Source organism: Schistocerca cancellata, chromosome 7 (genome assembly GCF_023864275.1).
Source record: "Schistocerca cancellata isolate TAMUIC-IGC-003103 chromosome 7, iqSchCanc2.1, whole genome shotgun sequence".
NCBI lineage: Eukaryota > Metazoa > Arthropoda > Insecta > Orthoptera > Acrididae > Schistocerca > Schistocerca cancellata.
This window is the reverse complement of record NC_064632.1, coordinates 161,457,935-162,009,364: the sequence shown is the minus strand read 5'-3', so window position 1 is coordinate 162,009,364 and position 551,430 is coordinate 161,457,935. Positions and strand designations below refer to the sequence as shown.

At 41.0% G+C, this 551,430-nt stretch overlaps 2 protein-coding genes across 8 annotated transcripts; one reads left to right on the top strand and one right to left on the bottom strand.

Annotated features, from left to right (window-relative positions):
- Positions 1–93,248: 93,248 nt before the first annotated feature.
- Positions 93,249–340,203, bottom strand: LOC126092497 (UNC93-like protein MFSD11). The gene is made up of 8 exons (XM_049908119.1): positions 340,014–340,203; positions 159,085–159,254; positions 144,184–144,360; positions 139,982–140,247; positions 125,723–125,848; positions 121,590–121,758; positions 98,428–98,563; positions 93,249–94,629 (listed from the first exon to the last, which is right to left on the bottom strand). Exons 1-8 carry the CDS (start codon positions 340,116–340,118, stop codon positions 94,432–94,434), a joined length of 1,347 nt encoding a protein of 448 aa, XP_049764076.1. The 5' UTR covers positions 340,119–340,203; the 3' UTR covers positions 93,249–94,431.
- Positions 187,535–500,988, top strand: LOC126092496 (rho GTPase-activating protein 17-like). Of its 7 annotated transcripts, XR_007521344.1 has the most exons (18): positions 340,667–340,799; positions 342,497–342,667; positions 372,123–372,264; positions 377,013–377,083; positions 383,706–383,894; positions 383,976–384,072; positions 392,164–392,314; positions 393,565–393,714; positions 400,115–400,292; positions 409,763–409,972; positions 413,704–413,783; positions 434,375–434,621; positions 443,338–444,142; positions 468,530–468,665; positions 482,455–482,595; positions 493,188–493,314; positions 498,128–499,441; positions 499,497–500,988. XR_007521344.1 is itself a non-coding variant. In XM_049908117.1 (17 exons), the coding sequence occupies exons 2-16, from the start codon at positions 342,615–342,617 to the stop codon at positions 493,307–493,309; spliced, it is 2,772 nt and encodes a 923-aa protein (XP_049764074.1). In that variant the 5' UTR covers positions 187,535–187,596; positions 342,497–342,614; the 3' UTR covers positions 493,310–493,314; positions 498,128–500,988. The 7 variants fall into 7 exon arrangements, 5 of the variants coding, with proteins under 5 accessions (XP_049764074.1, XP_049764073.1, XP_049764072.1 ...); XM_049908117.1 differs by lacking the exon at positions 340,667–340,799 and adding an exon at positions 187,535–187,596 and having other exon boundaries at positions 498,128–500,988; XM_049908116.1 differs by lacking the exon at positions 340,667–340,799 and adding an exon at positions 223,743–223,787 and having other exon boundaries at positions 498,128–500,988.
- The last annotated feature ends 50,442 nt before the right edge of the window (positions 500,989–551,430 follow it).

The following is a 551,430-nucleotide window of genomic DNA, read 5'->3' as shown; positions in this document are numbered from 1 at the left end:
TTGTACCGGTACTTCACTGACGACCCTGTTCTCGGGTTCTGACCTGATTGTGGTCACGACGTGACATTGGTGGAAACGCTGGGAACTTCAAAACATCCAAATCACCACATCTCTAATTAAGACCAATTCATACAGTCAGTCACACCACATCATCTACATCTACATCTGTATTATGTGAATCCCTTTGAAGTGCATAGCAGAGGATAAGTCCCAATGAACCAGTTATTAGTGTTTCTTGCTGTTCCATTCACATATTTAGCACACGAAGAATGACTGTTTCAATGCCTCTGTGTGTGCTGTAATTAATCTAATCTTGCCATCATGATCACTATTGAGTGATATGTAGGAGGTTGTATTATATTCATAGAATTATTATTTAAAGCTGTTTCCAGAAGTTTTATCGGTAGTCATTCTTGTGATTGATTACATTTATCTTCAAGAATCTGCTAGTTCAGATCCTTTAGTATCTCTGTGACACTGTCCAGTGGGTCAAAAGAATCTGTGACAGTACATGCTGCCTTTCTCTATATACCTTAAATATGTCCTGTTAGTCCTGTTTGATAAGCGTCACACACACTTGATCAATATCCCAGAATGGGTCACACAAGTGATTTGTAAGCAATTTCGTTTGTATACTGATAATATTTTCCTGGTAGTTTACCAGTAAACCAAAGTCTACCACCTGCTTTACCCATGACAGAGCCTATGTGATGATTTCATTGCATATCCCTATAAAGAGTTATACCCAGGTATTAGTAGGAGCTGGCCAAATCTAACTGTGGCTCACTGGCACTGTATTGCCAGAATACTATATTTTTTTTCATTTTGGGAAGCGCACAGTTTTACATTTCTGAAAATTTAAAGCAAGTTGCCAGTCTTTGCACCATTTTCACCCCTTATTAAGATCTGATTGAATATTTATGCTGCTTCTTTCAGGCAGCACTTCACTCTAGGTAACTGCATCATCTGTTAAACGTCTGGGGGTACTATTCATATTGTCCACAAGGTCATTATATACAGCATGATCAGCAAGGGACCTAACACACTTCCCTGGTCCATATCTGCAGTTACTTCTACATCTGATGACGACCCTTCATATGAGATAACATACTGCTTCCTCCCTAGTAAAAAGGCCTCAATCCAGTCACAAAGTTAATTCTATACCCCATATGATCGTACTTTGGACAAGAAGTGTAGGCCTGATACTGAGTGAAATGATATTCAGAAGTGAAGAAATAATGGTTTTATCCAGCAGCCTTAATCCAAAGCTTTATTATGTCATGTGAGAAAAGCGTGTTCTGGGTTTCACATGATCGATGTTTTCGAAATCCTTGCTGGTTGTCGTGGAGGAGTCTAGTGCCCCCAGAATTTTACGAAAGTCTGGAGACACTTGTGTTCCAGCCATTTCGAACATGCGTTATTTTAAAGTAGGGTGTAAGGATGAGTATGGGATACTGCACCCATTTAATGTTTGTGCAGGTGAAACTGGAAGGGAGATAATTCGTCGGCGCTGGTAAATGTTCAGCGCGACCTGCCAAGAATAATCAAATACGGCCCGGAAGCTCCATGGCCGGCTGCAAAGAGTAATGTAGCTTTGTATTGTTGAAAAACAAATGGAGTGACTCAAGATAGTGACTGTTTAGTAGACGTTGAACTACTGTTGAGAGTACGTGGACTGGACATGGATAGCCAGCCACGATAAAAGCTTATGTATTAATTGTGTTCAAAAATGTGTAATTAACTGATTCTGGGTGTCCGGTAATGTGTGGGCTTACGTCATAAAGTTTATTTGTTGTTTTGTACAAAGAGGAAATAAATATTTTCTGGTACATTGAATGATATTCCAAGAGTAGCGTATTTTTTAGAGAAGGTTTTCAGAGAAGGTTTTTAGTAATGTTTCACATGATGTCTGTCACATCCACCGCTAACAAAACTGTAATTGTGTCATTTAACTGTTGGATGATTAAAGTCTTCACCGAACTTACATACAAGTACACTGAGGTTTCCTCTAAAGTTTTCGGTTATATCGGGATGTGAGTCCAGTGGGCGATAGGAGGATCCAGTTACCATTTTATAGGCACCACTGATACTGAGTTTTACCCCACATGCAGATTCAATTTCTATCTCATTGGATTTGAGTTTCATGCCTACTGTGACAAATACACCATCTCCATTTCCCATTAGTCTACCCTTTCGAAAAACACTTAAATTTTTCCCACAAATCTCACTGCTATCAATTTCGGGTTTCAACCAGCTTTCTGTACATTCACTGTACCTGCAATACTTTTCAGGAGCACTTCCTACTCTGATACTTTGTAGCCAGTCCACCAGGAGCTATTTACTTGGATTTTAATACTCTCACCTCTAGAGCGCATTCTTGCAGTCCTTACTCTTATAATTCTGGGTCTCCTTCAGCTGTCGTTATCTGGACTGCACGAAGATTCACCTAATCTAAAAAATCTTTGTGTGCATCCCACACTCAGCCAGTTACCTGGGTATTAGCATCTGATGTGCACTGCACACCTGACCCATTTAGGGAGACCCTAAAGTTCTCGGCCGTATGGGTCAAATGCAGGAAGTCGCAGCCTAGGTTGCCACAGAACACTCGATGTCTCTGGTTCAGATGTTTCCACTTGATGCAGGAGGTCATGATCATTTCTGGAGATAATGCTGAAAATTGTGAGCTTCATTGAAATTCCTTGCACAGAGCTGGTATTCACAACCTAATCTGTCAATCACTAGAATAATCCAAGTGTGACAAAGCTTGGTACAGTACCGAACTGTAAAGTTGAGGTTATTAGGCACAAAAAGTTGGAGTATAGTGTCGGAATTGAGGAACTAAAAATGATAACGTTTATTATTGGGCAAAGCAAGTTTCATAACGTATGTTCTTGATCAATATAAGGTGATGAAGTATTGAGGTGTAAAACAACATTTCAAAACTCTGACATTTATTTGCTAGTGAAAATATGTAGACACAAATATTTATATGGGTATAAATTGACCTTCTATTCTTATCCATTATTCTATTTTTTATCTAGTTAATAATGTCACCAATACCTGTACTTTTTTACATTACAGCCTACTTTCTTGCTTAAAATGTTATTTAATGAAAATTGCTTCGTCAACTTATGTTCTTATTTATACACAGTATGGGAGTCAGCACTGTTCTGTTATTGTGAAACCTAGATAATTATCCAATTTTAGACACCTGACCTCGCTTGCTGAAGAGCACCCAATGGAAAAAATATTCAAGTCGTGGAGGAATGTTTGCAATTTGTAACGAAAACAAAGCACAAAATTAAAATAACATTAAGAAGAAACAAAAGCATGAATTTCACTACTATTCCATAAGTGAGCGCGGTAATAACAGATTAACTTCCGATGTTAACAGACAGCGACACCATCAAAACTTTCTTCCCGAGAAACCTTGACGTGACTTGAGTGTTCGTTGACAGTGTATGTGAATATCACATTTGAAATGCATTGTGGAATGTGTGGATGTTATGTGAAATGACTGATCTGAAGCCTAGTGTGGATTGGCCTTTAGGCGACGTAAAAGCCGTCGCCTGTACAGAAAGAAACTGGCATACAAACAGTAAATCATTCCAAAAGCCCATCTATTCAAGAGTCAAATAGATTTCAAAGCAGCAATAAGTCAGCTGCACATGAGCCATCCACCAGTGTTTTCCATAGACGCTGTTCGGAACAAGGATTCGACCGAAACATCATACAGGACAGGTGAGATAACGTGATGTGAGCTTCATTTGGACAACACACCTCAGCAACAGTTTGAGAACAATGAAAGGGAGCTATAACAAATTCCAGGCCAAATTGAAGAAAACATTTGATGATAAACATCAGCAAGTCTACTTGGTGGGAAGAGCCATTGAATGATGGGGCCTAATGTCACAGTAAAATGACACAGTTTTACATACAGACAATTTTCCCCCTATACCATGTTGTGAACAGGGCTGGTTTGAGAACTCTTTTTTGTAAAAGTGACTTTTATTTCTGTGCCCCCCCCCTCCTCTTTTCCCTCACATATTTTCAACCATGTCAGTTTTCTCTACTGATTGTGACATACACTATCATCTCTCTCAGCTTGGCACTCCAAGTGGTGGCTTTTGCTGCTTGGCACCCCAAGCGGTGCCTTTTGTTGTTTGGAACTTCAACTGGCTGTGATCATGAATTCGAATATGATGGAAGCCAATAAAGTCTGACACTTGATGAAAGGTGTCAGAGAAGATATATACCACGCACTTCTCGTAAAGGAAGTCACAACATTAATAGTGCCAGCACATTGAGGAAATTGGGCAGAAAAAGAGGCAGACAAGAGAAGTAAGACCAACTCCTGAATGTGATCCCTTTGACAGTTGTGGAAGACGGCCATGGTATCTCCCCTCTCACACGCCAGGTAGTAAGAAAAGATATACAGCAATTTAGAGCAGCCAGAAATTTCGGAAGAAGGGCGATTGAGTTTAACATCCCATCGACATCGAGGTCATTAGGGACAGAGCACAAGGTCGGGTTGTGTGAAGGATGGAGAAGGAAATAAGCCATGCCCTTTCAAAGGAATCATTCCAGCATTTGTCTGGAGCGATTTAGGTAAATCACAGGAAACCTATATCTGCATGCCTGGACGCAGGTTTGAACCACTGTCCTCCTGAATGCAAGTCCAGTGTACTAATCAATGCGCCACCTCGCTCAGTAGAAATTTCGGACTGAGTGCACAAGATATAGTAGGCAAGAAAGGCGACCCCATATTTTATGAGGTAATACAGAATGTTGAAGGAAAGGTGTATCAATCTTTAGCAGCAATCTTTGCCAACAGTCGAATGCATCATGAAGCATGGACTCAGCCAATTTGGACTTAAGTCGCAACCATCAAGAAACAAACCGCAGGAATGACTAACACCTCCACCAAGTATAATGCTTTTCAGAAGACGAGACATTTGCTGGACTGAAGCCAACATGCTGGTTTGTTTTTGCTGTCGACGCCTTGGACAAGCTCTACCCTACTGCAGAATTAGAAGACGAGTGTTCAATGACTATTACAGTGCGAGACCTCAACCTTAAAAAAGTCGTGTTAACGCCAGTCAACTGCAGCCAGTGTAGTCGATTTCTGGGTCAAATCCCATCGTTGTATCCTGGACAGGCACCAATACACTGTACAGAGGTACCAGATGCTCGTCTAGCAGCTGAATTCAAGAAAACTAAGTGAGGCGACGTCTATGGCGGTGAAGCCGTCACAGATGAAAGTCCTCCATGGACAATATTTACCAAGCTATCAGAAAATCTCATTGACATCATCATTGATGGCCAACATGTCCAGGCACTAGTCGACTCAGAGGCTGAGAAATAGATCCAGTCATCAAGAACGTGTTTACTGCATGAAACCTATCAATGACAGACCATGGTCTTCGATATTAGCGTTTTAACAGAATATAGTGACAATGTTATTCTCAGATGGACATTGTAGACATCACAAGCAGACGCTGACTGTGGAAGATCAAAGCTCCAGAGTGACAAGGCTATTCCAACAAGCACACATAATGAAGATTGCTCGTGATGATTGTTTGCTGCTGAAGAGGTTGCTATCCTGCCATCATCAATGAGACGAGTTCCGGTCTTCAGTCTAAATGCTCAGTTAATTTGTGAAGCTATTACGGATCACTAACAGTCACGAGCAGCCACAACTCATTCCCAAAGTTATGTGCATAGGAACAGCCAAACCAGTCCAGGATGGATAGCTCAGTGTTGTCAATGATTAATTGTGCTCCACTACCACTATAGACAACGCAGTGGAGGAAACTACATTCGAATGCCGATAGAATCTGGCCTGGACAAGGAAGATTAGCGAGTGTTAGCGTTCTGTGAAGATTTTCCGATACTTCTAAATCCATAGTGGAAAGAAGAGAGATCAAGCGACCAATAAAAGAATAACATATCAACACAGAAATCATCCACCAATTTGTCAGTGCTCACATGGGGTATCACCAGTTGAAAGACGAATAATTCAAGAGGCAGTGAAGGAGATGCAGTAAGATGACATCGTTGAACCTTCAGAGAGTCCTTAGTCCTATCCTGGGGTCTTTGTGAAGAAGAAGGACGGCACTTGAGGTTTCTGCATCGACTACTGAGAACCGAATAGATTCACAAAAACAGATTTTTACCCATTTCTACACATGCATTGGAACAGCCTGCCCTAGACTGCTCGAAAGGATCCAAGTGTTTCTCAGTTGCGGATATGCACTCAGACATAGCATTCTTCTAAATCTTGACTATTCGAAATTCGAGATGAGTCACAGTGACCACTGCAAGAATCAAGTTTGAAAATCAGAAGTAAACCAAGTAATCATGACACACTGCAGTTTCTACAGCAGATGATCTGCGACCATTACTATTAATCTTGTTACCTGGCATGCTGATAATCAGGTACCAAATCGTTATTGGCAAGCACGTAAGTTTGGCATCTGTGGAGCGTGTTTGTATCAACCACATTGCAACAAATAATTCTACATTATGTGGAATAACAGAGGTCAGACTTCTTGTAGTAAATTTATATTGCAGAGGTTCGACTCTTCTGATGTGTGCAAATTTGAATGCAATGGCACAAATCGACACATCAAACTGACCTCCTTCCAACTTTAGTTACATTGAAAAATAGAAATCTTGTTATCATTAGCGAAAAGGGTTAGGAACAATGCTCTTTGTATGAAAAGTAGACAGAAGTGTAGATTACAAATATTGCTATCCAATTTCTTAAGTATAAATGCAGAGATGCTTACATGCTAATGTGTTGCAAATGGGAAGGCTAATGGAGAAGGAATGTTCACAAAAGATAAAAGGTGAATTGTACTTCTCTTATTTACAAAATAAAAGAAGTAATTCACACCATCTGAGTTTGACATCGAAATATTTACTTCCACTACCTCCTCAAATGGCAGTGACACTACTGACAGCAACATGGAAGCAGCCATTCAACAATAATGTCTTGGGGGTTTACTTTCTCACACCATGGTATATAAGATCTGTAATAGTTGTTACATTGTGACATTTCTTTCAGTGTCAATTTATACTATCTTTTATGTTTCTAGTATTAATGTGAAAAGTCTAAGGCAACTGGTGCAGAAAATACAATATTTTTGCTTAAATGATTGCTTTCAGCACAGTCGTTACTATGTACAGTTTAGTATTTCCACCAGTAACAAATCATGTGCCTAATATTTGTTTTAACGAGTAGAATTGAATATATACTTGATAGTTTAAACAAGCAGTAGTTAGAGGATTATAGTTCTTGAAACAAAGTGTGATTTCAGTAAATTTTATTGATTTTAACTATTTCCACACTTGTTATATCATCACATCAGTGGCTACAAAGGTTACATAGTATGAATATTATTCTTGCATTACAAAAATGAGGTTGAAATGTTCAGGTTGGCTGTGCTATGATTGTTGGTGGAAGGTTGCAGGCCAGCCGGAGTGGCCAAGCGATTCTAGGCCCTTCAGTCTGGAACCGCACGACCGCTACGGTCACAGGTTCGAATCCTGCTACGAGCATGGATGTGTGTGATGTCCTTAGGTTAGTTAGGTTTAAGTAGTTCTCAGTTCTGGTGGACTGATGACCTCTGATGTTAAGTCCCATAGTGCTCAGAGCCATTTGAACAATTTTTGAAGGTTGCAGTAAGATGATCAGATGTGACAAGCTGAGTATTAAGTTGAGGTTGTGTTGTAAGATAAGATCAGACCCAGGTGAATGATCAGATTCTGGGCAGGAGAATTCACCATTGAACAGTAGCTGTGATCATTCTTCCAGAGTTTCTTGTCTCTCATGTATGCATCATACACCATCACATTGTGAGATCAGTGAAACAGTCCCTCAATTATGTTACTATTATTTAAAGGAAAAAATCCTCAGGTCATATTAAATGCAAGTTCTATTAGACTATTTGTAACAGGTTCTTCTTTACATGATACGCAATAATAATAATATTAGTTCTTGACACATGAAATGGATTCAGGTTTTATTTAGAGAGAAGAAGTTTTTTTATACTTTGCATTTTCTAAAATATCATTTGTTATTAAAATACATGATGAACTAGTCCATGAAGTAAAGTCATTATGCTATTTAATGCTTATAACATTCACATCTTTAGTGCCTATGTAGGCAGTCCTCTTAGTTTTCAACACTTGCTTGCTATGTAACCATGGCAGTGTGCCAAGTAACATAGGCACAATCCTGGCCATAATTGAGCGCAACGGCACTTAGGTATGGCCCAGGTTGACAGTTCCTGCATGTCATAACATTGCGTCCTTCATTGTGAAGACATTTACCATGCACTTCTGGTAAAGGACATCAGAACATAAATAGTGTCAGCACACTGAGGAAATGGAACAAGAAAGAGGAAGACAAAAGAGGTATGACCAGCTCTATGCCTTGCGAGCAGATGTCGCACATCACACCAGACTACATCATCATAAAGCTTGTGCCACACCGGTAGCATACGAACCATTGCTGTGTACATCACTGATGAGTACTGCATCCCATTTGCAAGAGTATGCGGCCGGTTTTTAATTTTTTTTTTTTTTTTTTTTGCAATTCATGACAAATTGCTGCAACTCATTACTAGCTCAGATAGTGCCGCCACTACCTTTGTAGTGTTCATCACCCATTATAACATGTAACTTATTCACAGTCATTAAGAGTCTTGTTTCTTAGAAGCTGAGCTCACAGCATCACAGTCAACTGGTTTAACATTTTGTAGCCTACACCATTTTCTTCCACATGGAATACAATTATCTTTATCATAACATTAATTAATATATTTACAAGTTAATTAGACCATAACATGGAGTAAAGATTACTGGCATACATTGAAACAGAATGAGTTAACAATCATTTTCTCGTGTCGGTTGCGATCCAGACCTGACGAGCATGTACTCTTATTTTATGTTAGGACCACTTACAGACAGGTTAGGCAATATTGTCAATTTGTAGAGTGCACCTGTAAGCTCCTTCTCCTTTCTCTATTTATGGAGTGACAAGTCTAGATAATTCGTGAGGCACAGACAGGGATATTAAATACGAAAGAGCATAACTCAAACATTGCACTATTTTTTGAGGAAAGATAAACGTTATTTTGTGAAATTTGATTTATATTTGGCGTATGATATGGTACATTCTTTTAGAAACATTGATTTCTTGTCAAGCAGTAATCCGATTTAAAATGATACTGAATGAGAAAATTATATATAAGTTTTACATTACATTACATTCATTAGTGCAATATCATTCATTCAAGGGTCGTTCAATAACAAAACAGACAAATATACAGGGTGTTTCACTAAATGTGTTTGCCTCTGTAAGTTACGAAGTAATAGGCGACGGAAATATTTATTACACTGTCTGCAGAGCTATGAACATAGTTTATTGTGTTATTATCCAAAGAGTTACAGCAAAAAGATATAATTTTTTAAATGGAACGATAGTTGTTTCTATCATGCACTGGAATCAGTAACATCAACTGTGTATACATCAATTTAAATTACATTCCTATCACTTTTAGTTTGGGAGATACAACCCTTCAAAGTTTCAGGGGCACATACCACACATGCAGCACATAACGCAATGCACCTTCTAAATGTGGTGCAGCCGAGTTGTAACGTCGCCGGTGTCACAGAGCGAGAAGCTTCCTCGATGAGCTGTTAGACTGCGGACTGTCGGCCGTATACCCGACAGTTCGAGCCACACAAACAAACAGGGCTCAATATACCACAGTTACCGACATCAGATGAAGATGGTATACACTAACAACGATTATGTTGACATGTTGATGATGCTCAGTGAGTGCCGACAAAATGCCACTGAAGCAGCCATGGCATACGCTGTGAGATATCTTAGTCGAAGAGCTCCAGTGGCCATTATGTTCTTACATGCCGAACAACGATTTCAGGAAACAGTTCAAATAGTTCAAATGGCTCTGAGCACTATGGGACTTAACTACTGAGGTCATCAGTCCCCTAGAACTTAGAACTACTTAATCCTAACTAACCTAAGGACATCACACACATCCATGCCCGAGGCAGGATTCGAACCTGCGACTGTAGCGGTCACGCGGTTCCAAACTGTAGCGCCTAGGAACACTCGGCCACATTGCCCAGCCGGGAAAAAGTCAGCTTGGTAATGCACTGCAGTAACAGACTAAGAACTGCAAGAAGTGAGGAGATGGAGGTGTTTGCTTTAGCTGCAGTACACCACGATCCTCATGTCAGCTTACCAGCCATTGCTGCAATCGCTGGTGTCAGTCTCACATCTGTGTGGTGTATAGTACACGGCCACAGGTTTCACCTGTACCGCCTGTCACTGACTCAGGAACTGCATTGGAACGATTTCCGAGCGAGAGTTACATTTTGTGAATGGGCCATGCATAATTTCATGCTGGAGTCTTTACAAGGTGTTATGTTCTCTGTTGAGTCCATGTTCACAAATTATGGCGCAGTGAATCTCCATAACGTGCACTACTGGGCCTCAGACAATCCTCGGTTGGTACGATTTGTCGACTGTCAACATAGGTGGTCTATTAACGTATGGTGTGGAACCCTTGGGGATGAAATCATCGGTCCACACTACTTCCCAGGAACAGTGACAGGTGAGTTATATCACCCGTTTATAGTCGACAGTTTGGGTGGTGTCCTTGAACATGTGTGTCTACACACGAGATTCCATATGTGAATGCAGCACGACGGTCACCCAACCCATTCTGCACCTGCTGTTGTGATAGAGCTAAACAACAGCTTTGCACAAAGGTGGATGGGGCGCTGTGGTCCTCATTCATGGCTCGCAAGGTCGCCCGATTTAACACCATTAGATTTCTTTTTGTGGGGATATCTGAAGGATCGTGTTTATGTCACTGAGCCCAGATCCCCAGATGATCTAAAACGGCTCATCGAGGATGCATATTGCTCCGTGACACTGGCGACATTACATCTCGTCTGCAGATCCTTTAGAAGGCACATTGCATTGTGCATTCAGGAACATGGACACACATTTGAGTATCTCATTTAAATCAACTTCCCACCGCAAGAACATCCATCACCCAGCACACAGTCATGTATTACGTACAGCATGTGGTATGTGCGTCTGAAACTTTGAAGGGTTGTAGCTCCCAAACTAAAAGTGATAGGAATGTAATTTAAATTGATGTATACACAGCTGGTGTTACTGATTGCAGTGCATGATAGAAACAACTATTGTTCCATTTAAAAAATTGTATCTTTTTGCTGTAACTCTTTGGATAATAACACAATGAACTATGGTCATAGCTCTGCAGACAGTGTAACGTTTCTTATGGTGACCTACCGCAATAAATATTTCCATCGTCTATTACTTCATAGTTTACAGAGGCAAACGCATTTAGTGAAACACCCTGTATATACTGAGGGCAATTCCTAATGCAGGCAACTGAAATTTTTATAACTGTTAGCTGATGATCTTGCAAAGAGTGTTAGTCATTGGTTCCATTAATATTTACATGAACAGAATGTCTAAGGTCTTAGTTTATCATGATGTGTCTGTATGTGAAAGTACTTTTGAAGCTCAAAATTTTGTGATTCAATTTTTACAATTAGAAAATGTGAAACCATCAGAAATATTTCTATTAGATGAACAAGCAAATGGCAGTAATTTCATGAACCACGCAAATTTTACACATGACTGGAAACATTTAAAAGTGGCTTCAAATAAGCACCACCCTATGTGTCCAGTAGAAGTATCGACCTCGACATTGCAAGCTCATCTTGATTCAGATGTCCTAGAAGACTGATGACCTACAGCTTAACAAAATGATAAAAAATGTCAAGTAAGTGTTCGAATAACTAATTATGATTCAAAATTAACTGAACTGAAGATTTGTGGGAGGTGGGTTCTCAGAGAGGTTAATGTCCATCACAAAGAACAGAAAATTTACATTGAACAAAAAACTCACTTCAGTGCGAAGGTGATGCATTTTTGGTCAGGATTTTAACTTGCAATGAAACATGCATACACCTTTTTGATCCAGAGTGTAATTTCATGTTAACAGTTTCTTGGGTTGCCAATGTAATTTTTTGAAGAAGCAACACACTATCAACAACTTTATTACTCAGGCATGGTCAAGAACAAAGTCAAGCCTGCACTGAAGAGGAAATACCCAGAATGGCAGAGAAAAGGCGCTCGACCTTATCCAGAACAACTTCTAACAGAACTGTGTTACATTTAGTTTTTCATAATGTGCTATCAGTTACGTTGACAACTTATTAATGATTATTTCAGTGTGTTTGATGCAGAGAGACAGAGAGAGAGAGATGTCAAAAGATGATTGTGTAAGTATTTTGTAATTACCACCTGATTAATTTTTACATTGTTATGCATATCCATATTTTTAACACACTTAGAGGTGAATATCTGTTCTCTTCCTCAGGAAGGAATGTTGGCAGCTGACATTTTCTTTTCCATTTTTTAGTTGCCCTTTCTTTAGGACAAGTGTATGACAGACAGACTACTGAGAAGAGAGTAGTAAGTTAGGAGGTCTTGTGTAAGGTAGCTGTAGTAACTTGTAGCAGCACACTCTACAAGTTTTAATATTTTGTGTGATTTGTAGAGGAAGGCGATAATCGTCACTTCTATTGTAACAAGTAGTCTCATGTAAATTTAAGTCATGGATTGAAGATACATTCAGGTTAAATTCGATGCTGCCAGAACTACAGCATTATTACACCAAAACTGGTTCCAAACGATAACAATATAGCATGCTTAGTCTGTCTGAATAATGTGAGATGTTAAGATACTGTGAAAGCACGTTTGTACCATATTTCCAACCGATTTCATCTTGGTAAATGTGAAATGCCAACTATCTATAGTGCATCAAAGTATTCAAAGGCTTAGAAGTAAAATTAATGAACTACTTATATGCATTGATGAATTAGAGTCATCGAACCCAGTTGATATAATCTTCCTCTCTGAACATCATGTGACCACTGGTATAGATACGTTAAACCTTACAGAATTTAAGTTAACCTCTTACTTCTGTAGACAAAATGTGGAGAAAGAAGGAGTTGCCACTTTGTTAAAAACAGTTTTAAATTTAAGAATATTGACATGAATAAATTTTGCTTAGAGCAGCACTTAGAAGCATGTGCAACAGAGATAGAATTTCATAATATGTCCTTTATAATAGTAGCCATATACAGAGCACCTTCAGGAAATTCCAACATATTTATAAACGGTCTTGAAGATTTATTATCTCATCTAAAATTAAAAAACAAAGAACTAGTAGTGATTTTGATATAGATGTCCTGAAAAACACTGTCACTGAACAGTTACTGAAATCAGTTACATTGTCATTCAATTTAATTTCTACTGTAAATTTCCCAACTAGGGTATACAAATGTTCTAAGACTGTCATTGATAATATCTTTATAGATAATTCTAGACAACTAAACCACATTACAAAAGCAGTAGTAAATGGGTTAGCTGATCATGACATGCAACATCTAACATTAAATTTTGAAAACTGTCAGCGTAAAACATCTATCACAACTGAGTACAGTAGGCCGATAAAACAGTCAAAAACTGAGAAATTTAGGAGATTGTTCAAAGAAATTAAATGGATAGATGTTTACAGCATCCAAGACACAAATGAAAAATATAAAACATTCATTAATAAAGTTAGCACCTTATTTGAAAATTGTTTTCCCCTGAAGGTAACTCAAATTAAGCAGAAGTCCAATAAGAAACCATGGATCACGCAAGGGATAAAGATATCATGGGAGACAAAAAGGAAACCCTGTCTGATATGTAGGGACACCTATGATACTAGCATTATAGCTCTGTACAAAAATTACTGCAAATATTGAAGAAGGTTATTCAGAAATCTAAACACCTGCATTATGAGAAGAAGATAAATACATCCAGCAATAAAATAAAAACAATATGGGACATAGTTAAGTCCAAGACAGGTAGGAACAGAAATGAGGAGGAACAAATAGCTTTAAATATAAATGAAACCCTGGTAACATTGTGTTTCAAACAATTTAAACAAGTATTTTGTCTCTGTTACTGATAGCATGTGGTTGTCAGGTTCAGTAAATAATGCAATGGAATATCTGAGACCAGTGCACACAAGCAATCTCAGTAAAATGGAATTGACATTTACATCACCCAAAGAAATAGAATTCATAATAAAGTCCTTGAAATCAAAGCATTCTAGTGGTTGTGATAACATACCAACGAAATTAATAAAAGAGTGTTCATGTGAGCTTAGTCATATCTTAAGTTATATGTTTAATCAATCACTTATCACACAAACATTCCCGTGCTGACTTAAATATGCTGAAGTTATACCTCTCCAGAAGATAGGGGACAAAGAAATGCCATCAAACTACCAACTGATCTCACTTTTGCCAGATTTTTCAAATGTCTTTGAAAATGTTATGTTCAAGCAGCTACTTAAGCAACTTAGTGAAGATAACATACTGTCAAAGCCACAGTTTGGGTTTCTTAATGGTTCTGATATTGAGGAGGCTATTTACACTTACAGTGAAAATGCCCTTAATTCATTAGACAACAAATTAGAAGCAACTGGCATATTCTGTGACCTGTCAAAGGTTTTTGACTCTGTGAATCACAGCATTCTTTTAAGTAAATTAAAATATTATGTCATCACTGGTAGTGCTGCAAAGTGGTTTCAGTCATATCTTACTAGTAGAAAACAAAGGGTGTCATTATGTAACACTTCAGCAGTAGGAAATCAGACATCATCTGACTGGGAAGAAATTACATGTGGTGTTCCCAAAAGTTCCATACTAGGTCCTCTACTTTTTCTTGTGTATATTAATGACCTGTCATGTGTTACATTACCAGATGCTTGTTTGTCTTATTTGCAGTTCATTCAAACATTGCAATAAATAGAAAACCACATATAAATTTAGAAAGGACAGCTAATCAAATTTTTACTGACATTAATAAGTGGTTTGTAACCAATCCACTGTCATTAAACTTTGAAAAGACGCTCTGTATGCAGTTCAGAACTTCCAAGAGATTTCCTTCTAGCGTGTGTATAAAATATGATGACATGGAAATAGGAGAAGTCGAGAGTGTAAAATTCTTAGGATTACAAATTGATAACAAATTCGGTTGGGAGCGACATACTAACGAACTGCTGAAGTGCCTAAACAAGTCTGTGTTTACAATGCAAATTTTGTCAGACACAGGAGGTACAAATATTAAAAAACTGACATATTTTGCTTATTTTCACTCCATTATGTCGTATGGAATCATATTTTAGGGTAACTCAAGAAACTGAGAAAAAAGTTTTATAGTACAGAAGTGTATAATAAGAGTAATGTGTAGTGTAAATCCGAGAACATGATGTCGAGACCTATTCAAAGAATTGGGCACAGCTTCTCAGTATATTTATTCCTTAATGAAGTTTGTTGTAAATAATACATCTCTTTTTCCAACTAACTGCTGAGTGCACAGTATCAATACCAGGAATAAGAAAAATATACATGAAGATCTAAAATCACTTACTCTTGCCCAGAAAGGAGTCCAGTATTCAGCAATGCATATTTTCAATAAGTTACCAGCAACAATTAAGAGTTTAGTTTCAGACAAGGCACAATTTAAACTTGATTTAAAAGAGTTTTTGGTGGCCAATGCAGATGATAAATGGATATTCATTGGACAAATATATTATACTAGAACTGGCATGTGATTACATTTTCACGCAATTTGCGTGCATAGATCCTAAGAAATCAGTACCCAGAACAACCACCTCTGGCCGTAATAATGGCCTTGATACACCTGGACATTGAGTCAAATAGAGCTTGGATGGCATGTACAGGTACAGCTGTCCATGCAGCTTCAACACGATACCACAGTTGATCAAGAGTAGTGACTGGCGTATTGTGACAAGCCAGTTGCTTGGTCACCATTGATCAGACGTTTTCAATTGGTGAGAGATCTGGAGAATGTGCTGGCCAGGGCAGCAGTCGAACATTTTCTGTATCCAGAAAGGCCCATACAGGACCTGCAACATGCGGTCGTGCATTATCCTGCTGAAATGTAGGGTTTCACAGGCATCGAATGAAGGGTAGAGCCACAGGTCGTAACATATCTGAAATGTAACGTTCACTGTTCAATGTGCCGTCAATGCGAACAAGAGGTGACCGAGACGTGTAACCAATGGCACCCCATACCATCACTCTGGCTGATACGCCACTATGGTGATGATGAATACACGCTTCTAATGTTCATTCACCGCGATGTCTCCAAACATGGATGCGACCATGATGATGCTGTAAACAGAACCTGGATTCATCCGAAAAAATGACGTTTTGCCATTCTTGCACCCAGGTTCGTGGTCGAGTACAACATCGCAGGCAGTGTCAAGAGTAACCGCAGCCATGGTCTCCAAGCTGATAGTCCATGCTGCTGCAAAAGTCGTCGAACTGTTGGTGCAGATGGTTGTTGTCTTGCAAACGTCAACATCTGTTGACTCAGGGATCGAGACGTGGCTGCACGATCCATTACAGCCATGCGGATAAGATGCCTGTCATCTCGACTGCAAGTGATACGAGGCCATTGGGATCCAGCACGGCGTTCCGTATTACCCTCCTCAACCCACCGATTCCATATTCTGCTAACAGTCATTGGATCTCGACCAACGCGGGCAGCAATGTCGCGATACGATAAACAGCAATCGCGATAGGCTACAATCCGACCTTTATCAAAGTCGGAAACGTGATGGTACGCATTTCTCCTCCTTACACAAGGCATCACAACAACGTTTCACAAGGCAACGCCGGTCAACTGCTGTTTGTGTATGAGACATCGGTTGGAAACGTTCCTCATGTCAGCATGTTGCAGGTGTCGCCACCGGCGCCAACCTTGTGTGAATGCTCTGAAAAGTTAATAGTTTCCATATCATGGCATCTTCTTCCTGTCGGTTAAACTTCGCGTCTGTAGCACGTCACCTTCGTGGTGTAGCAATTTTAACGGCCAGTAGTGTATATCAGAGACAGAACAAGATGACTAGCATATGGGTAATTGTCCGTTTTCGTGCTCGAACCATATTCATGTTCATTCTGCGAACCAAATAAAGCCGGCAGCTGCAGCTGAAGAGCGGTGAGAGCGCAAAATCTCGTTAACCAGATCGTCCTGTGTGCCAACAGCACTGTGTCTCGTGAAGCCGGATACCCTGTCTGTGTTCACATCAATGTTAGCTGTCTTGTCCCACATGCCGGCAGGTTAAGATCTGCTTATGATATAAATGTCAGAATTTATACATAAAAGCCGTCTAGGCAACAAGTGGCGCAACTTCATCTATGAGTAACGCTAGCATCTGTTATGTGGCATTGCAAGCATTGTTTACTGTAGTATACGAATTTTCAATGTCACAGTGTTGATAGTATACATTACTGTTATCTGAAAAATATCCAGTCTCAAGTATGAAAATAGCCTGGATGTTAATAGTAGTTTAAGCATTTCTAATACTTGTACTTCTTAAGTGAAAATGTAATTCTATTATTGTATATGTTCTGATGCACTGTTGCAAACCCAGGTGTTTAAAGAGAGGGAGATAATTCAAAGTATTGTTTCTATAAATGGATTAAGAGCAAATAGACTGCAAAGATTGGCAACACTTTTAAAGGAGTAAAGACGTTGGAGTTTTTAACGGGACGCCCACAGTTGACCTGCATGCTTATGGCGAGAAGATGAATTATGTACCCAGTCAATCTTTATGGCTAGGGGTTGGGAAAATTATTACTTAGAACAGATATTCTGGTTCTGGTAATGAAGTCGCCTGTTTGCCTGGGAATGATTACGGTTGCCTACGTAGATTAAACTGTCAATGTTAAATGTTAATCACAGAAGGAGAATGCCAACTGTAATTAAGAGAGTGAGAGTGAAATATGGAGTCAGTTCAGCTACGAAGCTGCTGAATATAGAACAAACATTTATCGTTTATTGTTCTAGCTGCAAACTATCGCTGGTACTTATAATGCTACAGTCATGGGATGAACTTAGACCACCTAGAAGTGATTACACTAAATGAATCATTAAACTGTTTCAGTAGTTATTCAATCTGCTTTGCTTTCTCGCTAAAGTGTTACATGGCTGTTACGCCAAATGACCTATAAAATTTAGAAAGACTAAATCGAGTAGTGGTAAATGTTGCATACTATCAATTGTTTTTACCAAGAAAAGCGTTTAATTATAATTTTGATTTGGGAACTGGCTTGTGGCTACACGGTATTGTTGAATGCCTAAGTTAGGTATATATTTTTTGTTGTTGTTAAAATTAAGTAAGAAAATATAGTACTCTCACCATCTGCAGTAGTGAAACTTTATTTCATAAGGTTTGCAAAGGTCACAGTTATTTGTGATACATACAATATTCTTAGTCTGTAAATGTCTGTGGTTTTAAACTGCATACATTTCGATTTGAATAAGCTAGAAATAGAAATAGAATCAATCCAATCTGAATAATTTTAATATACAATTAGTGATATTTTTTGATTTTTATCCTATTATAAAGACTAGATGAGGCATTACAAGGGAACAGAACCCACAGTCAATGTTGCTCACCACTAAATGTTCCAGTGTTCACACTAGATGGATGTCAACATGTGGCTTCACTTAGCCCAGTATCCAACTCTGAATGTTGTCATCAATTATACGAAAATTGCGAACTGAGTATCAGGTTTTAAGCCATAATAAAGTTTTTTTCTGGACACAGCTAAATTCGTAATGGGTGCTCTTGATAAAGTTATTGTGCTATACTGTTGAGATTAGATTGGATTAGATTAGATTTACTTTCATTCCAATTGATCTGTAGTGAGAGGTCCTCCAGGACGTAGAACATGTCAGTAAACAACAATACATGACAAATATTTGCAAAGCAATCAAATAAGCTAATGTACCATTCCACAGGTCCCAAGTGGCATGGTCGTCATTTTTTAATGAACGCTATGTGAAAGAACCATTTTACAAATACTAATGCACTGATTTTAAAATAAGAAATGTTTTTTATTTATTTATAAGGTAATAAATGTGTAATACAACTACTAAATACTTATTTACATTGAACACATTACTGCAGTGAAATTGTGCACAGTTGGTTCTACTGAGAAATTCATCAATGGATTAGAAGGAGTTGGCCACCAATAAATTCTTTAGACTTCTCTTAAACATAATTTCATTGGTTGTTAGGTTTTTTATGGCTGCTTCTTGTTCTTGAGTTCTTGTTCTTGAGTTCACAACTCTTATTCCACGTTTTTGTGCCTGGAAAACGTTAGCTTGGCTTGATGAATTGCCCCAAAAAATAATCCCATATGACATTATGGAATGAAAGTAAGCATAGTATGCCAGCTTTTTCGTTTTTATATCCCCTATGTCTGACACAATTCGCATTGCAAATAGAGATTTGTTAAGACACTTCAGCAAGTCTGTGGTGTGCTCCTCATAGTTGAATTTATTAACAACCTGTAATCCCAAGAGTTTAACACTGTCAACTTCTCCTGTCTGCTTGTCTTCGTATGTTAGGCATATACTCGTGGGACACCCCTTACAAGTTCTAAACGGCATGTAGTGTCTTTTTTCAAAGTTTAGTGACAAAGAATTGGCTAGGAACCAGTGATTAATGTCCACAAATATTTTATTAGCTGACCTTTCTAAGACTACACTTGATTTTCTATTTATTGCAATGTTTGTATCATCGGCAAACAAAACGAACTTGGCTTCTGGTAATGTTACTGATGAAAGGTCATTGGTATACACAAGAAAAAGTAAGGGTCCTAAAATGGAACCTTGTGGGACCCCACAAGTAATTATTTCTCAGTTGGATGATGCCTGATAGCTTGAAACATGTCTCGTTACTAATAACACCCTTGTTTCCTGCCAGAGATATAAGATTTGAACCATTTTGCAGCATTTCCTGTTACATTATAATATTCTAATTTACACAGTCAAATGCCTTTGATAGATCACAAAATATACCAGTTGCCTGCAATTTTTTGTCTAATGAATTAAGCACATTTTCACTGTAAGTGTAGATAGCCTTCTCAATATCAGAACCCTTTAGAAATCCGAAAGGTGACTTTGACAGTATGTTATTTGAGATAAGAGTGTTATAAAGCCGATTGTACATTACTTTTTCTAAAATTTTCGCGAATGCTGGCAAAAGTGAAATTGGACAGAAATTTGATGCTATTTCTTTATCTCCCTTCTTAAACAGTGGCTTAACGTCAGCATATTTCAACCATTCAAGAAAAATTCCACTGAAAAATGACTGGTTACACAGATAGCTTAATATGTTGCTTAACTCAGAATCACATTCTTTAATCCACTTTGTTGATATTTCATCATACCCACTACATGTTCTTGATTTTATGATGGATATTGTTTCTGCTGGGCTAGTGAGGGTCAAATTCATATTAAGGAAGTTACTTGAAATGTTTGGTCTGTGGTATTCCATACGAGCATCTACAGAACCTGACAACCCCATCTTGTCAGTAACAGTTATAAAATGTTTGTTAAAAAGTTGTGCAAAACTATACATGTCTGTCACCAATGTATCATTTACTCCTAATGCTATTTGTCTCTCTTCATGTGTGGTTCTACTGGTCTCCTCCTTCACTATAAGTAGGATGAAATTGTATGTTCTGGGCCACTAGGAGAATTTTGTAAAAAATAAAAAGATCTCTTGTGACTGCATCACTCACGATTTTCTTATTTTTCACAAAATTGTCTTACTCTCCCAGAACATACAATTTCATCCTACTATCTCTTTTACCTAATAATATAATATAAAATAATATAATAATACAATAACAGCTATAATAGAAAATCATTTATTTTACATACATTTCCCATAGCTGAATGTAATAAATATATAATAAAAATAAATATATAAAATAATTTGCTTTCTGCTTTAGCAGCCATAAGATTATTATGAGTCGCTGTTTCTAAATGTTTTTTGATGGAAGATTTATTTACAGTTCTGCCACATTTACAAGCAACTTTAATTTTATAATGTTCCTTACAGCATTCGTTACATATATGTTTATGTCCACCTGTTCGATATTTATCTTTATAAAATTCCTCAGTAACTTTTTAAATCATACATTGACTACACTGTCTTAATTGTGGCTTGGCACAGGCTAAAGACTGCTATAGCTGTCACTTAGTGTTGTTCATTTAAATAAAACAAAATTAATGAGAAAAATAATTTCTCATTGTGAACATAACTAAATAAATTAAAATAAATTAGTTAACAAAAGGTAAATTATATTAAAATTTTTATTTTTATTTTTTCTATCCTTCTTAACAAGTTTCAGAAACTTGTATAAATATGAAGTTAAAACTTTAATAATTTTTTTAGTTTTTCATTCATTTATACAGAAGCAAATGTTAATAATTAATAATTTTCAGTAAGTATTCTATGTTGTGCATCATATGTAAGATCATTTTTGCCAATCATTATTACATAAGCACAAGTATCATTCGTAATTCTATCATTAAAAGTTGCACAAAGTTTCATAGTTGTTTTCTGTGTAGTTACAACATTCTTTCTACATGTCATATTAATTACATAAAATGGATAATTATTTACAAAACTCAATGGACTAATATTAATATCTGATTTTAGTGAAGTAATTCTTTAAAATCTAAAAATGCATGATATGCTTTTAGAAGATTATTTGGCGAATTAATATTCCACATTCCTGAGGAAAACTTCATTTCTGCCATTTTTTAAATATATATTCTGTAGTTAAACATGATCAAATAATGACGAATCAACTAATTGATTATTTTTACGATTTGTATAAAATACAACAAAAACAAAATATGGCATATCAAATTCTATAAAGTTATAGTAATTTCTAATATCTAGTTCAAAATTATTTTTACCATATAATCCAGCAACTTCTTCTGTTTGAAGTTCATGAAAAGAGATAGGAATTTTAGGATTTTTCAGAATATTTTCTTGTTGTTCAAGGTCGTAATTTGGTTCATATTCAACAACAGGTACCTGAATTTCCATAGATTCTATAATAATTTTACCTTCTTTAGGAAGTGTATCTTTTATTTCAATTCCAGCATCATTTTTATCATGCCAACATAGAAGTACATCACCAGAAGATGAACTACGTGTAAAAATTACAGTTAAATCTCCTTCCTACATAATTTCATTATAACTTTTAAAAATGCACCAACTAATGATAATGGATAAAGTACTTCATTTCTTTTACTATTTATTTTTCCTGTATTAATTGTATGTCCATCTAAACTTATTTTGTCAGTAACAGATGCAGTTACAAAGTCAAACAATTTACTTACATAATTATCAATTATTTTTTTTATTTGATTTTCCATCATAAGTTGGATAATCTGTTCCATCATTTCCAATAATACTAAAATTCATATGCAATTGTGCATGATTTGGATTCAGGCATCGATCACCAATATTTATTTCAATTTCTGTATCTTTGTTAGGATCATTTACAATATTTTTAGTTTTCTCATTCATAGGGAATTAGTAAAACTGATAGCTTTCAATTTTATTCTTGATTTATCTAGCAATTATTTATTAAAAAATAAATTTAAAATATTTCTAAAACACCTGTTTCAGTATCACCATTAAAGTCAATTAAATAATAAAATAATCATTTTCATCAGTTATAGTAACTTCTAAATCTTGAATTGTATCCAAAATGGAACATTTACATGATATTTTGCCCCATAAAGTATTGGTCCACCATATTCTGCATTATGTTTAAAGGAAAGCAATTATATTAGTTTCTTTATGAAAATGATCATTGTGTTTTACATACATTCCATCAGCAAGATTAAAATTTATATTTATTAATTCAAAAGGAATTATTTCACGGCCACTTTAGCTATAGCTTTTTCATTATGAAACAAATTGATTATTAAAACCAAGTAAACTTCCAATACTATCTTCTATATCCATGTGCAATTTTACATCACTTTCAATAGTTACTCTGTTTAAAATTTTATCTGCTTTAATATGTATATTGCGTTTTTTAGAATGAATAAATTTCTTAAATTTTTAAAACTATATTGAGCTGTAGGAATTTTTATTGTTTCACCATCACAATAAAGTTTATTATTTCTTGATGTTAAAAAAGTTGAATAAAAACCTACTAGTGAATCATTAGTATATAACTATCACGTATTGGAACAGTTAATCTTTTTTCAAGTATTGCAGATTTATCACTAAGTGGAAAATGAAGACTCATTTATTACTGAAAAAAGTTATTAATGAATAATAAAACAGATTGGGAACCTAAAGTAAGAATTGCAGAAAAGAATTAAAAAACAAACATGGTAATCTTTTACCAAAGTCTATAAGTTGTGCAATAATTACACCAGATGGCTGTGGAAAAACAACATTAATGACTGATAATTATATTTTAGCTCCAGGTTGGTTAAATTGGAATAAAATTAAACATTTATATATTTATTCAAAAAGTTTAGATAAAACCTAATATCAAGAATTTATAAAACAATGTAAAAAATTGAAGATAAAATTAATGAAAATATTGTTAGTTTTATTGAAAAAATTGAAGAAATTATTCCATTAGATGAATGCGAAAATAATTCAGTTGTGGTATTCGATGATTTCACTTTAGAAAATCAAGAAATTGTAAGAGAATATTTTACTAGAGGAAGACACAAAGTTATAGATTGCTTTCATTTACCTCAAACATATTCAAAAATACCTAAACAGTTAGTTAGAGACAATTTAAATTTTTTGAATTTATTTAGACAAGATGATACAAATTTCAGTCATATTTATCATGAATTTGTTGGTGGAGATACAAAGTTTGATAAGTTTAAAGAAATGTGTAGTAAATGTTGGAAAGTTGGATTTTTCACAATAGACATGACTAGAAAACGAAATGAAGGTAAGTTTAGAAATAAAATACTACATTTCTTAACATTGTAGTCATTAAATAAAAACATAAACATTAATGTTAAACGTTAAACACAAATATTAAACATAAATGTTAAAAACAAACATTAAACATAAATGTTAAACATAATTTATGTTTTTTCTTCCTTAATAAATGTTTTCAATGTATGATGAAAAAGTTGTTAAACAACCTAAACAAAAAAGGAAGATAGCTGAAGAATTGAAAGAACAATTTAACCTTTGGAAAAAGCAACCAAGTACAGAATATGAGAAATATAAAAAGGAAGATCAACCTGCTATTGACGTAACTGAACAAGTCAAAGGAGGAATTGTAGGAATAGGTGAAAATGTTTTTAAAGCAATTGAAGAAAAGAGAGAAGTTGAAAAACAAATGATTCCATATCGTCATCATATAGAAGATTTTGGAGACTTATCACCAATTAAACCTTTAAAAGATTGGTCTGATGATGTTCCTGGAAAATATGATTATACACTAAGTGAATCAGAAATTCAAGATATATTAAATTAATACCAAGAAGAAAATGAAGATAAAAAGATAAATGAAAGTAAAAAGATAAATGAAACTAAGAAGATAAATGTTAGTGAAAGAATATTACAGTATATTAACCATAGTGAAGATAAAGTATTTGGTTGAAAACCACTTGGTATGTTCTTTTCTTTTTGCTCCTTTCTCCGATACCTCCAGCTTGTCTTTCACCTTTAGCCCACAGACGCTTGAGTCAGTCACGACCTTGGACACACCTGTAAATATGTCTTGCCCCGCGAAATCCAGCTTTTGTCCCTCTTCCGGCCAGCAGGTAGACGGAGCGCGCTCGGTCCTACAGGCGGCCACAATGGGACGGACCGGTTCCGGCGACGGGCTCTTTGTGGCCCACGCGAATGCTCAGTCGCTAACGGCTCACTTCGACGAGTTCTGTGACCTGTTCTGCCAATCGCTGTTCCATGTTATCCTCGTCTCTGAAACTTGGTTGAAACCAAACATTTCTTCCGACACTATCTGAATCACCGGTTACTCTCTCCTAAGGGCAGATCGTGAAACACGACGCGGGGGTGGTGTGGGTGCCTATGTTCGCTCTGATCTCAGACCTACTGTACTATGCACATCGGATGCAAAGGGCGAAGGAGAAGCAGAGTTCTTGTTTTTCGAAATAAATACATCAAATCAGAAACTGCTAATTGGAGTAATCTATAAACCTCCAAACGTCGGTGCTAGTCCTCCTTTCAGTCTGCCCTGTCCTCGCTCGTGACACTGTTTGAACACATAATCATTATGGGCGACACAAACATCGACTTACAGTTAAAATCTCCCTCTGCAGAAAAACTAAGGAGACTGTTCCACTCCAATGATATGAGTTTAACACCGCTGGACCCAACTCATCACACACCACACAGCCATACACTCATAGATATAATAGCAACAAAGCGACCAGATAAAATAATTCGAGCCAATCAGACATCCGCTCCAGGACTCTCTGCTCACGACATGATGTTCTTAAATTACTCAGTGCATACTACCAAAGAAAAATCTCACCTGGTAACCTACAGAAACCTAAAAAATGTTAACCATGACGCTCTTCAAAAGGATTGCTCAGACATCCCTTGGCATGATATAAGCAATGAACCGACTTTAGACGGAAAAATTCGGGAATTATGTCGCAAAATTATTGCACTGTATGATAAACATGCTCCTCAACGCACTGTCAAGGTAAAGAGAGCTCCCGCTCCGTGGCTCACCACTGCATTACGCCAGTTAATGAATAAACGTGATTCTGCACATAGGGCCTTCAAACGTAACCCAACTCCCGAGGCATACGAAGCTTATACGAAACTCCGAAATAGAACCAAGCAAAGCGCGAGGAATGCCAAAATCAGACATGCCCGCTCTGTTGTATGCGGTATAACAAAACCTGCTGCACTGTGGAAAAAGCTGCACAGTTTCGGTATAGGGAAGCGAAGATCTGACGCTGTTTATCAAGTGTCTGCAGAAGAATTCAACGATTTCTTCTCAACATCTGTAAACTGCCACGCAGTGACAAATTACCAGCCCCAAGATATCAATCTCTCGAGAGACAAGTTTTTCCTAAAACATGTAACTACCGGCACAGTACACAAGGCAATTATGAGAATCTCTTCCGAGGCAGTAGTACATATCCTACTGAGTGGAAGCGAAGTTTAATTCAACCTATACCCAAGACTGACAACCCTAAATCGCCAGGTGACTACAGGCCGATCAGCATACTACCTGCAATATCTAAAGCCCTAGAATACATCGTCCATGAACAGCTGACGGATTACCTCAAAACTCATAACATCCACGACAAATATCAGTCAGGCTTTCGAAAGCACCATAGTACAGCAACTGCATTAATCAAAGTAACTGATGACATTAAACATGCTATGGACAGATGTGAAGCTACCATCCTAACACTACTTGACTTTAGCAAGGCTTTTGATACAGTTGACTTTGATATATTACTAATTAAAATGAAACAGCTGAATTTCTCAAACAGCGCAATACACTGGTTCGACAGCTACCTCAAAAACAGAAGTCAACAAGTCATTTGTGGATCGGAAAAGTCATCATGAAAAAACGTGCGCTCTGGAGTTCCCCAAGGCTCCGTCCTTGGTCCATTACTCTTCTCACTGTACATTAATGATATTTCTTCAGTGATTCACTCCTGCAACTACCATCTATATGCCGACGACATCCAACTGTACATAAGTGCAAGCCCCAAGAACATTGCTGACGCAGTAGCGAGTATGAACGCAGATCTTTGCTCTGTTTCTCAATGGGCACAGAACCTAGGTCTGAAACTAAACCCCAAGAAATCCCAGGTCATACTTATATCTCATCCAAAGTTAATCAGTCGGTACTTTCGCGAAACAGTCCCTCAAATACTCCGCAATGGTACCCAACTACCATACCAAAAAACAGTAAAAGACCTTGGAATAATCTTGGATGAACACCTAAACTGGGAAGAACAAACAGTCACAGCTTGCCGGAAATCGCTCTCCTCCCTACATGCAATTCCAAAATTTAGAAAAATATTTCCAAACCATGTTAAACAAAAATTAGTCCAAACACTAGTCTTGCCTAATCTTTACTACTGTGATGTAGTTCAACACGGCACAAATAGTGAAAATTCGAGATGCCTCAAGCTAGTGATGAAAGCTTGCGTTAGATATGTATGCAATATACGGTTGTATGATCATATCAGTCCTTCATACTCCCAGCTAGGTTGGATACGCGCACATAAGGCACACGATCTCCACACGATGTGCTTACTTCATCGATTTCTTAGCCACTGGTGCCCCCAATACTTATCTTCTCACATTAAACACCTATCATCATTCCACAACCGCAATACCAGATCGGATACGTCTAGCATCTTGGCTGTACCTTTACATAACACAAAATCTTTCTCTGTGTCATTCTCCATCTCAGCCATACGACTATGGAACGCGCTCCCCTGTGATCTGCGTATTATCCAGAACCACTTAACATTCAAAAGGGAACTCAAGACTTACATATTAGGGACGGTATAGCCACCATTGTCGTGCCCCTCTCATCTTTTTCTTTCTCCTCTCCATCATAGCTTCGAATTTTACCATTCTATTTCTCTTCCTCTAACCTATCTACCTCTTCTATATCTCTTTCACCCCATTCTATCGTCTTATGTCTCTGCTTGATGAGAATAACTCACAAGCTGCAAGAATATAACGAGAAAATTCCCAACTAGCAATAGGACTGACATTCATAAAAGAAAAAATATGTTTACTTTCCTATACATAGTCATTACTATTATTATTATTCTTGATTGTTATAATTATTTTTTGATTGTTATAATTATCATTGTACTACTTTTATAATCTCTAATTTTTTTCTGTAACATTAATATGTATAACATGTTATATGTCCTTAATGTTCTGTAGAAACTGAAATTTGTTGAATCTGAGTATGCCTGGTTAGGTGTAAGAGAGGGCCAGAAGGCCCTAATCTTGCCAGGTAAAATAAATGCATAAATAAATAAATACGTTGCTAAAGTACCTGCTGAATTTAATGATGATAAACTAAAAATTGGTTGATAAAACATATGAAGGTACAGATGGATTAATGAAACTTTTAACTGAAAAAGAAATTACTATGGAAGATTTAAATAAATAGTTTGATGCTGTAGATTTATCAAATTATGAAGATATATTATTTATTTCAGAAGCATTATATTCTGATAATAATCCAAATAAAATAAGATCAAGTAACGATAATAATTTTAATTACTTAACAAAAGAAATTGTTGATGTTTATTTTCCAAATTTAAGAAGACAAACGATAGATTTTTCTGAACCAAGTTCTCCTGAAAAACAACAAAAAATTGGAGAAGGTTTAATTAAAAAAAAAACAGAAAAACCAATTGAATATATTTGGTTAAATGATGTTAACCAATTAATTGATAGATTAGCAGTAATTCATGGTGAAAAATTCTCTGGAAAAAAGAATTATCATAATGGAAAAGTTAGTATTGCACAAATGTAAACAAATAAATTTAGTGATCTCATAATTGATAATCCAAAAGGAATTCCATATTTAATTAGATTTTTAAATAATCTTTCACATACATTTTGAAAATGTGATAAATATGGAAATGGATTAGTAAATACTTTAATTAACAAATTACCATTTGAAATGCATCTTCTTGGTTATAATTATTGTGGTCCACGCACAAAATTAGAAGAAAGATTAGCTAAAGGTGATAAAATCCATTACATGAAGCTTGTAAAAAACATGATATGGCTTATAGAGAAAATTAAGATTTAGGAAAAAGACATATAGCTGATAAAGTACTTAGAATAGCTGCAAAAGAAAGAATGTATGCATATGATGCTTCATTTGGTGAAAAAGTTGCAGCAACAGCATTTACAAGAATAATGTATGCAAAACGAAAATAACGTATGGGAATTAATGTTGATGAAAATGGTTGGGGATTAGAATTTAAAAATCTTTAAAAAACTATACAATTGATTATACTTTGCTACCTAGTGGTAAAACTAAACCAAAGTCATTTAAATTATAGTTAAATAATTGGTTGAAATTTACTTTTTACATTAGCTAATGATGTCGTTAAAAAAATTATTGAATATTTAACAAAAAAAGATGGTAACGGATTAACACAACATGAAGGACCATTTTTACCATTATTATTAACTGCATTACCTTATTTAGCAACAATTGGTTCTTTAGCTAGCGGATCTGCAGCAATTGCAAATGTACTAATAAACAAAAAGAAAGCTGTTACAGAATTAGAAGAACAAACATAACTTAGAAATGGAAAAGAAATCTGGAACTACAATAATGAAAAAAATTTCGAAAAAGTAATTGATAAATAACCTAATGCATTAAGTAATTTTGATATAGAAGAACTTAGTACACAATTAGAAATTAATCACTTTCGTGGAGTATACATGATTGATGAATTAGAAAAGGAGCCATTTAAAATTCAATGTGGTATACTAAATTTAGGTACATCTGATAATCCTGGAACACATTGGATTTGTTATTTTAAAAATAAAAATAAATTTTTTTTGATTCATTTACTGATAATATACCATACAAAAAGTTAATTATCTAGGAAAAGATGAATTGTATTACAATATAGATAGAATACAGAATTTTGATGAAATAATATGTAGTCATTTATGTCAGTTTGTTTTTAAATTGCTATGTGAGAACTACAATTTTAATGATATTTTAGATTTAATAAACGTACCTTTTTGGAAATAAGATTCATTTATTTAAACAAAATGAACAGTTAACTAATACATCTACATTAGATCTAGAAGAAATTAAAAATACGATTAAGCAATTTAATCCAAAGTAACTAAAGCAATTAATTAATTTCAAAAAGAATTTAATGCTATTTTTCAAGTAACAAAAAGCTATATTTGTTTTAAAGGTAGAAGACTTGCTAATGTAAATGATCAAATTGATTTAAAAGATGTAGTTAACTAACAATACTTAGAAAAAGAATATGCTACAAAACCAGAATACATGAGCTTACTAACACAATTTAATAACTATGTCACCATTACACAATTTAGTGAAAAAACTTTCAATAATTTCTTTACAAAAAAGGAAGTAGAAAAAGCTTTCTCAAATTGTTTCTCTAAAGCAGATTCAACACCATACTTAGAACAGTTAAGTAATTTTAAAGAAAAGGTATATGATAATCAAGTAATTTAATTTACTTTTAATGACAGGTGGTGAACCAAAAATGTATAATTTTGAATATGATTTCAAATTTAAAAGAATTATTGGTGTTGGCAAAAATATTAACAGAGATGTAAACTTCGATGATTTTGATATAACAGTCAATGTAGCTGATAAGCTATTCAAAGTAAATAATTATATTCAATCAATGATTGCAGATAAATCAAATTTTATAACTGTAATATTGAAAGATTCTGTTTAAACTGTTCATGTCGATGTAAATATAATTGTAAATGGTGAAATAATTTTAAATAAAAAATTTAATAAATTTTTTTATCTATATAAATAGTAAATCATACTTCACATGATTATCATATTTATTGTTTAAAATGTAAAAGTTAACTGATACACATAATCCACATAGAGTAACAACTAAAAATGATAGACAAAGATTTGAAGGTCTTTTTACATTATGTATAAGTAAAAAGAGTAAATTTGTTAAAAAAATTTTGTAACTGCTGTTTAAAGTTTAAATAATACTGTTCATGAAAATATAATTAATGAATTACATAAACCAATGAGAAAGAATTTTAAAAGAAGAAATGTTGTTTCCTTTAGTATAGATGATTTATGGCAAGCTGATTTAGTTCAAATAAATTCAGGAAATTTAAAACATATTTGTAAAATAAATAAAGGATATAAATATTTATTAACAGTAATTGACGTTTTTCCTATATATGCATTTGCTGTTCCTATTAAAGATAAAACAAGTAAGAATGTAGTTGATGCTTTTCAAAAAATTTTATAGATAGAAAGCCAAGAATTAATGAAAAATTATAACATTAATCATTTATCAACATTTTCAGAATTAAAAGCATCTGTTGATGAATGATTTAACAGAACACTAAAAGAAGGATATTATAAATGGATAACTGTAGTTAAATATCTAATTGATCAATAAAATAATACAAAACATTCTACAATAAGAATGAAACCAATAGAAGTTAATGAAAAAATTAAGAAATAAGTAATATTATATCTAGTTGCAGACTTATGTCTGCTTCAGCTGACGCTAATGAGCAATTTAAATTTAGAAAAGGTGATAAAGTTAGAATTAGTAAAATAAAAAGTCTTTTTGAAAAAGGATATACAGCTAATTGATCAACAGAAGTATCTGAAATTAAATATGTTATTTATTCTAATCCAATTACATACAAATTAAAAGATATTAAAGGAAATTTTTATGAACAAGAACTACAGAAAACGAAATATCCAGATGTATACTTAGCTGAAAAAGTTTTAAAAAAGGAAGGTAATAAAGTTTATATTAAATGGTTATGTTTTTTTAATTCAAAAAACCGTTGGGTTAATAAAGATAAAGTTATTTCATAGTAGTTCAGTTTCATTAAGACAAATTATATGATTAATCAAATGATCTTACGTATAGTTATTCAAAATATTGAAATAGTTCATATGACAGACAATTCTCAAATTTTCTTTCATTTTTTGATACAGATTTATTGAATTAGGATAATAATTCAAACTTAACAATTCCTCACAATTTGTGTGTCTATCTTCGATTTTGTAAGCTGTTTCTGTAAATTTTTTCGTTGTGTTCTATTGACATAATAGTTATATTCATATTCATCATCAAATAATTAAACTATCATCATTTGTTTTAGGAACTACTTGTGGTATAAACTATATATTTCTTCATTTCTTTTACCTATTATTTCTGACGCAATATTAACTCCTTCTCTCAAATTTTGAATATGATCATCTTTAATTTTAATTCTGTTGTTCTGGTCTTCAGTCCTGACACTGATCTGAAGCAGCTCTCCATGATAATCTATCCTGTGCAAGCTTCTTCATCTCCCAGTACCTACTGCAACCTACATTCTTCTGAATCTGTTTAGTGTATTAATCTCTTGGTCTCCCTCTACGATTTTTACCTTCCACGCTGCCCTCCAATACTAAATTGGTGATCCCTTGATGCCTCAGAACATGTCCTACCAACCGATCCCTTCTTCTGGTCAAGTTGTGCCACAAACTCCTCATCTCCCCAATTCTATTCAGTACCTCCTCATTAGTTACGTGATCTATCCATCTAATCTTCAGCATTCTTCTGTAGCACCACATTTCGAAAGCTTCTATTCGCTTCTTGTCCAAACTATTTATCATCCATGTTTCACTTCCATACAAGCCTACGCTACATACAAATACTTTCAGAAACGAATTCCTGACACTTGAATCTATACTCGATGTTAACAAATTTCTCTCCTTCAGAAACGCTTTCCTTGCCATTGCCAGTCTACATTTTATATCTTCTCTACTCATACCATCATCAGTTATTTTGCTCCCCAAATAGCAAAACTTCTTTATTACTTCATGTTTCTCATTTCCTAATCTAATTCCCTCAGCATCACCCGACTTAATTCGAGTACATTCCATTATCCTCGTTTTGCTTTTGTTGATGTTCATCTTATATTCTCCTTTCAAGACACTGTCCATTCCATTCAACTGTTCTTCTAAATCCTTTGCTGTCTCTGACAGAATTACAATGTCATCGCCGAACCTCAAAGTTTTTATTTCTTCTCCATGGATTTTAAGACCTACTGCGAACTTTTCTTTTGTTTCCTTTACTGCTTGCTCAATATACAGATTGAATAACGTCGGGGAGAGGCTACAAATCTGTCTCACTCCCTTCCCAACCACTGCTTCCCTTTCATGTCCCTCGACTCTTATAACCGCCATCTGCTTTCTGCACTATTTGGAAGTAGCCTTTCGCTCCCTGTATTTTACCCCTGCCACCGTCAGAATTTGAAAGAGAGTATTCCAGTCAACACTGTCAAAAGCTTTCTCTAAGTCTACAAATGCTAGAAACGTAGGTTTGCCTTTCCTTAATCTTTCTTCTAAGATAAGTCGTAGGGTCCGTATTGCCTCACGTGTTCCAACAATTCTACAGAATCCAAATTGATCATCCCCGACGTCGCCTTCTACTAGTTTTTCCATTCGTCTCTAAAGAATTCGCGTTAGCATTTTGCATGCGTGACTTATTAAACTGATTGTTCGGTAATTTTCACATCTGTCAACACTTGCATTCTTTGTTTTTGGAATTATTATATTCTTCTTGAAGTCTGAGGGTATTTCACCTGTCTCATACATCTTGCTCACCAGATGGTAGAGTTTTGTCAGGACTGGATCTTCCAAGGCCGTCAGTAGTTCTAATGGAATGTTGTCTACTCCCGAGGCCTTGATTCTACTGAGGTCTTTCAGTGCTCTGTCAAACTCTTCACGCAGTATCGTATCTCCCATTTCATCTTCATCTACATCCTCTTCCATTTCCATAATATTCTCCTCAAGTACATCGCCCTTGTATAGACCCTACAAGTGGTTCTCTTTTCTCCAAAGATCTCTTTAATTTTCCTGTAGGCAGTATCTATCTTACCCCTAGTGAGATAAACCTCTACGTCCTTACATTTAACTTCTAGCCATACGTGCTTAGCCATTTTGCACTCCCTGTCAATCTCATTTTTTAGGCGTTTGGTTTCCTTTAGGCCTGCTTCATTTACTGCATTTTTGTATTTTCTCCTTTCCTCAATTAAATTCAATATTTCTTCCGTTACCCAAGGATTTCTACTAGCCCTTGTCTTTTTACCTACTTGATCTACCCATTCTTGTTCTACTTTATTTCTTTCCCCCATTCCTGTCAATTGTTCTCTTATGCTCTCACTGAAACTCTGTACAACCTCTGGTTTAGTCAGTTTATCCAGGTCCCATCTCCTTAAATTCCCACCTTTTTGCAGTTTCTTCAGTTTTAATCTACAGTTCATAACCAATAGATTGTGGTCAGAGTCCACATCTGCCCCTGGAAATGTCTTACAATTTAAAACCTGGTTCCTAAGTCTCTGTCTTACCATTATATAATCTATCTGAAACCTGTCAGTATCTCCAGGCTTCTTTCATGTATACAACCATCTTTTATGATTCTTGAACCAAGCGTTAACTATGATTAAGTTGTGCTCTGTGCAAAATTCTAAGAGGTGGCTTCTTCTTTTATTTCTAAGCCCCAATCCATATTCACCTAATATGTTTCATTCTCTCTTTTCCTACTACCGAATTCCAGTCACCCATGACTATTAAATTTTCGTCTCCCTTCACTATCTGAATAATTTCTTTTCCTTCATCATACATTTCTTCAATTTCTTCATCATCTGCAGAGCTAGTTGACATATAAACTTGTACTACTGTAGTAGGTGTGGGCTTCGTATCTATCTTGGCCACAATAATGCGTTCACTATGCTGTTTGTAGTAGCTTACCTGCACTCCTATTTTTTTTATTCATTATTAAACCTACTCCTCCATTACCCATATTTGATTTTGTATTTATAACCCTGTATTCGCCTGACCAAACGTCTTGTTCCTCCTGCCAGCGAACATCACTAATTCCCACTATATCTAACTTTAACCTATCCATTTCCCTTTTTAAATTTTCTAACCTACCTGCCTGATTAAGGGATCTGACATTCCACACTCCGATCTGTAGAACGCCAGTTTTCTTTCTCCTGATAACGACATCCTCTTGAGTAGTCCCCGCCCGGAGATCCGAATGGGGGACTATTTTACCTCCGGAATATTTTACCCAAGAGGACGCCATCATCATTTAACCATACAGTAAAGCTGCATGCCCTCAGGAAAAATTATGGCTGTAGTTTCCCCTTGCTTTCAGCCGTTCGCAGTACCAGCACAGCAAGGCCGTTTTGGTTAGTGTTGCAAGGCCAGATCAGTCAATCATCCAGACTGTTGCCTCTGCAACTACTGAAAAGGCTGCTGCCCCTCTTCAGGAACCACACGTTTGTCTGGCCTCTCAACAGATACCCCACCATTGTGGTTGCACCTATGGTACGGCTATCTGTATCACTGAGGCACACAAGCCTATCCACCAACGGCAAGGTCCATGGTTATTGGGGGGGGATGCATTTTAATTCTATCTACTTTAATTCTATCATCTTTTAATTGAATTATTTCTGTGTTTAATTTATTCAATTCTTGTAGTTGTTGTATACATTTATCTTTATGTATTATTTCATATTTATAAGCATCAATCATCTCTTTTCTAATCTTATATTCACAATGTTTTCAAATTGATGCTAGTACCTCATGAGTAACCCATTTTTAAATTGTTTAGCTTCTTCTTTTGTAGATAATAAAATCAGTGAATATAATCCTGATTCATTTATGAATTAAACTTGTTGTTGAACATATCTATAATCGGTTCCATTTAAGAGATATATATTTCTTAGTTTTGCAAAAATAAATATTATGTGAAATTTATAGTTCGTATTTATGATTTAATTAGATTAGAGAATTTATCTTTTTTATAAAACTAATAAAATTACTTCTTATAAATGGAGAACTGAAACGAAATGCAAACTAAACTAAAGGACACTTATATACTAATTGAAGTACGTGAAAAGATATTGATTGTCATATTTGTGTATTTGATGAAAATAATAATCAGTATGTCAAAACAAGCTGGAAGCATATTATTCATAATTACTGTATTGATGAATGATCAAAGGAAAAAGAAAATTGTCCACATTGTAGAAGTATTATTTCAAAATAGTACCAGAAAGAAATGAAATATTGATATTAATGCTACATTTGATTTTCAAGATGAAGCAGCTTATTATGATGATGATTGTTGTTGATGATTATTTTTAAAGTAATTTAAATGAATAATTAATATGAATATTAATAATGAAGAAGTTATAACTGAAGAAGAAAAGAAATGTAAAAGTTGTCAAGAAATTAAAAACTTGAATTGTTTTTATATAAATCCATCACATAAAGATAAACGTAATACATTAAGAATAAGAGAGCTTTAACTATAAAAAGTAAATCATTATGAATAATTATACAACCATCTATTAAATAATTATCATTTTTATCTTATAAAAATATTTTTTACAAATTTCATTAATTTTTTGTAATAAATTCAAGAGCAAACTAATTGTTTGTTAAACTAATTGTTTAAATCTGAGTGTTAAACTAATTGTTTAGAAAGCAAATGATTGTCAAACTTAGTGTCTTTTTGATTAATTATTTATTATATATTAATCCTTGTCCATCAATCAAATAATTATAATTATGATAAAAAAATTATTTTTTACAAATCTAATAAATTTTTTTGTGATAAATGGAAGAGCATTGCTGTTCTACTACAACAAATTGCTTATCGAATACAACGATATACTTTTGTAAGACTTCGCAAATTTTGCAAAGAATATAATTCAAGATATTCAAATTTGCGTAATGCCGATTTAATTAGATTTATAATTAGTCATCATTCAATTATTATTAGTAATCATCCAGATATTGTTAGAAATAATTCACCTGTAGTAAGTGAAAGGAATACATCTGAAAATAATACCATTATTGTTAAAATAATAATACATTTGAAGTAAGTGTAAACCATAAAATTATTTAACTGAAGTTAGTAAAAAATATAAAAATATTATCAACATTTATATACTAGAAGAAGTAAGTGAAAATAAAAAAAATTGTTGAAAATAATAAAACTGAACCTAGTGAAAATCTTTGGATAAAGTTACCATTTTATGAAATTTATGATGTTTTTCTAACTAAAGGAGATAAACCATTAAAAGAAATATTTCCATTTTCTACAAATATTTTTCAGAAACCAAGAGATTCAAAAACAAACAGATTACGAACTATAAATTTAGAAAATAATTTGGATATATATGATCCTAATCATTTCTTAAATGCAGTAAAAACAAAAAAATTTGAGGTTGTTAAAAACTATTTGAAAGTACATCATGGTATAGAGATAAATTTTAATTTATACTGCGAATATAAACTACAAACAAATGAAGGAAATGAAGTAGTTCAAGAATTTGGACAACAAACACCAAACGATACTATTTTAATACAAAAAATTTTAATAAAAAATTCAAATATGGTAAAAGACATACTTTAGAAAAAATATCTAATTTTCAAGCACAAGGATCAGGATGGCCATTAAATAGATTAAAGGGTTTACAAATGGCAATTAATAAATATGTTCCAGTAAGGCGATCATCTTATATTTATTTTTCAGACATTATAAATTAAAAAAAGCATGTGTTAATGTGAAAAAATGATCAAAAGTGTTTTTTATTGTTTATAAAAGCAGCTTTGTTTCCTGTAAATAAACATCCAGAAACGATAACAAAATATAAATATGTTGATCTTGATCTTGATAAAAACTTGAAAATAATGAATTTCCTTTATTAGTTAATCATATTCCTAAAATAGAAACGATAAGTAATGTATCTATGAATGTTTATTCATTGGGATGAAGATGAAAATTGTTTAATGTATCCATTAAAAATAACAAAATCTAAAAAGGAAAAACATGTGAATCTACTTTATTTCAAGAAAGATAATAGTTCACATTATTGTTATATAAAATAGCCTTTTATCAAGTCAAATGACTTAACATACTGAAGTAAAATCTATTTGTGATCTATGTTTACTACATTTTAATAGTAAAGAAAAATTAGATGAGCTCACAAAATATTGTTTAACTAATAAACCATTAAAAGTTGAAATGCCAGATGATGGAGAATTCATATATTTTAAAAATTATCAATTTACACACAAAGTTCCACCTCTTATTTATGCTGATTTTGAAAGTTTACTTTTAAATATGGATAATAGTGATCCAAATTCCGAAAAACCATATGCAGTGAAGTATCACAAACATAAACCAAGTGGATTTTGTTTTTATATTTGATATATATATATATATATATATATATATATATATATATATATATATATATATATATATGTAAACTATAATGATCCTGTTATCTATAGAGGATCAAACTGTCATAAAGATTGGTAGAATGTATAAAACGAGAAGTTGAAGAAACTGGAAGAAAATATTCTCAAACTGAAGAAATGAAACCACTTGATCTTGATGAATATAAAACATGTCTTAAATCTACAGTTTGTACACAATGTAAATGTCCTTATACAATAAAGAATGAGAAAGTACGTCATCATGATCTTTTTGCTGGAAAATATATTGCTCCATTAAGTAATATGTGAAATTTTAAACTACAAAAACCTGATTTTGTACCTACTTACTAACATAATTTATTTGGTTATGATTCACATCTTTTTGTAAAAGAACTTGGTGATGATAATAAATAAATAGAATTAATACCAAGCAATGAAAATAAATATATTAGTTTTGGTGAACATACAAGAACTTTAAAAATGAGATTTGTCGATACATTTAGATTTACGGCTTCTTCACTTGTTAAACTTTTATCAAATCTACAGAAAAATCAATTAAAAAATATTAAAAAGTATTTTTCTCCAGAAATATTTAACTTAGTAATTAGAAAAGGTGTTTATCCATATGATTACATGGATTCTTGGAAAAAAATTAGCAACAAAAGATAAATTTTATTGTGAATTAGATGATTGTGACATAAGTGATGAAGATTACGAACATGTAAAATGAGTTTGGGAAAAATTCAATATTAATAATCTTGGTGAAGATTTATATCTTAAAACTGATGTATTATTGATAAGTTATGTATTTGAAAATTTTAGAAAAACATGTATAGTACAAATACTGATAATTTAGATCCTTCTGGGTATTTTACAGCACCAGGTTTATCTTGGGATACAATGTTAAAAATTACCAATCAAAAACTTGATTTATTATAGGATTATGATATGCTTTTACTGGTTGAAAAAGGAATAAGAGGTTGAATTTCACAACATTGTAAAAGACATGTAAAAGCAAATAATAAAAAAAGATTATAATAATAAAGAAATCTCTAATTATATAATGCATGTAGATGCAAATAATTTATATGGTTATGCTATGAACCACTATTTACCATATGGTGGATTTAAATGGGAAGAACCAAATAATTATAATTGTACAAAAATAAGCAATATGTCAAATAAAAGTAAAGATGGATATATATTTGAAGTATGTTAGAATATCCAAAAGAATTACATGATTTACATAAAGATTTTCCACTAGCTCCTGAATCAAATCTAAACTTGTTCCAGGTGCAAATGAAAGTAAATTAATAACTACTTTAGATAAAAAATATAATTATGTAGTACATTATAGAAATCTTAAACATTATTTATCTTTAGTAATGAAACTTTCAAAAATAAATATAGTTTTAAAATTTAAAGAATCTGATTGGTTAAAGAAGTATATAAATCTAAACACATAGTTAAGAACTAAAGCTACAAATGATTTTGAAAATGATTTCTATAAATTAATGAATAATTCTGTATTTGGTAAAACAATGGAGTATATAAGAAACCGACATGACAAAAAAGTTTCAAATAGTAAAGTATGCGATAAATTTGTAGCTAAACCAAACTTTAAACATAGAACTATATTTACTGCAAATCTTGCTGCTACCCATATGAATAAAACTAAAACAATATTTAATAAACCTATTAATGTTGGATAAAGTGTACTTGATAGATCTAAAGAATTAATGTATGATTTTCACTACAGAATTATTAAACCAAAATATAGAGAAAAAATTGAATTATGTTATCAAGATTCAGATAGTTACATTTACAATATTAAAACCGAAGATTTCTAAGAAGATATGAAATCGATGATTGATTATTTTGATAGAAGTGATTATCCAACAGATAATAGATATGGTATTCCACAAGTTAACAAGAAAGTTGTTAGTGAAATGAAAGATGAATGTAATGGAAAAATAATGGAGATATTTTGTGGTTTAAGAGCAAAGATGTATTCTTATAAAGTTGGTGAGAAAATAGAAAAGAAATCGAAAGGAATTAAAAAATGTGTTGTTAGAAACAAAATAAGTTTAGATGATTATAAAGATTGTTTGTTTAACAATATAGAACAATACATAAAATTTCATTCAATTAAAAGTGAAAAACATGAAATGTATACAATTCGAGTAAATAAAAAAGCACTAAGTCCTCATGATAATAAAGGATATATAATGGAAAATAAAATAGATACTTTACCATATGGTCATTACTCATTATTGAAAATCTAATAAAAAATTATTATATATAAGTCTAATAAAATTTTTTCTATATAAATGGAGACTACTTTAATCATTAAGCTAATTAATTTAAGTATTTGTAAAGAAATTAGAAAAGTAAATAAGCTAGAGATAAATGTATTATATATTATTACGAACTGTGAATATTTAAATACTAGATTTGGAGAACAACTTTGCCAAGAACTTAATAATGATTTTAATGTTATTTTACCAAATAAATTTTCTAAATAAATTGATATAAGTAAAAGAGGACAAATGAAACTGAAATACAAAGGAATGAAGAAACTTAAAAATAGAAATAATAAACTGCATGATACAGAGTTCACAATGCAAAAAATTTACTTCTGTTAACTAATACTTATGTTCACAATGTTTAATTATTTTTCTCATTAATTTTATTTTATTTAAATTGACTACCTAAGCGACAGCTAAAGCAGTCTTTAGGCTGTGCCAAGCCACAATTGAGACAGTGTAGTCAATGTATGGTTAAAAAAGGTATTGAGGAATTTTATAAAGATAAATATCGAACAGTAATCCCATACATTATCACGTATGGTTTGATTTTGAGCAATATTTCGATGTGTGGGGACTTCATTAGCTCACTAGATACTGTTACTCATGCTGAGTGGAATTTATTAGTATTTTACCTACCTGATTGGGAATGTCTTCTTATTAGCTTTCGTCTTTTCTAGGTATTACGGGAGTGTATCACGGGAGTGTTCTGTTACTTTATGCCTTTTTTTGGCCTGATGTCCACTAAAGAGCGAAAAATTGCTGACTATGAACGCTAGATCATCTCATTTCCTTTTATCGATCAGAACATGACTTGATTTTGTGATATGTTCGTCATGGGAGTGTGTTACGGGAGCATTTATTTATTTTATGCTGTTGCATATCTGACGTCTGGTACTTAGGAAAAAATTACTGACTGTGGGCGCTACATCATCTCAATTTCTTTTTTCTATCAGAATGTGACTTTTTATGTATGTTTGTCCCTTATATACTATTCATTTCAGATAAATTTTCTTGACTCACATGAGTTTTTGTCTATTAATTCATACAGATTGCACCTGATGTTTCAGTTAAAATGGTGCGAAACCGATCGCGCCTATAAATGAAGGACTCACAGCTAAAACGGTCTTATCTTTTCAAAATGATATACCCAGACCGTGACTGCCCTGACTATAAAAGGCTGCAGAATATACATAAGGCCATCCATAGTGTCTGGATGTCTCACGAATTATGCTTTTTAAGGTATAAAAAACGTCGAACACAGCTGTATATTTCTCCTTCAGTAGAGAGCGCCTTTTCACTGATAAAAAATATATTTAAAGAAACCTGCCTTGTTAGTTTATATTCTTATTTACATGGGATATGGGATTTTTCTCTGTCCTGATCTCTCAAAAAAATATGATTTTTTGCTTTCAGAAATCTGGCTTGTCTTCTGGAAGTGTCGTCAATGGAGTAATCTTCAAAGGCGTCGTGGTACATTTGCAATTTGTCACAAGAACAAAGTATAGTAATAAAATATAGGTTAGGAACTCACAAAAGCACAAAATAAACTACTCTACGAAATACTGATCGCGGCGAAAATAGACTAGCTTCCGATGTTAGCAGACAGTGACAAAGTTCCCCGCACCTTTCTGAGAAATCTTGATTGTCACGTCACGTGACGTGACGTGGTGTTCTGTACAGTTGACGGCTTGTGTCAATGTTGAATTGCATTGGGGAATAATTTGACACGATGTTCCATTCCTTCAAGATGAATTGACCTTAAGAAGACAATAAAAACTTCAATAATATAACGTGAGTGTGCATAAATCATTGACCTTGCCGTTGTTGGGGTGGTTTTCTGTCTCAGCGATACAGACAGCCATACTGTAGGTGCTACCACATCGGAGGGGTATCTGTTGAGGGGCCAGAAAACATATGGTTCCTGAAGACCGGCAGCATCCATTTCAGTAGTTGCAGGGGCAACAGTCTGAATGATTGACTGATCTGACCTTGTAATATAGACCAAAACGGCCTTGATGTGGTGACACTGCAAATGGCTGAAAGCAAAGGGAAACTACAGCCATAACTTTTCCCGAGGGGATGAAGCTCTAATGTGTCGTTAAATGATGATTGTGTCCTCTTGGGTTAAATATTCTGCAGATAAAATAGTCCCCCATTCGTATATTTGGGGACTACTCAGCAGAATGTCATCATCAGGAAAAACAAAACTGCCACTTTGGGTATTGGACTGTGGAATACTAGATTGCTTAATCGCCAGGAAGGTTAGGAAATTTAAAAAGGGAAATGGATATGTTGAAGCTAGATATGAAGGCAATTAGTGAATATTGGTGGCACAAGGAACAGTGCATCAGGTCAGCTGAATTCAGGGCTATAAATAGAAAATCAAATAGGGTAATGCAGGAATAGGTTTAATAATGGACAAGAAAATATAAATGCAGTTAAGCTTCTATGAACAGCTTAGTGAAAACGTATTCATAGACAAGGAGATATAAATTTAATTGTGATAGGGATCTGAAATTCAATAGTTGGAAAAGGAAGAAAATGAAAATTGTAGATGAAGATGGACTGCGGAAAAGGAATGAAAGAGCAAGCCACCTGGTATAATTATCCACAGAGCATAATTTAATCATAGGTAACGTGTGGTTTAAGAAATGTGAAAGAAGGTCGTAAATGTGGAAGTCACCTGGAGATACTGGTAGGTTTCAGATTGATTATATAACGGTAAGACATAGATTTCAGAAGCAGATTTTAAAATGTAAAAGAGCAAAATGGTTTTGTAGTAATGGACAAATGTAGGAATACAGAAGCATATATCACTAGGGAGAAGATAGATGCTGCCTGCAAGAAAATTCAAGAGGTCTTTGGAGGAAAAAGAAGCAGCTGTGTGAACATCAGCAGCTCAGATGGAAAACCTGATCCAAACAAAGAAAGGAAAGCTGAAAGGTGGAAGGAGTATATAGAAGATCTGTAGAAGGGAGATGATCTTAGGGGCAATATTGTAGAAATGGACGAAGACGTAGATGAAGAGGAAATTGGACACATGATGCTGTGAGAAAAATTTAACAGAGCATTGAAAAACTAAGTCGAAACAAGAGCTCTGAAGTAAATGACATTCCATTGTACATACTGATAGCCTTGGTATAAGCAGCCATAACAGACTTCTTCTATGTTTTCTGTAAGATATATGAGACAGGCGAAACACCCTCAGACTTCAATACAGTATCTACAATCCCAAGAAAGCAGGTGCTAACAGGTGTGTATATTATCAAACTATCATTTTAATAAGTCATGGTTGCAAAATACTAGCACAAATTCTTTACAGAAGAATGAAAAAGCCGGTAGAAGCCAACTTTGGAGAATATCAGTTTGTATTCTGGTGAAATGTGGGACATGCGAGGCAACACTGACCCTACAACGTATCTTAGAAGAAATACTGAGGCATTACTTACATTTATTAAGACATACTTACATTTATGGCATGTGCAGACTTAGACAAAGCTTTTCACACTGTAAGTGGGGATAAAATACAGAGAGCCAAAGGCTATTTACAATGTGTACAGAAACCAGACAGCTGTCATAAGTGTTGAGGGGCATGAAAGAGAAACAGTGATTGAGAGGGAAGTGAGACATGGTAGTCGCCTTTCCCAAGTGTTATTCAATTTGTACACTGAGCAAGCTGTAAAAGAAACCAAAGAAAAATTTGGAGTAGGAATTAAAGTTCAGGGAGAAGAAATAAAAAACGTAGAGGTTTACTGATGACATTATCATCCTGTTAGAGACAGAATGGGACACACAAGAGCAGATGAACAGAATACGCAGCGTCTTGAAAGGAGGATATAAGATGAACATCAACACAAGCAAAACAAGGGTAGTGGAATGTAGTCGAATTAAATCAGGTGTTGACGAGGGAATTAGATTAGTAAATGAGACACTTAAAGTAATAGATGAACTGCGAAATAACTGATGATGGGCAGACTAGATGGGATATAAAATATTGACTGGCAAAGGCAAGAAAAGCATTTCTGAATAAGAGAAATTCGTTAAAATCGAATATAAATTTAAGTGTTAGGAAGTCTTTTCTAAAAGTATTTGTCTGAAATCTACATCATTACTCTGCAATTCACATTTAAGTGCCCCATAGAGGGTTCATCGAACCATTTTCATACTATTTCTCTACCATTCCACTCCCGTATGGCGTGTGGGAGAAAGGAACACATTTATCTTTCCGTTCAAGCTCTGATTTCTCTTATTTTATTATGATGATCCTTCCATAGGTGGGTGTCAACATTCAGAATAGAAAGTTGATGATTGAAATTTCGTAAATAGATCTCGCCGCATAGAAAACCGCCATTGTTTCAGCGACTGCCACACCAACTTGCCTATCATATCAGTGACACTCTCACCCCTATTGCGCGATAACACGACACGATCTGCCCTTCTTTGCACTTTTTCGATGTCCTCCATCAATCCTACCTAGTAAGGATCCCATATCTTGCAGCAATATTCCAGCAGAGGACGGACAAGTGTAATGTAGGCTGTCTCTTTAGTGGGTTTGTTGCATCTTCTAAGTGTTCTACCAACAAAGTGCAGTCTTTGTTTCGCCTTCCCCACAATATTATCTGTGTGGTCTTTCCAATTTAAGTTGCTCATATTGTAATTCCTAGGTATTTAGTCGAATTGGCAGCCCTTAGATTTGTGCGATTTATCGTGTACCCAAAATTTATCGGATTTCTTTTAGTATCCGTGTGGATGACCTCACACTTTTCTTTGTTTAGTGCCAATTGCCACTTTTCGCACCATACAGAAATTCTCCCTAGATCATTTTGTAATTGGAATTGATCATCTGATGATTTTACTAGAAGGTAAATTACAGCGTCTTCTGCAAACGATCTAAAGGGGCTGCTCAGATTATCACCTAGATCATTTATGTAAATCAGGAACAGCAGAGGGCCTATGACAGTACCTTGCGGAACACCAGATATCACTTCTGTTCTACTCAGTGATTTACCGTCTATCCCTACGAATTGTGACCTCTGAGAGGAAATCACGAATCCAATCACACAAATGAGACGATACTCCGTATGCATGCAATTTGATTAATAGTCGCTTGTGAGGAATGTTATCAAATGCCTTCTGGAAATCTAGGAATATGGAATCGATCTGAGATCCCTTGTCGACAGCACTCGTTACTTTGTGGGAATAAAGAGCTGTTTGTGTTGCACAAGAATGATATTTACTGAATCCGTGTTGGTTATGTATCAATGAGTTATTTGCTTGAGGGTGATTCGAGTACAGTATATACTCCAAAATCCCACTGCAAATTGAGGTCAGTGATATGGGTCTGTAATTCAATGGGTTACTTCTATTTTCTTCCTTGAATATTTGTGTGGCCTGTGGTACTTTCCAGTCTTTCGGAACAGACCTTTTGTAAAGTGAGCAGTTGTATATGATTGCTAAGAAAGGCGCTATTGTGTCTGCCTGATTGGTATAACATCTGGACCTGAAGAACGGCTTTTCTTAAGTGATTTGAGTTGTTTTGCAACACCTAAAATATCTACTTTTATGTCACTCATGCTAACAGCTGTTCTGGTTTCGAATTTTAAAATATTTACTTCATCTTCTTTCTTGAAATAATTACGAAAAACTGTATTTAGTAACTCTGCTTTAGTGGCAGCATCATCGGTAACATTTCCATCGCTATCGCACAGTGACAGTATTGACTGTTTTTGGCCACTGGTGTACTTTACATACGACCAGAATCTCTTTGGTTTTCTACCATATTTGAGACAATGTTTCATTGTGGAAACTATTGAAAGCATCTCGCATTGATGTCCGCACTAAATTTCGAGCTTCTGCGAGACTTAGCCAATCTTGGGGATTTTGCATTCTTCTGAATTTAGCATGCTTTTTTCGTTGCTTCTGCAACAGTGTTCTGACGTATTTTGTGTACCATGGTAGATCAGTCTCGTCTCTTATTAACATGCAGTAGAATCTATCTATTGCTGTCGACACTGTATCTTTGAATTTGAGCCATCTCTGGTCCTCACTTACATAATTACATTGGAAGAAATGGAGACGCTCTCTTAGGAAGGCATCAAGGGAATTTTTATCTGCCGATTTAAACAGATATATTTTGCGTTTGTTTTTAGTGGTTTTGGTTGATATGGATTTGAGCTTCGCTACAATGATGCTCTCTATTAGATCAGGATTATTTGTGACTAAGAGGTCAAGTGTGTTTTCGCAACCATTTACAATTCGTGTGGGCTCATGAACTAATTGTTCAAAGTAATTCTCAGAGAAAGCATTTAGTACAATTTCCGAATGTGTTTTTTGTCTTCCACAGGCTTTGAACATGTAATTTCGCCAGCAAATCGAGGGTAGATTGAAGTCTTCACCAATTATAACGGTATGAGTGGCGTGCTTATTTGTAATGAGATTCAAGTTTTCTTTGAACCGTTCAGCTATTATATTATCTTAGTTGGTACAAGGAGTCAATTATTATTTTGGTACGGCTGTTGAGTATAACCTCTACCCATAGTAATTCGCAGGAACTATCTATTTCAACTTCACTACAAGATAAACTACTACCAATAGACACAAACACACCACCACCAACTTTACTTAATCTATCCTTTCTGAACACGGTTTGCATCTCTGTAAAAATTTCGGCAGAATTCATCTCCGACTTTAGCCATCTTTCTGTTCCTATAACGATTTCAGCCTCAGTGCTGTCTATCAGCGCTTGAAGCTCAGGTACTTTTCCAACACAGCTATGACAATTTACAACCACAATACCGACTGTTCCTTGGTCGATTCTCGTCATTTCTTTGCCTTGTACCCTTTGAGACTGGAGCCGTTTTTGATCTATCCTCAGACTGTCTAACCTAAAAATCCACCCAGTCCACGCCACACAGCCCCTGCTACCCGTTTAGCCGCCTGCTGTGTGTAGTGGACACCTGACCTATTTAGCGGATCCCGAAACCCCACCACCCTCTGGCACAAGTCGAGGAATCTGCAGTCTACATGGTCGCAGAACCGTCTGAGTCTCTGATTCAGACCCTTCACTCTGCTCTGTACCAAAGGTCCGCAATCGGTCCTGTCGACGAAGTTGCAGACGGTGAGCTCTGCCTTCATCTCTCTAACAAGACTAGCAGTCTTCACCAACTCAGATAGCCGCCAGAAAGCAGAGAGAATCTCCTCCGATCCATAGCGACACACGTCATTAGTGCCAACATGAGCCACTACCTGCAGCTGACTGCACCCTGTACCCTTCATGGCATCTGCAAGGACTCTTTCCGCATCTTGGATGACTCCCCCCAGTATGCAAACGGAGTGCACGTTGGCTTTCTTTCTATCCCTAAAGGGCTCCAGCACCCGCCTAACATTGGAGCTCTCAATGACAAACAATCCAACCGTCTGCGCTTGTCCAGACCTCCCAGGAAGACCGGCCACTGCTGCAACAGGCGAGGCCACCCTTGCTCGCTCAGAAGTACTTCCAGCAGTGGGCAATACTTCAAACCTGTTACGAGACACAAGGGCACAGCCTTGTGGCCAGCACCAACTTTCGCCTTCCACCCAGGGATTCATAACCCCGCCACGGTCCACCAATCACCGTCAGGCAAGTGTCAACCAGCAGGGACGTCCAAATCCGAGGGCGCAGTGGCTTCAGAGGTCCCAGGCGATGCTACAGGTTCCAGAGGCACCAAAGCGCTCGCCTCGGGTGTTCCAATATAACTGCAGCCCAGACAATCAACAGTTTAGAGAAGAAGAGAATAGAAGCTTTAGATATGTGGTGCTACAGAAGAATGCTGAAGTTCATGCGGGTATGTCACATAACTAATGAGGAGGTACTGAATGGAACTGGGGAGAAAAGAAATCTGTGACACAGTCTGGCTATATGAAGGGCTCAGTTGACAGGACACATTCTGAGACATTAAGGGATCTCCAGTTTAGTATTGGAGGGAATTGTGGGTGGTAAAAATCGTAGAGGGAGGCCAAGAGATGAATACAGCAAGCAGATTCAGAAGGATGTCGGTTGCAGTAGTTATTCACAAATGAAGAGGCTTGCATATGATAAAATGGAGAGTTGCATTAAACTAGTTTTCGGACTGAAGACGGACAATAATAACAATTACAGCGAAAATAGGACAGTTGATGCTGACAGCAGACGATAACACCGTTACCCCATCAACACTAATGTAAAAACTTTGTTAACAATAAACCTTGTCCTTGGTGTTTCATCCCATCCTGTTCCAGTTTGTTGGCAGTCTGTGTGCTTGGTGGCGTTTGAAATACATTGTCATATCTTTTGACGTTTCATTCCTCCCTTTTCATTTCCTTCTAACGCCTGTATGCATGTTGCCATTTGAAATTCATTCTAGAATCTACCATTCTGTTCAGTTACTTCAAGTGTGAATTGACCTTTATCTTCTGTACACATGCTTTAATACAATCCTTCACATTTGTTGGCATGGACATCAAACGAGATATAGTAGCTATTGAAATGCGAAACAATTTGTTAATGTAAATGTCCCTGACAGTTAATAAACGAAGTCTAAACATTAGCTTTCCTTTAGGTTACGTTGATCATCAGTAATTAATATTCTGGTTTTGTATTTTTCTTCTCATTTGTTATGAGAAGTCAGGAAAAAGTATCAACTAACGCATGTAGAAAGTTTTGGGATAGGCCTATTGCTAAGGAATGCTTTAATTGCAAGTCAGTATTATGTGCCGGCCGCGGTGGTCTAGCGGTTCTGGCGCTGCAGTCCGGAACCGCGGGACTGCTACGGTCGCAGGTTCGAATCCTGCCTCGGGCATGGGTGTGTGTGATGTCCTTAGGTTAGTTAGGTTTAAGTAGTTCTAAGTTCTAGGGGACTTATGACCTAAGATGTTGAGTCCCATAGTGCTCAGAGCCATTTGAACCTTTCAGTATTATGTGCACTACCTCCATTCATTTCATCCTTAAGCCCCATTAGCACTACACATCCATGGACCATCACATCATATCACACGACATCACTGTCATGTCAAGTTGTATTTGCACTGGACATCGAGTGAATAGTAGAAGTTAGATAACGAGAAATGATCCTTTTTACAAAAAGTCAGAGTGCAGTTTCAAAACTGAGTAATTAACATTGATAAAGTGGCCAAAACAAACAACATAAAATATGTTTTTGAACAGTTTTGTGTGGTGGAGTGCTGAGAAGTGAAACAACAATTCATATGTCGACATTTGTTTGCTAGCAAAAGTATATGAATCGAAATACATCAAACAATAGTTACAAGAGAATAAATACAGCCTGCTTCAGTGTCCTTGTATTATGTCATAGTTTTTGTGGTTGACATCAGCTATTATTCTAAGTCTTCATTAATTGTTATTTTTTATTAATTGTAATAAATTGTTTTGTTCACTTATTTCTTTTGTTAAAATTTATAATTTTGTAATGAATGATGAAAGATTAACTAAAGCTGTGAGGCAGCATTCCGAAATGTATGAAATAATCACTAGGAGCTACACAAACTCTGTTGGGAAAGAAGCATTGTGAAATAAAACAGAATTATTTTGGTGGAATGCAGGTAAAGTAAATAGGATATTATGATATTAAAAAACTATTGTTACAAATACATATAATATTAAGCCTAGGGATTCATACCAACCTTTATTCATAGATCTAAATATTTTAACCATCCATGTGTTTACATATATGAACTATTTATTTTTATACACAAAAATCCAGAATTACTTATAAAAAACTGTTTTCAACATACTTATGACTCACGAATTACGTTTTCTTATCTCCAATTGTGTCAGAGTTGATCAGACTGTTTTTCAGACTAGTAGAGCTCAGTCTCGTTTAGTTCAGCCCAAACACATACATGGTGACATGATGTGGCCTGAGTTAACACCTAGAGAAGCTCTTAGCAATACATGATGAGCTCTAAGTTTTTCTTTTGATATTTGCCAGCGACATTGTGAAAGTATGTCTGAAATGTTATGTAGGACGATGAATAAACCACATTTTGAAACACAAGAACTATTATCTCCACAATTTATCTGACCTCAATCATGGAAGAATACTCACTGGCAAAAATATACAAGCCATCTTGGAACATCAGCGGTATCATATAGATACTTAGACACAGATGCTCAAAATGTGGAACTATAACATCAATGAACGCAGCCAATGTACAGAACTTCCAATTTTACACCCATTCACAGGTGTTGTCATGTCACATCTGTTATGTCAAAACATTCTACAATGTATTTCAAATGGCAGCATCCACAGAGACATTCATGTCACATCATGTCAGGAACATTTTGATGGCTGATGTTATCCATCCACTATTGATCACATAACTTCTAAGCTTATTTCCTCCTGATATGTAGCCATGCTCTCATCCCACACACTTCATTTCATTGTGTTTGCATTAAGTCATGTTTTTTGTGGTTGGTATCAGTTATTATTTCAAGTCTTCATAATTTGGTTATTGTTATAACATGTATTGTTCAGTTGTTTCATTTGTTAAAATTTATAATTTTGTAATGAATGACATAAGATTATTTGAAGCTGGGAGGAAGTAGTTTGAATTGTACAACATGGGAAGTACAAGGTACTCAAACTCTGATGGAATAGAAGAATTGTGGAATAAAATAGAATAATATTTCAATCGACTGCAAATAGTATAACTAAGATATTATTACTTCAAAAAGATTTTGGTAGAAATATTTTTGATATGAAGCCTAGTAATTTATGGCAACATTTATTCATAGACTAAATAATTTAAAAATTTCATACACTTACATATGTGAACTGTTTATTTTTATATATAACAATGTTCCACACAAGAGCTTGTTGATGTTTCAGACAATGCTGCTGCCGTTGCACAATTTTGGGCTAATACCGTTTAGTTTGTTCTTTTATGATTTGACCTGATTTGTTATATTGTATATATTGTAAATATTGTTGTAATGTTTTTGACTCGAAATAATAATAATATATAACAATTCGGAATTATTTATAGAAAACCGTCTTTAACATATGTACAATATAAAAAGTGAAGATGATTGTATGGATTAAAACTCTACCCCCAGATTTGTCAGTACATTTAGAAAGTCTGGGTGCAATTCGATATAACAAATGAAAAATTGGTGGTTTGTCATTCTAAAATATCTATAAAATGCAGATTCTTCTTCCTCAAGCTTCTTGTAGAGCGTGTGATAGATGTAAAAAAAGAAAAATTCGTTCTCTGACATTCTGAACTATTTACAAAATGTAGACTGCTCTTCCTCAAGCTCCTTTTAGTATGTGTGATTGACATAATAAGTGAAAAAATTGGTGCTTTGCCCTTCTGAAACACCTACAAAATGCCGGTTCCTCTTTCTTGAACCCCTTGCACAGTTGTGAAATTCGTCTTCTGTACCCTGTAATGACATAATTTTTTGGACCTACACTCTTCTTTTGCGTTGATTCATACTTCATTCTTTCTTGTCTAATACACAAGTTATCACTGAAAGGTGCAAACTACTGAGACCAATAAATACCATTTTCGTCCAAACATGGAATCCACCACCAACGTATACAAAAGAATCATCTTGCAAAGTCCACAGTTAGCGCAAGAAAACGGCTGAGTACTGCGATGCGTGTTGAGACTGCGAGACTTGAACAGACTTGAGATAACGGACAGTGTGAATACACCCTGATGTGGTGGTGTCATGCCGTGTTAGTACCATGACGGCTAGTGTGAATCGGCCTTTTAGCAGGCGATGATACTATCGAAACTTTCTTCCCAAGAAATCTTGCTGGTGACATGATAGGATGGTCCATTGATGGCATGTATGAATGCCCTCATTTGTAATCCATTGTAGAATGTATTGCATCATGATTTTTCTGGTATTATTATAGCACTAAAATTCTGTGATGGTTTGTAGTGCCAGAAAAACAACACAGCATTCATAGCGTTAGCATATTACGCTTGTTTACTCATGTTCTTTTCCATTCCTTGTGACGTAAATATTTATTCACAAATACAAAAGAATGGTGGCAAGCCCTGGTGATTTAGCTTTGAACGCTCATTCACTAGCGTTCACTTCAGTTCATTGCGATTTTAATAAACCAAGATCTGACAGAACTTCTGCTTAGTTAATGAACTAAATGATACCACTTAAATTCTAGTCAGATTTGAACTGGTTTTCATGTGTAAATTATATATTGCATAACTGTGGATTTTCACAGAGTTAAGCGCAATTTTTCCGCAAATATAATTTGCCATTTGTGTATCGATATATTCTCATGCTTCAGTCTTACACTATGAAAATTAATTGGCAAATAATTAACACCAAATGCTATAGAAACATGACTACACTAATTTTGCTACTTTTACCATTCGGTTTTAAATACAGACAACTCCTATGTTTCTATCTATATTTTTATTTATTTTACTATTTATATGTAATAGACATTGCAACGTAACAGGAAGTTTCCAGTTCCAGTATTTACAAATTTTGTAACTTTTATTAACAGAATGGCAACACAACTAAATGTGTTGACACAGATGAAAGGTGGTGGGCATGAAAGAACCACTGGGATGCTTTTAAGTAATAAGTCTTCTAATGGGTCTCATAGTGAGATCTAGGGAGGTGAGAGTCAGAGGCGAACTGTAGTTAAGGAAAAGTGGTGTCTGGAAAGACAAAGTCCGTGGTGCCGCAGCATCAGGAAGGGCAGGAGATGTTGACTGCTATGGGGCGCGCGATCGAGAGTGGGTCTGGTGGCAGGCAGGTGGGTACATCCAGCATGGACACGCGGCTTCCTCAGCTGTGATTGGTCAGCAGCTGAGAAACCCACGGGGGCAGCATGGAAATTTCCAGAGCGTGGCCTGCTCAGCATTGCAGAGACAGCATTACCTTGACAGCACACGAGGGAGGCGCGTGATGAAGATACTTGCTGACTTGCTGTTGCCAGACCATGGGATGGAAAAATTACAGGCCGCCAATGCTACCGGCCGAGAATTGGCCGTAATGAGAAAAATAAAGTTACCTTTTGAAAGCGAATAAAAAATAAAATAAAATCCCCTACTGTCAGGCTACTATCTGGCTCATCCTTACACTCAACCCCCTTGCATGGGAACGGAGAACATACGTGATTTCACTCTGTCTGATGGTCAATTTAGGCTCCCACGGAAGACGTCTAAGGCCTTAACCTATGGGAGGGTGTAGAGACTTTAAGGCCCTCCTAGGGGTCTCAAAGGGACTTACAAACGTCAACAATATTATGTGTATACAAGAACAAGGAATAATCGTCATAAAACATGAAAACAAAATTACATTAACGAAACACATGAATGAAACATATTAGAAAATAATAGTTTGATTGAGGCAAACATGCCGAGTGTTCTTGTTTCTAGGATGAAGTTAAAGTGTCTATTTCGCTTAAATAAGTTGAAAGTGTGAACATATCACCACTGACATCACACACAAGGATGAGTGGCGCGAGGTGGCGTGTTGTGTTGTCCTTAGCGGGCAATGAGCAGGCTGCCGGTGGGAAGGAGGCATGGCTGTGGCCGAGCCCGTTCACTGGAACTCCTTACAGTGGGGTATGAGGGAAGGTTCACACGTTACAAACACATTTAAAAATGGAGTTAACACTAGGGAAGCACTTCACTAAACTACACAAGTTTTCACATTGGTAGATACACAGTTGCACTCTTAAAACTAAGGAAGGGCACATGCCTGATAGGTTCATTCTTCTAGTCATGGGAGATATTCGCCCTGAGGCTGGCATTCCTGAACCGTTGGAGGGGACGGTCTTGTTCTTGTTGTGGTTGTCCAGAGGCTGGTTTGATGCAGCTCTCCATGCTACTCTATCCTGTGCAAGCTTCTGCATCTTCCAGTACCTACTGCAACCTACATCCTTCTGAATCTGTTTAGTGTATTCGTCTCTTGGTCTCCCTCTACTATTTTTACCCTCCACGCTGCCCTCCAATACTAAATTGGTGATCCCTTGATGCCTCAGAACATGTCCTACCAACCGATCCCTTTTTCTGGTCAAGTTGTGCCACAAATTTATCTTCTCCCCAATCCTATTCAATACTTCCTCATTACCTATGTGATCTACCCATCTAATCTTCAGCATTCTTCTGTAGCACCACATTTCAAAAGCTTCTATTCTCTTCTTGTCCAAACTATTTACCATCCATGTTTCACTTCCATACATGGCTACACTCCATACAAATACTTTCAGAAATGACTTCCTGACACTTAAATCTATACTCGATGTTAACAAATTTCTCTTCTTCAGAAACGCATTCCTTGCCATTGTCAGTCTACATTTTATATCCTCTCTACTTCGACTATAATCAGTTATTTTGCTCCCCAAATAGCAAAACTCATTTACTACTTTAAGTGTCTCATTTCCTAATCTAATTCCCTCAGCATCAACCGATTTAATTCGACTACATTCCATTATCCTCGTTTTGTTTTAGTTGATGTTCATCTTATACCCTCCTTTCAAGACACTGTTCATTCTGTTCAACTGCTCTTCAGGGTCCTTTGCTGTCTCTGACAGAATTACAGTGTCATCGGCGAACCTCAAAGTTTTTATTTCTTCTCCATAGATTTTAAGTCCTACTCGGAATTTTTCTTTTGTTTCGTTTACTACTTGCTCAATATACAGATTGAATAACATCAGGGATAGGCCCTGTCTCACTCCCTTCCCAACCACTGCTTCCCTTTCATGCCCCTCTGCTCTTATAATTGTCATCTGGTTTCTGTACAAATTGTAAATAGCCTTTCAGTTCTTGTATTTTATCCCTGCCACCAGTCAGTAGACTGATGACAAAAAAAAAAACAGATGGCAGTTATAAGAGTCGAGGGACATGAAAGGGAAGCAGTGGTTGGGAAGGGAGTGAGACAGGGTTGTAGCCTATCCCTGACGTTATTCAATCTGTATATTGAGCAAGCAGTAAAGGAAACAAAAGAAAAGTTCGGAGTAGGTATTAAATTCCATGGAGAAGAAATAAACACTTCGAGGTTCGCCGATGACATTGTAGTTCTGTCAGAGACAGCAAAGGACTTGGAAGAGCAGTTGAATGGAATGGACAGTGTCTTGAAAGGATGGTATAAGATGAACATCAACAAAAGAAAAATGAGGACAATGGAATGTAGTCGAATTAAATCGGTTGACACTGAGGGAATTAGATTAGGAAATGAGACACTTAAAGTAGTAAAGGAGTTTTGTTATGATGATAACTTATGATGATCGAAGTAGAGAGGATATAAAATGTAGACTGGCAATGGCAAGGAAAGTGTTTCTGAAGAAGAGAAATTTGTTAACATCGAGTATTGATTTAAGTGTCAGGAAGTCGTTTCTGAAAGTATTTGTATGGAGTGTAGCCATGTATGGAAGTGAAACATGGACGATAAATACTTTAGACAAGAAGAGAATAGAAGCTTTTGAAATGTGGTGCTACAGAAGAATGCTGAAGATTAGATGGATAGATCACGTAACTAATGAGGAGGTACTGAATAGAATTGGGGAGAAGAGGAGTTTGTGGCACAACTTGACTAGAAGAAGGGATCGGTTGGTATGAGATGTTCCGAGGCATGAAGGGATCACAAATTTTGTACTGGAGGGCAGCGTGGAGGGTAAAAATCGTAGAAGGAGACCAAGAGATGAATACACTAAGCAGATTCAGAAGGATGTAGGCTGCAGTAGGTACTGGGAGATGAAGAAGCTTGCACAGGATAGAGTAGCATCGAGAGCTGCATCAAACCAGTCTCAGGACTGAAGACCACAACAACAAACAACTAGAACATTATTAATAAGCGCTTAAATAATGTGCAATACTCGGGAACTTACTCTGGCACACTTGGAATCGTACAATTTAATAATTATCCCCATCATTCAGTTACACATGGAAACACTAGGTTCATTGGCACAAATACTCAATTACTAGTGCTGGTAAAGTTCTAGCAAAATTCTTCAACAACTAATAGTAGAACATAGACAACTTGAACAATAATAAAAATGGTACATAGACATAAGTAACTGGACACAAGTAATTATACGTAAGTAATTTTCAACCCATCCTATTGACACATGCGGTGGCAAAACGGCGACAGAAGCAAAAGTACAAAATATTATTTCCTTTACACAAAAACTTCCTTGTCCTCCAGTGAAATTTCATAGCAAAATAAGTGTAAGTATTTTCCGTTATTCTCTTATGCTCTTGTTTATATTTCAATTCAGATTGACATAGCTTTGGTATGTCTACCTACAAGAACGCTGTCGTTAAGTTATGTCAAAGTTATGAGTAATACTGTGGAATAGTGCAGTGTCTCGCCAATACTTCCTTTAGCAGGATTTAATTTAGAGTAGTTTAACACCTCCTTCAGTTATCAGATCAATAATTGCCATTAACTTCTTTAATATTATTAAACATTTGGTATAATATTTCCTGTGTTATTTTGTACTCCTTGTCTCGTTCTAGGTAAAGTTGATTGTTGGCAGTCCTCTAGCCTTTTGTGCCGAGTGTTGTTTGTTTTTCCTTTTGTTACTTTCTTACCTACCTGCTTCCTTATACTGCCTCTCGCTGACGTCATTATAACTTACCGGTCGGCGCTTTTGTTTGTAATAAAATTAGAGTCCTAATCTCATGTGTAGAGTGTGTAGCTAGGAAAGTAATTTCCTTAGTATTGCAAATGTGCGTAAAGTTATTCCAAGTATTCGTCATATAGTGGTTGAGAATTCTGTGTTGAGACTCAGTGCTGCTTGGGGCCTTAAGACGTGACAGGTGTAGGATTGCAGGTTGCTGACAGTACAGCTGACAGCACGGCTGTGACCAGTTTGAACCAGGTGCAGCGGCAGTGCTGGCATTCACGCTGGGTCCATCCTGATTGATACATACATAAAACACTCTCAATGATGCTGTGGCAACAGATTAAAAATTAATTTAAGTAATAGTGGTGTTATCGAAGGTAAAAACGGTCTCACATAAGCCGGCCGAAGTGGCCGTGCGGTTAAAGGCGCTGCAGTCTGGAACCGCAGGACCTCTACGGTCGCAGGTTCGAATCCTGCCTCGGGCATGGATGTTTGTGATGTCCTTAGGTTAGTTAGGTTTAACTAGTTCTAAGTTCTAGGGGACTAATGACCTCAGCAGTTGAGTCCCATAGTGCTCAGAGCCATTTGAACCATTTTTTTGGTCTCACATAAAGTGTAGATGTTTCGGGTACTTTCTGCTTTTGTTAACGTCGTGTACCGCACTAGACGACACAGCTCAGATGCTGCCGCATTGCAGGGTGTGGTCTTTTTCAATGGTCGTTTCTTTTGCCTGGGGCTAGACACAAAGCAGATGGCGGGGTCTGGTCCCAATGGGAGGTGGTTAGGGTGGAGAGCATAATAGAGCTTTTGTATGTGTGGCGGCTGGGTGGTGGCTGGGTGATGTCAAGTTCCCTTGAGGGGTCACTAAGGCCTTAGCTTATGTCGTCCACGACAGTTATTCATGAAAGATCTACTCTTGAAGGGACTCAGATAACTCGATTGTTGAAGTTCGTGGAGCTATCAGGATTCTTTCACTCACTTAGATACTCTGTTGTTCTGAAATGTACGTAATTTTATGGATTTCTATACTTCTGCAGGGATTGTAATGATGACTTGACTCTCTCAGATGTCATTTACTTGGAACTAGTAGCTACTAACGTCTGAACTGGTCACTAATGTTAGGGTTGTTACTCTGAATTACCATTAACTTGGTTTTTACTGGTCTTTACTGTATAGTACGATGGCATCTCAAACTTGTTCCTTTTGCTGACATGTTTCTCAAACAGCAGTCGCTCACAGAATAAATATCACGGCAAGGCCCGGCTTCCTTGACGCCATATAGATCTGTTTATTAACTGCGAGAGTGGTAATACAACACAGCTGGAGACTGGTCTGAAATTCCAACGTCTCCTATGTTTGGGGGTATAGGCGGTGTTTACAAGGACAAACTTCTTTTCTCTCTTGGTTCTGTTCTTTAGTGAATATTCAAATCAACGACATGAATAGATTTCAATTATTGTGTAAGACTAGTAAAATCTGCAGAGCAATAGCAGGCTGGTGGATTTATTTTCTTAACTATCTTCTTGGATTTACAGGTTACCGTAAGGTCGCAGATGCGGAAGCGCAGCTGAGTGGCTCTCCTCAGTGCATCGGAGGCACGTGGCCTGCAGGGCGAAGGGCGGGCAGGGGAGAGGAGTGAGTGGGAACGTCTCTAGGCAGACAAAAAGACAAGATTTTGACTTAGGCAACTGGAAGCGGGATGACAAAGGGGCCACAGATGCGGGGCGCAGGGGTTCGCAAAGCAGCTGGGAGGGACGAAATCGTAATGGCCACTTGCTTAGCGGGGTGGCGGGAGGGAAGAGAAGGAGGTTCGGGGAGGGGCAGGGCTTGCTATCTGTAAACAGCCGTGGCTGGCAGGCTCTGCCTAGCGGTAACCACGCGACTTTTCTTTGGCATTTCATATACAGAAACACATAGCATCATAAAAACTTATGTTGTTGTCTCTTCAACTTTGCATTATGAAAGCAGTAAAATATCAATTAAGGAAGACTCCTATAACTTTTAAAGTAATGTATTTGTTGTTTAACTTGGACGTACATATTATTGTTATTATTGGGGCATAAACATTCAGCATAAACATACATACAATGGGGCATATTTCAAATGGCAGGTAGATGGCAGTGTGTTATTACTGGTCTACTGGCAGTTACGAATGCGTTTACTATCATGTTTTATGGTAAATCTTTAACAGCTGTGTCTGGTCACTGTTCACTAAATCAACAGGTGAAGTGTAAATCCCTTTGACATATACAAGATTAACTGATTCTTAACTCAGCGTGTTCTATTGGCAAGGGCAACTTTCCCCTTAATTCCATTACCAATAAGTATTCGTGTTTCCGCTTCTCGACTGCTACAAAGACATTACTGGAGATGTTAAATGGCGCAAGACAAAATGATTACAAAAACTTCGATCACTTCCATTAACATGTGACATCCTAAATTCTGTTACCAGTGGTTGCCAATTCTTATGTATACTTATAACTAACATGCACAACTTAAATAATATATAGCAACGACAGCAGTTTCCATCAATTAATTTCCATGCTTCACTCAAGACTTTTCCAGCTAATTACATGTCATGTTGGACCTAGCGGCGGTGGCCGCGCATTTGGTGAGAAAATAGTGACTTTGTGGGACAAACATTATTGGTATGGCATACAGTCTAGCAAATGGTGCGGAGATGCGAGTGACAGCACATTGCCATGTGGTTGGATCTCCCACAACGCTGACAAAATACTTTCTTTTCTAATACCGCCACTGAATCCGGCAGACGCGGTGCAGCAATGCAGAAGTGCAATATATCTTCGGAGAACAATTGTCAAATGAACAGCTTCAAACAAAGTGGTGGGGGAGGCTGCTTTAACTTCTCTTCCGATGCGGGGATCAATACTGTGAACAAATGCATCAATTCCACGCGCTTCTGCCTCTGAGTACAAAATCCTATTTTCACTGGCATTTTCGCCTATCTTGTAGGTACGAGAAGATACAGCTCCTAGGCGAAAACATCAAAATCCTTGTTAGGCTTCTGCCTAAGAGTTGATAATTGATCTCTGTAATATCTGGTACCTCTGGTATCGGAATAACGCGTAGTTAGTCCGCGGACCAAAACGTCGAAGACACGCGTATCATGCAATTCATCCACTGACTCTATAAACATTCAGCCTTCCCTTGTCAACTTTAATCTACCTACGCTGACCAATAGATCATCTGTCCAGGCACAAGTGCGACCCACATCGCGAATATTCTGTAAGAACATTGCCACATTTTCATGGGACTTTCCAGAAAAAGGTGGGAATAAAATCAGCCGCAAGAAAATTACTTACAGTTGCCGTTTTAGCCGAAATTGTGGCAGTTGCAGTAGTGACAGAATTAGTATTAGTTGTCACTGGTGGCACATTTGTTACTGGCGTGGAACTAGCCACTGATACTGAAGGTCGCATACTGGCTGCCAGCGTCTGTTTCAAGATGCGGTTTTGCTCAAGTAATTCTTGATTTTGTACAAAAAGTTGGTGCATTTGAGTATTAATAGCTTCGAGTGGGTCTTGCGAGGCTGGTGCCTCTGCGTTCCGTCGCTTTCGTTCCCATCGGCATGTTTACAAAATTAGGGTGGCATTAGTGACCCAAAAAATGTTTGTTACAAAAAAAGAGAGGTCACAAATAACCTAGTCCCGAGGCAGACGGCTCGATGTTAAAGTTGGAAGCATCGCAGCGACTTACATGAAGATAGAATCAGCGCGACGCGTTGGCGGCGGCGACGGCGTGGTGGAGTGATGGCAGCGGGTGATGTGCCGGCAGCGGACATAGGTGCGGGCGGCGGCTGCTGGACCCTCAGGCGGCGGCTGACGCGTTGGCGGCAGTCGACACTGGGTCGGCCGGTTTTTTTTAAGTAATAAGTCTTTATTGCCCACTTTTGCCTTCTAAAGGGTCACACAATCAGGTCTAAGGAGGTAAGAGTGAGCCACAGCGTACTCAGGGGCGAACCGTAGTTCGCATGTAGCTTACCTGATTATTATATCGACTGGGCCGTCCTCTACTGTCGCCCATGCCACGGGCGCGGCGGTGGGCGGCGTGACTGCGTGGTGGAGCGGCGGCGGCGGTGACTCTCGTGGCTGGCTACCTTGGACTGTATCACTCGATCCAGCGGTCTCCGACAGCCGCGTCACTGCAGCGCGTGCCCTGTGCGTTTCTATGACCTTGGCCTGTGCGGGACGAACGTGTCAGCCGGTTGGCGCATTCTATGCGCGGAATTCTCGGCTCTCCGCTGGAAGAATTTGGAATAGCGATGAAGTCGCTATGGGAATGCATCTGTACTTCTGACACCAGTTTTGTGCAGGTGGGCCAGATTGGAAGGCAGTGGGCGTGAAAGAACCATTGGGAAGATTTTAAGTAATAAGTCTTTATTGCCCACTTTTGCCTTCTAAAGGGTCACACAATCAGGTCTAGGGAGGTAAGAGTGAGCCACAGCGTACTCAGGGGCAAACCGTAGTTCGCATGTAGCTTACCTGATTATTATATCGACTGGGCCGTCCTCTACTGTCGCTACGGCAGGAACAAAACCTTACAAATTGTCAGTCTGTGCACTGGGGTTCAGCATGCCTTTCCTCTTTCGAAAAATTCATTCCAAATCTTCCAAGACGAGTCTTTAATTAAAATTACTCTTAACTGAAAAAAAAAAAACTCCATGTTGTGCTGATAGACTACCCAGCTCTAGCCATGAGCTGTCCTACATATAGACCAATTGACAGTGGCTGTCATTTCATGTCCCATCAAACATTCCACAATGCATTTCAAATGGCAGCATCCACGCTGGCCATAATGTCATATCACATCACCTCACAGCATCATCTAATGCTTATGTTGCTTAATACAGGGGTTTTACTTTTGTCAGCTGTTTTCTCAGCCTGTTTGTGCTAATCATTCGACTGGTAACAGATAAATTGGTGGATCTGTAGCCTGTGCATATCTGCATTCATTACAGAAATAAAATATGCAAATACCTAGTAGAAATGCGACACAACTGGTAGCCGAAATGCTTGTGAATATAATCTTTTGCTGACGATTTTCTTATAAATTTTGAACATGTTGTACTATCTGCTTCACTGAAATATTCCCCTTCTGTGATTTGATTGACTAATGGATACATAAGTTCAGGGCTGAGGATGGCATCAAGGTAAGTTAAATTCTGGGTAGATAGCACGCTTAGTGATCCTTATGTTTCAACAGAAAATAGTTTGCATCAATGTCATGACAGTCATACCACTGAGTGTAGCCCGTAGGTGGAAATCCTTCCTGACTAACTCACAAGCTTCTCATATTTTCCTTTTTCATATCAATTTGCCAACACAGTTTCTGGCATGAGGCTGAATACAGCCAATGCCTCCAACAAGACTGTGTGGGCAAGGTTTCTTTCCTCAACATGTCTCATTCGTTTTCCCTGAAAACATACTCGCTTCATATGTTCACATAGGCCAATTGGTAGTGGCCATCATATCACACCCCATCAACACATTCCACAATGCATTTCAAATGGCAGCATCCACACTGGCCATAACATCACATCACATCAAGACACCATCTGGGTTTCTTGGGAAGAAAGTTTTGACAACTGATATCATCGTCCACTGTTGATCATGTGAACCCCAAACTCATTTGCTCTCGATACACAGCCATGTATTCATCTCCATATTTTGTTTTATTGTGCTTTACATGGAGGATATCAGTTGCTATCCTAAGTCTTTGTTATTCATCATTTTTGTTATTTGATATAAATTGTTTCATTTCGTTAGGTCTCTTGTTAGAATTTATGTCTTTATAATGAAAGATGAAAGATTAAATAAAGCACTGAGGCAGCAGTTTCAATTGTACAATATGAGCATACTAGAATACTTGCCCTCTGCTATATATATAAAATAGATTTTTATACATTCCAATGCAGTATCTAATGTTTTACAATAAAATAGATTGGAATATAGCTACAACTTTAAGTGAAAAAAGTACTGTCAGTAGAATCAAACTGATTAGCATGTGAAATGTCTTTGTATATTGTCAGGCATTTGTAATGTTTGATAAAGAAGTGGACTGAAATCTTCAAACACTGCAACAGTGGCAAAAGTTTTTATTGTGAAATATACACCAAGTAATGTATTAGTGTTGTTTTTTTCAAATACGTGTTTGAGGTAGGCTTATTTATTGTTGAAGCATCAATGGTCAATATTTATGTGGTTTCACTAGCTAATGCCAGTACAAATAAGGCACCTGGCATATTAAAAGCTAAATACAAGATGTAAAGAAAACCCATAAATCTTGGAGAGATAGGTATTGAGGGAGATACAACTACTGTACAAAAATTTGCACCAGAGTGGCAAGTAAACTTCACCTCCAACAAACAAGTTTTTCACAGGGCATGTTGACAGCTTATAACACTGTGTTCATTTTAGTAATTCTGGGTGCAGATTGACATACATTGATTTTCTAAAATATTTATGAAATACAGGTTCCTCATCTTGAGCTTCATGATGGGGGTGTAAAATTCCTCTTCTGTGCCATCTAATGACTTTTTCAGGTTCTCATTCTTTTTTGCATAGTTTCATACTTCTGTCTTGTGGTCTAATATACGAGATATCCTGGTAAGCTGAAAACCATTTGAGTACGATAAATGCCATATTCATGTATAGTCAGCTCCAACATCCATGTATGTAAGACGCCACTTAGTGTATGTGCACTTTGTTCAAAAAAATAGTTGAGAATCACCTTGTGAGGACTGCAATTGCCGTAAAAAACAGCTGAGGAAAGCCTTGGAAGTTGAGATCATTTGACTTGAATTGACTAGACGTGATGTGATGTGACAGACAGCATGAATTTGCCTTATCAGTCTGTACCGATCTGTTTCGACAGACAACAATACCCTGTTGAGTGCTCTTCTCCAAATCTGCTAAAGACATAACCACATAAAGTTTTCTTGATGAATAAATCTGCTTGAGTTGTACTTGACAAATCTGTCATTTGGATGAAATCATACACATTACTTGGCTTTCAGAATGTAAATCCGATCATCACGCGCTCGACTGTGTACAAGAAAATCGTACAACTAATGTCAAAAATGTTCAATTTCTTACAGCGTCTCATGAAAAATATTTTCGTGATTTCCCTTTATGTATTTCCAAGCTCTATAACATAATTACTACAGAAGCCCTTTCCCACTTGAGAAGCTTCCAGAACATTCAATTTCAGCTAAATAACCTTCTTAGGACAACTAATTTTCAGTTGTCATACTTAAAGTCATACATTCCCATATGTATTCTGTGTCTGACACTGTATGATATGATGTAATAAATCAGGATCTCACAGAACTTTTGCTTTGTTAAAGACTATACAATAACACTTAAATATCAGTGGAAGAAATTTTGTTTGCATGGCTGCATGCCCTAAATTTAATGAACCACTTAAATTCTATCCAGATGTGAATTGGTTTTCAAACATGTATTATATATTCCATAACTGTCGGTAATCATAGAGTTTTCCAGTTGTTAGCCACAATGTTTCTGAAAATATAATTTGCTGTTAGTTATCGACATTTTCTCGTACTTCAATCTTACACCATGAAAGTTAGTTGTGAAATAATTAACAGCAAATGCTCTAAAAACACAACTATATTAATTTTCCAATTTTTACATTTCAGTTTTAAATAAATGCAAATATTACATTTCTGTATGGAGTTTCAATTATTTTACTATTGATATGTAATGGATATTACAACCTAACAGGAAGTTTCACGTTTTAAGATCTACAAATTTTGTAACCTTTGTTGTCAACTATTATTAATAAAAATCTTCACATAAATATGAATGTCCAGGAGACAGTCTACAAACTAAATCTCATATATAATCTAAAAAATGGAAGTTACCTTAATATTATTTTGACTTACAAAATGTTCAGGAGTGTTTGAGAAACAATTACAAGTCTTATATTACGTTTGTCTGCACCAATTGCATCAGACTGAGTCAGATTGTTTCTCAGGCCAGGAGCATTCAGTCTCGTTGAGTTCAAGTCAGACTCATATATATTGATTTTGATATGGTTTGAGTTAACACATAGAGAAATTTTGTAATATGTGATAAGCTCTAAGTTTTTTGTTTTTATATTTACCTGCGACATTGAGAAAATACACATGTGAAATGTTATGTGCAATGCTGAATAAACCACATTTTGAAACTGAAGATCTATTATCTCCACATCGTATCATTCCAAATCCTGGGGCAGTGTTTAAAAGCTAAGTGAACATTTTTACTGTTATCTGATGTTACCTTTCTTGCAGTTGAATATAAATTGCCTAATATAGAGTAAATGTATTGTGCAATGTCGACATGAACAAGAACCATAAAATTATTTTACAAAAGGTACGTTGTACAGTGTAAATGAGGCTCTATTTGTCCACAGTGTAGGATTTTTTTCGGATATTGTAGAACCTAATTAGTTTTTTGCTTCTAGATGTCTACCTGCTTTTGTCAAAGTATGCATATTGCAAAACAATCCAAATATTTGTGGATCGTTTACAATGTGTCATAAAAGAAAAGAAGAAAATACAATAAAAACTAACAATTCAGAAGCACAAAACCCACTGTACTGTAACACGCGAGAGTGCAGCAAGAATAGTTTAATATCAGATGTTATCAGACATGGAGATATACCTCCATGTTAGTAAATGATGAAGTCTTCAGGCCCCTGCCAATAAGTGAGTGATTTCATCAACTGCAGGCATACAGGCAGTGTCAGGGATCTTTTATACAATGGAATTCCTAGTGAAGTTAATTCGTTTCTGAAATAGAATGGTGTTCTGCTTTTTAGTGGGCTATTCAGGTATATTGACCCTACAACATGTAGCAGTTGAGAACTTATTTCTAAGATGGTGAGTAAATGTGTACTGTGTCGGTAATTACAACCAGAAGATGAGATCTATACTTTCAAATTTTCGAGCAGTGGAAGTACACTTAGGAAATAGTTATCAAAAAGGACAAATTCGTTCCTTCATTCATTCAGTGATCAGAACTTTTTATTTTGAAGCATTATAAACTGTCACAAATAGAGTGACAAGAATACAAGTAGATGGATTTGCACTACAGCTTTCAGCAATGTGCATAAAGCATATTTTTCGTCACATCATACCTCCAAAGATGATGCAGTGTGAGAAACACAAGCAGTAGACATGAAAACTGAAGTACAGTGACTGCACCTATAACCAGGCCACAACTCAGAAAAATTACTGTACCAAGTCTGTTTCTTAACTGTGTTCCAGATCTTTTTAAAAGTGATACCAGAGTCCAATATAATGAGTCATGAGTCTCCACCAATTTTTCTGCAACTTTACTACTGCAATGCGTATTGTTGATATTAGGTTGAGAAGCCCATTGCAAATGCACATGAGGCCCTACTTTGGAGTTTATGGTGCATTTAATTATAGCAGCTTCACTTGTATTTGGCATACATGATAGATTGTTATTGTTTATCAAGGACAGAAAAGTGGCACAGTGAAATTAATTTATGACATTAGCTGAAAATGTACACGAATTGCACTTTGTACTAAATGTAATGTAACATTTGCTAATTTAGATTAAAATATGCACATAAATAAGGTGAAAGCGCCACAGGTGGATTTATTTATTTATTTATTTATTGTTCCGTGGGACCAAATTAAGGAGAAGTCTCCATGGTCATGGAACGAGTCAATACATGAAATTATAACACGATATTAGAAACAGATAAAATGAAATATAAAAAAACATATTCAGGTGACAAGTCGTAAGTTTAAATGAAGAAAATCAACAATGTAACACTAGAATTTGCTTAATTTTTTAGCTCTTCCAGGAGATCCTCGAGAGAATAGAAGGAGTGAGCTATGAGGAAACTCTTCAGTTTAGACTTAAAAGAGTTTAGGCTACTGCTAAGATTTTTGAGTTCTTGTGGTAGCTTATTGAAAATGGATGCAGCAGAATACTGCACTCCTTTTTGCACAAGAGTCAAGGAAGTGCATTCTACATGCAGATTTGATTTCTGCCTAGTATTAACTGAGTGAAAGCTGCTAACTCTTGGGAATAGGCTAATATTGCTAACAACAAACGACATTAAAGAAAATATATACTGTGAGGGCAATGTCAGAATTCCCAGATTTTTGAATAGGGGTCGACAAGAGGTTCTCTAACTTACACCACATATAGCTCGAACAGCCTGTTTTTGAGCCAAAAATACCCTTTTTGAATCAGAAGAATTACCCCAAAAAATAATACCATACGACATAAGCGTATGAAAATATGCAAAGTAGACTACTTTTCGTGTTGAAGTGTCACTTATTTCAGATACTGTTCTAATGGTAAATAAAGCAGCATTTAGCTTCTGAACAAGATCCTGGACATGGGCTTTCCACAACAGCTTACTATCTATCCGAACGTCTAGGAACTTGAACTGTTCCGTCTCGCTTATAATATGCCTATTCTGTCTGATCAAAATATCGGTTCTTGTTGAATTGTGAGTTAGAAACTGTAAAAACTGAGTCTTACTGTGATTTAGCATCAAATTATTTTCCACAAACCATGAACTTATTTCAAGAACTACATTATTTATTACTGTTTCAATATTACACACAAGATCCTTCACTATCAAGCTGGTGTCATCAGCAAACAGAAATATTTTTGAATCACCTGTAATACTAGAAGGCATATTATTTATATAAATAAGAAACAGCAGTGGCCCCAGCACCGACCCTTGGGGAACGCCCCACTTAACAGTGCCCCATTGGGACTGAACATCACTACCACTCTCAATATTGCGGAGAATTACCCTCTGCTTTCTGTTCTTAAAGTAAGAGGCGAACCAATTGTAAGCTACTCCCCTTACTCCATAATGGTCCAACTTCTGCAGTAATATTTTGTGGTCAACACAGTCAAAAGCCTTCGTTAAATCAAAGAAAACACCTAGGGTTCGCAACCTTTTATTTAATACGTCCAAAACCTCACAGAGAAAAGAGAATATAGCATTTTCAGTTGTTAAACCCTTTCTAAAACCAAACTGATAATTTGACAGCAAATTATTGAATTTAAATGCTCCAGTAACCTTGTATATACAACCTTCTCGATAACTTTAGCAAACACCGATGGCATAGAAATAGGTCTAAAATTGTCAACATTATCAATGTCTCCCTTTTTATAAAGTGGCTTCACTAACGAGTACTTTAATTGGTCAGGAAACCGACCACTCCTAAAGGAAAAGTTACAGATATGACTGAGAACTGGGCTAACATACATAGAACAATACTTCAGTATTCTGCTAGATACCCCGTCATATCCATGAGAGTTCTTGGTCTTTAGTGATTTAATTATTAACTCAATCTCCCTCTTGTCAGTATCATGGAGGAGCATTTCAGGTAACAGTCTCGGAACACTTTTTTCTAAGAGCACTATATGATTCCCTGTTGGGACTAGGTTTCTATTTAGTTCACCTGCTATATTCAGAAAGTGATTATTAAATACTGTACATATATGCGACTTATCAGTAACACGGACATTCCCACTATGCACTGATTCTATATCCTCGACCTGTCTCTGCAGACCAGCAACTTCCTTTACGACTGACCATATGGTTTTAATTTTATCCTGAGACTTAGCTATTCTATCTGCATACCACATACTTTTTGCCTTCCTAATAACATTTTTAAGCACCTTACAATACTGTTTGTAATGGGCTGCTGCATTTAGATTTTGACTGTTTCTAACGTTTTGATATAATTGCCACTTTGTTCTACAAGATATTCTTATCCCTCTAGTCAGCCGCCCAGGCTGCCTGTTTGTGCTAGTACCCTGTTTTAAACGCTCTAACGGAAAGCAACTTTCAAAGAGCATGAGAAAAGTCTTGAGAAAAGCATTATATTTATCATCTACTGTATCTGCGCTATAAACATCTTGCCACTCTTGTTCCTTTATAAGGTTTACATAGGTCTCTACAGCAACTGGATCAGCTTTGCTGAACAGCTGATGACTATATTTAACACGTGTTGCAGCACAAAAATCTTTTAAAGTTAAAATTTTTGCATCATGATCTGAAAGGCCATTCACCTTTTTGCTAACACAATGCCCTTCTAGTAATGAGGAATGAACAAAAATGTTGTCTATGGTTGTTCTACTGTTCCCTTGCACTCTCGTTGGAAAGAATACGGTTTGCATAAGATTATATGAATTAAAGAAGTCTACCAGCATCCGCTTCCTTGCACAATCACTTATTGGTTGGTTTGGGGAAGGAGACCAGACAGCGTGGTCATCGGTCTCATCGGATTAGGGAAGGATTGGGAAGGAAGTCGGCCGTGCCCTTTCAGAGGAACCATCCCGGCATTTGCCTGGAGTGATTTTAGGGAAATCACGGAAAACCTAAATCAGGACGGCCGGACGCGGGATTGAACCGTTGTCCTCCCGAATACAATCACTTATACAATTAATATTGAAGTCACCACATATAACTAACTTTTTGTATTTCCTATAAAGTGAACCAAGAACCTCCTCTAGCTTTAGCAAAAATGTTGTGAAATCGGAGTCTGGGGATCTATAAATAACAACAGTTAGAAGTTTAGCTCCGTTAAATTTAACCACACCTGCACAACATTCAAACACCTTTTCAGTGCAGTACTTTGAAACATCAATTGACTCAAATGGGATGCCGTTTTTCACATACATGGCTACTCCCCCACACCGCAAAGAGCTCCTCGAAAAGCTGCCAGCCAACCTGTATCCTGGTAAAGGACGCCTCTGAATTATCTCCTTATTTAAGAAGTGTTCAGATATACCAATAATTTCAGAGTCAACATCTATAAGCAGTTCACTAACTTTATCTCTAATACCTTGTATATTTTGGTGAAATATACTAATTCCCTCATTACTCGGATACCTAAGCTTTGTCAAAAGTGATTCCCTTGTTAGAGAGACTTCCCTTAAGCAGGAATACCTATCAGCTGACTTCAATCTAAAAAAGGTGCAGCTCTAACACCCACTACTGCAGGAATTTTCCCATGAGTGATCCCACCAACCCTACCTATGCTGTCACCTATAAGCTTTGCCAACCTTCCCTTCCCATACCTGTTGAGGTACAGGCCATGTCTAGTGAAACCCGTCCTGCTGATAGACTCCACCGACACCACTGAAATGTGACCCATGCCTTCTGTCATCAGCGCACCCCCAAGTCTCATGTTATTACGTCTGACGGCTGTATTAAGATGAGGCCGATCGTGACACTGAAACAACTCCACAAAATGCACATTCATGTTGTCAGTCTGAGTGGCTATCTTTTCCAGGTCACCATCTATGTTATACTCCCCATCCCTGTCAATACTATTACAAGCCCCACCCACAATCACTACATGATCCTCTTTAGTAAAATCCCTACATAACCCCCCTATGTTAACAGTCACCTGAGCCAACCCTGCATTACGCTTCACAATGCTGGTGACCTGGTACTCACTCCCGAGCACTTCCTGCAACTGCTGGCCTACACCTCTGCCATGAGAACTACCTAACAGCAGAACCTTCTTCTTCCTCTTCGACTTTGCAACTGTTCTAGGCACAGTAACTACTGAGGTCTGCTGCATACGTCCTACATCTACAGCTACTAGAGATTCCTCTCCACTAGACTCTGACAGTTGGTCATATGTATTGTAAACACCAATGGTAAAACTATCTGAAAATCTTCTTCTCCTAGCAGATCTCTTGCCAACAGCCAGCTCCCATTCCCCAACCCCCTTCTCCCTCCTCATCCTATCTAGCTCCTCCTGTGTGTTTTTCAACTGCACCTGAAGGGCACAGATCTTACGCTCCTGCTCCTCTATCAACTTACTCTTGCTACATAACCAGCAGTTCCAGGAGAGGATCTCACCAGAATGCCCACTGGCTTCCCCACTGCATTCCCCCCCCAGTGAAAATACTTCGAACAAGTCTCACACCGCAATCCACTACTCACGAACCTACGGCAAAGCCCACACTTCTCACTCATGGTAGAATTTTACTTTTTCTAAGTTCCGCTACTACAGTAAGAAGATGTTAAAAACCTGACTACAATAATCACAAACTTACTCTACAAGGGAAGTAACTACTATTATTAACAGTATTAATAAACAACAATCAAACGTCTAATGACACAGTAACGAAGCTGAAAACAGTTCCCAAAAGGTTCTTCTGAAATTATTTCACCAGAAAACACCAAGAACACCGGTTGAAGACTACTAAAGTCCCTAAATAAACCACTATACACAAACAATTAATTAGTACTTAGCTTTCGATGCGCCACTACAGCTGCAACTGGTCAGCGCGGAATGTAAACACAGGCAAGAGGTCAAGTTGCTCGATACGAAACACTCACAAATATCAGGTCACAACACAAGAAAGGCAGAGGTGAATGAAGAAACCACTAATACGTCACTTATATAGTAAATATTATCACAAAAACCGTTAAAATATGTATCTGAAACCTAAAAATATCAAGATAAGGTGGAGGACTAAGTGTTACGCCCAGGAAAGAGAATCTTTTAGATGTATGTACATTTTGATACCTGGGAAGAGGAATAGGTAAACATGATAGGTAGATGTGAAACATAAAAGTAAGGACTAGGCTAAAAAGTCGTTGATAAGAAGTAACAGTTAATCTCGAAGAATGCAAAACTCATGCATAGTTTTTAATGTATTAAAAAATGGGACTTAACATCTGAGGTCATCAGTCCCCTAGAACTACTTAAACCTAACTAACCTAAGAACATCACACACATCCATGCCCTAGGCAGGATTCGAACCTGCAACCGTAGCAGTCGCGTGGTTCCAGACTGTAGCGCCTAGAACCGCTCGCCCACTACATCCGGCTTAATGTATTACAATGAGCTTGAAATACACGAAGAAACTCAATACACGATATATAATGGACACATAGTTTCAGAAAGTATGTGCCAAGTATATGGATGAACTTGTAATCAGTTTCTTTTGAACTTAAAACATGTCAAATTACAATTCATTTCTCATCTTACATGATTTTCGATTATATGATTATGACTCCCATGCTGTGAACTTCATTGCATTGAAATCTTTTTATTATATATTGACATTATCAAAAGATGGGATATTACTTTAATTACATTTTCCTGTTAGTACTGGACAAATTTCAGCCACGTTTAGTGACTGGGAAATATAGAAGTGACAGCATTAAAAAATAGCTGGTTCTCATTAGCATCATGCCACTCTTCTGTTACTACATGCTACCTTCTTGGAGGTCTCCAACTGCATGGAGTTGCATGTTTTTACCCTGGAGTTTCGCAACTGTTTGTTGTAGACTATGGTAATACCAGGAACCACAGAAAGAGAGAATACCGTTTTCGAAAAACAAGAGAAGAGAGAAGCTAGTACACTCAAAATATGCATAGAAACTAAAACCACTGGAGGAATGCAAAAAGAAGCTCTCTTTCATTCCATTTCATGAAGTAATCAAGAAATATTAAAAAGTGAAATACGCAGTATAAATGTTGCACAATAGTATTTATTCTATATTTTGTTCTGAAACAGCTCTCCAATTTCAAGACCATCACCAGATTGCTTTACACTGAACAGACAGTCCACACACCAAAAGTTTGAGAGCTAAAAGCTCTCACTGACATTGTACAGACTGTCTGTTCAGTCTTAAGTTGTCTAACAGTGTTGTAGAAAGTTGAAAGCCGGTTAACAACAATAATTAAAATTATTGTGAAATATCACTACTGCATATTTCAGTTTTTGATATGTCGGTGTTTCTCCAAGTACCAATGGAATATATCATAAAAATAATGAAGAAAATTAACTGTTACCTGTGGTGAAAACAGGCCACCAACAGCAAAAGATTAATTGATATATAGGGCTTTTTCTTACTTTTGATTTTCAAACTGTATGAAACATGTGATATATTGTGCATAATTATTGATTTAGAACTCAGAGTAAATGTTTTTGTTAATGGCTGTGAAATCACTTCCAAAAATGTTCCAAAACCTTGAGGTAATATCCATGATTCAGACAATATTATAAAATGTGCATAAAGTTTTGTGTTCATACAAGAAGAAGATCATCAAGATATTGTTCCACAACTGTACTTCCTTCAGTGGGAGGGCAGGAATAAAACTGCTTTTGAGTTCATAAATAGCCAGATCAGCTATGCTTGTTGCCTCTTGAATGACACAGGTTAGCTCTACATGTTTAGTAATTGATTTTCTACTGTTTTTCATACTTTCAGATTCTGTCTTGTCCTAATGCTATTACAAATGATTGTGCAGATGTTAATGTTAATCCAAGTAGTAAAAATTTGTGCCTTAAATTAGAGAGAAAGTGTCAAATGTGAATCAACTTGAGTAACCATAGATTACAAAGGTGTAACCTTAGTTGATATGGCATGTGACAGCAAAACAGGAAAGCTATTTGTAATTTTGCAAATCCTCGATAACTTAGTCTTGCTTACTCAGACTCCACAGATCATTCCAGGCACATCTTTCATGTTAGAGATACTAATCATATTTTAAATGCATAGAAATAAATGGCTTAACTGAAAGACGAATTTCTCTCATTTACATCTACAACTTTGAAAGCAAAACTGTAAGAACGCAAGCCTCATTTGATATTAAGGAAATCATTAAAATTCGGGTATGAACTCTCCAGCACTTTAACCAAATGTGAAAGCTTTTTTGTCATATTTTCAATGACAGGTGTAATTAACTGGAATTGCACTAAGCACAGTGATTTTTCCACCTCATAGCTTTGTTGCTACACTGATGGCAGTGCAGTAGGTCGACGCTAGCCGAATGTTCTGTGTTTGCATCCAATACCGTGTGTTCATGTGTGGTTTCAGTGTTACATTGACATGTTACTGTTAGTGAGCGAAATGCAGGAGCAAGGGCCTGTTTAGAGGACGAAAAGACATTAAAAAAACAATCTAAAATTGTCGTATTGTACGTTTTGAAGTTTTTTAGAGAAGAAGCCAGGAATAACAAATTTTGTACAAGTACATATTCAATTCAATTCAATTCAATTTTTATTATCACATAACATGCCTTTTACAATCAAAGATTGTGACATAGGTGACCTGTCAGTTTTTATACTATATATAACAATACTAAAAATAGACAATTAACTAATAATATACATGGTGTAACATCTTCAAAGAGGTATTTTAATTACAATTATAATGCATTGTTACCATTCATGAAATCTTCTACACTGTAGTAACATTTATCTTTCAGCTATTTTTCCAGGTCTCTTTTGGTGCCTTTTACATTTGGGTCATCCATATCTTTCCATATTTTATTTACAAATTTCATGCCCATATATTATGGGGTTTTTTCATATGATTTTAAACGGTGGGTAGGTAACATGTAGCTCGTTCTATGTCTTGTATCATATTGATGCAAGAAGAAGTTGCCCTCAGAAAGTTGTGGGTTTCTTTTCGTGAAAGTGAGAGTTTCATAGATGTATATGCTTGGAATGCTCATTAGATCCAGTTTTACAAATAAAGGTTTGCAGTGTTGCTTTGGTTTTGCTCCCACCATTGCTCGGATGATTCTTTTTTGCAGTCTAAAAGCTCTAAGTAAATTTGTTTTTTCAGACCCCCAGAAAATTATACTATACCTAATGACTGAAACAAAATATGCATTATATACAGTTTTTCTTACAGCTAAATCAGTAATACTATACAAGATATTCATAATATATACAAGGCTATTCAGTCGACCCAGTATGTTGTCCACATGGCGACTCCATAACAGGTTTTTATTGACTAACACGCCAAGGAATTTGACACAGTCTGCCGTCTCTAATTTTTTGTTCATATACCTTATTTCACTTATAGATTGTGCAGATTGTTTTGTGGTAAAATGAACAATTTCTGTTTTTGTAAAATTTAATGTCAAGTTATTGTTTTTGACCCATGCCTCCACTTCCCCAAGTGTTTGTTCAATATGACAAATTAGGTCTACCTCATTTTTACAACAGACTACAGCTGTTGAGTCATCTGCATAGAGGATAGTATCAGACTGGACCTGACATGGCATATCATTAATATAATATAGAAAAAGCAGTGGCCCTAATATTGAGCCTTGTGGAACACCTAATTGAGTGTTTTTCCAGCCAGAGAGAAATTTCTTGCCGTTGATGTTAATAAGTACTCTTTGTTTTCTGTTTGCCAAGTATGATGACATCCAGCTAAGAGATTTGCCTTGAAAACCATAGCGTGCCAATTTTTGGAGAAGCAGGTCATGATTTACTGTGTCGAAGGCTTTGGACAGGTCACAAAAGATGCCTGACACACACATTCTATCATCAAGACATCTGCTGACTTTTGTGACTAATTCATTTATTGCATGGATTGTGCTGCGGCCTTTTCTGAAACCATATTGATTGCCTAAGATAATGCTGTTAGATGAATTGTGATTTTCAATCTGATCACATGCAACTCTTTCAAATATTTTTGAGAAAATTGGTAACAGTGAGATTGGCCTATAGTTGCCCAATTCATCTTGTTTGCCTTTTTTGTGTATGGGCCGAACTTCTGCATATTTTAATTGATCTGGGAAACATCCCTCATCAAATGACTGGTTGATTATGAAAGAGAGTGGATATGCAATACTGTGACGGACTATTTTTATTATTTCAGTGGGGACCTCATCCCACCCCGCAGATTTTGAATTTTTTAGGGACATTATGATTTTGATGACATCTGAGATGGAAACATGAGAAAACTTAAAACATGTGCAATTGCTATCTGTCATATTGGGCTTTGTATTTGGTGGTGAACAGTCACCAAATTTGTTACAGTTTATGAAAAAGTCATTGAATGAGTCACAAATGGCACTGGGTTCTGTAACAGCTCTACCATTTATCACTATTTTAGAAGGGCATCTTCTCTCTGCCTCACTGCCAACTACACTTCTTATAACAGACCAAACAGCTTTTGATTTGTTTTTTGCATTTGAAATGAAGTCGTTATTTGCAGTACTTTTTGCTAGTTTAACTATTTTGGCAACAAAACCTTGTTGTATTTCGGAATCAACTGTATTCCATATTAATAGTGCTGTAGTGTCGGCAGAATCCCTAGATTTAAGCATGTGTTTTGAGTCTCAAAGAAATGGCTATAAATGAAAACGGAAATCTACAGAATTTGGCGATTTTAACAAAAAGTTAATGAGTAGACCTCTACTTGGATATCACGACTGATGAGAGTATCCAGTGGCTAGTAAAATACAGGGTGATCTTGGTTAAAAAATTAAGTTTTCTTGCTCGTCAACTTCCGTTCATTTTCTTCTCAACTCACTTGGTTTTCGATCTAGAAAGAGTAAGGGTGGACGAATATTTTTAGTGGAGTGCAAAGACATTGCAGCAGCAAAAATGAAGTTTTGTTTACATAATACTTACTGTGTGCTGTGGACAAAAGTAATGTAGTGTACTTACATAAAATTTTGGTTCCACAAAACTATAAGCATAAACATTTTGCTAGACTTGAATGGAAATATTGGCCTGGAAGTGTATATAGTGTATATCAGCGATTTTGTTGATGGAAGCAGTCATGAAGGGTCAGTAAAAGGTGGAAATAAAACGTTTTCTGGATATAGGAAATATTCTCAGTTGTATTAAGGCGAGCAGTCGGAATTACAATCTCGCCGACGGCACACAAGTAATCGCGCGCAGGCGCTCGTTAAGTCTCGTGAATAAAATGCTGTCAGAGGTGACACAATACAATACTGATGTCTCACACATTACCAAAATTAATTTTATAGCTTTCTTAACAACTTTTTCGCTGGAAATTTCTACTAGACACGGCAGAACGCAAAAACCATCAGTGATGACGTTGTTTGTTACACATGCGGAACAGTTTCACCCTATTATGGTATTTTATTTTTTGATCAGGAATACATCCATGTTTTCACGATAAAAACGTATTATGTGCATCTACAAACTTTCAGACTGTTCATATATTTTTGTCAGTCCAAATATGTAAGTGATTCTGTTTTACCAATTGGTTGAAGAAAAGAATTATTTTTCTTCAAAATTTCTTGTAAAGCTAGCTTCTATTTTTTTTCCCATATCAGCTGGCAAGAATTTTCGTTAAGAAACTTCTGCGTGATATTCTAGACTGAAAATACAGATGTGTCATATTTTTTGATATTTTTACTATCATTTGAAATTATCTCTGACTGGCAAGGCTGGAGGGGGCGAGATGACCTTAAGGTGCATATTATCATGGTGGCTAGTAAACAAACATATACTGCATTTATGGATAGAACATTTGCTTTACTAGAACTGAGAACCAATTGTGTGTCAAAACTTTCATTGTCAAACTTACTACCAGCAAAATTTCAGTTTGATGTAGTGGAAGATCGATTTGGGCAGTATAAATTCTAGTGTACAACTCCACCAGTCAGCTTTGACCAGCAACATACCGGACCAAATAACAGCAAACACAAGCTTTGAAAATGGCGACAAATACTCGTAAACATTTCCATGGCGCCAAAATGTAATCACAGATTATAAAATCGAGGAAATTCTTAGTAATAAATATATATAAAGAAATGGGATAATCGTGGGCTCTTGGTGAGGAAAAACATATACTGTATGTACCTCAGAATCACACTAATAGTAATATAGAGGAAAGATGAATAAATTGTAGCACTGGACTCCACTTGCTGACTTTGAGTGATGTGATACCTACGGCAAAGACACTACATACACGCAATCTGTGAAAGCAACAGATTATACTCGTAAACAAATGAATGTAGCATACAATAAAATTAAAATCACATTCATGCAGTTATTTACTTAGTCGTGAATTATATAGAAACGAGCTGAAGACAATGAAAACAATTAAGAACAAGAATTAAAGACAAATTTTCGTGTCTGATAAGAAGTATTCCCGTAATTTATGCGACTAGAGAAGCGCAGAGTACCTTTAAATTGCATTACAGTAAAGCACATGATGAAGTCATGCTGCTATAAAATGGCGTAATTTTATATTAATTATTGAATGTAATGGGAGGAGCGCAGGAAGTGCGTGTTTCAGGCGGGGAGAAACCAAAATATATCAGAAAAACGGGGAAAATTAAATGAAGACAACAAGTACGAAACGGTAGTATAAAATATGGAGAAACAGACACACTAAATTCTAAAAGGTAAGCCAGTACATGACAAACGAATATCAACAGAAAATAAAAAAAATGCTGCAATCGATAACTAGAATTAACCTAGTATATAGATAAATTCCAGTTACAGACTCCAGCCTCTCCATGTTTCTTATGTAAATTATTTTTGCAGTTGTATGCACAGATACGTAATACCATTTTTACATTTGTAATTACTCTCTAAATCTATTGCGGTGTATAGCAAAAATTGGAAACGGTAACTCGAACTGAGCTTCTATGTAGGTCAATCCTAGTTGCCGATTCGAATATTAGTAACATTTTTGCAGTAGTTCAGAGAGCAATTACAAATGCAGAAATCATAGTAGCCTACATTTTAGGCCACACACGTGCTGCAAATACGATCTAATTAATGAATATTGAGTGGCTGCAACCAGTAACCAGAACTGACCTATATAGGAGGTCAATTCTAGTTACCGATTCCAGGTTTTCAATGGTTCATAATTTTGGACTTTTTGCAGTAAATCTGTGGATTATGTTTTTGTAGGATTTCTAGATTTCTTATTGATCTCAGAACTACGGTACTACGAAAAACCATTAAATATTGTCGGTACAGTTTCCAAATTTTTCTCTTTTTCATAGTGATGAAGATAGTAATAACATATTTATAAATCCCGTAACCCTTTAAAACACGCACTTGTTGCTTAAGTGATCTAAATAAGGAATCGTGGAATGGTTGGAATCGATCACTAGAATTAACCTATATAGGTCAGTTCCAGTTACCGATTCCAGTATTTGTTAGACCCTACTTTTTGTCAGATTTTGTTACTTGTGTATTCGTCCCATTAGATTTAACAATTTGTATTAAAATTTCATTCTTTGTGCCTATAGTATTCTGATGCAATATGTTACCGTGTAAAGTTCCTTTCAATGCATATATGTGGATTATTCGTGGTAACGGCGTATTCTCGTAACAAATGTTGCAATCAGTGTAACTTTTTCCTGATCAAAAATTGTGTAGTAACTGTATTCTAACTATAGTAACCTGCACATTTGAATGTTCAAAATTACGTCATTGACCATAGTCAGTATTTTTTACAGTAAAATAAGTATGAATTGCAGTGACTGAATCCAGATTTGTGAGTGGTGTAATCTGTTTTTATAATGGATGTTTCAGAGTTTCTAAAGTGAAAGTCCGAAGAAGAGAGGACAGCGAGACATATCTTTTTGTCTGTTTCATGGTTTATAGGCCTACTGGGGAAACTCGCCAAGTAAAAAAAAAAAAAAAAAAATTAAAAAAATTAAAAAAAAAACGAGTAACCCATCAAGCTTGGTACCTCTATCTCCATGGCAATGTGGAAATCTGAGCATTGTTAATAAAGAAATTAATTCAGTGTGTGTGTGTGTGTGTGTGTGTTTTTTTTGATTCCTTTATCATGTTGCTTATAGTTGACCAGATTTAATTAAAATACCCAGGTGATAATTTCAACATAAATTGGACTATGTGCATAGCTGTTTCTAATGGCTTTGCTGCTTCTCACAGGCAAAGTATGAATATTCACCATCCTCTCGCTTGTGTGTTCAGCACACCATTGGGTGGCTTGCGGAGTATAAATGTAGATGTAGTCAGTTATGGCGAAAGAAATCACTGACTCAAAGCATAATTTGCTTGGTAGACATAATTGGAAATGGCCTTTTTAGTTATAATTTTACGTTTTTAGATTATTGTACTCCCTGAGAGATTATCTTCTGCATTTCTTGGCCCCGGCGTGATTAGTAATGGATGTTTCACCACCAGGTCAGGCATACAGCATTAAATGTGCTTCTCTGCTGTCAGCAGCATGGTAGTCAATGTGTTAAGCAGGCATTTAGGAACAATGAATGTGAAGTATATGCATCTGTACAGTCTTGGCTAAAAAGATACAGCTAGAATGCTAATTACTGTTTCAGGAATTATCCTTTACACAGTTAAATATGTATCTAAAACTGAATTCATGAATAACTTTGTAGTCATTTAATCGTTTGGTTTTGTAAGACATTTAAATAAAAATACTGCAGACCCAAAAATCGTCTGGAAATGGTAAGGAATATTAAATATAAGCAGGCCTAAATATTTTTCCTTAGTAAGATTGAAGTGTAAAATTGCTGATACCTGGTTGTTACTATCAAATCACTGCTGGCCCCAGCAGAGGAATCTGCTGTGACCATCGGCACCTTCATGCCAGCCAACGGGTTAACACACATAACAGGGCAGTGCAAGACTTGGTCCGTAATTCTCATTGGTTGAAGCAACTAAAATTAAATTTCTGAGGTATGCTGGAACTGTGTTATTGGTATATTCCCCAGCATGCTTTAAAATTTTTATCATTGAAATGGCACTGACAGTGTGTAATGTATTTTGCAACTGAGAATAGATACTTAAAAATTTATATGGGAACATATTTCAGAAAACCCTTTCAAACCAAACCTGACAATTACGTTGACACACAAGTAAACCCACCTGAATGGCACACTGGGTTACACAAGCATTAGCTGTAGGTGTAGAATAGGTAATTTACACACAAAACTTTTCATACAAATTTTACTGTAAAGCATGCTAAAGTTAAGGGAAAGATGCAATGCCTAGATGAGATAAACTTGGACACGCAAGAACTGGTTTTGCTCAGATATAAGAAAAATTAACTGCATTATTATATGACATACAACATATATATGACATATAACACATCTGAGGTGCAAATTTGTGGAGAGGAGAGATTGCATTGAACCTGTCATGTATGGTGCACATTTTGTTGCAGTGCTGGGATGGTGTCATCCAGTTCAAAATTAGGGGTCTAGTAATGAAACTCTCATTAGTTTTAATATTTAAAAATAAACATGCCTGAAAAAGGAAGCTGAATTAGGACTTTCAATTAAATTGCAATAATTTTCTTGTTTTGCACATTCACTGCGGCTGACACTTAAAAGCACAAGATTAGTAGCTCTTATTGTCCTTTGTGTCAGCCACAGTGAACATGTTGAAGATTTTAAAGTAACGAAGTAGTTGTTGACAGTCCGGTGTTAATGAATGACAGCAGTAAACAGCAATGAAATAATGTGAATTACTTAAACCAGGAATTAAACAAGTCTACATAGCTTTGAACATAGTCATTTCACACTTCTTAGTCACTGCATATTTGTGTGCTATAACTAATACAGCAACCTATTATTTTCTCATATTTGTTCTGGGACACGTGTCACATCTTACTTGTTTTCCTAGAGCAACTCTAGGTTTACAAGATCCACATTTCAGAATTCTGGTAATTGCTAGTGCTGAAAGTGTTGGTTGATAGCTGTCTCTTCAGATATAATCTCATCACCTGCCATTTCAGAAACTTGAAGCAAAAATGCGATTATTCAATTTTCCGTCACTGATGAATATATCAGTAATGTATATACCACACAAATATTCATGATGGTATAGAACAGTGCAGGGTCATCTTCTGAAACATCTGCTGGGTAGACTAAACTGTGAACTTCACATCCAGTGCATCAATTTCTTCATAGGTAGTATCGTAGTACACTACTATCTCAGACTTGATTGTTGCAATGCTCAATGAAACAGCGTTATGCCTTGAAGACACTAAACTAACAGCCTTCTTAAGTTTTTGAATGAAGGATATAAGTAAGTAATATATCCAAAAACAATTAAGCTGTCATTAACTCTTTTGGAATCTTTTCTTTTGTTATTATTTTGTATATGTGTGGCCTTTTTGTGTCCTCTTCCCAGTTTGACAAGTACATCTGATTTGCTTAATGAGGATATTTAGCCAGCCGCGGTGGCCGAGCGGTTCTAGGTGCTTCAGTCCGGAACTGCGCGACTTCTACAGTCGCAGGTTCGAATCCTGCCTTGGCATGGATGTGTGTGATGTCCTTAGGTTCGTTAGGTTTAAGTAGTTCTAAGTTCTAGGGGACTGATGACCTCAGATGTTAAGTCCCATAGTGCTCAGAGCCATTTGAACCATTTGATTTGAGGATATTTATGGTTACGAACCAAAAAAATGTGGTGACAGTACAACCTGCAAAACAAGATCATCCTCCAAAACTTTACGAGCCAAGGAAATAAACCCAATGTTTTGGACATAATAGCATGTTTTAATAAAACAGATGTTTCAGTTATTACTGAGCACTGGTATACCAAAAAAGAATCTTATTATGCATCCATTAACAAAGAATTTCTGCTCCTCTTTCAGTAGGGATATCAAACCCTATTGTGATGTTGCAAAAAGTGGCAATAATTGGTGCACTAAGACGTAATTCCTTACGTGTTGAAGGTGTTACTGAACTTTCTGCGATAAGGTATAGATGGGAAAGGAAACATAATTTTAGATATAGAATGATCTCCATCTGAAAGAACAGATTTTTTTTTTTTTTAGCTAATCTCTATCAATTGCTTGTAGAGAGAGATAGTAAATACTCTGGGAAAATGGCTGGGTAACTATGCTGATAATTGTTCACAGTTTGGTAAAACCTTATCCCACACAAATCAGTTTTCACTCTTAAGAATGGCGAGTGGTACACACAGATCTAACATTACATGTGTAAACAAAGAAATTCGGAAAACAAACATTAAAATAAGGAAACTGTGTTCTCAATACGCTAAGTGTGATGTACTGGATACAAGCAAGCTGCATCGAAATCTGCACACGAAGAATGGAATGCATTTGAACTATGAAGGGAAAAGATTTGTTTGTGATCGTGTTAGTGAAATAATTAAAGAAAGAGTTGTAAGAGATAGAACAATTTATCAGCTTCCTGAACATCCTTCCAACAGTGAGGAAAACAAAATAAACAAGAAAGAAGAACGAAAATACAACACTGCTGACATTCCTAATTTAAACTAGAGGTATGTGATGCTGTAAATATGACTCCCAATTACCAAATCATGAATACGCCCGAACTAAAAATTTATCACCATAATGTGCAATCCCTGCGTAATAAGATCGATGAAATTAACGTTCTATTAACAAATGAACTTAATGATATCTCAGTGTTATGCATTTCTGAGCACTGGCTTAACCCAGAATAAATCCAGAATACCAAAATAAACAAATTTGTCTTGGCTGCTTACTACTGCAGGAAAAACAGCAAGCAGGGTAGGGTAGCAATTTACACAAAGGATAATGTAGATTTTATTACACTACCTGACTTAACTAGGGCAAATGTCGAAAAGGATTATGAAATTGCAGCTATAAAAATTACTCAGTTCAACCTGGTTATTGCTACAGTTTACCGATCACCATCCGGGAATTTTGAACTTTTCTTAAACAAAATGGAGTCATTGCTAAATAAAGTAAATAAAATGGATTGTGAATTGATAGTCTGTGGTGACTTCAATATTGACTTCCTCACGAATAGTGGAAATAGGGAGACCATTTTGAACCTTGCAATGTCCTACAATTTAAAGGCTGAAGTAAAAGCAGCTACCCGAGTATCAGAAACTTGCCAAACAGCTCATGATCAGTTTCTAGTCAAGAAGAGTTTACACAACACCTCACTAAAAATATTCAATGCAAGTTTTAGTGATCATCTTGCTCAAATATTAATCATAAAAGTACAAGGCAGTATTATTAACAACATGTCTTTCAGAACAGCATATCGAAGTTATAATCAGCATAATGTGAACTACTTCAACAACTTATTAGAGAAAGAAAAATGGCTAGGACTGTACAAAATGAACAATATAAATGAAAAATTAAACACTTTCATTGATACATTAACCCATTCCTTTGAACTTGTATTCCCACTGAAAACATTAACCATACGGGGAAACTCTTGGACAAACAGCTGGATCACAAAGGGAATAAGGGTTTCATGTCAGAAGAAAAGACTACTTCATGAAATATGTAACTCAAAAAATTCCTCACCTGTAGTACGCACATACTATAAAAAATACTCCAAAATATTACGAAAAGTAATAAAAGCAGCAAAAATAATGCATAATGATGAAATCATTTATAATTCAGCTAATAAATCAAAGGCTATGTGGAGTGTTATAAAAAAAGAATGTGGAGAATACAGACAATCTTGCAAAAATATAACACTATCACATAAAAATAAAAAAGTAACAAACCCCTTAGAAGCAGCCAACACATTTAACAACTTTTTCACAGGTGTTGCTGAAAATATGTTACAGTCAAACTTTAAGAGCACCCAGGCAAATGAATATAAAATAAGTGCATGTAGAGGATCAATGTACATCAGTTCTGTTTCACAAGATGAAGTAGCTAAAGCAATAAAAGGACTAAAAAATTCCAAATCGGCAGGTATTGATGGTATACCTGCAACAATGTTAAAGAAGAGCGCATCAAACCTAACTGAAGTACTCATACACTTATGCGACTGCTCACTTCAGGCAGGCACTTTCCCTGATGTGCTGAAAACATCAAAAGTTATTCCTGTGTATAAAAAATGGGATAAAGACAATGTAAATAACTACAGACCCATCACAATTTCCTCCTGCATCTCTAAAGTACTGGAAAAAGTTATGTATGAGAAACTTATGAAATTTATAAATAAAAACAGCATCCTATGTAATGAACAACATGGATTCAGAAATAAGAGGTCAACGACAACTGCTGTCTATGAGTGCATCAATTCCATCCTAAACCTGATGGACAAAAAACAGGAAACAATAGGAGTCTTTATTGACTTGTCAAAAGCTTTTGACATGGTGGATCATAAAATACTGTTATCAAAGCTAGGAAGATATGGTATTCGAGGTCTGTCCAACAAGTGGATCAGTTCCTTCCTGACTAATCGTATGCAGGCAGTGTGCGTCAAGCACACAAATATTGAACTAAAAACTGTATCTAATCACTTATCTGACTATAAACAAATAAAATGTGGTGTACCCTAGGATCAGTATTGGGACCCCTTATGTTTCTTCTGTACATAAATGATCTAAGCTTAAATGGTGATGCACACAAAACAATCATATTTGCAGATGACACCACGATTCTACTAAAAGGAGACAACGATGAACAGTTACAACAGACAGTAAACACGGTCACGAAACAACTTAGCAGCTGGGCACAGAGTAATCAGCTTGTAATAAACAGTAAGAAAACCGTTGCTCTAAAATTCCACAATGTTCCTAACAAAGACATGTTTATCCCATCAGTCTCTATCAATGATGAACCAGCTGGTAACAGTACTGAAACCAAATTCTTAGGACTTTGGCTGCAGAGTAACATCAGATGGAATAAGCATATTGAATATCTCAATGCAGAACTGAGCAAAACATGTTACCTTCTTTGTTCATTAAAATCATGCTGTAGTGAGAAAACAGTATTGAATGCATATCATGCGTACCTTCATTCTCGTCTTAGATATGGGGTCACCTTCTGGCGAAACTCTAAAACAACCAATAGCACTTTTAAACTACAAAAAAGGGCCATTAGAATCTTGTTTGGGTGCAAGCCTAGAGACTTTTGTAAACCCCTGTTTAAGAAATCTGGTATTCCTCCATTACCATGTGTATACATTATGGAAACCCTTTTGTTCTTTAAATTAAATGTAATAGGCAAGGACCGGAGACTGCAAAAAGCTGTGATATACATGAGCACTTTACCAGACAAAACAGAAACTTACATATGACACAAATTAGCACAGCACTGTGCCAAAAAGGTACTTTTCAGATGGGCGTTAAGCTTTATAACAAACTTCCTGGAAACATAAAAGCTATCACTGAGTTCAATACTTTTGAAAATCTCTAGAGTCATATTTACAGCATCATTGCTTTTACTCCATTGAAGAATATTTAAATTTATGAAATGTGTTATATAAATACTTACATATAAAGTGTATTATTGTAAGCTTAAATATGTATGCCGTGAAATGACTTTCAGCCTGTATATTTACAACTTGACTTGTCCAATGTCTTATGCATAAGCTGCTATGTAGACAACAGTACCAATAAAATACAATCTACTGATACATAGTACAGGATACCCAGGACTTTGTACTGGATACTTTCTTTTGTTGATCTATGTAAATGACAAAATACTGCTCCCCAAATTCAAGGATAGTTCTGTATGCTGATGCTACATCCATTGCATGCAAGTGTAAAGGCCATGAGCAACTACAAAAGCTATGAAACTGTATTAATTGAAATAATTCAGTATTTCTATGAAAGTCATCTCATTGTCAGCACAATATAACAGCAGTAATGGATTTTAACCCCACAAGACAGATTTTGAAATTCAGTTGTGCAATGGAACTGATATTGTCATCAAAGAAGACTACTGCTTGGTTACAGTTAAACTTTCTATATTTAACATGGAAACTAATTACCGTACAAGAACATAACTTGGTAGCATTAATGTCAAGGACATGGGGAAGAGAAATAATGCAGAATCAATTCAACTCAAACACTTTTAATGTGCTGCTACAGTACACCATACCATTACATACCAGTACCGTTACTGGTGACAGTGATGGAGGCTGTTATGAATAGCTTGCGATTTTATTCAAATCTGATATGGCAAGTTAACAGAACTTTTATCCATAGGAGTAAAATTATTGTGTAAACTCGATAGCACAGCTTCTTACAGAAGTTTCTTCAGGGCCCTTCGGAGTCTTTCACTTACATGTCAACATTTTTACTCCCTAATAGTATTTGTTGTTCGTAATAGGGGTGATTTTACACTGTTCAGTGAAATGAACTTGCAAAATACTGGAAGTAAAAACAATGTCCATGTATGACTACGAAGTCTTTCACGACGGAGTCCTTGCATAAGAAGTTCTCGGTTTACTTGCCGCGTCAAATTTGGATAAAATCCCAAGCTTTCGATGACTACCTCCGTCATCTTCGTCAGGGGTAAAACTGACTGTCGTGGACCGGTGAGGCTTCCGCTTTTATAAGCAGTGGACGGCTTCTCATTGGCTGGATGACGTCACGGTGAAACCGATGCGTACTGAGGTGGCGGCCTCTATATCCATAGATTTTGTTTGCGCGCTTTATCCAGCGTTGCTTGCAGCGCCATCCATCACAACAGGCGGAGAACTGCGAGGAATGTAAGAAGTCTCCCTCTGCGCTCTTTCTATATCAATTGCGCGCTTCCATGCATTGCTGAGTGCATAACCGGAATCTCTGTTGAAATTATTTTCACAGAGTCTAATTTCAACTGCTTCCCTGATGACAGAGTCCCAATAGTTTGAAGCGTGAGCAAGTAGTCTTGTTTCATCGAATAAAATCTTATGTTTATTTAACAAACTGTGCTCAGCCACCGCTGATTTTTCTAGATACCTGTATTTCAGGTGACGCTGATGTTCCACACTGCGATCGGCAACAGTTCTTATAGACTGGCCCACATAACTTTTGCCACACTCGCAAGGAATGCTGTAAATTCCCGGTACTCTCAGGCCAAGATTATCTTTCACGGGTTGCAGCATTTCCTTAATCTTCCTGGGTGGCCGGAAAACTGGTCTGATTCCTTGCCGGCTTAGGACTCTGCCGATCTTGCTGGTCGTTGCACCGCAGAATGGTAGCCGCGCGATGTGTTGGTCCTCTTGATCTGTTCGAACAGCATCCTTTCTTGGTTTCTTCGCCAGAGTAGATCTGATATCACGATCAGAATAACCATTTTTTATGAATACCGTCATCAGATGGTTAATCTCGGAGCCGAGATGATCCTTGTCCGAAATAGTCCTTGCTCTGTGTACCAAGGTGTTCAGCATAGCTCTCTTCTGAGCTGGGTGGTGAAAACTACGCGCATTTAGATATAAATCTGTATGCGTCGGTTTTCTGTGCACACTAATGCACTGAATTTAAAATAAAAAGTTTTTTATTTATAAGGTAATAAACACGTAATAGTACTACTATAATACTTATTTACAATGAACACATTACTGCACTGAAATTGTCACACACATTTAAAGACAACCACAGATAACATATCATAACGGGCTGTTTGCATCATTCTCATCAATAGCTCATGACATTCTGACTCAAAACCAAGAATCAGAATCGCACATGAGAATTGATCGTGAATTGTGTCCCAGAGAAATGTGCTCAGAACCTTGCTACTCATGCTGTATATTAATGATATGGCAGACAGTATTAACATTAATAACAGGCTTGTTGCAGATGATTCAGTTATCTATAATGAAGTACTATCTGAAAGAAGCTACACAAATATTCAGTCAGATTTTGATAGGATTTGAAAGTGTTGCAAATATTGGTAAGTTGCTTTAAATGTTCAGAGATGTAAAACTGTGCACTTCACAAAATGAAAAAATGTAATGTCCTGTAACTATAATATCAGTGAGTCACTGTTGGAGTCATCCAACTCGTACAAATATCTGGGTGTAACACTTTGTAAGGATATAAAATGGAATGATGACATAGGCTCAGTTGTACGTAAAGCAGGTGATAAACTTCAGTTTATTGGTAGAATACTTGTGAAGTGCAATCAATTTACAAAGTAGATTGTAACTGGTTCTGGAAAACTGCTCGAGTGTATGTGACCCATATCAAATAGGACTAACAGGGAATGTTGGACATATGCAGAGAAGGTCACAGGTTTGTTTGATCCATGGGAGAGTGTCACAGAGATACTGAAGGAACTGAACTGGAAGGCTCTTGAGGATAGACATATTCTATCCTAAGAAAGTCTATTAACAAAGATTCAAAAACCATCTTTAAATGATTACTCTAGGAATGTACTACAAACCCCTGCATATCTCCTATATAGGTATTGTGAGAATAAGATTGGAATAATTACTGCATACACAGAGGCATTCAAACAACCATTCTTCCCACACTGAATCTGTGAAAGGGAGTGGAAGAAACCATAATAGCTGTACCCTCTGCCATGCATCTCATGGCAGTTTTCAGAGTATAGATTTAGATGTAGACTGTCCATTAGGCCAGCTTCGCACATGAAACAAAAAAAAAAAGCGTCACCACAGCTAGTGGACACTGCAGCTGCATATGTGAACTCCCAGTTTTTAGTGGTGCAACTTAAGAGATGCAACTTTTGGCATGCCACAAAAAGTTCAACTTATTTGTTTGTTCTTGTGCCACTTTCCTTCCACCACTGCTCCCTGGTGGCTGTATTTTGAGACATCAGCATTCTGTCACAGTTATTGTGGAGTAATTGCTGCTGTACTCCATTCTATTTTAGTGTGGTTTCATTTTACTACTGAAAAAAGTGAAAAAAATGGTCAGCAGGTACACTTTTGCAGCTTCCAAAACTACAAGAACAGCAGCCTACATGTAATTTTCTGCAACAGAGTGGGAGTGTGAGGGAGTAGCGGTGGACAATATTTGCAAACAAATGATTTATCCCACAATCTAAAAAGGTTTCTGGATGAATAAATAAATACACATAATAGATGTTACAAGTGATTTGTAAGACAAGCATTGTACAAGTTGTGGATTACACGCACGAAATAGCTTCCAGTGGCGTGTTTGCAGATGATTCTTACATGCTAGCTGTTGTTTAGTTTGCCATTGCAAACAGCATTTTCCTCTCCTACTGTGATGTCTTTTATAAATGTGTTTGTAGCCCTTGATTTATCCCTGTGCAAAATCTATTTTCGGATCCAACACTTGGGTTTCATCTTCCTTGTATTTAACTCTTATGACAGCTGCAATGCCATGACCTTTAATATAACATCCATACCTGCTCAGATGATTGAAGTTGATGCCATTTGAAAGGTGTGCAACTATATGGAATTTGTGGCATCCTGTGTGAAGGGTAGTTCATGGTGCCATTACAGAAAGCCACAAGGTGCGGCACCGTATTAGTTGTGTGTGAGAACCCGGCTGAATTGTTAGAAATTTATCACCTTAATTACGGTGTTATAGGTAGGTACTAAAAAATTTCATGTTTTAAGTAAATTGAAAAAGACACTGTTTAAATTTCACTAATTATATGCTATTTTTAGATTGTAATGTTGTTCTTACTGAGTACACAATAAACATGTCACTACGGCTTACTAAAGGTGCACTTACACTGGTTTCAAAACATGTTCTATAACACTGTTTCCACCAAGTAATGGACCATCAATGTTCACATATTGTCAAAATCTTGACAACACTAAAGCAGTGTTCGACAGCTGGGTCAGTACAATTCGAAGGAACTTTGTTCTTGGCCTGCTCCCACTAAATGCCGCTATGCAGATTAATGTTTGCTTTATGTAGTGTTGTGTGTTGTGTTTATGAAATGGAGTGGACGAGAAGCAACATTTTCTGATTTGTCACTTATTCAGAGGAGTGTCTCTGGAACTTTTGGAGTCATAGTTATGAGAATGTTAAACAGTAGCCTCCCAGCAAAAAGGGCTGGGCCTTGCTTCGCACCAGCAGCAGTGACGTAGATAAGAAAAATTAAGTCCATCATTTCCCAATGTGACAACAACAACGACAAAAATGACAGGATTTGCTGTCTGAATATGGAAAAATTTGCGTCAGCAGGTTCCATGATGGGCCACCTTACGAAATGCTGGTGAGGCTGAAAAGAATGTACTGGTATGTAGTTGGCAGCAGCCAGTATTAAACAAGAAGTTTCCACTATTGAAAACGTTAATTTGAATCAATTTCAGAATGAAAATAAAATTAAATATATGATCAGTTAAATATATCTTTATTATTTGGGGTCGAAGAATGTCTTATAGTGTTCAAAGGCTGACAACCTCTTCTCAAGGTTGGTAGCTATGCTCTGCATCCTGTATTCATTTGTCAGGGCACACATTTTCTCATCGCAGATCATGAATAAACAAGAATACAGCCTTTTTTTTCAATGGATAAATTATATACTGTTTTCTGAAGGCTAAAATACTACATCGAACTTTTTCCAAGCATCACTCTTCCTGTAATGGAGCACATTTACAATATTATATACCACATCACTTAATTTTTGTCTTGCACCCTCCACAGCCTAATATGACTGCTTCATTAGATGCCATCCGATCTTAATGGTCAATAATTTTGCCCCGTCAGTGGCACATTACAACAGCAAGATTATGTACTTAACTTTGGTCATGACTTGCCTTACATCCTTGCAGCCTTCAGTCAGAGAGAGAATGAGTCAATGAGTAGGAAGTAACTGCAGTGCCACGGTTCTCAGACTCATATTCACAGAACTACTGCAGGAAGACAGAATCCAATATAGCATTGACATAATAGCAGTGTCTTTATTTCTAAGGTAAGCAGCTCTCAACTTTAGACTTGTACTAGCTCCATTCCTAATCTCTAAGATGGAGTACATATTGGACAGGGCAACAGCTGGAATACACACAGTGTCAAGGCAGGTCAGGACACAATGGGCAATGTGCAGTCCCATGTTCTTTTATCAAAAGATAGTATTGCAGAGACCTCGAAGGTAGGGCACAACCACTGTCCTCGACACACCATAAATGCATTGGCTGTGTGAACCAGAGGTGACCACGTGTAGCCACTGGAACATCACACCAGATGCTGGGCTCATATGACTGTGACGAAAACTACCTAGCAGCATTTACTCACCTCAGAGGCTCCATACTTGTTCATTGTGATCCAACAGTGAACTAGGACTCATCTGAGATGACGACACAGTGCCAGTCGTATGTCCAGTTTGACATCGGGTGCACCACTGTTGATGCGGCCTCTCTACGGCACTACTGAGGGAAGCTACACAATGTTTAAAGTCCACAGTGCTCCAAACACTATTGTACTGTCAGTGCATATACTCCGCTTGCTGCAAACGAGCCCACTTGCTGATTCAGGGTATACGGATGTACAGTCCTATAAGAGTGAGCAAACAGTGTGTCTGTACTCTCAGAAACTAATCACACAGGGCCACTGATATATTAGATGCTGCCAAGTTTGGCCCTCGTGAACCCAACAATTCCATGCTCAAAAGACAGTCATGGGATCCCGACCGACACGAGTAACAGCAGAATGACAGTTTGTAGCCTCGATAGACCACAATCCTGATGCTACTGAATTTTAATGTGACTGGGTAGACATCCTCCTTTTTACACATGGCATATCACCCTCTTTTCACAAACTGCCAACATTCAAATGAAATTTCTGAAGGAAACACCAGGTGCTTAATGTATCATTATATACCAAATGTAGAAGGCTTTATTGGCCCATAGCACGCTATCAGTCTTCTACCCCTACTCGCTTGCTGTCGGAGTACCGGTACTGGCTATTCTTCATGTTTTCCTGTTCTGTTGACACACAATGTTTAAGTGAATATCATTAGGCCAATCTGGAAACCTCTACTGAATGACTGCATAAAAATCCACTTCAAAAAACTATTTTGTTTACAGTAAAAACAAGTATTTTCCATTTACACTAGGTGTCACATGAAACACATAATGAATACATGGGAAGTCTTCCCCATCAGCTGTTATAGCTCTTAAATTGATAGAACCCTTGTTCTTCAGTGAAGTGTATTATCTTTTTCCTTTGTCTTTTGCTCTATTGTCTAACTGCTTCCATGTACACTACTCATATGTTAATTCGAGTGTAATGAAAGGGTATTAAATTGATACATAAAACAAATGCATCAATGAACAGAGTAGCACATTATTCAGAGCACTTCCTGAGAGCAGTATCAACAAGTAATATTTGTTTTGGCTCCCTGCACATACCCATTATGCAAACAAAACTGCAATTACCTGCCAAAAGAACAGACAAATTGCACCTTACAACTCTTAGAAGAGTCATCCAGTTGAGGAGAGTGACTCAATACCTTTTCTGTGTTGTGAGTAGCAATCTATCATTTCTAAATTTGTAAGCATGTGTATAAATTTAGAAACATCACAACTTAACTTTAAATGCCTGTATGTAAAGCATTTTTCTTAGTTCAAGGAATGTGTAGTTATGATTGTCACTTTAACATTAAGTAATGTAATTATCTAATAAATACAGTTATTGCTTTGGTGGTAAAATAAAAAACTGAAACTAAACACTACTGATACAATCGTGCTTATGGAAATATGGAGTCGCACTGTGATCATGTTGCAGGAGCGCAAATCTCGGTTAGGCATGGACTAATTACTTGTTACTCACAACTTAACTGTCTGTAAATACCTTTTGTAAGGATTATAACCATCATGGAAATGCAATTTGAAATAACTACCAATAAAATTTGTTGGTGAACAGTGGGAAATAATAGAAAAAAAATATTACACTCAGTTTCTGTGAAATAAATTTCTTCAACAAAATTTCTCACAGTACAAAATTTTTCTTGTTCTACCTGTGCATCAACAGCCACACACATCCAATAGAACTGACAAAAGTGAAGTAATGGGCATTCACTGAGCTTTATCTTGTAGGCCTGCTAACAATACTTTGTTTGTAGACAATAGAGAATTGTAGGCTACAGGAATTCAAATTTGTGGCACCTGTATCTCATCCATTAATTGTAGTACTCAAGTTTTACCTCATGCAATATTTGAAAAATATAATACATACTAGGAAATACAGTAAAAAGTCATCTAAAACGATATTATTCATTGCTTGAATGGTAAATAAAAGAGGACTAAATTTACAGGGTTTTCAATAAATATTGTTCATGCTTCATTAGAAAAATAATCTCTGAAACAGGTCTTAAATATTGCACATAAAAAGTTATTAAATCTTATTTTATAAAACAGTTGTACAGAATAAAACCTGATATTACAAATTATTAATCTGATAGTTTCCTATGAACATGCCAGACCACAAAATACTGAATAACATCACTACTGAATAACATCACTCCAGTGTTGTTCACAGGACATCTTGAAATGCTATGAATGTTAACTGATCTGGAACTGGTAAGTGATCCTTGCTTCTGCAAATAATTCTTGTTGAGCAAGAAATATCCATTTTTAAGAGTGTTAGAAGATTCCATTAAAAATGACAGCTTACTGTCAGTGACAATTTTGAAGGAAAATATTTAAAAACAATTAGGAAGGAATGTAATTGTAGAGATCCTCATTAGGAAGCACACCACAGTGGAACATACATATCACAGAACTTTTGTTACCAATTTAAAATTTGTGTAATAGCACCATTAAAGTTGTAAGATATACACGGAAGGACTGTGCTAATTTCTATAATAATGGAGGTTAGCTACAATTTGCAACATTCCCGACTCACTAAATACTATAATGATTCAGATATGACCAGAGGAAGACAAAAATGTCATTAATGACAGGTGAGGACAGCACATAGACACAGTTGTTTGTTAAATTCACAATTTTGGAGCTGGGACAACTATGTCGGCAATGCAGCAAATGTTAAGTTCCTCAGGAGGGCACGCTCCACAGGATTGGCACCCACAGGATTGGCACAGGCACACGTCTGCCGCAGTAAAGACAAAGCAGTCTGTCAGTCTCCCTTGGTGGCTATGCTGCCTTCAACCTGACTGAGGTCTGGGCTGCGCTGCCCGTCTCTCCGGGCTCTTGACCGCCACTCGACCCAGCAGAACATGACGGTGCCCAGTGTGGACAACACGAGCAGGATGGCCAGCTGTGCATGCAGCCCTACATGGCTGCTGTAGAAAAAACTGGCGGCGGCGGCCACAGACTGGAAAAACACACAAGAGTGTAATGAAGTTTAATCTCTCTCACATCATCATGTTTTGGAAAATATCACCTCTCGAGCAAAATAAGAATAACATGAGCCACTGTGTTCCCATCAATTGATGGAATATAGGCCAACAGCTACATCCCTAATACATTTAAATTGAGTCTATGGGCAGTATGGTATCTTTGTTCTAGGCAGCTTATGTTGATAAATTCCGTGGTCTCAAAGTGCATTGTTCATCCCATTTCTAATTTCAAAGATGCAGATTGGTTTCAGGCACTTTAAAGATTCATTTAACTTTATATTTCATCACCACACGTAGGTAAATTTCTCTTCGGAGGTAATTGTCACACCAAGATATACATTAACCTTTTAAACTGTTTATTAATTGTTGACAATGCATTTAAAATATGTCATGGGAGGATTATGTGCAGAAATTATAAGCATCTACACAGGAGTAAAGTACACTGCTTGATAAAAAACGTGAAGTGTCCAGAAATGAGGAGTGCATGAAATGAAACTTCACAGGTTGAGAGGATATGTGATGTTATTTTAGTTGTTAGAAAATTGAGCCAGATTTACAAAGGAATTGGCAGTATGAGCTCACTTATCAGTATGATATTACACTCCCTCTGGCCTGGATGCATGAACTGATTTGTTTGGCAAGGGTGTCTTACAGCTGTTGTACCCTCTCCTGAGGCTAGCTTGTTCACAACTGTTGTATCAGTCCTCGATACTGTTGCTGGGACAATGTTGACCTCCAAGTTGGTCACAGACATGTTCTATTGGTTACAGTCTGTGGATCTTGCTGATCATGGAAGTACCTCAACATCATGCAGACAGTTCCCAGAGTAGTATGGATGAGAAATGTTCTGTTGAAAAATGGCATCACAATGTTGTTGCTTGAGAGGTAACATGAAGACGAAAAATGTGGGTGATGTGTTGTTGTGTTGCCAGAGTTTCCTCAGTCAGTACCACTAGTGACCTGAAGTCATACCTAATGGCTCCCCACACTATGAGGCAAGGAGTAACAACACTGCGCCACTCCAAAACATTGGAAGAGTGAGACCTCTCCCCCATGTCACCATAATACTTGCTATGATGGTCATCAGGACAGTGCAAAATTACTATCCATTGCTGAAGACAATGTAATGCCATTCACCACCACTCTGTACTTCACAGTAAGAGCACAACTTCAAACACAGCTGTTTGTGCTCAGAAAATGACATATGGGATGGTAGTTTCCTAGTCTGGCTGCTGTTAGTATCTGAGCCAATGGTGCCTGATGACAGAGAATGTAGTGGGGAGTCCATTACTTGTGCTCAGATGGCAGGCACAGATGTAAAGAGGTTACAATGTGCTTGGTGCACAATAAGGCAATACTCTCTTGTGGCTGACAGATGTGGTCGATTGGAACCTTGACGAGTATTCCTGCCTTCACTTTCCCACTTAGTCCAACATCGGGCCACAGTCACATCCGAATGCCCCACAAATCTGGATACTGCACATTTCCATCATCTGACCAAATGGAGGCTCATAGTAAGGCCCCTTGCAAACTCTGAGCTGGTGACAGTGTTGTCTGACACGAGTACACAGCACCCCCGTGTCCTTCACAGTGATCAATCAACATCCAATTCTATTCGTTCCCCTTATACACCCTGGCAACTAAACATGAACAATACTAATGCACCACCAGTGGTGTGTGTGTGTGTGTGTGTGTGTGTGTGTGTGTGTGTGTGTGTGTGAAATTATGTTGACATCCAGCCATGCTTTCTGGCCGATTTCCTTTTTTGTCAGGTAGTGTGTGTGATGTGATGTGATGTGATATAACAATAACAGTCATAAAAATGATTTCTTCTTTTGTAACTGGTACTGACACCACAGAAATTAAAGTTTTGAATGGAAGCTAGTTTTTAATTTAGTCTCTAATAAGAGTTCATCACCACTGCAAATTCATGGTAATTTATGTTCTAACTCATTCAACACACCTGCATTTTCTCCCCTATAATAATCCCTGTGGAATTTAATATTACATTTGATTAATTAATTAATGTGAACCTCATGGCGATTCTGCTTCCAAACTTTCCTGGTAATAACATGACAAGAAATGAACTCTCAGTTACCCATTACCATTCTGCAATATTGGCCCAGATTTTACTGTTCTAATTTGTGCAGAATGCTGTAGCTGGTAGATGCACGGGGCAGCAGGGCACACATGAGTTGGGCTTACAGGCAGGCATTGTAGGGGAAATGCTGGGCACTGGAGGGGAAGTGCCATTCTGAACTGAAGCCTACACTCACATTTTTTGTAAATGCTAAGTGGGGCCCCTCTATGTCAACACATGCATGGTGACCATTCAAAAAGATCTACTGTCACCTCTGCTTTCATTAATATCTAAAACGAATTCCGCTGCAAATGCAGTGATTTATTTGTGCCTGGCTTGTTACCCATTTGTAACTTTCAGAGAAATGCCATGAGTGGCAAATTTTGAGTAAAACCTACACATTTCTCTGGTTACAATGGTAAAATTTGCTTCTTTTGCCAAAACACAGAGGAGTTTACAAAGTCTCTCCTCATCAACATGTTGTGCAGACAACTGCAAAAGAATTCTGAAACAGTGGTTTCTTAAGTTTATTAAGTGAGGAACTGAGGAAAAGTAAAGTCAGTAGCTTACGAAAAACCACATCCTCAGCACAAAAAAATGTGTATTCATTCTTCATTATATTGTTCCAAAACCCATAGCATTTCTCGTTTCACCAGCTATTGATGGCACTTAAAAATTACATTCTAGATAATGAAGATTTACATAACAACAACATAGTAAAATACTCTCTTCTTTGCGTGCTTTCATTTGCCAAAATCTGATTTCAATGTCTGAAACATTTTATCAGATGTGAGGAATGTTGTGGATACTTCATTCTGACTTTATCACTGGTTTGGGGCAATCCCAAGTGAGTGTGATACATCAGATCAATTTTTTCGAGATTGGTGACAGATGACTCTACCCAAGTCTACAGAAAAAATCAAATTTCATATGGAACAACAAATGATGTAATATGCACCAAATGCAAAATCATTGCGACCTTTATTTTTTGTTGCACATTTTTCTGAATTTCGGCTGGTGTCTTACTTCCACATAAATATCACAATAACTATGACCACTAACAAGATTATGGGCATATCATCATGAATCTGACATATAAAGCTATAAGTAGAGCAAGAATGAATTTTTTTACTGAATAGTTTCTGTAAAATCATGTGAGAAAGACTGCAGGACATGTGCCTCGATTCTGTCAAGGTTGACTGGCCATAAGCTGGAAAACACTCGTCGGTTTCCCCTTTCGAACAAACGAATTAACTCGCCCAGCACTTTGGACGAAACCTGGTCACTGCACATTGGCCACAATATCCTGCATTAGGGTCTTGATTTGTTGATAACTATAATCTGTTGTTGTCAGGTTTGACATGTACTTGACAAATGAAGGCAACAAAAACAGAATGTGAGTACACCTATATAGTCTGCAGGAGAGCTTGTGTGTAAATCAGAATAAACTACTTGAAAACTCTTAGATAACAAGGTGATTTCATTGAACACACAAGGCAGTGACACAGTTTCATACACGTCTATATATTAGTGCTAATAGTGTCTTGCCAAGAAAGTTTGCATTATCATTAGAAAGTGAAGTTTCAGTATTCTCAAAAGTACTGAACAAGAGTAAAAAAACAGACAGAGCACTGGAGGCTAGCTCTGTATATGGCATAAGGAAATTTATGTTACAATAGTGTAATCAGCTTACCTGCGTAAATTTGAAGAGAGCAAATGCTGCTGCGCTATCATCTGCCCACACTCCTCCCAAAATAGAGTAGATTTGTGTATTGTAGCAACTGTCACCAAAACCCAACAGCAGGCTACAGAGCATCGCAATATAGGCACTGAAAATATAATGATTAAAGCATTATTAGGCATTTTTTAAACAAATCCATCAAGTAAGTGTTTGTACACTTCTGGGTACTTAGTGAAATATTCAAATTATGTGCTAAATCAATTGTATTCTGAAATGTATATCAAGCAGCTTTCAACAGTATTAAAACTAGAATGGCAGAAGGGGTCAAAATGACCCATCACACTTTTTTCTTCAGTGCCATATCCAACTTTTTTTACAATATTATGAGAAGTAAAGTTCCCACTCACCATATAGCAGAGATGCTGAGTCGCAGACAGGCACAACAAAACGATTATCACACTTAAAGCTTTCACACACACACACACACACACACACACACACACACACACACACACAAACGCAACTCACACACGACTGCAGTCTCAGGCAACTGAAACCACACTGCGAGCAGCAGCACCAGTGCATGATTGGAGTGGTGACTGGGTGGAGTAAAGGAGGAGGCTGGGGCAGGGAGGGAGAGGGATAGTATGGTGGAGATGGCGGACAGTGAAGCACTGCAGGTTAGGCGGATTGCAGGGGAGAGGTGGGGAGGGGGTGGGTGGGAAGTAGCGGAAAAGGAGAGAAATAAATAATAAAATAAATAAATAAAAAAGAAAGACTGGGTGTGGTGGTGGAATGACGGCTGTGTCATGCTGGAATGGGTGCAGGGAAGGGCTGGATGAGTGAGGACACTGACTACCAAACTTTTTTTACTTCATTTATGAATTCATACAACTTTTCCTAATTGTTTCTTCTCTTTACAATGATGTATTAGGATTTAGAAAGTATTTATATTTTCTTGGACATTTCATTCAATATACTTAGACTGATGAAAGGAGTTAATTTGACACTGCTGTGATTGCTCTTATGAATATATATAAATAATACAACAATAAGTAGCAACAATCAGCTATCAAGCAAAATTGTTGCTGTTCATTGCTGCGCCTTGGCATGTGCACATTCCAGTCCGCTGCAGTTTATACGCTTGACTATGGTAGACGTTTTTGATCACATCTCCTCATCGTGGTTTTCAGATGAAGGAATGTGTTATCTCTTAGAGAATTCCAACATTGAATTAGAAACTGACTCAATTCATAAAGATGAGGATTTTCTGCCAGGGACAAGTGAAGATGAAGAAATTGTGTATAAGTAGGGATTAGTGAAGGAAGATTCAGATGCTGATCTATGTCAGTCCTCACTTTATATGTCACAGCAGACCCATCTGAATGCCTCTACAAAGGTGGTCATTAGGGATAAAACCAGGTATAAGTTAGCTAATTTTTCATCTTCTGGAAGGATATCAGCTTCAAATGATCTGAAGGCAATAGGCGGTCCCACTACTTACACTTGTCATCAAGTAGATGACTGTCATTAGTGGTTCCCATCTTAAGTTTTGGCAAAGCAACACCACAGCTCACGAAGAAATATACAGATTCAAATGCTCGAAAAGTACTAAAAGAAAATGACTGGACATAATCACTTTAAATGGAAAATTGATAGCTGTCATATATGTTCCTGATGTCATTTCTAGAAAAGGTATATCTCCAGATGATCATTGGTCGCATTCTTTGAACCCCACTTTCATCAAGCAAGTTATTTCTAAGGACAGATTTCAAGAGCTTCAAAATTCTGATCACACAAAACAAGATGTTAGTTCACTCAATTCATGCCCAACAAAGTTGACAAATGTGCCCAGAATGAGATTTTTATTCTGCAACGGAGTGTGCGCTGATATGAAACTTCCTGGCAGATTAAAACTGTGTGCCGGACCGAGACTCGAACTCGGGACCTTTGCCTTTCACGGGCAAGTGCTCTACCAACTGATCTACCCAGGCACGACCCGTTCCCACAGCCTTAATTATGCCAGTACCTCATCTCCTACCTTCCAAACGTCACAGAAGTTCTCCTGCATACCTTTCAGAACTAGCACTCCTAGAAGAAAAGCCGCAGAGTGAAAATCTCATTCTGGAAACATCCCCCAGGCTGTGGCTAAGTCATGTCTCCGCAGCATTCTTTCTTCCAGGAGTGCTAGTTCTGCAAGGTACACTGGAGAGCTTCTGTGAAGTTTGGAAGGTAGGAGACCAGGTAGTGGCGGTATTAAAGCTGTGAGGATGGATCATGAGCCATGCTTGGGTAGTTCATTTGGTAGAGCACTTGTCTGCAAAAGGCAAAGGTCCTGAGTTCGAGTCTCGGTCCGGCACACAGTTCTAATCTGCCAGGAAGTTTCTTATCAGCGCACACTCCGCTGCAGAGTGAAAATCTCATTCTGGAAACATCCCCCAGGTTGTGGCTAAGCCATGTCTCCGCAATATCCTTCCTTCCAGGAGTGCTAGTTCTGCAAGGTATGCAGGAGCGCTTCTGTGAAGTTTCGAAGGTAGGAGACAAGATACTGACAGAATTAAGGCTGTGAGGATGGGTCGTGAGTCGTGCTTGGGTAGCTCAGTTGGTAGAGCACTTGCCCGTGAAAGACAAAGTTCCCGAGTTCGAGTTTCAGTCTGGCACGCAGTTTTAATCTGTCTGGAAGTTTGACAAATGTGGGTTCAAATTCTGTATTGTTGCAGACGTAGTGACAAAGTATGAATGTAAACAAAAATACTAAATACCATGTCACAAGAAGTCTCCTATAATTGTTTGAGTATTATAATATAATTCTTACTTTGTTACAAGTTGTTATTACAATTACTTTTAGTTGATGAAAGATTGTAAAAAGTTATGTGGCTGTAACCACAAGAGTTATTATTGTCTTTGTTTCAGTATACAGTTTTCAGGAAAAGGATTTTTCTGTGGTGTTTGATAATCAGTGTTATGAGGTGTTGTAATGAAGGTATGAAGTTATTTGAAGCAGAAATGTTTTTATTTGTGCCCTATGGAATGCACCAAATTCACAGGACTGAAACACATCCCCTTGACCAATAAAAGTTGGTTTTGAGTTTATAACATGCTGCTCTGCAAATGATTTTGATTCACTAGATTAGCAATTACTCAAACTTTACTTCAAATGCTCAATTTTAAAAGTTGTATACTATAAGAAATTTAGTTATGGCAGAAGTTGGCTAACATTGCAATGATTACCTCTGTTTGTATAATCTCTTTGTTACAATATCTGTTTTGTCTTTGACTTAACAAATTAAATATCTTTCCTACTTTTTACTCTGTTCTTTATCAATCCACACAAAACTGCGAAGTTTCACCAAAACTTTCTCAGCTCCTCTTTTCTCTTCTTGTACTGTTTTATCTTAATTTTTGGTTCTTTTATGTTTTTGTTAATTTTCAGTGCTTTTACTGCCTCTACACTTCCTCCAAGTCATTTACTTCTCTTTAACAGCTGTCTTTATCATGCTGTTCCACCAAGGCACCTTTTCTTCTCCCCAGTAGTCATTTGTATGCGTTCTCTGCACACTTTACAAAACCAGTTGTGAAACATATCTAGTCCTCTTCTACTCTGTTGACTTTATATATGTGAATTTCTTTTTTCAGGTCATCTTTGAACTGTCCCCTTGTTTTATTCTCTTGTAACTTCTGTACCTTTATTTTCTTTATGTCTTTCTGATGACTGAGATATTGTCAAGTCCGAATTTTGCTACCATGGTCTCCTTAAAATCTTCTTGGCATTGCTGTCATGTGTTTCAGTTGTCAATACTCCTCCTCTTCTTCCACCACATCCGCCAGAAAAACATCAATCATTCCCCCCCCTCCCCCACCTAGTTATTTTTTGTGGGTTCTTTTTTGTAAACCATGTATTTCCAACAACTGATCATTTTTTTCTGCAAAATCTGTTAACAAATTTCCTTCATCCCATTTACCATAACTAAAGGGGCAAATTATTCCTTCTGTACTTTGCCCATAATTTCCCACGTGTTCCACTCATATCTCCATTCATCTGTCTTTTCTAACTGTACAAAATTCATTGTTTCACAGTTGAGTCCAAGTCTAACTTAGATTATTTGATCTAATCAAATTGTTTCCAAGCATTGAACTTAAACCTCCTGCCAGTATGATACATGCCCCATTTGTTGCCATTTTCTTCCATTTTTCTTTCTACACTGCTGGCCACCGTAAATGCAACACCCTGAAGGAAGCATCTGAATCAAGTGAAATTTACACCATGAGTTTGCAGCGATGAGATATGCAACTGATTAGAATTTCAGCGCAGACGTACATCACGTGTGCCTGTGGCGCCACCTCATAGTGCCATTTAAAGCTTGGCGATTTCGACGAGTGTACGTTCGGCACGTGTGTTTACCTTGTGGTTGTTTCACAAGACGATCAGTTATGCCTTGTAGAAAACAGCGAACATCTTTTGATCAAGTATCCGAGTTCGACAGAGGAAGGATAGTGGCTTACTGAGATTGTGGATTATCATACAGAGAAATCACTAGTCGTGTTGGACGAAACCAAACAACTGTAATGCGGATATGTGACCGTTGGATGCAGGAGGGTACGACGGACCGACGTGGTCGATCGCATTCACCTCGGTGCACCACTGCACGTGCTGATAGGCAAATTGTGTGCATGGCAGTGACGGATCGCTCAGTGACATCCCGAACCATAGCACAGCACACTGCATCTGTAACGCATCATCCAGTGTCTGCGCGTACCATTAGACGCCGTTTACAGCAGAGTGGTCTGTCCGCAAGACATCCATTGCTTCGTCTACCATTGACGCAGAACCACAGACGTCTCCGTCACCAATGGTGTGATGACAGACGGATATGGATGGCAGAATGGAATGAAGTTGTCTTTACTGACGAGGCACGCTTCTGTCTGCAGCACCACGATGGTCGGATTCGAGTGTGGAGACACCGTGGAGAGAGGCTGCTGGACAGCTGCATTACTTTAAATAGCCGGCGCTACATATCCGAGGTGCTGGAGCCAGTTGTCCTTCCTTACCTTCAGGGCTCGGCCACAGCCATATTTCAACAGGATAACGCGCGACCACACGTGGCACGCATTGTCCAAAGGTTCTTCGTCAATAACCAGATTGAATTGCTTCCCTGGCCGGCTCGCTCTCCGGATCTTTCGCCGATAGAAAACGTGGTCCATGGTTACTCAACGAGTGACCCAGATTACATCGCCAGCTGCCACACCAGATGATCTTTGGCAATGTGTGGAAGCTGCTTGGGTTGCTGTACCCCAGGAACACATCCAACGTCTCTTTGACTCAATGCCGAGACGTGTGGCAGCGGTGATCTCCAACAATGGCGGCTACTCTGGCTACTGATTCTGGCAGGAACCACATGTCACAGACGTCTGTAAACGTAATCATTTGATCTTTGGTCAACATGTTATCTACAAAATAAATTTTGTTGTGCTACCTCTTGTCTTTCTTGGTGTTGCATTTACGGTGGCCAGCAGTATATTTCCCCTTCCATTTTATCTCATTCATGCCAATTATTGCACAGTTTTTCATCTCCATATACTCAGTTACTCATTCTGCCTTACCATTTAAAATGTGCACATTGATAACAAATTTCATGCTATCCAATAGCCCACTTCTCACAGGTGCACCAAAGCACTGGAAAATGCGCATAACTTCCGGAGAATGCCCTAGCATTTTCCAAGACTCATGTTACAGGTTGTTAATGTCATGGGGGAGGAAGTCTTTCACTACACCCAGAGGCATTTTATAAGCTTATCCCATGCTTAAATCAGATAGGCTCTAAATTTATGTGGATACTCTTTGTAGCCTGTCCCCATGAACCATGGACCCTTGCCGTTGGTGGGGAGGCTTGCGTGCCTCAGCGATACAGATAGCCATACCGTAGGTGCAACCACAACGGAGGGGTATCTGTTGAGAGACCAGACAAACATGTGGTTCCTGAAGAGGGGCAGCAGCCTTTTCAGTAGTTGCAAGGGCAACAGTCTGGATGATTGACTGATCTGGCCTTGTAACAATAACCAAAACGGCCTTGCTGTGCTGGTACTGCAAACGGCTGAAAGCAAGGGGAAAGTACGGCCATAATTTTTCCCGAAGGCATGCAGCTTTGTTGTATGATTAAATGATGATGGGGTCCTCTTGGGTAAAATATTCCGGAGGTAAAATAGTCCCCCATTCGGATCTCCGGGCGGGGACTACTCAAGAGGATGTCGTTATCAGGAGAAAGGAAACTGGCGTTCTACGGATCGGAGCGTGAAATGTCAGATCACTTAATCGGGCAGGGAGGTTAGAAAATTTAAAAAGGGAAATGGATAGGTTAAAGTTAGATATAGTGGGAATTAGTGAAGTTTCAGGTGACTACAGGGCTATAAACACAAAATCAAATAGGGGTAATGCAGGAGTAGGTTTAATAATGAATAGGAAGATAGGAATTCGGGTAAGCTACTACAAACAGCATAGTGAACGCATTATTGTTACCAAGATAGATACGAAGCCCACACCTACTACAGTAGCACAAGTTTATATGCCAACTAGCTCTGCAGATGACGAAGGAATTGAAGAATTGTATGATGAAATGAAGGAAATTATTCAGATAGTGAAGGTTGACGAAAATTTAATAGTCATGGGTGACTGGAATTCGGTAGTAGGAAAAGGGAGAGAAGGAAACGTAGTAGGTGAATATGGATTGGAGCTAAGAAATGAAAGAGGAAGCCGCGTGGTAGAATTTTGCACAGAGCACAACTTAATCATAGCTAACACTTGGTTTAAGAATCATGAAAGAAGGTTGTATACATGGAAGAACCCTAGAGATACTAAAAGGTACCAGATAGATTATATAATGGTAAGACAGAGATTTAGGAACCAGGTTTTACATTGTAAGACGTTTCCAGGGGCAGATGTGGACTCTGACCATAATCTATTGGTTATGACCTGTAGATTAAAACTGAAGAAACTGCAGAAAGGTGGGAACGTAAGGAGATGGGACCTGGATAAACTGAAAGAACCAGAGGTTGTTCAGAGTTTCAGGGAGAGCATAAGGGAACAATTGACAGGAATGGGGGAAAGAAATACAGTAGAAGAAGAATGGGTAGCTTTGAGGGATGAAGTAGTGAAGGCAGCAAAGGATCAAGTAGGAAAAAAGACGAGGGCTAGTACAAATCCTTGGGTAACAGAAGAAATATTGAATTTAATTGATGAAAGGAGAAAATATAAAAATGCAGTAAATGAAGCAGGCAAAAAGGAATACAAACGTCTCAAAAATGAGATCGACAAGAAGTGCAAAATGGCTAAGCAGGGATGGCTAGAGGACAAATGTAAGGATGTAGAGGCTTATCTCACTAGGAGGTAAGATAGATACTGCCTACAGGAAAATTAAAGAGACCTTTGGAGAAAAGAGAACCGCTTGTATGAATATTAAGAGCTCAGATGGAAACCCAGTTCTAAGCAAAGAAGGGAAAGCAGAAAGGTGGAAGGAGTATATAGAGCATCTATACAATGGCGATGTACTTGAGGACAATATTATGGAAATGGAAGAGGATGTAGATAAAGATGAAATGGGAGATACGATACTGAGTGAAGAGTTTGACAGAGCACTGAAAGACCTGAGTCGAAACAAGGCCCCCGGAGTAGACAACTTTCCATTGGAACTACTGACGGCCTTGGGAGAGCCAGTCCTGACAAAACTCTACCATCTGGTGAGCAAGATGTATGAAACAGGGCAAAGTACCCTCAGACTTCAAGAAGAATATAATAATTCCAATCCCAAAGAAAGCAGGTGTTGACAGATGTGAAAATTACCGAACAATCTGTTTAATAAGCCACAGCTGCAAAATACTAACACGAATTCTTTACAGACGAATGGAAAAACTATTAGAAGCTGACCTCGGGGAAGATCAGTTTGGATTCCGTAGAAATACTGGAACACGTGAGGCAATACTGACCTTACGACTTATCTTAGAAGAAAGATTAAGGAAAGGCAAACCTACGTTTCTAGCATTTGTAGACTTAGAGAAAGCTTTTGACAATGTTGACGGGAACACTTTCTTTCAAATTCTAAAGGTGGCAGGGGTAAAATACAGGGAGCGAAAGGCTATTTACAATTTGTACAGAAACCAGATGGCAGTTATAAGAGTTGAGGGACACGAAAGGGAAGCAGTTGTTGGGAAGGGAGTAAGACAGGGTTGTAGCCTCTCCCCGATGTTATTCAATCTTTATATTGAGCAAGCAGTAAAGGAAACAAAAGAAAAATTCGGAGTAGGTATTAAAATCCATGGAGAAGAAATAAAAACTTTGAGGTTCGCCCATGACATTGTAGTTCTGTCAGAGACAGCAAAGGACTTGGAAGAGCAGTTGAATGGAATGGACAGTGTCTTGAAAGGAGGGTATAAGATGAACATCAACAAAAGCAAAATGAGGATAATGGAATGTAGTCGAATTAAGTCGGGTGATGTTGAGGGTATTAGATTAGGAAATGAGGCACTTAAAGTAGTAAAGGAGTTTTGCTATTTGGGGAGCAAATTAACTGATTAAGGTCGAAGTAGAGAGGATATAAAATGTAGACTGGAAATGGCAAGGAAAGCGTTTCTGAAGAAGAGAAATTTGTTAACATCGAGTATAGATTTAAGTGTCAGGAAGTCATTTCTGAAAGTATTTGTATGGAGTGTAACCATGTATGGAAGTGAAACATGGCCGATAAATAGTTTGGACAGGAAGAGAATAGAAGCTTTCAAAATGTGGTGCTACAGAAGAATGCTGAAGATTAGATGGGTAGATCACATAACTAATGAGGAAGTATTGAATAGGATTGGGGAGAAGAGAAGTTTGTGGCACAACTTGACCAGAAGAAGGGATCGGTTGGTAGGACATGTTCTGAGGCATCAAGGGATCACCAGTTTAGTATTGGAGGGCAGCGTGGAGGGTAAAAATCGTAGAAGGAGACCAAGAGATGACTACACTAAGCAGATTCAGAAGGATGTAGATTGCAGTAGGTACTGGGAGAGGAAGAAGCTTGCACAGGATAGAGTAGCATGGAGAGCTGCATCAAACCAGTCTCGGGACTGAAGACCACAACAACAACTCTTTGTAGCTACTTCACTATCGAACATAATCTATCAAAACCTATAACCATTCAAATGGACAACCAGTTATTATCTGACAAAGGGAACTGAAGATCTAGACATGCTAACAGCACCATCATGTTTATGCCCAAGAAACAAGGCACGAATGCAGTGGCAGTGTACGTTCCAGTACTCTTACAGATGAAGTGCTGTCACATACTGCTTATCTATAGCAAATGACCTGCATGGTGCAACAATTAAACATTATCTAACACTTGTTTGCTAATACTCTTTGCACAATATCAAACAGAAAACATTAATTTAAAGCATGTGGTATGTGTATTTACATTTTGCCTTAATGAACAATTGGGCACTAATTCTGATGCTTTCATAAAAATGTAAAGTAGTATGCCTTTTTAAAAACTATGTTGTCTTGATTGCACACGATGGCTTGTTTGTGATAGAAGTTTAAAATTAATGCCATATACAGAATGAATTTTCTCAGAATATACTTACTGGCCTTAAAGTGCAGATCTGTGAGTATAAAAAAACTGAAGTTGGGTAAAGGGACCAAACAACTAGGTCATCAGTCCATATTTCCTTGAATAGACAGGTATACATGCCTGTAGGTCAGCGTATTGTGCAAAACCCAAGATCTACCAATGGTCAACGAAACTGAGAAAGAGACAGAAAGAAGATAGGGAGACTGAGGATGATAGGCAGGCAACATGCCCTGTCTAGGGAGCAGCTGGAAACCCACGACAGCAGAGCGAAATGAGGAGACATACATCCCAGCACCCACCACTTACCAGAGGTACGCCATTCATTAATGTGTAGGAATAACTAACAATATGGACAGGGCAAGAGGAAGAGGAGCACACAGAGACAAAAGATAAACAAGTCTAACAGACCACGAGAGTGGGGGGGGGGGGGGAGGGGGAGTAAAAGAGCAGGTAGGGTGATGAACAGTGAAAACACTACAACCATCCGACAAGGAATGCAGTTCGGTATGTCCTGTGTGAGTATAAGCAAAGCCCATGTGAGCAGCAACCATAGAGTCATCAGTGTAGACTACTTCTGAAACCCTTGGATGTGCCAAGGACGGAGAAAAATTGGTGGCGGAGGGCCTCAGGAAGGACCAAGTGATAGGTCAAGATGAAGTTGTGGCTAAGGGATGCACCACAGAGGTGTACATGTGTGGGCCTGGAGAAGAGGTGGAAGAGGAAACAACAAGAGGTCAGGGAGGAAAGACCAGATGCAGATTGCAGTCATAATCCCTGATCTGGGCCACTGTTGTGGGAGATGGAATCCTACATGTGGAAAGAGATGCTTAGGGGAGCTGCAAATGTGGGTAGCATAATTGACAAGGTGTTGTTGGCACCTGATCTGCAATGGAGGGACCCCAGACTCCATCTGTAAGCTGTTCACAAGGCTAGTTTGAAAGGCTACTGCTGCAAGTTGAAACCCACAGTGGTGTATTGGGTCCAGTAACTACAATGCTGAGGGTGATGTCAAACCATATGCCAGGCTGCCATAATCAAGACGATATTGTATCAGGGCTTTGTAAAGCTGCAGAAGGCTAGTGCAATCTGCACCCCAGCTAGTGGCACTCAGGTAGCAAAGTGTATTAAGGTGTACCCAGCACTTTTTCTTAAGATGGCAAAGATGGGGAATCCACATCAACTGACAATCAAAGACCAGGTCTAAAAAGCAATTAGTCTCCACCACATTGAATAGTTATTTATTTTATTATTTTATTTATTTATCTCTTGTTCCGGTGATCCACGTTGTGACAGTATCACAGGATATGGAACGTACGTGTCAATTTTACAAGCTTTTGGCCAGAATTTATGGTAATACATAAAACAAAACAAAAACAGTAAACAGTAACTTAGGTCCCACTACAAAAAAAAAAATACATTTTAAATATAGATAGAGATTACAAAACAGTAAACAGTAACTTAGGTCCCACTACAAAAATACATTTTAAAGAGAGATAAAGATTACAAAATAATAAATGTTACAGAGAAATAAATATTGCAAAATATATGTTTACAATAAAAATATTCGGTATTACAAATACAAATTTGGGCATACATTTGCAATTTACAATACAAGAGATGTTAAACACTGTAGTTCAGGAACTCTTCTGATGTATAAAATGATCCTTGCAATAGGAACTGCCTTAAGGTTTTTTTAAACAGGAGATCATCATCTACCAAACACTTAATTCTTGAAGGGAGGGCATTAAAAATCTTACAGCCACTGGAATGGACTCCTTTCTGCACCATACTTAGATTTGGCTGTTCATAGTGGATATCATGTTTCCTTCTAGTATTGTGACTGTGATATGCACTATTCAGCTTAAAGATGGATTTTTCTTTCCTTATGAAGCACATCAATGAGAATATATATTGCACAGTGGATGTAAGTATTTCAAGCTTCTTAAAAAGATTCCTGCATGTGGCTCTAGGATGGACTCCACACATGATCCTTATGGCTCTTTTTTGTACACACAGTACTTTTTTAGCCATTGGTTGATTTCCCCAAAATATAATTCCAAATGTCATAATTGCATGAAAGTAACCACAATACGCTGACTTCATGGTTTCCGTATTTCTATAAGAAGAAACAATGCGCAATGCATATGTTGCTGAACTTAGTCTTTTGCACAGATCCATGATGTGGTTGGACCAATTCAGTTTGCTATCAATATGCAAGCCTAGGTATTTTGAGGAATCTACCCTCGTTATTTCTGCTCACCTACCTTTACAAATATTTCCTCATCTTTGGATGTTTTGTGGAACTGAATGTAGTTTGTTTTACAGTAATTTAAAATAAGACCATTAATGTTGAACCAGTTCACTGTTTCATTTAAAACCTTATTTGCCGTTACCTCAAGCTTATCTTCCTAATTATCAATAAGTAGTGTAGTGTCATTCGCAAAAATGGTGAATCTACAATATTCCGTAGAGAGAGGAAGATCATTTATAAATATAATAAAAAGTAGGGGGCCCAGAACTGAGCCCTGCGGCACTCCACATGTAATGGTACCCCATCCTGAAGATATTGGGACACCATCTTGACTATCTTCTACAACTTTTTGTTTTCTGTTTGACAGATATGAGTCGAGCCATTTCCCTGCTGCACCACTTATACCAAGATGTGCAGCTTTTTGTAAAAGAATTTGGTGATTTACACAGTCAAATGCTTTTGTTAGGTCACAAAATATGCCAATCACTTTCAGTTTTTTGTTGATAGATTCCATGAGTTTGCCAGTAAATGCAAATATTGCATCTTCTGTTGACAAACCTTTCTGAAATCCAAACTGACTTTTGCTGAAGCTATTGTGTTCACTGAGATGCTTAACTATCCTGGCATGCATTAGTTTCTCTAAAACTTTTGAAAAGCTTGTCAGTAGTGATATTGGCCTGTCTTATCCCCCTTCTTATACAGCGGTTTTACAACTGCATACTTAAGCCTCTCAGGAACTATTCCTTGCTTAAGTGACGCATCAAAAATGTGGCAAAGGACTTTACTTACATGGCTGGAGCAGTATATTAACAATTTGTTTGAAATGTTGTTAATTCCAGCAGAGTTTTTACTTTTCAGGGATTTAATAACTCTTTCAATTTCTTGAACAGTGACTGTTTTTACCTTCATGTGTTGCACTAAACCAGGTACTCTAGCTTTCAAAAGATTGATGGCTTGCTTCATGGACCCTTGTAAACCTATTTTTTCTGTTACTGTTAAAAAATTGTAGTTGAATGTGTCTGCAACTGTTTTCGGATCGCTAACAAGATTACCCTCACTTTTGATTTGGATATTTTCACTATAAACTGTATTTTTCCCCGTTTCCTTCTTTACAAATTTCCAGATAGTTTTTACTTTATTGCTCGAGTTGTCAATTTCTGCCTTCAAGCACATGTTCTTTGCTGCCTGAATTGTCTTATTCAGAACTTTATTGTAGATTTTATCGTGTGTAATCCTACTGTTATCATTTGAACTCCTGGCTGCAGCATATAGTTCTCTTCTTGTTTTACAAGAGATTTTGATGCCTTTAGTAATCCAAGGATTGTTTCCAGATTTGAACAGGTTTTCTCTCACTGATTTTTTAGGAAATGCTTCTTCAAAAAGGCTTGTAACTTCATTGATAAATATATTAAATTTTGAATTAACATCAACTGTAGCATATACAGGAGACCAGTCCACAAGCCGTAATTGCTGATTAAAGGTTTCAGTGGTGTGTCTGTTTATAATCCTAAATGTTTTCCAAATGAAATTTTCTTTTCTTTGTACATTCATTTGGTTTAGAGTGAGGAATTGCCCTTCATGATCAGAGAGACCATTTATAATATTTTTCATGGTTAAATTATTGCAAATATCCTTATCTACAAATACATTATCTATTAAAGTACTAGAACTGGCAGTTACTCTAGTTGGAGTGTCCACCACTGGTACTAAATTGTAACAGTACATTAAATGTTCAAAATCTGTCTTGTTTCTATTTTCTGTTAAAAGGTCCACATTGAAGTCATCCATAACAATGATAGATTTAGTTTTCCTACATAGGTGGGCCAGAAGTGATTCAGTTTGTCTTAGAAATACATTTAGATTTCCAGCAGGTGCCCTGTAAGTAGCCAGAACAATAACAGTTGCACTATCTGCTGTTAACTCAATGCCACACACCTCAAAATGTTGTTCATCACAGTATTTGCTTAAATCTAGGGATTTATACACCATATTATTTTTTATAAATATTGCAACACCACCTTTTTCCGTAACAGATCTACAGTAATGAGTAGCTAAACTAAAGTTCGCTATCTGTATCATGTGGATCCCATTCATAACGTGATGTTCTGAGAAACACAGTATATCAGGCTCACTTTTACACTCGTCTTTTAAATTTATTAGCAACTGGTCTATTTTATTCTTGAGGCTACATATACAGGGTGATTCAAAAAGAATACCACAACTTTAAAAATGTGTATTTAATGAAAGAAACATAATATAACCTTCTGTTATACATCATTACAAAGAGTATTTAAAAAGGTTTTTTTTCCACTCAAAAACAAGTTCAGAGATGTTCAATATGGCCCCCTCCAGACACTCGAGCAATATCTACCCGATACTCCAACTCGTTCCACACTCTCTGTAGCATATCAGGCATAACAGTTTGGATAGCTGCTGTTATTTCTCGTTTCAAATCATCAATGGTGGCTGGGAGAGGTGGCCGAAACACCATATCCTTAACATACCCCCATAAGAAAAAATCGCAGGGGATAAGATCAGGGCTTCTTGGAGGCCAGTGATGAAGTGCTCTGTCACGGGCTGCCTGGCGGCCGATCCATCACCTCGGGTAGTTGACGTTCAGGTAGTTACGGACAGATAAGTGCCATTGTGGTGGCGCTCCATCCTGCTGAAATATGAATTGTTGTGCTTCTTGTTCGAGCTGAGGGAACAGCCAATTCTCTAACATCTCCAGCCGTCTCGGCCGTCCAGAACTTTTCCCTTTGCACAAACACCCATTCTCTGTAAACTGTTTATACCAACATTTAATACACCACCTATCAGGAGGTTTAACACCATACTTCGTTCAAAATGCACGCTGAACAACTGTCGTCGATTCACTTCTGCCGTACTCAATAACACAAAAAGCTTTCTGTTGAGCGGTCGCCATCTTAGCATCAACTGACGCTGACGCCTAGTCAACAGCGCCTCAAGCGAACAAATGTACAACTAAATGAAACTTTATAGCTCCCTTAATTCACCGACAGATAGTGCTTAGCTCTGCCTTTTGTCGTTGCAGAGTCTTAAATTCCTAAAGTTGTGGTATTCTTTTTGAATCACCCTGTATTTTGGTGGAATAAAGACAAAGTTTGATTTTTTCTCACCTCTGCATTTGCATGATGTTTGCTAGGAGTGGCTTTTTTCAGTACATTAGTTGATAGTATTGCTTGGGGTGTGAAAAACTCATATTGAACACACGAGAGAGATGCTTCACGCAACTTTGAATCCTAATCTCTCGTGTGACTCACCATAAAAACGCTGAGTTTGTTTTCTGTTGCGTGTAGGACGGGCAATAGTTACCGCTGAATATGTTGTTTTAGCTGTTGGTTCCGCCACTGACGATTCTGCTGCTTTTGAGGATGCTCCTTTTTCTTTTGCTGAGACTGGTCCCATACCGGTACATGGAATTTTTCTGGTTGCAATGATTTCTTTTATCATTTTACGTACAAAGTTTTTTCCTTCATAATTTAGATGCATTCCGTGTTTGGTATGCTGGCATCTGTCCAATTTGCCTATATCAAGGACGCTACATTTTCCAAACAAAGAACACATCTGTTTTATTTTAATGTTAGTTTTACTAATTTCTTTATTTACACACGAGTGATACATTAGATCATATCTGTGTGGTAATGTTGCAACTATCGTATTTTTTTGTTTACTGCGTTCCAGGAAATTCTTTAGTTCAGTGAGACAGTCATTTGCTTCATTTTTCGCAACATCACTTGCACCCGCTATACACACGACATAGTCATTTTTTCCCGACATTTTGTCTTGTAAATCAACACCAATAATGTTTTTTGCTGTTGCTCCTGGCTTCACAAAACCTGTTGCGTCATATTTCGTGTTTTCTTTGAATAGTCTCATCATTTTTCTGCCGTGACTGTCCGTTAAAAATAATACATTACTTTCGTCTTTGCACTGTTGTACGTTTTGATTGATAGTGTCTTTCTCATTACTACGTGCAATAGATGTCCCATTATTATGTACAATAGATGGCATGCTCAATTTCGCACCTTCATTGTTTGCGTTAATGCTGAACTCAGAGCCTGTATCACCATTCTGATTACAAAGTTTGTTCAAAAGTTCATGTTCCCTTACCGATGTTAGGCCTAAATCCGCCTCTTCACTCACAGAAAGAACTTGAAATTTGTTTTTAACAGCCAACTGCTTGGTGTTTTTACTCCCTGGTGATGCTTTCGTATTCACACCTCTGTTTTTATATGGTATATTTGTCCACTCGTTAAAGTTTTTTTGCGGAAGAGAACTGGCCGTTTGTTTGACTAATGACTCACTTATTTCTTTTCGAAGTTCTGACGTCTCACTACTCAATACACTGACGATTTGCTGAAGGCTAGAAATACACTCATTTAACTTAGTAATTTCGTCCTTACAATTCACACACACTGTACTTTTACCGATATTATTTTCGTTTTTCGCAGGAACACTACTCACTTGTACACACAACATCTCCGCTATCTTGTTATCCGTGGTCATTGAGTTAAAGTTCTGGTTGTGGGTGAACAGTATGACATTGACAGTAGAGCATGACATGATCTTGGCAGCCGAAAATCGAAAGCCATGGGTGAGGGCCCGTGCCTGTGACCTTCATAGGCCCATTGCAGTCAACGTTCAGTGAAACCCACACTAGAGGAGCAATACTGGAGGCAAAAATAGTCATGTACAAGGAGGGTGATACTGAGGATCCCACAGCTGTTGCTAGGCCGTTGATGGCTACTAGTAAGAGAGGGACGCTCTGTACAGAGCCCTAAGGGACCCTGTTCTCTTGGATATGGAGCATATTGTGGGAAGCACGAACTCAAACACAGAACATATGGTGTGACAGAAACTTCTAGATGAAAACTGAGAGTGGGCCCCAGGAATGGTAGACTCTAGGTGTGGAATAGCATTGGCGAAAACCATCCTGGGATGGATCCAGTAGACCTTGAGACTCAAGGAGCCAACATAGCTGCCAGATCACCACGTGTTCAAGAAATTTGCAGAGAACATTAGTGAGAATTATTGGGTGATAACTGTTCATCTCTAAGGGGTTGCTTACCTATTTTCAGCAATGGAACAATGATACTTTTACAACATTGTGATGGGAACTTGCCCTCACTCCAAATATAGTTGAAGATGGCAAGGATATGACGCTGACAATCCAGTGATAGATGCTCGAGTATTTGGTTGTGGATACGGTTCGGTTCTGGGGCAGTGACAGGGCAGTGGTCTAAGACACTGATGAATTCCCGCTCTAGGTCACATGTAGTAAAAGATAATTGCTTTTGCCCCACTCACTGTTTTAGAACATGAAAGAAGGTTGATAATTGTCAGATACTGAGGTTTGAGCATAATGCAGAGCAAAATGTTCAGAGATAGCATCTGGGTCAGTGTAGACAGTGCCGTTCAAGGTAATACCAGGTAAACGTGCAAGTATCTGGTATCCACAGAGATGTCTGATCTTAGCCCAAACCAGCGAAGGATAGAAATATGGTCTGATGGTTGAAATGTACTGGTTCCAGCATTCTTACTTCTGTCATTTTATTAGATGGTGGACTCTGGCACAGAGCAGCTTGAAGGCAATGAAGTGCTCTGTCGATGGATGCTGCTTATCACATTGGAGAGCCTGCCTATCATGTCTAATGGCCTCTGCAATTTCTGATGACCACCAAGATACTGTCTTCTGTACGGTTCCACATCACATCAGTATACCATCGCCCTGACATTTTCCTGCAATGAATCACCATCAAAGGCCAAGATGAAGCCACCAGTAGCGACCCTATTGTCTTTTGGCCCCCTATTTACACAACAGACAAAGTGTACACTTTGCTCCAAGTTGACAGACATCATCAGAGAGTAAGAGCAGATCTCTCTGCAAAATGATGTCCTGAGCCATATTAAGACTTTTATGGCAAGTGACAGTCACTGGTACGTCCCCCAGCTTATTACAAATAAGCAGTGCCCATCATGACTGGATAGGGGATGCTGCTTTGATCAGAATTGACCCACTCTTCATGTTGGAGATGGCTGCAACTTCCCCAAACTGGTCCTCTACAGTTTCTGCAAAGAATAAAGGCTTTGTGGCCAAGAAGGGAGTGTCTAAACTAAGTACTGGGGGAGTATTTCTCTACTTACCACTTAGCCCTACATTCTTTCCATAGCACAGCCAGGGAAGGGAACATTTTAGGATCATACCTCTCTGCATTAAAAGAGGACTGTCCTTTCATAGACACTGGTGGGGCATCAAGGCCACCAGCAGAAGATATGAGGCACACCCAGAAAGGAAGTTTCCCTATTTCTTAAAAACAAAGACAACAAAGTTTCATGAAAAACCTTATGGGCAACTGGTACACAAATGTGTGAGCTATTTTTTGACATAGTCACCAAAAGAACTGAGACACTTGTCATATAATGGGATCAACTTTTATATTCCTGTGTTTTATAAGCCTGCTGCCTGTGAATGTGACCCACAGTGAAGCCAATGGTCTCTGGGGCCAAGTGAGAAATTGACATGTCATCGCCAGTGACTATCCTGTCGAGGATCTTGTCACCGTCGTCATGATGCCACCGCAGAAATTCCAGTGCTGCACCAAAGTGTTTCGTTTTGTACACTGGTGTCAGGTTATTCAGCACCCACCTGGCATACAATTTCATGAACAGCAGGTGCTTAGTGACAATTGCATGTAACAAGGATCACAATATCTGCTTAAAATGGCTGCTGAGCTCGATAATTGTGAAGCAGTGGTTCTCCAGGATGCACTGCCGCACCAGCTCAACCAAGTGATTGTTGATAAGGGACAGTCACGCACTGTGCTTTCATCATGGACACGTTGATGACGTTTAGGAAAAAGCATACACCAGCAAAGAAACATCTGTTTGCTCTTGATGTTCTGCCCATATACCTGACCCAACAATGGGGAATATGTGTTTATTTAATGAAAAGTTGTAGTAAATGCTGGAACTGGGAATTCTACTCCCAATCATAAACTAAGTCCAAGGAAGATCTGCACCAAGACAACCATCCGATGAAGAGGCAAAGGGGAAGGGGTAGTGGATGTATAAATTGCAGCACAGAAAGGAATGAATGCCGCAAAGGCTGGGGCCACGTGGTAGCCAACCATGTATTCACAAAGGAGTTCTGAGCTCCCTGCGGGAGGGGGTCTTCCTTTAACACGTATTGTGTTAGAGTATAATGACTTTTCTGGAGACTAGAAATCTACTCTGTAGGAATCAGCATGGGTTTCGAAAAAGACAGTCATGTGAAACCCAGCTCGCGCTATTTGTCCACAAGACTCAGAGGGCCATAGACACAGGTTCACAGGTAGATGCCATGTTTCTTGACTTCCGCAAGGCGTTCGATACAGTTCCCCACAGTCGTTTAATGAACAAAGTAAGAGCATATGGACTATCAGACCAATTGTGTGATTGGATTGAGGAGTTCCTAGATAACAGGACGCAGCATGTCATTCTCAATGGAGAGAAGTCTTCCGCAGTAAGAGTGATTTCAGGTGTGCCGCAGGGGAGTGTCATAGGACCGTTGCTATTCACAATATACATAAATGACCTGGTGGATGACATCGGAAGTTCACTGAGGCTTTTTGCAGATGATGCTGTGGTGTATCGAGAGGTTGTAACAATGGAAAATTGTACTGAAATGCAGGAGGATCTGCAGCGAATTGACTCATGGTGCAGGGAATGGCAATTGAATCTCAATGTAGACAAGTGTAATGTGCTGAGAATACACAGAAAGATAGATCCTTTATCATTTAGCTACAAAATAGCAGGTCAGCAACTGGAAGCAGTTAATACCATAAATTATCTGGGAGTACACATTAGGAGTGATTTAAAATGGAATGGTCATATAATGTTGATCGTCGTTAAAGCAGATGCCAGACTGAGATTCATTGGAAGAATCCTAAGGAAATGCAATCCGAAAACAAAGGAAGTACGTTACAGTACGCTTGTTCACCCACTGCTTGAATACTGCTTAGCAGTGTGGGATCTGTACCAGATAGGGTTGATAGAAGATATAGAGAAGATCCAACGGACAGCAGCGCGCTTCATTACAGGATCATTTAGTAATCGCGAAAGCATTACGGAGATGATAGATAAACTCCAGTGGAAGACTCTGCAGGAGAGACGCTCAGTAGCTTGGTACGGGCTTTTGTCAAAGTTTTGAGAACATACCTTCACCGAAGAGTCAAGCAGTATATTGCTCCCTCCTACGTATATCTCGCGAAGAGAGCATGAGGATAAAATCAGAGAGATTAGAGCCCACACAGAGGCATACCGACAATCCTCCTTTCCACGAACAATACGAGACCGGAATAGAAGGGAGAACCGATAGAGGTACTCAAGGTACCCTCCACCACACACCGTCAGGTGGCTTGCGGAGTATGGATGTAGATGTAGATGATTTTTGAAGACTGTCTTGATGAAATATAATTACACAACAATTTGAAAATTGCCAAGAAGCTAAAATCTAGCATAGTCACTCATATCATAGTGGTTAACTGGACCACTGAATAACTAATACAACAGAAATATAAAAGTTCGCACAGACTTTTTTATGACGCTACAAGGCTAATTTAACCAGGTACAGTTAATAAAAACTTACTAACATCTTTTACTGACACAGTTTCTTACATAAATATGGTGTATCTGCAATATTTTATCAATGCGATCCTCAATTTTCATTTTATTTTTATTATGATGTAAAAATTCTGTGTAGGGCAGTTGTATGAGGTCCATTCAAGTTCTAAGGCCTCCGATTTTTTTTCTCCAGACTGGAAAGAGATAGAAACATGCGCATTGTTTTAAAATGAGGCCGCGTTCATTGTCAATACGTCCCAGAGATGGCAGCACCGTACGGCAAATGGAATTTTACCGCGAGCGGCGAGAATGGGGGCTGTTTTAAACACTTAAAATGGCGACGTTTCCCTTACTTGAACAGCATGCAATCATTCGTTTTCTGAATTTGCGTGGTGTGAAACCAATTGAAATTCATTAACAGTTGAAGGAGACATGTGGTGATGGAGTTATGGATGTGTCGAAAGTGCGTTTGTGGGTGCGACAGTTAAATGAAGGCAGAACATCGTGTGACAATAAACCGACACAACCGCGGGCTCGCGCAAGCCGGTCTGACGACATGATCGAGATAGTGGAGAGAATTGTTTTGGGGGATCGCCGAATGACTGTTGAACAGATCGCCTCCAGAGTTGGCATTTCTGTGGGTTCTGTGCACACAGTCCTGCATGACGACCTGAAAATGCGAAAAGTGTCATCCAGGTGGGTGCCACGAATGCTGACGGACGACCACACGGCTGCCCGTGTGGTATGTTGCCAAACAATGTTGACGCACAACGACAGCATGAATGGGACTTTCTTTTCGTCGGTTGTGACAATGGATGAGACATGGATGCCATTTTTCAATCCAGAAACAAAGCGCCTGTCAGCTCAATGGAAGCACACAGATTCACCGCCACCAAAAAAACCACTCCATCACACTCCTAGCCTTGTGACATGATGCATTTGTTGAAAAATGCCACTGTTATCAGGAAACATGATTCTCATCAAGGAGTGTACATAGTCTGCAACTAGTGTATGATACTGCTTGGCTGTCACAGGGCCTTGCTCAAGCTCCACTGGACCTATGGATGCCTACATGAATGTTCCACAGAGCATAAGGGAGCCGCTGCCAGCTTTTCTCCATCCTGCAGTACAGTTGTCAAGGAGCTGCTCCCCTGGAACATGACTGATTTGTAACCTCCCATTGGCATGATGAAGAAGGTATTGGGATTCATCAGACCATGCAACACTCTGTTGCTGTGCCAACATCCCGTGTCGATGGTCATGTGCAAATTTCAGTCTTAGTTGCTGGTGTCATGGTGTTAAATTGGTACATGCATAGGTCATCGGCTGTGGAAGCCTGTCATTAGGAGTATCCAGTGAACTGTGTGATCAGACACACTTGTACTCTGCCCAGCATTAAACTCTGATGTTAGTTCCACTGCAGTTCACCGCCTATCCTGTTTTACCAGTCTGGCCAGCCTATGATCTCTGATATCTGTAATGAGGGGTGGCCACTCAATTCCACATCTGGACTTGGTTGCACCTTGGTTTTGCCGCATGTTGAAGACATTCACCACAGTACTCCTCGAAAACCTGACAAGTTGTGCAGTTTCCAAAATGCTTTTGCCATGCCTCTGCCCCATCACAATCTGCACTTGGTCAAATTCAGATAGTCTGCGTGTCTTCCTCATTCTACACACGGATAGCACACTCACTGATAGTACACGCAACATGTGTGAGTCTGACTAGCAGCCATTCCTCACTCGGTGATGCTGCTATCACCTGGACAGGTTCATATCAATAGCACATTGGTGTTTTTTTTTTTTTAAAAAAAAAGAAAGAGAGAAAAAAAGAAAAGAAAAAACATTTTAAACTAGCATATTGGAAAGAACCAAGGTTGGTTGGTTGGTCTGCAATATAGAAGGTGTTGCATATACTATATGATGCAAACTGCGGCTGCTGTACTTCTTGTAAACAATTAACTTCAGTTTTTTTCCTTTCTGTCTGTCTGTTGTTGTTGTTGTTGTTGTGGCCTTCAGTCCAAAGACTGGTATGATGCAGCTTTCCACACTACTCTATCCAGTTCAAGTCTCTTCATCCCCGAATAACTACTGCAACTAAATCCTTTTGAAATTGCTTACTGTATTCATTATTTGTGCCACAAATTTCTCTTCTCCCCATTCTATTCAGTACCTCCTCATTAGTTATGCCATCTGCCCATCAAATCTTGAGCATTCTTCTGTAGCACCACATTCTGCCTTTACACCAGCAAAGTCATTTGGTGACATTTACAGCTGCAAGTTTGTTGAATTACAGCTCACTCAAATCTTATGTTGACTATAATGGATCGTTGCACTAGATAACAAATTGTTTTACTTATTGTTTTATATCAACTGTTTTATATCAATCAGTTCTGTTTCTGTAATGTCCTATTTTAGAACAGAAAAAGACTCTTTATATCTGGAATTTGGATATGAAAGAATAATAAAAAACCAATGGGATTTTAACAGATTGTTCTGTTCCTATTATTTCTTACCTGAAATTTTGCTGTGGTAGTTATTACAAGCACTATGCACAAGTACAATGGAATATCGTTCAGTAATGCCCACTTATTTGCAAGAGTATTACAAAGTGACCATGAAAGAGTATGCAGTGCCATACAATAAGAAAGCAGAAGGAAAGAAATAATTTTCTAATTATTACATCATGAAGAAAATGTTTACCTGCTTGAAATGTAAGCTTCATCATTAGTATCTTGAAATGGTGCTGAATTAGGCAGATTGAGGAATATGAGAAAAAATGAGAGGAGATGTATTACAAAGCCCATTATTACAATTGGGTCTCTGCCCCATCGTATTGTTTTATGTCCTAAAATTCCAAACAACAATCCACCTGCAAAAAGGTAACAACAGCAGTAAATTAAGGTCATGGCATGCATTACTAGTGAAAGCATATACAACAGTATTGAGCAACAATGTATTAAATTTATAGTCTTTGAAAATGCTTTGGTTTCTGTCAGTCCCGTGTTACTGTATATTATTTTATTAATATTACTAACAATTCTCTTGCAGAACAATGATGACCATTTTCTGAATTCTGGAGTCTTATTCTTCAAAGTATAGCCTATAAACTGAATTTTGTTATTAAAAATATTTAAGCATATGAAATAATTTAAAATTATATGATGCTATTATCTCATTAATACATCAAGCAAAATAAGTAGATTTCAAAATCTTTCACTGAACAGAAATTCTTTTCACAACATTCATGTGAGTGAATTCATTCCACACCCTACACTTCTGTTTAATGCATAACAGGACATACACAACATTTGCCCCATTGAAACAGCCATCAATATATGAAATGAGTTGTCACATCAATTTGAGAAGTAAACTTTTTGCATCTGCCAACTAAATAAATAGCTGCATTTGTTTACAAACGAACTGTCCCATTGGTGCCTGGAACTTCTTACGAGTACTCAAAACTACATTGTCCAATTAGTTTTTAAGTATACAGTAGTAAGTATTTTCTCTTAAGCATAGTTGACTGACTGGGCCACAAATGTTGTAAATTATACCTTAACTGGAATAACAAAGTAGCTCACAAGAACTATTTACAGAACAGCTACCATGGCAACAATCACCCACAGAATGAGCTAGGCCATGCACACTGTTCTCTTCATCAGTGTTACATGGTTACTAGTACATAGTGAACAATTGCAACAGGTAATGTAACTGTTATAATTAATTTTTTGTTCGCTTTGTCTTTGTGTGCAGCACAGATGCTTCTTGCAAGAGAATGCTAAAGCTGACAGTGAAAGTGGACAGGAAAGCAGTAGGGCTAGCATGGCCCTGCAAAGAGAATTCAGTAAAAAAAAAAAAGAGTGAATGTATCCACTACCTGCCTAGCTGTTGCTCTGGCAGTCATATTATGTGCAATGATAAGAACAAATGGACAACATTGCTTCCTGCCTTGTTCACCTGGACTGAAGTGACAGTCATTTTCTGATCCAAATAAATCTTATAGTTCATGATACCATCTGGTGTTCCTTCCATTCCACCTGTAATATTCATCCACTGTGTTTTCAGTCTTCCCATTCGCCAACCTTGTTGCTTTCATCCTTTATGAGCACCCTAACCACTTAGTTCTAAATTTTATGAGTTGTTCTATTAGTTTTCTTAATTTGTCCAGTTTTGTTTTATGTACTGCAGAACTCAAGAGCTACATCTCTGACACCTGTAGTTGTAATGGGTTGCTCTTTATAGCCTTTCTTAGCCTTGGTTTGATGTAGATGTTGTTCATAACTGATTTTCATTTTCTTGGCATTTTGGGATCCCACAAAAGCAGACTAACATGTTGATGGAAATATGAGATCTTCTGAACACTATTTATAACTTCCTTCATGGCCAGACTGTCTTGAGCTATTACACTACCAAGGTAGGTAGGATTTTCCATCTTTCCCGGGGAGCAATAACCTAACTTGATGTTTGCTGGTTACGCCTTACTATTCACTGCTGATACTACTGTTTGGCTTCACTTACTTTTAGACTGTATTTCTGAAATTTATTGATCCATTTGTCCAGCCTCAACTATATTTCCAGCACTTTTTCTTCCTGGGTCACAAAATCATACACAAAATCCAGAGCATTTAATTATGCATTGGATTTCTTGATGTTCATTATGTCATTCATGATAAGAGAAATGGCAATGGGGCATTACCTTTCTGAGTGTCACTTAGTCTGAAACTGGGGTGAATGACTTTTGCCAAATTGCAATCGCTAGTACTGTGCTCATAAACATTTAATCTTCCCCACTAAACTTGTAAGCACCTTTTATTTGTTTTTCACAGTATAATGTACTTTCTCAATATCAAGGACCAAAAGAAGCCAATAATTCACTTTTCTCTTGGTATTTCTCCATTAACATAAGGACACTGGATATCATATCTGCTATTGACTTTTTGTGGCCCATATCCATAGTGTTACTCTTCTAACTGTGGATCCAATATTGTTTTTAATATCTGCTCCAGGAGCTTCTCAAGAATCTTCGGACTATGTGAAAGAAGTGCAGTTCCTCTAAAGGTAGAAAACTTTTGATGATTACCTTTCCTGAACAGAGATGTAACAACACCTTTGCTCCAACCTTTCAGCATTGTGTTGTCCTTCCATGCTGCACTGAGTATTCTATACAGCCACTGTATACCTTGGGCCACTTCTGCTTTAGTCTTTTTCACATTGATTCCTGGTGATTTCCTATTCAGTATAATCTTAAGTGCTGCTTCAGTCCATGCCCAGATGATTGCAGGTTTTCTATAATTGGCTGCTATCTGTCTAGATGATCAAAATAGTTCTTTATGACCTCCCCAACCTCTTGCCCCATCCTGACTAGATTTCGATTGACATCCTCCATCCCCTGTATGCTAACCAAAGACTTTAGTTCATTATTCACTACTCTGAACAGCAATCCTATATTATTTTCGCTGTCTTCCTCCAGCTTTTGGGTATATTTCATGAATACTACACAGTTGTGCTACTTAAAGTCAGTGGTCACTAGGTATCGCCTTGACGTCAGTCACAAGTCTACTGCTTCATCAGCAATGATGTTATCAGTGATAGATTGGAATGGTCCTACCCTTAAACTGAGTGTTTTGCACAACTAAACCACTCCTCATTGAGGAGCATAGGAGATGATGATCTGCATTTCTTTGAGCGTAGCTATGTGGTCCAACACTTTTTCAAATGCAGTTCTACCTGACTTAAGCTGCACATTTAGGTCTCTCCCCCTCCCCCTCCAATCAGAGGCTGTCTCTTCAGGGTCTACCTGGAAACATATCTTTGGTGTATCCACACTTGGCTGCATTTAAGTGCATCAAAATTAACTTCTCCTACACCATATGAATTGTTGCCTTCTCAATCCTCTTGTTGGCATACTGAATATCTGTTGGCCTTTGTAATTCCTCCACTAATATCAGGACAACACCATTTCTCATCTCTTTCTTGTTCCTATGTCAGTTAAATGGTTAGATCTTTCTCAGCTATCTCTTTTTCTGTTTATTTTCACTAAATCTGAGGACTGGTATCTTTCTATTCTTCTCTAAGCCCACCGATTTTCACTTTTCTCAGTTAATGTTGTTATATTTATTCTCTCTATTTGTGTCTGTAGTCTTCTTTGAAGTTTTTGCACCAATTCAAGTCCTGGATTATCACAAAGCTGTGTGCCATCTTGCTTGGATTATGTCTGTGGGTACTACTTAGTCCAAGAATTGGATATTCCAAGGTCCATTTCCATTTGGAAGCAATCAATTCAATCCTCTCTCTCTATCTGGCTTCTTAGGCCTAAGACTACAGTGGGTTTTCTGTCACAGTTGGTCTGCTTTAGCCTTTAACAGTCCTCTGTACCATGTGGATGGCAGCAGGTTTTTAATTGAAAATGTGTCATTTACAAAACCTTCAACAGTTCTCCTAAAGGAGAATTCCTCTATCTGAAGCAGTTGATCCTCCCTTAGTTCAAACAGTAAGGTAATGGCTGCCTCACCTTCAGCCAGACAGTCGCAGGCGCTAAAGCCTAATGTCACGTACAATAGCAGGATGATTCTGACCTGATATATCTTAGTAATTATGTATAACTATTTGATTTTTGTGTGTGAAACTATAAAATTTAATGGTTTACATTTAGCAGAGAAAAACTTGAAACAAACATATTATACACATTGCAGCAGAATTTTATTTGCATGTTTGTTATCTACATCTACAACAGTTGGTTGGGCAAAAAATCAAACAATCAACTAATAGTGGTGATATACTTGCAAATAAAATTTTGGATGATAATATGCTGTGAACAGGTTAATCAGTCTCACCTGTGACTTCACCAACACCAATAAATATTCCAGACAACCCCACAAGCTGCTTTGCATTTGGCCCAATCTGAAGAGTGAATCCTACACTTGGCCCATATACTCCACTGAAGAACGAAAGTTCAATTCCTGTATAAATAAAAAATATATACAATTTTTTTGCACTAGTGCAAGGCTTAGACAACTATAACTTCTCAGCTGTGAAATGAAAATTAAGGCAAAGCAACTAGGACTTTTGATACTATAATACACAGACTGAATCACGAAGAGATGCAAATATTTTAATATGTTATTCTACAAGTAAAACTAAAGAAAAAAGTTCATATAAACAAAGGTCCGCAAATGATTGGTTACGGAGTTACGCGTAATGAAAGATTTTGCCAGAAATTTAGCAGCTTTGCTACTATGAAGCCATCACAAAACTGTAGAAGATTAAAGTAAAGAATGACTTCCATTTATTTTGTTGTTATTGATCTGGTGAATCTAATAAAACATGTCCCAGACGTGTATTTGCAGTAGTTTTCCAGAACATCCACAGAAGCAAAAATATAATTTCGTAAAATTTTTAATTTATTAACTACTTTATTAACTTCCACACAATTGCACACAAAGTTTTCAACAGAAGTTGTAGAGAATTTAATTTTGGAAAAATGATGGTAATAGCATTAACTGAAACTGTATGAATGTGGAAAATAATCTAATTTTATTGATACCATAGCACACATGAATTCATGTTAAACCAGAAAAAACAAAGCTCAGTGTTAAGGAAGTTGTACAGTGTACATACAACTTCACAATACATGTTCAAAAATGTCTCCACCGAGTTCAATGCATTTAGCTGCACATGTATGAACAAATTTTGTTGCTCGTTCCCATTTCACAGGGTTGTTCTTAATTTCATATTTGCTTCTCTTGATGTTCTGGATAGCTACTGCATATACATGCCTGGGAAATGTTTTATTAGATTCACCAGACTGATAACAACAAAATAAATGGAAATCATGATTTACTTTAACCTTGCACAGTTTTGCCATGACTTCATATTAGCGAAGTTGCTAAATATCAGGCAAAATCTTTTATTAGCCGTAAATCCGTAACCAAACATTTGTGGACCTATGTTTATATGAACTTTTTTCTTTAGTTTTACTTGTAGAATAACATATATTTGCATATCGTCTTGAATCACCCTGTTTACTTTAATTTTTGTACTAGTAATAGCAGTGTCCCACGAAAAACTGGTATTGCAGTTAATATATAAGTATAATAAATGATTACAGATCACTAATCTCATAAAATGGGAGCTCTATCTTCAACACCCCCTTCTGTTCAGTGAGTATTGGTCTGTCAACATTTTCCAGCCTTGATTTTTCCATCACGATATTTTAGTTAATTAATTAATCAAACAGAAATTTTATAGATCAGAACTGTAAAAAGAATAAAATGTTCTCGGTTTTCAAGCCATGTCAGTTCGAATAAAATCCTTGAGCTTTCAATGACCATCTCCACCATCGTCATCAGGAGTTCACTGACTGCTGGGTCTGCTACGGTTTCTCGCTTATATAGGCATGACGACTTCATCAGCAGCCAATCAGATAGACCCAATGTGGTGCACGTGCGTAAGTCGACCCGGACAGCTAGTGGAGTTATCACTCGTGGCAGCACTGGTGACATCAGGTGGCGCCTGCCCCTGGCGCACGCATCAGATTTGGTCTATCTGATTGGGTGCTAATGATGTCATCATGGTTATGTAAGTGAGAAACCGCAGCAGCCCCAGCAGTCAGTGAACTCCTGACGAGGATGGCAGAGAAGGTCATTGAAAGCTCGAGGATTTTTATTTGAATTGACGCGGCTTGAAAACTGAGAACGTTTTATTCATGTATGCCATCGCAAAAGACTACGAGGACACAGAACTGTAAAAACATTAATGGTTTGCAACATATATGTTGTGGAAATGATACTGGGAAATTGTATGTGGTTGCATGTTAGTCCTTTACTGCTTCTGTGCCAAAGTCAGTTTATGTGAAAAACATCACTCATGTGCAACACTTTCAGTCTTTCAACATGTTGCCCAGTAAAATTCTAACACAGACAAGCAGAAAGATTCAGTCTTGCCACATTTAAAAAAATATTTCATCATTCTACTACATTTTACAGATAAAGATATAAAATTTGCAAGTGTTATTATTTTAAAATATTGTGTAAGAAACTTACTGATACACTCATACAATTACCTCTTCGCCGTGTCATTGTCATTAATCCATACAAAGTTATTGCTAATTTTACATCATAAATTTGAATGAGGTCATGTCAAGGTAAAAAGCAAGGCTGTCATCACAATGAACATTAGTTTGGATGTCTTAGTGCTTTCTGCTGTGAGTAGTTCAAATCGTTGTACAATATCCTCATCTTAAGTGCCTTATACAGCCATCTACTAAGGAAGTTACAGCATTCATTCATCTACATCTACATGGATACTCTGCAAATCACACTTAAGTGCCTGGCAGAGGGTTCACTGAACCACCTTCACAATATTTCTCTATTATTCCAATCTCTAACAGCACGCGGAAAAAACAAATACCCATATTTTTCTGTGTGAGCTCTGATTTCCCTTATTTTATTATGATGACTGTTCCTCCTTACTTAGATTGGCATCAACAAATTATTTTCTCATTCAGAGGAGAAAGTTGGTGATTGACATTTCATGAGAAGATTCTACTGCAACAAAAAACGCCTTTGTTTTAATGGCGTCCACCCCAAATCCTGTATCACATCAGTGACACCGTCTCCCTTATTTCTCGATAATACAAAATGTGCTGTTCTTCTTTGAACTTTCTCGATGTACTCCATTAACCCTGTCTGGTAAGGATCCCACACCATGCAGCTGTACTTCAAAAGAGGACAGACAAGTTTACTGTACGCAGTTTCTTTAATAGATCTGTTGCGTCTTCTAAGTGTTCTGCCCGTAAAATGCAATCTACAGTTAGCCTTCCCCACAACATTTTTAGTGTGTTTTTTTTTCCAATTTAAATTAGTCATAAGTGTAATTCCTAGGTATTTAGTGGAATTTACTGCCTTTAGATTTGACTGATTTATTATGTAACTGAAGTTTAATGGATTCCTTTTCGTACTCATGTGAATGCCCTCACCCTTTTCATTATTTAGGGTCAACTGCCAATTTTTGCACCATACAGATATCTTTTCTAACTCATTTTGCAATTTCATTTTATATTCTGATGACTTTCCTAGGTGATAAATGGCAGCATCATCTGCAAATGAACTGAGATGGCTGCTCAGATTGTCTCCTAAATTGTTTATACAGATAAGGAACAGCAGAGGGTCTGTAACAGAAATCACTTCTGGTTTACTCAATGACTTTTTCTCAATTACTACAAACTGTTCTGTAAATCCCTTTAAGGAAGAGGATATTCCGAGAAACGAGTCAAGAAAGCAAGCAAACAATTGAAATTTAATCTGTGTACTTTACTGACAATAAGTTATCATTAAACTTATTAATGCTATGAATGATTATGCTAGCTGAATTTAATAATGTAAATCAGAAAGAAAGCAGCAACTTTAGACACAAAGCATCACACAGTTATAAACTACATTAACAAAAACTGAGACTTCTGAATAATATGTGCATATTTAATCAAATGGGTCACTACATGGCTTTCCAAAAACGTAAAATGAGCTAAAGTATTCTCAAAAAATCTATTTGAGAGGATCTTTCTGGAGTCTGATACTGAATGGAGTCTGAGGAAGACTGAAAAATAATGATGTAGTCATGTACTGGCACGTGCAAAGCACGTCTTTGTTCTTCTAAAGAGAAGATCAAACATCGGTGGCCACAAAGAGGGTCATGTGCATATCAATTTGTGTGTGTGTGTGTGTGTGTGTGTGTGTGTGTGTGTGTGTGTGTGTGTGTGTGTGTGTTTGTTATCTATTTTAGAAGGAGATCTTTTGGTTAAAATCTCACATCTTTGTCAGTCTTTTTGTCAGTCTTTTTATTCTGCCTGCCTGCAACTCAAAATCTCCACTATATGGTGAGTAGCAATCTATCCTTTTTATAATATTGACAAAGATAATAAAATAGTATAAAAAGAATGTTCTAAAAACACTGTTTAGTATACTGGGTGAATCTCTTAAAAACACTCAATTTATTATGGTATTTTGGCAGCTATTTGTAATATATACCGCATTATGTGGCTGGAGTTACCCCAAACAAATGCTGCCCATAATGCATTTCATGTGGTGCTATTTGTCAAATGAAAACATTGGCTTGTTTCTCACAAATTAAATGTTTTTTTATGTGAATTTTTTCATGTTCGTCTTATAGAGCAGACCCCAGTTAGTTTCAGGCTATACTCAATTTAACAATATGTTTTAACATAGATGGCAAAAAAAATGAATAATAACCAGTATTCAAGCAGCAAATGATGATACAAACATTGCAATAAATAGTAAATCAAATATAAATTTAGAAAGGGCAGCTAATCAAATTTTTTCTGACATTAATAAGTGGTTCATAGCCAATTCACTGTCATTAAACTTTGAAAAGACCCAGTTCAGAACTTCCAAGAGATTTCCTTCTAGTGTGTGTATAAAATATGATGGCATGGAAATAGGAGAAGTTGAGAGTGTAAAATTCTTGGGTTCACAACTTGATAATAAATTCAGTTGGGAGCAAAATACTAACGAACTGCTAAAGCTCCTAAACAAGTCTGTTTTTGCAATGCAAATGATATCAGACACAGCAGATATAAAATAAAAAAAACTGACATATTTTGCTTATTTTCACTCCATTATGTCATATGGTACCATATTTTTGGGTAACTCCACAAACAGAAAAATTTTTTTTAGAGTACATAAGTGTATAATAAGAGTAATGAGTAGTGTAAATCCAAGATCATCATGTCGAAACCTATTCAAAGAATTGGACATGTTAACCACAGCTTCCCAGTATATTTATTCCTTAATGAAGTTTGTTGTGAATAATACATCTCTTTTTCCAACTAACTGCTTAGTACACAGTATCAATACTAGGAATAAGACCAATACACATAAAGATTTAAAATCACTTACTCTTGCCCAGAAAGGAGTCCAGTATTCAGCAACGCATATTTTCAATAAGTTACCAGCAACCATTAAGAGTTTAATTTCAAACAAGACACAATTTAAACATAATTTAAAAGAATTTTTGGTGACCAACTCCTATTCCACCCACGAGTTTCTCAACAAGTGCAGTAGACCATTTTAATGAAAATTTATTATACTTTCATTTTTGACAATACTTGATTGTAACAACCAAGTAACTACCTACTGTGTAAATGATGGATGTATGGAAAGCAGATGTAAGTCTTAAGTCTGTAAATAGTGGAAGTTTAATTTTAAATCTTGTACATAATCTGACTGTTCTTAACTGAGGATCTTTGAAATGAATAATTTACTTTAATTTTTGACAATACTTTGTTGTAATAGCCAAGTAACTAGCTACTGTGTGAATGATGGATTTAATAGTTGCAGATGTAAGTATTAAACCTGTAAATATTAGAAGTTTAAATTTAATTCATGTACGTAATTTTACTGTTTATTGACTGAGGATCATTAAAATTAATGAAACTCAAGTTTTTCTAATTACATTTTTGTAATGTGTTTATCTGACATGTTCCATACCCAGGAGGATTCCCTCTTTTATGGCTCTATGGAATGAATAATTAATCTAATCTAATCTAATCAACAGTGAAGTGCTGACAGCAGTAGTAGACAGACAGTGGAAGATTTGGGAACAAATGTATGCAGTTATGAAATATGCTAAAGTATATGTCAATTGAACTGGATGCTGCACTAGACTAATTTGGGAATACTGTATTAAAATACAGCTGGTTTTCTTTTTTTGTAAGGGAAACAAAACCACATTTTCTGTTGACATTGTCACAAGAAACACAGGAGCAGTACTTGTTTAAGGTGAGTATTACACATTGCAAAAACAGAACTGCAAATATCTGGGAAAATACCAAAGACAATGCATCTGATGACCCTTAGGAGAGAGACCTGATGTGTACAAATAATGCCTCTGAGTAAAATAATCATTTGCACCCTTGAAGGCCTCATATATATTGTTTAAACGGCGATCAGCATTCCTGAACCTAAACAACATAGCCATATAGGAAGTCTAGTTCCAAATACTCTGGAACTTTTCCAGGTAACAAATTCCAGTGTTTCTGTAAAGGAAATGGCTAAGAGAGACATATATGTAACTAACAAAATAATTATCCTGAATAGATAAAATTAGAAATGACATACACAATTAATAAGAGATTAAGCCTCAGAGATGTGGATCAAGTGAAGGTACATGTCAGCTAACTAGCTTTTACCAATTAATCTCTAATACACAGAACATGATTAGTTTCCATAGCTATACAGTACACACTATGTGCTTTCACAAACTAAAAGAAACTTAATAAATTTAGTAAAATGACACTACTTGGAAAAAGTAAGTAATGTTTGTTCACCTGTTACCACACTATGTGATCAAAGTATCTGGACACCTGGCTGAAAATGTCTTGCAAGTTCATGGCACCCTCCTTTGGTAATGCTGGAATTCAATGTGTTGTTGGCCCTTCCTTAGCCTTGATGACAGTTTCCAAACTCACAGACATACACTCAATAAGGTGCTGGAAAGTTTCTTGGGGAATGGCAGCCCATTCTTCATGGAGTGCAGCAGTGAGGAGAGGTATCAATGTCTGTTGGTGAGGCCTGGCATGAAGTCGGCATTCCAAAGCATCCCAAAAGTGTTCTATAGGATTCAGGTCAGTACTCTGTGCAGGCCAGTCCATTACAGGGATGTTATTGTCATGTAATCAATCCGCCACAGGCCGTGCATTATGAACAGGTGCTCGATCATGTTGAAAAATGTAATCACCATCCTCAAATTGCTCTTCAACAGTGAGAAGCAAGAAGATGCTTAAAACATCAGTGTAGGCCTATGTTGTGATAGTGCCGTGCAAAACAACAGAGGTGCAAGTCCCCTCCACAAAAAATACAACCACACCATAACACCACCGCCTCCAAATTTTACTGTTGGCACTACACACGCTGGCAGATGATGTTCACTGGGCATTTGGCATACCCACACCCTGCCATTGGATCGCCACATTGTGTATTGTGATAATGTTTTTCCACTGTTCAATTGTCCAATGTTTACACTCCTTACACCAAGCAAGGCATTTACCGGTGTGATGTGTGGCTTATGAGCAGCCGCTTGACCATGAAATCCACCTCCCGCCTAAGTGTCAAGCTACTTGCAGTGGATCCTGATGGAGTTTGGAATTCCTGTGTGATGGTCTGGGTAGATATCTGCCTATTACACATTACAACCCTCTTCAACTGTCGGTGGTCTCTGTCAGTCAACAGATGAGGTCAGCCTGTGCACTTTCGTGCTGTACGTGACCCTTCACATTTCCACTTGACTAGCACTTAGGAGTGTGGAAATCTCATATACAGATGTATGATACAAGTGACACCCAATCACCTGACTACATTTGAAGTCCATGAGTTCCGCCGAGCGCCCCATTCTGCTCTCTCACGATGTCTAATGACTACTGAGGTTGCTGATATGGAGTACCTGGCAGAAGGTGATAGCACAATGTTTTGGGGGTGTCCGGATACTTTCGATCACATAGTGTATTTGCCTCATGATTTGCATGGCTCTGATAGTTACACAAAATAATCATTACCTATAGGCTATAATAATGGTGAATATTGTAAGTTCTTATATTATTAACCTAAGTTCTTCATACATGAATGTAAATAAATAATCAATTTGTAAAAATAAGTAGCTAATACAATGTACACTTTTTTTTATTCTATTAAGATTACCAGTTTCTTGCTTTACTTCTGCTAGCAGCTTGTCATAGGTTGCAGCATAATGCAATACACTGTTCTGACCCCATGACAAATTACAAAACTCTGTATAACAATTGTGTCTCTTGTTCTTTGGTAGCGTAAATCACAGGAACCACTGGATTTAATATTAATTGCCAGCCATAAATATCATTTTGGGGGAAGTGAATTGGTAAAAATTTAAGGATTCCATGATCTCTGAAAACACACATCTCCAAGACCTGTAGTTTACTTTACATAATATTCTTATTGCTAATCTTTCCTGAATATGTACTGTATTTTCTTTAACTGTGGTACCCTGTAAGATAATTAGCTTAGACAACATGGAAGGAAAATAAAGGAAAGTAAGCTATCACTTTTGTCTTCAAGGTAAAATTCTGAACAAAGGTGCTTCATATATTGCATTAAAAATAAAATCAAGGCTGGCTGGTCCAGTAATGTCACTGGAAATAAAGTTTAAATAATTAATGGAAAATCTCATATAAAGATGTGAAACAAATACTAACAAAAAGATAGAGGGGCTGGCCAGTACTTACCTCAGCTCAGTACAGCCGACAGATACACATAAAACAGAACCGAAAATTTACATTCCTAGCTTTCGGAACAAATGTTCCTTCATCAGGGAGGAGAGAGGGGAAAGAAAGGGAAGAAGGGAAAGGAGATTCAGTTACTCACAACCCAGGCTATGAAGCAACAGGGAAAGGAAAATAGGAAAATAGGTAGGGTAGCAAGGATGGAGGCTACCCTACCTATTTTCCTTTCCCTGTTGCTTCATAGCCTGGGTTGTGAGTAACTGAATCTCCTTTCCCTTCTTCCCTTTCTTTCCCCTCTCTCCTCCCTGATGAAGGAACATTTGTTCCGAAAGCTAGGAATGTAAATTTTCGGTTCTGTTTTATGTGTATCTATCGGCTGTACTGAGCTGAGGTAAGTACTGGCCAGCCCCTCTATCTTTTTGTTAGTATTTGTTTCACATCGAAATAAAGTTTAAAGAGAGTAAATGAAACTGCATGTGATATTTTATGGCAAGAAGCAGGAAAAAATGGCTTGAGCGACCTCAGAACCATAGTAGATTCAAAAATTAAATAAAAACAATAAAAAACTTTGAAATCATAGTGCACATAATAATAAAATTTACTGCAAACAAAAATGTATAAATATGATGGAACATCAACTACAGAAATTATATAACGCATGCAGGAGGACATACAAAGGACAGTCAAAAGCATCCTGGAATTTCATTGTTTTGCTGCCCCTCATATTGGTCTGAATTAATTACTCAGTTTTAACTAATTATTCTTGATTGTTCCGCAATAATCTGTGTAATATTTTTTATTTCTTTACAGTGTGTGGTGTTCCGTTTGCACAATGTTACAGTGCAAGCAGAGGACGAACATCAGATTCATGTGCAGATTGGGAAAATCTGCTTCAGAGACTTTGTTAGCCTTACAAAGTTTTTTTGTGAACACTGCTTTAACAAAAACCACCATCTTTTTTAACGAAAACAGCCATTTATGAATGATTTTTGACATTTTGAGATGGACAGGAATTGCTGGAAGATGAGCACCACAGTGGAAGACCATGGACCTCCAGAAACAAAGAGAAGGTTGAGCAAGTGAAACAGTTAATCAGATCATACTGACAATTGACCACTGATGAGTTGGAACAAGAACTGCAGATCTGTCGTGGATCCATTTCCACAATCCTGTCAGTTGATTTGAAAATGAAACATGTTGGTGTAAAGTTTGTCCACTGGTGCCGATTGGATCAAAAGGAAACTCACCGTAGACTGCAGCCATATGTTTTGAAATAAGGACAGAGGACCTAATGTTCCTTAAGACAATCATTACTGGTTATGAGACCTGGGTGTAAACGTACAACCTGGAGCAAAAAAGGCAGTGATCAGAATGGTACACAACGTCCTCTCCTTGACCAAATCACAATATTTCAAATCCAAAACAAAAGTGAATCTCATTGCGATTTTCAGGGATGAAAATGTGGAGCACCATGGATTTCTATCAGCTGGACAAACAAACAATGTTCCCTCAACACACTACTTGTTGTGGGGGACATGGCTAACAGAAACGAACATTCTACTCTTCTGAAACTTCCTGGCAGATTAAAACTGGGTGCTGGACTGAGACTCAAACTCAGGACCTCTGCCTTTCACGGACAAGTGCTCTACTGACTGAGCTACCCAAGCATGACCCGCAACCCATCCTCACAGCCTCAATTCTGCCAGTACCTCACCTCCTACCTTTCAAACTTCACAGAAGCTCTTCTGTGAACCTTGCAGAACTAGCACTCCTGGACGAAAGGATACTGCAGAGACATGGCTTAGCTACATCCTGGGGAATGTTTCCAGAATGAGATTTTCACTCTGCAGCAGGGTGTGCTGATATGAAATTTCCTGGCAGATTCTACTCCTCTAATCGCATCCCTACTCACCGGATTTAGCACCACTGAATTTCTGGATCTGCTCAAGATCAAAAAGGGACTCACAGATAATCATTTTGCCACAGTAGAAGGCTTCAAAACCAATGTGATGGCTGAACTTCAGAAGCTACCACAAAAGGAATTTCATGGTTGTTTGTAGCAATGGCAGGAGCAGTGGAACAAGTGTATGTGCACATGTAAGGGCCTGTTTTGAGAGTGATTAAGTAGTGAACTTGTACCTATATTGTGGCAATAAATAGCCACAATGAAATTCCGGGAACTTTTTGACTGCCCCAGTATATAATTGCTACGTCATTTTTGGGAGAAGTATTTCCGAACTACTCAAGAAAAGCGATGATAAAACCAATATGATAATGAATGGTAACTGTAAACATGTATACCTATAGCTCTTTTATAAGGAATTTTAAACTTATGCTCACATACTCATTACATCTCTAATTCAAGGAGATTTATTTATAAAAGCTAATTTGGCTTCTATAACAAGAATGTACTGTAGAAATGATCTCAAATTTCATTTGGAGTATTAATTATTAGTAACAAACTCTAAAATAAATGGTTCTTTACTTTCCATATGCCGTCCGCTGTGGCTGAGCGGTTCTAGGCGCCTCAGTCCAGAACCACGCTGCTACTGCGGTCGCAGGTTTGAATCCTCCCTCAGGTCTGGATGTGTATGATGTCCTTAGGTTAGTTAGGTTTGAATGGTTCTAAGTCTAGGGAACTGATGACCTCAAATGTTAAGTCCCATAGTGCTTAGAGCCATTTGAACTTTCCATATTACATACTGATTATATCCTCAGCATCATTACTTGTGATAATATTACTGACTACACAGATGGGATACTCCCCTTATTCAATGATAATCACACAGAAAATGATGTACTTTGTATTAATTTTTTCTGCATTAAGTTGTAAGTCAATCTTGTAATGAAGCACCTCCAATATTAGCAGCTTATTCAAACAACAGTAAAGAAAAGCCCGGAATAACAGCCAATATTGCATGAAGAAAACCACATAGCCCATCATGTAAGGTAGTCAATACATTACATTAACCAAAACTTCTAATACAATCCTGACATCATGACATGGCCCAAATGTGACAACTAAATAGCTTCCAGGAGCCCAGAAAAAAAAAACCTATGAAACAAAAACCAAAATGATAAGCAAAGACAGAAAAGAGGGATTCCAGCTCCAAAATAGAAAGAAAAGAACGATTGTCATCTCTGATGAGGAAAGAAAAGCAAGTTCAGAAAGAATGAAACAGTACTGGGCGAAAAGAAAGGCACAGAACACACAGAAGTGATTGATTCAACGTACCCCAAAGTTGGGTGAAACGAAGAAGAAGAAGAAAAACCAAAGCTATGTTGTCTTAATATTGAACCAAATGCTAGAGGAAAACTCCCCTGTAACCTCAGGAACATATTTAAAATATCTGTAATGGAACAAAACAACTTATTATAGCTAAGACAATTTTAATATTGTGCAAGCCTATGTAATATTATTTGTCTGCCTACATAGTTGAGTAGGTGGCATAGATGGCTAACATGTGGAGGACCTTGGTACGATTCCTAACACTGCAAATGGTTTTTACTTGGCAGGCGGCCCGGTACAGGGTGTACTCAGTCTTGTGATGCCAACTGAGGAGTTACTGCAATGAAAAACAGCAGCACCAAGTTCTTGTAAGTTGACAAAAGAGCCAGGAGAGTGGTGTGCTGACCATAGGCCCCTCCATACAGCAGCCATGTAAGCTGAATGGCATAGGATGACACGGTAGCCAGTTAATGCCCCTTGGGCCTTGAGGGACTGGACAAGGAGCTCATAATAATGTTTACAACATGAGATATATGAACATTTCGTAACTTAATATTGAAACTATTGAGTTTCCTTCCTCTTGTTCCAATAGAGTTCATTTTTTTCTGTGGTTTTATTTCTGTCTTTGTCTTTTGCATTTTAAGCATATTTATCCTCTTTCTGTTTATGTTTTGTCCTTTTGCTTTACTAGCTCCGAAGTTTTATTCTTCTTCTACAGTAATTCCTCCTCTATAAAATGTGTTTTCTTTTATGTCCAACCTCACTCCTCTTTTTTCCTATGATAAATTCAGATTTAACTATCTTAAATTCAGTTGCCTTCTAACATTTTTCAAAATTTCCTTTGAACTCTCCATCTTTATGTATCACCTTTAACATGTTTGTCATTGTCGGTTTGACCTATATCACTGTAAATTGTGACACTCAGTTTCATTTATTCAGATAATTCTTTACAAGGTTATTGATTTCTAGCTTTCGTGCCTAAAACCTTCTGTAACTACGAGGTGCATTCAAGTTCTAAGGCCTCCGATTTTTTCCTAATTAACTACTCACCTGAAATCGATGAAACTGGTGTTGCTTCTCAATGTAATCGCCCTGCAGATGTACACATTTTTCACAACACTGACGCCATTATTCCATGGCAGCAGCGAAGGCTTCTTTAGGAGTCTGTTTTGACCACTGGAAAACCGCCGAGGCAATAGCAGCACGGCTGGTGAATGTGCGGCCATGGAGAGTGTCTTTCATTGTTGTAAAAAGCCAAAAGTCACTAGGCGTCAGGTCAGGTGAGTAGGGAGCATGAGGAATCACTTCAAAGTTATCGTGAAGAAACTGTTGCGTAACGTTAGCTCGATGTGCGTGTGCGTTGTCTTGGTGAAACAGCACATGCGCAGCCCTTCCTGGACGTTTTTGTTGCAATGCAGGAAGGAATTTGTTCTTCAAAACATTTTCGTAGTGTGCACCTGTTACCATAGTGCCCTTTGGAATGCAATGGGTAAGGGTTACCCTCGCTGTCCCAGAACATGGACACCATCATTTTTTCAGCACTGGCGGTTACCCGAAATTTTTTTGGTGGCGGTGAATCTGTGTGCTTCCATTGAGCTGACAGGCACTTTGTTTCTGGATTGAAAAATGGCATCCACGTCTCATCCATTGTCACAACCGATGAAAAGAAAGTCCCATTCATGCTGTCGATGCGCGTCAACATTGCTTGGCAACATGCCACACGGGCAGCCCTGTGGTCGTCCGTCAGCATTCGTGGCACCCACCTGGATGATACTTTTCGAATTTTCAGGTTGTCATGCAGGACTGTGTGCACAGAACCCACAGAAATGCCAACTCTGGAGGCGATCTGTTCAACAGTCATTCGGCGATCCCCCAAAACAATTCTCTCCACTATCTCGATCATGTCGTCAGACCGGCTTGCGCGAGCCCGAGGTTGTGTCGGTTTGTTGTCACACGATGTTCTGCCTTCATTAAACTGTCGCACCCACAAATGCACTTTTGACACATCCATAACTCCATCACCACATGTCTCCTTCAACTGTTAATGAATTTCAATTGGTTTCACACCACGCAAATTCAGAAAACGAATGATTGCACGCTGTTCAAGTAAGGAAAACGTCGCCATTTTAAGTATTTAAAACAGTTCTCATTCTCGCCGCTGGCGGTAAAATTCCATTTGCCGTACGGTGCTGCCATCTCTGGGACGTATTGACAATGGACATGACCTCATTTTAAAACAAAGCGCATGTTTCTATCTCTTTCCAGTCCGGAGAAAAAAATCGGAGGCCTTAGAACTTGAATGCACCTCGTATATATTATTTTCTTCCTTCATCAATATTAATAATGTAGCAATAAATATTTATAATGAATTGCAGTAACATCCTGCCTCTCATTCTTATTAAATAGCATTCTTAAATGACACAGTTCAAGTTATTACAGTATTCTATATTTAGTCTATCTCTCTGGTGTGTTAACTTCCAAAACTAGAGCAATCTATGGTTCTAGGAAACTGAGTACAATATTTATGTCTGTCCTTATAACTAAATTGTTTGTATCGCCAGATATACAAAGTCTGCGTACAATAATCCATTCACTCACCTGTGTAGAAAAAAGTCAGGGTGAGTAGCATCATATCCTTGGTAAAGAACAACCTAAATGCCTTCTTCAGTGCAGTGAGTGGGCCTGTGGTATCTTTACCCACCATCTCTCCATCTGCGCTCTCTGCAGGCCTTAGTACCAAGAGGAATACTATCCCCACTGCCGCAAGAACTATAAGGACAATGAAGACTACCATGCGAGTTTCATGGTCAATGTGTGTTTTCCCTTGAAATTTGAAGTATACAAAGAGGTTTCCAAAAAACATGCTGCAAGAGTAACAAGAAGACTGTTAGAAATTTAAAATCACATACCAATTTTGTAATTCAATTAAAAAGCAAGAACTTAGGCAAATCTAAATAAATGTAAATATATATCTTTAGAGTAATGCATAAAATTATAATCGGAATTTCAAGCAAAAGCCAAATTGTGAGAAAATCCACAAGAGCAATAAGGATAATTAGAAGATATTACACAGAATATTGAAAAATGCTATGACTGCCCTCTGAAATTCATAAAATGCAAGAAGGGAGAGTTCAACAAAAACAGAAATACCATTTTAGAATTAATTCATGACTTACTGAAAATGAATAGCAGATTAAGGAATGAAAAAGAAAGCCTGGTGAGGAACTGGAGTTAAGTGAAATGCAGATAAATACAAAAAGATAAAAAATGGGAAAGCTGCAACACATCAGAACTTAATAAAATCATGGTGGATGTGTGCAACAAAAAGGAAAAAAAAAAATGCTAAAGACTGGGAAGCTGCAATAATCATTCCCATCTTTAAGAATCTTGAATGTAGAAATCATTGGTGCCTAGAAAGATGTGCTGCAGGATTTGAGATATTTCTCTGAAGGAAACAAGTGTAAGATAAATTATAATGAGAACAGTGTGACCTTTGAACAAACAGAGGTTCGAAGATATTTGCAAACTCTTAAGTCCATAGAGGGATGTGATATCCAGTGGCCCTTAAGTGGATCAATCAGGAATATGTACACAAACTGGAGTTGAATTCTTAATGAGGTAAGAAATCCAGCAAGGATACAGCTTCAGTCCCTTGATTTTTTTATTTTATAGCTTCACCAGATAATGAAGAAGTCTGGCAGCAGAGTTGAAGAACTGATCATCAGAAATTACCAGATGAAACCAGTTCAATTGAATAGTTTCCCTTTTGCAGGCAAACTCTTGATAGTAACATCTAGTGAATAAAACATGTAACACAATACCAGTGTTTAGGTGGAAGAATTGAAGCAGGTAATGCAGATAAATGCTTGCAGGAAAAAGAATGAGGAAAATTAAAACAGAGGAGATTGAAGCCTCAACATCACGATTTAAAGAAAGGCATCAGAACACGTTTGCAAATTAAAGTAGTCTTAGTATCAGTGCAAGGGCTGGGGGGGGGGGGGGGGGGGGGGGGGGGGGGGGACAGAATAAGAAACTGGCCACAATGCCATTTTTTTAATACAGTCTGCACTCCAAGATTGGCCAAAGCTTTGAATCTTTATCAATGAGTGAGGATGCAAATAGATCAAAATTATAGAGATGAATTATCTGTAAATAAAGAAAACAAGAATTGGAGGAACAGAATCCAAAACAGTTATTTTAAAAAATTTGAACACATCAACTGGAGAAAACTGAGCAACAGTTGTAGTATCTGGCAATGTCTGAAAAATGTTAAAGATCACAGACCAACATTAATGAAAGAGAAAAGGAAAAAGGAATGGATGACACAAAAACAGGAGAACAGCACATAAGATGCACTGCAGGAGATGGGAATGTTTGAGAGAGTGACAAATCACAAGGCAGGAAAAGGATTCCTTGAAATTACAATTATCAAATTTGTGGCATGTGCCCCAAAATCAGTGACCATGATGTCATGCTGCCAAGTTCTACATAAAGAATTAATACCTTAAGAGGCACATGAAGTAAAGTATCAATATCAATGCATGTAAAAAGCTCTTTGAATACTAAGACTTTTCAATAAATGATTAGTGCATATCCTGCATAAAAGTAGTGTCTTGATTCCTTCAATGGAGCTAGCAAGCCAGTCATTGTTATGAGCCATGTGTATAAAAATTGGCACATTTTAATTTGCAGTTCTGTTCACATGATAGAAACAGATGCAAGAAGCCAGTTCCTAGTAAACTGAAACAAATGTCCAAGTGCTGTGGTTAGCTCACAGTGGTATGAAATCATTGTCATAATTGACACAGGAAGGAAAATTAGGTTTAAATGCCCATTAATATCAAGGTCTTCAAGTACATTGCTCAAGCTTAGATTGAACAAGGCTAGGCTTTGGTCTTTTTCAAGGATTGTTTAAGATGTATTATTGCACAATAACTGTCTCACACTGTATTTGAGATTTAACTCTTATGTCAGTATAATTATAAACAGTGAAATGCAAGATACTGATAATGATAATGACAGATTCAGATAATTATTATACCGAGCAAGACTGACATCTAAAATTCCCGACATCAATATTTATAATATACATTTAATCAAAATATGATGCAGAACTCTTATAATCATCAATACCACCACTTATTTACTTCTGTCATAGCTCTTTTAACATAATAACAAAAAGTTTTACGGTAATCTGTTTCGCCGAAAACAGCACCTTATTCCACATTTACATCTACATACATGTTCTACAAACCACTGAAGCACATGGTGGAGGGTACTCAGCATGATGCTGCATGTTAGGGTTTCTTCCTGTTCCAATTGTGTATGAAGTGTGGGGTGACTGACTGCTTAAATGCTTTGTATGTGCTGTAATTAGTCCAATAGTTGCCTCACAGTCTCTATGGAAGTCATGTATAGATGTCCAAAGAATTTCTCTGGAGTCTTCACTTAATAATGGCTCTTGGAGTTTTTTAAGCAGCCTTCCACAGAATAATTTGCTTCTGCCTTCAAAAGTCTGCCAATTCAAGGTTTTCAATTTACATGACATTCTCCTGTGATACATTTCTTGACAATTATATAAGGGTCAACAGCAACTGTCATATTTTGTACCACTAGTAGATTTGGCTCTGCGGTGTTGTATACATAATCTTAAGTACACTTCACAGTTTTTACTAGGTTACCAACAATACTCCCTTATACATTTTAACAGGTCGCAGACCTCAGCATTTCTGAGGATAAATTTAAATTTAGGATTTGAACTGACTTTCAGGTTAGTGACAGTTTTACCTGCTGCTAACAAGATACCACCAGCCAGGGCCAATTTGAGACATTTTTCAACAAAAATTATTTAACATTTGCAAACCCCCCACCACCACCACCTCCTCCCTGCTCCACCTCACTTTTCCTTTGCACCCTTTCCTGGTATCAGTTTCACTGCTAATTGTGATATGCACATATATAATACTTGCACTTGGTCATCCCTCTCAGCTTGGCACCTCCATTGGTGACTTCTAATTGTGATACAGCCCATATTGAAATCTAGCAATTTAGCACCCCTCTCAGTTTGGTGTGCCAAGTGGCGGCTTGTGTCACTTGTGCCTTAAACTGTCTCTGCCACCAACACATCATGTTATTTTTACAATACATTTAGGTTTAATAAACCTGTATTTTTGCAAATGGTTGGCTGTTATTTCCAATCCACCGAAGATCTTGCATACACAATTGCCGAAGCACAGCCATGTTTAAACTCTTGAAACATTATAAATTATTACACACTGAATAACACCACATACCAGGTCACACAGGACAGTGTGGCTATTTCTGAGCTGAAGATACTATATAAATTTGATATATGAAGTTCAGATCATTTTCTTCTCTTTAATCCAAGTGAATCATTTTTCTGCAAAATGACTTCCACTGGGCGCTATACCTTACAACTTCTGTCATGAAACTCTTAACAATTTCAGTAGGTTAATAGTTCTCCTAAAGAATTGCTTATTCTACTCAGTCACACCAGTGATATAATAATACAAACCTATAATGCTTTGATTGACAAATATTATTTCTGAGACATTTGTTCAGACAAACAAAATGTTGGTGCGTATTTGAAAAAAAAAAAATTTGTTGAATAGTGAGTGGAGTGGAGAGAGAGAGAGAGAGAGAGAGAGAGAGAGAGAGAGAGAGAGAGAGAGAGAGTGTGTGTGTGTGTGTGTGTGTGTGTGTGTGTGTGTGTGTGTGTGTGTGTAGGTGCACACGCACACACGCACAGTTCTGTAAGCTAATTTGGAAGTGATTCTTACCTGGCTTGCAGCATTGCCCAGAAGATACCGGAGTTCCGAGATATAGTTGAAGAATCAGAATTGAGTGTGAGGTAATTGCCCTGCCCTGTCCATATTATGGCTGCACCGAATCCAATTACACAAGAGGCCACATATAAAAGCCATGTCTTGGGAAGCAGGAATGTAAGAATGAACAATCTGCGAAAATAAAAACAGAAATATTTTAAATCAGAAAACTAGCAGAATCAACAGATGACAATTATGCAATAAAATAAGTAAAATAAGCAGATAAAACATCACTATAAATGAAGAAGATGAGGAAGAGCCACTTCCATGAATGTGTAATAAAATAAAGTTTGTGAAAATAAATAAATTATTAAATAAATTTAAAAATGTGTTTTTTTTAATTATGAATAGCACAGTACTATTGTAGCATTGAATCTAACTTCAAATGAATAAGACAAATTTTTCAACATGCTGTAGCTTCATTAAACATGAAAATGACAATCAGACCATTCAGGATTTTTGTAAGTTGCAATAACATGAAGTATCACAGAAGTGTGCACGTTAAGTTCCAAAGAACTGTAATCCAACCATAAAACATATCAGTCAGAATATCAAAGTTCAATTAATTGTCAAGCATTGTCTGCAACTCCAACCAGTTGTGTGTAAGGGTAGAGAAGATTCAAGATGATCTATATGATTCATGTTGATTTTTTATTAACCTCTACAGCAAAGCTAGTTGAACTTTTTTGTCAGTGGTTCCATAAGGTGCATCTCTTTGCAACCCCATCTCAGTGTTTTAAATGTAATTACTATTAACACACATATAAATGGCTGAAATATTAATTTCCACACAGGAACAATTCACAGAAATAAATGGTTGCAAATGGAAGAAGAACTTCAATTGCTAAATTTGATGGAGCCTCCACACCAAGCCAAATCTCTTCAAGGTTTTTTCTTGAAAATTGAAATTTGTGGTTTGAGTTACAGGACAATTCTGCAAATTTTTCCTGAGATTTTAGTGAGAGATATTTTATATGTTCCAGTCCTATGGCGAAAAGATGAGAATAATCTAACTGATTATTGTTTTGTTCTGATAACAAATACTTCAAAAATTATTCAATAAACATTCCAAACAATCTGTTATGATGTGCAGAACAAAAACAAAAGCAAACTTATTATCAGCTTTAAGTTGCTTGTATATGAAAACATGTCAAACAAGGTATTTTGATAAATACAAAATCATTCCGAGACAAAATGTGGTTACGTCTTTTTCAACTCTGATCCATTTCACAACATTATCCCCTTGACAGCCACTGCAAGATTAAAAAGCTATGAAAAATAAATTTTTCCAGATTATGGAATCTCCCAAAAACATATCAGTTAAGCCCTGTTACTGAGCATCACAGAAGTGATAAAAATGCTCCAGTAGGAGGTACTACTGAAAATATCTTTTAGATCAGAAAGATACCTACTCTCAAAATTCCAAGAAATCACATTTCATATTGACATATAAGTAAAAATTACTTCCTCAATACACTTCTGAGAGCAACAATCTATGTTGTCACTTTTGTACAGGAGGTATAAATGTATATCTGCATTCTCAGTCGAGTTGAATAGAGTGTGCTGTGTCTTGTACTATGTCCTGCTTTTTTGCAAGCAATTTGGAGGACTGCATCTACCCAGATAGTATGCAGGCTTCTGCAGACAATCAAATTGGCCTCTTGGCATCCATTACAAACAACAGTAAAAACTCGTCTTAGCATCTTGGAGCTGAAGAAGGTGGTCAAGAGAATGTCTGGAATGGAACCTAACTGTCTTAACCAATGAGGGCAAGATTTCTTTAATGCCTAAAGATTGTTGTAGAAGAGAGAGTAGTTGGAGAGGTACCAAAGTATATCTCAAGCGAGCAGTCCTGAAGGTTCAGCAGGTATGCGGGCCAGTCTTGTTTTGGACCAGTGCCATGTATGGATGTTTGACACCTCTATCATCTCTGTCAAGGATAATTTGCGGATTGTGGAGTATCAGGTTCAGTTCCTCCTATGTACTGTCCAGCCCTACAATCAACATTTGTCTTTCGAGGTGGCAGTGGAGGAGCACACCATGTTCACCTTGTGTGTGCTGATTTTGAAAAGAATTGCAGTGTATGTGGCAACACTGGACAAGCATAAATGGAAACATTTTAATACTTTACTCCTAAAGGAGACCATTTACCAAAAGGCAGAAGCCTGTACCACTACTTGGTGCTGGCTGGACACAAATTACCAGGAGTGCAGTTCGTCAGGTGGCTTGTGGTGGGGTAGGTAGAGGAAGAGACGCAGGAGGCAGGAAGAGAGTTTTGGGTGGGTAGCTAGCGGATTGAAGGGAGATAGCTGGTTTGCTGGTTCGGAATGTGGGAAGGGAGGGATGGCAGGTGCACAGGCTAGGTACATGATGCAAGGCTGTTGAGCTGGTGGATGGCAGTACAAACTGAAGGCGATGTGGAGAGAAGGGGGTGATAGGAGAGAGGAAGGGGAAGCTGTTGGGTGGAGGGTACAGGGACAGTCCATTAATGGAGACTGAGGCCAGGATTGTTCCATGAATGAATGACGTGTTGCAGGGATAGCCCCCATCTGCGTAGTTCAGAAAAACTGGTGATGGAGGGAAGGATAGATATGGCCCAGATTGTGAAGCAGCCAATGAAATTGAGTACATTGTTCTTGGTTGCATGTTGTGCCACTGAGTGGTCTATTTTGCTCTTGGCCACAGTCTGGCAGTAGCCATTCATTCTGCTGGACAGCTGGCTCTTAGTCATACCAACATAAAAAGCTGTGCAGTGATTTCAGCAGAATTGTTACATGACATGGCTGCTTTTGCATATGGCCTGGTCTCTGAGTGGGCAGGATAAGCCTGTTACATGACTTGAGTATGAGGTACTGGGTGGGTAGACTGAGCAGGTCTTGCACCTACGTCTTCCACAGGGATATGGCCACTGTGCAAAGGGAACCCACACAGTGAATGAAGACATGAAACTATGGTTACTAAGTGAATGGGATCATTTAAACTGGCAAGAAAGGCTGAATAAGTACTCACTTCTGAACAAAAAGCAGTGAAATTTGCCGTTTCGTGTCTTTAGACTGAATGAGGGAATCACACTTTTGCTTACTCACCAGTGTTTTGTATGAAGCTGCATCTCCAAGGTGCAGACAAATACCATGAGCAGAATCATCTTATCCATGTAACACAAGCCACAAACTCCATGCTGTCAGGCCGCAAATACACATTGCCCAGTTTCCTGGCCAGATATTAGCAGTTAGAAATTGCACATAAACTGAAGTGTTTAATACTGCTTCATCAATCTACAAAAGAACCGCCACCTTGCAACCTAGCCTAGACCTTAGGCAATGTTAGAGGCCAGTCAGCCAACAAAGCATATATTCTAAAAGCCAATACATAAATAAAAGAAATATTGTCATTATTCTATTCTCTCTCTGTTTGCATGTGTATGACATTGCACGACACATCAAAACTATGTTACATGATGGAGTTGAGATCCAGGATCAGTAGGCTCAATTCACCTGCTGTTTTGGACTGAAAATAATATATCATTGGCATGAAATTTTGAGAGTTTTTGAACATCTGAAGAATATAATCATTATAATTCTTCTTTATTAAACCATATTTTATGGCTTACAAACTGGCACAAGAGTTCTGTATACGTGTTCTGTTCCACTCTGGTCTGCTGTGTATTGTTACTAACATGTATCACAATATTGTTGACAGATTACTTCATTTGCATTTTTAACAAAGCTCATCTAAAAACCTTTTCTTGATGTACGCTTCCATTGAACAATGTAGGCTGCTAAATGAAAGAGTTGGACAATGAGAGTCTTATGAATTAAGGTTATATAGATCTTGCTCACTTATTTATATTTTTCTTTTTCTGTTAAACAATCAATTCACTAATTTTAAGTTCAGTCAATGTGTCTTTACAGATCTCACTAACATGTTTCAATGCAATTCCTTAAGAATTTCTTTCATGTTTTAATGTTTAAACCAAACACAAGACAGTAATTTTAGGAGATTTAAATTTTGATGTAAGGAAAAAAAAAACACACAAAAATACTAATTTGCTTAACATGCTAAGATCCCATAATCTCTTCTGTGCAAATTATAGTCCCACAAGACAACTTTCTTGTCTCGACAATTTTATCACAAATATACATCAAAATGATTTTGAATTGGGTCTCCTTAATGTCGACCATCTGACAGATCACAAAGGTATATGGGTAAAACTAACAATTAATGAAACAATGGGGGATTGTGAACCAACCCGGTATGTCAGGTTATTAAATGGTGAAAGCATAAATAACTTCAGCGATAAGCTGAAGGTACGAAACTGGAATAATATAATATATGCTTCCAACAATGTTGAAGATGCTTGTAGCTGGTTTGTTAGTACTCTATCTGAAATTTTCAATACCTCCTATCCAATGGTTACCAAACAAAACAAAACTATGGCAAGAAAGCATGGTAGAACTACTCCACATAGGTGGTTCACACCTTATTTACAGAAGCTAAGATTAATGGTTTTGATATGCTACGATACGGTAAAAAATGGTAGTGTTGAGAATGCAACGTATGTTAGGCTCAAGAGACACTATAGATCACAAATCAGATTAGCAAAATGTAGAGCAAATGATATCTTCATTAAAAACTCCAATAATAAGTGTAAGGCTGCATTGAGGGCCATTAAAGCAGAATTAGGTACAGGTAGTCATAGTGTAAAAGTTACAACTGATGTTAATGTCACCCCCAGATGAATTTAACCTCTTTTTTTTATCAATGCAGCAAACCCTAATCCCTCATCCCCTCATAAGAAAAGTTCAAAATCAAATTCACAATCTACTTATATAAACCAGTTTTTACAAAACTTTGCTGACACCATGCCAACCTGTAATTGGGGACATGTGGAAATAAGTGACGTAATTAAATCAGTGGCAGAGTTAAGTGACTCCAGATCAGAAGATATTTATGGCCTCTCAAATTTTGTGATTAAAAAAATGATCGACTTGATATCATTCCTTCTCTGCACACTCATAAACTGGATATTTGACAGTGGTATTTTTCCAGAATGTCTAAAGAAGACAGTAGTAATTCCATTACACAAAAAGAGTGATAAAAACTGCACTAATAATTATCGTCAAATTTCTCTGATACCTATTTTTTCAAAAATAATCGAATATTGTATACAAAAGCAAATTAACATGCATTTGTCAAAAAACAATGCACTGACTAAGTCTCAGTATGGTTTTAGGGCCCAGTTATCAACAATTAATGCTGTTGAAAATGTTGTTTCTATTGTGCAATCTTCTTTTGAATCCAAATTATCTGCTGAAGCTACACTAGTGGACTTAAGCAAAGCATTTGATTCTGTAAACCACACAATACTGCTGGAAAAACTATGGTGTTATGGCATTAGGGATCTGGAACTCTCCCTCATTAAATCATATCTCACTAACAAAAGCAAACTGTAAACTACAACGGTCAAAAGTCACAGTTACTGAATGTCACTAGAGGTGTATCCCAAGGATCAATGCTTGGGCCATTATTGTTTATAATATTTATAAATGACCTGCCCAGCAATATACCATGCAAATCTGTGCTTTATGCAGATGATACAACTTTCATCAATTCAGGGAAGGACATAAATAAACTGAAGGAGCAAAGTAAAGATTTTCTCAGGTTATCCAATACATGGTTCAAAGCCAATGAGTTAGCTATCAGTTATGAAAAGACTGTAAATATATTCTTCAGCTTATCCAATGCTGACATTGAGTACACTTCTACCAAACTTCTTGGCATATACTTAGATACGAAATTAACCTGGCAGCATCACATAGACAACATATCTTGAAAGCTTTCGCGAGTTACCTATCTACTGAAAAAATTACGCACCTGTGTTTCTGAAAGCCTGCTGATTAATTCCTATTATGCATTCTTTCATTGCCATATTAGCTATGGTATTCTTCTATGGGGTAATTCTCCATGGTCCAGGAAAATTTTTACTTGGCAGAAGAAAGCCACCAGGAGCATCTCTGGGATCACCAAAAATAACATATCATGTAGGTCATACTTCAAAGAATTACAGATAATGACAGCCCTTCTCTTTTTATATACAGCGAAAACTTTAACCGTTACAACCTTAGGCAGTCCGTTCATAATCATAACACTCGTCAAACATTTAAGATAGACATACCAACAACTCGACTCAAGAAAACACAAGACAGTTATGAATACATGGGAATAAGGCTTTTCAACACATTACCTGTGCAGGCACATTGTGTCTCTCTTAATATATTTAAAAGTAAGACTAAAAATGGCTGAAAGACAAAACTTTTTACAGTGTTAAAGAATCTGAAAACTCTTCAAAAATAGACCTGACTTACGAAACAACTTGCAACTCTGTTTATACCTCTTACTAAGCTTTTTTTGTCTCTGTAGTTCCACATTTAAGTGTTAAACATGTGGAGAAATCCTTATGTATGAAATGTATTCTTTTATTACGAACATTCTTTAAAATGCACCCTTTTATTAATGTGGGATATCTTTATGTATCAAATGTATTCCTTTATTATGTACATTCTTTTAAAATGTATACTTTAGGCTTGTGTGATACCTCACAATAGTTATATTTCTTAATATGTAAATTGTACATTACTCATGACGACATCGATTGCATGTAAATGCTTAAAGATGGATAAATAAATAAATCTATTCTGATATGTCACTGTGCTTTTTTTCACATGTCAAATGTAGTGGTATTAGATTTCTAGTTGCTACTACAAAGCACAACTCGGATCATACATTTCCATCCAATGTATTGCCATGTTTTACTATGGAGCATTGTCGTGTGGAATGTGTCGTGAAATTTCATTCTATCTAGAGAGCTAAACTTTATAAGTTTATAAAATGATGGATTTTACTTTATAATGTGAGCTGTAGTCAATTATAAAGAATTTTGAGACACTCTGTAGAAGTCTGCAACAACAGGTAACTGTCAGTTGTGATTACTGGAAATCTGAATGATAAGAAAAACCTGGGACAGTAGATACCTTATTCTTCCGACCTAGTGATAACAAGAACAATAATATGTGGTCAGTGTCACTGCTACATGCAATAAGTAGGTGTTGGCCCAAAAATTGCATTTCTGTTTTATGATGAAGGAACTTATACCAACATGGAAGTTAGTGCTCAAATTCCCACCTTCCAGTTTCAGCAGCGCAAAGAGGCCCTCGCAACTTCAAACTGCTGCTGACCACATGGCTCAGTATATCCTGTGTCCTGACCATCATGCTGATGGACCCACTTATCTAACATGACCACAGATGGGTTACAGTTCAGTCTGTAGAGCGATTCTTGGCATGTAACCATCTCTCTCATCCCAAAGAGATGCTGAAGACCTGCCAGGATTATGGAAATCAACCTGCCGTGATGGCTCCAGTTTACTCTTTGTCACACAGATAAAGTTGTGAAGAAGGCAAAGCGAAGACTGTGTTTTATTTGCAGAACTCTTAGAACAGATAATAGGTGTACTAAAGAGACTGCCTGCACCATACTTCTCAGTCATCTGCTAGACTACTACTGTGCAGTATGGGATCCTTACCAGAGAGGGTTGGAGGAGGATCTCATTTTGTATTATTGTGAAATAGTGGAGAGTGGGTCACGCATATAATACATGATTTGGGTGGACAATCATTGAAACAAAGGTATTTGTTGATACAGTGAGATCTTGTCATGAAATTTTCATCTGAAAATATTGAAGATGTGCACCTAAACAGGGACAAATGATAATGTAATAAAATGAGAGAAATCAGGGATCACACAGGAAGATTTAAATGTTTGTTTCGCTAAACAGAAAGTGGTTCGATGAACCCTCCGGCAGGCACTTAAGAATAATATTCAGAGTAGCCATGTAGGTGTAGATGTGTTAACGTCATGTTGAGAGCACATATGCATGTGCTCGTTTTCCTTCGAATACTACAATGGCTGCTGGAGATACCTCGCAATAGTAAGTTCACTTTTTCATATGTATGAAGCTGGATTCTATCTGATAGATTATAATACCTGGCTACAGAAGTCAATGGAGGCCATCACATTCACATGACTCATATATAATTAAATAGACATCTGGCATTCTGTGCTGAGCTAGTCACTTTTGGGGGAGCATAATCGAGCAACAATTGAGATAAAACTCCATGACAATTTCATCAACAGTGATAAGAGCTACCAGTCAAGTTGGAAACAGAACCTGGAATTAGCAGCCACACTCCAGAAACACACACAGCAGATGATGCTTTGTGAGTCTCAGCAAGAATGAACACACCGAGAGTCGAATGGCATTCTATGCCCTTCACCGCAAGTTATTGAATACTGTGAACGGCAGAAGGGGTGGGGAGAGACAGCGGTCACTCAGGAAAATGTATGGGACAACCACGCAATCTCAACACTTCATCAGAAGATGATGAAAGTGACACTCATTGAAACAAGCTTACAGGCAATATGACAAATGCAGTGTTAGCAACAGTTTTTCCTGATCCAAAGGTTGAAGTAGCTCACTAAGTTGACATGCCTCAAGGAAGGTGTTTTACCTCAACTGGTAGCACTTAATGTTGGAAAACCGAGAACATACTGTGTTTGAACTGCCCTCTGTTTGATATATTGCAGAAGACGTCAGAATATCGAGTGTTTCATGTCACAAGATTCTAAATGAAAAATTGGACATACAAAGAGCTGAGGCATAGTTTGTTTCTTATTTTGTGATCAAAGACTAAAAGGAATATTCAGTAAAAGTTTTCAAAAAACTGTTTGAACAAGCTGACGATGACAAAATGTACGTGCACAGGATCATAACTGCAAATGAGTGAGAGGTATTGAATGAGTAACAGGCATCCCACAGTTCTCAAAGTAGCAGAGTAGGTTGTCAAAGGTGACCTCCAAGGGCCCTGCCCCCCCCTCCCCCCAAACAAAGAACATCAAATGTCTAAGTGATGCTCAATTGTCTTTTTTATTTCAACAGAATTCTGCATATATACAGGGTTATTACAAATGATTGAAGCAATTTCACAGCTCTACAACAACTTTATTATTTGAGATATTTTCACAATGCTTTGCACACACATACAAAAACTCAAAAAGTTTTTTTAGGCATTCACAAATGTTCGATATGTGCCCCTTTAGTGATTCGGTAGACATCAAGCCGATAATCAAGTTCCTCCCACACTCGGCGCAGCATGTCCCCATCAATGAGTTCGAAAGCATCGTTGATGCGAGCTCGCAGTTCCGGCACGTTTCTTGGTAGACGAGGTTTAAACACTGAACCTTTCACATAACCCCACTGAAAGAAATCGCAAGGGGTTAAGTCGGGAGAGCGGGGAGGCCATGACATGAACTGCTGATCATGATCTCCACCACGACCGATCCATCGGTTTTCCAATCTCCTGTTTAAGAAATGCCTTTCCGTAAGATTTTCCAAACCGTCGGCTGTGGTACGTTTAGCTCCCTGCTTGCTTTATTCGTCGACTTCCGCGGGCTACGTGTGAAACTTGCCCGCACGCGTTCAACCGTTTCTTCGCTCACTGCAGGCCGACCCGTTGATTTCCCCTTACAGAGGCATCCAGAAGCTTTAAACTACGCATACCATCGCCGAATGGAGTTAGCAGTTGGTGGATCTTTGTTGAACTTCGTCCTGAAGTGTCGTTTCACTGTTATGACTGACTGATGTGAGAGCATTTCAAGCACGACATACGCTTTCTCGGCTCCTATCGCCATTTTGTCTCACTGTGCTCTCGAGCGCTCTGGCGGCAGAAACCTGAAGTGCGGCTTCAGCCGAACAAAACTTTGTGAGTTTTTCTACGTATCTGTAGTGTGTCGTGACCATATGCCAATGAATGGAGCTACAGTGAATTTATGAAATCGCTTCAATCATTTGTAATAGCCCTGTACCTACAGTTTGTTTCTCCAAGTTGAAATCATCAGCTGACATTACCATACACAAGGGAATTGGACAGGTTGCGTGAGAAAATTTGCAAAGAGACTGCACTAGTCTTACTAAACCTCACAGTTCCTTCATCCACTTGTCCATCTACATAGATGCTGTGCAAGCCGCTGTATAGTGCATGGTGAAGGGCACCCTGTACCACTACTAGTCATTTCTTTTTCTGTTCCACTCGCAAAAAGAGTGCGGGAAAAACGGCTACCTATATGCATCTGTACAAGCCCGAATCCCTCTAATCTTATCTACACGGTTCTTACACGAAATATATGTTGGCGGCAGTAGAATCGTTCTGCAGTCAGCTTCAACTGCCTGTTCTCTAAATTTTCATAACAGTGCTCCTCCTCAAGAAGAACGTTGTCTTCTCTCCAGTGATGCCCATTTGAGTTGCCGGAGCATCTCTATAATATCTGCATGTTGTTCAAACTTATCATTAACAAATCTCACAGCCTGCCTCTGAACTGCTTCGATATCTTCCTTTAATCTGACCAGGCTTGCATCCCAAACACTCGACAGTGGGTTGCAGTAGCATTCTATATGTGGTCTCCTTTACAGGTGAACCACACTTTCCCAAAATTCTAGCAATAAACCAAAGTTTTACCATTCGCCTTTCCTACTACAGTTGCAATCTTAAACTACTACAGTCACTACCTTCTTGTACTCCGCATCATCATCAGCAAACAACAGCATACTGCTGCTTACGCTGTCCATCAGATCATTTATGTATATACAAGGTGACAGTTATTGAACTACATGAAAAAATAACGTAAATTACTTACAAACTATGGTGTGCACACACTTTATTCAACATGTAAATGTCAGTGCAGATATTTAGATTTTGGGTACAACATGTTCGATATCCCTGCCATCATTGGCGAAGATGTGGTGCAGATGAATAGCGAAATTCTGCACGACCCACTGAAGCGTTGCAAAATCGATGCTGTCGATGCCATCCTGAATGGCTGTTTTCAGCTCAGCAATGGTTTTGAGGTTATTGATGTATACCTTGTCTTTAATATAGTCCCACAAAAAGGAGTCACATATGTTCAGATCCAGAGAATATGGCGGAAAATCAAGGCCCATGCCAGAGGTCTCTGGGTATCCTGTAGCCAGAATGCAGTCCCTAAAGTGCTCCTCCAGGATTTCAAACACTTTTCTGCTTCAATGGGGTCCAGCTCCGTCTTGGATGAACCATGTCTTGTCAAAATCAGGGCCAAGTTGTATAAGGGGGATGAAATTATCTTCCAAAACCTTAATGTACCATTCGGTAGCCACCGTGCCATCAAGGAATACAGCTCCGATTATTCCTTGACCGGACATTGCACACCACACAGTCGCCCAATGAGGTTGAAGAGACTTCTCAGCCGCGAAATGCAGACTCTCAGTCCTCAAATGCGCCAATTTTGCTTATTGAGGAACCCATCCAAATGAAAGTGGGCTTCATTGCTAAACCAAACAATACAGTGCATACTAATTCCCCTAATTCCCCGTGGCCAATCGTGTAGTTTGAACGTCCTAATGTGAAGTGTTCGGTAGCTATGACTATTTTATTTCGTGTAGTTCAATAATTGTCACCCTGTAGAAAATAAAAGCGGTCCTCTCACACTTCGCTGAGGCACTCCTGACGATGCCCACGTTTCTGATGAATACTCACCTTGACAGCACAGCTGCCTACTCAGCTATGCGAGTTGAAGGCTCTTGTGGAAAAAATCAGATGACTAGCCTCTACAAGGAACTCAACGCAAATCTCACTCTCTGTGACATTATTGTTTTCAGAATTAAAATCTGTATTGAAAGAATTCCATTTCATCATTATCGGAGACATCCAGAGGAATCCATCTGGTAATTCTGCAGGACTGCATAGCAAAGCAGACAACACTAGGGTAAATGTACTAGTATACTAGGGCAGTACATTGAATGAGAGAAGTTGAATAGAAACATTAACAGAAACAGTTTGGTTTCTTTTTTAACAAATCATGTATAATGTTGTCACTTGCCCAGAACCCTAATAAAAACTCGAATAAATAACTTTAGAGTGATCTAGAACACCCACTGGAAGCTATAGCTCTACGACTTTTCACTGAGAATGGAGCCAATTCCACCTTCAGCGTACCAAAATATGGTGTAATGTTCACAGATAAGCCAGAACATTATGACTGTCTAGCTAACAGCCGGAATGTCCAACTTTTACATGGATGACAGCGGCAATGCATCATGGCATAGAAGGGATGAGACCTTAGTAGGTCACTGGAGACAACTGACACCACATCTGCATACGCAAGTCACCTAATTCCTGTAAATTCTGGGGCGGGGGCGGTGTATGTTCAATCACATCTCAGATGTGTTTGATCGAGTTCAGATTGAGGGAGGGGGGTGGGGACGGCAGCACATCAATTGGAATTCTCCACTGTGCTCTCGATCCACTCCATCACACTCCTGGCCTTGTGACATAATGCATTATCGAGTTGAAAAATGCCACTGCCATCGAGAAATATGATCGTCGTGAAGGTGTGTACACGATCTGCAACCAGTGTACTATACACCTTGGCTGTGATAGTGCCTTGCACCAGCTCCACTGGACCCACGGATGCCAGAGTGAATGTTCCAAACGGCATAATGGAGCTGCCAGCAGGGTTTCTCCTTCCCCTGATACAGGTGTCGAGAAGCTGTTCCCCTCGAAGACGACGGATTCACGCCCTCCCGTAAACATGACAAAGAAAGTATCAGGATTCATCACACCGTGTGGTGCTCTGCCACAGCGGCAACATCCGGTGCCGACGGCCACACACCCATTTCAGTTACAGTTGCCGATGTCGTGGTGTCATCATCGGCACACGCACGGGTCGTCGGCTGCGGAGGCCCATCATTAGGAGTGTTTGGTGCACCGTGTGTTCAGAGACACTTGTACTTTGCGAAGCATTGAAGTCCGATATTAGTTCCGACACAGTTCACCGCCTGTCCTGTTTTATCAGTGTGTCTGGTCTACAACGTGTGACAAATTTAAAGAGGGATGGCTGCCCAGCCCCACGACATCTGGACGCGCCACCTTGTTGAAGAGACTCACCACAGTAGTCCTCGAACACCCGGCAAGTCGTGCAGTTTCCGGAACGCTCCGGCCGAGCCTCTCTGGGCCTTCACAATTTGCCCTCACTCAAACTCAGATACACTCCTGGAAATGGAAAAAAGAACACATTGACACCAGTGTGTCAGACCCACCATACTTGCTCCGGACACTGCGAGAGGGCTGTACAAGCAATGATCACACGCACGGCACAGCGGACACACCAGGAACCGCGGTGTTGGCCGTCGAATGGCGCTAGCTGCGCAGCATTTGTGCACCGCCGCCGTCAGTGTCAGCCAGTTTGCCGTGGCATACGGAGCTCCATCGCAGTCTTTAACACTGGTAGCATGCCGCGACAGCGTGGACGTGAACCGTATGTGCAGTTGACGGACTTTGAGCGAGGGCGTATAGTGGGCATGCGGGAGGCCGGGTGGACGTACCGCCGAATTGCTCAACACGTGGGGCGTGAGGTCTCCACAGTACATCGATGTTGTCGCCAGTGGTCGGCGGAAGGTGCACGTGCCCGTCGACCTGGGACCGGACCGCAGCGACGCACGGATGCACGCCAAGACCGTAGGATCCTACGCAGTGCCGTAGGGGACCGCACCGCCACTTCCCAGCAAATTAGGGACACTGTTGGCTCCTGGGGTATCGGCGAGGACCATTCGCAACCGTCTCCACGAAGCTGGGCTACGGTCCCGCACACCGTTAGGCCGTCTTCCGCTCACGCCCCAACATCGTGCAGCCCGCCTCCAGTGGTGTCGCGACAGGCGTGAATGGAGGGACGAATGGAGACGTGTCGTCTTCAGCGATGAGAGTCGCTTCTGCCTTGGTGCCAATGATGGTCGTATGCGTATTTGGCGCCGTGCAGGTGAGCGCCACAATCGGGACTGCATACGACCGAGGCACACAGGGCCAACACCCGGCATCATGGTGTGGGGAGCCATCTCCTACACTGGCCGTACACCACTGGTGATCGTCGAGGGGACACTGAATAGTGCACAGTACATCCAAACCGTCATCGAACCCATCGTTCTACCATTCCTAGACCGGCAAGGGAACTTGCTGTTCCAACAGGACAATGCACGTCCGCATGTATCCCGTGCCACCCAACGTGCTCTAGAAGGTGTAAGTCAACTACCCTGGCCAGGAATATCTCCGGATCTGTCCCCCATTGAGCATGTTTGGGACTGGATGAAGCGTCGTCTCACGCGGTCTGCACGTCCAGCACGAACGCTGGTCCAACTGAGGCGCCAGGTGGAAATGGCATGTCAAGCCGTTCCACAGGACTACATCCAGCATCTCTACGATCGTCTCCATGGGAGAATAGCAGCCTGCATTGCTGCGAAAGGTGGATATACACTGTACTAGTGCCGACATTGTGCATGCTCTGTTGCCTGTGTCTATGTGCCTGTGGTTCTGTCAGTGTGATCATGTGATGTATCTGACCCCAGGAATGTGTGAATAAAGTTTCCCCTTCCTGGGACAATGAATTCACGGTGTTCTTATTTCAATTTCCAGGAGTGTAGATCGCACACCCTCCCTGTTCAATACAGGGACAGCACGCTCACTGATACTACATGCATCGTGCATGTGTCTGAAAAGCAGTCATTTTCCACCAGGTGACGCTGCTATCGCCTGGACGGTTTTGTATCAATATTAAGTCGACGGTCATAATGTTCTGGTGAATAGTGTAGTCTTTGAAGGTTATATGCTATGCAGTTCGGAAAAGGAGGAGCTAGACGCTAGTAGTTACATAACTGGTGTCGGCAGCCTTTCAGCCTGACGACGTGTGGTGTTTTGGCAGTGGGGTGTCGAGACTCACGCATAGGTGATGCCGCCGATGACCATGGTTAGGCGCGGCCCCACCACGCTGATGATGGACGGCGCTAGCCAGTTGCAAACGGCGAACACAGCGTAGATGACCGCCAGGCTGGTGTAGCCATCCCCACGGAACTCCGGATCGTCTGCTTGGATGCTGTCCAGTACGGTTTTCTGCAGACAGAGAACACGAACAGGTGTAGGCAGGCTCTCCCACTTACCGTGGCCAATGATGACGATTGAGGTTATCAGCGCCCGTTCCCAAAATAAATGTTGACGAGTGCAGCCAAGATCTGTTAAACAAACATCAATTCAGAGCCGATCTTCGCGAGAATTGTAAATGCTCAAATTTCAAGATTGGACACAGCACATCAAAACAAGTAGATAAAACTAAAAATAAAATACCAGTACAAAATAGGTAAAGATAATTAACTGTGGCTGGGTGACCACTTTCAAATAATAGGTGACCAAACCACTTTACAGCACATTAAGATCTCAATCCCAATATTTTGGGAAGAAGTCCAGACATCACACAAAAACTTAAAATTCTAGCCACACTCGCCTCATTATTAGTTAAAATAGAGGGCAGGTCTGGTGGGAAACTTAAATCTTCCCTCAAACCCGCATATAAAACACACTCAGTTAAAATATGTCGTATCGACAGCTGTGTCCCACATGTACGACACGTTGGTGGCTCCTCACGACGTAACAGAAAACCATGTGTCAACGGACAATGTCCTATTCGAAGCCGTGTAAGGGCTACTTCCTCAGCTCGTCGTTGTCGGAAGGGCGTAGGCCACGCTCGGACAGAATCCTTCACCGCTCGCAACTTATTATCCCTCACTTCCAGCCACTGAGCCTCCCACCAACGCATGACCTTCCGAGTCACGAATGATGTTATTGCCTGCAGGGGTACGGAATAGCGAGAAGGAGGTGGGATGGAGCAAGCCTCCTTGGCAGCCGCGTCTGCAAGTTCATTTCCAGGAATTCCTATGTGCCCTGGAACCCAGCAGAAAATTACATCCTTACCCTGCTTTTGCAAGAGCAGAAGTGCGTCCTGCACTTCTTGCACCATCCGATCTGCTGGGTACTTCTGTTCAAGAGCGTGTAGAGCACTTTGGGAATCGGAGCAGATGATGAATTTCTTCCCATGATGTCGTCGCATATGCTCTAACGATTTCAGAATGGCAAACAGTTCTGCACAGTAAACTGAGAACTTCTCTGGGAGCCCTATTCTACGGACAGTGTCGGGAAACATAGCAGAGCAGCCCATAAAATCCCTCTGTTTAGACCCATCCGTGTAAACAGTAATAAAATCAGAATGGGGGTCTAAAATCTCAGTAAATTTAATTTTAAAAGGGTGGTCCGGGGTACAATACTTCTTGTAACCACCCAGAAACCTAACCAAGTGTCGCTACATAGCGTCAAGCAACATCTACAGGGTATTTCAAAAATGACCGGTATATCTGAAACGGCAATAAAAACTAAACGAGCAGCGATAGAAATACACCGTTTGTTGTAATATGCTTGGGACAACAGTACATTTTCAGGCAGACAAACTTTCGAAATTACAGTAGTTACAATTTTCACCAACAGATGGCGCTGCGGTCTGGGAAACACGATAGTACGATATTTTCCACATATCCACCATGCGTAGCAATAATATGGCGTAGTCTCTGAATGAAATTACCGGAAACCTTTGACAACGTGTCTGGCGGAATGGCTTCACATGCAGATGAGATGTACTGCTTCAGCTGTTCAATTGTTTCTGGATTCTCGCGGTACACCTGGTCTTTCAAGTGTCCCCACAGAAAGAAGTCACAGGGGTTCATGTCTGGCGAATAGGGAGGCCAATCCACGCCGCCTCCTGTATGTTTCGGATAGCCCAAAGCAATCACACAATCATCGAAATATTCATTCAGGAAATTAAAGAGGTCGGCCGTGCGATGTGGCCGGGCACCATCTTGCATAAACCACGAGGTGTTCGCAGTGTCGTCTAAGGCAATTTGTACCGCCACAAATTCACGAAGAATGTCCAGATAGCGTGATGCAGTAATCGTTTCGGATCTGAAAAATGGGCCAATGATTCCTTTGGAAGAAATGGCGCCCCAGACCAGTACTTTTTGAGTATGCAGGGACGATGGGACTGCAACATGGGGCTTTTCGGTTCCCCATATGCGCCAGTTCTGTTTATTGACGAAGCTGTCCAGGTAAAAATAAGCTTCGTCAGTAAACCAAATGCTGCCCACATGCATATCGCCGTCATCAATCAAAAAAATGGTTCAAATGGCTCTGAGCACTATGGGACTTAACTACTGAGGTCATCAGTCCCCTAGAACTTAGAACTACTTAAACCTAACTAACCTAAGGACATCACACACATCCATGCCCGAGGCAGGATTCGAACCTGCGACCGTAGCGGTCACGCGGTTCCAAACTGACGCGCTTAGAACCGCACGGCCACACCGGCCGGCGCCGTCATCAATCCTGTGCACTATATCGTTAGCGAATGTCTCTCGTGCAGCAATGGTAGCGGCGCTGAGGGGTTGCCGCGTTTGAATTTTGTATGGATAGGGGTGTAAACTCTGGCGCATGAGACGATACGTGGACGTTGGCGTCATTTGGACCGCAGCTGCAACACGGCGAACGGAAACCCGAGGCCGCTGTTGGATCACCTGCTGCACTAGCTGCCCTCTGTGGTTGCCGTACGCGGTCGCCCTACCTTTCCAGCACGTTCATCCGTCACGTTCCCAGTCCGTTGCAATTTTTCGAACAGATCCTTTATTGTATCGCTTTTCGGTCCTTTGGTTACATTAAACCTCCGTTGAAAACTTCGTCTTGTTGCAACAACACTGTGTTCTAGGCGGTGGAATTCCAACACCAGAAAAATCCTCTGTTCTAAGGAATAAACCATGTTGTCTACAGCACACTTGCACGTTGTGAACAGCACACGCTTACAGCAGAAAGACGACGTACAGAATGGCGCACCCACAGACTGCGTTGTCTTCTATATCGTTCACATCACTTGCAGCGCCATCTGTTGTTGAAAATTGTAACTACTGTAATTTCGAAAGTTTGGCCGCCTGAAAATGTACTGTTGTCCCAAGCATATTGCAACAAACGGTGTATTTCTATCGCTGCTCGTTTAGTTTTTATTGCCGTTTCAAATATACCGGTCATTTTTGAAACACCCTGTATATGGAAACTCCGCGAGCCACCATAGTGTGCGTGACGCAGGACATCTTATGCCACTACTGGTTACTTCCTACCCTGTTCCACTCACAAATAGAGCGAGTAAAAAACAACTCTCTCTATAAGCCCTAATTTCTCTAATCTTATCTGTGTGGTCCTTACGTGAAATGTATCTTGGCGGCAGGAGAATCATTGTGCAGTCAGCTTCAAATGCCGGTTCTCTAAAACGTTCTCCGTAGTGTTTTTCGAAATGAAAGTCTTCTTCCCTCCGGGGATTACCACTTGAGCCCCCCGCAGCATATCCGCAACACTAGCATGCTGACCGAACCTACTGGTTAACAAATCTACACTACTGGCCATTAAAATTGCTACACCACGAAGACGACGTGCTACAGACGCGAAATTTAACCGACAGGAAGAAGATGCTGTGATGTGCAAATGATTAGCTTTCCAGAGCATTCACACAATGTTGGCGCCGGTGGCGACACCCACAACGTGCTGACATGAGGAACGTTTCCAAGCGATTTCTCATACTTGGACAGGAGTTGGCCGGCGTTGCCTGGTGAAATGTTGTTGTGATGCCTCGTGTAAGGAAGAGAAATGCGTACCATCACGTTTTCGACTTTGATAACGGTCGGTCGCGATTGCGGTTGCGGTTTATCGTATCGCGACACTGCTGCTCGCGTTGGTCGAGATCCAATGACTGTTAGCAGATTATGGAATCTGTGGGTTCAGGAGGGTAATACGGAACGCTGTGCTGGATCCCAACGGCCTCGTATCACTAGAAGTCGAGATGACAGGCATCTTATCCGCATGGCTGTAACGGATCGTGCAGCCACGTCTCGATCCCTGAGTCAACAGATGGGGTCGTTTGCAAGACAACAACCATCTGCACGAACAGTTCGGCGACGTTTGCAGCAGCATGGACTATCAGCTCGGAGACCGTGGCTGCGGTTACTCTTGACGCTGCATCACAGACAGGAGCGCCTACGATGGTGTACTCAACGACGAACCTGGGTGCACGAATGGCAAAGCGTCATTTTTTCGGATGAATCCAGGTTCTGTTTACAGCAGCATGATGGTCGCATCCGTGTTTGGCGACATCGCGGTGAACGCACATTGGAAGCGTGTGTTCGTCATCGCCATACTGGCGTATCACCCGGCGTGATAGTATGGGGTGCCATTGGTTACACGTCTCGATCACCTCTTGTTCGCATTGACGGCACTTTGAACGGTGGACGTTACATTTCAGATGTGTTACGACTCGTGGCTCTACCCTTCATTCGATTCCTGCAAAACCCTACATTTCAGCAGGATAATGCACGACCGCATAGAGCAGGTCCTGTACGGGCCTTTCTGGATACAGAAAATGTTCGACTGTTGCCCTGGCCAGCACATTCTCCAGATCTGTCACCAATTGAAATCGTCTGGTCAATGGTCGTCGAGCAACTGGCTCGTCACAATACACCTGTCACTACTCCTGATGAACTGTGGTATCGTGATGAAGCTGCATGGGCAGCTGTACCTGTACACGCCATCCAAGCTCTGTTTGGCTCAATGCCCAGGCGTATCAAGGCCGTTATTAGGACCAGAGGTGGTTGTTCTGGGTACTGATTTCTCAGGATCTTTGCACCCAAATTGCATGAAAATGTAATCACATGTCAGTTCTAGTATAATAAATTAGTCCAATGTATACCTGTTTATCATCTGCATTTCTTCTTGGTGTAGCAATTTTAATGGCCAGTAGTGTAGCAGCTCGCCTCTCAGTTGCTTCAGTGTCTTCTTTCAATCCGACCTGGTGTGGAGCCCAAACACTCTAGCAGTACTCAAGAGTAGGTCGCACTAGAGTCCTATATGCGGTCACCTTTACAGATGAACACGCTTTCCCAAAATTCTCCAAACTCGACCATTCGCCTTCCGTACCATAATCGCCACATGCTCGTTCTATTTCATATCGCTTTGCAACTTAACGCCCAGATATTTATACAACGCGACTGCGTCAAGCAGGACACAGCTAGTGCAGCATCCAAACATTACGGGTTTATTTTTCCTACTCGACGGCATTAACTAACAAATGGTTCAAATGGCTCTAAGTACTATGGGACTTAACATCTGAGGTCGTCAGTCCCCTAGACTTATAACTACTTACTCCTAAATAACCTAAGGACATCACACATATCCATGCCCGAGGCAAGATTCGAACCTGCGACTGTAGCAGCATCGCGGTTTCGGACTGCAGCGCCTAGAACCGCTCGGCCACAACGGCCGGCGCATTAACTTTTTCCCATTTTTAGAGCTAGCTGCCATTCATAACACACCTAGAAATTTTGTCCATGTCATCTTGTATCCTCCTACAGTTACTTAAGCTCAACAGCTTCTCGTACACCATAGCATCGTCAGCAAACAACTGCAGATTGCAGTTGTCCGCCACGTCATTTATGTACATAAAAAAGTAATAGTGGCCCTTCACGCTTCCCGCTTCCCTGTGGCACTCCTGGCGATACCCTTGACTCTGATGGACACTCGCTGTCGAGGACAACATACTGGGATCCGTTGATTAAGAAGTCTGCGAGTCAGTCGCATATCTGGTAGCCTACTCCGTATGCACGTACCTTCGTTAACAGTCTGCAATGGGGCACCGTGTCAAATGCTTTTCGGATATCTAGAAATATGTGATCTGGCTGTCGCCCTTCATACACAGTTAGTGTATCATGCGAGAAAAGGGCAAACTGTGTTTCCCACGAGCGATGGTTTCTAACACCATGCTCATTAATTGACAAACCGATCGGTTAAACCGATACTGGTCTTTCAGTTCTGAATAACCACTGTTTTTCGTAATTTGTTTAGTCTCGGCTATAACAGATCTTTGAATGATATTCTTTCCGATGAAAGCAGGCAACTTATAGATGAACGTATTATAGGGAATTACTATTTATGAACATATTGGACTATAAATATTAGGCAATGAATTAATTCGTTATTGAGATTTTAACTCTTGTCATGTAAATATTTCTGGTAAATGTCATATTTTGTTCGCTATGTAAACTTCTCATTTGAAGTTTTTGAAGGAGCATTTTTGCTTTTGTCAGCAAAAAATCCATTAAATTCCAACTTCAGTTAAAAAGTAAAGAGATATATTTGACTAAAAATAGCATTTTCATTCGAAATAATTAAAGAAAAAGGACGCTACAAATTTCGAAGAAAGGCCTATTATTCTCTGTCCTTTCTATGAAATAATGAAAGGCAAAGGAAGGCACAGCGACAACGTAAATTAAAAACTTAACACAGTTTACAATAAAAACAGAAATTAGCTGATCTGCTACCTGTGTGTGCATAATATGTCTTTGTCTGCTTGTAGCCCTAAGAAACGGACAACTAAACACAAAAAATTGAATACTAAAACCTCAGTTTTCAACCTTTAACACTAATTACTCATAGAGCCAATAAAGTGGTATGATCCTCAATTATAACGTGAGTTTTTGACAGAGATTTAAAAAAAGAATAGACTCAGGAGAGTACTGATGTATTTTTTGTAGTGTAGAACTCCTCTTTATTCGAGAAAAGCAACGAATGGTGAGCGGACTAAGTTTTCTTTCGTTTACCTATTTTATTTCGTATTTTTGCTCTATGTACTTGAAACGTCTAATGCAAAAGTCTGAGGATGACGTAGAATTTTTCTGTCTTTGTGTTATGTCTATGTTTACTGTCGAAAATAATAGCAACAAAAAACCGAAAATCGGTTCTTTCAGAAACAAGTTATTTTGAACTGTTTTAACAGTCATATTGGAGCCGAAAAAAGCCAGTGTTAATTGGTTCAAATGGCTCTGAGCACTATGGGACTTAACTTCTAAGGTCATCAGTCCCCTAGAACTTAGAACTACTTAAACCTAACTAACCTAAGGACATCACACACATCCATGCCCGAGGCAGGATTCGAACCTGCGACCGTAGCTGCCGCGCGGTTCCAGACTGTAGCGCCTTTAACCGCTTGGCCACCGCGGCCGGCTAAAGCCAGTGTTACCGAAACCGCTATTTCAGTGATATCTGCCATACTTATAGTTCAGTCGGTAGCAGGGCCAGTTCGACAACATTTGTCCACACCAGCGACTTATCATTTGGCGCCAACATGCTCCCCGTCCCAACACTCTTCCTTTTTTCTCTTACACTTTTACCCGCGTCAGTTTTCCCCACTAATTGTGATATGTTCTGTATAAAAATCTTGCGCTCAGACAGCTTTCTCTGCTTGCCGCCTCAAGCGGTCGGTAAGGAATATCGACATTTAAAACATGTAACTAACGGATCTCGATGTATCGAAATAATATATCGATATACCGTCGAAGAAGTATCGAAGTACCAGCCAATAAAACTATCTGCAGCATACTGTAAATATACTGTCGTTTTTAGAACTATATGTTTAAGTGTTGATTTATTACTAGATATTCTGTACATCAACATGCTACCAGCTTGCTTATCCCCCTTAGAGCAAGAACTGAAAGGTAAACGATGCACGTTCACGCTTGGCGACAACCGCTCTGCTATCAGGTAACTGCATGTAAATGACACAATAAAAGGTGTCAATTGGGCCCGTCGTTTGGTTTCGTCACTTATCGCATTTGTCCGTAACACTTCATGTCGACTTAGCTTTTTCCAATTCTGCAAACGCCAGCGAACTAGCAGTTGTAGTGTCAAAATTGCGTGGTGAAGTTAAACGCTGCAGTTTCTGTTGTTTAGCGCCGATTACGTCATCATTTCTCTCACATGTCTCCACCCACCGCATAGACCAAAATTATTTCGATTTTTGTTCATCATTTTCAGTGACTATTTTTAAAGAATGCCGGTGTGAAGGCATAGCACACCAGTTGCCTTAAAAAATGTTTTTTTAACGCAACTGGTGTGCTATTTCTTCACATCGGAAATCTTGTTGTTCCGTTCACATCGGGGCCTCCAATGCAATCGGACATCATCTTTCTGCCACCTATACTTGCTTCACACAGTCAAAGAGAAAGTGTTGACGTTATGGAAGCTTAAAAAGTAGTAAGGCTCCTTTACGCAGTGAAAGTAAAATTATGTTTACTACAATTGCAAAAGAATAGTTTCAAATACTTACCGAAAACTGCGAAAAAAATATAAAATAAAAATATCTGCACTCGATGTTGCTATTTCGAGTCGATATATCGGTGACAAAATGTGCTCGTATATATCGATAGTTTTTGGAAAAATCAATATATCGATATTTTAACAGCAGCACAGCAAAGCGGCCGGTTGTGTCGCTTGGGCCTTAAACTAGCCTTGGTCGGTAGAATACTTGCCAGCGAAAGACCAACCTCACAAGTTCGAGTCGCAGTCCAGCACACAGTTTCATTCTAAGAGGAAGTATTTCTTTTCCGTTGTCCCCCACTGCCTCTTCGGCTAAAGATAGAGACTCCACCCCTGTAACAAGATTATAGCCGACATCCTGTCAATGTGTTTTTCCTAGGAGCCCTATGTCCATAACTTGCAACCCGGTGTTTTCAGAAGGGATGAAGTTTAACCTCCAGTCGATAGCGCGGTCAGTAGAGACGGGTTGTACCCGGCGAGTAACGCACATGTAATGGAGTGGGCTTATGTGATAGGTAGAATGTTTATTTTAAGTACAGTAAATAGCAATTTCCGCTAAGAATATGTAGTCTTATTTTTCATGTGCTACTGCCGCACATCAGGGTAAGCATGGTTATGTACAGATTTGGCGTAGTTAATTTTAAATGGTGGCCGGATACTCTTCCTGTCGCCACGCTGTTAACCACCACCTTCCACCCCTCCCAGATGAAAAGAGTGTGCCCCAACTGTCTGCGTGAAGATTATTCATGTGAAATGTTTGTGAATCGCGTTTGGGGAGGGACGCGGGTACCAGTCCGGTATTCGTCTAGTGGGATGTGGGAAACCACCTAAAAACCACATCCAGGCTAGCCTGCACACCAACGGCCATCGTTAATCCGCCGGGCCGGTGCACTTACCCGTCCCTCAGGCGGCGCTTTAACACGCACGGGTAACCAAGGCGGGTTTCCAGTCGAAATATGTATTCCGAATTATCCGAGCTTTTATGGTATCTGAGCAGGTTCGGGTTGGGTTCGCATTTGCCCAGATAATCGGTAGTTTGCTGTATCTATAACCTGCGTTCGCTTACGAACATCTACACAGGCCCATATATTAATGCCCTTTCCATTTTAGTATCTACCACAACAACTTTTTTTCCCTAAACAGAAATACGCCATACTTTGTTTCCACAATAGTAGATAGAGAAAATTTAAATGACAGCTATCTTAGAAATCTGAGACAACGGCCTTGCCGCAGTGGGTACACCAGTTCCCGTGCGATCACCGAAGTTAAGCGCTGTCGGGCGCGGCCGGCACTTGGATGGGTGACCATGCGCTGTTGCCATTTTTCGGGGTGCACTCAGCCTCGTGATGCCAATTGAGGAGCTACTCGACCGAATAGTAGCGGCTCCGGTCAAAGAAAACCATCATAACGACTGGGAGAGCGGTGTGCTGACCACACGCCCCTCCTATCTGCATCCTTAACTGTGGATGACACGGCGGTCGGATGCTCCCGATGGGCCACTTGTGGCCTGAAGACGGAGTGGTTTTTACCTTAGAAATGTAACAAGAAAGCATAGTATAGAAACGAATTTAAAACTGGCGTGTTTGTCTCCTTTGTAAGGAGTAGGAGGAGATGGGGAGGGGGGGGTGGGGGGAGAGGTAGGCTGAATGACGCAAAGGATCATTACTCTATGTTGTTTAGGAAAAAAAACTCTGACACTGTATGAAATTTTTCGGTGGTTTTGCAGCGCCGTATTCGTTTGTATAGTGGAGCTTTCAGTGACTACTACGGCAGCCAGCGTCAAGAGTGAACTGACGTACTGACAATGCGTGTGGTACTTTGATACGTAGCTGGTCAAATTATACCAAGGAGACGTCAAGTAATTGTAGAACGTTCGTGCACTACCAGAGATTATGTCCATGCCTGTAATGGATGAATATTGGTAGTGGTGCTGATTCCGCTGAAAGTCAAATTTAGCTTATTTCTGTGAGGCCTTTCAGCGCCGAACGCCCTTTTCCATGCACTAGGCCGCACGGGGTAGCCGCGAGGTCTCAGGCGTCCTGTCACGGTAGGCGCGGCTCCCCCCTTCGCAGGTTCGAGTCCTCCCTCGGGCATGGGCGTGTGTATTGTCCTTAAACTTAGTTTAAGTTAGATTACGTAGGGTGTAAACTTAGGGACCAGTGACCTCAGCAGTTTGGTCCCGTAAGATCTTACCACAAATTTCCAATATTTTTTCCATGCACTGCTAAGGCTATAGCCATACTGCCGGTTAAAAGTAGTTGTAGCACAGTCTGATCTCAGGGCTTTCTTTGATGACAGCCTCACAAACAAACGTGAAACGAAAGTCTTATCTCCTGCAATTACCAACCGGGAGACTAAGTCATCAACAGCAAATTTATCAAAACCTGCAATAGTAATTGAGACGTCGGCCGCTTGTGCAGAGTGGTCCGCGAGAAATACAAGCCTCGGCAAGCAACCGGATAGCAACGTTCACTGGGCGTCCGTTCTGATGAATTTAGACATTAACCATGATCCTCTTGTCTTCCAGCTGAGTTATTAACCATGTTTGCAACATGTCCAAATGCTAATTTACATACATCTTCACTGCGAAGGGGATGGTGACTGCATTTTTCAACAAAATCGAGTACCTGTTCATAATGCACGGCCTGTGGCGGAGTGGTTACATGACAATAACATCCCTGTAATGGACTGGCCTGCACAGAGTCCTGACCTGAATCCTGTAGAACACCTTTGGGATGTTTTGGAATGCCGACTTCGTGCCAGGCCTCATGGACCGACATCGATACCTCTCCTCAGCGTAGCACTTCGTGAAGAATGGGCTGCCACTCCCCAAGAAACCTTCCAGCACCTGGCTGAATTTATGCCTGCGAGAGTGAAAACTATCAAGGCCAAGCATGAGCCAAAACCATATTGAATTCCAGCATTACCGATGGAGGGTGCCACGAACTTTTATGTCATTTTCAGCCATGTGTCCGGATACTTCTGCAAATTTTCAAATCTGTGTTACACTATGTAATCAGAAGTACCTTGTTATGGTACAGCGTATCCAGAGTATCATATAGACACTTTTCCTTGATGTATGCCTCAATATGCGCGCTCATTCTTGGTTTCATTCCATTTTTACAATAAGAAGATATGATTAGATAAAGAATAATTCTCAACGCAGTACAAAAAAGAGAATTTTCAATCGTTTAATTAAAGTATTTATAAAAATTACTCTGAAAAATGTTGGAATATCTCGTACAACAGCCAAGAGTCCTCAGGAGTCTGCTGCCCACAAGTATAAACAATAACAAGCAGAAATTGAGAGGTTCATACCTCAAACTGGTAAGAGATGGAACTGATCCCCCATGGTATACAAAACAGGACCGAACGCTGTTGCAGAGGCAACGGAGAAAGCATGCGAAGTTCAGAAGAACGCGAAATCCCGAAGATTGGCTAAAATTTACAGACGCGCGAAATTTGGCACGGACTTCAATGCGAGATGCTTTTAATAGGTTCCACAACGAAACATTGTCTCGAAATTTGGTAGAAAATCAGAAGAAATTCTGGTCGTATGTTAAGTACACAAGCGGCAAGACGCAGTCAATACCTTCGCTGCGCAGTGCCAATGGCACTTTACCGACGACTGTGCCGCTAAAACGGAGTTATTGAACGCAGTTTTCCGAAATTCCTTCACCAGGGAGGACGAATGGAATATTCCAGAATTTGAAACACGAACAGCTGCTAGCATGAGTTTCTTAGAAGTAAATACCTTAGGGGTTGCAAAGCAACTCAAATCGCTTGATACGGGCAAGTCTTCAGGTCCAGATTGTATACCGATTAGATTCCTTTCAGATTACGCTAATACAATAGCTCCCTACTTAGCAATCATATACAACCGCTCGCTCACCGATAGATCTGTACCTACAGATTGGAAAATTGCGCAGGTCGCACCAGTGTTTAAGAAGGGTAGTAGGAGTAATCCATCCAACTACAGACCTATATCATTGACGTCGGTTTGCAGTACGGTTTTGGAGCATATACTGTATTCAAACATTATGAATCACCTCGAAGGGAACGATCTATTGATACGTTATCAGCATGGTTTCAGAAAATATCGTTCTTGTGCAGCGCAACTAGCTCTTTATTCGCACGAAGTAATGACCGCTATCGACAGGGGATCTCAAGTTGATTCCGTATTTCTGGATTTCCGGAAAGCTTTTTACACCATTCCTCACAAGCGACTTCTAATCAAGCTGCGGGCCTACGGGGTATCGTCTCAGTTGTGCGACTGGATTCGTGATTTCCTGTCAGGAAGGTCGCAGTTCGTAGTAATAGACGGCAAATCATCGAGTAAAACTGAAGTGATATCAGGTGTTTCCCAGGGAAGCGTCCTGGGACCTCTGCTGTTCCTGATCTATATAAATGACCTGGGTGACAATCTGAGCAGTTCTCTTCGGTTGTTCGCAGATGATGCTGTAATTTACCGTCTAGTAAGGTCATCCGAAGACCAGTATCAGTTGCAAAGCGATTTAGAAAAGATTGCTGTATGGTGTGGCAGGTGGCAGTTGACGCTAAATAACGAAAAGTGTGAGGTGATCCACATGAGTTCCAAAAAAAAAAAATCCGTTGGAATTCTATTACTCCATAAATAGTACAATTCTCAAGGCTGTCAATTCAACTAAGTACCTGGGTGTTAAAATTACGAGCAACTTCAGTTGCAAAGACCACATAGATAATATTGTGGGGAAGGCGAGCCAAAGGTTGCGTTTCATTGGCAGGACACTTAGAAGATGCAACAAGTCCACTAAAGAGACAGCTTACACTACACTCGTTCGTCCTCTGTTAGAATATTGCTGCGCGGTGTGGGATCCTTACCAGGTGGGAATGACGGAGGACATCGAAAGGGTGCAAAAAAAGGGCAGCTCGTTTTGTATTATCACGTAATAGGGGAGAGAGTGTGGCAGATATGATACGCGAGTTGGGATGGAAGCCATTAAAGCAAAGACGTTTTTCGTCGCGGCGAGCTCTATTTACGAAATTTCAGTCACCAACTTTCTCTTCCGAATGTGATAATATTTTGTTGAGCCCAACCTACATAGGTAGGAATGATCATCAAAATAAAATCAGAGAAATCAGAGCTCGAACAGAAAGGTTTAGGTGTTCGTTTTTCCCGCGCGCTGTTCGGGAGTGGAATGGTAGAGAGATAGTATGATTGTGGTTCGATGAACCCTCTGCCAAGCACTTAAATGTGAATTGCAGAGTAATCATGTAGATGTAGATGAAAGCCTGCTCGAAACGCTGAGTTCTGCGCATGCGCGCATATACCACCACCACCACCACCACCACCACCACTACTACTACTACTACTACTACTACTACTACTACTACTACTACTACTACTAGTGCTGCTACTACCACCACACATGCGTGGATCCACGTCAGAATAGAAAGGTTCTCTTTTCTCGCCTGCGTGGCTAATGAACGGTCTGCTAAAATCGCAACTTCAACCGTTCTGCCGCTAGGCAGTAGGCCGTCTACACCTTACTTGTACATGGTAGATGTGTTGTGCAACACGAGCTTTGGGTAATACTCTAATGACTGAGCGATGGCGACTGTCAACAAGGCTGTTAAGAATTCTCCGTCACCCTGTATGATAGTGCGCGGAATACCGGCACTTTTCCTATCGCGGATAGCCCGAGCTTCAGAAATAGGCTGGTCCGCGTGTAGTAGAGTCAGGGGAGGCACGGAGGCGGGCGGCCACGCCCAGGCTGCGTCTTTGGCAAAGGTCGGGGGTTCGAGGCCCGCCTTCTGTGACCCGCCACAGGCGCGGACCGGTTGTGCTGGCTGGCCTGCTCCCGTTTCCACGGCTTGATCCCAGCCCTTACATGGACCGCGGGAGTGGACAACCTGACAGTACAGAATTACCGAGTCTGGTGGTGCAAACAATAGCAGCTATATTACACACCAGAGTGTTGGAAAGCCATCGCAGCCTTAACGCGTACTTCGTCAGTTCACGCCTAAAGGCTGGTTCACACTGTGCCAGTGATTTAGGAGAAGGAGATTAGTGTTTAATGTCCCGTCGACAATTAGGTCATTAAAGACTGAGCACAAGCTCGGATTAGGTAAGGATGAGGAAGGAAATTAGCCGTGCCCTTTCAAAGGAACCATGCCGGCGTGTGCCTGAAGCAATTTAAAAAAACCTATATCAGGATGGCCGGACGCAGGTTTGAACCGTCGTCCTCCCAAACGCGAGTCCAGTGTGCTAATCACTGTGCTGTCTCGCTCGATGCCACATTTGGTCAAGGGCCAATTGACTTAGTAACTAAAATTGTGTAAAGGACATTGTTTCGTACACGAGGTGTGAGGAAAGTAATAATACTTATCACTACGAGCGATCTGGCAAAACTGCTTTGTTCTACTTGTGTAGACAGGTTCATTCATTCATACTTTCCAGATGTTCAATCCGAGTTTCAGCTATGTACAGCCATCATGTGATTTTTGAGAGCGTCATCAGTGACGTTGCTTTTTTGCAGCACGTCACGAAAATTAAACAGCGGCATTCAGAGCAACGTCATGCCATTGAGTTTTGCGATGCGCTTGGGGAATCGGAGTGTGACATTTGGAAAGTTGAACCAGGTCCATGGGGAACATTTATCAAGAATACAAGATTTTCGTTGGTACAAATCAGTTTTTGAACGTCGACAACAGTTTGAAGATGAACCGCACACAAGGAGACCTGCAACTTTAAAAACCGACGAAAACGTCGAAAGTGTGCATGCTCTTGTGAGATTGTTGCTCCATGAGAAACTGTCAACCATTTGTTTTACAAAGATATCCTTACAAGGTTTAGACAAACGGTGAATCGAATGAGATCGGACATTGCAGACAAGTGGATGTTGCATCATGACAACGCCCCAGGCCACACGACCATTTTAATCACGGAATTTTTGACCTCGAAAGGCATTCCTGTTGTTCCACAATCCCTCTATTCATCTGATCTGACTCCTCGTGATGTTTTTCTTTTCCTGGAATTGAAAAATGTTTTAAAATGAAGTCTTTTGGAACTCGGGACAGCATTCAAAAGAACGTGGCCGACATGTTAAACACCCTACCAGTTGAAGCCATTCAGCGCTGCTAGCAATACAGGGAACAGCGACTCCACCGGTGTTCAGGTGCCGAGGGGACAACTTTGAATCGGACAAAAGTGTTGTTTGGGAGGGAATAAAACTATGGTAGGTTAGAAATCAGCCTCATTACTTTTCTCACACAGCTCGTAATCGGTAAGTAAGACAGTTTAGGAGGTAGTCCAGGTCACCCACCAATGATTCTGATTAGTAGCGCGCATTATTGTCTGCCTTCGTTCCGCCCTCTCTTTTCAGTCAACCGTTTATTGTGGATCGGCAACATGGCTCGTAGAAGAGACAATACAACTGTTAACCCTTTCGTGGTTTTTATTCATTTTTCTAGAGTTTATTAAGGTACCTCAGCTGTTACAGAGTCTTATTTGGATCAGAATTACAAATATGCATTTGAATAATTTTTAACTTGAACCATTTTCTCAAAAATAAAAAAAATTAAAAAAAGAAGTGGAACGCATACGTCCCACTGATCATTTCTGGAACCGATTTTCCTCACAATGAAGTTACTACAAATTAGTGTAAAATTTATGAACAAGGCTTATTTGCACCAGTATTTAACATTAATGTATTGGAAATTAAATGTAACTCATTTTTGCCAATATGCAAACATGTGGTATAGCCTTCTTTATTATTTCCAACAAAAAATACATTTTGCTACTTAGTGAATATTACTTACATTGCGCGAAATTTTGGAAAGCAAGGTGAAATACAAAGTGGCACATTACAGGATGAACAAACATATTTTGTTCGTATTTCAGTGTCTTTCGTGCTGCAAACCCTACACTGCCTCCTGGTCTTTTGCTCCTTGAGAATATGAGAGCCGACATTCATAAGCTTTACTTCCTGTGGCACTGCGGTGACACCTCTTTTTCTAGAACAGAAAGCAGGTGATGGGCCCTTCTTCATTCTTGATGAAAATCCATCTATCAACTGCCTTGCTAGTCTCATTCGAAATGAAAGCTGGTTTGCGTTTCGTCTTGACAGTCGAAATATTACATAAGAGTGGACGATGGCTAAGTCAACAAAAAAATAAAATAGTCGGTGCCATCATTTATTGATCGTTTTGACCAGCTACGAGAAAGGTATATGGTTGGCAGGCGATCTGCTCCACCCATAGTACTATTATAAACATGTACTACATCAGGACATGAAATGCTAATTGTGGATCCATCTTTCAATTTTCTTTTGATGAATACAACATATTTAGGATTATGTGCAGTGGAAAGGAGACAGACTGCTTTGCTATCTTGCCACTTAACAGCGGCAACACCAGATTTGACAGCAAATGTAAACTCTCCACGGTTTAGACTTGGTAATTTACTGGCCAAAAATGGAGGTAGGCCTTTTCTGTTTCCTCTGACGGTACCACAGCTATAAAGCCCCCGTTTTCTCAGTTCTTCATTAGTCTAAATGTTGAAAAGAAATTATCAAAAACCACAGTTCTATTGGAATTAAAGAATGTTTTACAGAGTTCCAGCACTACTCTTTCTCTCATATGGCAATCTTTGAATTAAACCTGTGTTTGCATCAGCAAGGCACCAAATTTTGTAACCTCTTTTTACAGGTTTTATGGGCATGTACTGTTTCAGGCTTGTTCTTCCTTTGAATGCAACCATTGACTCATCAACTGCAAGTGAAGTAGAAGGATGCTATACTTTCAAACAGTTTTTGTTTAGGGCTGAGATAAGTGGTCTGATTTTGTACAACTTGTGATAACCAGGATCGTTTGTTGCTGGCAGAAACAAATTATCATTGCAGTGAAGGTTCTCTATTATTTTCTGATAGCGAGCAAGTGTCATAACATTCGATACTGCATTTACATTTAGATATGGGTCTGAGCTCCAGTAACTGGCTGCTTCAGGTAATTGATGAATACCCATTACTAGGATCATACCCAGAAAGGCTTTTAGCTCCTGAACTGTGAGTTCCCTCCACTGTGCAGTATTCTTCTGTTTGGCATACAAATTTGTTTGAAAGCAGATCTGTTGCATCATAGAATCGTCAAATAATTTTTCAAAACACACAAGTTCATTGTCTGCCAAAGCAAAGTTTACTGTTGGTTTTGGGTCGAACACTGAGGGTAAATTTAGTTCTTCAAAGTGAGTTACATCATCGTCCCAGTGAGAATCGGTAAATTCACCAGTTTCATCATCTTGCTCAAAATTGACTCCACTTTCACTTGCAACACTGATGTTTTCATCTATCAACACATCGTTGTTGACAATCTGTTCCATATAATTGTGTGTCCATTTTTCTAATGGTGTGCTTGGAGTAGACAAATGATCATGAGATGAAAAAAACCTCTAGATCATCATCGTCAGCTTCAATGTCCGATTCTTCTGGATTATCTGCCAGTGAAAATAAAAAATCCAGGATCTCGCTGTCTCGCAGCTCCTGCATAAGTAACAATAATATGTCTTAGTTCGAAACAACATACCGTACTTTTACTAGCACAAAATGTTACAGAAAAAAGCTGTTACTCCTACAACATCCTAACATAAAGGAACTATAGGGTCACACAACGGTTACTGGGACACATGCAACCCACTAATTGTAACTACGCTAAAAAAATATTTTAGAAGTAAAATACGTTTTAGAAAGTGTAGTTGTCATTTGCAAATATCTAAGATATTGAAAATAGCAAACATACTTACTTCGGACATTTTTAGTAGTCAGAATACGCCGAAAACTGTCTCGAGACACAAGAAATTGAAGTTTTGGCGCGGAAACTCACGCGACAACGCACTGCAACAGTCACAGCTTTCTATAGACAGAATTTTTTCCGAGTTCAGAAGAGCTGCCAACATATGGCAGGACTGAGCAGAAATATGCAACTCGCTTCCCAGTGTTTTAAATAAGGCCCAAAATTAGTGGGACATATGTGTCCCAGCAACCACGAAAGGGTTAACTTAGTTTCCCTTTATGTAGATCAGAAGTGTTTGTGGAACGTGAAATGTCTACTGTACACAAGTAAAGCAGCCGAAGTAGCCGGAATCACAAAGCTGGAAAAGTCGGTAGGAATACCGGGGTTTCAGGAGGATGAGATTAAATAGAATGTTAAAAGCATCGGGTCGGTATTTATTGTTTATTTTTAGATTCTGAATACTGCACTACATCGAGCAGATTGGACCTACACTGTAATATTAATAGTGCGGTTTTAAAATTATCACATTGCACATTCCTGAGAGATATACCTACTCCCACGAACAGAAGAAAGTGAAGGTAACAAAATCATGGGTATATGCGCTGATGCAGTGTACGTGCCAAATGTTAAATGGTTTAAGATATTGGACGAACGTCTCGGAAAGTTGGACACGGAAATTAAGTAAAGTGAAGGCAGATCGGTAAGCTAATAATTAACTAATCGAAAGATGTTTGTCAGGGTCCTTGAACCACAACCAGTAGCAATAAGGTACCCCACTTCCTGCATTTTACTTTCTGTATATATGGCTTCTCGCAGATAAGTATCAGTACACTGGTTTTTCCTACACACTTTTTATAATAGAACAATGAAGCGACTTTCCACAGCCTTAGTGTGGGAAAGTATACTTTTGGATCTTGATTCTCAATTTCTTTCAGAAGCACAACGCACGCTTCACGCAGATCTAAGCGAACACTGCCGGCCGGTGTGGCCGAGCGGTTCTAGTCGCTACAGTCTGGAACCGCGCGACCGCTACGGTCGCAAGTTCGAATCCTGCCTCGGGCATGGATGTGTGTGATGTCCTTAGGTTAGTTAGGTTTAAGTAGTTCTAAGTTCTAGGGCACTGATGACCTCAGATGTTAAGTCCCATAGTGCTCAGAGCCATTTGAACCATTTTTTGAATCAGCGAACACTCCGCTGTACACTAGAAGATTCACTCTGCAAACATTAGTCTAGGCTGAGGGTAAGCTGTTTCTCTCAGTTCCTTTCTTCCGGAACTGCTAGTCCAGCAAGGAATGCAGGAGAGCTCCAGTGAGGCTTGGAAGGTAGGAGATGAGGTACTGCCGGAAATAAAGCCGTGAGGACCAGTCGTGAGTCGTGCTTCTATATTGGAGTACCAGTCCAACAAATAAATGTAATTTGCCAGGAAGTTTCACGCATGAATCGTGTTTCCAAATCAAGTGCCACAACAGGAAAGTACTCAGATACCACTTAGCAACTGTTTGCATTCACTTCCAACAGATAGATGATTTTGTCAAGTGTTTTGTTGACTAAGTAAGAGTCCACTCAGGATACGGTGGCCGATGCGCAGTCACCAATTTTCCTCCAAAGCGCTGGGAGAGTTTATTCGTTTATACGGAAGGGGAGGCCGTCAGTGTTTCCTACCTTTCAGCCAGTCTGCGATGACAGAATCGAGAAGTACGCCTTGAAATCTTTCTCAAACGATTTTACAGAAACCATTCGGTAAAAAATTTCATTTTTGCGATGCTTATAGCTTTAGATGTCCGGTTCACGATCATTTGACCATAATTTCGTTAATGGTCATAGTTATTGTGATATTTACGTCGAAGTAATACACTGCGCCAAATTCGAAAAAGTTTGCAATGAAAAATAGGGGTCGCTACGATTCAAAATGGCTCTGAGCACTATGGGACTTGATATTTGAGGTCATCAGTCCCCTAGAAATCAGAACTAATTAAACCTTACTAACCTAAGGACATCACACATATCCATGTCCGAGGCAGGATTCGAACCTGCGACCGTAGCGGTCGCGCGATTCCAGACTGAAGCGCCTAGAACCGCTCGCCCACAATGGCAGGCGATGTTTTTCAGTCTGCCGATAAAAGAGATACAGACCGTGCTCGTGTACAGCGCGCGTCACTCGTGTTTGTGGAATACTAAATTGGGCAGCAATTCTTCTAAAGCTAGTAGTAGGGTTGCGTTCCACTACTTGAAGAATGCTCTCAACTTCATTAAGAGTTTGTTGTACGGGACATTCAGAGACAACATTTACGCTAGAATGCGTACCACACTCACGCAATCCCTGAAACACCCTGATAAACACCTTGCTATATTGCACTCTGCGATTCGGAAATCGTTGTTGGTATTCCCGCACAGCAGCTCTGGAATTCCCATTGGACAAACCATAGACAAACACCATGTCAGCATACTCTGCATGCGTGAAGATCCGTGGCATTTTCACTACACAACACTGTATCCGTTGATCACGTAACAACACTGTAGTACCGTGCATTACGACAAGCACTGTCGGACTGCGCCATGCGCAACTGAACTGCGCACCGAGATGGTTAGTATGGAAGACGCTACACGTATCCCGTTCCTAGTTGTTTTCATTGGTTTACCCGGAAACGGTTAAGAAAAGCTCATATGTTTATTAGGAGTTTTTTTTGTTCAGAATCACCACTAGTACAACCCCTAAAAGCATGTACCTTTCCTCCTGACTCACCCTGTATTTCTTTAGACTTGTTTGGGCAGGGGGGGGGGGGGGGGGGGAAGTCTATCTGTCACCAATCTCGATAAAACTGATCTGATGTAGCACACTCATTTGCCATCGCAGAGTGAAATATTTACAACATTCCTCATATTTCATAGACGGTTTGAGATATAGGCTTCAAAAATGGCTCTGAGCACTATGGGACTCAACTTCTGAGGTCATTAGTCCCCTAGAACTTAGAACTACTTAAACCTAACTAACCCAAGGACATCACACACATCCATGCCCGAGGCAGGATTCGAACCTGCGACCGTAGCGGTCTCGCGGTTCCAGACTGCAGCGCCTAGAACCGCACGGCGACTTCAGCCGGCCATTTGAGATATAGAAATGATATTGTAGCAAATGATAGCATGAAAAGAGACGAGTATTTTGCCATACAGTTATTATGCAAAAACTACACTCCTGGAAATGGAAAAAAGAACACATTGACACCGATGTGTCAGACCCACCATACTTGCTCCGGACACTGCGAGAGGGCTGTACAAGCAATGATCACACGCATGGCACAGCGGACACACCAGGAACCGCGGTGTTGGCCGTCGAATGGCGCTAGCTGCGCAGCATTTGTGCACCGCCGCCGTCAGTGTCAGCCAGTTTGCCGTGGCATACGGAGCTCCATCGCAGTCTTTAACACTGGTAGCATGCCGCGACAGCGTGGACGTGAACCGTATATGCAGTTGACGGACTTTGAGCGAGGGCGTATAGTGGGCATGCGGGAGGCCGGGTGGACGTACCGCCGAATTGCTCAACACGTGGGGCGTGAGGTCTCCACAGTACATCGATGTTGTCGCCAGTGGTCGGCGGAAGGTGCACGTGCCCGTCGACCTGGGACCGGACCGCAGCGACGCACGTATGCACGCCAAGACCGTAGGATCCTACGCAGTGCCGTAGGGGACCGCACCGCCACTTCCCAGCAAATTAGGGACACTGTTGCTCCTGGGGTATCGGCGAGGACCATTCGCAACCGTCTCCATGCAGCTGGGCTACGGTCCCGCACTCCGTTAGGCCGTCTTCCGCTCACGCCCCAACATCGTGCAGCCCGCCTCCAGTGGTGTCGCGACAGGCGTGAATGGAGGGACGAATGGAGACGTGTCGTCTTCAGCGATGAGAGTCGCTTCTGCCTTGGTGCCAATGATGGTCGTATGCGTGTTTGGCGCCGTGCAGGTGAGCGCCACAATCAGGACTGCATACGACCGAGGCACACAGGGCCAACACCCGGCATCATGGTGTGGGGAGCGATCTCCTACACTGGCCGTACACCACTGGTGATCGTCGAGGGGACACTGAATAGTGCACGGTACATCCAAACCGTCATTGAACCCATCGTTCTACCATTCCTAGACCGGCAAGGGAACTTGCTGTTCCAACAGGACAATGCACGTCCGCATGTATCCCATGCCACCCAACGTGCTCTAGAAGGTGTATGTCAACTACCCTGGCCAGCAAGATCTCCGGATCTGTCCCCCATTGAGCATGTTTGGGACTGGATGAAACGTCGTCTCACGCGGTCCGCACGTCCAGCACGAACGCTGGTCCAACTGAGGCGCCAGGTGGAAATGGCATGGCAAGCCGTTCCACAGGACTTCATCCAGCATCTCTACGATCGTCTCCATGGGAGAATAGCAGCCTGCATTGCTGCGAAAGGTGGATATACACTGTACTAGTGCCGACATTGTGCATGCTCTGTAGCATGTGTCTATGTGCCTGTGGTTCTGTCAGTGTGATCATGTGATGTATCTGACCCCAGGAATGTGTCCATAAAGTTTCCCCTTCCTGGGACAATGAATTCACGGTGTTCTTATTTCAATTTCCAGGAGTGTAATTATCTACCATGTTACTCCATCAACTACTGACTTTTTCGATGAAAGAATGTCATTTTTATGGGCCATAGATGTCTGGTGAAACGAGAAATGCTATGTGTTTTGGGACAACTTATGTGACGACTTGTAAGTTTAATTTGTACCGATGATGTGCTTTTTTATAGGCTACTAACCTTAACTTTCCTCAATTCCTCGCTTGATAAACTTAATAAATCAATGTTTCAGAATTGTCTGTGCATAACGTGTTAGTGAGGTGCCACTGTGTAAATTCCGCTGTGTTATAGCAAAAGAAGCAAATTTTAACATGGCAACAAGAGAAATGTCTAGATTTTACTCAAAATTTGCCATTCATGACACTTCCCTGAAAGTTACAAATGGTTAACAAGCAAGTGAAAGTAAGTCGCTGCATTTTCAGTGGAATTCTTTTTAGATACTAATCAAAGCAGAGGTGACATCACGATGTGAGTGTGGGCGTGCAGGGGCTCCACTTAATATTTAGAAAAAATGTGAGCGCAGGTTTCAGTTTAAAACGGCTCTTCCCCTCCAGCGCTCGGCTCTTTCCTTACAGCGCCTGCCAGTAATGCCCATCTCTACCGCTCTCCCAACGAAAGCCCTGAAGACTGCGCATCTACAGGTCATGGTATTCTGCGCGGGCTTTAATCTGTATTCGCAAAAGATAGAAATTTATTCAGTGTGTTGTCAATGGTTGGATAGAAATTAATGTTAGCGTTGTCCATTCTGTCACTGAGCCGCACATGTAGAACTTCTAAAAATAGCAAGACTCTGTTCCAGCAATTAAACCTAGATAGTTTTGTACAATTATTCTGACAACCTTCAACGTGTTGTTAGTGTGAGACAATCAGGAACTGAATTAAGAATGAACTGCACCAACTGTGGCGTACTGAGTAGAAACACTACTCCTAGATCAGCATTTATGGTGTTTGACATCGATGCGTCTCAGTGGAATTCGTAATTATATTTTAACCTCTAATGTTAGTTAGGCCATTTGAGGAACATCCTTTTGGTATTCTGGTGTTCCTCCAGCTCTGTGCATGAGCCCATACATTTGGAATCCATAGAATATAGGCTTGGCAAGGTAAGTCATTCGAGTAACAGATCGATATGGACTTTAATTGTTCTTGCGCCTGGTTTACTTTAGACTTGACAACATCGCGGAAGAGGTTTGAAAAACTTATCGTCCATTGATTTCCTGGTGTTGCACTGAATTATTTGGCCGAATTCACTCAACAGTCTCTTGTAAACTGTAGAAAATTCCATGAGGAAATCACATGTAAGACATGACACTGAGGTTATGAATTTAATTTTTCGAGTCCAGTAAAATCACAGAACCTTTTTCACGCTCCGAGCTGTCTAGTGCAGAGGAGGACGCTGTTCAAGAAGAAGTGTTTGAAAATCCTATTCACGCCCTACGCAATAAGCTGTTTTCTTACAACTGCCTAGACCAAATACGTTGTAGAACAAGTCGCGAAATGATCACAGGTGGATCGTTACTGTACTTCAGTATTTTAGAGACTTTAAAGAGACTACCGAGTAAGGAAAGACAAATATCTATTCCAATGCACATAATAAGCGAATGTTTTAATCACGAACTACGGACTGTGGACAAGCTGGTACGACTAAACTAGAGTGGATGTAGCAGTTTACAAGTTACTCAGTTAAGATGAGTGTACGGTTGTTGCAAAACACTAGGGTTTTCCTGATTCAGAAAATGTACCAGCATTTACGTATTTCTTTCCTCTTAAAGAAAATAAAATTTGTGGTTTTCAAATAAATAACGACAACGGGTGTGCCTCTAAGCTGAGACGTGCTCGAAGCTGGCACGCTACGGACCTTAAGATAGCAGGTTCGATTCCCCGTTATTCCTACGACTTTTTCAGTCATTTATTTCTAGAATTTATTCAATTTATGAAAAAATGAATGAGCTGTTACAATTTAAACTTCATCTTTAGAAAAAATCTCAAATTTTATAGTGAATTAGCTCAATTTTTACCATAGCTTTTATAGATTTGGAAAATTCTAGGGTTTCATACACTTTTAAGTATGGTTTGTATGCTGCGCAAAATTCATCGAGGAAGCTCTCTTACTTATGAAGAAAAGTGTACCTTTAACAACAAATGCAGTCAATAGTAAGTGAAAATATGATGAAATTTCACATGTAAAAAAAAAATGTGTTTTTGAACTTCCACTGCTATGAGTGTGAATCCTGAATCCTTCCTATCATGCTGACAAAGTTTCATGAATTTATTTGTAAAAGTATAAACATTAAAATGTCCTGTAGCGCCTCACCTGCTCCAAGTCGGCCCGTTGACGTCCTACCCCCCTTAATAAACCCATACCGTACAGCCAATACTTTAACAGAGGAAGAACATGCATAGTGTAGGCAGTGTCTTTAGCAGACCTGTTGCATTTTCTAAGTGTTTTACCAACAGAACAAAGTGTTTGGTTTGCCTTCACCCACACCATTATCTGTGAAATCATTAGAATTTAAGTAGTTCGTAATTGTAATTCCTAAGTATTTAGTTCAACTGACAGCCTTTACATTCGCGTCATTGGTCGTGTAAGTTTAAAGGATTGCTTTTAGTGCTCACGTGGATGCCCTAACTATTCATTGTTTAGCGCTACTTTTCGCACTAAACGGAAAAACTGTCTAAATCATTTTGCAATACGTTTCGATCTTCTGAAGACTTTACAAGACGGCAAATGACATTATCATCTGCAAATGATCAAGACGGCTATTCAGCTCTTCTCCCAAATCGTTTGCGTAGATTAGGAACAGCAGAGGTCCTACAGCACTTCCTTGTGGAACGCCACATAACACTTCCATTTTTTCTCGATTACTTTACTTCAGTTACTATTGTGACCAGTCGCACAACAGACTATACACCATAAAAGCCGCTTGTGGGGAACGGTATCCGAAGCCTTTTGGAAAGCTAGAAATATGGAATCAATTTGAAATTCTTTGTCGATAGCACTCTTTAGTTCGTGACAGTAAGGAACTAGCTGTCTAACATTTTCCGCACCCATGCTGACTTTGTGTCAACAGATCGTTATCATTGAGGTAATTCATAATGTTCGAACACAGTTTACGTTCCAAAATTCTGCGGCAAATCAACTTCCGTGATATGTTGTTGTTGTTGTGGCCTTCAGTCCAGAGACTGGTTTGATGCAGCTCTCCATGCTAAACTCTCCTGTGCAGACTTCTTTTTCTCCCAGTACCTGCCGACCGCGGTTGCCGCGCGGTTTAGGCGCTGCAGTCCGGAACCGCGCGACTGCTACGGTCGCAGGTTCGAATCCTGCCTCGGGAATGGATGTGTGTGATGTCCTTAGGTTAGTTAGGTTTAAGTAGTTCTAAGTTCTTGGGGACTGATGACCTCAGATGTTAAGTACCATAGTGCTCAGAGCCATTTGAACCATTTTGAACCCAGTACCTACTGGAACCTACATCCTTCTGAATCAGATTGGTGTATTCATCACTTTGTCTCCCTCTATGATTTTTACCCTCCACGCTGCCCTTCAATACTAAATTGGTGATCCCTTGATGCTTCAGAATATGCCCTACCAACCGATCCCTTCTTCTAGTCAAGTTGTGCCACAAATTTCTCTTCTCTCCAATTCTATTCAATACCTCCTCATTAGTTATGTGATCTACGCATCTAATCTTCAGCATTCTTCTGTAACACAACCCTTCGAAAGCTTCTATTCTCTTCTTGTCTAAACTATTTACCGTCCACGTTTCACTTCCATACATGGCTACACTCCATACAAATACTTTCAGAAACGACTTCCTGACACTTAAATCTATACTCGATGTTAGCAAATTTTGTCTTCTCCACAAACGCTTTCCTTGCCATCGCCAGTCTATATTCTATATCCTCTCTACTTCGACCTTCATCAGTTATTTTGCTCTCCAAATAGCAAAACTCATTTACTTCAGTGATATAGATCTGTAATTTATCGGATTACTACTTCTTCTTTTCTTGTGGACCAGTATGACCTGTGCAACTTTAAAATTCCCAGAGCGTACTTTCCTAAAAGAGTCGAAGTCCCCTTCACCAAAGCGAACACTAGTGAACCAAGTGAACACATTCGCAAACAATACGCAAGTGTGCACTAATTATGAGGCTATTACACTTTAAACCGTCGAGAATGCGTATTCCTAGATATTTTGCTGTCCAGGCGTGGAAAACAATATTTATCTGTCATAACATACTCGTAACATTACTCGAGCGCCAGCTCTGGATGGCCTGCACTGATAACATTTCGTCTTCATTGGTTTCATCCCCAGTGACGCCATTCGTGTGGGTTCCAAGGACCGGAACTCGCTGTTTACATTTACGAGGTGCATTCAAGTTCTAAGGCCTCCGATTTTTTTTCTCCGGACTGGAAAGAGATAGAAACATGCCCATTGTTTTAAAATGAGGCCGCGTTCATTGTCAATACGTCCCAGAGGTGGCAGATGGAATTTTACTGCCAGTGGCGAGAATGAGAACTGTTTTAAATACTTAAAATGGCGACGTTTTCCTTACTTGAACAGCGTGCAATAATTCGTTTTCTGAATTTGCGTGGGGTGAAACCAATTGAAATTCATCGACAGTTGAAGGAGACATGTGGTGATGGAGTTATGGATGTGTCGAAAGTGCGTTCGTGGGTGCGACAGTTTAATGAAGGCAGAACATCATGTGACAACAAACCGAAACAACCTCGGGCTCGCACAAGCCGGTCTGACGACATGATCGAGAAAGTGGAGAGAATTGTTTAGGGGATCGCCGAATGACTGTTGAACAGATCGCCTCCAGAGTTGGCATTTCTGTGGTTTCTGTGCACACAATCCTGCATGACGACCTGAAAATGCGAAAAGTGTCATCCAGGTGGGTGCCACGTATGCTGACGGACGACTACACGGCTGCCCGTGTGGCATGTTGCCAAGCAATGTTGACGTGCAACGACAGCATGAATGGGACTTTCTTTTCGTCGGTTGTGACAATGGATGAGACGTGGATGCCATTTTTCAATCCAGAAACAAAGCGCCAGTCAGCTCAATGGAAGCACACAGATTCACCGCCACCAAAAAAATTTCGGGTTACCGCCATTGCTGAAAAAAGGATGGTGTCCATGTTCTGGGACAGCGAGGGCGTAATCCTCACCCATTGCGTTCCAAAGGGCACTACGGTAACAGGTGCATCCTACGAAAATGTTTTGAAGAACAAATCCTTCCTGCACTGCAACAAAAACGTCCGGGAAGGGCTGCGCTTGTGCTATTTCACCAAGACAACGCACCCGCACATCGAGCTAACGTTACGCAACAGTTTCTTCGTGATAACAACTTTGAAGTGATTCCTCATGCTCCCTACTCACCTGACCTGGCTTCTAGTGACTTTTGGCTTTTTCCAACAATGACAGACACTCTCCGTGGCCGCACATTCACCAGCCGTGCTGCTATTGCCTCAGCGATGTTCCAGTGGTCAAAACAGACTCCTAAAGAAGCCTTCGCCGCTGCCATGGAATCATGGCGTCAGCGTTGTGAAAAATGTGTACGTCTGCAGGGCGATTACGTCGAGAAGTAACGCCAGTTTCATCGATTTCGGGTGAGTAGTTAATTAGAAAAAAAATCGGAGGCCTTTGAACTTAAATGCACCTCGTAGCACGCCCGCGCACGCCGAGCGGCCAGTCGACAAGTGGCTGTGTGGCGTTGTCAGCCGCTCGCCATTGCTGGCCGGACGGCGTTTATCTGACTTTGGCGATGCGATGCGATATGAGGGACACTCCCTGACGGGCGACGCCGAGCGGAACCACGCCACGTCGCGTCCCTTGGAATAGCAGCAGTGTGGTGAGTAGCCAGCCTATTGGTGAGCGTGTGTGCAACGCAGCCTCTCACATTCGTGTTCTCTTATTTCATCTAAGCTTCTGGGTCGCGAATCCCAGCTGTTACATCAAGAGTGGTTCGAAACCCACGCAACGCATCGTATCAAAGCGCGTCGGTGACGGCAAGCTGTCAAGTTGTGAAAGTGGAGGTGGTCTTTCTTCTGGTCGGAGATCAGGGTCTTCAGACTATGGGATAGTAGCACACACTCGACGAGGTAGGCAGGACTGGGTTGGTAGTTGGTACAAGGGGACAACCTGGTAATCACCCTCCCCCTTTCCAGGAAAAACTTTTGACAATTCTTCGGCAACTTGCATAGTAACATCGCAACTTGATTTATGCTCCCCTTCAGCATTTTTAGTACAGCAATTTATCCGGTTTCGCGTCAAAGTAAGTCCTATACTAGATCTACATCTACATCTATACTCCGCAAGCCTCCTGACGGTGTGTGGCGGAGGGTACCTTGAGTACCTCTATCGGTTCTCCCTTCTATTCCAGTCTCGTATTGTTCGTGGAAAGAAAGATTCTCGGTATGCCTCTGTGTGGGCTCTAATCTCTCTGATTTTATCCTCATGGTCTCTTCGCGAGATATACGTAGAAGGGAGCGATATACTGCTTGACTCCGCGGTGAAGGTATGTTCTCGAAACTTCAACAAAAGGCCGTACCGAGCTACTGAGCGCTTCTTTTGCAGAGTCTTCCACTGGAGTTTATCTATCATCTCCATAACGCTTTCGCCATTACTAAATGATCCTGTAACGAAGCGCGCTGCTCTCCGTTGTATCTTCTCTATATCTTCTATCAACCCTATCTGGTACGGATCCCACACTGCTGAGCAGTATTCAAGCAGTGGGCGAACAAGCGTACTGTAACCTACTTCCTTTGTTTTCGGATTGCATTTCCTTAGGATTCTTCCAATGAATCTCAGTCTGGCATCTGCTTTACCGACGATCAACATTATATGATCATTCCATTTTAAATCACTCCTAATGTGTACTCCCAGATAATTTATCGTATTAACTGCTTCCAGTTGCTGACCTGCTATTTTGTAGCTAAATGATAAAGGATCTATCTTTCTGTGTATTCTCAGCACATTACACTTGTCTACATTGAGATTCAATTGCCATTCCCTGCACCATGCGTCAATTCGCTGCAGATCCTCCTGCATTTCAGTACAATTTTCCATTGTTACAACCTCTCGATACACCACAGCATCATCTGCAAAAAGCCTCAGTGAACTTCTGATGTTATCCATAAGGTCATTTATATATATTGTGAATAGCAACGGTCCCACGACACTCCCCTGCGGCACCCCTGAAATCACTCTTACTTCGGAAGACTTCTCTACATTGAGAATTACATGCTGCGTTCTGTTATCTAGGAACTCTTCAATTCAATCACACAACTGGTCTGATAGTCCATATGCTCTTAATTTGTTCATTCAACGACTGTGGGGAACTGTATCAAACGCCTTGCGGAAGTCAAGAAACACGGCAACTACCTCGGAACCCGTGTCTATGGCCCTCTGAGTCACGTGGACGAATAGCGCAAGCTAGGTTTCACACGATACTCTTTTTTCGAACCCCATGCTGATTCCTAAAGAGGAGATTTCTAGTCTCCAGAAAAGTCATTATACTCGAACATAATACGTGTTCCAAAATTCTACAAATGATTGACATTAGAGATATAGGTCTTTTGAGGATCTGCGTGTATCTACTGTATATACTGCTTATCAGTCAACGTGACGTACAGTGGTGGTGTTGTTGAGTATGTGAGCAGAAGGCGAGACTGCGAATCAGCACACAACCTGCTCCTCTTCAAGCACCAACTGCCGAGCTTAAGACCCTACCTGACGGACGAACCAATCGTAATGGTCTTTCACTCCGTCAGACACTTGGTGGTTTGGAATTTTGCCCGTGATATTCGGTGGTCAGGAGATGACTTCTTTACCTCTACACCCTTTAAGGCACAAAGGACGATCAACATTTAGCAGCGTAGTGGGTACTGATTTATGTCAACCGGAAAAGAAAATTTGTGCCGAGCAGGGATTTGAACCCTGGTCTCCTCCTTAATACGCAGATGCTCTGACCACTTTTTTTTTTTGTTGATCTCATTTTGCTCGTTATTGGTCGTTGTATTTGTTCGGGGCGGACGTCCCATGACCCAGGTTCATCGTTGATCCAGTCACTCAGATTTATTACAGAGGGCAGCTAACCCTCTGAGCTACCGTGCCGGCAACCACTATGCCATCAGGATGAGGAGGTCATCCCAACTGCACGGACTACCCTAGCACGCCTCCCTTCGCACCCAAATTCTCAGTGTACTCACACACAATTGACGTAGTGCCCCTGCCCATTGTCCTCATTACTCGTGGCATTTAGCCGATTCCCGTAATACGAGGGTTGGAACTTTAATAGTGCCAACTATTTATTTACAGCTCGTACAAAATATATACATGTTTCAAAGTTTTACTGACCTTCAAAGCAATCACCAGCATTGTGTATAAACCGTTGCCAGCGATGTGGAAGTCGTAAGATACTCTTAGCAGTGCCAGTTGTGTTGACAGTTCGAGCGGCGCGGTCTATTGCCCGACGAATTTGTAGCAGTTATGAAGCGAATGCAGTGAAGTGTTCCTTCAGTTTAGAAATCGAGTTGAACTTAAGCCCTCGTAAGTCAGGGGAGTTCAGTAGGTGGTATAGCACTTAGCAGCCCCATCAGTCAAACAAATCAGTAACAGCTTGCACTGTACGTGCTTGAGCATTGTCCTGCAAAATGATGGTCAGGTCCTGCAGAAAGTGTCATCACTTCTGTCTCTAAGCTGGTCATAGGCTGTGTTCCAAAAATGAACAGCACAGAGACAGAAGTGATGACACTTTCTGCAGGACCCGACCATCATTTTGCAGGACAATGCTCAAGCACGTACAGTGCAAGCTGTTACTGATTTGTTTGACTGATGGGGCTGCTAAGTGCTATACCACCTATTGAACTCCCCTGACTTACGAGGGCTTAAGTTCAACTCGATTTCTAAACTGAAGCAAACACTTCACAGCATTCGCTTCAGAACTGCTATAAATTCGTCGGGCAATAGACCGCGCCGCTCGAGCTGTCAACACAACTGGCATTGCTAAGAGTATCCTACGACTTCCACATCGCTGGCAACGGGTTATACATAACGCTGGTGACTACTTTGAAGGTCACTAGATCTTTGAAACACTTATCTATTTTGTACGAGCTGTAAATAAATAGTTGTCACTATTAAAGTTCCAACCCTCTAAGTTTGAGCGTGCGATGTATCTATACTGAAGAGATCATTGGACAGCCTCGCGCTAGTTATATATGTGGTGTCTGTTCCTTTGGACATGTCCGAAAGAACAGACACCACGTATCTACTCCCTTTTTCGAACCAAGTGCTTCAAGATGGAGTCCGCGATCTAGACTCTTCACTGACGAGCTGGGCATTTGTGTTTGCTGAGCTGCAGCCTAATAACACGCAACGAAGCTCTCCGATCGTCTTTAATCGCAAAAAAGGCACAATTTTGATCAAACGCATTCTCTTTTCCCTCCTCCTCCCCTGTTCTAAAATTGCACCTTCCATATACCTCACCGAACGTCATCAGAGAACCTTCCAAAGCCACTTCCTTTTTAAAAGTTTCCGTTTACATCACTGAAGCAAATCATATAAATTCTTACTTCAGTAACATCAAATCATTCCCGAAGATTATTGACGAGGAACGATGCTATTTATACTAACAAGACCATCTTATCTCAACATACTACTGAGTCAGTAGTTATCATTTTCTCTGAATGGGGTGTGTCGGACGAAGTTTCATATTACGCGAAATTGTCTCTTCAATTCAGGAACGTGAAAATCTTACCTTTATTTGAACTTCAATTGTAGAGCTGCGTCATGCTATGTCATTATCACGCAAATAGCATTTGAACGTAACTTTATTTATTTGTGAATAACGACACCAGCCACAGATACTTTTAAAATGCTTCATTTCATTGCCATAACCGGTTACGCAAATGTTAGCCATCGTAAGATGGGCATGAATGCCCGAGATCGGATACTAAACTGGCCACGCAGTTCTTGAGATCCAGTATAAAAAATGTAACAATAGCTTTATTTGCCCAATTCAGCCTTGGAAAACACAAAAATCTCGTGCTGTTATTAACCATTTTCATTTGAATGGTTGGACTGCCGCACAAGTCAAAACATAACTGTATAAAGTTTATGCGGGTTCTGCACCATCACTGAAGACCTTTACTTTTGGATGAATCAATTTAAACGTGGTCGGACAAGCACAGAAAACGAAGCGCGGTCCGGCCCTACAATAGAAGTCACCACAAAGGAAACGAGCGACAAAATCAATGATATGGTAATACAAGATGCCGAATGAAAATTCTTGAGATTGCTGAGTCCGTAGGCATGTCAAATAAGCGAGTGCACGGAGAAAAAGCTGTGTACGAGGTGGGTGACCCGACTGATAACAACTGATAGAAAGCGCATCCGAAGGGACATTTCAACACAATGTCTGGCGATGTTTAATAGCAATCTGCAAGACTTTTTGCACCGGTTTGTGACTTTTGACGAAAACTGGATCCATCGTTATACGCCAGAGTTAAAACAGCAGTCAAAATAATGGACAAAGGCTGGTAAAAGTGCACCGAAGAAGGCAAAGACCATTTCGGCAACTCGTAAGATGATCGTCACTATTTTTTGGGATTCTCACAGAATAATCGTCATACAGTATTCGAAAGAAGGCAGAACCGTAAATGGATTCTATTATGCTTCATTGCTGGATCGTTTGAAACCTGCATTGGCTGAAAAAAGACGAAAGTTGTCACGCAAAATAGTACTATTTCACAAGGATAATGCACCATGGCGAAAATGGATGAAATGGGCTTTGAATTCGTTCCTCACCCACGCTATTCACCAGACATAGGTATCCTCACACACGCTATTCACCAAGTGAGCTATTCTTGTTCCCTAACTTGAAACTTTGGCTTACTGGGAAGAAATTTTCATCAAATGAGAAAGTGACAGTTGCAGCCAACGAGTATTTTGCAGAGTTTGACAGAACTAATTTTGCAGATGGGAAGAAAAAGCTGGAGAATTGCTGGACCAGGTGAAATCCCTACAGGAGACTTTTTTACCAGACTTACTAAACCACCCTCGTACATGTTCACAATTTAATTTATTCAGTTAATAAAAAGTTAGCCCAGACATATATCAGCATTTAGCGTAAAGTTCTGCACTGACGGTTACCATTGAAGGTAAAATTGTAATGTAAACAGTGCAGAAATAGTACAAATGCTATGGCATGTGGCGCGCTATCTGGAAACGTAGTAGAAAATATTACTTCCGTGCCAACGTATGAGATGTGACGAGCAAGTAAAAACACCAGTAGTCCCAGCTACTAACTTTAAGATTCAAATTTCTATCCACGTCTGGTACTAGAATATGTTCTGGTTAGTAAGAGGTATTCACACCTGTCAGTATCTTGCATTTACCAAAATTGTTGATACCCGGCGCTTCCATCCCCCCTCTCCACAATCCACATAACTGGCTAGTGAGGCGTTTCATCTATACTAGGAACACTAGGGCACAGTTATAGCTTCGCCAGATCAATTTCGAATACAGTTAACTGCCGGCCGCTGTAGCCGAGCGGTTCTATGCGCTTCAGTCTGGAACCGCTACGGTCGCAGGTTCGAATCCTGCCTCGGCATGGGTGTGTGTGATGTCCTTAGGTCAGTTAGGTGTAAGTAGTTCAAAGTTCTAGGGGACTGATGACCTCACATATTAAGTCCCACATTGCTCAGAGCCACTTGAACAATTTTGAATACAGCTAACTGATACTGACACCAACAATACTGGTTGATTGCCTTGCTTAACGTAAAAGGAGTTCCATCACGTCTTTTCAGAGACAGTTATTATATTGTGTTTATCAGTTTGAATTGTTGGCGCTAGCAAATTATTGGTTTAATTCACTCCGAGTAGTCCGTATCAAACGATAAGGTGCAAGCGAACAAAACACTAGACGGAAAAGTCTTGGCTGACATGCAGATAAGGAGAGAAGATATCGCTCGATGATTGCAGCTGTGTCCCAGTGTTACGTAATGTAGCTGAACACCGGCGAAGGGAAGGCAAACGACGAATATACATGTTTGTTAGTGTGAGACGCTGAGGGAAAGGGACTTTATCTACCTTGTCTAGAAATAGCGGGCGCCAGAGTCAACCATATGAAAACTTATGTGACTGGATGCACCCTTATCGCTCTGAGCTTGCGACATGTAACAGCCGTGCTGAGATAAATGTGTGGTATCTCTCGTAGCTGGTTTGTAATGTTTATCGCCGCTCTTCGGAGACTGCCACATACGTGTTCGGTGTTCGAAAATGTCCCTTGAGAAAACACTTCCGTATCAGGTTTAACATTCGAGTATAATAACCTTTTCGAAGAACGAAAATAATGAAACTTCCTGGCAAATTAAAACTGTGTGCCGGACCGAGACTCGAACTCGGGACCTTTGCCTTTCGCGGGCAAGTACTCTACCAACTGAGCTACCCAAGCACGACTCACGCCCCCTCCTCACAGCTTTACTTCTGCCAGTTCGGGTCTCGGTCCGGCACACAGTTTTAATCTGCCAGAAAGTTTCATATCAGCGCACACTCCGCGGCAGAATGAAAATCTCATTCTGGAAACGAAAATAATGTCGGTAGGGATCACATGGATTACTCAAACAGAAGCCTTCAGAAAACTCAGCGCGATTTACTCATCCATGAGCTCTAGAGGGAAGTAGATAACTGTGCCTAGATACACGCTGTGTTCCTTGGCGTCCGCAAGGCATTCGCTACAGTTCCGTACTGTCTTTAGTGAACGTACTACGAGTTTATCGAGCATCGGATCAGCATTGTGGAGATACAACTCTACACATCTTTGTTAATGGGACGGAATCATCAGATGTGGAAGTAACTTCGAACTTTTCCAAAGTGAGTGTCGCGGAAGCGTTACTATTACAATTATACACATACTACCAGAGGCGTCCAATAAGTAATGCCACATTTTTCTCTCGGACAATTTCAGTTGAAAAAAGAAAGCGGAATGTGCTGTGGGACATCATGGATAATTCCGTTTCAGCCCCTGTAGTTTCAAAATGGCTCTGAGCACTATGGGACGTAACTTCTGAGGTTATCAGTCCCCTAGCACTTAGAACTAATTAAATCTAACTAACCTAAGGACATCACACACATCCATGCCCGAGGCAGGATTCGAACCTGCGACCGCAGCGGTCCCGCGGTTCCAGACTTTAGTGCCTAGAACCGCTCGGCCACATCGGCCGGCCCTGTAGTTTCATAAAGTTGAGATTCGCAGCCTTCAAAATGGCATTTGTAACGGAAGTGCGTCCAGACAGAGATGTCACTGATTTTCTTTTGCAGAAGACAAGAGCATCGCAGACATTCATAGGTGCTTATAGAATGTCTATGGAGATCTGGCAGTGAACAAATGACGGTGAATCGTTGGGTAAGGTGTCCTTCATCATCGCAAGAAGGTCGCAGAAACGTGTGCGATCCCCCGCGTGCCTGCTGGCCGCACACAGCTGTAGCGCCTGCAATGTTGGAACGTGCGGACACCCTCATTCGAGGCGATCGACGGATCACAATCAAACACCTCGCTGCTCAACTGTACGTCTCTGTTGGTAGTGTTGACGCATTCGTCCACCACTTGGGGTACTCAGAGGTGTGTGACCGCTGGGTTACTTGCCACCTAGCAGAAGACCATAAAAAGCACTCTAATGGGATTATTCTGTTTAATCTTCGTACATCCATATTTAAATTGGATGAAGGTGGGACACAGCTAGTCTATTTTGTTTACTAAAAATAAAAGTCCTCCAGCTGGACTTAAGATTTTATATTTATTTGGGTACTAGTTTCGACGTTGCATCAACGCCATCTTCAGGTCCGTACACTTCGATGAAATCAATATCGTGTGGCAGTTACTGTCCGCGATCCATGTGGAGCACGTGTTGGTCTCACCGCTGACTTCCAGTGCTGAGCCACACACAATTTATTTCATCAAAGTGTACGGGCCTGAAGATGGCGTTGATGCAACGTCGAAACTAGTAGCCAAGTAAATATAAAATCGTAAGTACAGCTGGAGGAGTTTCATTTTTAATTAAAAAAATATTCTGTTTAATGTCCTCCCTCATGGTGCAACGATCAACTCTGAAGTATTGTGCTATCCTCAGGAAATCGAAGGAACTTCAGCGTGTTCGTTGCCACAAAAATGCGAATGAACTTCCCATCTCCATAACAATGCATGGCCTCGAACACGTCTGCGCATCCGAGAGAACGAGAGAAGTTCACATAACTTCATTGTTCTGTTTTTCCTCATCCACCCTACATACCGGATCTCGCAGCTTCCGACTTCCTTCTGTTTGGTCCAATGAAGGCACTCCGCGGAAAGCAGTACGTGGATGGTGGTGAGGTTACTGACGCACCAAGACGTTGGTTTCAACGTCGACCAGCAGAATGGTACCGTGCGGGCAAACAGGTCCTCGCAGTAAGGTGACGTAAGACTTAAACGGAGATTATGTTGAAAAATAGGATTTTGTAGCCAAAAGAGTGGGGAATAATATGGTGTACTGGAACTCTGAATAAAACCAACATGCTAACAGAAAAAAGTGGGTTGCATTACTTATTGAAAGCCCCTCGTAAGTGATATGGTTGATAATTATGCAAGGTTTTTCGTGGATGTTTACAGGAAAAGCTTAACACCAGAAAATTGCAGCGAAAACCAGGAAGGCCTGCAGAAAATCGATGCTTGGTGTAGGAAGCGGTACTTGATTCTAAAGAAACAGCTGTAACAGATCGCAAATAGTAGGAAAGAGCTATTATTGCTCGACTACATAACTGTCTTTTAGCTGGTGCAAACAGTTATAGCCGTAAAATATCTACCCTGTCAGACCAACAAGTTTCAACATTGGATGAACCAAAAAAGAAAAGATAAGATGGTGTTTTAGTATATCATGTGTTCCATATAGTCTCCTCTCACTTGAATACAGCTCACAGACCGTTAATACAACTGCGCGAAAACTGCCTTAAAACTAGTTCTATGGGATGTTACTCAACTCGCTTGTCACGCTGGCTTGAACGCCAGTTTGTCGTCAAAGCGTTTACTTTCCATGTGATTCAAATGGCTTTGAGCACTATGGGACTTAACTGCTTAAACCTAACTAACCTAAGGACATCACACACATCCATGCCCAAGGCAGGATTCGAACCTGCGACCGTAGCGGTCGCGCGGTTCCAGACTATAGCGCCTTAAACCGCTCGGCCACCGCGGCCGGCCTTTCCATGTGGATTTCTGGACTTTTGTGATAGGTTCGTATTGATAATACCAACTCTCGTCACCACTCTTAATCTCTTTTTTTTTCAGGAAGGAAATGGGCACGTTTTGCATTTCAATCTCGTCGCGACAAGTGTACCTAAGCCGTCGTTTTTGCTCGGGAATCAAGGTGTGAGGGACCAACTTGGCAAATATTTTTCTCTTCTTCAAAAACTTTATCCAGAAAATCTTTAACACATTATTTAGAGGTGTTGTTCCATAGCGACTTGTGACACAGCAACGGTGACACACTCGGGCCGCAAGCCCACTACTTTAACACCGCCTGTTGACCACGGTCTGGAGGAATGCACATCCGTTGTTTACAGGTGTTTGCTCAAGCTGCAACCACAACTGCTCCGCTGACGTCGCTTATACGCCAGGAATAACATCAAGCTCGGAAGTTTTTGGACGAACGGTGTGAAAGCATGTGACCGGTGCGATTTTAGTTTGAACTATGACCCATAACCGCCCGCCAGATAGTTTGATTAGAATAAACCTAAAGGAGATATACCTAATAGGTAGGATCAACACATGAGATGGACAAAATCCAAAGAAGAGCAGCGCGCTTCGCCACACATTTCGTATAGCAATAGAACGTCGCTGAGAGGGTCAGAAAACTTCGGTGGCAGAGTAAGAGTGTCTATCCGTTGAGCTGTGCATAGCGGAGAACATAGTTACAACCAGAGCATTTCTTCGTTCCACACGCATCTCCCGAAATGATTGTGACTGTAAAAGCACAGATATTCCAGCTCATTTACGGAGTCTTGCCGACGGCCGCTGGCACACGATCTGTTAACTGAACAGGAAAGGAAGCAAGTGATATTGGGAGAAGAAATGTCGTCCGCCTGTGGCTGATATAGATAACAGTCTGTATGAGGAATACGATATCCTGGCCGATGAGTCATCCTCCCCGCCCCTCTCCCCCCTCCCTCCCTCACTCTCACTCTCACTCTCACTCTCTCTCTCTCTCTCTCTCTCTCTCTCTCTCTCTCTCACATACACACACACACACACACACACACACACACACACGAGTAATGTCTGATGTTCCTGGAAAATGTGAGAAGACCATTACTCTCTATAGTATCTGTATTACTAGAGGGATAAACCGTCACCTGGTTTCTCTTCCAGATTGCATATCTAACGGCTTCGACGAATAAAAAATTTCACTTTAAGTATTTCAGATAATTATTGATTGAATTTGAAGTTTAAAATGCTGTCATAATCTACTCATTAAGAAGTACAGTCTTACGTTAAGGTTTTAGCACAGTAAATCAATTATTACAGTTAGAAAGTGTGTGTATGTGTTGAGACGGCGTAACTCACGACTATATGCTCGGAGTGTTTGATAAAGAGAGCACAAGCGACTTCACAGACAATTTCGACGCTTTCTGAACCTTTTTCACTAGTCTATGAGTGAATAATCAGAGACTAATAAAATCAACACAATTAAGGTTTTGCGCCTTCAGGCACGGAAGTTTTACGTTTTTAATGTCAAATATTTTACACATTAAATTATTTGTAAGGTAGCCAGACGTTTGAAGCTGTATTATACATGAGAGTTCTATTCTTTAAAGAACTAGTGGTACGTGGGAAGGGTACTGATTTATTACTAGATGAAAGGGCACAATTAGTTGCAGTGCGAGACTTCTCGCAGACGAAACTATCATTCCTGGCTAATTTCGTTGTACCACCCGTCCACGATTTTATTGCACTTTGCCTGTCGTGGCTGTTACCGGAAACACGCATCGCACTGTGAATTGCTTCAGGACAGCTGCGTATATACTACGAAGTGGTTCAGCATGTCTTAGTCAAATATCACGATAAAAACTCAACGATAAGCCGACCGAAGCACGCTCAGTCCCAGGTGCAACAATTTTGTGATGGACTAATAATAATCAGTAAGACGTCAATAAAACATCATCCACGTGGGAAGATTGGCAATTATGCATTTCACGAAATGCGAAGATCAAATAAGCTAAGCTAAAGGCACAGCAAATGGTTGGATTCGATTAATTGGTAGAACATTTCTCAGATGTATAGCGTTCAAATCAGATCACACTAACAGGCGACGTCGGTAGTGTACAAAGTACACTACTGGCCATTAAAATTGTTACACCACGAAGATGACGTGGTACAGAAGCGAAATTCAACCGACAGGAAGTAGATGCTGTGATATGAAAATGATTAGCTTTTCAGAGCATTCACACAAGGTTGGCGCCGGTGGCGACACCTACAACGTGAAGACACGAGGAAAGTTTCCAACCGATTTCTCATACACAAACAGCAGTTGACCGGCGTTGCCTGGTGAAAAGTTGTTGTGATGCCTCGTGTAAGGAGGAGAAATGCGTACCATCACGTTTCCGACTTTAATAAAGGTCGGATTGTAGCCTATCGCGATTGCGGTTTATCGTATCGCCACACTGCTGCTCGCGTTGGTCGAGATCCAATGACTGTTAGCAGAATATGGAATCGGTGGGTTCAGGAGGGTAATACGGAACGCCGTGCTGGATCCCAACGGCCTCGTATCACTAGCAGTCGAGATGACAGGCATCTTATCTGCATGGCTGGAACGGATCGTGCAGCCACCTCTCGATCCTTGAGTCAACAGATGGGGACGTTTGTAAGACAACAACCATCTGCACGAACAGTTCGACGACGTTTGCAGCAGCATGGGCTATAAGCTCGGAGACGGTGGCTACGGTTACCCTTGACGCTGCATAACAGACAGCAGCGTCTGCGATGGTTACTCAACGACAAACCTGGGTGCACGAATGGCAAAACGTCATTTTCCCTGATGAATCCAGGTTCTGTTTACAGCATCATGATGGTCGCATCCGTGTTTGGCTACATCACGATAAACGCACATTGGAAGCGTGTATTCGCCATCGCCATACTGGCGTATCACCAGGCGTGATGGAATGGGGTGCCATTGGTTACACGTCTCGGTCACCTCTTGTTCGCATTGACGGCACTTTGCACAGTGAACGTTACATTTCAGATGTGTTACGACCCGTGGCTCTACCCTTCATTCGATCCCTGCGAAACCCTACATTTCAGCAGAATAATGCACGACCCCATGTTGCAGGTCCTGTACGGGCCTTTCTGGATACAGAAAATGTTCGACTGCTGCCCTTGCCAGAACATTCTCCAGATCTCTCACCTACTGAAAACGTCTGGTCAATGGTGACCGAGCAACTGGCTCGTCGCAATACGCCAGTCACTACTCTTGGTGAACTAGTACACGCCATCCAAGCTCTGTTTGATTCAATGCCTAGGCGTATCAAGGCCGTTATTGCGGCCAGAGGTGGTTGTTCTGGGTACTGATTTCTCAGGATCTATGCACTCAAATTGCGTGAAAATGTAATCACATGTCAGTTCTAGTATAATATATTTGTCCAATGAATACCCGTTTATCATCTGCACTTCTTCTTGGCGTAGCAATTTTAATGGCCAGTAGTGTAGGTCATGGTAAAGGACTTGTTTGACTCAAGGGCGACTAACAAATGCTGGAAAATATCAACAGCAAACTTTAAATATGTCTAATATCTCGTGAAACACAATCTGAAAATTATTAGGATCTGTTTTTAGACTAAATCCGTGTATATTGGTTGGTTGGTTGTTTGGGAAAGGAGACCAGACAGCGTGGTCATCGGTCTCATCGGATTAAGGAAGGATGGGGATGGAAGTCGGCCGTGCCCTTTCAGAGGAACCATCCCGGCATTTGCCTGGAGTGATTTAGGGAAATCACGGAAAACCTAAATCAGGATGGCCGGACGCGGGAGTGAATCGTCGTCCTCCCGAATGCGAGTCCAGTGTCTAACCACTGCGCCACCTCGCTCCCGTGTATATTCTTGAATCATCCGAGACAACATGACACGATTTCTTTCTCAAATTCATTTGTCCTATACCTTGTGTTTCGTAATCCCAACGCTATATAGTGCTAGCGTATGGTATCTCTCTGAAAATTATCAATTTACTTAAAATGCTACGCAAATAAACAAGTTAATTTTTGCCAACCAAACTATATTTGAATTTTTTTCCGTACTGTAATTTGACGTAGGCAGAAATGAAGATTGTGATCGCTTCCACACACGGTGACGTGGACACTGCTGGAAGATCAAGGCAACTACTTTAGTCTGCGACTACAGCTAACGCAGTTAACGGCTGGGCAGGCAGCAAGTCCAGAACACAACGAAGGTCGCCGTAAAGAATGGTAAATCCGTCTACAGAGAAGTCTAAATCGAGAAACGTAAGCTGCCAAGGTCGACCTCGGAATAATCGTACGGCGTGTAGACAAAGGCTTCACAGGTTAAGAGAGAGAGAGAGAGAGAGAGAGAGAGAGAGAGAGAGGCAGGCTGGCCGCGATATCGCTTCAGTGGCCACGCCCACCCCACACCACGTGCCGGCTTCACTGTCCATAGGCCTCCGCGCCAAAGGCTTGGGATGGCCACATGGCCCGATAAATCATTGATCACGGGTCCTCATCATTAGTACTCAGGCTGGGCGGTTTAACTATCCACAGTTTGTTAGTCTCCGATACAAATTGCGTCTATCGATGCCGTGTTACTGTATCAATGTTTTCGACATTGTCTTTGTTCCTGCTTGCGCAATTTTCTGTCTTTGCGGGGATGTTCAGTGTATTAATGTACTTTACAGTTGTTGCTGTTTCGTTATCCTTTTCGAAGCTCAGAAACATTTGGTATGTTTGGGATGCAAATAAATGAAAACTCCGGAGAGCTAGTCATCCTGGTATTTTTCTAGCTAATTGAAACAAAAATTGATAAAAAACATCATTAAGATAGTTATCACAAATTATATTTACAAGAACAGACCAATTTATGATTTTTATTGCGCGCAGTGCACATCACAGGTTCTATTTAAATATTTGTAAGGCTGTTGAAATTTGTCTTTGGAGTATTATTGTCTTTGGTATTGGGATGGCTCCAAGACGGGCGATCGGTTTCTGCTGCAGTAAGCATGGTGTAGTGAGAGCTGTGTGTGCTGCTCGATGTAACTGTTTTAAGACCGAGTCTCAGTTGAAGTTGAATGCGTGTGAAGCTTTTCACACGCTCGAAAAACGCATTAGTGTGCTTGTCTAAGAAAACATTGTAATAAATCAAAAGGAGGAAATAATTAGTCTTCAGGAATCTCATGACATGGAGCTGCATGAACCGTTTATTTACTGGCGGTTATGTTACATTGGTTTTGTGAGTGACAATTGCTGAAGCGAGAAAATCGTTGTCTACCTTGCAATTGGTCACGACTTTGACAGTTAAGGTGATTCACGTTTCTATATGAGTAACATCAAATTTGTATTGGCCAATTTTTCACAGCAGACGACGGGTTTGCGCCGAAACCGGGAGTAAATAAACTGTGCAGTTTTGTGTCATGAGTTTCCTAAAACATATATACGCTGCTGATAACAGCCTGAAAAAGTATCTGAATCAGCCTTCCGTCATCTCAAGAAATTGGCAAACCCGGACCGACAGAAAGGAAAGTTTGAACACACTATTAGCACTTCTAGATGACTGCTGCCAACAGAAGATATCTACATCTACATGGATACTCTGAAAATCACATTTAAGTGCCTGGCAGAGGGTTCATCGGACCACCTTACAATTCTCTGTTATTCCAATCTCGTATAGCAGGCGGAAAGAATGAACGCCTATATCTTTCCGTACGAGCTCTGATTTCCCTTATTTTATCGCGGTGATCGTTCCTCCCTATGTAGGTCGGTGTCAACAAAATATTTTCGCATTTGGAGGAGAAAGTTGGTGATTGGAATTTCGTGAGACGATTCCGTCGCAATGAAAAACGCCTTTCTTTTAATGATGTCCAGCCCAAATCCTGCATCATTTCTGTGACACTGTCTCCCATATTTCGCGATAGTACAAAAGGGGCTGCCTTTTTTTGGAACTTTTTCGATGTACTCCGTCAGTCCTATCTGGTAAGGATCCCACACCGTGCAGCAGTATTCTAAAAGAGGACGGACAAGCGTAGTGTAGGCAGTCTCCTTAGTAGGTCTGTTACATTTTCTAAGTGTCCTGCCAATAAAAAGCAGCCTTTTGTTAGCCTTCCCCACAACATTTTCTATGTGTTCTTTCCAATTTAAGTTGTTCGTAATTGTAATACCTAGGTATTTAGTTGAATTTACGGCTTTTAGATTAGACTGATTTATCGTGTAACCGAAGTTTAACGAGTTCCTTTTAGCACTCATGTGGATGACCTCACACTTTCGTTATTTAGGGTCAACTGCCACTTTTCGCACCATTCTGATATTTTCTCTAAATCGTTTTGCAGTTTGTTTTGCTCTTCTGCTGACTTTATTAGTCGATAAACGACAGTGTCATCTGCAAACAACCGAAGACGGCTGCTCAGATTGTCTCCCAAATCATTTATATAGATAAAGGAACAGCAAAGTGCCTATAATACTACCTAGGGGAACGCCTGAAATCACTTCTGTTTTACTCGATGACTTTACGTCAATTACTACGAACTGTGACCTCTCTGACAGGAAATCGCAAATCCAGTCACATAACTGAGACGATATTCCATGAGCACGCAATTTCACTACGAGCCGCTTGTATGGTACAGTGTCAAAAGTACTCAGAACATCGCATAACACCTCTCAGTGGATTTTAATTATGTGTAATATTAGAGATGATTCAGTACATTGATATGCTTATATTCTTATCAATTAGTAACTACCATTTGATGATGATGAATGGTTTGTGGGTCGCTGCGCGGTCATCAGCGCCCGTACAAAGCCCAAATTTTTACACATTCCAATTTTTTCACACAATCCAATCTAGCCACAGCCACGAATGATGATGATGATGATGATGATGATGATGACCGATACATGTGGTGCGCTATTGCCAAGAATGGAGGCGAATATTTGATGACGCCCGCGCCAGAAGACAGCACACCGATCTTAGCCGACGCCAACTCCGGGACGACGAAGACGCACAAGATGTGGGTGCAGGACGACGTAGGTCACCATCGCCGCAAGCGAGGCGCTGGAGAGGACGCACCCCAACACGCCGATCAAGGTCTTCATCGCCGTTTAGAAGCTCCAGCCGATCACCTACCCGCGCAACCTGGAAAACTAAAGGGTGCGACCTTCCTTGGAGGTGAGGCCGCCGAAGAGAAAAATCCTCCGCCGTAGATCACTATAAAAATGATAGGAAACTACGTCGATGGCCGACCAGCCCAAGCTCTTGTGGCCTCTGGAGCATCATATTCAGTCTTTTCCGAGAAGTACCGTCGCCAGTTGCAGAAAACCGTATTCGTCGACAGCAAAACATCTCTGCTGAAGGTGGCTAATGGGAAATATGTAAAACCCACAGGAAGATGTATCATTCGTGTGGGTATAAGTGGACATACACGGCCCTTAGAATTCATCGTCTTACAAGCGTGTAGTCGCTTGGTGTAAGGAGAGTAAACATTGGACGATTGAACAGTGGGACAACGTTGTGTGGAGTGACGAATAACGGTACACAATGTGGAGATCCGATGGCAGGGTGTGGGTACGGTGACTACCTGGTAAACGTCATCTGCCACCGCGTGTGGTGTTATGGTGTGGTCATGTTTTTCATGTGCACCCCTTGTTGTTTTGCGTGGCACTATCACAGCATAGGCCTAAACTGATGTTTTAAGCACCTTCTTGATTTCACTGTTGAAGAGCAATTCGGGGATGGTGACTGCATCTTTCAACACGATCGACCACCTGTTCTCTATGCACGACCTGTGGCGGAGTGGTAACACGACACTAGCATCCTTGCAATGGACTCGCCTGCACAGAGTCCTGACCTGAACCGTATAGAAAACCTTTGGAATGTTTTGGAATGCCGACTTAGTGCCAGGCCTCACCAACCGACATCGGTACCTCTCCTCAGTGCAGCACTCCGTGAAGAATGGGCTGCCATTCCCCAACAAACCTTCCAGCAACTGATTGTACGTATGCCTGCGAGAGTGGAAGCTGTCATCAAGGCTAAGGGTGGTCCAACATCATGCTGAATTGGAGCATTTCCGATGGTGGGCGCCACAAATTCGTAAGTCATTTTCAGCCGGGTGTCCGGATACTTTCGATTACATAGTTTAGGTTTGTAGTTGTGTTCGACTGCATTTTTCGAAAACGGGAATGACTTGTGTTTCCCTCCATAACTAGGAAAGAATCGCTCCTGCGGCGACCTACGGTACACTATTGTTAAGGCTTTAGTGGCCACTTGTTTAGACAAACTGCCTGTTGGCGTCTGTCTCGGATTCTTTGGCCGCAGAACCCGAGACAGAAGCCAACAAGCAGTTTGTCTACGGTACATTGCTGCTAGAAAGGCAGCAGGTTCTGTCACTAACTTCATGCAGAATAGTGTTGGTATCTCATCAGGAGTCCACAGTTTGTGGTCTCGCGGTAGCGTTCTCGCTACGCGAGCACTGAGTCCCGGGTTCGATTCCCGACGGAGTCAGGGATTTTCACCTGCCCCGAGTTCACTGTGTGTCAGTGTGTGCTCGACAGTGAGCCCTTGGCTACGTTTAAATCTGCAGTCAAGCTCTCTCTGCTTTCGTAGCAGCTTAACAGCGTTATCGGATATTCCTCCTAGCACAATGAAACGAGCCGTCAGATAAGGATTGCACATGCTCTCCGGTAACAAACACAAGTAAATAATCTTCAGTATCTAGCATACGTAATTTGGAAGACTCTCACAGCTGGAACACACGGTGGGATACAATGGTACTGTCACCTCGTTTATCTGGCCATTGATCTTCAGAAAGAGACTAGCACTTTTGATCGTCTCCTGCATCTGTTACAAGTTCTCGGTTGGATGTACAATGAAAACATGCTGAGTTAAGTCTGTTTTATCGGGAATGGAAGTATGAGTTACTCAGTCGCGTAAAACGTTGATATGATCCGCACCCATCTCTGAAACTGCAAAGGACCGCTGCTCGCAAGTAGCTCGTTGAAACATCTTTCCATTGGTGGGCGAACTACGGTACGATATGTGGGTGTCTGTAGCTTGATAAGTATTTTCTAGGCTACTCTCATGCTGACGATGTAAAGTGGCGGCTCCGCAACCTCAAAACAGATGCTGTCCCTAAACGCCCCGTTAATAAGGCACTACTTCCACGTTGCAGTTCATCTAATATTTTGAATATGATTCTCTAGCAGACTCGTCACTCATGCACTAATAATCGCGCCGTGGTCGCACGCAGGGGATAGATTATCTGTATACAAGCTGCTCTGCACAAGGTGTTTCTCTCAGTACCTCACAAAGTAATACGAAAAGGAACATACACTACTGGCCATTAAAATTGCTACACCACGAAGATGACGTGCAACAGACGCAAAATTTAACCGACAGGAAGAAGATGCTGTGATATGCAAATGATTAGCTTTTCAGAGCATTCACACAATGTTGGTGCCGGTGGCGACACCTACAACGTGCTGACATGAAGAAAGTTTCCAACCGATTTCTCATACACAAACAGCAGTTGACCGGCGTTGTCTGGTGAAACGTTGTTGTGATGCCTCGTGTAAGGAGTAAAAATGCGTACCATCACGTTTCCGACTTTGATAAAGGTCGGATTGTAGCCTATCGCGATTGCGGTTATCGTATCGCAACATTGCTGCTAGCGTTGGTCGAGATCCAATGACTGTTAGCAGAATATGGTATCGGTGGGTTTAGGAGGGTAATACAGGACGCCGCGCTGGATCCCAACGGCCTCGTATCACTAGCAGTCGAGATGACAGGCATCTTATCCACATGGCTGTAACGGATCGTGCAGCCACGTCTCGATCCCCGAGTCAACACATGGGGGCGTTTGCAAGACAACAACCATCTGCACGAACAGTTCGACGTCGTTTGGAACAGCATGGACTATCAGCTCGGAGTTCGTGGCTGCGGTTACCCTTGACGCTGCATCACAGACAGGAGCGCCTGCGATGTGTACTCAACGATGAACCTGGGTGCACGAATGGCATAACGTCATTTCTTCGGATGAATCCAGGTTCTGTTTACAGCATCGTGATGGTCGCATCCGTGTTTGCCCACATCGCGGTGAACGCACGTTAGAAGCGTGTATTCGTCATCGCCTTACTGGCATATCACCCGGTGTGATGGTATGGGGTGCCATTGGTTACACGTCTCGGTGACCTCTTGTTCGCATTGACGGCACTTTGAACAGTGGACGTTACATTTCAGATGTGTTACGACCCGTGGCTCTACCCTTCATTCGATCCGTGCGAAACCCTACATTTCAGCAGGATAATGCACGTCCGCATGTTTCAGGTCCTGTACGGGCCTTTCTGGATACAGAAAATGTTCGAATGCTGCCCTGGCCAGCACACTCTCCAGATCTCTCACCAACTGAAAACGTCTGGTCAATGTGGCCGAGCAACTGGCGCGTCATAATACGCCAGTCGCTACTCTTGATGAACTGTGGTACCGTGTTGAAACTGCATGGGCAGCTGTACCTGTACACGCCATCCAAGCTCTGTGACTCAATGCCCAGGCGTATCAAGGCTGTTATTACGGCCAGAGGTGGTTTTTCTGGGTACTGAATTCTCAGGACCTATGCACCCAAATTGCGTGAAAATGTAATCACATTTCAGTTCTAGTATAATATATTTGTCCAATGAATACCCGTTTATCGTCTGCATTTCTTGTTGGTGTAGTAATTTTAATGGCCAGTAGCGTAAATTCTCTCCATCCAAGCGTTTGTTTCACGATGGAAGCGAAGAAAAATGAAGACTTCCCGTTTCTAGATGCCATGGTTCGTAGAAAAGAGGATGGCTCTTTGGGTCACAGCGTGTTTTGTGAGGCAACACAAACCAACCTGTATCTACGAACTAAGAGCTGTCGCCACCCATCACAGCAGTGCATTACGGACACTCGTACATAGGGCCCGAGCTATCTGAGACACGGAGAGATTGTCTGCAAAGCTCAGCCATCTCCGCTCCGTGTGTGTCCCGAACAGGTACTTCCACAAGCAGGTAGGCAGTGATTTTCAACCAGCACGCACTAAACCTCTGGAATAGGCAGAACAAATTCAGAACTCCACTAGTATGGTTATGCAGCCTTACACTGGCTACAGGTCCTTCAAGATTGGTAGGCGCTTCAAGAAACACCGAATAAAGCGTGCGTTCTGTGCTCCACCGCAAGCGCAAACGCTGCTGGGTTCCGTAAAAGTCGACCGGTCGACCGGGTCTAAGGAGACCACGAATGTTCAAATGTGTGTGAATTCCTAAGGGACCAAACCGCTGAGGTCATCGGTCCCTAGACTTACACACTACTTAAACTAACTTATGCTAAGAAGAAGAACACCACACACACACACACACACACACACACACACACACACACACACACACACACACACACAATCGGTCCCTAGACTTACACACTACTTAAACTAACTTATGCTAAGAAGAAGAACAACACACACACACACACACACACACACACACACACACACACACACGCTCGAGAGCTGACTCGAACCTTCGGCGTTAGTGGCCGCGCAATTAGTGACATGGCGCCTCTTGCCACGCGGCCACTGCGCGTGGGAGACCACAAATACACTCCTGGAAATGGAAAAAAGAACACATTGACACCGGTGTGTCAGACCCACCATACTTGCTCCGGACACTGCGACAGGGCTGTACAAGCAATGATCACACGCACGGCACAGCGGACACACCAGGAACCGCGGTGTTGGCCGTCGAATGGCGCTAGCTGCGCAGCATTTGTGCACCGCCGCCGTCAGTGTCAGCCAGTTTGCCGTGGCATACGGAGCTCCATCGCAGTCTTTAACACTGGTAGCTTGCCGCGACAGCGTGGACGTGAACCGTATGTGCAGTTGACGGACTTTGAGCGAGGGCGTATAGTGGGCATGCGGGAGGCCGGGTGGACGTACCGCCGAATTGCTCAACACGTGGGGCGTGAGGTCTCCACAGTACATCGATGTTGTCGCCAGTGGTCGGCGGAAGGTGCACGTGCCCGTCGATCTGGGACCGGACCGCAGCGACGCACGGATGCACGCCAAGACCGTAGGATCCTACGCAGTGCCGTAGGGGACCGCACCGCCACTTCCCAGCAAATTAGGGACACTGTTGCTCCTGGGGTATCGGCGAGGACCATTCGCAACCGTCTCCATGAAGCTGGGCTACGGTCCCGCACACCGTTAGGCCGTCTTCCGCTCACGCCCCAACATCGTGCAGCCCGCCTCCAGTGGTGTCGCGACAGGCGTGAATGGAGGGACGAATGGAGACGTGTCGTCTTCAGCGATGAGAGTCGCTTCTGCCTTGGTGCCAATGATGGTCGTATGCGTGTTTGGCGCCATGCAGGTGAGTGCCACAATCAGGACCGCATACGACCGAGGCACACAGGGCCAACACCCGGCATCATGGTAAGGGGAGCGATCTCCTACACTGGCCGTACACCACTGGTGATCGTCGAGGGGACACTGAATAGTGCACGGTACATCCAAACCGTCATCGAACCCATCGTTCTACCATTCCTAGACCGGCAAGGGAACTTGCTGTTACAACAGGACAATGCACGTCCGCATGTATCCCGTGCCACCCAACGTGCTCTAGAAGGTGTAAGTCAACTACCCTGGCCAGCAAGATCTCCGGATCTGTCCCCCATTGAGCATGTTTGGGACTGGATGAAGCGTCGTCTCACGCGGTCTGCACGTCCAGCACGAACGCTGGTCCAACTGAGGCGCCAGGTAGAAATGGCATGGCAAGCCGTTCCACAGGACTACATCCAGCATCTCTACGATCGTCTCCATGGGAGAATAGCAGCCTGCATTGTTGCGAAAGGTGGATATACACTGTACTAGTGCCGACATTGTGCATGCTCTGTTGCCTGTGTCTATGTGCCTGTGGTTCTGTCAGTGTGATCATGTGATGTATCTGACCCCAGGAATGTGTCAATAAAGTTTCCCCTTCCTGGGACAATGAATTCACGGTGTTCTTATTTCAATTTCCAGGAGTGTATATGCGGCCCCATGTGAGCGTGGAAAATCATACATTGGCCTTTACGTACTGACGCAGTGTTAAAGACAGTTCGAAGAACATAGATGTCACACACCGTAGGTCTGCCAGAACAACCTGCTGTTGCTGAACACTTTCTTGATACGAGATGTATGAACCACGGACTGACCAAAATCCTCTCGTCGTCGTCCTCTACGTACTGGGAGTCCGTCATTAAAGGAGCAGCGTAGATACGTGCAACTGACGACGTAACTCAAATGGTTCAAATGGCTCTGAGCACTATGGGACTTGACTTCTGAGGTCATCAGTCTCCTAGCACTTTGAGGACTGAGCACGAGTGTGGACGCTCAACCGGCTGGTACTGAGCGATTTCACAGTTTTTCTGAATTTTCTACAGCAGATTATATAGAAAATAGATTGCTCTTTTGCATTTAAAAACTACGTCCATTCCCTTCAGAGTACTGCAAAGAAATAAACATTTGCGTTAGTGACAAGGGTTGTATATTAATTTGAGAGTATGCTGTTTTCACAGTAGAAAAAAATTTTTTTTTTTAGATTTTAGGACCTCTAAGGGACACAGGATTGAAGTTGTTAGTTTTAAATGAATAACTGTTGAAATATGAACTTTTATCAATAATCACACAGTTACATTGGCTTTTGTATGAAATATTTCGAAACATTTTGGAAAACAAAAGCCCTACGCCAAAGGTTTCGCAATAATATCGCGTGTCTTTCCTTGAAACTTTACCATATCTGGCCTTGCTTGTTTCTGCGCATACTTTGCACCTTCTCTGAGGCCACTTAGGCAATTTTGTGGGTGGAATTAATTTTGGAAAATGTCTTCCGCTTAGTCTGTTAATGGGTGAACTATTCTGAGAAGTGCACGAGTCTAAGAGGCCACCTTTGTGAACCACGTTCTCTGCTAACTCTAATGTATTCAACCAGATGTTTGTTTGTATTTCGCGAAGTTTTCTACAAAATGTATGAATTTACAGTCATGAGCATGAAAATGTGAAAGAAAACTTTTTTCCACCACTTTATTTGTTTTCGTTCAAAAGGGTAGTACACCATTAGCTGGTCGCTATGATCCACACCAGCGTTTTTACTATTGTAGTCCAAAACACAGTCTGGCTTCATTTTTTCCACCATTCCAACTTTAGTTTTTACACTGACATTTGTTGCCGTCATTTTATGCTTTGTTGTCAAAAGAAAAACTTCTCTGTTGTCCTTACATTTCACGAACAGTAAGTGATCTCGTCTGCGAAACGAAAGTTCTTTTTTTTTTTTTCAATTTCTGGCCAACAAGATCCCTTGGTAGTCCTTTTCTATTTTTCTGCACAGTACCAACTGCCGTAGTTCTTTTTGCCCACAAATAATCCAGTAAATCAGGGATGGTGTAAAATCGGTCCATGTATAATGTGTGACCTTTATTATGAAACGAATGACACAATCTGTCTACAATGTGTAAAATGCTGTTATCGGCATTAGACTGTTCCACAGAATAAATTTCACAGTCCAGGACGTACCCACTTTCACGCAGCATAAAAAATTTTACACCATATTTATTACGCTTTTTTTTCATATACACTCTAAAACTCAGTCTACCACGAAAAGGGCAAATTCTTTCACCTGTAGTAATATTTTCGCCTTTCCACTTTGGGTCACGCATCTGTCGAATATAGGTCTTACCTTATGAATAGGTTCGTGACCTATCTGGTTTTTAGGAATATATGTTGCGTTATCTACGAGATGTAACATTAGTAGAATTGACAAAAATCTATCTATTGGCAGACACTTTGCCGCAAATGAGGACTGCAACACGGCATTTGTTGACCAGTACTCAGACAGTTTTGGTTTCTTGACTAGGCACATATGCAAAATAATACCAAAAAATTTATATAGTTCACTGAGCTTCACTGTTGTCCACTTACGCCACACTGACTGAGGCTTCAGTTTTCCTGTAGCACTTAGTGTCTATTGTCATTCTAGCGTAGCGGTTTATCTCTCGTTTCATCAGCATCACCAGTTCTTCATCGAAAAAGTACGTGAAACAATCAAACACTGAAGAATGTTGGTCAATCTCATCTTGAATTCCACAGGATTCAGAAAAAACAGGAAGCTGGGGAGTGAATGTATCGTCATCTGTCCACGGGCCAGAAGAATATGGCAAATTGCAATTACCAGTTGTGTTTGTTGTAACAACGATGTCAACAGCCTCATCTTCAGGTCTTCCTGACAGTTCACCGTTTTCATCTATAAAAAAATTCGTAAAAATTATCTTTTTTCTGACCAGGACTCAAACCACAGAATTACGGAAAATTCGGACAAAAAATAGCTTACCATCACTAATGTCAAAATCTGCAATCTCTTCATCTAATTCTGAACCACTATTGTTCAATAAAAACTATTTCTTCATCTCGCAAGGCCATGACGAAATTAAGCGCAAAGCTATCAGCTGACAACAATCTAAAGTTTCGAACTGCCGCGCGCCTGTTGAAAGTCGAATGTGAGCGCGGCAAAGCAAATGACTCCAAATATACTCCTGTACCACCTCCAACAGTGACATATGCTGCCATCTATAATTCTTTGTTGGTACTAGGATAACCAGAGAGTACTTTTAAACCTACAGAATATGAAAGTCATGCGCTGGGAGTCGTTAACATCGCTGATAATTTTTTTTTTTTTTTTTTTTGGGGGGGGTGGGGTACTGTCGGACCGACGTTGGAGCTACGTCGCTCGTCTCGAAAGTGCTAGAACTTAGAACTACTTAAACCTAACTAACCTAAGGACATCACACACATCCATGCCAGAGGCAGAATTCGAACCTGCGACCGTAGCGGTCGCGCGTTCCAGACTGTAGTGTCTAGAACCGCTCGGCCACCACGGCCTGCGACGACGTAACTGCCAGACATATGTTTTCAGCTCAGCAAAGCTTGAGAACCAGTATTGGTTGCTGCAAGGAATCGTCGGCCGGAGACAAAGTAATTCAGCGAAATGATACCGATGAAGAATCGAAGGCAGGACAGCTGAAGGAGGACAATAACGTCTCGCCCGAGCGCGTTCGCTGCGGTCCGCGATCGAACTTTCTCCCGTTTCACAAACGGAGTCCGCGGCTCTCCGCTCTGACACAAGGCTCTAGTCGCCAGGATCCCCTGCGATGACGTATAGCAGCGTCACTTCTATACGGGTAGAAGCAATCAAACTCTTTTTAAAAGTTGAACAAGTGCAACATACGTTACCGAAGCTCCACAAAATAGGCCTCGACAACCGAGCGACGGCAGAGCTAGATGGTACCCCTCTGCTAGCAATAGGCACTAGTTTCTTCACCTTCAAAGCGGGTATAATTAGCGAACCCGGCAATGCTTCGTAATTGCTAAATATGTATGGGAATTGTATATGGTCCTAATTTCCTTCTCCCTTCTCTCTCTGTCCATCTCCTCCTCTTCCCCCTTCTCTTTGTCCATCTGCTGCTCCTCATCCCTCTCATGTCCATCTACTCCGCCTCCACCAATCTGTCCACATCCTCCTTTCCCTCTATCTCTGAACTTGATCCTTGTTTACTGTTACTGCAAATGAAACCTCGAATGGGAAATGCCACTTAAAATGAAATTGAAATGATAATACATGGAGTACAGGGTTGCAAAGTGAGTGAGACAAGGTTGTAGCCTATCCTCGATGATATTCAGTCCGTACATTGTGCAGGCATTTAGTAAACCAAAGAAAAAAATTGAAGAACGAATTAAAGTTCATGCAATAAAAATAAAAACTTGGAGGTTTGCTGATAGCGTAATTCTGTCAGAGACAGCAATGGACTTACAAGAGCAGCTGAATGAAAAAGACAGTGTCTAGAAAAGAGGTCGTAAGATGATCATCAGCAAAAGTAAAACAAGGGTAATGGAATGTGGTCTAATAAAATCAGGCATTCTGAGGGAATTAGATTAGAAAATAAGGTATTATAAATGGTACACGAGTTTTGCTACTTGAACAGCAAAGTAACTGTTGATGGCCGAAGTAGAAAGGATATACCATGCAGTTTGCTCTTTTTCAGAAAGGGTAGAGCCAGTCTGCTAAGCTCTAATACAGATTTGAGTATCAGGAAGTCTGTTCTGAACGTGTTTCCTGGAGTACAGCCTTGCGTGGAAGTGACACGATGGTAGTTAACACTTTACGCAAGAAGGGGATAGAAATGCGATAGTGCAGAAAAATGCTGAAGATTATATGGGTAAATCGAGTTACTAATGAGGAGGTACTAAACAGAACTGCAGAAAAAAGAAATTTGTGGCACATCGTGCCTAAAAGAAGCGATCGGTTGACTGGACACGTTCTGAGGCGTCAAGGTATCATCAGTTCGGTAATGGAAGGAAGTGTGAGGGTCAAAAATTGTAAAGGAAGAGCAAGAAATGAATACAGTAAACAGGTTCAAAAGGATGTAGGTTCCAGAAGTTATTCGAAGATTAGTAGGATTGCACAGGGTAGGTAGCATGGAGAGCTGTATCGTACCAGTCTGGGCTGAAGATGTTGACGACAACAACGACGACGACAACGACGACGACGACGACGACGACAACGACGACGACGACGACAACGACGAGCAGCAGTAGTTTCCTGTTAGTATGGTTGTCCGTTTAGTTTACAACAGATGCTTTTTTTTATTTCATCGACAAGGATAGCTGAAACTTGTGCGACAGGAGGCACGGGTTATATTAATGTAGAATTATTTATTTGTTGGCATTAATCGTCAGAGTAAAAATTAATACACAATGAGGAAAGAAGTCAACGAACCCAACTCAGAAACTTCACAAAAGGACAAAGCATTCTGAAAACAGACACGAGGAATAATTTCTTAAGTCCAAAAACAAAACGAACTTTCAACAGTGAAAAGATATTTAATGAAAATGTAATAAAAGAGGAAAGTTTCAGAAGGAGAAACTGAAACGAAACATAATGTAACATTTCGTAATAATATGTGCTACTTGTAAGTACATACTAAACTGAATAAAGTTTTATGATTATTAAAAAAAAAAAGCTCAAGTCCCGGCAGTGGTACAAATTTTAATTCATTGCTTCAGCTTCTATCTTTATCAAAGATAAAGTTGAGACTCGTGCGTCTTTGTAATTCCATCAGATCAACAGGTGCTGTTTTGATAATGTGAACCCGGACTATTTTTGAATCTGTCACTATTCTCTTTCCTGAAGATCTAAAAAACACCATGTGTGGATGGATAGATGGATGTATGGATGGATGAACAAACGAACGGTTAATTATCTCTAGGAAGCAGAGAGGGCCAAGTGCAGTAGGTCAGACAGGAGAGGCCGGAAGTTGACGATGATAGTCGCACGCTACGGGATGCTTCCGATTGTGGCGGCTCTGTCCCAGTGTTGTCGCCACACTTCCTGGCCGGATGGTGGCGATGATACAGCGCCAGATGGCGCGAGATCCGACCAGCCGCACCCAAACTTTGCTGCGACTCTCGCTGGAGCCGACGGTCGAACGTGGAATGTCGACGAACCGGAGACGACAATTTACCTCTATCCCAACACGCTGTATGTTGACTACACCTGTGGTCAGTCAGACACCAGAGCCTAGAATATGGGGCTAACCTAACGTGAAACAATTACATGCTAAATGCACCAGCTTAAGTCAAGAAGTAATTCTCTTAAAAAAAAAAAAAAAAAAAAAAAAAAAAAACTGCTTATCGGTGAAAGAAAGTTGCAAGTCACATCAATGTTCTATGTAATATCCCTCGGCCACTACACGGTAACTGACAAGCTTCCTAATTTCGTTCTCGAAGCAGCTTTGTTGCATCGCTCACTTCCACTCTATAGTCCGATTAAAATTACTTGATAGTTAACATTTCACTTCAAGCGTTGGGACTGCTTTCCTCCTGTCAGAGCGCTCGACGGCACGCCTCAATCGTTCGCCGTTGCCAGATTGCCACCACAACTGATCCGTTCACTTCCAACTCCTTGTCCGGCATTCTTTCTTTACATGGTTGGATCCCAAATCACTTTGACTTCGTATTTCACGACACATGATAACTAAACTCCGTCCGAACAGGCCTTGAAAAGCCCAAAGGTACCGACCGACCGGCCGCCGTGTCATCCTCAGCCTGAAGGCGTCACTGGATGTGGATATGGAGGGGCATGTGGTCAGCACACCGCTCTCCCGGCAGTATGTCAGTTTACGAGACTGACGACACGTGATAACCACATCAAAAATAACGCACACACAGGGCGGTGCTAATGAAATACTTACGTCTCATATACAGCGCTAACCAAACACTACTGGATACTACCGGACAAGACGCAGTTCGGCGTCACATATACAGTTATCACAATTACAGATATCGGCTTACTTTCTTTAAGACCTGGAGATTTATCCCAAGCACATCAAAAACTGAAGTCTCTTGTTTCCATCTAGCGAATCGTGCTGCGAACTACAAACCAAGAGTTCTGCTCAATGGACAAACCTTGAGGTACAATCCTTTCCCAAAATATCTCGGAATCACTCTATATAGAACCCTGAGCTACAAAGAGCACATCACCAAGCTTTCTCATAAAGTTGCTGCAAGGAACAACATACTACATAAGCTCAGTGGTACCACCTGGGGAACCTCTGCTGACTGACTGCGTTTAACTGGCATCAGTCTTGTGTACTCTGCTGCAGAGTACTGTGCACCTGTCTGGCTGGAAAGTGTACATGTGAAGAAGGTAGACACAAAACTTAACGACACAATGCGCTGCATTACTGGTTCCATCAAATCAACCCCATGCCACTGGTTACCTGTACTGAGTCACATTCCACCACCTCACTTAAGGCCGGCCGGGGTGGCCGAGCGGTTCTAGGCGCTACAGTCTGGAACCGCGCGACCGCTACGGTCGCAGGTTCGAATCCTGCCTCGGGCATGGATGTGTGTGATGTCTTTAGGTTAGTTAGGTTTAATTAGTTCTAAGTTCTAGGGGACTGATGACCTTAGAAGTAAAGTCCCATAGTGCTCAGAGCCATTTGAACCATTTGAACCTCACTTAAGGCGGAAACAAGCTCTACTGAGTGAGGCCAAGAAAGCCTCTGCATCACCCTCTCTACCACTGCACCAGGAATTCTGTCATCCGTCACAGCAACGATTGCGATCAAGAAGACCAGCAAGCAGGACAACTCATCGCGGATGGTTTTGATCTAAATGAAAGCTGGAAGCATGAATGGTCAACAAAAACATTGGGAACAAGAGCCCATCACTTTGATCCCACAAAGAAGCCAAAAGGTTTTGATCTACCGAGCAACCTTTGGTGCCGCCTCAACAGGTTAAGGATTGGACATGGTTGTTGTAGCTACTTCAGGTAGAAATGGGGCTGGATCAGTTCACCAATGTGTGAATGTAATCAAGAACAGCAGACAATTGAACATTTAGTCCGACGCTGTCCACTTCATTCATACCCTGGAATTCCCAGTGACTTGTTCATTGTCACACTCAGCTTAATTTACTGGGTAAAAAACACGGACTTTAAGGTTTCATCTTGTCTTATATCATATTTATATTGTATAAAATCATTTGGCTTATATCAACTGTATATTGTATAAAATCACCATACGATTAAATAAATAACAGTAGTTAGTTTCGCACGACATTTCGTGAAGCCGAATTTTTGAAGGCTGCAATTCATCGTTGCGACCGGTGCACCACAATCATAAATATAACCGCTCAACCGTCTCTTGTGGCTTAGCACAATTGCTACCATATTAACCTGCTGCGAGGATGGTCGTAGATTCGAATCTCATCAAATAAACTGTAGCGAGATATTTTTTATTTCTTGAGCTAATCAAAAGACCTTGATTATTATTTTTATTCCATTGATTGGTTTAAAAGTATTTTTTTATTTCTGTTTGTAGGTGGTAAGGTCTATTGGGACCAAAATGCGGAGGTCATCAGTCCCTAAGCTTACGCACTACTTAATCCAACTTAAACTAACTTACGCTAAGGACAACACACACACCCATGCCCGAGGGAGGACTCGAACCTCCGACGGGGGAAGCCGGGCGGACCGTGACTGGAAGCCGCGGACCGCGCGGCTACCCCGCGCGGCATTTCTGTTTGTTTGTTGCGTCATTTTCAGCACTGTATTGACCTTATTTGCTGTTATTTTTCTTCCTATCATTCTTTTTTCGTTTGGAATCTACACGAGTCGCCTATAATCTGCAAACAAGTACGAACAACGACTTCTCATCGATTGGTAACGGGGCGAATGGTTCAAATAGCTCTGAGCACTATGGGACTTAACATCTGAAGTCATCAGTCCCATAGACTTAGAACTACTTAAACCTAACTAACCTAAGGACATCACACACATCCATGCCCGAGGCAGGATTCGAACCTGCGACCGTAGCAGCAGCGCGGTTCCGGGCTGAAGCGCCTAGAACCGCTCGGCCACAGAGGCCGGGGGTAACGGGGCAGGATAATTGCAGGTAATCTGCGACAGCGATAAATTACAGTTTCCATTTAGTGCCCAAATTAAATTTTTTTCATCTTGAGTTTGCTCGTAAGAGGTAAGCTTTAATCGCCATGTACAAAACGATAGTGATTTTAGTTGTGCCTCAGATTGTTGAGAGCCGTTTTCTCGGATACACCGTGCAAGCTGTGGTTAGCTTTGGACACGAGTTCAAACTCAGGGCTACAAGAGGCGTTGTCTGCCGCTTAAAAATCAGCTGTCGACAGAGCATCTCGCCTTTCAGACACCTCACGGCGGCCACTTTCCACATTGCTCCGCCTTACACATTAACAGCATTTGCGAAGTACCTGCCGTGTGCGCGTTTGTGTCTCCTATAACCGGGCGGAAGCCGGTAGCCGATGTGGCAACACTATAGCGTCAACTGACAGATGTCAACTATCGAGTAATTTTAATCGGACTGTAGCATCGACTCCCACAACCTTGTCACCTGAAAGAAACACCCACGGAAGCGCTCCCTCGACAGACAAAACAGGTGAAAATCATTTTGAGCTGGGCCAGGACTGTACCGTGGGTAGATGGAACAACATTCTGAGGATACCACAACAAGGTGATTTGTAATATGGGTCACTTGGATTCTGGGGACTCACTGGTTAGTTCAGAGGTATAGCGACAAAACTTTCCTTCTTGTGGTATTAGTGCTTTTTTCCCATCACACAATAGAATACCATAACTTTCGTTGGCAACTTTTTTAAAAATTTATTATTTTGTAATTTTCCTTTCATGTACAAAATGTCCCTTCGTTTTACAGAGGGATCGGAAACCTGTCCGTACATTTTGGAAAAAAAGAGCCGAAAGTCCCCCTGCGTAGGGGCATGTGCCTATAGTTGGCAACTGTGTTTAGCAGCGTAATGGACCATCAGTGGACTTGTAAATAGCGGGACAGATTATCAACTTCCCTTTAGACGCTTGACTTTTGGTTTTGCTGTAGGTGGAGGTGGATGTTTCCACACCGTGCCCTACCGCTATTGTCCGTAGTCACTAAGTTACTGAGAAAGTTTTCTTCCTCTTCAAAACGGCGTAAATGTGATTTCGGATTTTCTAAACGTTTCTGGCTTTCTTCGCCTATCACTACACGTAGTCCCCACAGAGCACAAAGTTTACGATAGTTCAGATATTCATGGACGGTTGGGTAGTGTTCAATATCCGCAATATCATCAGTTCTGGGACGGCGATCACCACGCATCATTCGCTCAACTTCTCGATGCTTCTCTCCTTTATTCGAAATAGAAGGCCTAGCCGAATGATTTTCGTCGCAGAGCGATGCTCATCCTCATTTAAAGCAATTTACCCACTCGAAATTTTTTCGGTCATTAAGACAGCTGCCTTCTGCGAATCCTTTCCGTATTCTATAATCCAATTAAGTTCCTTTCCGTAGATCCTTCCTCGAGTTGGAAAACTCAACTGTTTGCAAACTCGCTCCATGTTGTTCCTGATCTGTATGTTCACTCACAAGGGGACCGTCAGCCATCTTAATCACGGATTTTGATTAGTCTTAGTTGTGTTGTGGAGGGGTCAGTTCTGAGTACGTGGGTGGTGGCTTTTCACGCGAGAGCCCCTAGTTTCCGACAAAATCGATGTTGAAGTTTTATACGTACCACCTGAATACGTAACGTTAGTCACGTTTATCCGGAGTGCCACAGGGAAGTGTGATAGGACCATTGCTGTTTACAATATACGAGGGTTGGAACTTAAGTAGTGGCAACTATTTATTCACAACCGATACAAAAGAGTTACATGTTTGCACCTGTTACTGTCCTTCAGAGCAGTCACCAGCGTTGTGTAGAACCCGTTACCAGCGATGTGGAAGGCGTAGTATACCGTTAGCAGACCCTGTTCTGTTGATGGTGCGACTGGAGCAGTCTACTGCCTGTCGAATCTCTGGAACAGTTCTTAAGCAAATGCCATGAAGTGGTTCCTTCCTTCGGAATCAAATCAAAGTCACATGGACTTAAGTCCGGGGAGTATGGTAGATGGTACAGTACCTCCAAGTCCCATCGACCGAACAGAGCAGCCACAGCTTGCACTGTATGCATCCGCCCATTGTTGTGCAAAATGAGCGGTGGGTTGCGCAGAAAGGGTCGCCGCTTCTTTCGCAAAGCTGATCGCAGGTTATGCTCCAAAAACGAACAGTAATACTGTGCATTTGATTCTGAAGATGAAGGAACCACTTCGTGGCATTCGCTTCAGAACTGTTCCAGATATTCGAGAGGCAGTAGACCGCTCCGTTCGCACCACCAACAGAACAGGCTCTCCTAACAGTATACTACGCCTTCCACATCACTGGCAGCTGGTTCTACACGACGCTGGTGACTGCTTTGGAGGACAGTAATATGTGCAAATATGTAACTCTTTCGTATCGGTTGTGAATAAATAGTAGCCACTATTTAAGTTCAAACCTTCGTACATATAAAATATTTAGTAGCTTTTTAAGGTTACTCGCAGGCGATGAAGTTGTCTACACCAAAGTAGCAACGCCAGAAGATAGAATTTGCAGAACAACCTGCAGAGAATTTATGAATGGTGCAGGCTCTGGCAGTTGACCGTGAACGTAAATAAATGTAACATATTGCGCATACACAGGAAAAGAAAACCACTACTGTACAGCTATACTATTGATTACAAACAGCTGGAGACCGCGTCTGCCGTAAAATATCAAGGCATAACTATCCAGAGCGACCTTAAAAGAGATAGTGGGAAAAGCAGATGCCACACTCGGATTCATCGGAAGAAATAAAGAAGTTGCGCTTGCCCCGTATTGGCGGTCAAGGGAGTCATCAAAAAAGGACACACAGGATGGATGGTTGGGATAGAAGCGGAACGCGTACCCGTTGAGAACATCACACCGGTTATGACAGCTGTAGTTTGGCGGCATCTGCATAGAGACTCATAACTGGGCTAGTGTAGAAAGCTCCAATGACCAAACTTATGCCTCGATGGTGGACTGTGTTGAGACAACAGTGATCAATAAACCGCAGAACAAACCAACATTGTTGTCTTTAGGCCAACACAACATGAGATGCTTCTGAGGGCGTAAAACGCCGAAATGAGCTTCTCGATTCCTTCATCAGTGTGTTGACTCCATTTAAACTTTTTTATTCATCTGGACCCCGATTACACACGGTGCATGATTCAACGTATGACCATTTATGTCTTCTTCTGCTATTAAAAGCTCATTATTGTTTCTTTGAAATTGCTTAATATGAGTCTTTGTGAGGTTCAGAAACTGCTAGCTGGTCAACCACATGCAGGCCTGTACAGTTATCATCTGAGCTGTGACTGCTAAAAGATCGAGTTGGAACCCTTGACTAGTATGCTGGTGTCGCCAGCAAACATTTTTTATCTGTCCTTGAAAGATGTCTGTGGGACTTCAGATGTTATCTCCCGCAGTCTGAAGTTATAGCCGAGCCCGGTTATAACGACATCAAAGGAGCCGATGGTTTACGGTCGGTAGCCAGTAGTCGCACAAACTAGGTATTTGCTTTGTTTTGTGATAAAAGCTTCATATCTGTAAAACTTAGGTGCCATAGAGTTTAAAAAGTAACAGAAATACAGTACACCTACAGTGTTTGTAATACAGTATTAGTGAAGAGAGACAGGAGAGGCATTTTTCCTTATGTTTATGCAGTACGCACAGCAAAAAAATGCCACCAAGATGTAAAAAAAAAAAAAAATGGTTCCAATGGCTCTGAGCACTATGGGACTCAACTGCTGAGGTCATTAGTCCCCTAGAGCTTAGAACTACTTAAACCTAACTAACCTAAGGACATCACACACATCCATGCCCGAGGCAGGATTCGAACCTGCGACCGTAGCGGTCACGCGGTTCCAGGCTGTAGCGCCTGCAAGGGCAGAAGCACAAGTTGATGGGGATCTGCCCTGTGTTTTAGCTAACGATGAGACGTGTGTGTCTAGGGTTTTTAAGTTTTGTGATGTGTCTGGACTCTGGCCTAAACTTTTAGGCTGGCGGTTTTAGTGTATTGCAGAGTGGCTGACTCCTCCCTTTTTTCCTTGCGGTCAGCCAGCCACTTCCATCTGCTCCATTGTTTTAGCTCCCTCTACCTTTTTCTTCCTGTGTTGTCCATGTTTTACTGCTGACGCCCTGCTTCATCCCACGCTTCGGTGTGGGTGAGCACATATTTTTTATGATTGTTCCCTGTGTTTTATGTTCCGTTTGATGTAAATGTTCTGAGTTTTTTTTTCTTGACACCCGTCTCACTATGATACTGAACGGGCGCTGAAGACCTTGCTGTCGTGCGCCCACAAAACCCTTCTACCCTACCCTACCCTACAACAGCACGTCCCGGCCATGAACAATACATCTTCGTTCCAGTTACTGTATTACAAAAACTAATCAACAGTACCAAAACGAAAAGATACGACTCTATACATAAATTACACGAAGGTCTACACGTTCTCCTATGTTTCTCTTTATAATATTGTAGAAATGTGATGTACTACGCCTAACAGATAACCACAAAACATCGATAACGGATAGTTTATTTGATTTCTGTACTTTGGAAAAATAACACATATTGGAATTTCATTTTCCAGTTTTCTACAGTCTCCGCAAAGACAGTATTATTTCGTTTTTTAACCAGTCGCTTCAACTTTAGAATGCAATACAGTAACTCATACTACAGTATACTGTCCTACTTACCGTAATTAATTACCTTTGTTCGCTTTCTGCTTTAATATATGCGTATGCATTTTGAATTTGACAATGCATTCGTTTTGACAACTGGTTTGAAACCACCGATAAAAAAACCACGAGTTCGAAAACAAGAATTACATTGTTAATAGTAATCACCCAAAACGTAAAAAAACGATTATTGGAAGTTGTAGTAGATATATCTTTCGAAAAATGTAATTAAAAATTGTATGTCGTTTTATACGATAAGCTGCGGTAAGCCATGTCGTACTAAGCGATTTTTTAAGTATAGCCCTTACATATAGCATTTAGGCGGGACCGCTAGATTTCGCCGTTATAGCCAATGCGCCGTTAAAAGTGATGTCGCTATAAACGGTATCGACTGTATTTCCACGCAAGAGATGGAGACTGTTAATGAGACCCTATACATTCTGCGAACTATTGAGGAAGAAATGCAGAAACGTTGTGCGGCCGGTTAGCTTGTTGTCGCATTATGACTAAGCCAGGCATTCGTTCGATAAACTGACGCGGAAGGAAGGATGGAGAGAAACTGCAAGGGGGCACGCACACGCAGCTGGGTGTTCGCTGGGTGAGGCCGCCATAGCGTCGCTCCACTGGGAGGTAGGAAACTTAGAATACTGTAGACTAGCTACTACGCGCCTGCTCCTTCCCTCCTACCAATCTCCCAGCCTTGCTCCTGCCGCCGCCAATTCTCGTCTGTGAACTGAAGCTTTCTGGTCGAGGCAGTCTTCGCTCTGCTGTGATTGTTAAAAGGTCCATTCACACATGCCGTCAGTGCTTCAGAGCGGGAAGGGACGGGCGGACACCGACGTGAAGGATTCTCCGGAAAAAAGTTTCCACGTTGCCTCTGGTGGTGGTGGACAGTGCCTTCATCTGCCAACATCGGAAGTTCGCCACTTCTCGCCGATCTCACTCATACCGTCATACTCCGTTTTGTGCTTTGGTGTCCTCTTAGTCATTTTATTGTTGACAATGTTTTGTAACATTTTGTCAATGTTCTATGAGGACTTTGATGCTATTTCTGTGACCTTTCTTCAATAACAGAGACCAAGTACCTGAGAGCGAAATACATCTCGACAAAGAAAAGCACTACATTGTTGACTGTCGGTACAAGCTGGGCAGACTACTGTTCAGCAAACAAACAATGTTTTCAGCCTTCAGTTGCAAGGTAATTTTATTCGTTTACCTAGGTTTCGATTCCAGTAATGGAATCTTCTTCAGAACCTATAAATTAAACCACATATGGACATATATTACTCACTAAAATGCATTATCAGTCTAATGATTGAATAATGAAGAAATTGTGATACTTACAACAATGAAATTATTTTGTGAGCCAAGCACTGGCCATGTCACAGATTAAAAATTAAAACATTAAAGACGCATAATCATAAGATTATGTCAGTCAAAATTAAAACCATTAGGGCGAACGTAGACGGAGCTGCGCCGGCCATAAATCAGGACCACACGTAAGCGGCTCGAAAATTAGGCGTCGTGAGCCGTTACGCGGCGAGGCTCGGCCGCGGCCAAGCGCATGCGCAAGCGCAAGAGACAAACTGTCTCAAAATTACTTAGAGCAAATATACATATAAACAAAATGTAACTGAAAGCTGTCTTACAATTGGACATACCTATCTATTGGTATAGCAACATTAAACAATTTACCTGAGAACAAACTAAAAAAAAAAAAAAAGAAAAAAAAAATTATACCTTGGCTTTGTAGTTTGTTCTCAGGTAAATTGTTTAATGTTGCTATACCAATAGATAGGTATGTCCAATTGTAAGACAGCTTTCAGTTACATTTTGTTTATATGTATATTTGCTCTAAGTAATTTTGAGACAGTTTGTCTCTTGCGCTTGCGCATGCGCTTGGCCGCGGCCGAGCCTCGCCGCGTAACGGCTCACGACGCCTAGTTTTCGAGCCGCTTACGTGTGGTCCTGATTTATGGCCGGCGCAGCTCCGTCTACGTTCGCCCTAATGGTTTTAATTTTGACTGACATAATCTTATGATTATGCGTCTTTAATGTTTTAATTTTTAATCTGTGACATGGCCAGTGCTTGGCTCACAAAATAATTTCATTGTTGTAAGTATCACAATTTCTTTATTATTCAATCATTAGACTGATAATGCATTTTAGTGAGTAATATATGTCCATATGTGGTTTAATTTATAGGTTCTGAAGAAGATTCCATTACTGGAATCGAAACCTAGGTAAACGAATAAAATTACCTTGCAACTGAAGGCTGAAAACATTGTTTGTTTGCTGTACATTTCACAGTTGCTGACACGCTGCAATATGTTAAAGATTTGTAGACTACTGTTCGACCGTTACAACCTGCGTGTACTTAATCGACGGAACCACACTACACAAAAACTCCTAACATTAAAGTTAGCTTTATTGATCACAGCCACAGGATACGGCAAAGGATACACAGCTTGTTCGATGGTTCAGAGCTTGTAGTTGAAAATAATTGAACATGCAGGGAACGAAAACGCCAGCGTTATCTCTTAACTATGCACGAACTAATTACCAGCATGGAAGATACAAAACAATTTAAAAAAGCATAATCAAAGAATAACAGAACACACATGTATAAAACACAACGCCTCTGGAACACAGCGCCTCTGGTGGCTGGCGCGAAATGTTTTGACGGCGCGATAATTTCTAAACACAAGCAGACGACACGCGCAATACAACACTATGTAACTGCACGATGTCGCCACACTCATGAATACTATCAAATTATTTGTACAATTGTCACTAAAAACCTGTTTCATACTTGAAACGTCATCTCTACTAATGGCGAAAAATGCTGTTTTTAATGTTATTCGATACTTCGAAAATAAGCGAAACACAATGGATAAGGCAAAAAGGTATTTTGTGTTGTGTTTTAAACATTCTCTCATATGTTTCTAGATCGGCAGATACAGTTTCTCGAGCAAATAAATGTCAATATTTTTAAACGTTTCGACGTCACTTTCCTAATGCTTTCAGCGACCAGCGACGTGGAAAATTCACCCCACAGGTATTTTATAGAACAGCCTCGGTTATGAAGTTTGCCGTAGCCATTAATGGTTCAAATGGCTCTGAGCACTATGGGACTTAGCTTCTGAGGTCATCAGTCCCCTAGAACTCTGAACTACTTAAACCTAACTAACCCAAGGACATCACACACATCCATGCCCGAGGCAGGATTCGAACCTGCGACCGTAGTGGTCGCGCGGTTCCAGACTGTAGCGCCTAGAACCGCTCGGCCACTCCGGCCGGCTAGCCACTAATGAACTAACATCACTGTTAGTTCACCAATTCTCATAACATATTCAGCCTTTTTTTTCTTTTTTACCACGGATCGTGTCCCCAGTACCTCGTCTCTTACCTCCCAACTTCACTGCTTCTCACTGTTAGTCTGGACGGTTCAAAACAGCGCACGTTCTTCTGCAGAGCGAAAGATTCATTCTGAAAACAATCCCCCAGTCTGCAGCTAAGGCTTTTCTCCGGAATATCCTTTCTTCCGGGAGCGGTAATTGAGCAAGTTGTGCAGGTGAGCTTTTGTGAACTATGGAAGGTAGGAGACGCCATGAAGTTTAAATTAGACGTTATTTGCTGGTACCCTATATCTATTGTTAGCTGGCGTTCATTAGATATTTGTATACGTATAATTTGGACCCTAAATATTTGTCACATCCAATACAGCTATAACATTTACGAGTTGGAAAATATAATCGACCACGTACCATATTGGAAATGGGAACAGATTTGGGAATGTCAGGCATAGCGCTCGCTGTCTCTTATCTGTTTTCCTCTTATGGTAGGATTTGGTAAGCCGTGCGTAGAAGATCAGCAGTTTAGTTTTACGGTCCACCACGGTCGATAAATAGACTGACAATGAGTAACGTATACGATGGGTTAGTAGTCATACGAGGAACAGATGCAGCACGGTCAGATGACATCCTCCGCGATAAGCAAATGTAGCGTGTGTGTGAGTCAGGCTGCACACAGCTGAGGCTTAGGGGGTGTGTGGTTCCCTGGTCTGCTGTTATGTTGGCCCTGGAGCGGTGCTGGAACACGAGCTCCCCGCGCACAACATAGCTACAAAAGCAGGCTGTAGATGGGCATCGGCGGAAATTTATCCGAGAAGTGGCGAGATACTAAATTTAAAATTTCTAAGAGTTTCAGAACTTGTCACAGCATAGCACACAACGCACTGTATGGCAAACGACTGATAGTCTCAAACATTTTTTGAAGGTAGATTACTTTGATACAAAAATGGAAGCGAGCATTTGTTTACTAAAAATACTTCTTTTGTATTATCAATGTGAATATGGATGTCCCCTCTTTGATTTATGTGAGATTACATCCAGTATGATTAAATCCAGGATATCCAACGAATTGGGAAACACACCTAAAAAAAATCACAGAATTATTTATGTTCTATAAACCGATACGTCTCGTTTCCGGACATAAGTTTACTGGAATTCCTTCAATTATCGTACACCTTCATTGACGTCAGTTTTCGACATTAATTATTGTGCTCTGGGGTGGCTCTTTTTTAATTTGATATTTTTACATTGTGCAACTGCTCTGACAATGAGTCAACTGCATAAACTGGGAGGAGCAATTTACAATCAACAAAGTGAAAGGGGATGACGTGCCATTTGGCACATACTCGTACACAAAATAACAGACAAATATCCTTAATATCGGTTTGCTGTAGCCTCTTCCGAGTTCGAATATAACAAATTTCCTATGGACCATAAAGTTCATGTCCACGAATCTGCACGCCTTTAGAAAGCATCGCTCGTGTGAAACCCAGCTTGCTCTTTTCTCCCATGATATTCTGCGAACTATGGATTCCAGATTTCCGTAAAGCATTCGACACGTACCCCACCGCAGACTGTTAACGAAGACACATGCATACGGAATTGGCTCCCAGATATGTGAGTGTATCGAAGACTTCTTAAGTATTAGAACCCAGTAAGTTGTCCACGACGGCTAGTGTTCATCAGAGACAGGGGTACCACCAGGAGTGCCCCAGGGAAGTGTGATAGGACCGTTGCTATTTTCTATACACATAAATGATCTGGCAAGTAGAGTGGGCAGCAATCTACGGTTGTTCGCTGATGATGCTGTGGTGTGCAGGGAGGTGTCTAAGATAAGTGGCCGTAGCTTGATAAATGATGACTTAGACAAAATTTCTAGTGGTGTGGTGAATGGCAGCTAGCTCTAAATGTACAGGGTGTTTCAAAAATGACCGGTATATTTGAAACGGCAATAAAAACGAAACGAGCAGCGATAGAAATACACCGTTTGTTGCAATATGCTTGGGACAACAGTACATTTTCAGGCGGACAAACTTTCGAAATTACAGTAGTTACAATTTTCAACAACAGATGGCGCTGCAAGTGATGTGAAAGATATAGAAGACAACGCAGTCTGTGGGTGCGCCATTCTGTACGTCGTCTTTCTGCTGTAAGCGTGTGCTGTTCACAACGTGCAAGTGTGCTGTGGACAACATGGTTTATTCCTTAGAACAGAGGATTTTTCTGGTGTTGGAATTCCACCGCCTAGAACACAGTGTTGTTGCAACAAGACGAAGTTTTCAACGGCGGTTTAATGTAACCAAAGGACCGAAAAGCGATACAATAAAGGATCTGTTTCAAAAATTTCAACGGACTGGGAACGTGACGGATGAACGTGCTGGAAAGGTAGGGCGACCGCGTACGGCAACCACAGAGGGCAACGCGCAGCTAGTGCAGCAGGTGATCCGACAGCGGCCTCGGGTTTCCGTTCGCCGTGTTGCAGCTGCGGTCCAAATGACGCCAACGTCCACGTATCGTCTCATGCGCCAGAGTTTACACCTCTATCCATACAAAATTCAAACGCGGCAACCCCTCAGCGCCGCTACCATTGCTGCACGAGAGACATTCGCTAACGGTATAGTGCACAGGATTGATGACGGCGATATGCATGTGGGCAGCATTTGGTTTACTGACGAAGCTTATTTTTACCTGGACGGCTTCGTCAATAAACAGAACTGGCGCATATGGGGAACCGAAAAGCCCCATGTTGCAGTCCCATCGTCCCTGCATCCTCAAAAAGTACTGGTCTGGGCCGCCATTTCTTCCAAAGGAATCATTGGCCCATTTTTCAGATCTGAAACGATTACTGCATCTCGCTATCTGGACATTCTTCATGAATTTGTGGCGGTACAAACTGCCTTAGACGACACTGCGAACACCTCGTTCTTTATGCAAGATGGTGCCCGGCCACATCGCACGGCCGACGTCTTTAATTTCCTGAATGAATATTTCGATGATCGTGTGATTGCTTTGGGCTATCCGAAACATACAGGAGGCGGCGTGGATTGGCCTCCCTAATCGCCAGACATGAACCCCTGTGACTTCTTTCTGTGGGGACACGTGAAAGACCAGGTGTACCGCCAGAATCCAGAAACAATTGAACAGCTGAAGCAGTAAATCTCATCTGCATGTGAAGCCATTCCGCCAGACACGTTGTCAAAGGTTTCGGGTAATTTCATTCAGAGACTACGCCATATTATTGCTACGCATGGTGGATATGTGGAAAATATCGTACTATAGAGTTTCCCAGACCGCAGCGCCATCTGTTGTTGACAATTGTAACTACTGTAATTTCGAAAGTTTGTCTGCCTGAAAATGTACTGTTGTCCCAAGCATATTGCAACAAACGGTGTATTTCTATCGCTGCTCGTTTAGTTTGTAGTGCCGTTTCAAATATACCGGTCATTTTTGAAACACCCTGTAGAAAACTAAGTTAATGGGGATGAGTAGGCAGAACAAACCTGTATTGCTCGGATACAGCATTAGTTGTGTCCTGTTTGGCAGAGTCACATCGTTTAAATATCTGGGCGTAACGTTGGAAAGCGATATGAAATGAAACGAGCATGTGAGGATTGTGGTAGGGAAGGTGAATGGTCGACTTAGGTTTATTGGGAGAATTTGAGGAAAGTGTGGTTCCTCTGTAAAGGAGACCGTATATAGGACGCTAGTGCGACCTATTCTTGAGTACTGCTCGAGTGTTTGGGCAGGTCGGATTGAAAGAAGACATTGAAGTAATTGAGAGACGAGCTGCTAGATTTGTTACCAATAGGTTCGGTCAGCATGCTAGTGTTGCGGATATGCGGGTCGTGAGCTCAAGTGGTAATCCCTGGAGGGAAGAAGACTTTCCATTTCGAAGAACATTACTGAGAAATTTTAGAGAACCGGCATTTGAAGCTGACTGCACACGAAGATAAAATATGACACGAAGATAAAATAGGAGAAATTAGGGTTTATATGGCGTCATATAGACCGTCGTATTTCCCTCGATCTATCTGCGAGAGGAACAGGAAAGGCAACTACTAGTTGTGTTACAGGGTACCCTCCGCCACGCATCGTATGGTGGCTTGCAGAGTATGTATGTAGACGCAGATGTATGTTTGAAAACAAATTCCCTAAAAAAATTGTTTTTAATTTTGTTATCTCATCACATAACTAATGAGGAAGTATTGAATAGGATTGGCGAGAAGAGAAGTTTGTGGCACAACTTGACCAGAAGAAGGGATCGGTTGGTAGGACATGTTCTGAGGCATCAAGGGATCACCAATTTAGTATTGGAGGGCAGCGTGGAGGGTAAAAATCGTAGGGGGAGACCAAGAGATGAATACACTAAGCAGATTCAGAAGGATGTAGGTTGCATCAGGTACTGGGAGATGAAGAAGCTTGCACAGGATAGAGTAGCATGGAGAGCTGCATCAAACCAGTCTCGGGACTGAAGACTACAACAACAACAACAACAACAACAACATATCTCAAAAATATTATCAAAATTCCTTGATAACACAATGACTTTATTACGTTCCAACTTACGAGTTAACTGTGACAATGAAACCTATAAAGCTTTTACAAACGCTGTCTGTGAGACAAATGTGTCGACAAAAATCACATTTTCTTTGAAAGATTCTTATTCTTCGATGACGTCCGTTTTTATGCCCTGCGAACTTCTTGCGATGCTGGAACTTAACGCTATCGGCGAGAGTTACAGTGAACACTTTGGCTGTCCTTTTCTGTAGTAACTTAAACGACCCAACTGTGCATAAGATTACCAGCACTGTCAACAGATGCGGATACAAGGCAGGGGGACTTAAGGGCCATGTGCCCCACAAAAAAATAAAGCGTTTATATTTTCACGTACAAGCTTTGATAAAAACGGGGATTTTCGTTTACTGGAAAGACAAAATGTGAGAGAAGGTGCATTATAGTGTGCAAAATCCGTGAACTGTTTTGGCACAAACATGCACTTTTTTCCCTCTCTGACTGCTTCATGCAAACGGCGCTGAACTTGCAAGTGTTATTCCTTCCTGATCGTTCGACCTTGTGCCAAGAACTCATGGTGCTCTATGCCGTTGTCACTTGGGGCTACGTCTGGTGAATAAGGCGGACGAGGAACCAATTCAAAGACCAGTTTCTCCCCTTTCGGCATTGTTATCACTGATGTGTGGGATGATGCATTATCCTGGTGAAAGAGGACGTTTTTGCGTGCCCACCTTTGTCATGTTTCAGCCAACGCAAATTTGAAAGATCCAACAATGGAGCATTATAGGATCCATTTACGGTTCCGTCTTTTCCCGAGTAATCTGTGACGATTACTCTTTGGGAACCCTAAAAAACCGTGGCCTTCAGCTTACCAGTAGACAAAATCGCCTGTGCCTTCTTCGGTGCACTTTCACCAGTCTTTGTTCATTGTCTTGACTGCCGCGGTCGCAGGTTCGAATCCTGCCTCGGGCATGGATGTGTGTGATGTCCTTAGGTTAGTTAGGTTTAAGTAGTTCTAAGTTCTAGGGGACTGATGACCTCAGATGTTAAGTCCCTTAGTGCTCAGAGCCAAATCGGCGCAAAACGTCTTGTGGATTGCGATTAAACATGGACAGACATTGTGCTGAAATGATGTGCCGGATGCCCTTTTGGTTGACGCTGAGCAAATGCGGCACCCACCTCGCACACACCTTCTTCATAGCCAATTCTCCGTGCAGGATATTAACGACTGGCTCAGTTGAGATGTCTACAGTGTCAGGAATCTCACGGAGTTTTATTCGGCGGTCTTTCATTACCATTCCATTGAATCTGTCAATGGTTTCCTCTGTGGTGATCTCAATTGGACGGCCAGCGTGCGCTTCGTTTTTGGTGCTTGTCCGACCACGTTTCAATTCATTAGTCCCAAAATAAATGGTCTTCATCGATAGTTCAGAGTCCCCGTGAACTATGTCCAGTTCTGTTTTGTTTTGTGCGGCATTCCAACCCTTCAACTGAAAATGTTTAATAACAGCACTAAACTCTGTTTCCTCCATTTTCAATCGCAGTCGACGCGCGGGATTAGCCGAGCGGTCTGGGGCGCTGGACTGTGCGGCTGGTCCCGGCGGAGGTTCGAGTCCTCCCTCGGGCATGGGTATGTGTGTGTTTGTCCTTAGGATAATTTAGGTTAAGTAGGGACTGATGACCTTATCAGTTAAGTCCCATAAGATTTCACACACAATTAACAATCGCAGTCACACACTGACCAATTAAGATGGCTGTCAACAACAAACTGTAGGCTGTACATTGTTGAAATTCTTTACACGATTTTTGCAATAATCAAGCTTACCAATGATTAAGGTCCAACAATAGTGTTCCATTCTTTCATGGAAATATACCCCCGACTTATCAAACAACCCTCATACATACGCATTCAATGAGAAATCTTCTCATTCGGAATGGGCAACGTTTCCGCTCCTAAAAAAAAATCATGGGTCAAGTTACTGCACTTTGTTAGAAACAATGTTTCATATTTCGAGCTTTTTCGTTTTGTTCCGAAATGGCTTCCGAACTGCTTCCCGATATCCCCTGACATTAACACAGTAATTCGCAATGATTGGGTACCGCTTTAAATCATCAGACTGAACGCAGAGCGCCTATGGAGCCAATAGAGAGGGAGACGCAGCTTTCGCAAGGAGGGCGGCGCAAGTGGGCGTGGCGCGGGGAGCTACCCGTGGCCGGATCGGCTTTCCCTGCTCTCCACACGAAACACAACGCGGCACTTCCGCCAACAACGCAACCAGCGCGCTCCAGGCATAGCGTTGCAAATCAGCTCACCGATTCCGGACTGTCCAGCACTGTAAACCAGTGGTCGTCAAACTGCGCCTCGCGGACATTAGCCGTATTTTATAGTAATATTCATCTACCAACTAACGACCGAATCCTAAAAACATACTAACATTAAGGGAGGTAGAACGTCAAAAATTTTAAAAAATTCGATTTTTCAAAAATATGCCTATTTTGAAGCGCACATCTCCCTAAGTAGTTTGATGTATAAAGCAAACATTTCAGAGATAAGGCACGTTATTTGGTCTTAACTGTATCAAAATGCAGCGCCAAACTCCTTTGCACAGCATTCTTCTGTCATGCGTAAGTACGAGGGGCGTTTGAAAAGTCCGTTCAAGGTTCGAGTGATGGCACCACCGGCGCGTATCGAGCTCATGTTTAGTTAGTAGCATCTTTGGAAAGAACGCACACCAAGTTTCAGCCATACTAGTCTATTTCTTTGTGTTTGGCATTCGTGTGAAACAAGGAAGTCGAGTGATTGTCAAAAAAATAGACGAAAAAAAATTTCGTGTGGTGATTAAACATTACATTATGAAAGGCAAAACGCCTCAGGAGACTAAAGAGAAACTTGTTAAACATTACGCTGACTCTGCACCTTCGATTAGAACAGTTTATTATAAGTGGTTTCAAAATTTTCGGAGTGGCCATATGGTCACGAGTGATGCTGAACGTTCTGGACGCCCTATGGAGGTTACGACTCCAGAAATCATTGATAAAATCCATGATATGGTGATGGATGACATAAGAGTTCAGGCGCATGAAGTTGCTAGTGCTGTGGGCATCTCGAATGAACGGGTACATAATATTTTGCATAAGCATTTGGACATGAGAAAGCTATCCGCAAGATGGGTTTCGCGATTGCACACGCTTGACCAAAAACGGAATCGCGTGAAGTGTTGCAAGGATGGTTCGCAGCTGTTCATGAAGAATACGCAGGACTTTAAGCGTCGTTTCGTCACTGTGGATGAAACATGGATACATTACTATACTCCTGAACCCAAACAACAATCTAAACAATGGGTTACCAAGGGAGAATCTACACCAAAAAAGGCGAAGACCATTCCTTCACCGAGCGGGGTGGCGCAGTGGTTAGACACTGGACTCGCATTCGGGAGGACGACGGTTCAATCCCGCGTCCGACCATCCTGATTTAGGTTTTCCGTGATTTCCCTAAATCACTCCAGGCAAATGCCGGGATGGTTCCTCTGAAAGGGCACGGCCGACTTCCTTCCCAATCCTTCCCTAATCCGATGAGACCGATGACCACGCTGTCTGGTCTCCTTCCCCAAACCAACCAACCAACCAACCAACCATTTCTTCGCCGGCAGGTGTGGCCGAGAGGTTCTAGGCGCTTCAGTCTGGAACCGCGCGACCGCTACGGTCGCAGGTTCGAATCCTGCCTCGGGCATGGATGTGTGTGAAGTCCTTAGCTTAGTTAGGTTTAAGAAGTTCTAAGTTGTAGGGGACTGATGACATCAGATGTTAAGTCCCATAGTGCTCAGAGCCATTTGAACCATTCCTTCGGCCAGAAAGGTTGATGCACTTTCATGTTTCAATGATGGTGTGCAAGGCAGGCAATATGTTTTAGAGAAAATGGGAATTAAGCCCGGAGTGAACTCCATCAAAGCTTTGTATGCGATAGACAGAGAGCGTGTAGTGAAAGCGGATAAATCATTTTTGGAGGTCATAAAATTAAGAAGAGTGCATTACAGGAATTTGAAAAGGAAGAAAGCTGATTTGTAAAATGAAAAAGAACCTGCTTATGGTGCTGGACAGTTCTAAAAGAATGCCAAATACAAGCAGAAACTTTAACGGCCATTTTACGAGAAACGCAAATTTCTGTACTTAGGTCCATGTAACATCCAAAATAAATATCCTATTACTTTCAAACTTGGTATGCTTATTAAACACAAACTCCTTAATGCCAAACTCTAGAATTTTCCAAATCTATTAGAAACTGTGGTAGAAATTGAGATAGAAAAAACTCAAATTTTATAGTTAACTAACTATGAAGTTTAAAATGTAATAGCTCATTCACTTTTTCATAAATTACATAAATTCTAGAGTTTCATACACCTGTAAGTATGGTTTGTATGCTGTGCAAAATCCATCGAAGAATCTCTCTTACTTATACAGAAAAATGTACCTATAACAACAAATGCAGCCAATAGCAAGTGAAAAATGATGAAATTTCACACGTAAAAAAAGTTTATTTTGTTATGTTTTTGAACTTCCACTGCTTTGAGTGTGAATCCTGAATCTTCCTGGTCATACTGACAAAGCTTTACAAATTTATTTGTAAAAGTATAGGTTGTTGTTGTTGTGGTCCTCAGTCCTGAGACTGGTTTGATGCAGCTCTCCATGCTACTCTATCCTGTGCAAGCTTCATCTCCCAGTATCTACTGCAACCTACATCCTTCTGAATCTGCTTAGTGTATTCATCTCTTGGTCTCCCTCTACGATTTTTACCCTCCACACTGCCCTCCAATGCTAAATTTGTGATCCCTTGATGCCTCAAAACATGTCCTACCAACCGATCCCTTCTTCTAGTCAAGTTGTGCCACAAACTTCTCTTCTCCCCAACCCTATTCAATACCTCCTCATTAGTTACGTGATCTACCCACCTTATCTTCAGTATTCTTCTGTAGCACCACATTTCGAAAGCTTCTATTCTCTTCTTGTCCAAACTAGTTATCGTCCATGTTTCACTTCCATACATGGCTACACTCCATACAAATACTTTCAGAAACGACTTCCTGACACTTAAATCTATACTCGATGTTAACAAATTCCTCTTCTTGAGAAACGCTTTCCTTGCCATTGCCAGTCTACATTTTATATCCTCTCTACTTCGACCATCATCGGTTATTTTACTCCCTAAATAGCAAAACTCCTTTACTACTTTAAGTGTCTTATTTCCTAATCTAATTCCCTCAGCATCACCCGACTTAATTTGACTACATTCCATTATCCTCGTTTTGCTTTTGTTGATGTTCATCTTATATCCTCCTTTCAAGACACTGTCCATTCCGTTCAACTGCTCTTCCAAGTCCTCTGCTGTCTCTGACAGAATTACAATGTCATCGGCGAACCTCAAAGTTTTTACTTCTTCTCCATGAATTTTAATACCTACTCCGAATTTTTCTTTTGTTTCCTTTACTGCTTGCTCAATATACAGATTGAATAACATCGGGGAGAGGCTACAACCCTGTCTTACTCCTCTCCCAACCACTGCTTCCCTTTCCTGCCCCTCGACTCTTATAGCTGCCATCTGGTTTCTGTACAAACTGTAAATAGCCTTTCGCTCCCTGTATTTTACCCCTGCCACCTTCAGAATTTGAAAGAGAGTATTCCAGTTAACATTGTCAAAAGCTTTCTCTAAGTCTACAAATGCTACAAACGTAGGTTTGCCTTTTCTTAATCTTTCTTCTAAGGTAAGTCGTAAGGTCAGTATTGCCTCACGTGTTCCAACATTTCTACGGAATCCGAACTGATCTTCCCCGAGGTCGGCTTCTACCAGTTTTTCCATTCGTCTGTAAAGAATTCGCGTTAGTATTTTGCAGCTATGACTTATTAAACTGATAGTTCGGTAATTTTCACATCTGTCCACACCTGCTTTCTTTGGGATTGGAATTATTATATTCTTCTTGAAGTCTGAGGGTATTTCGCCTGTCTCATACATCGTGCTCACCAGATGGTAGAGTTTTGTCATGACTGGCTCTCCCGAGGCCATCAGTAGTTCAAATAGAATGTTGTCTACTCCCGGGGCCTTTTTTCGACTCAGGTCTCTCAGTGCTCTGTCAAACTCTTCACGCAGTATCTTATCTCCCATTTCGTCTTCATCTACATCCTCTTCCATTTCCATAATATTGTCCTCAAGTACATCGCCCTTGTATAAACCCTCTATATACTCCTTCCACCTTTCTGCCTTCCCTTCTTTGCTTAGAACTGGGTTGCCATCTGAGCTCGTGATATTCATACAAGTGGTTCTCTTCTCTCCAAAGGTCTCTTTAATTTTCCTGTAGGCAGTATCTATCTTACCCCTAGTGAGACAAGCCTCTACATCCTTACATTTGTCCTCCAGCCATCCCTGCTTAGCCATTTTGCACTTCCTGTCGATAGGAAATTAAAATGTCCTGTGGTGCCTCTCCTGCTCCAAGTAGGCCCGTTTGACGTCCTACCTCTCTTACGGATTTAATAAGTGTGTAGTTTTTATGCTCAGTAACAAAAAATACAGAGACAGTAATATTTCAAGACGTGCTTAATTTAAATTGACGTTTGTAAATTCTGCCTTGAGCTAAGGGTAATTGTCCGTTTGCGTCACGGGCACATGGATAAGTAGTGCGGCCACTGCGTGGTTAGAGGAAGTGAGCGGTTGAATTTTTTTTTAATTGTCTTCCAGTACTGACAACACTCACGTGTGCATTATTCGTACCGATCAGCTGCTATGGCATAAATCACAGTCTAATAAACACAGTCAGGACACACTGGAACAGAAGTTGCCGTTTGACAGCTTAAGAGACTAGCGCTCCAAGCAGCGAGAAAGCAGTCACGTACGTAGTAAGCATAATGTTTATTTTTAATTATTTTCTACTTAATTAACGGAATGGGTGTTATATTGCTGAGTTCCATGCTTCAGTAAGTTATCAAGAGACATGAATTATCGTGAAATACATGTAAAAACACCCGAATCACATCGATTTAGTGACATAAGCTACAACTCACGAAGAAATACTCTCGAATATATATTTGCAGCTTATTTCTCCGGAAGCAAGAGAGTACCAACACATGAAAAGCATGTACTTCTGTTGTCTGTTATCATCATAGGCACTTGCCTTGACACTTACAATTTTTATATGGAGTCAATCGATTCGCCCTTTCTTACACTTCACTCGACTTCGTAATACTGGAATATTTTTATAAATGTAATTACTTTTGCTTCAGAAGTGAATGTATTGATGTTTCTTGCCGCTTATGGCTCGGATTTGCCAACAGTTGTGGATTTGGTTTCTCCTATGTTGGGAAACAGTTTTATTGATTTTGCCGGTTTATTATCACGTCTGTTTGCTTCGCAGTTTTATTGATTTTGCCGATTTATTATCACGTCTGTTTGCTTCGCTCTTAAGTTACAGTTACGGTGGCTTACTTTATACGTTAACTAATGTAGCTATTACACTCCATACAGGTTTCCTATGTTCCACATTCACTGTTTTGGCTGGAAGTGTAGCGAACAACTCTCGGCCTTGTTGGATGGATATACGACGTCTTTCTGTAAAAGGTCAGGTCTTCTTTTGTTATTAAAGGAAACCGACGTTATTTGGCAAATGTTTGTTCGTTACAAGAGAATCGTAAATAAGCTGACGCCGTTTCGTATCTCCCATGGTCCTTAGGATGCTAAATAGCCACACATTTTTTTTTAGTTATTGTCCTTTTATGGCACTACACACAGTCCTATTGTAAAAGCTATGTTACAATTAAATATAACCGTTTGCATTCGCACTTATCTGACATATTATTCGGAAGTGTCGCTTGGGGCGCTGCTATCGCTGGGGATAACAAAAAGGAGATGGAGTGTCGCGACTGTGTTTATTACACTATGATATAAATGTTGATACAGAAGTAACATGGATTAGCGAATGCACATTGCAGAGACAGTCGTGTTTAAATGTGGTAAATATTTATAGCAAGGCATTTGAAACTAAATTAAGGCTGTTGTAATACAACACCATGATTAGCAGAAAAATAACATTCAAAACTTTTAGTAAACATTTGATCTGCCTCTTGTTGTATAAGAAGCAGTCAAATGAAAACCAGGCAGGCGAAAATAAGTAATTCCACTGTTTATTACTTCAGAAGTAGTTGCTGTAACTATTAACACATTCATCTCATTGTGCGGTTGCCTACTGGATCATGATTGTAACCAGGCGTGCACTTCGTCCAAAGCAAACCTATGGTCACAAATGTTATCCTCCAGAGCTCCAAAAACTTAGAAATCGCATGGCGCGAAAGCGGGTCTGTATGGAACATGTGTAACGGCTACCCAGCGGAACTTTTGCACCACAGTCGAAAGAACCTTGACAACATGTGGGCGGGACAAGATGCTGCCAACAAGGTAGACATTCGTGGCCATCGATTTGCTTCGGACTAAGAGGTACACGCCTCGGTACAATCATGGTTCCTGAGGCAGTTGGAAACTTTTTTCGATGAAGATATTGACCGTCTTGTTTCTCAGTAGCATAACTGTATTAACAGTTATGGTGATTACTTTTGAATTAATAAAAAATTCACTCACTTTTTTTTCCATTCGTCTCGTTTACAGTTGACTGCTCCTTATTTAATCCATTCAAATATACGTAGAATTACTATTATTAGTCAGTCATCGGCTCACAAAAACAACGCAACAAGACATTGTCACGGTTTACAGTGAAGATGATGGTGATGATGATGATGGGTTTGTGGGGCGCTCAACTGTACGGTTATCAGCGCCCGTAAAAATTCTCAACCTTTGCTCAGTCCAATCTCGCCACTTTCATGAATGATGATGAAATGATAAGGACAACACAAACACCCAGTCATCTCGAGGTAGGTGAACGGTTTACAGTGTCACAGTTTTAGGGCCTCTGGGGGCAGGCAGCAGTCTATAACAGCGAACAGCCGACACGAAATGCTGCGAATGGTACCGTCTTTGAAAGATAAGTATTTGGGGTGCCGGCGGCCAACTTATTGCGCCTTTACTACAACTAGTCTGTAGGGGGCTCAATACGTACTAAAATATGTAGGTTGCCAAATAATAATAATAAATTGGGTAGATGTGTGGCCCGCGGTTCCGCCACACTGTCAGTATTGGCTCCAGAGGAAAAACGTTTAACGACTACTGCTCTAAACACTCGTATGCCATGTCCTGCAGTCGCACACTTTTTTCCCGCAAATGTACTAGGAAGGGTGTAAGTTTCTACCATCCCCACTCCCGCCCGCCCGGTTAGCCATGCTGTCTACCACACGGCTTTCCGGATTGGAAAGGAGCGCCTGGTCCCTGGCACGAATCCGCCCGGCGGACTTGTGTCGAGGTCCGGTGAACCGGCCAGTCTGTGAATGGTTTTTAAGCGGTTTTCCATCTGCCTCGGCGAATGCACGCTGGTTCCCCTTATTCCGCCTCAGCTACACTACGTCGACGATTGCTGCACAAACAAGTTCTCCACGTACACGTACACTACCATTACTCTACCACGCAAACATCTGGTGTGAGACGTTCCCTGGGGAGGGGGGGGGGGGGGTCCACCGGAGGCCGAACCGCACAATAACCCTGAAAGATGAAAGATTGCTTCTGTGTGGGGCGGCGGAGGGGTGAAGTGGACTGCGGTAGTCGTCGTGGGGTTGTGGACCAAAACGTCTGCGGCGGGGACGGAGCCTCTCCGTCGTTTCTAGGCCCCCGGTTAACGTACAATACCCCCCACTCCCTCCTGTCAAGGATGTTATCGGAAGCGTGGATTGGCAGCTCGTGCAATTGTGGTTACCGTCGCTGTTTAGATCGCGTGGTACTGGAGTGGATTCCCGGCCATGTCAGAGATCTTTTTCGGTCGGGCACTGGATGTTCATTTGATCTTATCTTAGTCCGAGCAAATTGTCGAAGCGACGCCAAATAGAAAGAGTTGCTCCAGAGAGCCGAGAAACTCCAGATGGGGTCTCCCGGACAATAATGCCGTACGATCATTTTATTCAACAGCTCTACGTCAATTCGCAGTTAAATTGACACATTATGTACCAGTTTCTTTAACAGGTCCCACTTGTTTCGATGGCGCGAAACAAACATAGGGAAAGGTTCTTGAGTTTACGTCAATGTTGTCGCGGTGTTGCCTTTCTATGGTATTACACAGTGGTTGGGTAAAATATGGAATCGCCGCTTGAACATAAATAGAGATGCTAGCCATGCTTGTGAACGGCACTTGAGCAACGTCCTCAATGCGTTGCAAGTTCACTCGTGATCAGAGCAGTATTCTGTGTAGTTGTGAATGTGTGTCGGAGATAAGTGAATCCGAATGGGGGTAAAAGGTTAGCTCTCGTATGATGGGTGCTTCCGTAAACAAGGTAGCCGAAGTGTCTGGTGTTTCAAAAGGCACCGTATCGAAGATTTATACCGCATTCAAAAATGGTTCACATGGCTCTGAGCCCTATTGGACTTCACATCTGAGGTCATCGGTCCCCTAGAACTTACAACTACTTAAACCTAACTAACCTAAGGACATCACACACATCCACGCCCGAGGCAGGATTCGAACCTGCGACCGTGGCGGTCGCGCGGTTCCGGACTGAAGCGCCTAGAACCGCTCGGCCACCGCGGCCGGCACCACATTCAGTGAAAGCGGAAAAACATCATCCGGTAAGCCAAAACGCGGACAATACTGTGCGCTGAGGGATCGTGATGGAAGGTCGTTGATGATGATTCTGACGAAACATTGGAAGATCACAGCTGTAAAAGTCACTGTTTAATTGAATGAACCGCGTCAGCAAGAAAACAACAAAAAATGTTCAAATGTGTGTGAAATCTTATATCCTAAGGACAAACACACACACCCATGCCCGAGGGAGGACTCGAACCTCCGCCGGGACCAGCCGCACAGCAACGAAACAACACAAAGGGAGATCTAGAAGCAGGGAACATATGGCGAGCAGGAATTCCGAACCAATGATCAGTGATGCAAATGTCCGTAATAGGAAAACGTGGTACCGAAGCCATAAAAACCTAGACTATGGAACAGTGCAAGAAAACTATTTTCTCAGGTGAGTCTCGTTGCACAGTTTCCAACTTCTGGCGAAGTTCATCTCCCAAAAGCGGGGATGGTGGTGATTTGGGCAGCCATATCGTCATATTCCAGGATTACTCTCAATGTTCACATTACTGCCAAAGACTATGCGACCGCCTTGGCTGATGAGTCCCACCCTCTTATTAGAATGTTTATCTGGCGGTGGTGATACTGTGTTCCAAGACGTAAGGGCCAACAGCTCTATGGTACTGATGCATGATACTCAACCACTAACATAACCTTGCCTTGCACGATCTGTCGCAGATAGCAAGAAACCGCTACTGCCATTACTACCCAACCTGACACTGTCGCAGAGGATTTTTCCCCTTGGCTCTTGCCTTGGCACTTTTTCCCTCTGCCCTTAAAAACCGCTTTTCTTTCAAGCTTGATTCTGTCAAGCTTTTTCGACCACTTCTATCACCCAGATGCGCCCGTATTAATGGGTAACCTTACCCAGATGTACAGATAACATCGCAGTTCCTCGCTCCTGCAATCTCCTCGATTATAATTACTAACAATGCAGAGGCGACAGTAGACCTTTTGAGTTGGTCACCATGCTTGTGCGAGCGTGGAAGGGCTCCCACCTTTTTAAAAAAAGGCTAGCACAGTCACCAGACGTTAATATTACTGATCCTTTGTGGTCTACTTTGGAGAGAGGAGTGCGTGATCGTTATCCACTTCCATCATCGCTACCTGGCCTTGCCACTATTTTGCTGGAAGAATGGTATAAGTTTACCCTGAAAACCATTATCTATTCCGAGACGACTGGAAGCTGTTTTGAGAGCCAGCGGTTTTCCTAGCCCGTATTGCCTCGGCCAGGTGCTGTGTTTTTGGTGGTTGCACCCCCTTTGCTCTCTGGAGCTGGCTGGCACGGCCTGTCTGACAGCGGACTGCGTCGCCAGACCTCGGCCCTGCGCTGCTGGACGTGGGCGTCCGGGTCGCCGCCTGGCTGGCCTCGTTCGGCCGTCGGCCAGCTCCGAGGATTGAGTGCTTCTGATTGTGGTAGGCCGCCGGATGCTGGCCGCGCCGGGACAAAGTTCGGCCGCGCTGGTCAGCCATTCCGCTCGCTGTGATAACGTTGACGCAGTAGGCGCGCGATCACGCACGTCGAGCGCACTATTTGTTGGAAAACCTTACCAATTTATCTCCAGTTTTCACTGTTTAATCTCTCTACTTTCATCTTCTGGAAGAATCACGATTTGAACAAGATGATTTAAATAACGAAAACTGCACCGGTTACTGCTGTTTCATGCTTAGTACAACGCGTTTCGATAATTTATTCTCATTTTCAAGCGCATTTGTTTAACTGAATTTTCTCATTTTGATAGTACCGAAGGAGCCGTCTGTTTTACTTGCTAAAAACTTTCAACAGCCTAGATATTTCTTAATTTAAGACAATCAGTTTGGGCAGACTTTGCCGTCATCTTCAGATCTTAAAAATCTTTTGTTGTGAAACGCGTTCATTTTACGTCGGACCTCGCGACAAGTTGTCACGTGGATAAAAATCTGCAATTTATAAGAGGTTTGTCCTTTCAACAGCCTAGATATTTCTTAATTTAAGACAATCAGTTTGGGCAGACTTTGCCGTCATCTTCAAATCTTAAAAATCTTTTGTTGTGAAACGCGTTCATTTTACGTCGGACCTCGCGACAAGTTGTCATGTGGATAAAAATCTGCAATTTATAAGAGGTTTGTCATCACTAGAATATTTAAAAACATAAAGCATCTTGTGCAAAAGGCCATGTCCCGGTTATTAAAACAAAAATGTTCAAATGTGGGTGAAATCTTATCGGACTTAACTGCTAAGGTTATCAGTCCCTAAGCTTACACTCTACTTAACCTAAATTATCCTACGGACAAACACACACACCCATGCCCGAGAGAGGACTCGAACCTCCGCCGGGACCAGCCGCACAGTTCATGACTGCAGGTTATCAAAACCTGAACATCACAGCGAAGTCTGTTGAAACAGGTTGTCTTAAATTAAAAAAAAAAATATTTATGTGGTCTACGCTGTTGAAAGTTATGCATTTGTTTACATAAATATTTTTGGTGGTGTTTTTTTCTGCCTCTCTTGCATTGTAGATGTTTAAAAAAAATGGTTTAAATCGCTCTAAGCACTATGGGACTTAAGGGGGGTAGGACTTCAAACGGACCGACTTGGAGCAGGAGAGGCACCACAGGGCATTTTAATTTCCACTGTCTATACTTTTACAAAAAAATTCATAAAATTTTATCAGCATGACGAGGAAGGATACAGAATTCACACTCATAGAAGCGGAAGTTCGAAAACATAACGAAATAATTTTTTTACATGTGAAACTTTATCATTTTTTTCACTTACTAATGGCAGTATTTGCTGCTATAGGTACACTTCTCTTCATAAGTAAGAGAGATTCTTTGATGAATTGTGCACAGCATATAAACCATACTTACAGGTGTATGAAACTCTAGAATTTTCGAAATCTATTAAAAACTGTGGTAAAAATCGAGGTAATTAACTATAAAATTTGTGTTTTCCTAAACATGAAGTTTAAAATATAACAGTTCATTGGTTTTTTCATAAATTAAATAAATTCTAGAGTTTCATACACCTGTGAGTATGGTATGTATGATGTGCAAAATTCATCGAAGAATCTCTCTAACTTATGAAGAAAAGCGTACCTCTAGCAACAAATGCAGCCATTAGTAAGTAAAAAAAAAAAAAAAAAAATGATGAAATTTCACACGTAAAAAAATTTTGTTATGTTTTCGAACTTCCACTGCAATGAGTGCGAATCCTGAATCCTTCCTGGTGATGCTGACAAAGTTTTATGAATTTATTTGTAAAAGTATAGACACTGGAAATTAAAATGTCCTGTGGTGCCTCTCCTGCTCCAAGTCGGCCCGTTTGACGTCCTACCCCCCTTAACATATGAGGTCATCAGTCCCCTAGACTTAGAACTGCTTAAACCTAACCAACCTAAGGACATCACACACACCCATGCCCGAGGCTGGATTCGAACCTGAGACCGTAGCAGCAGCGCGGTTCCGGGCTGAAGCGCCTAGAACCTCTCGGCCTGGGCGGTCGGCTGTAGATGTCTCTTTGAGGTTATAAGGTAGTGTACCTCCTCCATTACACGCAATGTCACACACACACACACACACACGAAAACCGTCACCATCACTTACACTTTGTTTTATTAATCAAAACATGCTACCTCAAAGAGACATCTATTAGTCGACCACAATATTATTGTATCTGGGAGAGAGACCGCTTCGATTGGCTTATCGTGAGTTTTTATCGTGATGTTTCACGAGGGCATGCTGAACCACTTGACAGAGTATGCATAACTGTCTTGAAATCGTTCACAAAGCGAAGCGTTTTCCTTAGTAACCACTGTACTTGTTTACTGTGACGTTACCACTTGTTTTCGATAACGGTCAAGGGAGGCGAAGTGCAACAGTATCGTATGGGATAATATAATGCAAAAGAGGCAGAAAGTCACTCCTGCAAGCATCTCCAAAAATATTCTTGTAAACCAATGCACTTGAAAATGAGAATGAATTCTCGAAACGATTTGTGCAGTTTTTCTTTATTTAAATAACGAATGACAGTTGCAGGCTCTTCTAAAGCATCGAATATGATGAACGAACTTAAATTTCTTGAAGTCCATCTTTAATAGGATGGTTGAGGGACTTCGGCTGTTCAATATAAGATGTGAGGCGTCTGTATGCAAATTTTATTTTGCGAATGCGACCAATTCCAGCGTTTCACTGTCATCTTCAGTCCCCCTGACCGACATGTAGGAAGAATCCAACTTCATCTGCACTCTAAATATGAGCCAGCATTCAGTAATTGGTATCCGTAGACTGCATTAGCAACGCGGTCCCTTCGTTCATCAGTTGCAAAATTGATGTACGAAGGGATCGCGTTGTTTTTTAAAAAAAGTCTACAGATAACAGTTACTGGCTCATATTTCGACTGCACACGAGTTTGGATTCTCCCTATACATCGGTCAGGGGACCTGGAGATGGCGTAGTGAATCTCCGAAACTGCTCGCATAAGTAAATAAAATCTGAAATATAAAGGGCTGAAGGCGTTTTTGATTTGACATTGAAATTAAATTTGAACAACAGCTGTATGTCACTTTGTTATGAACAGTTTCGGTTACGTAACACACCACCCTCAGGCATTTATATACTGTGAAATACCGCAATTAGGCACAGTCATCACAAACAAAAACAATCGTCACACACCTATTCAACATTCCTTACGTCAGTTACTGAACATTAGTTAAGTGAGGACAACTATTATCTACATCAATGCGTCAGAGCCATAGCAAGAAGGAAAGACACGTTTTGTAACAGAAGAACATATGACACTACATGTTGTCCATGTACTTCACCACATTAAATCATTGCCTTATGTGTGTGTGTTGTACGCTTTTCTGCATGTGATGGTTGCGATGGATTGATGTAGATGAAACTTGACATCATCTGATACACGTCCTGTAACTGATGGAGTTTTCTTATAGTATGTGAGAATTCTAGGATTCTTTTTGTTTGCGATCGTTGTGCCTAATTACGGTCTTTTTCATTGCGTATAGACGCCTGAGGAGCCGGCCCTCTGGCCGAGAGGTTCTAGGCGCTTCGATCCGGAACCGCGCTGCTGCTACGGTCGCAGATTCGAATCCTGCCTCGGGCATGGATGTGTGTCATGTCCTTAGGTTAGTTAGTGTTAAGTAGTTCTAAGTCAAGGGGACTGATGACCTAAGATGTTAAGTCCCATAGTGCTCAGAGCCATTTCAACCATATAGACATATGGTCTATTATCTGACGGAACTGGTTGTTTGTAGCGAAGTACCATTCAGATATTTTTCGAATCACGATTTTTCGAAAAAATTTACAAGATGTTAATCAGCACTTCCTTAAATTAATGCGTAGGCCGAGATTGAGACACACTTAAACATTCAGGAAAGCTGGCTAATCGTGTCGTCGTTGTGTCTATCAACCCTAACGTCGGCTTGACGCAGTTCCACATTCGTGTCGCCTTGCCGTCGGCAAACTTAATTCAGTTGCAACTCTCGTCGACGAAAAAATATTTATTGTACAAAAATCTTAAAGTGTTAAACTACTTTTCTACATAGCTTCCGAAAATTTGTAGGCACTTGTCTTAGCTTGACACAAGTTTTTGTATGCCTGCTTCATAGAAGGTTGCCGCCTGTGTATTCAACCATGTGGTAACATGTTCTTTCAGCTCGTCATCATCGTTGAAGTGTTGACCACAAAGGACAGATTTTATGTGTAAGAAGAGATGATAGTCGCTAGGAGCGAGGTCCGGGCTGTTCGGAGTATGATCAAACGTGTCCCAGTTCATCAGCAACCGTAGACGGACGTCCACTTCGTTCTTCATCGTGCACTTGATCACGTCCTTCACTGAACAGTCTGACCCATCTTCTAGCCACTGATTCACTCATAGCATTTTGTCCGTAAACCTCGCAGATTTGCCGATGAGTTTCCTTTGGTTTAACTTTCTTTGTAATTAGAAAATGAATTACAGATCTGATTTCACACGCGGCGGCATTTTCAATTACGGCTGACATTATAAAGAAGCACTATATAGCACACGTCAGCAGCAGAGATCTGAATAGGGCGTACGTGTCTTCTCCTTGAGTCAGAGTAACTGCCGCGCAATGCCGGAACTGCGATCGTAGCGCTGCCACCGATAGAAATAGAAACGGAACTTACTTTGTGGACGACCCTCGTATATTGCCTGACCACGATATAATTGCATTTGGCCTCCAGTGGCTGTTAACGGAAACATACGGCGACTAAAGTAAACAAGTACAGCGGTGACTAAGGAAAACACATCACACTGAAATTATTTCAAGACAGTTGTACAAATACTACAATTGGTTCAGAGTGTCCTAGTGAAATTTCACGATGAAAACTCATTGTAAGGCGCCCAAAGCGACGAGACTTCAAGGTGCCGTAATATTGTGGTCGACTGATAAGGTCCGTGAACAGCGGCAGATGTTGAGTGGTAACCGTGAAAGACACGGAGATGCCGCATATTCAAGTGAGACAGCGTTATCAGTACCTGACCGAGTTCGAATGGGGCCTCACTGTGTGTCTCCATTTGACCGTCTGCTCGAATCGTTCTGTATGCAGAACTGTGCGGCATTCGAACGTGACAGAGGTCTTATTTTGGACTGCACGGGAACATGAGGACAAGCATACTTTTCGCCAATCTTGTGGACGATCACGTTTGACACCGCAAGATAGAATCGCCGTATCTTGCACCAAGGACATCGTAACAGATTCATATAGCTGTGCCCAGCATCCGACAAAAGTAATCGCCTCCCTCCAACATTCTGTGCGATCCCGCGTCATAGGTCGGAGAACAGCCGATAACACAACACGAACAGCTGCGTTTGGAATGGTGCCGTGACCATGAAGCATGGGCTGGTGACGAGTGACGTCGCATTGTGTTTAGCTATGAATCGCAGTTCTCGGCAACCCTGGATGACCATCGTTGGCGACTATAGCGGTGAGCTGGGTAGAGGTCACATTCTTCCGATGTTTTCGAGAGGCACAATGGTGTTTCTCTTGGCAACGTGGTGTCCGAAACCATTGGGTACGACTTCGAGTAGCGACTGAGCTGGCATAACGGTTCGTCGCGGACATCTTCCTTCCCACGCTACAGTATTGCGATGCCTTTATTCCGGACGGTTATGTTCATCTACTTGTGGAATGCGTCTCTGTCAGTTGTCTGCGTGATGTTCAGGCACCCTTGCGGCAAGCACCACACCAGATCTTTTACTGATAGTACACGAATGGAACCAGCTCAGACGTCAACCCCTTCCCAGTGCCTCTGCCCAGGATATCCAGGACGAGTTACAACGATTGTAAGCGAGCTTGCCTCAGGAGAGGATACAACGAGTTTAGGACACTGCATGTATCCAAGCCAGAGGAGATACAAGGTCATACCGACAAATAGACTCATACTGCCAAGTTCAGTTTGACTCGAAACAAGCACTTAAGTTTCATCACATACCCTCTCACCCCGTGAAATATCGTTTCGTCCTCCCCTTCTGGATGATCCATTTTCTTTATCAGGCAGTGTGCTTCGTCTCCCATTCACAGGTTCTTTAACAGGCGCTTCTTCACACTAACTCTTGTCAAGATGACTTCACTCCTAACTCGATCAACGCTGCTGACCTTCAACAGTCTCCCGTGATGGCCCACTAAAAAGCCTTCTGATCATCTCACTTACGCCTTCCGCATTGTCTACGTTTGGCAGCCGTTCAGAGTCCTGCTCCAATCATTAACCGAGAGGCCAGAAAACATTAACCGGAAGCTGTAGTTGCGGAGATTAGCAGTTGTTTCCAGAGAGAGCACTTTTCAGCAAATACATGCTATTGTATTTTTCTGCCATGTTCCATCTTTATCTGTTCCGCTTCCGAGATGACAAGGGTGTATTTTCTGAAGCTTATCATTAAGCCATCTAGGGGCATGCCTTGCGCATCATTACCTTTGTTTTCTTTTTGTTTCTATGCATACTGTAGCCACTGGCCAGCAAACGTTCCATTTCGTTAAGTACCAGAATCTGTTGCTGTTAACTTTCGGAGAGCAATACTACGTCATCAGAGAACCGCATCATGCTGATCATCTGCACGTGACAAACAACTCCCTGCCTGAGATAGTTCTTTACCTCTTCAATAAATCAATTAAATTCGTATATATCGCAGATTATCTATGATTTTGTTTCTTTCAATAAATGAGTGCGTTCATCTCGTTCAGCTACTGCTCAAATGGTTCAAATGGCTCTATGCACTATGGGACTAAACACCTGAGGTCATCAGTCCCCTAGACTCAGAACTACTTAAACCTAACCAACCTAAGGACACCACACACATCCATGACCGAGGCAGGATTCGAACCTACGACCGTAGCAGCAGCGCGGTTCCGGACTGAAGCGCCTAGAACTGCTCGGCCACAGCACCCGGCCAGCTACTGCTCAAAGCTTCTTTGTGGTAGATGTAAATCTATATTCAAATTGGGACCAAAAGCGTCAAAACACTGACATTCGTAACATATGTAAATTGTCTGAAGAAAGGAAGTTTTACTCTGGAATCAAACATACGATGTAGTTCCACTTCCTGACAGCTTGAAGTATTCATCGCAAAGGAATTCAAACAATGTGGTGCCGAGGGAAGGGGAAATGCATGTGGCTATTTTTGTGCTTGCCTTAGGTTCCGCTGAAGCAAGAAATCGAGAAGAGCTTCGAACATCTTCCGTGCATGGAGAAGAAAAGTTGTGCACAGTGGAGCTATCGGATTCAATCGTACTAGCAGAATAAAATAGACACATTCATCTATTTTTTTAAAAAAAGGAAAAAGAAAAATAGACTTATGATTGTGATTATAATCAATGTGATAGACTACGACAAGTAACAGAACGCAACATTTTAGTTCCGACTGAATGAATAAACCAATCTATCCTAACAACTGATACAACCATTAAATAATAAACAGCGCTGAAAAATCGGGAAAGAGCGCACAGACAAATATCAGGATACTTAAATACAGCAAAGAGACATCTTCAAATTATTATTTACATTTTTTGGTAAATCAAGATTATACATCAAATTTGATTTTAATTTTCCATTTCTACATTTCCGTTCATAAATATTTTTCAGTTTTTCTCCTAATAAACGTCTGAATTCCTTGTATCCATTTGGACGGTGGTCTGCCTCTTTCCTTCCTTCCCGGAGGTTCCTATTCCGTAATTTGTTGTGGCAGTGTCATCTGACATCCTTCTCGTGTGTGCACATCAGAGTTCTTTTCTTCCACAGGCTCAATAATTGAACTTCAGAGATCCATTTTCTTCCCGATGATTTCATTTGTGACCCTTCCCGTTCTGGATATCATTGCAGACCGTATCCAAAAATCCATCTCAATTGCCATCAATCTTTCCATGAACTGCGATTTAACTGCCCATACTTCTGATCCGTGCGTCATAATGCTTCTAATAATTGTTTTGTAAATTTTTTTCTTTTCGTTTTTTTCTAATCTGTTGAACGTATAAAATAACATTTCATATTCGAATAGTGAACTTTTCAAGATTTATTCTGGAATTATTTTCCTTATCGTGTTTATCCGTGTTGTGTGATTCTTAGTCCTACATATTTGTACTCTTTAGTATGTTTGAAATGGTTCAAATGGCTCTAAGCACTATGATACTTCATCTCTGAAGTCATCAGTCCCCTAGACTTAGAACCACTTAAACCTAACTAACCTAAGGACATCACACATATCCATGCCCGAGGCAGGGTTCGAACCTGCAACCTTAGCAGCAGCGCGGTTCCGGACTGCAGCGCCTAGAACCGATCGGCCACAGCGGCCGGCTTTATTATGTTTAATCGTTCTCATTCATTCTTGGAGTGTCAAATATTAATTTTTTACTCCTATTACCACATATTTTGTTTCATCCATGTTAAACAGAAGGCCCCACTTTTCTTCTCTTCTTCCTTTAATTTCCTAATGATATATTCAGTGTCTTCCTCATCTACCAAAATTAGGTTCAAATGGCTCTGAGCACTATGGGACTCAACTGCTGAGGTCATCAGTCCCCTAGAACTTAGAACTACTTAAACCTAACTAACCTAAGGACATCACACACATCCATGCCCGAGGCAGGATTCGAACCTGCGACCGTAGCGGTCTCGCGGTTCCAGACTGCAGCGCCAGAACCGCGCGGCCACTTCGGCCGGCCCAAAATTAGGTGTTGGGCAGCAGATTGTGATGAATATGCAATACTATAATTTACTGGTATTCTTAGATTTTTTTCTTTTAATTTTCCCAGCGCTTTCCCTTGTATATTTCATAAAGTGTCGGTGATACACACCCATTATTCCTTTAAAACAGAAACACGGCTAACGCTGCCATTAACGTAAGGGGGCGGGTTACACTTAACAGTTTAATTAAAAGCTTCTGTAATAATTTGATATTTTGCAAAATACCCCACCAACATTAATTATGAAAACTTTTGTAATAACACAAATTAAGTAAGCTTTCATGCCACATTGATCCACGTGTAACAAAACTGGTTTCTGAAATACCATTTCTGGAAAATAAGCTGTACACAGTGAGCTTTCAGAGTATTTTCAGCTTACTTTATTATAATATCTTTGTTTTGCTAATTTTTTGTTTATGTTTTAAATTATTTTATGTTTCAAATTCTTGTTTTTGTTTTTTTAGTTTTACCATCTCACATAAATGTATTTTCTTAACTGAAAATTATAGGCTGATACAAAACATTACACAATAATGAATCTGTAAAGAAATGCTTAAAACATTCTTTTTTTACACACTGCACATAAAATAAAAAAATTCTTCACGTAATAAATACGACCAACAACACAATATAAAATAAAATTCAGGAGGAGTCTCATACTGTGGTGGGCGAGCCTCCAGTGATCTAGGAATGTGCCACTGCCTTTCGTGTCGCTCCCGAAGCGATTGCGCATGAAGAAGTAGACTAAAAAGAGCGCGCACAGAGGCTTTTAAGCATTCTTCACGCGCTCCATACGTGAACGGAAAGAAAAGAAACCCTACGCACGGTGCAATGGGAAGTATCCTCAACCATGCACTTCACAGTGCTTCGCAGAGTGTGGATGACGTGTACAGTTGTCACGTCGTGGACAAAATACAAGATTACGGAACCTTGGTTCAGCTTTGTGACTCGAATCGAGTAGATACCTACACGTATCTCTTAAAAGGGATCGAGTCGAGAGATGTATAACAACTTCAGGAGCATTCCAGAAAGTGTTACAAGCGCATAGCTACTCGTAATGTTTATAAATGATGTGTTGCATAACGGCGGAAGCTCGCAGATGGTGCCGTTGTACTTAAGAAACGCCACCAAACTGTACCGTATCTGAGACGCCGTAAACGTCGACGAAACGAAGTAGATGATGCTACGTAATACCTTACACGACTACCTGCAATGTAACCAGCCTTCTTAACTTCGCGTAGCTAGGCCACTTCCCCCAAAAGAGCAGCTGAGCAGTACGCCTGGTATAAAAACAAACCACAACATCATTAAATCTGAGTGTTGGCCTATCCATTTTAAAAATCTTTCTACACGATACCGAAAATGTGAACTGCTGAAAGACAGCATGGACAGCTGCATCAAACCAGTCTTTGGACTGAAGACTACAACATCAGCAATAGGAACAACAAATTAGATATATATGGTAATGAGAACAATTTGCATACATTATTTCCAATAGAGTATGTTACCTGTAAGTATCAATGCCCACAAAAGGTGCATGGATGCGTAGGTGCCACAATAAAAGTGCTGTGGGTGAAAAAAAATCGTTGCATTTTACGCTATTGCCTGTGAAATGTCTTATAAGGACTCCATTTTTGCACACATCACAGGACAGTTCCACATTTTCCGCATTTTAAAGTCGACTATGTTGAGGGCAAAGTCTAAATCTTCCCTTTTGGCCCATACTGTGACCAGTGATCAAAACTGCCATATCGGATATCATCCGCTGGCACAGGAGCTTCAGTTTTCTTCTTCTTCCTCTTCATCTTCTTCTTCTCCTTCTTCTTGTCTTGTCAATCAATACTCAAAGCTAGGCTTCCTCTTCCCAGAAAAGATAAGTCAATCTGCAATGTCCCAGGTAAGAATTCGCTAACACATTTGTGTAACGATTGACCTTCAAGACTTCCTCTTTCCGTTTACAAGCAGTTTTTGTCCCTAATAAAAAAATAGCGCCACAAAATCTAAAGCAGCTGGTACACGGGAAACCGATGCTCACATAATCTTGCACGATGTCTGCACACTATTTAGAAACTTTTCAGCAGAGACAGTAGAATATTGCTGTACATTAAAGCTTAAACGTTGCTTGCAAATACTATTAACCATCCAAGGACGAATTTGAAACATGTTGCAGCAAACAGTTTGCAATCTTGAAGTTGGTTGAGAGCAACATTGCCAAATAAAGGATTAAGATCTTTACCTCTATCGCAGCTGCCGCTGCCGCAACCCCCTTGTTTTTATTCTCTAGAAAAAAATCTTGGCAAACCGATGTCGCAGCCTGGTTCACCAGGCATATCAATTTAAATGATGTCGGCACACGTGATGTGAAGTGACCAGTAGCAAGTGCACGCAGAGTCATTTTCGCCGTGTCACCTGAAACTCGTGTCAGATGATACCTCTCCGCCGGCTCAGTTCCAGAGTAGGCTCTCAGTTAAAGTAGCCATTCATAGGTGCGACACTCTACACTTATAACTTCCACTACTTACAGGTTTACCCTCAGTGAATTTTATGAGACGATAAAGCTATTCGTTACGAAGCAACCCCCACAACACATAGAAACCATTGAAATATGCTACCTCAAAATGGACGGTTTTGCCGGCCGGAGTGGCCGAGCGGTTCTAGGCGCTACAGTCTGGATGCGCGCGACTGCTGCAGTCGCAGGTTCGAATCCTGCCTCGGGCATGGATGTGTGTGATGTCCTTAGGTTAGTTAGGTTTCAGTAGTTCTACGTTCTAGGGGACTGATGACCTCGAGAGTTAAGTCCCATAGTGCTCAGAGCCATTTGAACCATTTGAATGGACGGTTTGATATTGGAACCCTGCTCCTCTACAACGAGAATCCGATGTGCTAACGTCAGCGACACTCGGCTGTGCAATCTCTCCCGTGTACGAGATTCTGAAGCCTATAGGCTTTCCGTGACTCCTCGAAAATGTATCGGGTTACGGAGAAAAAGCAGTATCAAATTCTGACACCGAAATCCAACACACGTAACGCTGTTCGCATAGTCTCTCTCTCTCTCTCTCTCTCTCTCTCTCTCTCTCTCTCTCTCTCTCTCTCTCTCTCTCTCTCCGCCACCCTGCATGGCGCGCACAGATTTCGTTTCCCCGTGCAGCATTTCTGTGCGCTCTCAAAGCGAGCTCTCTCGTACTACTCGCCTGTGTCAGAGGGAACATATTTGGAAGAACAAATTCTGTAGTATTCCGACTGAGTGATTTGGAGACCTGTTTAGTGAATTTTTGGGGCTTGTGCGCGACACCGAAACAATGTTATCATAGTGAATCGTAATAATGACTTCTCGAAAAACCATTTCTTTTGGGGAATATCTATCTCTGTACATTGACCTCTCTTTACTTCTAATCCTTCGTTTGGTCAGTAACAATTTTCGTCCTCCGCGTGTACTTATCTGCAATTCTGTTGTATATCGTCGACATCTGTATTGTTTTACACATATTTTCAGTACAATACACATACAAAGATGAAGGATGGTAAGAAATCAAACGAAATGAACTTCTCTGAATAGAGCCATTGGATACCACGGGTACATTATACCAAATTAGCCAGAAAACATTCCTTAACTACATCAGACATTTCGTCGCCGCAGCTCGTATTCACTTAGTAAATGGTGTATCTGCCCATTTTACGTCGGAGTGTGACTGCAGAAACAGTATACATTATATCCAAGACTTGATCTAATTTATGTTGCACCACCTAAGCTTTTCTTCCCCCAGTTGTTACGGCGGCGTTCCATATTCGACGATACCAATCGCCGAGGAATTTTCGTCCGCTATCGCTTTATTTCACGTAGACATCTTACCAAGAGTCGTGTATGACATGGTCTTTGACACTGTAACGTATCCTTACTTACAAGCACGATAAAAAGTGAAAGAAGTATTTAAATCTGGTGAAAAATATACAGTCATTAACATAGGCTTGCCTCGGCGAAGACACACTACTTAAAAACAAGCATCAAATAATCTCCAGCTATGTTGTTATATTTCATCACCTTCGATGATTTACGTAAGCCATCGCTCGTTTCTTTTCCTCTTTATCTATCATCTCCGATGGCGATTGTACATCGTCATTACTGCACAGCATTGATCGTGAAAAATATTATGACTTCCACCCACAAAGCGGTAATAACTATAGAATCGGACTTCGTAGTAAAGAACGCAGAGGTTCGACTATATACGCACGTAAAACTTAAACGACGCGATAAGCTATCGGCCGTTTTGCTCTCAAATAATGTGTGCACTACCCTAATACGCTGACCTGTGCTGTGAAACTCCAACAACAAAATTAATGTATTGTTTCGAACGAATACTACTAATAATTGTAGACACATATAACAGAAAAGTGACAGTTATTATTCAATAATAATTGGAAATTGCACCGGACCCAATACGTACCTCTGATCGCTTCGCAAGTGACAGCTGATGTGAATTACAAGAAAAGGAAGCCCCCCTTCCCGAATTTTTGTTTTTGAAAAAACTGAAAGAGATTTTGAAATTATCCTTGGCATTTCTCGGGTACACAGTCTATGGGTTACACCCAATATTAGTTCTCTTGCACATGACATGTTTCTTTTCCATTACACAGTTCTCATAGAGAGCAACTATTTCGTCGTAACGTAAAGAAAACCAAAAATAATTCCTCTTTTATAAGATATGTTTGAATTACTGCTGTGGCTTGTTGCGTTCTAACTGCCTGATGCAGGTCAAAAATATATGCCATCCACCCTCACTTCGTTTTATGTATTTCTGGACAGCTACAAGGACAGAGACGTAATACGCTCTGTCGTTTTGCTTAGAGAAGGGAATGAGGTTGTACTACGGCAGTGTTAGCGAGAAAGATCCATGTTATCGCTTCACAAATATTCTTCGTGCCAGAACAAACTCTTAACTGGGATTGTTTACTCGTCCGAAATTTCTCACCACAGACTTCACGTTCACAACGTGGCGCCATACGTCCTATTTTGTTGTGTGTTAACTGTCGCGATTTAGTTTTCGGGGATGAACATTGACAAACGACGCCCGTAGAAAACAAAAGGTCTGTCTCAGCACGACTTATGTTAGGCTTTGGAGTTAAATAGAAAACCCGTCCCACGACTTGTTGAGGTCGTCAACCCTGAAAGTTTGGTGGAGTCCTCCATTCATGCCAGCTGCCACTTATCCTCTTAATTTCGGCGTAACCGCTGCAGACCACTCCAGCGTCATATTCAGCTCTAGCTCTGAGATGCTTCCCCTCTATCACCCTTTAAAGTACTTCAAATAGTTTAGTTGCAACAGAGATCACAGCCGTGATGAACTTCTTGAAACAAGTAAGTTTCCTGCATTGTCTGTTGTTCGTTTCCATTTTATTGTAATTAGCATACTACGAAGTTTCGGCTGTGTAGCTATTCTCAAGTAAATGTTAAATCCGTTAACTACGTGTTTTTTGAGTTGCAGTCATTTTCGTAGGTAGTCCGTGGTTGGCCGGGCTTGAAAGTTGTAGCCACGATATCCGGTATGGTACAGTACAATACATGAAAATGAGATAACGGGTTAAACATTTTATTTTACAATACCTATACAGCCGAAATGTCGTAGTATGCAAAATGAAAATAAAATCTAAATGAATAACAGCCGATGCCGAAAACTGTATTTGTTTCAAGACTTCCAAGGATTGTTTTCGGGGGTGACGTATGTCAATGTGGGCCCAAAAATTTTCTCTGTTTCATTAAGTCCTCCACGACATTTTTTTTTCTTCTCATCTGATCGTCGCCAATCCTTTTATTTCTCGCTCAGTCAATCTATCTAATCCCCAAGAGTTCCCTGGAACTGGGCACTTTAGAGGCTTCTAAATATTTTGTTTCTCTCTTCCCTGTTTCAACGTATCGCACCCATACCAAGCCGTGCTCCAAAAACAGCTTTTCAAGAAATTTTTTCTGGTATCAAAGTTAATATTTTAGATGTAATCAGTAGATTCTTCAATAGGAAGCTCTCATTAATGTGTGCCATCCTTGCTACTAGACTGTATCTTACATATCTCTTCCTTTTTTCCTCTCTTCTAATTTCGTCATAGCAAAATTCATTCAGATGTTCAGAGGTTGTTGTCCAATTTTAACACTTAGCCGTCCATCATGTCCAGGACTTTAGTTTTCTTTTTGTTCCATCTGTTCCTATTCACTCTGCTGTGTCGTAAGCAAACAACTGTGCTACTAGCTTCACGTCCCTGACGTTGATATTGTTTTGGAGAAGCGGAGCAATTCTTAACCGGGTTACCAGTCCTCAGCTGCCGATAACTGGGCAGGTCCTCTTCACTGATAACAACTGTGACGCAACATCATATGTTATGGAATCTGACATGTTTTCACGACTGTTCTCAACGCTTTCGGAAGGATGGATGTGCTACAATCCGGGGCCTTCCAAGATAACAGTACAGGAAACTTAAGATTTGCTACTGAATGTTATTCTCACGAGTTTGCAGTAACAACGACACGGTTCATTGACCACTGAGCAGTGGCTGGATGGATTTAAAATTGCTGGGCGCTAAACAACTTGGTCATCAGCGCCCTTTCACAAGATCGTGGTATTATTGAGTAATAATTGTCTTTTTCTGTTAAATGTGTCTGCAATTATTTGTAGAATCTGGTAGAAAGAGTACATTTTTTTTCTGGAAAGCGATAGCCACAGTAACAGAAAATATTACAAGTTCCAGTAGCTCCAAGCACGCCATCGTCACACAAGCTGCCGTCGGTCGAACCGATTATTCGACCATGGCGCACATCTTTACGAACTCCACGAAAGGACGAAAGTGGTCCTCACTCGCCTTCGTATGGGCCACTTGCCCCGTGACTTGCGGCAAGAAGACCCGCCGGAAATTGGCGCTTGCTGCGTCATATTCACGGTGCACCATATCTTAACCTCCCGTGTGTTGTATGGTGATAGGAAAGAAGCCTTTGGTCTATAGAGGGGCTCAAGCCATAACGAAACAGCAGCACGACAACTGACATTTTGTGTGGCGTCAAGACTCCTGTCCAGTTTAACTGGACGGAGGCTGGCTCAACTTTTTAGCTCCGTGAACATCCAGCCTTCTAGAATGAGATTTTCACTCTGCAGCGGAGTTTGCGCTGATATGAAACTTCCTGGAAGATTGAAACTGCGTGCCGGACCGAGACTCGAACTCGGGAACTTTGCCTTTCGCGGGCAAGTGGTCTACCATCTGAGCTACCCCCGCACGACTCTCGCCCCGTCCTCACAGCTTTACTTCTGCCAGTATCTCGTCTCCTACCTTCCAAACTTTACAGAAGCTTTCCTGCGAACCTAGCAGAACTAGCACTCCTGAAAGAAAGGCACTTGGTGCAGGGAGTGGCAACTGACCCTTAACATAGACAAATGTAATGTATTGCGAATACACAGAAAGAAGGATCCTTTAATGTATGAGTATATGATAGCGGAACAAACACTGGTAGCAGTTACTTCTGTAAACTATCTGGGAGTATGCGTGCGGAACGATTTGAAGTGGAATGATCATATAAAATTAATTGTTGGTAAGGCGGGTACCAGGTTGAGATTCAATGGGAGAGTCCTTAGAAAATGTAGTCCATCAACAAAGGAGGTGGCTTACAAAACACTCGTTCGACCTATACTTAAGTATTGCTCATCAGTGTGGGATCCGTACCAGGTCGGGTTGACGTAGGAGATAGAGAAGATCCAAAGAAGAGAGGCGCGTTTTGTCACAGGGTTATTTGGTAAGCGTGATAGCGTTAAGGAGATGTTTAGCAAACTCAAGTGGCAGACTCTGCAAGAGAGGCGCTCTGCATCGCGGTGTAGCTGGCTGTCCAGGTTTCGAGAGGATGCTTTTCTGGATGAGGTATCGAATATATTGCTTCCCCCTACTTATACCTCCCGAGGAGATCACGAATGTAAAATTAGAGAGATTCGAGCGCGCACGGAGGCTTTCCGGCAGTAGTTCTTCCCGCGAACATACGCGACTGGAACAGGAAAGGGAGGTAATGACAGTGGTACGTAAAGTGCCCTCCGCCACAAACCGTTGGGTGGCTTGCGGAGTATAAATGTAGAATGTAGATGTAGATGTACATAATTAGCTTAAACTAACTTACGCTAAGGACAACACACACACCCATGCCAGAGAGCGGACTCGAATCTCTGATGGGGGAGCCGCCCAAACCGTGACAAGACGCCTCAGACCGCGCGTCTATTGCACAAGAACCAACATTGCACAGATATCATACATATGTCATTTTGAAGAGAAACCTCGAATTTTTTTTTCATGTATACCGCCACAGCGTAGTTTGGTAATTTGCTGATAGTCAGCGCTAGTCGCAAACATGGCGAGTTCAGCTGCCGAGCTAGCTTTCTGTGTGTTGGAGTTCGAAAAGGCCTCCGCGATCACCAGATCTCACTCCGTGTGACTCTTTTCTGTGAGGACACATTGAAGATCTGGTGTATGTATCGTCTCTACCACGTGATGTAGCAGAGCTCCGGGAGAGGGTACGGGAAGCGAATGCCACGGTCGACGATGCCATGCTGGGACGGGTATGGCAAGAATTTGATTACCGTATTGACGTCTGCCGGGTCACCCATGGTTCGCATCTAGAATGTTAGTAAAAAAAAAAAAAAAAAAAAAACTTTCAGAGTTTCTCTTCAAAATGCAGTATGGATGACATCTGTACAATGTTTAGTTCTTGTGCAATAAATAATTGAAGGTGTATCGGACTTTATGTACACCCTGTATTTGTATGGCTCTTCATAGAATTGGGACGCCTCACATCTGCCTTAGCTTCGTGAGTTACAGAGATGAAAAAGCTACAAATCACACACAACGCTTCCTGATCCGTACGTACTTTATTGACAAAACACCACTCTTTTGTGTAACATCCGAAATGTGTCACTTTCTCTTTCCATCATTGGGCATTTTCAAAGTTTATTAGACGGTATACGGTCGGCAATAAAACTTTACTCATCGAAGTACACTTCACTATAAACTTCACGCCATATGTTCCCGCAGTAAACACTTCAGACATTACTAACTTGCACTCGTTGTTCGTATTACGTTTAGAGAGAATCGTTTTATCAGATCGCTATTCAAATGGGAAACTGCCAGAGTCTTCCGCGTGGCGCTGCTTAAATGGTTCCAGTCCCGCACTACTAGAAGTCTGGCATTTTCTCGAATAATGGCGCTACATCTAGAGGTACTCGCACTCAACACACGATACACGACATGCAACGCCATCTGTAAGACGACCCTGTGAACATAAACGTATCGACATAAATAAAACTAACTTAGGCCGAATTTACATTGCTCAGTCACTGCAAGCCATCATGGGCTTACATTTCAGTAAAATAATGTCCGCCCGGATACGGTAGGGTTTCTACTGCTTGTGTTCGTGTCTGCCAATCCCTAGCTTACCCAGAGCCGGATCTCTTCCCAATTCAAAACGTTTGCTGCATGCTAGGCAGGGACCTCCAATCAGCTGGGGACTTTGACAATCTAACGCGCCAACCGGACAGAATTTGCACGATATCCCTCACGAAGACATCCAACAAATTATCAGTCAAGGCCTAGACGAGTAACTGCTTGCTTAAGAGCCAGGGGTGGACCAACGCGTTACTGACTTTCTCAATTTGTGAAGTTCTTTCTCCTGAATAAACCATCCAATTTCTCTGAGATTCTAATCAATTCTTTCGTGATTCGACTTTTTTGTTCGTAGAGTGTACTTTCCTTATCCGTGGTTATTCAAACGAGGTGGGTAGTGGCCTCGCTTTCGGCAGGAGAGGGTAAAACACCCATCCGGCTATTCTAATTGAGAATTCCCCTGAATCACAGCGAATGCTGGGACAGTTCTGGTGAACAAGACATCTGCCGTTTCCTTTCCAAACGTTGTCCAGACAAGGTAGTACTGTGTCTCTAATGAAGTGTTCGTCGACGGGTGGTCAACTTTTTATTTTAATTCTGTGATGAACGAATCCGATATTAGGTCTCAAACACCAGTGTGATCTGTGTCCGACGCTGGAGGCAGCCACTGCTGCCGTACTGAATGACCGCGCAGAGGGTCGAAGGAAAGACCCCTGGCAAATGGTTTAGGAACCAGAACAGAAGCACGAGCTGTCCGTCAATTTGTCACCGAGTTCCAAACTCCAACCAGCTAGTGCGCGCACGTCCTTGACCCCTGGTATTCTGGGCTGAGAACACGACGGCTGTTACCGAGCGAGCAGCGGCACTTTCACCACGCACCGGTGCGCTAAGCGAGTATCTCGCAGGGGCAGCCCCGCAGACCGGCCACCAGCATTCCGTGTACACCAAGCATAGAGACAGCAGAGTAACGACAGTCGAATGAACCCCCGCTCCTCCTGCTGATTATTCACTGGCTCCGCAAAATTACAAGCTTTCAAGAAGAAAAAGGTGTTTCACTCTCTCGGGTTACAAACGTACGAGCTGGCAACAGTAATACAGACAAATCTAGTTACAAAGTCACCATCGTGTTGCAAGGAATCTAAAGCTGGCGCCGATTCCAGCTTTCTGTTTTCCGCTTGTTCCGATCATGCCAGTCTCCTTGTAGTCCTCCGGCATCAATCGCCAACCGCGCCTCTCGACTCTAGCTCCTCCAAGGTCGTCCACACTTTCTTCTTTCCTCTGTGGTCCGCCGCCACACTTCCTTTCGCCATCGACTATCGTCCATCCTTTCCAGATATCCATACCATTTTAGACGTTTCATCTCTATGGTATCCATTATTGATTTATCGACACCCATAGCCCCTCTTATGTTGGTATTTGATACACGGTCCAGCCTGGAGATGCCACAACTTTATCCCCAGAAGTCCGTCCCTAGCGCGAGAAACTTTTTCCTCTGTCGCTTATTTAGTACCCACGTTTCTGCTCCCTGCGTACCCATGTTTTCAACAATTGAACGTTGTATCACCTGTCTGGTCCTTTTTGTTATTCCGAAGGACCACGTACAGTGATCGTATGGCCCTCCTACCCCTGCCTATTTTATTATTTATGTCATCCTCACTTTATCTGTTTGATAACATCATAAACCCCCCCGCCCCCCTCACCCGGTATTTAAAAGACTTACGTCTCCTAGTCTGACTGGCTTCATCCTCCAAGTCTTCTGTGTCGCCAACCTTCAGGCATTCGGTTTTTGTCATGCTTATGGTGAGGCCCCATCTCTCATACTCTTCTTTGACTTCCAAAGCTTGTACTCAGCATCATCCTTGTCTCCTCCAACGGTGACTTGGTTATCAGTGAACAGAAGTGTGTAAAAGATTTCGGCACTCACTGGGACTAATTCCTCCACACATGTTTCTATGCATTTTAAGTGCTTCCTCCACATTGATTTTTAAACAAAATCTGTGCTTGGTGTAGCCATTTTGTAAAGGGAAACACCGGGGAGACCGAATTTCCTGCTTTGAAGGCGATCACACAGTTTGTATAGAATTGTTTAATTGCTTTGGTGTAAACGGTTGATGCGCTACTATTCTTCATACTTGCCCCCAGAAACCGTTACAGCCTGCAGGACAAAACTGCAGAGAGTGCTCAGCGATATTCGAGTACTGTTGATACGTAGAGAAAGCAGAGCGCAAGGTATTTCATAACAGTCCGACGTTTATGCATCAGGCAGTAGCTCCGCAGGGAGGACAGAAACAACTGATGAGAACCGTGGAAATGAGGGGACGTCTAATCGAGAAAACTTTCCAAATTAGCACAGGTTTGGAACGGTCCATTTCGGAGCTACGGTCGTAAAAGACAGCTAGTTAGCGACGAACGTGCTTGTCAGAATAAAAATTCATCCATCCGCTTTTTACGCTCGTAAGGAATTGACGCGTGTGGCCTTAAGATTTCTTTATTAAAACACTGCATTTACAGGGCCTCATATTCACTATCCTACTGTTTCTTCAGTACAGATTATTATTTCAAAAACTTAATGGTACTGTAGTTTTACAGACTCTTCCATCTGATATACAAGATATATGAGAAATGATGAATACTGCCAGATCTGAAGAAGAATGCAGTAATTCCAATTCCAAAGAAGGCAAATGCTGCCATGTGTAAATATTACCGGACCATCACTTTAGAACCCCCCCATGAAACATGGGCCTTGCCGTTGGTGGCGAGGCTTCCATGCCTCTGCGACACAGGTAGCCGTTCCGTAGGTGCGACCACAACGGAGGGGTTTCTGTTGAGAGGGCAGCAACCTTTTCAGTAGTTGCAGGAGCAACCGTCTGGATGACTGACTGATCGGACCTTGCAACACTAACCAAAATGGCCTTGCTGTGCTGGTACAGCGAATGGCTGAAAGCAAGGGGAAACTACGGCCGTTATTTTTCCCGAGGGCGTGCAGCCTTACTGTATGGTTAAATGAGGATGGCGTCCTCTTGGATAAAATATTCTAAAGGTAAAATAGTCCCCCATTCGGATCTCTGGGAGGGGACTACTCAGAAGGACGTCGTTATTAGGAGAAAGAAAACTGGCGTTCTACGGATCGGAACGTGGAATGTCAGATTGCCTGATCCCTTCATCGGGTGGATAGGTAGGTTAGAAAATTTAAAAGGGAAATGGATAGGTTAAAGTTATATATAGTGGAAATTAGTGAAGTTCGTTGGCAGAAGGAACAAGACTTCTGGTCAGGTGAATAGAGGGTTATAAATACAAAATCAAATAGTGGTTCAAATGGCTCTGAGCACTATAGGACTTAGCATCTGAGGTCATCAGTCCCCTAGAACTTAGAGAACTACTTAAACCTAACTAAGCTAAGGACATTACATACATCCATGCCCGAGGCAGGATTCGAACCTGCCACCATAGCAGTCGCGTGGTTCCGGACTGAAGCACCTAGAACCGCTCGGCCACCTCGGCCGCCAAATAGGGGTAATGCAGGAATAGGTTTAATGATGAATAAAAAAATAGGACTGCGGGTAGGCTACTACAAACAACATTGTGAACGCTTTATTGTAGCCAAGTTAGACGCGAAGCTCACGCCTACGACGCGAAGCTCACGCCTACCACAGTAGTACAAGTTTATATGCCAACTAGCTACGGCAATTGACGAATAGATTGATGAGATTTATTACGAGATAAAAGAAATTATTCAGATAGCAAAGGGAGCCGAAAATTTAATAGTCATGGGTGACTGAAATTAGATAGTAGGAAAAGGAAGAGAAGGAAAAGTAGTAGGTGAATATGGAATGGGGTAAGGAATGAAAGAGGAAGCAGCCTGGCAGAATTTTGCACAGAGCACAACTTAATCATAGCTAACACTTGGCTCAAGAATCATGGAAGAACGATGTATACGTGGAAGAGGCCTGAAGACACTGGAAGGTTTCAGATAGATTATATAATGGTAAGACAGAGATTTAGGAACCAGGTTCTACACTGTGAGACATTTCCAGGGGCAGATGTGGACTCTGACCACAATCTATTGGTTATGAACTGTAGATTAAAACTGAAGAAACTGCAAAAAGGTAGGCATTTAAGGAGGTGGGACCTGGATAAACTGAAAGAACCAGAGGTTGTAGACAGTTTCAGAGAGAGCATTAGGGAACGACTGATAGGAATGGAGAAAAAAATACAGTAGAAGATGAATGAGTAGCTTTGAAAGATGAAATAGTGAAGGCAACAGAGGATCAAGTAGGTAAAAAGACGAGGGCTAGTAGAAATCCTTGGGTAACAGAAGAGATATTGAATTTTTCTCGATGAAAGAAGCAAATATAAAAATGCAGTAAATGAAGCAGGCAAAAAGGAATTCAAACGCCTGAAAAATGAGATCGACAGGAAGTGCAAAACAGCTAAGTAGAGGTGGCTAGAGGAGAAATGTAAGGATATAGAGGCATATAGCACTAGGAGTAAGATAGATACTGCCTACCAGAAAATTAAAGAGACCTTTGGAAAAAGGGAACTACTTGTATGAATATCCAGAGCTCAGATGGAAAACCAGTTCTAAGCACAGAAGGGAAAGCAGAAAGGTGGAAGGAGTATATAGAGGGTCTATACAGGGGCGATGTGCTTGAGGACAATATTAAGGAAATGGAAGAGGACGTAGATGAAGATGAAATCGGTGATATGATACTGCATGAAGAGTTTGACAGAGCACTGAAAGACCTAAGTCGAAACAAGGCCCCAGGAGTAGACAAGAACTACTAACAGCCTTGGGAGTGCCAGCCCTGACAAAACACTACTATCTGGTAAACATGATGTATGATACAGGTGAAATACACTCAGACTTCAAGAAGAATATAATTCCAATCCCAAAGGAAGCAGGTGTTGACAGGTGTGAAAATTACCGAAGTATCAGTTTAATAAGTCACGGCTGGAAAATACTAATACGAATTGTTTACAGCCGAATGAAAAAACTGGTAGAAGCTGACGTCGGTGCAGATCAGTTTGGATTCCGTAGAAATGTTGGAACACGTGAGGCAATACTGACCCTACGACTTATCTTAGAAGATATATTAAGGAAAGGCAAACCCACTTTTATAGCATTTGTAGCCTTTGAGAAAGTTTTTCACAATGTTGACTGGAATACTCTCTTTCATATTCTGAAGGTGGCAGGCGTCAAATACACGGAGCGAAAGGCTATTTACAATTTGTACAGAAACCAGATGGCAGTTTTAAGAGGGTATGAAAGGGAAGCTGTGGTTGGGAAGAGAGTTAGACAGGGTTGTAGCCTATCCCCGATGTTATTCAATCTGTATATTGAGCAAGTGGTAAAGGAAACAAAAGAAAAATTCGGAGTAGGAATTAAAATTCATAGAGAAGAAATAAAAACTTTGAGGTTCGCCGATGACATTGTTACTCTGTCAGAGACAGCAAAGGACCTGGAAGAGCAGTTGAACGAAATGGACAGTGTCATGAAAGGAGGATATGAGATGAACATCAACAAAAGCAAAACGAAGATAATGGAATGTAGTTGGATTAAATCAGGTGATGAGGTAATTAGATTAGGAAATGAGACACTTAAAGTAGTACATGAGTTTTGCTATTTGGGGAGCAAAATAACTGATGATGGTCGAGATAGAGGTTGGTTGGTTCAAATGGCTCTGAGCACTATGGGACTTAACATCTGAGGTCATCAGTCCCCTAGAACTTAGAACTACTTAAACCTAACTAACCTAAGGACATCACACACATCCATGCCCGAGGCAGGATTCGAACCTGCGACCGTAGCGGTCGCGCGGTTCCAGACTGAAGCGCCTTTAACCGCGTGGCCACACTGGCCGGCGAGGTTGGTTGGGGAAGAAGACCAGACAGCGTGGTCATCGGTCTCATCGGATTAGGGAAGGAAGTCGGCCGTGCCCTTTCAGAGGAACCATCCCGGCATTTGCCTGGAATGATTTAGGGAAATCACGGAAAACCTAAATCAGGATGGCCGGACGCGGGATTGAACCATCGTCCTCCCGAATGCGAGTCCAGTGTCTAACCACTGCGCCACCTCGCTCAGTGGTCGAAGTAGAGAGGATAGAAAATGTAGACTGGCAATGGCAAGGAAAGGGTTTCTGAACAAGAGAAATTTAACATCGAGTATAGATTTAAGTGTCGGGAGGTTGTTTCTGAAAGTACTTGTATGCAGCGTAGCCATGTATGTAAGTCGAACAAGGGCGATACTTAGTTTAGACAAGAAGAGAACAGAAGCTTTCGAAATGTGGTGTTACAAAATAATGCTGAAGATTAGACAGGTAGATCACGTAACTAATGAGGAGGTATTGAATAGAAATGGGGAGGAGTTTGTGACAACTTGACTAGAAGAAGGGATCGGTTGGCAGGACATGTTCTGAGACATCAAGGGACCACCAATTTAGTATTAGAGGGTAAAAATCGTAGAGGGAGACCAAGAGATGAACAGACTAAGCAGATTCAGAAGGATGTAGGTTGCAGTAGGAACTGGGAGATTAAGAAGCTTGCACAGGATAGAGTAGCATGGAGAGCTGCATCAAACCAGTCTCTGGACTAAAGACCACAACAACAACAGCAGCAACAACAACACTTTAGAAAGTCATGGTTTAAAGACAATGACAAGAATTATTCACAGAATAATTGCTAGAAGCCGATGTCAGTTTGCGCTGCAGATAAATGTAGGAATAAGCGAGGCAGTACTGACCATACGACTCATCATAGAAAAAAAGTTGAAGAAAGGCAAACCTAAATTTACAGCATTTGTAAATTTAGATGTTTTTGACAATGTTGACTGAAATATAGACTTTGAAATTCGCAAGGTAACAGGGATAAAACATAGAGAGCGAATGTTTAATACTTCAAATGGTTCAAATGGCTGTGAGCACTATTGGACTTAACTTCTGAGGTTATCAGTCCCCTAGAACATAGAACTACTTAAACCTAACTAACCTAAGGACATCACACACATCCATGCCCGAGGCAAGATTCGAACCTGCGACCGTAGCGGTCGCGCGGTTCCCGACTGTAGCGCCTAGAACCGCTCGGTCACCCCGCTCGGCAATACTTCAATAGAAGCCAGAGGGCACTTATAAGAGACGTGGGACAGGAACAGAGAGCAGTGGGCAGTGGGCGAGAAGGCAGTGAGACAGGTTTGTAGCCTGACCCCGATGTTATTCGATCTGTACACTGAGCAAGCAGTGAAGGAAGTGAAGACGAAAACTGGAAATCAATTCAAGCTCAGGGAGAAGGAATAAAAACTTCTGATGTTTGCCGATGACACTGCAATTCTGTCAGAGACGGGAAAGGACTTGGAAGGGCAGTTGAACGGAGTGGAAAGCGTCCTGGAAAGAGGTTACGGAATGAACAGCTACAAACATAAAAAAGGCTAAGCGAATGTAATGCAATTACAGGTGACGCAAAGGAAGTTAGATAATTAAATGTGAAAATATAACTCGTATATGAGTTTTGCTGTTGGGTGGCCGAAGTAAAGAGGATATAAAATACCGACTGGCAGTATCAAGAAAATCGTTTCGGAAAAAGATGACTTTGTTAACTTCTAATATACAGGGTGTTTCAAAAATGACCGGTATATTTGAAACGGCAATAAAAACTAAACGAGCAGCGATAGAAATACACCGTTTGTTGTAATATGCTTGGGACAACAGTACATTTTCAGGCAGACAAAGTTTCGAAATTACAGTAGTTACAATTTTCACCAACAGATGGCGCTGCGGTGTGGGAAACTCTATAGTACGGTATTTTCCACATATCCACCATGCGTAGCAATAATATGGCGTAGTCTCTGAATGAAATTACCCGAAACCTTTGACAACGTGTCTGGCGGAATGGCTTCACATGCAGATGAGATGTACTGCTTCAGCTGTTCAATTGTTTCTGGATTCTGGCGGTACACCTGGTCTTTCAAGTGTCCCCACAGAAAGAAGTCACAGGGGTTCATGTCTGGCGAATAGGGAGGCCAATCCACGCCGCCTCCTGTATGTTTCGGATAGCCCAAAGCAATCACACGATCATCGAAATATTCATTCAGGAAATTAAAGACGTCGGCCGTGCGATGTGGCCGGGCACCATCTTGCATAAACCACGAGGTGTTCGCAGTGTCGTCTAAGGCAGTTTGTACCGCCACAAATTCACGAAGAATGTCCAGATAGCGTGATGCAGTAATCGTTTCGGATCTGAAAATTGGGCCAATGATTCCTTTGGAAGAAATGGCGGCCCAGACCAGTACTTTTTGAGGATGCAGGGACGATGGGACTGCAACATGGGGCTTTTTGGTTCCCCATATGCGCCAGTTCTGTTTATTGACGAAGCCGTCCAGGTAAAAATAAGCTTCGTCAGTAAACCAAATGCTGCCCACATGCATATCGCCGTCATCAATCCTGTGGACTATATCGTTAGCGAATGTCTCTCGTGCAGCAATGGTAGCGGCGCTGAGGGGTTGCCGCGTTTGAATTTTGTATGGATAGAGGTGTAAACTCTGGCGCATGAGACGATACGTGGACGTTGGCGTCATTTGGACCGCAACTGCAACACGGCGAACGGAAACCCGAGGCCGCTGTTGGATCACCTGCTGCACTAGCTGCGCGTTGCCCTCTGTGGTTGCCGTACGCGGTCGCCCTACCTTTCCAGCACGTTCATCCGTCACGTTCCCAGTCCGTTGAAATTTTTGAAACAGATCTTTTATTGTATCGCTTTTCGGTCCTTTGGTTACATTAAACCTCCGTTGAAAACTTCGTCGTGTTGCAACAACACTGTGTTCTAGGCGGTGGAATTCCAACACCAGAAAAATCCTCTGTTCTAAGGAATAAACCATGTTGTCTACAGCACACTTGCACGTTGTGAACAGCACACGCTTACAGCAGAAAGACGACGTACAGAATGGCGCACCCACAGACTGCGTTGTCTTCTATATCTTTCACATCACTTGCAGCGCCATCTGTTGTTGAAAATTGTAACTACTGTAATTTCGAAAGTTTGTCCGCCTGAAAATGTACTGTTGTCCCAAGCATATTGCAACAAACGGTGTATTTCTATCGCTGCTCGTTTAGTTTTTATTGCCGTTTCAAATATACCGGTCATTTTTGAAACACCCTGTAAATTTCAAGTTAGGAAATCTTTTCTGAAGGTATCTGTCTTGAGCAGCGGAAGAATGGTGAAGATTACATGGGTAGATTGCGTAGTTAGTGACGCGATACTGAGTAGAACTGGGGAAACAAGAAACTTATATGACAGATTAACAAACGAATCGGTTAATAGGACGCATTCTGAGACATCACTGGACCGTCAATTTGGTTATGATAGGAAGTGTGGGTGGTTAAAACTTTAGGGGGTGACCAAAGGATGAGTACATTAAGCAGGTCCGAATGGATGAGGGTCGCAGCAGTTATTCCGAGATGAAGAGGCTTGCACAGAACACAGCAGCATGGCGAGCTGCTTCAAACCAGTCATCGGACTGAAGACAACAACGGTACTTTTAGCGTAGAGCTGATTTGATCTTCTCGTTTTACCCAGTAAACATCGAACAAAATTCAAGTCTAACGTAACTACCCACAGAAGGAATTTAAAGTTTGCCTAGCTTTGACTGATCATCTCTAACCACTGTATTCGGCTCATGTAGTATTATCTGTGCCCTTTATCAAAACAGGGATCGATTAAGGAAAGTCAGTTTAAATGCGTACACGTAAGCGCGCTCGTCACGTGTTGGTTGTCGTTTTATGGCATTTCCGACCTGCAGAAAGTTACACGACTCGACGTCCCCTACCCTGCTCTGCTGTGACATTATTTCGTGTTGTCTGCCTTCCATTGTATACACAGTGTTTCACAATTCATGTTACACACTTCTAGAGATTGTGAAAGGGCTTAGTAGATCAAGTTTTACACAGGAACCCGTGTCCGGAAACGTTATCTAGCGACGTTACAGAGGGTCAAAGTCATAGACGCCGGCGCCTCTAAATGTACGCAGAAAAGGTGATTCCGTGATAATGTTACAAACTTTCTGACATGATGGAGAAGGTTCAATGTATCACTTTGAGGTAAGGGTCCCTGTACTGGAAACGAACGAATCTAAAATTGTAAGTGAAAACTGTTCTGATACCTCTGACAGTGTAGTCATGTACTGGTACTGTTGTTGCTAAGCCTGTAGGACAGGCAACTTTCAGAGGTGGTAATATGGACCAATACAAGGAAGAAATGTCCAATAAACATGGGCTCTAAAATGCACACCCTAAGAGCTATGAGCACTTGTTCAATAGAGGAGGTTTGTTACACGGTGCAAGGACCCTTACCTCAAATTGATACATTTATCTGTCTCCATCATCCCTGAAAGTTTGTATCATCATCACGGAATCGCTCTATACATACATACAATCACATGTGCTGGCCCCTGTAACTTGGAAGCCCCGTAAGCGTCGTTGCATGACGTTTCCATACATGGGTTTCTATGTAAAATTTGATCTACTAACGCCCCTCTACAACCTCCAGAAGTGTGTATCACGAGTTGTGAAGCACAGGGTATATGTATGACCGTACTGCTGCAGTTTGCATAAACTTAAATAAACCTGACCATAACGGGTGGTTGGTTTCAGCATCGCAGTACTTTACTACGCATCGTCCTTTTTGAAGTAGTATGCACTTCGCTCGACCTTTCAACTGACTAATCCACCCACCTTTGCGGTGACCTGATCCACGTCAACTTACAACTCACGGTACAACTTGGTATTTTTTACATTATCATACCATTGCCTGCGATTAAAGAAGCGATAACCATTAACCTACGAAAAAAAACACTGGTGGATAAGACCTAAAAAGATAACTCTCGGATGCGATGGAACGCAGTCAAGCTGTTCGACACGTGCCACAACTTAAGAGAACACGGAAACGTCGCTTTACATTGCGAGTTGATCTTCACGTGTTTAAGGGCACAAAGGGTTGTGTTAGTTTGTTACACTAAAAGAAATGTTAGTTTGTATCGCGAACAGCAATACATCAAAAACAGGGATGTGTGAAGCCGTTTACGATGGTCCATCAAAGCTTTGCATCAAATTAATATTATTCCTGCAAAGCTGCTGCAACGTCTGTCGTACGGAATACCGTACAGTGGCTCGAAGTGAAATTTCGGATTCACGAATACAATATAAAACAATACAGTGTTTTGGTTTTTATTCATATTTAATCGTCGTCCCATTCGTCTCCACTTTCTTCCTCGTCACCACTGTCTTCTGAGTCTTCTTCAACTGTGGTGCCATCTATCAGCATCAAGAATAATAACCACAGAACCACTGCGAGAAGCAACATGTCCATTAGCTCGATCTGCGAGGACACCTTCGGCCAAACAAAGCACCTTTTCTTTCTTGACCTTAAATGACCCAATTAGCCATTATCACCTGTAAAAAATATATATCCAGTTCCACCTTTTGAAATGACAATACGAGCATCAAAGCGAGTCTGCTGATGTTATACAAAACCATTTTAATTCGCCTCAATAAAAACTGAAGTACAATTAGACCACGAAAGAAGAGCAACTATAAGAGTTTCTCTCACAAACGCCATTTCGACAGGTAAAAGCGAAAATAATTGTAATACACCTCCCATGTGCTGCACTTTAACTGGGATACCGGGAATGTAACGTTTACGTTTTCATTCAGTAATGATACATTTCTCGTGATTGCGGAATTCGTCAAACTGTCTAGTTGTTTGTTGCAACATTGCAGTACCTACACTAGGTGATCAAAAGCATCCGGACACTCCCAAAAACAAAAGTTTTTCATATTAGATGCATTGTTCTGCCACCTACTGCCAGGTACTCCATATCGGCGACCTCAGTAGTCATTAGACATCGTGAGAGAGTAGAATGGGGCGTTCCGCGGAAGTCACGAACTTCGAGCATGGTCAGGTGATTGGGTGTCACTTGTGTCATACATTTGTACGCGAGTCCGCAGCACGTGGTCGTGCGGTAGCGTTCTCGCTTCCCACGCCCGGGTTCCCGGGTTCGATTCCCGGCGGGGTCAGGGATTTTCTCTGCCTCGTGATGACTGGGTGTTGTGTGCTGTCCTTAGGTTAGTTAGGTTTAAGTAGTTCTAAGTTCTAGGGGACTGATGACCATAGATGTTAAGTCCCATAGTGCTCAGAGCCATTTGAACCATTTTTTGTACGCGAGATTTCCACACTCCTAAACATCCCTAGGTCCACTGTTTCCGATGTGATAGTGAAGTGGAAACGTGAAGGGTCACGTACAGCACAGAAGCGTACAGGCCGACCTCGTCTGTTGACAGACAGATACCGCCGACATTTGGAGAGGGTTGTAATGTGTTATAGGCAGACATCTATCCAGACCTTCATACAGGAATTCCAAACTGCATCAGGATCCACTGCAAGTACTATGACAGCTAGGCAGGAGGTGAGGAAACTTTGATTTCATGGTCGAGTGGTTGGTCATAAGCCACACATCACGCCAGTAAATGCCAAACGACACCTCGCTTGGTGTAAGGAGCGTAAACATTGGACGATTGAACAGTGGAAAAACGTTGTGTGGAGTGACGAATCACGATACACGATATGGCCATCCGACGACAGAGCGTGGGTATGGCGAATACCCGGTGAACGCCATCTGCCAGCGTGTGTAGTACCAAAAGTAAAATTCGCAGGCAGTGGTGTCATGGTGTGGTCGTGTTTAGCATGGAGGGCGCTTGCACCTTGTTTTGCGTGGCAGTATCACAGCACAGGCCTACATTGATGTTTTAAGCACCTTCTTGCTTCACACTGTTGAAGAGCAATTCGGGGATGGCGATTGCATCTTTTATCACGATCGAACACCTGTTCATAATGCACGGCCTGTGGCGTAGTGGTTACACGACAATAACATCCCTGTAAAGGACTGACCAGCACAGAGTCCTGACGTAAAGCCTATAGAACACCATTAGGATGTTTTGGAACGCCGACTTCGTGCCAGGCGTTATCGACCGACATCGATACCTCTCCTCGCTGTAGCAATTCGTGAAGAATGGGCTGCCATTCCCCAAAAAACCTACCAGCACCCGATTGAACGTATGCCTGCGAGAGTGGAAGCTGTCTTCAGGGCTAAGCGTGAGCCAACACCATACTGAATTCCAGCATTATCGATGGAGGGCGCCACGAACTTTTAAGTCATTTTCAGCGAGGTGTCCGGATACTTTTGATCACATAGTGCATGTTGTTAAAAAGAACGATGCAATGTTCCTTTGGACATGCATTCGTGTCCGAAGGAACAGGTACGGCGGCCACTATAGCCGTTATGAAATACATGAAACGTGATTGCAGTTGTGAATACTAACAAGCATCAGCTGTATAAGGGAATGACGGACCGGGACTCGAACCCAGATTCCCCGCAAGCGTGTCAAGCGCTTTGGCTATGCGTGCACAACTCCCGGCCAGACCCAAATTTTTATACCTCCGAAGGAAGACTGCATCTTTTTTCTTAACAACACAGGCACTGCAATATAGTATTTATACGCCGATATCAGTCAGCGATTTTCAATTAATATGTCCGCCCCTGTGCGGGAATTACATAATGTGTGCCCGAGTATAGGTTGTGAAGTTTAGGTGTGGTAGTTCGTATTCGCAACTGCGATAACATTTCATATGGTCCTTCGTTAGTTACCTGTTCCTTAGAACATCTGAACGATTCTTTTATCGAAATGCCGAGGAACGAATTATTTTACAGGATATGTATATATGATTAGAGTTAAGATTACGAAACACGTATTATTTTTAGTTCTAGTCGTGGCACAAAACTTTTTTTTTACTAGCTAGTTTTGGATGTTAAGTATGGTGCTCTAATATCTCAGGATCGAAGACATCACTATCAAAAATCGTTGTTAAGAGGCAGTGTGGAAGACACCGTTCATCGCATAGAGACACAGAGAGCTATGCATACGAGAGGCGAAAAGTAAGGCGTCATGCCTGTTGGTTCAGCGGTAAACCCGTGCCTAGAAACCGTGAAGGTTGCTGGATGGAATTCCGGCCGGGCCACGGAATTTGTGAGTCTGCCTTTCCGCTAATCTTCTCATCTCTCAATAGTGTGAATATTCGCCAGAAACGGCACGTGGTTCGGATTCCAGATTAATCTGCAAGTCCGTGTTCCCCTGTAAGGGGATAGGTTAGGGCAGACAAGACGCTGATGTGACCTCCAATTGAAAGAACTGCACCACACCGTCGAGCCACAGATGTGGAAAAGAGGAGGCGACTTCAGGGTCAAACCTCCGCACTGAAACGTGGATTGTATGGGCCAGGTGGGATCGGGGGCTGAGTCCCTTCGTGAAGGCATTTGGTTTTATTTTCAGTACTTGAGTTATTTACGCTGCAAATAAACCGAAATAATGCTCCGTATGTTGTATTTATTAATACATCCCTAAAAGGCGTGAACAGGAAAGGCGAAGGAAAACTTGGGATTGCTAATAAACTGTCAGGAAGGCATTTTAAGGCGTACAGGAGAACGTCTTATATAAAATTAGATATTTTTATTATTTTACTGGGCTGGAGTGAAACCGTAAAAACAGGGAAACCAGTAATTTTCAATGAATCTTGCACACTTTATTAACGCCGCATTTTTACAATTACATGCTGACTGCAAAATTTCTATAGAAAAACAAACTTAATTTACATAATAGATGGTTGTCGTTCATCGCATAGTTTGCGACAGACTATGCCGAACGTATCATTTTGCCAAACATTGGCAACGGTAGCTGGTGACGTGCAATGGGATGTATTCTGCCTTCCCGGGATGTGGTTTCTTTTTCTTTCGTTGAGATCAGAGCAGTTTTTAAGCTTTTTGATCAAGTTCTTTGCCTGACGCTAAAAATAAACATCGCAGGATTGCACTAACAGAGTGCTATTGTGAGGATTACTTTAATACTGCACGAGACAACCCTTCATCTTGAAAAATATCTTAGTACTATTGTGGGTTTTTTTGTCCTCCCCAATTACGAAAATATTAATAATATGGTATACTGAGCATTACTTCGGTTTATTTACATCATAGAAAACTTACAGATTGAAAATTAAAAAAGAAGTTTGCGAATCCTCGAATTACCGTTCTGACGTCTTTCCGCTGTGGGCAAAAGTGCTATTTTTTCTACACACTTGGTCATATGGAGCTTCCACTTCTGTCACTTTCGTTCGTGGTCAAGCCCTATATATTTCTTTCTTTCTTTCTTTTGCTTACGCCATAGTCCCGCAGCGATCACAGGGTCGGCGTGGTTAGAATGTATTAGACAAGGTTAGTTTTAGGGGTGGCCGGATGCTCTGCCTGCCACCACCCTGTACCCCCAAGGACGGAATCAGTGTACCCCAGCTGTCTGAATCTAGTGTTAATGGTGGTATAGTGCAAACGTGTGCCAAATGTCTGCGACGCGTGTAACTGAGGCGGAACGTGGGGACCAGCCCGGTATTCACCTAGCGGGATGTGGAAAACCGCCTAAAAACCACATCCAGGCTGGCCGGCACACCAGCCCTCGTCGTCAATCCGCCGGGCGGATTCGATCCGGGGCCGGCGCGCCTACCCGAGTCCAGGAAGCAGCGCGTTAGCGCTCTCGGCTACCCTGGCAGGTCGGTCATGCCCTATATACGTACGATAAATTGGGGTGAAATTGCTGAAGAGTAGGCGCGGTTCCATCATAAGTGTTCAACACGTGGAACGACTTGAATAGGACACGGAAACGTCGTTTTCAACTACGAGTTGATTTTACATCTTTTCAACGTCTCTTAAGACACAAGAGGCTGCGTCAGTTTCTTACACTACAGGCAACGTCAGTTTATGAGTATCGCGAACAGCAGTACATCAAATACAGCAATGTGTGAAGCAGTTTACGATGGTCCGTCTAAGTTCTGCAAGAAATAAATGCTATTCTTAAACAACTGATGCAACTTGTGCCTTGCTAATAAAAGTACTGCACAGCGGCTCTAAATAAAAATGTAGAGGCACGAATACAGTATAGAACAGGACAGTGTTATGGTTTTTATTCATATTCCTTAGTCGACAAACTCGACTTCACTTTCTTCCTCTGTATTATTTCGGAAACCAGATGACCACTGAAAACTTCCAGAAGACTAGGGAGGAATTACCCCAGCGTGCAAGATTTGTAATGCTAGGCCACTGTTTTGCTATCGTTGTGTGAGACACTTCGTGTTCTGCAGAGACGTCCCACGACTTCGGCTGTGCGCATACGTGACCGTCATTCACAGCCGATGATGATGATGATTAGTTTGTGGGGCGCTCAACTGCGTGGTTATCAGAACCCGTACAAAGTCTCAATTTTTTTTACCCAATCCAATCTAGCCACTGTCACGAATGATGATGATGCAATGATCAGGGCAGTACAAACACCCAGTCCCCGGTCAGAGAAAATCCTCAACCCAGAATCGAACCCGGGACCCCCTGAGTCAGAGGCAGCAACGTTCGCCACTAGACCACTAGACCCGAGCTCAAATTTGAAGGAGCTGTCATCCACCGTCTGTGGGCCGCGAGCTGTCACGAATGTTAACTCCACTCCGTTATTTGCCTTCTAACCAAATATGACATATGGCTCTGGATTTTAAAATCTCCCCGAAGTTTTTTTTATCTCCAATTCACCATGTTTTTTTCATACGTTATCCGCTACTGCAAGAAACAACTGAATACGTTCGTATGGAACGAATCCGTATCTACCTGAGTGTTATAAGCCGCCCCTCTACGTTATTGTTTTTTATGGATGATGGATGTTTGCTGTAGTCTGGCTAGCCAAACACAGAGAGAGAGTACTCAATCTCTAAGGTACACGCGCCAGTAATTAAAGTTCTGATCGTGAACCTAAGACGCGTGCCGTATCTATTCTCCCACACCGTGCTATGATTCTGTCCCTTCCAAAATATTTTTATTACCAATGAAGAGGTTTTAATATGTGAACACTTCTGTACCATATAGTTATTTTATTCCATTTTGTAAATTCAAGTAACACGTCCCAACTGGCTCAGACTACATTCACACTACAGTTACTCATTTATCACGATCTTGAACAAGTAGAACACTGCCGGTTCATTACTGTACGATCACCTCATCATTCATAACAACTCTTCCGGTTACGAAATATTCAAGGTGTTTAAAAGAATGACCTTATATCAAAACTCCATATTTTTTTTATAAAAACATTCTACAAACATGGGATCAATCGCAAAACACTCACAAAATCTTAAACTTTTAGCCATGCTATTACAAATTCTCTCTCTATCCACCAGCAGGAGCAAGAACAACATATAGACGATAGCTAAATTTTCATAAACTGTACACAATGGATCTGCCTTTATAGACGTTATGGCACATGTTATTCTGTTCTTCACTTCTATGTCACCAGGTAAAGCGGAGATGATCACACTTTCCTTCACATACCACCACAAGAAAAAATAGTGCAGGGTCATGTCTGGCGATCTTGAAAGTCAAGAATTCAGGGCAGTGTCTCGGGGTCCCGTGCACCCTATCCAGCGTTGAGGCACAGTCTCCTTGAGAAAACTACATACATTGTTGTTCCAGTATTGTGGAGCCGCATCCTGTTTGCAAATGAAGTCATCGGTGTCCCCCTGAAGTTGTGCAAAACAAAAACAATTCTGCTCATCTGAAGATATCTCATTCCAATAGTGTTCTTTCCTCTAAAAAGTTAGGACCATACACTTTTTCGCCAGAAATGGCACAAAATGTGTTCACTTTATGTGACTCTTCTTTGTGTGCATGCGGATGCCAAAACGCCGATGAAAAGCCCGCTGAACCAAAATCACTGACGCATTCTTTCCTAACTGCAGTACACAACCCCTTCTAATGAGCGGACGCTGTCTTACTTTTGACTGATTGCCAACTGAATGGCTCTGAGCACTATGGGACTCAACATCTTAGGTCATAAGTCCCCTAGAACTTAGAACTACTTAAACCTAACTAACCTAAGGACATCACACACACCCATGCCCGAGGCAGGATTCGAACCTGCGACCGTAGCAGTCCCGCGGTTCCGGACTGCAGCGCCAGAACCGTTAGACCACCGCGGCCGGCGATTGCCAACTGAGAAGGGGCATTCACTGACATCTTACGGCGATTTTCTGAAACTCGAAGCCACTTCCATTCAAACAAGATATTTACTTGCCGGCACGTCCAATATTTCGTAATTATTACTGTCCACAATCAGGTCACTTTTTTTCAAATACCCTGTAATACTGAGCTCTAAAATTCTAACTTTGCTCACATGCATACTCATTTGAACTCTGGCGTGACTATCAGCAAAATCTTTCACTTTTATGAGGCCTGTCCTCTAAGCATGCTCCGGCTCGACTAGCAATATTCCGTAATATCCTAAAACTAATTCACTTTTTCTATGCGCGATGCACGGAACACGAGCTCCCAGCACCTGCTCTAGAGGCTTGCTCAGGCTTGACTGACTCAATTCTTCGCCCCAAAGATGTCCAGGCGCCAATCTCTTGCTTCTAGAACGATGTGGCATCCCCGTCAGCGATGTAGCTGCGTCGCAGGCAAAGAGCGTAACAGCAGAATAGATCCTTCAATTAGAAGATCGATATCTGTAGCTTTACAGTGTTAACTGCCTGACAGCATAAATCTCATACAAATTACACTGTCTTAATTAGGCACATTCTAGATAGTAGATACCTGTAATAAAGTGGTTGTATCAGTATGTTTGGCCATTAATAAAAGATTTTTGAATAATTTTAAGTATTATTTAGCTCCGCTAATATGTCTTTAAGTGACCGCTATGCGATGCTTTGACGCCTGACGAGGAACCCTCGTCGTCTGTTGGACGAGTGGTCAAATAACGAGATCCCCCAAGATACACAGCAAAGTTCAGAAATATCTCTCTGACTTATTAATTACAGCAGTGTTAGTTGCGTCAGAGGAAACACGGTCATTTGTTTGGTTCGCGCGCTGACCTGTGCGTGTTTTCCTAACTGGACGTGAAGGAAACCAGTCGGTCAGGTCGCGGAAAGCTGCCGGGGATCTGGGCCGACAGCACTCTTGTATGCGCCGCGGATGAAAGCTGCTTGCGTAAGAATATTTGCGTGCTGGAAAGCCGGTCACTAAGAGAGAAAGCTGCCACGCACTCTTTCTGCACTGGTAATTAATTAGAATGCCCGCCGTTGCTCGTTTGTGACTTCCTCTCAATGTGCTGTATACTCTTCGCGACGAACTTCGTCTCACTAACCCGCAACACAAAAAATGAGTGTGCAACATTCGAAGTACTTCAGTAAGGTCGATGTAAGGGTATTGTACCCCTACATATACACTGAAGAGCCAAAGAAACAGGTACACCTGTCTCATATCGTGTAGGGCTAAGCGAGTACGCAGAAGTGCCACAACACGACGTGGCTTGGACTCGACTGACGTCTGAAGTAGTGCTGGAGGGAATTGACACCATGAATGCTGCAGGGCTAACCATAAATCCGTGCGACTACGAGGGGCTGGAGATCTCTTCTGAAATGCAAGTTGCAAGGCATACCAGATGTCATCAACAATGTTCATGTCTAGAAAGTTTGGTGGCCAGCGCAAGTGTTTAAACTCGGAGTGTCCCTGGAGCCACTCTGTTTCAATTCTGGACCTGTCGGATGTTGCATTGTCGTGCGGGAATTGCCCAAGTCCGTCGGAAAGTACAATGGACATAAATGGAGCCGGCCGCTGAGGCTGAGCGGTTCTACGCGCTTCACTCCAGAAACACGCTGCTGCTACGGTCGCAGGTTCGAATCCTGCCTCGGGCATGGATGTGTGTGATGTCCTTAGGTTAGTTAGGTTTAAGTAGTTCTAAGTCTAGGGGACTGATAACCTCGGATGTTAAGTCCCATATTGCTTAGAGCGATTTGAACCATTTTTGAACATTAACGGATGCAGATCAGACAGGTTGCTTACGTATGTCTCACCTGTCAGAGTCGTGTCTAGACGTATCAGGGGTCCCGTATAACTCCAACTGCACACGCCCCACACCATTACAGAGCCTCCACCAGCTTGAACAGTCCCCTGCTGACATGCAGGGTCCATTGATTCATGAGGTTGTCTCCATATCCATATACATCCATCCGCTCGACACAATTTGAAACGACACTCGTCCGACCAGGCAACACGTTACCAGTCACCAACAGTCCAATATCGACGTTGACGGGCCAAGGCGAGGCGTAAAGCTTTGTGTCGTGCAGTCATCAAAGGTACACGAGTGGCCTTTGGCTCCAAAAGCCCATCTTGGTTCGCACGCTGACACTTTTTTATGTCCGAGCATTGAAATCTGCAGCAATTTGCCAAACGGTTGCATATATTCATGGTACCCTAGTGAAATGGTCGTACGGGAAAATGCCCACTTCATCGCTACCTCGAAGATGCTGTGTCCCATCGCTTGTGCGCCGACTATAACACCATCTTCAAATTCACTTAGATCTTGATAACCTGCCATTGTAGCAGCAGTAACCGATCTAATAACTGCGGCGGACACTTGCTATCTTACACTATGTGATCAAAAGTATCCGGACATCATCAAAAACATACGTTTTTCATATTAGGTGCATTTTGCTGCCACCTATTGCCATGTACTGAATGCCAGCGACCTCAGTAGTCATTAGACACCGTGAGAGAGATGAATGGGGCGCTCCGCAGAACTCACGGACTTCGAGTGTGGTCAAGTCATTGGGTGTCACTTGTGTCATAGGTCTGTACGCGAGATTTCCACACTCCTAAACATCCCTAGGTCCACTGTTTCCGATGTGATAGTGAAATGGAAACGTGAAGGGAAACGTACAGCACAAAAGCGTACAGGCCATATGTTGACTGACAGAGACCGCCGACAATTGAAAAGGGGCGTAATGTGTAATAGGCAGACATCTATCCAGACCATCACACAGGTATTCCAAATCGCATCAGGATCCACTGCAGGTACTATGACAGCTAAGCGAGAGGTGAGAAAACTTGGATTTCATGGTCGAGCGGCTCCTCATAAGCCACACATCACGCCGGTAAATGCCAAACAACGCCTCGCTTGGCGTAAGGAGCGTATACATTGAACCATTGAACAGAGGGAAAACGTTGTGTGGAGTGACGAATCACGGTACATAATGTGGCGATCAGATGGCAGGGTGTGGGGATGGCGAATGCCGGGTGAACGTCATTTGCCAACGTGTGTAGTGCCAACAGTAAAATTCGGAGGCGGTGGTGTTATGATGTGGTCGTGTTTTTCATGGAGGGGGGGATTGCACCCCTTGTGTTGCGCGTCACTATCACAGCATAGGCCTACATTGCTGTTTCAAGCACCTTTTTGTTTCCCACTACTGAACGATTCGGAGATGGCGGTTGCGTCTTTCAACACGATCGCGTTCCTGTTCATAGTGCGCGGTCCGTGGCAGAGTGGTTACACGACAATAAAATCTCTGTAATGGACTGTCCTCCAGAGAGTCCTGACCTGAATTCTGCAGTACACCTTTGGGATGTTTTGGACCGCCGACTTCGTGCCAGGCCTCACCGACCGACATCAATACATCTCCTCAGTGCAGCACTCCGTGAAGAAAGGGCTGCCATTCCTCAGAAAACCTTGCAGCACCTGAATGAACGTTTGCCTGCGAGAAGTGGAAGTTGTCATCAAGGCGAAGAGTGGGCCAAGTCCCTGTTGAATTCCAGCATTAGCGATTCAGAGCGCCACGAACTTGTAAGACATTTTCAGCCAGGTGTCCGGATACTTTTGATCACGCAGTGAATATAGGCGTTGCCAACCGCAGCGCCGTATTCTGGCTGTTTACGTATACCTGAATTTGAATGCGCATTCCTATACCAGTTTCTTTGGCGTTTCTGTGTAATTGTTACGTAAAGTGGTGTGTAGAACTGGAGGACGAACGTAGCTTTCGCATGACAGATCATTACTAGATAACGTAACTAGATGAAGACTTGACCATACATACGGGGGGCGTTCAATGAGTAACGCAACACACTTTTTTTCTGAAAGCTGGTTGGTTTTATTAAAGATTCCAATACAACATATTACTTCCCATTCTTTTGGCTACAAAACCCTATTTTTCACCATAATCTCCGTTCAATGCGACGGCTTCACGCCACTTTATTGAAATGGCCTTTATGCCCGCTAGGAAGCATTCTACTGGACGACGCCGAAGCCAACGGTTCGATGAATCAATAACCTCCCCATCGTCGACGTAATGCTTCCCGCCGAGTGCATCCTTCATTGGGCTAAACTGATGGAAGTCTAAAGGTGCGAGATACGGGCTATAGTATGTATGAGGAAGAACAGTCCAATGAAGTTTTGTGAGGTGCCTCCGGATGTGAGGCATTGCGCTGACATGGAGACGAAGTTCGTTTGCATTTTTGGGGCGATGTACAGGCTGAAAAAGTTTCTTCAGTTTCCTGAGGGTAGCATAGTACATTTTAGAGTTGATCGTTGCACCATGAGGGAGGTCATGAAACAGAATAACCACTTGAGAGTCCCAGAAGACCATCGCCATTACTTCAGTGGCTGAGGGTGCGAGTTTGAAGTTTTTCTTTGGGGGAGAGAGGGTGTCTCGCCACTTCACAGACTGTCGTTTTGTTTCCGGTTCAAAGTGATGAACTCACGTTTCGTCGTCTGTGACGATGTTAGACAAAAAGTTGTCACTACCAGCCTCGTAATGTGCGAGCAATTCCGCACACATGGTCCTGTGTTGCTCTTCATGGTCTTCTGTTGGGCTGTGAGGAACTCGGCGGGCACACCCCTTTGAGTACCCCCACTGGTGAACGAGTGTGTCAGCACTACCAACACGGACGTCTAGTTGACAAGGAAGGTGTTTACGATCCGTGGATCACCTCGAACAAAAATGTCCGCATTGCAGGAGTCACAGCTGTGTTCGGCCGGAAGGCATGCGACAGATCCGACAGGTTTGCGCGACGTTGTTGCGATGATGACAGACGCCTCGCCCAACGACGCACCGTGCTTTTGTTTACTGCCAGGTCTCCGTTGACTTTCTGCTAGCGCCGACGAATGTCTGCGTTTTTCTGGTTTTCCGCTGAAAGAATGACAACTCTCTGTTTGGAACGCACCTCCGTTGCGCACACCTTTATGAAGGCTGCGTATAGCGTCGTCACTTACCGGAACTTCATGGAATTATACGGGCTAAAACGGAATATTGCAGATGTCTCACGACAAATTCCACAAAGCCCAGAACTGGCCAAGAAAAAATGTGTTGCATTACTAGTACAAAGAACTGCTTCACAAAAATACATAAGATAACTGAAAGAAATACGCAATGAGACGTACAGAAATTATAGACAGAGGAGTGAGTTCTAGTTATAAAATTTTCTAATTAACCCTAGCTTCATTGTCTACAGGGTGTACCTCTCGGAAAGAGGATTGGTTCAAATGGCTCCAAGCACTATGGGACTTAACATCTGCGGCCATCAGTCCCCTAGACTTAGAACTACGTAAACCTAACTAACCTAAGGACATCACACACATCCATGCCCGAGGAAGGATTCGAACCTGCGACCGTAGCATTGGAAAGAGGGGTTGTGTGATATGACAACTGTTACGGTTTACGGTAGAATTTTCTCAGAAACACCTGAGTGGTTTTCTAAACCGAAGCGCCAAGTCAGGCGGCAAGGAGATGTCGTCCTATCTGGGCGGCTGTCGCTCCGTGCCGCGTAAACACGCTAACTGCCGTGGCCGTGGTGTCTATTGTTATCGTGTACACATAAACACACACACACACACACACACACACACACACACACACACATTACGTGCCGCGTGAAGAGAGCTGCATACAGGCCAGAACTGACAGTTGACAGCTCGTGCAGAGCTTAACACGCGATATGGTTACACAGCTTCCACGTTAACTGCTCAGTTCGATGCAGTTCCTCGTATTTTTCCTGTTGTCCTTCCGTGAGAACAATTATCCATCCTCGCAATGGCCTCAAACAGACTTCAACCAGGGTTGGTTGGGCAAACGTTTGACCCTACTCCACCCCTCCCGAATACGACACTATTATCTTCCCATTACACTCGGGTGAAAGTCTTTAGCTTGCACAATATTTCTGCCTTGTCGTCACAAATAACATATTAATCAGGATCATCAAGCCAGCCCCTGTGGCCGAGAGGTTCTAGGCACTTCAGATCTTAACTGGATTGCTGCTACGGTCGCAGGTTCGAATCTTGCCTCGGGCATGGATGTGTGTGATGTCCTTAGGTTAGTTAGGTTAAAGTAGTTCCAAGTTCTGTGGGGACTGACGACCTCAGAAGTTAAGTCCCATAGTTCTTAAAGCCATTTTGAACCAGGATCGTCAAAAATTGTTACTCTGCATGCCCCTATAAAGTGCGTTGCAGAACATATACACCGAAAGGACAAAAATCGAAAAACCAAAACATAATGTACAGTAATGACATTTCGGGAATACTTTGTCGAGGTAACATGCTTAAGTGATTAACGTTACAAGATCACAGATTAACGTAAGGGCGGAATAAGCCATTGCAAATGTGATTTGCTGGTACATCAATAACCGGTTTAACTGCCAGAATGTTGAATGCAAGCAAGCAAATGTGCATGCATTTTGTTTTACAGGTCCCAGATCAATTTCTCTGAGGCTACACTTCACTGTCTTCTTATGAATCCGAAATGGATCAAAACAACTTCTTTGTAGGAAAAAATACTTATCCAGAAACACTTTCATATGATGATAACAAACACTAAAGTTTCCTGGAACTGTACTTCTTGTGCCCACAGGGTGTATCCTGGATCTCCATAGCAACATATCTTGGTCCGATTCATCCAGACCATACAGTACTAAGCGAATGCCACATTTTGTTCCATGTGTTGTTTTATGACATTCAGATGCTTGTGGTCTACCAATACTGCAACTTGTTTGAACAAAAGCACAACTAGTACACTCTTCTGCCTCCATACTGACTTTCCAGAACAGTACTGACCAGTCTGAACTAGAATCTTAAAAACATGAGTAACCTGTAATTGTTGCTTGTTTCCTTTATTGTTCCTGCCCAACAATGACACATTCTATCCGTGAAAACTACCATTGTCTAACTTTCTGTTGCCTCTGTTGCCTAATGGTTCCCAACAATTGCTGCAGCTTTATCTGAAACAAGCTGTCTGCATCATCACTATTACTTGCTAAATCGTGTTAAAAGAAACGTAACCAAATACATCTCTGTCAACTTTTATTGTACACAAATACCTTGCAATAACAAGTTGAAATTTTGCTGCATATTACGGTCTACTCATGCAGTGTTTGAAATTTGGCTGGGATATCACTTGTCCCTTTTGTGCTACCACACTTAGAAAATCCATGTTTAGAAGGTAATTTTTCAAATTTGTATATGTTTGTGTGCATGTAACTCTGTGTGACTGATATGGGCAAGATGAGTTCTGTTTGTGTTTAGGCCACATTAAGCTTACCATTAAAAAAAATTTATACCCTTTTTGAGTGAATTATATTTGGCATAGAGGGCACCTACAATATGTACCTTTTAACGTATTACATTTTTAATCACATTTTGGAATTTTTATTTTCCCTCAGAAATATGTTGTTGGTGTTTTGATTCATAGAGTGTGTTCTAAGTGATGTTACTGGGTTGTAAAAATTTCACTGGATTGTGCAGAATAGTTCCAAAGTTATTAAGACCTGAAGTTGGGTCTGAAGATAGTTTGCCAGATGCAGGTTGCAATTTCCGGGTCATGCCACCTTCTTTCACAAGCCACTAATTGGCAGGGGAACTTAAAATTTTGTACATGAGTGTTCCACACTTGGTAGCATTGGTGTGCTAAATTTCAGTTAAATCTGAGACTATCAGATGGAACATTTTCTTAAATTGGTTGAATTGACATGGAATGACCCGGATGTCAGTTTGTTGGATGGAGTTCCATACCTATTGCACTTTGTCAATACAGGGGCGGTTAACGCTGGTTGTAGATAACGCTTGAGTTATCGTCCGGTGATGTCCGATATGTGCTCTACTGGAGACCCATCTGGTGATCGAACAGCCCAAGGTAACATTTCGATATTCCGTAGAGCATCCTGGGTTACAACAGCGGTATGTGGACGAGAGTGTTCTTGTTACGAAACACACCATGCAATGCTGTTCATGAGTGACAGCACAGCAGGTCGAGTCACCAGATTAAGGTACAAATTTACAGTCTGTGTGCTTGGGATAACCAAGAGAGTTCTACTGCTATCATATGAAATCGCACGCCAAACCTTAACTCCAGGTGTAACACCAGTGTGTGTAGCATTCGGACAGATAGGTTGGTTGCACGCCCTCAACTGGCCTGGAGTACAACACAAGGCCATCACTGGCACAGAGGCAGAACTAGCTTTCGTCAGAAACCACAACAGACTTCCACCCTGTCTTCTAATGAACTCTCGCTTGACACCACTAAAGTCGCAAATGGCGGAGGTCTGGGGTCGGTGGAATGCGAGTTACAGAGCGTCTGACTCGTAGCTATCCTTGAAGTAATCTATTTGCAACAGTTCACTGTGTCACTGTGGTGCCAACTGCTACTCAAACTGCTGCTGCAGATGCAGTATGATGCGCCAGAGACACACGCAGGCCCCAACTGGTCGCCTCCTAACCAACACACAGTCGTAACTGGGACCAAGGCAGAACCATCTTTCACCAGAAAACAAAATAGATTCTCTATCCTGCCCTCCAATGAGCTCTTCTTGGCACCACTTTAGTAGGAAATGGTCAGTGGAACACATGCTACAGGGCATATGTCTCGGAGCTGTCTCGGTAGTGCCACGTGTCCTTACGAGGGGCGTTTGAAAAGTCCGTGTAAAGTCCGGAAGATGGCACCACCGGCGCGTATTGAGGTAATGTTTAGTTAGTAGCATCTTTGGAAAGAACGCACACAACGATACTGGTCTATTCTTTGTGTTTGGCATTCGTGTGAATCAAGGAAGCCGAGTGATTGTCAAAAAATGGACGGAAAAGAATTTAGTGTAGTGATTGAACATTACTTTATGAAAGGCAAAACGCCTCAGGAGACTAAAGAGAATCTTGATAAACATTACGGTGACTCTGCATGTTCGATTAGAACATTTTATAAATGGTTTCAAAATTTCCGGAGTGGCCATATGGGCACAAGTGATGCTGAACGTTCCAGAAATCATTGATAAAATCCATGATTGGTGATTGATGACAGAAGAGTTAAGGTGCGTGAGACTGCTAGTGCTGTGGGCATCTCGAATGAACGGGTACACAATATTTTGCATAAACATTTGGACATGAGAAAGCTATCCGCAAGATGGGTTCCACAATTGCTCACAATTGACCAAAAACGGAATCCTGTTGCAAGGATGGTTTGCAGCCGTTCAGGAAGAATCCGCAGGACCTTAAGAGTCGTTTCGTCACTGTGGATGAAACATGCATACATTAATATACTCCGGAGACCAAACAACAATCTAAACAATGGGTTATCAAGGGAGAATCTGCACCAAAATAGGCGAAGTCCGTTCCTTCGGCCAGAAAGGTTTATGGCGACTGACTTTTGGGATTCACAAGGGATAATCCTCATCGGCTATTTGGAAAAGGGTAAAACTATCACAGGTACATATTATTCATCATTAATGGACCGTTTGAAAACCGAGCTGCAAGAAAAACGCCGGCGATTTGACCGCAAAAAAGTCCTTTCCCATCACGACAATACACCATCACACACCTCAGCAGTTGTGGTCGCAAAATTAATGGAAACAGGACTCCAACTCGTTTCACATCACCCCTATTCTCCAGACTTGGCTCTCTCGGATTATTGTTCCCCAATTTGAAGAAATGGCTAGCGGGACAAAGATTTTATTCAAACGAGGAGGTGATTCCAGCAACTAATAGCTATTTTGCAGACTTGGACAATTCCCATTATTCGGAAGGACCATCAAATTAGAATGGCATTGGACGAAGTGTATAAGTCTAAAAGGAGACTATGTCAAAAAATTAAAAAATGTTTACCCCAAACACGTAAGTAGTTTTTACTTTTGCACGGACTTTTCAAACACCCCTCGTACAGGGCCCGGTCTTCCTGTGATTGTACAGTCCCATGACCACCGCTGCCAGCAATCATGACAGTGGCTACATTCCTGCGAAGTCTGTCTGCAATGTCGCAGAAGGAACATCCAGCTTCTCGTAGCCCTATTACATGACCTCTTTCAAACTCGGTTAGGTGTTGACAATGGCGTATTCGTTGCCTTAAAGGCATTCTAGAGTAACATCAGCTAACCACGTCCAATCTGGAAGGTAATTAACGCTCACGACCGTTACTGTTTGTATTTAAAGCAAACCTGATTTTCATCCTCATAGTGGCGCTACTAGCGGCACTTAGGCGAATGGCGCGAAATTTGAATAGACATCTTTCAGATGTAGAAACACGCCTACCAACTTTCGTTTATGTCGCATAGCTCCCCCTTGGTGTTACGACTTTTTTTTCCATCAGTGTATTTCATTGTACTGTAAGTTGCATAATTACGTCAGTTTAGTCGTTGTTGCATTTACATTTGTACGTCGGCATCTACAAGTCTCACTGTACAGTACATGGGTGAGGGTATGTGGTACCAAAATCAAAGATTTTCTGTCCTACTCTATCGGCTTATGAATAAAGGAGAAAGTGATTGTCTGTACTGATCGCTATGTACAGTATCTTAATTTCTTTTGTTCTCTTGATTACGGCATTGGCAACAAAAATTAAGCCCCGACTGTCTGTTGGCCTGTGCAGACACCTTTATGAGGTATATTAACGTTCGTTTTGCTCTATACTCTGCAACGCACAATGAAGGTTCTGGCAAAATCTACACAATCTACAAAATCTACACATATCACATCTTTCCATCCTATTTACAGACGAACCGAGGGAAGAATGACCGGTTCTACGTATTTCTGCAAACTGTGTATAAGCTATTGTTGTTTCCGCCGTCGGAGGCGGTTTTTAAGCTTATTGCCAAGATGTATATTGTGTCGTTCTTCTAGTTTATGTCACTTAATATTTTTCATCATTTCGGTTACACTCTCCTTCCCATGACCAATTGCACTGCTCGGTTTCCACTCGGATGATGTACCCTCTTAGGATTTGATGCACTTTAGATTTGGATGTAGTGTGTTTTGCAAGCGATCGCTTTTGTGGGCAAACTGTAGTTCCAAAGTACACCGACAACAAATCAAAACATGCCTTTTGATTTACTATAAATCAAGTCTATGCCGTCGTTACCCTTCACATCCCTGTGGACCGTTGACCTCTCGTATTTATTTGTACAACTTCCCTTTTCCTGATTCCAATTGAGATCATTAATCGTACACACATCAAAAAAAGTTTTGCGTCGCCTCGGTTCCGGGAGTTCCGGAACCTGTACAGAAAACTGGAATAGAGATCAACATAAACATCATTTCAGCCCCTTTTATTGCTCATGAAAACCACACATTGCATGTTGTACCACCATACAGAGAGACCTTCAGAAGTGGTAGTCCACATTGCTGTACACACCGGTACCACTAATACCCAGTAGCACGTCCTCTTGCACTGATGCATGCCCTTATTCGTCGTGGCATACCATCCACAAGTTCATCAAGGCACTGATGGTCCAGACTGTCCCACTCCTAAACGGCGATTCGGCGTAGACCCCCTTAGAGTGGTTGGTGGGTCATGTCGTCCACAAACAGCCCTTTTCAATCTATCTCAGGCATGATCGATAGTGTTCATGTCTGGAGAACATGCTGGCCACTCTAGTCGAGCGATGTCGTAATCCTGAAGGAAGTCATTCACAAGATGTGCACGATGGGGGCGTGAATTGTCGTCCATGAAGACGAATGCCTCGCCAATATGCTACCGATATGGTTGCACTATCGGCCGGAGCATAGCATTCACATATTGTACAGCCGTTACGGCACCTTCCATGACCACCAGCGGCGTACGTCGGCCCCACATAATGCCACCCCAAAACAGCCACCTTGCTGCACTGGTTGGACAGTGTGTCTAAGGAGTTCAGCCTGACCGGATTGCCTCCAAACACGTCTCCAACGATTGTCTGGTTGAAGGCATATGCGACACTCATCGGTGGAGAGAACGTGATTCCAATCCTGAGTGGTCTATTCGGCATGTTGTTGGGGCCCATCTGTACCGCGCTGCATGGTGTCGTGGTTGCAAAGATGGACCTCGCCGTGGACGTCGGGAGTGAAGTTGCGTATCATGCAGAATATTGCGCACAGTTTGAGTCGTAACACGACGTCCTGTAGCTGCACGAAAAGCATTATTCAACATGGTGGCATTGCTGTCAGGGTTCCTCCGAGCCCTAATCCGTAGGTAGCGGTCATCCACTGCCTGAGCGACGCATGTCATCGACAATTCCTTTCCCTCTGTATCTCCTCCACGTTCGAACAACATAGCTTTGTTTCACTCCCAGACGCCTGGGCACTTCCATTATTGAGAGCCCTTCCTGGCACAGAGTAACAATGCGGCTGCGATCGAACCGCAGTATTGACAGTCTAGGCATGGTTGAACTAAAGACAGTACGAGCCGTGTACCTCCTTCCTGGTGGAATGACTGGACCTGATCGGCTGTCGGATCCCCTCCGTCTAATAGGCGCTGCTCATGCATGGTTGTTTACATCTTTGAGCGGAACAGTCAAAGGGAGAGTGTCTGTGATACAATATCCACGGTCAATGTCTATCTTCAGGAGTTATGGGAACTGGGGTGATGGAAAACTTTTTTTGATGTCTATGTAATCAAAAACTTCTACTTTTTTATATAGGTTTACATATTTATACACCGTAAATTAAGGGTAGTTACAACCTTCGCAGACGAGGCTGACATTTTGTTGATTTCTAACTACTTATTACTACATTTCTCAAGGGATAAGATTTCTTCAGAGCAAACTGCGTTATTTACGTAAGTCTGACTGCGACAAATACAGCTGTGTTATTAACGTACATTGCCTCGTGCAACTGCTACTTCAATAGTAACTCTAGAGTAATTTGGTCAGAATTCTGCACACGAAACAGCACGCCGTGACATAACATGAGGAGACCGCCATCCATTGAAATGAACTGATGTACCTTCGTTACATTTAATTTCGTTCAGGTTAAACTGTCAATTCCTGCACCAATTGTCGATGCTCTACATGTCTTCCTGAATATCACTACAGTGTTCTGGCATTGCACCCTTTCTATAGGATATATAGGTTGAGTAAAAAAAAAAAAAAATTACACACTAACATGGCACATCGGGCAATACAACAAGGATTAGTAATCACATAAGAATCGGGGATCACAAAGGTCATTCGGAGGACTAGTAAATTCGCTTTGCAGTTATTTAGTCTCATACTACAAATGGACCCCCCACTACAGGAGATGCTCAAAGTTTTTCCAGATGCACCTAGGAACACGTGAAAGCGACGCTGCGCTGAACGAGACACCCTCACAAAGACATCTGGTGTATCTTGAAGATATCCTGCAGCCGAAACAATCCTGCCCATTGAATCCTCCGGCGATATAACAGGTGTTTCATACACAAGGCCCTTCAGATACTCCCACAAGAAAAAAATCGTTTGGGGGCAGATCGGGTGATCGTGGTGGTCACTAATCCAGTGGCCGGAATAGGTCGCCTGCAGACTTGCCCTCACTTGTCTGCTGAAGTGCACTGAGGCTCCTTCGTGCTGAAACTGAATGCGGCAACGAAATGGCATGGGACATTATCCATCATGTCTGGCAGAGCCTCTCGCAGAAATAGGGGATACGTGCGACCATCAAATCGGTGCGAGAAAATGTACGGCCCTATTACACAGTCTCCAACAATGTCAGCCCTCTGGTGGCGTTTATGACTCCCGGTTCCTATGTGGTTACTAATCATTATTTTATGCCCGACGTGCCATGTCAGTCTGTAAATGTTTTTTTGAGTCACCCTGTACACAAGCCCATTAATATATACTGTAAGCAGTGAAGCCCCTGCAACACTGCCTTCGGATACTCCGCAGATTACCTTTACATCTGTCAATTTTGTAACATACACTGTATGGTCAAAAGTAAGCTGACACAGTGGACGTTAATATCGAGTATGTCCAGCTTCGCGATTATGACGATAGTTTCAGCGAGGTTTCTGAATGTCTAAAGAATGGCAGCCGAAACCACAAAAGGTTGTGATACTGGGCTCTGGGATAAGGAGCGAACTCTACGTTGTAACTTATGCAAAAGGCGTTCCATTGCGTTCCCCTAGGGACTCTGGGCAGACCGGTTAAATCTTATTACCCACAAACATTGCCTCGTAGTTGCTACTTTAAGGCAGGATGCACTGGCATACTAGTACAATCAATCTTCTCCGAACTGTTCCTATACTGTACAGAGAACACACTTCCGTAAAACGTTTTCATACGCTTCCATATTCTTTAGCATCGACATGGGCAGCTTCAGAAGTGTTGAAATGTTCCTGAAGGATTTGTTGCTCAGGTGTCACTGAATGACTAGTCCACGTTCAAAGTTACTGAGCTCTCCTAGCAATCTGCTGTTATCGGTTCACTACGGAGAACACCAAAATATCAGAAGGGCTCTGCCCATGTTACGATTCGGAAACAATAGATAGACAAAAGCGCTCCGAGTGGCCTAGCAGTGAACTTCGAATTCGGGGAAAAGTCACACGATAAACTGTAGTCTTTCTCTGCGAAATACAAGTACTACATGATAATATTTTTCATTTATAGTTTTTGGGTGGGTCTGGTAGTCTGGTGGAAGAATGTGTTGACTTGTAAAACTCAATATTGAAGTTTCGATCGTGTGGCTGTTATCAAATGGAAGTTACGCTCCTGATTATGACCTCTTTGTGTGCATTACACCTTTTGAGTAACATTGTAAATATGTTGCTTATGTTCTGCTTAAATGTTGCTCTCATCCGCAATATTGGGTGGGGTAAATGGTATCACATTTGTTTTTCTTTCATATGAAACAGAAGCTGGTTTTTTCGCATGGTATTCTGTGGACTCATTTTTCTCTGTTACTGCTTACGAATCCGCGTGTGAACTGTTCGATTTAAATGCATTGTAAGTATATTGCTCATATACTGCGTTATTTTGGTCCCCATCCGTTTTTCTTACTTCTGCATTTAATGGAAGCCACCGATATTTTCACTGATTTCAGCTAAAATGTACGCTTTGCAGTACTTGTTAACAGTGTGTGAAAATAGATGTCGCATTTTTAGCATTTGAGAGGAAGAATGCTCTCCTCACTAAGACTACAAAGCATACACTGGCAAGAAGCAACATCACTCAAAGCAGAATTATATACTCATTCCTTGACAAAATGTAATAAAGTTGAAAATGATATCTGCCTCCATTAAATGTGAAAAAGAGTGGAAAATGGATACAAACAAAAACAAAACAGAATAAAAGGTACATATTTACAATGCATTTAAATCGAGAAATTCGCACACAGGTTGGTAAGCAATAACAAGTACACGTTAGTCCATACAACACCATGCAATGAAAGCAGCTTCTGTTGTATGTGAAGCAAAAAGAAATGCGGAACCATTTACCCCACCCAATAATACGGATGCGAGCAGAACTCAATCAGAAGAGCAATATACACTACTGGCCATTAAAACTGCTACACAACGAAGATGGCGGGTTACAGACGCGAAATTTAACCGACAGGAAGAGGATGCTGTGATATGGAAATGATTAGCTTTTCAGAGCATTCACACAAGGTTGGCGCCGGTGGCGACACCTCCAACGTGCTGACATGAGGAAGTTTCCAAACGATTTCTCATACACAAACAGCAGTTGACCGGCGTTGCCTGGTGAAACGTTGTTGTGATGCCTCGTGTAAGGAGGAGAAATGCGTACCATCACGTTTCCGACTTTAATAAAGGTCGGATTGTAGCCTATCGCGATTGCGGTTTATCGTATCTCGACATTGCTGCTCGCGTTGGTCGAGATCCAATGACTGTTAGCAGAATATCGAATCGGTGGGTTCAGGAAGGTAATACTGAACGCCGTTTTGGATCCCAACGGCCTCGTATCACTAGCAGTCGAAATGACAGGCATCTTATCCGCATGGCTGTAACGGATCGTGCAGCCACGTCTCGATCCCTGAGTCAACAGGTGGGGACGTGTGCAAGACAACAACCATCTGCACGAACAGTTCGACGACGTCTGCAGCAGCACGGACTATCAGTTCGGAGACCGTGGCTGCGGTTACCTTTGACGTTGCATCACAGACAGGAGCGTCTGCGATGGTGTACTCAACGACGAACCTGGCTGCACGAATGGCAAAGCGTCATTTTTTCGGATGAATCCAGGTTTTGTTTACAGCATCATGATGGTCGCATCCGTGTTTGGCGACATCGCGGTGAACGCACTTTGGAAGCGTGTATTCGTCATCGCCATACTGGCGTATCACCCGGCGTGATGGTATGGGGTTCCACTGGTTATACGTCTCGGTCACCTCTTGTTTGCATTGACGGCACTTTGAACAGTGAACGTTATATTTCAGATGTGTTACGACCCGTGGTTCTACCCTTCTTTCGATCCCTGCGAAACCCTACATTTCAGCAGGATAATGCACGATCGCATATTGCAGGCCCTGTACGGGCCTTTCCGGATACAGAAAATGTTCGACTGCTGCCCTGGCCAGCACATTCTCCAGATCTCTCACCAACTGAAAACGTCTGATCAATGGTGGCCGAGCAACTGGCTCGTCACAATACTCCAGTCACTACTCTTGATGAATTATGGTATCGTGTTGAAGCTGCATGGGCAGCTGTACCTGTACACGCCATCCAAGGTCTATTTGACTCAATGCCCAGGCGTATCAGGGCCGTTGTTATTACGGCCAGAGGTGGTTGTTCTGGGTACTGATTTCTCAGGATCTATGCACCCAAATTGCGTCAAAATGTAATCACATGTTCTAGTATAATATATTTGTACAATGAATACCCGTTTCTCATCTGCATTTCTTCTTGGTGTAGCAATTTTAATGGCCAGTAGTGTATTTACTCGCAATTTAAAGAGTGCAAAATACGCGAAAAGTCGTTATCAGAAGCACCTTGTCTTGAAAGAAACTTCAGTTAACTACGAAATGAAGGGAAACATGGAAGAATAAAAAACAGCCAATAAGAAAGCGAAATGACGGACTGATGTACTTGTAGCGCACCAAGCGGCCTGGCAACGAACCGAGATCGCGTTACCGGAGGTCCTTATATGAGCTTCACTATTTACAACATGGCCCGCCTCTAGTGACATCTAGTGGTAAGTTTCGCATTCCACAAAGGTGTCCGGATACTTCTACACGCACAAAAACCAGTGCCGCCTCTGCGCCGCACAGCGTCGGCGTTATTCCTCCACCAGGACACGCTTGGGGCAGGAGCGACCTTGGTAGGCGTGGCACTGCTTGGAGGCAAGGCCGATGCTGAGCACGTAGGCCTGTGGCGAGGTCGCGTGGGTGTACCGGGACCGGCACTGGATGGGCGCTTCGCTTTACGGCGAGCGAGAGAGGTACTCCGTCCCACGACTTTCCGCCGAGTGTGCGTCAGCCCAGCAGTTCATTTAACCCTTTCGTACGGTGAGGTTTCGTTTGAAGCCACCTAGGAATTTTTATTCCGTGGCTACGCACAGTAGCATCATCTGTAGCCACCCTTTACGTCTGCACAGCTTGAACTACCTCACATGTTTCAATCCTTATTTGTCTTTGTTTTCAAGCTGTGACTGAATTTGTCTTTTTAGGGCATGTTTTGCGCCCGGATTAGGTACAGAAAACTGTCCAAATTTGTAGTCTGCGTATTGCGACAGTCATTAAATTTATAAATTTATTTTCGTAATTATTGTCGTGGATCCTTTTGAAACAACTGCGGCTCGAAGGTCAACCTGACTAGTTGTGAACAGGTTATTGTATTTCCAGTATCACAAGATGTACTCTAGCAGAAGAAAGGAACAGGAAATTCTGGCGTGCCTTCGGAACGGATTTCTCCTGACGCCGACTCGGAGATTGGCAGTAGCAGTGAAAGTGGAGATAATGTGTTAGCTGAAGACAGTAATCTCGATTTGGGGATGTACGCCATAACAAATAGTTTTACAGACTAAGCAGAAACTCGTGGACGTCCAAGTATATCATGGGAACTATTAACAAAAAAATAAAAAAATAAAATAAAAATAAAACTGTTGACTGTTGTTTCAGTTGAAAAACGTGCAACAGAAGCAAAGCTCCTACTAATACACGGCACCTCAGTGCGCAGTATTAATTGTAGAACAAAGAAGGAACCTCACAAAAGCAGATGGTAGTGCGCTCTCTGTAAAATAGCCCTATGCCTAACTGTGGAAAGGATCTGAAGTTTGCATTACCATCAAAAGCACGACATTTCACGTACAGTGCCTCCATTTGAAATTACCCCGTACGTGTTCAACTAAAGTATGTAACACTTGTTTTCCGCGTTGTTTTTTTCTCGTTGTATGTCTAACAATCTAAAAGAAAAGAAAATTCAGAAAACCTAATTTTCAATATTTCGACTCCGAAAGGTTTAAGCGGCCCGTCACCTTGCACACAGACTGGTCCCGGCAATCACTGCGGGCAGTACCCGACGGCCCCTTTAATTTGCAACACTATGACAGCCAAACGTTGTTCGTGCCTTTAACAGGAGCAACTGTGTGTGTGTGTGTGTGTGTGTAGGCAGGCGGGGGTTTAGGGGGCGCGGGGAGGGGAGGGGGGGAGTGTCGAGGTAGGCATGGGAGGGTGGATCAATTCTTTGTAGGAAATTGTGTGACGCCATTTTACCTTCACATCCACAACTTAAGTTGTGTGAGATTCTACAAGAACACACATGAAGACCCACATCGACTTCATACAGCGATGTATGGACGTCATGACTGCGGCACGTTACTGTGTCACACAATACAGATTTCTCAGGCAGAGATCTGGACTGTGCGGCTGGTCCCGGCGGAGGTTCGAGTCCTCCCTTGGGCATGGGCGTGTGTGCGTGTGTTTGTCCTTCGGATAATTTAAGTTAAGTAGTGTGTAAGCTTAGGGACTGATGACCTTAGCAGTTAAGTCCCATAAGATTTCACACACATTTGAACATTTTCAGGCAGAGATCAAGCGCAGTTCGGTAATCCTAAATATCTGTATGTTGTCATGTTCCTAATCCCTGTTATCAAGTCTTAACAGTCAGATTTATTCTTGGCTCTGAAATGTTTAGAAATGCTAATGTGCTACGTGATACTGACGGAAAAATAGCAAAATCCTGGTGCTTATTGACATTCTCTCTTTAAGAGAACCGTGACATTGCGAAGCTGACCAATAGGCAACCCCCCTCCCCCCCCCCCCACACATACACACACACACACACACACATACACACAAAAACACTGCAATAGAAGACAGTTCTGTGTGGGTAGAAGTCGTATGCCACTATACATTACTGCACAAAAATTTGGCATATCTTGCGTGTCTGCTCAAATGAGTAATTTTAGGACCAAGGCAGCAGGGAATGGAAAAAGTTATAGGAAATAAAAAAATAGTTTTACTGATAAAAAACGAAAGAGTAACTATTACCCAAAAATTACTGCGTATTCTGGCCAAGAATTTCGGGAGGTTTCCATTGGTCTCAAGACAAAGGTAACGAATAATTTGGAGTTTGAAATTTGCACCATAACTGCGCTGAATAGCAAAGTTTTTTTGGTTTTCGCTCATTAGTGAAAACTATGTTTTACTCTTTAGTTATAAAAAATCTGTGCCTGTCATGTACAAAGCAGCACGGCTCCCAGCACGAAAATACTCACTACGCAAATGAAAAGTCACTAATCGAAGGCCGGCCGCGATTCGATATTCTGCTAACAGTCATTGGATCTCGACCAACGCGAGCTGTAATGTCGCTATACGATAAACTGCAATTGCGATAGGCTACAATCCGACCTTTATCAAAATCGGAAACGTGATGGTATGCGTTTCTCCTCCTTACACGAGGCATAACAATGTTCCACCAGGCAACGCCGCTCAACTGCTGTTTGTGTATGAGAAATCGGTTGGAAACTTTCCTCATGTTAGCACGTTGTAGGTGCCGCCACCGGCGCCAACCTTGTGTGAATGCTCTGAAAAGCTTATCATTTCCATATCACAGCATCTTCTTCCTGTCGGTTAAATTTCGCGTCTGTAGCACGTCATCTTCGTGGTGTAGCAATTTTAATGGCCAGTAGTGTACACAGAGGTGACAAAAGTCATGGGATACCTCCTAATATCGTGTCCGACATATTTTGCCTGGGGTAGTGCACAAACTCGACGTGACACGGGCTCAACAAGTCGTTGGAAGTCCCCCACAAAAACGTTGAGCCACGCTGCCTCTATAGCTGTCCATAATTGCGAACATGTTCCCGGTGCAGGATACTGTGCACGAAGTGACCTCTCGATTATGTCCCATAAATGTTCGATGAGATTAAAGTCGGGCGATCTGAGTGGTCAAATCATTTTCCGGATTGTCCAGAACGTTCTTCAAACCAATCGCGAACAGTTGTGACATGGTGCATAGTCATCCATAAAAATTCCATCGTTGTTTGGCTGCAAATGGTCTCTAAGTATCCGAACCTAACCATTTCAAATCAGTGATCTATTCAGTTGGACCAGAGGATCCAGTCATTCCATGTAAACATAGCCCACACCAATATGGAGCCACAACCAGTTTTCACAGTGCCTTGTTGACAACTTCGGTCCCACTGGACTCGCATTCGGGAGGACGACGGTTCAATCCCGTGTCCGGCCATCATGATTTAGGTTTTCCGTGATTTCCCTAAATCGCTCCAGGCAAATGCCGGGATGGTTCCTTCGAAAGGGCACGGCCGACTTCCTTTCCCGTCCTTTCCTAATCCGATGAGACCGATGACCTCTCTGTCTAGTCTCCTCCCCCAAAACAACCCCAACCCCAACAACTTGGGCCCATGGCCTTGTGGGGTCTGCTCCACACTCGAACCCTAGCATCAGCTGAAGAAGCAACTGAAATCGCGACTCATCTGACCACACCAGGGTTTCCCAATTGTCTAGGGTCCAACCGATATGGTCGCAAACCAAGGAGTGGCGCTGCAGGCGATGTCGTGCTGTTAGCGATGGCACTCGCGTCGGTCGTCTTTTGCTGCCATAGACAAATAAAGTCAAATTTCGCAGCACTGTCCTAATGGATACGTTCGTCGTACGTCTCACATAGATTTCTGCGGTCATTGCACGCAATGTTGCTTGTCTGTTAGTACTGACAACTCTACGAAAACGTTGCTGCTATCTGTCGTTAACATTTTGCTGACCGGCGACACCACAGGGTGTCGTCTGCATAGTATCGCGCAGGGGCCGGCGACACCAGAGTGGTGTCGTGAGCATAGTAACGCACAGTGGCCGGTGACAGCACTTTAGTATCTTTTTCATTCTGTTGGTGTTTTGTTTAGGTAACAATAAGTTAAACACGTCAACAAGTTTTTTTTGTTTTTATAAGAACCCGTGTACTTTCATCATGGCAGACGAAAGAGACGATACGATTATTTACGATGAATGCGCGGACGTCTTGTCTGATGTTCCGGACGACTTGGCCGATAGGGAAGAAGACATTGGATATAAAAAAAAATGAAAGTGAAGCAGAATTGTCGATGATTCACTGAGGACCAATAATAAACTTGAAGGATATTCGGGTCCACACATTTCCCAAAGATGCACAGAGCGTCGTGGATATCGTAGAATTATACAGGGTGTTACAAAAAGGTACGGCCAGACTTTCAGGAAACATTCCTCACACACAAATAAAGAAAAGATGTTATGTGGACATGTGTCTGGAAACGCTTAATTTCCATGTTAGAGCTCAATTTAGTTTCGTCAGTATGTACTGTACTTCCTCGATTCTGATGATCAAATTGTAAAATTTCACAATCAACATGTGTGGGCTGACGAGAATCCGCACGCAATTGTGCAATCACGTCATCAACACAGATTTTCTGTGAACGTTTGGGTAGGCATTGTTGGTGATGTGTTGATTGGGCCCCACGTCCTTCCACCTACGCTCAATGGAGCACGTTATCGTGATTTCATACGGGATACTCTACCTGTGCTGCTAGAACATGTGCCTTTACAAGTACGACACAACATGTGGTTCATGCACGATGGAGCTCCTGCACATTTCAGTCGAAGTGTTCTTACGCTTCTCAACAGATTCGGTGACCGATGGATTGGTAGAGGCGGACCAATTCCATGGCCTCCACGCTCTCCTGACCTCAACCCTCTTGACTTTCATTTATGGGGGCATTTGAAAGCTCTTGTCTACGCAACCCCGGTACCAAATGTAGAGACTCTTCGTGCTCGTATTGTGGACGGCTGTGATACAATACGCCATTCTCCAGGGCTGCATCAGCGCATCAGGGATTCCATGCGACGGGGGGTGGATGCATGTATCCTCGCTAACGGAGGACATTTTGAACATTTCCTGTAACAAAGTGTTTGAAGTCACGCTGGTACGTTCTGTTGCTGTGTGTTTCCATTCCATGATTAATGTGATTTGAAGAGAAGTAATAAAATGAGCTCTAACATGGAAAGTAAGCGTTTCCGGACACATTTCCACATAACATATTTTCTTTCTTTGTGTGTGAGGAATGTTTCCTGAAAGTTTGGCCGTACCTTTTTGTAACACCCTGTATATTGGGAACGATCTATTTGGATATATTAGCAACGAAACCAACAAGTACTACAGTCAGAATTGCAATAGAAGGAAACTGGATTTTAAAAAAATGCCAAATTTGTCGACTTTACTTGACCCGAACTTAGAAAATGGTTTGGGCCTGCTATCCTCATGGGAACTTAAAAAAAAGCAAGGATCGATTATTACTAGTCAACGAATCCGTTGATAGACACACCGATATTTTGTAAAACGATGTCCCGCAACCGATTCAGACAAATATTATCATTTTTACATTTTTCCAACAACTACAATAAATCGGATAATGCCGACCGGCTTTTCAGAGTGCAATTCGTAATTGATTATTTTTCCAAAAATTAAAAAAAAACGTTTAATCTAAGTCAAAACATCTCAACTGGTGAAGGAATGATACCGTGGCGTGGACAGTTAAATTTTAAAGTTTACAGTCCGTCGAAAATTACCAAATATGGCATACACATTCGGATGCTGTGTGGTTCGAGTACGGGATACATTCCCTATTTCAAGATATATTCCGGCGTTGGACTACCTTTAACAAAAAAAAAAAAAAGATGGAACTATTGACACCTTATGGAAAGTGGCATCACCTCTACATGGATAATTACTGTAACAGTGTAGAACTTGCAGAGAAGTTACTTGAAAACAAAATTCGAGTTTGTGGATCGCGACGGCAAAATAGAGGATTTCCGGAAAAATTAAAGCGCGCAAAAGTCAATGTGTTTGAAGCTTGTCATCAACGGAAAGGTGACAGGGGGCCGGCAACAAGCCGAGTAATCCGAGGAGGAGGAGGAGGAGGAGATTAGTGTTTAACGTCCCGTCGACAACGAGGTCATTAGAGACGGAGCGCAAGCTCGGGTGAGGGAAGGATGGGGAAGGAAATCGGCCGTGCCCTTTCAAAGGAACCATCCCGGCATTTGCCTGAAGCGATTTAGGGAAATCACGGAAAACCTAAATCAGGATGGCCGGAGACGGGATTGAACCGTCGTCCTCCCGAATGCGAGTCCAGTGTGCTAACCACTGCGCCACCTCGCTCGGTCCGAGTAATCCGAATTAGCGCTGCCGGCGCCAAGCGAATAAATTTGTACGAGTCGTGCGAACGGAAAAGTGTTAAGTGAAGGCCGTCGGCCACTGCGTCTTCCGTGATGAGAGATAATGACTGAATTTTGTATTCCCGGCACACTCTTGACGCTGTGGATCTCGGAATATTGAGTTCCCTAACGATTGACGAAATGGAATATCCCGTGCGTCTAGCTCCAACTATTTATCTGCATTCAGAGTCTGTTAATTCTTGTCGTGTGGTAATCACGCCGGAAACCTATTCACTTGAATTACCTGGGTTCAAATGGCAGCTCCGCCAATTCACTGCCCTTTTATACATTGTGTACGCGATATTACCGCAATATGCATTCTCGCATACCACTATCCCACGACTTTTTGTCACCTCAATGTATGGCCATATTATTACACATCCTATAAACTTCAATTTTATTGTTCGTTCCTTAGTTCGAAGCCGAGTAATAACTTAGATGGACATGAAATGAGTTCATTGTTAGAAAACTCAAATTAGCTCAAAGAGGAATAGTAAGTTCGATGTTGGGCTACACAGAGAAAGACAGTATTAGGTATCTGACGTAAAAAAAAGGTTTAATGACATAATGGAAAGAGTAAATTCCTTCAAATGACAGTGGACCGCTCATGCCGCTCGAAGAAAGGATGGCAGATCGTCAAAACAGTTATTAGATTCGAGAGCAATTTACAAAAAAATAAATAAAGAACTCAATAAATAAAGCAAGCCTTGGGCAGTCCAGCTGACAAATGGGACAGAGGCTGAAGAGAGCTGGGTTCAGTCGAGATGACAGGCATCTTATCCGCATGGCTGTAACGGATCGTGCAGCGACGTCTCGATCCCTGAGTCAACAGGTGGGGACGTTTGCAAGACAACGACCATCTGCACGAACATTTCGACGACGTTTGCAGCAGCATGGACTATCAGCTCGGAGACCATGGCTGCGGTTACCCTTGACGCTGCATCACAGACAGGAGCGCCTGCAATGGTGTACTCAACTACGAACCTGGGTGCACGAATGGAAAAACGTCATTTTTTCGGATGAATCCAGGTTCTGTTTACAGCATCATGATGGTCGCATCCGTGTTTGGCGACATCGCAGTGAACTCACATTGGAAGCGTGTATTCGTCATCGCCATACTGGCGTATCACCCGGCGTCATGGTATCGGGTGCCATTTGTCACACGTCTCTGTCACCTCTTGTTCGCATTGGCGGCACTTTGAACAGTGGACGTATCATTTCAGATGTGTTACGACCCGTGGCTCTAGCCTTCATTCGATCCCTGCGAAACGCTACATTTCAGCAGGATAATGCACCACCGCATGTTGCAGGTCCTACACGGGCCTTTCTGGATACAGAAAATGTTTGACTGATGCCCTGGCCAGCACATTCTCCAGATCTCTCACCAATTGAAAGCGTCTGGTCAATGGAGGCCGATTAACCGGCTCGTCACAATACACCTGTCACTACTCTTGATGAACTGTGGTATCGTGTTCAAGCTGCATGGGCAGCTGTACCTGTACACGCCATCCACGCTCTGTTTGACTCAATGCCCAGGCGTATCTAGGCCATTATTACGACCAGAGGTGGTTGTTCTGGGTACTGATTTCTCAGGATCTATGCACCCAAATTACGTGAAAATGTAATCACATGTCAGTTGTAGTATAATATATTTGTACAATGAATACCCGTTTATCATCTGCATTTCTTCTTGGTGTAGCAATTTTAATGGCCCTTTGTGTATATTAGGTCACGCAGGTAAGTCACACCCTAACTTTTCGGGACCGAATTTTGGTGATGAAGCTGGGTTTCTGTTTTAGGCAATACGGTACTAAAAGAAAGTAAAACAAAAGCTCTGTGTAACTTAGGCGCGCAGATCTGCGAGCGTGCGCCCTACTTAGGTCGTTGGCGACGCAGACTTTTGCACGTTTCGTGATGAAAGTGTCGCCTTTCTCCGCTGTGCGGTAGCAGATCTTGGTGGCAAAGTGCCAGCCAGACACCTGCAGGGAAAGCCGGGATTTGCACGCCAGGCCGCGTTTGCTTGTTTGACTTGTCGGACGGGATGTGGGGTGTGCGTTAGCCAGGACAGCAGGCACTGGTGTGGCACGGCAAAGCACTTACTTGTTAGTGCCTTAAAGGGTCGTCACTGCGGCAGAGGCGCGTGAAACGGGTGAGCGCCCGACAGCTTCGAGGTCTCCCTAGGCGCTCGACTACGTTCATTTTACAACTAGTGTATCATTTGTTATTTTTCGCCCCGTTAATCTGAGAGCAGCAACGAGCAAAATTTTAAAAACAGAATTAATCACTGTCATAACTTGCGTAAATGGTGCCTAGGCTCCATGGGTTTTGACTTCAGTCTGCTGGTTTTCCACCACGTATACTGCGACGTTCAACCACAGACATACATTACCAATCGTCGTCTTTGTTTGTCTGCTTCCTTTTTCCGCATTTGCACATATACAAGTTGTAGAGGTTAACTTCCGTAAGAAAAGTCTTATTGAGACTAGATGCGGTTGAGACAATTTATTTTGGTATCTTCAGTGACAGGGTTTTTTTATTGTTCATTGCATTCTTCGTCTTCCACGTGTATGTGTTGAGTTTTTATACACAGTACATTCACAGCATTTTATAAATTCACATTTCTTTGTCGGTCAGTATCACTACCCTCTCACCCTTTCGAGAAATGGCGAGAGGACAGTGATAGTTCCCGATAAAGACATGTGAATTTCTTTTTCTCAATTTTGATATCAAGTAGCAATTGCCCCTGTTTCGTTGAAATAGATTCATTGGTTTAGGATGATATGGCTAGCATACACACATACGTATATATACATTCATTTATACATATAATACACTAGGTGATCAAAAGTAGCCGGACACCTGGCTGAAAATGACAACCACGTTCGTGACTCCATCCATCGGTAATGCCGGAATTCAGTATGGTGTTGGCCCACCCTTTGCCTTGATGACAGCTTCCACTCTCTCAGGCATACGTTCAATTAGGTGCTGGAAGGTTTCTTGGGGAATGGCAGTCCGTTCTTCACGGAGTGCTGCACTGAGGAGAGATATCGATGTTGGTCGGTGAGGCTTGGCACGACGTCGGTGTTCCAAATCATCCCAAAGGTGTTCTATAGGATTCAGGTTAGGATTCTGTGCACGCCAGTCCATTATAGGGATGTTATTGTCGTGTAACCACTCCGCCACAGGCCGTGCATTACGAACAGATGCTCGATCGTGTTGAAAGACGCAATCGCCATCCCTTAATTGTTCTTGAACAGTGGGAAGCAAGAAGGTGCTTAAAACATCAATATAGGCCTCTGCTGTGATAGTGCCACGCAAAAAAACAAGGGGTGCAAGCACCCTCCATGAAAAACACTACCGCACCATAACATCACCGCCTCCGCATTTTACTGTTGGCATTACACACGCTGGCAAATGACGTTCTCCGGGTATTCGCCATTCCCACACCCTGCCATCGGATCGCCACATTGTGTACCGTGAGTCGTCACTCCACGCGACGTTTTTCCACTGTTCAATCGTCCAATGTTTACGCTCCTTACACCAAGCGAGGCGTCGTTTGGCATTTACCGGCGTGATGTATGGCTTATGAGCAGCCCCTCGACCATGAAATCCAAGTTTTCTTACCTCCCGCCCGTCATAGTACTTGCAGTGGATCCTGATACAGTTTGGAATTCCTGTGTGATGGTCTGGGTAGATGTCTGTCTGTTACACATTAAGACCATCTTCAACTGTCGGTGGTCTCTGTCAAATAACAGACGAGGTCGGCCTGTACGCTTTTGTGCTATAGGCGTCCCTTCACGTTTCCACTTCACTACCACACCGGAAACAGTGGACTCCGTGAAGAATGGGCGGCGATTCCCCAAGAAACCTTCCAGCACCTGACTGAACGTATGCCTGCGAGAGTGGAAGCTGTCTTTAAGGCTAAGGGTGGGCCAACACCATATTGAATTCCAGCATTACCCATGGAGGGCGCCACGAACTTTTTAAGTCATTTTCAACCAGGTGTCCGGATACTTTTGATCACATAGTGTAGGAAGCACGTCCAGAAACGGTTCGTTTCCATTTTACAAGGTAAACAAGAGCTACTCAGTCGCGCGCTAGATGTTCGGTTATGGTTGGCTACCCACATTCATGAATGGTACGACGACGTGATGTTCCTCTGTTTCCCTCTGCCTTGTTATCATGCTTCCTGGTGATGCGTCAGTTGACATTATGGTGACTAGCACTACAGTAATAGCCGGCCGGGGTGCCCGAGCGGTTCTAGGCGCTACATTCTGGAACCGCGCGACCGCTTCGGTCGGAGGTTCGCATCCTGTCTCTGGCATGGATGTGTGTGATGTGCTTAGGTTAGTTAGGTTTAAGTAGTTCTAAGTTCTAGGGTACTGATGACCTCAGAAGTTAAGTCCCATAGGTCAGATCTATTTGAACCATTTGAACTACAGTAATAGGGTGCGTGAATACACGTTCACAGAGCACACCGATATATTGTTAATTTACGGCGAAGTTTGCCGTAATGGAAGAGAAGCTCAACTTCTGGACCACGAGTGCTTTCAAAATCGTGTGACTTCGTGTCATCCCATGTCTGCTAGAGTGGAGCACCGTCTGCGGGAAAGGGGAGATTCACAAGTGATAGAGCAAATTGTGGTGTTCCACGAAGACGGCGTACTGTGTATTGGAAGAGGAAGTACTTTGTAAAGTTGACGAGAACCCACCGACGAGTACTCGAGCCACTGCACGTGTCTAGAATGTGTCTCACTCGTCTGTCTGGCGTATTCTGCATCATACACGCCACGCTCCCAGCGGATTTTGTGCCATGTGTCAATTTCTGTACTTGGTTTTTACACCGTTGTGAGGATTTTCCACAGTTTCCAAGGCTAATTTTGTTCAACGACGAAGGGCATTCCAACATAGATGGTTTTCTGAACGCTCGAAAAAGCCACATTTGGGAATCAAGAAAACCCCAAAGCCACGTGTACAAGAAGATTTCACCACACCTTCGGCGTCAGTGTCTGTGCAGGCCTTGATATTTCTCCAACAAATGCTGGCGGAGTTTTTTGGAATTTGTGCCATTGGACTTTCGAAACGAATTTGGTAACACCATGATGTCGCGGCAATACATTTTGCAGTTCGCGTCCGAAACCATCTGAACATAGTCTAGTGGGACATGTGGATCGCTGGCCGCAGGTGGCCGAGCGGTTCTAGGCGCTTCAGTCTGGAACCGCGCGACCGCTACGGTCGCAGGTTCGAATCCTGCCTCGGGAATGGATGTGTGTGATGTCCTTAGGTTAGTTAGGTTTAAGTAGTTCTACGTTCTAGGGGACTGATGACCTCAGATGTTAAGTCCCATAATGCTCAGATCCATTTGAATCATTTTTGACATGTGGATCGACCGAGGTGGATCATGTGTTTGGCCACCAAGATCCCAAAGATTTAACCCTTTTAGAATGTTCTTGTTGGGCAACATGAAGAGTCTTGTTCACGAGACCCTTGTCCAGCCAGAGAAAGATCTGGTTGCGGCAGAAGTGATTAGCAATACACCACGCATTTTGGACAGAGTTTATGCGAACAACTGCGCAGGTACACTGTGAGCACCGAAATTGGTGGTCGTCATATCGAAAAGTTGTTGTAACATCGCAGTAAATAAGAGCGAAATCTGTACACCTTGTTTGGCAGCCGTTGTGGCGGAGCGGTTCTGGGCGCTTCAGTCCGGAACCGCACTGCTGTTACGGTCGTAGGTTCGAATCTTGCTCCCGGCATGGATGTGTGTGATGTCCTTAGATTAGTTAGGTTTACGTAGTTCTAACTTCTAGGAAACTGATGACCTCAGATGTTAAGTCCCATAGTGCTTAGAGCCATTTGAACCATTTGTACACTACTGGCCATTAAAATTGCTACACCACGAAGATGATGTGCTACAGACGCGAAATTTAACCGACAGGAAGAAGATGCTGTGATATGCAAATGATTAGCTTTTCAAAGCATTCACACAAGGTTGGCGCCGGTGGCGACACCTACAACGTGCTGACATGAGGAAAGTTTCCAACCGATTTCTCATACACAAACAGCAGTTGACCGGCGTTGCCTGGTGAAACGTTGTTGTCATGCTTCGTGTAAGGATAAATGCGTACCATCACGTTTCCGACTTTGATAAAGGTCGGATTGTAGCCTATCGCGATAGCGGTTTATCGTATCGCGACATTGCTGCTCGCGTTGGTCGAGGTCCAATGACTGTTAGCACAATATGGAATCGGTGGGTACAGGAGGGTAATACGAAATGCCGTGCTGGATCCCAACGGCCTCGTATCACTAGCAGTCAAGATGACAGGCATCTTATCCGCATGGCTGTAACGGATGGTGCTGCGACGTCTCGATCCCTGAGTCAACATATGGGGACGTTTGCAAGACAACAACCACGACGTTTGCAGCAGCATGGACTATCAGCTCGGAGACCATGGCTGCGGTTACCCTTGACACTGCATCACAGTTAGGAGCGCCTGCGATGGTGTACTCAACGACGAACCTGGGTGCACGAATGGCAAAACGTCATTTTTTCGGATGAATCCAGGTTTTGTTTACAGCATCATGATGATCGCATCCGTGTTTGGCGACATCGCGGTGAACGCACATTGGAAACGTGTATTCGTCATTGCCATACTGTCGTATCACCCGGTGTGATGGTTTGGTGGTGTCATTGGTTATACGTCACGGTCACCTCTTGTCCGCATTGGCGGCACTTTGAACAGTGGACTTTACATTTCAGATGTGTTACGACGCGTGGCTCTACCCTTCATTCGATCTCTGCGAAACCCTACATTTCAGCAGGATAATGCACGACCGCATGTTGGAAGTGCTGTACGGGCCTAGCTGGATACAAAAAATGTTCGACTGCTGCTGTGGCCAGCAGATTCTCCAGATCTCTCACCAACTGAAAACGTCTGGTCAATGGTGGCCGAGCAACTGGCCCGTCACAATACGCCAGTCACTACTCTTAATGAACTGTGGTATCGTGTTGAAGCTGCATGGGCAGCTGTACCTGTACACGGCATCCAAGCTCTGTTTGACTCAATGCCCAGGCGTATCAAGGCCGTTATTACGGCCAGAGGTGGTTGTTTCTCAGGATCTATGCACCCAAATTGCGTGAAAATGTAATCAAATGTCAGTTGTAGTATAATGTATTTGTCCAATGAATACCCGTTTATCATCTGCATTTCGTTTTGGTGTAGCAATTTTAATGGCCAGTAGAGTATATCTTGTTTGCCTTCTATTACGGAAACAAACTATTTTCCGAAATGGGTTCCTATGCGAAACCCATCTACAACATTCAGAAGTGCGTAGCATGAATTGTGAAGCATCCTGTATGTCTCCATTATGGATGGCTGTATGGTCTTGAAAGCAAAGGGTAAAGACCTGTACCGTTCGCCACACGCCACAAGATGGCTTTCACGGTACACCTATCAATGTTTAGTGGCGCCCTCTTCACTTGTTAAGCCTTGGTCAATTACACACACACTCCAGTGAGGTGGATAGATAAGATTTCCCGTGTCACCTGAGGACGCAGACATGTGCGTTCTTCGACAGCAGCCGCAAACCACCTGTGGACTGAGCCGAACCGCAGCAACAGCTCGATAGGTAGAAGGCGGAGCCGGTACGGTTGCAGGCTGCAGGACCTGGCTATTGCGACACGAGCGGGCGTGGCAGCGGCCGTTTCTGCGCGCCTCCGCTCCCGTCGAGCGGTGCCGGTGTATTTTGGCAGAGCTCCTGCCGCGAACGCTCCGAACACCGGGGCTGACCTGCCCTGCCCGCAATGAGCCGAGCGTGACTATTTCAAGACCGCCGCCTCCTGGAGAATCACGCGCCAAAATACTCAACGCAGTGCTGGCGCCCTCACAGCGGCACCCGAGGTGAAGACGGAGTCGCGACTACCACATTGTGTGGCGAAACATACCTTGTGGAGCATTACCACTTCCAACTTAGAGTACCTGTACATCGCAGAGACAAGCGAACGAGCATTCCGGAGAACAAGTCTCTGATGTTCACTAACATCCGATTGTACTTTCAAAGAAGCGTTTCCACAAGACGAGCGAGAGAGAACACTACCGATCGAGCACTGACCGTGCGAACGCTGCGTTTTGTTAATTTGGCACTAAACTTAGGTTATCTTGCATCCACTGAAATGACAGCTACGTCGTAAGATTGAACAGGGGAAAGCTTCACAAGCATAATAAGGGAAAACTTACGAAGCAGGCACGCAGCACGAGCGCGGGACAGCAGGCTTACGTAAAATATCAGTTACTTCAAGTCACGTAGAAGGGAACATTCCAGCTGGTGGCGCTACGAAAACGCCAGCCGCGCTTAAGAAATAACACTGTAAGCCATAAATATCATTTCAGAGACAAAGGGTACGAGAGAGATAACTGACGACGACTACGGAAGGGGTACATATACACTATGTGATCAAAAGTATCCGGACACCTGGCTGAAAATTACTTACAACTTCGGGGCGCCCTCCATCGCTAATGCTGGAATTCAATATGGTGATGGCTCACCCTTATCCTTGACGACAGATTCCACTCTCGCAGGCATACGTTCAATCAGGTGCTGGAAAGTTCCTTTGGGAATAGCAGCCCATTCTTCACGGAATGCTGCACTCAGGAGAGATATCAATGTTGGTCGGTGAGGCTTGGTACGACGTCGGTGTTCCAAAACATCCCAAAGGTGTTCTATAGGATTCAGGTCAGGACTCTGAGCAGGCCAGTCCATTACAGGGGTGTTACTGTCGTGTAACCACTCCGCTACAGGCCGTGCATTATGAACAGGTGCTCGATCGTGTTGAAAGATGCAATCGCCATCCCCGAATTGCTCTTCAACAGCGGGAAGCAAGAAATTGCTTAAAACATCAATGTAGGCCTGTGCTGTGATAGTGCCACGCAAAACAACAAGGGGTGCAAGCCCTCTCCATGAAAAACACGATCATGCCATAACACACCTGCTTGCGAATTTTTCTATTGGCACTACTCACGCTGGCAGATGACAGTCACCGTGCATTCGCCATTCCCACATCCTGCCATCGGATAGTCATATTGTGTGCCGTGATTCGTCACTCCACACATCGCTTTTCCACTGCTCAATCGTCCAATGTTTACGCCCCTTACACCAAGCGAGGCGTCGTTAGGCATTTACCGGCGTGATGTGTGGCTTGTGAGCGGCCGCTCGACCATAAAATCCAAGTTTTCTTACCTCCCGCCTAACTGTCATAGTACTTGCAGTGGATCCTGGTGCAGTTTGGATTTCCTGTGTGATGCTCTGGATAGATGTCTGCCTATTACACATTACGATCCCCTTCAACTGTCGGCGGTATCTGTCAGTCAACAGACGAGGTCGGCCTGCACGCTTTTGTGCTGTACGTGTCCCTTCACGTTTCCACTTCACTATCACATCGGAAACAGTGGACCTAGGGTTGTTTAGGAATGTGGAAATCTCGCGTACAGACGTATGACACAAGTGACACCCAATCACCGGACCACGTTCGAAGTCCGCCATTTCCGCGGAGCGCCCTATTTTGCTCTCTCAGGATGTCTAATGACTACTGAGGTCGCTGACACGGAGTACGTGGCAGTAGGTGGCAGCACAATGTACCTAATGAAAAAACTTATGTTTTTGGGGATGTCCGGATACTTTTGATCACATAGTGTACGTCGTGAAGAGCCTATAGCAGGTTCAGGACATAAATTTACAACAAACGTATCCCTCCTTTCCCTCGGCTTCTGGAAAAACAGTGCATAATTAGAGCCAATGGGATGGCGAGCGTCCTTCAGGAGTCCCTGTGGTCTGGCGAGGGTGAAGGGGAAATTAAGACTCGGACGCAGACGTTCCGACGGCATAGTCACGGCAGTTAGAACAGACGATAGAAATAGTGGAAGTGGAGAGAGAAATGTACTAGCAGAAACAGCCGAGCAGAGCTAAGCAGTAGTTTGGAACAGTATGCGGGCTCTAGCTGGTAACTGACGACTCTTGTAAGGCGTGTCGTGTATGCAGACGCAATTAGTACTGACACGTTCTTTTAATACACGGAACGGTGATAATTAGTCACCGTCTCTGTGTACAGAGTGAGTCTTTACAACTCATTTAGGGAAAGTCCGCCTCCGGTAGCTGAGTGGTCAGCGCGACAGAATGTGAATCCTAAGGGCCCGGGTTCGATTCCCGGCTGGGTCGGAAATTTTCTCCGCTCAGTGACTGGGTGTTGTGTTGTCCTAATCATCATCATTTCATCTCCATCGACGCGCAAGTCACCGAAGTGGCGTCAAACCGAAAGACTTGCACCCGGCGAACGGTCTATCCGACGGGAGGCCCTAGTCACAAGACATTCCGTTTAGGGATAAACATACTAGGTTGAGGGTATTCTCTGAATAAAGTCAGAAGTTGCAAAACAGTATTCTTCATTCAGTACTTATTCCAAGCCTTACCGTCTGCAATATGGGAATTTTAATAGCACAGTCAGGTTAAGACTCCCTCTCACTTAGGCCAACCGACTATTTCCCATTATCCCCAAACACTGTCGCCCAATCCCAGGTAACATTCTGGTTTGGGGTACGACAATCAACACAGATGTCATCCGACACAATGCTACGGCAGTGAAATAGTCACGACAAAAAACAGTTGTATCCAGACAGAATTGTGGCGTATAGTAGTAGCGCTCGATGGAAAAAGCAAAGCAGCGAAGGAAAAGAAAAACATATGAGTGCGAATTTTTGCAGAAGCGTCAAATACGTGGTGGTAGTGCACTAGTCAGTGAATTACAGCTCCCGAGTTTATTGGGCCTACTTCAAAATTTTACGTGTATGTCGCTTGTTATTTTCTGCGTGGGTTGGTCAACTAAGGTCGGGAGCTGTAACCAGACATGAATATAGGCAGCATGTTATTTTGTCCCATAGCATAGTATTTACGTAAACGCAATTCATATGAAAATAAACATACTTCGTACGCCGCGATAGCAGTGTAGACCCTTTTACTGTTCCAAGATGACCGGTTTCAACAGTCTTATGCTGCCATCGTCTGATTTTATGGTTCTTGATATAAAATTGCCACGTTACATTAAGTAGAGTCAAAGCATTAAAGGCACTCCCGAAGTATGAATGTCCTGATAAAAATCCAGTTGATATAATACAGGAAGGAAGGAAGGAAGGAAGATTGAGTTTAACGTCCCGTCGACATCGAGGTCATTAGAGACGGAGCAGAAGCTCGGACTGTGCAACGATGGGGAAGGAAATCGGCCGTGTCCTTTAAAATGAACCATCCCGGCATTTGGCTCGAGCGACTTAGGGAAATCAGGGAAAACGTCAATCTGGGTGGCCGTATGCGGGTTTGAACCGTCGCCCTCCCGAAAGAGAGTCCAGTGTGCCAACCACTGCGCTACCTCGCTCGGTGATTAAATACACGCGGTTGGAAAAATGCACACAGATGATAAAAAGTGCACAGTTAAAATCCTCGCATCGTCCATGCATACTGGTGGCGAACATGATTCTCATTAGCTTGACGCACAGCACTACGTTCTCGGTTGTTGAAACCGGTCATCTTAGAACACTAAAAATGTCTAGACTGCGATCGCGGCGTTCGAAGTGTGTTCATTGTCAACCATACCGTTTGCCCCCACAGCACAGCATCTGTACTTTGCAGTTCACAAAAGTTTCACCGTCTGCCTCGGTATCCAGAATGTTTCACTATAGGAAAATTCACTACATGCACAGAGAACTACCTGCACTCTGAAAAGAAGCACTTGTAAAGTTACTGTTAAATAAAATTTTAAAAAATGGCCAACTGCAAGTAGGACTCACGCACTGAGGATTCCGCATTAACATAATTATATTTACAGATAGTTGATCTATCCCCCGGGAATCGAGAATCTAGATGTTATTGACTATTGTCGATATTGATACTGGAAATATATCGGTCCCTGCACTTCCCAGACCATATCTAAATCACTACAGTAGTTCTAGACACTGGTCCGAATATACAAAAAGAAGCGAGCAGGGGACTTATATATCTAGAGAGAGAAGATTTAATAAAATATTTATGTCCTTACTGAAACATGTCTACAACTTAACAAAATGGTTCAAATGGCTCTGACCACTATGCGACTTAACTTCTGAGGTCATCAGTCGCCTAGAACTTAGAACTAATTAAACATAACTAACCTAAGGACATCACACACATCCATGCCCGAGGCAGGATTCGAACCTGCGACCGTAGCGGTCCCTCGGTTCCCGACTGTAGCGCCTAGAACCGCACGGCCACTCCAGCCGGCTACAACTTAACATTTTATGTTAGCATGCAGTAATATTTTTCTATTATGCTTTTGACGGGTGATCAATACAATTTAAGTTCTAACAGTAGAAATATATTTCGTGTGTGTTATAATTACAAAATTAACAATTTTTGGATTGTTTGCTATACTTGTACTATGAAATCTTGGTTCTTGCCAAGTTTCATGATTCTACGTCAACGGAAAGTACCATGTAGGTTTTGATGAGTTAGATTGCGAGTACCAAAATATGTGACATAAATGGCCCTATCTCCCGATTGCATTGACTTGGAAGATTAAATGATTTATAATGCCAATGAACCTTAGATCTTAGTAAGCGACATAAATTTCAATTTGATAAGTCTACCAGTGCCTGAACAGACAGGCAGATAAAGTGATCCTATAAGCATTCCGTTTCTACCGATTGAGGTACGGAAACCTAAAAATACTGTTACTACAACTTTATGCTCTTTGTTACCTCTGAACGTTTGCTTCTTCTAACGTCGAATTTAGCGACCAGAAAAGACATGGCCTTGAAAGCAAACCACTTAGAGTGCTATTTTTCTCCAGCAACCATACTGAACTGGTACACAGTACATTATCGTCTGAATGAACCAAATAAAGATATCATCATCTTCGCTTCCTCGGGCAGATTTAAAAGTGACTCGGCAATTTTTCGCCGAGACTCGGTTTTTTTGTTTCAAATTTTAAATTGCGGGTCTCTAGGATCCCACAAGCATCACATAATCATCTGGTCCACTCCATTCTCCAACAACAAGCTTCAATTTCGTGTGTGAAAAACACGTGACTACAGAAGCTAATGCGCTCTGCGTTGTCTACACCACAGCGAGCGCCTAAGCGGAATGAACACGAACAACTTTTGATGATTCACTCCACGACCGACAAAGGGTGGATCACGAGCGAATACTTGAGAATGCCAAACGAACACCAAACAGAATGCTCTGCTCGCTTGTGCTCGTTCGCTGTGTGCAGGCACCTTTGCCTCGCCAAGTCGCGAATTTGTTGTATTGGGTATGGATATTTCGATTAGTTGTGTTAATTTCTTCTTTTTATTGGTGAGTATGATGCCAGGTTTGTTATGAGGTGTTGTTTTATCTGTTATAATGGTTCTGTTCCAGTATAATTTGTATTCATCATTCTCCAGTACATTTTGTGGTGCATACTTGTATGTGGGAACGTGTTGTTTTATTAGTTTATGTTTTATGGCAAGTTGTCGATGTATTATTTTTGCTACATTGTCATGTCTTCTGGGGTATTCTGTATTTGCTAGTATTGTACATCCACTTGTGATGTGATCTACTGTTTCTATTTGTTGTTTGCAAAGTCTGCATTTATCTGTTGTGGCATTGGGATCTTTAATAATATGCTTGCTGTAATATCTGGTGTTTATTGTTTGATCCTGTATTGCAATCATGAATCCTTCCGTCTCACTGTATATATTGCCTTTTCTTAGCCATGTGTCGGATGCGTCTTGATCGACGTGTGGCTGTGTTAGATGATACAGGTGCTTGCCAATTTTTTTCTTTTTCTTTTTCCAATTTACTTTCTTCGTATCTGTTGATATTATTATTATTTTATTATTTTTATTATTATTTAGTTGAGGGAGCTCCCGACATCATGGCCATCAGCGCCCTGACGAAAAGTCAACATGAAATCTCATGGGTGCGGACGAAGTCTGTCCCCACATGCGGAGCAGTTTATAAATATATGAACGAGATGGCTGACTTTTCTAGGAACGTACACTCTCAGAACGTGAACATCAAACTACACCAAGATGCACAACGCCTTTCTTTTAGCGTTTGTCACTGAAGTTCGATGAGCATCTCCGTCACGCGTTAGCATTGACTAAACGTGTCTGTGATGAAATGCGCTGCTCGTCCTTGAATCTTCTCTATTTCTTCTATCAATCCTATCCGGTAAGGATCCCAAACTGACTAGCACTATTCAAGTATTGGTAGAACGAGGGCTTTGTAAGCTACCTCCTTCGAGTATTGACTACACTTTCTGAGGATTCTTCCAATGAATCTGAAGCATCTGCCTTTTCTGAGATTACTTCAGATCACTCCGTACCCATACTAACCGATCTTTGTGGAATTCAAACACTGTATTAGTAGGTATTTAACGCATGTGACTGATTCTAGTGACTGTTTTCCAACTGTCTATCTAAGCAACGACTGCTTCCGCATGCGCAATGACGTACATATTTTTATGTTGAGTGTCATTCGCTGATCTCTGCATCAAATGTCGAGCATCTACATGTCTTCTTGCATTTCGCTACAATTTTCCAGTTTTCTGGCAGTACGACTTCTCTGTGTACAGCACCATCATCTGCCAAGAGCCTTATGGACCTTTTGGCGTTATCAAAAATGGCTCTGAGCACTATGGGACTTAACAGCTATAGTCATCAGTCCCCTAGAACTTAGAACTACTTAAACCTAACTAACCTAAGGACATCACACAACACCCAGTCATCACGAGGCAGAGAAAATCCCTGTCCCCGCCGGAAATCGAACCCGGAAACCCGGGCGCGGGAAGCGAGAACGCTACCGCACGACCACGAGCTGTGGACTTTTGGCGTTATCCACTAGGTCATTTTATACATAAGGGAGTGTTCAAAAGGAAAGGTCCGAAACAACACTGTGGGTATAATTGAAGTCTTTATTGTGGCTGAAACAGGAGCCTGTCCTCCACTATGTCCTTCAGTTCGTGGTCCGAGTTGAAGCGTTTCCCTTTGATATGATTTTCTTAGCGGACCAAACACATGGAAGGCGCAGGGTTACGAGTCCAGCTTGTAGGGCGGATGCTCCAGCTCCTACCACTTGAACTTGACCATTCCATTTTGTGTGACCTTGGAGACGCGTGGGTACGCATCATCGAGGAGCACAATGACACCCTCCGTGAGTAGCCCAGGCCGTTCGGTCTTGATGGAAATCTATTGGCTACCTAGTGTCTCTCAGTACACGTCAATGCTACTGCTTTTACCATGCTCCAGGAATTCAGTGAGTATCGGAAATCGGATACCGAAAAAGGCGGTGAGCATTACGTTGCCTGCTGAGGGGACAGCTGTCAATTTTTTTAGGGGAGGTGACGACGCTTGCTTCCATTATCAAGGTGTCTCACTACGAAGAGGCATGTGCTAATTGCGACCGGTTTGTTTGTTGCAACGTTTCGTACCTTTATGTCTATATTATTAATGTTCACCACATATACATATTAGGGTGAACATTAATAAAACTGACAAACTGCAGGGCCGGGAACCTGACTGGAAATGGAGGGAAACAGGTCCTACGAACATATGTCCGGACATTCATCGTTCCCATGGTATACGGCGCTGACGAATGAAATTCCTCTAACCACGTGCCGTGTCTGTAGCCCACAGATGACGTTTATGCAGATTGATGATGCCAGTTCTGGTAAAGGTTGTTTTGTCAGTAAAGGGGGCTGATGACAGAAATCCCATGATTGTGGTGGTTTGGTGCAAAAACCACCGACAAGATCCTTCCCGTAGAGGGAAATCCACTGCTCATAATCCTTGTACTCGCTGCAAGTGATGGGGATAATAGTGGTTGTCATATGGAATTACACTATGTTGGCGGGCCACTTGCCTGGAGCTAGTGCATACTCAGGGTTCGTTCCTGTAGAACCCAGTCCTCCAAATCTGTTGTACGCACAGTCCACCGCCGTCCCTGCACGTTCGTCTGTCTGAACGAAAAAAGGCAAACTCACAAAAAGGGCTTGAAATGTTAAGTGATGTGGTTAGCGTTATTGAGGGTACTTTTTTTGGTATAACCATGCTGCCTCTCCATCGTTTTCGTCTGCTTAGCCGTATGCAAAGACCATCTCAGCTTGTTCCCGACATTAACACAGGACCATTCTGCTGCTTACAGTACACTACGTCAATCACAGCCCGCAAAACACAAGGAACACACGGCACGTGGTCAGAGGAGCGTTCATCGTCAGCGCAATCTACCGTCGCTGGGGAAAAAATATTCTCGTCGTCAGTCAATAGTTCCAGTTTCTTGGTTGCTGTGTACAAGCTTTATCCATCAGTCCCTGTCAAGACAAATCGTGTTGTTGATGACTATCTGTTGTTCAAAATGGCTCTGAGCACTATGGGACTTAACATCTGAGGTCATCAGTCCCCTAGAACTTAGAACTACGTAAACCTAACTAACCTAAGAACATCACACACATCCATGCCCGAGGCAGGTTTCGAACCTGCGACCGTAGCAGTCGCGCGGTTCCAGACTGAAGCGCCTAGAACCTCTCGGCCACAGCTGCTGGCGACTATCCGTTGTTGTTGGCTCGCAGTGATGCCCATCTCTCATTTTCAACCAGCCTGTTCTGCGTGTTCCAACGCTTTGGACTCCCTCAACTACTTTCTCCAGATTTATTCGAGATGTTGTCGTTAGTTCCACCCTTAACGTGTCCCCAAACCACTTTAGTCCAGATATTTCTACTTGCTCCAGTAGTCCCAATGATCCTCCTCACCTCTTCATTTCCTACTTTTTCCAATTTTACTTTCTGTATCATGGTGCTCAAGAACACCTCCGATGGCTGCAGTCGAGATGTGCCCGTCTTCCTGAGGGTACATGTTTCTATAGGATTTGGTCGGTGTGATATGAAGTAGCTGTTGTGTACCACTGATTTTCTTTTAAGTGGCACCTAGTGATCCCGTAGAAGTGGTCCAACATATTAGCAGAAGCATGAGCTGTTCTGAAAACGTATTGTTGACCGAATTATTAACACGAGCTGGTGAAATGGGACGTTGGGTAATGGCGTGACATTCATGGCAAGCAGTATTATAGGAGTCCGCAAAATGGCGGAGAGGGGCGGGAGGTGGTGGAAGGGACGGCGTGAGAGGGGGCACTTGCTCCCCTTCGGTTTCTAGGATCAGACTTCTCTAATTTATTACAGAACTCTAGCCTTGATTAATTGCGATTCTACTGAAGTGTAAATTTAGCATTGCCGAGCGTCATGGGAAATCTTTAGCTTTTATGTAACGTGGGTTTGTTTGGTTCTCACGCTCTTCACGGTATACTATACCATTTTCGATTTTGGCACTGTGTTGCGGTCAAGGCGGATTTGAAGATATACCGAAAATTGCTAAAAATAGAGTCCTTAATATGTTACCTGTCAATTCTTGATAAGCCTTCGCACTTATCCGCATCTCGTGGTCGTGCGGTAGCGTTCTCGCTTCCCACGCCCGGGTTCCCGGGTTCGATTCCCGGCGGGGTCAGGGATTTTCTCTGCCTCGTGATGGCTGGGTGTTGTGTGCTGTCCTTAGGTTAGTTAGGTTTAAGTAGTTCTAAGTTCTAGGGGACTGATGACCATAGATGTTAAGTCCCATAGTGCTCAGAGCCATTTGAACCACTTCGCACTTATTTTTGTTGATATCAAACAGGGTCGTTCTTATAAAACTAGTTCAGATTTTTAACTTTCTTTGTCAACACTGTTGATGTAAGAAGAAAAAATTTTTGTGAATGTTTTCCAGCTTTATTTCCTAACTCGTTGGATATCGTGGATTTCTTCATGTAATGTTGTAGTTTCCGATCAGTGAACTGAAAGTGTGCGCTACTAGTGACACTAAAAGACATAATTGGCCCACACTGGTATGTTAGCGTTTCAGAGTAATCTACTTCAAAAAAAGTGCTCTCTGAAATTTCCTCGCGGCAATTGATTAACGGTGGGCTTATGGATGTTCTTCCGACTTGTTATTTCCGTTTTATGCACAATACAGGGTGTATCAGAAAGAATCATCCGATTTGGCACGCCTTTATTTCTGAAACTAACAAACATTTGTACAATGAGTTTTGTTTTTTGATGAACTAAACTACTAAACTCCCTCCGAACAGGCCTTGAAAGGCCCAACGGTACCGACCAGCCGCCGTGTCATCCTCAGCTCACAGGCGTCACTGGATGCGGAGATGGAGGGGCATGTGGTCAGCACACCGCTCTCCCGGCCGTATGTCAATTTACGAGACCTGAGTCGCTACTTCTCAGTCAAGTAGCTCCTCAGTTTGCATCACAAGGGCTGAGTGCAGCCCGCTTGCCAACGACGCTCGGCAGACCGGATGGTCACCCAAGTGCTAGCCCAGCCCGACAGCGCTTATCTTCGGTGATCTGACGGGAACCGGTGTTACCAATGCGGCAAGGCTATTGGCTTTTTGATGAACGGGAAACTCAAAACGTTTTGTTTGATACCTTTTCGTAGGTGTTCAATATGCCCCCCTTGAGATGCACGGCATATGTCAATGCGGTACTCAGATTGTTCCCACACTGCAGCGATTACGTCTTGGTACAGCTCCCACAGCTGCTGTTGTTGGTAACGACAGCATGTAAACAGAGTCTTTTATAAACCTCCACAAGAAATACTCACATACAGTCAGGTCCGGTGACCTTAGAGGTCAGTAATGTACGGCTGAATCATTTGGTCCAGTGCGACCGATCCATCGTTCAGTAATCCTTTGATTTATAAATTGCCGCACTTCCGGCAAAGAAAAATTGACCAAACGCCTTTTCATGTGAAACTGCACAAAACAAATTAAATTTTGGAGAGTCCCTCTCACGTTGTACAACTTCTTGTGGTTGTTCCGTCCAATTAAATGGAATATTGCCTCGTCACTAAACACTAAGCGTGGAAAAAAATTGTCATCCTCCAACTTGCCACGAAAGAAATTACAGAAGTCCACACGTTGTTGTTTGTCACCTTCACGAAGAGCTTGCAGAAGCTGAATTTTGTATGGTTTCATGTGTAAACGTCGACGCAACACACGCCAGACGGACATCGGGGCGTGTTGATCTGTCGAGCTGCACGGCGAACGGATTTCTGCGGACTCCTTGTGAAACTATGGCGGATGTGTCAGACGCTCGGGGACGGCCCGGCGTTTTGCCTTTACGCAAACTACCTGTTTCTCGGAATTGCTCATGCTATCGTCTAATGCTCAGTGCTGCAGAAGGATGCACACGATACCTAGTACGAAAGTCATGCTGAACAATTATTACTGACCCGCATTGCGCGAAACGTAGAACACAAAACGCTTTCTGTTGTCCCGACACCATTTTTACAAGAACTGAAGTGGGCCCACACTGCTGCTGCCTAGCGGTATAACCAAGTAAAACTCGAGAGTTTGGTCTTTCCAAGAGAACGTTGTTCACGCACATATTTCAAATAACATAAGAGTTATGATTTTTTTGTGCATCGGATGATTGTTTTTGATTCACCCCGTATTTCGACGACCGACCCAGGATTCTTCAGGTGCTGCAAGTTTTCCAACTATAGTGAAGTCCAGGCAGTAAGTACAGACAGCAGCAGAACTCGCAGCACCTAAAGATGACGGATAGTCTGGTCGTCCAAACATTCGTACTGTGCACAAAAAGGAAACAAGATGCAGAACACCCTGAAGAACTATTACCTCAGTAAAAAAACTAAAAATACGAGAATAACCTCTAAAAAGTATTGTATAAAAATAATATATAGGCCTTTACGTGTATTATAAGTAGGAGTATTTTGATCCAAGCGTCGTCGCGTCGGAGGACCGCTAAATAAATAAAAAAAATAACGAGTTACAAGCAAATATCGTTTCTAGACCAAAATACTTTCATTATTGCTGGGTGTAAGCCTCTTCTGTTTGGTATCATCTCTTGCAGTCCTGGGTGTCCTACGTCCACGCCTCAGAATAGCTAGTGAAGTTTATATTACTTACCATTCGTGTGTGGGTGAGGTGCGTTTGCGTGAGTGAGGTGTGTGTGTGTGTGTGTGTGTGTGTGTGTGTGTGTGTGTGTGTGTGTGTGTGTGTGTGTGTCAGTTTGTCTATTTCTGACGGTCTTACTGGCCCAGAGCTTTATTTGTGACAGTCTTTTAGTTGTGCCTATCTGCGACTCAGCATCTCCGCTGTATGGCGAGTAGCAACTTCCCTTTTCACATGGTAATTTTACAATTGTGCCCACACTTGGATCCATTGGACGCCTATGGGCAGAATGCATCCCACGTCACGTCCCCGCGTCGCCAACGGGCCACAGCTGCGATAAGTGGCTGGAACCGGTCCGGAGAAGACCCCGTGTGGCCAGTGGCATTTGCCGACGAACCGCTAATCACAGAGCTCTCCCGGCGCTGCCCGCCTCATCTTCACTTCCGCGTAGCCACGATCCGCTTACCACGAGTGGAACCCACGGGTACTGCGCAGTACTCCGCTGGAACTTATCGTCGCAGTGACGGCTGACTACAATTGTCAGGCAAAACAATGGACTAGCTGTCACTGTAACAGCGCCGTGACGTCATCGATTCGCTTTCTCGACTGCTGCGGCTGGATCGCAGGCGGAGCAGTCTGGCGGTCACGTTGCGACTGCCAGGTGTGTACAGCACGGTGCGCGCCATGTCTTATTTGAGATATAATATAAAAGAATGGCTTTCATCTTGACGACGACGATGGACTGGCAGGGTAGAGTACAGTAGGCTGCTGATTGGTTGGTTGGTTGATTTGGTGGAGGGGACCAATCAGCGAGGTCATCGGTCGCATAGGATTAGGGAAGGATGGGGGGAGGAAGTCTGCCGTGCCCTTTCAAAGGAACAATCCCGACATTTGCCTGAAGCGATTTAAGAAAATCAGGGAAAACCTAAATCAGGATGGGCGGACGCGGGTTTGACCGTCGTCTTCCCAATGCGAGTCCAGTGTGCTAGCCACTGCGCCGCCTCGATCAATAAGTTGCTGAGAAAAATTATCCAACCGGTAGACCTGATTATCAGCCCTATTGTACAATTTGTCAATGTTCACCGGTTATGGGCTTAGAATTTTTTCGTTTTTTTTAGGGTTCTTTACCTCAATCGATAAAAACGGAACCCTTTGGCTATGTTCTCAGTGGCACCGATAACGGTCGTCAGACGTCAGAGGTCACCCGATAACATCGGATGACAGCTTTGTCACAGAGCGTCAGATCTCCGTCACTGGCGGGTACAAGGAGGTTAAGTGACGTTAGGTTAGAACCTATTCTACGTTGAAGTAGGTCGGATTTAACCTCCATGGGCGGTATGGATACGACGACGCCTCTGTGCTTGGAGGCGAATGCTGTAATGCGGCATTTAGAACTAAAAGATGCCGAATGGGCTAGTATCTGTCTCGAAAAGTACGTATCTAGTACTATACATTCTATATCCAGTCATTGGAATTACCAGGCAAATACCAATGTATTACAAAAATATGTAGTTTTAATGATACACCGCATTAATGATCTCTCCAAAACACGTTGTTCAAAGTATGGTTTATTATGCTACAGTGGCGACTTCGGTGCATAAAGGTTTTGCCAATGATGTTATGAGCATGTAATGGTTAATTTACGTGGGAAAACTATGTGTTTCTATTATACGATGAATGACTAAAATTTGTATGTAAGTATTATTTAATTAGTGAAAGGTACATTTGTGGTTTCACAGCAGCTAACTTTTTTCTAAAAACGGTGAATATTAATGCAGTACTGGCAGTAGGTACATTCAGATAATAAGATTCTGGTACTGGAAGCTTCACCGTTCCTTAAACACTTGTCCAGTGGATTTGAGAAAGGAAGTAATAATATTCCTGGTGGCAGTATTATTTCACATTGAGTGTAGCTTTTAATAAAAAAAATCAACTATAGTACAATATCTCTTGGGGCACTTTCAAGGAGCATAGTTCCAAAGAATAAATTAAAAATTTCGTAGAATTTGGGATGCAAGAGTGAAAACATTAGCTTTTTAATTAGTATTTAGGGAATCGTAAATAGCATCCAACATATCACACAAAACCTTGAAACTGCACTATTCAGAATGTGGTATAGGCCTAATCATTGGAAAGATGAACCTTCAATGACTGTCATTCAACATACGCGTTAAAGAAACACAAAGTTTGGAATAAGGCACACTGAACACCTAAAGAACCGTAAAGTGGAAAGACAAATGTATGCCACATATGTAAACCATTTCATGTAACAGGCTAACCAGCCTACTGGCATAAAAACTCCAGTAAGCAGTAATAATAATAATTTGTGAACAGCTAATGTCCACCTACCACAACCTAAAAAGATCCACTACAGTAACTTCAATCATAAGATACATCCTTGTCACTTGGACAAATTATTTTTCGAGGTTACAATCTTCACCTAAAATTTCCGATAAACGTTCTGCCTACTTGTGGTTTCCAATAAACATGCGATTTCATTTCATAGATTCCGAACTACATCCAGATTATGATATTTTTCAAGCCACAAACTACTCCTTTGACTGTACTTACCTGTTTCTCACAGGCCATGTTTCTTATCGCGTCGCCATTATGACCGAAGGGAAAAAAAACTGATTTGAATTTTACCAATTTCCATAGGTGCTCAAGACAGTAGTACGCAAACAGGGGACCAGCTTCGACGTTTCAGACATTCTCGTTTCCAGCCGCAGCGCTACAACTATGTGCCCTTTGTCAAAACCGCTTATATCAATGGATTTCCGCATTTGCGGGCCATACCTTCGCTATAGAGTAGAACCCCTCAAATCCGACCTTGGATGGTCCGTCACTCCGGATAGTCCGACCATTCTCTGGCTCGCGAGCTTGTGCCGACTTGTCACTGACTGGACGCCAGTCGGACCATTGTTGCGGTGTCTATCGCTGTGCATATTGTTATACTGTACGTTATTGTGCAGTTTTATCCTTTGTTCGGATTAAAAAACGTTGTTGTTTGCTTTATTCCGTGTTCTCTACAGTACTTATTACTGTAGATTCATTGTGCGTACAGTTGCCTGTTTTTCAACGTGTCTGGATTCAAACGTAAACACGTAACTCTTTCACTAAATGAAAAATTACCGAGCGAGGTGGCGCAGTGGTTAGCACACTGGACTCCCATTCGGGAGGACGACGGTTCAATCCCGTCTCCAGCCATCCTGATTTAGGTTTTCCGTGATTTCCCTAAATCGTTTCAGGCAAATGCCGGGATGGTTCCTTTGAAAGGGCACGGCCGATTTCCTTCCCAATCCTTCCCTAACCCGAGCTTGCGCTCCACCTCTAATGACCCCGTTGTCGACGGGACGTTAAACACTACCCACCACCACCACTAAATGAAAAATTAGCAGTGCTACAAAGACTGGGCGAAGGAGAATGGCTCCAAAAAATTGCAAAGGAACTGAATGTAGGTGTTACAACAATTAAGGATTGGAGGAAGAATCGGAAAGACATTGAATCCTATACAGTTACGATTGATGGTGAAAACACTCTGAAGAATCGCAAAACATTAAAAAAGTCCTAAACTTGAACTGCTTAATAACGCATTGTGGATGTGGTTTTGTCAAGAAAGAAGGAAAGGAAGTCCAATATCCGGGCCAATTCTCAAAGAAAAAGTGATAGTTTAGCACAAAAAACTGGAAGCCGAAAGTAAATTTGCTGCCAGTGAAGGCTGGATTGATCGTTGGAAAACTCGTCATTGTGTCCGATTTGTTTCTATTTCCGGTGAAAAACTATCTGCCGATGCCCCAGCTGCTAAGGAGTTTTCTGTTAAGTTTCAAGAAATTGCAGAAGAAAATGAACTGTTACCCTGCCAAGTATATAACATCGACGGGACAGGGCTGAACTTAAAAATGTTGCCAACAAAAACACTCGCAGCTTCAAATGAATCCGTGGTAGGAACGAAACTTATAAAAGATAGAATAACAGTCATTCCTTGTAACAACGCAGATGGTACCCACAAGCTCCCCTTGTTCGTCTTTGGCAAATCTAAGAAGCCAAGGGCATTCAAAAATATAAACTTATCTTCCTTGCCGGTTTATTACCGCCATCAAAAATCTGCTTGGATGGACTGCAACCTTTTTAAATCCTGGTTTTTCGACGAGTTTGTGCCATCGGTAGAAAAAGACTTGGAATTTTAAAAATCTGCCTGTTCGTGCTCTACTGCTGTTGGATAACGCACCATCACATCCATCTGATGAAGATTTGGTGAAAGGGGACATAAAAGCTCTCTTTCTACCTCCTAATGTGACTTCACTCATCCAACCAATGGAGCGGGGCGTTATCGAATGGTTAAAAAGGCGATATCGCAGAAAGTATATCAGCTCAATCTTGGAAAAATGTGAAGGAGGTCATAACTTATTTGAGGCAATGAAATCCCTGAACATCAAAGATGCTATCTACACAATCGCTGCTGCATGGGATGAACTGAAACCTGACACACTGCGGAAAGTGTGGCGTAAGCTTTGGCCCCAAATTATGACTGAAAATGAGCATACCGAAGATGAGCAAAACAACGATGCACTGGAAATCGTTAAAGATCTACAAACTCTGGAGCCGAACGTCCCTGCCAATGAAGTTGAAGAGTGGATCAACGAATGTGACAAAGACTGACACCTTTGAAGAGCTCAATGATGACCAGATTGTTGCCACTGTTAGCCAGGAAACTGTGAAGGAGGACTCGGACGGCGAAGACGAAACCCCCCCCCCCCACCCGGATTTCACACAACGATGCAAAAAACGCTTTTGACATCGCCCTTCAATACATCGAGCAGAATCCAACTTCAACTCCAATGGACGTTTTGTGGATAAAAAATGGAGCGACACTGCAGCTAAATCTAGAATAGCATCTGTTAAACAAAAATGTATCACTGACTTTTTTTCCAAGTAATTTGTTTTCGTTTTTACTGTAAAAACAATGCATACAGTATAATCATTTCTTAGTTTATACATACAGTGGTTTATTTCTTTGTAAAAAGTTTCTTTTTATATACAGTGCTATAAACATTTTTTAGTTTACAGTATATATCGTTTATACGTTATTAAGTACAATACAGTACTGTAATTTGTTTGTCGTTTTTCCTTTTAAAACCATTACATATTATAGTGTGTGTAGACGTTTTTTAGTTAATATATAGTTTAACACTGTAAAAAACATCTTTTTATATTACTGTAGAGTCTTTTAGTTCTTAAATCGTTTAATTTTTTGTACTAAATGACTTATATATTTTTTGCAATAAATATTAGATTTTTCGGATAGTCCGACCTTTTTTTCGTCCCGACCATGGTCCCGGTCCCGAAGATGACGGATTAGAGGGGTGCTACTGTAATGACTGCCCATTCATTTCTCTTCCCCTTACATTCTTTACTTAATGCGTCACGTGCCCGCAAAACCACCAGGAGGCGTTCAACCTCGTATGGGTAGTGTTAATTACGTTTTGGCTAATCAATGTATGTATGCAATAACGTTTCTCTTCATCTTACATGTTCGTTGGCATGTCTGGTTACTCCAGTAACTGAGGAAGGAGTGTACAGTAACCGCCGCGGTCTTTCCGAGAATGATGTAACTCATTCACATGCATTTGGCGTCTTTTTAATGGCAAAAGCCGCAATGCAACAGACGCCTCCAAACATAGGGTTGTGTGCTATCTATCCCCTCCCCTTAAGGAGGTTAAAATCCAACGTATTTCATACATAGAACAGTTTCTAACCTGACCTAGTCTCCCTGACCCGGCCGAAAACTAACGAAGGAAATCGGACGCACCGTGACCAAGTTGTCGGACGATGTTATCGGGCGACCCCTGGTGATGGCGTTTGACAATTATTGTTGGCGTCACTTGAACGCACTCTTATACGACCACTTTATTGTCTATCCGTCCGTCTGTTACAACACTTTTTCCTCAGGAGTGGGTCGACGTATCAAGTTGAAATTTATGTCAGGTACGAAAGTCTACGATACCTTGGCGGCGTAACAAATTTAAACTTCTGCGCCAAAGTAATCGAAAGAAACGGTCATTCACGTCACACATTTTGACACTCGCAAACTGACGCATAAAAACCTATAGGGTACTTTCCGTTCACTCAGAATCACGAATTTGGCAAGAACGAAGGTTTCACAGTACAAGTAAAGGAAAAAATCCGAAAATTGTTAGACCGTAATAATATCACATAAATATCTTCTTGCCATTAGAACTATCGTCTATTAAAAGCATAAAAGAAAAATATTACTGCATACAAACATAAAATGTAAGTTGTGATATTTTAGTAAGTAAATAAAAATGCTTTACAGTATTACATATTCTCTCTCTGCGTTACAGAAGTCTCCTGAGAGTAGCCAGGCGCTTTTTCTCTGGCGTTTCAGTATATATTTGCAATTGTGTTTTTTGTGTGTGTAGCTGGAGTCAGCCCAAATAAAAACTGCCCGTGACGTCTTTCAAGCGATGCCCAGTGCTGACTGAAAGCGTCGGTTTGTTTCCCGTTGGAAACAAAATCGGTTTTCAAGTGGAACTTAACGAGCCCATTCGATAGAGCAGTCCCGAATTAGTCTACTGAAATGCTCCATTTATCGAAATGTATTAACAGGAATAGATGCGACAGGTACAAAAGAGAATCGAAGAGTCTGAGATGTGGTACTACAGAAAAATGTTGAAAGTCAGACTGATAAGGCATGGAATGAAGTGGCTCTGCGCAGAATCGGCGAGGAAAGGAATATATGGAGAAGAAGGGACTGATTGGTAGGGTATCTGTTACAAGGTCACAGAATAACTTCCACTTCCATGGTAATAGAGGGAGCTGTAGAGAGTAAAAATTGTAGGGTGAGACAAAGGTTTTTGGCACAGCCAACGAATTATTCCGGACGCAGGGTGCAAGTGCTACTCTGAGATGAGATGGAAATGAGCGTTTGGCGTCATTGGCCGGAAGGCCCCTTACGAGGCGTGCTTATCACTATAAATCTCTTATTTTTGGACAAAATGCTGGTATTGTTTTGGATTCTGCAGTTTTATTTAGATGAAAAATTTTCTTACTATCGTAAAGCTACAAATGAAGATCATAGTTCTGTATTACTGAATCCTGTCGAAACAAGCGAAGATCAGTATCAGAAGATGCTTTGCGGCATTGCAAGCTTCGGAAATTTTACATTCAAGTAACTATATTTACTTTACCCATTTTGTTATCGAAACTTACCCCAACCCCCTTACAATTAACTCGTTTCTTTTATTTATTTTCGTTTGACATCGTCACTGGAAATCTGAACTAATTTACATGTGTAAATGTTCAACTGTTGCCAGTCATTAGATTACAGTCGTTTTCAACGAAAGGAATTCTAAACAGGAAACAAAATAGCTTCATACATCGAGAATACTGCTGAGCTTAAACTTTTTTAAACATGCACCTTAGAAAAGATAAATATTCCCCTCTTGCAACTGAAAGAAGAAACTTTATAAGATAAAAAAAATTTATTTGATAAAACAAGTGTCTCTCTTTTGCCTCTTCTTCTGTCCCCCACCCCCTCCCCCAACGTGTAAAATCGCAAGATATTTCATTAACATTCAGTGCTCCTCACCCCATAGTCAACCAAGATACCTAAAGAAGAGCACCAATATCTTCACAGTTTCTTGTAAAAGCAACCCAGTACAAACTTACTTCCTCAGATTTACAAATAAGGTAAAGAAGGACGAATTCTGTTGCTGCTGGACCATGAAGTTGTTTTTGTATGTCAATCCTTAAAACAGATGGAAATTTAAGTTCAGGAGTACACTATTTGTTAAGAAGTGTAATGAATGGCACAATTAATTGATTGCAGAAATCTCTCAGAAATCTACATCTACATGACTACTCTGCAATTCACATTTAAGTGCTTGGCAGAGGGTTCATCGAACCACAATCATACTATCTCCCTACCATTCCACTCCCGAACAGCGCGCGGGAAAAACGAACACCAAAACCTTTCTGTTCGAGCTCTGATTTCTCTTATTTTATTCTGATGATCATTCCTACCTATGTAGGTTGGGCTCAACAAAATATTTTCACATTCGGAAGAGAAAGTTGGTGACTGAAATTTCGTAAATAGATCTGGGCGCGACGAAAAACGTCTTTGCTTTAATGACTTCCATCCCAACTCGCGTATCATATCTGCTACATTCTCTCCCCTATTACGTGATAATACAAAACGAGCTGCCCTTTTTTGCACCCTTTCGATGTCCTCCGTCAATCCCACCTGGTAAGTATCTCACACCGCGCAGCAATATTCTAACAGAGGACGAACGAGTGTAGTGTAAGCTGTCTCTTTAGTGGACTTGTTGCATCTTTTAAGTGTCCTGCCAATGAAACGCAACCTTTGGCTCACCTTCCCCACAATATTATCTATGTGGTCTTTCCAACTGAAGTTGTTCGTAATTTTTACACCCAGGTACTTAGTTGAATTGACAGCCTTGAGAGTTGTACTATTTATTTAGTAATCGAATTCCAACGGATTTCTTTTGGAACTCATGTGGATCACCTCACGCTTTTCGTTATTTAGCGTCAACTGCCACCTGCCACACCATACAGCAATCTTTTCTAAATCGCTTTGCAACTGATACAATGTGTGTTGGTCAACTACCGCCAATACTTTCACATTTTCCTGTGTCAGAGAGGGAGACTACACCATTATGAGTATGCCTGCAACAGACCTGGCGTTCGCCGTGCCTAGCTGACGTGACGTCACGAACAAGCGCCGAGGCCTTCCTTTGAGTCGGTGTTGGTGCAGGTCTTAATACATTCGACGCCACATTGGGCGACCTGCGCGCCGGATGGGGATGAAACGATGATGAAGACAACACAACACCCAGTCCCTGAGCGGAGAAAATCCCCGACCCAGCCGGGAATCGAATCTTGGCCCCTTAGGACGGCAGTCCGTCACGCTGACCATTCAGCTATCGGGGCGGACTGAGATGAGATTAGCACAGGCGAGGTATTTGTGGCGAGCCGAATCAAACTAGGCATAAAACTGATAAAAAAAAAAAAAAAAGACGAATAACCAGCTGCATGGCGGTAGCAATCAGCGCGGGCCAGGGCGATGCGCTGTGACTGCTCTAATGCTGGTTATTCCTCGTGTTTTAACTTACTTGTTAATATGTGTCGATGAAACGAATGTCGCACTTGGCTATCTGTTTGGGCTGACTCCACTTACACACTACAAACTGAAATTACAAATATCTGTGGAAACACCATAGGAAATGTGCCTGACGACTATTGGGCCGGTATGAGCCCCTGGTGCCGCGCTGTCTGGGGCGCCTTGTCACTGTCTGTGCGGCTCTCCCCGTCGGAGGTTCGAGTCCTCCCTCGGGCGTGGGTGTGTGTGTTGTCCATAGCGTAAGTTAGTTTAAGTTAGATTAAGTAGTGTGTAGGCTTAGGGACTGATGACCTCAGCAGTTCGGTCGCATAAGACCTTACCACAAATTTCCAAATAAGCCCCTGGTTGCTCCTTTTTCGATTCCACGCTAGTCTCTGGAACTACTGCAGAAATTTTGATATGGTCTTTGAATTCCCGGAAACCAATATCATGCAAAAATCGTCGAGATTCACGGGACGGTTACACTGTCTGCATATATGGTTCAAATGGCTCTGAGCACTATGGGACTTAACTTCTGAGGTCATCAGTCCCCTAGAACTTAGAACTACTTAAACCTAACTAACCTAAGGACATCACACATATCCATGCCCGACGCAGGATTCGAACCTGCGACCGTAGCGGTCTCGCGGTTCCAGTCTGTAGCGCCTAGAACCGCACGGCCACCACGGCCGGCTATCTGCATATATAATTATGTTTGTGCTGAATCGTCAGCGCTCGAGTCTACTCGCACTTTGTCGATTTTTAGTGAAAATTGAATGCGGACATCACCTCCACATTAAACGAAAAAAAAACATATCAGAAAAATCTTGCCAATGGCGGTGTTTTAACTGAATAAGACAGAACATGTATAATTATGAACCATCTTTCAGTACCTTCATACTCAGTAGCAGTATTAATGAATTAGTGACACAGCAGTTACTGATATCGTGTACACAAGTGGAGAATTTGACCGACGTTATTTCGGAATTATCAATCCATAGACGATTTGAGAGGAATTAATATATTTACATCGCTCAAACATCTTCAATTGGAAGTGAGTTACACATTAAAAAGAACGCGAATATGCTCACATAACAAAGTTTTTAAGGCTGCTGAGGCCGGTACGATGAGACAGCTGTGTGCCACTTTTCAGTCAGAATCTTTTAAACAACAGGAGCATATTCACCTTCTTTGTGCTCTGTATAGACAGCGGAGTTGACAATGGTGCATAGGTGAGAAGCATCCGGTTTAAACGAATAAAAAAGCAGCTGAGAACATTACCTTCAAAATAACTAGAAGCCTATCGTGGTCCTTAGGTGGAAATCCAACGAAATAAATAAATAACGTGGTATGGCACTTTTGGCTGCTTGGCTGCGAGATCCCTAGGTGTAGGTTCAGCCACCCTTGCTGGAGAAGTTTCCTTTCTTTGTATAACTTTCCATCGAGAAAGTTGTGTCTTAAGTATTTTTTAGCGTAGGTGACAGAGGTAAGTGCATACACAGTTCTAGTGAGCAGGAACATTGTACATGTACACAGCCCCCCCTCTATATAACCTGTGGGGCCACCGAGCTTACGTTCCATCACCACCAAGTCTCATTTGCTCTCGTCATGGGACGCAGCGGAATGGAATTAAATCAAAAAGCGCGAAAGCCTGGCAGTTAGGAACTGTACGCCTTATCTTTTATGTCATTGTCGGCCAAATAATGGCGCGGAATTTTCTTCCTTATACAAATGAACCAAATTCACTAAACCAGTGTGGATTAAATCAACCGATCACTTGAGGCGACAACCGTCCATTCACCCAAGATGATAACAGACAAAGTAGACAAGGCGATAATTGATCAGTCAACCAAGGCAATCAATCGAGTCGATAACAACATGAAAATCAGCACAAATATATCAAGATGATAATCGAACAGTGCATAAACGCGGTAATCGATCAATGAAATATATGATATTCGACAATCTATTTTCGACGAATAAACAAATGCGATAAACAAACAAACAGATGCGATAACCGACCACTAAATAGACACGACAACCTATAAATAACTGGCGAGATGGTCGACAAATAAATCGATGCTGAGACCGAATATTGATAGATAAATATGTCTAGGCGTAGACGCCCTACAGATCGGTGCGGTAATCGACAAATACGTCAGTAAGATAATCGACAACAGCAAGATTTGATCGAGGCGACAACTGAGCAGTTACGATCTTACTATAGTGATATTTGTTACAGCTCTTTCGAAGCACACCTGTTTTAGTGCATGGGAAAAGGACGAAACATCAGTGACAAACTGAGTCAGATCTGGATGTGTACTGAGATACCTTACGGCTGCTTCTTACAATAAGGAATCAGGTTTCTAGGCCAAGACTGCAAAATGTTCAACGGTCTGGATACTTGTGACGGTTTTTGAACAAACTGTAAAACAAAAGTCGTGCAAAGATAAACACTACATTACACACTTAATTTACCCCTATATTCCACGAGCAGTCTTACGGTACGTGGTGGATAGTACTTTGCGTAACAGTAATCATCATTTCTCCGGTTCCCTGTTCCACGCAAGAAAGGTATGCGGGAAGAAAAACTAACAGTAAGCCTTCGTGTTCCATTTAATCTCTCTCACTTTTCCATTATGGCCACTTTCCGATAAATGTACACTTATGGAATTTTAACAGCAAATTATTCCGCGTTGTACAACGGCTCTGGGACTGGTCCCCTTCCCCTAAGTCAAACAACCAACAACGCCTGTCTTGTAGAGTCTGCAACTGGTGTTAGATGAGCATATTCTGTGTGATGCTCTCGCTGTAACTAAGGGAGCTCGTGACGAAACGCGCAATTCTTCGGATCCTTTCTACTCTCTAGTAGTCCCATCTGGTAATAGTTCCAGATTTACTATGAATTCTGGAGATTAAGTCGAACGAGGCACTTGTGAGCGACCTTCTTTGTGGTTGAAATATTCGTTTAAAGCTCGCTGAACAAGTAACATTTTCTTCGGCAGAGTAAAGTTTCATTTGAAATTATGTCTTTAAAGAGATTAATGAATGACAATGGTAAAGTAAGTTGGTATACACTCAGAACTCTTGTGAACTTCGCTGGGAAGGAGAGACTCAAACACCTGCTGCTATAAAATTTCCGTGGGTACAATCACGTCTATTCCTAGTACCATCTACGCATTCCTGAATGAGACATTCTCATTTTCAGCCAACTGACGTCTCATTATTTGTTAGTCCATTCCCCTTCCGAGCACTCACTAAGTTTGGTCGCTCTGTACCTGTGAACAATTTAAGTGGAAAGGTTAGATGCGTGAAAGCTTTGGAAATGAATGACAGCTGCACCTTTACCTACACAATCTGTTCCTGGGCTAGGAGACGTTGACCTGTGGTGACTGCAGACTACCATCTTGAGGTAGCTGGGAAGTCACTTGCCCGATGAAAGGAAAAGTGGCGGCAAAAAGTTAATAACACTACTTTGTGCGCTGTTGTCCAGAGCTGGATTAAGAACCCTGTACGCAGGATCTAGCACAGTCCGGAAATGTGTGCGGAAATCTGTTGTGGGGTCTCATTAAGGCAATTGGTCTACGCTGGCGTAAAGGCTCTTTCTTCGCCCCCGCCCTCTCTCTCTCTCTCTCTCTCTCTCTCTCTCTCTCTCTCTCCATTTCCAACAGAAGGTAGGTGATGACAGGTGTACTACTGAACTATTGGTTTAGTGTCTCATGCTCGCAGAAGCACTGACACAAATTATTCACAGAAGAATGGAGAAGATGGCAGAAGCCGACCTCGGTGACGCTCAGTTTAGGTTTCGCAGAAAAGTAGAAACACGCGAGGCCATGCTGATGATGACTTACTTAGAAGATATGTTACAGGAAAGCAAACCCATTTAATGACATTTTTAGATTTTGAGAAAGCTTTTGACAATGCTGACTAGAAAACACTTTTTGAAATTCTAAAGGTAACAGGGACAACATACAGGGAGCAGAAGGTTATTTACGAGTTGTACGGAAACCAGACGACAGTTATAAGAGTCGGGGGGCGTGAAAGGGAAGCAGCGTGCTGACATGAGGAAGGCTTCCAACCAATTTCTCATACCATGCGTTGCCTGGAGAAACGTTGTTGTGATGCCTCGTGTAAGGAGGAGAAATGTGTACCATCAAGTTTCCGACTTTGATAAAGGTCGGATTGTAGCCTATCGCGATTGCGGTTTATCGTATCGCGACATTGCTGCTCGCGTTGGTCGAGATCCAATGACTGTTAGCAGAATATGGAATCGATGGGTTCAGGAGGGTAATACGGAACGCCGTGTTGGATCCCAACGGCCTCGTATCACTAGCAGTCGAGATGACAGGCATCTTATCTGCATAGCTGTAAAGGATCGTCCAGCCACGTCTCGATCCCTGAGTCAACAGATGGGGACGTTTGCAAGACAACAACCATCTGCACGAACAGTTCGACGACGTTTACAGCAGCATGGACTATCAGCTCGGAGACCATGGCTGCGGTTACCCTTGACGCTGCATCACAGACAGGAGCGCCTGCGATGGTGTACTCAACGACGAACCTGGGTGCACGAATGGCAAAGCGTCATGTTTTCGGATGAATCCAGGTTTTGTTTACAGCATCATGATGGTTGCAAAAATGGTTCAAATGGCTCTGAGCACTATACGACTTAACTTCTGAGGTCATCAGTCGCCTAGAACTTAGAACTAATTAAACCTAAGTAACCTAAGGACACCACACACATCCATGCCCGAGACAGGATTCGAAGCTGCGACCGTAGCGGTCGCTCGGTTCCAGACTGTAGCGCCTAGAGCCGGCTGATGGTCGCACCCGTGTTTGGCGACGTCGCGGTGAACGCACATTGGAAGCGTGTATTCGTCATCGCCATACTGGTGTAGCACCCGGCGTGATGGTATGGGGTGCCATTGGCTACACGTGTCGGTCACCTCTTGTTCGCATTGACGGCACTTTGAACAGCGGACGTTACATTTCAGATGTGTTACGACCTATGGATCTACCCTTCATTAGATCCCTGCGAAACCCTACATTTCAGCAGGATAATGCACGACCGCATGTTGCAGGTCCTGTACGGGCCTTTCTGGATACAGAAAATGTTCGACTGCTGCCCTTACCAGCACATTCTCCAGATATCTCACCAATTGAAAACGTCTGGTCAGTGGTGGCCGAGCAACTGGCTCGTCACAATACGCCAGTCACTACTATTATGAACTGTGGTATCGTGTTGAAGCTGCATGGGCAGCTGTACCTGTAAACGCCATCCAAGCTCTGTTTGACTCAATGCCCAGGCGTATCAAGGCCGTTATTACGGCCAGAGGTGGTTGTTCTGGGTACTGATTTCTCAGGATCTATGCACCCAAATTGCGTGAAAATGTTATCACATGTCAGTTCTAGTACAATATATTAGTCCAATGAATACCCGTTTATCATCTGCAGTTCTTCTTGGTGTAGCAATTTTAATGGCCAGCAGTGTATTTTAGGAAAGAGCGGTTCACCCTTAAAGGAGACCGCTAACAGGACGCTGGTACGACCTATTGTTGAGTACTGCTGTACTGTCTGGCATGCTTACCAGGTCGGGTTGAAAGAAGACATCGAAGAAATTCAGAGGCGAGCTGCTAGATTTATTACCGGTAGATTCGAACATCACGTAAGTGTTACGGAGTTGCTCCGGAAACTCAAGTGGGAATCCCTGGAAGGAAGGCGACGTTCTTTTCAAGAAACAGTATTAAGAAAATTTAGAGAACCGGTATTTAAAGCTGACTGCCGAATGATTCTACTGTACCCAACAAACATTGCGCGTAAGGATCACGAGGACAAGATACGAGAAATTGGGGCTCATAACGAGGCATACGGACAGTCGTTTTTTCCCTCGCTCTATTTGCGAGTGGTACAGGAAAGGAAACGGCAAGTAGTGTAGAGCGCACCCTCCGGCATGCATCGTACGGTGGCTTGTGGAGTATGGATGTAGATGCACAGAGCTAATTCTAAATATAAAATAAATACTAACTTTAAGAGCCTCTGTAAAGAGTAGTTAGAGTTGGTTAAACACCACATTATCTACAAAATATCTTAGTAGTCCAATGCAAACGCTATAATGACCCCTACGAAACTTATCTTGTCCTCTTCGTTCCCGCCTTAAATACTGCCAGGTAAATTAAATTTCCATTGTCGACACGCGTTCAAGCTCGTCTGCGAGAAGAAGGCGCTGAGATATAACTGCCAGTCTGCTAGAATAAGACCAGTGGGTGGTTCCTTCCAACACGGAATTTGATCAACAGTAGCCCACTATTGTGTCAATACGAGGCATTTACTCTGTTCGACTGTTGCGTGCCGTGATAGCATCACCCGCAGTTCCGTATCCTCATAACTTGGTGCGTCAAGTCACTGACTACAACATTAAAACGGAAAAGTTCTTTTGTGTCTCCCCCGCATATATTTTGTTGTGAAGAAACTGGAAATCTTCCCTATAAGTATACGACATTGTGGCTTCAATATTCAAAATAAGCATTTACAATCCTTCCCTCCCCCTCATTAATTTAACAACCAGCAAATTTTATACTCCCTAGTTATAAACAATTCAGAAAACCCAGCAGTAGAGCGTTAAAAACTTTGGATCCATTCTCAAGAATTGGAAAAAGGCCCTTTTGCTTTTCTTAGCTTCTGAAAAACGACGTCGAATGCACTGGAAAATATATTTGAGGTTTAGGGTGAGTAGGAAGTCCATACTACTTATTATCTTGTCCGGCAACGTCTTTGGATATTTGCTGTTTTAAACCTATTATGTTTGCCTTTAACCGTGGCTTCTTCAAAACAAAAGTCCGAGTGCCATCAACTTAGCCGATTATCAGTCTTGCAGTATTTAGACTTAATTCTGCACTGACCTTTGCGTTGTACTAAGAACTAAAAATAATTGTGGAAACACTTTTACTTAGGAATCTCCCTAGATCCGTGAATACGTAGGCGTGTGTGTATGCGGGGCAATCTTATTGGTGCGACCTATTTTGATAGTACTGTGCATAGAAATACAAATATAATTTATTACGTTCTATTCGTAGAGTTCCTCACTGAAGGTAAGTAAAAACGCTAAGCTGCTACAGAAAGCCAGTTTGATATATTTCAAAGTGATGGAGACGCGGCCTTTTTAAATTTAGCGCTGTAATGACCAAAATGTTTTAGCTCGCTGAAAAGTACTACTACGTCTAAACACCTTAATGAACACAAAGCTTTAATATTTCAATTAAAGTGAAAACAATCATCATATTAGCTACGGTGGATAACTGCAGACACGCTGATGTATCGGGAGAAAACACCGCCACTATTTCACCGTACAAAGTATCTGACATATTACTAATTTTCCGCATCTTCTTTAATGTCTACTACTAACAACAAAAACAAGTGCTGCATCAGTAATCATGAAGGGAAATAACCTGAAATATATTTGCAACCTGTTCCTATTTTCCAGATAATGATTTTAATTGGCAGAACAGCTCAGTTATGTAAATATTGCATCCAAATATTGCCATCACCAACTTTAAGCCGCAGCTGCTGCAATGACACGCATCTACTTCATATTCTCTAGTAAAATAATATAAGACTAGTCTCACTGCGTTCACGGGTCTGTTTATTCTTCTTCTACACTAAAATATTTAGAAGATGGGAGAATAAAATTTATTTCTCTCATAAATAAAATATTAATTTCTGAATATTTGTTCGTTGCTCATAAATCTTACCTCTATGTTTCCCATCGTCTGGAAGGCTGTAAATACGAACATGAAACCAAACCCTAACAAAATTACATTTAAGAATCTTCTGTCACACCGCGAAACACACGCCATGGTTGTAACACTTGTTTACCGAACCGTCTGCTTTCTTGGTTTCACGTAATTTAACGCGTCGCAGCCAGATAACTTGTTTAGTAAACTCAGATGTTCCAAAGAAAAGTGGTGAAGATACTACACACTCGTATACTTATCGGTTGCATATTCTTAGTGTCAGTATGTCATACGTATTGTGTGCCTTAGTTATATAAATATTTTACTTATATTTTTTCTTAATTTCATAAAGTCTATATTCTTCTTAATTTATTTAATTATGATATTTTTGTTTTGTCTTTGACAATAGTCGATTTCTATATATCGAAACTGTGATGTTGGGCAATCAGCCGCATATCGATAATATGCAGTGTACAGAAGGAAGTGTAATTTGTGTTGAGTTCTATGCTTGTGTGCTCGGTACAGGCTTTAATTTCATGAACTTGTAACTAATTTAAGGTACATAGTTCTATGTTACGTTCAACTGTGTTATATTTTTTTGTACAAAGAGCGTCTTTATTATCGTGTCCAGCTATGGAAGTGTCTATCAATTGAGAAGGATGAGATCATCTGCCATTATGACTTTTGTGTTGGGCTGGGCTGAACGTGTTTGTTTTGGGTGCCAGTACAGTGATATTTACAATAATCAAACTGAATTCCATACTTAAATCGTGACCTTAGTGTAGTGGGAACCCTTCGGCGCAGGTTAGTCGAAGTGACTATCATGACGATTTGACGAGGGATGCTACTTGGAAGTATCGCTTTCTTTGGTAAATTTGAACTGGCGGAATTCTGCTTGTTGGACTAAAGTGGAGATATTTTTCATATTTCTGATTTTAATAACAATGAGTATCCACTTAAGGTCTAGTAACGTGGAGGAGCCATTGTTTCAAACAGTAGCAACAGTACTTATTTTCTGCAGTTGATGTAGATTCAACTTTAGTAAAGCACTTGTAGTAAATTCTTCATTAGATTTTGTTGTAGACTTAGAAGCTAAAGTTTGTTGTTTTGTTGTCTGTCACGTTACCTGTTGGTTTATAAAATAGTCATTTCCTCAACAGTAACTTAGCCATAGTCGTAGATTAAAAATAGCTCGTATTTCCTTTCTAGCAGATTTAGTAATATACAAGTAAGCTGTTCTTTTCCTGGACTTTATCTTTGTGATCACTGTTACATAGATAACAGTGAGGTCCGTTTCATCTTCGAGTTTGTGCCTGCTGTCATCCAACGCCTTGTATCAGTACATTGTTATGTTAAAAATAAGACACGCAAATTGTATAGCACATAACAGCGTGCATGTACCTGCCTTTTGGAATATAAGTTTGGATAATTTAGGTTTATAATATGATGTGTTGGTGTTTGGAAAACATTCTGCTGTCTGATACAACTCGCCAGTTAAAAGTAAAGATATTTTCTAGCTATTAATGGCCCTTTGAAATACCTACCACTCCTCTTCAAGAAGTCTATGGTTTAGAATCAGGCTATTGCAGTAGAATTTATATTAAATGAAACAACAAGTTCACTGTTACCAGTCACTGTTTATTTATCTCCATGATAAGATAAATAAACAGTGACTGGTAACAGTAAATTTGTTGTTTCATTTAATGTCAATAATAGTCACGGTAAAGCCTAACCCAAAAATGTTCGCATTTCCAGTAGAATTTGCTGATTCTCACTGTGACGGGTCACTCTGTATATTAAGTCATTCACAGTGCTAGTAATTCCTGAAAATTATGTTGCTAAGCAGTTCACCACATTTAGGCCTACTTGGATGAAAAGCTGCATTTGCACCAAACATTGGCAACTCCCCGAATCCACTTCTGTAGTAATTTCAGTCTTATCAGTCATGTCTGTGATACATGTGATTTTATGAGCCTGTTTATCTTTGGATTCAACTTTTCATGTGATGTACATTGGATAAAATTTTCCTACTCTGCACATTGTTCTAAACTGTCATGCTTTTTAGGTTGTTATTTTTCTTTTTGCATGTAACACTAGCAAAACTGCGGCTAAAATGGCAATAAGTATTTGAGTTAAAGTGTGAAACCTCATTGTGAACAAGATGGATCTGCAGTATTATGATTTTGGCTATAATCAATTGCTTATAGATTCCATTACATTGTTCACTGATAAAGCTACTGGCACCCAGTAAAAGCATTATCATCTTTTTAACATTCGTTCAGTAAACATCCATTTACTTTTGTTTTGAGGCATTCCACACTCATTTCTATATATGTATGAAGTAGTGTCTGTACATGTATGAAGTAGAGTATTTGACATTTGACTGCATCAGTTGGGTTTAGCAAATCATGTTATATGAAAATTTACTCCCCTAACAGATGAACTTAATTTTTTGTTTACAAGGAGGCTGTGTTGTGTGAAACTTGGACATTATCTTCCAGGTATGGCAGTGGTATTGAAAGCTTCATGACAATAAGTAAGAGAGGGAATGAGCCGGCATAGAACTCTGATGCCATCTTTTCTTCGCCTTCCTTCTCCAACCCAGTAGCTTGTTTGAAGATGAAGAAACAGTTCTTCCGTGTGAAGCAGTTGGCTGATCAGACCTTTTCTAGGTATTTATGGAGAAAATATTATTTCTACATAAAAGAAAAGCTCTTTACTTAACTTTTGTTTTGTGAATTAAAGAATATGGGTTTCTGTTTGTGTACCCTGCCTCCTATTTAACTTTTATAAATTCCTATGGACAGAGGATAAATTATTTGTATTCTATAAATTAATTGGAAATGATGGCAGGAATGATGAAGTTGCTAGAGAAAGAGGTTCCAGGCATACTGCAGAGCCTCCAACTTGAGAGCAAATACAGAGTGGAAAGAATTGTCTGTAGGGAGAGGGAATGAAGTAGTAAAAACAAATAATTCAAAATACGAAGTGGCTAAAAGAATCGGTAAGAGGTGTGTGCTTGCCTCCCATTGCACATTTCTTAGTTTATGTACACTGTGTGAACAAAATCGCACCAAAATGTACATAAGATATTTGTTAATTATGTAATATACCTTTTCTGAGTTTACCTAGCAGTTTTAGTTATTTGTAACATAGAGGGTGTTATATGTGCAGTGAATGTAGACTTCAGACATTTTGATATGTTTGCTGAAGAAAATACTGACAATGTATCCTGATGTTACATTATGAAGTGTGAATGTGGTGTCTTGATTTTCACAGTGAAGTGTTTATGAGTATAACTGTAAGTGTGGCCTAACCAGAAAAAAAATTAAGTAATTAGTGTGTATTTACTTGGATTTTTACAGAACATTGTAAAGAGATGTGTCGAGGTGGTGTGTTCCGGTTCTTTAATGTTTGGTGCAAGGTAGTGGAGATAGTAATAACTGTCGAAACCCAATGTCTATGACATGCATGTACCATGAGAAACATGACTAATTATTCTAGGCAAAAAGGTTATAGATTTTGATTTCCAAGATTGAGGAAAGTTGATACATGATGAGGTACAAAGAGTGAAGCTCATATCTGCATCTGTACTTAGCAAGCTGCTTATGGGTAATTGTAGTTACTCACACATTTCATGGTGAAATGTTGGTTTTGTGAAATGTGACGAAACAGCAGGCATTCTCTTGACAGTTAATTTAAAATAAAAAATAAGAGTACAGCAGGCAGCTGACATATTGTTCTGTTTGAGAAAGTGATTAGTAACCTATCACAATTTAGGAGAATTTTGAACAATAGTGGATGTTTAAATGCCTAATCATAGTGTGCAAATTTTTAAGATAAATGGCAGCAAGAAGCCTTGACAACTTATACAAGAATGTTAAAGGAGAAAAGGATTATTTGTGAGACGCACCTAACCTGTAAATACTTTCTACTGAACCGCTAATGACTTTCTACTGAACCACTTCTTCATTGGTCGATAACTGTAGCCAAGCTGCTTCTGTCACCAAAAACCATCATTTCAGATATGTACTACTACTCACTCATCAGATCCGACAGTATCACACAGTCCTCTACAGTCATTGTAAAACATAGTGAGCAGTCACGATTCTAGCAATTCAGGGAATACCAAAAATAACAGTGTCGGATGCCAGCTTTAACCTGCGATGTCATAAGTATGGTGGGTGCCCCATAAGGCGGCTATGATGTTGTACGTTACACACAAAAACAGTGCAAAAGTCATTTAATTGCAGAAATAACAAGAATCTTAATGGGAAAAGTGCATGAATTAGGGGGGTTTTGGCTGAGGACAAACTAAATATGTGACAATCCTAATAATGGAGACATACCAAAACAGACACTAACGAAAAAATCAACCAAACAAATCCTGAACAATCAACAATAAAACACAATAACAAAGAACCTGGGGGAGAAAAGGGTACCAGAAATTTCATTTGACCTGTATAGCTCAAATGAAGCCCACAATACCACAAACCTACAAAAGTAAAGGTACTGGAAAATTCTCTTGACCCATATTGCTCAAAGAAATCCATGATACTACCATCCAACACATAAGCCAAAACCAGGTATCAATAATTTCACTTGACCTATACAGTTCAAACAAAGCTCATTGTGCCAATAAACTACAGCTAGCAGAATCAACTATTCTCAAAACCTAACCAGATCAGAATAACTTACTACACACTCCACCATACCCACCACTGTAAACTATTAAATATGAACTTCAACTACCAACCCAAACCACAACATAACAGAAAGTAACTGTGACAAAAATTGCAATACCCACAAAGAAAATTATATACATAAACAAACCCACTACACTTCTTAACACCAAGTAGGGTAGCACAGTGGTTAGTACACTGGACACGCATTCAGAAGGATGATGGTTCAAACCTGCATCCGGCCGTTCTGGTTTAGGTTGTCTGTGATTCCTGGAAATTGCTTAAGGCAAATGGCAGGATGGTTGCTTCGAAAGGGCATGGCCTTCTTCCTTCTCCATCCTTCCCTCATTCGAGCATTTGCTCCGTCTCTGGCGATTTCGTTGTTGACGGGATGTTGAAACACCAATCTCCTCCTCCTTAGATTTCTGACACTAAAGGCCAACAAAAATGTCTCTGCCACCACACCCCAATCCAAATTAAAGAAAGAACCCTTTGTATTATTGGTGCAATCCTCTGTTGCATAATCTTTAAACTCTACACTATAGCTCATTGTTAAATGTCAATAACCACTGGTATGTAAATCTGTATGAAGAAAAAGAATCTGAAACAATAGTGGATTCCTCTGCAATGTGCTCTTTAATTAAATCAGCCAAAACCTGTTTTTTACACCTCGCCACCATCCTAAAAACCACATCAGACCAAGCGAGGTGGTGCAGTGGTTAGAACACTGGACTCGCATTCGGAAGGACGACAGTTCAAATCTATCTCTGGCCATCTTGATTTAGCTTTTTTGTTATTTCTGTAAATTGTTTCAGGCAAATGCTGGGATAGTTCCTTTGAAAGGGCATGGCCGGTTTCCTTCTCCATACTTCCCCAATCAGAGCTTGTGCCCCGTCTCTAATGATCTCGTTGTTGACAGGACGTTAAACACTAGTCTCCTCCACCACATCAGAAGACCCACCCCAGAAACAACAGCCACCCACAGTGATGTTCCCACAAAATCATCACCCCTCCCATACTTAGCCATCCCAAATGCAGAGTTGCCAATCTCTACAACTGCCCCCTTCGTTTCTCCTCACCTACCAAAGACCATCCGCACTTTATAAACCCTGAACACACCTTATAACAAAAAGGAAAATCAATCTAGAACACGCCTATCACTGACACACATCAAATGAGAACAAAACCAGATAGGCAAATGATAACACAAATAAGAAGTTAACAAAATGATATCCCTCATGGCTAACCTAGATTTCTCAAACCAGGAACCACTCGTAAGAAACCTGCAACTATTGTCACGACGACACTGCCACATGCACTTGTTTCTGGTTCAAGAAGCAGCGACTTTAGTCAACTTCTTCAAATCCCGACACTGCGGACACCTTACATACTCATCCATGAGGTCATATACCTATACAAAATTTAACTGTTGCAGCCTTATTATCACTCCTAGCAGCAAACAATGAACAACTAGTAACTTTAGTTCTGAAATCCATACTTCAGCACCTGACGACAAACAAAGAAAATCAAATTCCTAACTGTGAATGAACAAATTTCAAACGTTGAACTACCATAACTAACAACTCCAAACTGGAAACAAATCAGTAGTTAACAATTAAGAACTTTAAAATAACTCAGTGACAATCCAACAAAGACAAACTCTGAAAATGCAGAGTAATGCACGGCATTAAGTACAATGCTGCACTAACATCACCCACAAACCGTTCAGAAACATAAATGTCCCACACTATAATGTGCCACTGCGTACTCAAGTACGCTCCCTGCATACATGATTCACTTCAAAGATGGAGTACTGCAGTTACACCACACAACAAAACCCAGTTACATCATGGGTCAAAGCTAAAGTGCAGCACTGCAACTTTTGGTATTGTCCATTTGTTAAAGCCACTCACTTCAGAGCAAATAAAAGTACCACCTTCCAAGCTCAAAATAACAACTTCTTCACACTGTAGGATGTGTATGGATCCTCCTGAAGCTTTAGTCAAAATCAAGAAAGAAACAAGATTGTGAAAAGCGGCAGGAACTTTCATAATGTGATAGAATAGATCAGGTTCATTTTAGCTATGTTTACACTACATGAATTCAAAGAAGTAACAACCAAATAGAATTTTATCTTGTGTTGACCTATGTAGTGATGTCGAAATTGTGCACCAAGCTCCCTAAATATTGTTAGAATAATAGTAAAACTTTTAGCAGTCAGAAATCTTGTAGTGCCTTTCAGAGATGCTCTCCTTCGTAATACACAGAACAGCTTTGGTCTGGGATCTAACACAAAAAAGGAAGTACCAGACCTTTTTCTGAATAGCCTATCCACAAACTGTAGTCTTGTCATTTTGTTGCGTCAGTAGTATTTACTCTTATTAAACTGAGATCCATTTGTTACAACTACTTCTCCCATTCCAAAGTGTGCCTCATTTTCGCTCAAGGACATTTGAACACAAACACCTCTGCAGAAATGTCTCCATCTAATAACAATTTTTCATTTTTTTTCTTTTTTATTGTACTCGATTCTGAAAAGTGCAGCTTCATGAGAAGTGATCTCATTATGGCACTAAGAAACCCACAAATAAGTCTCCATTTTTAGTTTCTGCCAATGGATCATGACCCCTCACAGAACACTTCCTCCTCTGTCAGCTTGTACACTTCTTCTACAAGACATCTTCAATCACCAAATTATTTGAAAACAGTCTTGATCACAGCTGAGGTTTTCTTGTGAATCATTTCGGCCTTTTAATTCGGGCCATCATCAGAGTTTGCACCATCTGGATGATGGCGATGGTGTCTGACCCGCTGTGGGGGCCTCAGTCGTAACTGGCCAAAAACGGTCAGAAGTTAACATCGACTGCAATCAAGACTGTTCTTAAATAACTTTATGAGAATAAAGATCACTGTTCTACAGCAATATTGTATAAAATCGTCATCAATCAGTTGTGCTGTTGTTTAGACTTATTTACCCATTACATCTTTCAACGTTTGTAACTAATCATCCTTGCCTATCTATTCCTTATTCGGCAGGGTGCTTAACCAAATGAAATTGGTATCTCTGATGTGTGGAACATACCAAACTTTGAATGTGGTGGAAAGATTTCAATTCCTGGGGGGCGGGGGGGGGGGGGGGGGGGTGAATCTCCTGTTCCGTTGCTTCAAATTACTTACCTAAAACTAACTTTGTGTTGGTTATTGTTTATGTAAGCTAGTATTTTGCCAACTTATAAATGATAGTTGCAAAGATCCCCACTAATGCTTATCACATTCTTGAGTTGGGTCTATAGAGAAGTAAAAGAAAGCACTGGAATGAAAGAAATTAAATCAAAATTTTTAAACTATAGGCAAAGACTGATGGAATGTAAATGTTATAAAACAAACATATGAAAATAACATAATGGCATGAATCCTATTAAGCACTTTGTTTTGATTTTTATGTTATTGACCACTTCATGAACCCTAAATTGCACATCAGATCATAGTATACTACAAGTTCTGTGTGCATATTTCAGTACTATTAATTTGATTTTGTGGAGAATGTCATATGAGATCAGGAGGAAAAGGAGAAAAAAACATTTGAAGTGGAAGCCACATAGGAACTTTCAAGCCAGCTCATGTTACCAGTAGAAAAATTTTGCAACAGAAACAAAGTGATAGAAGGTAACATTTATACGACAAATAGTATCTGAATGAAAGAATCTTATAAATAAGAGTGTCCGTAGCTTGTGTAGGGTTCTTACATATACACAGCTTTCTCCAACACAGCTAGTCTTCTTAACCCAGAGAGCCTTGGTATGCAGTTAGTAAATTAGATTGACTACTTCTCTTTTAATTGGGGGAAGTCTTGTGTATTTGCGTGGTATTTGGATGTATTAATCTCTTTGAATAAGTGGAGTTATGGTGCCACTACTTGGAGTAACCACCTGAATGCTTATCTAGAACTTGGCTATAACTTTCTGTACTGTAGTATATGTGGAGAAATTAGCAGTATTGAAAGCAATCATAATACTGGGCAAATTGCAGGGATGTGCAGTGGAGTTGATGTAATTCACACTGTACTACCCCCCTGTGGGTTCGGGGGTTAGAATAGGCCTGCGGTATTCCTGCCTGTCGTAAGAGGCGACTGAAAGGAGTCTCAAACGTTTCGGCCTATATGTGATGGTCCCCTCTCGGTTTTGACCTCCATATTTCCAAATTCTTCTGAAGAGCGAGCCAATTGGGGAAGGCGCTTTAGATGGTGCATTGTGTCCATCATGCATTGAGACCTTTAGCCAACTTTCTCGTCGTCGCATTGCCGTCCCACTCGTTCTCCATCTCTTGGGCGAGGACACATTCCTGTGTGCAATTTCCACCATGCACTGTGCAGTGCTGCTTTTTGTGGAGTCGACGACCATGGATTTCCTTGCACCTAATATCCAGCACGGTAGCCAGTCCATTGTGGTGGGACCACCATGTACCCTGTTTGTTGTAGCCCCCTGACAACGCAGGGATCACTCTGCTGATGCCTGCGCCGTTAACTCCCCACGTATGCCAAGGTGTAGATGCCTATCTCCCTGGGGCATTGGGACTCCCGGCAATGGCCATCCTGCGAGGTGGCCCTTGCTGAGGCTGGGTGGCGCCTGTGGGGAGGGCCCTTGGTCGGAGTGGGTGGCATCTGGGAAGATGGCCCACAATGAAGCGTGGTACATCATCTCTCACTGGTGGCCAGCTGCCAGCAGTCTCTAAGCATTCTCGGGCTCAATTCAACACTCAGAAATACGCTTCCAAATCATTCCACTCCATGGCCACACCGTGGGAGGAGCGTGAGGCTCAGGATGGCAGTGACACTTATTTGCCCCAGTTCCTAGTTTGTATGAGAGCTGATGGAGAGTCTTTCATCTCAACAAAGCCTCAGTTCTTTGTAGAACATTTAGAGGACAAGTTTGGGGAGGTGGCGGGTGTGTCCAAAATGCTCTCTGTGTCAGTATTGATATAAACAGCATCCTCTGCCCGGTCATGAAGGTTACTTGCGTTTGACAGGTTGGGGGATGTGCCAGTTACCATCACACCTCATAAGAGTTTAAGTATGGTCCAGGGTATTACTTTCCATAGGGACCTTCGTTTGCAGTCTGATGACGAGCTGTGCAGCAGTATAGAGTGTCGAGGTGTTCATTTCGTCTGGTGTGTTCATTGGGGTCCGAAGGATAATCATATTGCTACCGGTGCCTTCATCTTGGCCCTCGAGGGTGATACATTACTGGAGAAGGTCAAGGTGATGGTCTATCGCTGTGATGTCAAGCCCTATATCCCTCCCCTGATGTGGTACTTTAAGTGCTGGAAGTTCGGGCATATGTCTTCCTGCTGTACTTACAGCCTCTCATTCACTTTGCTCGCCAGACTGCAGGATCTTACAGAAAGAGCAGAAAATCATGGAATACAAGACCCTGGACCGACTGACCTATACTGAGGCTAAGAGGAAATGTGAACGGCTCCATCCTGTGCGAATGCCTTCCTCATATGCCGCCGCTACGACAACTGTGATAGCCCCATCAGTTCAGTGAATTCCAGTCGGCTCACCGAGCCGTACAACTCCACATGCCCCCTTGCCCATGGGGTGCACTACCCACCCTGTTGCTCCTACACCTTCTACCTGGGGAGCAACACTCCCCCCACCCATCGGGGGCATCTGTCTGCGCTTCTAAGCCGGAGAAGCATCCAACTTCTTCGGCTCCTCTTGCTCTCAAGGGGTCTCTTTGGTCCCTCCCTTCTCAGGTTTCCACAAGTGGGAAGGATGACGCCTGACAGTGGCATAAGTGCCCACAAGCAGCTGGTCGTAGGGTTTTGCAATCCTCCTCCATCCCGCAGACTGAATCGGTGAAGCCCTCCCAGCCAGTGAAATCCAAGGAGCAGCAAGAAAAGGCCAAGAAGAATACCTCTAAGATGAAGAAACTTGCGGTGGCACCCACCTCACCACAACCTACAAGCTCTGCGTCTGAAGGTGAGGTAGAGATTTTGGCGTCCGCTGAGGCCCTAGATCTCGCTGGACTCTCAGACACAATGGATGTCACTCACACAGGTACTCAATCAGTGGCAGCAGATAACCCAGCAGCGTAATCTGCCTCCCTGGTCCCTTCGCGCCTTTCTCGGCCATGGACAGTGTCGTCCTCCAGTGGAACTGCAGCAGTTTTTTCCATCATCTTGCTGAGCTCTGACAATTTCTCAGCCTTCACCCTTTCCTCTGCATTGCTCTTCAAGAAACTTGGTTTCTGGCGATGCGAACCCCTGCCCTCCGTGGCTATCGGGGTTATTATAGGAACCGGGCAGCTTATGAGAGGGTATCTGGTGGCGTCTGCATCTACGTCCTTCACTCTCCTTACAGCGAGTCTGTCCCTCTACAAACACCTCTAGAGGCTGTTGCTGTTCGGGTGTGGACGCCTCAGGCTGTTACTGTCTGCAGTCTGTATCTTCCACCGGATGGTGCTGTCCTGCAGCATGTCCTGGCTGCGCTGACAGCCTAATTGCCGCCACCTATTCTGTTATCGGGCGACTTCAATGCCCATTACCCTCTGTGGGGTGGATCAGTGGCAACAGGCCGAGGCAGCATTGTTGAGCAAGTAGTGGCACAGCTCGATCTTTCCCTTTTAAATGATGTTGCCCTCACACATTTCAGTGTGGTTCATGGCACGTACTCAGCCATTGACCTTTCGATCTGCAGCCTTAGCTTATTACCATCTGTCCAATGGAGTGTGCATGACGACTTGTGTGGTAGTGACCAATTTCCGATCTTTCTGTCACTGCCACAGTGTCACTGTTCTGGGTGCCACTGCAGATGGGCTATGAATAAAGCTGACTGGGACTTGATCACCTCCATTGCCACTATTGAGCCTCTTTACAATGACGCCACTGATGCGGTGGTTCACTCGGTCACCACCGGCATCATTACTGCTGCAGAATCTGCCATTCCCTGTAATTCTGGGTCGCCTCGGCGGAGGTCTGTGCCTTGGTGTTCATCTGAGATCGCTGAGGCGATTAAAGATAGCAGGTGGGCACTCCAGCATCATGAGCGACATCCCTCATTGGAACACCTCATCGCCTTTAAATGGCTCCGTGCGTGAGCCTGCCGCCTCATTCGCCAGCACAAGCAGGAGTGTTGGGAAAGGTATGTCTCCACCATTGGCCTCCGTACCTCTCCATTGCAGGTTTGGGCCAAGATTAGGCGACTCGTTTGCTGTCGGACCCCTGTCAGCGTACCTGTGCTTTCACTGAATGGAGCAGTCTGTACTGACTCCGATACAATTGCAAACCGCTTAGCGGAGCATTTTGCTCAGAGTTCTGCTTTCCGAATTACCCACTGGCCTTCTGCTCCCTGAAAGAGCAGTTGGAATGTTGGAGCCTTTCATTTCACATGCGTCACCCTGAATAGTACAATGCTTCATTCAGTGAGTGGGAATTCCAAAGTGACCAATCGCTTGTCCTGATACGGCTCCCGGGCCAGATTGCATCCACTGTCAGATGCTCAAACACCTCTCGGTGAACTGCCAGCGATGCCCCCTAGACCTTTACAACTGTATCTGGGTTGAGGGTTAGTTCCTGTCGCAATGGCGGGAAAGCATTGTAATCCCCGTGTTGAAACCTGGCAAGAACCCACTGGAGGTGGACAGCTGCTGCCCCATTAGCCTCACCAACATTCTTTGCAAGCTGCTCAAACGCATGGTGAGCCGGAGGTTGAGTTGGCTGCTTGAGTCTGAGGGGCCTTCTGGCTCCATCTCAGGGTGGGTTCTGTAAGGGCCGCTCTGCTGCCGATAATCTGGTGTGCCTGGAGTCTGCCGTCCGTACGGCCTTTGCCCACCATCAGCATCTGGTCGCTATCTTTTTTGACATGTGGAAGGCATACGATATGACATGGCGACATCACATCCTCTCTATGCTTCATGGTTGGGGTCTTTTGGGTCGGCTCCCGATTTTCATACAAAATTTTCTGTCGCTTCGTTCCTTCCGTGTGCAAGTTGCGGCCTCCCGTAGTTCCTCCCTAGTTCAGGAGAATGGGGTACTGCAAGGATCTGTCTTAAGTGTCTGCCTCTTTTTAATTGCAATTAATGGGCTCGCTGCGATGGTGGGAACATATGTCTCAGCTTCCTTGTATGCTGACGACTTCTGCCTATACTATAGCTCCAATGGCATTGCAGCTGCTGAATGGCAGCTGCAGGGTGCTATCCGCAAGGCGCAGTCTTGGGCTGTAGCGCATGGCTTCCAGTATTTGGCTGCCAAGATCTGCATTATGCATTTCTGCCAGCGATGCACTGTTCACCCTGAGCCACAACTTTATCTTGAGCCTCTTGCTGTGGTGGAGACACGTCGGTTTTTGGGATTGGTTTTTGATACCCGGTTGACTTGGCGCCCTCATATTCAGCAGCTTAAACAGCTAGTGGCATCTTAACGCTCTTCATTGCTTGAGTCACACCAGCTGGGGTGCCGATCGGTCTACCCTTCTACAGCTGTACCGGGTGTTAATTCAGTCCCGTCTAGATTATGGTAGCCTGGCTTACGGTTCGGCATCACCTTCTGCATTGCAGTTGCTGGACCCCATCCTTCACAGCGGGATCTGATGCACCACTAGAGCTTTCCGGACAAACCCTGTCAATAGCATACTTGTGGAGGCAGGTGTCCCTTCATTGTGGTGTCCCTTCATTGTGGTTCTGGTGCCAACATTTACTGGCTGCTTATGCTACACACATTTGTATCTTGCCCGGACATCCCAATTATTGTCTCCTATTCCCTCAGTCAGTTGTCCATCTTCCGGAACGGCGGCTCCAGCCAGGGTTTACGATCGCAGTTCGCGTCAGAGCTCTTCTCTCTGGGCTTGAGGTTTTCCCTCTTCCACCTCTTTTCTGGGCTCCTCCGCGTATACCCCCGTGGTGTGTGCCCTACCCATGCCTTCGGCCCGATTTGGCACAAGGCCCGAAGGACTCAGTCCCTCCTGAGGCCCTCCGTCGCTGATTTCTTTCAATCCTTGCCGCATTTCAAGACTCTGATGTTGTCTATACTGACGGTTCGATGGTTGCTGGTCATGTTGGTTATGCTCTTACCCTAGGGGATTATTATGAACAACACTCATTGTCAGCTGGCTGCAGTGTTTTCACTGCCGAACTGGTCGCCATCTCTCGCGCCCTAGAGTATATCCGCTCCTGCTCAGGTGAGTCCTTTGTTATCTGCAGTGACTCCCTGAGTGGTTTACAAGCTATTGACCAGTGTTTCCTTCGCTCTCGTCTGGTGATGGCTATCCAGGAGACCCTCTATACTCTTGCCTGTTGCGGCTGCTCTGTGGTCTTTGTGTGGACCCTGAGTCATGTTGGCATCCCGGGAAATGAACGTGTTGATGCACTGGCCAAACAGGCTGTCAGTACACCAGCCTTGGAGATTGGCCTTTCAGAGAGTGACCTCAGGTCAGTTTTGCGGTAGAAGGTACTTCGCACCTGGGGTGAAGAATGACGCACCCTTTCTGCGCATTGCCCACACTTGGATAACACACAGCTATTTATTGCACCGCGAGGACCCACCTTTATGTCGCTGCAGGTCAGCTTTGACGGTGGTCCACATCTTGTTGGACTGCCCACTTTTAACTCCGCTCAGGCAGACGTTTGCGCTGCCTGATATGCTTCCTGCACTTTTATCAGATGACGTTGCAATGGCAGATTTTGTTTTGAGTTTTATTCGTGCAGGGGGTTTGTATCGCTTGATCTAAGTGTTTATCCTTTTTTTGTGTGTTGAGTCTAGCCTTTGGCCTACGATTTTAGACTGGGGTTTTTAGTGAATTTCTTGGTGGTTGGCTTTTCCTTTTTTTGTTTCTATGGTCGGCCAACCACTGTCACACTCGGTGTGATTTTAATTCCTTTTTTCTGGTCTCTGTTTGTGTCTTCCTTCCTGTGTCGTCTTTTGTCATCATCATTGTTTGTTCTTATTCTTTGTGGGTGTTTAAAGTTTGTGGAAAAAGGGACCAATGGCCCTAGTAGTTTGGTCCCTTCAATCCCACAAACCAAACCAACCAACACTGTACTAAAGAAAGCTACAAAAGAATTTGAATGTGCTTGAAAACAATCTTGTGGGCAACATTTTAGCAAAACAATATTTCCAAAAATCTTGTGGGACCTATAGGTATAGAACATTGTGTGGTATAAAGGATGCCATCATGAGAGCTGTGACTGGTGTGACGCGTAGTTGCAACACACACACACACACACACACACACACACACACACACACACAGAGAGAGAGAGAGAGAGAGAGAGAGAGAGAGAGAGAGAGAGATTGCAGCACTAAACAGGAGTTAAGTGACAAACAAAAGTTGGTAGACATGTTTCTGCATCCCTAAGATGATGTCACTTAAGAGTGGCGCTACTAGCACCACTGTGAGGATGCAAATCAGGTTTGCTTTAAATACACACTGTAACAGTTATAAGTGTTAGTTACCTTTCAGATTGAAAATGGTGAGTTAATGTTGGTCAAGAATGCCTTTAAAGCTGCTAATGTGCCATTACCAACCTCACTGAGTTTGAATGAGGTTATGTAATAGGGCTACGAGAAGCTGGGTGTTCCTTCGAAGGTATTGCAGAAAGACTTGTCAACAATGTAGCCACTGTACATGATTGCTCGCAGTGGTGGTAACGGGGATGTACAATCAGAGGACGACCGGGTGCGGTGAAGACGCATGGCACTACCGAGAGGGAAGGCCATCGTGTTTGGCGTATGGGTCTTTTACATTGTACTGCATCAGCAGCAGCAATGCGAGCAGCAGTTAGCACCACAGTAACATAATAAACTGTCACAAATCAGTTAGGTCAAAGACAGCTCTGAACTGTATGCCCTGTAGCATGTGTTCCACTGACTCCAAACCACCACCATTTGCTACTAAAGTGGTATCAAGAGAGAGCTCATTGGAGAGCAGGGTGGAGATCTGTTTTATTTTCTGGTGAAAGATGGTTCTGCCTTGGCGTCAGTGTGTTGGTTAGGGGGAGGCCAGTTGAGGACCAGCACCCAACCTGTCTGCATACTAGACACACTGGACCTACACCTGGAGTTATGATCTGGAGTGAGATTTCGTATGACAGTAGCACTGTCATGATTACCTTACGCACACTGAATGCAAAATTGTGTATCGATTTGGTCATTAGACCTGTTGTGCTGCTGTCATTCATGAACAGCATACTGCCCACATACTGCCGTTGTAACCCAGTAAGCACATATGGGACATCATTGGACAAAAACTCCAGTCTCTTCCACAAACAGCATTAACTGTTGCTGCATTGAACGACCATGTGGAACAGTCATGGAACTCCATCCCACAAATTGACATCTGGCATCTGTAAAACAGAATACATGCATGTTTGCATTCAACATTCTGAAGGTTACACCAGTTATTAATGTACCAGCATGTCACATTTGCAATGTTTTATTTTGCCCTTACATTAACCTACAGGTTAATGTTACTCATTCAATGTTAGTCACTTAAATACGTTACATAGACAAAAGTATTCCGAAATTTCATTACTCTGCATTAATTATTTTTTGATGTTGATTTTTTTCCGTGTGTGTGTGTGTGTGTGTGTGTGTGTGTGTGTGTGTGTGTTTTTTTTAAAAGTAGTATTTAACTGTGAACATGAGCATTTTGTTATGAGCTGATGAGAGTGCCACATTATTTGAATACATAATTTTTTGTAATCCTAATTCAACAACTATATGGAAAGACTATTGCACATGTTAACTTTACCTGCCTGTGACTCAGTGCCTCCTCTGTGTGGTGAGTAGCGGTCTATCCTTTCCATATTGTTTTTGTTTCCTGGACGTTGTTTGCAGTGTCTTTTTCTGTAAATAGTTTGTCATTTGTGTTTGAGATTTGTTTTTTGAGATTGAAAATACACTATATCCGGACACCTGGCTGAAAATGACTTAAAAGTTTGTGGCACCCTGCATCAGTAATGCTGGAATTCAATATGGTGTTGGCCCACCCTTAGTCTTGATGGCAGCTTCCACTTGCTCAGTCATATGTTTAGTCAGGTGCTGGAAGGAAGGTTTCTTGGGAAATGACAGCCCATTCTTCATGGAGTATTGCACTGAGGAGAGGTATCAATGTTGGCCTTCCAAAACATCCCAAATGTTTTCTATGAGATTCAGGACAGGACTGTGCAGTCCAGTCCATTACAGAGATGTTATTGTCATGTAATCACTCTGCCACAGGCCGTGCATTATGAACAGGTGCTTGATTACCGTATTTACTCGAATCTAAGCCGAACTTTTTTTCCGGTTTTTGTAATCCAAAAAACCGCCTGCGGCTTAGAATCGAGTGCAAAGTAAGCGGAAGTTCTGAAAAATGTTGGTAGGTGCAACCACAACTAACTTCTGCCGTCGAATATGTGTAGCGCTACACAGGCATGCTTTGCAAGCACAAAGATAAATACTGGCGCCAAAACCCTTGCGTCAGTAAATAAATTAAAAAAAGGTGGAAGACTAGCTTTTTCCTCCGCCCCGAGTTTCGACCACTGCATTTTCATACATTATCCAACGAAGTAAATACAAATTCCGTATTGTTCATCTTCGAATGTAACAGCATTTCAATGGGCTACGAAAATCTGACTTGCAAGACTGGGATGTTTGTCAATATGGCCAACTCTACGTTCTGAATTTTTTCCTACCTGTGAGAAGAGATGGTTGCTAATAGGAACTTTTATGAATTGTGTATCACATGGGGTATTCTCTTCACCATAAGATTAATACGAATATAAACATTTTGCCATGTATTCTTTCGTGTTTGCTGCTATGTCATTTAAATCCTGTCTGCCTAATAAACCACGAAACTAGTGTGAGACAACAGCAAACACGGAAGAATATACATACCATGTCATGTTTATATTGGTATTATTCTTATGCCTAATAGTGATACAGTCAGAAATGAAGCACCGCACTTGACTAGATTTTTAAATCTAAGATGACTCTAATTTCTGTGCAGAATGTAATGTACTAAAGAGGCGTCTGCAAAGATTTTCAAACAGAGAAAAATTTTCGCTAAACTCTCGTTCAGAACATCATCTGTCATACGCAGTCTATTATTTGGTTCTTGTTGATCATTATCAAAGAAAGCAGCAGTGTAAGTAACAACAAATAGCAGTCTCTTGCTATTGTTTCGCTAATGTGACGATTCTTCTCTCTCTCTCTTGCGGCTGTAGCGCGCACACAAAAGCAAGCCATGCCGCGAGCAACGATAGGCCGTAAACACTCATTATCAGAATGCGACAAACAATGCAGGACACAGTACAGTAATGCATTTTCAGCTAAGAGTGACGTAAACACCTATAACAAAGAGAACGGCACTTATCAGATCAAAGAAAAATAAGCAATCAATTCTAACCAGACGAAGCACATGAAAAAGGAAGGGTACCTGTATAAATGCGGACGGAGTGCATGAAGCAAAGCAAAGCTTAACTGCTAAGCTTACGACTCAAACCAAACTACTGTAGCTGTATCGTCATTCATTCGACCTAAATTGTGTCTCATATTACAATGGACCAACTATGTTTCGATTTGGAGGTGCGGCCTAAAACTTTTCTCTCCCCTTGAATTTCGAGTCTCAAATGTCAGGTGCGGCTTAGATTCGGGAAATTTTTTTTTCCTTGATTTCAAGTCTCATTTTTCAGGTGCGACTTAGATTCGAGTGCGGCTTAGGCTCGAGTAAATACGGTATGTTGAAAGATGCAATCGCCATCTGTGAATTGATCTTCAGCAGTGGGAAGCAAGAAGGTGCTTATAACATCAATGTAGGCCTATGCTGTGATAGTGCCACACAAAACAACAAAGGTGTGCAAGCCTCCTCCATGAAAAACACGACCATACCATAACACCACCGCCTCCAAATTTTACTGTTGCCACTACACATGTTGACAGGTGACATTCACTGGGCATTCGCCATACCCACACCCTGCCATCGGATCGCCAAATTGTGTTCTGTGTTCTGCCCCTCCACAGAATGTTTTTCCACTGTTCAACCATCCCATGTTTACACTCCTTAAACCAAGTGAGTCATCATTTGGCATTGACCAGCCGCTTGACCATGAAATCCAAGTTTTATCACCTCCCACCTAACTGTCATAGTACTTTCTGAAGATTCTGATTCAGTTTGGAATTCCTGTGTGATGGTCTGGATAGATGTCTGCCTATTACACATTACACCCTCTTCAACTGTTAGCGGTCTCTGTCAGACTTCACTATCACATCGGAAACAATGGACCTAGGGATGTTTAGCAGTGCGGAAATCTTGCATACAGTTGTATGACACAAGTGACACCCAATCACCTGAGCACGTTTGAAGTCCGTGAGTTCTGCGGAGTGCCCCATTCTGCTCTCTCAGGGTATTTAATGATTACTGAGGTTGCTGATATAGAGTACCTGGCAGTAGGTGACAGCACAATGCACCTTATAAAAAACATATGTTTTTGGAAGTGTCCGGATACTTTTGATCACATAGTGTAGGTGTTGGGGGAAAAAGCACGTATGCATAGACGCTGAAGGGAGGTGAACATCGCTTCAAATCCTGATTCAGAAGAGACGCAGGTTACAGATAAGTGGACCAGCTATCAAGATACAAATTACAGACTACTGTTAACAGTGGTCAATTGATAGTAACTAAACCAAAATTAAGAACTAAACATGAAGGAAAGAGGACAAAAGGGGGGGGGGGCGGTGGAGACCTTGTGTGGCAGTGACATAAAAGGTGCTATGTAACAGGATATAGCCTTACTTTTTTAATTTATTGTTTACTTATTTATTTTATTGTTTGAATATTGTCCACAGTCCCCACCACTAATGTAATGAAATTCATATAGTCCACATATGTTTACCCTTGCTATAACTAGTGTAATATTTTGGGGCAACTCTGTTCATGCACTGAAGAATAGTTTTTAGCGCAAAAGCACGCCATCAGAGTTGGAAATGCTGTTAATTCGCAAAGGTCCTGTAGTTCTCTATTTAGCAAACTGAGGATTTTTCTACTGTTGACGTTGACACTACATCCACTTAAGAAATTTATGGTTGCCAACATAAATTTATTTAAAAAAAAAGGAACCATACCATCTAGTTAGGTTTTGCTAGGAATAGACCCTGGTGGCACTTTTTTTTTTATCTGTATACCATATTATGATTTCCAAAATAAAATAAATTCTTATGCTGCATATATGTAGGTGTCTGCAAAAGGCAAGGGGGAAGAAGAGGGGTCACTGACGCACCCTTCCCCCTCCAGAATCTGGACAGCAGAGTTCTTATTAATAACAATATTGTTATACACTTCTGTGGGGTGTAATAAGTTACTTGTGTATATAAAATTTAGTCCTTGTGACTTGACAACTTTAAAAACTGACCAGTTCATTTGTATAAAAAATTACAGTTTTGAGTCTTGTGTAGGGTGACCAGATGCAGGAGTATATATAAAGAGAGAGAGAGAGAGAGAGAACAAATGGCTTTTAAAAGGAGGACAAAGTTAGAAAAAAAGAGGACACATAGAAGCGTATGTTCAAATTCAGTAAATGAATTATTAGAGATAGCGTATGTTCCTCAACTTTTAATAGTGCTTCTCTGAAGATCCAATTTTATGCAGAAGTGTGAGCTTGCAGATAATTGTAAAAAGATACACAGGAAAAATTCTTTTAAAATATATAGTTTTAAAATATATAGGACCATCAAAAAACCTTTAACAGATTCAAGGTTCAACCCATTCGTGTCCTCAGTCCATTGTGTTGCAACGAGCGAAAATACTTGTTCTGCAATTGCATTGTGCTCTGATATACTGAAAAAGTATTCGGCAAGTTTCAGTAATTCTGAATGACAATCAACAGACTTACTCTCACAAAAATACGTGACCTCAGTATCATTACTATTTTGTCTCAGAAATTGGCTGAAATTACTCAGTTGGTCAAAACATTGTACATCTTCAACTTTGAAAGCTTCACATTTGTCTTGTAAACACAAAAGGCTTTTTTTAACATCATTATAGTTAATATCTTTTATAAGGGGCATCCATTTGAAACAGGAAAAGTTGTCAGACATATAGAGCCATCATTTTAAATGTTTGTGGCTTAATTGATACATCAACATATGCTTCCTCCATAAAAAGTTTAACTTCTTTATCAAAGCCTTCTCCTGTTGCAATTTCCAGCTTCTGTTTAATGTTTAGGCAAATGAATTTTTCATTTCATTGGTTCTCAAGCACCTTGCGGACACAATCTAGAATTTCAATCACATCAACCACAGAACTGTACTCCTTTTCTATTTGCAGAATTTTTGAATTGAACACAGACATTAATGAATGCAAGTACCATACATAGGCTTCACTTGTCCTATTCTCAAAAAGCTGAAACAAAACCTTTGGTGGCTTGATTTCAGACCGAAAGAAAGATTTCAGAGCAGAATACATTTCCAGTACTCTTTCAGTGGCCGGGAAAAAGAGCCAACTACCTAGTTTTTACACGCTGTTCCTTCTAACAGTGTAAATGGAAAAGTAATTGTGAATTGTCACAATGCCAGTTACTTTATTAAACTCAATTGGTTACAATAAATAGCAAATCACACTCACACGCGAGTACTGAGTACATGACATGAAAACTATAATGCCAAGCAAAGACAATATGAGTATGGAACTGAAAATACAGAATGGAAATTTTGAATAATCGATATTTGCACTCGCTTATAGTTTGGTCCATGATCAGTAGTGGAAAATTGACCAGTCTGCTGCCATCCGTAGATAAGGTATTTAAGAAAAGAGCAATATAATGGGAATAACTGCAAATATAATTACTGCTGCTGCTGCCATTGCAGCTGCTGTTGTATTAAAACTACTGTAATTCTAGGATTGCGCAGTCCTGTGTTACTGGGTTCTCCATCTGTTTCTTTGCCTGCAACGGACATTCACGCAGACAGCTTGTTAGTAGTCATGCCAACATAGAAAGCGGCACAGGGTTTGCAGCTTAGTTTGCAAATCAGATGACTGCTTTCACAGATAGCCCTACCTTTAATGGAGTAGAAGATGCCTGTGACAGTATTAGTGTAGTGGTAGATTGCTGGGCGCACAGCATTTACAGGGTGTATACTTCTGGGAGATCCGGGAAATACCTGGGAATTTTTTAGAATTCCGGGAATTTTTCATTGTTTTAGTTTCCAGTTAAATTTTTGTAATTTTGACTGGTAAGAACTGATGCTCAAACAAATGATATTACTGTATCCCGTTACTGCAGAATGATACTTAGACAATAAAACATAAACGAGAAAAAAAAGAAAATAACTTAAATTGCAAAGGAAATGCGGCATATACGACGACGACACGCAGTGCTCATACAAGCGTCTGCCAACAGCAAAATGTGTCAAAGGCTTTAGGAAGACTATGCAATGCTTCATAACAACAAATTGTGTCCGATGAGCGTGAAGTCACAACTGCTTACATTAGATTCGTTTTAGCAGTTACGTGCGGACTCATGTGCGGGCACAGTTGAGTCGCGTTTGAGCAGTAGATTCTCCTGCTTCTGGCTACAGGAATATGGTTGCTGGCTGTGCAAGCAGTCGCAGCAAGCAGCTAGTTGCTACCGGGAAAAGGGGACACCAAATTCATATTCTTGAGGGGGGGGAAAAAAAAAACTTGTTTCACAAAGCGCCTAGCATCCAGCACATGTTGGTCTATCGATCGTTCATATGATTTTGAAATGCATCCCTGTTGGGTTTTAACAATTTTGAACACATTTTAAGTTGATTTATGAGTGAATCATAAGTTGATTTTTGAATGCGTGCATAGTGTATGCAATGTCTGTCAGGAGAATCCTCGTTGCATCTAGAAATAAACTTTCCGCAGGCAAAAGGGGACGGGGCTATACGAGCTGAGCGGAGTAAAGCCGAACGGATGAATGCCGATCCCTGTCTTATTATGTGGTTGGTTGGGTTTGTGACTGATCAGCATTGTTATAATTACAGTGAAATCCATAGATTTAGACTACCAGAATGGAAATAAAACGACTAACAGGAATAACAGGTGAGAAAGACTACATATTATCTTCTCGGTGTATCCAAGAAAATGAAATTTTGACAGAAAATTTTTAGCCATACGGACCAGTTGTACTGTCCCCGGCTAGCAGCTACTTAAGTTCTAGTCTGGAAGTAATGCAGAAAACGTGTTGTACAGACAACGCCTAACCAGAGAATAATCGCAAGATAACTAAACCGGTGATTCTGGCAGGGTTAGTGAAGTTAATTGGTGAACAAATTTTGACAATAGCAGGAACACCTACAGTATTGGTGATGACAAGATCGTTTGCTAGGACGAGGAAGGAGAAGAAACGGGGACATCACAAATTATGAAAGAATAAGACAATTACAAATTTATATAAAAATTTTGAAATACTACTTTTCGATCTCATGCTTGAGAAACTGGTGCATATGAATGAAATATGAAACTATTTCCTAACACAAAGCTTTTTGCTTGTGGTAGGCCTAATAGGCATTTGATATTGGTACGTCGTGAATTATATTCTGTCGTGTTATAAAAATGACCATTTGTGCCAAAACAGTCTCGTTTATTTGGTGTGTGTTACAAAATTGCTGCAATATTAGCAAGGCCTATTTTGTTTTATCTAGCAGACAGTGACAAAATAGACGTAATCAGATCGAGAAACCACACCTGTCTTTGGGTATTATTTATATTAACAGCTTTTTCAGTATTAGATAATGACATTTCGATTTTTCATGTAGCATAACGTTTGACGAACTTTGGTGAGGTAATATATTCTTTCGCAGAAAGGAAAGTACGCTATGTAAAGCTGTAGCAAGATTAGAGAGAAAAAATGCTAGGAGCTAAGCATTGAAGAAATGTGTACTTTCTTGCTTGTCTCTTGTCTTTATTGGTTTTATGTATCCTATATTTAATTTTATGTCACACAAAACAGCAAGTTATTAGCTAATAGGCAATAAAGAGTGCATATTTGCTGAAGAGTTCTTGTTCTCCCGATTACAAATAATCCCATCCGCTATTAATTGTAAGATTTTGTTAAAAGATGGGCGGGCTGACAAACCGGCCGACTGGGAGCAGGAGAGGCACCACAGGACATTTCAGTTTCCACTGTCCTGAATGTAGTCAGATGGCATCCATTACAAATATACACGTTTCAATTCCACAGAGCAAAATACAGTGACATGCGATAGAAGAATGCTGTATGAAAAAGCGTGGCACTGCACTTCGGCACACTTAGACCAAATAACGTGTCTTTCATTTCTTCGAATACATATGTTTTATGTTTCAGACTTTTCAGAACGATGTGTGCTACAAGAAGCACATATTTTTGAAAATTCGATTTTTTTTAGTATTGACCCGGTTCGCAAATACCGTAGATCTGGGGCTGATGCGCAGAGCAGTCTGAGTTATAGTGTGTAGTCTCCACGTGACCCATGTTTACATTTAGTGATTTTGCTGTTTCTCTTCGTTTACTCTCATATCAAATGAAAACAAAATGGATATCTGTGGCCGGGAGCTATCACGTGAATTAAAATACATTCACATAATTACGGAAGGCTAAAATATGTTATCAGTTTCAGATTTTATTTTATTTCCACCTTTCTGACAGTCAAGCATTAATCGCTTTGCAGAACAATGAAGTTATTTTTGTCTGTTTGCTAAAGAAATTTGTCTTTTATTAACCTTCTCCGCAGAGGCAGTCAATGTATTTGAAACGAAATGTTTAATTCAACAGTACTGGCTAGTTTCAACTGTTGCTGCATTTCAAGTGCACGTTTTCCTGTTCTAGCATGTATGGCATTAAGCCACAATAAAAAACCAAACATGATACAATGCAGTACTGGTGCTCCAAGAAACTTTACATCCTGAAATCCACACTGAAAAGCTTAATACCAGTTTGAGGTCTACTTCATTGGGAATCTGGAGATACGAATGTGCACTTTAAATATGCACTTCAAATGTGCACATTTTAGTATGGTTCACGAAATTCCGATGCTCTTGGAGTATCCTGTGATGTCTTGCTTCTTTTATGATATAATGTAAGTTCTTAGGTCGCCGGAAAATGTTGTGAACGCTGGTTTGAAAAGCGTTGCTTTCAAAGTAAATATCCTTTTACGCAAGTTGAACTATGTGCGAGAATGTTCCATGAATTTCTTAAATCACAGAGCGTTTGACTGTCATTTAAAAATCGACTCTTTGATGACGAGCCATTTAGAAGAATGTCAAACCCTGAAGATCAGACATTTATGTCATTATTAAAAATTTTACTGCCACATTTGTGTGATATATCTTAAAGTGTAACTTGTGCAAAAAAAAGATCAACATCATATGCAAAAGCTTAGCTTCTCTTGCAGCTTATTAACCGTAGAGACCAATACTAACATGTGAAAGATTTGCTTTTCTTGTAGCAACACTGTGTAAATTAATTCAAACCATTAACTTGTGTGTTCATGCTACTTAACTGTGATGTTGCTGTTGGCTGACTGCATCACGTGTCCTATGCTCTGAACATTCGCTGTCATCGGCTGGCGAGATCACGTGATATGAGCTATGACTGGCTTACAAAAGCGCATCGCAATCTCGATTTCAATGATTCGGAAAGTAACATGCGGTGTTTGTTGGAATTCCAATGTATACTTTCGTAATACAAAAATATGCAGCATACACCTTGCGACACATTAAAGATATTTCCAAAACTTGTCTTTTTTCCATGAGTTTCGTTTTCTAAAGTGCCGGGAAATTCTACGCTTGTGTCTAAAACCATAACCATTCAAAGAATTGATAAGTTTTGCCGTTCCGAGGGAAAGTATGCTGTCACTTAACACGGAAAAAGTTTGTTTTCACCCAGGAGAAAGTGTATTTTTAACCGGTAAATCCGGTCTTGTCTGCGTATACACCCTGGTTTAGCTCTATTGCAGGGATGTGAGCTGTGAGGCAAAGGGTTGGGGGCAGGGTAGTGTAGGTATGGACAACGATATAGTGTAGACATGAAATGACACAATTTCAGAGACTTTACTGGTCTCATACAGATACGATTTTATCTATGTAGACTGAAGCGGTGTGTGAATTTTCATTTACTGCTTCGTTCTGTGTACATAAAAAGATGATGTGCAGGTTCATTGGTAGGCGACATACCCATGGGGGGGGGGGGGGGGGGGGGATAGTGGGTAGGATATTCCTCATTTCAGAGCACGACAAGAGGTAGTTGAAACCCTGGTGGAGAAAGTGATTCAGTTGCTCCAATCATGGGTGGTACTGAGTTATGTGAGGAGTGCATATTTGTGGCCTGGCAGTGTGTATGTGGGAGGTAATAGGTGACTGGATAGACAGGGCATGGGAAATTTGTTTCTGGGCAAGGTTGGGAGGTAATTTCAGCCTTTGGGGGCCCAAATTAGACCCCTGGCATATTTGAAGAGGGATTGGTTGTCACCACAGGTGTGATGATCATGGATGGGTTGGCTGTGTGGAAGGGACTTCTTGATATGGAATGAGTGGCAGCTGTCAAAGTGGAGGTATTGCTGGTGATTAGTAGGTTTGATATGAACAAAGGTACTAATGTAGCCATCCGTGACTTTGAAATAGCACCAGGGAAGGTGGCTTGTTGGTTTGAGGAGGACCATGTGAAGCGAGTGGGGGAGAAAGTGTCGAGGTTCTGGAGTAATGTGGATAGCGTGTCCTTACCATCGATCCATATTGTGAAGATGTCACCAGTGAATCTGAACTAGGTGAAGTGTTTGGGATTCTGGGAACTAGGTGAAGTGTTTGGGATTCTGGAGGGTTATCAAGGATTCATACAGGTGGCCCATGGCGTAGATTGGCGTAGGATGATGCCATGCAGGTGCCCACTTCTGTACCACAGATTTGTTTGTAGATGATGAATTCGAATCAGAAGTAAGATCGTTGTAGGTGAGGGTATCATTGACTACAGTGACCAGGAAGTGAGGTTGTAGGTTTCAAGTCAGGCAGGCATTGGGAAAGGTAGTGTTCAATGGTGGCAAGGCAGTGAGCATTTCATATGTTAGTGTAGGAAGAGGTGGCATCAATAGCAACGAGCATGATACCATTCGGCAAAGTAACAGGATCTGTGGAGAAACTGTGGAGAGAATGGTTGGCATCTTTCATATAGGAAATACGGTTATAGGTAATATGCTGAAGATGTTGCTCAATGAGAGCAGCGATTCTCTGTTGGGGGGCACAGTAACTGTCCACAATGTGGTGTCATGGGTGGTTGGGCTTATGGACTTCAGCAGGCACATAGAAGGTATGAGTGCAGGGAGTGATAGGGGGTGGGGGGGGGGGTGAGAGAGACTGGGGGGAAGTATTGGGATGGGCCAGGATTTGAGGAGAGTCTGGAGGTGCTGATGGATTTCTGGAGGTCACGTGACTGGGTTGGTAGGTGGATTTCTCTGACAGCTGGTGGAGTTCCTTTGCCAGGTAATCCCTGCAGTTCACAACCACAGTGGTGGATCCTGTGATTGAAGAATTGCAGTGGTGAGGCAGTGGGGGAGAGCACCGCATTGTGGTCAGCCATGCTTCACAAGGTGCTTGCACATATCTACAAAACGGGAAACACTGCAAACATGTGCCATTTGGGGGATTCCATGAACTAGGCAATAACGTAGTTACATATGTGGGATTGAGTTGTAGCTAGGTATAGGGAAAATTTTCTGTATGGCTCTTTCTGTCAGTGTCAGTAGAAACTTTTGAGAAACAGGGTTAATCGAGCCACAGGAAGTTGTCTTAAGTTCTTGTCAAATAATAGTTTGCCTAGTAGAATTTATGAAGGTGGCGTGGGATTTTGTGGGAAAAGATTCCTCAATAAGCAACAATCAACATACCCATTAAGTACATACTGTGGAAAACACTGTTGGAGCAGCAATTAATGCTACAACCCTAAACAATGTGCACAAGCAGTGAGTCAAAATGATGTTGAACCAAGAGGTCAAAGACTGCCAGTGTTGTTATAAAGAATGCATTGAGACTGGTGGCTATCGATTTCACCTATTGCTGTGACCTTAAGTTACATTTGCTGTAAGATGTAAATTGTTCATGTGACAAAAATGTTTATTTCTGACCATTATTTCCTCGTATAAAAGCTGTCAGTTTAGAATCCTTGAGCATCTGTGTAATTTTGAACCTAACAGTAGCTTACAGCTAGGAAAACTCTCTCGTATAAGTTTTCAGCACCAACATAGCATGATTTCTTGGATGGTGAGACATCAGCATATTCAGGTGTGCTCCAGGGAAGTATGTTGAGACCTTTGTTCGTGTTACGCATTAATGACATGGCAGGCAGTATTAATAATCATCTCAGACATTTTGCAAAAAAATCCATGATAAAATACTGTCTGAAAACCTGTACCAACTATTCGGTGAGACCTTGATAAGATTTCAAAGTGGTACAGAGATTGGCAACTTGCTTTAATTATTCAAAAACAGAAAGTTGTGCACTTGTATCGTATGACTACAATATCAATGAGTCTCCGTTGGAGACAGTCAGCTCAATTTTTAGGGACATGAAATTTAAGAAACACACTGTCAGTCGTAGGTAAAATAGGTAGCAGACTTCAGTTCATTGACAGGATAATGATCACAAAACACTCTTGTGGCCTACTCGAGAATATTCCTAATTTTTATGGGACCTATCCCAGATAGGACTAACAAGGAATATTGAATGTGTGCAAAGGAGGTCACCACAAATGCTACCAGGTTTGTTCGACCCTTGGAAGAGCTGAAAACCCTGAACTGACAGATGCTTTAATACATATGTCAACTATCCTGTGAAAGCCAAGATACAAAGTTTCAAGAACCAGTAGTAACAAATAGGGAATCTAGGAATATACAATGGCTATTCATAAAGTAACTTCAATTTTCTTATAGTGTGCATAGTAGTAGAGATAGTGGCACCACTGTTGCAGTGGAATGCACCTTGAACGAATAGGCTCTGAGCAGCAGAGAATCAAGGTCTTTATTCCTCTCTGAGCAACATGCTTTTAAAATATTTGCTGTAATCAAGTACCAACATTTGTGAAGTATGAAGTATGTTCTGTACTTAAGGTTTCTTGTGGAAAAAACTGTAAATCTGGTGAAGTCCATACAGTAGTTTACGGGCCAAACATAAGAGAATGGTGCTGTATGTTTGAAAACGGGCAAACCAATGTCCACGATGAAGAGAAAAGTGGTCAACCAAGTATTGTGAATGCAGACCTGATTCAGTCGGTTGATGAAAGGCGTAGAGAAAATTGTAGATCCATCTTGGAGCTTTGTTTTCGTTTTCCACAGATTTTGGTTGTTAAACATGAATGCAGAAACAAAACTGCAACCAATGCAGTGGGGCTGTACTGGGTCACTGGGAGAACCCACAAAGTGTCATCAAACACTTTTCCAGCAGGAAACTCATGGGGACTGTTATGTGGGATAGAAAAGGAATTTTGCTAGTGGAATTCCTGGAGAAAAATGCCACAGCTAATGTTGGAAGATACTGTAACACACTAACGAACTTGAGAAGGACCATTCAAAACAAATGTCATGGCATGTTGAACTCTAGTATAATTTTCCTGCCCCCCCCCCCTGCATACAGTGCTATGTACTGTGACCAAACTGCAAGAGTTCAGATGGAGGTATCGGATCGTCCTCCTCACTGCCCTGATTTGACACCAAGTTATTATCACCTCTTCCTGCTCATGAATAGGTAGCTTGTCTCAAAGTGCTTTGGCGATGATGAAAACCTGTGTCTTAGGTTGGCTTCAGTCACAGGCAGCAAAATTCTGTGGTTGTGGAATTTCAGAGGTAATCAGACAATACGACAAATGCCCCAGTGTGGCTGGAAACAGTGCGGAAATATGAAATAGTGTGTGTACTTTCACAGTATTGTACAACAAATCCTGTAACTTCATTCTGATTTTTTTTTAAAAATCTGATGAAGTTACTTTATGAATAGCCCTCGTAGTACAACTGATATGTATCACTCTTATTAGGCCCATGAAGACAAAATTAGATTAATTACAGCATTTACATAGACATTTAAGTAATAATTCTTCCTACACTCCGTGCACACATGAAACAGAAAGAATTTCTAACAAGTTGTACTGTAGGACATACCCTGTGGTGCCATGTACTGCGCAGTGGCTAGCAGAGCATGGATGTAGAATGGGCTGCTCCATCTCAAGTTTCAGTGGCAAGCCTACTGGCACTCATGGGCACATGAACCCTGTGGGGCAGTGTTGGAACAGCCTTATGCAGATGTTGGATGCAGCCAACTGGTGATCTGCATGCAGAAAATATTGAGTTGTTCCCTTTGTGTGGACTGCCTTTCATTCTCTTTCTGCATTTACCTCATCTTGACAATTTGGTGCACTTGCTCATTATGTTGAAATAGTTATTAATTGTTTCATCAGTAATATGAAATCTTTGGTTTTGATGACAGACTGATCTATAGCACACCCTGAGTTGTGATTTATGTTTAAAGGTGATGGCTGTATTTGCTCCGAGCAAAACAAGTAGTGTGTACAAGCTGAGATTTTTTTATTTTATTTATTTATTTTTTTAAAAATGGGTTAAAATGATATATTTTTCTGAAGCAGTCGTACTTCTTTGCACGTTGGCAGTTAATATTTGTCGTTGACACCTTCGAAATTAAAAGATTATTTTTCTCAAAATATATATCATTTTATCAGTAGTCATTGGCTACTCTAAATCAGCTGTTTTTCTGCCAATGTATTTGCCTGATTGAGTGAGAAAGATGTTACCAACATACACTTCGTTAACTCTTACCAACAGTTCATGTGTACATAATCCACACATGAGTGGAATATTTCTTGTGAAAAGAAATAACGTGTGGTGAGGTGATACATGTTGTATTTCATAGTAATACATTGGCAAAGGGGGGGGGGAGAGGGGGAGAGAGAGAGAGGGGGGGGGGAGGTTAACATGGTGAAGTTAGCAGTTACTGCAGAGGGAAGGAAGTTCACACCCCTCTCCCTCCCGGATTTATTCTGAAATTGAAAACTTTGTTCTAAGAAAATTTGTGAAAAGGGTTAGTGATTTGTTGCTGAGAAAAAGGCTGGATGACAACAGAATTAATGATAGACTTGTAGTTAGTGTTTGGGTAGACTTGTAGTTACTGTTTGGAACTGCAGAACTGGTGCACTGCACAATAAGACAGATATGCTAGTGTTGCGTGCACTTAAAGGTCACCTCACACCTGAAGTATAGGATTAAATTGCTGCATTTAGGATGAAACTAGTCCTTACACCTGAAGGTATGACTTAAAAACTGCATGTTTTTTGTGGTATCTTAAAGAAGTCATTTAAAATCAGGCTAAACTAATTCAGATTGGCTTTTAGAAAGGGATCATGTACTCATTGTATCTGACAAGACTAGAAAAGCCATCAGTCTGCCTTTTTGAGTGGATTCTCTATTCATGGTGCAAAATGCAGGTTGTTTTGAAGTCTTTACATCAAACATCTTGAGTGTAACAGATCATGGCATGGTGAACAACTTTTATTCGAGATGTTTGCTGATACTTCCCAGCAACTCTAGTTATCTTTTTACTGAATTCATGAGCCCTGAGATGTCACAGAACTAGCAGGGGTGTAATAACCAGGTGTGCTGCTTCTGCATATTACCTGTCCCAGTAAATTTTAAGAGTGATTTTCAACAACAAAACTCTAAAAAGAGTGAGGAGAATGGTGTCTTAGAAGCTTGGCCTACCCCCTTTCATGTGTAGCAGATGATTGAATCATAGGCAACACATATTATGTGCAGATTCCACAGAATGCTGAAGCTTTGCTGTGTATCAAGTGCATAACCAATTATAAAAGCCACCTAATGTTGCCAGCAAATGTCAGCGAACATTTTATCTGTAACAAAAATTATTCCCTATGACATGATTTATCATCCCTAGACATTTACTGCAAGGACTTTGAAACACCCTGTATAACCTAACACTGTCGTCAGAGGATTCCAGAAGTTCTGCATGCCTAATGCTCTGCATGGTATCAAGGATACTAATTTGGAAAAAATGATGAAAATACTGATGGTGATGAAAGAGGTATGGGTAATGAAATTAAACTGTGACATCATGAGTGTTGGTATTTCTGTGTAATTTATGTACATCACAATGGAAAAAAAAGTGATAAAGAGTGGTCTTATTGTGGACAGATTTTGTAAACAGGTAGAGTGACATAAATTTCTCTGCATTGAGTTCTGAATTAAGGCTGAATTGGCCAATAAGGTAGCACATATGAAGTTGGTATGTAATTATAGTCATATTACTATAATGGAAACAGTATTTCAGTGATATAAAGAGCATTTCTGTGCTGGGTAGGGTATTTTCTGCTTGCCTTACTTAATACATATGCAAAAATACAAAAAGACTGTGGCAGATGATTTCTGGTACACACAGTATGCTGCATCATTCTGTTTCAGAGCTGGAAAAACAGAAGTGCTGTCAGACGATTTAATAGAAGCAGACCGAAGAGTAGACTACATACGAACAGCATGTCAGAATACAGGGAAGAAACTGACCAACTGTTTCCCCTATCAAGGGCAAGAGATCGACAAAAGAGTCGTAAGTATAAAATGACATTTTTTCCTTCTTTAATATGAAACTATAAAATTTAACACTGTAGCAAACACTATCAATAAAAATAATGACATTAGTCCTTCCTTTTAGAGCCCAATCCTTCTCTGTCCACTTGTGTTAACATATCCTCTTCTTTGTGCATTATACATAAACACAAAATTTGTTCTCTATAAATTGAAATTATTGTTGTGTTCCCTTTGTTGTTACCTGTTTCTGGGTGTAGGTCATATATCTCCCAATGTGAGTTATTGTGTCAGATATGGAGTGGCAATTCCTATTCAAACTTCTGTGAGTTTCTCGCTGTTTTATTAACATGTTTCTCAAAAATTAAACCACAAAGACTTGCATAGCTGTGTGCCCTTTTGAAGTTGTTCAACTCTTCGAAGCACATTACTCTAAATGGTATTTGAGCTGTAGCAGTTTGGAAGATTGAAGTGGATGATTTGCTTCTGTAAATGACATTACTTAGTAAATGACATTAATTTAGATCACTTAGATTTTTAATTTTATTCATCAAATTCTAGAAATAAATAACTACAGTTACCTACATATCTGCAAGAGGATAGGCCATAATAAGGAAATTGATTGACCAAATTCCTATTCAGTACTGAAGTTTGAGATGAAATCATAAGCAAACTAAGGAGCAAAACATTAATAAATTGAGTGCTGGATCCCAAATCATTGATTAAATGAAATGCTGTATCAAAGTTTGCAAAGTTTCCTGGACTCCATGTCTTAATATTCTCCTGTATTGCACGGTCCTGGACTATAGTACTAGTCCTTTTGTGGTGTCACCGCCAGACACAGACGGAGCGCCGCCACACGGCAGGTCTAGAGAGACTTCCTAGCACTCGCCCCAGTTGTACAACCGACTTTGCTAGCGATGGTTCACTGACAAAATACGCTCTCAGTTGCCGAGACGATAGTTAGCATAGCCTTCAGCTACGTCATTTACTACGACCTAGCAAGGCGCCATTACCAGTTACTATTGAGATTATGAATAATGTACTGTCAAGAGCGATGTTCACCATTTATGGATTAAAGTTAAGTATTCCACCTGCTATGTCCGTTTTTTCTAAAGTCTAATTTCCTTGTCCTGCTCCAGACCTCACCCCAGCCTGCGTGAGCTAAAACGCGTGCCTTTCGGCTTCCTCTAATAACACGGGGTTGGCTCTCCTGCAAACCCACAACATCTTTCATATCCAATCATAAAGTATAATTGTGAAATAAAATGTGATAAGACAGGTATCATGGTACAGACTCCAAGAATTGTGACAGAATAATTAAGAAGTGTATTAAAATAAGGTGGTCAGAAAACAGGGACTAACCGGTTACAAAAAGATTTCGGGCTTGCAGCCGGTCATCGTAAACTTCATTGCACGATATTTCGGTTGGACAACTGCCAGCCATCTTCAGGTGAGCCGAACAAGGACTGACTAAGACGTTCTCCACTCCGTCTTATATAGTGCGCTGATAGTACTGCCGCACATGCGTTGCAGACGCGGAAACAGAAGGACCACACTGTCCAGCGGCAGCGCCATCACTGGTGGAACTGCAATACTCAGCTGCCGTTGGTATTGTTGCTGGCCGCAGCTATCAAAGTCTTCTGACGTCTTCATCTCAAGTAAATTTTGGAAATGACGGGATTCCATGCGTTATTCAATTGGTAACCACTGTCACGGTTCATTACATTTCCCGCAATGCGTATTTCAATGGATTCTTTGATAATGGAGTCCCAAAAAGTTGTTGCTGCGGCCAAAATCGAAGTTTTGTCATACTCCATTGAATGTCCGTTAGAAATACAATGTTCCGCAACTGCAGACTTACTGTATTGCAGTAGGCGAGTGCAATGTTGATGTTCCGTACAACGCTCTTCCACTGTATGCGTTGCCTGTCCTATATAGGCCATACCACATTGACACGGTATTTTGTAAAGTCCCGCCTTCCGCAGTAACAATTCATCCTTCACTGATCCCAGCAAATCTGAAATATTTGAAGGCAGACGAAAAACCACTTTTACGTGAAAATTATTAAGAATCCTTGCTATTTTTAAGGAGATATTTCCAACGAAGGGAAGAAAAGCTAGGGACTTGGCTGGCGCGTTCTCCTCTTTATCCACTTCCTGGTTCCTGGCTCCAGTTGAGAAGACCCTGTTAATTAGCGGGGTTGAGTATCCATTGTCTCTGAACACCGTCCTTAAATGTTGTGCAAGTTCCTTAGGCAAATTCTCTGCATCCGACACCATATTTGCCCTGTGCACAAGGGTTTTAAGTACGCTCATGGTGTGGGATGGGTGATGGCAACTGAATGCAAGTACAAATCAGTGTGAGTGGGCTTATGATAAACAGAATGTCCCACCGAGCCGTCACTCTTTCGTTTAACCAAAACATTCAGGAATGAAAAACAACAATCGTTCTCTAGTTCCATAGTAAATTTGATATTCTCATGGATGGAGTTAAGATGATGGAAAAACACCATTAACTTTTCTTCTCTGTGGGGCCACACTATGAAAGTATCATTGATGTATTATCTCCAAAAAACAGTTGGTTTACAAACCACCGATTCAAGTGCTCTCTCCTCAAAATCCTTCATAAAAAGGTTAGCCACCAGAGGAGACAGAGGGCTGCCCATGGTGACACCGTCAGACTGTTCAAAATATTCCTGGTTAAACATAAAACAAGTTGAAGAAAGAGCATGTCGAAACAAAGCAATGATGTTTGATTCAAACTGTTGACCAATTAGAATCAAGGAATCCGCAAGAGGTACTTCTGTGAAAAGGGAAACTACAGCAAAATTTACTAGAAGATCCAAACTACTTATGTGGAGAGCCCCCAGTCTGTTGATAAAGTCAGCAGAGTTCCATATATGATGTGAACATTTGCCAACAGATGGTCTCGGCAAAGAAGCTAGATGTTTGGCTAAATCATATGTGGGTGCGTCAGTATTACTCACTATAGTCCATAAAGGCAGACCTTCTTTATGCACTTTAGGAAGACCATACAGTCTCGATGGTATGCTGTCATGTGGTCTTAACAGCTTGATGGTCTCTGGAGCTAATGAGGAAGAGTTCAAAAGTGCACACATCTTTTGTTGCACATATGCTGTTGGGTCTTTATCAATTCTCCTATACATAGTATCACTAAGTAGACTATACATTTTCTCCAAATACAATCCACGAGGTAGAAAAAGTGTGGAATTACCTTTATCAGCGTTCAGCACCACTATTTCCGGATCTTCTCGGAGATTCCATAGTGCAGCCGTTTCTTCAGCGGTTATATTACTGCGTTGGGGAGGAGCTTTCAGAAGAACCCGACCAGTTTCCCTTCTTATTTCTTCAACAGCATCCATAGGAAGGCGACGTACAGGTTGTTCAACATGACTTACAAAACTTATAAGAGATACTACACTTGGTGTAGGTGCAAAATTAAGACCTTTGCCCAAAACTGACAATTTCGCATTGTCTAAAACCTCTGTGAAATTAACCATGGAACCTCGTGCAGTTATTTCCTGTGGCGTCAGCTGTTGTGGTACCAAGCAATCAAATTTTGACATCTGCCGGGAACTAGCAGCCTTATATACCCAATCAAACTTGGCTGAAGTCACTCCATCCACCCAGTCCCATGATATAGCATGATGCAGCTGAGTCTTGCAGTTCCATCAGCAAGGGCGCTGTCACTGGGCAGTGTGGTCCTTTTGTCTCCGCGACTGCAATACATGCACGGCAGTACTATCAGCGCACTATATAAGACGGAATGGAAAACGTCTTTGTCAGTCCTCATTCGGCTCACCTGAAGATGGCTGGCAGTTGTCCAGCCGAAATATCGTGCAATGAAGTTTACAACAACTGGCTGCAAGCCCGAAATCTTTTTGAACAGTTGATTCGCCGGGAAAATTTCAAATTTTACAGGGACTACCCTCTTTAATTTCTCTTGAAGTACTTTCCATTTGTTATTTTTAAACCCACCCTTGTCTTTAGAGTTAATGAAATATAACGTAGGCAGATAAAAAACTACTCAGTAAGCAATAATGTGAGAAAATACATACAAAAGTACGTGGAAGTGAGTGAGCTTTAGGAGCCACTGCCCCCCCCCCTCCCCCCCCCCCTCCCCCTGCAGAAGGGTTGAAGGGAAAGGAAGCAATATGAAGAAAAGGACTGATGTAGTTTTGGAAATGGGAGGAGTTAGGGGGAAAAGTAGTCCGGAATCCCGGTTCAGGGCAGAGTTGCTGGACAGGATGTGAAGGAAAGAGTGATTGATGGTGCCTGCACTGGATGAGATTTGAAAACCTGAGAACTTAAAGGTGGAAGGTAGGATAATAAGTCTTTCCTTCTCATCCTGTCTGGTAAGCCTCCCTTGGTCTGGGGTTCTGCACAACTTTTCTGTAGCTAGGTTGTAGTATATTCTTAGTGTCATCGTTTACAGCTGGTTCTTGAAACTTTGTTAGCACACTTTCTCAGAATAATTTATATCTGTCTTCAAGAGCCTGCCAGTTCAGTTTCTTGAAAAACTTTGTAACACTTTCCCATGTATCAAACCAAGCTTCTGCCAGAAGAAAGAGTCACTGGCTCTCAAAGGTCCTATATTTCCACATCTATTACATGTCTTTTTCTCCTGCTGCCACTTGGTGAGTAGAAGATGTATTTAGAGTATAGACAGCAGCTGTAGTCATTACTCTGAAATATGTTTATTTTGTAAATTGACTAAAATATTGACCACTAATTTTCTTTGACGCAGAAAAAGATTCCAGAATACATCCTAGGAGCTGCGATGCAAGAAAGTGGGACAGGTGATAGTTGCCTTTTAGGGTGAGTTCCAGTTTTTGATATTATGTATTTCTTTTGAAAATTTATTCTTAACACAGCCATGAAAAATATTTTGCTGAATACAGGGCACTCCAAAAACAGGACTGTATCTTCTACAGACTAAAGATGGAAACTTTCGGTTAATTTTAACTTACCAGTCAAAATTAAAAGTTTATGTTGGCAATTGTTATAAAGTGGTGCTGGCTGGTTTATATGGTTGCCAGAAGGAGTCCCCCCTGGTGCAACTGGTGTGCTCTTTTGCACACCTGTTCATTGCTCAGTGTGTTTTTACTCAAGATGGTGATAACACTTGTCACAAAAAGTGTTTTGCACTCTTCATTTCATTGGGAGCAATTCAGGTACAGCTATTTGTCGTGATTTTTGTCGAGGGTGCAGCATTGAATGGATGTACAGATCGTGCATTGCACCATTGCCTTCAAATGTTGCCTCTCATGGTATGTGATTTGTTTGTGGGAGTTTGTGAAAGCTTCCATTTATGTGGCCCCTTTCAACAATTTTGGGTAAAGTGTGACTCTACATAGCAACTTGAATGCATAACTGTAGACATGCTCACAAATATATGAGATAAGATTGATTATCATCTCAATGTTCAGCATTCATGATGTGGAGAGTCCATTGAAGATTTATGAACCTAAATATAATAGTAAAAAGTACCCCAAGTTTGAATTTGCATATATGAGATGTTAAAAGTCTGATGGGCCTTATGAAAATAAAAACTCTGTTGTCCAATGTGCAAGTTAAAATCCACCCCAGATTTCTATCTTTATTCATGTAGAAGATATAGTCTTGTAAAATTGGATTAATCATATTGGAAAAACCTACATTATAAAGTGTAAGTAATTAAGGTCTCATTTTTTCGTATCTTGCCAGGATGTGAGGAAATAAGGCATACTTAATATGTTTTAGGTCTACAACTTTGCTTCCACCTTTTTTTCTTGAAGTTAAAGGTTTTTTCGTGAAAAACTGACAAAATGTATGATTCAGGACACTGGTCATAGCTGGCGACTACTTTCTCTTGTCTTTTGGCCAGCATACGAATCTCGTGACTGAAGAACTGCGTGTCTTTTGAAGAGATCCTTGCATTGATCCAATTTTGCACTTGTTCATATAATGGGAGACGCTGATCATCCAGGCTGTATGCCATTGACCAAAAAAGGTGGCTATTCAGAGGGAGCAGTGTCTGGAGAATATGGCGGAAGGCGTAGCACTTCCCATTTCATTGTTTCCAAGTATGTTATTGTTGGGTTTTGCGACCTGAGGTCAAGCATTGTCATGCTTCCAAATCACTTTTTCATGTCTATTGCTATATTATGGCCATTTTTCTTTCAGTACTTGGCTCAAACACATTAGTTGTTTTCGATAGTGATCTCCTCTTGATTGTTTCAGTGCTTGCTCAAACACATCAACTGCTTTCGGTAGTGATCTCCTCTTGTTTCAGTAGCTTCGAAAACCTTCAATCTTCCATCAGTATGCCAGTCTTATACATCAAAATCGCTGTTTTTGCAGTGTTGGAACCATTCTCTGCATGTTCTTTCACTAATAGGTGCCTCACCACAGGTCTTATCGAGCACTGTATGAGTCTCAGCTGCAGATTTCTTCATGTTAAAGTAGAAAATTAAAATTTCCTGCAAACGACAAGAATTGAGCTTGTAAGTTGATGAATTCATTGGAGAATAACTTTATGATGCAACCACAAACTAGCATTTTGATGGTGTTATGTTGACAACTGTCCAAGTTTATTGTACGACACTTACGACCCACAGACTGCACCATCATTTGCTGCTACTGCCATGTGCTTGCAAAAATGGCAGAAGCAAAGTTTTAGAACTGATGTCTTAATTTTTCTTAGTTAAAATGAGGTATTTTGTAAATTCTTTGGCAAGATAATGAAAGTCTTCACACAATGTTTGTATTGTTATTTTAAATAAAGTATATTTCATTGTGATCAAAGAAAAAGAAGCAATCATCATATGTACCTACGAACTTTGATAATAAGTGTTTGATCCTGATTGCAGACTCTAAGGCTTTTTTGTGCTGTTCAGGTTTTTATGTATTTATTCTCCCCCTTGCAAAATAAACTATATGTACGAATCCTCTTATAGAGTGTATGAAGTAAAGTTAGTAAAGCATTTCGTAATTATTAGTACCATATTTACTTGAATCTAAGCCGCACCTTTTTTTTCCTGTTTTTGTAATCCAAAAACCCGCCTGCAGCTTAGAATCGAGTGCAAAGTAAGCGGTAGTTCCGAAAAATCTTGGTAGGTGCCGCCACAACTAACTTCTGCCATCGAATTATGTAGCACTACACAGGCATGCTTTGCCGGCACAAAGATAAATACCGACGACAAAACCTCTGCGTCAGTAAATAAAAAAAAAGGCGGAAGACGAGCTTTTTTTCTTCGCCTCAAGTTTTGACCACTGCATTTTCATACATTATCCAACGAAGTAAATACAAATTCCGTATTGTTCATCTTCCGTATTGTTCATCTTCGAATGTAGCAGCATTTCAATGTGCTACGAAAATCCGACTGGCAAGACTGTTTTTGGGGTGTTCGTCAATATGGCCAACTCTATGTTCTGAATTTTTTCCTACCTGCGACAAGAGATTGTTGCTAATAAGAACTTTTATGAATTGTGAATCACATGCAGTATTCTCTTCACCATAAGAATAATACGAATATTAACATTTTGCCATGTATTCTTTCGTGTTTGCTGCTATCTCATTTAAATCCTGTCTGCCTAATAAAATGCGAAACTAGAGTGAGACAACAGCAAACGCGGAATAATTTACATATCATGTCATGTTTATATTCGTATTATTCTTATGTCTAATAGTGATACAGTCAGAAATGAAGCACGGCAACTGACAAGATTTTTAAATCTAAGATGACTAATTTCTGTGCAAAATGTAATGTACTACAGAAGCGTCTGCAAAGATTTTCAAACGGAGAAAAATTTTCGCTAATCTCTCGTTCAGAACATCTTCTATCATATGCAGTCTATTATTTGGTTCTTGTTGATCATTATCAAAGAAAGCAGCAGTGTAAGTAACAACAAATAGCCGTCTCTCGTCATTGTTTTGCTAATGAGACAATTCCTCTCTTCTTTTTTTTTTATTTTTTATTGTAAACGGTGTTAGTTCGCACAAAGTTTTTTCCCAAATTTGTTATTCGAAAAACACAGGGTTGTCTGATATTCACAGATTAAATTGTTGCTGCTGAGGTCAACATTTTTATGTTGTTTAGTAGAGTATACAGGGGTTATCTTAACATTTGCAGATGAAGCTTGGCCTATTGAAGTCACGTGCAGATTTATTTTGGAGAATTTGGAAGTGCATGTCTGGGTAAACAATACCCTTTTACAGACAGACTTGTGAGTTCCAGTAACCGGAGGCGCCCAATGCAGTATATGCATTGCTAGAATGATCACGTGACAGCTGGCTCGCACAGTGCCAGTGTCAGGTCTACGTGATAAACTATAAAGGAGCCACTACAACTGTCTATTGCTCTGCTTAAAATTTGACAGATTTATGAAACACAGGAGGAATAGCATTAAATTCTATCAACTTACAAATTATTGTTGTATTTGAACAGGTTTGAAATAAAATTTCTCTTACTGTACATGTACAGATACAGTACACAAACATTACCGTATTTACTCGAATCTAAGCCACACTTTTTTCCGGTTTTTGTAATCCAAAAAACCGCCTGCGGCTTAGAATCGAGTGCAAAGTAAGCGGAAGTTCTGAAAAATGTTGGTAGGTGCCACCACACCTAACTTCTGCGGTCGAATATGTGTAGCGCTACACAGGCATGCTTTGCAGGCACAAAGATAAATACTGGTGCCAAAACCTCTGCGCCAGTAAAAAAAAATTAAAAAAAAAAAGGTGGAAGACGAGCTTTTTCCTCCGCCCCGAATTTCGACCACTTCATTTTCATACATTATCCAACGAAGTAAATACAAATTCCGTATTGTTCATCTTCGAATGTAGCAGCATTTCAATGTACTACGAAAATCCGACTGGCGAGATTGTTTGGGATCTTTGTCAATATGGCCAACTCTACGTTCCGAATTTTTTCCTACCTGTGAAAAAAGATGGTTGCTAATAGGAACTTTCATGAATTGTGAATCACACACATTATTATCTTCACCATAAGAATAATACGAATATAAACATTTTGCCATGAATTCTTTCGTGTTTGCTGCTATCTCATTTAAATCCTGTCTGCCTAATAAACTACGAAACTAGAGTGAGACAACAGCAAACGCGGAAGAATATACATATCATGTCATGTTTATATTCGTATTATTCTTATGCCTAATAGTGATACAGTCAGAATTGAAGCACGGCAATTGACTAGATTTTTAAATATAAGAAGACTAATTTCTGTGCAGAATATAATGTACTAAAGAGGCGTCTGCAAAGATTTTCAAACAGAGAAAAATTTTCGTTAAACTCTCATTCAGAACATCTTCTATCATACGCAGCCTATTATTTGGTTCTTGTTGATCATTATCAAAGAAAGCAGTAGTGTAAGTAACAACAAATAGCAGTCTCTTGCCATTGTTTCGATAATGAGACGATTCCTCTCTCTCTCTTTTTAAATTGTAAGCGGCGGTAGCGCACACAAAAGCAAGTCATGCCGCCAGCGGCGACAGGCCGTAAACACTCATTATCAGAATGCGACAAACAATGCATGACACAGTACAGTAATGCATTTTCAGCTTAGAGTGACGTAAACACCTATAACAAAGAGAACGGCATTTATCAGATAAAAAAAAAATAAGCAATCAATTCAAACCAGACGAAGCACGTGAAAAAGGAAGGGTACCCGAATAAATACGGACGGAGCGCCTGACGCATAGCAATGGCTACCTGGTAAAGCTTAACTGCTAAGCTTACGACTCGAACCAAACTACTGTAGCTGTATTGTCATTTATTCAACCTAAATTGTCTCTCATATTACAATAAACCAACTGTGTTTCGATTTGGAGGTGTGGCCTAAAACTTTTCCCTCCGCTTGAATTTTGAGTCTCAAACTTAAGGTGCGGCTTAGGTTCGGGAAAATTTTTTTCCTTGATTTCGAGTCTCATTTTTCAGGTGCGGCTTAGATTCGAGTGTGGCTTAGATTCGAGTAAATATGGTAATGCTCCTTTTTTAAGTAGAGGTAACATTCAAAAGCAAAAATGTCATCCTTCAAAATACATTACTTGACTGAACCCAGATCAGTATTATATTTGACTATGCGAAACTCCAATAATGTACCAAGCAGTTTGAAAAAGAGAAATTTGGTCACCGTTCATGTACCGATATAAGATTATCTGGTTGAAATGGAAGTGTGTAACAAAAGAAATAAATCATACTAAACTGACTGTAATTGTTATTGCTAGAATAAATTACAGCAGTAAGACTTGTTGTGGAATAGTACAAACAGGCATCAGTAGATCGTGGGATGAGCAAAACTTCGAGAATTGGACTGAATCGTGACTGTGAAATTTTACTTATGTATTAGTTGCTGTTGTTACGTACAACCTGTACCATGTTTCACAGTTGCTCAAGCACAGCACTATGGAAGGGTTGGAGGGGGACCAATCACACTAGCTTCCTGAGAAATAGGACAAGTGCGAGGAGTAGAGTGGTGAGCTTGCAGCAAATTACATTATGTTGCCAATCTATACTGCTTGCTTTGGCTTTTCGTGAACATCTGCCAAGTTTAAACTGCACCTTGCTTGAATCTATTTGTAATCGGAATTGAATTGAATTTAAAATTGGATTAATACTCAAAAGTAATATTCATTTCTGCAGGAGACAGTGAAAGTCTAGATAGGGGCCAGTGACATACTTAACGTGTTTCGTGCTGCGATGTTGTTGGCGTTTGCCGTGCTGCGTGATGGGAATGAAGGGGGTGTGTCAGGTGCTGGTTTTACGTAGCCAATGAGAGAGCAGTGGGCAGATGATATTTTTGGAAGCAAGAGACATAGAGACAATTTAACATTCTCACATCAATCTGGAAGCGAAATCCGATATGTATTCAGAAAAAAAACAGTTGTGTTTGCAGGTCCCACCATGACCACAACCTTGGAAATCACAAACATTCAGAAGGAAGAGCAAAATATTTGTGACAACTAAGATACAAATTTCACAGATGTGCTATTAGGCTGATGGTTAAAATAATGATACCACAGACGACAGGGTTGGTAAGCAAAAAAGGTATAAAAGAAAACCATCCTCAAATTAATGTAAACCATTTCGTTTTCTTTATTTTATTTCTCCTTTTATTATCAAATGTAGACAATCAATAAACGGTATAAGGTTAGATTATGTATGAGGTTAACATTTTAGGCAGATACCTTGCAACAATAAAACAGTTTGTAATTTTGATTAGTCAGACTATGCTAAAAATTAATTTTTCTCAAGGAGCTTCTTAATGTAAAGGGGGGGGGGGGGAAGGATCATCTTATATTCAGGGTTACTTAGACCCAGATAAATATGATAATTTACTTCTGTTACTATCCTATAAATATATTTATCTGTCAGTAATGGTGATATTGTTTAACTGTCATCACATAACTTTATGAAGAGTATTGTGAACATTTGTTACAGAAATATTCTTCAACGGTGTGGCGAAGTCGAACAAGACCTGGCAAACTTGCTTGTCAGCTATGAAGTGGGCGTTGAAAAGGCTGTGATAGAACCTTTACAGAATGTGATAGATGTGGATATTCCTAACATTAGCAAACACAAACGGAATTTGGCAAAACTCACATTGGACATGGATGCTGCAAAAACCAGGTAGGTTCCACACCATAAAAATGTATGCAGATGTGCTATATGGCTTGAATGTTGTTGAAATAATTTTTGATGGCTGTGTAGGTATCAAAACTCGGTGAAGCATGCGAACACAAATGCACGGTTAGATTCCATAAAGGATGAAATGGAAGAGGCTGAACTGAAAGTGGAACAGTGCCGTGTAAGTTTTACCATTACCATTTTTGCTTGCTATCAGTGGTAAGAAATATGTTAGTTTATAAAGTGATATACGCAATAACTATATAGCTTCGTCTTTATTTTGTACTTCAGTGTACAGCTTGTTCTTTATTTTGGACTTCGACATTTGAGTTTTGTTCACACACACACACACACACACACACACACACACACACAGCTATAGTTACTGAACTGATGCAATGTGTGCTGCTCAAATCAAGTTACAGTTTGCTTTCTATTAGTTCCATATGCAGTAAACTAATTATTAAGTTTATATTCATTGGAATAGTATTGTATTTTGACCGATATAAAGTTGTAATTTGTATAGTCAAATATCTTACAGATTATATAAATATACTTAAAAACAAAGATGATGTGACTTACCAAATGAAAGTGCTGGCAGGTCGACAGACACACAAACGAACACAAACATACACACAAAATTCAAGCTTTCGCAACAAACTGTTGCCTCATCAGGAAAGAGGGAAGGAGAGGGAAAGACGAAAGGATGTGGGTTTTAAGGGAGAGGGTAAGGAGTCATTCCAGTCCCGGGAGCGGAAAGACTTACCTTAGGGGGAAAAAAGGACGGGTATATACTCGCACACACACACATATCCATCCACACATATACAGACACAAGCAGACATTTGTAAAGGCAAAGAGTCTGTATATGTGTGGATGGATATGTGTGTGTGTGCGAGTATATACCCGTCCTTTTTTCCCCCTAAGGTAAGTCTTTCCGCTCCCGGGACTGGAATGACTCCTTACCCTCTCCCTTAAAACCCACATCCTTTCGTCTTTCCCTCTCCTTCCCTCTTTCCTGATGAGGCAACAGTTTGTTGCGAAAGCTTGAATTTTGTGTGTATGTTTGTGTTTGTTTGTGTGTCTGTCGACCTGCCAGCACTTTCATTTGGTAAGTCACATCATCTTTGTTTTTAAGTATATTTTTCCTTCGTGGAATGTTTCCTTCTATTATAACCATAAGATTATATAAATAGTTTCATATGAAGTAAACTAATTATAAATTTATATTCATTGGAATACCATTGTATTTTGTGCAATATAAAGTTGTAATTTGTACAGTCAAATACCTTACAGAATATATAATAAAATTTGGCTTCTGATTTTTTTGTAGTTACAAATTTTGTATGCATTGCAGAAAGGTCCCTCTGGAATTCAAATTGTGATTAACAATGGGAGGTCCCCAGGGGTGGGATTTTTCTTTTTACCCCAAACCACCTGTACAGTGGTGTAGGTTAGGTTCCCGTGTATCGAACCCTGCAGCCATTCATCCTGATGAGACCTCATTTGCAAGTAAGTAACAAAACAGAATTTCTTGTGGTCCACTACAGCCTTGTGGAAATAGCACTGATTTCAAAAGAGTTCCAGAGCCTAGTAGTTACATAGTTTGACCGAAATCTGAAGGTTGTGGGGGACTTTAAAGCTCAATGGATGCGATCTACTTTTCTTTCCATATTTATGAAAAGGACTGCAGTCATTACTTTTATTCAGTTAATCAGTTTAATTATAATTTTTCATTTCTATTCCCATTTAACATTGTATTAACTTTTTCATTTGTTCTCATTTCTTCTTCTTCTTTTTATTCTCTTTTTATATTTCAGATCTGTAACCGTATGATTTTAGTTATTATTTTGCATTTAGTCAAATTAATTCCTTCAGGATTGTAGCTTGCTGGCTTTCTGGGGGATGAGTGAGTGGTGGTGACAGGCCATGGAGCCGAGGGCAAACACTGTTAACAGTTACAAAGAACTTTTATTGATTTAAATAAATGACGTAGTGAGGCAGACATGAGTAGCTCTCCCTGTTGCCCCTGGCTGCTACTGACAAATAGTTTCTGCCCGTAGCTGCTGAGCTGGCATCAGTGGAGTTAAGTGTTGTACTGTGTCAGTGTTCCACTTGGGTAACTGCTCCGCAGGTGGCCACAGTGGCAGTGTGTGCTTCGCATGCACTGTCCACAAATCATATACCAGCGATGCTGCTGGAATTGATGGTGGTCGAGAAAAATTCAGGGTGTATATGACTGGGACGACCACGAGATCCGGGAAAAACCCGGGAATTTTTTCATCTGGAAGAAAACCGGGAAAGACCCGGGATTTTTTTAGAATTCCCAGAATTTTTCATTGTTTTAGTTTTCTGTTAAATTTTTGTAATTTTGACTGGTACGAGCCGATACTCTAACTAAGGAGATTACTGTATCGCGCCACTGCAGAATAATACTTCAACAATAAAACATAAACGAGAGAAAAAAACGAAAAAAATTTAAATTGCAAAGGAAATGCGCCATATACAACAACGACACACGGTGCTCATGCAGGTGTCTGCCAACAGCAAAATGTGTCAAAGGCTTTAGGAAGACTCTGCAATGCTTCATAACAACAAATTGCCTCCGTGAGCGTGAAGTCAACTGTTTACATTAGATTTGTTTTAGCAGTTATGAGCAGGCCCATGCACATGCGCAGTTTAATCGCGTTTGATTAGTAGATACTCCCGCTTCTGGCTAAAGGAATGTGGCTGTTGGCTGTCCAAGCATAGATGCTACCGGGAAAAGGGGGCGACAAATTCATATTCTTGAGAAAGAAAAAGACTTGTTTCACATAGCTCCTAGCATCCAGTGCACGTTGGTCTATTGATTATTCATATGATTTTGAAATGCATCCCTGTTAAGTTTTGAACACATTTTAATTGATTTCTGAATTGATTTTTGAATGCGTGCATAGTGTACATGGTGTCTCTGTCAGGAGAATCCTCGTTGCATCTAGAAATAAATTTTCCGCAGACAAAATGGAACGGGTCTATACGAGCTGAGCAGAGTAAAGCCGAACTGATGAATGCCAATCGCTGTCTGATTATGTGGTTGATTGGGTTTGCGAATGATCAGCATTGTTATAATTACTAGCGAAATCCATAAATTCAGACTACCAGAATGCAAATAAATGACTAACAAGAATAACAGTTGAGAAAGATTACATATTATCTTCTCGGGGTATCCAAGAAAATCAAATTTTGACAGAACATTTTGGGCCAGATTGCTACATTAGTAAAGACCAGTTGTACAGTCCCCAGCTAGCAGCCGCTTAAGTTATATTCTGGAAGTAATGCGGAAAACGGGTTGTACGAACATGTTACAAAGCCTGATCAGGGAATAATGGCGGGATAACTAAACCGGTGATTTTGGTAGGGTTAGTAAAGTTAATCGTCGAACAAATTTTGACAACGGGAGGAATAGCAACAGAATTGGGGATGTCGAGATTGTTTGTTACAACGAGGAAGGAGAAGAAACGGGGACATCACACACATTATGGAAGAATAAGACCATTCCAAATTTATATAAAAAATGCGTAATACTACTATTCGATCTCATGCTTGAGAAACTGGTGCGTATGAATGAAATGTGAAATTATTTCGTAAAATAAAGCTTTTTGCTTGTAGTAGGCCTTATAGGCATTTGATATTGGTACGTTGTGTTATAAAAATGACCATTTGTGCCAAAACAGTCTCGTTTATTTGGTGTGTGTTACAAAATTGCTGCAATATTAGCAAGGCATATTTTGTTTTATCTAGCAGACAGTGACAAAATAGACGTAATCAGATCGAGAAACCACACCTGTCTTTGGGTATTATTTATATTAACAGCTTTTTCAGTATTAGATAATGACATTTCGATTTTTCATGTAGCATAACGTTTGACGAACTTTGGTGAGGTAATATATTCTTTCGCAGAAAGGAAAGTACGCTATGTAAAGCTGTAGCAAGATTAGAGAGAAAAAATGCTAGGAGCTAAGCATTGAAGAAATGTGTACTTTCTTGCTTGTCTCTTGTCTTTATTGGTTTTATGTATCCTATATTTAATTTTATGTCACACAAAACAGCAAGTTATTAGCTAATAGGCAATAAAGAGTGCATATTTTCTGAAGAGTTCTTGTTCTCCCGATTACAAATAATCCCATCCGCTATTAATTGTAAGATTTTGTTAAAAGATGGGCGGGCTGACAAACCGGCCGACTGGGAGCAGGAGAGGCACCACAGGACATTTCAGTTTCCACTGTCCTGAATGTAGTCAGAGGCATCCATTACAAATATACACGTTTCAATTCCACAGAGCAAAATACAGTGACATGCGATAGAAGAATGCTGTATGAAAAAGCGTGGCACTGCACTTCGGCACACTTAGACCAAATAACGTGTCTTTCATTTCTTCTAATACATATGTTTTATGTTTCAGACTTTTCAGAACGATGTGTGCTACAAGATGCACATATTTTTGAAAATTCGATTTTTTTTAGTATTGATTTGGTTAGCAAATATCGTAGATCTGCGGCTGATGCACAGAGCAGTCTGAGTTATAGTGGATGACCTGCACATGACCCGTGTTTGCATTTAATTCAAAAATGGTTCAAATGTTTCTGAGCACTATGGGACTTCACTTCTGAGGTCATCAGTCCCCTAGAACTTAGAACTACTGAAACCTAACGAACCTAAGGACATCACACACATCCATGCCCGAGGCAGGATTCGAACCTGCGACTGTAGCGGTCATGCGGTTCCAGACTGTAGTGCCTAGAACCGCTCGGCCACCCTGGCTGGCTTACATTTAGTGATTTTGCTGTTTCCCCCACGTTTACTCTCATGTCAAATGAAAACAAAACGGATATCTGTGGCCGGGAGCTATCAAGTGAATTAAAATACATTCACGTAATTATGGAGGGCTAAAATATGTTATTAGTTTCAGATTTTATTTTATTTCCACCTTTCTGACAATCAAGCATTAATTGCCTTGCAGAACAATGAAGTTATTTTTGTCTGTTTGCTAAAGAAATTTGACTTTTATTAACCTTTTCCACAGAGGCTGTCAATGTATTTGAAACGAAATGGTTAATTCAACAGTACTGGCTAGTTTCAACTGTCCGCTGCATTTCAGGTGCACGTTTTCATCTGCTAGCACGTATGGCATTATGCCATAATAAAGAACCAAACGTGACATAATACACTACTGGTGCTCCAGGAAAATTTACACCGCACTGAAAATCTTAATATCAGGCCGAGGTCTACTTCATTGGGAATCTGGACATATGAATGTGTACTTTAAATGTGCACATTTTAGTATGGGTCACGAAATTCTGATGCTCTTGGAGTATCCTCTGATGTCTTGTTTCTTTTATGACAAGATGTATGATGTTTCAATGTTTTACATGTACGTACATATGGGCTTCCTACGTTTAGGTACTTGCTCAAGCGCGGTGTCGCCTGTTCCTTGCGCTCTCTGGCAACTGCTGAAACGAACCTGTTTCTAACAAGTCGCGGGAAAATATTGCGAATGGTAGTTTGAAAAGCGTTACTTTCAAAGTAAATATCCTTTTACATAAGTTGAACTACTTGCGAGACTATACCATGAATTTCTTAAATCACAGAGCGTTTGACTCTCATTTAAAAATCAACTCTTTGATGATGAGCCATTTAGAAGAATTTCGAACCCTAAATATCAGACATTTATGTCATTATTAAAAATTTTACTGGCACATTTGTTTGATATATCTTAAAGTGTAACATGCACAGAAAACATCAACATTGTATGCGAAAGCTTTGCTTTTCTTGGAGCAACACTATGTATATTTATTTAAACTATTAACTTTCCCTGTTGGTGTGTTCTTGCTACTTAACAGCGATGTTGCTGTTGGCTGACTACATCACGTGTCCCGTGCTCTGCATATCCGCTGTCGTTGGCTGGTGAGATCACGTGACATGAGCTATGACTGGCTTAGAAAAGTGCATCGCAATCTTGATTTCAGTGATTCGGAAAGTAACATGTGGAGTTTGGTGGAATTCCAATGTATACTTTCGTAATACGAAAATACGCAGCGTACATGTTGCTGCACATCAAAGATATTTCCAAAACGTGTCTTTTTCCCTGAGTTTTGTTTTCTCAAGTGTCGGGAAATTCTATGCTCGTGTATAAAACCATAACCATTCAAATGATTGATATGTTTCGATGTTTCGAGGGAGAATACACTGTCACTTGACATGGAGAAAGTGTGTTTCCACCCTGTAGAAAGTGTATTTTTAACTGGGGAAAACCCGGGAACTTTTTTTCCTTGTCTGCGTATACACCATAAAAATTGATTTGGGAAGATGTTGCTGTGGTCTTAACAGTTTGACCAATGGGAAATAAAGGCTCACCTTTTTCGTTTTCTTTCTCATAATAGTCCATTTTGGGATTGTCTGTGTAGTATTCTTTTCTTCCTCCGTTTCACTTCACATGCTGGGCTTGAATCATCACTGGACATGATTTGAAATGAAACAGGAGTGAATAAACACTAAAAACACCAAAGTAAAACAAACTATGAACTACACTCCTAATTAGACAAATGATGAATGGTAACAGACGTGCATTTCAGCTGCGCAGCACGGCAACATGACTTGTGCTATCAGCTCGAGCACAGTCCATCAGTGGCTGGCTTCCCACTGTCACTAGACAACAAAATGATTCAACTGAGTTGTCAGACCAAAGACTTGTGTCTCAAATGCTCAATATTATGGTAGATAAATAAACATGATTAAAATATAATGGACAGAGATTCCTAATGCAAAAAGAATAAGGAGACGAGATACTAGCAGAAGTAAAGCTGTGAGTACCGGGCGTGAGTTGTGCTTCGGTAGCTCAGATGGTAGAGCACTTGCCCGCAAAAGGCAAAGGTCCCGAGTTCGAGTCTCGGTCGGGCACACGGTTTTAATCTGCCAGGAAGTTTCATATCAGCGCACACTCCGCTGCAGAGTGAAAATCTCATTCTGGAAACATCCCCCAGGCTGTGGCTAAGCCATGTCTCCGCAGTATCCTTTCTTTCAGGAGTGCTAGTTCTGCAAGGTTCGCAGGAGAGCTTCTGTAAAGTTTGGAAGGTAGGAGATGAGATACTGGCAGAAGTAAAGCTGTGAGTAGCGGGCGTGAGTCGTGCTTCGGTAGTTCAGATGGTAGAGCACTTGTCCACGAAAGGCAAAGGTCCCGAGTTCGAGTCTCGGTCGGGCACACAGTTTTAATCTGCCAGGAATTTTCAGAATAAAAGTAAGTAAAAATGAGACAAACAAAAAGTTAGTATGATAATTAAATGACACAGCTAAGGATTAGAAATGAAAAAAATTATATTTAAACCAGCAGATCATACCAGTCAAGATATGAACTCTCAACCTTCAGCATATCAGCCTGATAACTTCATCACTGTGCAACTACAGTATTTTGAAACTGATTTCATTGTCAGTCAAGACTCTAATGGATCACAAGAAATCCTGAAATTATTTTTCGTTGATTACTCGCAAATAACGGCCCACCAGGGTAATGGCTGCAGGGTATGATAAGTGGGATCCTAACCCACACCACCGACCACATAGATAGTTTGAAAAAGTCGATCCCATCCCTGCGGATCTCCTCTTGTAAGTCTGAATCTTGCTGCAGAGGTGGTCATGAAATCTGTCTTTATACTATTATTACAAGGGGATCTGTCAATGGCATACTTGAGTCTGCTTGGAAATACACATTTTGAAAGGTATCCCTTGTTATGTATATTACTTGATTGTCAGTGGAACTGACTTAGATTAAAAATATTCAAATAATAGTATTAAGCATAAAATGTAGTCAGAAAAGTGAAAGTGCAGAGGGCTAATAACAACACACACAGAAAATATATATTTGTTCTCTCAAGCTTTTCGAGCTACAAAATAGTTACCTGCTCCATTGCTATCTTCTCCAGGTTTTTTCCCTTGAAGAACAACCCATAGTTATCTGTGCTTGTTTCCTTGGACTGTAGTGGAATTTGTGTCAGTATGTTACATGTAATCAAAAGTGTAGTGCAAGGTTAGACTGAAATTTCAATGCTTTTTGTTAAGAGTGTAAAACTTTTTGGCTGCAGTACCACAATGTCAGATTTATCTGTACCCGGCACTAAAATGTGAACAATAGTTAAATACTATCACACTCTCTCATTTTGTGGCCATTATTGAAATATTGTGAAAACTGGACATTGTATCAATATTAACAACAGAAATTGTGGAGAATTATTTATTTCAGGATGCTCTTGCAGCGGAGATGTTCCAGTTCATTTCAAGGGAGGCTGAAATTGCTCAGATGGTTGTTGAATATGCAAGGCACAAACGTGATTTTCATGAAAAGGCTCTCAAATGTTTAGAGGACGTTATACCAGCATTAGAGGCCACTATTCGTAAGTAAATACATGGTTTGGCAATACGCCATTATTTGGGATAATTTTGCATGTAATATTTAGATTTTAGCACACTGTTTCTGTGACTTGTCATCAACACAGTCGAAGGAGACATGGTTGTAAGCAGTTTTGTGGTCAACATTTTTTCAGAGGTGGTTGTAAGGAACACCCAATGATTTCTTAGCCTGCTAACCATTATGTTTTGGGTGTTTTAATTAGATTTCAGGCAGTGTCATATTTTGATACATAGATTTAAATTAAATAAATAGATAGTTATCTGCAGAAAGTATGCAAGGTTAAATTTTCTATTAAGCTATTAAGATGATGGAAAGGTTGGAATAAAATTAACTAATCATTGGGAACACTTTTCATGCCTTGGGAATGCAGTCAAGAATATCCATTTTATTACCCAGAACTAAAAACTATCCTGAAGCAACTGAACTGGTGAGATGACACGGTCACAAGTAATAACCGATTTGAATCAGTGTGATCACTGCATTCCTTGCTCGTATGGTTAATTTACTTAGCAAATAAAATAGTCTGGGACACACTTCACCTTCTGCCAAAACAGATGAAGGAAGAATTATTCTGCTGATTATGGGCCATATGGGCATTTAGGGAAATGCATTAGTAGACAGCATGCCAGTAGATCATTGTGATAGTTACCATCTAACCTCCCAGGTATCTCTTACGTCATTAATGCAGAAAATCATGAGACGATGGCAAAATGAGTGGATGGAAGTGACGGGCAACAAGGTACATTGCACGAAACAGATAATTCAAATCTAGTGCACCACCACCTGGTTTTGCGGACAAAGCTAAGTGATCCCTCATATACCTCTGTTAACACATTGATTTCTGCTTCCATCCAAATGGGGAAGTAAAAACCAGTACATAACAGTGCTTTGTATGCCAGACCAACCAGCTGGTCTGTATTTGGCTGATAGTCTTCTTCGATCCTGGGTGACAATTGGAAATGTGTACAATGTATATTATGGTGTGGCAGCATTTCCTAAATTCTCTCTCTCTCTCTCTCTCTCTCTCTCTCTCTCTCTCTCTCTCTCTCTCTCTCTCTCTCTCTCTCTCTCTTTGTGAATAGTGGAGGAGGATGATTGCACTTTAACCTACCCATTTATTTACTGTTCCATGTCAAGTTAAATTTAGATGGAGATATAAAGACTGTCGCATTACTTCCTGTTTTTGTAGATGGAGAAATATGTTTGTAATCTGAAATCTTTGATTGTACGCAGAGGAAAGTGACATCAAGCCTGTGTACTCTCAGCCTCTAGAGGAGCACCTACGCATCACGCACCGTAAGATAGCACTGCCTATTGAGCTGTGTGTATGTGCTCTGCTGGAGCTGGGTATGGCAGAAGAGGGTCTCTTCAGGGTTGCTGCAGGTATGTAGCAATATTTGAGACATTTTGTTGTTTATTCTTTGCTTTATATTTTCCTATTGTGGAAATACAATCCAAGGCTCTTTATGGTGATTCAAGTGTCATGTCACATTCCATAGTCGTATTCTACGAACACCACAGAGAGTAGTAGTCACTGGGGTGTGGAAAGGCGTCAAAGATATATATTTAATTTAAATGCAATACAGTGAAATGCCTATTCAAGAGTTTTTGCAAGGAGTAAAAGGAGGTGCCCAATAAAAAGTTCTTAGAATCAACAGTAAACTCAATCACATTATCTACATACATTTAATGTGCTCTGGTAGGTAGGTGAATACATGTGTAATTATATTCGTAAGCAGTTGAGAGTGAAGCCATACAAAACTCAGCTCCTGCAGGATGTAAGCTGAGATGACAAACTGCAATTTCTGCATAGATAAGTATCTCTCAGGGAAGGTCAATCAACACATCGCACACATGTGGGGGTACAGAGAATTCACCTGCAACTGTTAAAGATGTCCTTGATTCTGAGATGTCCTTGATGTCCAACAAGACGTTCCATAGGCCCTTCTTTGCTGTGAGAACTGTCAATGGTATCATCTTTCATGACATGCAGCAGTTGTTGCTCTGGCCACAACTTGAATTGATAGTAGTGATTTCGTCTTTCAAAAAATGACCCCCTCCATGTTTCCACCGTTGTATAGGAGATTACCTGATCACTACAGGTACCAGACTTGACACCCTGAGATTTTTCCTTGTGGGGTTATATGAAGAATAGTGTTTATGTCCCACCTTCACCACAGAATCTTGAAGACTTGTGACGCAGCATCACAGCAATTATGGGGTTGGGTATACCGTATTTACTGGAATCTAAGCCGCACATTCTTCCAGTTTTTGTAATCCAAAGAACCGCCCGCGGCTTAGAATCAAGAGCAAAGTAAGCAGAAGTTCAGAAAAATGTTGGTAGGTGCCGCCATAACTAACTTCTGCCGTCAAATACATGTAGCGCACAGGCTTGCTTTGCTGGCACAAAAATAAATACTGTCGCAAAAACCTCTGTGTCTGTAAAAAAAAAAAAACCGCATTTACATACATTATCAAACGAAGTAAATGCAAATTCTGTATTGTTAATCTTCAAATGTAGCAGCATTTCAATGTACTACGAAAATCCAACTGGCAAGACTGTTTGGGTTTTTGGCAATATGGCCAACTCTACATTCAGAATTTTTTCCTACCTGTGAGAAGAGATGGTTGCTAAGAGGAACTTCTATGAATTGTGAATCACATGCAGTATTCTCTTCACCAAAAGAATAATACAAATATAAACATTTTGCCATGTATTCTTTCATGTTTGCTGCTATCTCATTTAAATCCTGTCTGCCTAATAAACTACGAAACTAGAGTGAGACAACAGCAAACGCGGAAGAATGTACATATCATGTCATGTTTATATTCGTATTATTCTTACGCCTAATAGTGATACAGTCAGAAATGAAGCACGGCAATTGACTAGATTTTTAAATCTAAGATGACTCTAATTTCTGTGCAGAATGTAATGTACTAAAGAGGTGTCTGCAAAGATTTTCAAATGGAGAAAAATTTTCGCTAAACTCTTGTTCAGAACATCTTCTATCATACGCAGTCTATTATTTGTTTCTTGTTGATCATTATCAAAGAAAGCAGTGGTGAAAGTAACAACAAATAGCAGTCTCTTGCCATTGTTTTGCTCTCTCTCTCTCTCTCTCTCTCTCTCTCTCTCTCTCTCTCTCTCTCTTCCCCCCCCCCCCCCCCCCCCCCCCCCCCCCCCCCCCCCCCATTGTAAGCGGGGGTAGCGCACACAAAAGCAAGACATGCCGCAAGCGGCGACAGGCCGTAAAAACTCATTATCAGAATGCGACAAACAATGCATGGCACAGTACAGTAATGCATTTTCAGCTTAGAGTGATGTAAACACCTATACCAAAGAGAACGGCACTTACAAGATCAAAGAAAAATAAGCAATCAATTCAATCCAGACGAAGCACGTGAAAAAGGAAGGGTACCCGTATAAGTACCGACGGAGCGCCTGACGCATAGCAATGGCTACCTGGTAAAGCTTAACTGCTAAGCTTACGACTCGGACCAAACTACTGTACCTGTATCATCATTCATTCGATCTAAATTGTGTCTCATATTAAAATGGACCAACTTTGTTTCGATTTGGAGGTGCAGCCTAAAACTTTTCTCTCCCCTTGAATTTCGAGTCTCAAATGTCAGGTGCGGCTTAGATTCGGGAAAATTTTTTTTCCTTGATTTCGAGTCTCATTTTTCAGGTGTGGCTTAGATTCGTGTGCGGCTTAGATTCGAGTAAATACGGTAGGCGGAATTCGACTGCTGGTTAGATGTATGCCAAAGATGTGTGCCGTGTGATGAAGGATGGGCACATAGAACATTTATAAACACTGGGGGGGGGGGGGGGGGGGGGGAAAGCTTTGAGAGTTTGTCTTTCACATGCTGTATAATTTCATATTCCCATTTGTCTGTACAGATGTTTTGAAGTGTTTCATGGACCTGATAATTGCCCTGTATTACAATGGAGGAGATGATTAACCAATTACTTTCAAATTAATTATGAAGGTTCCTTTAAGAAATCCTTATTCTTTGATAAAGTTTCTTTTTCATTGACTGGAAAATGAAGGCAAGACCTGGATACAACCTGAAACATATACGCTTAGATTTATCATTTTATGTAAATAGTTATTGTAGTCCTCGATGAGCTTGATGCTTTTATTTGCTGGGTCATTTACGACTTTTATTGACTAGTTCTAGAGAGTTGATAAAATCTTCATTTTCATGCCACAATGAAGAATCTGTCTTAAGGAACTCATCTAAAAGCTAAACTCTGCCCGAGCCGGCCACGAAGGCCCATCTCTACCAACTGGCTGCCGTGTCATTCTCAGCCCACAGGCGTCACTGGAAAGATACAGAGGGGCATGTGGTCAGCACACCATTCTCCCAGTCGTATGTCAGTTTAAGAAATAAGGAACTCATCGCTCAAGTCAAATCTGTTAAGAAATTACCTTGTTTTATTATACACAAACTGTTCTATCCCCTTATTGATAGTTGCCGGCCGAAGTGGCCGTGCGGTTAAAGGCGCTGCAGTCTGGAACCGCAAGACCGCTACGGTCGCAGGTTCGAATCCTGCCTCGGGCATGGATGTTTGTGATGTCCTTAGGTTAGTTAGGTTTAACTAGTTCTAAGTTCTAGGGGCTAATGACCTCAGCAGTTGAGTCCCATAGTGCTCAGAGCCATTTGAACCTTATTGATAGTTTTTAGGATTTGATCAATTCCTACTTAAATTCTTTTAATATTTTTGCGAAATGGTTATTCCTTATGATACAGTTTTCATTTTTGGGTCGGAAGACAAATTAGTATCAAAGAATGCAAAGCCAATAAATTGAGAAGACAGGTACTGCAAATGGTGTTTCAGTTTGTGTAAAACCACACAGGAGAAATCACAATCTATCACCTGGTATTTATAAAACATGCTGAAGTCCTTATAACTGCTAAAATTTATCTATCTATCTGTACCACCCGTATTAACCAACATCTTGCCCCCTACATCTTTTCTAGTAGTGATTTCCATGCACTTAGACCGATACGTTGATATTTACAAATTTGCAGGTAACTCTTTGTTTATGATTCACTATACTCTGCACAGTCTTCTCCTGATCATCTTTCTCTGATTTATTTGCAAATCTGACAGCACTTTTCTTTCCTTCTTGCCATTTACCCTGCTTCTAGATGATTCTTTCACATTTTTGTGTGTTTGTTTCACCAAAATGCACTAGTTGACTGTTACTGCGATCTCCTGCATTATTTTATTTCCCAAACACAGCACATTCCATTTTCTGCAGTGACTTCCCTTCTCTATTTGCCCTGTTTTTAAGCTTTTGTTTGTTGTTATGTTTTATCCACGAACTTCTCCGACCACAATTTGTTGTTGTAATTAAGGTGTTGTCTGGAACAACTACTTAACTGAAATCCAGATCAGTCAGTAATTCTTACATATTACACTATCACCTCATATATTCTGAAAATACAGTATTTCATTTATATTTGACTGAAATTTAAGGCATGTACTAGTGTTTTAAAAGAAAAAAAAGAGCTATTTGAGACGCTTGATGATCCATCTCACGATCGGAATATTGCTGTTCCAGCAAATGGCTCTGTTTTTTCCTATCATAATTTTTTCCTATAATAGTGTCCACTTTTCTTGCGAGAAAGTCTCGCCTGCTTATTACGTAATATGACCCACAACCCGGCACTGGTGAGTTCGTGCAGCACAGGATAACAGTGACAGGGACCTGGAAGAGTGGAGTGAGAGGGGATGACAGAATAGAGGAAGGGGAGACTGTAGGGAAGAGGGTGTCAGTGTATGCTGAGTAAAGTTAGGATGTTGGTAGCAAGGTTGAATTCCATGTGGGGAAAGACGCTAGCGGAGAGTGAGGTTAGAGGATTACAGAGTTGAAGGGTCTGTTGAAAGGTTAACTTGCGTCTATGTTGTTTGTAGAAGTTGGTGCTGGGGAGGGGGATACAGGTAGCATATATTATAAAGCAGCCATTGAACTAAGTATGTCATTCTCAGTGTCATATTCTGACAGTTGTTGGTCAACCCTGCTCTTGGCCACAGTGCGATGGCGGTCATTCATTTGGGTGGGCAGCTGGTTGGTGGTCACACCTGCATAGTGTGTAGAGCGCTGTGCAGAAGTTGTAGTAGAGCTGCTATATGTCAAGACTGCTTTCACAGATGGCCCTGCCTCTGGTGGGACAGGTTAAGCCTATGGCTGATTGGAGTAGCATGTGCTGAGTAACTGAATTGGGCAGGTCTTCCGCACCTGGGACCAGCACAGGGATATGACCCAAGGGGCAAGCTGGTGGCAGTGGGAGTGGACCAGAGTGTTGTGCAAGGTGGGTGGGCGACAGAGTGCCACTTCAGGGACGCTGGATGGGATTTGGGTAGGATGTTCCTCATTTCTGGGAATTTATTTAATTGTATGGCTAGGGCACCCCATCGGACAGACCATTCATCGGGCGCCGGTCTTTCAATTTGATGCCACTTCGGCGACCTGCAGTCTACAAGGATGATGATGATGATGATGATGATGATGATGATGATGATGATGATGACAGCACAACACCCAGTCCCTGGGCGGAGAAAATTCCCTGACCCAGCTGGGAATCGAATCCAGGTCCAGAGGATTGACAACCCGTCACGCTGACCACTCAGCTACCAGGGGGCGGACATTTCTGGGCATGATGATGGATAGCTGAAGCTCTGGATAAAGATATGATTCAGTTGTTCCAGAGCGGTTGATTTCTGTTTTTCTGGGGAGGGGGGGATTTACTCCTTTGCAGTTGGTTCTTGGGGTGGAGAGAAGGTTCGGGGAAGTGTGGAGGGTGAGGATCTGGCATGGGAAATCTATTTGCCGACCAGGTTTGGGGGTTAGTACCTGTCTGTGAAGGTCTTGGTGACACCTTCAGCATACTGGGTGAGGGAATTCTTGTGACTGCGGAAGCACCATCCATCCATAGCCAGATTATGTGGGAGTGTTTTCCTTTGGTGTGGATAAGATCCCTCCCACATCTGTCTGCTTAGATGTAGGATTCCCACAGTTTTTTTAATGTAGTTGTGAGCTATTTCTGATATAACTAAAGCTTTCATCGTTTACTACCTTTAACTAATCGGATATAAAATAGCTTCCGTAACACAGCGAAAGTCTTTTCCTATTTCCTATCTCATTTATTTCATTAGATTTGGTATTATGAGCATTTACTTAAATTGATGTATCTTTCAAATGGCCGTTTACTCGTATTTGTGAAAAGAAAGTAGAATAAAAAGGGAATAAAATGCATTAAAACATTAACTGAATTTTCCATTGGTGCTTGGCAGAACATGATGATAATATTTTAATGTTCTGCAAAATTATGTTTATTTTGTTGTGAACCAGCTTTTGGTTTCTTAGGCCCTCTTCAGGTGACAACTGAATATCATTCAGCTGTCACCTGAAGATGGACTGAGAAGCCAAAAGCTGATTCATGACTAAATAAATATAATTTTGCTGAAGTGTTTTCTTTTTTAACATTAATAAAATGCATTATGTATTTGCATCCAATTTTTCAGCTTCTGTTCTGATAAAAAGCAGCAGTAATTGTTCTAGATTACATGGAAAAAGTTTTACAAAGCATCAGCTTAAAATGTAATTAATTTTTCTGTTCAATATTTAAATTTGAAGTGCTATTTTAGTAGTTCACTCACCACTCTCCCAGTGACAGTGTTTTAATTAAGTCATGTGTAATTACAGACAAATGGCAAAGCCTGTTTTCCAAAATAAATTTGGTACATGTGCTGTGGTTATTTTTTAAGGTATGTCAAAAGTCCGGCGCATGAAGTTGAGCCTAGATGCTGGTTTGATGAAGCTGGAGACAGCGATAGAATATGGTGACCCTCATGTTGTTGCTGGTGCACTGAAGTGCTACCTGAGGGAACTCCCGGAGCCACTCATGACATACAAATTGTATGATGAGTGGATTGCAGCCTCAAAGTGAGTGTGCTTTTCATTTTTTTAGCGAATTAAAAATTCTGTTCTGCACTGGTATCCAAAATTAAAGCAACAATCTGGTATTTCCCCATCCTGTGTCTAATTCATGATATAATCACACAAACTGACAACAGGTGTACATATGATGATATTCTGCATGGAAGATGGCGTTTTGGCCAACGGAAAACAACGCCAACGATGACGTCAGGGCACCTATCAAACGGAGTGCTGTTTACCGGGTAGTCCCACATCCACAATCGCTGTGTGCACAGTCACAGAGGGTGCAGTATGGCACGAAGATGCCTACCATGCTCTATGCCATGGAGGGCTATAGGAAGAATGAAGCAGGACAGTGGAAAACTCATTTGACCCGATGGCTTAAAGTGTATCATTCTGTTTCTCGGATGTGGCGACAGTTTATAGAGACCGAAACTTTATCCCAAAGGCCAGGGCAGGGCTGACCATGTGTGAAATCAGAAAGGGGGGACCATTATGTGCTGTAAGGTTACAACGGTACCACCTTAGTTCTGCACAGCGACTAGCATCTGACCTATCAACATACTGGACATGTTGTATCAAGGCAAACACTGTAGAGAAGGCTTTTATTGTTGCGGCATTTATTGTTGGAGACCTGCTATGTTGGTGCCTCTGTTGAACAGTGGGCCAGTTTCATTTCACAGATGAGTCCTGATTTGGTCTGCAGGATGCTTCTCAATGGATTCACATCTGGAGGGAATGTGGAACACGATTTCGAGAACCGAACATTGTGGAGGGAGACTGATATCAAGGAGGATTGCTAATGGTGTGAGCAGGGACTATGTTGACCACTTGAAAACCTCTCCATGGATGAATCGACAAGGTTTAACTGCTCTCAGGTATCGTGACGAGATACTGGGACCTCATATGTGGTTGTTGCAAGGTGCTTTGCGCCCAGACTTCATATTGATGGATGGTAGTGCTTGACCTCATAGAGCACAAGTGGTTGATGTTTTCTTGGAAAGTGAAAATACTGCTTGCATGGTGTGGCCTGCTCGCTCTCCCAATTTGAATCCCATAGAGCACATTTGGGATGCAGTAGGGAGACAGGTTGCATCACGTTAACATTCACCAGTCACTCTCCAAGACTTGTGAGCAGCTGTGCAGGAAGAATGGGCATTATTGCCTCAACATGACATTGATTACATCACTCACAGCATGCTCAGTTGTCAGGCCTATATTGCTGCCAGAGGTGGTCACACACCATGGTGAGCACATTAACCAGTTGTCAGAATGTGTGTGCAAATCCGTTAAGTCGGGAAAAACGAAGACCATTTTTGTCTACTGCTATACATGCTACAGTTGAACATGTTCTATGTTCTTTACATTGTTTCTATTTTGCTATCACCTGTTTATACCATTTTGTAGCAAAATAAACTTAACCGTGTAAAATTTCCATTTGTTGCTTTAATTTTGGACATCAGTGTATTTTAAGCATAGACAATGTGACTGGATGCTGCCTGTTGATTAATTGAGAAGATAGTGAATAATTGAAAAACTTAAACATTTACACTATTATTGTAAGCCTTTTATTACATGAGTCACATTCCATGGATCACATGGAGAGAGATCACTGGTATTAGAGAGAAGTCAAAAGTGTGCAATTTATTTCGTTTGAATCCAACACCATAAAATGACTTAAATTATGAAAGATCACTGTATACAGTGATAATGTTAATTATAAGATAATGTGAAACATTAATTTTTAGAGTTTCTGTGAAAATATTTGTCAGTTGAGTAGGTTTTGCCCAACAGGAAGTTCCTTAATTTAGTCGTGAACTCCACATTTTCTTCCTGACATTCTGTAAGGCCTGGCAGGATGTTGAATGCTTTTGTACCCATGTATCAGACTCCTATCTGTACTGCTGTTTACTCTTAAAGCCTTTTTGTAGGACTTTTTTGTTCCTGTTATATTTATGCTTTTCACTATTTTTTGAGAAAACAGAAATAACAGTTATATCAAATGATATGTATTTATATTTTTGGAGGTGGTTAAAATACCCTGCTTTTTGGTGAAGTCCCTGCAGAATGTTCTAAAATTAACACCAGACATGAGTAATAGCACACTTCTGTATTCTGAAAATACCCCTGTCAATTGCGTACCCCCCTTCCATATATATCATAACTCAATAGTGAACAGAAATTTGTTGAATAAACTAGGATAAACAAGTTTCCTCTTGTGTAAATCACCTACAATAATTTCATGAATACTGAAAATAATAGCTAAACTAAGGCACCTAATTAATTCTAGACAGTTGGTATTCTAATCAGTTGTGTGTTGGTTGTGTCTTTTTTGTAGTCCCAAGAACTTAATACTTTCTTCTTCTTGTATTTCTTTCTTTGGAAAAAAAAACATAACTTTGTCTGAAAAAAGCGTTTTTATAGCTTATGAAACTCTACAAGTAGTACTATGCGCTATGTACCAAGTCTAGTCAAAGTTCAAATATGATACATTTTTCTTGAACTTGTGTGTTGATGTTTTCAAATACTTCGTTAAAGGTCTTTTTCAGCAAGGGGACTAGCCCTACTTTTTGTTCTTATATTTGTCTCATATGCAAAAGGGACGAAGTTTGCCTCTCCCGGGGCTGCAATTGAAGGATCATTTTATATGTAGCAGCACACACATCACTGCAGAATGAAAACCATTCTGCAAGTCATTCTCTGTAGCATGAATAAGCCATTTCCGTAGGATATCTTCTCTTGCAGGAGTGCTAGTCCGCCAGTACATGACGGAGAACTTGTGTGAAGTATGGAAAGTAGAAAAAGAGGTGCTGGTGGAAGTAGACCTGTGACAGAAGATCGTGGGTTGTGCATTGACAGCTCAATTAGTACAGCATTTGACAACCAAAGACAAACAATCTAGGTTGGAGTCTCAGTTTGGAACACAATTATAATCTGCCATGGTGTATCAGAATGCTAGTTCTTCTTGTAGTTCCCAAAGTGGTTCCCCACCATCTCTGAAAAAATTGGCCATATGTGCCTATAATGTGACTAGTACAGAGCTACTTTTAACATCATAGAGACTTGTTCTGCTGCACTAATAAAACCTGTGATGTTACAGTACTTCTGGTGTTTCTACATGATTGAGGCAGCTTCCTAAAACAAAAAAAAGTCATCAGTTGCTTTTTCAGATAGAGTGATAACTTTCCAGATGACCCATAGTTTAGGTGTAGTTTGGAGACCCCTCCCCCACCCCTAATGCATCCAAATGATGCTATGTATCAGAAGATGATGCAATGAAGGTTGGCATTGTGCAGTACTCTGAGAAATTTATTTACTTTTCTATTTTGGTAGATTCTCATTGCAGTGAGTTGACCTGGTAGCAATACAAGATTAAGTCATTTTGATGAATGCTTACTGAAAGTACATTCTGAAGGACCAGGAAATAAATGATAGCCGCAGTGTGAGAGTGGGAATCAGTAGCAGTCCCTATCACACATTATATCTGGATGTAAAGCTCCACCACCTGGAGAATATTTGGAGAGGATGTTGAGGTTATCGAAATAGTTCATTGGAAGATGGGACAGCAATATCAATTACTGAATTTGTCCGCACTATAGATATGATCCTCCCACTGCTCTAGAAAATACCAAGTAATACATTGTGCTGATGGATCACTGCACTCCTGTTCCAAAGGACAGCAGTAAAGTCCTTGTCCAGCCATCCAGATTGTAGATTTCTCTTCAACACTTCCGGTGAATATCGAGATGGTTCCTTTGAAAGAGAACTGCTGTCTTCCTTCACTCAGTGAAGATAGAGCTCTCTCATCATCTGGGTCTCTCTTTCTCTTTTTAAAAAAAGAGCAGTGGCAAATACAGAATGGGATAATGACAGTATTATAAAAAGGACAGTTGCTACTCACCATATAATGGAAAAGTTGAGTCACAGATAGGCACAGCAAAAAAAATTGTCAAACAAAGCTTAGCAGCCAGAGACTGTGTGTGTGTGTTTTCTGATGAAGGCCTGTTTGACCGAAAGTCTTCATCACAATTTATTTATTATGGTGACCAGTTTCGACCACTACTGTGGTCATCTTCAGACCAATGGGTAAGGACCGCCTCCTGCTGGAGAATCACTACTCACTGGTCTGAAGATGACCACAGTAGTGGTCGAAACCGGTCACCGTAATAAATAAATTGTGATCAAGATTGTTTTTGATAGTAAAGATTTTGTAGTGAATTGCAGAAGTTTGTTAAACTTACCATAAAATCTGAACAGTTTATCATACGACCTTAATTTTTTTTTTCTCTTCTAGCTAGTACCTTCAGCTACAGGAATATGAGCAGAGTACACCATTAGGCCTCATACTTCTAAAGAAAACAATATTTGTATTAGAGTTTTTGTACGGAAAAAATTAAAACTTTGGTTTTAAGTCATATTTAGCCACATGTAATATATTTAAACTTAAAATTTGTGTTCATATTATCAGTCTACATAGATTCTGCATGATATAACATTTGTTTGTGTGTTTCTGTCATATATTTTAGAAAATAAGGCACCCTGAAAAAACTGATGCTAAAAATGGGCAAAACATCTATAATTTTGTCAATAGTTCCAACAGAAAATAACATAATACCAATAAGTTTTAGGATCATTTATTGACACACAAATGTTGACAATACATTTGGGATGTAATCCCTTCTTACAAAATACACATATTGTTCTTGATCGTCGCCTCGTATCTTTTGTAGAGCACACAACACAGGCTTGCTCCTTCTTTCCCGGTAGTATTTCTACACCATACACTGTGGGGGGTGCTGAATTTGCACTTGATGTAGTGGGTGCTAAGTTTTGTATCTTGAACCACTCCTAGGACAACATGCAGATGATTTTTCTGTTGAATTTCAGACATGTGAGTGGTTTCTCGGACAAAGATCAATTTTCTTTATAAAGAACAGAAACATTCTGCCAGTTATGCTGTAAACAACTTTCTTCCATAATTTCACAGTCGTGTTATCCAGATAACAGTATGTCATCATATCTGAGGAATCGATCCCTCCCATGTATTTATTATATTGAAATATGATATCAGGATTCTTCAGAGGTTGTCGTTTGCAAATACTTCTCTCAGACACTGTTGCGGTAGAGGAGGAACTGATCAACAGAACTGGATTTTTCTGTGACTACTTTTCCCTGAAGCCACAGAGATGCACAAAGGCTTTTCTAAAGAATCTGAACTGCCCAATGTCAGATTTGGAAAGAAGATTAGGTGGGAGAAATTTTCTGTTCCTCCGTATTGTGCCAGTGAGGAAGGTTCCCATGGAATACAGTTTTTCCACTACTGGAATTGATGTGTAAAAATTGTCACAGAAAATGTGGTACCCCTTGTTCATGTAATTACCAAGGGCAAGTAATTTTGTAATAACTACATAGCCTAATCTGTGCTCTTTTACCTCCGCTCTGTCAGCTTCACATCTTGCTCCATAGCACACACAAAATCCGAGACAGTAGTTCACCACTGAATCACATAGCATCCAGAACTTTGCACCCCGTCTGTGGTGATGTTTATTAGGGAGATACTGGATGAGTCGAGGATGAGTTTTAGAGCCAACAAGACTATCGTCAACACTCAGCTGTTGATGAGGCATATAATAGTGACGAAACACATAATTGGCAATGTTCAACACAAAATCAAACTTTGCAGTGGGGTCATACACTGGATGCCCAGAAGGGTGCAATTTTGTATTGCCTATCAAGTGGAAAAATTTTAGGAGCAAGTGAAATCTATTTCTTGAAAACATTCGGGAAAACCATGGGGTTGCCGTATCTTTGTCTGTGGACCAGTAACTAAAAATTGTCGGTTTCTTTACGAGTCCAATATTTAGTATTAATGCCACAAAAGCCCTCATTTCTGGCGCTGAGGTAGGATACCACTTTCTCACACGAGAGTTCACTGATGAGTTTATGTTTGCTTTGAGAAATTGCCGAGCATATCTGTTTCTCATTATCGTCAACAGTTGCACGGGGGGGGTTAAAAAAAATCAGTTGGCGTAGCAGTTATTGGTACATGTTTGGGACCTGGTAATTCCGAATACATGAAGCGGTGAGGAGCAGGATTGTCCAACTAATGAGTTCCAATTTCAGCAAACGTGTCGCTGGCTGCAGTCAATTCTTCATCGTCTTCCTCACCGCTGGTTGCATTATTTGGCTATTGAATGACTCACATGATGAGATATCACGACTAGACCACTCATAGATCGATCCATTGTCCGAAAAACCTGCAAAATCGTTCTCACTTTCACTACTTTCCGCAGTATACATCACACTCAAATGAGATTTCTTCCTTGGCGGCGCCATATTTCCTTCGAAGCAAACGAAAAACAGCCATGTGTTTGGAACTCGTAAATATCGATTATTGGCATCGACAATGGAAACGAAGTACTTGACGACTATCTTTTGACTTTCATTTATCTTCACGACATCGATATAGTACGATCTGTGCCTTAGTTTGCAAGAAAAGTGCACAAAAACGGCAGTACGATTAGATCGTACCTGGCGCTTTTCGCATGTACCATGTGATCCGATTAGATTGTATTTGGCACTATAAGGGTTAAGCATTTTTCAAGATTATTTATAAGCCTACCAATATATGAGAGACAAGGAACTGTAAACTCACATTATATTAGGAAGCAGGTTGAAAGCGTTACTTGTCGACTATTTGTTTTATAGTTGTCTGAAAATTGTAATTATAAAATCATTTTAACTCAGTTTTCTATTAGTAGACTAAATTACAGTATCCATCACTTGCTTTCATAAGTAAGTCATATTTACACATGTACCTTGAACACTTTCCTAAGAAACAATCTTTGGCAAAGTTAATGAAAGATGACTACACATGAATCTTATAAGATAAACAATGTAATTGATGTACATCGACTGAGTCTGCTTTTCCCAATGTTCATCTGACTTGATTTGTTTGTCTTAAATTTCTTGTTCATACTGAAATTTACAATTGCTAGTGTATATGTTTGTTAAAGTAATTGCATGCAGGACTGTAGACAGATACATGCAGAAGCCTAGAGAGATATAGCACAATATAATGTAGGTAAAATGGACATCTGTGTGTGAGTCAGTTTTTCATTTGCATGCTTGTGGGAGAAACAGCTTAAAACAACTGTAAACTTAATTAACAACAATATTGAAAGGATAAATTGCTACTCATCTTATAGAGGAATGTTGAGTGGCAGACAAGCACAATCCAGAAGGCTGCTACACATCATTCAGATATCAGACTACATCCTTCATCACATTAGACAGTAGGGGTGGAGGAAGATGGTGGTGCTGCCTATGGAAATTTACAGGGACATGGTTCGAACAGGATAGCTGGCGGGAACTTTCCCTGCAATATATACATTTTTAATCTAGCCACATGGCAGTGAGGTGCTGCAGCAGTTTCTTATCATTTTGATGGTATACATGTCATCATAAGCTTCACGGTGGAGATGGACGGGAAGTTTCCTTTCCTAGATGTGTTGGTAGAATGGAAGTCAGATGGACAAGTCGGCCATACAGTGTATAGAAAACAGACACATCTATATTTCAACGGGCGTAGCTTTCACTGTCTAACTGTGAAGAGAGCTATGCTGAGCATCTTAGTAGAAACACAACTGTTTCAGGCATGGACCACCTTGGTTCCAATATTAAGCATCTGAAGCTGGTGTTCAGAAGGAATGGGTATTCTGTTCGTGACATTACACCAACACTGTCAAGAAAACCAAGATGCGATACTGTTCAGACAAGCCAAGAGGACCAACACATAGCTTGGCTTCCATTTTGCGGTGCAACAACTGGCATGTTGTCTAAACAGGCAAGGAATCAGACCAGTCATCGGGCCACCCAGAAAAATTAATTAAGTGTTGTGACTGGTTAAAGATAATCTCGGCCTGTGTGTGCAGGAATTTATAACATTCATTGTGAGTGTAGAAATAGTTACATGGGGCAGACTGTATGGCCCTCCGGGCTGGCCGAGCAGTTCTAGGCGCTACAGTCTGGAACCGCGCGACTTCTACGGTCGCAGGCTTGAATCCTGCCTCGGGCATGGATGTGTGTGATGTCCTTTGGTTAGTTAGGTTTAAGTAGTTCTAAGTTCTAGAGGACTGATGACCTAAGAAGTTAAGTCCCATAGTGCTCAGAGCCATTTGAACCAGACTATACGGACCGTTGCCAATCGTTGCGCCGAGCATTACCTTAAATACAGGCAGTTGGATAAATCAGTGGTGGCAGAGCACAGCCTATTAAATAAGCACAAGATTTTGTTTGAACAAATAAGAATACATACTCACACGTGGACCTATTGGGATTCTGTGATTAGAGAAGCGGTGGAAATTAGTTTTTTGTGAAAACAACTTCAATAGAGACCTAGGCTCTGCACTTAGCAATGCATGGAAGTGGGTGCTTGACAAGGGAAAAACAGAGAAATACTTCTCACAGTTCACCGCGTGATGCAGTGGATGGCGTTGCGGGCAATGTTAAAATGGAGAGTGCAAGCAAAATCTATGGTCTGTATGCACCATCATGACATAATCCAGCCAGTCAGATGCCATCCTGTGAGTATAAAAGAAGGAACCTTGCCAGTTCACAACAGTCAGCTTTAGTCCATGATGACAGTGATGGAGGATATCTTTGGAAGCTCGGACTTTTTTTTGAATTTGACTTGGCAAGTTAGTCAAGACCATTTTATGCAACATATCCTTTGTTCTCTAACCCCTCCGAACTCATCCCTCAGTAGTTCCTGTCCTCCACCTACATATCCTCTTCCGTGCTCCCACTTGAGCCGTACACGGGCCTTCTATTTTGCCAGTGCACCTGCGTAGTCTTTTCTCCTCAGCAAAGGTCAGTGCTCCACCCCAGAAGGAGTCGCAGTCGGCCCTTAGTGCCTGGAGGTGACAGGGTCATTTGTATGTGTTTGGGAATTGTGCTTGTGTGAATGTATACAAGTTTTGTTGCCTCCGTGCGACGAAGGATGTAGCCTGACACCTGAATATTATCGATCAGTCTTTTTTCTTGTGCTTGTCTTTCACGCAGTGCTTCCACTGTATAATGAGTACCAATCTATCCTTTCCATATTGTTATTCCATTGCATATTAAGGAAGAGTAATGAAGCAAGTCAGCAAGCGCTCCACAGCTCTGAAATGATAATGGAAAGACTTCTTCAAGACACTAAAAGCTGCAATATCAATAATTTTAATAGGAAAGTTCTAGTAGAATGTAAATAATTTAGAAGTTCTTTTGTATGTGCCTATCGACGACTTAGCTCTTCTGCTATTCAATGACTGGTCTCCTTTGTTCCTAAATTGTCAATAACAATAATTTTTTATTGAAATGAAAAATAATTTATTTGTTTAAACAGTGTTACTGTATCATCTTTTGGCAGCTTGGAAAGACATACCTGGATGAAATGCTTTAAAGGAAACTTAATTGAATGCATTTGTTTTCAGAGTTCAGAACCAGGAGATACGCTTACAAGAGTTGTGGAAAGTAGTCCAGAAGCTTCCGACAGCAAATTTTGACAATTTACACTACCTCATTAAGTTCCTTTCTCATCTGTCACGCAATCACGCTCTAAACAAGATGACACCACAAAATATTGCAATTGTTATTGCTCCAAATCTTATGTGGGACAGTGAGACTGATGCAAATACTGTCGGGTGAGTATCTGTATCCCTTTTTTGAATATTAATATAAATAAATTTTGTTGGTAATTTGCCCTTATTTTGCATTTTATACACCACAGAAAGAGGATATCAAACAGTGGAAAGTTGAGTATGGAATAACAACAATAAAAGTGGGTATATCACTCATAATTACCAGATGAAACTAAGACAGGCTTTCATAATACTAAGTATCATCACACAGTCTGATTTCTTGTTTCTTGGTTGTACAAAACTTCGACATTCATTGCGTGCATACAGTTTCTGAATGGGAGTTTTTTTTTTTTTTTTTTTTTTTTTAGTGGCACTATTTTGTCAGTTATGTCCCTTTTTTTAATCCCTTATTTGAGGCTGTTCCAGCCCGTGTCTGCCTGCAGGCAGAGGTAGGCAGGGGCGGGCAAACAGTTCACGTGACAAAGAAACTGTAGAGTTTGCGACTGTATCTCAGTTGAACTTCCTCTTGCACGAGTAGACAAATTGTACCTGCACACATCAGAACAGTGTGTGAATGCAGCACAATTGGTCCACCTGGTTTGTTGCCTATGTTAGCTGCACCTTTCCATGGACGATATGACACATGCTTGCAAGTGCCCGTGCCCCATATGTATGTAAGAACAGCCATCGAAAGTAAGTTGTGGGCTCCACAAAACCTCAGATGTTTCTTTATTCTTCTTGTGTTAGCTCTGAAAAAGGACTTAGTTCAAAAACATAGCAAGGTGTCATCCTTTTATACGTGTTTGTGAATGCTGCTTATTGATTTTCTACTTGATGTGTAGTTATCAGTTCTCGTACAACTACACTGGAATAACATTAGCACATTTATGAAAGGACCACAGATTTTGAACATCATAAGTGGGAAAACATTATTGAGAAACATCTAATTTGGTAGTGATTCGATTTTTTTATTGTTGGTGAAAATGCAGAATTAAGGGTACTGTATGTGGAGTAATATGCAATCTGATAATGCTACACTTCCTGATATACTGTCTCAATAAATTATAATTCAGAATGCACTTTTGAGAAAACATTTTGAATCACACACAGAATTTCTCAAAATCACATGTTAGTATACAAGAACCTAAATGTGTTAAATATGACATCAGCTAAATCCAATATATTGGATGTATACACTTCTACCATTAACCTGTTGGAATGCAGGAAAATCAGACAACACGAGAGCGTAGCCTCATCCAAAACACATACCTAGCTTGTGATGTAGACTTAATAAAAGTATGCTAAAATATTAATTTTTATAGCACTTCTATCAAAACAAACAAATGTCTTCATTTAGCAGCTCTCCATTAGTGAATCGCTACTGGTAATTGATAGCGGTTTTCATTTAAACGAACTATTTGTGTGTTGTACATCTTGTTAGCCTCACTACAATTTAACACAATAAGATATTGTGCATAGTCCTGTCTCCATAAAGGTTTGAAAAAGAAATCAGTAGTTGACTGTTTGTTTTGTCAGAATGTTAATATTGAATTGTCCTTCATAGTTAATATGTTCATCACTTCTTCGTCAACTTCAAAACTCAAAACATAATGCGGCACTGTGTCCATTGTTTCAATGGTTTTTGACATTGTGGGGACTGGCAAAGGTTCTGATTCATCCTTGACTTGACTTTGTTTCTTTGTCATCTGTTCCTGCAAGACTTGATTAATTGTTATGAAATGAAAGACAAGAACACCATTGTCACATTTAACATACTCATTGAAGTTTAAGGCAGTGAGCATTTTCTTATTGTTCCATTATTTGCTGTCTTTCTTCAGCTGCAGTTCCTTTGTTTTCTAAAGTAATGTCTTCTGTAAGTATCTGATGAAAACTGGCCATCTTGAAGTGGTTTGAGATTGTGCTTACTTGTATGGAATCCGAGGCACCCGTTACAAAATATATAGTGTGCAAGATTGTAAACTTTTTCATTATAGTGTCAAGACACGCCAGCCTCTTCTGTACAGAAATCCCTGTATTTTTGTTTTAGACTTTTTATAATGCCTTGGTCAATTGTTAAAGGTGGCATGTACAACTTGGAGGAAAAAACACTACATTTATATTATATCTAAAAACAAAGATGATGTGACTTACCAAACGAAAGCGCTGGCATGTCGATAGACACACAAACAAACACAAACATACACACAAAATTCTAGCTTTCGCAACCAACGGTTGCCTCGTCAGGAAAGAGGGAAGGAGAGGGAAAGACGAAAGGATTTGGGTTTTAAGGGAGAGGGTAAGGAGTCATTCCAATCCCGGGAGTGGAAAGACTTACCTTAGGGGGAAGAAAGGACGGGTGTACACTCGCGCACACACACATATCCATCCACACATATACAGACACAAGCAGACATATACAGAGGCAAAGAGTTTGGGCAAACTCTTCGCCTCTGTATTTTATTGTTTTAAGATTTGGACAATCTACTTGAAGTATTTGTGTCCCCCGCCCCCATGTTTTGCTGTAGAATTGAAGGTGGTCATTTCTGACTGAAACTCATAGTCTAAGGACCTAACAATTTTGTGATCACAGATGGTAATAAAAAAATTTATTCTACAATTAGTTAGTTGTTAATCAAAGATAATGATGAAACCCTCAGTGATGATATCCTTTTTTTAAATTCGTAGCTATCATTTGTGTATGTTACACACCTGAAATCTGACGTTAGAGCAAAGCACTGGTAAGTTTTTGGCAGTGCCTCAAGGATATGCTGTCATTTGTTTCCATATGCTGTCATTACATGGAAAAGAGAAAATATGACTGTCAACATATGCTCGTACAGTTCATCTCCTAAATTTAAGGATCCTTATTTCACTACCAAAACTAAGTAATTGATGTGCATATTTTTGACATTTGAGCAGTCATTAAGAAACAACAGAAAAAATTGACACAGGTAAAAAAGGGGGGGGGGGGAGTACTGGATACCAACTGAGTTGACTAATCGTACAGGAAGACTCTGCCATTGTGACTGGTTAATTTCAGGATCATAGTGATAAACCCAGTTTTCATCACCAGTAACAACCTTTGAGAGAAAGTTTGGATCAACTTGAAGCTGCTGTTTCAGTTCATTGCAGGCTTCAGCTCAATATTGCTTCCGTTCACCTTCAAGCAGGTGTGGCAAAAACATCACTTCAATCCTTCTCATGTTGAAATATTGTTACAGAGTAGATTCACATGTACAATAACTTATTCGTAATGCGTGCAATGGTTTGACTACAATGTTGCAGAATCGGATCCATTGTTGGCTAAACATTTTCTAGTGTGTTACCAGTGATGGCTGACCAGAACATTTGTCATCATCAGTTGACATTTGCCCATTTTCAAATGTTTACACCAGTTGTAGGTTTGTGTCGGATCTAAAGTATTGTCTCCAAAAGCTTGCTTCACCCTTTGGTGAGTGTGTGAAGTTTAAAACAAAACTTTTTACAAACAGGCTGCACTTTGGGGTCAGCTATCACAAAACTGTAAACTCAGTTAGTCGTAACAACGGAAATGGTGTTCACCAACATCTAAGTAAACTACACAGTTCACAGCTTTTTGCCCTACTAATTCAAGAAGAATGTATGGAGGAACACCTAGTGGTGTTTCAGGGTACTTGTAACATTAAATTTTCGGAGCTTTTGTATACCCATTCGTATAAGTGTGAATCTGTATGTGACGGTATATTCCAAGTTACTTTTGTAGAAAATTACATGTTAGTATGACCATAAATCTTACGGCCCCTTTTTCTTTTCAGAATGAATATGAACTCGGCCAATATCCACAGCAGTGTAGTGGATAGCTTGGTCACATACGCTGATTATTTCTTCCCCGGAGGTAAGCTTTTTATTACTTTTGTTATTTAAAGGAATGCATGAATAACAGTGTTGTGTGATATGTGAAGGTAAAAGTGATAGAAAAGTCGGTCTTGTTGTCAGAAATGCTCATCTTATGTGTAAACTTAAAACTGCTCACTTGATTATAGGGAAGCAATTCCATAAGCAGCTTGGTTTAAAAGTTCCATACACCTTAACTCCTCCTGCCTCAGCATTTTGGCCTTGTTGCAGTGTTACATATGAGAAGGGTGTGTACTTCAGGGAAAGCAGTGCTGTGAATAGAATCACTGTGATGCCAACTGCTGCTGCAGCGTTCAATACAGTAACGTGACCTTTGACTTGTGCAGTGCGAGTGCAAGGGATACTTGAGAAACTATGAGTTAGCCACAACAATAAGCTATGTCTTTGCTTAAAATTTAAAATTTGAATTTTTCATGAAACACTGGAGGAAATAGCATGGATTCCTAGCACTGCATAAACTCCTACTGTGTTCGAACAAATTTAGTATGAGTTCTCATACAGTGCCAGTATGTATGGATATATAGACATTTATGCTGATTTTTTTATGTAAAGGTAACAGAAGATGAAAGTGTCCTCCAGAAAAATATTACTTGACTGATCCCAGTACAATATTTTGTTTGTTTATGGGATATGGTATTGATTTACCAAGTAGGTTGAAAATGAGCAGTTCAATCACTGTTCACATAGTAGAATAACAGGTAAAAAAAGTTATCAGATTTTAGTCAGTTTGAAAACATGATGGCTATATTCAGATGAAACAGCCAAGAAAATTAATCAAAACTCAAATACCAAACAAACAAAACTTATCGTAATAAAGTGATTGTAATTTTTATCATAAGAATAAATTACAGCGGCAAGACCCATGCTGGTGATAGTACCATCGGATGTCATAGATCGCATGACGAGCGGATGCTCGAGAATTGGATAGAATCATGATAGCTATTTTTTGTTCATATTTTAGTTTTTGTTGCCCATGATCTGCACCCTAGAAGATATTTCAGTCCATATTTCACAGTTGTTTTTATTGTTTAAATCCTTTGTGCATTAAATAAACTAAGGTAGGTCATTCTGATAGTACCAATGAAAGTTAACTAGATCCCAGGTCAATCAAGATCGAACAGAATGAGAGATTTTCTGAATTATGGCATAAACTGTTTGAACCATTAGTTGTGTTAAAACAGCCCACCTGTTTAGACAACATTTTAGGTTATTGCTGTTCAGTTAAAACAATGAAGAAAGTACATTTACAGTTACCACACAGCTTGTACAGATAGTGAGTTATATGGAAGATTCACATGTAAAACCAAGAACGTGGTTCTAAAGATGTACATAGGGTTAAATAAATAAATACAAATAGCAGATGCACTAATGGAATGTGAAGGATGGACATTTTCCTTTATGAAACGCATGAGTAAATGACCCTGTACTATATTTGTGAATAGCTGCCTCTATCTTTTCATGTGGAACTTAGAGTTGCTCACCATCCTTGAAGGCTCTCCTTCATGATGGGGCTATGCAACATGGTGTGTAAATGAGTAAATGATGATTATCGCAGGAACAATTTTGCAGTTTGATACTACTCTCATAGTGCTATAGAAAGGCTACCGGGACATCCTGCTTCAAATGTTGAAAAATCCTGATGAATGCCTGGCTATGAAAGATAATGCTTTTCCATTTATATTGAGAGTGTTGTGAAGTGTAGATCATAAGAGTACCAAAGACATCATAAGAATGTGAGTTAAAATATTTATGAAATGCTATATCTCTAGCTGGTAGTGGGAACTGTTTATTTTAAATTATGTTTGCAGCTGAATCGATATATAATAGGAAACAGCAAAATTGGTTGATTGAGGGGGCAAGTAAGAAAGAACTGCCTGTCCACATTTTTTGCACGCACTGCCACCCTGCACCCCCATTCTCATTCTAATTCTCATTCTAATTCTCAGATGCTGTACTTTATGCATTGTATCAGTGTTCTACCACCACAATTCTGCCTTTAAATGAACAAACAAGGATTATATTTTTGATCTGTGTTAAAGTATTTATAGTATTCCCCTAATAAAAGTGGGATTACAAATAAGGCTACATTCAAAATCTCCTTGAAACAATTCTTGCTGTCACAGTTCGTATTAAATACTTGGATTATAACACTGCGTTCTTTTTACGTTAAAATACATGCATGCTAGCTAATGCACAGATGATACATCTGCTTTCACAGTTAAACTTTTATCTTTTTCACAGTGGGTATCACAGATGTAAATGTATTCAGGGTGTATACGCCCTGGGACAACCAGGAAAACCTGGAATTTTTTTCAGCCAGGAAAAACCCAAGAATTTTTTAGAGTTCTTGGAATTTTTCATTGTTTTAGTTGTGAACAAAATTTTTGTAATTTTGACTTTTAAGAATTGATACTCTCACAAAGAATTTTGCTTTAGTGCGCTACTGCAGAATAATACTGCAGCAGTGAAACATAAACAAGAGAAAAACACCAGTATAAAACTTAAGGTGCAAAGAAAATGCTCCATTTACAACAACAAAACACAATGTGCACATAAACGTCCATCAACAGCAAAATATGTCAAAGGCCTTAGACCAAAGATTTGTTTGAGCAGTTACCAGCTGGCTCATGCACAAGCGCAGAACTGAAGTCATGTACAAGCAATGCCTTCTCCCACTTCTCACTACTTCAAGTGTGGCTGGTAGATGTATAAGCGGTAGCTGCAAGCAGCCTGATGCTATCTGGAAAAAAAAAAAAAAAAAAAAAAAAAAAAATTCTGGTGCACCCAAGCTGCCAGATTGGCATAAGTGCAGAGCAGAGTAGTAGTGGGGAGTAGTCTACATGTGATTACTTTTCATGATTTTGCTATTCACTTTTCAATTACAGCTCTCATACCAAATGAAATCAAAATGGATTTCTGTGGCTGATAGTTATCAAATAAATTAAAATACATTCCTATAATTATGGAAAACTCAGTTTTCTGGTTTTATTTCCACATTATCGGCAATCAAAAATTGTTTTGTAGAACAATGAAGTTACTTTTGTCAGTTTGCTAAAGAAATTTGGCTTTTATTAATATTTTCTGCAGAGGTGGTCAATTTATTTGAAATGAAGTGTTTCATTCCACACTATTAGCTAGTTTCAACTGTTCGCTAAATTTAAAGTGCATGTTTTCATCTTCTGGCACATGTGACATTATGCCGGAGGGATAGTATGATGGGAGTGGCAGACAGTGAAGTGTTGCAGTTTAGATTGAGGGCAGGAGAGAAGGTGCGGAGGGGGGGAGGGAGTAAGTAGTGGAAAGGAGAGAAATAAAAAGAAATTAAAAGACTGGATGTGGCAGTGAAATGACGGCGGTGTAGTGCTGGAATGGGAATAGGGAGGGGGCTGGATGGGTGAGTACAGTGACTAACGAAGATTGAGGCCAGGAGGATTACAAGAATGTAGGATGTATTGCAGGGAAAGTTACCACCTGCACAATTCAGAAAAGCTGGTGTTGGTGGGAAGGGTCCATATGGCACAGGCTGTGAAGCAGTCATTGAGATGAGGGATATCATGTTTGGCAGCGTGTTCAGCAACAGGGTGGTCCACTTGTTTTTTGGTCACAATTTGTCGGTGGCCGTCATGCGGACAGACAGCTTGTTGGTTGTCATGCCTATTTATCTCCTTTCCGCTACTTACCTCCTCCCCCATCCGTACCTTCTCTCCTGCCCTCCATGTAAACTGCAACACTTCACTGTCCGCCACTCATACCGTACTATACCTCCCTCTCCCCGCCCCAGCCTCCTCCTTACCCCCACCCAGTCACCACCTACATCATGCACTGGTGCTGCTGCTCACAGTGTAGTTTCAGCTCTGTGAGACTGCAGACGTGTGTGCAAGTTGTGTTTGCGTTTGTGTGTGTGTGTGTGTGTGTGTGTGTGTGTGTGTGTGTGTGTGTGTGTACTGCTTACAAAGGCCTTAATGGCCGAAAGCTATAATTGTGAGACTCTTTTTGTTGTGCCTATCGCGACTCAGCATCTCCGCTATATGGTGAGTAGCAACTTTCCTTCTCTGGTATTGTTACATTCCATCCTGGATTTTTCATTGTTTGATTTAATATTTTTTGATCACAAGACATGTTTCAACATGTATCTGGTACCTCCTCTTGGATTGACATTATTACTTAATTTGTGTTGTTTATGTCTTAAAATTACAGAACATCATTCTTCAGTAAATTACGGGCTGGTAGCATACCGTGTTGTATCATTGCAACTCCCCACAAGGCCTTATAATTACTCCTGGAGTAGAAAATAAACTGCCATTTATACAGTTTTTTGGCTTCGTATGTAACCTTATTAATTTTCATACAGTGTGAAAGAGTCATGAAAAGCTTATTGTTCTTAGTTCTGGTGTATACAAACAACTTTTTTTTTAATTTTTGGAAGAAATTTGTATTCCTTCTTATTAGCTTTTTTCAGTGCTGTTTGGATGTAAACTTGATCGGAAATACTACAGGACTGTATTGCAGAGTATGAATTTAAAAAAAAAAAAAAAATCTGCGTTAAAGTCACCACATAGCAAAAAAATTAGGTTACTTTGAGTATAGAGTCTAGTTTTGAAACAAATGTTGTGACAAGGACTGCTTGCTAATTTTGCTTTCCTTATGTAGACAGGATATGATAAAACTATTGCCGTAAGTACAGTAACTTCATATGTCCCCTCCGAACAATATGCCGCAGTGCTGCACATGGTCGCATGGTACCCCTCTTCAAATGAAAATCCAAACAGAAATGCTACGAAAGGTGTATGAGCAGAGAAAACACCAATCACAGACTACCTGTGTCATCGTAGCTGCGCATGCCCAGTAATGCCTGCCTTCTGGTCCTCTGTGAAAACTGCTTGAACAAACCTACCTATAACCGGTCATGGGAAAATATTGCGTATTGAGGATTGAGAAGCGTCACTTCCAAAGTGAGTCTCCTTCTGCACAAGATGAGTAATGTTATATGCGTGAGGACCAGCTGCTTAGAAAACTTTCAGGCCCAGAAGACCAGACATTTATGTCACCATTTAAAATTTTACTGGCACATTTGTGTTTGATATATCTTAAAAGATATGACCAATATTATAAGTGATAGCTTAGTTTTTCTTGTAGATATACTATAAGTATATTAATTTAAATGATTAACTAAAAAGTTTGTTTGTTTGCACTACTTAAGTTATGTTGCTATTGGCTGATGACATCAAGTGTCCTATGCTCTGAATATCTGCTGTAATTTGCTGGTGAGATAATGTGACAGGAGCTATAAATGATTGACAGAAGTGCATTACAATCTCAATTTCAGTGTTTTGGAAACTAATGTGCTATTTCAATGTTTTTCGAAACTAATGTGCTGTGTTTGGTGGAATTCATGTTTATACTTTTGTACTATGCAAATATGCATTGTACATGTTGCTGCTCATCAAATATATTTCCAAATTGCATTATTTTTTGGGGGGTTTCGTTTCCTAAATTACCATGAAGATCTACATCAGTGTATAAAACTATTACCATTCAGTGCATTGATAAGTTTTATAGTTCTTAAGGAAAGCATACTTTCATTTAACATGGAGAAAGTTTCACGTGGTAAAATGTTTATTTTCACCCAGGGAAAAGAACGCGTTTTTAACCGGGAAATCCGGGAAAAATCCTGGGTTTTTCCCCTCTTGTCTGCTTATACACCCTATTATTAAATGAATGCAGCATTTTCCCATTTGGAAGCAGTTTAATTAAATGTAGTCTGAGCAGAAAAATTCTGTATTCATTTGTTAAAATTTTACTTTTTGGCTGTCTTGTTCTCCGAATGAAGGTAATGCACCTAATGTACTTACCCAATGAATGATGGCCACAAATTACTGATTCCATCTCTTTTTCAAGCATGACATATTATACGTCTGTTTAAATAAAAAGTAATGATATGAATATAATAGAGGGAAACATTCCACGTGGGAAAAATATATCTAAAAACAAAGATGATGTGACTTACCAAACGAAAGCACTGGCACGTCGATAGACACACAAACATACACACAAAATTCTAGCTTTCGCAACCAGCGGTTGCTTCATCAGGAAAGAGGGAAGGAGAGGGAAAGACGAAAGGATGTGGGTTTTAAGGGAGAGGGTAAGGAGTCATTCCAATCTCGGGAGCGGAAAGACTTACCCTCTCCCTTTCGTCTTTCCCTCTCCTTCCCTCTTTCCTGACGAAGCAACCGCTGGTTGCGAAAGCTAGAATTTTGTGTGTATGTTTGTGTTTGTTTGTGTGTCTATCGACGTGCCAGTGCTTTCGTTTGGTAAGTCACATCATCTTTGTTTTTAGATATAAATAAAAAGTAAGTTTAATACCTAATTTGAGGTGCTAATTTTTCTACACTAGTGTTAACCAGTTATGCAAACTCAGGAAATGAGAGCTTATTTCCTGAACAGAGTACCAAAATAAATAAATAAACTGGTGCCAAAACACCAAGATTAAACTTCTGAAACAGAAAATAACATTTAAAGAATTGACATAACTGGAATAACCCATTCCAGTACACAAAATATTTAGTACATAATATGACTATCCACAGTGCATGAATGTACAAATTCCAAACTCTGTTAATGGAGACAGGGGCACATTCTGAAAATTTCACAAAAGTTGGGCATAAGAAAAGCTGAGTAAAGAAAAGCAAAGATGGAAGCCCTCAGGCAAATGATATTTTATCCGACACTCAACCAACCTTTGCTCTCAAACAATAGTGTCATACAAGTAGCATTCATAGCTCCTTTTCTATTTTTTAAGTATTGTGTTTGGTAGTGTTATGAAGTCAGAGAGACTGTTAATGCATATTTTGTCAAATTATGACGAAATTTAAGATGGAATTATATTAACAGTTAAGCATCATTAACTCTACATATCAGTCTTAATCTCAGTATGAAGTCCAAAATGCGTGTCCTCTTTCGCCTGCACTCAAAATTGACGAACTTGCCAGCACAGACTGTGTTCTCCTGATAATTCTTACACCATGAATCAATAAATTCTGACTAGTGTAGAGGAAAGGGACAGCAGAGAGGGAAACAGGTTTTAAAGGCTTTCCCCACTGCGAATAACTATGAAATGTAGCTGAAAATTCAGTATCAGAACAGTTAATTGAAGAAATTATATTACTCTTTCTAGAATTCTTCTGGCTGCCTGGCTTCTGAAAGCCATCTAACAGTTTTTTGTTGTGGCACTGTTTATGCATTAAAAAACAATCAGATGAATAACATTCTTCTGAAAATTCACTAAATCATTAACAGTCCTTCTTCCCACACTATATTTCCTGATTAACTTTTCATCACAGGTTTCTAGTCTCTCTCTGTGTCTGTTCATATTCCTGTTCTTTTAAAGTACTACCCTACATGCCATTACTGTTACAGTTTTCAGTGCCAGTATGGTTTCATCTCTTCTGCAACTCCCTTTTCATCACAAAGAAATTTATGTCTGACTGCCTTTATTTGACATCATATGCGTTGGATATGAGCCAATAAAAACCTCAAAACAAGAAAACTGCACAGAACTGTCAAAATGCAGGGAAAATTACATCTCTGTATGGATGGTTGCTGTAGTAAAAATGACGCTGAAACAGATGTATGCATTTAATAGTGAGTTGATCTAGACTTCTCATGAGAAGTTGCATTGAAGGGAGCAATGAGGGAGTGGAAAACTGACATTCTTCTCCTAGCCATCAGTTTGGTTGCTCCTGAGTATAGTGGATGGACATGCTATTCATTCTCTTACTGTTTCAAAGAAGGGCCCAATAATTAAAGGGTGATTCAAAAGTCCCTTGACAGTTTGGGGAAACACATTTTTATTACAAAATGGAAGTTGCAGCTTCATTACAAGCACATGGGGGGGACATGTCAATACATTTCAGTGTAGTGACCCTGCAAATCTGTGCACAGCACCCATCTATCTTATGTGCACAAAACACTGTTGCCAATATTCCTTTTGTTATTGTCCCTGCTGAATCGGTTATTTACTCTATTAACTTGTTTACCCTTTTAATCTTTAACTGGTACAGCTTTGACTTTATAAAATCTCAATAAAAAAAATCCAAGGGCATCATGTCACGAGAGTGGGCAGCCGATAGTCTGAAGTGATATCCGAGCAATTCATCTACGAGAAAATGTTTCCTCCAAGTAACCCCGAATGATGTTTGCAAAGTGCAGAGGTGCGCCATCTTGTTGGAAAACAACAGTCTTTTATCCTATCCTTTTCCAGTTGTGGTTCCAGGTACTGTTGAAGCATGTTCCTATTGTTGTCTTTTCGACAAACATGAAAGGTCTGTCTGTATACCTTTGTTTTGATCACTCCCATCCACACATTCCCTTTAAGTGTGTCATATCCCCAATTCTGGACTATATTTGGCTGTTCATCCAACCAAATGTGACAGTTGTGCCTATTCACCTTGCCACACGTGTGAAATGTGAATTCATCACTGAACAGTGTTTTCCATTAGGTGTTCATCCTCAGTTGCTTGTACCAGGTCTGCACACATCGCAACACCAGCAGCAGTGTCTTCAGCGTCATGGTGATGCATAGTTTGCATGTGGTATGCATGGTTATTAAATGTGAATCTCACTGTGTGCCACAGAGTCGCTTGGAGGACATTTAGCTCCTCACCGAGCTGTCATGTTGAGGCATTTGGACTCTAGTTGATAGCATGCTGTATGGTATCTATGGTCTCTGGTGATGTTGCTGGGTCCCAGAATGTACTCCATCAGCAACACTCCCTAGTCTTTTGGACTTCTCTGATAGCTTTCCTAGGTGGACCAGGCTTTCTGAACTTCGCAAACCTATAGTGTTCGAACAGAGCATTAGTAGTTAGCTGCCTGATACAGACATGTCAATTAAATATCGATGTGTAATGTTGCAAAGCAGTATGAAATGGAATATAGTTTACCAGTAAAGGAGAACACATACAGAACACTAGTGTGAACCATTGTTGAGTAGTGGTCATGTGTTTGAGATCTGCACAAGGTCGTATTTAAGGAAGACACCACAGCAATTCAGAGGTGGACTGCTAGATTTGTTACTGGTAGGTTTGAACAACATGCAGATATTACAGAGATGCTTCGGGAACTCAAATGGGAATCCCTGGAGGGAAGCATTCTTTTCAAGGAGTACTATTGAGAAAATTAAGAGAACTGGCATTTGAGGCTGACTGCAGAACATTTCTACTGCTGCCAATGTACATTTCACGCAAGGACCACGAGGGCCAGATTAGAGAGATTAGGGCCTTTTCGCAGACACAGAGACAGCCGTTTTCCCCTTACTCTGTTTTTGAGTGGAACAGGAATGGAAATGACTGTAGTGGTACAAGGTACCCTCTGTCACACACCATATGGTGGCTTGCGGAGCATGGATGTAGATGTAGTTGTATGCAAAACACACCAGTGACAAGGCACAGTCAGTACTTTCACCACACAACAGCAGTTGTAATGTTACCAACAATAGTGCCATTGGAAGCGGAGTTACTAAAAACATTTTCCATAATTCCTTCACCAAAGAAGATGTAAATATTCCAGAATTTGAATCAAGAACAGCTGCCAACATCATTTATTTAGAAATAGGTACCCTGAAAGCAATTCAAGTCACTCAGTAAAGGCAAGTTTTTCATGTATACTGGAGCTGATGAAATAGCTCCATTTTAGCTACCCTGTAGAGACTGTGAAAGATCTGTACCTAAAGACTGGAAAGTTGCATTGTTCATACCAACATACAAAAAGGCAATAGAAGTAATCCACTGAGTTAAAAGGCCCATATCACTGACATTGATTTGCAGTAAGATTTTGGAACATATATGTGTTTGAGCATTATGAAATACCTCGAAGGGAAAAAAAATTGTTGCCACAGCCAGCACAGATTCAGAAAATATCGTTCTTCTGTAACACAACTGATGCCTTATTTACACAAGGTAATGCATGCTATCAACAGGGTATCTCAAGTTGATTCCATATTTATAGATTTACAGAAGGCGTTTGGAGCATCTACATCTACATGACTACTCTGCAATTCACATTGGCAGAGGGTTCATCGAACCACAATCATACTATCTCTCTACCATTCCACTCCCGAACAGCGCGTGGGAAAAACGAACACCTAAACTTTCTGTTTGAGCTCTGATTTCTCTTATTTTATTTTGATGATCATTCCTACCTATGTAGGTTGGGCTCAACAAAATATTTTCGCATTCGGAAGAGAAAGTTGGTGACTGAAATTTCGTAAATAGATCTCGCCACGACGAAAAACGTCTTTGCTTTAATGACTTCCATCCCAACTTGCGTATCATATCTGCCACTCTCTCTCCCCTATTACGTGATAATACAAAATGAGCTACCCTTTTTTTGCACCCTTTCGATGTCCTCTGTCAATCGCATCTGGTAAGGTGCATCATCTCAGTTGTGTGACTAGATTCAAGATTTACTTTGAGAAAGGTTACAGTTGATGTGAAGTCATAAAGTGATTTGCGTTGTCTTCCCCCGATAAGTGCTACAGGCCCTCTTCTGTTCCTGATCTGTGTAAACAATTTAGGAGACAATCTGAGGAGTCTTAAAATTGTTTTCAGATGATGATGCAATTACTGCCTAGTAAACTCGGCAGATGATCAGTATCAATCACAAAATTATTTACACAAGGTATCTGCATGGAGCGGAAAGTGGCTGCTGACCTTGGACAATTAAAAGTGTGATGTTCTCCACATGACTACCAAAAACATTTCATTAAATTGTGGTTACATGATAAATCATACAAATTTAAAGGTCATTGACTCAACAAAATACATAGGAATCATCGTTAAGAAAAAATTAAGTTGGAGCCTTCACACAGAAAATGTTTGGGGAAAGCAGAACACTTACAAGGTGCAACAAAATCTACTGAAGAGACTGCCTACCCTATGCCTGTCCATCTTCTTCTGGAGTATTGCTGTGCTATGTGGGATCATTACCAGCTAGGATTAATGGAGGACATTGAAAAAGATCAAAGAAGGGCACCTCATTTTGTATTATCGAAAAATAAGAGGAGAGTGTGATAGATATGATGAGTTAGTTGAGATGGAAATTATTAAAACAAAAGTGTTTTTCATTATTGCTAGAAATTTTCAAAGAATTTCCATCACATATTTTCTCTCCGAATGCAAATAAGGTTTGTTGGCTGCAACCTGCATAGGGAAAACAACCATTTTGATGAAATAAGATAAATTGGAGCACATGTGGAAAGACCTAAGTTTTATTTTTTCTCAGATGCTGTTTGAGAGTAGAACAGTTTGAAAATAGTCCAAAAGTGGTTTTATGAACCTTCTACCAAACACTTAAGTGTGAATTGCATAATAGTCATACACGCTGATCAGCGAGAACATTATGTCCACCCCTGGTGCGGGTAACAGGGACAATGCATCATTGCATGGAAGCAATGAGGCCAGGGTAGGTCGCTGGAGGGAGTTTGCAGTACCGCACGCACACAAACACACACACCACCTAATTCCCGTAAGGGGAGGGGGGTCAAACATGACCATCATGAAAGGGTGTACATTGTCTGCAACCAGTGTACGGTCCTCCTCGGCCATCATGGTACCTAGCATGAGCTCCACTGAACCCAGGGGTGCCCATGTGAATGTTCCCCAGAGTGTAATTGAACTGCCACCAGCTTGTCTCTCTTTCACTGTAAAGATGTTAGTGAGCTGAGCTGTTCCCGTGGAAGATGATGGGTTTGTGCCCTCCCCTTGGCATGATGAAGAAGGTATCGGGATTTGTCAGACCAACCATGCAATGCTCCGCCACTGCACCAATGTCCAGTGCCAGTGATCATGTGCCCTATTCAGTCACAGCTGCTGATGTCGTGGTGTTAACTTTGGCACATGCATGGGTCGTCGGCTGTGGATGCCCGCCATTAGGACTGTTCGGTGAACTGTGTGTTCAGACACACTCACACTCAACCCAGTGTTAAAGTCTCATTAGTTCTGCCACAATTCGTTGCTGTCGTGTTTTACCAGTCTGCCCAGCCTGCGATGTCCGACATCTATAATGAGGGGTGGTTGCCTAACTGCACGACATGTGGACATGGTTTCACCTTGATTTCGCCTTATGTTGCTTTCCTCACAAGTTTCTTGCTCTAGAAAATCCACAAAAGAAGAGACGGAAATAAAACTACTAGAGAGTGGTCGGCACAGCAATACCACAAAGCTGTTGAGGGAGGCTAGACCACTGTTGCACAACTCTCTTGAGTCAAAATCCCAATCTACCGTATTTACTCGAATCTTAGCCACACTCGAATCTAAGCCGCACCTGAAAAATGAGACTACAAATCAAGGAAAAAAAAATTTCACGAATCTAAGCCGCACCTGAAATTTGAAACTCGAAATTCGAGGGGAGAGAAAAGTTTTAGGCCGCACCTCCAAATCGAAACAAAGTTGGGCATTGTAATATGAGACACAATTAGGTCGAATAATTGACGATACAGTTACAGTAGTTTGGTTCGAATCGTAAGCTTAGCAGTTAAGCTTTACCAGGTAGCCATTCATTGCTATGTGTCAGGCTCTCCATCAGTATTTATACTGGTACCCTTCCTTTTTCACGTGCTTCGTCTGGTTTGAATTGATGGCTTATTTTTCTTTGATCTGATAAGTGCCGTTCTCTTTGTTATAGGTGTTTAAGTCACTAAGCTGAAAATGCAGTACTGTACTGTGTCATGCAATGTTTGTCGCATTCTGATTGTCTGTCGCCGCTCGCGGCATTGTTTTTATATATATATAAAAACAAAGATGATGAGACTTACCAAACAAAAGCGCTGGCAAGTCAATAGACACACAAACAAATACAAACATACACACAAAATTCAAGCTTTCGCAACAAACCGTTGCTTCATCAGGAAATAGGGAAGGAGAGGGAAAGACGAAAGGATGTGGGTTTTAAGGGAGAGGGTAAGGAGTCATTGCAATCCCGGGAGCGGAAAGACTTACCTTAGGGGGAAAAAAGGACAGGTATACACTCGCACACACACACATATCCATCCGCACATGCACAGACACAAGCAGACATTTGTAAAGGCAAAGAGTTTGGGCAGAGATGTCAGTCGAGGTGGAAGTAAAGAGGCAAAGATGTTGTTGAAAGACAGGTGAGGTATGAGTGGCGGCAACTTGAAATTAGCGGAGGTTGAGGCCTAGCGGATAACGAGAAGAGAGGATATACTGAAGGGCAAGTTCCCATCTCCGGAGTTCTGACAGGTTGGTGTTAGTGGGAAGTATCCAGATAACCCGAACGGTGTAACACTGTGCCAAGATGTGCTGGCCGTGCACCAAGGCATGTTTAGCCACAGGGTGATCCTCATTACCAACAAACACTGTCTGCCTGTGTCCATTCATGTGAATGGACAGTTTGTTGTTGGTCATTCCCACATAGAACGCTTCACAGTGTAGGCAGGTCAGTTGGTAAATCACGTGGGTGCTTTCACACGTGGCTCTGCCTTTGATCGTGTACACCTTCTGGGTTACAGGACTGGAGTAGGTGGTGGTGGGAGGGTGCATGGGACAGGTTTTACACCGGGGGCGGTTACAAGGGTAGGAGCCAGAGGGTAGGGAAGGTGGTTTGGGGATTTCATAGGGATGAACTAAGAGGTTACGAAGGTTAGGTGGACGGCGGAAAGACACTCTTGGTGGAGTGGGGAGGATTTCATGAAGGATTGATCTCTTTTCAGGACAGGACTTGAGGAAGTCGTATCCCTGCTGGAGAACCACATTCAGAGTCTGATCCAGTCCTGGAAAGTATCCTGTCACAAGTGGGGCACTTTTGGGGTTCTTCTGTGGGAGGTTCTGGGTTTGAAGGGATGAGGAAGTGGCTCTGGTTTTTTGCTTCTGTACCAGGTCGGGAGGGTAGTTGCGGGATGCGAAAGCTGTTTTCAGGTTGTTGGTGTAATGGTTCAGGGATTCCGGACTGGAGCAGATTCGTTTGCCACGAAGACCTAGGCTGTAGGGAAGGGACCGTTTGATGTGGAATGGGTGGCAGCTGTCATAATGGAGGTACTGTTGCTTGTTGGTGGGTTTGATGTGGACGGACGTGTGAAGCTGGCCATTGGACAGATGGAGGTCAACATCAAGGAAAGTGGCATGGGATTTAGAGTAGGACCAGGTGAATCTGATGGAACCAAAGGAGTTGAGGTTGGAGAGGAAATTCTGAAGTTCTTCTTCACTGTGAGTCCAGATCATGAAGATGTCATCAATAAATCTGTACCAAACTTTGGGTTTGCAGGCCTGGGTAACCAAGAAGGCTTCCTCTAAGCGACCCATGAATAGGTTGGCGTACAAGGGGGCCATCCTGGTACCCATGGCTGTTCCCTTTAATTGTTGGTAGGTCTGGCCTTCAAAAGTGAAGAAGTTGTGGGTCAGGATGAAGCTGGCTAAGGTAATGAGGAAAGAGGTTTTAGGTAGGGTGGCAGGTGATCGGCGTGAAAGGAAGTGCTCCATCGCAGCGAGGCCCTGGACGTGCGGAATATTTGTGTATAAGGAAGTGGCATCAATGGTTACAAGGATGGTTTCCGGGGGTAACAGACTGGGTAAGGATTCCAGACGTTCGAGAAAGTGGTTGGTGTCTTTGATGAAGGATGGGAGACTGCATGTAATAGGTTGAAGGTGTTGATCTACGTAGGCAGAGATACGTTCTGTGGGGGCTTGGTAACCAGCTACAATGGGGCGGCCGGGATGATTGGGTTTATGAATTTTAGGAAGGAGGTAGAAGGTAGGGGTGCGGGGTGTTGGTGGGGTCAGGAGGTTGATGGAGTCAGGCGAAAGGTTTTGTAGGGGGCCTAAGGTTCTGAGGATTCCTTGAAGCTCCGCCTGGACATCAGGAATGGGATTACCTTGGCAAACTTTGTATGTGGTGTTGTCTGAAACCTGACGCAGTCCCTCAGCCACATACTCCCGACGATCAAGTACCACTGTCGTGGAACCCTTGTCGCCGGAAGAATGATAATGGAACGGTCAGCCTTCAGATCACGGATAGCTTGGGCTTCAGCAGTGGTGATGTTGGGAGTAGGATTAAGATTTTTTATGTAGGATTGAGAGGCAAGGCTGGAAGTCGGAAATTCCTGGAAGGTTTGGAGGGGGTGATTTTGAGGAAGAGGAGGTGGGTCCCGCTGTGACGGAGGACGGAACTGTTCCAGGCAGGGTTCAATTTGGATAGTGTCTTGGGGAGTTGGATCATTAGGAGTAGGATTAAAGGCAGAGCCACGTGTGAAAGCACCCACGTGATTTACCAACTGACCTGCCTGCACTGTGAAGCGTTCTATGTGGGAATGACCAGCAACAAACTGTCCATTCGCATGAATGGACACAGGCAGACAGTGTTTGTTGGTAATGAGGATCACCCTGTGGCTAAACATTCCTTGGTGCACGGCCAGCACATCTTGGCACAGTGTTACACCGTCCGGGTTATCTGGATACTTCCCACTAACACCAACCTGTCAGAACTCCGGAGATGGGAACTTGCCCTTCAGTATATCCTCACTTCTTGTTATCCGCCAGGCCTCAACCTCCGCTAATTTCAAGTTGCCGCCACTCATACCTCACCTGTCTTTCAACAACATCTTTGCCTCTTTACTTCCACCTCGACTGACATCTCTGCCCAAACTCTTTGCCTTTACAAATGTCTGCTTGTGTCTGTGCATGTGCGGATGGATATGTGTGCGAGTGTATACCTGTCCTTTTTTCCCCCTACGGTAAGTCTTTCAAGGTGCTGGCAGGTCGACAGACACACAAACGAACACAAACATACACACAAAATTCAAACTTTCGCAACAAACTGTTGCCTCATCAGGAAAGAGGGAAGGAGAGGGAAAGACGAAAGGATGTAGAGAGAGAGAGAGAGAGAGAGAGAGAGAGAGAGAGAGAGAGAGAGAGGATTCGTCTCATTAGGGAAACAATGGCAAGAGACTGCTATTTGTTGTTGCTTACACTGCTGCTTTATTTGATAATGATCAACAAGAACCAAATAATAGACTGCGTATGATAGAAGATGTTCTGAACGAGAGTTCAGCGAAAATTTTTCTCCGTTTGAAAATTTTTGCAGACGCCTCTTTAGTACATTACATTCTGCACAGAAATTAGTCATCTTAGATTTAAAAATCTAGTTAATTGCCGTGCTTCATTTCTGACTGTATCACTATTAGGCATAAGAATAATACGAATATAAACATGACATGATATGTATATTCTTCCGTGTTTGCTGTTGTCTCACTCTAGTTCCGTAGTTTATTAGGCAAATAGGATTTAAATGATATAGCAGCAAACACGAAAGAATACATGGTAAAATGTTTATATTCATATTATTCTTATGGTGAAGAGAATACTGCATGTAAATCACAATTCGTAAAAGTTCCTATTAGCAACCATCTCTTCTCAAAGTTCGGAAAGAATTCAGAACGTAGAGTTGGCCATATTGACAATTGACAAACAACCCAAACAGTCTTGCCAGTCGGATTTTCGTAGTACATTGAAATGCTTCTACATTCGAAGATGAACAATACGGAATTTGTATTTACTTCGTTGGATAATGTACGAAAATGCAGTGGTCGACACTCGGGGCGGAGAAGAAAGATCGTCTTCCACTTCCACATTTTTTTTTTTTTTTTTACTCACAGAGGTTTTGGTGCCAGTATTTATCTTCATGCCTGCAAAACATGCCTATGTAGCGCTACATACACTCCTGGAAATTGAAATAAGAACACCGTGAATTCATTGTCCCAGGAAGGGGAAACTTTATTGACACATTCCTGGGATCAGATACATCACATGATCACACTGACAGAACCACAGGCACATAGACACAGGCAACAGAGCATGCACAATGTCGGCACTAGTACAGTGTATATCCACCTTTCGCAGCAATGCAGGCTGCTATTCTCCCATGGAGACGATCGTAGAGATGCTGGATGTAGTCCTGTGGAACGGCTTGCCATGCCATTTCCACCTGGCGCCTCAGTTGGACCAGCGTTCGTGCTGGACGTGCAGACCGCGTGAGACGACGCTTCATCCAGTCCCAAACATGCTCAATGGGGGACAGATCCGAAGATCTTGCTGGCCAGGGTAGTTGACTTACACCTTCTAGAGCACGTTGGGTGGCACGGGATACATGCGGACGTGCATTGTCCTGTTGGAACAGCAAGTTCCCTTGCCGGTCTAGGAATGGTAGAACGATGGGTTCGATGACGGTTTGGATGTACCGTGCACTATTCAGTGTCCCCTCGACGATCACCAGTGGTGTACGGCCAGTGAAGGAGATCGCTCCCCACACCATGATGCCGGGTGTTGGCCCTGTGTGCCTCGGTCGTATGCAGTCCTGGTTGTGGCGCTCACCTGCACGGCGCCAAACACGCGTACGACATCATTAGCACCAAGGCAGAAGAGACTCTCATCGCTGAAGACGACACGTCTCCATTCGTCCCTCCATTCACGCCTGTCGCGACACCACTGGAGGCGGGCTGCACGATGTTGGGGCGTGAGCGGAAGACGGCCTAACGGTGTGCGGGACCGTAGCCCAGCTTCATGGAGACGGTTGCGAATGGTCCTCGCCGATACCCCAGGAGCAACAGTGTCCCTAATTTGCTGGGAAATGGCGGTGCGGTCCCCTACGGCACTGCGTAGGATCCTACGGTCTTGGCGTGCATCCGTGCGTCGCTGCGGTCCGGTCCCAGGTCGACGGGCACGTGCACCTTCCGCCGACAACATCGATGTACTGTGGAGACCTCACGCCCCACGTGTTGAGCAATTTGGCGGTACGTCCACCCGGCCTCCCGCATGCCCACTATACGCCCTCGCTCAAAGTCCGTCAACTGCACATACGGTTCACGTCCACGCTGTCGCGGCATGCTACCAGTGTTAAAGACTGCGATGGAGCTCCGTATGCCACGGCAAACTGGCTGACACTGACGGCGGCGGTGCACAAATGCCGCGCAGCTAGCGCCATTTGACGGCCAACACCGCGGTTCCTGGTGTGTCCGCTGTGCCGTGCGTGTGATCATTGCTTGTACAGCCCTCTCGCAGTGTCCGGAGCAAGTATGGTGGGTCTGACACACCGGTGTCAATGTGTTCTTTTTTCCATTTCCAGGAGTGTATATTCGACGGCAGAAGTTAGTTGTGGCGGCACCCACCAACATTTTTCAGAACTACCGCTTACTTTGCACTCGATTCTAAGCCGCAGGCGGTTTTTTGGATCACAAATTCCAGAAAAAAAGTGCGGCTTAGATTCGAGTAAATACGATAACACTCCTGATGATCCGGGATCAGCAGATGTGGCGCATGGATGTTTTGGCCGGGATGGCAGATCCCTGAAAGTCCGGGTGGCATGTCGAACTGCCTTCTGGCTGATGGTGCACCATTTTAAAAGGCCTGTTGGTGGATGGGTCTTGACTATTTTTGATCACATGAGTGGCATAGGAAAATAGTCCGCTTGTTGATTGTAACCTGTGGCACTGCTGCTGACCTGTGATGCTCAGGTAGTGAGCACTGGCGGCCGTTGGCTGAGACATGAGGCTGTGTATTTGTCTCTGGCAGCTGCCCCAGTCATACTGTAAACATCTGCTTTGGTTTCATTCACTGTTATGAAGGCATCCTGTATCTCTGTCCTGTCATACAGGATGCCGATGTCGCAGGTGGGTGGTATGAACGCTGCAGATTGCGCACCTTCCCCATGGTACACACTAACAGTAAGCTCACTGATACCATACGCACTGTTTGTGTGCCTTATTAGGAGTCATTCCTCGCCAGGTGACACTGCTGTCGCCTGGACGGGTTTATATCGATAGTATGTTGATGGCCAAAATGTTTTGGTTGAGCAGAGTAGGTGTAGATAGGTTGTGATGTTAGTTTTTAACTGTGTATGCGGAACTGAATATAATCTTTCTTATTACGAGGGTAATCCCAAAAGTAAGATCTCCTATTTTTTTGTAAGTACATAGACCTGTTTATTTCTACAATGGTTTACATCAGTTACCAGCTTGAACATTTAGCTATTTTTCGACATAATCACCATTTCTGTCGATGCATTTTTGTAGACGCTGTGGCAGTTTTTGTATGCCAATGTCGTACCAGCTCACCGCCATGCTGTTCAGAAAGTTACGAACCTCTTCTTTCACCTCATCGTCGGAGCTGAATCGCTTTCCGGCCAAATGTTTCATCACCCGTGACAACAGAGTCCAGAAAGTTGTCCCGTTCGGCTGCAAGGAGGTGAAGAAATGCGCGGGAAACATCAACTCATTGCCGCATGTGCTCCTCAGTCAGTATGCGTGGCACCCATCTTGCACACGCCTTCCGGTAGTTCAATGTTTCCGTTAAAATTCTGTGAGCAGTGCTTCGGGAAACCTCGGGAATCAACATGCAGAGATCATCCAGGGTGATCCACCGATCTTCACGTGTGCTTTGCTCAACCTTCAACACTGTCTCCTCAGAAATTGACAGTCTCTCACTCCTTTGTTCGTCGTGAATTTCGGTCTGACCAGCTGCAAATTCTCTGTACCACTTATGAACATGTTTGAAATCCATGCACGACTCACCATACACTTCCGTCAATTGGCGATGGATTTCAATCGCCACAGTGCCCTTTGTGTTCAAAAACCGAAGAACTGCGCGCAATTCGCACTTGGTGGTAACATCCAAAGGGAGCTCCATTCTCAATGGCTGCCAAGCCAAGACTGAGCGCCTCAGCACAGCATGCACATGTTTACACACAGCGCCTAAAGCACTCTTCATAACAGTGTGACCAACCGCCGCACAAACGGAGTTCTGTACTTATAAAAAAATAGGGGACCTTACTTTTGGGATTATCCTCCTAAGATAATAGTAAAACCGCTTTTCTTGTACCCTGTGTGAACCACCTCCAAACTGGGCAAAAATTGAACTACACTTACAAGTGATCTCTGAATGAGAATAATGTTAAGGATTATAATGCTTTAGCATGCACCTAAATGAATGTGTTTTCCAGTGTTTTGGAATGACACATGACAATTATAGTGAATTGAAACTGTCCTGTCAAGGACAGTGTCGATGTGCATGATGTTATAAAACCTTTCTACTGTATACTGAAAGTTAAGATAGTAGAATATGGGATTTGTTGTAAACATTAACAAGGAGCACTAAAAGTATTGTTACAAACTGTAGACCATCCTTCCTATTCATTTATCATTCTTTTTGAGCGTTAACATGCATATTAATTTGGAAATCTGGCAATTATCTCAATAAACACAAGTAAAGCAGCAGTGTTAATGTTGTTTGATTCCAACAGTGCTTTACTAGGCATTAGATGTGGAATTATTTATTGTCATATTGTCAAATGAGGCAGGCTCTTGTTACCAGTGCTGACAGTTAAGCTATTATGTAATTCTTGAAATACCTTTATTTGGTGCACTTGAGAATGTTACATCCAGTTAGTTTCAATTAGTTAATACATTTGTGGTTTTGTGTTATCATTGATAAAACTCCACAGATTATTTATTGTCATGCAGGACACAAATACATGCCTTCAATTTTTTCTATTATTTTGACTTTCCAGAACTTGACTTCTACCAGACATTTTCGAGGGAACCCACAGGTGGCGTAAATGGTGGAATGTCCCTGAGTGTAGGTAGTGGTGCTGTGTTCCAGAACAGCATTCAGTCTTCCGCGTCTACAACTGCTACAGGGATAACTTATGGGCATGTACGGAGCAGCAGCGGTGAAAGCCAAAACATCACCTTGGGTGATACGACAGGTGGCCTGAAGCGGGCACAGTCTAGCAGCAGCCTGTCTGACCACAGCAGGTACCTACAAATGTTTGTTTTGTAGCATTATGCACAGAATTTGAAGATTCATGCCCTACATTTTTGGCGAAGTGTACGAAAATGTGAGATTCAAGACAGATCACAAGTGTGAGTTTTAATGTAGTAGTTTTTATATTACTTCTGACTTTCACAACAGCTCTTGAATTTTTCGCTTAATTACAAATTAAATTTGTGAGAACTTTGATAAACATTCAGTTTGTAGTGAGAACAGCATGAACTTACAATGAAATACACCTACGCAGAAATAGAATCAGGACACTTGGTAAATTGTTTCGCTCTTACTATTCATCCAAGATGTAGTAATTTCAGAAAATGAGCACGACAGACAGACAGAGAGGGCATTTCAACATGTAATTACAGAGAAACAAAAACTTTATTGTATACCCCGCCAGTCCAAAACGTTTTGAGATAGGATTAAATAAAAAATTGGGAAAAGTTAACATGGTAGTTTTAATGCTTCAATTGTCCTACCTAGCGCCCCCCCCCCCCCCCCCTCCAACCTAAAGAAGTACAATGACAGAATTTTTATACAACCATGTGAAACAATCAGAAAAGTCACGTGTCATATTTGCGCCGTCTTTCTTCTTTGGTTTTGGCAAACCATCAGAGATCCATTCTGGACTTGTCGTTTTATGGTAGTTTTGTATTGATAGTAGAAGCTCTCATTGCCAGTTGTGATTTTTTCGAGGAAAGAGTTGTCCGTGTTTATCATTTCAGTCGAGAAGCAGCAGGCATCCATGTGTTGTTGGTTTTTTCCCCCCCCCCCCCAGGAGACACGATATGCAGGACAAACTTTCTACACATTTTTCTCTTCTTCAAAATATTCTGGAGAATGTCATGAATTCTTGATATAGAGATATTCAGATCCTTACTCCATTGCAGTTTGTGACACAACTTTGACACACCACAGTCTCTCCCTGTCCGAACAGGCCTTGAAAGGCCCAACAGTACTGACCGACTGCCAAATCATCCTCAGCTGATAGATATCAGTGGATGTGGATATGGAGGGACATGTGGTCAGCACACCGCTCTCCCGCCCGTTGTCAATTCTCTTGACTGAAATTGCTATATATCAGTCAAGTAGCTACTCAATTGGCCTCAAAGGGCTGAGTGCATCCTACTTGCCAACAGTGCTCAGCAGACACACTATAGTTGTGTGTCCAGTACTTATTACTGTGTGGTCACATGTGATGGTTGAGTGCACATCTTTTGTTTACAGATATTAGTTTGAGCTATCACCATAATTGCTGCACTGACATCACTTATACGGCAGGAGTAAAATTAGTCTCAGAAGTTTGTGGATGGACGGTTTATGTTAACTATGTACAAGTTTAAACAAAACTGTGTCAAACTTCACACTGTAAAAAGAAAAAGCTAAGACAGAACTACTTGAAAGCAGGAACATCTGTGAATCTCAAAGAAATCACAAGCAAGCAACAACTTAAATCCTAATGTGGCCTCTCAGTTTTTAAAGCCACAGTTTAAATTAAGAACAGTTTGGGATTTTAGACTTGAAGACAAAGTCCTTTAGCATAGTTGTGGTGATTAGTGCAGGAAGAGGATTTATGAGTACAGCTATTGCCATGTCCTCCGTCAGCTGATATTCCAGTTTCAGTGGATACTGGGAAGTGCTTGACAAAAGAATGGAATTTCACATGAATATGAGCCCAACCTACATAGGTAGGAATGATCATCAAAATAAAATAAGAGAAATCAGAGCTCGAACAGAAAGGTTTAGGTGTTCGTTTTTCCCGCGCGCTGTTCGGGAGTGGAATGGTAGGGAGATAGTATGATTGTGGTTCGATGAACCGTCTGCCAAGCACTTAAATGTGAATTGCAGAGTAATCATGTAGATGTAGATGTTTTTTCTTTGACTGAAAAATTTGGTTGTATGCTAACTTCTGTGCAGATTGGTTGTTGTTTTAATAGGGAGATGTATGAAAGCTACCTCAATCCCATTTTTTCCCTGCGAGTTGCTCATTCATTGTTCCAGTAAAAGTGAGGATGTAGCCTCAGTTTCGGAATTCTCTTAATCAGCATTTGCAGAACCAAGATATTCCTTGCTTGTCCTTAATATTCAACAGCTGCTTCTCAGTGCTCTGTTGGGGTCTGTCAAAACTCACTCAGCAGCTTAGCAATGAACAGTAGTGTGATTCTTATTGAACAGGCTTAACTTGTTCAGTTACAAGACGTGTCATGCTGTTTGATTACAGAAATGCACACCAGTGCTCCAACAAGTTCTGTGAGTGGAAGATGCGTGTGGTCTTACTCAGTGACAGTTGTTTAGCCCAACTGTCTTTGAGTTGCTAATGGGTACTTACTTCCTTTAAACAGCTACTTAATGTAACTTTATCATTGGGTTGATTGATCTCAGTGTCCAGAAAATGCCTCATACTCGTAACGTTTTAGACAGGAGGTCAAGAAGGTTGCTTATGACGGAACTGACCTGGTTTTCATAGCCTCTCCACAGTGCCATCAATCTCGATCGCATCAAAGCTGGAAGTTCATATAAGTGTGGAATGGTGGTGTTAAAAAATGTACATGACACCAGCAGTTTAGTTGACATTAACACACACACACACACACACAAACACAGTGGCACAAACTAAAAAATTCACATTTATATGTAATCAACACAATTTACATTTAGCACAGTCCTTGAGAGATTCATTTTTAAGTCAGCCATTACTAACACAAATAACTTCAGTCCAGCAATAGCTATTGTCAATGACTATAACATTGTACACTCCTGACAATTACAACAGTAGCACACAGAAAGATTGTTCATTAATATTACATACAGAAGAGACTCAAAAGTAATTAAAGTTCATGAGTTCCATGGTTTCCGGTGCGTATATTCTTGTGTTCAGAATGTACATAATATAAATCTGAGTCAAATAATGAGAGCATGCCTGATTTAAATGTTACTTGTTAGCTCACTACATGTGGACTGACTGAGATTGTCTTATAAAGACACTCTCAAGAACAAACTATTATTTCAAAAAGAATAATACTTTAAATTTTGGATAAGTTGGAATTCACTGTTTTTAATGAACCATGAGAATTAATATGATTTTGAATTATAGAAAATGTCGTTAGAAATTCAGAAAGATGCATGGAACAATTATCCTTACACTAATAGGAATCCCCTCATACGAATGAGCACAATGTTGTGAAACATATTAATTTACATTAAAGTACTAATTAGTGAGATAATTAACTATTACTGTATGTTATATTGTACAGAAAAATTAAAGTAACAAAAGTCTGCAGTCAGAGTTGAAAATCTGGTAGTGGTTGCTACGAAATCTGCGACAGGGATTGACAGTAGCCACAAACTTTGATGTTAATTATTGTGTAAGTTTCCAGTAATTTACAATACTTTTATGAAAAATGGGAATGCCTAACAACTTCAATTAACTGTGACTTTTAATTAACATTGCCCTAATAAAAAGTAATTACTCAAATGGAATCAGAACACTTGAAATGACGATGTGAATAATAAATTCAAGTTCAATTTGGTCTGAAGAATAACTTGAAATTTCTAAGTGTTATATGTCACCTGGTAAACGTCTTGAAAAGAAGATGAAAGTAATCAATAAATTTGGTTAGTTTTGTGGCTGGAGAATCATAACAGATAGAAAGAATCCACCTGCTTTGTTACAAGCTCATTCTTCATTTGTTTCATCGTACCCGTGTCCACTGAAGCAATTACAGTGTCGAACGCACAAATGAGTGAGAAGACATGATGTTTTGCTCGACTCTACATGTGCGACTCTACACACACACATGTAATTCAGCACTTGTTGGTTGCAGTGCAGTTGATTGCTTTTGTCTTGGTGTATGACTGCCAACCTGCTTAATGAAATCCATAAATGACTTTTCTCACAGAAAGGCAGCATTTTGTCGTAAGAGAAGTCTGTGATATATGTATTCTATTATTTGAAGAACAAAACACTCAAGATCACATTTTAATGAACTGTCATTACTAGTTTTAGCTGAATTGAGTCACCTTCAGATTTAACACTGCAATGCAGGAATTTTTAATATTCATTGGTGCTAGCAGTGTGCTTATTTCATTGTACACACTTTGCCTCAAGACTTCAACTCTTGGAATATATCTCTTGCCTTCTTGGCTGTGTGGTCATCATTCTTGACTTGTTATACTTAATAAGATTTGAACTATTAGGTCTTTCTGATCGGTGAATGCCCCTGTGTTGGTGTCACCCTTAAGAAATACAGTGGTTATATCCGACTGTGACAACATTCAAGTCACATTTGGATGACAGTGGTGAGTAGTATAAATGTAGGGTTGACAACATTTATTCGAATCACAAATACAGACAAAAATTATCATTCTTTAGTCATAAATAACGAAATTATTTATTTGAATGGTTATTCATTTACACAAATTAAAAATATATTTGTTTCCTATTTGTGAATAAAAGGGAAAAGAATGAAAGATAATTTTTAGATTCAGAAATATTTATTCCTCCAATTCTCTGTCAATTATAGTGTGGATGTACTTTTTGATCTTTTAGATTACTTTTCAGAACAGTTCCTTTTCTTAAAAATATTTATCAGATCTTCGAAAGATTTGCCATTGTGGCATATGAAAAAAACATATTCTATCGATACCAGGTAAAGTAGTGTCATGTTATCTCTTCTGAAAATCACCATTACTTCAGGATAGTGGTCTAAGACCTTCAAAATCATGGTATTCTTCAGCAAAAAAAACAGAAATCAGGTATTCTGCTCCAGTTTTTTGGCACATAACTTTGTGGTTCCTTGTAAGTTGCGTCTCCTGAATCTGATTCGAAATAAAAAAATGAATTAACTTTTTCTGTCACAACTTCTGTTTCAGACACCCCACTCGATTTCTACAACATTTCTTGGTCTACTATATGTCTGAAGTTGTAAGCTTTCCTTGACCATGGACAGCAATGCAGGTGAACAATTTGTTTTTAATTTGTGGGCAGGATAGTGCTGCAGTAGCTGCTTGTCTCTCATTGGTGTAGAAAGGTGAAAAAAGTCTTCAAATCATCTATTTCTCAACACTTTCTCAGTAGGAAGTCACCCATGTGCTGCAATATTTAAGATGAATGTTCTCCTGTTTTTATGCCTCTGAGTTGAGTCCTCAAGCATGGAACTAAAATTCCAAAATACATATTTTTTCACCTTGCAGTAGATGCAGAGCTTCATCAGTAGGGCCTGAACATGCTGTTAATGGTGTAATGTACTTAAACTCATCCTCTCTTGTGGAATTTTCAAATGCAAAAGTTCTACTTAACTGGATCAGCTTATCTTGGATGAAATAAATTTGTTTCATTGCATTGTAGAAACCATTACATTTTGTATCTCCAGGCTTACTAAGGGCTTGTCCTAAACACTTTCAATTGTTTTGGAGCAAATTGGTTGTCCAATATTATTTCACTGAGTCTTATGTTTTTGTTCGGTTCATTAATGCTATGAATTCTTAATTCTCATCATTGTTTTGAAGGACTGTTTAGTATCACCTGTGGTTCACAAAGACACTCACTTTGTGTGCATTGCATTGAATTGAATACGAGATAGATTTGATAAATATTTTCCGGGAAATGGAAATAATCCATCAAGTATTAAATTTTCATCGTACTATTTCAGTGACATCTATTTGTGATTTTTTGCTGTGACCATACAATGGTATGGAGGTGTAAGTTTCCTATACATGAATGAATTTTTAAACACAGGCTTAAAATGTTTTGTGGGGAGGGGATTTTTTCCTTGCATTGAGATGCTCCAGATTTCACAAAGGATTTGATGAGAATGCAGTCTTTCAAGAGCTTCTAAAGCCACTATTGATTAAACACAGTTTATATTAAATATTTGTTTACTTGATATGTAAATATTATATCTGACATCATCTCAGTCTTTGTGAAATACTGCAAACTGTTTCAACTTTAATTTTTGTTATCTTCACTATGAGTATAATTAGGGAAGAGTGCCTGAACACCTCTAACTTCTATTTGTGTTCAATAATAAAAGGAAAAGTACATTCCCTTATGAAACGAGAGATGTAAATGTGTGTTTTTTACCAATCTTATCACACTGTCGAATGCTGTTTGGTCTCTGTGCTCACGTATAGTGTGTTCCTACATCTTAAAGATGATGTCTGTTCAGATTTTGTGCTAGTGGCATAAGAGTGGCGCTAGTGGCGCCATTGAGTATGCAAATCAGGTGGGCTTTTGATATGTGTATACATATATCATCAAAAGTAAAATTCCAAGGAGAAATTTCACGGCATTTCGAGGTCAAAACCGGCGTCAGACAAGGAGATGCGCTGTCCCCAGTACTCTTCAACTGCGTTCTGGATAAAGTCATAGCAGAATGGAGAAAACTCACGCAAAAACATGGAGTTGAGAAAGTCCAAATTGGAGGGAAGTGCTACAAAGCCATTGAAACCAACTGTTTTGCCTTCGCTGACGATCTCGCCTGTTTAGCTTACACACAAAAAGACACAATAAAACAAATAGAATTACTTAAAGAAACTGCTGAAAAAGCAGGCTTGCAAATTTCATTTGAAAAGACAGAAATCATTACAAATATAAAAAATCCACCAAAGAAAATAACTACGAAATACGGGAAAATACAGGTATCTAAACATTTTAAATATCTTGGTGAACTAATTCAGCCTGTGGCAAAAGGTCATCCAGCCTGCAGGGCTAGAATACAAAAACTAGAGACAGCAACTCACTACTGCAGACAAATGTATTCAAAAAAATGTATATCCAAAAACATTAAACTCAGACACTACCAGACTGTCATTAGACCGCAGATACTATATGCATCAGAAACACTGGCAAATTTTACATACGCAGAACAGATAGAAAATCGTGAAAGAAGAATTGTGAGGACAATTCTTGGACACAGGAAAATAACAGATGATCAAGGCAAGCCTGTATACAGACTAAAAAGCAACAAAGAAGTGTATACGAAGTGCAGCAAAATTACAGACGAAATTAGAAAAAAAAGATGCTCCTTTTATGCGCACATCATGAGGATGAACCCGAATAGACTTACAAAACAAATATTTTCGTACATCGCAAATCTAAAAAATAAAAATTTATGGTTTATCAACACAGAAAGAGATCTAAAAGAAATGGACATAGATCAGGAAACAATATTTAACAGAAACCTTTTTAGAAAAAAACTGAATTCATTCACGGGTTTCGGTGTGAAAATTAAGAAGACGTGTGGAACTAAATGGTCTGAAGAGAGAAAAGCCGCCTTCAGCGCAAGAATGAAAGAAGTGTGGACTGAGAGAAAGAAGACTTCCCAGAAGCGCAAGAAATAACTGTTTTCACGGTCTTTAACGGCCAAATTTGTATAATAATAATAATAATATATATATATACATACCAAACGAAAGCGTTGGCATGTTGATAGACACACAAACACACACGCAAAATTTTGTGTTTGTTTGTTTGTGTGTCTATCAACATGCCAACGCTTTCGTTCGGTAAGTTACATCATCTTTGTTTTTAGATATATTTTTCCCACGTGGAATGTTTCCCTATATATAATGGTTAGTTACCTGTAACGTTGGACATGGTGAGTTGATGTTAGTCAAGAACGCCTTTAAGGCAACAAAGTGCCATTATTAACACCTCATTGAGTTTGAACAAGCTCATGTAATAGGGCTACGAGAAGCTGGATGTTCCTTCTGCGATACTGGCAGAAATGTTGCCCCTGTACATGATTGCTTAAAGCGGTGGTCAGGAGAATGTGCGATCGCAAGAAGACCAGACTCTGGACAGCCACACGGCTCTAGCAAGAGGGAAGACAGTTGTGTTTGGCACATGGCTCTGACACATCATGCTACATCTGCAGCAACAAGTTGAGCAGCAGGTGGTATCACAGTGACACAACGGATGGTTACAAATCGGTTACTTCAAGGACAGCTCTGAGCCAGACACCCTGTAATGTGCATTCCACTGACCGCAAACCATTGACATTTGGAAGTCAGTAGTGTCACTGGATGGTAGAGTTGAGGACTGTCGTGTTTTCTGATGGAAACTGGATTTGTCCTGTCTCGATACCAGTGAGGGCTGAGTGATGGTTAGGAGGAGGCCAGCCTCTCTGTGCACTGGACCTACACATGGAGTTATTGTCCGTGGTGCAATTTTGTATGACAGCAGGAGCACTCTCATTGTTATCTCAAGCACCCTGACTGCAAATTTATGTATCACCATTCATGAACATCATACCAGGGGGTGTTTTCCGACAGGACAATGCTCGCCCACATATAACTGTTGTAACCCAAGACGTTCTACATAGTGTCGACATGTTGCTGCGGCCTGCTCGATCGCCGGATCTGCCTCAAATCAAGTACATATGCAGGTTCATCGGAAAGCTTCACTGTCATCAACAAACATCATTAACAGTGCCTGTATTGACTTACCAAGTGCGACAGACTTGGAGCTCCATTCTTCAAACTGAGATCCATTTCATTGCTCTACATAAATTATATTCTGGTGTTGCAAGTTTTTGCCCCATTAGTGTATAATGTCATTAACAGTGTTGTGACTTGTGGACTTACTGTTGAAAAGTTGTTTTGTTTTGAACAGTTTGCTTACACATTTTAGATCTTGCTATATCTTAATTGTGATGTTTATTAATATAATTGTCTTCTCAAGCCCATTTTTGTCTTCTCAAGCCCACCTCAAGGGAGTCCGAAGCCAATAACACGACGGAAGAATAAACCTGCACCAATACCACCAGCTGCTGTGAGTCGGGAGCACCCAGAAAAGCCACCACGACCAACTGTGGCACCACCACCAGTGGTTTCAACGCTGCCACGACCAGCTAAGAAACCATTGTTACCAGAACCGCCTCCGCCACCACCGGCGACAACTGCCTCCAGGCGGAGCCTCGACCTAGAACATGCAGCGCCATTGGCACAGCCCGAGGAGGTGACACCTCCGCCCGTGACGGAAGTGTCGCAGCCTCTGTCTGCTACTGGTGGAGGCCACACGACGACTGTCACTGTCACTGCAGGTAGCATTGGTAAGGTTTCCATCCTTTCGGATCACCAGCTCCACCTGCAGCCACATCTGCAGCACCAACAGCAGCAACAACAGAAGGTGACAGTGAATTGCAGTGATAGTAACATGAGCACCCTCGACAGGAAGCACTTGCAGAGACCTGTCGCTGCCCCACGTACCTCTGTAGTCAGTGTAAATACTTCTGTAGACTGTGTCCCTGGCACTGCAGAATCACACACTTTGTTCTCATCATCACCACCCAAATCCAACTCAGAAACGGTGGGTGTAAATAGTTCCACTTCGGCGGATGGAAGTGTGACACTGAGAAAAGTGCCTGTAAGTGACATTTGTGAAAAATCATCCAAACCGGTTGTGCCTGAACGACCTGCTTCCCTGTTGCGGCCACATGCAGCTTCTTTCCGTGCTACTAAGCATTCTGATGGTGATATTTCTTCTGTCGAAAAAGCAAATTCAGAAGTAAGTACTATTGTACCGGTTTCGGGGACTCACTCACCGGGGCAGCAATAATGTAAATATGTGTTGCTTGAGTCTTTGTGGTGTTCCTTGGTGTCTCATGTGATGTTACACTCTGCCTACGTCTGATGATTTTATTGTCATTCAGAGCTTTTAATTTATTTCAGCTTCTTTTGTTTTCCTCTCTCAAGTAATCACACAGCCTTTGCTTGTTATTTATTTCAAAACTTTTTTAATGCTAAACTGAAAAAAGTCAGCAATTACGATTTTAAATAGTTTTGCCAAAATTAAATTCTCTCTTCATTTTGTAGCTTTACACTATGTTGTCAGAAATGTAAGCAAACAAGGCAGCTGAAGAAAAGACTGTTGAGGGTTCCTGAGTAAAAATTAATTAAACTCTACTAGTTCAGCGATTAAATTTGCACGTACTGGTCATAGTTGTTTACTGTGGCACCTACCATTAAACAAACTTTGTATGTTAGCAGTCCCTTTTATTAGTCATTTTCAATTTGCGTTATTATACTTAATAGTATCTGTTTCAATGCTCCATCAGTGTGTCGTATTCTTTTATTAACACAATTCCCTCTTTTCTTTTTTAAATAGATAGTTTGTTGTAATTATTGTGGGTTTGCCAGTGGAGACATAATTCACCAATACAGTTTGATTATGTGACAGACACAGTGTCTATAGATATGACATAGAAGTCTCTCCACTTCTTGACTTTAAAGCAGAGCAGTTCTGATGGAGTTACAGTGTAAACTGCACCAGAAGTAACTGGAAGAGAGCAATGTGTGTGTATTAGGCTGCTATTGTGATTGACAAGTAAAATAGTATGGCGTAGAAGCATGTTGGTAGCATTTAGAATGAACATACTTTTTGAAGACCTGGCAAGTTAAACAAAACTTTATTGGAGAGCAGGGATAAATTTATTATTTTTGTCTTTCTTTTTGTTTTATAGAAAGAACTCAAAAAAGATAACCTGAAAAACACCACAAATTATGTAAAATACAGAAATTTATTTTCATGCAGATTTCTATTTTGTCAGGTCTGGGGATATTTCTAGCTATTTCTCATCATTTTTTATATTTCTGCACTGAGGAGCTGTTTATTCACTTTAACTTATCTAAGACATTTGCAACTTCGTCTATTCAACATTGAATGGGTACAATGACTCAGATACTTTAGTCAGGTTGGCTGTGGCTGTACACCATAAATGTTAGAATCGTAATTTGTAAAAGACAACTTTTATTACATGCATTTGAGAGGAACCAGGTATTTTGTTTAAAAATGACTAAATACAGTAAGTAATGTATATAGGCGTCATAAAAAGTTTTTCCGAAAGTTAAGTTTGAATTAAAACTATAAAAAGAACTAAAGCTTAGAAGTTAGCAGGTTTTTATGGTGGTTTAAGTGTGATAGTGGGCCCACTCAATGTTCATTTACTGTCAGTGACTGCCTATTCTTGAAAGAAGTTAAAATTTTATTACAAGTAATACAGGACACAGGAAAGTAGGAAACTTCATTGTCAATCACTTTTTCTTTAAATCTGTGTTAACATCTGTGGAGACATCAAAGTGAATTGGCTGTACTGCATCTATCTCTGAAAAGAAATCTCTCTTCTTGATTCTAACAGCAGTATGTTATTTTTATTTGTTTTGAAAAAAAGGCAACATCTCTTTGCATCAAATAGACTCACTCATTGTTGGAAAATTATGAGAAAAGTGCAAAATTTAAACTTCTTGTAAGAGGCTTTCAAATGCTTAAACTGATATTACTACATGAAACTTTTAAAATGTTCTTATCATCTGGGCATATTAGTGTGTGTTTAGCAAATTCATTTTCAGTGCATATCAGCCTGTGCCTGTTAATCACAGCAAGCAATAGTCAGGGTTGCAAAGGTTGGGGGGGGGGGGGGGGGGGGCTGCACAGAGAGATGCAGCATTGCCATTTCCTAACAACAATTTTAGCAATTGTGCAGAGCTGTGTCACTGTGGTTTTTTAAAAAATCTGCTACTGTTTTGTGTAGAAAATGTAAGACATAGTGTATTCCATAAATGTCTCCTACTTGTTTATACAGTATTTATCAATTGGCACTGTCAGATACTATGGCTACTTGCAATAGTTCAGTGGAGAATAAATTGCAGAATAACTCACTTTAATTGCAAATTTCATATTGACATTAATCTTCACTGCAGAACTCTCAGAAAGGTACTGAATGTTTGTGGGTGTGGAAGAGTATATAACTCACTGTAATCACATTTTGTTATGGCATTTGTGACATTTATTCATTATTTCTTGTTGATAGACTTCTCAGTAAAATTTTGCCTGTCGTCCTGATGTTCTTATGTAATGAATTCAGTAATGTAAGTGAAGCGTAGTTTTGATTTAGCAGGCATTTGTTTAGTGCACAGAGTAGTATGACATAACTGATCCCTGTGCCCTACATGTTAACTATTTGTGAACCATTCGTTAGTGGCAGGCAAAAAGTACCATTGAAAGTGACCAGCAAACCCTAATGACAGAAACTGTTTTCCTGTGACCACTCGCATGTTACCAACGTTCTGTTGTTGAACATACCTACATCATAATAGCGAAAACTTGGCAGCTTGTTAACACTACTTGTCTTTTGCGTGTTTCTCTTCCACCTCCTTCCCTCACCCTCTTTTGTGAAATATCATGGTTTCCAAACTCTCACTTTTTAAAACTACTGAAATGTTAACTCAAGCCAGTTTCTTCACTCTTTCTAGTTCCTTGCTACCACCACTTCCTTATTTCACTCCCCCCCCCCCCCCCCCCCCAAATTGAGTTCGGCTGCCATCTTTGATGTGTGTTGATATCATATGCTCATTTTTGTGTAAAATAGTGGGTGACAGCTTTTTATAGACAAATGACTTATCCATTATTCTGTCTTTATCTCTTGTAGTATCACCTCCCTTTTGACACTCAATGTCTTGTCACCATTTGCCCCCCCTCCCCTCCCCTCCCCTCCCCCCTCCCCTCCCCCCTCCCCTCCCCCGCCCTCTCCTCCACCACCACCACCACCACCACCACCACCAAAACACAGAGAGTTGTTCCTGCTTCAAAACTGATAAGTAGACATTCCTCTTGTGTACTGTGTAATGTATTTTGTTTTGATTTGAACAATAATTTTTGTGGCATTTAGTGAAGATACTATGTAAATGTAATTTATGATTTCATCCTTTCATTTTGTGATCTGTTGGGAAACACTAGTATCACAAATGTAAATTTTTGTCAGCAATTCAGGCATGCAATGGTACGCACCTGTGTTGTGTTTGTGTAGCAATACTTTCAACATTTATATGTATGCATGATTTTCTGCCTTATGATCGTTGGATGATTATGATGCATCAAAAACTATAAAAGTGTGCATAAACTGTTTTTGGGAAGTATTGTTGTTGTCTCATTCAAATCTTTTTTGATTTAGCCAGTAACTGAATATGTAGTCATTTTTCTTGCAGTATTACTTTCCATTGACACGTGGTCTAAATCTTGTGTGTCTAGATTTGCAGAATTAGAATGTTACTTGCGTTGAAGGAACTAAAAATCCTTGAATTTTATTCCACTTGTTTTTATTTTTCTTGATCTTTGAAAGCCATGGTATTCACTAGCTTCAATTGATGCTTTCCTCACAAACTCCTCCCCCCCCCCCCCCTTTCTCTCTTTCTTTCTTACCTCCCCCACTCCCCTCTCTACCAAGTTGTCATTTCAGTACAATGAAAGAAGCCATGACACATTATTTTTAATTGTATTGTACTGATTGAATATGATTGACTGTCTTGAAGTCGATCTGTCAAAAAAGATGAATAATGAATCTGCTCCTTACACAGCACTGGGACTAGTCTTACATATTCAATTGTTTTTTGTTACTAGTTTGTATACATGTTTTTCGTTGGAGATACAATATATAGACGAGGAAAGAAATAATTGAGGTACAATATATAGATGAGGAAAGAAATAATTGTAGAGTTCTTTTTTTTTTTCTGCAGTTTTGAAGACTGAAATGAGTAATGTGCTGTGTAATGTTAAAGAAAAGGCACTCGCTCACAGCAGATATCGTAGAGAACTATGTCGTGTTTTATTAGAAATTTGGTCAGTTACTTACGTTGCTATCACAAATTTTTCCTCAGGTCCAGTACATAAATTTCAGTAATTGATTATTTTTCTTGCAAAAAAATGGAGTGTATTTGTGTGTGCCTCTTAGGTTGTTGATAAAATCTGGTGTACTTCCATAGTAGTTTGCAGACTGACATATTTTGTTTTAGGGTTTACAGTTGCAGAAATTAATGTATAAGAAAGTTTTTTTCCTGTGTTAATACAGGTATGTCCCATCACTGAACTGAAATTACAGAAGTCACGCATTTTGTGACGATTGTCATTTATTGTATATTTATGGCATTATGAGCTCAGTATTTCAGAAAAGAAAGACTGCAAATAAAAGAATTTAAAATGATATCCAGATGGTATGCTTATTTGGTATTAATTTTGACTAAATCAGTTTAATGAGTACTGCCCTGTTTATTACATACTTCATTTGTATGTTTCCAGATATGTTATTTGATGTTGTGTTGGGTGTGACAGAAATATAGATTTTATTTATTGTATATATTTAAAATGAAGAAAGCAGTTAGTCTGCATGGTAGCTATATTAATGTATCTAAGTCTTCAATAACAGTAAAACAAACAGATCTTCCTAATGTATAATAATTTTAACAATAGTGTTCTTTGAAATCTCACAAACTGATTTGCATTTGGTACTTGATATTAGTGCCATAGGGCTACATACATTAACTGGTAAATAAAAGAATTTCACTGCCTCATTACTTAGACTTTCGTAGCACTTTCTCAAAATTATCATCAGCATTTTGTTATTACTTGTTGCGCTCGGTTCCTTATATGTCTGTTTTCTTTTTCTTTTGTTATTATTGTAGTTACTATTTTCATTTTTTTGTAAATACACTTTGCTTGTTTTACACTTGTGATTATTTCATTTATTCTGTTGAATATAGTTTTGCACGCTGCATTCATGTTAGCTTTGTAGCAAAAGTGTGTTATTCAGCTTTTGTTTGCTGTTAATTTGTATTGTTTCTTATGTTGCTATTAAACTCTGTTATCCTGCTGTAAATTTGGATTACATTTCTTTCCTATTACAAATGTGATATGTCCTCTTTACCCTTGTTGCACAAAATGTGGTTGCCTTGGGATCACATTGGTTATGTTGATAAAGTTTTATGTAAAGTATCAGTGTGTCAGCACTGCATGCAGGCATTTGTTGTTGTCTCTGGTTATCTATTGCAAACAAAGAAAAACAGATCAGAGGAAAAACTTCTACTTGTGAGTGCTACTACAATACCATTTTGTAGATTGTATCAAGCATTGTGACTGGAATGGAAAACTTCAGAGTGTTTATACAAAAATATTATGACAAGTTAGCATGGGATAAAACAGAAAAAAATGAGTTCAAAACAGGGGACAACCAAGCAATGAAGGAAAAAAACCTGTAATTTTAAAGAATTCTGGTAATTTTTCATTGTTTTACTTTAACATTATTTTTTTGTAATTTTGACTGGTAAGAACTGATGCCTAACAAAAAATTTTACTTTAGGCCACTGCTGTAGAATAATACTGCAGCAGTAAAATATAAATGAGAGACTAACGCCAAAATACAACTTTAGTTGTGAAAAGAATGCATCATTTACAACAACAAAACACAGTGCACACCTAGTGTCTGTCGACAGCAAAATGTGTCAAAGGCTTTAGGATGAAGAGTAGCCAATACTTTTAAACACAAACTGCTTTCAATGAGCACGATGATGTGAGAATATGTTGTGAATGGTACTTTGAGAAGTGTTAATTTCAAAGTAAATTTCTTTGTACGCAACATGAATTAAGTTACATGTGAAAACGTGCAATGAATTTCTTAAATCACTGAGCATTTGACACTCATTCAAAACAACACTGTGAGGAACAACCACTTGGAAAAATTTTACTGGCATGTTTGTGTTTGGTATATCTCGTAGGGTAACATATGCTAAATAGATCAATATTATATGTGAAAGCTTAGCTTTTCTTGTAGCTATATGTATGTATGTAAATATAAACAAGTAACTTTTCCTATTTCTGTGTTCATACTGCACCATGTGTCCTATGAACTGAATATCTGGTGTCATTGGCTGGCAACATCACATGATTATGTGAGCTAGGATTGGCTGACAAAAGTGCAGTGCAATCTCGATTTCAGTGCTTCAGAAACTACTGCACTGTATCGTGTATAAAATCTTTACATTCCAAGAATTGATAAGTTCTACAGCTCAAAGGGAGAGTAAATTGTCACTTAACACGTAGAAAGTGTATTTCCACCTGGGAAAAAGTGTATTTTTAGCTGGGAAATCCAGAATTGTTTTTCCTGTCTACATACATATCCTGAAAAATTTTTTGAGTAAAAGTTATGTTGTGTACATTTATCAAGTAGTGTTCAAACTGTTGCTATATCTTCATCTTAGGTTTTCCCTCTCAGCTGATATGTTATTTTCTGTGGGCAAATAAATATATGAAATTATATTAATTGTTTCTACAGATAATTACAATTTTTACAATTTCATTCTTAAATATTATAAATTATGCAAACATCTCAGTTTGAAGAGCAATGAGAGGGTAATTGGTGAGTGTAAGGCTAGATTCATACAAAACTATAAACCTGGACAGCAATAAGAGTCAAGAGGAAAGTGGTATTTATTTAACTATGTCTGTGAGCAACAAAATAAGCATTACATGGAATACGGAAGGTGTTAAACAAATGTAAAAGAAGGGAGGCTTGCGAGGAAGGATAACAGAACATGATCAGAACCAGCCAACCCCCCCCCCCCCCAAAAAAAAGGAAATTTGTTATTGCTTCACTGTGCAGGATATTTGTGTGTTGCTGTGCTCAAGCACATCCTTTTGTGAGTTAGTCAGTAGGAATGCAGTAAAATTCCACTTGTGGAAAGCATGATGGGAGGAACTGGTATGTTTGAAGAAATCATTTTGGAAATTTGTAAAGACATTACTGAAAAAATGTGAAAAGGGATGGAGGATGAAAAATGAAAATCTAGAATGTTGTTAATGCTTACAGCAATTGACATACAATACGGTAAAATGATTTGCAATAACAGTACCATGCTGAGTTGCATAACTGTGGGAGCTCAGCTGGCAAAAAAGTTGTGGAGCCTAACATTGGCCAATATAACTATGCTGATAATATAGATCAAAGATAAATCAAACCAAAAAACCATATTTACTCATATCTATTGAATCAGACCCACAGCAGATGACAGGAGGTGGAAATAAGAGCAGCACTTTTAAAACTTGTAAGTAATATCACGTGTAAAAATGCACTTCATTATTTCAGGTGCTTAATATGACACAGTAAGTCATTGTTGTTGAACTAATGCCCAATAACTGTAGTTCCTTTGAATTCCCATGTTTAGATTTGCATGATTGCACTTTTCACATTTCATTATATTGAAAACACTAACCATTCTATGTAATCCAAATAATGCTATGACATTTCCTGGGGCTAATTTATGTGGTGTAAATAAGCGAAAATTATTGGTGGATGAGTGCATGTACTTTTCCTCCTTTTTTTCCCTATCCCAGCTTGGATGGCTTATAGTACATAATTTCTTTCAGGCCCAGTTATTTTATTTAAATGTTGATAATTTTCATTTAGCGGAGATGCTGAGTCGCGATAGGCCCTACAAAAAGATCACACAATTATAGCTTTCGGCCATTAAGGCATCTGTCAGCAATACACACACACACACATTCATGCAAACGCAAGTTGTGTGTGCGTGCGTGCGTGCATGTGTGTGTGTATTGCAGACAAAGGCCTTAACGGCCAAAAGCTGCAATTGTGTGAATCTTTTTATTGTGCCTATCGCAACTCATCATCTCTGCTATACAGTGAGTAGCAACTTTCTTTCTGTAATATTGTTACATTACATCTTGGATTTTCCATTGGTTAATTTCCATTTACATATTCTCAAGGCTCTTGCACATACAGAGGTCTCCTGGCATGATTTTCTGTTTCACATAAATGTGAAAGGAATGCAAAGCATAAATTTCTGTACTTAATTGTTCTGTGGTCATAAAAGGCTTTTGATACCACATGTACACATACTGTATGCATGATTTTAAGGTATTGTGGCTTAGATCGCTTCTCCTATATACCATATTTTACAGACTGTAAAATGCACCTTAATTTTTAAGCAATTTTTTAAAAAAACATTTTTGCCTTTTTTATTGTTAGATTGCAAAGCCAGACTAAAAACAAAATTCTTAGTTTATAAAACTGAACTGACCTTTAAAATTAATGAAAATCATCATCTGAACCTTCTTCTTCTTCTTCTTCTTCTTCTTCTTCGTCCTCTTCGTATATAAGATGATCTTCAGTGCCATCGGGAGCTTACTTATTCCACACTTCTTGAAAGATTTAACAAATAATGTCTCCTCTCATTCTAGACCACGACTGTTTTATCCACTGATGCACTTGTTTGATTGTAAGTTGTTTTAAAGCTCCCATCAGTGTGAATTTATGTTAGGTACCTTCCGTCATCCATTTGTTCCATTCCTAGGTTTCTTTCATCATCCATTTGTTCCATTCCTCTCTCTCACACAAACTGTAAATGATTTATTTATTGAGACATCAAGAGGTTGCAGTTGTGAAGTAAGTGCTCCCAGAATAACAGCAAGCTGTCTCACTTTCTGTTTCACAGAATTTTTCTAATGACTGTGAAACTGAGTTAGTATAAGAAGAGAACTCTTCTTCAATAAAGCACCTTTCCTCCTCTCCCACACTCTGTTAATCCATAATTTCATGCCAGCCTCACCCATCTGACCCTTGTATGTTAACACCACCATATGACGGTATTTCAGAAGTTTTTGGCATTGTTTTGCACATGAAAATGATCATCGGATCATCAGCACAACAGGGATGGGCAACAGTGTAGTACATTTTTTCATATCCACTTATTTTTATAGTTATGAATATAATAGAGGGAAACATTCCATGTGGGAAAAATATATCTAAAAAGAAAGATGATGAGACTTACCAAACAAAAGCGCTGGCAGGTCGATAGACACACAAACAAACACAAACATACACACAAAATTCTAGCTTTCGCAACCAACGGTTGCCTCGTCAGGAAAGAGGGAAGGAGAGGGAAAGACGAAAGGATTTGGGTTTTAAGGGAGAGGGTAAGGAGTCATTCCATTCCCGAGAGCGGAAAGACTTACCTTAGGGGGAAAAAAGGACAGGTATACACTCGCTCGCGCGCGCGCGCGCGCGCGCGCACACACACACACACACACACACACACACACACACACACACACACACACACACACATATCTATCCACACATATACAGACTCTTTGCCTTTACAAATGTCTACTTGTGCCTGTATATGTGTGGATGGATATGTGTGTGTGTGCGAGTGTATACCTGTCCTTTTTTCCCCCTAAGGTAAGTCTTTCCGCTCCCGGGATTGGAATGACTCCTTACCCTCTCCCTTAAAACCCAAATCCTTTCGTCTTTCCCTCTCGTTCCCTCTTTCCTGACGAGGCAACCGTTGGTTGCGAAAGCTAGAATTTTGTGTGTATGTTTGTGTTTGTTTGTGTGTCTATCGACCTGCCAGCGCTTTTGTTTGGTAAGTCTCATCATCTTTCTTTTTAGATATATTTTTATAGTTACTGTTTTAGCATCTTTCGTGGCATCAGTTCTGTTACTCGGCACATCAAATGCTAGAGGAGTTTCGTCCATATTTGCTATTTGTCTTAGTTCCACATTGGTTTTCTTTCGACGTTGAATAATAAAGCGGTGGAAAAATAATATTTTTTTCTTCGTACTCTTGAAGCATTTTTTAAAGATATTTTGGGTTTGGTTCGCATGATAGGTCCATGACATTTCATAAACCTGTAGCACCAACCAACTCCACCCTTAAAATCTGTTAAGTTCCACTGTAGCACTATCTTATGATTGTGTATTTGACTCATTTTTGTATTAATTTCAGTACCATTTTGATGGTGTCCTTGAATCCATTTCAATATTTCATCTTCTAGTTTTGGCCATTTTGCATTCAGTCCTCTATTTTCCCATTTAGTCTTCCACATTTTATTTCAGTTCTTCTTTACTAGCCCACCAACAGCAAATGTTTGGTGCTAGCTTTTTGTTATTTTTTTCGTGTTGGTGGAGGGCTGAAATGCCACTCAGCTGCTCTGTTTCCTTGTTGCTCTCCATATGCTATTACTTTCTGTCTATAGCCCACATCTTATGAATAGCTTTTACTTTTTTTTACGTTATGAAACTAGCTACTAACAAAAATATTTTACTGTTACCAATAACACAAATCACTTTCAGCTCAAGTTCACCGGCACCGTAGACTGTAATGACGCATCATAGGCTAGACAGAATTCTGGGTTGTGAATACCCACAACACGTTTGTCGCACAGGTGCACTGCTGCTGGCAGTTAAATCTGGTGTTGGCAGATCGAGACAGCTTTCCTTTGGCATTGGACATATGGCTGTTTTTAAGACTGATAGGAATTTTAAATCAAACACGCGACATTTTCATATTAATTTCGAGTGTAAGATGCACCTGAATTTTGGAGGCAGTTTTTTGAAGAAAGAAGTGCATTGTATAGTCCGTAAAATACAGTAGGTAGTTATCTCCCAGATGAGACAGAAATGCTGGCCATTACTAACCTTCAGGAGGCAAAATATTTAGAATCACTGCTACACAGGTGTAAAAGTAAAAGTGACAACACTATCCTAGGTTTTGAAACTGTCAGTTCATTCCTCAGTAAGCAGAGGAGGATAGACTGGGGAAGACAATAAAGGAAAGACAGGTCACTCACAGATTCCAGGCTGAGAGGGACTCACTTGTATTGAAGGTGAGGGTAAACAAAGATCAGTTTGATAAGGGTATTGATGAACAGTACAGTTGTAACTGTCATTAGTCAGATGCTCTAATTTAATGGCAGTATCCAGCACATGAGGGATAAGAAACATGCTTGAAAACTTGTATGTCAAGCTCAGTACTAGCAGTGTAAGCACTGTAATGGCAAGCTCAGAAACACCTTGCAGAGAATTAGCATAAATTCAAATACATTGAGTGCACAGGCAGAAAATCAAATGGAGCCTGACCAGCTCGGTTGGAGTTGATTTGTTTGAATAAGGTTGTAGAGGGTAAGAAACAGAGGGTCTGCAAAGATTAAAAAGTTTGGCAAACACACTGTCATCCCTGTCCTGCAGTTAGGAGCAACATATGTAGATATGGGTTCTGCACAGATTGATTGCTTGAGCCACCAAAGGCAAGTACATAAACATTTTTACAACATTACAGGAGAAAAATATGCACTCAGAAATGAGTGGCAGCTAAAAGAAGCAGTTGGATTGATACCCAAGGGATTTGTTTGTGAGCAGTGGAGCAATAGGTTTTGAGCTGATTCTTGAACTCCAGCTAACTATTGACATGGTTTCCAGTTTCAGGCTGACATAATTTAGCATTTAAAAAAGCACCAGCTTATTTTAACCCATAATTGCATTATTATTATTATTATTATTATTATTATCATCATCATCATCATCATCATCATCATCATCATCTTTGTATTGACCAACTGGGATCACATAACTTCAGTTCCTCTTCTTTGTTATTTTCTATTTTTCCAGAACGCCTCCATCTTCTCCCCATGTTGTCTTTTTTCTTTATTCTGTCCATATTGTCCCTGATTTCTTATTCCTTCTGCCTTAAAAGTCTTCTAAATTTAGTATTTTATTCTTCGAAACGTTTCTTTCTGTTATTTCTGATTCTTTGATGTTGTGTCTTTAGTTCTTTTCTTATTTATGTAATCCATGCTATTTTCCAGAGATACGCTGTCTCAGAGAAGACTGCCTGGAACACACACACACACACACACACACACACACACACACACAATCACCTTGCTAATGTAACAGCAGAATAACATCTCAAAGTTAACACCAACCCTGCAGCTGAAAGTATTGAGTTGGTTAACTGTGTATATGCATGGTAGTCAGTTTAGCTGTTCATAACTGTGTTATAATGCTTGTCTTAATGTAAAATAAATGGAAAGTACTATTCAGTGAAGTAATGTGTCAGCTGAGCTCGGCAATTGCATGAAACAGTTGTAACATTTCATACTTCACATTATGAGGAAATAACACAATTATGAAAAGGATAGAGTGCTGCTCATCGTAGAGATGACCCACTGACTTGCCGACACAGGCACAAGAAAAAGACTTCATGGAGTATTCTGTTTACTTGCTATAGTTGTAATCAACCATTGTATTGAATTTTTGGAGCTCCTATTTAGAAAAGGTTGGAAAACTACTGTTATATATTAACATCTTGTCAGTGTATCTGTAAAATTAGTCCTTCTGTTGAGCAGCATAAGTTGGATTCTTGCATATCATTAAATGTTACTTTTTCCATATGTAGACCCATTTTCTCATCACTCTTTGTGTCTGAACTCTCATTATGCCTCAAAAACCTTACAACAGAATTATTGCATTGCCCTGCTGAGTACTCTTCTGGAGAGACTTTTTGCACTGTTTGTCCATCTTTCACACTGTTCCAATAACTGTTACTTCAAACTTCAGTCAAGGCACATTTTATCTCACATCATACCAGTTCCACACAGAATTGCTTCTGATCACCCTCATAACCTTTTAAATATCTTTATTGAAACCTTACATTTCCAAAACACCTTCACACCAAATACCCCCCCACCCCCACCCCCCACCCCCCGTCCTTCAACTAATTCCACTGTTAAACCTTCTCCATGCACCAACCCACAATCATTGCTCTATCCCTTCCACTGGCGGAGTGTACAACATTCCAGGCAGCCATATGTGACTCACTCATGTCATTTATTGACACAGCATTCCTCTTAGGGATGGCTGCCTAAAAACTGGTAGATTGGACACAGCCAAGCTGTTTCCACTGCTCAGTTACCGAGACTGCTCTCCAACACGACTCGAGAGGCTTGAGTGGTGGCTATACTGCTCGGTGTATTTGGATTCTTCCACTGAGCACCAGTTTTTCTGAGCTCTAGAGATGGCAACTGTATTTTCATCTTATCCGCTCACATTTTACTTCAGACAGTGGAAACTCCAGGTTGAAATATCAACAATGCGAGGAAAAGATAAATTGCTACTTACCAGAAAGATGACACATTAAGCTGCAGACAGGCACAATTAAAAGACACTTACATATTATCTTTTGGCCACAACCTTCAGCAGAAAAAGATGAAGGCTGTGGCCGAAAGCTAAACACACACACACCATTCATTCATTCACAAGCAAGCACACCTCACGCACACATGACAGCCAACTCCAGCAGTACGGACCATTCTGGTTTAAGCTGCCGGAGTTAATGGTCATGTGTGTGTAAGGTGTGCTAGCTTGTCAATGAGTGGTGTGTGTTTCTCTTTTATTTTCTGATGAAAGCTGTGGCTGAAAGCTAATGTGTAAGTGTCTTTTAAGTGTGCCTATTTGCAAATTAATATGTTGTCTTTATGATAAGTAGCAGTCTATCTTTTCCTTACATTGTTCACATTTTACTTCAGTTGTTCAGGCTTATTAGAATTTTTATTTATTCTCCACCTATCTTAACCTCGTAATTTCACTCTACTTCTCGAATACATTATACTTTTCTCATTTTTTCCATTTTTTTATCCTACTTAATTTTTCAGTGTGCTTCCCAATGTATTATGTTTAACTCTCTCTCATTCTGACTTCTTTTGCACTAAACAGATTCTGAGCCCAATTTATCTATCGTTGTGATTGACCTTGGATCATTGGAGAAAATTGACATTGTGAGCTTTACCATTTCATGATCACATATAAATCTGTAAATCCACTGCTATCTCTTTTTATGTTACAAATCATACAAGGGGAAGTCACGAGTTTTAACTGTCACCATGAAAAAATGAAGTTATCTAAATTCATTTTGTGTTTACTTGTAGACATTTGTCTGCAGTCTTGATATGCATTAAAATCTCCATGCCATAGTATTGTAGTATGCCCCTAGTGGAGGGGTGGGGCACAGTCCTTCCATTGATAAAGTGGAGTTCTGTGCTGTAGTTCATTTTCTGCAACATTACCACTGCTGCCAAAAGCGAATTACTCCACAACATTCTGCTGTATCAGTGGGCTACACCATTTTGTTTCGACTGCTACGGTACTGTAGTTTGGGGATTTCACCATGTACCAGAACTGCAAAGTGCAATACGAACAAATGAACAAACAAAATTATTTATGAGATTTAACATTTCACTTTGAAGTTGGCGATTAAAATTTTACAGATAACCCTTGAACATGTTTAAATAAGGCAACTACACACACAATATTCAATAATCATTGATATTTTCACTGGTACGATACTATCCTCCAAGATTTCTTATCAACTCCTCTTATGAGTTTCTTTCCTCCTCAGTTCTTACTAGTTCCTCTTCACTTTCTTCAGTATGTAGCAATTTTTAGATGACTTTCTGTAGTGTACAACATTTCATATGCTTCCAGTATCTTCAGTTTTCCTTGTTTCGTGTTTCACTTCCATTATAATACTGTTCTCCAGATATACATTTTCGAAAAAATTATCTTCCAATTTCATGTCAATATTTAATTCCAGAGGAGTTCTGTTGCTGACTTTTGTTCATATGTATCAATCCACTTCTGATATACCATCCTTCTGGATGTCTCGTGTAATTTTGCTTTCTAGAGGTGAAGTCTTTCACTACTTATACTAGGTACTCACCAGTTTTTGTGTATTAAGAAGGAACTAAAGACCCTGTTCTTCTTTCTGCTGTTCTTTATCACTTGTTTATGCTCAACCCAAATTCTGTGCTAAGTAATTTGCTGTATCAATGCAACAACTTTAAGTCTTCAGCATTGTTGAAGTCCTTTTTCACAGTTACCTTACCACTCTTCCTAATTTTGGTGATGCAAACATCCATTACATCTTTCTCTTAGCTGCCTTTCCTTTTAATCAAACTAATTAATACTAATCTAATGTCAGATCTGTGTCACGATTTTTCAGCAATCCTGTTGTGAGAATCTGATTGGAAAATCAGTGTAGCTTCAGAGGTTTTTTCCCAATTCTTAGGAAGTGGCTGTTACAGGATTATTTTGGAAGGTTGCCTGTTTCTTGTGTACTTTTCGAAATGAAGTGGTTTGTATTGCATTCTCATGCTGTTGTTCTTTTCTGTCTTTGTGAGAAATTCATCACTTTGAAGATGTGAGGGGTGTCTGAGATCGTTTACTCCTCCTTGACAGAATGATGGAACTTCCTTATATCAGAAGTATTTGACCACTGTAACACAATATCTCATTTATGAAAACTTAGTGACTGTGCTGGAACCTGGGCTTTTTGGGTTAAAGATCATAGATAATAATCAATAGAATACGCTGAAAAAAGGTGTGTCTAAAAGATGAAATGCAGAGTGTTGCACTAGCTTGTACATTCCATTTACTGGAACACATTCAACTTTGGAGATCCTGCTATTGAATATACTACTGCAGGCATAACTTCCAGCTTTATGTGAATATATGAAACTCTCCACCCAAGTTGACTGTGTTAAACTTATTAATACATTGTTCCCTGAAGGAGTGCAAACTTACAAATTCTCATTTGTCTTCATTGAAATTTGAAACAGGAAATTTAGAAATAGGAGGAATTATCTTTATATATACAGTTTCCCTCATCAATATTCTTTTTTTTTGTCCACTGATTTTTTTCTTATATTCTTATATAAAGTGTACTTCATCGAGCTGATAGTCATTATTAGGAGTGACATGGATTTCTGAACAAGGAATTGCTCCCTAATTATAAGGAGAATTCGTGTGTCTGTGAGCACTGCATTTTCACCCTTTATTCCCAAGATCAACAATCATTAAGAATGTACTGAGAGATATTTATTATTTTTTAAATAACATGGTAATTGTTAAAATTAGCCTAATTTAAATGCATATTATTCTTTTCCATGTACAACATTACAAGATTATATATCCTTTTAACTTTCACAGTGGAGTTAAGATGTAGGTTTCAATGAACGTGTTGTGACAAATCAGAGTTAGTGCTACATCAGGGCTGTACTAGACCATTAGGTTATCTGAGCACCCTCAAAACCTGGCGTAAACTTTTTTTGTTATTGGTGTCATCTTTTTTGTCCTCCAAACATAAAACCAGAGGTTCTTTCATGGGACATGTATGTATAACATTACTGAGGAAGCAGTTTTGATGGAGGACAGTGGCTTACCTTGCCATAAGGATGTATGCCAATTCTGTTTAAAATAATGGGATAAAATGTAAGTGACACCAAAATTTGGAGTTAGGCCATGAAGTGTGTTAAGATAGGTCAAAGGTGACTGCTCACACTAAGCCGGAGGTCTAAGTTCAAAGCTTAGTCTGGCACAAACTTTTGTTTGTCACGACATATTCATTATTCATTACATTGCAGATTCAGCATTTCTGAATAGTTTTCACCAACATCATTTCACATAATTTTGTGAATTGAATTCTAGATTTGTAATGTTATAAAGTCTGCTTAAATTGGTATCTGCTTTCAAGTATTTTAGGTTATTGAAGTTTAAAGTTAGAGACAATAATTGTTGTCCAGATTCCATGTTTAACTTCTCATGTCTAATTTCATTGACAAATAGGTTCATGATAACACAATAGATATATCATTGTGCCTCTGTCTCCCACCTAGACCTTAGGTCAGAGGTCTCCACATGTACTAAAAAAATGTTTCAAAAAACTGCATCCATATCACAGTTGATTAAAATACACTATTGTGATGACACCCATTGTGGAGGTACTGGTTCGAATCTCATTGATGTAAGAAAACTTCGTCAGCGGTATTTCACTAGCACGGAGAGGATAGATAGTAACATGTATTCAGAGAACACCAACTTCTCACAATTTTCAGGGTCAAACTGATGACCAGACACCACAGAGAGAAAGGGGGAGCAGCCATGATCAAAACTATTTGATGGTTTTAAATATTTTTGGTAACATAGTCAACAAGAATGGAATCTGTGTTTCATAATTGTACAAAATCAATCTCATCTGTGCAACTGCAGTTGGTAGTTTGTGCTGTTAATGCGTACTGTATTATGAGAACAATATACAAATTCCATTGCCAGTCTTCTGAAGATGTAGCACATAATGTTGTTGGGTGTTCAGTACAAAAGAGAGACTGAGTTTGACCAGTTGGAATACGCTAGTTAGTGGAAGTGTGGTAGGGCCCTTTTTTGTTATCTATCCATTTAAGTGGCAACGTTAAGGTGTTCAGCCCTCTCATATGTTTAATCAATCATTCTTAGAGATTCTCTGTAAAATTACAGTATGGAATACAGGTGGTGGTGGTGGTGACCAAGATATTTATTTGCATTGGGGTAAAAGCAAGAGAAACGACATATTGTCATCAGCAATTTGGAATCTGCTGGTAGATAATGGCTGCCATTATCATTTCCATCCACTACAGTCTTCAGCTGTACAAATCTGTATGTTGCTCCTGCATGTTGTCTATGGTCGTCCCACCATCCGTTCATCTGGCTGCATGTCCTGACCATGTACACTACATTTTCTTTGTTTGATTTCCTTCCTGTTTTAGTAATTTCCAATATGATGTATTTCCATTCCATGCAACATTCAGTTTTTGACAGTTTTTCATTAAATGTCCCTGTCTCAGTCGAAACTGGCAGTACACAGTGATTGTAAACTTGTCTTTTGAAACTTGTAGCAAGCTTAATTTTATATCTTATTTGGTTTATTAAAAGCATTCCATGTCATTTTTACTCTTCTGTTGAATTTTGTTGATTGTCAATCAAATCATTATCTTCAATTACATAAAATACAAAGCTCATCAACTAACTCTTAAGACATCACTGTTAATTTGTGCTATTTTTCAGTGAGCGTAATCCCTCATTAGCTCTATTACGTTCTTCCATTAACTATTAACAGTTTATCAGCAGCGGAGCACATAGCACAATGTCAACAGCAAAATGAAGGTGGTTCTTTACATCCCATTACTGAGCATCTGTGTATTCCTTCATTTTCCCAGTTGAAAGATCTGAAAACCTCCTCTTTGAATGCTGAAAATTAATGACATTCAGTTGCCTTGCCTGATATCTTGTGTCAGTAGTAAATTTTTTAATATGTGATGGGGTCTGATTTTTCAATATACTCACATATACTGAATGAGTGCCTTGTTTCTTTAGGAGTATTAGTACAGATATTGTTGAAACCAAAGTCTATGAAAACCTGAAAAAGTAGTAATTCATTCTCATTACTTCTATCTACAATTTTGTTTCTGACCTGCAGTATCTACACCAAAAGCCAGTATCCTCTTATGCATGAGTGAAATCCAACATTTTTCTGTGCAGTTGGTAATAATGATAATGAGCGTATGGCATTGGTGGCCGGGAGACCCCTCGCGGGGTGGTTCGGCCGCCGCTCCACAAGTTCTTTAACGCCACTATGGTGTTCAGTTGGTGATATTTTTATTGTAGATCTCATGCATTATGGAGAGGAGACTTATAGATGTTTAGTTTTAATTACAGCATTGCTGCATTTCTGGGGTACTGTCTTCCTCTTCAGACTTATGTAAATAATTATGAAAATTTATTGTGTGATACTTTGCCTCCAGCCTTAATCACGTATATTGAAATACAAACAACAGGAAAAGATAGATTGCTACGTACCGCAAAGGAGACACATCAAGTTGCAAATATGCACAATTAAAATTACAGTAACAATTATTAAAAACAATTAACTTTTAATTGTGCCAGTTTTCAACTTAACGTATCTTATTTATGGTTAGTAGCACTCTATCTGTTCTTACATTTTTGTTATTCCTATGTGGAGTTTCCATCTATTGAAATACAATCATATCCAGGGGCCTTTCCTTTTTTCAGGCCTGGAATAGCATTATACATCACATCTGACATTACGTCCAGAAAGTGTTATTTTCATTAACTATATGGCCTTGTGAGAGGTGTCTTGAATTATACAAACATTTAATGAATTAATCATCTTTTTGGATGTTGATACTCTTCTTTTTTTTCGTAATTGATGAGAACAAATTGTGAGATATTCTGCCTTACTTTTCCCAGACAAGTTTCAACAATGTTTGTGGTGTCATTTATTTTCCAGTCTTAACATGATGCTAATAAGTTGCATTGACGGTGGTGACCACGTTTTCTGACAGCCTGTCATGATTTTTGGTCCTACTAGCCTTTATTCCCATTATTTACAGTGTCTGAAGCACTTATTTTCCTTATAATGGAAGTTCGACAGTTTCACAGACATTTTTATTTATTTTATCACAACAGAAGTTGTGGTTACAAATCTGTTAACATAAATGCAACTTACTAGCATCATGTAAAACTGGAAAATATAACCCATTGGTGACAGCACAAACAGCATCTCATGTAGGGTGCAGTATCTCACCAATGTAAAGAAGCCTTGGACTGCTTGAATGGTTTTCTCTGTCAGATAATGTATTATTTGGCATCTCAACTAGAGATTAGTGGTGTCCTAACACAAGTTCCTGTTTTTATTTTGTCTTCTTTCATATGCTTATTGTTTTTCAGTGTGTAAAACTAGTCTTAAGTGCTCATGAACATAATTTCAGTGTTTCATCAAGCACACATCACAGTGATTTTTCTTTTCCATCTTACACACTTCAAAATACAAGGTTGTACCCAAAGCAACCCAAGAATTTCATTGTAAAAATCAGAAAACTGCACTTAGGTCCTAATGTCCTCTGTCACCTTGAAAGTAGTCAGTGTTGTTCCCATTCTTGGAAGCACCCCTGGAAGTCTGCAGGGTGAAGGGTGTTCAGGACCCATTGCCATTCCACTTGGAAGCCTTCAATTGAGTCAAAACTTTGCCCTTTTAATGTGATTTTTACTTTCGGGAACAGGTAGAAGTCGCATAGGACTAGGTCTGGCGAGTGTGGAGGGTGGGGGACCATTGCCATGTTGTTTTTGGCCAGCAATTCCTTCACAGTGAATGAGGTGTGCATGGGTGTGTTGTCATGGTGCACCAACCAGTCTTTCTTTTTCCACAAATCTAGCTGTTTGTGCCGAACATTTTCCCTCAGTCATCTCAAAACTCCTCCCTGCCCGTTGACAGTCTGACCGGTTGGAACCACCACCTTATGCACTATTTCATAAATGTCAAAAAAATGATCAGCATTGACTTCACATTGCTGCGAACTTCTCGAGCTTTTTTCAGCCATGTAGAAGATGGCATTTTCCATTGTGATGATTGCTGCTTCATTTTAAACTCATAACCATAGACCCAAGGTTCATCATCTGTGTTATGACTCTGGGTAAGAACTGTTAGTTGCAGCTCAGTGCACGTCTGAATCCTGAGGCTTTGTTGGCTGATGGTGAAAAGGCAAGGGACAGACTTCGGTGCAGTTTGTCTCGTGTTCAGTTCATCAGCTAGAATTCTTTGACGTGTACTGTAAAACAGCTGAAGTCTGTTACAAACATGCCTTCAGTCTTCATGAATCATGTCATGCTTTTTCATGGTCATTACCGTTGTGCAAGTTCGGTTGACCAGAATGTTTGTCACCTTTCATAGATTCTCGGCCTTTTTTTGAAGTGCTTGAAGCAATCAAATGTTCTTGCTTGACTCAGAGCATTCCCACAAAAATTCTCTGTCAGCTCCTGGTGAGTTTCAGATGCAGTTTTCTTCAACTTGAAACAGAATTTGAAGCAAATCCTTTGCTCCTTCATGTTCACAATTCACAGAAGCACTGAAACACATCCTGACATGTGCAGCTACAACTCTTGCCAAAGATGGCACAACTTTGTGCTGCAGCGGCTACGATGTGTACCTCAAGACATGTAGTGGTGGAATGTTGTTCTGCTACTGCTTTTATCTGTACAATGAAATTCTTGGATATTTTGGGTAGCACCTTGTATGTTTCAATAATGGAAATTGCAGACAGTACTCATTCTTCACTCTCTTCCTTTGATTGCAGGCTTGATATTTAGCTGCAAAACCCATTGATCTACATAGAGATATTTTGTAGTCAAAGAACCACTTTCAGCAAACAAAAATGTATGTGACACTAACTTTTGCAGTTGCTACTATCATTCCTATAAATGGTCTGTCATCATGAAATTCCGTAACTGGTTAATCACATTCATTTTTCTACTTCAGAAAAGAATTTGTGTATGTCAACCAAGGCTGCAGCAAGAATAAATCTGCCAGTTATCTGGGGAAAAGCAGATGAGTGAAGCCAGAAAACTTAGGAAATGGCTTCCTATTGAATTTGAATGAGTAAGAGCAGACAGACTAAATTCTACCTGTCGGTCACTGCTGACGTATGAAATACAACATTATACAGGGTGTCCATAAAGTCTGGGTTCATAGGGAAGTATAATAAATAATAATAAGTACATTTTAGTCACTTTAATGTAATAAATAATATTTTCAACTTCGTGATTTTCAATGCTTAATTTGATATGCATTGCAAGATTAAGGTGAACTCAACGGAATAGGTCTGAATTGCTGTCAATTTTAGCACACTGACTGGTAATGTGTTCTGTTAGGTGGCTTAAATTTGTAATCTTCACTGAGTAAGCTTTCTCTTTCAGCATACACTAGAAAAAGTAAACAAGGGGAGGAAGATCTGACGAATGGGGGGAACACTCCACATGACCTCTTCTCCCAGCCCAGTGAGGAAAACTGTCATTCAACCAATCTCTTACAGCTGCATCCTGCTGAAACTAGTCTGCAAGTCCCTCACCCAAACGCTCAGTTTGAGGCATCAATTTGTCTCAGCGTGTTCAGATAAGTCTCACCCGTTAAATGTTCACCAAAGAAGGAAGAACATGAGCTTTCCACAAACCACTGCATACATCATCTGTTGGGAGCCCTGCTGTTAGGATGGACTCATCCAATGTGGATTGCTTGAGACCAGTATCAAAGATTCTTTTCACTTCACCATTGACATAAAACACAGCTTCATCACTGAACAACACACAGTCTTGAGTGAAATTGGTATTTTCATCCAGTTTATCTGCAAAGCATTCACATCTGCATATGTCTATTGGGATCATCTTCATTTAAGTGACGCAATATCTGTAACTTGTACAGATGAAACCTCTCCTCTGCCCGGATTTTGGTGATGGTTGTCTTTGGAACAGTCAACTCCGTGGATGTCTGATGAAGCAATTTCTTTGGGCTAGCATAAACCTTGGCCAAGACAGCCTCTTTCATTTTTTCTGAAGTCTTTCGTCATCTGGAATGGGGTTTGTCCAACACACAGCCTGTTTTTTTTAAAACTTGCTGATTAATTTTTCCAATGGCAGCAAATCAAATAGGCTGACGATGAGGGTGCCGAAGGTTAAATTCTTCTGCAGTATTGTGATATGGCCATCCTTTTCATCCACTTAAGAATACCAACTCCACTTATTCTTCTTTAGACATAGCCATCGTTCGGTCTGGAAAAAAATTATTAGAAATTATTTTGTTATTTATTTATTAATATTTATTAGAATTCCCTATGTATCCAGTCTTTGTGGACACATGTATAAATTTGAATTTTATCCGTATTTGGTATGGTGAATGGTATGACGTTTTACAGAAATTCATCTTTTTAGAAGGAATAGAATATGTAAAAAGTGGTTTTTTGCTCATTGCTGGTGTAGGTTCACAGCTTTTGGAGTATTCCTGTTCTGATTACACACATTGGTTTTCTTCCTTTGTTTTTGCATCTCTTTTACAATCCTTTGTGTAAATAAGCCCATGAATTATACTACATTTCTTCTTTGAACATTTAAAAACATTTTTCTGAGTTAACCCTGTTGGATAATTAACACGGATGATTGGATTGGGTAAGATTTTTGTAAACAGTCTCCTTAGATGAGGTATGTGTTCCAGATTTTCTACTGAGTCTTATGCTGACTTGTGCTTTTCCGTAATTAAATTTATATGTTTAACTCACTACAGATGTTAATGTCACAATTTTTTGACTCACCACATAGAGCAGGCAGTGAGTTGCAAACAGGCTTTCTTATAAAGACTGCTGAACATTTAAGCTTTCGAAATAGAAGACACACACACACACACACACACACACACACACACGCACAGAAGCACAACTCATACACACATATGGCCAGTCTGTGGTCTGCCATATTTTCATTATGGATAGGGTTGCAAACAATTTGTTCTAGATATTTTCAGAGAAAACTTTTGTAACAGTTTTGCCGGAAATTTTGTCTCATTCATTTTCTTCAGTTATCGCCTCCAGGTATAATAGTTAATATTATTTTTATCCTATCCTCAACAGTGATTCATTTCCACACCATTGTTGCATGCAGACTGTATTTCTACCTCTGTTGATTTAAAATTCTTTCTTACTGCTATAAATACTACACCACCATTTATTTCATAGAGCCCATTGTTTTGGTAACCAGTTATGTTTTCCTCAAAAGCGTCACAGCTAATTTTTTTCAGTTTCAGTGAACTCTCGGTAACGAGTACATTGCTTATGAGGTACATCTCTTTCTATCTTTCAAAGCTTTACCTTCTGAATCATGTACTTTTCTTGCCATTTGTTAGCTGTTCTAACCGATTATTATGATGAATATGACTATGCCTCTGCACCTGTTATTGCCTCAGTTATTGACATTCCTTTGATACTTTTTCCATATAGCTTGTACACTGAACAGTTATGTTGCAGTAAAATAAATGGTCCAGTGCTTGTGCTTTGGTTCTAAAAAAAACTTGCTTGGTTGATGGGGAAGTGGCAGTGCTTTTTCTTTTCTTTGCTGGTGCTTGGGCACCAATGTAAATTCATGTCTTGTTTTACTGTGCACTGAGAAGTAAAAGTATGGCTACAGCAGGAACATAGCTTTATACTTTGTACTGTGGCTGACTTAATGTTCATTCTTATGTTATGTCTTCATTCTAGCTAGTTTTGCTGTCTCTGTAATTGCTTCAGTTTTCCATCATTGATCTTTGCTAAAAAAAAATAAAATAAAATAAAATAAAAAATAAAAAAAAATTGCCAGAAAAAATAAGCTCTCAGGATATTTTTATATTTCACCTACAAGTTCTGTTGGGTAACCTACATATATTTATACTAAAGAGGGCAGTAGTCCATGCAGTTTCTTTTCTCCTCTGGATGCTTGTGGAGTTGAATTCTCAATGCTGATATTTGCATGATTGGTTTGGCATGCACAAAGGGTAGCAAAGATCACTGATGGCCTTTTTTTGTGTTGCACACACTAGTGTCAATGTGATTTCATTCTTGTTATGGTGTGGGTGCTATGTGCAGTCTTCAGAGCGCCCCATGCTTGAACGTGCCCATCTGTACTCAGTAGACAAGCAGCAAGTGTCTATAATACAAGTGGGAAGTGAAAGGTTGCCACAAGAGAGCCCATTGTTTCGTGGTAGGACATCGTCTCTAACAGGTGAGTTATATTTTATTCACATAGTAGACACAATACGTGGGTTACAAGGAAGCAGGTACCACATCTTTCAATTAAATTGAATTGCTTTTAGCACGTTTCCTAAGTTCTTTGCACCGGAATTTCTATGTAAGTATTACACTGCTACAATTGGAAGGTCTTGTATGATAAAGATACTTGGGAATGTGTTTTACCTCTTTTCTATATATTATTTGATGCTTACAATTAATATTTCACACATCACATTCACAATATATCACCTGCATCTTACTGTACTCCCCCCCCCCCCCCCCCCTCCTTTTTTTAAGTATGATGATGAAACCACTGTAACTGAAATAGTAGCTTTGACAGATCTGTCTTTGAGTGTAGCGTGAGCCATTCACTGACATTACTCATGATTAAAAGTTGGTGGCATAAACTAGTACTTAGTTATTTTGGTCCCAAGAATCGTATGTGTGTACAAAAGTTACAGGACAAGTCATAGGTATACAAAAACTGTAGCAGAGGAAAGGTATGATGATAAGCTATACTAATAAAATTATGTAGCGCAGCTCAACAAAAAGTATGTCTAAGTAAAATGTTCTTAATTTTATTCCTAAGTGTCTTGCTGTTTTCAGGAACTGATTGGGATAATTTGTTGTAGAACACACTGCCCATATTTCTTACTCCAGCTAGATCCTTGGCCAGCCTTTTGCACATAAGATGAATGTTTGCACTGGAACATGTATTACCATGGTGAACAGATTTACAAGTTCTTTTAACAGATATCACAGTTTCTGATATATAAATACAGGAAACACTTAATATTCCCACTTCCCTTAATATTGGCTTGGTAGATGTTCATTACCTTTATGAGTCCCTTTTTCATCACAAAAATTTTCCTGTGGACTAACTCCCAAAATGGAATGCTGTAAAGTGTAGTTGAATGGACTACTGCAAAATAAACTGTGTTTAGTGTTTTGATATCACAGGGTCCAAAAAGCGTACCACAGACTGCTCAATATTTTCTGCAGCTTTTTCTCTGTGAATATTCCATTGTAAATTATTGTAGATCTATACCCCAAGAAGTTTAATTTTCTTGACTTGAACTATTGCTTTGTCACTTACTAGTATGGGATCTATACAGGTACGGTGTTTTTTGGAGGCAGCAGTGGTTGTTGTATGATGGTACGCTGTACTGACACCTCTGATGGAAAAATGCTTCAGAATAAATTTTCGAAAAACACCCTCAGAAGAACCTCTTTTAAAAATCAAGCACTGGGAGGCACTGAGTAGTATACATGCAGTTTTGCTTGTATTTAATAGTCTGTTATTATGCAAACAGGAAGTTAGTTTATGTAATGAATTAATTTCTCTCTCATTATTTCAACTGACAGGTTTTGGAAAAGGAGATTTGTATCAGCTGTGCACAGAACAGTCTAGGCTTTAGACAGATTCAGAGGCAGATAATTGATAACAGGAAAAGGAGTGGACTCAGAACTGAGCCTCGAGAGACATCGTGCCTAATCACAGTTTCATTGGACACAATTTTATTAGCATGTGTAAAACTCAAACCGATGTTTTGTAACAATGTATTATTATGGTTTCAAGGAGTGCTATTACATGGTTGTACACTACTTTTTTCAGTATTTCCAACATGGCAGGAAGAATAGTGCCCTGTAGCTGTTAATGTCATTTGTGTCTCCTTTGTTATACAGTGGAGTAACTTTCACAATTCTGAATATATCTGTGACACATCATGTGATAACGAACTATTAATAACTTCACAAAGAAGCTTTATAATTACCACAGCAATATTTTCTATTGAGTATGTTGAATCTAAATATTATTCATAAATTGTCTGTCTCATTTGAGACACCCGCTAAACCCGCTGGGCAGAACAGGTAATAGTATTATGGAAAGGGCCAAGGGCTGAGGCCAATTTCTACTTCTAATTGTCATTTATTGTAATTTAGGAACTCTTTCACGGCTGAAGGCCTCCAACAAGAAATTTTAACGAGATAAAAATCCAATTAAGATAGCAATAAAATAATTTAAGGAAACGACATATGCAAGGTGCAATACCAGTGGCTGAGGTCCACAATCAGACTTCAAAATTTCAAAATATATTACCACAATCATTAAAGGCAGAAGGCTGGAAAGATAAATTTAAAAATTAATATGTAAAATTTTAAGAAACAAACAATAACCAAGAGCCTAAAATTTAAAATAGCCGACAACAGATAGTTAAACACTGGTGGCACTCAGAAGGCCTCCAGGGAGGTCGGTCTGCCCTCGTTCACATAGGTGAGACAGATGGTGAGCCCAACTATACTTGATCCGTCAGAAGCAAACCGAGGGGCAGCCACGGACCGACCAACACAACTTGCTTCCCGTCATTCCGTACATGAGAGCCCCAACCGACAATGTTACAAATGTGATAATCCACAATGGAGTACATATTAGCTGTCAAAATTACACATCATGTTGGACAGTGACAACAGGTGAGGAAAGGATGCTTCCTGAAATTACGTTAGTGGCCAGGGCAGGTAACCGGAACCCTAATGGCCACAAGACAGAAAATGCCACTGGTGCGCTCAAATCAAAGTCGACGAAAATAGTTAATTGCACCACATGGCGTCTAAATCTCAGCAGTAGAACCATTTGGTGTTGCTCACCGGAAAACCTCCCCAACAGCAAACCACCGAAGCGAACCACCACAACATGAATAGATGTGGCTTGGATAGTTGAAACACTACTCACCTTTGACATCCTGAGTCGGCGAACCACGAAGCTCGTTGCGATTGGACAGCTCCACACATGCTCCAACACTGTGCAGGGACTGCCGGTGGCCCCAGCCGACTGCACTGCGCGGAGAACTTCCCTCATCTGCAATAACCAACCGATTCCTCTTACAAGGGAACCTCCCCATCGCACCCCACTCAGATTTAGTTATAAGTTGGCACAGTGGATAGGCCTTGAAAAACTGAACACACATCAATCGAGAAAACAGGAAGAAGTTGTGTGGAACTATGAAAAAAATAAGCAAAATATACAAAAAGAGTAGTGCATGTTTAAGATAGGCAACATCAAGGAGACCGCAGGCTAAGTAGCGACGTGGTCTCGTGGTTAGCGTGAGCAGCTTGGAACGAGAGGTCCTTCGTTCAAGTCTTCCTTCGAGTGAAAAATTTTGTTTCTTAATTTTTGCAGAGTTATGATCTGTCCGTTCATTCATTGACGTCACAGCTCACTGTAATAAGTTTAGTGTCTGTGTTTTGCGACCGCACCGCAAAACCGTGCGATTAGTAGACGAAAGGACGTGCCTCTCCAATGGGAACCGAAAACATTTGATCGCAAGGTCATAGGTCAACCGATTCCTCCACAGAAAAACACGTCTGATACATTGTATACGACACTGGTGACGGCATGTGTGTCACATGACAGGAATTTGTTGTCGACCCATCCAACTTGTACACTTGGCGAATGGGTAAAAAGATTCTTCTACCTCGCCCGATTTAGGTTTTCTTGTGGATGTGGTAATCACTCCCAAAACACTGATGAAAACATAATAGTTTGTCACATAAACTGAAAATAAAAAATTAAACTTTTCGCTCGAGGGAATACTTGAACCAAGGACCTCTCGTTCCGCAGCTACTCACACTAACCACGGGACCACGACGCTCCTGAGTTTGTGTCATCCTTGATGTTGCTTATCTTGCACATGGACTACTCAGTTTATATATTTTGCTCATTTTTTCATAGTTCCACACAACTTCTTCCTCTTTTATCGATTGATGTGTGTTCAGTTTTTCAAGGCCTATCCACTGTGCCAACTTATAACTAAATCTGAGGGAGGTGCGATGGGGAGGTTCCCTTGTTAGAGTGCCAACAACATCAAAACTAATCGTCAGTAGAAATAAGGACAACTACACACACAATCTGACAAACACTTGCACGAAGACCTGAACGATACCCAATGGTAACTACACACACACCAAAACAGATCGGGAGTCGCTGCGCGTGCCTGCGCGCGCGCACACACACACATGACTCATGAATGATCAGTGAGCCCAAATGCATCGTCCGGCAGGACGACTTACTGATGATCCACCAAGACGGTGACCCGGCTCAGGTGATGAGTGGCGGCAACTGTCGGGCAAGCCAATTCGACGCAGGCCTCACTGCTACCCCAACCCGACTGCACTAGCGCCGCTTTGCAGATAGCCGACTCCTGAACGATCAGCGAGCTAAAACAGATCATCCGGTAGAGCGACCAACCGACGATCCACCAAGACTGTGGCCTGGCTCAAGTAATCCATGGCGGCAATGGTCGGGCGAGCCATGTCGATGCAGACCTCACTGCTGCTCCAACCCGACTGCCCAAGTGCCACATTGCCACTCCGACTGGCAGGTTCGGACTGCACTCCAGACCCATTCCAACTGACTGGCAGCCCAAACTCACAACCCAATCCGGCCACCCGAACTGCGACTAACTCCCTTACAACAGTCAATGACCAGGAAGTAATAGCAGTCGAGCAAAGATACTACGAGAGGGGATATATCGATACGCACTGCTAACGCCGCTCACAGTCATGCAAAGCAGCAACTCAGTGGCAGTAGTAATTTAAATTAACGTAGTGAGATGGAAGTATGTTAAAAACAAGGTGTAAAATACATAATGGCGGGAACACGAGCCACGCACGGCTCAACCCCCCCCCCCCCCCCCCCCAATCCCTCTCTCGAACCAAAACCTGGGGGTGATATGCCGAAATAAAATAACTAGCAGCTTCTAAAAAGGCACAAGACAGTGGCCGAGAAAGGCCGTGAGCGAAACACTCGGTCGGACCCATCCCTGCAGAGGAAACACGCCCACTGGCTACCCAACATCCCTGCCCCGGGAAGAGACCGACCTAACTCCGGCAAGACGACCAATTCACAGCCACTGCTAAGCCAGCAACGAAAATAGTGAGATACCCACTCGGACTTCAACAATGTAGAGGAAACATGCCCCAGGCAACCAAACATCCCTACACAGTAGAATACACCGAGCTAAGCCTCACAAGATGACCAAAGTTGGGGTGTCTGTACGAAGCTGACAACCAAAGAGCTACCAGAACTTTAAGACCAGAAGGAAATGTATGAACTTAATGGATTATCAGTGTCCGCACTCAATCCCGCTGACTGTCACCAGGTTGGGTTCCCTTTAGAAGACAAATAATGTCTTCAAGAGCTTTTCAGTAGCCTTACAGGAAACCGAATTGCCACTCCTGTCTCTCCGACAACCGCTGGTGTGACGTCAACCGGCTGACACATGGCAGCGCGCTAACGTGCTACCAGTTCTGGAGCACTGCCCTCAGTCGGTTGATGCTTTACTGCCAACTCATAAACGAGATGGTCTCTTCTCAGCATACCAATACTCGGTCACTGTCTGACTGCCATTATCTTAACACCTGAAACAATACAAACCAAACAATACAATGCCACAGGTACAATAGAAACAGAAGTGAAACTGACCGCAACTAAGTTGGTAAGCCCGAGTGTATCCAGGCTCTGCTACCAGTGAAATGCCCGCTAAACCCACTGGGCAGGACAGGTAATAGGATTGTGGAAACGGCCAAGGACTGAGGTCAGTTTGTGCTTCTAATTGTCATTTATTGTAATTTAGCAACTCTTTTATAGCTGAAGGCCTCCAACAAGAAATCTTAACGAGACAAAAATCCAATTAAGATAGCAATAAAATAATGTAAGGAAACAACATATGCAAGGTGGAATACCAATGGCTGAGGGCCACAAACAAACTTCAAAATATATTACCATAATCTTTAAAGGCAGAAGACTGCAGGGTTTAAGCTTGAAAGATAAATTTAAAAATTAATTTGCAAAATTTTAAGAAACAAGCAATAACCATAAGCCTAAAATTTAAAATAGCTGACAACAGATAACTAAACACCGGTGGCACTCAGAAGGCCTCCAGGGAAGTTGGTCTGCCTTCTGCCCTCGTGAGCCCAACTATACTTGATCCGTCGGAACCCAACCAGGGGGCAGCCATGAACCGACCGACACAACAACTTGCTTCCCATCAATCAGTACATGAGAACCCCAACCGGCAATGTTACAAATGTGATAATCCACAATGGAGTACGTATTAGCTGTCAAAATTACACACCATGTTGGACAGCGACAGCAGATGAGGAAAGGATGCTGCCTGAAATTATGTTAGTGGCCAGGGCAGGTAACAGGAACACTAATGGCCACAAGACAGAAAATTCCACTGGTGCACTCAAATCGTTGTCGACCAAAATAGTTAATTGCACAAAATAGTTAATTGCACTGCATGGCGGCTAAATCACAGCAGTAGAACCACTCGGTGTTGCTCACCAGGAAACCTCCCCAACAGCAAACCACCGAAGCGAACCACCACAACATGAATAGATGTGACTTGGGTATGTGAAACCACTACTCAACTGTGACATCCTGAGTCGGCGAACCACGAAGCTCATAGCGATTGGACAGCTCCACACACACTCCGACACTGTGCAGGGACTGCCAGCGGCCCCAGCCGACTGCACCGTGTGGAGAAGTTCCCTCGTCCGCAACAACCGACCGACTCCCCTCAGAGTGCCAACAACGTCAAAAATAGTCATCAGCAGAAATAAGGACAACTACACACACAACCAGAAAACACTTGCACAAATGTGTCGTTAGGTAGGACGACTGACCGACGATTCACCAAGAGTGTGGCCCGGCTCAGGAGATGCGTGGTGGCAACGGTCAGGCGAGCCAAGTCGACGTAGACCTTACTGCTGCTCCCACCCGACTGCCCTAGTGCCACATTGCCACTCTGACTGGCAGGTTCGGACTGCACTCCAGACGCAGTCCAGCCCGAACTCACAACCGGAACTGGCCATCTGAACTGCTACCATCTCCCTTACGACAGACTAACGACCAGGAAGTAATAGCAGTAGAGCAAAGATACTACGAGAGGGGATGTATCGAAATGCGCTGCTAACGCCGTTCACGGTCAGTCAAAGCAGCAGCTCAGTGACAATACTAATTTAAATTAATGTAGTGAGATGGAAATTCGTTAAAAACAAGGTGTAAAACACATAATGGCGGGTATTCGTGCCACGCATGGCTCATTGTTGACTAAGTGAAATGTTGTGTAAAAGTTTGTCCAGCACAAAGATAACTGAGAGAAGAAATTAATATTTTCTGATTTGTCTTTTTGTGACCTACTTAGGACATCATTGAAATGTCCTGAGAAAATACCTGACATCTTTTTTTAAATTTCTGGCAGCATGACTATTTCCTTTATGAAGATGTATGACTGTGAAGCATAGAGTTCCCTCTATACTCACACTTGAAAAAAAAAACTGTTTTCTTTTGCACTGGGCACAAATTGCTGGCACAAGGATTATTTTTCCTTTGTTATGTTAGGTATGAGAGATTGTGCTGTAGTAGAAGATTTGCGATAGCATTTGTAGTATTTTTACGTTTGTCTTTCTTTGGAAATGATATAGCCAAGATCAGAAATTCAGCCTTCTTGCAGTGCATTTTGCCTGTAGTCTTCATTGTTCAGGTTCTCATAACAGCTCACTTCTACACAAAACCAGTTATTGAGATTGAAATTTTGAAGAGACATATTTATTTCTTCTGTTGAGTTTTATATGAGAGTTGTAACTAGTTTTGGAGTTTTGGGCTACCTGATAGTTACAGGAGTATTCTTGATCTCAAAAAGACCTTCAGTCTTGTCAGGTATGAATTATTAATGTAGAAATTGCTACAGTCTGGATTTAGGGGAAAATTCAACAATTGGTTTCAGTTGTATCTCTCCAACTGAATACAAAGAGTTGTAATCACCTAAAAAAATTTCGAAAGCTTACAGTCAAAAGATGAAGTTAAAAGACAAACCATTCTTGAAGCTCCACCCTTGGTCCACTTGAAGTGGACCACTTCTGTTTATTTTATTTATTCATGATCTCCATCAAAACATTCAGCAAAGTCTACCAACAATGTTTGTAGGTGACAGCAATACACTTTATTCAGATGAATATGCTCATGACCTGCCTGGATAGCTCCATGTTAAAGCACTGCTTCCGAGACTGGGAAGTGCTCTGGCCCCAGATCCAATCTTCCCAGCAGATTGACGATGAGAATTGGTGTTCCAACCACCCTGGATGTGATTCTTTGGTGGTTTCCCACATCACAGTACACAAATACGGGGCTGGCAGTTAAGTCCACTCTTAGTTACACGATTCTCAAACATTTTGCAAACTTGCACTCTCACATGCCATGACACTACAAGGAGACAGTTGCTGTACACATATTATGTCCTGGGGATGGGATGGGATTTTTTGGGGGGGGGGGGGGGTAATGTGTGGTATCAGGAAGGGCATCCAGCCACCCCTTCAACTAACCATGCCAAATCCATTACTAACCATGCTGACCCAGCACCGGTACAGGCCAAAGGCACAAGAAAAAGAACAAGAATCAATGTGCTAATGAACTCCATAACACCTTTTCACAAACGAACTCCAATCTGGTCAGTTGGTTAAACACAATAAAACTGTTACTGAATAAAGCCAAAACTGTATATATAATTTTTCAGCCATAACATACGATTTCATCAAGGCTATATGATATCAGATTTAAAAATGTGCCTATAAACAAAGAGGTAACCACTAGAGAACTATACCCACATGCCAAAGCTGAGTGAACAGCAGTTGCTCTCCATCACTTGCTATCCACATGTTATGACATCATTCACTTTCATTGCTTGAGAAACAGCTGAGTACGACCAAAGAGGCACATAGCCCTTCCCGCTTAGCTCCATCACAGTGCAACATGAGGCCTACAGAAGAGTATCAAACCCGTGCGCACAGACTTTGCAGCCTATGCATGTCCGTGTGGCTATGCGAGCCATGAAGATAGCTGTTTCTGTACATGGTGAAGTGTCTCTCGTCTTTGGCAACTTTTGCCAAGCTGTGCAGAGTTTATTTGGTTTCTCGTCTACTGCAGCCGATTGAACTGCATGGTGATTATTTTCTTACTGTGGTGTGGCAACCACTAAATTCCTCAGAGAGCAGATAGATGACGCTCTACAGTGGTGTATACACAATCTGATCCAAAGTATCGAACACTCCCGTGTAATCTTGAATTGACCACTAGATGTCACAAGAGATGGGTCCACCAGTATATGAGGAGACAGGGCATATTGTGTTGTCAGTAGAAAAGCAATAACAGCAGGACGGGTGTATTATTAGAGCTCAGTTACTTTGAATGTGGACTCGCCATTGGATGTTGATTGAGTAATAAACCCACAAAGGACATTTCAACCTTTCTAAAGCTGGCCGAGTCAACTGTTGGAGGTGTGTTTGTGAAGTGGAAATATGAAGGAAAAACCACAGCTAAACCAAGACCTGGCAGATCTCATGCTGATGGGACTGTCGAGCATTGCATAGGGTGATTGTAAAAAATCACACGGAATTGGCGGAAGGAATCACTTGTGAGTTCCAGAGTGTTACTAGCAGTCAAGCTACAACAGTGAGTGTATGTAGGGAGCTAGGAAGAATGGGATATAATGGTGGAGCAGTTCCTTATAAGCCACACATTTCTGTAGTCAGTGCTAAGCATGCTGGAAGTGGTGCAAAGAGCGACACCACTGGACTATGGAAATTAGCGTTGTGAAATGATGACTCTCACTATACACTGTGAGGCAATCTGATGCAAGGGTTTGGGTTTGTTGAATACTTGGAGAACATTACATGACATCATGTGTAATGTTGATAGTAAATGACGAAGGATGTGGTGGTATGGTATTGGTGGGTGGGGGTTTCATGATTGAAGTGTGGTCCCCTTATTGTGCTTAGGAAAAGACTAAATGTGGAAGGATACAAACATATTTCATGGTGGTGTGTGCTGCATACAGTAGAGGAACAGTTTGGAGACTATAACTGTTTGTATCAGTATGGCAATGCACCTTATCATAAAGCAGCATGTATGGGGCAATGGTTTGTGAAATGAAATGAAATGTGGCTAGGGGCTCCCATCAGGTAGTCCGATGGCCTGGTGCAGGTCTTTTTAGTTGACGCCTCTGTGTTGATGAAGGATGATAAGGTGGTGAAGACAACACAGCACCCAGGCCCTGAGCGGAGGAAATCTCCTACCCAACCAGAAATTGAACCCAGGCATTCTGCTGTGCTGACGAGTCAACTATAGAGGGGGACTGTAGACAATAACATTCCAGCAATGAACTGGCCTGCCCAGAGTTCTGACCTGAACCCAACAGTACACTTTTGAGATGAGTTAGAACGTTGCTTTCACTCCAGACCTGACCTTCCAACATCATTACCTTCTCTTGTTTTGGCTGTTGAGGAAGAATGGTCACTGCCATTCCTCTACAGACAGTCAGACACTTCATCTAAAGTGTCACCAGCAGAGTTCAAGCCATCATAAAGGCAAAGGGTGGACACATCCCATATTCATTTCTACTAATGGGTGCCTACATACTTTAGATGAGATAGGGTATATAAAAAAGTTAGTAATAGATGGAGCAGTTGGAGCTATGCATTTAACCCTTGAACAGGTGTGCCAATTTTCATAACACGAGCATGTGCGCAATGTACTTTTTACACATGTAAAGAACAGCATCTTTATGTTACCAAGGTAGACATATAAGAGTAAAATCATAGTTTCGTCGAAGTTTAATTAAACAGCAATAAAATAAAATTATATAATACCAGCTAAAGCAGAAGTGCTGGCAACGGACATTTGTTACCCCACAGTAATGACCCACTCCAGGCATCAGAGCCCACCCAGCTGCTTAGTCTATTACTAATTGTCTTGTGGTCAACTGCCACACTGTGGGATTGTGCTGCTAGCTCATAATCTGGGTCATTTTCTTTCGAAGATAGTAAATTTTTTCTGATCTAGCTCACTGTTGATTTTATATTACTGTTGCTCGCTTGACTGTATGACAACACAACTTATCACTGTGTAAGCTGAAGCAATAATGAAGGAATAAGTATGGGCTGCCCTTTGTGAAACAACAGTGAAATGCTGAAAAACAATTTTACTTGTGTTTGGCGTACTATACAGGGTGGTCCATTGGTCATTACTGGGCCAAATATCTCAGGAAATAAGCGTCAAACGAAAAAACTACAAAGAACGAAACCGTTCGACCTACGGCAGCACTATCTAGTGGGCCAACCATAACACCATCTGGTTTCCCCCTTCAAGCTAGATGAGTTTCGTTCTTTGTAGTTTTTTCGTTTGATGCTTATTTTGTGAGATATTTGGCCCGGTCACTATCAATGGACAACCCTGTATAAATAGGTGTGCTCACTTGTGGGTTAATGATGTAAGTAAGTTATGTGATACTGAAACACTAAAATGTGGATGCTTTGTAATTGTATATTCAGTACTGTCATATACTGCATTCCATTTTGGCGTGTCTCACACAGATATTTACTATCATAAGAAAATACTCAAATAATGAGAGAAGTGCCTCTCCCCTCAACCACTAAGCACCTATTTACGGAGGTCAGTGCCCTGCCAGTGTCTTATGTTTATGTACGTGAAACAGTGCTTTTTATTCATGAAAATGTACGTACTTTACAAAAAATAAAGATATCTACCATCATCAGACCCGTAACTCCAATGATATATCTATAATTAGTCAACAGCTACATGTAAGGCACATGGGAGTCCTTCTATACAACAAGCTACCTGAAAGCCTAAAGTCGATTAGATGAAGATTCAGGCCAAAAGTAAAAATGTTACTTCAGATGAACTGCCTCTATACAGTGCAAAAATTTATGAATACCAGTCTAAAATAACCAAGTTAAATACACTGACTGACAAAAAAATTGAAGCACCCAGAAAAAATATCAGATGTCAGTTAACTTTGAACACATACACACCATTGGTAGGTTGTAAATGATTTGGTTTGCAATTATTTGTGACAGATGGGATGGCCACCATTGATGTTTAGTGTTGTTCTTGGTAGGGTATACAAGGGTTGTTAGTACCACCAGATGTTGAATGATCACTGAAAAACACAGATGTGCCACATACTCGTGTGAGACAGCTTTATCAGCATGCTAGAGACTCTGAATGGGCCTCGCCAGTCTCCATTTGGCTGGTTGGTTGAATCAAATAATATCCGGATTTGTGTGATACTCAGATTTGACAATGGCCTAATGTTCAACTGCATGGGAACATGAGGGCAGGTATACTTGTAATCAAAGGTCTGGTTGACCACGTCTGACCACCACAAGGAAGGATCACTGTATTGGCACCGAGCACCATATAACAGCTTCACATGTGTACATATCCGAGAACAAGTAATGGACTTCCTGCAATATTCTGTGTCAACCTGCACCACTGGTCAAAGACTAGTGCAGCCAGATTAGGGCATTACCATCCCACGAGTAGGCCACCATTAACACCACAACCCAAATGGCTGCATTTGGAGTGGTGCCATTACTGGAAAGCATGGACTGCTGATGAATGGTATCATATTGTGTTCAGCAATGAACGTGGTTCTGCACTACCGTAGATGACCATCTTCAGCGAGTACAGCGATGACCTGGAGAGGCCCTGCTCTCCCAATGCTTTGGAGAGGCATAGTAGTTTTACTTCTGGCATCATGGTATGGGGAACTGTCAGGTATGACTTCAGGTCACCATTGGTAGTGATTGAGGGAACCCTGTTGGCACAACAGCACATCAAGGACCTTCTACATCCTCATGTCTTACCTCTGATGTGACAATATTGTTGTGCCGTTTTTTCAGCAGGATGGTGCTCATGCAGCCAGCATTATTCCAGATCTGGTCCTGTTAGTACATGTGTGGGACCAGCTCACATGACAAGCCAATTCCGGTGCAGGTTTCCAGGATACGAAGGACCAGTTACAACGGTTATGGGCCAACTTGCCTCAGGAGATAATACAGTGACATTATGACAATCTTCGTAACAGAATCAGAGTGTCTATGCAGGCCAGAGGGGGTTCAATATTATACTGATAAGTTGGCTCATACTACCAAGTTCTTTGTAAATGTGACTCGATTTTGTAATCACTGAAATAGCTTCACATACCCTCTAAACCCATCACGTTGCATTTTGTTTCCTCCTTCCCTTCTGGCTGACTCACTTTTTTGTCAGGCAGTGTATTTTTGTACTGTACCATAAGTTTATAGCTGACTTACTTCATTTTACAGATATAGCTGTTCTTTCTTCTTGCTATGAATCAATTATAAAATTTATACAAATTATAATTGTGACTTGTCCAATATTCACGACTAACAACACACAACAGAATATCTGGAATCAATAAAAATCAAATCAAGTGTTCATTTTTTAATATGGATGTTATGTATACACAGTGAAAGGGGAATGTTTTGTTACCTTCCTTTACTATGGAGAAATTCTTTTCTTTCAAGTGTCTTACAAGTGCTGTTTCTCAAGAAGACAATGAAACTTTTTTGATCCATGTTGGATTTCCATCTAACTGGGAAGTTCATTCTCTATAGTCACTTTTTCTGTAAAGTACTTCTCATTCACCTGGATGGTGGTAACCAAAAACAGGAAAGGAAGAGGAGATTAAGACATTATTTGTGTGTGTGTGTGTGTGTGTGTGTGTGTGTGTGTGTGTGTGTGTGTGTGTGTGTGAATTTAAATGATAAATTAATTCCATTTTGTTGTAATGAGTGGAAATGGACCTTTTTTTCCAGAGTGACAAATGATTTACTTTACTCATAAGTTCTGAATAAAGGTAAGTATATTAGTAAAATGTCTTTTTACATGGTTGCAGATAGAGATCAGTGCCCAGAAAGGCCTCAAAGACCCTCAAAAACTGAGGAAGTTTATAGCAACGTGGAGAAAGAAAACGGAGAATCTGGTTATCCCAGTACACTCTCGAAAGGAAATGACGTCAGTCTCCACAGTGACCCATGTAAGCAAGTATTCTGTGCATTCACATTTCATTACATTTTCTGTGACTATTGCAAGCAGAGAGGTTATATAATTGTCTGATTTATATGACATTACAGCAGTGTTATACGAAAAAGAGAGATTTCACTTGTAACTAGGATGCTCACTATGAAACCCAGCCATTGCTACCATTTTAAAAGTGTGTGAGATCTCTCAGCTCAACTCCAAATCAGTTAAACTGAAATCTTTCTTCTGCTACCACCTGTTGATTTTCAAGCGTTATAGAGAGAGGTAGGAATGCAAGACTGATTACCCCTCATAATCTATATTTTATGTAACATAATATGGGAAAGCAGAAAACTTAACACACATTCTCCTGGAACTGTGCCACTGAGCCCAATAGCTGAGCAGAAAGCAGCTTTCTTTTCTTATCTGAACAAGAACACAAGTCTAAAACTGAGCTACAGTATGTAACAGCAGTTTATGAGCCTATACACCATTTGACACCTTGTCTACACAACTACAGTGTATAATGTGAGCTTATGAGCCTCTACACCATTTGACACCTCCCATACACAGCATGTAGTTGTCTTTTTATGATTCAGTTAAGTTTATCTATGAGCATTTGCGTTAATATTAGATAATTTGTAACAATAATGGAAATTCCTCAATGGAATAGTATGTAAAATAAGGGAAAACACCCATACAGTTAAGTGAACAGATGTGTGGAACATTAGGAACACATAACGGAAAGCAGCATTCACTCTAGCTTTTGATCTCTTTCTAATTTTGTTGTAAACATAACATTCCCACAGCCACAGTGAGACTGATTATTGATTATCTATTATTGAAAGCAGTTGCCTCACTGATGAAGGTGGGGAGGGGGTAGGGATGAACACATGAGGTATGGATGGGGTAGTGGGGTAAAGTGAGGCAAGTCTTTTGACAAATGACTCTGTGGCTGCATAGTAAGACGAAAGGAGTTCATAATGTAGGGCATCTACATCTACATCTACATCTACAGCCATACTCCGCAAGCCACCTGACGGTGTGTGGCGGAGGGTACCTTGAGTACCTCTATCGGTTCTCCCTTCTATTCCAGTCTCGTATTGTTCGTGGAAAGAAGGATTGTCGGTATGCCTCTGTGTGGGCTCAAATCTCTCTGATTTTATCCTCATGGTCTCTTCGCGAGATATACATAGGAGGGAGCAATATACTGCTTGACTCTTCGGTGAAGGTATGTTCTCGAAACTTTGACAAAAGCCCGTACCGAGCTACTGAGCGTCTCTCCTGCAGAGTCTTCCACTGGAGTTTATCTATCATCTCCGTAACGCTTTCGCGATTACTAAATGATCCTGTAACGAAGCGCGCTGCTCTCCGTTGGATCTTCTCTATCTCTTCTATCAACCCTATCTGGTACGGATCCCACACTGCTGAGCAGTATTCAAGCAGTGGGTGAACAAGCGTACTGTAACCTACTTCCTTTGTTTTCGGATTGAATTTCCTTAGGATTCTTCCAATGAATCTCAGTCTGGCATCTGCTTTACCGACAATCAACATTATATGATCATTCCATTTTAAATCACTCCTAATGCGTACTCCCAGATAATTTATGGTATTAACTGCTTCCAGTTGCTGACCTGCTATTTTGTAGCTAAATGATAAAGGATCTATCTTTCTGTGTATTCGCAGCACATTACACTTGTCTACATTGAGATTCAATTGCCATTCCCTGCACCATGCGTCAATTCGCTGCAGATCCTCCTGCATTTCAGTACAATTTTCCATTGTTACAACCTCTCGATACACCACAGCATCATCTGCAAAAAGCCTCAGTAAACTTCCGATGTCATCCACCAGGTCATTTATGTATATTGTGAATAGCAACGGTCCTATGACACTCCCCTGCGGCACACCTGAAATCACTCTTACTTCGGAAGACTTCTCTCCATTGAGAATAACATGCTGCGTCCTGTTATCTAGGAACTCCTCAATCCAATCACACATATGAGAGATATAGGCACATAAGAGATATGGAGGGTGGGGGAGGGAAGATAGGGAGGGAAAAAGGAGAGGAGGCTGGGGATGAAAAGGGTAACTGACATGGAAGAGAGAAAAATGGAGAGGGGTGGAAAAGGGAGGGGGGAATAAATGAAGAAAGGAAGAAAGGACTGAAGAGAGAGGGGGGAGGGAGATAATGCATGTGCTTGATGCGGGGGGGGGGGGGGGGGAGTGGTGGGAGAAGGCAGTACACGATCTGGATGGGGAAGGAGTGATGTGGACATAAGAGATGAGGGGCAAGGTAAGATGAGGCAGTGGTAAACAGGTCAGCTGGGATTCAGGCCAGGACGATTGTAAGGGCACGGGATATGCTGTAGAGGCAATTTCCACCCGCTACGTTCAGAGAAACTTGTGCTGGAAGGGAGTATCCAAATGGCCCACATTGTGAAGCAGCTGTTGAAGTCACTTATGTTGTGGTGAGTAGCATGTTTGACAACTGGATGGTCAGACTCATGGTTCACCACAGTTGGAAGGTGGCCAATCATGTGAGTAGATGGGTGGTTACTTGTTACACCTACATAGAATTATGTGGGTAATTGCAGCAAGCTGATATATAACGTGGTTACTTTCACATGTGGCCCTGTCCTTTATTGGGTTCAAAATGCCTGTGAATGGACTGCGGTAGGAGTGGTGGATGAATATGTCGTACGGAGCAGGTCTTTCACGTGAACCGACCACAAAGGAATAACCCATGGAGTGCAGGATTTGGAGCAGGGTTTGAATAGGATGAACAAGAATGTATGGTTGGGTGGGCAGCGGAACACTACTATAGTTAATGTGGACAGGATTTTGGATAGGATATCGCTCATCTCAGGGATTGTCAAAAGGTGAGTGAAGCCCTGGTGAAGGACGTGGTTGAGCTTTTCGAGGCCAGGATGATACTCGGTGACCAGAGGAGTGCTGGTAGGTGGCTGGTTGATAGAGTTACTGGTGTCAGAGGAGCAAATGGCATGGGAGAGTTGTTTATGGATGAGCTGGATAGAATATTGTCTGTCAGTAAAGGCTCTGGAAAGGTTATCAGTATACAAGTCAGATCCTGTTATTTGAGGATTCATTATCCGCATTTTCTCGTATGTGCAGTTTTAGTTTTAAGTCTAGTGCTGCCAGCTGTTAACAGTAGGGTGAAGTAGTGCATTAGCACATCTGAACACGCATCTTCTTTCATATTTGTTGAGAGAGAGATTATCAGCTCAGGTCAGTAGAGCAGCGAAGTTGCACTTGACAGGGTCTGTTTTTAAAATGTTGGGTAAAAGGAAAGAAAGTAGTGCCTGTCAAGGGAAAGAAATGTGTATGAAGGTTGTATTCATTAGGAACAAAGCTAGAACTTTAGTAGATTGCTGTGAGAAAGATGAGCATACTGTTGACATTCTATGTGCTTTGGGACTTAGTCAATCCACTGTGAGAACTATTTGTGATAATGCGGAATCAGTTCAAAAAACTGTTCCATCTTCAACTAACTTAAGTGTGATTAGAGTGCCCAAATCTTGCTTGGAGGCAATAGAAAGAATGAAAAAAAATGCTGTCACTGGATTGAGCACAACAACCAACAATACTTGCCTCTCTCTGGAGATGCTATTCAAGCTAAAGCTGAGAGCTTGTATGTAGATTTAATGAAAGAAGGGGGCAATTCAGCACCTTTCTTGGTCAACTGAGGCTGGTTTTATCAGGTCAAGCATCATTTTGGCTTTCACAATATTAAAATGACAGGAGAGGCAGCTGTTGCAGACGAAGTTTGAGATAAAGAATTTAAAAAGAGGTCTAAAAAAATTATGTCAAAAAAATGCTAAGCAGGTTCTCAACCTTGATGAAAGGTGTTTATTTTGGAAATGAATGCCTAGCTGTGTGTTCATTCGTATTGAAGAAAATTCAACACCTGGACTTAAGATTGTCAAGGACCAATGTACCCTTTTCAGAGGAAATGATGCAGGCAATTGCAAATTAAAACCCATTATGATCTACCACTCTCAAAATCTTAAGAGCACTTGTAACAAGAGCAGGCTGAGAGTTCATTGGAAATGGAATAAAAATGGTTGGATGCTGCTGCTATTTTCAGTGACTGTTTTGTTAATGAACCGAATAGAGAACTGAGGACGTACTGTGAGGGGGGGGGGGGGGGGGGGGAATCTCTTTAAGAATTCTTCTCTGTCTTCGTTGATAATGTTTCCAGCCAACCACTTATGATTATTGAGTCAGACAAGAACAAGTCCTGTGTCTGTCACTGAACACTACATCCATCCTGCAACCCATGGACTAAGGATTTTGTCTACATTTGAGGCATACTACCTGCATAAAACTTTATCCAATCTCAAATAAGAATGTGGTTCGAATGACAAACTTGCCATCAAGATTTTTGGTGACTTTAATATCAAGATGGTGATTGATGTTAGTAGAGAGTTACATTTGACGTCACTCCAAAATGTATGAATGGTGTACGGAGGAAGCTGTGGCCCAATTCTGTGTCAGTACTTGAAGATGAAGTGAACTGTGACTCACAATTACAGCAAGAGAAATTGTGGATATGGCATTGGTAAATTCACTGATTTTGATGAAGAGCTGTTGTGACCTCCTAAACTATCATTCTGAGGATCTGAGCAATGAAGATTTTATAGTTTTCAGTGAGAACAGTAATGAAGCATAAACAGAAGTTGAGGAAGTTCAGCCTGTTAGAAAGCTGACTCCGAAGAAAATGGATGAGGCCTTCAGCATGATCAATGAAGCTGAACATTCTCTTAAGTGTTATGAAGAGTTTCATAATCAACTGGCAAAGAAGACCATACAGCTGCCAAACATTTCAGCAAAACAGTGTGGCCCTTCGAATGAATGTCCAGCGCCTAGGAAGAACAGTTCGGTTACACAGGATTTGCATGTTAGAAACCCATCACGGAAGCTTAACTGACTATGGTACCATCACATTCTTCAAATGTAGATGATCCAGAGGCTATTTAGAATGTAGAGGGACTTAATGAAAATGATTGTAGTATATTATCATATGTTTCAGTATTAAATTTTAATTTGTATGAATTTTGCATTAAAATCCATTTGAGGAAGATGAAAGTGGTGATTTTTGGTACAAATACTAAGAAATTTGGTTATTTTAGACTTAATATGTGAGTAAACAAGAGCCTACCCCATATTTTACACATAAAATGGCTCTCAGTTTATGCGAATTCGGTATGCTCGGTGATTTTGTGGAACAGGACTATCATGTGTAATGAGATTTACCTATGTTTCGACAACTCCTGCTGTGCCCTGGAGATGCGGTATCAGTGGGTGGCGAGGCTGTTAAGGAAGCCACTTCTTGACATAGAATGAATGACACCTATCAAAGTGGAGGTACTGTTGATGCTTGACGTGCTTGATATGAACAGAAATATTAATGGAACCATCCAAGAAGCGGAGATCAACATCTGGGAAGGTAGCTCATTTAGTTGAGATGCACTGGTGATGATGATCATCAGCACCTGTACAAATTCCCTATACTTTTCACTGTCTAGTCTCACCACTTTCCCAGATGATGATGAAAGGATGAGGACAACACAAACAACTAGTCCCCGAGCAGAGAAAATCCACAATCTGGCCGGGAATCAAACCTGGGATCCCATGCTCTAGAGGCAGCAATGATAGCCACTAGCCCACAAGCTGCAGATGGATAAAGACTGGGTGAAGCAGATTTGGGAGTAGGTATTGTTATGGAGGAAAGGGAAGGGTTGTCCTTATGCTGAGTCCAAAACATTAAAATGCTGTCAATGGATCTGAATCAGACAGTGGGTTTTGGGTGTCCGACTGCCAAAGGAAGGATTCCTGGCTATTTGAAAGCGCTTCTCCTCCAATGCCCCTCACCCTCGCTCCGTAGCTCTTATATGCTCTACCCTCTGAACTCCTTTCATCTCACTGTGCAGCCACTGAGTCATAAAGACCTGTCTCACTTTATCCTGCTCCCCTTCCTTGCCTCATGCATTCCTCCCTACCCTTTCCCTGTCTGATTTCAGTAACCAATAGTTAATTATCAGTCTTGGTGTGGCTGCAAAAGTGCACATCTGGGTGTCTGTGAAGGTATGTGTATACTTTTACTAGAAAAATAGCAAGAGCTCAAAAGTTAGTGTGAGAACTGTTTTGTTTTGTGTGTTTCTATGCTCCACAAATCAGTCTGGTATAGGTGAGTGATTGCCATTTCCTTATTTTGTGTATTAGATAATATGATAACTCATTTGATATTGAGTTTAATAAGCAAAAGGAGAAAATATAAAAATGCATCAAATGAAGCAGCAAAAGGGAGTACATAAGTCTAGGAAATGAGACTGACATGACAGAAAGTGCAAAATGGCAAGTATGGTTGGAGGACAAATGCAAGGCTGTATAAGCGTGGCTGACTACGGAAAAGATAGATGCCGCCTATAGGAAAATAAGAGAGACACATGGAGAAGTGAGAAGCTTCTGTGTGAATATGGAGATCTCAGATCCAAAGCCAGGACTATTCAAAGAAGGAAAAGGTGAAATGGATATATACAAAGGCTGTATAAGAGAAATGGACTTCGAGGCAATGTTAGAGAAAGGGAAGAGAAAATACATGAAGATGGAATGGGGGAGAGAGTATTGCAAGAGGGATTTGACAGAGCACCAAACTGCCCAAGTCAAAGCAAGACCACTGGAGTCGATAACACTGTCAGAATGATTGAGATCCTTGAAAGAACGAGCCATGACAAAACTATTCCACCATCCCTGTATGCAAGATGTGTCAGACAGGTGAAACTCACCCACACTTCCAGAGAAGACAGATGCTGAACAAAAGTCATGTTACAAAATACTGGCATGAATTTTTTACAGAGTAATGGAAATGCTAACACACACCGAACTAGGGGAAGATCAGTTTGGTTGCAGAGAAATGAGACAATACTGACCCTATGGCTTATCTGCATCTGCATCTACAACTACATTCATACTTAACAAGCTACCGTATTGTGTTTGGCAGAGCATACCTTGTACCACTTCTAGTCATGTACTTTCCTGTTCCACTTGCAAATAGAGCGAGGGAAAAACGACACTCTATATGCTTCCATATGAGCCCTAATTTCTCGTATCTGATCATTGTGGTCCCTGCATTGTATTAGAATCAATCTGCAGTCAGCTTTAAATTCAGGTTCTCTAAATTTTCTCAATAGTGTTCCTCAAAAATAATGTATTATCTCCAGGAATTTGTATTTGAGTTCCCAAAGCATCTCCGTAATACTTGTGTGTTGTTCAAACCTACCGGAAACATATCTAGCAGCCCACCTCTGAATTGCTTCGATGTCTTCTTTTAATTTTAGCTGGTGCGGATCCCAAATGCTCGAGCAGTACTTGAGAATAGGTTGCACTATAGCGCATTTAAAATTAGTTGCGACTTTTGATGTTTGGCTGGGTGGAGGGGGACATGACGCCATTGCCCAGGTAACACCAGTGGTGCCGGACTTTCCCTACCAAGCTGTCTGCGGTTCTGCTGGTAAAGCGTCCCTGTTACCACATCATGAATAAACAGTACCATGTTGTGTCACACATTAGATGCGTCAACGTGTGTCAGCTCCGTAGTAAAGTCACATTTTCTGGTGTTGAAGTGTTCTGTGGTCGTCAGGTATTGTGAACAACTGTTTTGTGTGTGCAGTACTTTGGAATACGTGATTTTCAGTAAAAGTGTCATCCAAGAATGCATTCATGAGCTCAAGAAGATAGTTGAGGAGACACTGATTTATGAAGGATTGTAAAGAGTTTTGAGGAATACGTAGCTTCTGTTGTTACCATGTTAAAATCTGCTTATTTTGCTGAAACACATTAGAGCCTAGAAAAAGTCATCTCTCTAATATTCTAATGCTGTTAAAATTGTGACAGAATCTGGAAATAGTGTATTATTAAACTAACAACTGAGTGCGATTCAGGTCAATAGTTATGAATTGGCCCATTCTCAGTTTAAAAATAAACATGTAACTTCTTCATTTACATTGCTACAAAACCCACAGGAGTTCTCATTTAATCAGCTATCGATGGCCCCCAATAATTATATTATTTCATTGAAAAAATCTGTAGTTACTTGATTATCGTAGTAGGAATGGAAGTTTCGCATATTAATCATATGGCAAAACACTCTTGTGTTTGTGCACTATCATTTGCCAAAATCTTCTTTCAATATATCAGACCATTTATGAATTACAAGGAATTTATGAACATTTCATTCTAGTTTTTTTCACTGACACACAGTTTTGTGACGGAGCACTTTACATGCATTCCATTTTCTTGAGGTTGGAAACAGACAGTGATATAAATTCAAGTTTAAAGAATGATTCAATATATTATCTTTATTTAATACACAGCAATATATAACCTAACAATCACCAAACACAAATTTATAGCAACACCTATTTTTCACTGCAAATTAAGAATTTCTAGCAGTACTAGCAGCAGTTACTTACTAATGAAATATCACAATAACTATGGCCATTAAGGAAATGATAGGCGTTTCATCATGAAACTGAATAATTAAACTTTAAGATGTTCGAGACTGTGAGTTTATTACCCATTGGCTTCTTTAAAAAGTGTCTGGGAAAGATCGCAGCACACTCTCGAATGAGCTGCTGATGCGACTTGCACACACTGGCAACTACGCTTCCCTCCACTCGCTCCATACCAAAATGTCAAAAGTCGCAACTTATTTAAAATGCACTATAGCATCCTATATGCAGTCTCTTTTACAGATGAACCAGACTTCCCAAAATTTTTCCAATAAACTAAAGTTGACCATTCGTATTTCCTACCACAATCCTCATATGTATGTTCCATTTGATATCGCTTTGCTGTGTTACACCCAGATATCTAAATGACAATATTGTGTCAAGCAGGACACTGCTAATGCTGTATCTAAACAGTAGGGGTTTACGTTTGCCTCATCCACATTAACTTACATTTTTTTTAGTTTTAGAACAAGCTGCCATTTATCACAGCAACTAGAAATTTTGTCTAAGTTGTTTGGTACGCTCCTAGGGTCACTCAACTTCAACGACTTCCCGTACGCCACAGCATCATAGCAGAAAACCGCAGATTACTGCCCCCCCCCCCCCTCCAGATCATTTATATAGAAAATATTAGCAGCCATATCACACCCTAGAAGGTTGGTTAAAGAATGGCAAACCTACATTTATAGCACTTGTAGATTTATAGAAAGCTTTTGATTATGTTTACTGAAATACCGCTTTTGAAATTCCGAAGGTCGCAGGGGTAAAATACAGGGAACCATAAGTTATGCACAACTTGTACAGAAACAAGACTGCAATTTTAGGAGTTGAAGGACATGAAATGGAAGCAGTGGTTGAGAAGGGAGTAAAAAATGTCGTTGACTACTGCCTCCCGTCAGGTAGACCATTCGCCATGTGCAAGTCTTTTGATTTGACGCCACTTCGGCAACTTGCGCGTCGATGGGGCCGAAATGATGATGATTGAAAATCTTCGACCCAGCTGGGAATCAAACTCGGGCCCTTAGGATTGACATTCTGTCGCACTGACCACTCAGCTACCGAGGGCAGACGAGAAGGGAGTGAGACAGGCTTATCACCAATGTTGTCTGATCTGTATATCCCCGATGTTGTCCAGTCTATATGTTGAGCAAGTAGAAAAGGAAAAAAGGGAATTCAGGGAGAAGAAATAAAACTTTAAGGTTTACTGATAATATTGTAATTCTGTCAAGAAGGGCCAAAGGGCTTGGAAGAGCAATTGAATGGAATGGAATGGATATTGTCTTTAAAGGATGAAGGTAATGGTATGAAGCAAGATTAAATTAGGCAAAGCTTTGAGACACTAACAGATGACTTTTGTTATTTGGACAGAGGGTAAGCGGCTGTGGCCAAGGAAGAGAGAATATAATATGCAGACTCACAATAGCAAGAAAACATTTCTGAAAAAGAGAACTAAATGTGCTATGAAGCCTTTTCCGAAGGTATCTGTCTGGAATACAGCCTTACATGGAAGTGAAACATGGAAGGTAAGCTGTACAGACAGGAAGACAATTGAAGATTTTGAAATTTGGTGCTACACAAGAATGCTGAAAATTAAGTGGATAAGCTGAAAAACGAATGAAGAGGCACTGAATCATAATTCGGGAGAAAAGAAATTTGTGGTGCAACTTGACTGAAAGAAGGTACTGACTGATTGGTCACATCCTGAGGCATTGCAGAGTTATCAGTTGTGTAACACAGGGAAGTATAGGGGTAAAAACTGTAGAGGGAAACCAAGAGATGAATACAGTAAGTAGATTCAGAAGGAGTAGGTTGCAGTATTTATTTGGAGATGAAGAGTTCTGCACGGGGTAGACTAGTCTGAAGAGCTACCTAAGTAGTCTTTGACAGAAGATCACAACAGCAACAGTTGGGTAGTTATGAGCTCACAGTGTCTGCTTATCATAAACAGGCCTACTTGCATACTGCTCTATTGTGTGTGCTATTATACTATAAATTGCTCATTATTCACCATGTTACATTTAATATTTTAAGTAGTTGGTCTTGTTCCATGTGTAATTTGTTTTAATGTTTATAGCTGTGAGCTGTACTGAATCGACAGTGAGTTCTCTCAAACCACCAACAAAGCCACCAAGACCTGGACCTCCACCTCCACAGCCACCACCTCGCAGAGACAGCATAGAGAGCACAGATCTTTGACATTGGTAAGAATGTATGGACATTTCAAGGTAGTGTGTGTCTCAGTTTTATAATGGCAGTATTTGTGTGTTCTCATAAAGGGAAGTTAAATGAAGTAACTGCAATCATTTTGTAAGTAATCAAAATGTGTTTGTCCTGGTGCTGATTTGATTTCTTTGCTTCCTTTTGGTCCCTGCAGTTACCCGGCTAGTCAGATTCACAAGTAAATTTCCATTTCACTTTAGCTATTGTATTGTGCCCCTGTTATACGTATACAGTGCATCCAGCAAAGGAGTCTGTAATTTCAAAATTAAATAAGATCTATAAATGATTGCAATGAAAGGTATGTTTATTGTGGAAGCTGTAAGAATGTTATATGGAAGCTAAACGGAAGTTTCAAAATAGTCGAAAAGCTGCTAATAGATGATGCTGTAATCGCACTACCTATTACCTATAAATAGTGTGCCGCACCTCATAGCAATCGGTTCCACCATTGAAAATTGAAAGGAGGTTAGCATACTGAAGGAAGAGGTTGAAATCATGTATTTCATTGAACAACATCTTTTTGTGCTAATGGAATGCCACGGTTTGGAACCCAGTCCTAAGGCAATAAGGCACAGTTTTCAAATAGAATTTAATGTTCCAAAAAGACCCAATGTGAAAACCATACGCAAGCTCTTCACCAAATTCCAATGGAAAGACAGTGCGGCTTATAATAGAAGGGAACATTGGCCCCAGGCAAACTGTCGTTCCTCCTGAAAATGTCACCTTGGTTTCTGGAATTATTCAGCAAAATCCAAGGAAATCCATTGGAAGAATTGCAGCAGAGACTGGTTTGAGCATTCCAGCACTCAGAAGGTGTAGATGCAGGGCCAGCATGTTTCCATTCAAAATACGAAGTCATCAGGTCATACCTGTATGAGCTGTGTCACAGAGGGCTGACTTCACGATTCAGATTCTCACAGTGATTGATAATGAAGGATTTGGCATTGGCTACTTCTGGTTTACAGATGAAGCTCACTTCCAAGTGAACGGAGTTGTGAATAAGCAAAACTGGTGATTTTGTGGTTCTGAAAACTTCCATTTGTCTGAAGTGAAACAACCACATTTCCCCAAAGTTACTGTTTGGGCAGCAGTATACAGCACAGGCATTATTGGCTCTGTTTTCATGCAAGAAATGATCACTAGTGCACATCACAATGCAGTTTTTGAACAATTTGTCGCCACACCAGGCACTGAGTGGTTCACCCAAGATAGGGCTAGACTACGTATCACCAAACAGGTGCCTCACTTTCTTGATAAATACTGCAGGAATAGAGTCATTGTGTTGGAGTATTGCAAATTTACTGGTGCAGGGTTGGATTGGCCTCCATATTCGCCTGATCTGACTTCTTGTGACCACTTTTTGTGGGGCACATTAAAAGGCACTGTCTACAAGAACCATCCTGCCATTCTGGACAATCTAGAATCAGCAGTCTTATGTGGCATCTGAATCCATTTTGAATGAGACACTGCAAGATGTGATGGCAAATTTCATTTTTGCTTTGTGCTACCTCCATCCAGCGAATGGTGGACAATTCAAAAATACTGTGGTGTGCTTGCAGAGGATGAAGTTAGTTATGCATGCTGATACTGTACAAACTGCACAGTGTAGAATGCCATCAGTCGTCAGTTTTTCAAACTGTTTTGAAACTTCTGTATAAAGTTCTTACAGCTTTTACAATAAACATACCCCTTGCTGTAAACCCCCCCCCCCCTCTCTCTCTCTCTCTCTCCTGCAGGAGAACTTCTGTAAAGTTTGGAAGGTAGGAGACGAGATACTGGCAGAAGTAAATCTGTGAGTACCGGGCGTGAGTCGTGCTTCGGTAGCTCAGATGGTAGAGCACTTGCCCGCGAAAGCAAAGGTCCCGAGTTCGAGTCTCGGTCGGGCACACAGTTTTAATCTGCTAGGAAGTTTCATATCAGCACACACTCCGCTGCAGAGTGAAAGTCTCATTCTGGATATGCTAATTGTTACATATTAATCCGAGTTGCTAGTGCCGTTCCTTCTGATAGATTAGGTTCCAACCATTCTCCTAGATACTTGAATGTGTCAACTTTCTCAATTTGACCTTGTCCCAGCTGTAGTTCCCTGGGAGTATCACTGACGTTGGAGAGGTGTTTTGTCTTTTCTAGTGGCAATTGAAGTCCTACCTAGGCAGCCTGGAGTTTTAGCATATTGAGCTGCTTTACTGCTACTTCCACTGGGCTTCCTATAAGTGCCAGATCATCTGCAAAAGCTAAACAGTCTACTACTAGTGCCTTCTGTTTGTGTCCCAGGTAAATACTGCTCGGTCTGTTTTGTACTTCCATTTCTTTGCCACTCTCTGGTCACCTTGTCCAGCGCACTGTTGAAGAGAAGAAGTGAAAGTCCATCTCCCTGTCTAACCTCCTGTCTTCATCTCAAAGCTTTCTGAAAGTGTTCCTGTGAACTTTCTCGTGGCCTAGTGTTACTCAGGGTCTTTTGGATAAGGCTGTGAGTTTTCTGGTCCAGGCCAGTTTCCTGCAAAATTCTCATAAGGGTATGTCTGCCTATTGTATTGTATGCTTTCTTAAAGTCAACGAAAGTAACTATGTACTGTTTATTTGAACGAAAGTAACTACGTACTGTTTATTTGCTAGTTTAATTTGACTTAATACTGGCTTCAAGTTAAGGATCTGCTCAGCACAAGAATATCCTTTTCTAGAACCACCCGGATAATCTCCAAGTTTTGGGTCCAATTGAGGTTTGGCTCTGTTCAATAATGCCTTAGATAATATCTTATAGGTGACGTATCAATGAGAGCCCTCTATAATTGTTGATTTCAGTCAAATCACCCTTCTTGGCTAAGGGATGAATCAGATCAGATGTCCAGTCATCTGGTAACTTCTCAGTATCCCAAATGTTCTGTAGGATCTCAGTCAAGCTGATGATTGCTTTGTCTCCAGCCTGCTTCCACAGCTCTGCAACTATAACGTCTTCTCCTGGTGCTTTGTTATTCTTCAGGGACTGAGTTATATATTTTACTACTTTTTCTGTTGGAGAGTGAGAGTTTGTTTGTCTGGGACTGTCTTGATAGATAAAGGAGGTTTTAGGGGACTCACAGTTGAGATTCTCAAAATATTTGGCCAATATGCGGCAGTTGTCTTTGTCATTATAGGCTATGTTTCCATCTGGTCTTCTGAAGTGTAAGCTGGGTGGGGCATAGCTTTTAAGGTTTTGCTTGAAGGTTTAATAAAAGTTTCTAGTGTTATTCTTCTTGAAGTCTTCATGTAATTGAGTCAATTGGTCCTGAGTGTACTGATGTTTAACCTGCCTTATGGTTTTGGCAGTTAGCCTACACTGATCTATGGACTGCTCCTTATTTGTTTCGGACTTCTGTGAGCTCCATCTTAGCCAAGCTGCTTGTCTCTTTGCGATCACTTGGTCGCAGGTACTTTCTGTTTATTTAGTGGGACGACTTCTGTTGTGGCTTTTACTAATTTGTGCCTTAGTTGGTCCCAGTTGTTGCGTTCATGATCTAGTGTTTGCATTCTCTCTGTAGACATATTGCAGATTTTCAGTTTTTCCAAGTCAAACTTGGACTATATAAGAAGTGTTCAAATGAAAAGATACGAAACATTGTAACAAAAAGAACTGGTTGAAATGTGCGTATGCTGCTTTGAGATAATTTAGTGAGACATCTAGGCAATGGAAGCATGCACCGTCACTACCTTAAATTAAATTTTTAAAAAAATCTGAAACTGCAGGCAAGATGATACTCACCATCTTTTTTTAGTGTCTGTTACTCATGGAATCCCTCGAGCAAGGAAAATGCCATTAACAGTAACCTGTACTGTGACACACTCCATTGCCTACACGAACGGCCTAGGCTATTAATGGAGGGAGTGATTCTGTTCCATGATAATGTGCATCCTTGCATCTCTGAGGTCACATGAAGTTTAATGGCCAAGTTCAAGTGGTAGCAGCTTGAGCATCCACCCTACAGCCCAGACGCGTCGCCCTGAGACCTCCGTGTGTTTAGTCTGCTGAAAAAAAAACTTCAAAGGGAAGCTCTTCAGTTCGAATGACGAACTGAAGGACACAATGGATGACTAGCTCCTGTCACAGACACATGACTTCTGGAAATAGGGAATCCTAAGGCTCATGAAACAGTGGGATACTTTTGCTCGGCCTCTGGTGTCTACTATTGAATAAAGACTTTAATTATGACCACAGTGTTGTTTTGTACCTTTCTTTTGAACACCTCTCATACAGCTCAAGTTCTGAGATTAGAGTGAAATTGATTAAATTTCAGTATTCTTCTTCTGTTTTGTAATGTTGTGTGCAGTTATTTGGCGGTGGGCTTCATTACTCAAACTCAGGATGACAGCACAAGGAACATACACAAAGCCCACACAGGTAGCTCATCCTTGTGGTGATATTGCAATTGACGCCTCATCTCTCAAGAGGTGCGCTGACTCTCCAGGAATTTGTTACAAGCAAAAAGATAGATAACAAACTCTCCAAGCAGATTCATATTTTTTATTACTAAATCGTTCTATAGATAAACAACTGCAACCATAGTATGTCAGCTAGGTAGACATTACCTGTTGTGTTACAATTTGTTACCTGCTGTATCACTGTTACCCCCCTCCAAATTCTGTCCTGTATTTGTCCTGCCTGGTCTACTGTCTTCAGAAACACAAACAGTTTTATATATTCGTGATTATAACAACCTTCCTATATACAATTTCTTATGCAGGAGCATGTAATGCCGCTTATGATGTGTGTATTTTGATTTATCTAAATGAGGTGTCCATAGTGTTCTTCTGTTGCAGATTTCAAGAGCTTGCAGGAAGCTCATCTGCCTTATACCAAATGAAGCATTTTTAAGCATCAAAAGCATTTTTTTACGTTCATAATGTATATGGGTAATATAAAAAATAAATGAAGCAAACCACAAAAAGATCCAGCATGATAGCAAAGACTCAGGAACTTTGGTGCAGACCGTTGTTGTACCCTTCTGTTTCATTGTAACTTGTAAATTAGCTATGTAACATATTGAACACAACTGAGGTTGGTTACTATAGAAAACTGTGCCCCGAAAGAATGTTCAAAGAACTGTATATTTATGAATGTAAAGTAGTTCAAATTTGTAGTTTCTTTGCATATATACTGTGATTATAATTTAATATCTTTTTGTAAAAAACATCTCTTTTTGTGGATGTGTCCTATGCAATCTGACTGGATAACAGTATTTATCCTATAAATACTGAATGTGATACGTGCAATTATTGTCTTATATAAATTTTATTTTGTATTAGTTTAAAGTTTCTTTTCTGGCTCTCATAGTGGTTGTATTGCACTGCAAGACTGTTTACACTAATGAATGTCATTTATAATGAGTCATTTTACACATTGTTAATTTAATGTGTATGGACATTTGATGGTTATTTTAAATTAAATATGGCATTTTTGTAGGGAGTAGGTCTTTTTAGTCATATAACAAATGACCCTTATGTAAACAATCTTAAAGAAGTCTAGAAAGGAAACTTTCAATAAATATTTTTGTTATGCATTTATTAGCAACTACAGGAGCTCAAAAAATTTTGTTTGAAGTGGAAGCTTGTAAATTTGTGTGTTTGTTTATTAGAAAAAACTAATTTGCTCATATTTCTTGTGTGTGGTTGAACATATCCAGCAATATCCTCCATCCTATCTGACTTCACTAATTCCGGAGCTGCAGTTAACTTGACAGGCAATGCTAATTCCCAGTGCGTTCTTTTAGAAGTACATTGTTATAGAATGTAATATTATGAAAACTTAAATTTAAAATTTGGACTTTAGGTTCATCTCAGGAGGCTGTGTGCTTGCATAGAAAATGTGCTGCTCATATATGGAAGTAATATCAACATTGCAACTCCAGATAATTGTGGAAGTGAGATGTCACTTGTGAACTGGAAGAAGAGCCCAAATAAAGTTCATGCAACATTTATTATTTCCTCAAAATCCAAGAAAATGTTGGACTGGCACACACATTCTACATAATTATCTGATTACAGTTCCTTTCTGCACTGATAGTGGTACCTTGGACAACTGCATGGTCCGCTTTGAACGTGCAGTATTGCACAAGGATACCAGGTGCAAGGTAGGTTGATGGAGTCAACCGAACTGACAAATTGCACAAGGATACCAGGTGCAAGGTAGGTTGATGGAGTCAACCGAACTGACAATCAACATGGCCTCTTTAAAAGGTAGCTCCTGGTTGCGAGGTTGAAATTAAGCATGACCCTATGATGAAATGAGTACTGATTAAGGTGCTGTCCCTGCCCCCCCTCCCCCCTCCCCTGTGGCAGGGCTTTAGTCTGGATGTAGATAACAAAGAAATAAAAAGAGAAAATAAGAACCTCTGATTTGCAGATTGCAGACTAGTTACGAGTGATACTTAAATCTGGTTGTTGAACAACATATTATGAGAACATATATGTTAGGGAGAAGACAGGAATAGCATGTAAGTTCAAAATCTAATGTGTGCTGTCAATTAATGTTATTTGGATCAAGCTGATTCCAGACAATGAAGGCTGATTTGTTGGCCAGTGAAGCAGGGACAGGGAATATTAGATGTTTGGGATGTTATTCCTTGACCTGGAATTGCAGGCAACATCAGATATTTGTAGCCTGAGGGGACTTTGATGAAGCCAGTTCCCAGCATAGCACATAACAGCTTTGGGAGGAATTATGCATAAACAGAATTTTCCCCTTTGTAGGATCAGTAGCTAGCAGAAGTGGCACTGTTACTTTTGAGTTGCTCAACCTTGGTGGTGGGAGAGGGGTTGAGATTAATAAAGAAGCTGACCTGGCAGGTGTCATAGTTACTGCCCACTGATGTCTCACAAGCCTTCTGTATAACTATTCTCCAGAGACTGACAGTGGTAGTTGTTTTGTAGCATAAAACACTTTGTTTCCAAAAAAGAACTGATTAATTTCACTGTTAAGAAACCATCAGCTATCTTTGAGGACCATGTCTCTTAATCCATACTTCTTGATACTGTTGACTGGTGACATCTTCCTTGAAGTACAATGTGCAAAGAGTTTTAAAATACCATTCTGCTTTGTTGTTGTATCACTCCCTTTAAAATTGATAATTGTATATTCCAACTCAGTATATTACAAAGTATTCAATTTCACTTCATTTAATCAGTATAATACATGCATCACTTTGTGTTCTGATATTATGAAGTAGTGAGCCAATCAGTTTCTGTAAATGGAATAATATATTCTGAATATACATTGGAAAATTTAAGAGTAGAAGTGGAAATAATTTCTTCTAATTGAAACAAGTTTAATTTACAGCTTCACCATGTATATGCCGCCTGAGCTTCTATTTGTACGGAAAAAGTGCCTTTCCACTTTGCTATTTTGTTCCTGTTGTTGAAAAAGTCAAGTGTAGCATTTAAAGAAACAATTCTTCTCTCTTTTTATTGTCTAAAATAGTACTATGGCCAACTTTTTTAAATATGTTATGTGCCTCTCTAAATACTAATGTAAGGACAATAAGCTGTTTGCTGAATACTCTGACAGTACTGTATGTAAAATGCCACACATTTATAAATTCTTTGGATTCCATGTCACTTACGAATAACTGTTTTATGATGGTTGTCCTTTGATATTGTTCTAGAATAAAGATGTGTGGTGTTAACATTTTGTCTTTATTTAGCAAAAATCTCCCACAATAATAAAAACCATCAAAATAATGCTGTATCCTCACAAAAACTGAAGTAGTTTTGCCTTGGACAACAGCTTTTGCCCCAAAACTCATACCAGTGTAAGTATTGCTTGGGATGAAATGTTAAATTAAAAAAAGAATTGTAATAAGAGCAGCAAATAAAACAGGAATCAGTTTGCTGTTTGAGTAAAAGACACACACACAGAATTTAGACTGGCAATTTAATTCAAAGAAACTGACGGACACCACAAGAGAGATCACTGAGCTAAGTTCCAGAATAAGCACATGATTCCATAATGGTAGCAAGTGTGCATGTGATGAGCAGTGGGATATGTGACTTTGCTGCTCAGAATGCCACAAGTGGATTGTGAGCTTGAGAGCATGACCCTGGACAGGCAGTCTGTGCCTTATATTCATAATGAGGAGAAAATAACTTCAAAATAAAGAACGTGTGGCATGATTGACCTCACACTTAAATGTCTTGTAGCCCTTTTTTTCCGTATAATCCTCTGCAAAAAAATTCTTGTGACCAATGTGGTCACACATTAAGGATTCATTATGAGAAAGAGTGAGCATTACTCCTTCCAGTTAAGTTAATTACTGCACCATTGTGGACTTATCATCTTGTGTTGCAATGCAGTCAAAGAGATTCTCAAAACCAAAATCAACCTTTTCCCAGAAATGGAGGCAGGAGTCTTTTCTTAGATAATCTGCTTTGCAAGACCTTATGACTTTTAGAAATGACACATTAATTATATATTTTTCTTTGTGTGTTTATTCCTAACAGTGGGACACAGCGGGCTGAAGGTGCACTGTCCATAGAGGTGTCTGCAAGGGGCAAGGGTGGCATTCCCTCCCCCCCCCCCCTTTCCCTTCCCTTCCTCCTGGAATCTGGAGTATAGAGTTTTTATTCATTACACAATTTTCACAAACTTCTGAAAGTGATTTGCTTGCCTTTTAAGTGCCAAAGTTATCTACCTATAACAAGTATTGAGTGGGCTATATTAAGTATTTGTATCACCTGTAAAATTTATTTCTTGTGGCTTGACTCACCTCAGAGCTGACCAACTCATTTCACTCTAGAAATCAGGAGGTAAAAATAGCACTTCTCTTTAGAGTACTATGAGTATGAGGACAATATGGCAGTTAAACCACATTACTTCATCTGGAAGAGTCTGGAGTGAATGAGAGGCAGTCTGAATCGAATGTATGAGAGAGACATTCATCTGTCTTAAAGGGGAAATATTCCCATAGAAGTTACCAAAAATTTCCAAGAAATATCGGTACCGACTCCAGGCAGCATAAATACAAGAAGTCATTCTAAATTACCTGTTTTAATGAGGGCAAGAGTCAGCTCTGAAGACAAAATTTATCTCTGCTTCAAAACAGACTGATGGAAAGAGAGAGCATTAAATTTACTGATGGATCAGCAACTATAAAATGAAAAGTTGAATATGATGAACAAATAATTTGAGACAAAAGTTGGACAAAATGAGATGAAAATTACTTTTTTTTGGGGGGGGGGGGTCTGTGAGCTTGCCTGTTTCACTAATAAGTTCCTTAAGACAGTTGCAAGTTGTAAAATGTAATTGTGAGAACAAGAGTAGATTAATAACAATGTGAAAGAAAGCATTAAAGCAATCATTCACCACACACTCCATATGTGAATGGAATGGGAAGAAGCCCTGACAACTAGTGCAGTGGGACTTGCCCTATGCATGCACTTCGCAGTGGTTTGCAGAGAATAGATGTAGATGTAGATGTACAGACTACCTGACAATCTAAAGTGTCTGGGCTGGTGGTAAAATATGGTGGTGTGTCGACAGCTCTCATGTCTCACATGATGACCCAGTGGTAATGCCTACTTCCAATACTCATAAATCCTCTGTAATATAATAACAAAAATTTATCATAATTTATTTCTCAGGTTTTAATAATATTGGCAGTATTAAATACTCATCTTCCTGAAGGTAAATGATGGCCAGCAATTCTGCTTCATAATTTATTAGTTTTCTCAGCTGAATTTTACTTTGATACAATCAATGCAATGAAATAAATAGGTAACAACTTGTTACTAGTGTACTACCTTGTATAAATTTTACTACTAAAAGAGAGTTTCTAGGTTGACCAGAAACATCTATGAGAGTCTATATAACTTTTAGTTATTCTCTAGTAGCTGTTGAAGTCAGCAGGGTACATTCAGTTCTAGATCTCACAGTGGAGCATTTTGTGAATTCAGACCAGTTAAGTTGTTAGTTGGTTTCTTCCTCTTCATCACCCAAGTTATGCAATCAGTGAAGATCAATAGTGTTACAGTGATGTAGTGCAGGTAATTACTGGAGCAGTAGTGAGCAAAGATTAGATTTCCACTGGTTTCTCTTTAAACTCCCTGAACAGCAGTAGTTGTCATACCATGACACTATTGGTGATGAAGTGTATATTTGTGTGAAAACTCTTCCCCTACTTCTGGAAGATTCCTGCCATTGTCTGTCTTCTGCACTTCCCTGGCTAAAACTGTAACTCTTCTTAGGAAATTGTTTGTTACTATTGTTGAATGTCAGTTATTACTGAAAAGTAACTCACATCTGATGATTTTTTTCTGTCAACTCTTGGCTTCCAGTTTACCTACATTTAATCATTTCACACTTTTATTTCTGTTTGATGTTTTCCTGCTTGTGACTAAACCAGATTTAGTATGCACTGCAAAATGTGTCTTCCTTGTATGTTTTAAAACTGGTGTATAATTAAATAATCTGGTATGCATTTTATAGTTTTAAAATCACTTCTAAATTTAATCTGTTAAATGCATAATGATGGTGACAATATGCAGTTCCATCTTCTGCAGGCCTAGACAAGAGTTCCCTGCTTACGTATAACTAATTAATTAGTTCGTAGATGAGGATGACAGCAATAATAAGTGAAGAAGATCATTTTGATTTCTGTCACCACTAGCTGCTGCTGACTGATCATCAGTCCTTGCACTTGTCTCTTTCCAGATAAGCAGATCCAGTCATATACAAAAGAGTACTTCCACCAGTATTAGAAAGTCAGTCCAAACCTATTTTTCAAATTTCTTTAGTTTTGATCGACAATTCTAACATGGTTTCAGTTGTGCTGAGACTGCAATCGTGTGTGTGTGTGTGTGTGTTTTTGACAAAGGCCATTGGCCAATAGCTTTAATTGTGAGAATCTTTTTGTTGTGCCTATTGCGACTCAGCATTTCTGCTATATGGTGAGTAGCAACTTCCTTCTAATAACTGTTACATTCCAGGCTGGATTTTCCATTGTTTGATATCGACAAAGTTATTTTTTGGACTGAGTTGCTGAACAATTAGCTGCTTACATCCACCATTCAGGCAGCTTCTATCTAAAAAGAAGTCAATCCATTGAACACCTTACATTGTTTGACTATATTAAAAAAACACTAGAATTGCACAGTAGTGATACATTTGCCCTGGGAATGGCAGATACATAGCTGATGAATGATTGCAGTGACCTGTGGATGATACAGCAGAAACAGGATTATAATGCTATTCTGTGAGTGTGACACAAAAATCCTTGGTTTGTATCCAACCACAACAGGAAATGTGAACCATGGCTGTTATCCTGTGGATTATGATGTCAAGTTTTGACTGAAATACTTTATGTTCTGTGGAATCTAGAATTGTGCAGTGAAAGTAAGTTTCAAAATTTTACAGCCGTTATTCACTTATGAACATGTATTGAGCCACATTGCTGTTACATGTAACAGATGCACACCTTATATTATTGTCTTGCGTAGAGGTGAGCACCATTTCATTATCAGTTCTGATAGCAGAACACTCAAGAAACATTAGAAGTACAACCTTGCAATTAATCAAAATGCATCAATAACAGTGCTACTGATACCATTCAGTATTGTTTTGAGTAGTATCTTCCAGTTCCACAATCTAACACAGTCTAAACTTGCCAAAATCATTAGAGTATATTTTAATATATCTAAAAAGAAAGATGATGAGACTTACCAAACAAAAGCGCTGGCAGGTCGATAGACACACAAACAAACACAAACATACACACAAAATTCAAGCTTTCGCAACCAACGGTTGCCTCATCAGGAAAGAGGGAAGGAGAGGGAAAGACGAAAGGATTTGGGTTTTAAGGGAGAGGGTAAGGAGTCATTCCAATCCCGGGAGCGGAAAGACTTACCTTAGGGGGGAAAAAAGGACAGGTATACACTCGCACACACACACATATCCATCCACATATACACAGATACAAGCAGACTATGTGTGTGTGTGCGAGTGTATACCTGTCCTTTTTTCCCCCCTAAGGTAAGTCTTTCCGCTCCCGCGATTGGAATGACTCCTTACCCTCTCCCTTAAAACCCAAATCCTTTCGTCTTTCCCTCTCCTTCCCTCTTTCCTGATGAAGCAACCGTTGGTTGCGAAAGCTAGAATTTTGTGTGTATGTTTGTGTTTGTTTGTGTGTCTATCGACCTGCCAGCGCTTTTGTTTGGTAAGTCTCATCATCTTTCTTTTTAGATATATTTTTCCCACGTGGAATGTTTCCCTCTGTTATATTCAGAGTATATTTTAAGTTTGAATATCACTTATAAAAATGGTATTAACATAAATATTTTTGAATGTGGTATGGAACAATAATAAATTAGGAGTGAAGGTAATGAAGTAGTGTTGTGTTGAGTGGGCCAGAGGAGAAAAGAGATAGGGAATGAGAGAAAGGGTGGCTGATAGAGATGGGAATGCGGGATGAAGACATGGCAGGTGCACAGGATGGGAATGTGGCACATGCTCTGAAGCCAGTCAGTTCGTGAAGTGCATGATGACAACAACATACTTGAGTGGATTGGGGGAGGGGGGTTAACAAAACAGAGGAAGAGGAGACAGCTGAGAAGACGGTTTGGATCCAGATGGTTAGCAGAGATCGAGGCCAGGAAGATGACGGGAACCAAGGGTGTGCTGAAAGGATAGCTCCCATTTACGTAGTTCAAAAAAGGTGGAGAGAGGGGCACAGTTTGGTGGTGGCCATTAATTCGAGTGGAAAGTTGGTGGTGGTCAGACCAACATAAAATGCTGTGCAAAAATTGCAGCAGATCTGGTATACAAAATGGCTGCTTTCAAAGGTGGCCCTGCCTCTAATTGGGCAGGATAAGCCTGTGACAGGACTAGAGGATGATGTGCTGGGTTGGTGAACAGGGCAGGTGATGCTGTTTGGTGTCCCACATGGATGTGACCCACATGGCATGGGGTTGGTAGTGGATGTGGAATAGGGGTGGCCCAGGAGCTGTGTAGGTTGGGTGTATGGTGGAATGCCATGATAGGAGTGGTGGGAAGGATTGCAGGTCGGATATCCTTACTTTCCAGGTTCAATTATAGACAGTCAAAGCCGTGGAGAAGATATAGTGCAGTTGCTCCAGCCCTGGATGATACTGGGCGATTAAGGGGTGCTCATATGCATGTGGTTCTTGAAAGAGGTAAGAGGGTTAGGGGTGTGTGAAGATATGACATGAGAAATCTGCTTTTGGAATAGGTTTAGGGGATAGTACCTGTATGCGAAAACCTTTGTGAAACCTTCAGCATACTGTACAAGGGAATTCTCGTCACTGGAGATATGCCACCCACACGTGGCCAGACTATATTGGAGTGATTTTTTGATATTGAAGGAGTGAAATCTTCATAATGCAGGTACTTTTGATGGTTAGTGTACTTGATATTGACATATGTGTGGATGGAGCCATTGGAGAGGTGAAGGTCAACACCCAGGAAGGAGGCATGGGCTGAGGCGGACCTGGTGAAGCAAAAGGAAAAGGTGTAGAGTCTGTAGAGGAATGGTAGGGTGTCTTAGCCCTGGGTCCCAATAATGAAGATATCAACAATGAATCTGAAACAGTCAAGGGGTGTGTGCTTTTATGAAGATTTCCTCTAGATAGTGCCATGCAGGTCCCCATCAATGAGCAGCAAATTTGTTTACATGTCTTCCCCTCAAAGGAGAAACAGTTATGCGTGTCAATGTAATTAGTAAGGTGCAGAAGGAATGAGGTGGTGAATTTGGAATTGGAAGAGAGAGAATTTGGTAAAGGCAAAGTAACAGGTGTGGGGGATGTTGGTGTAGAGATGGGTGGCACCAACATTGAGGAATAGGGATCCAGATGGTAATAGGTGGGGATGGTCTAGAGTTGGTGAGGAAAGCAGTTTGTATTTTTAATAACAGATGCTGGGCTACAAGCGATTGGTTGGAGGTGTTGGTCAACAGCAGCAGAGATTCTTTCAGTCAGAGCACAGTAACCAAGTATGATTGGGTGCCCAGGATTGTTAGGTTTATGGATGTTGGAAAGCATGTCCAAGGAGGAGGGAGATTGATTTAGGGGATAGGTTCAGTGATGTGCCTAAAGATTTGAGCAGGGTTGGAGATTATGCTGGACTTCGGGGCTGGGATCACTATGACAGGACTTGTGGGTGGCAGAGACAAGACAGTTTGTAGATGCCTTCCGTCAGATAAGTCACCACAGTTGATCACAACAGTGTGGAGACTGTCTGCAGAGAGGATGATCAAATCAGGGCTACTCTTGAGGTTGCGAATGGCTATTCTTTCTTCCATTGAAAGGTTTGCATTCTTGGGAAGGGTAATGGAAAGGAAGATGAGGCCAAGTTGGAGGTGAGGAATTCCTGGAAGGAAACCAGCAAGTGGTTACGGGGAAGAGGGTGAAAGTCAGGGTTGGATGGTGGTATGAACAGGGAGAGGGAAGGTTCATTGTCAGGATTAGAATGGCTTTGATTGGAGGGATTGATAGCAAAGAAGTGTTCCCACTGTATGGATCAGGAGAAAGAGAGTATGTCTTTGATTGAGGGTTTTGGTGGGCAGGTTGACAACAGTGTTTTGAATGTGTTCTGTTCTTGTATATGTGGTTCTGTTCCTGTACATGTAGTTATAAGAAAAACTAAAATGTTGATGAATTACACTGAAAGGAACCTTATTTCAAAGTTTTAAATTACATATTTTTCAGGTATGATATTCTTTCACACTATACTACATAATTTTACGTATTTCAATATTATAGTGGAGTTACCAGACATTTTCGTAAGTTCCAGACATCTTCATTACACAGCAAGGAAGGAAAAAAAAGTTTCGTTATTGTGTTTCTCATACTGTCATCAATCTTATGACACTACATTGCATAAGTTTGACATGGACAACAGTGAGACATTTTAAACACTTTCCTTTCTTGTTCTCAAATGCTTCATAATGTCTAACATGAGTTGCATTTACATTAACCATGTCACTGGTTACATCTTTGCTGTCATCGGAGCTGAAAACATGGATTTCTATCGACAGTGCTTTAACCACAAAATAGTCTTCTGCCAGATCAGTGACAAATATATAGGATGTGCTATGAAATCTCAAAATGAACATTATTTGTGAATCAATATACACATCAGGAATAAATACATTTCCTCGAAGAAACAGGTCCTACTTACGTTGTTGCAAGGCCAGCCTACATCATCTAATTGTGCATTTTACAAAAAACTTTGTTTTGCATTGGTTGCAGGGAACATAATCTGGAACAAACTTCAGATACCTGAATTTAAACATTTCTTACAGAAATACGTCTACAGCTCGTGGTCTTGCTGTAGTGTTTTCGCTTCCCACACACGGGGACCCGGGTTCGATTCCCAGCAGGGTCAGGGATTTTCCCTGCCTCAAGATGACTGGGTGTTGTTGTGTTGTCTTCATCATCATCATTCATCCCCATTAAGGTCGGAGGAAGGCAATGGCAAACCACCTCCGCAAGGATCTTGCCTAGTCGGCAGTGCAGGTCTCCCAATTGCTAGGTTCATTAATGATGGTCTTAAGATACTATGGCCAGATAGTATAAAAGAAAAGAGGGTCCTGTTGATGTACACAGATACAGCTCCATACATGTTTAAAGTGGGGAAATTGCTTAATGTACTTTATCAAAACTTAGTGTATGTTACATGTAGGGTTCATACATTGCAACAATTGGCAGAGACAGTTATACATCAATTCCCACAAGTAAATACACTGATAGCAAGAAATAAAGTTTTCTTGGATTGTCCTTATCATGTACAACAGTACAGGCAGCAGCTACCTGATGTACCTCTGCCTGCGGAGTCAGTGGTAATGAGGTGGGCAATATGGACTGAAGCTGTGATGTTCTACAGTAAGCACTCTGCAACAGTAAAGCCAATGATGGAGAACTTTCTTCTGATCCTGCAGTGTCTGTGAGTGAATCATTGTAGTATTCAACAGTTCCAAAGTGCTCTGTTCAGTTTCATACATCACAAGCTACTTCAACTGACTTTCCAACAGTATCAAGAAACTGGAGACTTCAATTATGTCTCTCCAAGACGCTGTGGGAATAATGGCAGTTTGGAAGGTCAGTCTTATGCCACATGAAGTGGGTGATGTAATTTCCAATAAACTGCAATGTGTGCTGCATAAGAATCCTGGGTACTCAAATCTTGTTACTTTGTTTCACTTATTTAATGGTGGAATTTTAGAATCCTCTGTATGCACACACAGTTGCGGGATCTTTCTCTGTTTATAATAACATATTCAACAATTGAAAATGCAGGATTAAATGTAACAGTATTATGAAAAGGATCATTGCTACTCACCATATAGCTATATAAGAACATATTGTCAGACAGAAGGCTGTGCATGGCAGCAGAACATATAGAAAGGTGCAGTACAATTCCAGTGTGACTTAAATGCTTGAATAGGAGACACTTGTACTTCAGTACTTTGTAGCAGAATGAACTGATTAAAAATTAACATAGATACTTGTCTAGCCTACCTGTGAACTTATCTTTTCTAGTGAAAATATAACATTTTGGATTTTACATGTAATTTCTTCAGCACATATTTATTTACGTATTTCACCAATTTTAGTTACATTTTTGTGTACATATTTCTTAACTTGATATTAAAAAAAATTTGGGCTCTAGTCATATTGCCTGTCAGTCAGGGATCTGTACCAGATATGACTGATAGAGGAAACAGAGAAAATCCAAAGAAGAGCAGGACACTTTGTTATAGGTTCATTTAGTAGCAGACACTGCAGGAGAGGTGTTCTGCATCACAGTATAGTTTATTGTTAAAGTTCCAAGAGCTTATGTTCCTCGAAAAGTCAACCAAAATATTGCTTCCTCTTGTATATCTTGCAAAAAGACCACAAAGAAAGAATCACAGAGATCTGAGCCCACACAGAGGCCTACTAGCAACCTCCTGTTAACCATTCGAAACTGGAGCGGAAAAAGGGGGAAGCGACATCTGAACACACAGGATGCTCCACGACACACCATGATGTGGCTTGCAGAGTTTAGATGTAGATGTAGCTGTAGATCCTTGGTCTATAGATAATACACTACTGACCATTAAAATTCCTACACCAAGAAGAAATGCAGATGATAAACAGGTATTCATTGGACAAATATATTATACTAGAACTGACGTGATTACATTTTCATGCAATTTGAGTGCATAGATCCTGAAAAATCAGTACCCAGAACAACCACCTCTGGCCATAATAACAGCCTTGATACGCCTGGGCATTGAGTCAAACAGAGCTTGGATGGCGTGTACAGGTACAGCTGTCCATGCAGCTTCAACACCATACCACAGTTCATCAAGAGTAGTGACTGGCGTATTGTGATGAGGCAGTTGCTCGGCCACCATTGACCAGCCGTTTTCAATTGGTGAGAGATCTAGAGAATGTGCAGGGCAGCAGTTGAACATTTTCTGTATCCAGAAAGGCACGTACAGGACCTGCAACATGTGGTCGTGCATTATCGTGCTGAAATGTAGGATTTCGCAGGGATCAAATGAAGGGTAGAGCCATGGGTTGTAACACATCTGAAATGTGACATCCACTGTTCAAAGTGCCGTCAATGCGAACAAGAGGTGACCAACACGTGTAACCAATGACACCCCATACCAATCACGAATACACGCTTCCAATGTGCGTTAATCGCGATGTCGCCAAACACGGATGCGACTATCATGATGCTGTAAACAGAATATGGATTCATCCAAAAAAATGACGTTTTGCTGTTCGTGCACCTAGGTTCATCGTTGAGTACACCATCGCAGGCGCTTCTGTCTGTGATGCAGCGTCAAGGGTAACCACAGCCATGGTCTCTGAGCTGGTAGTCCATGCTGCTGCAAACGCCGTCGAACTGTTCCTGCAGATGGTTGTTGTCTTGCAAACGTCCCCATCTGTTGACTCAGGGATCGAGACATGGCTGCACGATCCATTACAGCCATGCCGATAAGATGCCTGTCATCTCGACTGCTAGTGATACGAGGCCATTGGGATCCAGCACGGCACTCCATATTACCCTCCTGAAACCACTGATTTCATATTCTGCTAACAGTCATTGGATCTCGACCAACACAAGTAGCAATGTCACGATACAATACGATAAACTGCAATCACGATTGGCTACAGTCCGACCTTTATCAAAGTCGGAAACGTGATGGTACGCATTTCTCTTCCTTACACGAGATATCACAACAACGTTTCACCAGGCAACGCCGGTCAACTGCTGTTTGGGTATCAGAAATTGGTTGGAAACTTTCCTCATGTCAGCACGTTGTATGTGTCACCACCGGCGCCAACCTTGTGTGAATGCTATGAAAAGCTAATCATTTGCATATCACAGAATCTCCTTCCTGTCGGTTAAATTTTGCGTCTGTAGCATGTCATCTTCGTGGTGTAGCAATTGTAATGTCCAGTAACTTAGGTGCAAGATAGTAATAATTGATGCACTTTTAAGAAGGCATTTGCTTCAAGTTAATGACAGTTGATGAAGGATCTTCTAGAAAATCGTAGGGATTATGTCCCTATGTAAATTCAACCAGTGAATTAAAACCTCCCCAATATTTCTTGATTCAGTCTGTTGTTGTAACTGGAGAAAACAAATAAAAAAGGAAATATTAGCTTCCACTGTTTTAAATGCATTTTCACGACACCTCACTGACATGCCAGAATGATGTACCTTGACTCATGATGCGCGTGATTTCAGAGATTGCACGTCCATACAGTTCACAGACTCGCTTATAGAGGCCACCTGGGTCAGCCCCATGGAGTCCTCTGGTGAGTCGCCAAAGAAAAAATATTAGTTAAGCAATTGCAAAAGAGTCCTTGGTCTGTTGTGCTATTTGTGTTACTGTTGTCCAGTCAATGTGTTCAGTGCTACACACAATCTGCACTTCATTGTATCTTATGTATTTCTCTTTAGAGTACTGCATTCCATCAATCATGTTTATTCTCGGTGTAGCAAACTTGGTGACATGTGAGGGTACATTTTCTGTGCATGTTAGTGTTAGCGCTAAGTCACCTGACAAATGTTTCAGTGGAACAAATACTCCATCATCTCATTGTTCAGCAGCAAGTTTTCACGGAACAACAGCAGGCTCTCGGCACCACTCTACAACAAATGGTATCTGCATGTTCACGGCAGGTTACTCTCCTATCAGTGCAACCATCACCCTTTCCAGCATACAATGAATCGGCTGAAGATTGGGACTTCTACGACTTACAGTTATGCCAATATTTCCAGGTTTCTCGCATGGATGATGCAAACCTGTGTCTGGCTTTCTTTTTTTCCTGGCTTTCCCCGTACATTTATCAGTTGTTGTGGCAACTTGCATCTTTGCAAGAACCAGCCAGCTTATCATTTGATGAAATGGGCAAGCTTCTCTAAACCTATTACTGGGACAGAATTCATGTCAGTGCAATATATGTAGAATTTTACCATTGTTAGAAATGCTCAAACCAGTCTTACAAAGCCTGGGTTGACCTGCCGTCGTAAATTTCTCATGAGTACCCATCACGAATCCTAAGCTGATCACATGGTGTGTGATGATATTATTCTATTATTCGTATGGCCCTGGATAAGGAAGTCTGCAAAAAAGCACTTCAATGCGAGAATCCGACGCTTATGGATGTGCTCATATAGCACAGTGCATTAAAGTGTCATGGTCCGCAGGCGATCAGATTGCTGTTTGGGGGGGAGGTATCAGAAGTTGCTCAGTCAAACCCTGTTAGGCACACTGCAAGTATTCAGGATGACAGGGAAGTCTTGCAGCAGTACAACCTTCAACTCATCGTCGCATGGGCAGTTTCTGATATGGCCACAGAAGCAAGAGGCCATGTCACGGCAGTGGCCGTGTGCCCCCCTTTTGTCTTGTCCGTACTATTTCATCCAACATGAGTGTGACACATGCCCTAAGCGTTGGGCAATTTGCAATGGACTTGGACTCCCCTCCCCTCACACAGGTTTCATGAATGTTGATTAGCTACAATAAACAGCAAATCTGTTGTTCACCCACTCACCTTCATTGTTGTGGATCATACCAGTACCACCGACCTGTTTGAGTTACATGTGTTTAATGCTTTTGGTTTCTCCATTGCCAATGAGGTAAATTTTGTGTCAGTTCCAAGTTCTGTATCAGTAACTGGAGTCCCTCTGCTCTGAGATTTCGTACTGTTTTTGCCTGTGCTCAGTTGTGCTACCAGTTTTCAGGCCCACGTTACATGAAAGAGTCTGCCCGCTCTTGGTTTTTCCTGCGTGATAGGTACCTGCCACGCTGTGTGACTCTGTCAAGGCCAAAAATTAAGAATCCAATGGGCAATCTTCGCATCCATGGCAACTTCAGTGTCATGTTTAATGCACAGTCCATGATAGATACATACCCCTTGTTCCACCCTGACAAGCTGCTTGCAAAATTGTCAAGTGGCCACTACTATTCCAAGATTGATTTGTCAGAAGGGTACCTCCAAGCTGACCTTGGACGAGGTCACTAGGCATCTTCTAATTATCAATACCTCTTGTGGCCTACATCAATATCAATGTTTGCCTTTTGGCATCGCTAGCTCACCTGCAATTTTTCAGTGTTTCTTAGAACAGCTGATAGCTTCTGTACCTGGCTGCATCAATTACCTTGACAATATCATTGTTTCGGATGCTTCCACCATAGATCACCTTAGCAATCTCCTATCGTTGTTTTCTATTTTGTAGCCTATGGGTCTCAAGTGCAATCTTGACAAATCTCAGTTTTTTCAATCATCAGTTGACTGCCTGTGTTTTGAGGTTTTTCATACTGGTGTCAAAGCCATTGCGTCACTTTGTTGATGCAATTGTGGCTTTCCCACAGCACCTCTGTTAAGGAATTGCAAGTGTTTGTAGGTAAAGTTGCGTACAACCATAAGTTTTTACTGGACATATCTGCTGTTCTACAGCCACTGCACTTACTTTTGTAATGCCTTTTTCCTGGTCCCCAGCTTGCGACTGAGCATTCGCTTTGCTTAAATCTAAGCTTCAGTCTGCCTTGTATCTGGCCACTTTTCAGCCAGGTCAGCATCTTGTGTTGGCTACAGACCCCTCTCAGCACGGTCTTGGCACAGTGTTGGTGCACAAATATGCAGATGGGTCTGAACAACCAATTGCTTGCCCTTCTAAGACTTTAACTCCCACTCCACAGCATTATTCTCAGACTGAAAAGGAGGCTTTGGCAATTGTGTTCGTCCTCAAGAAATTTTGTGATGTCTTTTCTTGTTCTAAGTTCCATTTAATCACGGATCACAAGCCATTGGTCACTCTTTTTAACCCTTCAGCTTCTGTGCAGGACTAGGCAGTGCATCATTTGCAGTTGCAGGCACTCTTCATCTCCCATTGCCATTATCAGTTCCATTACCCGTTGATGGCGCAACATGCCAAAGCCGATACCTTATCCCACCTTCCGATCAGGCCAGACACAGTGTTTGATCAGAATGAATCGCTCTTTTTGTTTCTAATTAGATATTGGTTTTCCCATCATTAGTGCCATGACAGCATTGGCTGTCACTGCAAATCCTGTACTTAGTAGGGTCCTGTCTTTTGTGCAGCACTATTGGCTGGAAAAATCCCCAGGCTGTGCCTCAAATCCCTTGTGTAATTGCTTCTCCCTCCAGCACTACTTTTCTGTGTTAGATGGAGTTCTTTTGTAAGCTGTGGAGGACACTGCTCCCTGGGTTGTGATTTCTACGTTCATACACCTTAATGTACTGCAGGTTTCGCATGTCGGTCATTGGGAGACCTCCCCTCATCAAAGCTTTGGCCTGCCGGCATGTGGATTCATCAGACATTGATGGGGACATTACGTGGCTTATCTCCACTTGCACTCACTGTGTTCAGCAACAGGCAGCCCCGCATGTGTCTTTTTTCCCCTGGCCAACACTGCAGTGACGCTGGGAGCATCTACATGTCAATTTTGCTGGGCCTTTCCTAAATCATTATTGGCTTATTGTAGTGGATGCCTATTCCAACTTCCCCTATGTGGCGTGTTATCTGTCTGCACTTGCAGCGGCTACTGTTTTGTCTCTGTCTAAGATTTTTGCAGCTGAGGGACTTCTACACACCATAGTTACCGATGAAGGCCTCCAGTTTGTTTCTTGAGAGTTTGCGACTTTTTGTTAGGTTAGTGGTGTTCACCATCTCACAGCTCACATTTCAACCTCAATTTAATAGTGAGGCCAAACGCGTGGTTCAGACATTTAAAACTCAGATGTGGAAGTATGTATCTGGTAGGTCCCCTTAAGCTGCTTTAGACTGTGTTTTGAGTTCATACTGTTTCACACTGGTGGGGGACAAGAGCCCAGTGGAGCTGCTATGTGGACGCCAACCATGGACCTTCCCTCACCTGCTGCATCTGATGCCACGTCCACCAGCATCACCGACTCCGCAAAGGTTCTGGTTGGGTGCGGCTGTCTGGCCTCCTGTCGTCATCGAGAGTCACTGGGGCCAGCACCTGTGCATCATCCACACTCCTGATGGGTGAATGTCCCATCACTTCAACGAGATATGGTTGCACACATCAGGGTCTCTTCCAGAAAGCTCACCACCTCCCCCATCCCCGCCACCACCGATGCCTGTACCTGTGTCGCAGATAGTCTGGGTCACACTGCAGCAGGGGCTGCTGCCTGGCAGATCGATGTCTGGGGTTCCCGACTATGCCCCCACTTCTCAACTACCGTCACTGGTGCAGCCCCCACTGCACACGGTGCTGTAGTCGCCCCTGCCTCTGTTGCTGGGTCCTGTGTGGCCGTCATCTCCAACATCCCTACTGATGCCTCCAGCCCACCCTCTGACCTCAAAAAGGACATCATTATGGAGACATCATCCCTGGTGCTGCCCTATGGCCTCTCACAACAGGGGGAACAGTGCAACAAACTGCTCCCTCATCACTTCTGCCCCTACTTGCCAGAGCCTGCCCACCACATGCTGCAGCAGCCACCACTGTCGGGTGATAAAATGGATGTCAGTGCTGTCATTCATATTTTCCATGACTTGCAATCTCATGCTTTGTGAGATCAGTACTTCTTTTTTTTCCTTTTTTTCATGGTACCAGTCCTTTGTCAGTACCATTGCTTTTTGATCTGTATCAGTGCTTTTTTTATACCGTGAATTTTTTCTGTACTATGTGTTTTAATGTATGCATGTAGTTTTCCCGCCCTTGGGAGTAAGGAGTGATGTACCTTCACTCATGACATGTGCGATTTCAGAGATCATGCGTCCATGCAGTTCACAGGCTCATTTATAGAGGCCACCTGGGTTGGCCCCTGGCATGCTTTAGTGAGCCACCAAATGAACAATATTATTTAAGTATTCGTGAATGAGTGCTTGGCCTATTCTGTAACCTGTGTTACTAGTGTCCATTCAGTGTTTTGCACAATCTGTACTCCACTGTATCTTATGTGTTTCTCTATAAAGTACTATGTTCTATATATCATATTTTTTTTTGCTATAGCACTCCCTCATCGGTGAATGATATAAAAATAATCACTCCCAGTATTTTACCAAACTAAGTTTCTCACTGTTTATTGAACAATGGAAAATCTGGAACAGGGGGCTTTGAGCACCAGGCAGGCACATTTAAAAGTAGACTAAGCTATGGTACACAGTCACCCTTCAGACTGAGAAACACATACACACCTTCATGCAGGCCAGTGTAATCTCCAAGCATTGAGCCTGACAAGTGAGTAGTGATCTTGCAAGCTCAGCTGGGATGGGTAGTGGGGGTGTGGGACAGGGAGGCAAGAGGAATCAGGGTAGTGGTGGGGAAAGATGCTTGAGTGTTCCCTGTGGGAGTGTGCAGGGACATGATGGGAACAGGATGGTTGCCTGCTGCATTCACCATCGGAAGATTCTGCCAGTGAGGGTAAGGGGAGGGGTTGAGGAGAGAAGGAAAAGGGACAATGCATGTGCATTGGCAGGATAGACGATGTATGTGGGGCTGGAGTGTAAGTAGGATATGGTACAGGAGCAGGTGGAGTACAGGGACTAGCATGGGTTGAAGTAAGGGGGTTACACAAATGAAGGATTTGTTGCAGGGAGAATTCCCATTAGTCCGTCACAAGAATTTCCTGACCCATCAAAGGCAGGACCACCTGTGAAAGTAGCCATGTGGTATACCAACTTAGTTGTGGTCACTGCACAGTGTTGTACGTTGGTATGATCACTATTAAGCTGTTCTGTTTGTACAAATGGCTACTGTGAACAAACACAGTACAGGTACACCAAGGTTCAAATATATTAAGCAGGTTCTATTGGATGTAGGTTGAAGTGATTATGCAGAGATGAAGAGGCTTGCACAGGATAGACTAGTGTCTAGAGCTGCATCAAACCAGTCTTCAGACAAAAGACCTTGAAAATAACCCAGCATGAAGTGTGCCAAGAAAAATTTACCCTCCTGGATTCATTTGGGATGCCCTGTCTTAGCTGCCTCACCCTATACACTGAAATGTGATCGATTTTTACTTTTGTATTCCACGTAAGTTAAATAAGATGAAATATTAAAGCTTATTTTGTATTGAATTTTGCCTTATGCTTCGTGCAAGTGCATTAAAAGACACTGTAGTGTAGTTGGTGATTTCCTTTATTAAGAGCTACACTCAAGCTGAAATTACAGGAACTTTGTTACTTCCTTTCTCAAATCCATTGGGCATGTGCTTAAGAGCATTGAAGTTGCCATTAATAGAATCTGAGTATACCACCAATATTGCATTAATTTTCACCATTTGTAGAATGAAGTGAGCCAGTTACAAATCACCCTTTGGTAATTACTCAATAATACTCATTCACACAAAAACAAATCTCAAACTACCAACAACTGTGAATGTTGAAAAGTTAATATTATGTCCCTGTTAGACTGCACACTATGATGTCATAGTTCAGGGCACATACCGTTTGGGAAAAACATGCACATCATGTTGTCAGAGTTGCTTGCTCTCACCATACATGATGAAATCGTAATGTAACCCACAGACATTTCAGGGGCAGATGCTACATGTGGCAAAGCCACCAAGACTGCCCTTTCCAGTGCCAGAAATAGATAGAGAGAGAGAGAGAGAGAACAAATTGATTCAGAAAATTGGATTGCAGATTACTGCTGTCAGAATGATGAGTTGATTGACACTGGGCACAAACCTGTCAACTGAGTAATAAGAAAGTTCCTGAATTCAATTTAAGTATCAAATATAATTTTCTGCAGTCAACAAGAGCTACTGATGTCTTGACTGCAAGGTGGACTATTGGGTGGAGGGAGCTAAATATTTTTCCTGTTTAGCATTTAATTGATATTAAAATCCCTCAAGTAGGCCAGTTGCCTTAAAATTTGGAGTCTTCAGGTTTATAGATCACCAGAGGGCATACAGCTGCACAGGGACACCAATTTGTTGCTTATTTCAGGAAGCTGATGACCAAATATGTCCAGTAATCTAACCTTCAAACGGCCGAGCAGCATCTCTCGTCTGGGATACAGAAACTACTGGTGCCTCCCCCTCCAGTCTACAGACGCCTTTTCACCTGTCAGCCAAGCACACTCTGGAGAGGTACCCATTGTAACAAATGGCTGGGAATGTAACCTCTGAGCCTCAGTCACACGCACTTTCTTGGAGATGGTGGATGTGTTGCCTTGTGAGTAACTGAATGCGGAAGCTGCAGTAATCTTAGTTCAAGGCTGACTCCGTCACTGTGTAAGCAGTCTCATGTAACACCATACTGCTGTCAAGCATCATTGTTACTGATTAGGAGCTTGCAGCAGCTACAGTGATTGCTCTCACGTGTTACACAAAGTGCCCTGCTCATGATGAGTACCCCAAGTCTGATAGCAGTGATGTAGTAAGTTATAATATGCCACCTTTGTTTCTGCTTTCACCTCTCAACTCCTGTGGTTTCCTTTATTTTCTTTGAGGTACAGAATCGTATAATCTCTCTCTCTCTCTGTCTGTCTCTAGGGATTAGTTCTTGATGTCATTGCTTCACTGAACTTCTTATTTGTTTGTCTTGTATATTACCTGGGCTACAGCAGGATGGAATCTTGCCATTTATGCCAATATTTGTAATTGGACATAGTAACTGGGCTACCTCAATTTGTTTTCTCTTTTGGTCTCAAAAGGCTTGCATTGACTGTAGCTTTCCCTTGCCCACTTTTTAAAATCCTACCACCATTTAAACAACCAACCCCTCTGCCAGAAGGAGAAGGCTCCGAATGGTTATGTATAGTCAAATGACAGACAATCAGCTGATGAGTGAAGCCGTTTACCAGTTTTTAATTTCAGTTGCTACAGACGTGTTGTTTGCCTCAGTCATAGTAACCCTCCATTGTGCCCAAGTGATGAACAATTCTTCAGTTGCTACAGTAGTAGTAGTAGAGGGTTTTTTTGGGCGCATGACAGCAAGGTCTTTAGTGCCTGTCAGTTGCTACAGGACATGGCAACTGTGACAGGACACTGGTTATCTAGGATTCCTTTTTGCAAAATTTATTAGGTTGAACTATTCATGGACGATCTGTCACTTTTAAAAGAAATCTCTGGCCAAGCCAATAATGGTGATAAATGAATAACCCATTTACCTCTAGTCATGCTGTAGGTAGTGAGTGTACTTTTCTTATAGGGAAAGTTTTCTCTTTCTTATTTATATATTTACAAACTGCAGCTATGAGGGAGATTCTGTAAAGCAGGGCAGGTGGCCTGGCTGATGATGAAAGGAACATGGTGGATGATCCGCATGGCATGCCATCTCAAACCTCGGCCTTCAGAGAAGCCAATACTTTTGTGGTTGGGAGTGTTACCAGTGTGAGGGTGTGGTCTGTGTAGAGGAGTGGGCAGACACTTCTGATGTCTGAGCAGGCCAGGTCACTGTTCCTGCCTCCCCTCCCCCAGCTGGTGGCAGCTCACTGCACTAGCCAAACAATTATGCTGGCCTGGCGCTGCTCCTGTACAAGACTACTCTCCAGATCAATACCATTAGAAAATACAGGGTGGAAGCAGATAAAAGTAGGCCGTCTAAGTATAACGGAAATGAGTGAAATTACAGAACCAAAGAGCTGAAATGGATTTACCATTTATTTACAATGAAAAATACATTTAAATATGATGCCCAAAGTAACTTCCTGCAACATCAACACACAGCTGTGCACATCTAAGCATATTCAGATACAACCCGCGTAAACTTCAATATGTTGATGGCGGAAACTGCACAGTTGATGATGTTTTTCCAGTTCCTATATTGTATCAAGATTTTTTCACAGACCTTAGGAAAAAATAACATGTTGTATACCTGATGAACATGATGGCCATGAATGTTTGCTAACAGTTTGTTCCTCAGTTAAGGCTTCATGTGCTTGTTCCAGGGATACTTTAGATGTGTGGCATGTTGCCCATCTTGCTAGAAGTAGCAGTATTGTCTATCTCATTCAGTGAGTTGAGCACAAAATGTGTCACAAATTTCCATGTATACATGGTGAGTCACTACTATTGCCACCTAGAATAACTCTGAAAGTTTGATAATAGCTGAAAGGTGTGTGGGACAAATGTTGCATGGAACAACGGGGCCCATAATATGACATCGGTTTTTTGTTGCTAGGTTGGGTCGTTTCAGAGATATGAAGGTCAACTTCATTTTCTTTTAAATGGGATGCTGTTGTTTGGTACTTATATTCTGATAGCAGCTATCGAGACAAATCCACTGATGTTTAACAATAAGATCGTTGAAGGTCAATGAAGTTAAAAAAGATGGCATGAACGTCCATTCACAGAAGATGTTCGAAGTGTAGACCATTGGTACGATATCAATGCAGTGCTGCAATCTTCTTCTTATGGACTAAGTGGTATTCCTTATCACTTTGGCCCTTATCGAAGCACATGCTCTGACAGTTCTCTCTCATATATCGTGCAAATAGTAATTATTTAGTATCCATCTAACACGCCATTGACATGTAAATGCCATTCAATGGTTTCACAATAAAACATTAACAGGAATAGTGAAAATGGTATCGTCGAATCAAGCGAATGTGAATGCTCTATTCCTTCAAAGAGCAAGTCGATCTACTTCTCATTTACGGTGAATGCCAAAGAAATTCAGTGAGAGCTAGAGACTTATATGCTGAAAGATACGGTTGTTTGTTGTTGTTGTTGTTGTTGTTGTGGTCTTCAGTCCTGAGACTGGTTTGATGCAGTTCTCCCCGCTACCCTATCCTGCGCAAGCTTCATCTCCCAGTATCTACTGCAACCTACATCCTTCTGAATCTGCTTAGTGTATTCATCTCTTGGTCTCCCTCTACGATTTTTACCCTCCACGCTGCCCTCCAATGCTAAATTTGTGATCCCTTGATGCCTCAGAACATGTCCTACCAACTGGTCCATTCTTCTTGTCAAGTTGTGCCACAAACTCCTCTTCTCCCCAATTCTATTCAATACCTCCTCATTAGTTATGTGATCTACCCATCTAATCTTCAGCATTCTTCTGTAGCACCACATTTCGAAAGCTTCTATTCTCTTCTTGTCCAAACTATTTATTGTCCATGTTTCACTTCCATACGTGGCTACACTCCATACAAATGCTTTCAGAAACGACTTCCTGACACTTAAATCTATACTCGATGTTAACAAATTTCTCTTCTTCAGAAATGCTTTCCTTGCCACTGCCAATCTACATTTTATATCCTCTCTACTTCGACCATCATCAGTTATTTTGCTCCCCAAATACCAAAACTCATTTACTACTTTAAGTGTCTCATTTCCTAATCTAATTACCTCATCACCTGATTTAATCCGACTACATTCCATTATCCTCGTTTTGCTTTTGTTGATGTTCATCTTATATCCTCCTTTCAAGACACTATCCATTCTGTTCAACTGCTCTTCCAAGTCCTTTGCTGTCGCTGACAGAAGTACAATGTCATCGGCGAACCTCAAAGTTTTCATTTCTTCTCCCTGAATTTTAATACCTATTCCGAATTTTTCTTCTGTTTCCTTTACTGCTTGCTGAATATACAGATTGAATAACATCTGGGAGAGGCTAAAACCCTGTCTCACTCCCTTCCCAACCACTGCTTCCCTTTCATGTCCCTCGGCTCTTATAACTGCCATCTGGTTTCTGTACAAATTGTAAATAGCCTTTCGCTCCCTGTATTTTACCCCTGCCACCTTTAGAATTTGAAAGAGAGTATTCCAGTCAACATTGTCAAAAGCTTTCTCTAAGTCTACAAATGCTAGAAACGTAGGTTTGCCTTTCCTTAATCTTTCTTCTAAGATACGTCATAAGGTCAGTATTGCCTCTTGTGTTCCGATATTTCTATGGAATCCAAACTGTTCTTCCCCGAGGTAGGCTTCTACCAGTTTTTCCATTCGTCTGTAAAGAATTCATACTAGTATTTTGCAGCTGTGACTTATTAAACCGATAGTTCGGTAATTTTCACATCTGTCAACACCTGCTTTCTTTGGGATTGGAATTATTATATTCTTCTTGAAGTCTGAGGGTATTTTGCGTGTCTCATACATCTTGCTCGCCAGCTGGTAGAGTTTTGTCAGGACTGGCTCTCCCAAGGCCGTCAGTAGTTCTAATGGAATGTTGTCTACTCCTGGAGCCTTGTTTTGACTCAGGTCTTTCAGTGCTCTGTCAAACTCTTCACGCAGTATCATATCTCCCATTTCATCTTCATCTACATCCTCTTCCATTTCCATAATATTGTCCTCAAGTACATCGCCCTTGTATAGACCCCTCTATATACTCCTTCCACCTTTCTGCTTTCCCTTCTTTGCTTAGAACTGGGTTTCCATTAGAGCTCTTTATATTCAAGTGGTTCTCTTTTCTCCAAAGGTCTCTTTAATTTTCCTGTAGGCAGTATCTATCTTACCCCTAGTGAGATAAGCCTCTACATCTTTACATTTGTCCTCTAGCCATCCCTGCTTAGCCATTTTGCACTCCCTGTCAATCTCATTTTTGAGGCGTTTGTATTCCTTTTTGCCTGCTTCATTTACTGCATTTTTATATTTTCTCCTATCATCAATTAAATCCAATATTTCTTCTGTTACCCAAAGATTTCTACTAGCCCTCGTCTTCTTACCTACTTGATCCTCTGCTACCTTCACTACTTCATCCCTCAGAGCTACCCATTGTTCTTTTACTGTAATTCTTTGCCCCATTCCTGTCAATTGTTCCCTTATACTCTCTCTGAAAGTCTGTACAACCTCTGGTTTAGTCAGTTTATCTAGGTCCCATCTCCTTAAATTCCCACCTTTTTGCAGTTTCTTCAGTTTTAATCCACAGTTCATAACCAATAGATTGTGGTCAGAGTCCACATCTGCCCCTGGAAATGTCTTACAATTTAAAACCTGGTTCCTAAATCTCTGTCTTACCATTATATAATCTATCTGATACCTTTTACTATCTCCAGGGTTCTTCCATGTATACAACCTTCTATCATGATTCTTAAACCAAGTGTTAGCTATGATTAAATTGTGCTCTGTGCAAAATTCTACCAGGCAGCTTCCTCTTTCATTTCTTAGCCCCAATCCATAATCACCTACTATGTTTCCTTCTCTCCCTTTTCCTACACTCGAATTCCAGTCACCCATGACTATTAAATTTTCTTCTCCCTTCACTACCTGAATAATTTCTTTTATCTCATCATACATTTCATCGGTTTCTTCATCATCTGCAGAGCTAGTTGGCATATAAACTTGTACTACTGTAGTAGGCGTGGGCTTCGTGTCTATCTTTGCCACAATAATGCGTTCACTATGCTGTTTGTAGTAGCTTACCTGCACTCCAATTTTTTTATTCATTATTAAACCTACTTCTGCATTACCCCTATTTGATTTTATATTTATAATCCTGTATTCACCTGACCAAAAGTCTTGTTCCTCCTGCCACCAAACTTAACTAATTCCCACTATATCTAACTTTAACCTATCCATTCCCTTTTTAAATTTTCTAACCTATCTGTGTGATTAAGGAATCTGACATTCCACTCTCTGATCTGTAGAACGCCCATTTTCTTTCTCCTGATAACGACATCCTCCTGCGTAGTCCCTGCCCGGAATCCGAATGGAGGACTATTTTACCTCCGGAATATTTTACCCAAGAGGACACCATCATCATTTAACCATACAGTAAAGCTGCATGCCCTCGGGAAAAATTGCGGCTGTAGTTTCCCCTTGCTTTTAGCCGTTCACAGTACCAGGACAGCAAGGCCGCTTTGGTTAGTGTTACAAGGCCAGATCAGTCAATCATCCAGACTGTTGGCCCTGCAACTACTGAAAAGGCTGCTGCCACTCTTCAGGAACCACACGTTTGTCTGGCCTCTCAACAGATACCCCTCCGTTGTGGTTGCACTGCGGTACAGCCATCTGTATCGCTGAGGCACGCAAGCCTCCCCACCAACGGCCAGGTCCATGGTTCATGGGGGGATACCCTACACGTCATACATTTAAATATGTGTGTGATAAATTGAGAACAACTGGATAATTAAAGCATCGGGAACACATCCGGCAAAGGGAAGTTACTAATGAGGAAATGCAAACAGGTACTCTTGCCACTGTGGTTCGAGATCCTCATGTTAGTTCACGTCAGATCGCAAAGGAATCTGGCATGAGCCAGAGTGGTGGTGTTCGTGTTCTGCATCGCCATCAATGTCATCAAAAAATGGTTCAAATGGCTCTGAGCTCTATGGGAGCTCTGAGGTCATCAGTCCCCTAGAACTTAGAACTACTTAAACCTACGGACATCACACACATCCATGCCCGAGGCAGGATTCGTATCTGCGACCGTAGTGGTCGCTCTGTTCCAGACTGCAGCACCTACAACCTCTCGGCCACACCGGCCGGCAGATACCATCCTTACCACATCAGTCTCCACCAAGAATTAACTGGTACGGATTGTATGTGTCGTATTGAATCCTGCCGATGGGCTCAACTCCAGATTCATAGGGATGACACATTTATTAATCTGATTTTATTTACTGACGAGGCTACATTCACAAACCATGAAATGTTAATTTGTATAACATGAATTATGGGCAACTGAAAATCCACATTGGCTGCAGCAACTGTGGTCGGTGAATGTATGGTGTGGGATTCTGGAGGACAGAATTATAGGCCCCTATTTCATCGAAGGAAATCTTGGTGGTAGAAAGTACACCACATTCCCGCAAGAAACATTAGGTCTGTTATTGGAAGAAATACCTTTAGGAACAGGGAACAGAATTTGGTATCAACACGATGGGTGTCCGGCACATTTCTCGTTGATGGCTAGAAATGAGTTGCAAAGACAATTCCCAAATCGTTGGATTGGATGCGGAGGAGGTGTGTTGTGGCCAGCTCGTTCGCCAGACTTGTTTATAAAGACGTTCCAACTAAACCTGAAGATATGCGAGAGAAAATTGTTGGACCATATGCTTCGATAAGTGCTGATGTGTTAAGGAATACCACTCAGTCAATGATAAGAACATTGCGGCACTGCATTGATACCAATGGTCATCACTTCGAACACCTGTAAATGGACGTTCATGCCACCTTTTTTACCTTCATTGACCTTCAAAGATCTTACTGTTACACATCATTGGATTCGTCTTGATAGCCGCTATCAGAATGTAAGTACCAAACAGCAACATCCCATTTAAAAGAAAACGTAGTTGACCTTCATATCTCTGAAACGACCCAACCTAACAACGAAAAAACCAACGTCATATTATGGCCCCCGTTGTCCCATGCACCTTTCGTCCCACCAACTTTTCAGCTCCTATCATAGTTTCGGAGTTATTCTTGGTGGCAATGGTTATTGACTCACCCTATATAACCTTATTGAGGATAATGTCAAAAAGATCGGTCCATTGAAGCATGCTCCTGTTACAACGTACCAAACGTCGAGTTTTTCATCATGGAGTGGTTGGTGATATGCAATGTGTGTAGTCACCGCCAGACACCACACTTGCTATGTGGTAGCCTTTAAATCGGCCGCGGTCCGTTAGTATACGTCGGACCCGCGTGTCGCCACTGTCAGTGATTGCAGACCGAGCGCCGCCACACGGCAGGTCTAGAGAGACTTCCTAGCACTCGCCCAGTTGTACAGCCGACTTTGCTAGCGATGGTTCACTGACAAATACGCTCTCATTTGACGAGACGATAGTTAGCATAGCCTTCAGCTACGTCATTTGCTACGACCTAGCAAGGCGCCATTACCAGTTACTATTGATGCTGTAAAACCTTTACCGTCAAGAGCGATGTTCACCATTTATGGATTAAAGTTAAGTATTCCACAGCTACGTCCTTTTTTGCTAGTCTAATTTCCTTGACCTGTTCCAGACCTCACGCCAGCCTGCGTGAGCTAAAACGCGTGCCTTTCGGCTTCCGCTCATAAAGGGTTGGCTCTCTTGCCAATCCACAACACAATGTTAGGTTTCTCCATCGCCCAGCACCTCGTATTCTGTGAATTCACATGACTAGAAAGATGAAACATTGCGTCATCACTCATGACGTAATGGAAAGAGTCCAACAAATCATCGCTGATGTTATTCAGAAACCCTGTGCAGTAACCTACGCGTTTCTGATTGGCATCCTCGTGTAATTGATGCACAACCGTCACACGATATGGGTTCAAATGAAGACTTTTCAATTTCTGCTAGTAATTCCTTCCACTTATTGTCGCCTGTTGGGCCAATTTACGTGTATCATTTTTTGGGCTCTGAACAATTCTTCGGTAAATGTCTGCAGTAGCTTCTGGTGTGCAAACTGAAGCAATACTTTGTCGTTTTGCACAGATCCGTAGATGCACCAATTTTTGTACGGACTCTATACTGTTCTCTTTTCTGGTGGTCCTTTATCTGGATACTTAACTCCGAAAATTTCGCGAGTTTCCATAAGTAATCGAACTTGTTTTCACACACGATTTCACAATTTTATTTATTTCTTCTACTGAGAAAGTCATTTTGCACACCGCAAAGAGAAATGTCTAACTTCTCTTATGAAATAAACTGAAATGCGGGCAGAGAGTGCTGAAAAGCTGTTTACTCTGTTTATATGTCGAAACATTACATTCGCATTCAAATGGGAAGCGGGCTACTTTTAACTGTGCCAACCTATACTTCCTAACTTTCAAATTTATATTAGCTGTTAACAAATTCTTCTTTTTCTTAAATGCTTTCCTTGCTATTGCCACTCTGCTCTTTATATCCTCTCTCTTTTAGCTGCCTTCAGTTATTTTGCTGCCCAAATAGCAAAACTCATCTACTACATTTAGTGTTTCATTTCGCAATCCATTTCCCTCAGCATCGCCTAATTTATTTCCACTGCATTCCATTACCCTTGCTTTATTTTGCTGATGTCTTTTCAAGACTGTATCAATTCCTTTCAGCGACTCTTCTGAATCCTTTGCCGTCTCATGGACCATTACAATACCACCAAAGGAGCTCAGGGTTTGTTTTCTTCTCACTGAGCTTTAGTTCCCTTTCTAAATACCTCCTTCACAGCTTGCTCGATGTAAAGATTGAATTTTCCTTCTTCTTTTTCCGTGAATTATACCGTACCTCCAAGGGATCGGCAAGTTATTCTTGGTTTGGTAATGTTAGTGGTAGAAGGGTGGTGCAACGGTTGGAAACTAGGTTTAAATTTTCAGAAAAGTAAGAACAACTGTAGTGTCATATGACTACAATCACAACTGAAATCAGTCAACTCCTACAAATATCTGGGAGTAACACTTTGTAGCAACATGTACTGGATCCATCATACCAGCTCAGTCGTAGGTAAAGCAACTGGTAGACTTCGATTCATTGGCAGGATACTGAAAAAATGAAGTCGGCCTGTGGAAAATTAACTACAAAACACTCGTGCCACCCATCAAAGAAAGGTGTTGCTGAGGATGTTTAAGGAGACTAAGCGTCTATGGTCATCAGTCCTCTGTTCACCCCTCAGGATGGAATCTGTGTATACCATCCATCGACGTCTAGAATAAATTCTATGTGTAAGTGTGAGCAAGTTTTCGGAATTTCGTATAACGTGTATCTGATGTGGGACGTGGATCCCAGCCTGGTATTCATTTAGGGAGATGTATGAAACCACCTGAAACCCACGTCCAGGCTGGTTGGCGCACCGTCCTTCATAGTTAATCTGCGGGGCGGAATCGTATCTCGGAAGCGGGCGGTTTAACACATACGGTTACAAGGTTGAGTCCTAGAATGTTGCTCGAATATGTAGGACCCATACTAAATATAACTAACACGAAAAACTGAACGTACATGAAGTAGGCTAAAAAAATGGACACAGACTATTTTATTTGTTTACCCTTGGAAGAAAATCATGAAGACGTTGAAAAAACTGAACTGGCAACGTTTGAAAACATATCAGTTATCCTGCCCTACATATCGCCTCCTTAGCAATCGCGAAGACAATTTTAGACAAATTACAAAGTGCACAGAGACCATTAAGCGGTGACTCTTCCTGCATTTCGTAAGTGAATGAAAAAGGAAGAAGCCCTAATAACTAGCGTAATGGGAAGTACCCTCAGCCATTCACTTCAGACTGGTTTGCAGAGTATGTGTAGAGACGGACACACAACAAAAAGTTCTAATGCTCTCAAGGACAATGCCATTTGTTGTTGTTGTGGTCTTCAGTCCAAAGACTGGTTTGATGCAGCTCTCCATGCTACTCTATCTTGTGCAAGCTTCATCTCCCAGTACCTACTGCAACCTACATCCTTCTGAATCTGTTTAGTGTATTCGTCTCTTGGTCTCCCTCTACAATTTTTACCCTCCACGCTGCCCTCCAATACTAAATTGGTGATCCCTTGATGCCTCAGAATATGCCCTACCAACCAATCCCTTCTAGTCAAGTTGTGTCACAAATTTCTCTTCTCTCCAATTCTATTCAATACCTCCTCATTAGTTATGTGATCTACCCATCTAATCTTCAGCATTCTTCTGTAGCACCACATTTCGAAAGCTTCTATTCTCTTCTTGTCCAAACTATTTATCGTCCACGTTTCACTTTCATACACTACACTCCATACAAATACTTTCAGAAACGACTTCCTGACACTTAAATCTATACTCGATGTTAACAAATTTCTCTTCTTCAAAAACGCTTTCCTTGCCATCGCCATTCTACATTTTATATCCTCTCTACTTCGACCATCATCAGTTATTTTGCTCCCTAAATAGCAAAACTCCTTTACTACTTTAAGCGTCTTATTTCCTAATCTAATTCCCTCAGCATCAACCGACTTAATTCGACTACATTCCATTATCCTCGTTTTGCGTTTGTTGATGTTCATCTTATATCCTCCTTTCAAGACGCCGTCCATTCCGTTCAACTGCTCTTCCAGGTCCTTTGGTGTGTGGGACAGAATTACAATGTCATCGGTGAACCTCAAAGTTTTTATTTCTTGAGAAATAACGTAACGGGCAGTCCATCACTGTGGAAGTAGATGATAAATTTAGACCAAATGAAACATACGCCTCACAGTAAAGGCTGCTGAAACAGTTGCATTAATACACGGCGTATCCGCTCTGTGACGGCAGCGCAGCTTGTATTCTCGCATGCAAATGATCATCGTGATCATCAGGTGATCGTTATTCTGCTGCAAGAAGACGGTTCCCAATGGTCCCTGTTGGCATAGCAAGTGCAACATGGGCCCAGATTTCTTCCCTCAATGATGTTCAAATGTGTGTGAAATCTTATGGGACTTAACTGCCAAGGTCATCAGTCCCTAAGCTTACACACTACTTAACCTAAATTATGCTAAGGACAAACACACACACCCATGCCCGAGGGAGGACTCGAACCTCCGCCGAGACCAGCCGCACAGTCCATGACTGCAGCGCCTCAGACCGCTCGGCTAATCTCGATGATGTTCAGTCAGTCACTGCTGCTCGTAGTGTGTGTCGATCTTGACGTACATCCTTACTGTGTGGATGTCAAGAATCTGATCTATGTTTGCGGACCACTACTGAATCAGCAACGTACCACTAGTACAATGTACCCAATATGTGCAGCAGTCTGTTGATACGTCTTTCGAGCTTCCCACAGCTCCACAATGCAAACCCATTAAAATGGTTAAAGCTACTGAACAAGAGTATGTACGTGTTAGCAGGGCCGGTTCCAAAACGTTTTCCCTCCCAAACGACTTATCATTTGCCTCTTCCATCTCCGCCGGCCGAAGTGGCCGTGCGGTTAAAGGCGCTGCAGTCTGGAACCGCAAGACCGCTATGGTCGCAGGTTCGAATACTGCCTCGGGCATGGATGTTTGTGACGTCCTCAGGTTAGTTAGGTTTAACTGGTTCTAAGTTCTAGGGGACTAATGACCTCAGCAGTTGAGTCCCATAGTGCTCAGAGCCATTTGAACCATCTTCCATCTCCTTTCCCCTCTTATACCTTCACCCGTGTCAGTTTTCGCTACTAACTGTGATATACGCTGTGTTCAGGTCATCCACTTGGGTGCCTCTCTCAGCTTGGCGCCCCAAGCGGTGACTTGTGTCACTTCGGCCTTAAACTGGCCCCTCTCGGCCGGCCGGGGTGGCCGAGCGGTTCTAGGCGCTACAGTCTAGAACCGCGCGATCGCTACGGTCGCAGGTTCGAATCCTGCCTCGGGCATGGATGTGTGTGATGTCCTTCGGTTAGTTAGGTTTAAGTAGATCTAAGTTCTAGGGGACTGATGACCTCAGAAGTTAAGTCCCATAGTACTCAGAGCCATCCATCTGGCCCCTCTCGTCGGCGGGTTATGGTTGTACCCTAGAATGTAAACACTGTTAACATCTAAACTGAGCACAGTTACTGACTGCAGAGTCGAAACAGAGGGCGCACAGGCAGGCTTCCTGAACGCATCTGATGGCCGATGATTGTCTCAAATGGATCACTAACACTACAAACCCCCAGAATATCGACGCGCAAGTCGCCGAAGTGGCGTCGAATCGAAAGACTTGCACCCGGCGAACGGTCTACCCGATGGGAGGCCCTAGTCACACGACATTTACACTTACCCCCAGAATGCACACAGTATACGTCAAAGTCACTAAATACAGTCCTTGAGAATGTTGATAAAGACGAGGTGGAGAGCTTTCAAAAATTTCGTCGTGTCTGAACTCCACCTTAAGCTTCTAGAGCGGAGAATTTTGTGTTTCAGCATTCACGCAGTCGCTGTTATTTATTGTACTGCTTCGATTCTTTCCACTTAATTTCTCTTTTTAATTGTAAGTTTTAGAAGTGTATTGTATTGTATTGTATGTTAACCGGGGACCTAGAAACGACGGAGAGGCTCCGTCCCCGCTGCAGCCGCAGTGGTCCACAACCCCACGACGACTACCGCAGTCCACTTCACCCCTCCGCCGCCCCACGCCGAACCCAGGGTTATTGTGCGGTTCGGCCCCCGGTGGACCCCCCAGGGAACGTCTCACACCAGACGAGTGTTCCTTTTTCTCACGCGTCATTCGAGAGTGGAATGGTAGAGAAGTAGTACGAAAATGGTTCGATGAACCCTCTGCCAGGCATTTAAGTGTGAATTGCAGAGTAACCATGTAGATGTAGAGAGGTTATTGACGCCACAAGACGTCGACCAGTAGAGTAGTACTATGCAGGCATAGAGGCCTTCCCAGTAAGGCGGCCAAGGCCGTCGTACTGAACGGAGGTTTTGTTGAAAAATAGGGTTTTGTAGACAAAACGACTTTAATTCGGTCTATTGGAATCCTGAATAAAACCAACCTGCTTTCAGAAAAAAAAAAATTGTGTTGTATTACTTATTAAGCGTACCTCGTATTTTAATTGTTGTTTAAGATTTGTTGTTCCATCACTTTAATTACAGTAGTTTTATAAAATCTTAGGATGGGCGCTAAAGATACCTCGTGGGTGCAAATCATCATCATGTTATCCGATTTTGGTTTAGGCATCCTTGCCTGTACCAACTTCAAGCAGACTGCAGCTGATATTTCGATCTCCTTTAGGACACTCAACATTTATTTTGTCTTGAGGTGTATAGATATATATTAATTTAGGTATTCGTTCAGCTGGCATCCTTTGAATGTGTTGATGCCATTTCTTTCTGTACTCTTCTATTTTCTGAAGTATGTTTTTGACACCTGGTTAATTCTACTTTTACTATTCTTTATCCGATGTAGCAGTTTATCGATTATTATTTTGCTCTTAAGTGCTCATTACCATGGAATGCAATTATCTTAGTGTTACCTTTAGATACTACCATATTATCATTTGTTACCTTGTGCAAGTATCAAAGTGCTCTCTATAATTTACCTTCCGAGGCCGCCAAGATTATATGATCATCTGCAAACAGTAGTGTATTTATAACTTCATTATTAAACTTACAATGGTGCAATACTTTAGTCTGCCATGTCTTTACCACTTCGTTGGTTTATATATTAAATAATGTATGAGATAAAGAACACCTTTGTCTCACTTCTTGAGACATGGTTCTTGCTAACGGACTTACTTTTAGTGCTTCGATTTTGTTGCGTATGTACATACATTACTTTGAATTGTACTTATTAGACGTTGATGTATACTATTTTTTTCTAAAATTTTCCATAATTTATTTTGCTAACTATATCAAAAACTTTTTCATAGTGGATAAAGGCTATGTATGTAAGAAGAAGGAGGGAAGATTAGAGTTTAACGTCCCGTCGACAGCGCAGCCATTAAAGACTAGAACAAGATTGGATTACGCAAAGACGGGGAATGAAATTGGCGGTTCCTTCTCAAAAGAACCTCCCGGCATATATCTGAATCGATTTAGGGAAATCATGGAAAACTTCAATCTGGGAACCGGACGGGGATTTGAAGCATCGTCCTCCTGAATTCGAGTCCAGTGTGCTAACCAGTGGCCAACTTGCTCTGTAGCTATGTTGTTGCATGATTCTATTTCTGTGTTTTTCAGTAAGTTGGCAGACTGGAGAACTTGACATGAGAAGAAGACTGCAACGCTAGGATCCAGCAAAGAAACCTATCCCCTCCTACAGCCTAACACAATTGATACTGTCCAGATATCTCTCGAGACGGTTCAAGATTTGGCTGTAAAAAACCCTGTCCCAACCTGTGGTACTATATGGCTATGAGACGTGGAGTATCCGATAGTAGGACTTTCATAAACTTCTCGTAAAAGTGTTGCGGAATATCTTTGGTCCAATGTTGGATCCAAATACGGATGAATCGGGAATCAGACACAACCATGAGCTATGTCAATGGTTCCCAATCTTTCTTAGGTCATTACTCCTAAGTGCAATCAGATATTAGCTAGTACTGCTATACCTCACCCATCGTCATCGACATTAGAGCCTAACTAAACTCTAGAATGAAAAAGAAATTTCTTTCGAACACTGATGACTGATATTTAGTTTTTGTGAGTGTTTTATTAATCCATGAACTGATCAATGGGACAATTGGTACTGTTTATGTTTTAACAACCTTTTCTATATTTGAGCTGTTCTCAGTCAGTGAACATCACGTATCATGCTCCATATCCACTCAACTCCTTGTTTTTATTTTTAATGTTGCCATTGTCAAAAATCTACTTTCACGTCGATAAACCTTGAATGCCGCATTTCTTTTTCATGTTTTCTGTTCGGATAGTGTGTGTGTGTGTGTGTGTGTGTGTGTGTGTGTGTGTGTGTGTGTGTGTGTGTGTGTGTGTGCGAGCGCGCGCACCTGCATTTAAAATCAGCCAAGTTGAAATGTATGCATTACACTTACTGTCTGTAAATCACTTGATTGCTGGACTCCTTACTTCTGAATTGGCAGAAATTGGAAGACTTCGGGCTGTTTATGCTTTGTGTCTGATGACTCTAATAATATAGTAGTGTACAGCATCCCTTATGTAGTTACTGTTGTGTCGTACTGTCAGTTAATTAGTTCATGTATCTGTTTCGAAATAAGTTGTTGTTGTTGTGGTCTTCAGTCCGAAGACTGGTTTGATGGAGCTCTTCACATTAAAAAATGTTCAAATGTGTGTGAAATCTTATGGGACTTAACTGTTAAGGTCATCAGTCCCTAAGCTTACACACTACTTAACCTAAATTATCCTAAGGACAAACACACACACTCATGCCCGAGGGAGGACTCGAACCTCCGCCAGGACCAGCCTCTTCATGTTACTCTATACTGTGCAAGCCTCTCCATCACCTAATAACTACTGCAACTTACATCCTTCTGAATCTACTTACTGTATTAATTTGTTGGTCTCTCTCTACGGTTTTTACCCCCCACACTTCCCTCCAGTACTAAATTAGTGATCCCTAGATCTCTCAGAATGTGTCCTTCCAGCCGATCACTACTTCTAGTCAGCTTACGCTACAAAATTATTTTCTCTCCAGTTTTATTCAGTACTTCATCATTAGTTACGCGATCTACCCATATAATCTTCAGCATTCATCTGTGTCACACCTCTATTCTCTTTTTATCAAAACTTTTTATCGTCCATGTTTTACTTCCATACATGGCTACACTCCAGACAAATGCTTTCAGAAAAGACTTCGTAATACTTAAACCTATATTCGATGTTAACAGATTTCTTTCTTCAGGAACGATTTTCTTGCTATTGCCAGCCTACACTTTACATCCTTTCTACTTCGGTCAGCATCATTTATTTTGCTGCCCAAGCAGCAAAACTCATCTACTGCTTTAAGTATCTCGTTTCGCATTGTAATTCCCTCAGCATCATCTGATTTAATTCGACTATCATATTATCCTTGTTTTGCTTTTGTTGATGTTCATCTTATACCAAACTCCAAGACATAGTCGATTCCGTTCAACTGCTCTACCAAGTCGTTTGCTGTCTCTGACAGAATTACAATGTCATCGGCAAATCTCATGGCTTTTATTTCTTCTCCCTCAACTTTAATTCCTCCTCCAAATTTTTCTTTGGTTTTCTTTACTGCTTGCTCTATGTACAGATTAAACAACATCTGGGGTTAAGGTACAATCCTACCTCATTCGTTTCTCAATCACTGCTTCCTTTTCATGCCCCTCAACTGTTAATCCTGCCGTTTGGTTTCTATACAAGTTGAAAACAGCCTTTCGCTCCCTGTATTGTACCTGTGCTACTTTCAGAATTTCAAAGAGAGTATTCCTGTCAACATTGTCAAAAGCTTTCTTTAAGTTTGCAAAGGATGTAAACGTGTGTTTGCCGTTTCTTAACCTATCTCCTAAGATAAGTTGTGGGGTCGGTAGCGAAGCAATTTCTGGTCTAATACATGAACTACCTACAGCTTAGAGATAAGGAATTATTGATAACTTACATAACCAATATTAGAGTCTTACAAAACTGTTATAATGCCTTTTAAAGGCGATTCATCCCCTCGGAAAATTTTATTTTACCCTCGGGGGGGGGGGGGGGGGGTGGAGGGGTAACTATCACCAGGTTGTACGTGTTGCAAAGTTTTACTGACCTTCAAAGTAGTCACCAGCATTGTGTATAACCAGTTGCCAGCGATGTGGAAGCCGTAGGATACTCTTAGCAGTGCCAGTTTTGTTGACAGTTCGAGTGGCGCCGTCTGTTGCCCGACGAATTTGTAGCAGTTCTGAAGCGAATGCCGTGAAGTGTTTCCTTCAGTTTAGAAATCGAGTTGAACTCACGACGGCTTAAGTCAGAGGAGTGCAGTAGGTAGTATAGCACTTAGCAGCGCCATCAGTCAAACGAATCAGTAACAGCTTACACTGTACGTGCTTGAGCATTGTCCTGCAAAATGATGATCAGGTCCTGCAGACGGCGTCATCACTTCTCTCTCTAAGCTGGTCGTAGGTTGTGTTCCAAAAATGAACAGCATAGAGACAGAAGTGATGACACTTTCGTCTGACAATAGACGGCGCTGCTCGAACTGTCAACACGACTGGCACTGCTAAGATTATCCTACGACTTCCACATCGCTGGCAACGGGTTATACACAATGCTGGTGACTTCTTTGAAGGTCAGTAAAACTTTGAAACACGTATCTATTTTGTACGAGCTGTAAATAAATAGTTTCCACTATTACAGTTCCATCCCTCGATGCATGAACTGTACGGAGACGCCTATATAGTAGCAGTCACGTGTGGGAAGTGAGTACCAGATCACCAGCATTGTGAAGCCTAGTGCACGGTTGGCTTAGGCGACTGACAGCATAGGAGAGTTATGTACGAATTTTACGGAGGAGGATCAGGTAGTGATTGTGGGTGGAGTAGGGAACAGTCTTGTAGGGACGGGGAATATGATTAGGTAGTGACCTGGTAAAGGTAGTTACTCAAACTGGTGGCACTACTTTGCACTTCGTGCAACTGTTTCAGCATTGTGATCGGTTCATCTTAATGTCGCTGGTAGGAGTGTTAACACGGGGCTGGAGAAGGCAGCAATGGCGGAGGGCATGGCTCTCACTGCAGTGGTGCCAGTTGTGTCTATCAATAGACTGGGTTTCACTAGGCACGGCCTACACCTCAAGAGGTATGGGAAGGGGAGGCGGGGCAAAGCTTATGGGTGACAGTGTATAGGGTGCTGGTAGGATCACTCATGGAAAAATTCCTGTAGTAGTTGGTGTTAGAGCTGCACCTTTTTTAGATTGAAGTCAGATATAGGTATACCTGCTTAAAGGTTGTCTCTCTAACCGAGGAATCACATTCAGAGGAGGTCAAATATCCAAAGAGAAGGAATTAGCATATTTCATCAGAATATAAGAGGTATTAGCAACAAAGTTAGTGAACTTCTTGTACGTGTTGATTCTGACATTATTGGTATATCATAGCACCGCTTAAATAATTTGACAATTCAGGGGCTTCCTTTACCAGGATACAGATTAGTTGGCTGTTTTTCAAGAAGTTCTTTATGAATTGGGGGAGTGGCAATGCACATAAAAAACAGTATTCCATTTGAGTCCGTAGACGTATCACGGCACTGCACTGAACAGGTATTTGAATGTTGTGCAGGGCCGTTGAATTTAGTGAAACTAAACTTCTAATTTTTGTTGTGTATAGGTTCCCTAACTCTGACTTCAGAGCATTTCTGCTCAAGCTAGAGAGGTTTCTTGGTTTACTTTATAGGAACTATCAAAGATTAGTTATATGTAGTGACTTCATAATTAATTTTGTATATGATTGTGCAAGAAAAAGGATGTTGGTAGATCTCCTAAACTCATATGATCTGAGGCAGACTGTGGTTTTTCCAACCAGGGTGCAGGGGAACAGCAGCACATCCACAGACAATATTTTTATTCACTCTTCATTTCTAGATGGGCATTCTGTTAGTAGAAGAGTGAATGGCCTTTCACAAATTTCAATGGCCTTGCACAAATTTTAACACTAACAGGTTTTTGTACTAAAAAAATGTTACATATAATTACAAACTATGTAGGAAATCTAATACAATGGCAACAGAGAGTTTTTTAAACCTCATTAAGAAACAAGAGTGGCAGGATGTTCATAGCGCCGATAACATTGATCCCTTTTCCAGTGGGATATCATGTAGAACAATGCGGGAATTATATAAAAGTGTTAGAAGTAGTCACAATGAAGCTACATTATCTCATTACAAACAGTATGGTAAGGAGCTTAAAATGTTATCAGGTAGGCAAAGAGTATGTAGTACGCAAATAGAATAGATAATTTACAGGATAAAATTAACAACATATGGCAGCTGTGAAGGAAGTGTCTGGTCTGCAGCACAAGGTCGACGATATAAAGTCAGTTCGTAGTAAAAATATTTCTGTTGCTGATAAGTCAGATATGTTTACAGTATTTAACAATCATTTTCTGAACATTGCTAGCGAACTATATAAAAGCATAGTTTCTACAGGGAATCATATAATTCCCTTTCCGACATTGATATCTGAAATAATTCTCTGTGATACTGACAAGGGGGAGACTGAATCAGTAATTAAGTCACTGAAGACTGACAGAATATCAAAGTACTGTGCTGCACATGTTAGCCCTGTACTTAGCCATATTTGTAAATTTTCCTTTGAGAATTGTCAGTTTCCTGAACAGTTAAAGTACTCAATAGTAAAGCTGCTTTATAAAAAGGGAGAAAGGGATAATGTAGACAAATTTAGGCCTATTTCTACACCATCAGTGTTTGTTAAAGTTATTGAAAGGCTGTATATGTAAGGACAATTGATCATTTTATATCACATAATTTGCTGTCGAACGTTAAGTTCGGCTTTAGAAGTGGTTTAAAACTGAAAATGCCATATTCTATATTCTCTGTGAGGTAATAAATGGACTAAAGGAAAGGTTTCGAACGCTAGGCATAGTTTTTGATTTAACTAAGGCGTTTGATTGTATTGATCAGAAAATATTGGTCCAGAACGTGGACCATTATGGAATATGGGGAGTATCTCACAACTGGTTCACCTCTTGCTTCAACAAAAGACAGAAAAAGGTCATCATTCACAGTGTTGAGAATGACTGTGATGTGGGGTCTGAGTGGGGCATGATCAAATTTGGGGTGCCCCAGGGATAAGTGTTGGGACCACTACTGTTTCTTATTTATATAGTATTACAGGTAATTCTAAAATATTTCGGTTTGCTGATAACACTAGCTTGGTAATAAAGGATGATGTGTGCAACATTGGCTCTGTTTCAAATAGTGCAGTTCATGACATAAGTTCATGGCTTGTAGAAAATAAACTGACGCTAAATCATAGTAAGACTCAGTTCTTACAGTTTCTAACACGCAATTCAACAAAACCCGACGTTTTAATTTCGCAGGATGGGCATATGGTTAGTGAAATTCAACAGTTACAATTTCTAGGTGTTCAGATAGATAGTAAACTGTCGTGGTAAGCCCACGTACAGGATCTTGTTTAAGGATTTAGTGCTGCCATTTTTACCATTCGAACGGTATCTATAGTAGGTGATCGTTCGACTCGAAAATTAGTCTACTATGCTTATTTTCATTCGCTTATGTCATATGGTGTTATATCTGGGGGTAACTGTTTCCATTCCCAAAGGATATTTTTGGCTCAGAAACGGGCAGTTCGGGCAATAAGTGGTGTAAGTTCGCGAACCTCTTGTCGACTAGTCTGGGTATTCTGACATTGGCGTCTCAATGTATATATCCTTTACTGTCGTTTCTTGTTAAGAATATCAGTTTATTCCAAGAATTAGCAACTTTCATTCAGTTAATACTAGGCAGAAATCCAATCTGCATTTGGAGTGCATTTCCGTAACTCTTGCACAGAAAGGTGTGCAGTATACTACATCTACATTTATACTCCGCAAGCCACCCAACGGTGTGTGGCGGAGGGCACTTTACGTGCCACTGTCATTACCTCCCTTTCCTATTCCAGTCGCGTATGGTTCGCGGGAAAAACGACTGCCGGAAAGCCTCCGTGCGCCCTCGAATCTCTCTAATTTTACATTCATGATCTCCACGGGAGGTATAAGTAGGGGGAAGCAATATATTCGATACCTCATCCAGAAACGCACCCTCTCGAAACCTGTACAGCCAGCTACACCGCGATGCAGAGCGCCCCTCTTGCAGAGTCTGCCACTTGAGTTTGCTAAACATCTCCGTAACGCTATCACGCTTACCAAATAACCCTGTGACGAAACGTGCCGCTCTTCTTTGGATCTTCTCTATCTCCTCTGTCAACCCGACCTGGTACGGATCCCACACTGATGAGCAATACTCAAGTATAGGTCGAACGAGTGTTTTGTAAGCCACCTCCTTTATTGATGGACTACATTTTCTACGGACTCTCCCAATGAATCTCAACCTGGCACCCGCCTTACCAACAATTAATTTTATATGATCATTCCACTTCAAATCGTTCCGTACGCATACTCCCAGATATTTTACAGAAGTAACTGCTACCAGTGTTTGTTCCGCTATCATATAATTACACAATAAAGGATCCTTCTTTCTGTGTATTCGCAATATATTACATTTGTCTATGTTAAGGGTCAGTTGCCACTCCCTGCACCAAGTGCCTATCCGCTGCAGATCTTCCTGCATTTCGCTGCAATTTTCTAATGCTACAACTTCTCTGTATACTACAGCATCATCCGCGAAAAACCGCATGGAACTTCCGACACTATCTACTAGGTCATTTATATATATTGTGAAAAGCAATGGTCCCATAACACTCCCCTGTGGCACGCCAGAGGTTACTTTAACGTCTGTAGACGTCTCTCCATTGAGAACAACATGCTGTGTTCTGTTTGCTAAAAACTCTTCAATCCAGCCACACAGCTGGTCTGATATTCCGTAGGCTCTTACTTTGTTTATCAGGCGACAGTGCGGAACTGTATCGAACGCCTTCCGGAAGTCAAGGAAAATGGCATCTACCTGGGAGCCTGTATTTAATATTTTCTGGGTCTCATAAACAAATAAAGCGAGTTGGGTCTCACACGATCGCTGTTTCCGGAATCCATGTTGATTCCTACGGAGTAGATTCTGGGTTTCCAGAAATGACATGATACGCGAGCAAAAAACATGTTCTAAAATTCTACAACATATCGATGTCAGAGATATAGGGCTATAGTTTTGCGCATCTGCTCGACGACCCTTCTTGAAAACTGTAACTACCTGTGCTCTTTTCCAATCATTTGGAACCTTCCGTTCCTCTAGAGACCTGCGGTACACGGCTGCTAGAAAGGGGGCAAGTTCTTTCGCGTACTCTGTGTAGAATCAAACTGGTATCCCGTCAGGTCCAGTGGACTTTCCTCTGTTGAGTGATTTCAGTTGCTTTTCTATTCCTTGGACCCTTATTTCGATGACAGCCATTTTTTCGTTCGTGCGAGGATTTAGAGAGGGAACTGCACTGCGATCTTCCTCTGTGAAACAGCTTTGGAAAACGGTGTTTAGTATTTCAGCTTTACGCGTGTCATCCTCTGTTTCAATGCCATTATCATCCCAGAGTATCTGGATATGCTGTTTCGATCCACTTACTGATTTAACGTGTGACCAGAACTTCCTAGGATTTTCTGTCAAGTCGGTACATAGAATTTTACTTTCGAATTCACTGAACGCTTCACGCGTAGCCCTCCTTACGCTAACTTTGACATCGTTTAGTTCTGTGTGTGTGAGAGGTTTTGGCTGCGTTTAAATTTTCAGTGAAGCTCTCTTTGCTTTCGCAGTAGTTTCCTAACTTTGTTGTTGAACCACGGTGGGTTTTTCCCGTCCCTCACAGTTTTACTCGGCACGTACCTGTCTAAAACGTATTTTAGGATTGCCTTGAACTTTTTCCATAAACACTCAACATTGCCAGTGTTGGAACAGAAATTTTCGTTTTGATCTGTGAGGTAGTCTGAAATCTGCCTCCTATTACTCTTGCTAAACAGATAAACCTTCCTCCCTTTTTTTATATTCCTATTTATTTCCATATTCAGGGATGCTGCAACGGTCTTATGATCACTGATTCCCTGTTCTGCGGTTACACAGTCGAAAAGTTCGGGGTCTCTTTGTTATCGGTAGGTCCAAGATGTTATCTCCACGAGTCTGTCCTCTGTTTAATAGCTCGAGGTAATTTTCGGATAGTGCACTCAGTATAATGTGACTCGATGCTCTGTCCCTACCACCCGGCCTAAAAATCTGCATCCATTTTCAGTAAGCTACGACAAGAATTCAAAAATCTTAGCAGTAATCACCGCGCTTTCAAATCGAAACTGAAGAGATTCACCGTGGGTCATTCCTTATATCCTGTCCAGGAGTTCCTTGAAAAATTAAGCTGATTTCTGTGTTATATTGTTGATTGCTTTTATTTAAACTTATGGCTTGACTTTTTTGGGTTCATAAACGTTTTCTTTTATCTGTTATTACTTTTGTGTTGTAATTCATGTACTGACACGTTCTATGACCTTGGAGATTTGCTCAATTTGGTCCTATGGAGCTAGATGTGTAAAATAAGAAATAAATAAATCAACGGAAGCAAGTGACTACAGCGGGTTGGACATGTGGCTCGGATGGAAGACAATTGGCCTTTCCAGCTCCTGAATTTCATTCCCACAAGGATGAGACGCCCGCGAAGTACAAGGAAGTGGTGGAGGGATGGCCCCCATGAAGAGCTGGCACAGTCAGTGATAAATGTGGACGGATGGACACTGGACAATGGAGCAGGAAATCTGTCGCAGCGTGCGGTCCATTGTGCGTGATCTGCTAAAAGTAATGCAACGGGCTTACACGGTGGAATAATTGAAATAATTGATGATACGTGTTCCTAATGTGAATATAACTTTCTGAAGAGCATGGCGGCGAGCTGGGATGACATGGGCATACAAAAACTGCCACAGCGTCTACAAAAATGCATCGACAGAAATGGTGATTATGTCGAAAAACAGCTAAATGTTCAAGCTGTAAACCATTGTAGAAATAAACAGGTCTATGCATTAATAAAAAAATAGGAGACCTTACGTTTGGGTTTACCCTCTTATTTACGTAATGATTAACGCACGACAATCAGGGGGAACGGACGCAATAACACGGGATCGAGCTCAGATTCAAAATCACAGTTAGTATCATGAAATAAATCTAATCGTGAAATCAATAAATCAAATTGCGCTAATCATAAACACTTGACTGTTAATTGTTTGGCACTCAGTTTGCCTAATAAATAATTTCACGCAGCCTACCACAAAGCCTACTATTACTATTTCTGCTACTGTAATTGTTCTTAAAAAATATTTTCTGTTAAGCAAAATATATCTTAGTAGCATGTAACGTTCGTTAAATAACTACTGATTAATTTTCGCATAGCATTGTTAAGTATTTTGGAAATGAGAGCAGAAATTCTTGATCACACAAAGACTTTAAACATTCTGATCTACAATAATCTTTAAAAACTCACTGAAATTACTTTTTCATACTGGTTTTTAAAATGAAGATTTCGCTAAGCAACATAGTCCATTATCTTTAACAGTCTCAACTATTTTTTTTAGTTCTGGTAACTTTCACTTTTTTAAACAAATTAATAAAATTAAAAAAGCTCAGCAATTTTAGTCTTTTTGTCATCACCAGTGACACATGGTTTTAATTGTTAATGACAGGATAGGACCCCTCTTGGTAAATTGTTCAAGTTTAAGCACTCATAACATAGCGTTAACGTTAAGTTGGTAATTATTCACAAAATGAAACTACTACGCTGGCTAGCTTTGACACAATTATAATGTAAAAGTTGGTCTGGTCCTACTTCCGTGAGCGGCTCCTGGTGAATACCAGTGAATACTGTAATTTTGCCTGGCCATAATGTACAGTTCTTCCAGTCTGGTACCTCACAACCCCAGTTAACTAGCAAGTTTCAACCACTATGGTGAGTAGAAGACTTCGTCAATAACGTAATGCTGGTAGACCAAACAATAACATGATAATCAACATTGAGTGAACATTCCAGGATGTATATACATGTTTTTCTGTGAATGGTACTCGCACTACACACCGCTAGCAACTACAGCGCCTGTGTCAGGCTCTACTTTACAAGAGCTCGCGTCAGACTCAACTGCAGTGTGCGCATCCGCCCTCAGCGACAATGCTCCCTGCTTCAAATAAGAGGTCCGTGCAAAAAAATTCCGGTACATTACTGATTTCCTGCCAATGGTATGTTGGAGCGAATTCCGGTTGGCATCCCTGCACAAGCCTGTGTGTAATGTGTAACTGCCGGAAGTTTGATTGTTGTTATGTCTGTTAATTATTGTTCAGTGCTGTATTGAGTAGAATGTTGTGTCGCACAGTTTGCGAATTTCGAGATGGCAGAGATAGAGGAGCAACGCATCTGCATTAAATTTGGCGTGAAACTGAACAAAACCTGTACAGAGACACACCAAATGCAGGAAGCCTACGCTGGACGAATGGTTAAGCTGTACTTGATGTTACGAATGGTTCACACGGTTTCAAATGGCCGGACGGAAATTAAAGATGGCCTTCGTACAGGAGGCCCTTCGACGCTCATGTCGGTAACGTCAACGAAATTGTGCGTGCCAATCAAAGACAGACTGTCCCAGAGATTGCAGAAGAATGTAACATGTCAGTTGGATCACGTCATGAAATGCTGACACAGCATCTTGGAATACATCGTGTTGCTGCCAAGTTCGTCTCGCGGCTCATGAGTCAAGACCAGAAAGATCTTCCCTTTGCAATCTGTGAAGAACTTTTGGATCGCGCAAATGAGACCGAGGTGTTCCTTAACGTGATGAGACGTGGGTCTACGGTTATGATGTTGAGACCAAGATTCAGTTTCCACAATGGGTCGGGAAAGGTTCACCAAGACCAAAAAAGCTCGTGACGCCAAGTCAACTGTCAGTCACGCTGACAGTTTTCTTCGATTCTGAAACATTAGTTCATTACGAATTCGTTGCCACAGGGACTAATTGTTAATCGATGGTACTATTGGGACGTGCTGCGACGCCTACGAGTAAATGTCAGAAGGAAACGGTCTGAAATGTGGCGACACAATTCATGGCTCTTGAATCACGATATGGCACCCGCACCTTAACCCCTCTTGGTGCGTGACTATTGCACAAAAAAGGAAATCACTGTGCTGCCTCATCCTCCGTACTCTCCAGACCTGGACCGTGCGGACTTTTTTTATTTCCGGAGTTTAAAACCCCGTTGAATGGATGACGAGATAAAAGAAAATTCGCAGACGGCGGTTCGCGCGATCCAGCAAGACGCGTACTCAGACTTGCTACCGGAAGTGGAAACGGCTTTGGGAGTGGTGTACCAACTGCGGAATATTTCGAAGGAAACCTTGCAAAGTAAGCAAAGGTAAGCGTACAAAAATTTTGTGGACAAAGTTCTTGAATATATTGAGCAGATGTCATATACTCTTTGACTGTTCACAATAGCAAACTGCCTGACAAGACCAGCGTGTTTACTACGGGGGTTATTCGGCAAGTAAGGAACGATCGGTCGCGAATTGGAAACCACAATGAAAATCCGATGAAGTTTTTCACAGGTGTGTTGGGCAGTGTCTCTAGTATGCCCGTCGATCGCGTTAGGTTTATTTTTTAGTTCTGAGCATACAGGGAGCACATAAAGATATCTACAACAATAGTGTGTCCCGCCAAGTACGAGTGCCTGGTGAGAAATTTCGCCTGAAGCTATGCAGCCAACATTACATAACTGTCGTGCGTTTTCTTCTTCAAGACAATTCTGAGCCGCATTCTCCAGGGGCAATGAAGATGCTCCTGCATCGTTTTCAATTGGAAATGTTTGATTACCCACAATACAGTCTGTAATTGTCTCCATCTGAGTTTCATCTCTACTCACATGAACTGCTGGCCTTGAAGACAACATTTTGGCACAGACAACGAGCTGTAGGCCAGCGTAGAGAATTGGCGGAAAGCATTGTCGGCTGCCTTCTTTAACGAGGGTATTGGAAAGTTGGTACAACGCTACGACAAACGTCTAAGTCGGATCGGTGGCTATGGAGACAAGTAGCTGGAAGTTGTAGCTAACTGTTGCAAATAAAACAGTTTTGATTTTCACTGTGGTTTCCATTTCGCGACCTATCGTTCCTTTCTTCCCGAATAGCCCTCGTACACGTTATTACATAATTCTTTTTTAGTTATTGTATTTAAATTACATAAAATATTCATTCATAAGAAAATATTTGCAAAATAGAGAGAAAATATATTACATAAAAATTACTCCATTCCTCAAAATTACAACATTAATGTTGCGAAAATGTCTAATGCTATACACTGCGTTGTTGAGGTACAGTAAAAGTAAGTAACTAAGGAAAAACACTGTAAGCAAGAGCTTCCCAACCTATTCCGCTCTCCTGTAAGAAACGTTTCTGAAAGTCTATTTGTTTTTAGTTTCGCATCTATCTCGTATCCAGAGATCGAAACAGTAATACGTGTATAGCTGTTACACTATATCACCATCACGGATAGAAGGAGGGTGGTTTGGGTGCTTTTCTGAGGAACTGCGTTTGCATTCTCCTAAATCTTACAAGGGCACCCTCCATACTGTAAATCACGGATTTTGATGCGCTTCAAATATGTTGTAGAGGCTCTTACCCTGACTACCTGGCTATCCGCTTTTTTACCGACGGTCCTTGGTTTTTGAGAAAATCGATTTTGAAGTTCACTGCGGGCTTTTTGAAGGCGCAACATTCCATATGTTTCGAGTAAGTAAGCGTAGCGCAGCGGTATGGGTTCGCGGCTGCCACGCTGGAGGTACGAATGCTGCTCGTCTACTTTTTTTTTTTCAAAACCGACCGAACTTTTCAGTTTTATTTCAAAGAATATCAACAAACAGTGTAAGGTGTGCGAAATTATAAAGATATATTCAGGTACTAATTTTTTCTGTCATACAATATTACAAAATCTTATTTTTCATCGACCACATTGCTTGATGTGCCAGAACAATATTGTGGGTGATACTTAATACAGAAACAACCGAAGCACAAACTTTCGCAGCACCACACGCATTTTACGAAAGCAACCGTCTTGCAGGCGCACGGTTCCTTCATGAGCAATACCGGGAAACACAATTCTTTTGCACTCAAAATTATTTCTCTTTCATCCGCTGATTTCGATGCGAACCATGCGTATCTAATCATGCTTTCAAAATTAGGTTGCGGTGAATTGATGTAGGATTAGCGAATGTAATTTATTGAATCTTCCTTAGAAGCGATGTCTCTATTGTCTTTCATCAAGTCGGGAGCATACTGAATAATTTTCGTGAAGAGTTTGTAAGGTGCCTCTTACGTGAAGAAGACATTTTTACTAGTTTTAATAAATTATTGTCTCTTATTGATGTATTCACGATAGTTAGGTAGTGCTGTAGTCCGTAGCCGGCCATGAATCGGAGAGCATTTCCCACGCTGGCTGGCTAGGTGACGAAGCGACCGTATGTCGCGTGTAGTGGGGTGGGGCTCGGCGCTGGACGGTGGCAACAAGCGTCAGCCTGGAAAATATACGTGACGGGAAGTACCGCCATCTTAGCGCCAAAGTCACCGATTTTGTTCATTTATATTTAATAATTAAAGTCATTTAAGACAACATGAATACTAGGAGGAGCATCTGGATGTTTAAAGCTATTTATCATAATTTTGACTCGTTAAAATTCACACCCGTTCATTAACAAATGCATATCTTAGTAAGTACGAACTTGATCGGAAATCCACGAACTGTGACGAAACTAGTAAGAGATACAGACTGCGCGCCAAAGTCGGCAGTCGGCGTTAAGAGCTCTTCCTGTCTTGATCGATAGTAGCCCTGCTCTCAGTTACGAGTAGTTTGTGACTGAGTGTTTCATTATTGATCTGATAGGAATAAAAGTGATATTACGGCATTCTGAATGTTAATTTCGAATAAGTACACTCCTGGAAATGGAAAAAAGAACACATTGACACCGGTGTGTCAGGCCCACCATACTTCCTCCGGACACTGCGAGAGGGCTGTACAAGCAATGATCACACGCACGGCACAGCGGACACACCAGAAACCGCGGTGTTGGCCGTCGAATGGCGCTAGCTGCGCAGCATTTGTGCACCGCCGCCGTCAGTGTCAGCCAGTTTGCCGTGGCATACGGAGCTCCATCGCAGTCTTTAACACTGGTAGCATGCCGCGACAGCGTGGACGTGAACCGTATGTGCAGTTGACGGACTTTGAGCGAGGGCGTATAGTGGGCATGCGGGAGGCCGGGTGGACGTACCGCCGAATTGCGCAACACGTGGGGCGTGAGGTCTCCACAGTACATCGATGTTGTCGCCAGTGGTCGGCGGAAGGTGCACGTGCCCGTCGACCTGGGACCGGACCACAGCGACGCACGCATGCACGCCAAGACCGTAGGATCCTACGCAGTGCCGTAGGGGACGGCACCGCCACTTCCCAGCAAATTAGGGACACTGTTGCTCCTGGGGTATCGGCGAGGACCATTCGCAACCGACTCCATGAAGCTGGGCTACGGTCCCGCACACCGTTAGGCCGTCTTCCGCTCACGCCCCAACATCGTGCAGCCCGCCTCCAGTGGTGTCGCGACAGGCGTGAATGGAGGGACGAATGGAGACGTGTCGTCTTCAGCGATGAGAGTCGCTTCTGCCTTGGTGCCAATGATAGTCGTATGCGTGTATGGCGCCGTGCAGGTGAGCGCCACAATCAGGACTGCATACGACCGAGGCACACAGGGCCAACACCCGGCATCATGGTGTGGGGAGCGATCTCCTACACTGGCCGTACACCACTGGTGATCGTCGAGGGGACACTGAATAGTGCACGGTACATCCAAACCGTCATCGAACCCATCGTTCTACCATTCCTAGACCGGCAAGGGAACTTGCTGTTCCAACAGGACAATGCACGTCCGCATGTATCCCGTGCCACCCAACGTGCTCTAGAAGGTGTAAGTCAACTGCCCTGGCCAGCAAGATCTCCGGATCTGTCCCCCCTTGAGCATGTTTGGGACTGGATGAAGGGTCGTCTCACGCGGTCTGCACGTCCAGCACGAACGCTGGTCCAACTGAGGCGCCAGGTGGAAATGGCATGGCAAGCCGTTCCACAGGACTACATCCAGCATCTCTACGATCGTCTCCATGGGAGAATAGCAGCCTGCATTGCTGCGAAAGGTGGATATACACTGTACTAGTGCCGACATTGTGCATGCTCTGTTGCCTGTGTCTATGTGCCTGTGGTTCTGTCAGTGTGATCATGTGATGTATCTGACCCCAGGAATGTGTCAATAAAGTTTCCCCTTCCTGGGACAATGAATTCACGGTGTTCTTATTTCAATTTCCAGGAGTGTAGATACCCCAAAGTTGACCGACAGCAATTTCAGATAATTAGCTTCCACCGACAGAAACATCCAGGGCGCCTGTGAAGAATCTGCACGGGACGACATTTACGAGAGCTGCACCGCACACAGGTAGGAGGAAATCCGAGGACACGACCTACCAAGGCGGATCAAGGAAGGTCCGACTTACACTCGCAAATTCCGGGTGACAATGCTGACCAGTCATACTGTACGTTACATATACCACCCTCTACGGACTCGCGGCTAAGCTTAGTAATAACAGTATCAGTTTAGAAGCGAGGGGATCTTGCAAGTATCACCTGTCGGTAAAAATGAACATCGCAGGGCTGGCAATAAGGAGTGCACTTTAGTGGGACCACTTTTAGGGTGTAGGTGCCCGCTTTCCTTTCACCGGTGAATAGATGATCGTACGAAGTTGAATCAGTTTGCCCTGCCCACGAATCGATAATGTACAAAAAATTGTGTCCCACGTACGGAAGAATTACAGACGCAAATATTCTTCGTACACCGGTTTCGTGAACTTACCGGAATTCGTGCAGGACACGACTACATTTCCTATTTATTCGTCTACTCGTTTTTGAGTGTTACGACCAAATTTTCCGGACGGTTCTTGCACACATAAGAAACATATGTGAGCAGGATTCTAACACGGTTCCTCCAGCGCGGTAGCCATGAACCTTTACCGCTGCGCTACGGTGACTTGCTCGGAATATACACTCCTGGAAATTGAAATAAGAACGCCGTGAATTCATTGTCCCAGGAAGGGGAAACTTTATTGACACATTCCTGGGGTCAGATACATCACATGATCACACTGACAGAACCACAGGCACATAGACACAGGCAACAGAGCATGCACAATGTCGGCACTAGTACAGTGTATATCCACCTTTTGCAGCAATGCAGGCTGCTATTCTCCCATGAAGACGATCGTAGAGATGCTGGATGTAGTCCTGTGGAACGGCTTGCCATGCCATTTCCACCTGGCGCCTCAGTTGGACCAGCGTTCGTGCTGGACGTGCAGACCGCGTGAGACGACGCTTCATCCAGTCCCAAACATGCTCAATGGGGGACAGATCCGGCGATCTTGCTGGCCAGGGTAGTTGACTTACACCTTCTAGAGCACGTTGGGTGGCACGGGATACATGCGGACGTGCATTGTCCTGTTGGAACAGCAAGTTCCCTTGCCGGTCTAGGAATGGTAGAACGATGGGTTCGATGACGGTTTGGATGTACCGTGCACTATTCAGTGTCCCCTCGACGATCACCAGTGGTGTACGGCCAGTGTAGGAGATCGCTCCCCACACCATGATGCCGGGTGTTGGCCCTGTGTGCCTCGGTCGTATGCAGTCCTGATTGTGGCGCTCACCTGCACGGCGCCAAACACGCATACGACCATCATTGGCACCAAGGCAGAAGCGACTCTCATCGCTGAAGACGACACGTCTCCATTCGTCCCTCCATTCACGCCTGTCGCGACACCACTGGAGGCGGGCTGCACGATGTTGGGGCGTGAGCGGAAGACGGCCTAACGGTGTGCGGGACCGTAGCCCAGCTTCATGGAGACGGTTGCGAATGGTCCTCGCCGATACCCCAGGAGCAACAGTGTCCCTAATTTGCTGGGAAGTGGCGGTGCGGTCCCCTACGGCACTGCGTAGGATCCTACGGTCTTGGCGTGCATCCGTGCGTCGCTGCGGTCCGGTCCCAGGTCGACGGGCACGTGCACCTTCCGCCGACCACTGGCGACAACATCGATGTACTGTGGAGACCTCACGCCCCACGTGTTGAGCAATTCGGCGGTACGTCCACCCGGCCCCCGCATGCCCACTATACGCCCTCGCTCAAAGTCCGTCAACTGCACATACGGTTCACGTCCACGCTGTCGCGGCATGCTACCAATCTTAAAGACTGCGATGGAGCTCCGTATACCACGGCAAACTGGCTGACACTGACGGTGGCGGTGCACAAATGCTGCGCAGCTAGCGCCATTCGACGGCCAACACCGCGGTTCCTGGTGTGTCCGCTGTGCCGTGCGTGTGATCATTGCTTGTACAGCCCTCTCGCAGTGTCCGGAGGAAGTATGGTGGGTCTGACACACCGGTGTCAATGTGTTCTTTTTTCCATTTCCAGGAGTGTATGTAATGTTACTAGTATACAAAGCTCGCAACGAACTTCAAAATCGATTTCTCAAAAACGAAGGCCCGTCGCTAAAAAAACCGGATAGCCATATACTCAGGGTAAGTGCCTCTACAACATATTAGAAGTGTATCAAAATCCGTGATTTACAGTATGGAGGGTCCCCTTGTTAGTCAGCCAGCAGGGAACCTGTGCGCCTCCTCGACAGTTACGCCGTCGACACACGGACCGTGCATCCGAACGTTGAGCGTTGCGCGTGCCGAGTTTCTGACGTCATAGC

Excerpts from the sequence above, each read along its gene's own strand:
- LOC126092497 (XM_049908119.1), bottom strand. The coding sequence starts at position 340,118 with ATGGCGTGTGTTTCGCGGTGTGACAGAAGATTCTTAAATGTAATTTTG. Across the intron at positions 159,255-340,013 it reads AGACGATGGGAAACATAGAG|AAAACCGTACTGGACAGCAT; the intron begins GTAAGATTTATG and ends CTCTGTCTGCAG. Across the intron at positions 94,630-98,427 it reads CTCTCTTCAAATTTACGCAG|TCTGTGGCCGCCGCCGCCAG; the intron begins GTAAGCTGATTA and ends GTGTTTTTCCAG.
- LOC126092496 (XM_049908117.1), top strand. The coding sequence starts at position 342,615 with ATGAAGAAACAGTTCTTCCGTGTGAAGCAGTTGGCTGATCAGACCTTT. Across the intron at positions 377,084-383,705 it reads GGTGATAGTTGCCTTTTAGG|AAATATTCTTCAACGGTGTG; the intron begins GTGAGTTCCAGT and ends CATTTGTTACAG. Across the intron at positions 393,715-400,114 it reads TCTCTTCAGGGTTGCTGCAG|GTATGTCAAAAGTCCGGCGC; the intron begins GTATGTAGCAAT and ends TTATTTTTTAAG.